Here is a 576716-nt window from a genome sequence, read left to right on the forward strand (position 1 = left end):
CGCCCCTGCCGAGCCCCCCTCTACGGGCCAGGCAGCGGTCCTCAGGCTCCAGGGCATGTATGAATCACATGCAGAGCCTGTGAGCCGGTCTCCTGGCTCCATCTCCAGAGACTGCCTCAGCGGGTAAAGGAGGGCGCCTGTGAACCTGCGTGTGCGGGGGGATGCTGCTGCTGCTGCAGCAGGACCACGCTCTCGAGGAAGCCCACCGGGCTGGGGAGGGGAGCGGGCTGCTGGTGGCCCGAGGGCTGAGGGCTGTGACGGTCATCTCAGACGGGATGGAAACATCTGCCCGTGTGCCCTCCCCTCTGCAGCCCCTCTGGGAGGCCCCTGGGCAGTGGCTCTGCTCGCTCATTGCCTGGTCCCGTCTTCCCCAGGGGATGTAGGGGCCCCAGGAACTGGTGCCACACCCAGGTTGGTGTGAGCCTGCCCCTCGCCCGGGCACCCAGGAATCAGCACAACGCTGCACCAGAAGGAAGGCATGTTTAACCGATGGAGTTTAATGTATTCATGACACAAACACGGACCGGGTTGGGGCGGCGGTGTCCAAGCACAGATGGGGATGGCCTGGGACCCCCACCCTCTGAGGCTGGGGGCCCGCGCCGGACCCCTCTTCCCCTGGTGGGACAAACACTGATGTGGCTGAGTGACAGAATCATGTGGCACGGGCTGGCCCTGAGAAGGCGTCTCTATTCAAAGCTCCAGACCAGGAGCCTCCAGTCAAAGTGCGAGGCGCTGGGAGGGCGACCCGGTGTCAGCCTCACTGGGGAGGAGGGCGAGGAAGAGGAAGCCTGTCCTCGCTAAGTGCTGCCTGAGAGCTTCAGGATGGGGGAGGGAGGCGCAGATGGTGAGGATCATGTACACGGCGACGGCCCGAGACAAAATCTAGGAATGCTCGATAAACCCACAACGTTCAACACAATGGCAACACAACGGCAGCCCTGCCAGCCCTGCCAGCCCGGCCAAAGAGCTGTCTGGGCAGCGCTTCCCAATCTTTTTGTGACTGGGAGCTGAACAGCACAGAAGGCTGTATTTGACCTCTGGAGGGAAAGATGCCTTTCGTTCCCCCCAAACTGACTTAGGGGCTGAGAGACAAGACCTCTTGAAGATGAGCCTCTTCTGGGAAAAGGGGACTTGGGAGGTGAGAGTGGCGGCGGCAGAGCAGGTGCACCTGGAGGAGGGGCCCCTGGGTGGAGCCTGGAGGGGCACCGGGGTCCAGGGGAGCCCCTCCTTCTGGCAGGCTGGGCAGGCGCTTCCACCAGGAGCCCCCGTGCTGGGAGCGTGGGCCACGATGGCCCTTCACTGGGTCCGGAGCTGGTAATCTAGAAAGAAGGAGGGGGGCGTCCATTGTCTGCTCTGACCCTGGAGGAGGGGCCGCCCCACCTGCCCTGACCCTGGGGTTGCTCCCTGAGCACCACCCTGGGGACAGTGGCACCCTCACCAGGGGCCTTTTCAGCATCCCCCACCTGCCCCATGGGCAGGTCGCACGTACCTCCGTTCTGAGTGATATAACGAACCCACGGTAAGGCCTGGTAGCCACTCTTCTCGATGATCTTCAGGTAACGCACCTGCGGCACAGGTATCAGGGCCCTAAGCGTGCACACGCCACCCCTGCTCCTGGCTGCCCACCAAGTCATTCCTCCCGGGGCTGGGCTGAGACCAAGAGGGCCAGGGAGAGGACGAAGCACCTTAGTCTGTATCACACTCAGGCCGAGGGAGGGTGGAGATGCTTCTAGAAGGTGTGGCAAAGAGCCAGATGTGCACTTGCAGGCACGACCCTCTAGCAGATTCCTAGAAGGGGCCAAGCCCAGGTTTTCAGCCCCATACAAGCTTCTGGGGGCGCCCGGGAAACGGGCCCCACAGCGGCAAGTGTGTGAACAGTAGTTTTGGGGGCTGAATGCATCTCTGAGCTTGGAGCACAGGTCAGGTCTGAGAAGACCACTGCGGGCCTCTTTCCATCAGGGCCAGGCTGCCCACGGAGATGGGCAGGGCTGGGGAGCAGCTTGGAGCCCCGGGACAAGTCAGCTAGCACCCTTTGCTAACTGGCTGCACGTGTGTCTGTCACCTTTAACCCTCTGAACCTGGACTGATGCCTGGTCCCTGAGAGGCCCCACTGGGCCTGTCCATGCCTGCTCTGGGGCCCCGGCAGCCCTGGTCACACATACCTGGATGCCAGAGGTAGTGAAGTAGGGGATCTCGAACTTGACGCTGATCGGGGGCTTGCCCTCCTTGTCCTCTGCCTCCACGCTGGGCAGGCCAAAGTGGGCGCGCATCAGGTACTCCTTACCGCCCTGGGGGAGCAGACCACAAAGGAGATGGTCAGGCGGAGACCCTGGCAGGTTCATCCAACAGCTGCCCCTGGAGGATGCCAGGCTGCAGGCCTGGCCAATGAGTCCCTTCCTGCATGGTTTGTGGTCACTCAGGGCCTCGGCTCCTGCAACACACTCACACCCACACCAGCCCCGCTGGGGAAAATTAGTCCTCTAATTCTGGGGATGAAGAGAAACTTCTACAAGTTCCCAGGCACAGAAGCCTAGTTGCGTCAAGGAAAAGAACACTAGGCCTTGGGGAGGAAGAAGGGAGAGGAAGAGCGAGAACTGGCAGGGGGTGACAGGGCTGCCTGGGACTGATGAGCTGGCCCTAGGTCTTCCCCTGGAAGGGAAAGGCTCTGGTCCGGGGAGCTGAACCATGACTCCAGAGATGGGACTTGTAGTGGGGGAAGGAATGGCTTCCCTGCTGGTGCAGTGGTAAAGAATCCACCTGCCAATGCAGGAGATGCTGGTTCGATCCCTGGGTCAGGAAGATCCCCTGGAGAAGGAAATGGCCACCCACTCCAGTATTCTTGCCTGGGAAACCCCAGGGACAGGGGAGCCTGGCAGGCTACGGGGTTGCAAAGAATCGGACACAACTGAGAGACTGGACTCTCGGCGTGAGGGGTCAGGAGTCCTGGCCTGGTTGTCCCACACAGAACTGCAGGGAGCAGTAGGAAATGCAGCTCCCATCACACCAGGACACAGAGGGTTTTGATCCTCAGGCCTTTGGCAACAGGAGTCACTGCTGACTAGGGCTGCCTCTGCATGGCCTCGGCAGAGCAGCGCAGAGCTCAGCCTCCCCTTCCAGGGATGAAGTGAGTGGTCAGGATCTGCTCATCAGTGCAGGTGTGTGGACTCTGCCTGACTTGGAGCTGTGTGCTCAGTGAAGATTCTGGGACAAGGGGAGAATAACGCAGTCTCAGCAATAGACAAAGCAGGGCTTCCCTGGTGGCTCAGTGGTAAAGAGTGCTTGCCAACGCAGGAGACACAGAATCGATCCCTGATCTGGGAAGATCCCACAGGCTGTGGAGCAACTAAGCCCATGCTCCACAGCTGTGGAACCTGTGCCCTACAGACGAGGAACCGCAACTACTGAGCCCACACACCCTAGAGCCTGTGCTCCACAAGAGGAGCCGCCGCAATGAGAAGCCCAGCACCACAACTGGAGAGTGGTCCCCGCTCCTGTTTACCGAAACTAGAGGAGAGTCCACGCAGCAGCGAAGACCCAGCACAGCCCAAAATAAATAAAATTATATAAAAAAACAGACAAAGCAGGCAGCAAAGGAATAAAACCAGCTCCATCAGCCTGTACATGAAACAATAACCAGACCAAAAACCTCAGCTTTATAAAAACCAAGAGGAAAATGAAAGCAAAAGAATATGCAGAGGTGGGCCCTCCCCGGCGGGTGGCAGAAGTCTACAAGCCTACCTGTGTCAGTCATGTCCGTGTAAATGGCTTTAATTTCCTCTGTTAATGAGACTTGGAGACTGGCTCACAGACCAAAACCCAACTCTCCACTGTAAAAGCAGAGTCAGAAAGACGAAACCAGTAGAAAGAATGGGTGAAGGCATGCTGGCTAAAGTCAAACAAAGCAGAGCAGGGCTGGGCTTCCCTGTGGTCCAGTGGTTAAGAATCTGCTGACCAATGCAGGGGACAGATTTGATCCCTGTTGGGGAAGATCTCACATGCTCCAAGACAACTGAGCCAATGCGCCACAACTTCTGAGCCCACATTCCACAGCCCGCAAGCTGCAACTGAACTACTGAAGCCTGTGCTCTGCAACAGGAGAGAAGCCCCTGCAATGAGAGCCTACACACGGCAACTAGAGGGTAGCCTTCGCTCACCATAATTAGAGAAAGCCCGTGCATAGCAACGAAGACCCAGTGCAACCAAAAATGTTTTTAAAAAAGATTAAAAAAAAAAAAAAAAAAGGCGGAGCAGGACTGCTGCCACAGGGGAGAATTAAGGGCAAAGAATTCCAGGTGCAGAGGACAACTGTTTACAGCCCGAAAGGCTACTGTCCTACCAATCCACAGGGAAGACACAATAGTTATGAGTGTCTATGCACCAGGTAACACGCAGCGACTTCTGTTAAGCAGACGCTACAAGAGAGGAGACGGGAACCAGAGGAACCAGAGGAAGGCAGAGCCGGCCCAGCTCTCTGTGTGGCTGATGCCGTCACGGCAGCATAGCAGACCTCTTGGTGCTTGTGTCAAGTTCTCTACCCCAGTTACAGAGGCCTTGTCTTCTCAAGTACATGTGGGATAGTCACAAACTTTGACCTTATATTAACACACAATGAATACTTCAATAAATCTTATAAGCAGAATAGCATGAATAACCTTCTCTAACCTCAATGCAACAAACTCAAAGTGAAGATAAAATGGAAAATAAAAGGCCCTTTGACCAGAAAAACAGAAAACAAACAAAACGAAAAAATACTCATTCGATTACAGGATTTCTAGATAATAGTATCAAATATTACATGCCCGTTCTATGGGTTATATAGCTAAGGCAGAGTTCAGAAGAATATCTGTGGTTTAAATATTTATATCAATACAAATTTTAAAATAATAAAATTTTTAAAACTTGAAAATCAGGACAAAGGATGAAGAAATTAAAGACTTATAAAACTGAAAAATATGACAAACAAATTAAAAAGTGAATCTGGAAAAAAAAACAGACAAACCACTAGGTAACCTTATCAAGGAAAAGTAACAAAAATGCAAAATAAGATATAACAAGGGAGAAGTCACTGTCATAAGAGAAGGGGAAAAAGACACCCCTTTCTACAACTCTGTGTAGGCAAATTTGAACCTGGTTAGGATGGATAATTTCGTAGGAAAATAAAAATTTACCCAAACTGATTCCAACAGAAATAGAAACTCGAAATGGCCTAATTTCCACAGATGAGTTAGAAAGAGTATCAGAGAGACAGATGGCCACACACACAGCCAAATCTATCAATCCCCTCAAGACCAGATGATCTCAAGGCCACTTTAAAGCTGTTCTGCAGCATGGAAGAGGGAGACCAAAAAAACTATGAAACAGGTACAACATTGACACCTGAGATAGAGGTACCAAAAAAAAAAAGGTCAATCTCAGTCATGAATCTCAATGTAAAAATACTACATACAATGTTAACCAACAGGATTAATGGCATATCAAAGAGAAGACATATCATGATCAACTGGAGTTTGCCAGAATGCAAGGATGGTTCAAGATCTATCCTGTGTTAATATCTGAACTGACAGACACTGAAGAGGCATTTTGCTAAATTTGTTGCCCTTTTGTGCTAAAAACACAGCAAAGCAGAACTGGAATAAATTGCAGCCCAAAGCAACAAGACACTGAAAAAGGGAAACCCTAGTAGTTCTGGTTGGAGGCAAAGCCAGGAGGCTGCCTTCTACCACCACTTACAGGCATGGAGACAGCAATGGAAGCAGGGAGATGCTAGGAGTCATAAGGTGCCCAAGAATAGGAGAGGAAAAGGGGTAACTGCAACTGCTGAAAACATATGAAAAAACATCTAGGAACCCATGAGAAAAGAAAAAAAACTACCACAATCAAAAAAGATTACAAAGCAAAAATACTCCAGAGGCGAGGCTGAAAGACAAACACCAAACTAAGGAAAACCACTTGCGACTGCTATCAAAGAAAAAGTACTCACCTTGCTCATGTGCAAACAGCTTTTGGAAACCAACAAGAAAGTGACCAAACTTGACAGAAAAGTGAGCAAAAGGACAGCTACTATAGTTTCCAGAGCAAGGAACACAAACAGCCCCGAGACAAAGGGAAAAGGCACCGCGTCTTTTTACCACGAGGAACGTGCAGTCCGTGCAGCCTCATTCCTGCCTTCCAGTCCCTGGGCACTCTGCCCACAAACCCAGACTCAAGTGCTCGAAATCCTGAACACCAGCCAGGCGGCCATGCCAGCTTGTGGGTCCGGCAGCAGGTGGTCTATGTTCCTGGAGCTGGTGCTGCTCTGGCCCCCAAGGCAGGCAGTCTGCGCCCCTGGAGGCAAGCTGAGTTCCAAACAGGAGCGGCAGGCAGAGAAAGAAGGGCAGCGGGAGGGCGGGGCGGGGGCGCTAACCTGACTCTGGAGACAGGCGGGTGCACGCACGAGACGAAGGTGGAGCACCCCCACCCCACCTGCCCCTGTTCTCCACCCACCCTCCCTTCTGAGCCTCCCTGAAGCCCCAGGCGGGGATCCCGGCCGTGGGCTTGAGGGGCCCGCAGTGGTCAGGCTGCCACGCTGCATGGGACCCAGGGAGCAGGCGGGTGTGGTGAGGGTCTGGGGGGTGCCCTGCCGAGAGGGTGCTCACCGGGAAGGACTTGATGGACCAAACAATCTCACTGTTCTCGGGCACCCACTTGACGCTCCCCACTGTCGTCTTGAACTTGGGTGAGTCGGCATCGTTGGGCACAGGGATGTGGATTTCCACATTGTTGGCTGTTGATCGCCGCTTGAACTGGCTCTTGGCCTGGAGATGAGGCAGTGGGGCCAAGGGTGCAGAGGGTGAAGGTGAGACAGCCCAGCTCCCACCCAGCCTGCTCCCCAAGGGCCACAAACCCCTCAGCCTGGCCTGTGGGATTCCCCCAGCCTCTCCTGCCCTCTGAGGTTTTCTTTAAGCTCAACTTTGGAAGGTAACCTCTACCCGCCTGTCTCCTCAGCCTTTGGGGCTTCCCATCCTTCTCTGCGGTCCGGGCCTCCGGGGACAATGTCTGCGTCACCTGGACTGGCCTGGGATGGATGAGGTCACTGGGTGGCAGATGTGTGCCACCTGGACACTCAGTCACAGCCTGCTTCCACGGTGGCAGCACCTAGGACCTGGGCGGCGTGTCCTGTGTCCCAGGCCTACTCTCGGTGAGCTCATGGGGAGACAAGATGGATGACAGCCACAGGTTCAGCCCCGGGGCAGGGCTCACAAAAGCCCCCGTGTGCCCCCAGTCCTGCGTTAGGACCCTGTGTCAAAGGCGCTGGACAGGCCAGAGATTCCGGAAAGCCCGTACCACGCGGGGCCACCCACGTCCCCGTCTCTTACGCCCTGCACATCTGGCTGACGTTGCGTGCAGGACGCACACGCACCTTGATCATGTACTCGATGCGGCTGTGGGAATGCTTTTCAATCACGGACTCGATCCAGATCAAGGGCTTGACCTGTTGGGGAGAGGGAACACGGCGCTCTCGCCTAGTTGTTTTACAAAGCTCCCTTTCACAGAGGGGAAACAGGGCAAGCGACCACTGGGCTTGGTGTGAGCCCAGCACCAGGGGCTCTTGGGAGAATCCAAGCCGGTGCCAGGATGGGTCAGAACAGAGAGAGAAGGCAGAAAGCATCACAGAGGACACTCTAGGGGTGCTGTCGGGGAAAGGGGGCAATGGTGCCAAAGGGTCTGTCCCCCTCAAAGTTCGGAGCCTCGTGTTGACAAGCAGGCTTCTTGGAGCCCGGCTGCCCCTGGGGCACTGTGCCTGTCCCACGGATCACCTCACAGACCTGAGGCTCACCATGGAGGAGGTGGCTCCCACCCAGCAGGGAAGGGGGGCGATGCCGGGGCGAGGCGGGGGTGGGAGCCTGGGGCCCAGGCGCTGGCGACTGTGCACTCACGTGCGTGTTGAGGCGGTAGGACATGAGCTCGAACTCGCCGTCGGGCGGGATGAAGGAGATGGTGCGGTCATTCTCAAAGCGCGAGAGCCGCACGCACTGGTGGAACTTCACGTCCTCCAGCTCCACGGACTTGCTTTTGCCACCTGCAGGGAGTTGGGGTGTGAGGGCGTGACAGGCAGACCCTAGGTCCCCTGGGCCACTCTCTCAGCGACGGTGTCCCTCTGTCTGGGGCCCAGCCCTGCAGAGCAGAGCTGCTTCCAAATCTGTGAGAGCGTCTTGGGCCACGAACACCAAGGTGGCCGGCTCTTGAGACAGGCATCCCCACCTCTCCTCACCCCCAGGAAGCCCCATCACATCTCAACACTGGGCTGAGGGCAGAGCTGGTGGGCGGTTCACTCTGAGCCCCTAGCCTAGGGTGCTGCCTGGGACATGTTTGCTGAATGACGAACAGACCCCACTGGGTGTGCTCAGGGATGACTCGGGGTCCCCTGAGGGCCCTGGGCCCGTCATCCCTGGGATCCCATCTCAGTTTCTCGGCCCAGAGAGGCTGAGGGTCGGGCCCAGTCCTGGGAGGGGGTCTGCTCTGCTGGGCAGATGTCTGAGAGGCCCTCACGAGCGCTACTGCTGATGTAACTATGACAACCTTCCTGTGGGTGGGAGGGGAGGCTGGAGGTCAAGCTTGGAACACCAGAGCCCCAGCAGCCCTGGGCTTCTGAGGCCACCCCAGGCTGCCACACCACAAAGCATTATACCCAAGCCAGGCAGGGCGAGCTTGAGCTGCTGTTGTGGTTTCTGCACAGCCCAGCCCCAACGCCAGGGGTGAGGACAGAAACTGGGCCCAGGAGGAGACGAGCCCTGCAGTCCGTGCAGGAGGGCGGGGCTGAGGACCTTCTGTGTGACCACCGAGGTGCCCATCTGCACGTCTGGCCTGAGAGGTGACAAGGGGACTGGACTGGAGGATTTTTCACTCCCCCGTGTCCTCCAGGCCCAGGCGTTAGCTGACCAGTTTTCACCGTTGTAAACAACGCGACAATGTTTCTAAGGCAATATGCCTAAGGTGAACTTGCTGACCACTCAGGTGGACGCTCCCGGGCCTGGGCGGGGTACTCACGGCCTGTGTTGTCGAAGAGGACCTTGTCGTTGAGCCCCAGGCGCAGCTCGGGCATGCCGGACAGGAAGACGCGCATCTTGATGGAGCCTACGATCTCACTGCGCAGGACGTTCCCGTTGGCACTGACCTGGGGGGTCGGGGGGCCGGGGGTGAGGGGAGGCCCCGCGCCAGCGGCCACTGTCCCTCACCATGCTGTGTGACCCTCCCGGCCTCTCCCACTAGCGAAGCCCTTCTCTCTGTCCCCTGAGCTAAGGAGGCAGTGTCAGGGCAGACCTGGAAGGCAGACACCCGTGGGCCCCGCCCTCTAGGTCTCAGGCCACAGCAGGCTCCTCCCTCTTGGATGGGCCAGCTGATGCTGTGCCTGGAATCCTTTTGGGGGCTCTTTCACACACTGACCCCTCTGAGGTGCCCCAGGATGCCCAGGGCAGACCTGGTGGCTGGAGGCTGTGTGCTTGGCTGGCCTGGGCAGGGATTCTATCAGTATCTGCTCATCTACTGGGCTCTGTGAGCTTTTCTCAGAGCAGGGCGGACTCACTTTTCAGAAATCTATTTCTTCATGTGGGGCCAGGTGAGGCTACTTTATGTTCTAGGTGAGCCTAGGGCTTGTTGAAGATGGAGCTGCCTGGGTCCTGTAGGGCTGCTCTGAGGTCTGATGCAAAGTAACAATTACACTTAAGCAAATACAATCCCAGCTCTAACACTGCCTGGGCAGTTCCTCCTTGACCGGGAGGGGCGGAGACTCGGGCGACTTTTAACTCCTGTGCAGACTGGAAGGCATCTGAGAGTGCAACTGAAAATCACAGCACATAGGAAACAGCCTTGTGGACACAGCCGGGGAAAGAAAGGGTGGGATGAGACGGCACACAGAAGGGAAACATACACGACTGTATGGAAAATGGACAGCCGGCGGGAACCTGCTGCATGGCACAGGGAGCGCAACCCAGCGCTCTGTGACAACCTAGAGGGGTGGGTGCTTGGCTGAGCCACAGGTATGCACATGTATGGCAGAAACCATCGCAATACTGTAAATCGATTATCCTTCAGTTAAAAATACATACATTTTTATAAGTAAATAAAATAACCATCACAGCAGGACGATGGGTAAACCCGGGGGCTGTCTGGAGGGAGCAGGCTGCTGCAGCACGTCTCCACGGCCCCATCTTAGAGATGAGGACACCGAGGCACGGAGCAGCTGGCAGAGGTTCTGGGGCCGCAGCCCGGCCCGCCACCCCACAGTGCCCTTCTGTGAGGATGCCACATCCACACCGGCAAGCAAAGCAAACTCAGAGACCTAGGGCCACACGGGCCACTCCTTGGAGGCCCTGACTCCCTGATTTCTGCGAAGAAGCAGGAAAATCTGTCCAGTCTTTAACTCAAATATCTGGACGTGCCGTGGGCAGGCATGGGAGACCTTCACCTCTAAGGGAAGTGACTCAGAAAAAGGCACAAAACAGCACGGGAGGTCCTGCCACCTCCCATCACTCGCCACGCTCTGACCTCGCTGTCCTTGCCTCAGCAGGCAGCGTGTGACCTGACCCCCATCTGCCTGCCCGTCCACCTCCGTCCACACCCTGGTGAGGGGTCGGGGGGGGCTGCTCACTGCGGGGTCCAGCATGAGGACGGTGCCTGGGGCAGCGCGACTCGTGAGTCCGTGCAGACATGGCCCCTCACCCCTGAGCTCTGGGCAGCTGGCACGCCACCGCCTTACTCTGCGGGTTCTCAGTGCTCCCCCCAACTGCCCTGAGTTCTCCTTCTCTGGGGGGCTATCCCCCCTGGGGGAGGGGGTGCTGTGCAGCCCTCTAGAGCTGAACGATGGCAAAGGGGGCTTGGGAAGTGGAGACAAAAGCCACGCAGCCTTTAAGGCCAATGCTGGCCGTGACAGGCGGCCCAAAGTCGGCGCCGTCCCAGGGCAAGCGTGGAAGAGCTGAGTGTCAGCAATATGGCTGCTAATTATACCTGTAGAACCAGATTTTCAGAATCTGGAGGCCAGTGTTGATTTTGGAGGCCGCCAGCTTTGCCGTCAGACTCAGGAAGGTGTGCTCTAACATGCCTGGGGTGCCCATACTGCCTCGTGCTGCCCCTTGTATGAGAGGACAGGGCTCCCTGGACGGTGCCATGTGTGCAGACACAGGGGCTGGGGCAGCCCTGAGCTCCCAGCGCTCTCCTGGGCAGCTGCTTACAAACCGCTCCCTGGGATCTGCTTCTCCACCTCAGGACACCTGAGAACATGTCCGGGCTCAGTAAACGGTCCAGATGAAGGTCCTCCGGCAGGAGGGGAGCGCGGTGAGCCACTGCCGCCTCAAGGCTTAGAAAATAAAGATGGGGGTACATTTACATTCAGTCCACTGCAAGAATCTTTTGGAAAGTGCTCTCACTCAGGAATTCCACGCCTGGGCACTCAGCCCTCCAGAGATCCTACCCAGGTAAGGGAGATGCCCAAACACACATGAGGATGAGCAATCATGCTCATTTCTGCACTGGCTGGAACAGCCAAAAATGGGCAAACCTAAGTAGCCCATGTGACAGGTTTGGCCCAGTCTGCCCTGGTTTGCCCAAGTACTGGGAGTGAGGTCTTCTGTGTGGAGACAGGTAGGCTGCAAGTGAGATGGAATTGGCTTGCATCACCCATTCTCTGCCACCGACCACAGCTATAAAATCTGGGCAGGGCGTTTCCCTGATGGCTCAGTGGTAAAGAATCCACCTGCCAATGCAGGAGACGCAGGTTTGACCCTTGATCTAGGAAGACCCCACATCATCCCTTAGTTGCGGAGCAACTAAGCCCGTACGCCACGACTGCTGAGCCAGTACTCCAGAGCCTGGGGACTGTGACTACTGAAGCCCACACACCCTAGAACCTGTGCCCCACGACAAGAGAAGCCACTGCAGTGAGACGCCCATGCGCTGTGACCAGAGAACAGCCCAAGCATTAACACAGACACAGCACGTTAATTAATTAAATAAAGTTAAAAATCAGCAACAACAAAAAACCTGGGCAGAATGCATGGGCAACTATTGGGAGACCAAAAAGGCGGATCCAGAAGAGCTGGCCGGACGAGCAGTTCTCCCACCCGCCGTGATGTCAAGGTGCAGCGGAGGCCTGGAAGTGGAAGTGAGCAGTGGGGTGTAGCCAGAGCTTGCAGAAGCCTCTAGTTCTGACTCCAGGGCCAGAAGGGGAACTCCTGGCGCTCAGAGGGAATACGGAAATCCCCCGGTTCTCCCCCCTTTCAGTTTTCTCACGGCTGTCTGGGGCCCAGGCAACTGAGCTGCTTTTCCAGGGGTGGGGGTGCTAAACCTAGGATTCCAGCCCAAGTGCAGACCAGCACAAGAGTAGGCATCTAGAGCCCTAAGTTTTTGGCTACAGACCCAAGAAAGGAAGGCCCAGGCAGCCAGAGAGCACAGGTACACAGCAGACAGTGAGAGGTTCAGGAGAGCAACCTCAGGAAGTTGTTTATGTCCAGACCTCTCTAGAACCAGGTGCGCACAGAGAAGAGCCTACGGCCAAAGGCCTTGAGAACAAACTGTTCCTAGGCCCAGATGGACCGCTGGGCACTGCATATTTGGAACAGATGCAAATAGCAAAGGGCACAGAGGCTTTGAAAACTGAACTGATACTCATGGCTCATAGACTGAAACTTATGGCCTGAACCTAACCAGGTCAATTGTCAGCTAAAACAAACCAAAAAAACCCAACATTTTCAGTATAATTTAAATAAGACCTAGAATCCTACCGCAACATATAACCTAAAATTACGTAGCATACAAAGAACCATGAAAATTTCAGCTCACATGAAAATACAATCAACAGACACCAATACTGACATGGGTTGCGATTCTATGAAGAAGACTTTAAACCACTATGAGAAAAATCGCAAATACTCTTACAACAAATGTCAAACTAGAAAGTCTCAGGAAAGAAATAAGACTATAAGGAGAAGGATCAAATGGAAGTCTTAGATCTGAAAAATACTGTAACAAACTAAAAGCTCACTGGATGGGCTCAAGAGCAGAATGGAGATAACACAGTAGGAAAAGGGTCAGTGAACTTGAAAGCTGATCAACAGGAATTATCCAATCTAAACAACAGAAAGAAAGATGGAGTAGAATGAACAGAGGCTCAGAGACCCTGAGGACAATCATAAAAGGGCTAACATTTATGTTACTGGGGTCCAGAAGGAAACAAGAGTGAAACAGTAAAAACATATTTGAAGAAATGATGAATACAAACATCTCAAGTTTGGTGAAATACATAAGTCTATAGATCCAAGGAGCTGAACAAAACCCAAACAGGAGGAACTCAAAAATATCCATACCTAGACACATCATAAACTATCTGCTGAAAACTAAAGACAAAGGAAAAATCTGAAAAGCGGCCAGAGAAAAACTACATATTATTATTATCTACAGGGGAATACTGATGTGAGTGACTGGATTTTCATCAGAAATCATCGAGCCCAGAAGGAAGTGGTACAACGTTTTTAAGGTACTAAAGGAGAGCTGTCAACCCAGAATTTGATATCCAGTGACAGGATCCTTCTGGAAAGAAGGTGAAATGAAGACATTCTCAGATGAAGGAAACCAGGGGAATCTGTAGCCTGTTGCCCTGTTCTGAAAGAACTGCTAAAAGGAGCATTTTAGACAGAAGTAAAACTGTACCAGAAGGAAACCTGGAAAACTGGGAGTGAGAGGAGAGCAGCAGGAACAGTAAATACCTGGGAAAATAAGGTAGAGAGTCTTCTTTTCCTCCTCAGTTCTTTAAAGTATGCTTGGTAATTGAAAGCAAAAATGTTTAACACTGCCTAATATGGTTTTCAGTATAGAGAGACAGTTGTATAGGACAACTCTACAATGGGGTTGTAAAGTTTCTAAATTTCAAATAAAGTTGTAAAATATTAACTCTAAGTAAATGATAAGAAAGTATGTATTTTATAGCAACCACTAAAAAAAAACTATACAAAGAAAAAATGACAGAGTGAAGAAACAAAATGGAACACGACAAGTGTTCAAGTTTAATTGGTATTTACAGAACACTCTATCCAACAAGGGCAGAATGTACATTTTTTTCAAATGTACATGGAAATTCACCCAGACAGAGCGATCATATTTTGGATCATTAATCTTAACAAACTTTAAAGAACTGACAGTAATATAAACTATATTCTCAGACAATAACAGAATTAAATTAAAAGTCAATGACAAGATAACAGAAAAATCTGTAAACATTTAGAAATTAAACAATACACTTTCATTAAGTAATCCATGGGTCAATGGAAGTCTCTAGGAAAATGTGAAAATATTTTCAACAAAAATGAAAACCCAACGTTATCAGTGTAGAATACAGCTAAAGCAGTGCTTAGAGAGAAATTTTAGCATTAAATGTTTGTAACAGAAAGAAGAAAGGCTTCAAATTAGTATCTTCCGTTACCACTTTAAAAAACTAGCAAAAGAAGAGCAAAGTGAGCCAAAATCACAAGGAAGACAAAAGCAGAAATCAATGTAATTGAAAACAGAAAGACAACAGGGGAAATCAATGAAATCAAAGCCGATTCTTTGTGTAGGTCAACGAAACAGATAAACCTCTCATAAGAGTGACAAAGAGAAAAGAAAGACAACATAAATTACCAATATCAGAAATGAAAGAGCGGTATCAGTACAGACCTTGCACATATTTAAAAGCTAATAAGGGAATACTATAAACAACACTGCATATAAACTCTGACTTAGATGAAATAGACCAATTTCCTAAAAACTGCAAACTACCAAAACTCACTCAAGATGAAATAGAAAACCTAATCAATCCTACAGCTGTTATATAATTGAAATCTGTAGTGAAAAATACTCTGAAAAAGAAATCTCCAGGCTCAGATAGTTTTACAGGTGAATTCTACCAAATAAAATTAAAAATAAGCAATTTGAGATAGCTTTCCCAAAATGAAATACTTAGGTGTAAATTTAACATGCAAATTTGTACATGGTAAAAACTATAAAATGTTGATGAAAGAAATAAAATATTATCTAAATATATATATAGAGAGACATGTATTTCTCATGGATTGTGAGACTTAATATACTAAAGATATCAAATCTCTCCAAATTGATTTAACAGAGTTATTTAACTCAATACCAATTAAAATCCCAAAGCAAGCGGATTCTAAAATTCTATAAAAGGAACTAAAGAGCTAAACAATTTTGAAAAACAAGACTATCAGGAGGATCACATTATGGAAAAGAACAGAAACCAGAAGCAGACTTGTACAATATAACAAATTGATTTTTGACAGAAATGCAAAAGCAATTTAATGGAGAAAGGATAATCTTTAAAAAAAAATGATGTTAGAACAAGGAAAAAAATTGTTCAACGTGCAAAAAATGGATACAAGCCTCATACCTTACATAAAATTTAACTAAAAATTGATCATAGATCTAAATATAAAACTATAATCTTTTAGAAGAAAACTTAGGAGAAAAATCTATGTGACCTTGGGTTTGGCAATGAGTTCTCAGACATGGCACCAAAAGCATAAACAGTTTAAAATTTTGATATTTGGGTTTTTTCCTGAATATTTTTTTTCTGTGGACCATTTTTAAATCCTTTATTGAATTTGTTATAATACTGTTTCTGTTTTGTTTTGGTTTTTTGGCTGAAAAGTATGTGAGATCTTAGATCCTCAACTCGGGATCAAACCTGTACCCCTTTCATTGGAAGGTGAAGTGTTAACCAACTGGACTGCAAGGGAAGTCCCTAAATACTTGATACGTGGACTTTCTCAAAAACTTCTGCTCTGTGAAAGAAATGCCAACAGAAGGAAAAATGACAGACTCAGGAGAAAATATTTGCAAATCACACATCACATTGGATAAAGAAAAAAAAAGACTTTATCCAATACCAAGAATTTTCAAAACTCAGCAATCAGAAAACAAACTCAACTTAAAAATGATCAGAGACATGAAAAGACATGCCTCCAAAGATATATGGATGACAAAGAGGCATACAGCAAGATGCTCAACATCATTAGCCATTAGGGAGATGTACATGAAAGCCATAATGAGATAGGATGACAAAAATGAAAACGCTGATCAAGGATGTGGAGTGACTGGAATTCTCATCCACTGCTGGTGAAAACACAAAAATGTTACTGGAGAACAGTTGGACAGTTGCTTATAAAGTCAAACATACACTTACCAGATGACCCAGCAATCCCACTCCTGGGTATTTGCCCTAGAGAGATGGAAACTTCTGTACACACATAAATCTATACAGAAAATGCTCATAGCAACTCTTCACAATTGCCAAACACTGGAAACAACCCAGATGTCCTTTGATGGGTGAATGGATGAACCAACTGTGATTCAGAGTATAAAATAAATGAACCAAAGAAGACATAAAATTTGGATAAACCGAGCAACTTGGATGAATCTCAAGGCCATATATTGAAAGAAGTCAGATTCAAACTGACACACACTGTATGATTCCATTCACACAACAATCTCAAAAAGACACAGCTGCTGTGATCTGCAGGCGCAGCTGCCGGGGCGGGGCGGGACAGGCGGGAGGGTGTGGCTACCGAGAGGCAGCAGGGGTGGGGTGTTTGAGGGGATGGAGCTGTTCTGCTGCCCAGTTATGATCATGGGTACACAAGTTTGTACACGTGCTCAAATTCACAGAAGATGTGGTCAGTTACCAACTAACAATAACTTAATAAATAAAACTAAAGAAACAAACATGCACAAAACAGTAAAAACCAAACCCAAGCAACTCCAAAAGCCAGCTGTAGGGGAACTACACCTTATGCTCTCAGTTTTACACAAAACAGCATCTGTCTGCAAACCTACAGCAGGAGGGGGCGAAAGATGACAATGAATCCTTCCGTGATGTGGACTTTCAGATAGCGGAGCCCTGCGCTTGCTTGCTTTCTAAGTATTGTTTTACTTTTGCCTGGAGGCATGCAGGATCCTAGTTCCCCAACCAAGGTCGAACCCAGGCCCCCTGAAGTGGTAGCATAGGGTCAGCCGCTGGCCCACCGGGAAGTCCTGGAGCCCTTGGCTGTCTAACCCTAGACATTTTTTTTTAATGATATGCATGCGTTCGTTCTAAATAAGAACAAAAACTAATGAAGGTAAAACAAGCTCGTGTTGCAATGAGTCCCTAACTGAATCCCGCTGATCTGCTATCACACAGAAACTGTTTCTCAGGGCCTTGCTAATTTTAAAAGTCAAGTTGCTTTATTTCTAATCACGAAGAAGACACATTTTTTAAAAAAGAAAAGGAAGCCTACCAGGAGATTGACGGACTCGATGACATCCAAGAACACCTCGTTCTTCCGGTACTTGATGCCCTCCGAGCGCCAGGACACTGCGTTGGTGACAGTGGCCGGGGGCCGCGGGGCCCCCGTCTCCAGCTTGTGGCCTTCCTGAGTGATGTACCTGTGGGCCCGGGCTCAGAGTTAGCTGGCTCAGGCACTGACATATTGAAAACAGCCCCTCCCTGTAGCAGGCGCCAGGAGAGGCAGGCTCTGGTTTCACCTGGGGCCATTTAACACAACAAAATCACGATTTCCAAAACCCCAACACACTCCTCAGTTACAATGAGTACAGAGTTCTCAGTCTCAGGGCAGCAAGGAGACAGCGCTGGTGAGGAAAACAAGCAGTGGGCATGCAGTGCTTCCCAGCTGGGCATGCAGAGGAGACCGACCTCCCTGGGAGGGTGACCTGGTGACCCTGATTCCACTCACTGTTTAGCCAGAAGTCATGTACCACCTGACCCTGTGGACTGCAGCCCACCAGGCTCCTCTGCCCATGGGACTTCCCAGGCAAGAACACTGGAGTGGGTCGCCATGCCCTCTTCCAGGGGATCTTCCTGACCCAGGGATGAAACCCACGTCCCCTGCATTGGCAGGTGGATTCTTTACCACTGAGACACCTGGGGAACAACAGATGTGGGGTGTGCTGAAGTCACGCAAAGACAGTCATGGGAAGACAGCAGCTCTGACTAACTGAAATGGAAAAAAGCGCTCACAGGAGGCCTGCTTCCCAAGACGTGCTTAATCAACGGTGACCATTATTTGGTGCACAGGATTCCAAAGGAGGGAGCTTTTTCATCACAATCTCATTTATGACAGTAAAAGCAAAGGCAGTGGGACTTTCCTGGTGGTCTAGTGGTTGAGAATCTGCCTTCCAATGTAGGGGACGCAGGTTCGATCCCTGGCCAGGAAACTAAGATTCCACAGGCTACAGGGCAACTAAGCCCATGCACCTTTACTAGAGAGCCCTCGGGCCGCAAACTCCAGAGCCCGCTCGCTCTGGAGCCCGCATGCCACAACTAGAGTGAAGCCTGCGTGCTGCAAGGAAGACCTCGCGTGTCCTAACTGAAACCCAAAGCCGTCAAAACTAAACAAGCATGTTAAAAACAAAAACAGAACAGCAGCAGGCAACTCCCTACAAACACGGCACTGAGCGCACGTCTGTGGATGGAAATGAAGACCCAGCAACAGGAAAAGTGCTCATGCCATGCATGATGCTTGAGTGCAAAAGGACCCACAGCTGCCCCAGGAACTTAGGAAAGTCCTGGTGGGCTGGAGACAGGCAGGGGACCAGCGACGTGATTACACATTTGCCTCCTGCACCTCCAAACCTGCCCATGACTTCAACACATGACATCGCCTTGGCCTGACCCCCACTCACCCGTCCCCGGGCCCCATCCCAGCCACTCACTCCTGTAGGATCTTGCTGTCTGTGGTCTGGGGGTAGCCGAAGTCCATGAGCTCATCCAGCAGCTCATAGATGATGACGAAGTTGTCTCGAATGCTCTCCTCCTCCAGCTCTTTGAAGTATTCTGAAAATACCTGCAGTGTTGCCGTGGGAGGCAGATCAGTGAGAGGAGAGATGAGGAGTGGATGAACACCTGCACAAGTTCATTTGCACTTCGTGCCCTGAGGCCCCTGCCAATAGCCCTTCTGTTCACAAGCTGTGTTTGCCTGGTTCCCAGGGGTGCTCGGATGAGGTCTTGGGCTCAGGGAACGTGGGCAAGCGGACAGCAGTGGCTGTCTGTGACATGCGAGCCGGACTGGGGGTGTGCAGGGGACTGAGACCTGCTCAGAAGCCCGAGTTCCCACCCCTGCAGGCCCACTCTCCTCCTCTCCCTGACAGACACCTCCAGGCCTGGGGCCCCTTCCCAGCTTCTCTTTCACCCTGACCCTTTGCCTCTGAATCAGGAGTGATGCAGATGAGGGACATGGGCCCCTGCGGACAGGACCAGGAGCTCTCTAGGCCTCTTGTGACCTCCCTGAACCCCAGTCTGTACAGCTGTGCCTGCAGATAAGCCTGCCCCATTTCAACAGAAAATGCACATGATGAAAGCAGGGGCACCAGGGGAGCCAAGGGGAAGAGGAACTCGGCAGAAGGTCTTTCGGGAGCACAAACAAGGAAGCAGGAAGGCAATGCCAGTCACTGCTGGGAGGAGAACCTTCCTCCTTCCCGCTTCCCCATCTCTACACCCCAGGACCGCAACTGCTGGGCCGCTCCTCGGAAATCACAAACAGCGCTGACTGGCCCGCGACAGCCTCGGGATGCCGGCTGCCCCTCAGCCTGCCCGTGGGGCCTCTCCTGCCCCGTGTTCTCACCGCCCCGCCCCCCACTGTGGAGCGGAGGAGACTGCTGAGCGGGCTGCACACGGCACCATCTGGAGTATGAAAGCTTTCCCGGGCAGACCCCAAGCCTCCTGGGTCAGACTGTCCACTCTCTTCAACCCTATGAAGCCCCTACATCAGCCAGGCCCCTCACCCACCTCCTCCCTGGCCTCCCTGCTGCCTTTAGGCTCTTTTCCCACTCAGCTGCCAGAGAGGATCTTAAATCAGGTCTTGTCAGGCTCCTGCTTAGAGCCACCCACCGTCTCTCATCAGACTTGTAAGAAAAGCTAAAGGCCTCACTAGGCCCTGTGCAGCAAGCCCCACCCTGAAGTCCAGCCCGGCCGCCCTGCTGACAGCGCCACACTCTGTCCCGGAACACTGGGCACCACAGGCACTTCTGCCCCAGGGCCTTTGCACGTGCCGCTCTGGCTCCCCATCTCGCTGGCAGCTGGGCCTGGCGTGTGTCACCCCTCTCTAAGGTGGGGCCTCAGGCCACTGTGCCTTTAGAGCCCCCCCAAGGAGATTCTGAGCAGAACTTAGCTCCACCCTCCTCCTGGTTAACCCACCTCCCTAATCCCTGACTCAGCGGGTCACTCTCCAGCCTTCCACAGCCAGCTGGGGACACACCTGTCCTGCTCCCTCAGTCTTTTTCCTGGGGTTCCAGCTTCCCCAGGGATGCTACGGCCCTCGGGTGGCCAAGATGGGGAGGCACACTGAAGGGCAGGGCGACGGATGTCCTTCACGGCCCCTGTGCCTCTACTCACCTGCACCACCTTGTAGAGGAAGGAGAACACCAGCGACACGCACGCGTTCTTCTTGGAGGTGGCGACCACTGCATGGCGGCCACAGTTAAGGAGCGTTCAGAGGTAGGGCTGCCACTTCCCAAACTCCCATGCCCTGCGTGTTTTGGAGCCGCCCCCAGTTGCTGACTCGGCGCTCAGGGTTCCCCAGCTCCTGGTCTGAGCCAGGCCTGGGCACCGTGGTCACAGACAGGGGTGGTCCCGGCTCCCAGGGTGTGCTCAGCTGACAGAGGGGCAGCAGGAGCACAGGAAACCCACCCCAGCTGCCGGGTGAGGGGCACTGCCCAGGGGAGGTGACGCCCCAGCAGAGGGCTGAAGCCCGAGGTGTGGCAGAGGGCACTTCAGTAAGGTGAGCAGTCCCAGGAGAGCAGCGTGACTCATCCTGGAACGGAAACCAGGAGCACAATCTGCCCTCCTCCAAAGCCCATCACCTACAGGACCCTCCTGAGGTTCCGGGCTCTCCAGCCTGGGCCGATTCTGGCTCGCGCCTGTGTCTTTCCCCCTGAAGCAAACCTTTTGAATGAAGCCTCCATTTGCTCACCCATGGGCTTCCAGGTGGCTCAGTGGTAAAGAATCCGCCTCCCAAGAAGGAGCTGTGGGTTCGATCCCTGGGTCAGGAAGATGCCCTGGAGCAGGAAATGGCAACCCACTCCAGTATTCTTGCCTGGGAAATCCCATGGACAGAGGAGCCTGGCAGGCAACGTTCACGGGGTCACCAAGAGCCAGACATGGCTTAGCAACTCAACAACGATAACAGCGTAACAGGGGCCTGGGAGTGGATTCACTGAGGTGAGGTGTAAACTGGCACACACTCTGGACATGGGATGTGTCCCCAGCTCCTGGGGTCAGTGCGTACTGGGAACTTCCTGTTCCTCTTTCCCTAAGGGCTTGATCACCTGGGAGAACAGCTCCTCTGCCCTGCACCCTGGCCACCCCAGTGCCAAGCTGTGGGCTCCAGGAGGGAGAAAGGGGCCGTCTCCACCCCACTTCCAGCCTCATCCCAGCCCAGCACAGGACCCCAGGAAATGGACGCTGGGCCAATCAGGGGAGTGCTGGCTTCCCTAGTCCAGGCAACATGGGTTCCAGGTGCTTTCCAAGGAGGGGCAACGGGCACCTCCAACCCTTTGGCTGGGCTTGGAGACTGCCACCTGACAATGGAACTTGGGCTGGAGGTGAGCAGATGCCCACTCAGGCAGGGTGTGCTGAGCACTGGCATCCAGAGGGATGAGCCCTCGCCGTCTCCTCACCAGCTGCCCACGCATGGGCACCAGGGCCCCACTGGGAACTGGTCTGACGGCTCCTGCTGAGCCGGAACCGCTACTCCCCCACCCCCCACAGCTGGGCACCCATGCCCAGACCCAGGGCAGCTTCTCAGACAATCTCTTCCTGGCTCATGGGCTGCCTGCCACACTCTGCAGAGCTACCCCCTCTAGAGAGAGGTGAAGAAACAGAGATGCACTACAGGGAGCCAGGCCTCAGGGCCATGGGTAAGCGTCCCGGGCCAACACCTTCCACCCCGCAACGTGCACACACATCACGAGGGATGGCCCTGCTCTAGTGTAGCTTTGACCTGGCAAGGCTGTATGGACCCAGGATCCTGCATTCCCAGAAGGCTCCCAGGGGATGCTCTGGCCCGTGGACCACACCTTCACTAGCAAGGTCCCATCTGTCTCCAAGAACATGGAAAAGGGGACAGAGCCCATGTTGGCTGGGCGTGTTGCACACCCACAGCTCCGCTGACACTAACAGCGCTGCAAGGAGGGGTCACTGCTTTCACTGGACCGGGGGGAGGTGAGGACCTGCCTCTAGTCACATGGCGACCGGAGCACGGGGCTGTGGGCTGCGAAGCCAGGCTCTTCCCGCAGCAGTGGAGATACCAGAATGCACCTAGAAGGGTTGGCCAAAGCCACGGGATGGCCGGTCAGCCCTCCTGGATGGGAACTGGCTGAGCCAGGCCTCCCCATGGGCCTGAGCGCAGGGGGCTCTGAGATCTGGGCAGGGTGGGGAGGAACCTCTCCCCTTCTCTGTATCCCACCACCCCTCACAGTCCAGGCTTCTGCGCCCCCCACCTCCCCATGTCCACTTCTGATCCCTGAAGTCTGCTCTCCGCTCAGCAGCCAGAGAAAATGCAGAAAATGCAAATCAGACCGTGTCAGCCCTCTGCCTGAAACCCTCCCAAGACTTCCCAACACACTTCATCCAGGTGGTTTCCTACAGGGCCCTGCAGTGCACACCCTGCTGACCACGGGGCCTTGCTCCTACCATGCACCCCACTCTAGGGCTCCAGTCACCCCCACTGCAGCTGCCGAGTGAGACTTCACCCAGGCCTCGCATGCCTCGTGCCAGCAGACACCTGTGGCAGACACCTGGCCTTCCTGCAGGTCTCCACTGGGATGTCCCCTCCCCAAGCGACCTGTCCTGGCTCCTTGGACCTGTCACACTTGTCATCCTTAGGCGGCAGGGAGCTCCAGAAGACAGGGCTGTGCTTGATGGCTCCCCGCTGGCCTGAGCCAGCCAGCCCTGCGGACAGCAGCTCTCACTTGCACATGTGTACGTGTGCACACACACACACACACACTCACAAGCCCACACAGGAGCCATCTCCCCCACCCCCCGACAAAGGGATACGATACAGGTTGTTGTGCTTGATCCACATGAAGCGGACTCCCCCGTGGGCCAGGATGGGCGACAGCATGCCCTCCTCCTCCTTCTCCATCAGGATGGGCATGAAGTGCTCCACCTCCGACATGTCCACGTCGCCGCGGTAGTTCCGGCAGATGAGTACCTGGGGGGTGGGAGACAGGGAAGGCACTTTCACCTCCAGTTCCACCAGCCTCTGGCCCTCCTGGGAACCCCAGTCACGCCTGTCCATCGAAGGGCCATTTGATCTCCACGCCCCAGGGAACTCCTCAAGGAGAGCACTTCCCCACGTGAACATCTACTGGGGCTACTGAGAGTCCTTGTATGGGGGCCGTGGGAGGGGGCTGTGGGGCAAGAGTCCAGGGCTGAATCACGGGGAGATGCCAGGTTAAAGGTCCTGCAGGCTCTCAATGCAGACCTTCTCCATGCCTTCCCGTGTTTATGCACCCTGCTCTTCTGGCTCTGTCAGGAGAGGGACACTGCTGAGTGTGCACACCTACCAGATCCCCCGTGGCCTGAAAAGAAACCCTTCTCATCTCTCTCTCATGGGTCCAGATGTGCAGCATCACTGCTGATGGGAATGTAAAATGGGACAACCACTTTGGTAAAGTTTGACAGGTTCTCAGAAAGCTAAAATCAGCTTATAACCCAGCCATTCCTCTCTTAGGTATTTATTCATCCAAGAGAAAGGAGACCAGACATCCACATGAAGACACATGTGCAGATGCTCACAGTGCATTATTTTAAGTAGACTCAGGTTGGCGAGAATGCCAACATCCTTCAACAGGTGAGTGGAGACAAGAATTGTGTCCAACCACACTACAGAAAACTGCTCAGCTATGAAAAGGAATGACTCCTGAGACCAGTGACAGCAGGAGGGAATTCCAGGATCACTGAGCCAAGGGAAAGAAACCAGACAATGGAGACCGGAACTATGTGATTCCACCTACACAAACACATCCTGGGAAATGGTAACAGAAAATACATTAGTGGCTGCTTGGGGACAGGCTGGACATGGATGGGTGTGGGGAACCTTTAGGAAGTGACAGAGTGTGTGCCCATGGTTTTCTGGGAGTATACAATGACTGAACTTATCAAACGATATGCTTTATATGAGCACAGTCAGTTACACGTAACTCACTGAAGGAAAGAAAAGGAAGCGTAAAGCATCACCACGGTGATGCTGCCCAGAGTAGCTGCTGCTCCCGTGCATCCCTGAGGACAGCCAGCTGCAGGATGCAGCAATGTGCAAAGAATGACACCACTGAGCCAACCAGCCTGGGAACGCCTGCCTCAGGACCTTTGTTGCTGCATGCTTGCTAAGTCATGCTCGACTCTTTTGTGACCCCCACGGACTGTAGTCCGCCAGGTTCCTCTGTCCATGGGAAAATACTGGCGTGGGTTGCCATTTCCTTCCCACAGAATCTTCGTTTCATAAAATACATTGTCTTACTGCTGCAAGCCAGAGAGAGAGAGTGGTCAAGTGAGTGACCAAGAAAGAACCTTCCTTTCCTAGTTTCTCCTTTGTGGCCTAAGGGCAAGGGACCCTGTGCACTCATTGCTGTTCAGAAGGCCTCTTAGAGACTCAGCACCCAGTGGGTGAGCTTGTGGGTACCTGGCCCAGGGACTACGACATACCCTCTCATATATTCTTTGCCAGAAGTATATACTGCTTCATATAAATCCCCCCACTATGAAGTGGACTGATATTTTTAAAGCGATGTCCGGAGAGGTGGCACCACCCGCCTGAGGTCACACAGTGAACAAAGGAGAGCCCGGGTTCTAACCCCACTTCTCACTCCCTGCAGGGCCACTTCCACTCGATAAACATTGCTCTCCTGGGCTTCCCAAGCCCAGCTTCTACTCCAGGTTATCCAACTTTGGGGGATGCAATTGGCATGGAGCCCCTGAGGCCCCAGTATATTCCGAGGAAAGAGCAGGGAGCAATATATTTTGCTCACCTTCATCACACAGGCTGCAGAGGCCCACTCACTCATGCTGCCATACACTATGCGGGGCCTGGGGACACCAGGGTGACCAAGACAAACAGGGTCCCTGCACTGAGCTATTTGCTTGAAGGGAGATGAGAGACTTGGCAAGGGTGTGACCTTCAAACTGAGGCCTTAGGATACAGGTGGGATAGAGGCAGAGGGACCAGTGAAGCTAAAGCCATAGGATGGGAGGCAGAGCCCACGGTGGGTACCTAGGAGCACTAGTTAAGTAGAGTGAGGGCAGCCTCGGACCCTGGCCCCATAGCAGCTATTCAGTAAATGTCTCTGCACTGAGCGTGGTGGTGAGGCAAACAAGGGCAGGATAGTGCCCAGGTCTCTAAATGGGCACCTGTGTGGATGGCGGTGTCACTCCCTGAGAGGGAGAGAGACAGCAGGGCTGGGGGGTGGTGCGGAGCTCGTCTGAGGAAATGCCGAGCTTGTGACGGCTGTGAGACCTCCAGGGTGTCCTGATGGCCCGCGGAGCTCCAGATGAGTGCTCCGGACTTTGGTTCAAATTCAGGGGTCACTGGCACAGGGACAGAAATCAAAGCCTGCCCCTTGGGACTTCCCTGGCAGTCCAGTGGTTAAGACACTGTGCTTCCACTGCAGGGGATACAGGTTCAATCCCTGCTCGTGAAACTAAGATCCTGCAGGTGGCGAGGCATGGCCAAAAAACAGGAATGAATGAATGAGTCAAAGCCTACTCCAACTAGAGCAACAGTATGTGAGGCATGCCAGGCCCAAGCAAGAGGAGCCAACATCCGAGGGGCGGGCAGGAGAGAAGGGGCAGCAGTGAGAGAAACGGGGGAAACAGAGACACAGCAACCCTGAGGCCAATGGAAGCCTGCTGAGGAGCAGAGGAGTGGTGCCAGAAACTGCAGAGGTGAGAAAGGTAAGGGCAGCGAAGCGTCCTAGAGGGCTTTCCATCAGCTCAATGTGGCCCCGCTGGTTTCCTTGGAGATCAGAGGTGCTGGCTGGCAGGTACACATGTGGTTGAGAATTTCCTTGATGTCCCATTACCTTCCTTTTTTATTGAGCGCAGTTTCTGCAGAAGGCAGACTTTCAAAACATGAGGCCCAAGGGGAGTGGAATAACAAATATGGGGTGGTCAGGGGGGATGGGAGGCAAACCCACCCACGGCAGCCTCTTCTGAAAGACACATATAATCAGGCTTCTCCCAGGCTACAGTCTCCTCACGGCAGCTGTTCCTTCTTGGGATCAAAGTGGTCTCCTCCCACTCTCCCCTCTGGACCCCCTTCACCCACGGCCCTCTGGGTCCCATCCTCCAGGCTCCAGCATTACCCACGACTACCCAGCCTCAGCGGGCTGCCCCTGACCCCATGGGCCTAGTGTGACACCTCTGCGTCCACCTGACTGCCACCTGGTCGCCTGCCCGGCGGTGGCATCTCCCTCCTCCAGGAAGCCTTTTGTAACCACTTACCGGCCAGCCCACACTGAGGGTGGGCAGCTGGCTTACCTGAGGGCCTCGGCCTTGCTGTGGTGGCTAACTGATCATCTGGACCCAGGCAGCTGCTTGGATCTGTCTGTTTCCACGCACCACCCCTACAAGACCTCAAGGTCCATGGCAACTGTGGACCACGGGTGGTGCTGCACTTGTCTCGTGTGTCTGCTCAGCGAGTTCACATGCTTGCCCGAGGTCATGCAACTGAGCAGCAGGGGCAGGTTTTGAGCTCAGCCCCCAACCTGCTGCATGCAAGGTGCTCATGAAATGTTTGCTGGAAGAATGAGTGATCTGAGGAGGTGGCCTGTGGGACCTCTGGTGACATGGTGGCCAGGGAGGAAACAAGAACACACGCTACATGGGGTGGGGGGTTGGAGGTGGGTGGGAAGTTCAAGAGGGAACATGTGTAAACCAATGGCTGATTTATGTTGATATATGCAGAAACCAACACAACACTGTAAAGCAATTATCCTCCAATTAAAAATAAATAAATACTAAAAAAAAAACAAACATGCTACAAAAACTCATGGAATACTGCACCCTCCCACCCCTGGGGTGTCCTGTGTCTTTCCTTGCCTCCAAGGACTCAACCTTCTCAACCTCCCGTCCTCAGAAGGGAGCCAAGCACAGGGCCTCACTAGTTGTTGACTTTGGGTGGCATCCAAGGAAGGCAACCCACTTAAGGGAGGTTTGGGAAAGTACTGGGGGTGGGGAGTGAGGCAGCGAGGGGCAGGCATTTCAGCTCTTCACTCCCTACTGCTTCTGGGCACACTCCTGCCCATTCCACCTGGGACTGGCACCCATGTTTCCTTCACTCACTGATGTGGGGCTGGTTAAATGTTGTTGGCCCTGTCCTATTATAGGAAGCCCTGGTGGCTCAGTGCTAAAGAATCTGCCTGTTCATGCCTGCCAATGCAAAGGACATGGGTTCGATCCCTGTGTTGGGAAGACCCCCTGCAGGAGGGCATGGCAACCCACTCCAGTATTCTTGCCTGGAGAATCCCATGGACAGAGGAGCCTGGTGGGCTACAGTCCATGGGGTTGCAAAAAGCAGCCCACTCCAGTATTCTTGCCTGAAGGATCCCAGGGACAGGGGAGCCTGGTGGGCTGCCGTCTATGGGGTCGTACAGAGTCGGACACGACTGAAGCGACTTCGCAGCAGCAGGACTTAGCGACTAAACGACAACAAACTGTCCTATTCTTGTTAATCCTCAATGCAAGAGACCAGATATCACTTGCCCTCTAGCCAGGACAGACTTGGGGGAAGGCAGAAGGCCACTTCTGAAAGGCTTCAAGATCCCTCCTATAAAAAGCTTTCCTAGAACACCCCCCCCCCCAGAAAAGCCCCCTGGGAGCGGGTCCTAGGGTTCTGCTGCCCCTTCATATTTCAGCCGGGTTGTCACTCCCCCTGGGCAGTGCTTCCTTATCCCCAGTGGAGGCTGACTCTATTAGATCCTCACTGCTCCGCCACGGCAATTTACCTTTATTTGTGCTTTTTAAGATGAGTGTCCCTCCCACTCACCAGATCGTGGGCTCCAGAAGGCCAAGGTTCAGGGACTGACCCTGGTTTCGCTCACCAAAGGCAGCCCAAGGCTTAGCACCCGGCTTGGCATTTAGTAAGTGCTCCTCAAATATCAGCTAAATGAACAAATGACTCTGGATTCAGCTCCTAGACCCGCCACTTTTCTGTGACCGATGTGGCCGTGAGCACTTTGTCTGTGCCTCGGTCTCTCCCTCCGCGAAAATAGCACTCCCACCAACCACCTCACCTAGCCCTTGTAACTCAGTGTCACAGTGAACGTTAAGAAATTGCTTCAGGGACTAATACACAAAAATCGCTGCATAAAGAAAACGGGCCGAGCTCCCAGAGGGCGGTACTGGCCCGAAGGTACACTGTCCCCGACACGCTTCACCACCTCTGGTCAAGGGTCGCGCAGCCCCTTGGCTCCAGGATTGGTTTCTCAGCCGGCTGCGGCCCGCGCGCTCCACCGCCTCGGGTTGCCCGGGCCTCCACAGAGATGGGGATGAGGGTCGTGCAGTCGGTTATCTGGCAAATGCTGCAGCCCACCGCGTTACCTAGCAACAAGGCAGGTCTCGCGGACCTAAGACCCCTTCCTGGATACCCAGCAAAAGGGTGGAGTCCTCCGGTGAGGCCAAACGGCTTCCTTGCCTAAGACCAAGGTGGCTCCCATTGGACGGCTACCTAGCAACAGGGTGGGTCCCCACGGGGCGAGGCCCCCGCCGGTTGCCTGGCAACGCGGAGGGTTGGGAGCCCTTGGTACCTTGCCCTTCAGGTCCAGCACGTAGACGGCACTGGCGGACATGGCGGCTGCGGAAAGCCTCGGCAGTGGCCGAGGGCGGCGGCAACAGCGGGGACTGCCAGGCGGTGAGCCGGGCCGGGCGCACCCCGCGACAGTTCGTCTCCACTTCCGGTCGGGGGAGCCGCGCGCGGACCGTTATGTCCGGCCGAGGTGGGGGAACAGTCAAGAATGCGCCGGCGCACGGTGCACTGTGCACAGGCGCGGTTTGCCCGATGTGCCCTATTTCCCGCTCCTCCCTCAAGCATCCCGGAAGTAAGCCCAGAGGGGCGGGGCGGGGCGGGGAGAGGCCTGGAGGCGGCGGGCGGGGCCAACTGGAGCAGGGCACTGTAAGGTGCCAGGCTGGGTGAAGCCATAGCAGCTGGAAACTCCCACTTTGCAGGCCAAGTTAGGTGAGAGATCCTGGTGGTAGAACCCACCTAGAGCCATACGGAACTCACAGTCTGGTGGGGAAGTCTAGGAAACAAATATACAGTCACCAATTGTGACACCCTTTATCAGTTCAGTCACTCAGTCGTGTCCGACTCTCTGCGACCCCATGGACTGCAGCACGCCAGGCTTCCCTGTCCATCACCAACTCCCGGAGCTTGCTCAAACTCAGGTCCATTGAGTCGGTGATGCCATCCAACCATCTCATCCTCTGTTGTCCCCTTCTCCTCCTGCCCTCAATCTGTCCCAGCATCAGGGTCTTTTCCAATGAGTCAGCTCTTTGCATCAGGTGGCCAAAGTATTGGACCTTCAGCTTCAGCATCAGTCCTTCCAGTGAATATTCAGGACTGATTTCCTTTAGGATGGACTGGTTGGATCTCCTTGGAGGTCAAGGGACTCTCAAGAGTCTTCTCCAATACCACAGTTCAAAAGCATCAATTCTTCGGCCTTCTTTATGGTCCACCTCTCACATCCATACATGACTACTGGAAAAACCATAGCTTTGACTATTCGGACCTTTGTTGGCAAAGAAATGTCGCTGGTTTTTAAAATGCTGTGTAGGTTTATAGGGAGCAGTAAGATGGTTGGATGGCATCACCAACTCAATGGACATGAGTTTGAGCAAACACTGGCAGATAGTGAAGGACAAGGAAGCCTGGTTTGCTGCAGTTCATGGGGTTGCAAAGAGTTGGACATAACTTAGGGACTGAACAACAGCAACAAAGCAGGTGGTTATTTGGAAAGAGGTCAGACAAACTCTCTTAACGGCCCTAAGTCGAGTCTTATCAACAGTGCCTGTCACCTGTCAGTGTTAACACTTGTCAAGAACAAGTGTGCCAGTTTACTGCCTGAAATGATCTCTTGAACACCAAACCCCACTGAACCTAGGCAAAAAAATGTGATAAGTTAGCGGTTACCGTGGGTAATGCAGATTGTGATTCCTGATTAATCTAATTCAATTATATCTCTTTTGCTTTATGAACACTGGAGAAATGCCTGCATTTCATCCCAATGAACCATCACAGTGCCCTGGGCCCAGTCCAGCAGTGTCAGAACCATTTACCCAGGCTGCCTGCCTCTCACTTATCTTTTTATCTTCCCCATTACCTCCACTTGGGGTTTTGAAAGAGAGTTTTTGCAACTCTGTGATTATATATACTATACTTGGGGTAGAGATGTAATTACAAGAAAATCCAGAGAAGAAAAGTAGAATTGATGCTGAGCAGGGCCCTGTGGGACTCCGGGCCATGGAGGTCCTTTTGTCCCCCATTCCTTGTAGGCAGAGCTCTTGGCCTCCATGACCTTCTCTGAGTTCCAAAGGGCAGAACAGTTGCTAATCAAAGCAGCAGCAACAAAACCACCTGAGACAGGGACTCATCAAGATTAGAAGATGAACCACCTAGGACCCTGCAGAAGAAAAAATACAAGACTGTTACTACCTTGATCCTTATCACATACTCAGCCTGACTGTATTCCCTGCTCACTGGGGGTGGGTGGAGGGGGGGGGTGGTGGGACACAGTTCTTGAGATGCTAGCAGACTGTGTTCCCCCTTTGCCTGGCAAAGTAATAAAGCCAGTCTTTCTTTCTCCTCCATAACTGTCTCAGTATTTCTGTTTGGCACTCGTATGCAGACAGCCAAGATTCTGATGACAAATCTTTAAAGATTATCAAGTGAATCCTGGGCTGGAAGAATCCTTGCACAATGCAGACAAAGAGCCTTTTTGACACCCAACTGTCTTAAGAAATCCTATATTACCTGGCTTCATTCTTCCCTAATTTATTGCAGTGTTTTAGAAAAACATGTCTCTTTTCTAATTACAAATATCTTACTGAAGAAAAACTGAGGAAATGACAAAAGCATAAGACAAAAAGAAAAACCACCCAGGAGAGGTAACAGCTTCCATTATGAAGCATTTCCTTTTCAGGCTTGCTCTGGGCCAACAAAGGTCCATACAGTCAAAGCTATGGTTTTTCCAATAGTCATATATGGATGTGAAAGTTGGACTATAAAGAAGGCTGAGCGCTGAAGAATTGATGCTTTCAAACTGCGGTGCTGGAAGACTTGATGCTTTTGAACTTTGGTGCTGGAAGACTCTTGAAAGTCCCTTGGACAGCAAGGAGATCAAACCAGTCAATCCTAAAGGAAATCAACCCTGAATTTTCATTAGAAGGACTGATGCTGAAGCTCCGATACTTTGGCCACCTGATGTGAAGAGCCAATTCACTGGAAAATTCCCATCACCAGCCATTTCCCTGATGCTGGGAAAGGTTGAAGGCAGGAGGAGACGGGGGAGGCAGATGAGATGGTTGGATGGCTTTATCGACTCCATGGATAGGAGTTTGAGCAAACTCCAGGAAATAGTGAAGGACAAGGAAGCCTAGTGTGCTGCGGTCCATGGGGTCACAAAGAGTCGGACAGGACTGGCGACTGAACAATGGCAGCTGGGCATTTTAGATGAAGGCAGGAGACGGGGCAGGCAGATGAGATGGTTGGAATACAGTGTCAGCAGGGCTAGGAGGACAAAAATCTTTTGAGGAAACAGATTTCCAAGTGCCAAAAGTACTGTCACAGTATGTGTGCTGTGCTTAGTTGCTCAGTCGTGTCTGACTCTTTGCAATCTTCTGTTCGTGGGACTCTCCAGGAAAGAATACTGGAGTGGGTTGCCATGCCCTTCTCCACATCTTCCCAACCGAGGGACTGAATGCAGATCTCCCACATTGCAGGTGTTGTTTACTGTCTGAGCCACCAGTGAAGCCCCGAGTGCTACACATAAATTACTTGTAACCTGCTTTTCTCCATATTTGCAGGAATTTGAATCACACCTGAATTTCATCCTTGGCAGTGAATGGATAGGACCATAGTTGCTCTGTTGTGTGACTCTTTGTGACCCCATGGACTGTAGCCTGCCAGGCTCCTCTGTCCATGGAATTTTCAAGGCAAGAATACTGGAGTTGGTTGCTATTACCTTCTCCAGGGGATCTTCCTGACCCAGGGACTGAAACTGGGTCTCTTGCACTGCAGGCAGATTCTTTACTGTTTGAGCCACCAGGGAAGCTGCAGTCAATGAACAGGCCTCTGTGACATCTCAAAAAAGACCATACTGATTGTGCTAGACAGGAATCTCTCAAACTTTGCTGCACACTGGGGTCACCTGGGGAGCTCTGAAAAACCTCCATGATGGAGGCCCACCCAGGAAGCAGCGGTGTGTTTTTTGATTCTTGCTGCCCCGGGTCTTTCTTGCAGTGTATAGGCTCTCTGTTGGGTGTGTACACTTCTCTAGTTGTAGCGCTTGGGCTTAGCTTCCCCAAAGCACATGGGATCTTAGTTCCCCAACCAGGGATGGAACCCACGTCTCCTGCACTGGAGGGCAGATTCCTAACCACTGAACCACCAGGGAAGTCCCAGCATCAGTGGTTCTTAATGCTCCCCAGGGGATTTTGAGAACCACTGTGGTAGACTGTCGGCCCTCAATAAAGCACCATCTCCTGGTTGTCCATGCCCTGTGTAGTTCCCTCCCAGAGAGGGTTTGGCAGTGACTTGTGTTGGCCCCATGGAATAGGTTACAAGAAGAGAGATTCTGGAAGACCTCTGGCACCATGCAGGTCACTGTAACTTACGTGAAATAAACTATACCTCATGAAGCAGAACCTCCCAGCTGAGCTTGGTCAACCCACAGAATCATGAGAAAGCCCATTGTTTTCAGTCTGTTTTGGAGTGGTCTGATGGGCAGGGAGAATTGGAATAGCCATCTTCCCCACTGTCAATGCATGCTTTTCACAGCACCACATCACGCCTGAAGACCCCAACTGCTGACTCATGGGTGGTAAAGGCCTGAAAGCGCCTTCCAGTCAATGGGGGAATCTGCCCCAAGCAGCCACTGCTAATGAGACAGTACGTCACCTCCCTTAGGTGGGTTGCAAACCACAGGTGAAAACGTGTCATCTAATTTTTCCAAATTGAGGGATAGTGGTTTGGCAGTATAGACATTGTCTGTGAGTGACAATACAAGAGGCAACATTTCTAGTGGTAGTCAAACAGTCTGTAATTAAGCCACTCACACTTATATTTAATAACTTTTTTGTTTTATTCTGCATTCCACATGTGGCAGTCCCCAAACCCAATACTTGGTTTTTCTTCCCCTTCTTATTCTTTCAGCATCTCTGTCAACACACTTTCTCCCAATAGCAAATGCAACTTGATCCTCATCTGGTGGGTACACAGAGACCCTCAAAGATCCTGGCTCTCCAGCATGGGGACCTGAGTCCTTCCTTTCAATTGTGTGCATGTCTGTCTGTGCTGGGGCTCTGCCTTGGTGAATGCCAAACGCGTAATGTACCAACTCTGAATAAATACAGGGGGCTGCTTGGAGCCCAGGGCTGAGGGTAAGATGGCAGGCTGTGTCTGGCTGGGTTCCCTTACAAAGAAAGTTGTGTTGACCGGCAATGTCTGCCATGGTGACACCCACTAGACCCATGTCTGGAATGGGGATGCTGGGAGAAGAGGCTACACGCTGGCCACAGGATCAGAAAGGGACAAGGTGTATGTTCCATCGGTGCCTTAGGTGGTGGTTCTGTTTCCCAGGCTGTCTTGCCTCACTGGCCAGGTGGCTGAGGAAGCAGTCTGAAGGCTACGGAGCTCCAAGTGGCTTCTCCAGGCCCCAGGAGAGCACAAGCCCCAAGCTAGAAGGAACTCAGAAGGGTAGCCTGTGCAGGGCTCTACAGGGATGTACATGCTCAGGGCCGCGACGACATCAGCTCTTTGTTCTCTGGAGTCAGTTTTAGCCACGCAAAGCCAGCTGGTTGGCTGTTGAAGAGTCAGAGGCAATTTGGGGTTAAGAACACTTTTCCACAGCACTTACCCAGAAATAACCTTCATCTCTGGATAAACTTTTCAAACTAAGAGGTCTCTCTTCTATGTGCTACTGAGAAATCAAAACTGAGGAAAAGGACAGTCTTACTTTAATCAAGTTCCAGAATGAGGACACACAGCTTTGCAAAGCACTGTCTCAGCAGAAGACGCAAGGATGTGTGCACAGAATGTTTCTAGAAAATACCAAAGGCCCCAAACAGAGCCGCGACGTTGCCTTCTGCTCCTCCTCGATGCCACTCGGTACCCATGGTGGGCCTGCTACTTGGTCCAGCTGACTTTGGGAATGTCATAGTGCTCTGTGAGCGTGTCCAGGTGTCTGTTGAAGTCCTGGGAAAGCCAAGGGGAAATGCCATGTCAGCAGTGCCCAGTCCCTTTTCTCCATGCTCTCTCTTCTCAGTGAACCCCCACCCCCTTTCAAATCCACCCTGCCAGGCCTCCTGGATGCCCTGCCCTTAAATGACCCTGGGGAGGCTGGGTGGATCTGCCAGCACTCCAATGCTCCTCTGCCAGGTTCCCAGCCTCTCGGCCCAGCCTGGCCCCTATGTGGCCCAGTCTCCCCCACCAGCACGTGACGTACCTCTACTCTCTGCTTGTGGGTTTTGGATGCTTTCTTCAGGATCCTTTCCATTTGCTGAAGAGAGGAGAGAAGTGGAGGTGAGTCACATGCCTGGTGCAGCCCGGGCCAGCCTGGCTCTCACACTCAGTATGGCTGGAGGTCTCAGGATATACACCCCGCCCCTCCCTCGACTCCACTCAGGAGGGTCTAGCAGGGATGCGTGGCCATAACATGCCCCACTAGGAACTCTCATCAGCTGCTGTTTGGTCTGAGTGGTGGGAGACATACTACCATTGACTTAAGGAGACCCTGCTGGGAGCTATATATGCGCTTCCTGCATCCTTTGGCAATTGACTGCTTTCCCAGTTTGCAGAAGAAGAAAAGTCTCAGAAGGGGTCTGAGGAAGGATAATAAATGAGGAAGGTAAAGGGCCTGACACATATTAAGAGCTTGAGTGACAGTGTGTGCGTGCTCAATCGTGTCCGACTCTCTGCAACTCCATGGACTATAGCCCACCAGGCTCCTCTGTCTACGGCATTTTTCCAGGCAAGAATACTCGAGTGGGTTGCCATTTCCTTGTCCAGGGGATCTTCCCAACCCAGGAATCGAACCCGTGTCTCCTGTATCTTCTGTACTGGAGGCAGATTCTTTACCACTGAGCCTCCTGAGTGATGGTACACAGTATCAAGGAGGCTACAAGATCCAGATCACCTTGACAAGCATAATGCTGGAACATCCATCCTGTACCACCATGCCCTCCCCCATTCCTTGCTTAACACCAGCAGTACCTGGTATGAGTTAAAAGCATGGGATGCAGAGTCAGACTGATGTGGGGCCACACCCGGCTCTCACTTACTAGCTGGGTGACTGCGGCCAACTCACTGTGGTGCTCCCCCACCTCCCCTGCAAATGAACCCAGCTGCCTGGTACTGCTGCCCCAGTGCAGTCCCCTACCATGCTGACTCTGGGCTGGTCCTGTGACACAGTTTACTTAACAGAATTCAGTGCCAGTGCTGAAAACATAGGAAGACCTAGCAGCTTTTGCTTTGTGTTCTTAGAAGGTAGTCATCATGTGGGAAGTCTGATGACCTTGCTGGAAAGAAAGGACCTGGAGAATGAGATGACGTGTGGGGAGGGATGTCCTGGAAGCTCTGAGGTACCAGACACTCCATGGTGAAGCTATCTCAGATGTTCCAGCCTGGCTGGGCTCCAGCTGCCATCTTGGTATACCAGGTTCCCAGGGAGGCCAGCAGAAGAAGCACCCAATTAAAGCCAGTCAACCCAGGGAAGCTTGAGATAGACTGTAGACTGCCACCTGGCTGTCTCCTTTGCTGCCTCCTCATCTCCCTCTGTATCCAGTTGGCTAACACCTGGCTGACACTCCCTCTCTCTCTCAAGTCTCTGCTTTGTCCATCCCTGCCTCTTCCTGCTGTGAGCCCAGTGGGGTTCATGTCTCCTCACAAGAGGCCATGCTGACCTGACCAGCTGTCACCAATGCCAGGCACTTGGCGGGGCTCTGCCCTCCCTCCTCCCACTCCATGCACCAAATTCACAGGCTAACACAGGTGCTGGCACATACCCCACTTCACAGACAAGAAAAAATCAGGACCAGAGTGAAGAGTGGGTGATGGAGCTGGAGATGCCAAGCCCTGACCCTTTCCACCAGGCTGGAGCCTTCTAGGAGCTGTCCAGCCTATAACACCCACTGTGCTCAATCCAACACTCTTCCGTGAGGGAATCCGCATTTCCCAACTGTCCTCGCTTTGCCTGCACCTTCTCCCCCACACCCCTCTCCTCCATCAAACAAAACCCTCAGGAGTCCTTCATTTCCAACAACAAAAATTTCACCTTGATCTTCTACCCTCCAGCTGGAGGAGTTTCTCCATTCCCTTTGACAGCAAATCTCCTGAGACTCGTTACAAATCCTTGTCTGCACCTCTGCCTTTCCCCACCCCCACGTGGATCCACTCAAATCAGTCTTCCTTCCCTCCCCACCACAAACGCCACAAACGGCTTGGAGTGCAGTTGATCACTTCTAATTAAAAAAAAAAAATTTTAAGGAATTCAGGGTAAATCAGATTTATTTATGGCTGTGTGAGCGTGGGCTCTTAATGGTGGTGTTCGGTCTTTCTTTCTAGTTGTGGCACTTGGGTGTAGCTGTCCTGCAGCCTGTGGGATCTTAGTTCTGTGGATCCTTAACCACTGGACCACCAGGGAAGTCCTGCTTATTCCTCTTGGAACACTTTCTCCACTCAGCTCCTAAGAACATGCTCTCTCCTGGTATCCTTCTGGCTTGTGCTCCCTTGCAATTTCCTCTCTCCTACCCTCTGATCATCAGAGGTTTGATCCTAGACCTCTTCTGTCATTATGCCTCCTCGAAGGATCTCATGCAGTCCCAGAACAACTACCCAGACCTTTCCTCCAAACTGCAGGTTCAGGTATCAAAGAATGTCCATGAGAATTCTCTGCTTGAATTTTTAACAGGCACTCAAATTTAACCTCTAAAACCAAGATCTTTTCTTTTTTTTGGCTGCACTGGGTCTTTGTTGCAGCATTCGGGGTCTTCACTGCCATGCATGCTGCCTTGCTGCACACAGGCTTAGCTGCTCCAAGATAAGTGGATCTTAGTTCCCTGACCATGGATGGAACCCACGTCCCTTGCACTGGAAGGCAGATTCATAACCATTGGAGAGTGTGTGTGTGTGTGTGTGTGTGTGTGCACATGCACGCTCTGTTGCTCAGTTGCCCCACCGACTGTAGCCCATTAGTCTCCTCTGCCCATGGAATTTTCCAGGCAAGAATACTGGAGTGGGGCAATAAGAGAAGCCACTTCAATGAGAAGCCCTCACAATACAAGTAAGAGTAGCCACTGCTGGCCACAACTAGACAAAAGGCCCTCACAGCAATGAAGACCCACCTCAGGCAAAAATAAAATTATATATATATAAAGAATACTGGAGTGGGGTGCCGCTTCCTACTCCAGGGGATCTTCCTGACCCAGGGACTGGGTCTATGTCTCCTGTATTGGTACCATGTCTCCTGCATTGGCAAGTGAATTCTTTACCACTAGTGCCACCTGGGAAGCCCAAGAAGTCCCTAAAACTAAGATCTTGCTCCCCCGCTTTATAGAAACCTGCTTTACTTACAGTCCTTCCAATTTCAGTAAACCAGTACCTCCATTCACCCAGCTTCTCCCACCAAAAATCTTGATCATCCTTGATTCCTCTTTCCCAACCCACACCCAACCCATCAGCTTATCTGGCTATTCTTCCTTCAAAACCAGTCCCAAACTTGACACCTTCCATTACTTCCACTATGACTGCCCTACTCTGAGGGGCCATTATTGGTCATTTTGACAGTTGTATGAATCTCTCTCTCCCATCCCATCCCAACTCCAGCAGTAAAATCCCAGCCCTGCCTCTGACTAGATTCTTAAGGAAGCAGCTTAACTGCATTCACTTGTTAAATCCTCACCACAAACCTATTGGTTTGAGGCTGGGACTTGAGTCCATTACAGAGATGAAGAAATTAAGTTGTGGGAGGTGAGCCAGCTCGCCCAGAGTTACATCACCAAGAGCAGCAGAGATAGAATGGGACACAATCTTGTCAAAGCCAGTGAGTTGTCTCTCTCTCTTTTTTCTCCTATGACTCAATTAGGCCTGGAAGTAATGAGTTAATTTTTGCTGATATTACTGGACAAAATCACCAAGTCCAGGGTTAGTGTTTCTCAGCCTGGGCACTAATGACATTTTGGGCCAGATCAATCTTTGCCGGGCCTGAGCGGGGCGGGGGTGGGGGTGGGTGGGTGCACACATTGTCTCAAGCACTAGCAGCACCCCTCCCCACCCCTCAACACACCCAAGTTGTAAAAAAAGAAAAAAAAAGTTTCTAAACAAAACGTCTCTAAACATTGCCGAACTGTCTTGAGGCGGGAGGTGGGGGAGGAACAGCATCCCGGTGGGAACCAAGGGACCTAGACTGATTACTCCCTCCCCCAAGCATAATGGGCAGAACTTATCTATCCCACGCTGACCTATCCTTCCGTCACCTGAATTTATTAAATATTTAACATGAAGAGAATTCATTCATCAGAGCTTGAAAATACAACATATTTGAAGCTGCCAAAGTTGTCATGGAAACACTCTGTGGTGACTTACAGCAGCTGGTACGCTCATTTAACGTCAACCGTGAACATCAACTGAGCACTGACTTTATGCCAGACTAAGTGCCATTTATCCACGTCACCTCATGCAAAGTTTCCATCCCTCTTAGGAGACAGCATTATCCTGACCCTTATATTTGTGGAAACTGAGGCACCAAGAGGTGAGTCACTGACCCAGTGTCACAGGGCAAATGAGCGACAGCGTTGGAATCGAAACCTGGGTCTCTGTCTCTCCCCTTTGTGGTCCACTCTGGCCGAAGAATCTTCTTGTCCTCCCCACCGTGAACTCTTCCTCTCTTACGCACTATCTTCTCCCCGGAATTAAGGTCCTCTCTGACCGTTCTCCCTACCCCGTGCGTCCCGGGTCTTGCCTCTGAATCCATCCAGGGAGACCCCGACTCGCGATGAGGGGCATCCCGAGGCTTCCCACCCGCCTTACCCGCTTCTCCTGCATCTTCTCGAATGCCGCTTGGGCCGGTGTCCGCTTGTCCAGTCCGCGCCGCTTCTCCTCCTCGTTCTTTTTGCTCGTTCCCATCGCTTCCAGGAGTTTCGCCTTGTCTTTGTCTTTCTTTTTCTTCTTCCTAGAAGATGAGTCGGGTAGGAGAGGTGGATAACGGCGCATCAGAGGGCAACACCCGGAGGTCTCAGGGAGAGGCTTAAAGAAGAGAATACAGGGTCTCCTGGGATTCAGGACTTACCGCTTAGTCACTCCAAGCTCTGCGACGCCTTTCAGCTTCAGGGGTCCCTTTTGGACCTGCTCGTAGGCCTCCATGGCCTCCTGGAAAGTTCAGGAAGTAAAACGCCACACTTCCGGTTTGATAGCCCCTCCCCCATACCCGCCTCCCTTTGTTTTTATTGGTCATCTCGGCGGCGCGCATGCGGTGTTGGAATTTTGACTTAAGCCACACTTCCGGGTTCCGGGCGGCTAGCCGGCAGAGTCAAGCTCGTCCTAGTCTTTGCGTCCTGTTTCCTGCCAATATTACCGACTTTGGCTCCCGACCCCGATTTCCCCCATCTTGGGCGCCTGGACCCGGGAAGCCAGTTGAACACAGGCCGTATTTCCTAAAACCCAGCGTTTTCTTGGGGCTTCCCTGGTGGCTCAGACTGTAAAGGATCCGTCTGCAATGCGGGACATCTGGGTTCCATCCCTGGGTTGGGAAGATCTCTGGAGGAGGGCACGGCAACCCACTCCAGTATTCTTGCCTGGAGAATCCCGAGGGATAGAGGAGCCTGATGGGCCACAGTCCATGGGGTCGCAAAGAGTCGGACACGACTGAGCGACTAAGCACAGCACAGCAACGTTTTCTTGAGTGGTTTGCCCGTATTTGGATATTGTGTTCTCTGTCACTGCCATATTTGAGGGTTCAATGGATAAACTGATTTTGTAAACCGTATAAGTAATCATTAGTTTTTCAGGTAAATGAGGATAGTATGTGAAATACTTTTGTGGTATTTAAAATATTTTTAAAAATCGATTTAATTGGGGTACAATTTATAGACAGTAAAATGCACCCATTTAAATTGTACCTTTCACGAACATTTAACTTGTATGTTGTTTTGTTGTTCAGTCACTAGGTCGGGTCTGACTCTGCCACCTCATGGACTGTAGCCTCCAGGCTTCTCTGTCTGCCACTATCTCCCGGATAGTGCCCAGACTTGCCCAGACTCATATCCATGGAGCCTATGATGCCATCCAACCATCTCATCCTCTGTGGTCCCCTTCTTCTCCTGCCTTCAATCTTTCCCTGCATCAGAGTCTTTTACAATGAGTCAGTTCTTCGCGTCAGGTGGCGAAAGTATTGGAGTTTCAGCTTAAGCATCATTCCTTCCAATGAATACTCAGAGTTGATTTCCTTAAGGATGACTGGTTTGATCTTGCTGTGCAAAGGACTCTCAAAAGTCTTCTCCAGCAGCACAATTGGAAAGCATCAATTCTTTGGCACAACTCATTAGCATTAAATATGTTCACAGTATTGTGCATCTATCTATTTATTTTTTATCAGATTACAAAAGATACACAAACATTAACTGTGGAATATGTAATTAAAAAAATACAGAAAAACCCAAAGAAGGCAGTAGAACCCATCTAGGGGAAAAAAAATCTGTTGCTGTGTTAATTTCTTTATTTCAATCTCTTATCTCTAATTTTAAAAAGTAAAAATGGGATCTTACTCCATGCTTGCTTTCTGTTTGACTCTTTTCTCTATCAGAATATCATGACTGCCTTTATGGATTTTTTTCTTTTTTCTTTTCATGTATTGAGTTAACATTTTTTATTGTTGAATTTTTAATACTGAGGAAAACAGGGAAGAAACCTAAAATCTCCCATAATTTTTTTCTAACATTAAAAATAAATAAATATACACACACACACACACACACACACACACACACACATACGTGCGCATGCTCCACGTAAGAAAACCATGCAGTACAGAAAAGGTTAAAAGAAAGAAAAAAAAGGAAAACAAGAGTAGAAAAACAAACAAAAGAGTAGAAACTTCCTGTTTCTTTCCAAACCGATTAACACGTTCATTTTGATTCTTTACAGCACAGAAATGTGTGTTGGTTGTATAGTCACTAAGTCATGTCCGATTCTTTAAGACCCCATGAACTGTAGCCTGCCAGGCTCCTCTGTCCATGGAATTTCCCAGGCAAGAATACTGGAGTGGGTTGCCATTTCCTTCCCTCAGGGAACTTCCCGACCCAGGGATGGCACCCATATCTCACACACAGTAGGTAGATACTTTACCGCTGAGCCACCTGGGAAAGCTAAAAGTGTGTATATGCCTATATAGGCATATATATATCTTGTGACATTCTTTTATTTCTGTCTCTGATTTTTCTTATCAAAATATCTCGAAACGCTTCACAAGAAAGCAGGTACACCTCTACCCCACCTTTCTCAAAGCTGCATGTCTGGTGGCTGAGTGACGCCCTCCCCAGTGACCATCTACCTGCCCATAAATTTTACCTGACTTTTGCAAGTGGCTTGAATCTGTAGCTGGCATATCGAGTGCAGCACTTTCACAGCATCATCTTTCAGGATTTGAAATAGCTCAACTGGAATTCCATCACCTCCACTAGCTTTGTTCGTAGTGATGCTTCCTAAGGCCCACTTGACTTCACATTCCAGGATGTCTGGCTCTAGGTGAGTGATCACACCATTGTGATTATCTGGGTCGTGAAGCTCTTTTTTGTACAGTTCTTCTGTGTATTCTTGCCACCTCTTCTTAATATCTTCTGCTTTGTTAGGTCCCTACCATTTCCTTTCTTTATTGAGCCCATCTTTGCATGAAATGTTCCCTTGGTATCTCTAATTTTCTTGAAGAGATCTCTAGTCTTTCCCATTCTATTGTTTTCCTCTATTTGTTTGCATTGATCACCGAGGAAGGCTTTCTCATCTCTCCTTGCTATTCTTTGGAACTCTGCATTCAAATGGGTATATCTTTCCTTTTCTCCTTTGCTTTTCGCTTCTCTTCTTTTCACAGCTATTTGTAAGGCCTCCTCAGACAGCCATTTTGCTTTTTTGCATTTCTTTTTTTTGGCGATGTTCTTGATTCCTGTCTCCTGCACAATGTCAAGAAACCTCCATCCATAGTTCATCAGGCACTCTGTCTATCAGATCTAGTCCCTTAAATCTATTTCTCACTTCCACTGTATAGTCATAAGGGATTTGATTTAGGTCATACCTGAATGGTCTAGTGATTTTCCCCACTTTCTTCAATTTCAGCAAATTTGCCATTTTTTCAATACGCCAGCAAATTTGGAAAACTCAGCAGTGGCCACAGGACTGAAAAAGGTCAGTTTTCATTCAGTCCCAAAGAAAGGCAATGCCAAAGAATGCTCCAACTACCGCACAATAGCACTCATCTCACACACTAGTAAAGTAATGCTTAAAATTCTCCAAGCCAGGCTTCAGCAATACAGGAACCGTGAACTTCCAGATGTTCAAGCTGGTTTTAGAAAAGGCAGAGGAACCAGAGATCAAATTGCCAACATCCACTGGATCATCGAAAAAGCAAGAAATTTCCAGGAAAACATCTGTTTCTGCTTTATTGACTATGCCAAAGCCTTTGACTGTGTGGATCACAGTAAACTGTGGAAAATTCTGAAAGAGACGGGAATACCAGACCACCTGACCTGCTTCTTGAGGTCAGGAAGCAACAGTTGGAACTGGACATGGAACAACAGACTGGTTCCAAATAGGAAAAGGAGTACGTCAAGGCTGTATATTGTCACCCTGCTTATTTAACTTATATGCAGAGTACATCATGAGAAACGCTGGGCTGGAGGAAGCACAAGCTGAAATCAAGATTGCTGGGAGAAATATCAATAACCTCAGATGTGCAGATGACACAACCCTTATGGGAGAAAGTGAAGAGGAACTAAAGAGCCTATTGAAGAATGTGAAAGAGGAGAGTGAAAAAGTTGGCTTAAAGCTCAACATCCAAAAAACAAAGATCATGGCATCTGGTCCCATCACTTCATGGCCAATAGATGGGGAAATAGTGGAAACAGTGTCAGACTTTATTTTTGGGGGCTCCAAAATCACTGCAGATGGTGACTGCAGCAATGAAATTAAAAGACACTTACTCCTTGGAAAGAAAGTCATGACCAACCTAGACAGCATATTAAAAAGCAGAGACATTACTTTGCCAACAAAGGTCTGTCTAGTCAAGGCTATGGTTTTTCCAGTACTTGTGTATGGATGTAAGAGTTGGACTGTAAAGAAAGCTGAGTGCTGAAGAATTGATGCTTTTGAACTGTGATATTGGAGAAGACTCTTGAGAGTCCCTTGGACTGCAAGGAGATCCAACCAGTCCATCCTAAAGGAGATCAATCCTGGGTGTTCATTGGAAGGACTGATGTTGAAGCTGAAACTCCAATACTTTGGCCACCTGATGCGAAGAGCTGACTCATTTGAAAAGACCCTGATGCTGGGAAAGATTGAGGGCAGGCGGAGAAGGGGACAACAGAGGATAAGATGGCTTGATGGCATCACCGACTCAATGGACATCGGTTTGGGTGGACTCCAGGAGCTGGTGATGGACAGGGAGGCCTGGTATGCTGCAGTTCGTGGGATTGCAAAGAGTCAGACACGACTGAGCTGAACTAGAACTGAACTGAATCTGTAGCAGTGGAATTGCTGAGTCCAAGAATATCTGTGTTTATGCATTTAAATTTGTATTTCTGTTGCCCAAACTGTGCCAGGGACTTTTTTGGGAGGGCATTAGCAGTGTGGAGAGCGAGAAAAAGTGAAAAGAAGCAAGCTCCCATAAATCTCGAGGGGGCCTGATGAAAGAGGGCAAGATGTCAGCCTTTTCGCATTCTACCTGCAGGGGGCAGCAAATGACTGCCCAATTTCCAGCCACAGGCTCAACCTTTGACCAGGTAGCACCAACTTCTCAGGGAGGGACAGGACAGACTCAGGTGGGAAGATCTGTTCTCCCCTAGGCAACCCAGCGGCTTAGGAGCTCCCTTTTTGTCACTTCCAAGGCTGTGTGCCCTGGAGCAAGTGGCTTGACTTCTTTGAATTTCTCTTCCCTCTTTTATAAAATGAGAATGATGATCACAACAACAACAGGTAATACTTATATGAATTCATATGGATAACCTCATTTACTCTCACAGTCACCCTTTTATGTAAATCATCCTCAGTTCAATTCAGTCACTCAGTTGTGTCCAACTCTCTGCAACCCCATGGAGTGCAGCATGCCAGGCTTCCCTGTCCATCACCAACTGTTGGAGCTTGCTCAGACTCATGTCCATTGAGCCGGTGATGCCATCCAACCATCTCATCTCATCCTCTGTTGTCCCTTTCTCCTCCTGCCTTCAATCTTTCCCAGCATCAGGGTCTTTTCCAATGAGTCAGTTCTTCGCGTCAGGTGGCCAAAGTATTGGAGTTTCAGCTTCAGCATCAGTCCTTCCAATGAATATTCAGGACTGATTTCCTTTAGGATTGACTGGTTGGATCATCCTAATTATACATTAATAAAACCCTAACCCTAAACCTAATTTTAATTAACATCCTAGTTTTATATTAATAGGTATAGAAACTGAGGCACAAATGTAATCCATGCATACTGAGTGTTCGACCCTTGTCACCCACTATGAGGCCATCCTCTCAAATAAGAGGATTACTTTTATAAATCTTTTTATAAAGATTATGCATTATTTTATAAATCTTAGGAAAGCGTTTCTCAACTTTTACTCCCCATTATTACCTCCTAAAGAGACCACTTTAATTTAATTTAAAGAGACAGTTAAATACTGATGAACTAAGATTTTGTCAGGGAGGTTTAAGCTTTGGAGGGCCACTTTGTGGCCTATTGAAATATTTGTTTTCTTGTCCCCTACTCTCCCGAACCAATTTTCATCCTCTTGAGGGTGATTAACTTCACTGATAATTTGTGTTCTAGGGGGGTAAACGTGGCAAATAAACTATGACACAATGCTTTTGATCACTTAAAATTTTTATTTCCTTTCTTTTAATTTGTATTTTATTTGGCTTTGTCGGGTCTTAGTTGTGTGGATTTTTGGTGTGGTGCATGGACTCTGTGGCAGGCTGACCCGGTAGCTGCAGCTCATAGACTCCAGGGCGTGTGTGTTTCAGTAGCTGCGGTGCATGGGCCTGGCTGCTCTGAGGCCTGTGGGTGGGATCGTAGTTCCCCCACCAGGGATCAAACCTGAGTCCTCTGCATTGCAAGGCAGACTCTTAATGACCAGACCACCACCCCTTAATTTATATCCTCTTAAAGAGTCTCAAGATTTTCATCATATGCTGCTGCTTTGTCTACAAACAAAGAAAATACAATGAATCAGTTAGGGCTTCCTCAAGGTCTTCATCCTAAGAGTATATTCTTCAAAATCACTTTCCAACTTTTCCAGGTTGTCAATGTCTTTGCTTTATCACATGACATCTCCCCCTGTGCTATCAAGGACTCTTGAAAGGAGCATTTCTTTAAGACAATCTGCATTGTTTTCAAAGAATAAGGTATGGAAAGGGGGGAGAAACACATATGGTATGGTGGGAAAACAGGGGAAATAGTGCCTTCCAAGCAAGACAGAGTTGTCGGTAACGTGGCACAGCCCTCAAGTAATCCCTGGTGGGACTTTGCTGGTGGCCCAGTGGTTAAGATGTAACCTCCCACTGCAAGGGGTGCGGTTTCGATCCCTGATCAGAGAGCTAAGGTCCCACCTACCTCATGGCCAAACTACCAAAACACAACACAGAAATAATATTGTAACAAATTCAGTAAAGACTTAAAAAAAAAAAAGGCCCACATTAAAAAAAAAAACCTTAAAAAAAAAGTAATCTCTGGTATGACATGGTAATGAAATTGAGCAGGACCCTGTAGGGCCTTGCCTGAGACAGACCCCCTTGTCTTCTGCCTTTTGTTCTTAGAAAAGTTTTAGTGTCCTAGGCCTTTCCCAAGTTCTGAAGAGTGAACTTAATCAGAGAAGTGAGAAAATGTAGAAAGAAAGGAAAACAGGTAAGCAAACAAAATAGTAATACTTTAGTCATTGACATAGTAAAAGACCTTTAGTTCCTCCTCAAAAACTGTAGATGATATTCCGAGCCCTAATTGAGCTGTTTTGGTTTCCCTAATGGCTCAGACGGTAAAGAATCCGGCTGCAATATGGGAGACCTGGGTTTGATCCCTGGGTTGGGAAGATCCCCTGGAGGAAGGCATGGCAGCTCACTCTAGTATTCTTGCCTGGAGAATCCACATGGACAGAGGAGCCTCATGGGCTATAGTCCATGGGGTCCCAAAGAGTCAGACAGGACTGAGTGACTAAGCACAGCACACAGCAGATATTGAAACCCCCAGCAGGGGGAAGAAGTTAACTGTATGCTGCCCACAAGCAGGTAACCCCAGACTGGTTGGAATCAGAAGGTTGAGGATCGAGATTCCCCCAAATAGCCACCTTGATACCTCACCACCACCCAGTGAAAAGGACATACAAGAGCTGACCATTCACCCTGTGACTTGCTCTTTCACCTTGCTTTTAAAAACCCTTTCCTGAAAAGCATTACGGTTTTCAGGTCTTTTGAACATGAGCTGCCCATTCTTCTTGTTGGGCTCTGCATTGGGCACCTTGCCATAAACGCTGAAATTTCCTTCTGAACAATCCGGTGTCATTAGATTGGCTTTGCTGCAGGCAGGGGGTCAGACCCAAGTTTGGTTCAGTTCCAATGAGCTAGGTATATCACCTCTGAGGTCTTTCCCCCACCAACCCATAAATTCAGTCCAATCATAAGAAAGCATCAGACAAATCAAAATGAGGGCCATTCTACAAAGGCTCTGACTAGTACGCCTCAAGACTGATTTTGTTGTTGTTGTTCAGTCACTAAGTCGTGTCTGACTCTTTGCAACCCCATGGACAGCAGCACGTCAGGCTCCTCTGTCCTTCACTATCTCCCGGACTTTGCTCAAATTCATGTCCACTGAGTTGGTGATGCCATCCAACCACCTCATCTTCTGCCACCCCCTTCTTGTTTTGTCTCCAATCTTTCCCAGCATCAGGGTCTTTTCCAATGAGTTAGCTCATCACATCAGGTGGCCAAAACATTGGAGTTTCAGCATCAGCATCAGTCCTTTCAATGAATATTCAGGGTTGATTTCCTTTAGGATTGACTAGTTTGGTCCAGACTATCAAAGTAATGAAAAAAACCCACCAAACTTCCCCAAAACCCCAAACCACCGACTGATGATCAGGGGCCTAAGGAGACATGGTGATTAAACACAATATCCCGCAACAGAAGAAAGGACATAACTGCCGTGTACACTAGTGTTCACAGCAGTGTTATTCACAACAGCCAAAAGGTGAATGAAAGAACCCCAAGTCTCCATGGGTGGATGAATAGATGAACAAAGCATGGTAGATCCATAACATGGAATATTATTCAGCCTTAAAAAGGGAGGGGATTCCGACACATTCTACAACATGGGTTTGATCCTTGGTCCGGGAGAACCCCACGTGCCGTGGGGCAGCTAAGCCCATGTGCCACAACTACTGAGCCTGCGCTCTGGAGTCTGAGAGCAGCAACAAGAGAAGCCACCTCAGTGAGAAGCCTGCACACTGCAACCAAAGAGCAGCCCCCACTTGCCACAGGTAGAGAAACCCTGCTCACAGCAACAGAGACCCAGCACAGGCAAAAATAAAATAAAAAATTTTAAAGGAGCCCTATGCCATTACCAGTCACTCCCCATGCCCCCTCCCTCAGCCTCTGGCAACCATGAATTTGTTCTCTGTCTCTGTGGATTTGTCTGTTCTGGACATTTCAAATAAATGGGATCGTACAACATGTGGCCTTTTGCATCTGACTTCTTTAACTCAGCATAATGTTTCTGAGGTTCATCCACGATGTAGCATGAATCAATGAATCATTCCCTATTATGACTGGATAATATTCCATTGTATGGATAGACCACAGTTTCTTTATCCATTCACTGATTGATGGCCATTTGTGTTGTTTCTACTTTTTGTCCGTTTTGAATAATGCTGCAGTGAGCATTCACGTACAAGTTTTTATGGGGACATAGATTTTCAATTCTCTTCACCTAGGAGTAGAAATTGCTGGGTCATATGGTAACTCTAAGTTTAACTTTTTAAAGACCTGCCAGATTGTTTCCCAAAGTGGCTGCATAATTGTGCATTTTTGTCAGTGGTGTGAGGACTTCCCCAATGGGTCAGTGGTAAAGAATCCACCTGCAATGCAGGAGACACTGAAGATGTGGGTTCCATCCTGGGTCAGGAAGATCCCCTGGAGGAGGGCATGGCAACCCACTCCAATATTCTTGCCTGGAGAATCCCATGGACAGAAGAGCCTGACGGGCTATAGTCCATAGGGTCACAAAGAGTTGGATATGACTGAGTGACTGAGCACGCATACATGAACACACACCAGCAGTGTACACTGGTTCTGATATATCTACCTCCTGGTTAACACTGGTTATTGTGTGCCTTTTTTTATTATAGCCATCCTAGTGAGTGTGGTTTTGATTTGCATTTAATTTATCTAATGACTAGTGATGTGGAGCATGTTTTCATGTGCTTATCATTTGTATATCTTCTTTGGAGAGACGTCTATTCAAATCCTTTAACCGTTTTGTTTTGCTTTAATAGACATTTTTAGAGCAGTTTTAAGTTCACAGCAAAACCGAGAGGAAGGTGCAGAGACTTCCCTTACATCTCCTGCCCTACTAATGTACCATCTCCCCAGTTGCCAACACCCTCCATCAGAGTGGTGCATTTGTTATAATTAATGAATCTACACTGACCCATAATCAGTCCGAGTCCATAGTTTTAAATTAGAATTCACTCTTGGTGTTGTTCATTCTGTGGGTTTGGACAAATGTATAATGACGCAAGTGTAATGATGCAGACTCATCATTATAGTATCATTCAGAGTAGTTTCACTGCCCTAAAAATCCCCTGCGTTTCACCTATTCATCCCTCCCTCCCCTTAACCTTCGCGCATTTTTCACTTGGGTTATTTGCCTTTTTATTGTGATGGTGATGATGGTGTAGTCCCTTAGTAGTGTCTGACTCTTGTGACCCCATGGACTGTAGTCTGCCAGGCTCCTCTGTCATGGGATTTCCCAGGCAAGAGTACTGGAGTGGGTTGCCATTTCCTTCTCCTCTTTTTTTTTTTTTTTTTTTTTGTAGACTTGTAACAGTTCTTTATGTAGCTTGGCGACCAGTCCCTTGCCAGTTATGTGATTGGCAAATGTTGTCTCTGTTTTGTGGGCGGGTTATTGTGTGCACATGGGTTTTCATGTCCTCTGGGCAAATGCCCAGGAGTGGGATTGCTGAGTCATGTATAAGTGTCTGTTTAACTTTATTAAAAAACTGCCAACTCATTTTCCAGAGTGGCTGTACCATTTTGCATCACCATGAGCAATGTATAAGAGTTTCAGTTGTTCTAGATCCTTGTCAATACTTGGTATTGTCATTTTTTTCCCCCAACAAATCATCCTCAGGGGTTCTTTAAAGCTTGATCGTAGTCATATTATATAAGATGGCTTCGCATATTTGGAAGCTGAGGCAGGGGCCAGAGGAGCCTGGTGGGAGGAATTGTGATGGTTCATGCCATGGAGAGCAGGGATGAGGGAAGGGGAAGCCTCAAGGGTGGTTCAGGGGGTCTAGGGTGTGGGGCTGGAAGTGGATAGGCAGGAGAGGAAAGTGGAAGGAGGCTAGATCCTGAGTCAGAAGGGCAGGGAGTACCAGGCTGGGAACGTCCGACTCCCAAACTTTCTGCCCAAGAGGATTCTGGGTCTTAATAACATTGGCAGCTGCTATGTCGCACAGTAAGTTCTCTACATATGAACCTTCAAGTTACAAACTCAAAGATGTGAACCCGCATCTGGCTCCAGCAAGGAGTCAGAATCGGTGCCATCGATGTCAGACGGGAGTGAAATTGCAGCTTGCCCTCCGTCTCCTATTGCTGATAGTCCTCCAGCTTTACCACATCTCACCTCCTCTCCCTCCTCCAGTCGCTTCCTCTTCTTGACTGTTCATTGATGCCAGCCCCTGTATGCCAGCTATTGTACTGTACTACTGCACTTTTCAAGGGACTGTGCTGTAGGATTTGCAATGTTTTATTTTGTGTGTTTGCTTTTTTTGTACCATGTGTGTGAAAAGTATTATTACTGTATGAAGAGTACAAAAAGCCAATTGTATTAGTTGAGTGCTTAGACTAACTTTGTTGGACTTAATGAATGAACTGGACTTAAGAACTTAATCTTGGAATGAAATTCTTTCAACGTGTAGGGGAAATTACTGAATTTACCCCTTGAGGATGCGTGGTGCACTTTAACATATTAAAGGATCTGACGAGTCCTGCAATAAAGAACTATGGTGTTAATTTAACCCAAACTTAGACATTGGATTGCTTTTCTCAAGCCATAACATCATTCTCATCATCATCTCCAATGCACACCTCATCTAGCTTGTTCACTATCATGTGTCTACAATTGGTTTACATTCAATGGTCAAAAAAATGTGTTTTTGGTTAGGGAAGTTGAGTGAATGATCTCATCAGATCTTCAGAACAACTCTGTGTTGTTGTTGCTTTGTCACTAAGTCCTGTCCGACTCTTTTTGACCCCAAGGATCGTAGCCCACCAGACTCCTCTGTCCATGGGATTTCCCAGACAAGAATACTGGAGTGGGTTGCCATTTCCTTCTGCATGGGATCTTTCTGACCCCAGGGATTGAAACCAAGTCTCCTGCTTTGGCAGGCAGATTCTTTGCTACTCTATGAAGTAGGTACTAATATAATTTCCATCTTGCAAACAAGGCTCAGAGAGGCCAGGTGGCCCGCCTAAGACCACACAGTTAGTGGGTGAAGAGCTGGAATTTGACCTGAAGTGTGCCGGCAGCCTCTCCATCACCCTGCCCATTTCTCAAAGATGCCCCACACCCCACACCAGTCTCACTGGTGATGGCAAGTGTGGTCTCCCCACTGAGGGCTGCCCTGTGACCTCCCTGAGCCCTTCTCCTTGCCCTGATGGCTGTGGACATATACTCAGGCCGTTGCCCAGAGAGCTTGGCTGTAACTTGAGTCTCGCCCAGGCTGGGGGTGATGAGGAGGGTGGGCAGGTGACAGCCAGGGCAGGGAGATTTGCCCAGACACTGGTGAGCAGCAGCCTGGCAACCGGTGTGGCCCCGAGGAGATCGGGGGGCTTTGGGAGCCTGTTCCAGAGTCCAGGCAGAGGTCTCCACTAATGGGCAACAAGCAAACAGTCTTCACTCATGAGCAACTGGAAGCTTATCAGGTAGGGGTGATGGACCAAGCCATCGGTGGGTTTGGCAGCCTGGTTGTTTTCTTGGCTGAAGAAATGGGGACAGCATCCCTTCATCCTGAGGGGTGGGGGGGTGCAGTCAGCAAGAGGTCCTGGGGTGGCTCTGTGTGTGGATTCAGGCAGCGATGGGTTGTGGGAGAGGAAGGAGGCACCCCCCGCATCAGGCAGGGTCTGGGTTAAGCCAACATCTCTCTCCACAGGACTGCACCTTCTTCACGAGAAAGGAAATCATGAGGTCAGTCTGAGGAGGAAGGGAAGAAGAGCTGGGCCCTTTCTATATGCTTTGCAATTTGACTGCGCTCGATGCTTAATGGGGGAATTGTGTGCTTAGTTGGTGAATGACGCAGAGATGGGAAGGCTGCTGAGACGTCCCATCTGGCCCTATTGCCACACCTCTAGGCTGACGAGCTTGGGCTTTCTCCCAAAGGTGGCAGGGAACCATAGAGAGTGTGTGAGCAGGGGTGATGTGGATCAAAACTTCCCCCTGAGGCCCAGTGAGAACAGGCTGGGACCCCAGGGGGCAGAGTCTAGAGCCAGCTCTGGGTGGTGGGGTTGACATCAAGGTTAGAGGGTGAAGAGGTGGCCCCAGGCTACTGCAGGTTCCTGGTGTGAGCATTGATCCTCCTACAGCATCACTCAGCCCATGGAGCCATTATCCAGATTCCGGACCCACCCATGAATTTTGACCTGTGAAACCCAAGCTGGCTGTGGTTTGACGGCAGAGTGATCAGGGCCAAGGTCCCAATTGTGTGGGTGCAGGACATCCATTATTGATGGGCACAACTTCCACCAGTAAGCCCCATTGTCTGGGTGAGGACAGTTCACAGGGTCACCCTGACCATCATGATCTGTTTACTGATGGGGAAACTGAGGCTCACACAGGGGAGGCTGACCTCAGACCCCTGGGTAGATGGGTAGAGCCCCAAAGAGTTTGAGGCTAACACTTTGTGTGTCTCAAGCTTCTTGCTTCTCATGCAGACTTACGGAGCAGAAAGAGGGGAAAAGGGGAAGAGGGACTTACTCGAGGCCATACAGAAACCCAAACCCAGGCTATTCTCTGAAGGGACCCAGCAGTGAAGTTCCAGATAACCCCTCTTCCAGTTCCTAGCCATCACATGACCCAGAGGCTTCTATCCCCTTCTGAGACGTCCCTAACAACTCCAGGATCTCTGGCTCATCAAGATGGTCTGTACAGGTGACTGCCCAGCATGTTCCAGTGACGGTATGGTATCACCAGGCAAGGGCATTGGAGTAGACACCTGACCCCACCATCTGGGCAGTGTGTATGGCCTTTGCTGTTTTGCAAAATGCCTTTCATTTACCCCTTTGAAAAACCTGAATATTAATTAGACTGTGTCTCTGGCCCCTTGAGGGAACTGCAACCCCCATTATGGAGGGAGAGAGGGAAAGTGTGAGGATGAGGGTCTTGCCAACAGTGTGATGATGTCTAGCAAATCGTAGATTGACTCAGAGTCTCTGAATGCTCAATGTGAGGTGACCTTGCCTTAAGCACTCTCTTTTCTGTCAACCCCATCTGCCTGGTGAGCTCTTATTTGTGCTTCAAAGCCCAGCACCTAGCGCCCATGCCCCCTCCTCCAGGAAGTCCTTCCTTCTCCTTGGTTTACTTTTCCCACTCTAGTTTCACCTAGCTTTGGGGTCTTTTCTTTTCTTTTCTTTTTTTTTTTTTTACATTTTAAAAACAATGAATGAATGAATTTCCTGGCTGCTCTGGGTCTTGGTTGCTGTGTAGGTTTCTCCAGTTTTGGTGATCAGGGGCTGCTCTCTGGTTGTGATATGTGGGCTTCTCACTTCAGTGGCTTCTCTTGGGAGCATGGGCTCAAAGGTGTGCGGGCTTCAGTGGTTGTGGTGTATGAGCTCAGTAGTTGCCTCATGGCATGTGGGATCTTCCCAGACCAGGGACCAAACCTGTGGCCCCTGCATTGGCAGGTGGATTCTTAATCACTGGACCTCCAGGGAAGTCCCTGGGGTCCTCTCTTTACCTTGGCCTTGTCCCTAGGGAGATAAAGGTGTCTCTGTGTGAGGGTTGGGCCCAGGGCTGATGGCTCAGCATCCTTCAAGTGTATAGTGAGCATCTGTGAAAGTGAGAGAGTAGAGACAATCCCATCCTCACTCATCTCCCAGACCTTCTCATTGTTTCCCTCCCCATACCAGGCTCTTCTATCGCTACCAGGACCTGGCCCCTCAGCTTGTCCCTCTCGACTATACCAGCTGCCCTGACGTGAAGGTGCCCTATGAGCTCATTGGCAGCATGCCTGAGCTGAAGGTATGCCCGGGGCCCTGGGGCAGGCATGGGATAAAAAAGAAGGGATGTGCCTTGCTGTATTTCTATGAGGTGACTGTTGCAGTTATTTCTATTTTACAGGTGAAGAAACTGAATTTCAGAGAGGTTTAGACACTTGTTTATGATCACACAGCTAGGACATGAGAGAGACACAATTCAAACTCTGGGTTGTGGGAAAGATGAGATGAGATAATTCAGGTAAAGGGCTTAGCACAGGGCCTGTGACATGGCAAGTACTCAGGAACATTGCACTGAGTACGTGCTAAGTCTCTTCAGGCATGTCCATCTCTTTGCACCCCTATGGACTGTAAGCCTGCCAGGCTCCTCTGTACATGGGGATTTTCCAGGCAAGAACACTAGAAGTGGGTTGCTGTGTCCTCCTCCAGGGGATCTTCCCAACCCAGGGATCAAACCTGCATCTCTATATCTCCAGCATTGGCAGGCAAATTCTTTACCGCTAGTGCCACCTGGGAAGCCCACTCAGGAACATTAGTTCTTCTATTTCATAGTAGAAGTCATTAAAGACAGATTCTTCTCAGCAGGATGTTTGACACTAGTTTGTGACTCTGGAGGGGACTTGTGGGGTAAGGGACAGAGAATAGAGATTATTTATCACAAGGACAGAAGCCTCATTCAAGAGGGGCAGAAAGTGTTGTGCTTCAGAATCCCCCTCCATAATTCAGCTTCTCCCAGGAAGAGGCTTCAGTCTCAAGCAGTCTGATCTCTTGAGGTAGTGAAGGGAAACACCAACTGCCACAGATTTCCTCCTATCAGCTCTGCAACAAGCAGAAATGAGGTTCCTCTACCCCAACTGTTCAGAAACCCTCCCAAGGCAGCCTCTGATTGGCCATCTGGAGTCACATGATCATCCTAGAGGCACTCGCCATTGCCAGGTGAATGGAAATCCCTGATTGGCCTCACTGGGGTCATGTGACTGCCTCTGAAGCCAGAATGGGGGTTAACTGGCACCCAGGCCATAGAGGAGGAGACTGGAGTTGCCTGGAGTCCTCTCCAGGGATCATAGGAGGAAGAGAGAGTCTTGGTGAAGGGTACTCAGAGGTTTCCAGGAAAGTGGGGGCTGACAGTGAAACCACACGGAGCCCCAGAAAACTTGGTAAGGGATGGATTTCCTGTCTCTAGGACAACCCCTTCCGTCAGAGGATCGCCCAGGTCTTCTCCGAAAATGGGGATGGCCATATGACCTTGGACAACTTCCTGGACATGTTTTCTGTGATGAGTGAAATGGCTCCCCGTGACCTCAAAGTCTACTACGCTTTTAAAATTTATGGTGCGTGCACAGACCCCAGGGTGGGGAAGTGGGAATGAACCCAGGTCTTGGGTCAGGGACTGCATGGCCATCATATATGTCTCACAAGAGTTCTGAGGCCCTGCCTGGCCCTGTCCTTCATCCCAACTTGGTACCTCCCCCTCCACTCTATCCCTCTGCTAATTCCATCCAGCTACACTGGCCTGGAAAAGACTCTGATGCTGGGAGGGATTGGGGGCAGGAGGAGAAGGGGACGACAGAGGATGAGATGGCTGGATGGCATCACTGACTCGATGGACGTGAGTCTGAGTGAACTCCGGGAGTTGGTGATGGACAAGGAGGCCTGGTGTGCTGCGATTCATGGGGTCGCAAAGAGCTGGACACAACTGAGCGACTGAACTGAACTGAACACTGGCCTGGCTGTTTCCTCAACACATCAAACCCTTTCTGCCTCTGGGCCTTTGCCTCTGCTGTGCTTTTTGTCTAGAATACATTTCCCCTAGTTCCTTCTTACCTTGATATCTCGGTCCAAAGTAGTCCCTGCCTCCTAGTCACTCCCATGCCACATTCAATTTCTCTCCTAGCATGGAGCAGTGCTGCTTAACTTCTTATTCATTCATCTGTTCACATCTTATTGATTTTCTCTCTGAAGAGACCCAAGAGCAGTGGCAGTGTTTGGTTTGCCATCTGTCTCTGGCACATAGTAGGTATTCAGTAAATACTTGTTGAATGAATGAATGAAAATTTATCACAGTGCCTGGAACAAAGTAGGCACTCAGTAAATACTTATTGAAAGAGGGAATGAATGAAAAACAAATATCACTCGCCTGACACAAAGTAGTGTTAGTTTCTCAGTTGTGTCCAACTCTTTGCGACCCCATGGACTGCAGCTTGCCAGACTCCTCTGTCCATGGGTTGCTCCAGGCAAGAATAATGGACTGGGTAGCCATTCTCTCCAGGAGATCTTTGCCACCTGGGGATCGAACCTGAGTCTCCTGCATTGCAGGCAGATTTTTTACCATCTAGGCCCCCAGAGATGGACACATAGTAAGTGCTCATTAATACTTGAGTGAATGAATGACCTCCTAGAGGTTACCTACCCAATTCCAAAGCAAGATCTGGCTATTAGCCCAGGGTCTTGTGTTCCCTCCAGTGCCTCAGTTTCTTCGTCACATGGGGACAAGATGTGTTCACCACTGGCCCAGCCTGCCTGGTCCCTGTTGTCCGGTCACCCCCATGTCCCCACCTGTCCTGCTTTGCAGACTTTAACAATGATGACTACATCTGTGCGTGGGACCTGGAGCAGACGGTGACTAAGCTGACGCGGGGGGAGCTGAGCACTGAGGAGGTGAGCCTGATATGTGAGAAGGTGCTGGATGAAGCCGATGGGGACCACGACGGGCGGCTATCCCTGGAAGACTTCCAGAACATGATCCTTCGGGCACCAGACTTCCTCAGGTGATATTCCTCGCCACCCTGCACAATCCATTCCCATGTACGAGAGGAGTGCTCACGGATTAGATCCACAGACTCTGTGAAATTTCCTCCATTTTTTCATTTGTGACCTTGGGGAACTTTCCCGACCTCCCAGGCCTCAGGCTGTGTCTTTTGAATGGGGCTAATTAGAGACCCTGGGGACACCTCTTGTGGGTGGACACAGCTCTTTGGGTGAGTAGAACATGGTTGGAACTTCAGCCCTCACTTGCCTGAGCATTTCGCAGTGAACAGACTGGACAGCTGTACTTGGCCACCCTAGGGAGAATCAGCGCTCTAGGGAGGATTGTTGTTGTTCAGTCGCTCGATCGTGTCTGACTCTTTTGCGACCGCATGGACTGTAGTCTGCCACTCCAAGGGATTTTCCTGGCAAGAATACTGGAGTGGGTGGCCATTTCCTTCTCCAGGGGATCCAGCATAGATTAAATGAGTTAATACAGGGGGTGGGTGGGAATACATGGGAGATGTTTTTATATTTCCCATGAGCTTGGAATGGTTTTTACATTTTTAAATGGCTGGGGAAAAAAAAATCATACTCCACAACACATGAAAGTGATATAAAACTCATGTTTCCATGTCCATTGCTGGTTTTATTGGCATACAGCCATGCCTATTTGTGTTCATAGTGTTCACAGCTTCTTTTGAGCTTTAAGGTGACATTGAGTCATTGTGCAAAGTTGTAAATATCAATCATTTGGCCCTTGGCAGAAGAAAGTTGACTGACCTTGAGCTGGTACCTGGAAAGAATTTAGAGCAGTTCTTTGCATACAGCCGGTGCTCAATAACTGTGCGCTATTGATACTGTTGTGGCTTTCATGCCCAGAGGACCTCCTTTCTCTACCCTGGATAACAAGGCTGGTCTCCTGACCACTGAGACATGAATAATGACGCCATGATGAGTCCCTTGCCACTAACTGAGTACCTAATGTGCATCCTGCTCTGTATATTTGCCTCTTTTTAGCCCTCATTACTGTCTGAGCCACCAAGCTTCCCTAGAAGCTCAGATGTTAAAGAATCTGCCTGCAGTGCAGGAGACCTGGGTTTGATCCTTGGGTGGGGAAGATACCCTGGAGAAGGGAATGGTTACACACTCCAGTATTCTTGCCTAGAGAATCCCATGGCCAGGGGAGCCTGGGCGGCTACAACCCATGGGGTCGCAAAGAGTTGAAAAAGACTGAGCGATGAACACTTTCCATTCTTTCAGCCCTCTTTACAGTTCAGTTAGGGAGGGATAGCTGTTACCCCCATTTTGTTGTTCAGTCTCTCAGTTGTGTCTGACTCTCTGCAACTCCATGGACTGCAGCATGCCAGGCTTCCCTGTAATTCACCATCTCCCAGAGCTTGCCCAAACTCATATCCATTGAGCCTGTGATGCCATCCAATCATCTCATCCTCTGTCGTCCCCTTCTCCTCCAGCCTTCCATCTTTCCCAGCATCAGGGTCTTTCCAGTGAGTCAGCTTTTTGCATCAGGTGGCCAAAGTATTGGAGCTTCAGCTTCAGCATCAGTCCTTCCAATGAATATTCAGGACTGATTTCCTTTAGGATGGACTGGTTTGATCTCCTTTGTATTCAAGGGACTCTTCAAGAGTCTTCTCCAATACCACAGTTCAAAAGCATCAATTCTTCAGGGCTCAGACTTCTTTATGGTCCAGCTGTCCCATCCTAGACTACTAGAAAAACCATAGCTTTGACTATAAAGACCTTTGTCAGCAAAGCAATGTCTCTGCTTTTTAATATGCTGTCCAGGTTTGTCATAGCTTCCCTTCAAAGCGACATGTGTCTTTTAATTTCACGGCTGAAGTCACTGTCTGCAGTGATTTTCGAGCCCAAGAAAATAAAGTCTATCACTGTTTCCATTGTTTCCGCTTCTATTTACCATGAAGTGATGGGACCAGATGTCGTGATCTTAGTTTTTTAAATGTTGAGTTTTAAGCCAGCTTTTTCACTCTCCTCTTTCATTTTCATCAAGAGGCTCTTTAGTTCCTCTTAGCTTTCAGGCATAAGGGTTGTGTCATCTGAATATCTGAGGTTATTGATATTTCTCTCGGCAATCTTGATTCCAGCTTGTGCTTTATCCAGCCTGGCATTTCACATGACGTACTCTGCACATAAGTTTAAATAAGCAGGGTGACAATATACGGCCTTGATGTACTCCTTTCTCAATTTGGAACTAGTCCATTGTTCCATGTCTTGTTCTAACTGTTACTTCTTGACCTGCATACAGATTTCTCAGGAGGCGGGTAAGGTGGTCTGGTATTCCCATCTTTTTAAGAATTTTCCACAGTTTGTTGTGATCCATACAGTCAAAGGCTTTAGAGTAGCCAGTGAAGCAGAAGCAGGTGTTTTTCTGGAATTCTCTTGCTTTTTCTATGATCCAGTGAATGTTGGCAACTTGATTTCTGGTTCCTCTGCCTTTTCTTAATCCAGCTTGTACTTCTGGAAGTTCTCAGTTCATGTACTGTTGAAGCCTAGCTTGGAGAATTTTGAACATGACTTTGCTAGCATGTGAAATGAGTGCAATTGTGCGGTAGTTTGAGCATTCTTTGGCATTGCCCTTCTTTGGGATTGGAATGAAAACTGACCTTTTCCAGTCCTTTGGCCACTGCCAAGTCTTCCAAATTTTCTGGCATATTGAGTGCGGTTCTTTTAGGATTTAAAGTAGCTCAGCTGGAATACATCACCTCCACTACCTTTGTTCACGGCAATGCTTCCTAAAGCCTGCTTGACTTTGCACTCCAGGATGTCTGGCTCTAGGTGAGTGATCACACCATCGTGGTTATCCAGGTCACTAAGATCTTTTCTGTATAGTTCTTCTGTGTTTTCTTGCCACCTCTTCTTATTATCTTCTGCTTCTATTAGGTCCATACCATTTCTGTCCTTTATTGTGCCCATTTTTGCATGAAATGTTCCTTTGGTTTCTCCAATTTTCTTAAAGAGACCTCTAGTCTTTCCCATTCTATTGTTTTCCTCTTTTTCTTTGCATTGTTCACTTAGGAAGGCTTTCTCATCTCTCCTTGCTCTTTTTTGGAACTCTGCATATAGATGGGTTTATCTTTCCTTTTCTCCTTTGCCTTTCGCTTCTCTTCTTCTCTCAGCTCCTCAGCCAGCCATTTTGCCTTTTTGCATTTCTTTTTCTTAGGAATGGTTTTGATCACTGTCTCGCGTACAATGTTATGAACCTCCATCCATAGTTTCAGGCACTCTATCAGATCTAATCCCTTGAATCTATTTGTCACTTCCACCGTATAATCATAAGCAATTTGATTTGGGTCATACATGAATGGCCTAGTGGTTTTCACTGCTTTCTTCAATTTTAGTCTGAATTTTGTTATAAGCAGTTCATGATCTGAGCCACAGTCAGCTCCTGGTCTTGTTTTTGCTGACTGTATAGGGCTTCTCCATCTTTGGCTGCAAAGAATATAATCAATCTGATTTTGTATTGACCATCTGGTGATGTTCATGTGTAGAGTTGTCTCTTGTGTTGTTGGAAGAGGGTGCTTGCTATGACCAGTGCGTTCTCTTGGCAAAACTCTGTTAGCGTTTGCCCTGCTTCATTTTGTACAAGGCCAAACCTGCCTGTAATCCAGATGTCTCTTGACTCCCTACTTTTGCATTCCAGTCCCCTATGATGAAAAGGACATCTTTTTTTGGTGTTAGTTCTAGAAGATCTTGTATGTCTTCATAGAACTGTTCAACTTTAGCTTCTTCAGGCTTGGCTTATTTGGGGCATAGGCTTGGATTACTGTGATATTGAATGGTTTGCCTTGGAAACAAACTGAGATCATTCTGTCATTTTTGAGATTGTACCCAAGTATTGCATTTTGGACTGTTTTGTTGACCATGAGGACTACTCCATTTTTTTTTTTTTGAGGGATTCTTGCCCACGGTGATAGATATAATGGTCATCTGAATTAAATTCTCCCATTCCCAGCCATTTTAGTTCACTGATTTCTAAAATGTCAGTGTTCACTCTTGCCATCTCCTGTTTGACCACTTTCAATTTGTCTTGATTAATGGACTTCCCTGGTGTCTCAGATGGTAAAGAATCCGTCTGCAGTGCGAGAGACCTGGGTTCAATCCCTCGGTTGGGAAGATCTCCTGGAGGAGGGATGACAACCCACTCCAGTATTCTTGCCTGGAGAATCCCCGTGGACAGAGAAGCCTGATGGGCTACAGTTCATATGGTCACAAAGAATCAGCCACAACTGAGTGACTAAGCACAGCACAGCACACATGGACCTAGCATTCCATGTTCCTTTCCAGTATTGTTTGTTACAGCATCTGACTTTACTTTCATCTCCAGACTGGGCACTGTTATCGCTTTGGCTCAGCCTCTTCATTCCTTCTGAAGCTATTTCTCCACTCTTCTCCAGTAGCATATTGGGCACCTACCGACCTGGGGAGTTCATCTTTCAGTGTCATATCTTTTTGCCTTTTCATACTGTTCATGGTGTTCTCAAGGCAAGAATGCTGAAGTGGTTTGCCATTCCCTTGTTCAGTGGACCACATTTTGTCAAAACTCTCCACCATGACCCATCTATCTTGGGTGGCCCTACACGGCATGGCTCATAGTTTCATTGAGTTGGACAAGGCTGTGATCCATGTGATCAGTTTGGTTAGTTTTCTTGTAATTGTGGTTTTCATTCTGTCTGCCCTTTGATGGATGAGGATGAGGTTTGTGGAAACTTCCTGGTGGGAGGGACTGGCTGTGGGGAAAACTAGGTCTTGCTCTGGTGGGCGGGGCCACACTCAGTAACTCGTTAATCCAATTTTCTGCTGATGGGTGGGGCTGTGTTCCCTCCCTGCAGTTTGGCCTGAGGTCAAACTATGGCAGGTGCAACGACTGCTGCATTCAGCTGGTAGGTAATAAGTCCTTTTTAGGAGGTTGCCATTATCCTCATTTTACAGGGAAGTAAACAGAGGCCCAGAGAGGTAGCCTTCGAGTCTGGGGCAGAGCCAGGATGTAATCTCTGATCCAAAATGATGTGTGCTCTCAACCCCTGTAGGGGCCAGGAAGACCATGGCCTAGGGTTTATTGAAGGGGTCCATCTCCCCCTCACCCCAACCACCATGGCTCCTTGCCTGCCTTGGGGACTCACGGTGGGAGTGTTGGGGAGGGGGATGAAGGGAGGCTGCTCTCTGCCTGCTGACAGACTCCTTTCCTCTTTGCACCCAGCACCTTCCACATCCGCATCTGAGGGCACCATGGAGGAGCAGCCGGGCCAGAGGACGTTGGGGTGACCCCTCATCCTGTTGTGAAATCTGCTTTCCCTGGGCTCCGGGAATAAATGCACATCACTGAGTCACAGCTGCCTGGACAATGTGTTTCCCCTCTAAACCTGGTAGATCAGAGGGAGGCAGCCTGGGATCGCACCTCTGTCCTCACTGTGTGATTCTGGTGTGGCTGCACCCTCTGTGGGCCATGATCTTCCCATTTGTACAAGGAAAGGGCTGACTCTGGACATCTCTCCACTGTGAGGGTTGGAAGTGACTCACCTGGTGGGCAGAGGAGATGAGGCCCCTGCTGTGTCCTGCCCCAGGGCATCCCCAGGGGTGGAACACGACTACTCAAGTTCCCCTTTCCCCCCCTCAATCCCTGACTTTCTCAAGGAGACTAAAGCTTCACCTCCTCGTTGAATCATCAGAACTGCCAGGGGAGGCCTCTGGGCAAGAATGTCACTCACTGAGGCTGGCACAGTGCTTTATAGTCATGAAGCACCTGCCATTCTGCCATTGCATTGACTCCCTGTGACATCCCTGGCAGAGAAGCACTCCCACTTCATTCAGAGACAGTGGAGTGACTTGCCCAAGGCCACACCTGAAGTCATTTGCAGGGGCAGACTTGAGCCCAGGCCCACCTCACTCCAGATCCCAAACCTCTACATCTTACAGATTTGGGAAGACACACTATTTCACTTGGGCTTCCCTGGTAGCTCAGCCGGTAAAGAATCCACCTGCAATGCAGGAGACCCTGGTTCGATTCCTGAGTCAGGAAGATCCCCTGGAGAAGGGATAGGCTACCCACTCTAGTATTCTTGGGCTTCCCTGGTGGCTCAGACAGTAAGGAATCCACCTGCAATGTGGGAGACCTAGGTTCAATCCCTGGGGTGGGATGATCCCCTGGAGGAGGGCATAGCAACCCACTAGTATTCTTGCCTGGAGAAACCCCATGGACAGAAGAGACTGGTGGGCTACAGCCCATGGGGTTGCAAAGAGTTGGATACAACTGAGCGACTAAGCACAGCACAGCACATCACTCTACTCCACCTAGAGTCATCTTGGGGGCCCATTCCATAGCTCTGATCCATCCAAGGAGTAATCATTCTTGTGACTGAAACCAGACTCCAGGGACCTTCCCAGACACCTCCACTGTGCATAATTTCTAGGGTGCCCCCTCCAACCCAAATCCCCATTTATTAAGCACCAACTGTGCACCAAAGCCCTAGGTTTTATTCACATTCTGCTGGTTCATCCTGAGAAAACGGAGACTGCTCTCCTCATTTTCTGGATGAGGAAACAGGCCCAGAGAGGCCTAGTGACTCACCAAAGGTCACACAGCCCCACCACCCAAGATTTCCTCCTGAGCCCACTCCCAACCACAGCCGTGGGCTGCCTCTCCCTTTTTAAAGCAAAGGGCCTCCTATGCTTCTCCTACAGCTGCCACTGATGTCAGGAATGCTACTGTGCCGCGCTTTCCTCAAGTCTCATCTCCTCCATTTGCACAAAAACCCAGGGGGAAGGCATGAACAGCTGTGCTCAGGCGCAGGGGATGCAGAGAAAGAGTTCAAAGGCCTGGCTTCAAGTCCTGGTGCTGACACCCCAGCCGTGTGTGTGACTTTGGCCATATCTCTTCTCTTCTCTGAACCTGTCTTCTTTTTTATTTTCTAAATTTAATTTAATTTTTTTTGGGTTGCACCTCAAGGCTTGTGGGATCTTAGTTCCCCGACCAGGGATCAAACCTGGGCCCTTGGCAGTGAGAGAGCAGAATCCTAACCACTGGACTGCCAGGGAATTCCCCTGCCTCTTCTTTAAAATATGCAGAACGAGCCTACCTGGTGCACCTACACAGAAGGTGAAAAAAAGTGAAAGTGTTAGTTCCTGTCAGGCTCTTCTGTCCATGGGATTCTCCAGGCAAGAATACTGGCGTGGGCTGCCATTCCCTTCTCCAAGGGATCTTCCTGACCCAGAGATTGAACCTAGGTCTCCTGCATTGCAGGCAGATTCTTTACCATTTGAGCCACCTGGGAAGTCCCTAGGTCTGCTCAGAGGCGTGAAAGAAATAATGAATGTGGAGGGTCTAGTGTGAGGCCTGGCGCACAGTAGGTGTCCTAGCCCCATTGCTATAACTGATTGTTATTATTACTATTATTTTTTGATTGTGCCACATGGCAGGTGGGATCTTAGTGCCCCAACCAGGGATCAAACCCGTGCCCCCTGCAGTGGAAGTGTAGAGTCCTAACCACTGGACCATCAGGGAAGTCCTCATTATTCTTATTAAAATGACCAGGTTGCCCCACTGGCAATCATAGGACCAGACCCAAGCAATGTTTTTATTACATTTCTCAGGTCCCTGGTTGCGGCAGAAAGCAAGAGGCCCAGGCATGAACAGCCCCCAGCAGTGAGGGTCCCAGAGCCAGGGCGAACCTAGCAGTACCCAGGGGCAAAGGGTGGCGGGGGGCGGTACTCCTCAGGGAGAGAGTCCTGGGGTTCTCTCAAGTCCACTGGGCCTGGTTTGGACGCCTGTAAGGACAGGACCCTCACCACCGTCTGGTGCCAGTCCCTGACCTTCGAGGTTGCCTCGTTCCAGCTGACCGACCTTGAGGTTTTCCTGGAGGGGCCCTGCCTGTTTCTTGGAGCTTGGGGCTGTGCGGGGCTTGCGAGGGACGTGGCCACAAAGGGGTCCTTGTTGACGTTATTTTCCCAGGCTGTGTCACCTGTCCCAGTTTCCGAGCCGTCGGTCACTGACGATGAGCTCAAAGTCGCCAGGTGGGATTTCAGCTGCTGCTGGACCTTCCTGCCCGTCTTGGGGAGCATCCTGAGATTCCTCCAGAGTTTCTGACAAGCCTCCTCGAGAGGACCCTCCATGGATGCACCTTCCAGCCTTGCTGACAGCTTCCTTTCCTTTGACCGATGGAGCGGGCCTGGCTTTGCAGAGGCCTGAAATGGAGAACAGGTGAGACCTGGGGCCACCTCACCCACCAGAGCGCTGAATCTCCCCCAGAAACTGGGACCCAGATCCCACCCAGATGCCCTGGGATGGAGAAAGATCCCAAGAGAACCCCCCAAACCTGATCCCACGGCCCATCCTTCCTGTCTTAGTAAAGGGCTTCACTGTCTCCCCCAGTGTGCAGCAGACTTTTCCCATAAAGGTTCAGAGAGCCAGTGTTTTGAGCTTTGCGAGTCCAATAGTCTGTGCTTCATTACTCAGCTCTGCTATTGTGGGAAGCAGCCAGAGATTACAGTCAGCGAGCCAGCATGTCCGTGTTCCCAAAATACGGACAGAGAAATGTGGGTTTCACCTGATTTTCACAGGTCATGAAATACTATTTTTCTTTTGATTTCTTTCAAACATTCAAAAACACAAAAGTTGCACTTAGCTCATGGGCCACGAAGAGGGCAGCCACTCCAGTATTCTTGCCTGGAGAATCCCATGGACTGAGGAGCCTGGAGGGCTACAGTCCATAGGGTCACAAAGAATCAGACATGACTGAAGTGACTGAGCATGCGTGCAGGCATGGGAATTCAAACCATGACGATGACCTTCTTCCCTGCTTACCCTCCACCTCCAAGTCATCGGCAAGCTCCACCTTAGACACAACTTGCTGCTGCTGCTAAGTCACTTCAGTTGTGTCCAACTCTGTGAGACCCCTGAGATGGCAGCCCACCAGGCTCCCCCATCCCTGGGATTCTCCAGGCAAGAACACTGGAGTGGGTTGCCCTTTCCTTCTCCAATGCATGAAAGTGAAAAGTGAAAGTGAAGACGTTCAGTCATATCCGACTTTTAGCGATCCCATGGACTGCGGCCTACCAGGCTCCTCCGTCCATGAGATTTTCCAGGCAAGAGTACTGGAGTGGGGTGCCATTGCCTTCTCCGTAGACACAACTTAGGGACTTGAATAACAGCAGGATCTAATCTTCATTCTAGAGACTCTCCTCTGGCAGCTGTGGGTCACCTCTGCCCCTGCATCCTGCCACCCCACCTCCCACTTTCCAGATCGGAGATGCCACCTTTCTGTCACATACCTCCTTGGGTGGGGCCATGGGATAAGAGGAGGGAATCTGATGTTCACTGAAGCCAAGAGCAGAGCTGGAGGCTTCCTCAACCAGTGCGTTGGAGTAAAGGAAGAGATCTTCATAATCCACATTTACTGGATCCCTCTGCAAAGCAGAGGGGACCTATAGCTCAGTCCCAAGGCAGGAGACAGGGATGGGGCTGGGGTCCTGTCCCACCCACAAAACTTCCCACAGCAATGACTGAGGGCTAGGCTCTGCCCTCTGGGCCTTATAAGGACTATGCCACACTCACAGCCAGTTTCTGAGGGCCTAGGCCACACTCATCAGTCCTTATAAGGAGACACACCCCTCCCACAACAGCTTCTGGGGGCCTAGGCCATGCCCATCAATCCTTATAAGGAGATATGTCCCTCCCACAGCAGCTTCTCAGGGCTAGGCCCCACCCACTGAGGCTTATAAGGAAATATGCTATTCTGGTAGGTCAGACAAGGTTATATCTGGTACATGAATCCCTGTAAAAAAAAACCAGCCTGGGGACCCAGGGAACAAGGACCAGGAGGGGCGGGGCCCCAGGGGAACAGGGACTGGAAGAATGATGGGATCTCAAGAGGCAGAGGGGGCATGCAGGAGCAAGAGTTTGGGGGGCTTGGCCCTTGGGGGGGTCCCAATCCTCACCTGTGGGCAGGACTGCATCAGCAGGTCCCCATGTGGTCGCAGCGGTTGCTGCTGATAGAAGGTGACCAAAGCATCTAGAGAGTCATGGACCCTCTCTTCTCCAGGGATCATGAAGCTCCCATCATCCAACAGTTTCACCATGAAGTGGTGGCAGGAGTTCTGAGCTCTGTGGAGACACGGTTGGAGCTAGGCTATCCCATTCTCCATCACATGGTTCCCAACCCAACCCCTCCTCCCCACTCCACCCCCAGCTCTTGAGCTGGCAGCATCATGGCTACAGCCCGCTGCCTAGATTCCCTTGTAAGCTCCTCCACTCATTAGCCGTGTGACACTTGGCAGGTGACTGTACTGTGCCTCAGTTGCCCCCTTTATAATGGGAGGCTATTCAGGCCTTCTTGTGAAGATGGAAAAATCTACTGCAGGTAAAAGCTTCATGCCTGGCAAGGGTAATTGACCAATAGAAATGACAATGAAAATTGGTACAGGTACTCAATAAATGTTCCATTATTAATGAATGAGTGCATTTACTGATTGGCCACTGTGTGCTTACTGAGCTTCCAGGTGGTGCTAGTGGTAAAGAACCCGCCTGCCAATGCAGGAGACATAAGAGACATGGGTTCAATCCTTGGGTCAGGAAGATCTCCTAGAGGAGGGCATGGAAACCCACTCCAGTATTCTTGTCTGAAAAATTCCATGGACAGAGGAGCCTGGTAGGCTATGGTCCATAGGGTTGCAAAGAGTCAGACACAATTAGAGTGACTTAGCATGAATGCAAGCATGTGCTTGTTATGTCTCGTTTAGTCCTCACATCAAGACTCTGAATTAACTTTAGCATTTTTATGTTAGAGATGAGGACTTGGAAGGAGGCACAGAAACAGTGAGTAGCTTGTCCAAGACCACACAGCATGTTAAGTGGCAGCCTTGGGCTGCCTAAGGACTGAAGGCGTGAGCTTTTCCCTCTGTGGGTAACTCTGTAATAGGACCATTTAAAAAACTCCTTTTTTAATTTTTTTTGGCTCCAAAATCACTGCAGATGGTGACTGCAGCCATGAAATTAAAAGACGCTTACTCCTCGGAAGGAAAGTTATGACCAACCTAGACAGCATATTCAAAAGCAGAGACATTACTTTGCCAACAAAGGTCCGTCTAGTCAAGGCTATGGTTTTTCCAGTGGTCATGTATGGATGAGAGAGTTGGACTGTGAAGAAAGCTGAGTGCCGAAGAACTGATGCTGTTGAACTGTGGTGTTGGAGAAGACTCTTGAGAGTCCCTTGGACTGCAAGGAGATCCAACCAGTCCATTCTAAAGGAGATCAGTCCTGGGTGTTCTTTTGAAGGAATGATGCTAAAGCTGAAACTCCAGTCCTTTGGCCACCTCATGCGAAGAGTTGATTCATTGGAAAAGACTCTGATGCTGGGAGGGATTGGGGCCAGGAGGAAGAGGTGATGACAGAGGATGAGATGGCTGGATGGCATCACTGACTCGATGGACGTGAGTCTGAGTGTACTCCAGGAGATAGTGATGGACAGGGAGGCCTGGCATGCTGCGATTCATGGAGTCACGGAGAGTCAGACACGACTGAGCAACTGAACTGAACTGAACTGAAAGAATTCCTTTGGAAAAAGAAAAATCCCTTTGGCCTGGAATCCTTTTGAAAAGTAGTTTGTGTTACTAACTCCTCTATCTGAGATGCCGGATTAGGCGTTGAAAACTTAGGGAGCTGAGCTGCCCTGGTTTTCCATAACATGTCCCCAAGGAAGTCAGGGAGTTGCCATTTATTTATTTATTTTTAAGTTAACTTATTTAATAATTTTAGTTTTGGCTGTGCTGGGTCTTCTACACTGGGCAGGCTTTTCCCTAGTTGCGGAGAGCAGGGGCTACTCTCTACTTTTGGTTCCTGGGCTTCTCACTGCAGTGGCTTCTCCTGTTGCACAGCACGGGCTCTCGAGCTTGGGCTTCAGCGGTTACGGTGCTCAGTAGTTGCGGCTCCTGGGCTGTAGAGCATAGCTGTGGTGCACGGGCTTAGCTGCTCCATGGCATATGGGTTCTTCCCAGACCAGGGATTGAACCTGTGTCTCTTGCATCTCTTGCATTGGCAGACAGTTCTTTACCACTGAGTCACCAGGGAAGTCCAGGGAGTTTCCATGTAAATGGCTGGGGAGAGGGAGTTAGAGGAAAGGCAATAGCTACTCTTGGGTCTCATGCAATCCCTGTTATCACACAGTCTCAGTTACCACCAAGCCCATGTCTGCTGGCTACAGCCATACCTGCAGCCGCCCACAATTCAGTTAGATTCTACCAGACCCTGTACCAGATTGCTCCCTGAGAAGCTGTGGTATGAAGCACCCATGCCCCCTCCAAGTAGGCCCCAGAGTCCCCCTACCCCTGCCCCTATCCCAGGCCTTACTTGTAAGAGAGTGTGTAGCCCACATGACTGTGACTGACCCTGATGAGGAAGGATCCCAGGGGCTGTGACTCCAACAAGTTCTCAGCATCCCTAGATACAGGAAAGAGATGGATAAACACACTGGCCACACATCTGGTATACCAGTCATCCCGTAGTGGTACCCACCCTCGGGCCACAGCGGTCTGTGATTTTCTTTCTTTTTTTTTTTTAACATTTAATGTATTTATTTTAACTGGAGGATAATTGTGGTGGTTTAGTTGCTCAGTTGTGTCCGACTTTTTGCGACCCCATGGACTGTAGCCCACCAGGCTCCTCTGTCCATTGGAGGATAATTACTTCACAGTATTGTGATGTTTTTGCTGTACATCAACATGAATTGGCCATAGATATACATGTGTCCCCAATCCTGAATATTGCTCCTTCCTCCCTCCCCACCCTTTCCCTCTAGGTTGTCACACGGCACCAGCTTAGGATGTCCTGCTTCATGCATCAAACTTGCACTGGTCATCTATTTTACATATGGTTTTCCATTTTCTAAGTGAACAAACAGCTTAAATCACTTCTTTTCTCGGTTGTTGCAGACCTTGGGATATTGAGACAAGGATGTTCTCCCAGAGGTGGTAGGAAGTCTCTGATGACCTTGACCATCTCTCACAGCCCCTGCTTGCCTTCCCAACAACTGGAAGGCAAATCAAAGACAGCTTTGGGTAGATCAAGGTGTCACAGGTAATAAAGCAGGAGCCATTATTAAATGCTTTCGATTTAAAAATATTTTATTTATTTGGCTGTGCCGGTCTCAGTTGCAGCACACGGGATCTTCCATCTTTGCTGTGACCTGCGAACCCTTTAGTTGAGGCTTGTGGAATCTAATTCCCTGACCAGAGATTGAACCTGGGCCTCCTGCATTGGGAGCGCGGAGTCTTAGCCATGGGACCACCAGATGCATTTGATTTTAAATGCATTTGTTTTTCATTAGCTGTGTGACCCTTGGCGAGGGTCAGTCCCCTTCTGACCGTCAGCTTCCTTAAGGGGAAAGTAAACCCTAACTCCCAGGGCCCATGGGAGGACAGATGAAATGCACAGGGTATGCATATGGGAACTGCCAGCTGATAGGAACACACAAGGTGCTCACTATTATTATTACTATTATCTTGGGTTCACACCTAGTGAGAGGTAGCCTTCTAGGAGACAGAAGGGGGATTCTGGACATGAGCTATCTACTACAGTGGAAAAGGAAATGGAAACCCACTCTAGTATTCTTGCCTGGAGAATTCCACAGACAGAGGAGCCTGGTGGGCTACAGTCCACGGAGTCACAAAGAGTCGGACACTACTGGGCAACTAACATCTACTACAGAGGCCACTGGCCACGTGTGGCTGCCGAGCACTTGAAATATGGCTGGTAGGAATCCAGATATACTAAAAGCATATAATACGTGCCAGATTTTAAGGACTTAGGGCTAATTACATGTTGAATATACTGGTTTAAATAAAAAAATATGATTAACATTAATTCCACTTCTTTCTTTTCACCTCTTTTAATAAAGCTACTAAAATGACATAAAATTACAGTGCATGGCTTATATTATGCTTCTGCTGTGCACCCCAGGACTTAGAAACCACGCCCAGTTCCTCCTTTCTGTGGCTTTCACAAGGTTTCCTCAACGTCCTGCATTTAGAATGTGGCAATAAAGGTTCTTTTCGCTGTTTATTTAGAGCTAGCCCCTGGGGGTGACTAGGTGGATTTGTTTGTGTCCTAGGAGCTCAGTCAGATGTAGAAAGTGCATTCTGGCTAAACCCTGATGGACCGAGAGCAGCTGTCTGGGGGGCACTGAGTAAAGAAAGATTCTGAAGCTGCATTTCACCACCACTGACTCAGTGAGGTTGCAGCCCAGCCTGAGCGAGGTGAGGGGAAGGGGCCTGTCGGGTCTTAGGCAGGACTGCTCTGGTGGCCACGTGTATAGAGAGAGCTGAGGTCCAGTAACTCGCCCAAGGTCGCATAGTAAGTCCATGGAGGAGACAGAATTTAACCCTCTTAACTCACTTAGCACAGCTGAGCCCAGGATCCTAAAGTCAAAACCTGCCTAGGGTGGGGGTAGACCAGGAAAGAAGGTGAAGGGCAGGGTGGAACGTGTGGCAGTGTCCTTACTCTCTCGAGATGGCACCGTGGAACCACTCAGGGACCCCTTCACAGGTCAGCTGGTCCACCTGCGTCTGCACGAACCAGTCCAGTCGTGGAGGCAGTGATGGGGGCAGCCTTCTGGCCTCAGTCATGGCTTCCAGGGGTGAGGTCTGACCTGGCGATGGGAAGGAGGAAAGAGAGTCAAGTGTGGTCCACTTCCCACCTTTGCTTTATTCATGCAGTTCATGCTGCCTCCTCCTTTGAGAAGTCCTCCAGGTTGGACAGAGCCAACAGGATTGAAATCGACTTGTTTCTTGAGCACCTACTATGTGTTGGCACTTAAAGCACATTCATTCATTGACTCATCCCCCAAAACCCCCTCCCAAGGATTCTTCCTTTTCCTTTTATTCTTATTATGTGTACCATTACTACAAATATTAGAAAGCCCCTTTTATACATACATGTACTTAAGTTTAGAGCTTCCCTGGTGGCTCAGTTGGTAAAGAATCCACCTGCAATGCAGGGAGACCTGGGTTCAATCCCTGGATAGGGTAGATCCCGTGGAGAAGGAAATGGCAACCCACTCCAGTATTCTTGCCTAGAAAAATCCCATGGACAGAGGAGCCTGGTGGGCTACAGAGCATGGGGTTGCAAAGAGTTGGACATGCCTGAGCGACTAAACCACCACCATTTAAGTTTAAGAACTGAGCTTGTGTCCCTCAGTCATGTCTGACTCTTTGCGACTCCATGGACGGTAGCTCCTCTGTCTATGGAATTGGATGGAATTCAGCAATTGGATGGAATTCAGTATTCCAGGCAAGAATACTGCAGCGAGTAGCCAGTCCATTCTCCAGGGGGGATCTTCCCGACCCAGGGATCGAACCCAGGTCTCCTGCATTGCAGGCAGATTCTTGACCATCTGAGCCACCAGAGAAGTCCGAATTTATGTAAAGGTTGAATTTAGTAACTATCACTTTCCCAGGAGGGATGTGGAGATGGCAAAATAATGAGTGAATGAATGAAATAGCAGGTGCACAGTGGGTGTCGTAAAATGTTGCCATGGTTTCGTTAAACACTAGAGAGATGTGGCCCAAACAGCTGCTGCCGCCACCGCTGTCACCGAGGGTGGCGGCTACAGATGGCACATCTGTAACTCGACAAACGCACGATTAATTCACACACAGTCTCAACAGTTTTAAGCTCAGGTACCAATGGACTTCGTGAGGCAATGACACAGAGCTGGAAAACACAGAAAGAAAACAGCGGCAATTCGCAAAATGGTATTAATTCAGTGAAGAACCAGCCAAAGGGTTGTGCCCTGCTTGGTTGTCCACACATGACCCTTCACGCTTACCCTTAATTCTGTGCCCACGCCAGAGCTCAACCCTTCCCCGTCCCCCATTGGTCTGATTTTTCAATATCTCAGAAGGTCTTTGTTACTAAGCTGTTTCTACAGGGAGCGTGTGTTTATCAACCCAGTCAATATTGACTTTCTCTTGCCAGAAGACAGATGCCAAGCACACCCTCTGGGGAAGAACCCAAAGAAACTGTAGTGAGTGAAATTGAAATCTATTAACTAATGTTTAATAAAGCAGGGTGATATAAATCAACTGAGCCCAATCAGAGCCAGACAACCTGGGTTCAGACTGCAGCTCTCCCACTTGGCTGCTGTGTGATCTTGAGCATCTCACTTAACCTCCCTGTGCCTGAATTGTCATCTGCCATTTGGGGCTAATGATGGTAATTGCCTGAGAAGGTACAGTTAGCACAGAGGTCAGCATGTACTCATATAATGAATATTCATGAATCCAGTAGTGACGCAGAAGGAGGAAATATTCACAGGCTTGTTCTTTTTGCTACCTGGGAGAACTCTGACTTATCCTTCAAGACCCAGCAAGAATATCCCTCCTCCAGGCAGCTTTCTTGCCTCTTCTCCAGGACAAAGCCCTGGCATCCATCTCTGTCTTCCATCTTTCCTATCATTCCCACCTCTGGCTTAGCCTTGCCTCGTGGAACATCTGTGTCTGGTTCTGTCTCTTCCATATTAGGGGCTCTTGGGGATCAGGTCCAGGGCTAGGTTCTTTTGGATTTTTCTGGGTCCCCAGCATCACCTGGCACTGAGAGGGTGGCACAGGGGAGGGTGCAGGGTGATGAGTGAAGTCATACTAAGTTTTAAGCTCCTGACCACAGCCTTGGAGCCTCCCCCACCTCCTCATCACCCACATCCTTGCTCTGCTCCACATTGACCAAGCTCGCTCCCTCCTCTCCATGTGTCTGCCCCAGCTGTGCCCCTGTCAGGGATGCTCTTTTCCAAATTCCAGCTCTATTTTCCAATGGTCACCTACCAGTGCCCCCAGAAGTTTCTTCCTGCCTCTCTGGACCCCGCCAGCCCTGGCCCTCCTTCTGGTCCAGCCTGGTTCCCATGTGTTATCTCCTCAAGGGTGGAGATGAGGCTGAAGCTCTTGGGGCCCCAGTCTCACCCAGCATGGGGTGGGCACAGAAATAGGCACGTACCTGGGAGACCCCTGCAGGGCCCAAGGCCCTCACTCTGGCTGTGCCTCGGCAACTACAGGAGCCTTGGGTTTCGGTTTAGGGTCTGCACGTCAGCAGGGCGGGGCACTCTGCCCCAAGTGGTTCCTGTTTCCTTAAGTAGGTGAGCCCTGGGCGGGGACTAGGACGCCAACTGGCCCCCACCCCCGCCCTCGGCCCCATCTGCAGGCCAGCCGAGCCGCTGTGTGCAGGTGGATGGACACCCTTCCTCCATCCAGACCTTGACAAGTCTTTTTCCTTTTTTTACGTATTTTTTTGGTTGGGTCTTCGTTGCTGCACGTGGGTTTTCTCTAGTTGCGGTGAGCTGGGGCTGCTCTTCATTTCGGCTTTTCTTGTTGCAGAGCATGGGCTCCAGGGCGCGCAGGCTTCCACAGCTGCAGTGTGTAGGCTCAGTAGTTGTAGCTCTCAGGCCTAGCGGGTTCTCAGCATATGGGATCTTCCCTGACCAGGGATCGAACCCGTGTCCCCTGCACTGGCAGGCAGATTCCTATCCACCAGCTGCCAGGGAAGCCCAGACCTTGACAGGTCTTTACTGAACACCTATTGTGTGCTAGATCCTCAGGGGACACAGAGGTGACCCCAAGACAGGCATAAAGGCCCTGCCCTCCCAGCATTGATAACCTGGCAAGCAACGAAGAGGAGTGAGAAATGATTCATGTCGTCGTTTTAAAGTGGACAGCCTATTAGGAAGGGGGAACCTCTTGGGTGTTGCAAGAACCCCCAGAGGAGGCCAAACTGATCTGGAGGAAGGGCTAGGGAGGGGCAGGTTGGAGTCGACTTGACTTGGGGGTTGTTGCATGGGAAGAATGCTCTGGGTGAGGGCGGGGTGAGAACAGCAGAAGCAAAGGGCCTGAGGCAGCAGGGCTGAGCCTGAATGGGCAAAGGCCGCACTGTGTAAGTAGGGCTACATTACGACTTCCTCCATAAGCAAACAAACAAAGCACCCATTTAACATTCTACTTTACGACTGCATTGACATCAAGACCAATGCAGGCCAGGCTGGATACATTTTATATGTTCATTATTATTGTACCCATTTTTTTTTCTGATTAAAAGAAAAAACAGAACTAAGACATTTTGACCGGCATCCTACACACACTGTGGGCCCCGAGGGTGGGAACCCGGCCTAACGGATCAGCTAGCCCCACATGTGTGCTGGCTACCTCACCCCTCCCTGGCAAAACCACTTCCTCTGACCTTCTCAGACAGAAACGGCCCAGATCCCTGCGGCTGAGCTGTGGCCTCCCTGCGGACCTATCGCCCTGGTACAGCTGGCCTGGATAGCTGCCTCCCCCAACCCCCACCGCCAAGTGAAGGCTCCAGTTGGATTGCCCCCAGCCCCCCGCTGGCCCCCCGCACCAGGGGTTGTGATGGGGGTTGGGGGTGCTGGTCCTGGAGTCCATAGTGCTCAAATAGGAGACGCGTGGAGCTCGGTTTCTCACTCACTCACCCACTGTGTGGCTTTGCGTGAGTCAGACTCCCTTTCAGTTTCCGCATCTGTGAAGTGGGCAGAGGGACAGCCCTCCTGAGCCACGTGATGATAAGGTGAGATAACCTTGCAGCATGCAGCATGGCGTTCAATTAAGAGGAACACGGGGACTCTTCACTGTGATTTAAGTTGATGCCTTTGTTCCTGGCTGAGGGAGAGGCAAGCTTGGCCTCCTCACTTCACCTCTCAGATCCTCTATGCCTTCCCCAGCCCGATGGATGGGCTCCCAGCCTTGAGGAGGGGAGCAATGCTGTTGTGGAGGGACAGAATCGACCAATAGACCTTTATCACAGAAAGTCTGACCATCGGGGACCTCATTTACATGAAGCTCAGACTCTAGAAACATGAGCTTTTTCAGTCTCCAGGCCACCTCCCTGAGGCCCCACCACAAAGGGCGCCACTCTGATGATGCTGTGTGGGGGATGTGTTCTTTCACAGGCCAAGTCCTCCCCTGAGGCTGTCACAACAGAATCACCCCCACCTCTTGGTGACCAGTCTTTGAACCTGTGAAAAGACACGTGGCCCTCGGAGGAACATTCCAGAAGGGGACCAGCAGGGAGACAGTAGGGCTGGGGGGCTCCAAAACTCCTGTCCATCCCCTTAAGTCAGCCCCTTACTCTAGGATCTGGGATCCTCGCTGGAGGCCTCAGCTGGTGTGACATTCAGTGGACCCTGTGTGGCGTGGCTCTCCGGTAGCAGTGGCCACAAGAGAGTCTCAGCTCTGGGACACTCTGGGCTGTGGACGCCAGGGCTGGGGAAGCCCTGTCAACTAGGCTCTGTCAACTAGGCTCTGTCAACTCGGGGCTTCACGTGGCTTCATGGTTCTCATGTTCATGCTCCAATGCCTCCATTCTATCAATTCATTCATTTGTTCATTCCACAGACACTGGCAAGCCCGACCTGTGGGCACCATGCTGCTGCTGCTGCTAAGTCACTTCAGTTGTGTCCGACTCTGTGTGACCCCATAGACGGCAGCCCACCAGGCTCCCCAGTCCCTGGGATTCTCCAGGCAGGAACACTGGAGTGGGTTGCCATTTCCTTCTCCACGCTAGATGCTGGTAAAGAAGACCAAAGAGATTCTGTTCTTGTCCTGCCGGAGCTCATTATGGTCCATGAGGAGACTGATGCCATGCAAGTCCACATGCAGGAGAGGCTGGCAGAAGAGAGAACATCAGGGGAAATGTCCCGGGAGAGGAACAAACTTGGCAGGCTTGCATAGCAGACAGGCAAAGTATCCAACAGGTGGAGACAACCCAAACATCCATCAGTGGGTGAACGTAGAAAAGATGCGGTCCATTCACACAGTGGAATATTACCCAGCTATAAAAAGGCATGAAGCACATGACTGATCCCCAAAATTTTATGCTGAGTAAAAGAAGCCAGATGCACATCACACAGTGTACGATTCTATTTATATGAAATGTTCAGGACAGGCAAATCCATCGAGACAGAAAGCAGATCAGTGGTTGCTGGGGGCTGAGGAATGGGGAGTGACTGCTAATGGGTAGTAGGTGATAAAAATGTTCCCAAACTGACTGGTGATGGTTGCACAACGCTGTGACTAGTCAAAACTACTGAACTGCACTCTGCGGTGGGTGAATGCTATGTGTGTGAATCACATCTCACTAGAGCTGTTACTGGGAAAGACAAGGATGCTGGGAAAGACCGAAGGCAGAGGGGAACAACAGATGAGGTGGTTGGATGGCATCACCAACTCAATGGATGTGAGTTTGAGCAAACTCTGGGAGATGGTGAAGGACAAGGAAGCCTGGCGTACTACAGTCCATGGGGTCACAGAGTCGGACACAACTCGGTGACTCAACAACAGAAGCTGTTATTAGAAAGAGCCGAGGTATCGTGTGTCTCGGTACGGGGGGGAGATGGTAGTGGAGAAGCTGATTCTCTACCTGCCGCCTCATCAAGATATTTAGAAACAAGGAAAAATAATGACTCTCTGAGCAAGAGGCTGATACAAGGTGGGACTGAGGAGCTTAAGGATCCCACCTGACCTGGGTGGGAGCAACCGATGGAAACTTGGGGCATTATGGAGCAAATACTTGACAGCTCAAAGCTGTTAACTTGGATGACCCATCCCTGTTAGACAAGATGTAAAACAAGAGGTGAGCTTTTCTCTTGGGAGACGAGTTAACAATGCTAATGGTAATGAATCAGATAACGACAGAGGCCTTAGCAGCAAGCCGGGGATGTGCCCTCTCAGGACTTTTCAGAGCCATCCCGTAAGGTGGAGACCATGACACTGTCCACTTTACAGATGAGGAAACAGGCTCAGCCCTGGTTGAGCGGGGGGTCTGAAGCAGGATCTCCTGATAGGTGAGGGAGGGGGCTCACAGTGGAGTGCTCAGCTTGGCAAAACAGGTGTCAGCAGGACCAAGAGAAGCTTGGCAGCATGGCAGGGTACATGTGGACACAGTGGGCTCGGTAGAGGGCACGATGCTGGCAGTGAGTGCTCTGTTTTCCTATGCTGTATGTGTATGTGTGTTTGGGGGTGCTGGAAAGCTTATTTTCCCAAGTCAGTCTTCTTATAATTGTGTCACCTCCTCAGAGCTCGGGGCTACCTTCTCCTCCAGCTTGGGTTAACCTGCTGCCTCCACGTTGATCCCGTCCAGACCCGAGGCCCCTGCTGACCTGGGCTGCATTTTAAATAGCAGGCATCCTGTGAACCCAAAGTCTGGCCACATCCGTGTACCTACACGGAGAATGCGGACATAAAGATCCGTTAGCTTTGAAATGAGCTTTAATTTGTTTTCTGTAAGTGCATTTATCGACGTAAACAGAGCAGGTTAAAGAGATTTCCAGGGGAGAGCAGACTATTGCTGGTATGTTGGTTTTAATTCAAAAAAGAAAGAGAAAGGCTCCCTGGTGACACCCCTCTGACCTGGCAACCTGGTCCTGACTGCCATCTCTCCAGGAACTTAAGAGCTGTTGAAACAGCAGTGGGCAACGACGGCAGTTGAAAACCCACCCAGACTGCTCTGCAGCCAGGCCCTGCAGCCCACCCCGAGCTCTCGGCGCGGGAAGGGTGTGCGTGTGTTCCCGATAGATCACCTGGGCCTGCCATTGTAAATCAAAGACGGAATCACCTCCTGACACTACGGATCTGGAAAAATAAAAATCTCTAGCAAGAATGTTCAATTTGGAGACGACGGGGGAGGAGGAGGAGCGGGCGCCCTGGCGGAGGGCGGGCTGAGTGGAGACGGTGCTTGAGTGGGGCCCCCGAGGCACGCACGGGACCCCTCAGTGCTCAGGGGGGCTGCGGGAGAGACCTGCCAGCCGAGTGCAAGGCCCGGCTGGATCAGGGGACCAAACCTGGCTGTAAACAGGAAAGGCCACGCCATGCTTCTTTCCTCAGGATTTCCTTAATTTGTGCTTCCCTTTGGTTTGACAGTTAAAATGAGATGGGATGGGGGGAACGGGGCGGGGCCGGGGATAATGGTTTCTGTCACTTGTCCAGAAACCGAGAGAAGAGCTGACAGCGGGCGTCAGATGTGCAGGGCGGGTGCTTCCCGGCCTGACGTGGCTCATTGCGCTCAGCGTGGCGGAGCCGAGCGCTCCGGGAGCGGTTGCCAGCCTCTGGGGGCCTCGCTTCTGCCGCAGGGGGACGTGGATGGTGGGCAGGCTTCCCAGTGGGGCTCTGGCTCTCGAGGCCCAGGGGTGGTGGCCTGCCGCGTGGGCTGCTGCTGACGGCCACGCCGCGACGCCATCTCTCTCTCTAGTTACACTGTGTGGACCCATTCAGCGGACGTCGCAGGAAAGACAGCAGGTTCTTTTCACTCACTCTATCTCCAGAGTTGAAAAAGAGCAGTTGCTAAAATAAACGATTTCTCGATTGTGTTCTGGTGGCCGTGGGCCCAGTGGCCGCGGTGCGGCTGGGGGTGCTGGAGGGGGGAGGGCCCCAGCTGAGTGAGGGGCTCACTCAGGACAGGCACAGTCAGCTGGGCCGAGCGAGGCTCAGAGTAAGGCGGAACTCCTCACAGAAGAACACATCGGAAGAAGCTGCTCCTCTTCTGCTGGTCCGGGGTGATTTTGACTCCTTGGTTGCTCCCCTGGGGGCTGTTGCCTTCCTGAAATCACAAGGGGTTTTCTGGGGTTACAGCCAAGCAACATGAGCTCTACATCCCTCAATCAACCAGCCAATGTATCCATCTGTCACCTTCCAACCAACTGTCCACCCGTCTCCTTCCTTCCTTCCATCCAACCATCCATCCATCCCCTTCCATCCAACCACCCACTCCCTCCCATCCATCATCCATATACCCTCTTCCTTCTTTCCATCCATCCCCTTCCCTCCAATCATCCATCCATCTCCTTCCAACCAACCATCCCACCCATCCCCTTTTATCATCCATCAATCCTTCCAGCTGTCCCCTCCAACGGACAACTCAAATTTCAAACCCCCGTAGATCTGCTTTTCATCTACTAGCCAGCCATCGCTCCTTCTAACCATGTATTCCTTCAATCACTCATTCATCTACCCATCCACCCTCTCCAACATCTTTCCAACCACTGATTCACCCATCTCACGCTCTTCTCCCCTATTTCCTTTTTTCCAGTCACCCATCCTTCCCTCCTTTCCATCTCCTATCAGTGAGGCAGCCGAGGGGCAGCAAAAGGCTCTGCCTCTTGGGATGTGGAGGTGCTGCGTCCCAGGTCCCACTGCCACTCACACCCTCTGGCCTCCCTGTCCCTCTGCCAAGGCCCCGGCTCCCACCTCTCCCCATGGTTCGCCCTCCGCCCTGCTGCAGGTGAGGCGCGCCCTACACTCGAGCCCTTCTAAACCCGTCAGTGCTGCTGCCCAGCATCTGAAGCCTCTGATCTGGCCCTGCCAGCCCCGACATCTGAAATCCTGTTTTTTCTGACATGTTTGGAAGGGTACAGGTGCTGTTTCTTTGACTAATTTCTTCTCATCTTTCAGCTCTCAGGTAAAATCTGAATTTATTCGACAGTAACTGTTGAATGTTATAACAATGCCCAACTTATACAATGTCCCATGTCAATTACATTAATAAAAAAATAAAAAAACCGACAGGAAATGATCTGGGACTGCCACTCTGAACATAAACAAAGGTAGTAAGAACTGGACAGAGTTTAACTGTTGGTGATTTGCAACTTAGTTAAAAAAAAAATTGAAATTACACAGATTATCACTGAGCATCAGCATCTCATAATCTACGCCTTGGAAGGAGGCAACCAACAGGCCTGGATGAAAAGCACAGGCAGGGACATTCCTGGTGGGCCAGCGGTTAAGAATCCACCTTCCAACGCAGGGAATGTGGGTTTGATCCCTGGTAAGGGAATTAAGATTCCACATGCCATGGGACAACTAAGCCTGTGTACTCCAGAGCTCATGCTTCATAAGAGAAGCCTATGCGCTGAAATTAGAGAAAAAACCCACGTGCCACAACAAAGATCCAGCACAGCCGAAATAAAAAATAATAATCGTACAATAAAATAAAAAAAATAAAAGCATAAAGCGCTGTCATGATGGCCAGCGTAACTCCCAGTGGGCCCAAATGAGTCAGAATGATGCTTAAGAATCAAAATTTTACCGTTATATTGAAGAGAAAAGAATTCTAAGAAAATTACAACCGTAAGAAAATTTTTCTAAAAGTACGTTGGCTTACATAGACTGTTTCCTGTTTTGGCTAAAGAGCTGCTACTCAATCGATCATGTGCCCTGCAATTCAATTCAGAGCATCTTAGAATTAATGACCAGATGTAGAATGGGTCATAAAGAGAGTGCTTCAAGCTCTTGTATCAGACAATAGGAAGCATCACTCGGCAGGAAAAGAATGGTTCCTGAAACAGAGGCCCTGGAGCAAGACTCACGACAGCATGTAGGTGCTGAACACGCCCAGAACACAGTCCAGCGTTCAGACCCCACCAAGACAGCACTAGTGCTGCTGAATGCTGGGGACCATGAAGCTGCTCCTGTGGTAGACCAGCAAGCTGGAGCTGAATCAAAGGTGCATGGGGAGGCGCTCAGGACCATGAAGCTGCCCTTGTGGTAGACCAGCAAGCTGGAGCTGAATCAAAGGTGCATGGGGAGGCGCTCAGGACCATGAAACTGCCCCTGTGGTAGACCAGCAAGCTGGAGCTGAATCAAAGGTGCATGGGGAGGGGCTCAGGCAGGACCTCGCAGAAGCCTCAGAGCCCTGGGGTGCACCAAAGGTTGCCACAACTCGCAGACTGAGGCTGGAAGGAAAAAGGCTATCAACTTGCCAGACTTGTCAGGATGGAAAACCAGCAGCTGTCAAGACACAAGCCTTGCTTGGGGGCCTTGCTACTGGGTAGGCTGTGGTTCTAAGCCCGCCTGGCGGGTTGTTCTGCAGGAGGCCCTCCATCTTCCTGTGTGCTTGGCTCCTGAGAAGGGAGGAAAGGGCCCTGTGTCCCCAGCCAGCTGGTGGGCTTAGTGAGCAGTGGGTGCTACTGAGTAGCTCTGGGCCAGAGGAAAGATGAAGCTCATGACGGACTTCCCTCGTGGCACAGTGATACGAATCCGCCCGCCAAAGCAGGGGACATGGCTTCGATCTCCCATCTGGGAAGATGCCACATGCTGTGGAGCAACTAAGCCCGTGCACCACTACCGAGCCCGCTCGTTGCAACTATTGAAGCCCTCGAGCCTAGAGCCCGTGATCCATAACAAGAGAAGCCACCGACTGTAGATGAGAAGGCAGCGCACCATAATTTAAGAGTAGCCCCCAACTCTGCAACAAAGACCCAGTGCAGCCAAATAAATAATAAAATAAATAAATTAAAAACAACAAAAACAACTATGTCATTCTTAAAAAAAAACATGAAGCTGATGAGCAAGCTCAGGGTGGATGCCCCACCCCACCTGCTAACTCGGCCCCCCTTCCTAGCGATGCCCTACTAGGTGCAGCCCTCAGAAGCAGGGCCCTGCCCAGGGACGCATCACACCACTGGTGGCGATGCTGGCCCGTTCCAACAGGGACACCCACTTACCAATTTTTTATCCATTTTTGCTTTGATGTCTCTGGCGAGAGTGTAAAATGCCTGTGGAGTAAGCACACAGTTAGCACCCTGGGGGTGGGAGGCAGATGGGGGCTGGCTGGCTCCTGGCCCCTGCCACGCAATGCATGTGGCTCAATGGTAGAGCCAGTGGGGGTAACAGTGTTAGGGCAGAGACCCAGGCATGGTGCTCACCTGTCCATCCCCATCTATCTCCTGTCGCTGCAGGGATACCCCCCCTCACCCAGACCACCACTTCCCCTGAGCCAATGATCCTGGGAGGTGGGATCACCCTTGACTGGTCAGACAGGAAACTGAGGCTTGGAGGGGGCCACGTGACTTGTCCCAAGGCAGCCAGTGGCTCGTTGACTCCTTGAGCTCTTGTCCTCGACCCCTGTGCTCTGTCTGCCTGCTCTGCCCTGCTTCTAACAGTCAGAGGCAGGGCATAAAGACAAGTGGCTGGCTCCCTGGCCAAACAAGCTTCATTCTGGGTTGCTGCCCTGAAAGGCCTGTTAGGTAGGGTCAAAGGTTCATCTTCCCAGCATGGGTGAAGGCTCGAGCTGACCTGGCCCCAGGCTGCTGCTGGTCCCAGTCTCCTGACCATTTATTTCCTCCCTTCCCTCATCTGGGCAACACTTCCAAACCCCACTCTGGCACCAGCCCTGCCCCGGGCCTAATACAGGGACGAATCAGCCTTAGCATGTGCTGTTGAGGGGCTCCTGGTCTGGGGAGAGGCAGAGTCTCACCGAAGACTCGTTGATGTGGTCAAGTTCTGCTGTGGAGAGGGTCTTGGGGTGCTGGGGATCCCCAAAGTGGTGGGCCTAAGGGCCTGGGGGATGGCACAGGCCTCTTGGGGGAGTGGCTGCATGGGCTCGACCCTAATGGGAAAGGGAAGGGGGATGGGACCACAGAAGGCTTGGAGGAGGGCACGGCCCAGGGGGCCAGGGACAGAGAGAGGTGGGTGAGGCCTGAGTCATGGGCGACACACATTGGCTGGGCCAGCTGGGGATGGCTTTCTGTGCCTCTTGTAGGTGGCTGAGGTCGGGAGTGGTGTGGAAGATCCATTCTGGAAAGATCTCAGAAGTGGCAAAATGCAGCAGAAGGCAGGGGAGCTATAGAGCTGGTGGAGTGGAGAGGAAGGCCTGCCTTGGCCAAGTCTTGGCAGGGCCCCTGCTCTGGATGGGCGGGCGCTGTGAATGAAAGCACGCACCCGGAGGTGGGGCTGGGCGCTGGCCACTGGAGGACTCTCTGCGCCTCGGTCCCCCCACCCACAAAACTGCGCCTGCTCCCCAGCGCAGCCCGAGAGCCAGTGAGATCCTGTTCCAGGTATCCAGCTGGGACCGGCCCCTGCTGGTGTCAGAACAAGGGGGCGATTCCCCCAGACTGCTTGGGCCTTGCAAGGGGCCTGGCACATGGTGCTGCTCAAGGAGAACCTCTCGGTCATCAGTCTAGAGGCTGCGGGGGCCTGTGGCCAGTCCCTGAGACAGAGCCTCCTTGGAGGGTACTATCTGACCCTCGGCCCAAAGGGGCTCGTGCTGCGAGCCTGGGACTCACGTTCTCCACGTTGATGTTGGCCTTTGCGCTTGTCTCCATGAACTTGATTCCATAGTCCAGGGCCAGCTGGGAGGGAGGGAGACACACATGTGAACATCAGCCGCTGGGTGCTTTGACCCCCAAACAGCACGCTAAGTGGGTAACAGTGAGGGGGGCCTACGCCCTCCAGCCCCTGGCGGAGAGCAGGTGGTGAGTGTCCCTGGCAGGAGGGTCTCGGGGCCTGGCTCAAACCGTGGCTCTGTCCTCTGCCCCTCCGGCCTCACGGGGACTCACGCGATGCAGGGTGGGGGCAGCAGGGCATGCCAGGAAGCCCTCGCTGCTTTCAATCTTTAGGTGAAGCCTGGCTAGGCACGTGCATCCCACCTTCCCTTCCCACGGCACATGCCCACTGACATCCGACTCCACTGTGTGCCTTAGCGAAGCCTAGCATCCTAGGAGGGTGGGTCACCTTTGTTCATAAAGATGGTGAGGGATTCTCCCCTTCTAAAGCCTGCCCCCCAACCCCATCAGGGGCAGGGCAGGGCTGGCCTCTGTGCAGGAAACTCTAGACCCTGAGGTCCCTCTGCCCCACAGCATCTGGCAGTGCCAGGCCCACACTGGTCACCACACCCACCTTTTCTCCCCGTTCCTTGGAAACTTGTCTCTTGTCATTCACGTCACACTTGTTCCCAAGGATCATCTTTTCGACGTCTGCAGAGGCGTGCTGGGGAGGAGGGGCAGGTGGGGGAGGGGAGGGGTGAGGCAGACTGGACTGTAGGCCCGCTGCCAACCCGCGCCCAAGGCCAGAGAGGCGTGGCCCGGACGGCTGGACACGCCCCGAACACAGGGCAGGCTGCAGCTCAGAGAGGGCGAGGGGCCTGTCCCGTGTCTGAGAGCCAGGGCCAGGGCCGAGCACAGGGTTCTGCCTGCCACCCCGACCAAGTGCACGCTTTCTGGCGGCCAAGGACGCCTTCTCTATGGGCTGCATCAACCAGGTTATCGTGCTTGTCCTTGGGCTCCTGGCGGTGTCTGGCCTAGGGGGCAAGTGACCAGGTCCTGGCCCCTGCTCGCCTCTCTCCTTCCCCGGCCCCCCTGCTGGAGGCGTCAGCCGCTGTCCTAGGACTGTCTGCCTGGCTCCGCTCCCTTGTTTTGGGTTCCAGACACAGGCTGTGCCCGGGGTGGTCCTAGCCCTTGGCAGTCACCAGCCCTGGGTGCTCTGCCTTAAGGGCGTTTCCTTAACTCTGCCCTCATGCCTGAAAGGGCTTCCCTGGTAGCTCAGCTGGTAGAGAATTTGTCTGCAAAGCAGGAGACCCCCGTTCAATTCCTGGGTCGGGAAGATCCACTGGAGAAGGGATAGGCTACCCATTCCAGTGTTCTTGGGCTTCCCTGGCGGCTCAGACTGTAAAGAATCCACCTGCAAAGTGGGAGACCTGGGTTCAATTCCTGGGCTGGGAAGATCCCCTGGAGAAGGGAATGTCTACTCACTCCAGAATTCTGGCCTGTAGAATTCCATGGACAGAAGAGCCTGGCAGGCTACAGTCCATGGGGTCGCAAAGAGCCAGATATGACTGAGTGACTTTCACTTTCACTTCATGCCTGAAAATGGTTCCTTCTTCCATCTCTCCTCTACACTCCACAGTGGGCCTCACTTCCTGAAGGATTAGGCCATGAGAGGCCCTTAGAGATACATCAGCGTCCAAACTATTACAGGAGGATTTCAAAAGGTCCTTAAAGTACAGGCAATGGAAAGTTATCCAGACCCATGATCAAGCCTATCTAGTTTCTCAAGGAGGGAAAAAAAAGAGTGGGCTGACTTCATGGTCACTCACTTTAAATCAGAGACATCAGAAAAACAGAGGGTCTGAACCTCAGCTCTGCCACCATTGACAGTGTCGCTTTTCACCACTCTGACCCTGGGTCTCCATTTTGGTGTTATAAATGAAGTGATAATGTTTCTTATCTTTAAAAAGTGGGTCAAAGGTGACTAAAGAAAACAGAACCTTTCTGTTCTCAAAAATACAGTTCTTTTTCAAAAAGTGTGTGTGCTTTTTCATTCGAGCACAGAACGGGTTTAACATTATTACTTTAGATAAATAAGTCAATACACTTTTTTAAAAAAAGAAAAGGTTCTTCTTGCTGTAGCTTAGATCTGGCCTCAGAAAAACGCCCTCTGCCGCTCCCAAACGTCCTACTAACTGGCAGGCTCTTGCCTACTGGCCAGAATGGAGAGCTTCCAGAGGCTGGTGTGAGGCCCTGCCTGCCAGCACACATGGGGTCCTCAACCCAGAGCACCTGGCCACAGGTGCTGGCCGTGCTGGGACCGTCAGCCCTGGCTTCACAGGTGCGTGAAATTCTCAGATCGGAAGCCTCGCCCGGTGAGTCATCAAAAGCCATAAGTTTGTCATCGGGGGAGGCTTTGGGGGTGAGGGCAAGCTCTTTGGAGAGCAGGAAGATGACCACACTGGTTTTGGGACCAGTGGGGTAGGAAGGGGGGCCTGGGGTTCTCTTCCCTTGGGGCTCAAGGTCTCTTCCCATGGGCTGCTGCAGGGCCAGCACGGTCGTCCTGAGCATGGGTCCCTCCTCCCAGCTCACAGCCTGCTCCATGGCAGCTCAAAGTCCGGCCTGACACGCCCTCACCACACCCTCCAAGTAGAAAGGTCACACCACTTCGAGACCTTTCCTTCTCTAGAAAGCAGAGTGCTCTCGGGGCCTGGGTCTCCTTCTTCCTTGATCTGGGGCTGCCCAAACCAGACAGCCCAGCTGGCGGAACGGGCTCTCGGGGCTGCTCTGTGACGAAGCCACGCTTGGGTGGTTTCTGGGGTCGACTGTGTGGATTCCCGTCCCTCTTTGTTCCTAGCGAGTTACTTCAAGGTGCCTCTGTGCTCAGGGATCTCATGGGTAAACCAGGGCGCTCCTGGAGACTTACCTCTTCAATGTTCCGAATCCAGTTCCGGATGTTATCAAAGGACTTCTCGTTGGTGATGTCGTAGACCAGCATGATGCCCTGAGCAGGGGGAGACAGACACACAGGCTCTGGACAAGCTGCGAGCTCTCTCGGGGGGAGGACCCAGCAAGGCGGGCAGCAGAGACCCCGACAGGACACCCTCCCGGACCCTTCGTTCTGCTGGGCTCAGGCACCAGCCTCCCCCTGGTGGCCCAGGCTCTAGTCCTGTTCCTTGGCCACCAATGTGACCCTTCCTCAGAAGCCCAGACACTACTACCCTCATGCTTACAGAGGAGCCCTGCAGGCAGGAAAAACACAAGCCCTCATGCCTTGGCAGCCAGTGAGGTCCCAGTGGCTGGCCTCTCAACCTTGCCTCCTGTAGCCCCTGCTCTACAGACTGTGCTCCGTGGTCCTGATGCCCACCGTGCTCCCCCTCTTGCCACCCTTGGCGGCCTCTTCCACACCCACTCACCCTGCACGCACCCTGCTGAGCCTTCTCCTAGACTCAGCCAGGGCCGCCTCTTCTGCTCATCCCAGCATCACCCCTCATCTGGTGCCCACCATGAGCTGGGCACTGTAACAGGGTCTCCCTGAGACCCACAGGCTTGGGTCGGGTGCCCCACTGTCCCCACTGTGAGAACGGGGACCCTGAGGCTGCAAGTGGGGGTGGTGGGAGAGGGGCTAGGTCCCTCTCTCCGGACACATGAGAAAGTAAAGGACCCAACTGGGGTCTAAGCCTAGGGGGACAAACCCTGATGCCCATGTGCCTTCCAGCAACCCCACCATCATTGGGCTGGTTTTAAGCCCTGGGGCAGACAACACTGAGGCCTCTGTGGTTCTGTAACCAACGTGTGAGCAACTGGGAGATGGTCCATGGGTTCTGAAACAGCTGCAAAGTGAACCCGCCTCCGCTTGAGCCTACAATCTGCCATCGCCAAGAAGGACAAATACCCTACTTGATAAAAGAGGAAACTGAAGTACAGAGAGAAGTGACCTTTATGATTCCAACCTGGCTCTAATGCAGCTGATGACAGGAACCTCCCTGGACCCTCCATAGGATCCAGCAGTGCTCAGGGCCACCCTGTGACAGGCCCCCTGCCGCCCTGGACATCCCTGCAGGGCACGTGGTGAGCCAGCCTGCAACAGGATCTCCGGCCCCGTGTGGCTCAGCCCCTGGGTTCCGAGGCACACGGCCCCAGCTGTCCTGCTGAGGCCCGGCTCACTCCATTCCATCACCTTACATGGTTCCCTGGGTGGGGGTCAGTGGTAGAGAATCTGCCTGCGACGCAATGCAGGGGACTTGGGTTTGATCCCTGGGCCGGGAATATCCCCTGGAAAAGGAAATGGCAACCCACTCCAGTATTCCTGCCTGGAGAATCCAATGGACAGAGGAGCCTGGTGGGCTACAGCCCATGGGGTTGCCAAGAGTCAGACACGACTTAGTAACTAAACAAGCACCACCTGCTCCAGGGGCCTAAACCCTCTGTTCACAAGCTCTGGTGCTGGCCAAGATGTCTCGAAGGCCGCCTGAATTTGCAGAGTAAGAACACGGGCCATGTGTGCTGGGCAGATAACCACAGGGCGAGGCTGTGGCAAAACCACAGAGAGGGCAAGCAAGCCATTGCAATTCCCAGTCCCCGCTGTGACTGTGAGGCTGCGTAAGTGGCCGTATAGCCCGCCACAGCCACGACTTCTCAAAAATGCCACCTGGGAACCCTCGTTCAGTGGTCTCTTGCAGAGACTAAACGGAGATTGCGGACAGGAAGACTTGGAGGAGCTTTTAGTGGCTGTGATGTGTGCCACGCTCCAGCCAAGGGGAGCGTGAGAAGATGACTCTGGCAGGTGGACACTGAATCGAGCATCACTGGGGCCTCTACCCATGGGGCAAGAAACACCACAGGCCTGGGAGGCCTTTCTGCCCCTTTATTCAGGGACTGGCCCCTCTGATGGCCTAGGATTCTGCCGCCACCACTGCTGGGTTGGCCTTGGAATCAGGTCCCAGATTTTTACCTGTAGGGGCTTGAGGTGGCGGGGAGGGGTGGGCGCGGGTTAATGAATACAACTCTATCAGGAAGGCACAGGAGTCCCTGGAAAACATCTGTTGTTGCTCAGTCATGTGTGACTCTTTGCAACCACATGGACTGTAACCCACCAGGCTCCTCTGTCCATGGGATTTTCCAGGCAAGAAGACCTCCTTACATTCCTACAGAAGGTAAAAGTCTTCTGTGTAAGAAGTGGGTTGCCATTTCCTTCTCCAGGGGATCGTCCCGATCCAGGGCTCGAACCTGCGTCTCCTACATTGGCAGGTGGAATCTTTACCACCAGGTCACCAGGGAAACCAAAAACACAGGATCACTCTATCTCTGGTCCTCCCTGAAGCTCCCCTCAAGGCTCCAAGTGAGCTTCTTCCTGGCCTGTTAGGGCACAGCTCCCCAGACCTGACTGCAAGCTTACAACTGGACACCGGATGTCCGATGCTCCCCAAACTTTGGACCCAAGGGTCTAGTGCCACAAGGACAAAGGAAAGGTGACGATGAGCTGCAGCGGTGGCAATGTTCCCTGCCCTATCCTTTACGGCCACCCCTGGCTGTACAAGGCTCTGGGGCACCGGAAGTGCGGCAGGTGGGACTGAGGGTCTGGGTTGCCAACGTTAACAGATTTAGATTCAAATGGCCATACCCAGCTGGCAGCTTCCGTATGAGTTAGCGTAGGTCTGGGAGGACACAGTCATCTTGGGGCTGGACAGGGTCTCACAGATGGCTTAGTCCTGCCTTGTCGGGAGCTCGCTAAGGACACGGGCTGGGAAGGGCCACTCACTACCGGCCCAGACATTTATCTTCTGTGTGAATTTAAGCAGGGCCTGAAATGGTGCCAAGCCTCAGGCTCCTCATCTGTAAAACGGGGACGATCATGGCACCTACACTCAGGGGTTTATGGTCAAGACCTAGGCCCTCTGCCAGCTGCAGGGAAGGGTGTGGCGAATGGGGCAAGTGGCTGGTGGGTGGGGGTATTATTTCAGCCCAGAGAGGGACAGGGTTTGCCTGAGGCCACACAGCAAAAGCTCCCCCAGGATCCAAGTGCCCCAAGACCTCTGCTGTACCAGAGCACAGCAAGGTGAGGGGAAAATTAGTAAATTAATTTTAATGAGGAGCACTAAGGTTGCAACCCACATGATTGAGTTTCTATTATGTTCAGATGCTGTGTGGGATGCTCTAAATACTTAATGCTTCTATTCATTGCTGCTGCCAGCATTTCCCAAGCTCCCAGCACCCTCAGTTTGGTCCCAGGCATCGGGCATGTGCCGGGGACCCAGAGGCAGCCCAGCCCTCCTGGAGCTTTCGGCCTAGTGGAGGAAACAGGTCTAAGCAGCTGATTGATGGGGCAAAGCTGGAGCTGGAAACGGGGAACTGGCCATCTATGCTCACAACTGCCTGGGACACTCCTGTTCTCTGTACCACTTTCCAAAGTAAGGAGAACGCACTCAGAGAGCGACCCAGGTGGCTGAGTAGGTCTTGTGAACCTTCCTCCCACTCCCCGCAGCCCCTGGGCACCCTGCTTTGTATACACTCCTCACAGGTGCAGGACCTGCTTGGAGACCGTGAGGACAGGACCCTGGCCCAGGCCAGGTTGCTCTCTGCATCTGATTTGGGCCTGGCCTAGAGAAGGTGCTTGGTGAAAATATTTGATGGATGAAGAGTGAGTGTCCCCAATCGCCTCATCCCGCCTCAGGCCCAGGAAGCAGATATAACAGACAACAACCCAGAGCAAGTCGGCTCCTGGAAGATCTTTAAGTTTTCGGTAGCAAATTCCACAGAGACTGATGTGGGCCACGTGAGCGCTCCTCAGCGTTGGGGCATGCCAGATCCGATTTACCTGACCTCACCTGGAAGAACCGGCTTCCTGTGTCTTCCTTCATTCCTGGGGAATTAGGTTTCCTTGAACCCTGCATTGTCTCTGGAGCCGGAAGGGGATGCATGGACAAGGGGGTGGAGGTGGGGCACAGAGCCTTTTCCTAAAACTAACCTGGAACCAAGGACCCCTGAGGAGCCAGCCCATGGGCTCTTCAGAAACTTCAGGTATCAGTGTCTAAGGACGAGACATTCACTTGACTTGAAAAAAAAAAAGCCCCAAACCCCACGCAAACCAATACATACCATTGCACCCCTGTAGTAGGCCGTTGTGATCGTCCGAAACCGTTCCTGACCAGCTGTGTCCCTAACGATGAGAAGAAGAAGGGATATTAGCGGTGATGCAGAACAATCATCACAGTGAGAACGAGGGGCATTTACCCAGGACGGACAGCCAGCTTTCTCATGGGCCATCATCTCCTGATTCATTACTCTGCTGCGGGGCACTGCCCCCCATCATTAGAGAAAGAAACCACGGCCAGGGCAGCTGTCTGACGTCTCCTGGCCGGGGATATGGCAGAATGACTCCTCTTCCATACCCTGTCTTCCTGGGGATTTCCCTCAGGGTTTATGGGCCCCAGAAGAGCCAAGGTTGGATGGTATTATCTGAAAATCTGGGGCCAGGTGTGTGGAAGGGGCTGGTCAGGTGCCAGGGGGACACAGCCCTCCTTGGTGGGCTGAGTTAGGGGAGCCCCGAGAAGCTCAGGAAGCAGCTCCATGCTCACCATCTTGGTGGAGACCCGGGGGAAAGGCCTTCCTTGTGGGTACGGTGGCGACACTTGGGTCAGATATGCCCCTGCCCAGCCCAGCTCCTGGCACGGAGGGTATTCAGTATTCTGTTTGAAGGTGACAACTGGCCGGTGGCAGAGCCAGGACAAGACCACAGCTTTTGTCTCTGGGCCCAGGGCTCCTCCTGCGACCCTGCACCACCCTCTGCTCAGGGCTCGGCATGTCCGGACCAGACAGACACACCTGATTTGGGGCCATGTTGACTTTTGGCCGCCAATAGCAGGTGACGTTAGCAGTTATGATCAGTTATGATTTTACGACTGTTCTAGAAGAGTTTTAAGACAGTCATTAACCCCACTGTGATTGCTAAGAGCAGAAGCAGGAGGAGGGGAGGAAAAGAAAGCACAACTCCTCCTTGCTGGTGTGGTGTCCCTTTGAACTTGGGCACTGAGGCTGCCAGGGAGCCAACGTGTTGTAAAATACAAGAACTTGAATGGCCTGTAACTTACGAGGCGGCCAGAGACCGGCTGCCTCCCAAGCTCAGGAGGATCAGTTAGGCCACAAACAGAATTCAATTCTGAAGTCGGGCTCAGAGGTGGAGACCCCTCAAGTTGAGGGGACCGCCAGGCAGATGGGGCAGCGCTCAGCATCTGAGACTTGAGCTGGGGAGATGAGCTGCAGGGAGTGGGCTCCGCAGCCCATCTCACAGCCCCCATCCCACACACAGGCATGTGCCTGGATTGGAAGGACTGAGTTACCCTCCCCAACGTGACCTCTCTCTGTGTGGTTCAGGGTTTGCATTTCCCCTGCGACTGACGGGGCTGCAGGCTGAGGCTCTCCTACATCTGACCACCTGAGCCCAGCCTTTCCAAGGCCGGTAGCCTACGGACCACAATCCGTGATGGGGACTCACAAATTCTGATTTTATGGAGCACAGGAAGTCAGTCCCTGGTGAGCCAAACAGAAACAGATCTCACTGTTGGGCCTGGCCTCAGCTCATTTTCGGTTCTGGGGTTTCAGGTCTGCGTGTTAGGAAGTGAGGCCTGGGTGTCCCCAGGAGAGAAAAGAGGAAGTGATGTCAGGCCTCCTTCATCAAGCTGATGGGCTCATGGAGAGGCCGGGCAGACGTATCCTGCTATTTTGGTAGCCTTCACTGCCGCCACGAGGGTTCTCTGTGAGCGCAAGGGGAGCAGGCTGCTCTGAGGCGCAGTGTGTGCCCACATGTGAGCTGGGTCTGGTGGCTATGTCCTCAGAGCAGGTGGACACCGACTCTAAGCCCCATCAACCAGCAGAGCACCGTTCCTGGGGCTTCTGTCGGCTCCTCCTTTCCTTTTCTGGCCATATAGCTGGGGATATGGGGCTTCCCTAGTGGCTCAGATGGTAAAGAATCTGCCTGCAATGCAGGAGACCTGGGTTCAACCCTGGGTAGGGAAGATCCCCTGGAGAAGGGAATGGCAACCCACTCCAGTATTCTTGCCTGGAGACTTCCATGGACAGAGAAGCCTCATGGGCTGTAGTCCATGGGGTCGCAAAGAGTCAGACACGACTGAGCAACTAACATTCACATTTCTGGGTATGTGGGATCTTAGTCTGACCAGGGATCGAACCCATGCCGCGTGCAGTGGAAGTGCAGAGTCTTAACCACTGGACCACCAGGGAAGTCCCTTCACCTGGGGCTTCTGAAGAAAGCCCAAAGTGTTTGGGCTAGGCCAAAGAGATGAGGGCCATGGTCGGGTGGTGCGGGGCGCGGAACCAGGGGCTTCTAGCTCAAAGCACTTGCTGGCGGAGGGGCTGATGAAGGCCACAATGCTTACCATATCTGTAGCTTAATTCTCTTGCCATCGAGCTCTATGGTCCTAATTTTAAAGTCAATTCCTGAAAGAAAAGAAAAGAAAGAAGGCACATCACTGTCAGCCTCTCTCCCAAGCTGCATCTACGGCGGGTGCTGCCAACCTGTGCAGCCACAGCTGCCACAGTCTCGGGGGCACCTGCTGGCGCCTGGGCAGGCAGGGTCTCTAAACCCCTCAAACAAATCTGGAGGTGCCTGGTGACCTTTCTCCTCTCACAGAAGGGGAGGCTGAGGCTCAGAGGACAGAATGGAGCTGCCCAGAAGGAAGCTGGCGAGGCGCAGGGCTGGTGGGCAAACCCAGGCAGCTCAGGTGCCGAAGCCTTGCTCTCTTCCCTTCCCTGGTCGGCGGCCTCATGGAATGGGTGCCAGAGCCCCCCACTTCCCGCCACCTGTACCTGGCCCTCCGAGCACAAGGGCGCTGGGCCCGAGATGTGCCTGATGCAGATGGAGGGCTGGCATTTACACGTGTAGGTCCTTCTCTGTGAGTGATCCCCACCTGCCTGCCTGCCTGTTAGCCTGATAAAACCTGCTGAAAGACCCCCTCCCAAGAAGCCTTCCTGACCCTGCCCTCCTTCTCTCCCACCCTCTGGCCCCAAGCCCCTTTCCCCAGCATCAGGGCGACCTCTCAGCCTTCTTAACTGCCCTCCAGGCTCTCCCACCACTGTTCCCTCAATCCCCTCCCGAGCTTCCAAAACACACACTCAACCATGTCACTGAGCTAACCTCAGCTCCAAACCTTCTAGTGTGTTCACCAGCACACGAGTGGATAAACAAAACAGTCTGTCCCTACAGAGGAATATTACTCAGCCATAAAAAGGAATGGAGCCCTGACACACGCTGCTACGCAGATGAACTCTGGAAATGACACTGAGTGAGAGAAGCCGGACAGGAAAGGTCACATATATATAATTCCAGTCATGAAACATCCAGAAACGGCAAACCCAGAGTGACAGAAAGGAGACTACTGGTTGCCGAGGGGTGTGGGCTGTCTTTCTGTCATAATGAAAATGTTCTCAAACTGACTGTGATGATGGCTGTACAACTCTGAAAACGGGTCTGAAGCCACTGACTTACACACTTTAAATGGGTGAGCTGAATTATATGTCAATAAAACTTTTTTTTTTTTTTGGCCATGCTGTATGACGTGCAGGATCTCAGTTTCCCGACCAGGGACTGAAATGAGCCACAGCAATGAAAGCCTGGGATCCTAACCACCAGGCCACCAGGGAACGTCCCATAATAAGATTGTTGAAAAATTTCCCCCAACACCTTTCAGTGGCTTCCCACTGACTCCTTGGCCCCAAGATAAAGTGAAAACAGTTGCCCAAGTGCGCTAACCTGGCCCCCTCAGAACCCATGGCTCTCAGCCTCCTCTCTGGCCACACCGCCCAAGCATGTTTCAGCCTCAAGGCTTTTAGGTTTGCTCTTTCCCCTCCTGGAATGTTCTTTCATTTCATGGCCACCTGGCTCCCCTCTCCCTTCACTCAGGTCTCTGTTCCAGTCACCTCCTCGGGGAGCCTTCCTAACCATCCTCTCTCCTCCAACCTGCTTCATCTTCTTCATGTATTATCCCTGACATTGTTTATTCACTCCATGACGCTAGGAGCAAAACGTGATGATCTGAATAGCCTGTGTGCAGGAGTAACAGCTAAGTCCAGTCTTTGCCCCTAGGAGTTTGTTCTAAACCTCTACCTGTGGGGACTTCCCTGGTGTCCTGTGGCTGAGACTCTGCACTCCCAATGCAGGGGACCCAGGTTCGATCTCTGGTCAGGGAACTAGGTCCCACACACAGCAACTAAGAGTTCACATGCCACAATTAAGCCCTGGTACACCCAAATCAATCAGTCTATATCTATATCTATATATTTATTCTCCGCCTGTCAAACTTTGAGAGTGAGGCCTGGCTTGACCCTTAGAACCTAGGGTTCATGTGTGTGTGCTCAGATGTTCAGTTGCGGTCGGACTCTTTCCGACCCCACGGACTACAGCCCGCTAGAATACCTCTTAGGGATTCTCCAGGCAAGAATACAGGAGTGAATTACTATTTCCTCCTCCAGGGGATCTTCCTGACCCAGAGACTGAAGCTGGTCTCTTGCGTCTCCTGCATTGGCAGGTGCATTCTTCAACCACTGAGCCACCTGGGAAGCCTAGAACCCCGCAGGGGAATGCTAATTCCATCCTTGCCTGCCTTAGGAGCTGTCCTGTGGACGAGAGGGAATGTAAGCCTGCATCTAAGCACTGGCCTTTAGAACATAAGCTCCAGGAGGGCAGGTGCTCTTTATTTATGACTGCATCTCGAGTGACCAAGTGCAGCAGGGGTGAGTACGTATTTGCTAGAAGCTGATCACTTAGTCCTGCACACAAACTTTGACTGCAGGCCTAGCTAGTTAACAGTTCCGCTTCCTCCTGATCCATCCAAGTCACCCCTCCAGCTCCTACACTGAGCCAGATGCCTGGTGTGCAGCAGGCACTGGGGAAAAGATGGCTGCGTGAAAAAAAAAAAGAGCAATAGATTTACATGGTGCTGCGTGGTTTACCCAGCACTTTCACGTATATCATCCACCTCCCTGAAGGAATGAATGAATGGGACTCTAAGGAGAAGCCAGGGCTTGAGCCAGGCTGGGGAGAGCTAACTCCAGGAGCCACGGGGCCAAGTTCACACCACAAATGATCGATGGAGCTTATGAGAGCAGGCTTTGGCAAAATGTAACCTGGGCAGAAAATGAACAACCACTTAATCCCCAATCTATAAAGAAAATACAGAGGCACGCTCAGTGCCAATCGCCTCTATGCATTAGGCTGTATTTCAGGACTAAGCCACATGCAAGAGGCTTCTTAAAGCATTCTAAAAGTCTTCCTAAAACATCCCCTGCTCCTGTTATACATGTGTGTGTGTGTTACTCAGTCGTGTCCAATTCTTTGCGACCTCCAGGCTCCTGTGTTCACGGGATTCTCCAGGCAAGAATACCGGAGTGGGTTGCCATTCCCTTCTCCAGAGGACCTTCCCCATCCAGGGATTGAACCCAGGTCTCCTGCATTGAAGGCAGATTCTTTACTTTCTGAGCCACCAGGAAAGCCCACATACATGGGAATGTATGAAATCAAGAAGCATTGCCCAATCGACAGAACCCAAAGCACCACTCTATCTGCCTCTTGGGTTTTACTAACACACCAAGTTTAATTAGGAACTGTAAACTTTACAAGGCCTGAGTTATGAGGCCATACCTTCAAGGTCACGGGGAATTAAAATTTCCTAGAAAACAGAGGCCAGCAGGAAGGCTACACATGTAATGAGGAGCCTGAGGTCGGGGGGCGGGATCCTGGGTTTAAGTGCCACGCCCACTGCCTTAGATGACCTTGCCCAAGTTACATCCTCACCTGTAAGTGGAGGCTGGCCTCCTCAGAGACTAGACTGGGTTTTCCCGTCAAGAATTAAGAACCAAACAAAAAACTCAACCTCCAAATTCTCACCAGGAAGGTTCTGACTCTGGGAAACCGAGGTCTGGACTGAGAGCGAGCCACAGTCTACCAGGAGTGAATATCACTTCCTGATTGGTGGGGGTGCAAAGGTAAAATCCCAAAGTTTGACCTTGGTGTTAGTGAAGGGGAGGAATCAGAAGGACCTGTGTCTGGGGAAGGATGCTGTCACGGTAGGAGACACTATGCTTCCTCTAGATGGCCACTGACAGTGGAGAAAGCCCCCTGTTCATTGTACAGCTCTGATCCTCCACCATCCAGGCACTGGCTAAAACAGAGAACACCACTCCCAAACTGAATAAACAGGGCTTGGAGAGGTGAAGTGCTCATTCAAGGGCAAACAGCACCTGGACATCAGAATAATGACTGCCAGTCCCATTCTTTTTCCAGTCCCATTCTTTTTCCATTTGGCAGCTAAGTGTCTTGCAAAGTGCAGCTCTGGAAGAAGGCAAAGATGGAATCAGCAGCTCACTATGGGGATTAGGGAGATAAGGCACACCCGGGTAAAGCAAAGCCCATTTCCTAGGTTTTTTTCCCCAACTCCTGGGCTTAGTGATCTTTCTCCCAGTTCCCCACTCCACAGCAAGGCTGCATAGTTTACAGGCTACCGGCTTAATGGATGTTACTTTCAGGTCAAACCCTTTCATGCAGACAACGGTCATTTTTGTGGGGTGGGGAGAAGTCAGCTCCACTTTCATGGATGTCAGAACTGAGAAGCAACAACTCTGTTCCACCACAATGTGGGCTGGCCCCTGCAGGCAAGGGCAGTTCTGCAAAGTGACAACCAGTGTCCTGGGCCGAGCGATAGGGAAGTCAGGGCTGTCAGTGGCAGCGGCTGATTTTGGTTTCTCACTGTTGCTTTTATCTGGCATCCGCCTCGAGATGACAGGTCCCAGAGCAGACAGCTATCAATTGCCATTTCTGTCACCCTCGAGTGGGATGGAAGGCTGGGCACGGGCAGGGAAAGTCTCTGGACTCCCTCTTACCATTCCTTCTAGAAGAAATTCATCCATGGGGGAAACAGGTCAGGGAGAGGGATGCAACCCCTGAATATTCCAGAGGAAAGAAGAGGAGATGTCTGGGTTGGAGTCCTGGCTTTGAGATGGATCAGCTGTGCTTGTCCTGGGGGTGAGTGCTCACATCTCTCTGGGATGGCTGAGCCTTAATTTCTGGGTTCAGACATAAAGTGAAAGCGAAGCCGCTCAGTCCTGTCCGACTCTTTGCAACCCCATAGACTGGCCTATCAGGCTCCTCCATCCATGGGATTTTCATACATATCTGGGAACAAATACCATCCTTGCCACCTGTAGATGGTGTGACCACAGGCAAGTCTAGTATCCTCTGTGAGCCTCAAATTCCTCATCTGTGAAATGAACTAATAACAGCACCTAATACAGAGCATTCGGAAGTGTGATAAAGCACCATAAAGAGCCTGGCACACAGTAAATGCGTAATAAGATCAGATGTCACTTGTCGCTGTCCTTTCCCCATGAACAAATTCTCCATGTCTGTTTCCAATTAGTAAGACGAGGAAACCAAAAACTGCTTCAAGGGCTGCTGCAAAGACCGAACAAGACGACGGGGGCCAAGACCTCAACCAGGACATATACTCCCTGAGCAGGCTGAGGGTTGGGGCCTCAGTCTTCCCATCTGCAAAATGGGCACCTGGTCCCCACTCCCTCCCATGTCCGGGGAACCCCCAAACGATGATGCAGGCGACTGCTCTTTAACCCTCTGCCTCCCTTAGATCCTCTGAGATCCCTGGTCCATCCCGCCCGGCCGCTCCCTCAGCCCCAGCTCCTCAGGGGCGCGCCCGGCCCGGGCCTCTCGCGCCCCCGGCCGCTCCCCAGCCCCGCTACCTATGGTGGAGATGAAAGTGGAGTTGAAGGCGTCCTCGGAGAAGCGGAACAGGACACAGGTCTTCCCCACCCCCGAGTCCCCGATCAGCAGCAGCTTGAACAGGTAATCGTAGGTCTTCGCCATATTACACTCTCTCCCCGACGGGAAGTGCTGCTAGCGCCTCGCCACTGGCCGCTAGCCCCGTCCATCAGCGCCGATCCCGCCCCCGATTGGCTCCTGGCCCGACGCGCGTCACCGCGGCCGACGCCAGCCCCCGCACCCCGCCCGCCTCGGGAAGACTTGGGGAAGGAGCGAACTGGGCGCAGAGCCGGAAGCGACCCAAACGCGCCGTTCATTGGCCGGCGCTCAGGAAAAGGCGGGCTGCGATTGGCCAGCGGTGAGACGTCAAGGAGCTTCAAATACGGACAGGGAGGAGGCGTGGCATCCTCTGTCCCCGCCTTCTTCCTTCCACTCTGGGGCGGCCCCGCCCCGCGATGGGATGGGGATAAGCCGGGAGCTTGGTCAACGGCTCCGCGCGCCCTCAAACCAGGGGCCGGTCTGGAGCTTGTGCGCACGCGCGCCGGGAAGGCCGTTGGCGCCAGCAGAGGGCGCACGCGCGTGGGGTCTGTGGCGCCCGCGCTCCAAGACCCGCGCAGCCTCAGTTGGTGCCCGGACAAGTGCTGGGAGGCAGCGTGGCTGTGGTGGTGCGGTGTGGAGGCGTCTGCGTCGTTCCAGGGGAGCCAAAGCGCAAAGGAGAGCAGGGGCGCCGTGATAGTCGAAGCGAGGTCCCCTTGAGACCTGCTGAGGGACCTCGGCGCTGGCCAGGGGACCTACCTAGAGATACCCAGACCTCATTCACCAAGCTGCGCCCTGAGGCCCGCAGGACTCCTCAGGACGGGCCCACAAACCTGTTTAGAAGTTATCCAAGTCTTACCCCGGAGCCTCGCCTGCGGCAAGCCAATCAGCTCTTTGAGGCGCACCTGGGGGCTTCGGAAACCTCAGGCGTTAGCACAGTGTGAATTATAGGGAATACTTAACAGGCGTTGGTTCTGTGCCTGCCAGTGTTGTCAGCATTTACATAGTGTTTTAACCCCACCCCAACCCACTGAGGTGGGTATTATTGTCGTCCCCCCATTTTATGATGAGGAAACCGAGACCACATAGATTAAATGACTTTCCCAGGGTCTTAACCAGGTAGGCTGGATTTTGAACTCAAAGGGATCAGCTTCAGAGGTTGAGGTCTTTTTTTTTTTTTGTCTGCACTATGTTGCTCAAATGGTAAAGAATCTGCCTGCAATGCGGGAGACCTGAGTTCGACTGCTGGGTGGGGAAGATCCCCTGGAGGAGGAAATGCCAACCCACTCCAGCATTCTTGCCTGGAGAATCCCTGTGGACAGAGGAGCCTGGAGGGCTACAGTCCATGGGCTTGCACAGAGTCGGACATGACTTAAGCGACTAACACACACACACGTACATGTTGCGTCCTTAGATCCCTGACCGGGTATGCCTCTGCAGTGGGAGTGCAGATTCTTAACCACTGGATCGCCAGGGAAGTCTGGAGGCTGAGGTCTTGATCACGATGTTTTCCTGCACCATTGAGATGAGCCATACCACTTGCAGGGCTTCCCCTGGTGCCTCAGAGGATAGTGTCTGCCTGCAATGCAGGAGACCCGGGTTCGATCCTTGGGTTGGGAAGATCCTCTGGAGAAGGAAATGGCAACCCACTCCAGTATTCTTGCCTGGAGAATCCCATGGACAGAGGAGCCTGGCGGGCTACAGTCCACGGGGTCGCACAGAGTCGGACACGGCTGAGCGACTTCACTCACTCACTCACTCACATACCATTTGCATGGCCACCGCTAGGTGTCGCTCTGGGGGTATCATGCCTGGAGACTTGCCCGAGGAACTTATAAAAGATGCCCCCTACCTCTCCTTCCTCCCACTGCAGCACATTTTTTTTTTTGCGAATCTTGCTATGGTTAGGAAGAGCTTCAGCCAGAGCCATTGGCCACTTCGCAGGTTTCTGCCTGTGTTGTTTGCTTCTATAGACCACATTCTCCGGTGGTCCTTTTCTTGGTACTGTTCCCATTTTATTTTCCTTTTATTACCCACACCACCTTTTCTTGGGTGCTGCTTCTCAGATTCCATTGCAGTCTTTGGAGGGGTTTTTTCTTGTCTCTTAGACATTGCTGTTCCTCATGGTTCTCTCCCTGTTCTTGCTTCCGGGGTGATCTTATTAACTTCCTTGGCTCCTATTATCTCTATGCTGGATGATTTTGTAGCCCATAGCTGAGCCATGCCTCCACGTCCCAACTACTTTTTGGGTATCTGCCTTTGTATCTGTTAAAGATAGCTCAAACTCATCATATCCACAACTGAACTTGTCATCTCCTACTCATACTAGCTTGAGTTATCTTCTGAGTGAGACCTAAGTTGCTTTGATACTTTTTCATCCTTCACAGCCTGGTTTTTAGAGGTTCTAAATGGCTCTTAAATCTTGTCTTTCTACCTCTGTTGCCTGTCAGATCACATCTCTCCACTAGTCTCCCCGATCACTGTCTAATCCAGATTCTGCCCTTCAGTGTGCTTAGTCTAAAACATTTATCCCTTATCCATCCATGGTCTATCGGCAGGATAAAGTCCTCACAATCTGGTCCTAACCTCACCTTCTGTCCCACTCACACTTCATGGGATTGGGTACTCCCAAGAGCTGCGACAGGTCAGTTTAACAAACATTACTTGTATTAAGTGCTGAGGCACCAGGATGACTAAAACGGTATACTGAGATTAGATTACAGCCCAAGGGGGGAGGGGGGAGATGAGGAACTTCAATCTAGCAATGGTAGGGTAGAGGACTGCATTATATTTCATTCGATCTACCAGCGTAACAAGCTCACAGTGTCAGCGTAACTGTTGAATTAAAATGAAGGAAATGTTTTTGATTGTACTAGGTGACAAAAAAATTGTTTGCCTTAATGTCTTAAAGGCTTTCATTTCTCCTTTTGATTCCCTATTCTCCTTCCTCAAGATCAGATCTTAGAGCAAACATCAAAGCAATTCAGGTAGTGAAACTGCAGTCATCTTTGACCTTTTCTTCTTTCAGTTAAGTTCAGTCGCTCAGTTGCGTCCGATTCTTTGCGACCCCATGAACCGCAGCACACCAGGCCTCCCTGTCCATCACCAACTCCCGGAGTCCACCCAAACCCATGTCCATCGAGTTGGTGACGTCATCCAACCATCTCATCCTCTATCGTCCCCTTCTCCTGCCCTGAATCTTTCCCAGCAACAGTCTTTTCAAATGAGTCAGCTCTTCACATCAGGTGGCCAAAGTACTGGAGTTTCAGCCTCAGCATCAGTCCTTCCAATGAACACCCAGGACTGATCTCCTTTAGGATGGACTGGTTGGATCTCCTTGCAGTCCAAGGGACTCTCAAGAGTCTTCTCCTTTAGGTTCTTCTTTAAGTTCCTGCCAACCAATAAACTAAGTCTTCAGATTACTTTCCTTCAGATCACTTCTCCCTTCTTACTCCATTATGGCAAGCACTATATCCTGGGTTAACTGAAATACTGTCCTAGCTGATCTTCCTGCCTCTAGTTTACCCTCACTCTAGTCCTCTGACAATGAATGCTAAGTGGATGTTCCTAAGTAATTTCTTCAATTTATTGATTACTGATCAGTGGCTCTCCATTCCTGACCAAATTAAGTTCAGGCTCTCATCAACGTGGACCCTGCCTACCTTCCAGCTTTCCTATTCCCTTCCTTTATAAGTGTTAACATAGAGAAAACCTTACTCAGGCCCGCCTTGTGCTTTCCTGACTCAAGTGACAGGGACCATCTTTCCTGCTCCTATCTTACCTATTAAGACCTTTCTCATCCTTTTAGTCTGGTGCAGGCAGGTTTGGAGATGACAGCGGACCAGAGGTTTGAGTTACTAAGGCAAAGAGCTCTCCCCTGTAATATAGAGATCATAATCCTTATATCAGGTAGTCATGTAAACAGCAAATAACATTTGTTGAATTGTTGGCATTTTCCCATTCACATTTGTTGAACCAAAATGCTGTGTTTTGTCCCCACACATTCTAAAATTCACACAAATTGGAGTTTATGTAAAAATTTATTTGACCAAAATGTAGAAAAAGTGATACTATTACATATGATACAGTTGCAAGAATCTAAATGGAAAGTGTGGGTTTTATTCAATTGCACAATTTGCTAGTGTATCTCCTGGGTAGTGTGGCGCTTAATAAATAGGAGTGAGGGGCAGAGGATTCAGATAAGCTATAAGCAGGGTGATTTTTTTAGTCAGAATTGTAAACTTGAGTTGGCCCCCACACTGCTGGGGAATGTGGAATGTTTCAGCTCTGAGATGTTAACGGAGAAAGCAGAAATATAACAAAATATAACACACTTTGTGCAGCCCTGTGTATAAAATACTCCATATCCAGTTTAATCAGGAGTTTCTTGGTCTTTCATTAACTTGGTCCTGAAGAAGGAATTAAAATTCTAGATAAGTAAATCTCCAATTTGCCATTCTCTCGAGTATAGAGATGAAGTTACGCCAATTTTTTAGTTTTTACTTTGCTGTCTGAGAGGGCCATTCTGCCTAATATTTGTTCACAGAAAAACAGTCTTGCTCAATTACTGATGGTTTTGAAAAAGACTGCTTCTCTGAATAGGACTGAATTCTCCAACATTCATTCCTCCTGAGTGGATGGCCTCATATCAGAGCAGATAAGCATGCGTCATTATTGGGATAAGACATCAGCTCCTCAAAAAACTTTAGATTGAAAGAAACATAGAGAAGAGCATATCAAGGATCTACCCAAAACACATTTGGGTAATTATTATGACTCTTTTCTAAGCATTCTCATGCTGACTGCTCAGAGGATGTCTGTTCTGTTCTGCACGGTGGACTGCGGAAAAGAGCTGGGATGATCAGGTTAACTTGTCCATGGTTTATGACTTCCCACAGTAACCCCAACCCTGCCTTTTTGGGTCTGGATGGAAAATCCCCACCCATTTTAATGTGATGATCCCTGGCCTCCTACCACGTGACCAACGGTGGACATTCTCCAACATTTTAAACTGACCTATGACTAGACATCAGAATCTGTGTTTTGAAAGTGTGGGGTTGTCTATTCTCCCAGGAACCAAATGCCCTCAGTCTTAAAAGAGAGTATGTATGCTCAATATGAAATACCCTGCCTACCTTAGGAATAGATGCAATTTAAGGATAAAAATAGAGCTGAAAAAACTGGTGTCATTTTGAAAAACAGGAAGGAACAGATTAACTGGTGCTCAAAGCTTCTCTGATACAAAATATTTGGTCATGTATTCATAATTTGCTTGACATTTCCAGCAAAGCGAAGAGGCAATAACAAAAGAAACTTCTTACAAGAGAAGAGAAAGACACGGCGCTCTGGAGTTTCTGTTGGAACTAGACTCTTCTGTTTTGGTTATATACAGTTTAGTTCGTTTAGTGTCTGATCCAGTGTCTGATGTAAGCCCACGTTCTCTTCTTTGGCCTGGGCAAGTTTTTCTGGTGAAAATTAAGAATGAGGGAAAAAAATTAATAAGCATCTTTATTAAAAGGGGGGGTAGTTTCTAAACTCCATATTGTCAGAGTGAAAGAGCAGAGAAAGTACTTTGCATTTTAATCATAGCAGAACACCATGGACTTCTGGATACTAAATACCAAATCTGGGAGTTAGATACGGTTGGAAAATGAAATACAGGGTACTTGGTTAAATTTGAATTTCATATAAATAAAATTTTTAATGGAAGTGTATTGCAAATGTTGCTTGAAATACACTTATGCTCAAAATTTATTCATTGCCTATCTGAAATGAAAATTTAACTGGGTGCCCTGTATTTTAATATGCTAAATCTGGCAATCCTAGAGTCAGAACACCTGGATTTAAGCCCCATGAAGTAAATGCCATTTAACCTAAGTCATTTAAACTTTCTAGGTCTGTTTCCCCATCTGTCAAATGAGGGTAATACCATTGTGTGGCAGAGGGTTATTATGAGAAACAAATGAGAAATGCTTCAGAACTTATAAAATGCTACACAAACATAAGCTTTTAGTCTGAGATACAGATGAGTTAATACATTTTCTCTCTAGTGCTGGTTAGTCCTTGAACTTATGGAAGGGAAATATAATCCTGTAACCCATCTTTCCTTTGGAGCTTCTGAGAATAGCTGTTTAAATTCCAGGAATAATTGTGTTACTGTTTCTACATGTCCATCTATGTGTCTACAGCAGTCAAACTCCAGGTAAATGCAAAATGACTGAAATTTAAGCCAGACTGCTGCTGCTACTAAGTCGCTTCAGTTGTGTCCAACTCTGTGGTACATTATTAAATGGTTGAGCTGATGAAACAAACGAAAAAACAAACAAACCACCCCTCCCCAAACTAAACAAATCAACAAAACTCTAAGATGCCACCTAGAGCTATGCATGACAGAGCACGAGAGAAAACTGGTTTGCAACGAGGAATGGCTGATAAGGGACTAGGCCAAGACTCATTAAAATACCAGAGGAAAGCAAAATACCTCATAAAATGTGATATGATCAGCTTGGAAACATTCAGAAAGAAAACAACTGCAAAAGATGGCCACCTTTCAACTACACCTACTGAACTTTCATTCGATGTGATCCTTTAAGAAAAAACTAGTGCCTTACGGTCTGGGAGGATTCTGTCAGAGGATAGAGACCTGGGCCCATCGAGTCTGGATTAACACGGTATCTGAGTGCCTACTGCATGCAAACCCATTTCTTCTCAGTTATCTCATTTAATCTGCAAGAACTCAGCTATCACTTTTATTTTTGTAGAAAAGGGCTAGACAGCTTAAATGGCAGAGCTGGGGTGCAAAGCAAGGTATCCCAACTCCAAATCCCAACCTCACTTCACCTTGCCACTTGGATTCCCTGGCCTCTACTTTGTTTTTAGGTCTGAGAGAAAGAGTCCCTTAAAGTATTAATTGCCTTTGACAAGTGTGACAGCAAACCCCGCCCTCCACCCACCCCACCACACTGTCAACAGGTAGTAGGAGATCGACCATAGCCCTAATCTCTGAAGTTCCACCTAGGTGCTTAATTAGGTAGAATGACTGGATAGGCAGGGCTGCAGTTATTTCAAAGGGTGGAGGCTACATATGTCTGGAAAAATCCCAGGAACAAATACGTGAAATGAGCAAACAAAATACACCCACCCCTACACCATTTAATCTTTCCAGGGTCACACTCATGGCAATATGTGAGGGGAGTGGTTTATGCAGAAGTTCAGGGGGGAAGGCAGGAACAGAGGAAAAGTTGGGGGTGGAAGGGTGTGGGTAGTTTAGTAAAGTTGTATTTTGCAGGAATGGACATAAAGAATTGTGACAAAGGTTCCCACCTGAATAAAAAAATTACTGGATGAGGAATAAGTTATGGTGACCAAAAATAAATGATCTACTCAGAGGTTTTCATGCCACTTTCAGGTTCAAGAGGCAATCTAGAAGATGGCTTGGACTTCAAAATGTTAGTGCTTCTGGGACAATTTGAGGCGGTGGTGGTGGTGGGGTACAGGGGAGGACCGGATAGATTATTTGAAATTTGTGGATTCTCTTGGGGAAACTGATGAGCTTTTGGTTGCTAGAGATTTTTAACACCCACATACAAACTTCATGCTGGTGCTGCTGCTGCTGCTAAGTTGCTTCAGTGGTGTCCGACTCTGTGCAACCCCATAGATGGCAGCCCACCAGGCTCCCCCGTCCCTGGGATTCTCCAGGCAAGAACACTGGAGCGGGTTGCCATTTCCTTCTCCAGTGCATGAAAGTGAAAAGTGAAGTCGCTCAGTCATTTCCGACTCTCAGCGACCCCATGGTCTGCAGCCCACCAGGCTCCTCCGTCCATGGGATTGTCCAGGCAAGAGTACTGGAGTGGGGTGCCATTGCCTTCTCTGCACAAACTTCATGAGCCCTCACTAAACCAAAGTTCCTGGTTCTAGTTAACTATGAGGGGAGTTAACTATGAGGAAAGTTGCTTTGGAACTCAAGAATCACCTCAATTCCTTTGTTCAGCTTTCTAGCAGCTTCCATTCCCTTGCCCTGCTATGGGATGCCCTTTAATTCCTTACAGAGTTGTTTTCTAAGGGTAAGGAATAGAGGTGAGCTTCTCTGGTGAGCTGCCTCCCACAACTGGGAGCTGAAGAGGTGCTTCGTGAACAATGAAGACATCGGGAACCCCAGACACCATTCTTCAAGTATAACACAGAAAAAAACAAGAGAAAAGGACCAAGGAGACCAAAATGCCAGTGCCGCTGTTTGAATCTGCAGATGAAGTTCCATCCCAAGGTAGCTTCTTTTTAGAGATAAGCCTGCTGGTTTTTGCATGTTCTGCTGACTCTCTTAAGCTGCTCAAGAGGCTGGATGAGTCTCCATTCAAAACAATTTCTATGTAGGGAAAAACCGCTAGTGGCATGCAGATACAGATAGCTACTACATTTGAGAGCTCAGGCCAAGTTGGCTTTTGTTTTTATGTTGTCAGAAAAGAATCATGTGAGCATAATTTTCTTTTTTGAAACCAGCTCTTCACGTGAACCACTCACTTTCGGTTGAAATCACAGTCAAGGGCCTTAGGCTATGGCTCAAAGGCAGCAAGTGGAGAAAATGAAAATGAGAGGGCATGAAGATGAGGACGGCCTGTCTTTATTTCAGTCACACAGTCACAGGCGCAGCAGCAGAAGGCTTGAAAGATCAAACAAGGAGGCAGGAAACTGGAGCTTCTAGAAGCCCACAGGAGTGGAGGCGCCACAGTGAGAAGGCAGACTTCAGTATTGCTAGGACAGAGGGTGGCACCCCAGCCACCTCCGAGAGAGGTTGTGTCGGTGAAAGCATGGGCCAGCTCCTCGCTGGTAGCTTTGTGTGTGAGTGTCTGAGCGTACAGCTCATCTGGAGCGCAGAGGTCCCCAAGGAGAGAGTTCAGAAGAGGTACAGTGGGTAGAAGGCGAGGGTTGGAATGGAGAGCCACACATTGAGAGGAAGAAAACAACTGAGAGAACAAAGCGCGAACTAGGACAAGGTTGCGTCTCGTGAAACAAACGAGAAAACATAAGACCTAGGGAGTGATTTCTAAGTGGAGTGAAGCTCTGCAGGGGACCAGCCATAATGAAACTTTAGAAAGAGTGGTGACTAGAAATGGTGGGAGCTTCTCCCCACCAATCTCCCATCCCAGGTTATTTGACTTTGCAGTGATGTCATCCAGTCCAAAGGTCATACTTTGGAATGGGGGCATTTTGCCTTATATGGAAACCTCACTTCTCAAACCAAACACTGGGACACACGATCTGAATAACGAGTTCTGTACCCTTTCTGGGTGGGACAGGCAGTTTGGGAGAACTGAAATTCCAGGATTCTGGAATTTCCGGGTGACTCCGCGAAGAGCACAGGGCAGAATTTTTTTTAAAGACGAAACACTTCAAGAAATTCTGGGATACGTGGGCACCAGACTCACAGACTGGAGTCTTTATTCAGGTCTCTACGGTCTCTAAATTTCCATTTTCTCATATTGTGATAAGCTTTGCGCTCTCTGGGAGAGAGTTTCCATAAAACATGCAAGGCATTTAAAAAATGTGAGGCGTCTCAGAAATGAGCAAATTGAAGGAAACTCGAAAGAGCTAAAAAATCAGCCATATTTGGATCTCTGTACTTACATATGGAGTTAATTACGCAGAAATATTTTAGTTCTGGAAAAATGGCAACACTAGCTTGAATCTGATTTTGCACTGTCCCGTCCCAGGGCTCCAGACTTCCAGATGTGACATCACTCTGCTCCCCTGACGTGGATGAAGCCCAAACCAGCCTTTCCAGATTTCCCCTGACTGTGAATGTGTCGTGTAAGGGGGAGGCAGAGAAAACACAATTAGATGGTGATTTCATACCTTCCAGGTCATCAATTGTCTTTTCCAGTTTTGCAACTGTTCTCTCTGCAAATTCGGCACGGGTCTCAGCCTAGGGCAGAAGAAAGGAGTCACCAGGACTGCTTCAAGACCAACCCCAGGAGAATCCTGAGCCAGCTGGGTGGGAATCACACTCACCTCTTTCAGTTTGTCGGACAGAAGTTTAATTTCTTCTTCATATTTGTCCTCCTTTTCAGAATACTGTGGTAGAGATCAAAACACTACTTTTTAAAACGGAGGGAGCAGGAGGAAAGCACAAGAGAATGCACATTCCCTGATGCTTGGAGAAAAGCGCATGCTTGAAGCTATGAACCTGCCTAAGGAGCAAAGTAGAGACAGGCACCTTTCCAGGCAGATGAAATGGGAGGGGATCCCTCTGGGATGCAACTGATCTCAGGATCTGAGCTGACAACTCGAGATACATGTGTGATGAAGACGGAGGCAGATGAGTGCATGGAAACATGCCTCCCAAGGCCCTCCACAGCAGCTGGCCTAGTCTGTGTTTCCAACCCCACTTCCCGCCAGCTTCCCGCCACTTCCTAACCCTCTTCTGAGTACTCTCTGGTCTCCCAGCCCTTGCCTATGTCTGGGCCCCCAGGCATGAAATGTCCCATTCCTCACTGCTGTCTGTCAGAAGCTATGTTTGTCTTTCAAGGCTCAACGCAGGTGAGTATTAGCCAACCTTTATCATCTGCCAGCTGTATGGTTAGCACCAATCCCAGTGTACAGATTAGGAAAGAGTCACGGAAGCTAGCTAATTTGTCAAGGGTCACATGGCTACCACCTGACCAAACCACAGCTCGAACCTGATTCTGGAATATGAGCTCCTGGCCGGCATCATCCTGCTCTATCGTTTTTGTTTCCCCCCTCTAATAATTTTATTTATTTTTGGCTGTGCCGGGTCTTCCTTGCTGTGAGGGCTTTCTCTAGTTGTAGCAAGCGAGGAGGGCTGCTCTCTAGGTACACTGCACAGGCTTCTTACTGCGGTGACTTCTCGTGTTGCAGAGCACAGGCTCTGGGGCGCTCAGGCTTCAGCAGTTGCAGCTCCTGACTCTAGAGCGCAGGCTCAGTAGCTGTGGTGCATAAACGTAGCTGCATGTGCGATCCTCCCAGATCAGGGGTCAAACTCTTGTCTCCCACACTGGCAGGCGGATTCTTTACCACTGAGCCACCAGGGAAGCCTCTATGGTCTTTTCTAAGGTCACCTCCTTGTGACACCTTTCCCAGCTTTCCAGAGTCCTTCTGTGCAAGCCCTACCACACCCTGGTTACTTTGTCAACCCTTCTACTCAACTAGACTACAAGCTCTTCAAGAGCAGAAGATCACCGCAGCATCTCTCCCAGTGACCAGTCTCTGGCATACCCACATTTATTCACCAACTATCCCAGCAGGAAATACCCGCCAGGCACCATGCTGGGACTAATGACACAGCTCTAAACGAGACCAACAGAGTCCCGGTCTCTACAATCTAGTGAGGAGGCATGCAATTAATTATAATAAATGTGATCAACCCTCATGATAGGGAAAGAAGTAGGTAGGGCTATGCAGCTGAGAAATATCTAACCTAGATGAGCAATCTGGGAGGGGTGAACAGGGGGTTGCCAAGCAGAGAGAAAAGGGAGCAGCCACTCCAGGCTGACTGGACAGAAGGTTCAAAGAAAGCACTGGAAGTGACCAACATGGAATGTCTGTGAAACTGAAGTTCAGTGCAACTGGAGGGGAGTAGGAGGAGGGAGAGTGAGGAAGAGCTGAGAAAGGGGAACTCAACAGCAGGGGTTGGGAGGGGAGGGAAGGAAGGTCACGGAAGGGTCTGTGCGTTCTCTCTAACATAATGACTAATGCTGTCTCCTGTAATGACTGCTTTGGGTACTGTTTCAGCAGCAACAACAAAAAAGCCCAATTCCACCTGTGATTGCTGCTCAACCTTCTAAAAAGTATTTCTGGAGGAACCTGGGGATTCGGTTGAGAGAGAGGCTCTGTATTTATATGATGAGGCTCAGAATTCCCTAATATGAGCCTGACCAGGTCCCAATCTCAGATTCTAAATGCATCTTCAGGGGACTTCCCTGGTGGTCCAGAGGTTAAGACGCCTCACTTCCACTACAGGGAGTATAGGTTTGATCCCTGGTCGGGAAACCAAGATCCCACATGCTGCCTTGTATGGCCAGAATAAATAAATAGATAAAGAAGTCCACCTTCGTAGGAGGTTGAGATAAAAGCTGGCATTAAGACCCTATGAAAGAGGAAAATCTAGCCATCGGACACCCTTTTCTATAGGAGAAAAAAACCTGGCTGCTAGGTACCATAGCTACTGTTAGCAAATACAGGTCAGATCCTCGATACGCTGGCATGCTCCTGCGTTCCTAGGGGGAAGAAAAAAGTCCAGCAAATCACCCTCCAGCTCAAGCCAACCACCAACCTTTTCAGATGCAGCCTCTAGTGACTTCAGGTTGTTAGTGACATTCTTGAGTTCTTCTTCAAGGTCACCACATTTTCTGCCCAAAGACAAAAGAGGATTTTTGGTGTCTTATCTTTTTGTACAAACTGCAGTCTCCTAAAAGAAGTTTTCAAAAGGAGGAATCCGCACTGCCAGGGGCCCCCAGAAGGAATGTGGGGAAAAATGTTAATGGCTTTCTCTGAGACACAGTGCTGTGTACTTGTCAAAACCCCATCGTGCCAGGCAAAGGCACGGCAGGCCGAGGAGTATTTGGGAGGTTTGTAAAGCTCTTGGGACTTGGGCTCCTGCCAAGTCTGAGGCAACAGGGACTTGTGAAATCCACGATTGATGAGGCTGACTCCGGAAGGTGTTTAAGAATGAGACGCAGTGCAGGAGGCTGGGAGAAGGCAATCAGAGTTTACACCGGACACGCCAGGAGGCAGGCCTGGAACGGATTTTGGAAACCAGATCTCTCTCAGCACTTCGGGAATGCTCTGGGGAGCTTCATTCCTCACCCGAGTCTGAGGGGAGAGGCTTTTGGGGTTTCGTGGTGGCGGTGAGGGAGGGGAGCTTGTGGGGACTCTGGTCAAGCTTCTCACCTTTCCTCGCCACCAAGAATGTGTCCTAGCCAAACAATGACATCAAGAACAAGGCATTTAGACACAGACACGGCAGCCTGCCCTCAGTGTTACCTTAAGAAGGCACAGCCTCCTAAGGATTCCTCTCTGGGAAAACGGGACTTCTGGGCTTCTCGGCTACTGCCCGACACACAAAGGCATTCCCAATACCTCTGTGGCAAGAGTCAACACGTGGGCAGGCCTTCCCAGGGTGGTGAGAACAAACAGTTGCCTGTCACTCTTTGTCAGCCAGGGAAGCAAAGAGGAGGGACTGACGGATGAGTCCCAGACACCCATCCACTTGACCAGAGGCCCTGGTCGGTATCAATTCCCAACATAATTTACTCCCTCCCAGCTCCCCTCCCAACCTCCATCCACCATGTCCAGAGCTGAGCTGGGCACCACCCAACCCCGCTCTGCCACTCACAGTTCGGACACCTCGGCACGCTCCTCTGCCCTCTCTAGCTCACCCTCCAGGATGACCAACTTACGAGCTACCTGCAGAAACAGGAAGGACCCATTAAGACACCCCCAAGACCCACATCTAATAGGATACCCCAGCCCCACCCGGTGCCAACAGCAAGGCCATGTCCAGCAACCTTGGGGCTTTCTGCTGTTGCTCCAAGTCTAATTTCCAAACCTAAATTCTCTCCCGTGGGCCCCAGGAAGGGGAAGGAAGAGACGGGGCTGTGGGGGCAGGCAGAAGGAGCAACTGAGCTTTCGTGGTCTGAAGACCCACAGCCGGGGACCGCAATTCCCCTTTTTAGCCTAACGCCCAGCTGGAGGACAAAAAAAAAGGGATCTGATCACTTCATTTCCCCTTTAAGTCTAAGTCCCCACTTGTCTGAGCGTCACAGAATTTCCCAGGACTTCTGGCATTGTGGAAGATACGGTTTCCTAGCCAAGTGGCTGTCTTCGGAAAAAAACAGATGTGGATGCAGAAGGACAGCTGAGCTGACCAAGAGCTTCCTTTAGGCGGCCCCAGGGTTTTCCCTATCACAGGTCCATTTCCTCCCCACTTCTGCTACTGCCATTCACCAGCCCCACTCCCCGCCACTCACCTCCTCGTATTTGCGGTCAGCCTCCTCAGCGATGTGCTTGGCCTCTTTAAGCTGCATCTCCTGAATCTCCATCTTCTCCTCATCTTTCATGGCGCGGTTTTCTATCACCTTCATCCCTCTGTGAGGAGCAGAACTCATCATTGCCTCCAAACACACATCACCACCTCACTGCACACCTCCAGGCATCTGCTCATCTAAACACTTCACTGACACCTACCAAGAACCACACTCCAAAGAGGAGACCAGAGCTGCTCACACTCACATGCATCTTTGCAGGATGCCAGGCACCATTTTTTAAATGTCACAACCTCCATCCCTAGAAATAGTCACAGTACCCCCATTCTACAGAGGAAGAAACTGAGGCATAGAGGAGCTAGGTAACTTGTTCAAGGTTACACAGCCAGTAAGAGGCAGAGCTGGGATTCAAACCCTGGTGATGTGGCTCCGGAGTCCACACTCCTATAGTCTCTCACTAACTAGTAACAAGGGGGACTCATACGCCAAGTTACCAGGATCTGATGAAAGTCTGGGCTGGCCTGGCTGTGGGAATGATGAATTCTGCTGCATTGGGGTGGGAAGTGGGGTAGGGAGGGTGTGTTTGTATGTCACAAGGGGCTTCCCAGAAGAGAGTCCACAAGTGAACAAGGAGAGGAAAGGTATTCTTCACTGAGAGAGAGCTAGACAAGAAAGCCCCAGAGAATGGGTAAAGAACATGTGGTACACACATACAATGGAATATTACTCAGCCTTTAAAAAGAATGAAATAATGCCATTTGCAGCAAGATGGATGGACCTAGTGGTTGGCATATTCAGTGAAGTAAGTCAGACAGACGTGAAAATCGCTCAGTCGTGTCTGACTCTTTGTAACCCCATAGACTATACAGTCCATGGGATTCTCTAGGCCAGAATACTGGAGTGGGTAGCCTTTCCCTTCTCCAGGGGATCTTCCCAACCCAGGGATCAAACCCAGGTATCCCACATTGCAGGTGGATTCTTTACCACCTGAGTTACAAGGGAAGCCCAAGTCAGACAGAAAAGGAGAAATATTGTATGACACTCCTTATATGTGGAATCTAAAAAGAAGTGATACAAATGAACTTATAAAACAGAAAGAGACTCACAGACTTATAAGACAAACTTATGTTGCTGGGGGGGGAAGGGATAGTTTGGGAGTCTGGGATGGACATACACACACCACTAGATTTTAAATGGATAACGAACAAGGACCTTTTGTATAGCACAGGGAACTCTGCTCAATGTTATGTGGTAGCCTGGAAGGGAGCAGGGTTTGGGGGAAAATGGATTCATGTATATGTAGGGCTGAGTCCCTTGGCTCTCCACCTGAAACTACACAACATTGTTAATTGCTATACCCCAATACAAAATAAAAAGTTCAAAAAAAGAGAAAGCCCCAGAGGAATCAAAGAATATGGCAGGGAAGTCAGGGTGGTTGCACCACAGGCCGCTTGAATGACAGGCTAAGGGTTTTGCACCGAGGGAACAGGGAACCACAGGAAGGTTTCAAAAAAAGTGTGAATGGAAAGCAGAATGGTGGCTGGGACTTCAGCGGGAAGAGCAGGTAAGAGGCAGATATCCACAAAGTGATGGGTGAGGAAGGCCTGAGCTGAAGTGGATACGTCCACTGCGGGAAGGACAGTGTCCTGGGAACAGCTGGAAGTGCCCTACAACTTCTGACCACGAGATGGAGCTCACCGTGGTCCACACTGTGTGGAGTGGACATGGTAAACTCAGATATCTCCAAAGAAGAGGCCAACGAGTATAATGTATCAGTGTGTGTCGGGCCTGCCCACAGCAGAGGACCATCATTATACTTCTAATAAACACTTCCATTCGGACTGTCACTGCCCTTCTCAGCTAACTATCAAAACACTCTCCAGGCCCGTACTGGGCTTTCCAGGTGGCACAGTGGTAAAGAATCTGCTTCCAATGCAGGAGGCACAAGAGACTTGGGTTCGATCCCTGGCTTGGGAAGATCCCCTAGTGTAGGAAACGGCAATGTACTCCAGTATTCTTGCCTGAAAAATTCTGTGGACAGAGGAGCCTGGTGGGTTACACAGTCCATGGGGTCACAAAGAGTCGGACACAACTGAGCATGCGTGTCTGTACCAGGCCCTGAGATCAGCAAGCTTGGAAAATCCTCTGCAGTCAAGGAGCGATCAAAGGGACTAGCTCAAGGCCCCATCGGAGAAGGCAATGGCACCCCACTCCAGTGTTCTTGCCTGGAGAATCCCAGGGACGGGGAGCCTGGTGGGCTGCTGTCTATGGGGTCGCACAGAGTTGGACATGACTGAAGCGACTTTGCAGCAGCAGGAGCAGCAAGGCCCCATAGTAAATGGCAGCGGAAGGACTTAAATCTAGATTCTTCAGCTCCCAAGTATAGAATTCTTTCCACCAAAACAGTAGTCTCTAACAAGGGTGCCATCAAAGGCTACTGGTAACATGACACCAACAAGCAAGGGGCCTTTTGACTTGGGGAGGTGCGAGAGGTGACTGAGACACCTGGCCCGGCCGGTCTGACGGTGAACAAGGGGAGCACCTAGCTGAGGCCCCGGGCACAGCCGTGAACAACTTGTGACTGCATCCTTCATACTCCCAGGCGGCTGCCCTGAGCTCCCGCCCTCTCACTCTATGAAGTGGCTGAAGCAGAGCCGCGCTGTGACCTGCGCCCTCCCTAAGGGCCATTCCACTGTACGGCAAAGAAACTTCCCGCTTAGGCAACTCAGAAAGTCAGTCTCCAAGATTCTCCAGTTGGTTTAGCCCCTCTTTAGTTCTGTAAGGGTGTGACAGAGCCATCAGGAATGGATCCATGGGAGAAGTTTATACCAGAGAACTATGGTGCTCAAGTGCCAAGTTGCTTCAGTCGGGGCCGACTCTTTGCGACCCCATGGACTGTAGCCCGCCAGGCTCCTCCGCCCATGGGATTCTCCAGGCAAGAATCCTGGAGTGGGTTGCCATGCTCTCCTCCAGGGGATCTTCCCGACCCAGGGATCGAATCTGCATCAGTTGCACTGGGAGGTGGGTTCTAGCGCCACCTGGGAAACTTGAAAACCATGGTGGATGAGTCCAGTGAGATTTCTGGTGTGATGCTGTGGCAGATATGTGAGGACCACCGGCCCAGCCTGCACCACCACCACACAAGGAACCCACTGACCATCACTCAGAGATGGCCACTTCTGTGAGTTACACAATCTGCCCATAGTCCTCCAGAGCCCGCACCAAGGTGTTCTGCTTGAGAGGACACAGCACCCTGCTGGAGGCAGCAGGAGGATGCCCCGGAGGTAAGAAGTGCTATCAGTTGCAAATACATTAATCGGAGTGGTTTGTGCATGTCCCGGACACAGAGTTGTCTAGTGACCCAAGGCCTGAAGCACTGCTAATAATCATTCATGCAGACAGCCCATTCCCAGTTTTCATCCCCCGTCTTCTCATATCACCCTGGAAACCGATGTCTTGAGAATGCTGACAACCAGATGCACAGTGACTTTCAGAGAGAACAGGAGACACAGCGCTCTGCAGATGGACTGCCGACGACAGTCACAGCTACAGCCTTATATCTGCCCCTTTTTTGCCTTCCTCTGTCTGGTGGTAGTTTTCCTTCACAACTGCCACGTCAAATGCCTCCACACATAGCATGATGGTTTACAAGGTTTTGTTGCCCATTTATATGTATGTGTACACACTGTGAACTTCCTGATGTTCAAGCTGGTTTTAGAAAAGGCAGAGGAACCAGAGATCAAATTGCCAACATCCGCTGGATCATGGAAAAAGCAAGAGAGTTACAGAAAAACACCTATTTCTGCTTTATTGACTATGCCAAAGCCTTTGACTGTATGGATCACAATAAACTGTGGAAAACTGTGAAAGAGATGGGAATACCAGACCACCTGAGCTGCCCCTTGAGAAATTTGTATGCAGGTCAGGAAGCAACAGTTAGAACTGGACATGGAACAACAGACTGGTTCCAAATAGGAAAAGGAGTACGTCAAGGCTGTATATTGTCACCCTGGTTATTTAACTTCTATGCAGAGTACATCATGAGAAACACTGGACTGGAAGAAACACAAGCTGGAATCAAGATTGCAGGGAGAAATCTCAATCACCTCAGATATGCAGATGACACCACCCTTATGGCAGAAAGTGAAGAGGAACTAAAAAGCCTCTTGATGAAAGTGAAAGTGGAGAGTGAAAAAGTTGGCTTAAAGCTCAACATTCAGAAAACAAAGATCATGGCATCTGGTCCCACCACTTCATGGGAAATAGATGGGGAAACAGCAGAAACAGTGTCAGACTTTATTTTTCTGGGCTCCAAAATCACTACAGATGGTGACTGCAGCCATGAAATTAAAAGACGCTTTCTCCTTGGAAGGAAAGTTATGACCAACCTAGATAGCATATTCAAAAGCAGAGACATTACTTTGCCAACAAAGGTATGTCTAGTCAAGGCTATGGTTTTTCCTGTGGTCATGTATGGATGTGAGAGTTGGACTGTGAAAAAGGCTGAGTGCCAAAGAATTGATGCTTTTGAACTGTGGTGTTGGAGAAGACTCTTGAGAGTCCCTTGGACTGCAAGGAGATCCAACCAGTCCATTCTGATGGAGATCAGCCCTGGGATTTCTTTGGAAGGACTGATGCTAAAGCTGAAACTCCAGTCCTTTGGCCACCTCATGCGAAGAGTTGACTCATTGGAAAAGACTCTGATGCTGGGAGGGATTGGGGGCAGGAGGAGAAGGGGACGACAGAGGATGAGATGGCTGGATGGCATCACTAACTCAATGGACATGAGTCTGAGTGAACTCCGGGAGTTGCTGATGGACAGGGAGGCCTGGCGTGCTGCGATTCATGGGGTCGCAAGAGTCGGACACGACTGAGCGACTGATCTGATCTGTACACATGTGTGTCCTTGGGATCTCACTGACTCTCACCCCAGCTCCGGGAGGTTGGCAATATGGCAGGACCCCAACTTCCCAGAAGTAAACGCTCTTGCCACCGGGTTCAAAGCGTCCTTACCTCTCACTCTCATCTGCAGCCTTTTCTGCCTCCTCCAGCTTCTGCAGGGCTGTGGCCAGTCGTTCCTGAGCCCTGTCCAACTCCTCCTCAACGAGCTGGATGCGCCGATTGAGAGCTGCCACATCACCTTCGGCCTAGGGAGGTCAGAGGTGGAACCAGGTTAAGAAGGAAAAAGGTCAGCCAGCCTTCCACTCACACAGTGCCCTTTTCTCCAGCTAAAACGCTTCCCCCACCAAAGCCCACCCAGGAATCCAGGCGGTAAGGAATTCGGACTGTCTCTTCTGGACAATGTGAATTTTCCATATGATCTTTTCCGCCAAATGTCAGTGAACACTCCCACAACAGGACAGGCTGTCAAGTCATTACGGGCTTCCCTGGTGTGGCACTAGTAAAGAATCCACCTGCCAGTGCAGGAGATGCAAGAGACGTGGGTTCAATCCTGGGTCAGGAAGATCCCCTGGAGGAGGAAATGGCCACCTGCTCCAGTCTTCTTGCCTGGAGAATCCCCATGGACAGAGGAGCCTGGCAGACTACAGTCCATGGGGTTGCAAAGAGTTGAACACGAGTGAGCACAACACTCAAGTCAATACAGGACAGAGAGAGAAGTAAGCTGTTATCTTCCAAGAGGATGGTGCTGGCCTCTCCATGGGACTTCTAGAGAGCAAGGCCACCAATCAACCGGCTCATTCTGTCATATAAGGTCTGCTCCTGGCCACCTGAATGGTAAGACAAATGCAGGACTCTGGACGCCTCAGTTATATGCTGACCATACAGTTGGGGCAGTGGGGGATGGGGGTGCTGAGTGGGGGCAGCCCAACTGGAACTCCATCCTTAATCAAGGCAGCCTGAGAGATGTTGGGACAAAATGATACAAGAAAGCAAAGAAAATGTGGTTAACAGGCACCAAGAGGTGGCGGAAAGGTTTTACTGGCTTTTCACCTACAAGGAAGGTAATAGATACATTGGCATGCATAAGAGCAACAATTCAAGGATCAAAACGTACTGGTCAGAATCCTTGCTCCGCAAGCGTTCAGCCATGTGGCACGGAGCAGGCAGCCTCCCTGCTTGCTTTGAGCCTATCCCAAGACCTGTTTCCTTCATACCTTTCTGGGGACTGTAATGCAAGGGTGTGGCATTGCAGCTGGCATGTGGGAAGTCCCACAAAGGGCAGCTCTTGCTGCCATGATTTCTCCCCCATTTAATCCTCGTGGATCTCACCCATTTTGCAGTTGGGAAAACTGAGAGATGCAGGAGAAGTCAAACAGTCTTTTTCAGTGTCTCAGAGCTGGCAGGGAACAGTTTCTTGAGCCCTAGACCAGGGTTCTTCCCTTGCCAAATCTACACTCTTGAGTCCTGTGGGGGCTTTGAGGCCTCACAGGAATATTGAGAACTGGTTAAAACGGGGCCCAACCGACAGGAGAAGTATAAAGTCACCCTGGCTTCTTCAGAACAAGACAAAGAATCTCTGAACGGGGGAGGGCTGTAAAAAATTAGTGGAGTAACAGAATGAGGCCAGAGTTGCTGAAAAAACACAGACTCAGGAAACTTTTCTCAGCTCCACTATCCTAATTGCGGAAGGAGAGGAAATTCCCCCAGGTGTTTCTGAACACAGCTTCCTCCGGAACACCAGTTTGGAGAATCCATTTAAACCACTGATGAGCTATTTTAAGAAATGTCACCCACTCCTTCCAAAGAGTGGGTGCTTTTTATTCTTAAAATTAGACGAATCTTCACTCCTTCAGCAACTGGGGCAGGAATGGACTCCTCCCCTCAAGTTTTTTTAGTACACTCACAAAATTGTGTAACCAACACTACCATCTAATTCCAAAAGTTTTGTCACCCCAAAAAGAAACCTCACACCCATCAGTAGTCAAGGCACTGATTTTTCAGATCACGCGGCGGTGCCTGATTCATGAGTAGGTTTTGTTTTTAAAAGAGCCCCTCCTTTTATGGAGGATTCTGAATCCTGACAACCATGCTTTTGGCACATTTTCAACTATCTGGAACGGAAATAGTTCTGAGATACATTCTTCTATGTACAGATATACATATATATGTATTCTTGAAAAACTGCTAGTCACTGCTAGTCATTTTGGGCTCCACCCCTTCCTGCAATCAAAGCTTCTACACGCTACAAAGGATTTTCCTTATAAGGTAAAAGAGGCTTGCTAGATACATGTGGCAAAGCAACAGGAAGATGTCGGTTAATCACACAAAAATCTAAACCAGCTGTCGGGAGGCAGACCCAGAAGTCTGCCACACGCCGGCTCTTGGCTTTCTCTACAAGAGACTGAAAAAGGCCTCCCCTCCCCCCTGGGCTTCATTCCTTCTGCCCAGGAACCTTAAGGCTTTCTCCCCTTTTCCTGAGCAAGAGCAGCACGCTTTGAAAAGTGAACTTTTTAAGTTTTAAGAAGTTCGAAACTTTTCCAAAAACATCTTTCCTCCCAACTGGATGGTCCCACTCCTGAGTCTTGGCTCCAAGCTAAGGGCCATTTTTAAGCAGGAGTAATTGTCCTCCAGCGAGATGGCTTGGGATGAGATCAGAGGGAGGGTTATGCCGGTTACGTGTGTGAAAGAGGCCAAACCAGCTACTGTTGGGAGGCTTACACCAGGTTTCTGAGGGCTCTTCACGCCAAGGCGGCCCTTGCAGGATTAAAGGCTTTGACTCCAGCCAGCACGGAAACAAGTCTTTGGGGGAGTGGGGGGCGGTTCTTACCCAGATCTGTCCATCCCCACAGCAGTGCCCTCTGCTTGCGCATCTTTTCCACTTCTGGGGTCCCCACCCTGAGTCTCAACACTCCAGCTTTCTGAGACCCTGGGCCCCCACATTCTTCCCCCAACTTTCTGAGTCTTTGCAGTCTTTTGTCCCAGCAAACTCTTACTTATTCTAAGACTGCTCAGCCTCCATACTGAAGCCTATCCCACTGGCTGGTTCTTCCTGTCATGCTCCCAGTTAACAAAACACAAACCCCCGCGACCCGCCATGGTAATCAGCCTTATCTGTCTGACTCCCCTTGCCCCCACTAGGCTGTGAGCCCCTCTACGGGGAGAATGCGGGGAGAAAAGCGCAGGAATAGAGCATCTAGTAGGTGCCAGGCAGAGAGGTTTTCCTCCACAGTCCCTTCCAGCAATCCTACCGGGGGGAGGGCATTTTTGTCACCCCGACTTTGGAAACACGCTCCTCCTAGGAGTCAAGTACTAAGTGGGATGGGATGGGATTGGAATACAGATCTCTTTCCAGTCCCAGAGGTGGCCACGACCAGTCCCGTCCCAAGGGGTCATCAAGGGACAGAGAAAGGGCGGTGACCCCCCCGCCCCATTCAGCCCCAGGCTTGGCATTTTGCAGCGGCCGCACACAAAACGACCGTGGGTCTAGGGGTCCGAGCTAACATTCCAAGGGGCTTCGCGAGCCAGGCAGGGTCCCGCGGCCCTCGTTCACGCAGGGGACCAGCTGGGGAGGGAAAGGCCGGCGGCTCTGGAACTGAACTTCCGCCCCCCGCCTGGAGCAGACACGTCGCCGCCGCGCCCCTGGGAACAGCTGAGAAAGTTCGGCAGGAACCGGGAAGCCCTGGAGGTGGCGAGAAAGTGCGGCGCCCGCACCCCCACCCCCTCTTCCAGTATCGGCCGGTCCAACCCCAGACAATGGAAGCTCAACGTTTTCACTCTCACTTCCCGCTCCTAGGTGGAGCCGCAGCTCCCCGCCCTCTCCCGCCCAGACCCGGGCGCCGGCGGCGGCGAGTCGGAAGGCAGCAGGGTGCCCCCTACCTCCACTCCCCACTCCTGGATCGCGCACCCTCGCCTTACCCCCCCACCCCTCCCTATCTCTTCCATTTCCCGCTCCACCAGCCCCGCCCGACCCGGATGCGGCGCCCCCTCCCCCCGTCCCAGGCCAGGGAAGGAGAATGGCGGTGGAGGATGGGGTCTCTGCAGCCGGTCCGCGATCCGGAGCGCTGGGGCCCGAGGGTTTGAACGTGGGATCAGGAGAGGGCGACAGCGGATGGCGGGCGGGGAGCGCGAGAAGCGGGTGGCATCGGGAAAAGGGAAGAAAGGAGGGTGACGGCGGGGCCGGGGGTGCGGGAGCCCGGGCGCGCGGGGCCCGGGCGCGGGCTCTCACTTTCTCGCGCCTCTCGCGCTCGCCGTCCAGCTCGCGCTGCAGGCCCTGCGCGCGGTCCTCCGCCTCATCTGCTTGCTGCTGCAGGGCCTGGATCTTGCGTTTCACCGCCTCCAGGGAGTTGAGGCCAGCCATGGCGCGGAGGCGCACGCAGCGGGCGGCGGGCAGCGGCGGGCGCTCGGTTCGACTCGGCTCCGGCAAGAGCTGCAGCAGCCGCGCCCCGGCCCCCGAGCCTTTGCCTGCACCGGGGCCGCCCCCGCCTCTCCCCGCCCCCGGCCCGGCCGCCGTCGGGGCGATGAGGTCACCCGGCCGGGCAGCCGACGTCAGCACCGCTGGGGGAGGGCCTGACGTCGGCACCGCTGGCCGCAGCTGCTGGAAAGTGCCCCTTTTCGGGACTTATTTGGAGAAAGCGCCGGGAGGCACCGCCTTCTACTCTTCCTCCTCCTCTTCCTCGAGCGCTTCCCGCCCGCCCGGCCCCCGGGCTCCTGCCCGGCCCGGCCCGGCCCGGCCGCGGGCGCCCCAGTTACTGGGCACGTACGTCGGAGGCTTTCTTCTCTGTCAGCTCCAGCTTCTCCTGCGCGTCTTTCAGGTTCTCGGAATATTTGTCCAGCTCATCCTCCGTCTCCTTAAGCTTCTTCTGGAGGTGGGTTACTTCCTCCTCCACCTGGGGACAGATAGGGGGACGCATCAGCCTGGGGGACCCCGTCCTCGCGGTGCAGACGCGCCCCCCACACTCCCAAGAATCCAAGTTTCCTGATCTGTGAAACAGGGAGAAAACTGTTCTGCCCCACTCACTAAATGCAACACTCATACCTATTAACATGGCTTTCACATCCTTCCCTTGTCCTGGGACCAGCTGTGTTTTTTTTGGGGGGTCCCCCAGTACTCTTGCAGAATCTATCACAACTTTTGAGAAACAAGTCCCACCACGTTTTCTAGAAACTCGGGTTCAATTTTGCAGCCTCCCCGGTGGAGTCTCATACTCTGGCCTGGACCATCCCCCTACCCTCAACCTTCCCAACATTGGCAGCCAGACCCTACCTCTGGTGAGAACCTGCCATGGCTCCCTATTGCCCAAAAGAGTGAAAAAATGAAAGTGTTAGCCACTCAGTCGTGTTTCACTCTTTGTGACCCCATGAACTGTATAGCCCACCAGGCTCCTCTGTCCATGGAATTCTCCAGGCAAGAATACTGGAATGGGTTGCCATTCCCTTGTCTAGGGGATCTTCCTGATCCAAGGAGCCAACCTGGAACCTGCCATGGTTCCCTATTGCCCAAGAGAGTGGTTCTCACAAAATACCCTGAAGGTTTGAAAGGCTCAACCCCTGCCCCCGTCCCCGACTCCTGGGACTTTGTGAAGCTTACTGGAAGAGAGCTACTCCTTAGAGATCACTTTCTTGGAAGTGATCTTGGTAAGGGCTTTTCAGTTCTTACAGTCTGGCTTGTGTTTAATAAAAATGTCCCCAATACTCCCCAAATTTTCAGTCCTTTTCATTTATCCAGAGAGTCTTGCCCCCTCCTGGCACCCCCAGTTTAAGAAGTCCGATGGAATACGAAGACCCCTTAACCTTTCCATCACCCCCCACTACACCAGTCAAGGGCCAACTCAGAAAGCTTCTCTGTCACCCTCCTTCCCTCTGCGCCTCCCCCTCCTGCCCCTAACTTTGGGCTGGGGTGCTCAGTCCCGCTCAAGTTTTGATCTGACTTTATGTCTCAGGTGGTTTGACCCCTGGTCCTATTCATGCTGCCAAGGTGAGCACACAGCCCTCATGGGCCCTGCATCCTCCTCCTGCTTCCTCCTGATGGCAGGAAGCCCAGAGAGGTGGAGTGACTATCGCTGGGTCATACAGCACTGGATTTGAACCCACATCTGAACAAGCCCTCCTAACCGACCTACTTTTCTGCAGCCCCCCGTGGCTTGCTCCTGTTCAGTCCTGAGACAACGTGCAAAATGTGCCAGGAGCTGTGTGTGTTGTGTATGTGTTTCACGTATGCGTGTGTGCACACATGCAGATTCTTAAAAGGGCTGCTATTCCAGCCTCCCATTCCCAGGACTTCTGAGTGTCTTACTGATGAGCTGAGGAATGGAAAAGGGGTGAGGGATCCGAGGAGGAGGAGGGTGGCTGCAGCTTCTGCCTACAACAGGGTTCACCGGCCCTGACCTTGACATCTAGGCAAGGAGCCCGGAAGGCTCCAAATCCCCATTGTCTGACCCTGTCCCCCTTTCTGGCCTCTGTCGTCATCTGCAAAATGGAAGCCTTGACCTGGTGGTCTCCCAGCACCCTGGCAGCTGCTTTTGAACTTCTGCTTTCATGGAGAAAATGAGCCAGTTTCCTTAAAGAAACAGGTCAGCCTGACCCAACACCCACCTGACTTCCTTCCAGCCCTGTACAGTACAACCTTCCCTAGGTGCTAGGATGCATTGGAGAAGGAAATGGCAACCCACTCCAGTACTCTTGCCTGGAGAATCCCAGGGACGGCAGAGCCTGGTGGGCTGCCATCTACGGGGTCGCACAGAGTCGGACACGACTGAAGTGACTTAGCAGCAGGACTTCCCCTGACAGTCCAGCGGTTCAGACTCTGTGTTTCCACTACAGGGTACGGGTTCGATCCCTGGTCAGGGAACTAAGGTCCTGCCTGTGGTAGCCAAAAAAAATTTTTTTCTATAGCAGCATTTCCTTGGTGCTGTGTGCCCAGGCACAATGCTGTTTTAACATGAAAGACTGAGGGCAAATTCTGTAGCATCGGCTCATTTGGCGGGTGTCAAGATTGTTTTTGATGACTTTTTCTGGACAATAAAGGGTGGGGACTGTGGTAAGGTGGGCAGGGGGCTATGAAGCACTTAGAATGTGCCAGTGTCACAAAAGGGGAAAGTGAAAGTGAAGTCGCTCAGTCGTGTCTGACTCTTTGCGACCCCGTGGACTGTGGCCCACCAGGCTCCTGCGTCCGTGGGATTCTCCAGGCAGGAGTACTGGAGTGGGTTGCCATTTCCTTCTCCAGGAGATCTTCCCAACCCAGGGATCGAACCCAGGTCTCCTGCATTGCAGGCAGACACTTTACCATCTGAGCCACCAGGGAAGCTCAAAAGAGTAAACAGTCCCTAAATGAAAATGGGACCTGCCTGAGGCCCTTCAGAGAGGGCATTTGAACCCTTGTCAGACTGACTTCAAAGCTGGTTTGCTTGACCGCTAGGCTAGGCTGTGTGCATGGCCCAGCAAGCCCTCCTCCTATTGACCTCCCCACCCAGGTCCCTCCCCTGGGTGGTCTGCACTGTTGTACTGGGCCCCTAGTCCCTGTCACACCCTCTGGCCCCACCTTGACCCCTGGGGCAAGGGTATGCCTCTGTGTTTGGCTCTGTGTCCCTTAGGGATTTCCCCGAAGGCTTAGCTGGTAAAGAATCCACCGGCAGTCCAGGAGACCCAGGAGATGTGGGTTCAATCCCTGGGTTGGGAAAATCCCCTGGAGATAAAGAATCCACCTGCAGTCCAGGAGACCCAGGAGATGTGGGTTCAATCCCTGGGTTGGGAAAACCCCCTGGAGGAGGAAATTCTCCAGTATTCTTGCCTGGAGAATCCCCTGGATATAGAAACCTGGAGAAGGAAATGGCAACCCACTGCAGTGTTCTTGTCTGGAGAATCCCAGGGACGGGGGAGCATGGTGAGCTGCCGTCTATGGGGTCGCAGAGAGTCGGACACGACTGAAGTGACTTAGCAGCAGCAGCTGAGAAACCCGGCGGCTACGTTCAAATGGTTCAAAAAGTTCAAACGGTTGCAAAGAGTCGGATTCTACAGAGTGACTAAGCACAGCACACCCCCTGGGGCTGGAGCGCTTAGTGAAACAGGCTTACGTCACTCTAGGCTCCAGTATCGCCCAGCACAGAACTGGGCTCGATGTTCACCATGGAATCCCGGGGGAAGTTTGCAGAATGGAACCAGGTCTGAAAAAATAAGTAAAGCTGACACGGGTCGGGTTCCTGTCCCTCTGAATTGCACACACACAAAGCACTTAGGATGTGTGGTGTCTTGCTGGGGAGGCTGAGGCTCGCACTGGCTCTCCAAGGTCTCCCTCAAGTCACTTCCTTCTTGGAGCCTCAGTTTCTCTGCCTGTAAAATGGCCAGGAAGGTCGTGGACAGCAGACCTTAGTCCTTGCAAATGGGGCCTTTGGGCTGGGCAGAGGCAGGATGTGAGGTCAAAGGCCAGTTTGGGGCGGATGTCACTGCCCTGTGAGGGGCGTGGGCAGGAAGCAGGCCAGGGAGGCCCAGCCCATTCCCATACTGTGCAGAGAGGGCTTGGAATGGGGGCTTTGCTGCAGGATCCCTGAATGTCAGGCTGGCCCAAGACCCATGCTCTCTGGTCTCCTGAAGCATAAGGCACTCTGAATAAGCTTAGCCTTTCATGATCTCCTGCCTTTGTTCCCAGGCAGAATGGGCTATCTGCTCTATAGGGCTCAGGCTTCTGCTTTGCACCTCTGGAATCCTACATACCCTCTATCAGAAGGCATCATTTGCCCCCATTTCTCAGATGAGAACACTGAAGGAGCTCAGTGAGAGAGCAGCAGCAATGTTCCCTAGTTACAGAGTTAGATGATTTGGCCTGGATGTAAGCACAAGTCCGTGGGGTAGCAAAGAGTTGGACATGACTGAGCACACATGCATGCACCACCCTCGTAGGCAGCTTTGGGCAAAAAAAAAAAAAAAAAAAAAGAACAGAATGAAAATCCAGTTGGAGATCAGAGACCCTATCCCTGCCCCCTTGGCCATGCAGCTGGTGGGATTCTTTGAGGAGCCTTCCCTTTTGGGACTTGTGTCTGCCCTGGGGCTCCCCTTGTAGTTCAGTGGTAAAAAAATTCTCCTGCGATTCAGGTGATTCAGGTTTGATCCCTGGGTTGGGAAGATCCCCTGGAGAAGGAAATGACAACCCACTCCAGTATTCTTGCCTGGGAAATCCCATGGACAGAGGAGCCTGGCGGTCTATAGTCCATGGAGTCACAAAAGAGTCATACAAGACTAAGCAATTGAACAACTGCTTTGGTAGAATACGCTATATCAGTCACTCACACCTTAGTGCGAATTAGAGCCATTAAATTGCTTTTATCTGAATCCCTGGCTAAAGCCCTCATGCTGACTGCTTAGTTGCTCAGTAGTGTCCAACTCTTTGCAACCCCTTGGAATGTAGCCCACCAGGCTCCTCTGTCCATGGGGATTCTCCAAGCAAGAATACTGGAATGGGTTGCCATGCCCTGCCTCAAAGCCCTCAGGGTAAGTGCTAAATGATGGATGGAGGCCGCAGCTCAGGGCCAGCACAGGATGGGCGTTTGTGTTTGCCAGGGAGGGAGGAGGGTTTGTGGCAGGGAGCACTGGGGGTGGGGTTGTCCTGTGCGGATATGTTACAGCGCATTTACGGTAGCTCTGGGACACTGGGGGATGGGGAGGCCCAAAGGGGAAGTAGGGTGGGGTAGGAAAGAATCCTGAGTTTATGGAGCGCTTACACTGTGCCGGGTACCATGCCAAGGGCTCCACCTGCCTAGTCACCTCTAGTCCTCCCACGGTGGTAAGGGAAGCAACACTGTCACTTCCTCATTTCACACATGTAGCCACAGAGGCACAGAGATGTGAAGCTGGCTTCCCTGGTGACCCAGTGGTAAAGAATCTGCCTGCGATGCAGGAGACCTGGGTTCAAGCCCTGGGTTGGGAAGACCCTGTGGAGGAGGGCATGGCAACCCACTCCAGTGTTCTTGCCTGGAGAATCCCATGGACAGAGGAGCCCGTCGGGCTACAGTCCACAGGGTCACAAAGTCAGACACGACTGAGGTGACTTAGCAAGCAGCAAGCATGCCCAATGCCTGAACGGTGAACCCGGCCAATCTGAGCTCAGAGCCTGCACTTTTACCTGTTGAGCTGGCCTGGCGCCCAGGATGGGCAGGGCTGGGCACTTGGTGTCACCATCCTGGGCGTCTCCTGGGGCTTATCAGAGACCCTGAAGCTCCCCAGGGCTTGGCAGTTGACCCCAGGTGGGGCAGGCTACTGTGGGAGGGATCAAGACCCCCTTCCCTCCTCTTATTGGCTGCTTTGACCACCCAGACCCAGACAACTGACTCATGTTCTCTGCCCCAAGTCAAGGTCTTGGGACTATCCAGCCTAGCCCCCTTCCATTGGCTCTCTGATGGATCCCTGTTGTCCGGGCCCCCTGGGAATCTTATCCCCAAAGCTCTGAATCCAGGGCCTCTGCCTGCCAGAGGCACCCCCACCTTCCCCTGCCAGGCTCGCAGCAAGGGCACCCTCAGAGACACATTGAGATTCTCAGGTTCACCCTCAAATCTCTACCCACCCCAGTCCCCAAACGCTCATCAGCTGCCATTGCAGCCGGTCACAGCAGCCCCACCACACACCCCATACTCTCGGCCACACTTCCCGATCTGTCACCCACACTCACACACAGATACCCCAACAGAAACACAATCATGCAATAGGTGCACACCTACCCTGACAAACACACATGCACCCATGCCAGCCCAAATGCAGTCACCTCAACACACACACACTCACCCTGACACACACAATTTCAATATCATGTCAACATGTGTACAAGAACACACAGCTAGTCTCTTCCCCTAAAACCCAGGGCAATACCACCATCAATACACACTCAGACTCACAAACACATCCATACTGTCAACAGCTACACACTCAGGCCTTCCTCGGCACACATATTCTCAGTCACCTTCAGGTCTCCACAGAGCCAGAACACACACAACACACGTTGACACACAGATGCTCAGACACACACAAATACCTTCCACATACACACAGCAGCCCTAAACCACCCCTTCTAACACACCCCGCATGGTGAGCCCCTCACCCCAACACACCTCCTCAGACTCTCGTCTTTGCACACACACACACAAGCAGTCCACACAAATGCCCCTCCCTTTCTTACGCACTTTCCCACTCTCTCTCTCTCACTCACTTTGCTTCCACTGGCCTTGCTGGAAGTGGGTCCAGTCGGCCCCCTCTCTCCCAGCCCAGGGACCCCTCCAGGGAAGACAATAGTCCCCTTACTCTCTCTCAGCCAGAGCATCACCCCCTGTCTCAGCCCTGGTCTCCCAAGTCCTAAGGTTTCCTGAGATTCCCACCCTCCGCCCCAGAACTTCACCAGCTCAGAGAGGGTGCTGGGCAGCCTGGCGCGGCCCAGCGGAGCTACATCACCTGCTTGCACTTCTCCTCGGCAGCTTTCTTATCCGACTCCGCCTGCTCGGCCCGGTCGATGGCATTCTCCTTGTCCAGCTTCAGCATCTGCATCTTCTTCTTGATGGCCTCCATGGCTGGGTGGTGGGGGGCAGTGGGCACAGAGGGGGCTGCGGCGGCTGTGGGGTCAAGTGAGCAGCCAGGGCGGCGGAGAGGCCCTTATAGGCTCCCGGGGTGCGCCGCCCTGCTGCGGGGTGAGTCTTGGAGGAGGCCCAAATGCAGGCCGCCTGGGCCAGCCGCCACTTGCTTGCTTGCTCAGGAGGACTTGGCCGGCTCATCGGCCTCCCTGCAGCCCTCGCCTTATTTGGGCCTAGGATTTTCTCAAAGGGAAAAAAAAAAAAAGCCAGACCCATTTCCATTTTTAACCTGGTGATACAGCTCCCGCATGGGCAAGTGGGCACAGCGCTGGCCCAGGAGGATGAGGTTGGCCTGCATACCGGCCTCAGTTTCCCCATCTGTGGTTGGGTGGGCTGAAGAGGGCTGGTGGGTGGGTGAGAGGAGGAGTGAGGTGGGCAGAGGTGGCTCCTGTTCTTCCTTCTCCCCCCTCCTTCTGGGTCCCTCCAGGTACTGGGGATCAGGGCTGCACCCCTGGGGGCTTCCCTGGATAACTCCCACCTCTGTGACCAGTCTGTCTCCTTATCTTTATCTTCTGCCTTCCTTTCGGTGACTGTCTCTTGTATCTCTCTCCATTTCTCTGTCTCTTCTGCCTTTGTGTCTCTCTCCATCTCTTTTTTTTGTCTCTGTGTCCTGTCTCTCTCTGTCTCTCTGACTCTTTGTATCTTTTTCCATTTTCCTCTTCCTGTCTCCCCATCTCTTTGGGTCTTTCCCCCTTTGGACTTTCTCTGTATCTCTTTGTCTCTCTCCCCACCTCTGTTTCTTCCTCTATGTCTCTGTCTCTCTCTGTCATTTCACCTGCCCCTGTGGATCTGGCTCACCAGGGCTAGATGGACTTGGGCTGTCTTTCTCTAGGAATCTCTGGGAGGCCAAGGCAGGCCCAGACCAGACTCTGAACGCCTTCCTTAACTCTCACCCTCTCCCTCCCCTGCTCAGAATGTGGCCACGGCTCTCCAGCACTGGTAGGAACAGGAAGTGGCTTACCTCCTCAGCTTTTCACTCAAGACTCCTGCCCACTCCCACCCCTAGCTCTCCTCCCACTCAACTCAGCTCCTCCACTGCTTCCCAAGCAGGGCATTCCTATTATTGTTATTATTTGATCATCTGTTTTGGACTGTGAGCAGCTTTGGGGACATCCTGTTGCCTGAGTCTTGTCTGTGGCCCTCTGAATGCACCCCTGGAAGATCAGAAAGTCCTTATTAATTCAAATGAACAATTCCCTCTGTACAGTCACGCACTCGCTCATACATTCACACAGAGACACATCTCTAACTAGGAAACTTCTATTCATCCTGCAAAGCCCAGATCAGATGGCCCCCTCCTCCAGGAAGCCCTCCTGTACTGTGGACAGAGCTCTGGACCCCCAGCCCAGCATCAAGACTTCTATATGGGATGGAGTGGAGGTAGTGAGGCTTCTGTGTTTCTTGCCCAAGACTGCAGAGGGAGTGAAATAAAGGCATTGGGCAGTAGGCAGCACCACTGGGGAGTGTGGAGGTCAGGCTAAGATCTAGAGTCCCCAGCACTTCTCTGCCACCTCCTGATTCCTTCACTCCCCCTTAAGCCAGCTTTCTTTTCTTTGTCATGGTGAGATCAGAGTGAGACCATCTCCCCTGCATACACCCCCGCCCCAACCCCATTGGCACAAAGGCCAAAATGGTAGCACACAGAATATTCTAGAACTTTTCTCATGCTTCAAAGACACATTTCTCCCCATGTTCAGGAGCTGAGATGCTCAACCCAGATCCCTCCCCAACTCTCTTCTCCATTCGCCTCCCTTATCTCACCCAGCCCTATGTCCTGGCTGTGCAGACTGCTTCCTCTTATGATAAAAGCATACCATCATAATTGCATCTTGAAGAATTCAGTGACGATTAAAGGACACTAGATAAATCATGGAATACTGTGTATTAATTTTACACCATGTGCGGGACATCATACTCAGCATTGGACTCACAGTGTCTCACTGAAACCTCCCTGAACCCTAAGAGTTAGGGAACTGATTTTTTTTAAAGAATTGTAGAATTTTTTTTTTGGCTTTTTATTTTATGTTGGAGTTGATTAGCAGTGTTGTGTTAGTTTCAGCTGTACCACAAAGTGATTCGGTTATACATATACATGTATCGGTTCTTTAGCAAATTCTTTCCCCTGGACTTCCCTGATGGCCCCGTGGTTAAGAATCCACCTGCCAGTGCAGGAGACACAGGTTCAGTCCTTGATCTGGGAAGACCCCACATACTGTGGGGCAACTAAGCCCATAATCTGCAGCTCCTGAGCCCACGTGCCTAGAGCCCATGCTGCGCAATGGAAGAAGTCACCACACGGAGCCTGTGCCCTGCAACTAGAGAGTAGCCCCCACTCGCCGCAACAAGAGAAGGCCCTCAGCAACAAACACCCAGCACAGCCATAATAGATAATTAATTAAAATTTAAAAAATTCTTTCCCCACTTAAGTTGTTACATAATATTGGGCAGAGTTCCCCTTACCACACAGCCAGTCCCTGCTGGTTATCCATTTCAAATACAGCAGTGTGTACATGTCAGCCTCCCTGAACCCTAAGAAGTAGAGGACTGTTTTTATTCTCATTTTATAGAAAAGGAAACTGAGGCCCAGAGTACGCCATGCAGGGTCCCCGAGCTTGCGAGTCACTGGACCCCACTGATTCTGAAGTCCTAAGACCCTACCCTCCCACCATATCTTCAAACCCCCCAGCTCCCATCCTCTGACTGTCTCAGGGCAGGTCATCAGAGGTCAGCTGTCTACACCCCTGACGTCCCCCAGGGAGACCCTGGGACCCAGCCTCATCGCAGGTGGTGAGGTTCAGTCCTGACACCACCGACTCCAAAAAGGGATCCTTCCCCCAGGAGATGCTGGCTTGCTCCATGGCCTTGTAGGGTAGACCCTTGTCCCTGGAACAACCACTTGTTCAGGGAGCTCCCGCAGGTGGAATCCAATGCCAAGGAGGGGACAAGGTGGTCAGGAATGGTGTTAGAGCCCAGCCCTGCCCCCTGCCCTACAGCCTTAGGACTGGACTTATGTGCTTTCTGTGTATCTGCCCCAGGGACACCCCAGAAGTCCTGGGCAGGGCCGGAAGGGTCATCTGGGGTTCCTGGCCCCTGGGGGCTGTGGTCCAGCTCTCCAGACTGTATGGACTGGGGCATGAGGTGGATGAAACCTGACATTTATAGCTTAGAAGGAGTGAGCTCCCTTCTTGAATGTCACTCTCCAAATGGGGGTCCTGAGGACAGGGGTGGGGGCAGCGCTCCATGCTGCCACCTGGAGACCTCACATTCCTGAGACTCAGGGTCACTTATTGAGCGCCTATGCATGCAGGCACTGTGCAGGCTTTGGAGACAAGGACATGACTCAGCCCAGTGGGGAGAGACCAATGTCTGCAAACCATTGCCAAATTTGTTAGGTAGGATAGGGCAAACTGCTGTCTTAGGTTGGGATTCCCCAGAAGCAGATTCTGAGACAAAAATCCAAGAGCAATTACTTTATTTGGAAGGTTATCCAAAGACACACAGATAAGGGGTGGGAAAGTGGACAGAAAGGAAGGAGGCTGATAAAGTCTCCTTTATGGGGAAGCCAGTTACCACTCTTGAGCCTGGGGCACAGTCCCACAAGGGACCTCTAGGAGGCAGCAGAGAGCATGCCTTTTGGAGTTTGAGGACCCAACGGGGAAGGAGTTGGAGCATTTATCCACCAATTCCCGTCCTTGTCAGTTGAAGGCAGCCCCTGGGGGTGCTGATATGCCAGCCTTCTATCTGGCCTTTGTGTGGGCCACCTCCAGCTTCAGCAGCTGCAGAAAGACCCTTCCCTTGCTTCTCTGCCCCTGCATAAGTGCTGGGAGAAGGAAGCCCTTGGTGTAGGAACCTGATTAGTTTTTTTTTTTTTTTCGTTCTTTTTCCTTTAAAACTGGAGGATAATTGCTTTACAATGCTTTGTTAGTTTCTGCTGTACAGTGAAGTGAATCTGCTATATGTATACACATATCCCCTCTCTCTTGAACCTGGCCCCCTTGCCCCCCATCTGACCAATCTAGGCCATCACAGAGCACCGGACTGAGCTTCCTATGGTTTATAGCAGGTTCCCACCATCTATTTTACACATGGTAGTGTATATATATGTCAGTTCTAATCTCCCAATTCATCCCACTCTCTCTTCCCACCCTGTCCATACGTCTGTTCGTGTGTCTCTGTTCCTGCCCTGGAAATAGATTCATCTGTGCCATTTTTCTAGATTCCACATATATCTGTTACTATGCAATATTTATTTTTCTCTTTCTGACCTATTTCAGTCTGTTTGACAGACACTAGGTCCAGCTACATCTTCTACAAATGACCTGATTTCATTCCTTTTCATAGATGAGTGATAGTCCATTGTATATACATGTACCACATCTTCTTTATCCATTCATCTGTCTTTGGACATTTAGGTTGCTTCCATGTCCTGGCTACTGTAAGTGGTGCTACGATGAACATTGAGATACATGTGTCTTTTTGAAACCTTGATTAGTTTTGAAGGCTTCCCTGAGGGAGTGGCGATTGAGGTGAAGTCTGAAGGAGGACTGTAAAGGGGTTGCCCCTACTCCTCCCAAGATCTCTGCTGGAATTTGAAACACACAGAGAGACTGAGGGGCTAGACTGAATTTACGGAATACTGAAGGAAAAGAGCAAAGATGTTCTGAGGTTGCATCTGATGGAGTCTGGCTCATTCAATAATAACATGACGATGATAATGATTGAAATGCCACTGGTTAAAGATGACCCAGAGCGTGTGCTGAGTGGGCCGTGTGCAGCATGTGGGGGTGGGGTGGGCGGAGATGGAGGACTCGTTCCCCCTTCACTGAGAGCCCTGTGCTGTGTGTACTTGGAGTCTCCTCAGCAGAGAAGCTGCTCAGCTTTCACATCCCAAAGTCAGGACCTGAATTTGAGTCTGTCTGATTTCCCTGGACTCTAATATCACCACTGCTTCGCCCCGCTCCCTTGTTCATTAAGAATCACTGGGGGAGGAGCCAGTGTGGGGAGGAGGGAGCAAGGGGCTCTGTGTCCTCCCCAAATTCTTGGAGACTGACTCTAAGGGAACTGTGTGGGTTACAGAGCTTGCCCACAAATGCTGAAAAACAGGCATGACCACAAGCTTTAAGGCAGTGTCATAATAATGAATCATAATTACAGTGAACACTGACGTGGCCCTCAATCTGCCTGCGCTGAGTGCGTCACATATATAAGCTCATATATTAATTTTCACAGTAAACCTATAAGATAGGGGCTGTTATTAGTCCCATTTTTACAGCAGGAGAAACTGGAGCACAGAGAAGTCAAGAAAGTTGCTCAAGGTCACACAGCTGAAAAGAGGCAGAATCAAGATTTGAACTTAGGCTTGTCTGACTGCAGAGTTTCCACGCTGAACACCTGTACTGAAGAGCCACCTCATATGCTTGGTGTCCAGCCCAAATTACCTTCACAGACGACAACCACTGCCCATTGGGTATCAGAGCTACCGCTATAGGGAGAGGGTCCTCTGTGAGTCCCAGGTATTTCTATACAGCTCAGGAGCAAGGATGTGGATGGCTTGCCTTCTGGCTATCTTTTCAAGGATGTTTGTAGAGCAAACAGCCCTGGAAGATAGGATTTCTTGCTCTGGAGCAGAGAGCAGGTTTGTTTGCTGTCCATATAATAAGGTTAATGCTTCCTTCTGACATAAAGGTAGGACAGGTTTGTTCATAGTCCACAGAAAAGACAGAAGTTTCTAAACTCACAGTTACTCAGCCGTGGTGCAAACCCAGTGTGCACCTGGACCGTCCCTGTTGGGGACTTGGAGGAAAAAGCAAAAACATGAAGTTCATGCCGCCTGCAGTGCTATGAGAAATAAAGTCCTTGGTCTCTGACCCTGGAGTCTTGTGTCTTCTGTCAACATCCATGAAACTGGCAGGTTAAAAAAAAAAGCTTAAGCTCTTTGGGGAAAAAAAAGGAAAATAAAGATTAAATAATCAATAGTGTTAAAAGAAATATATTCATAATTTTACAATATAATTCAAAATAAAATTCAGTAAGTGAGCAATCTTAAAAGACACATATAATCAAGATTAAGAAGATACATACATAATTATATGGGGCTTCCCTGGTGGCTCAGCAGTGAAGGAATCCACCTGCAATGCAGGAGATGTAGGAGATGCGGGTTCAATCCCTGGGTCTGGAAGATCGAACTCTTTTGCAATCTCATGGACTGTAGCCTGCAGGTTCCTCTGTCCATGGGATTTCCCTGGGGGAGAATACTTGAGCGGGTTGCTATTTCCTCCTCCAGGGGATTTTCCTGACCCAGGGATTGAACTTGAGTCTCCTACCTTGGCAGATGGATTCTTTACCACTGAGTCACCAGGAGAAGGAAATGGCAACCCATTCCAGTATTCTTGCCTGGAAAATCCCATGGATGGAAGAGCCTGGTAGGCTATAGTCCATGGGGTCGCAAAGAGTTGGACATGACTGAGCGACTTCGCTTTCACCAGGGAAGCCCATATGGTACTTTATAAATTACCAAGTCTCAAAAACTAAAACAAAAAAAAAAATTGTGAGCTTATAAGTAAAGTCTCAGACCCTTCACATTTCTAGACACCTATTTACTCTGTCTCTGTGATGTTACCTGACACCAAGATGTCTCACCTGGTATCCTGGATTTAGCCTATCTAGGTACCTCTGCTGCTGTCTTTCTGACCTGATGCAGAATGGGGTGGTAAAGAGTTAAAACATGTCAACTTTTAAGGTTGGTTTCTTAACGTTGGTGCTATTGACCTTTTGCACTGGACTTCTTTATCAGATCAGATCAGATCAGCCTCTCAGTCGTGTCCGACTCTTTGCGACCCCATGAATCACAGCACGCCAGGCCTCCCTGTCCATCACCAACTCCCGGAGTTCACTCAGACTCACATCCATCGAGTCAGTGATGCCATCCAACCATCTCATCCTCTGTTGTCCCCTTCTTCTCCTGCCCCCAATCCCTCCCAGCATCAGAGTCTTTTCCAATGAGTCAACTCTTCACATGAGGTGGCCAAAGTACTGGAGTTTCAGCTTTAGCATCATTCCTTCCAAAGAAATCCCAGGGCTGATCTCCTTTAGAATGGACTGGTTGGATCTCCTTGCAGTCCAAGGGACTCTCAAGAGTCTTCTCCAACACCACAGTTCAAAAGCATCAATTCTTCGGTGCTCAGCCTTCTTCACAGTCCAACTCTCACATGCATACATGACCGCAGGAAAAACCACAGCCTTGACTAGACGGACCTTTGTTGGCAAAGTAATGTCTCTGCTTTTGAATATGCTATCTAGGTTGGTCATAACTTTCCTTCCAAGGAGTAAGCGTCTTTTAATTTCATGGCTGCAGCCACCATCTGCAGTGATTTTGGAGCCCAAAAAAATAAAGTCTGGCACTGTTTCCACTGTTTCCCCATCTATTTCCCATGAAGTGGTGGGACTGGATGCCATGATCTTCGTTTTCTGAATGTTGAGCTTTAAGCCAACTTTTCACTCTTCTCTTTCACTTTCATCAAGAGGCTTTTTAGTTCCTCTTCACTTTCTGCCATAAGGGTGGTGTCATCTGCATATCTGAGGTGATTGATATTTCTCCCGGCAATCTTGATTCCAGCTTGTGTTTCTTCCAGTCCAGCATTTCTCATGATGTACTCTGCATAGAAGTTAAATAAGCAGGGTGACAATATACAGCCTTGACGTACTCCTTTTCCTATTTGGAACCAGTCTGTTGTTCCATGTCCAGTTCTAACTGTTGCTTCCTGACCTGCATACAAATTTCTCAAGAGGCAGATCAGGTGGTCTGGTATTCCCATCTCTTTCACAATTTTCCACAGTTTATTGTGATCCACACAGTCAAAGGCTTTGGCATAGTCAGTAAAACAGAAATAGATGTTTTGCTGTAACTCTCTTGCTTTTTCCATGATCCAGCGGATGTTGGCAATTTGATCTCTGGTTCCTCTGCCTTTTCTAAAACCAGCTTGAACATCAGGAAGTTCACGGTTCACATATTGCTGAAGCCTGGCTTGGAGAATTTTGAGCATTACTTTACTAGCGTGTGAGATGAGTGCAATTGTGCGGTAGTTTGAGCATTCTTTGGCATTGCCTTTCTTTGGGATTGGAATGAAAACTGACCTGTTCCAGTCCTGTGGCCACTGCTGAGTTTTCCAAATTTGCTGGCATATTGAGTGCAGCACTTTCACAGCATCATCTTTCAGGATTTGGAATAGCTCAACTGGAATTCCATCACCTCCTCTAGCTTTGTTCGTAGTGATGCTTTCTAAGGCCCACTTGACTTCACATTGCAGGATGTCTGGCTCTAGGTCAGTGATCACACCATCATGATTACGTTATAGTATAAGTCTATCCTGTGCACTGTGGGGTGTTGACTAGCATCCCTGGCTTCCACCCACCGGGTGCCATTAGCCCCTCACCCCCAGGCCTAACAACACAAAATGTTTCCATACATTGGCAATGTGCCTTGTGCGTGCGTGTTGCATGCGTGCTAAATTGCTTCAGTCTTGTCCAACTCTTTGCAACCCCATGGACTGTAGCCTGCCAGGCTCCTCTCTGTCCATGGGATTCTCCAGGCAAGAATACTGGAGTGGGTAGCCACTCCATTCTCCAGGGGATCTTCCTGACCCAGGGATCGAACCCTTGTCTCCTGCTTTGGAGGCAGATTCTTTACTGTCTGAGCCATGGTGGGGTAAATCCTCCTGCTTGTTGAGAGTCACTCCTTTTAGGAAGGCCTGACATTGGGGCATCTAGCAAATCTGCCTTCTTTTTTTAAAAAATTATTTATTTATTTTTGGCTGTGCGGGGTCTTCACTGTGGTGTCAGCTTTTCTCTAGGTGCCAGGAGCAGGGCCTATTCTTCATTGTGATGCTCAGGCTTCTCGTTGTGGCGGCTTCTCTTGTTGTGGAGCACGGACTTCAGGCGGTGCAGGTTCCAGTAGCTGTGATTCCCAGGCCCTAGAGCACAGGCTCAATAGCTGTGGCTCGCTGACTTAGTTGCTCTGAGACATGTGGGATCTTCCCAGATCGGGGATTGAACCCGTGTCTCCTGCATCGGCAGGCAGATTCTTTACCACTGAAAAGCTGCCTTCTTTTGTCTTAGGGAGTCTTTTTTTTGGGGTTAGTTTGTTTGTTTTACTCCAAAATTGTATGGAATACTTAGAATACTCTCAGTTTGAACACAGGCATATTGGAAGTCCTGGAACTTTGAATGAATGAATGAGTTAATGGGTAAGTGATAAAAAGTAACAATAGACTTGTACACCCACTTTCGTGGCAGCATGATGCACAAGACCTAAGTAGTGGAAACAATCCTAGTGACCACTGATGAATGAATGGATGAACAAAATGTGGTTCATCCACACAGTGGAGTGTCTTTCAACCTTAAAAAGGGAAGGGAATTCTGACACATGCTGCAATGTGAATGACACTTGAGGACGTTATGCTAAGGTGAAATAAGCCAGTCAAAAGAAGGAGAAGTATGGTATGATTCGTGAGGGATCTTAGTTCCCCGACCAAGGATTGAACCTGGGTTCCTGCAGTGGAAACAAACAGTCTTAGCCACTGGAGCTCCAGGGAAATCCTTGATTCATCTTATAAAAGGTCCCTGTGTGTGTGTGTGTGTGTGTGTGTGTGTGTGTGTGCACGTGCTCAGTCAGTCGTGTCTGCCTCTTTGTGACCCCATGGACTGTAGCTCACCAGGCTCCTCTGTCCTGGAATTTTCCAGGCAAGAATGCTGGAGTGGGTTGCCATTTCCCACTCCAGGCGATCTTCCCTACCAAGGGATCAAACTCAGGTCTCTTGCATCTCTTGCACTGGCAGGTGGATTCTTTACTACTGCTCCGTGTTGGAAGCCCATGAGGCTCCTAGATAGTCAAACTCACAGAGATGGAAGAAAGCAGAATGGTGGGTGCCAGGGACTGAGGGGTGGAAATGAGGAGCAAGTTTTTGATAGAGACAGTCCCAGGATTGCCAGATGAAAAGAGTTCTGGAGATGGTTGGTGGTGATGGCTGCACGGTAACATGAAGATACTTAATGCTACTTAACGGTACACTTACAAAAGATGAAGACGGTAAATCTTACTTTTTGTTGTATTTTACCCCAATTAAAAAAATGAACAACAACAAAGCAACTAATAGCATCAGTGGAGTATTCATTATGCACCCGGCGCCGAGTGTTTTCCACGCGCTGTTTCAGGGTTTACAAACTTCAGTCATTCCCACGTCACCTCCACGCTTCTGTCCATGCCTTACTCTGGGTTTCTCCCAAAGGAGACTCAAAGTGAGGATGTGTGGGAGGTGGTTCTGTTGCACTGAAAACCAAAAAAAGAGGAATGAGTTTTTCTCTTTCCCTTTTCTGAGAAGAAAGAAGATTAAGAGAAAAGTGAGCAGCCCTGAACATTCCTAGTTGTTTTTTTTTTTTTGCTTTAACTGTTCCTAACTCTGCATATCTGTAACCAAGTTTGCTTTTCTGTCTCCCAACTGTACAGGAGCTACAATTCCCTTTTTTTTCCTTTGACTCTGTGCTAAGTACATCCCCTCTCTGGTGTTTACCCTTGCAACAGCCTTTACATATCAGAAAGAAGGTGCAGAGGCCCTGAACTGCCAGACTCAGTTACTGGGTTCCTGATGCCAGACTGTCTTTGAAACAACGCAAGAGGAAGCAGTCAAGGTCCTATCACCTTTTTCCCTCTTCACCAACTCCTACGGCAAGCCCTTGCCTTGTATAAGCCCCTAGGCCTCAGGGATGGGGGAGGGCACAGCTCTGGAAGCATGAGCCTACTGTGTTCCCCTCTCTGCCCGCTGAGGATTAAAGCATCTTTCTATTTCCTCCAAACTCTTGTCTCCCTATTCTTTTATTTGGCTTCCGTGGGCAGAGAAGGCCAGGATTTTGGCCAGCAACAGTTTCTGGAAGCCTGGTGAGGGGGTGAGGAAAGAAGATAGGGAGAGGAGGCCTATTCATGAGTGCCTAGTCTGTGGGGAGCCAGGGGTTGGTTCCACTTTGGATCTTCTGAACCACTTCGAACATCTGCTCTAAAGACATCTGAGAGTCATCCAGATGAAGGGTCAGGAAGCTGGGCGTATTTGCCAACTCTTTTTTAAAGTTATTTAATTTTTAAAATTTAGTTTTGGCTGTGCGGGGTCTTGATCGCTGTGCCTGGGGCTTTCTTTAGTTTTGGCTAGAGAAACTAGTGGGGGCTCATCCTCCTCTGTACGGGCTTCTCATTGCAGTGGCCTCTCTTGTTGCAGAACACAGGTTCTAGGACATGAGGCTTCAGCAGTTGTGGCTCCCGGGTTCCAGAGCACAGGCTCAGTAGTTGCGGCGTAAGGGCTGAGTTGCTCTGTGGCATGTGGGATCTTCCTGCACCAGGGATTCAACCTGGGTCTCCTGCATTACCAGGCAGATTCTTTACCCCTGGGCCACAAGGGAAGCCCCGCCCACCAACGCTTGACAATCAGTGATTGATGGCTACTATCTGGCCATTAACACCCTAGTGTGTCTGGTCAGCCCTACACGAGGACAAGAACACTCTGTATCAGAAGTTGTTGGCATGTGATGGGAAGTGTCTGAAGGTGAACTATGAAGGGTTGAAGAGAGGGGTCATCAGCAGTGGCTGCTCAGGCCATGTCTGTCTACCAAAGGTACTATCATTTCCTTGATATTTAAAAGATTCTTAAAAATTTTATTTATTAATTTATTGGCTGCACTGGGTCTTCACTCCTGTGCGTAGGCTTTCTCTCCCTGACAAAAGGCAGGCTACTCTATGCTGTGGTGCATGGGCTTCTCTGGAGTAGGAAATGGCAACCCACTCCACTATTCTTGCCTGGGAAATTTCATGGGCAGAGGAGAATGGCGGGCTATAGTCCAGAGGGTCACAAAGAGTTGGACATGATTGAATGACTGAGCTCATGAGTTTCTCATTGCGGTGGCTTCTCTTCCTGTGGAGCACAGGCCTTAGAGCACAGGATCAGTAGTTGTGGGCTTAGTTGCTTTACAGCATGTGGGATCTTCCTGGACCAGATATTGAACTTGTATACCCTGCCTTGACAGGCAGATTCTCAACCATTGGACCACCAGGCAAGTCCTCTTTGATATTTTTTTTCTTTATGCATGCATGCATGCTAAGTCGCTTCAGTCATGTTCAACTCTGTGCAACCCTATGGACAGCAGCCCACCAGGCTCCTCTGTCCATGGGATTCTCCAGGCAAGAATAGTGGAGTGGGTTACCATTTCCTTCTCCGATTTAATCGCTAAGTCACGTCTAACTCTTTGGAACCCCATGGACCATAGCCCACCAGGCCCCTCTGTCCATGGGATTTCCCAGGCAAGAATATTGAAGTGGGTAGCCAATCCCTTCTCTAGGGGATCTTCCCGACCCAGGGATCGACCCTAGTCTCCTAAATTGCAGGGGGATTCTTTACTGTCTGAGCCACCAGGGAAGCCCATGGTGTGCTGTGGTCAGAGCCAAAGCCCGCAGAAGGTGACAGTGTAGCTCATCATCTTCAAAAGAGATCTCAGGTTCACATGTGACTTTATGAGCAAGTGAGTATGCAGATAGAGGGCTGTGTCATTGGTTTTGACGAGTATAGAAACCTTTGCTGTTGTTCAGTTGCCAAATTGTGTCCAATTCTTGGCAACCTCATGGACTGCAGCACGCCAGGCTTCCCTGTCCTTCACTATCTTCAGGAGTTTGCTCAAACTCATGTCCATTGAGTCAGTGATGCCACTCAACCATCTCAACCTCTGTCATCTGCTTCTCCTCTTGCTTTCAAGCTTTCCCAGCATCAGAGTCTTTTTTTAATGAGTTGGTTCTATGTATCAGGGTGGCCAAAGTATTGGAGCTTCAGCTTCCATATCAGTCCTTCCAATGAACGTTCAGGGTTGATTTCCTTTAGGATTGACTGGTTGGATCTCCTTGCTGTCCAAGGGACTTTCAAGAGTCTTCTCCAGCACCACAGAAACCTTGTATTAGATGATGAAGAGGGAGTCATTCTAAAACAAGGTAAAAAAAAACCAACTGGGATAGATGATGCTTAAAGGAGGTAATCTTGTTCTGCTCCAAAGTGTCTCTAACTAGAATATTAGAACACTACTCAGCCACAAAAAAGAATAAAATAATGCCAAGGGTAGACCTAGAGATGATTATACTAAGTGAATTAAGTCAGAAAGACAAAAAACATATGACATCACTTATATGTGGAATCTAAAATATAACATAAACGAACTTTTTGGAAACAGAGCCACAGATGTAGGAACAGACTTGTGGTTTCCAAGAGGGAGGAGGAGTGGGGGAAGGGTGGATTGATCAGCAGAGGTAAAGGTTATATAAAGTATGGATAAACAAGGTCCTCCTGCACAGCACAGCTAACTCTATTCAATACCCTGTGATAAGCCATAATGGAAAAGAATATGAAAAAAAATATATAAAAGCATAACTGAATTACTTTGCTATATGACAGCAATTAACACAGGATTAAAAGTCAACTACACTTCAATAAAGTTAAAACAAAGCATAACATAACAGCTTCAACTAGATCGTTTTCGGCAGCGGCTTGTAACTTGATTTAGTCTAATTTAAGATGTGACAAACTTCAAGGCTGGTGTTTGAAAGAAGCTTTTCAAGGAGATGAGGTGTATTTGAAGATGTGATGACTGATATATATAGCATAGATGATTTGCTTTCTTTGTAAAGCCAATTCTGGCCTCTGTAAGCCCATACTGAATTAAATCTTGGAGACAGAGTTTTGGGTGAAATAGAAAAGTACAGCTTTATTGCTTTGCTAGACAAAGGGGGCCATAGCAAGCTAATGCCCTCAAAATTGTGTGTCCCAACTTGGAGAGGATAATGAGAAGTTTGACAGTAATGATTCAAAGAGGGTGTGATCAGCTTGTGTGAACATTGTTCTGATTGGCTGGGGGTTAGGTAAGTGGGAGTCAGCATCATCAACCTTCAGGTTCCAACTGGTCGGGGGTCTATGTGCTTGTGAGCAGCATACCATTCGTAACTTCTCCCACCTGGAGGGCATTTCAGTATCTGCAAAACAGCTCAAAGATACTGTGTGTGTACCCACTGATTGAGAGACAGGGCCTTTCCCCAAAGCTGCACCGTAGTTTCTCTTGACTGTTTCTCCCTGGTCTTGCCTCTCCTCCCTTCCCTAATTAGCAACAGATTGAATCTGCCCCTTGGGCCTTGGGGAAGCTGCTGGAGGCTGAATGAAGGCTATTTCCTGTAAGCAGAAAGGCTTTGTGCCCAGGAACCCCACAGGACCCTGCTTGGTACCATTTGTCCTTTCACGGTGGTAGTAGGGTGAACTTTTGAGAAGGTGCCAAATATCTAATAATGTGTATCTGTCCCTGAGAGAATTTGTGTAGAATTCAACTCCATTAGTTAAAATAGTTTCTCTACCAACCAACCCCAGCCTGAAGCAGGATGCAATAACTAGATTAGCTATTTATCCCACTACTATCTTAAGACAACTCTGTCACCTGCTTCAATTTACAAAGGTTATATTTAAATTCTATTCTTTTGACTATGCTAAGGATTGTATGTTTCAAAGGATCCTTTAAAAAACTTTTTCTGTGTGTGCTTACAATTTTTGAGGGCATCAGAGGGCAGACACACTGAAACCATACTCACAGAAAACTAGTCAATCTAATCACACTAGGACCACAGCCTTGTCTAACTCAATGAAACTAAGCCATGCCCGTGGGGCAACCCAAGATGGGCGGGTCATGGTGGAGAGATCTGACAGAATGTGGTCCACTGCAGAAGGGAATGGCAAACCACTTCAGTATTCTTGCCTTGAAAGCCCCATGAACAGTTTGAAAAAGCAAAATGAGAGGATACTGAAACAGAAACTCCCCAGGTCAGTAGGTGCCCAATATGCTACTGGAGATCAGTGGAGAAATAACTCCACAAAGAATGAAGGGATGGAGCCAAAGCAAAAAGAATACCCAGCTGTGGATGTGACTGGTGATAGAAGCAAGGTCCGATGCTGTAAAGAGCAATATTGCATAGGAACCTGGAATGTCAGATCCATGAATCAAGGCAAATTGGAAGTGGTCAAACAAGAGATGGCAAGAGTGAATGTCGACATTCTAGGAATCAGCGACCTGAAATGGACTGGAATGGGTGAATTTAACTCAGATGACCATTATATCTACTACTGTGGGCAGGAATCCCTCAGAAGAAATGGAGTAGCCATCACGGTCAACAAAAGAGTCCGAAATGCAGTACTTGGATGCAACCTCAAAAATGACAGAATGATCTCTGTTCATCTCCAAGGCAAACCATTCAATATCACAGTAATCCAAGTCTATGCCCCAACCAGTAATGCTGAAGAAGCTGAAGCTGAATGGTTCTATGAAGACCTACAAGACCTTTTAGAACTAACACCCAAAAAAGATGTCCTTTTTATTATAGGGGACTAGAATGCAAAAGTAGGAAGTCAAGAAACACCTGAAGTAACAGGCAAATTTAGCCTTGGAATACGGAATGAAGCAGGGCAAAGACTAATAGAGTTTTGCCAAGAAAATGCACTGGTCATAACAAACACCGTCTTCCAACAACATAAGAGAAGACTCTACACATGGACATCACCAGATGGTCAACACTGAAATCAGATTGATTCTATTCTTTGCAGCCAAAGATGGAGAAGCTCTATACAGTCAGCAAAAACAAGACCAGGAGCTGACTGTGGCTCAGATCATGAACTCCTTCTTGCCAAATTCAGACTTAAATTGAAGAAAGTAGGGAAAACCACTAGACCATTCAGGTATGACCTAAATCAAATCCCTTATACAGTGGAAGTGAGAAATAGATTTAAGGGCCTAGATCTGATAGATAGAGTGCCTGATGAACTATGGAATGAAGTTTGTGACATTGTACAGGAGACAGGGATCAAGACCATCCCCATGGAAAAGAAATGCAAAAAAGCAAAATGGCTGTCTGGGGAGGCCTTACAAATAGCTGTGAAAAGAAGAGAAGCGAAAAGCAAAGGAGAAAAGGAAAGATATAAACATCTGAATGCAGAGTTCCAAAGAATAGCAAGAAGAGATAAGAAAGCCTTCTTCAGCCATCAGTGCAAAGAAATAGAGGAAAACAACAGAATGGGAAAGACTTGAGATCTCTTCAAGAAAATTAAAGATACCAAAGGAACATTTCATGCAAAGATGGGCTCGATAAAGGACAGAAATGGTATGGACCTAACAGAAGCAGAAGATATTAAAAAGAGATGGCAAAAATACACAGAAGAACTGTACAAAAAAGATCTTCACAACCCAGATAATCACGATGGTGTGATCACTGACCTAGAGCCAGACATCCTGGAATGTGAAGTCAAGTGGGCCTTAGAAAGCATCACTACGAACAAAGCTAGTGGAGGTGATAGAATTCCAGTTGAGCTATTCCAAATCCTGAAAGATGATGCTGTGAAAGTGCTGCACTCAATATGCCAGCAAATTTGGAAAACTCAGCAGTGGCCACAGGACTGGAACAGGTCAGTTTTCATTCCAATCCCAAAGAAAGGCAATGCCAAAGAATGCTCAAACTACCGCACAATTGCACTCATCTCACACGCTAGTAAAGTAATGCTCAAAATTCTCCAAGCCAGGCTTCAGCAATATGTGAACCGTGAACTTCCTGATGTTCAAGCTGGTTTTAGAAAAGGCAGAGGAACCAGAGATCAAATTGCCAACATCCGCTGGATCATGGAAAAAGCAAGAGAGTTCCAGAAAAACATCTATTTCTGTTTTACTGACTATGCCAAAGCCTTTGACTGTGTGGATCACAATAAACTGTGGAAAATTGTGAAAGAGATGGGAATACCAGACCACCTGATCTGCCTCTTGAGAAATTTGTATGCAGGTCAGGAAGCAACAGTTAGAACTGGACATGGAACAACAGACTGGTTCCAAATAGGAAAAGGAGTACGTCAAGGCTGTATATTGTCACCCTGTTTATTTAACTTATATGCAGAGTACATCACGAGAAACGCTGGACTGGAAGAAACACAAGCTGGAATCAAGATTGCCGGGAGAAATGTCAATCACCTTAGATATGCAGATGACACCACCCTTATGGCAGAAAGTGAAGAGGAACTAAGAAGCCTCTTGATGAAAGTGAAAGAGAAGAGTGAAAAAGTTGGCTTAAAGCTCAACATTCAGAAAACGAAGATCATGGCATCCGGTCCCACCACTTCATGGGAAATAGATGGGGAAACAGTGGAAACAGTGCCAGACTTTATTTTTCTGGGCTCCAAAATCACTGCAGATGGGTATTGCAGCCATGAAATTAAAAGACGCTTACTCCTTGGAAGGAAAGTTATGACCAACCTAGATAGCATATTCAAAAGCAGAGACATTACTTTGCCAACAAAGGTATGTCTAGTCAAGGCTATGGTTTTTCCTGTGGTCATGTATGCATGTGAAAGTTGGACTGTGAAGAAGGCTGAGCGCCGAAGAATTGATGCTTTTGAACTGTGGTGTTGGAGAAGACTCTTGAGAGTCCCTTGGACTGCAAGGAGATCCAACCAGTCCATTCTGAAGGAGATCAGCCCTGGGATTTCTTTGGAAGGAATGATGCTAAAGCTGAAACTGCAGTACTTTGGCCACCTCATGCAAAGAGTTGACTCATTGGAAAAGCCTCTGATGCTGGGAGGGATTGGGGGCAGGAGGAGAAGGGGACGACAGAGGATGAAATGGCTGGATGGCATCACTGACTCGATGGAAGTGAGTCTGAGTGAACTCCGGGAGTTGGTGATGGACAGGGAGGCCTGGCGTGCTGCGATTCATGGGGTCGTAAAGAGTCGGACACGACTGAGCGACTGATCTGATCTGATCTGATCTGAGATCAGTTTAATGATTAAACTTGACCCCTTTGACAAATCAGTGGATTCCTAAGAATCAGGGAAGAGTTGGTTGCATAGGGTTTTGGGGTGGGGGTTGGGGGGCTAATAAATGGAATATTGCCTGCCATATCGGTAAACAAAGGATGTCACAGTCATCAGCAATTACTGCCCTCCAACGTGATCTGGTGAGCTCTAAGGGAACTCAGGAAGGAAAGAATACCTGCCATCTAGCAGCCATCAGATTGCAACCACCCCCTATGGTGAGCCCTGAGGAACTCAGGATGTGAAAACCCAAGATACTGGCCCTAGATAGCTAAGGTGTTTATCAAAAGAATCATTTCAGTGAGCTCAGACTCTTGCATCTTCCCATACAAAGAAAAGTGCTAAATTCCTTAAGTTGACATGTCTGGTTTTCTTTCATCAACAATAATTGTTTGATGTTCAGACTACCTATCCTTCATTGCAAAGCTTCTATATATCTTGGCTCCCCCCTCGCTTCTTCAGAGCAGTTCTCTCAGGGTTACTTGAGATACTATCTTAAAAATTCACACCCAGTAAAATGTAGTTCTCAACTTTTAGGATGTGAATATTTTTTAAGTTTACAGGGCTGAAGAACTGTTCTACACTTTAACTATGATGATGATTGCATTTGTCAAATTTCAAACCAAGTTTTACTGAATGTAAATTCCATTTCAACAAACATGTCTTTTAAAAAGTTAAAAAAAAAAGTGTCTCCAACTAGAAATGATTAACGTAGTGACAAAGTTTTGAGAAGGCAACGAAATTTGTCTTTTTAGGTATTCTTTGTAGAGAGTGTGGTTGTAAAACACTTGTTTACATTGTTTTGATTACCCCTTATAGCTCAGTTGGTAAAGAATCTGCCTGCAAGGCAGAAGACCCGGGTTTGATTCCTGGGTTGGGAAGATACCCTGGAGAAGGAAATTGCAAGCTACTCCAGTATTCTTGCCTGGAGAATCCCAGGGACAGAGGAGCCTGGCGGGCTACAATCTATGGGGTCGCAAGAGTCGGACACGACTTAGTGACTAAACCACCATATTATTACCATATGACAATTAAAAATAATCTCACATAACTTCTTTGGCCTCATCATAGTGCAGGCTCTAGGTGCCAATTATGTTTTCTCCTGATTTACATTTAAGTAAAATATGTTTGTCAATTTTAAAATTTTAATTTCACACTTTTAAAAAATTGAAAAAATTTTTTTTTTGGCCAAGATGCATAGCACGCGGAATGTTAGTTCCTCTACCAGGGATCAAACCTTTGTGCCCTGCAGTGGAAGTGTGGAGTCCTAACCGTTGGACTTCCAGGAAAGTCCTCATTGCACATCTAAAATCACGTTGCTTGCCTGTCATTCATGAACCATATTATCTCATTCACTCCTCCTAACATCCCTTTACACTAGGTGTTATTACCCTTATTTTATACATGAGACAACTGGAGCTTAGAGGGTGAAATGACATATCCAAGGTGACACACAGGTGCACAGCATCATAATTTCATATTTGTATATATTACCAAATGACCACCACAATAAGTCTAGTTAACAACCATCCCCGTAAACTATAATGGAAAAGAATTTTAAAAAATATAGATATACATGTATAACTGATCTAAATGAGGCAGCAGGGAGCAGTGGCATGAAGCAAGAAAGATCTTAATTCCCTGCCCAGGAATTGAACCTGGGTAGTCTGGATGAGAACCAGGAATCCTAGCCACCAGACCAGCAAGGGCTACAAGCTAGAAGATAATTTTCTCTGGATATTTGTCCCCACTGAAAAGTGCATTTATCGTGGAGGCAGAAACTGTGAATGCAGATACAAAGTTTATTATTAGAGACATAGCACAACAACAAGTGGGAGAGCACAGAGAGAAAGAGTTGGTTTAGCTGAGACAGAAGCAAGGCAGAGATGCACAGCCAGAGGGAAAGGGTGTGGGCGTTCCCCTTAGTGAGCAGGCGCACGGCAAAGAGGCGGTTAAATCATTTATATAGGTTGGTTCTCCTGGTCTTTGTCTTCCTTCAGGCCAAAAATCTGGGTTTCTTTTTCCACACTTGCTCTACCCTGGGACCCTCTCCTGGGGTACACACACACCCTTCAGCTAAGATGGATCTTGAAGTGAAGGCTTCTGGGAGGAGCAAGACTCTTTATGGCCTGGAGTTATCTCCTGACTTTTGACACCAAGGAGCCCTTGTGTGTCTCCCTTATCCTTTACTCAAACAGGGTTTTTTTTTTTTTTTTTCCCCTCTCTTTATCTTTGCCATAATTATTCCCTTGAGATGTTTGCAGGAGGCCTGTACACATTCTTTAATGACTATTTACCCTGTTTCTATTGTTACTTTCATTTCTGAAAGCAAACAAGAGGCTGGTTGTAAATTCCTCAACTGGAGCCCGCCTATCTCTTCCCTCAGGAAATTCAAAGAGGAGACTGGCTGATTGTAAATGCCCAACCCGGAGCCCATCTATCTCCTACCTCATAACTGATACGTAACATACATACACATGTATAATTGAATCATTTTGCAGTATGCTTGAAGCTAACACAATCAACTATAATAAAAACAAGCAGAAAGACCCAACCATCACCAGATGTACTTACAAAATATTTTTTTGAAAAGAACTTTTCAAGATCTACTTGCTTAGCAACTTTCAAATATACTGTACAGTATTATTAACTACATGAACCATGCTGTACATTATACCTCATGACTTAATTATTTTAGAACCGGAAGTTTGTACCTTTTGACCACTTTTACCCATTTTCCCTACCACTCACTCCATGCCTCTGGTAAACGTCAATCTGTTCTCTGTCTCTATGAGTTCATTTTGTTGATTTTTTTTTATTTTTAAAAAATATTTATTTCTTTATTTGACTGTGTCAAGTCTTCATTGCAGTACGAAGGGTCTAGTTCCCTGGCTAGGGATTGAATCCTGGTCCCCTGCATTGGGACCCTGCATGAGTCTTAGCCACTGGACCACCAGGGAAGTTCCTGATATTGTTTTTTAGATTCCACATATAATTGTATGAAAAGTGAAAGTGAAAATGAAGTCGTTCAGTCGTGTCCGACTCTTTGCGACCCCATGGACTGCAGCCCACCAGGCTCCTCCATCCATGGGATTTTCTAGGCAAGGGTACTGGAGTGGGTTGCCATGAGATCAAATGGTATTTTCTTTCCCTGCCTGACTTATTTCACTTAGCATAATGGCCTCCAGGTCTAAATTGTCACAAATGGCATGGTTTTTTTCCTTCTTTTTTTATGCCTGAATAGTAATTCATCCATCTTGAATAAACATATTGGCAATTGTATGACACAGTTACTAAGATAAACAACCAGATGAGGAACAAGGCTGCCCTGAGACAGGCTGGGACCTGGGACCCTTTGCTGCACAGCTGCAATGTTTGCAACTGGACACACCTCTCCTAGAGCAAACAAAAACAAAAAGAAAACTATATGGGATTAAAAATAACTGCAGGTAAGCACAGTTCCCTGGTGGCTCAGAGGTTAAAGTGTCTGCCTGCAATGCAGGAGACCTGGGTTCAATCCCTGGGTTGGGAATATCCCCTGGAGAAGGAAATGGCAACCCACTCCAGTATTCTTGCCTAGGGAATCCCATGGACGGAGGAGCCTGGTGGGCTACAGTCCACGGGGCCGCAGAGAGTCAGACACTTCAGAGCATTGTCACTTTCACTTTCTTTCAAGCACAGTTTCAGCAAATGAACAAAAGACATAAAAAGACCAAAGAACCCCTACTGCCACTTCTGAAGAGCTGGGAGCAAAAAGTGGGTGTCAGGAGCAAAACCAGGGTACTGTGCATGCCCCCTGCACTCAACACCACCAAAAGGGTGTGCAAACCACCTAAGCCACCCCTCTGGCCAGCCGCTAGATGCACCTCCACCCTCATCCTATACAAAGAACAAGCTCCCAAGCAAGCTCACCCATGAAGGGATTGAGCAAGCAAGGGAAATTGTTACTTGTTCTCGCTCCTCTTTGTTACAGCAGGAGCCTCAGCAAAGCCTTGCCTGAGTTTCTGTTTCTTTTTCTTTAAGTTTCTATTGATTGGGGAAGGCTAAGAACCTTGGTTGGTATCAGCCCCAGCCATGAAGCTCTCCTTGCAGAAAGTTCTGGGTAACCTCGATAACTGACCGCTTGAGTGGCCCCACTTCTCCCTTCCCGTACCCTCATTCTTGTTCTTAGGTTTTAAACTAGACAATAAAGAGTGAACTTGAAAAACCTCTGGCACCCCGCTCCTTGGACTCTAATAAGGGCAGAGCGCCATGTCTGTGCTGTCTCTCTACCTGTGATTTCACTATGTGGCCCCTAGTGGATCCTATACCCTTGAGGACCTGTGAGTAAGAAATCTTATTTTTACAAAGTTGCCCAGTGGTTGTTGCTAAGGTGTGTCTTGCGATCGTAAGAACCACAAGGGCTGGTCCAGCCACCAGGTGATAAACAGACCTGGGTAAATCAAGCAATACAAATACTTTGGCCAGGAAAAAGCTTTGGGTATGGCTACTGCCTGGGAGCAAATAGCCTGCTGAGTGTCACAGAGAATTATCTTGAAACCATGCACTGAGCTTATGCCTCTTTGAACCTTAAAGTAATGCCCAGGTCCCTAAATCACGCCAGAGGAATCAGATGGCTGTAGCGTTCCCAAGAAGGGTATCTCCTTCCATGAAATGTTCAGTTCAGTTGTGTCCGACTCTTTGCAACCCTATGGACTGCAACACGCCAGGCTTCCCTGTCCATCACCAACTCCCGGAGCTTGCTCACACTCATGTCCATCAAGTCGGTGATGCTATTCAACCATCTCATCCTCTGTCGTCCCCTTCTCCTCCTGCCTTTGATCTTTCTCAGCATCAGGGTCTTTTCCAATGAATCTGTTCTTTGCATCAGGTGGCCAAAGTATTGGAGCCTCAGCTTCAGCATCAGTCCTTCCAATGAATATTCAGGACTGATTTCCTTTAGGATGGACTGGTTGGATCTCCTTGCAGTCCAAGGGACTCTCCAGAGTCTTCTTTTGAAATGCGATGTGAAGTAAAATTCATATTTTATGACAAGACAATAAAAATTTAAACATAAAAAGCTGTCTCTGCCCTTTGACCTCCTCTCTCCCCTCAACTGTGATTGTGTAACTGTGTGTTATACACCAAACCTCCCCACTGATAGGAGTACCTCCTCAGCTGTAGAGAGCAACATGCTCCTAGCATTAATTAGACAACTCTTTAAAAGATTTCATTCCTTCTTGATCTTATCAGGGGTCACAAGACCCACTATGATGACACATATCTGGATTATGTAACTATCAATAACATGAAATTTTGATGTACAGCCCTGGGCTTCCCTGATGGCTCAACGGTAAAGAATCTGCCTGCAATGCAGGAGACATAGGGCATGCGGGTTTGATCGCTGGGTAGGGAAGATCCTCTGAAGTAGAAAATGACACCCTACTCCATTATTCTTGCTTGGAAAATTCCATGGATAGAGGAGCCTGGCAGGCTACAGTCCAGGGAGTCACAAAGAGTCAGACATGACAGAGTGAGAACCCATGCATGCAGATATAATAGTTAAGATGAGGTCATATTAGAGTAAAATGGATTCCTAATCCAAAGTAACTGGTGTCCTTATAAGAAGGGGATATTTAGAGATAGCCATGCACACAGGGAGGATGACATGTAAAGATGAAAGCAGGTATCTACGAGTCAGGGACACCAAAGAGAGCTAGTGAACCACCAGGTGGGGAGAGAGGCACGGAAGAGACGTTCATTCGCTTATGCCGCAGAAGAAAGCAAACTGGTACTGCCTTGATTCCAGACTGAGGGTCTCCAGAAGTGCAAGACAACACATTTCTTTTATTTAAGCCATATGTTGACAATTCGTGGTACTTTGTTATAGAAACCCTAATATAGCAAATAGGCTATTCATCCTAACTAATACAAAAATTAGTATCAGAAGTGGAGTGTTCTAATCACAAAAATAAAAAATTAGTTGTACTAGTCTAGTGACCTGGTTGCATGGACACACATATTGCAGACTGGAATGCTGGTGAACCTTGTTATGTCAAAGAACAATATTTGGTAATGTCATCATCTGGTATAACCTACCGGAAATGTAGACCATAGGTCTACTGCGTCTGTGTTTCTAGAAGTGATTGGGAAGAGTGAGAATGCCACCATAAGTTGACCGCTCCTTAACTGCAACAGCAAGGAATCACAAGAAAGAGGTGATCTGACCCAAGAACAAGCCAGTTTTGAAAGTCAGAAATACCGCACGATTGGAAGAGCCAACAACTTTCTCTTCTCTCAAACAGTTTAAATAGGGATTTTGCCTCATGCCCAAGGCTATTATTTCAAATGAATATTAACAGAGAATGACAAAGATGTAGGTAGTTCAAGAAACCAAATACAGTAAATTAAATAGACTTAAGAACTTTGGCTAGGAAAAAAACACTGTATATGGTTCCTAGCAACTAGAAGTACTAGACCAGATGTCTGCTGTTTTTTGAAGGAACTCTATTGCTAAAACGTCCAAGAATCTGCAAAACCATACGCCCTTTGAGTTTTTGCCTTTGTGCCTCTTTGTTACAGCAGCTTAACCTGACCTTAACACAAAATAGCACTTGAATCCTGGTCTCTCTCGTTTCTAGAGCACTTCCTTTTGACCATGATGAGTTCTTTAGACTTCAGTTTAAGTGCCACAAGGTCGGAGACTTTGTTTGTCCCCTGCCAGACTCTTGAAAGAGTATAAATAGTAACCAACCCATAGTAAAATGTAACAGATGTTCAATAAATACCTGTTGGAAGGATAAAGTAATAAACAAATGAACCAAGAGTGAAATGTAGGAACTGTCTAAGATTGGGACTGTGCAGGAAAGTTCAGGACAGATGGGGGCTGAATCTGGACACTCAGATGTCGCAATGCTGTGGTCACTGAATAAAAACTGGCCTCCTGCTGATGAGGGCCCCCAAAGCGCCCTTCATGTCACAGTTGCCTAGGCTGTAGATGAAGGGGTTCAGCATGGGAGTGACCACAGTGTACATCACTGCAGCAGTCGTGTCCTTCTGGGCTGCGTGGGAGGACATGGGGCTGAAATAAACCCCAATGATGGTGCCGTAGAACAGGGACACCACAGAGAGATGAGAGCCACAGGTAGAGAAAGCCTTCCGCTTGCCTCTCGTGGACGGTATCCTCAACACTGCAGCAAAGATGCACGTGTAGGAGACCAAGATGCCCACAAAGGGGGTGATGATAGGCAGGGCGCCCACAGTGTATACCATTGCATTGTTGAGAAAGGTGTCAGAGCAGGCGAGCTTCAGCAGAGGGCTCAGGTCACAGAAGAAATGGGGGATCTGGTTGTGGGTGCAGAATGAGAGACGGGTCAGTAATACTGTGTGGGTCAGGGCATTCCCGAAGGCTGCAGTCCAGGACGCTGCCACCAGGAGGCTACAGAGCTGTGGTGTCACAGACAGGGCATAGTGTAGAGGGTGGCAGATGGCCTCATAGCGGTCATAGGCCATGGCGCTCAGCAGGAAGCTGTCGATGCCGGCGAACCAGATGAAGAAGAACATCTGGGCCAGGCAGCCAGCATAAGGAATCCCTTTGTGTCCTGCCACGTGGTTGGCCAGCATCTTGGGGATGGTGGTGGAGGTGAAGCAAATGTCCATGAAGGCCAGGTTGGCCAGGAAGAAGTACATGGGAGTGTGGAGCCGGACGTCAGTGGCGATGGCCAGGATAATGGACAGGTTACCCAGCTGCATGACGAGGTACATGCTCAGGAAGAGTATGAACAGCAGCTGCTGTTGCTTGGGGTCCTCCGAGAGGCCCAGGAGCAGGAACTCAGAGACCAGGGTGAGATTTGCCCCAATTTCAGCCATCCTGAATCAATCAGAAAGGAAACGGAGGAGCTGTCCAGGGTCCTGGTCAAGGCAGCCCCTCCTCTGCACCGTGGATCTCATCCCCTCTCCTTAGTTCAGCCGTTCATCAATTCTTCCCACTCTTTCTGCAGCTGAATCCTCCCACCCATTTGCTGGATCATTTCCGTCAGTAAACACATAAACACACCATTCATTCTTCACAGCCCACCAGTAGGGTGTCACTAGCAGCTTGGTGGATAGCTCCTAAGCACACTGACCATCTCTCACCTCTACCACCTGTGTCTCTGTGCACCAAGGCTTTATCTGATCACTGGAGCAGGCTTAACCTGCACACGGTGTAACGAGGAAGTGCTGGCAGTTGACATCCCAAGAACGACTTTTGGCTAGTGAGGGACTGGGCTTGTTGGGTGAATGTCCCAGCTTCATCCCTTCTGTGTGAGGGAGCTCTGGGGTGTGTTCTCACATGGATCCCTACTCATCCACACCTTCTTTCCCCAAACACTCACCAAGTCTTCTGGGATTATTTTCCAAATAAATATTTGCACTCAAGTTCTTGACTCAGAATCTGCTTTGGGGAGAACTCAAATTAAGATGGCTCAGTGGAAAAGAATCCATCTACCAATGGAGAAGCTGCAGGAGAGGCAGGTTCAATCCCTGGGTCGGGAAGATCCCCTGGAGGAGGAAATGGCCACCCATTCCAGTATTCTTACTGGGATAATCCCATGGGCAGAAGAGCCTGGCAGACTCCAGTCCATGTGGTCACAAAAAGTCAGACACAACTTAGTGACTAAACAGCAACAACAATTGCAAGCAGTGTGTTGTGTGCCTATAAAATGCTCTGTGCTATGCAAGATGTACCAATTTATCATTATCTTCATTTTTTATATTTATTAGTATTTATTTATTTTATCAGAGTATAATTGCTTTACAACATTGTATGAGTTTCGGCTGTACAAAGAAGTGACTCTGCTATGCGTGTGTGCTAAGTCACTTCAATTGTGTCTGACTCTTTGCGACGCTATGGACTGTGGCCTACCAGGCTCCTCTGTCTATGGGATTCTCCAGGTAAGAATACTGGAGTGTCAAGAGGGAGGGGACATATGTATACCTATGGTTGATTCATGTTGATGTTTGGCAGAAACCAACACAATTCTGTAAAGCAATTATCTTTCAATTAAAAAGATAAATAACCATAAAAAAAAAATACTGGAGTGGGTTGCCATGCCTTCCTCCACAGGATCTTCCCAACCTGGGGATCGAACCGGTTTCTCTTACATCTCCTGCATTGACAGGTATATTCTTTACCACTAGCGCCACCTGGGGATCAGCTATATGTATACATATACACCCCGTCCCCGGCCTCCCTCCCACTCCCCACCCCCCACCCCAGGCCACCTTCTCTAGGTCCTTACAGAGAGCTAAGCCGAGCTCCCTGTGTCACACAGCAGCTTCCCACTAGCTAGCTATTTTCACATGGCTGTGTATATATGTCAATCCTACTCTCACAATTTGTCCCATCTTCTCCTTCCCCTCTTGTGTCCACAGATCTCTTCTCTACATCTGCACCTCTATTCCTGCCCTGGAACTAAGTTCACCTGTACCATTTTTCTAGATTCCACATACATGCGGCAATATCCAACATTTGTTTTTCTCTATCTGGCTTGCTTCACTCTGTATGACAGACTCTAGATCCATCCACATCTACAAATGACCCACTTTCATTCCTCTTCAGTCTGAGTAAACATTATCTTTGAATTTTGAGGCTGGTCTTGGTTTCAAATAGTTAAGGTTTACTTCGGTTGCTTGTGCCCTGTAGTTTTTGTCTAACTTGTAGGTGCAATGTTCTGATGATTATAAAATCAAAAGCTTACAAGAAAGTATGAAAAGAAAGCATGCAGAATGAAGAGGCAAAAAAGCTTGGGTAATGTTCTTATTAAATGTCGCAAACAGTACTCTGCTGTATTTGTGGATGGACAGAGAAGAAATGATATTCCCAGTGAATAGCAGCCTTAGAACATCTGATACTTGCAGAAGTCTGGGCAACCTGGAACAGTTTTATGACTGTGTAAGACTCACTAGAACCTGTGACATTTAATTTATATTTTTAGAATGAAAAACAATTTTTTAAAAATAAAAATATGGGTAATTGGCACTTGGAGGTCCGCTGGTTAGGACACCATGCTTCTTTTTTTTTTGTTGAGGATTTAAAAGCACATTTCATTATATTTTTAATGGAATAAATTGGCATGAAAAGGTAGGAAAACCAATTACATTTATGGTTTGAAAGTGAAAGTGAAGTCGCTCAGTAGTGCCCAACTCTTTGCGACCCCATGGATAGTAGCCTGCACCAAGCTCCTCCATCCATGGGATTTTCAAGGCAAGAGTACTGGAGTGGGTTGCCATTTCCTTCTTCATGGTTAGGACACCACGCTTCTAATGCAAGGGGAATGGGCTCAATCCCTAAGTCATATCTGCTGCTGCTGCTAAGTCACTTCAGTCGTGCTCGACTCTGTGCGACCCCATAGACAGCAGCCCACCAGGCTCCCAGTCCCTGGGATTCTCCAGGCAAGAACACTGGAGTGGGTTGCCATTTCCTTCTTCATGGTTAGGACACCACGCTTCTAATGCAAGGGGAATGGGCTCAATCCCTAAGTCATATCTGCTGCTGCTGCTAAGTCACTTCAGTCGTGCTCGACTCTGTGCGACCCCATAGACAGCAGCCCACCAGGCTCCCAGTCCCTGGGATTCTCCAGGCAAGAACACTGGAGTGGGTTGCCATTTCCTTCTCCAATGCATGAAAGTGAAAAGTGAAAGTGAAGTCGCTCAGTCTTGTCCGACCCTCAGCGATCCCATGGACTGCAGCCCACAAGGCTCCTCCGTCCATGGGATTTTCCAGGCAAGAATGCTGAAGTGGGGTGCCATTGCCTTCTCCAGAGGCATATCTGAGGTTATTGATATTTCTCCCAGCCATCTTGATTCCAGCTTGTGCTTCATCCATTCTGGCATTTCACATGATGTACTCTGCATGTAAGTTAAATAAGCAGGGTGACAATATACAGCCTTGACATACTCCTTTTCCTATTTGGAACCCATCTGTTGTTCCATGTCCAGTTCCAACTGTTGCTTCTTGACCTGCATACAGATTTCTCAGGAGGCAGGTCAGGTGGTCTGGTATTCCCATATCTTTAAGAATTTTCCACAGTTTGTTGTGATCCACACAGTCAAAGGCTTTGGCATACTCAATAAAGCAGAAGGTGATGTTTTTCTGGAACTCTCTTGCTTTTTCGATGATCCAGCGGACGTTGGCAATTTGATCTCTGGTTCCTTTGCCTTTTCTAAACCAGCTTGAACATCTGGAACTTCATGGTTCATGTACTGTTGAAGCCTGGCTTGGAGAATTTTGACCATTACTTTGCTAACGTGTGAGATGAGTACAATTATGTGGTAGTTTGAACATTCTTTGGCGTTGCCTTTCTTTGGGATTGGAAACTTGAAGGCAAGACCCAATTTACTTTTGTTCAAGCTCCTTCTTCCTGATTAAGGGAAATATTATATGGGCCAGAAGTAGAAAACAGAGCTATAAGAATATCCCGGGGAAAAGAATGTTCTAAGCAGAGGGAACAGCAAGTGCAAAGGCCCTGAGGAAGGAGCATCTCTGGTTTATTCAAGGACCATCAAAGAAACCAGAATGAGCACAGGAGATGAGGTCAGAAATGAGAAGTGAGGGACAGACCTGAAGGTGATTACCACTAGGTCTGTTGCAGCTTTTGAAATTCTTGCTTTTCTTTTAATGTCAATAGCATTGTTGAAGGTGCTGAGTTCTCTCTTAATTTCTACTAAACTAACATAATTAAAATTAAAAGCAAAGTCCTACCTCTCATAACCCTGTCTGAGAATTTTATGTATTCAATGCCTCTTGGTGCAATTAAGTCCTAGGAGTGGTTTGTGCTGTGCTTAGTGGCTCAGTTGTGTCCAACTCTTTGCAACCCCATGGACCCCAGGCTCCTCTGTCCATGGGGATTCTCCAGGCAAGAATACTGGGTGAGTTGCCATGCCCTTCTCCAGGGGATCTTCCCAACCCAAGGATTGAACCCAGGTCTTTTGCATTGCTGGTGGATTCTTTACAGTCTAAGCCACTAGGGAAGCCTAAGAATGGTTTAGTTGTCTTATTTATTTAATCACCTTAATTTCATTAAGATTTGTTCCATAGAGCTTCATGGATATACTCGGATCAACTTCTAGGATTCAATAGATTAAATTTACTCTTGTCATTAAACAATGATTTCATTTTCCTAAGATTTAGTAGTAGACCCCCTAAGAGCTTTCCCCTACCACATACCTGGGATTGATATTTATTTTGTTGGTTTTCAAATGGTATATCACACTTCTTCATTTCTATAATTACCTTGCGTTTCTGTTTCATCACTTACTTTTTTGTGTTCAATACTTTTTAATTGTTTCTGAAAAGTAAAATTTTTACATTTACATTTAACATTTTACATTTTAGGCTGAGGTGGCACAGTGGTGAAGAATCTGCCTGCCAATGCAGGAGATGCAAGAGATGCAGAAAGCAAAGAAGAACTAAAGAGCCTCTTGATGAAAGAGGAGAGTGAAAAGTTGGCTTAAAACTCAGTGTTCAGAAAACTAAGATCATGGCATCCAGTCCCATCACTTCATGGCAAATAGATGGGGAAACAATGGAAACAGTGACTTCATTTTTGGGGGGCTCCAAAATCACTGCAGATGGTGACTGCAGCCATGAAATTAAAAGATGCTTGCTCCTTGGAAGAAAAGCTATGACTAATATGCTAGACAGCATATTAAAAAGCAGAGACATTACTTTGCCAACAAAGGTCTGTCAAGTCAAAGCTATGGTTTATTCTAGTAGTCATGTATGGATATGAGAGTTGGGCTATAAAGAAAGCTGAGCACCAAAGAATTGATGCTTTTGAGCTGTGGTGTTGAGAAGACTCTTGAGAGTCCCTTGGACTGCAAGGAGATCCAACCAGTCAATCCTAAAGGAAATCAGTCCTGAATATTCATAAGGACTGATGCTGAAGCTGAAACTCCAGTACTTTAGCCACCTCATGCGAAGAGCTGACTCATTGGAAAAGACCCTGATGCTGGGAAAGAGTGAAGGTGGGAGGAGAAGTAGATGACAGAGGATGAGATGGTTGGATGGCATCACTGACTCGATGGACCTGAGTCTGAGCAGGTTCCGGGAGTTGGTGATGGACGGGGAAGCATGACATGCTGCAGTCCTCGGGGTCGCAAAGAGTCGGAAACGACTGAGCAACTGAACTGACTGACTTCACATCACACTTTTTTCCCCACAAAGTTTGGAGTAAAATTCCAAATCCTGGTGAAACTGCCAAGGAAAACAATATGCAGTTTCCTCAAATATTAAAAATAGAACTAGCATATGATCCAGCAATCCCACTTGTAGTTATGCATCCAAAAGAAATCAGAATGGGACATCAAAGAGATACCTGTATTCTCATGTTTAGTGCAGCATTGTTTAAAATAGTTGAGATATGAAAACAGTGGACGGATGGATAGAAGTTGATCAACTTCTAGAAGATGTGGTGTTTTATATATATATATACATATATATGTATATATATATATATGCAATGGAATATTATTCAACTAGGAGAAAGAGGGACATCCTGCCATTTGCAACAACATAGATATACCTTGAGAACCTTATGATAAGTGAAATAAGTTGGACAGGGAAAGACAAATAGTGCATGGTATCACATATATGTGGAATCTTAAAAAGAAAAAGTTAAAAAAAAAATCTCAACCTCTGTGACATCTAGCCCCTGTTGACCTCCCCCATCTCCATTTGTTCACTGTCTCCCAGCCACACAGGTCTCTTGGTCCAAGACTGGTTCTACCTCAGGACCTTTGCACTTGCTGTTTTCTCTGCCTCAAAGGCTCTTCCTTCAGGACTTTGCTCTGGCTTCCACGAGTCATCTCAAGTCCTTCTCTCTCTGATAGATCAGTGCGCAGTGACTGCTCACTCCTTGGTCCTCTGATGACTTGTGTTCTCTGGGCCTGGGGAAGGACCTTCCCTTTGAGCCCGTCTGCCTGCTGCCCTGTTCCTCTCCTCTCCTGCCCCAGGAGTCTACATGTCCTATTTCACTTTCTTGTTGATTCACTGACCACTTGTTGTGCATCTTCACTGAGGTGTTCCCCAACATGTGGCCAGTAATTCTGAGCTGGTGACAAAGACAGAGTACCTCTCTCCACCTGCAATTCTACCACAGAGGAATTCTTCTGAAGGTGCACTCTAAGGCATGCTCGAGGAAGTTTGGAAAGAGAAGCATTCGTTCGTGATAGAGGCGCATCCATCAGCTACCATGTTCCCATTCGGTGGATGCTACTGTAAGTCCCAGGTGGTGCCAGTGATAAAGAACCCCTCTGCCAATGCAGGAGAAAAGAGACGTGGGATCAATCTCAGGGTCGGGAAGATTCCCTGGAGGACAGCACAACAATGCACTCCAGTATTCCTGCCCGGAACACCCCATGGACAGAGGAGCCTGGCAGGCTACAGTCCAAAGTGTTGCAAAGAGTTGAACACGACTGAAGCAACTTGGTACTTAGCGCACACTATAAGTCACAGAAAGGGGGCAAATGTGGGACAGCCCTAACCTGGATGAATGTCAAAAGCATGAGGAAACCATCACAGAAGAATCCATGTGGAATAATGCCATGTAAACATAAAGCTTAACACATGCAGCACAATTCTATATGTTGTTGGTGGGCACATCCTGTGTAGTAAAGATGAAAAATGTGCCTGGGAGTGATAAAGACTCAATGTAGGATGTTGGTTATTTCAGAGATGGGGAGAGTGGAGGGGAGAGAGAGAGCCAGACAAGCAGAGAGGGAGAAGAGGGAGAAGGAGGCAAACAAGAACATGGGAGTAGGGAGATGTACGTGGATGCTCTACTTCTTAAGTTGAGTGGTGAATACAGCTGTGTTCCAGCATGAGTTATGATCTATGCTTTTTTTTTTTGCATGCCTGATATATTACATACAACACACACACACACACACACACACACCATGGTCCGCATGTTCAGTTGCTCAGTTGTGTCTGATTCTTTGTAACCCCATGGACTGTAGCCTGCCAGGCTTCTCTGTCCATGGGAGTCTCCAGGCAAGAATACTGGAGTGGGTTGCCACTTCCTTCTCCAGGGAATCTTCCTGACTCAGGGATCCAACCCGGGTCTCCTGCATCCCCTGCATTGGTAGGCTGATTCTTCTCTACTGAGCCATCTGGGAAACCTATCATGGTCCCCTCCTATCCTCAAGGAACTCACTAGGAGAGAGAGGCCCCAGATGAGTGGGCAAGTAATGATGGATGCCACCCCGTTCTGTGGTCAAGATCACTGTCTCTTCAACTCCCATCCCAAGGGTCCAGACATACCTCCTGGGTGTCTGTTTCTATTGAGCATGCCCAGGTCCCCACAAACCTTGTAGCAAACCCTGCTCAGCATCTACCCTCAGTCCTGTTCTTTCACTGTACCTGAGCTTAGCAGTGACCCTGCTGATTACCCAGTCACTAGGGCCAGAGATTTGGGCAGCAGCCAGATCTCCTTTAACCCCACTTGCATCAAACTGACAGTTTAACCTGCCCCCCTCTTTTTCCCAACCCCTCCTCTCCTTCCCAGCACCCTGCCAGATTCTCATCTTGTCACTGTTAGATTCCAAACCCATTCCTTCTCTGGTCACTTTGGCTCCAGGCTGGCTCTTTTGGTTCAACCTCCACAATGGCCTCTACCAGGATGAGATGACCTGCTTCTCCCTAGCTTAAAATCCTGCACTGGATCCCTATTACTCTGTTACCAATAGCTAACAGTTCTTTTAAAACTTTATTTGTTTATCTTTACTGTGCCCTTGTTGCTTGCTGTAAATAGGGTTTCTCTAGCTCCGTTCACAGGCTTCTCATTGCTGTGGCTTTTCTTGGGCTCAGAAGTGGTGGTGCATAGGCTTAGTTGCTCTGCAGCATGTGGGATCCTCCTGGATCAGGGACTGAACTTGTGTCTCCTGCATTGGCAGGTGGATTCTTAACCACTGGATCACCACGGAAGTCCCTTGCTAACATTTCTTGCATGCATGTGTATTTTGTCGCTTCAAGCTGGTTTTAGAAAAGGCAGAGGAACCAGAGATCAAATCGCCATTGAAAAAGCAAGAGAGTTCCAGAAAAACATCTGTTTCTGCTTTATTGACTATGCCAAAGCCTTTGACTGTGTGGACCACAATAAACTGTGGAAAATTCTTCAAGGGATGGGAATACCAGACCACCTCACTTGCCTCTTAAGAAACCTATATGCAGGTCAGGAAGCAACAGTTAGAACTGGACATGGAACAACAGACTGGTTCCAAATAGGAAAAGTAGTGCGTCAAGGCTGTATATTGTCACCCTACTTATTTAACTTATATGCAGAGTACATCATGAGAAACGCTGGATTGGAGGAAGCACAAGATGGAATCAAGATTGCCGGGAGAAATCTCAATAACCTCAGATATGCAGATGACACCACCCTTATGGCAGAAAGTGAAGAAGAACTAAAGAGCCTCTTGATGAAAATGAAAGAGAAGAGTGAAAAAGTCGGCTTAAAGCTCAACATTCAGAAAACTAAGATTATGGCATCCAGTCCCATCACTTAATGGCAAATAGATGGGGAAACAGTGGAAACAGTGGCTGATTTTATTTTTCTGGGCTCCAAAATCACTGCAGATGGTGATTTCAGCCATGAAATTAGAAGACGCTTACTCCTTGGAAGGAAAGTTATGACCAACCTAGACAATATATTAAAAAGCAGAGACATTACTTTGTCAACAAAGATATGTCTAGTCAAGGCTATGGTTTTTCCAGTGGTCATGTATGGATATGAGAGTTGGACTATAAAGAAAGCTGAGCACCGAAGAACTGATGCTTTTGAACTGTGGTGTTGGAGAAGACTCTTGAGAGTCCCTTGGACTACAAGGAGATCCAACCAGTCAATCCTAAAGGAGATCAGTCCTGAATGTTCATTGGAAGGACTGATGCTGAAGCTGAAACTCCAATCCTTTGGCCACCTGATGTGAAGAGCTGACTCATTTGAAAAGACCCTGATGCTGGGAAAGATTGAGGGCAAGAGGAGAAGGGAACAGCAGAGGATGAGATGGTTGGATGGCATCACCGACTCAATGGACTTGGGTTTGGGTAGACTCTGGGAGTTGGTGATGGACAGGGAGGCCTGGCGTGCTGTGGTTCATGGGGTCGCAGAGTCAGACACAACTGAGCAACTGAACTGAACTGAACTTGTTCCAAAGCTCTTAAAACTCTGCGATGAAGGACCCAGAAGCTGGAACCTCTTGGCAGGCCTTGTGCACAGGTTGCTTCCTTTTTCTTTTTACCTAAGTTTTTATCTTGTATTGGAGTATAGTCAGTTAACAATACTGTGATAGTTTCAAGTGGACAACAAAGGGACTTAGCCAGACTTATACATGTATCCATTCTCTCCCAAACTCTCCTCCCATCCGGGCTGCCACATAACATTTGCTTCCCATTTTTTTGTACTCATTATCCAGACTAGTGAACGGAGGCTCAGAGAGGCAAAGTCACTTTCCCAAGGTCATACAGCAGGCCTGGCTGGAGAGGCACAGCCCCCATCTTGCTAGTTTCTTTTCCTGTCTGCTTCCCTCTCTCCCCACTCACCTGTGGTAGGTGTCTCCTCTGGCTTTGGAGATGTCTGGCAGGAGGTGACACAGCTTTTGCTGGGAGAATTTCCTGGGCTGCCTGCCACGTGGAGCGAGGTCTTTGGCCCCACAGAAGGGAGCAGGAGAACCCGGCAGAGCCCAATTTACCCGTCCATCCTCACACCTCAGGCTCAGTCCCTCGTGTCTTGTTAGGGCACCGGCTAATTGTCTGCTCCACACTCTGTCCCTGACGGCTCGTCTCTTTGGGAAAGAGGGCAACCACGTCTTGTTCTGGGGTTTTTCTTTGACCCCTGAGCTCAGGATCAAGGTGACTCTGGGCCTCTTTGGGGGAACTTTCTGCAAGTTCTGGGCTCAGAGGACATCCCCCAGCTCTGGGGGACCTGTCTGACCACTAGTGTATGTCCTTGGCTTCCCACTGCTGGGAACAATGGTTTGCAGATATTTTCTTTTTTAAGAAAAAATTTTCATTTTGTATTGGAGTAAGTCAATTAACAAGGTTGTGATAGTCTCAGGTGAACAGTTAAGGGCCTCAGCCATACATATGCGTGTATCCACTCTCCCCCACACTCCCCTCATCCAGGCTGCCACATAAGATTGAGCAGAGTTCCATGTGCTGTACAGTAGGTTTGGTTACCCATTTTAAATATAGCAGTGTGTGCATGTCTACCCGAAACTCCCTAATTATCCCTTCCCCCCACCCTTCCCCCTCCAGCAACTGTAAGCTCCCTAAGTTTATTCTCTATGTCTATGAGTCTCTTTCTGTTTTGTAAGTAAGTTCATGCGTATCATCTCTTTTTGGATTCCACAATAAGGGATGTCATGTGTTATTTCTCCTTCCCTGCAAACATTACTTGTTAATTGAGGTGAGATTCACATGACATAAAATTAACCATTAAAAAGTAATTAACCATTAAAAAGTAAACAGTTCAGTGCCATTTAGCACACTCACAATGTTGGGCAACCACCACGTCTGTTTAGTTCCCAAGCATTTTAACCCTCCTACAAGGGAACTTCATACCTATTAGCAGTCAATCCCCATTTCCCATCCCCCCAACCTTGAATCCATCTCCATGGATTTACCTATTCTGGACATCTCACATAAATGAAATCGTACAATGTGTGACCTTTTGCATCTGACTTCCTTCACTTAACATAACGTTTTTGGGTTCATCTACCTTATGTGTGTGTGCGTGCTCAGTCATGTCCAGCTCTTTGACTGTAGCCTGCCAGGATCCTCTGTCCATGAGACTTCCCAGGCAAGAATACTGTAGTGAGTTGCCATTTCCTTCTCCACATCTACATTGTAGCATGTGCCAATGCTTCATTCCTTTTTCTGTCTGAAAAATATTGCATTGTATGAATGGACCACTCACTGTTTATCCGTTAACCAGTTGATGGACATTTGGGTACTTTCCACTTTTGGCTACTGTGACTTGTGCTGCTGTGAACTCTGGCTTACAGGCATCTGTTGGAGTCCCTGTTTTCAATTCTTTTGAGTACATTCATAGAACCAGGATTGCTGGTTCATGTAGCAATTGCTTTCACGTTTTGGCATTGTAAATAATGCTGCTACGAACATGAGCATACACATATCTCTTCAAGACATTGCTTTCACTTCCTTTGGAGATATATATATATATATACATACACACACACACCCATAAGTGGAATTGCTAGGTCATATGGTAATTCTATTTTTAATTTTGTATGCCGCAGTGCCTGTACCAATTTCTATTTCCACTGACCATGCACAAGAGTTCCAATTTCTTCCTATCCTCACTGACACTCATTTTTTTTTTAAATTACAGCCACCCTAATGGGTGGTATGAAGTGGTGTCTCATTGTGGTTGTGGCTCGCATTTCCCTGATGAATAATCACTTTGACCACCTTTTATATTCCAAATAATTTTGAACTTGCATATCTATTGATAAAATATATTTGGGCACATACCCCCGACTATGTGAATATTTAAAAACTAGTAGCATTATCAACATTATAAAACAGGGCTCCCAAGTTTAAGTGAAAAGGGGAAGCTATTAGAATGAAATAAACTCTTGGTTGTTTCAAACCACCCTGACAGTAACACTGCCTGCCTGCTAAGTCGCTTCAGTCATGTCTGACTCTTTGCAAAGGTGTGGAGTATAGCCTGCCAGGCTTCCCTGTCCATGGGATTCTCCAGGCAAGAATACTAGAGTGGGTTGCCATGCCCTCCTCTAGGGGATCTTCCAGACCCATGGATCGAACCCATATCTCATGACTCCTGCATTGGAGAGCATGTTCTTTACCGCTAGTGTTGCCTGGGAAGCCCAGCAGTAACGTTAATATTAGCTAATACTTCAAGGTATCCTGGGACAAAGTTCATTATTGAGGGTCATGGATGGAACCTTTATTACAAATGTGCTTTTTGACAGTTGAAAAATGTTTGACTATTTCTGGTCGCTACTGGTTTCTTTGTCATTGCCTTTCCTCCTCACAATATGTCTAACGTAGAGAGAAGACATTTTAGGGGTCGAGAAGTCTCTGCCCACATTTTTGGGTTGGCATTAGGGTCAACCTGTGTTCTTTTATGTCACAGGAGATATTTTTGATGATTGGTTGAGATAAAAATGGATAATACAACATATAGGTCTACCTGTTTGGGCACATGGAAACTGTGTTATGCACACCAAAATAGGCTGAAAGCTAGAATCACTCTAGTAAAAATAAAAAATGTTAGTAAAGTACATACTTTTTTTTATTTTTTTACACCTTTTTATTTTGAAATCATTTTAGATCCACATGAAAGTCAAAAACATAATACAGAGAGGTCCTGTGTATCCTTCACTCAGCTTCCTACAATAAAACTTTTTACAATTATATCATTATATATATATACATTGGAGGAGGAAATGGTAACCCACTCCAGTAGCCTTGCTTGGGAAATCCCAAGGATGGAGGAGCCTGGGGAGCTACAGTCCATGGGGTCACGAAGAGTTGGACACAACTTAGCAACTTAAACAACCACCACAACATATGTTTACATATAATGAATTTAAATATAATAATGCATTATATATTTACATATAAATATCGTGTGTAGTTACATGATTATAGGCAGTTATAAAAACCGGGACATTGACATTATTAATTAACTAAAGGCCTTATTTGAAATCCACCAATTTTAATATTCACGCAACTGCTTTGAAATGCTCTGTGAAATTTTGTCACTTGTGTACAGTCAAGTAACCACCACCACAATCAGGACACAACACTGTTCCATCATCCAAAGGAACTCCCTCACGCTGCCTCTTTGTAATCAACACTCCCACACTTTCCTAACCCTTGGCAACCATAATCTGGCAATCACAACCCCCATAATTTTGTCATTTTGAGAATGTTATGTAAATAATATTGTACAGACTTGTGACCTTTGAGGTTGGTTTCTTTTACTCAACAACCCTAGAGAATCATCTAGGTCATTATATGTTATCAGTAGTTCGATCTTTTTTAATGCCAAGTAGCATTTCATTGTGTGGATGAACAGCTGTTTGTTGGAAGACATTTAAGTTGTTTCCTGCTTTTGGCTATTACAAATAAAGCTGCTCTGAATATTCATATACACAAGCTTTCATTTCTTCAGGGTAAATACCTAGGATTAAGATTATTGGGTTACATGGTAGATGTAAGTTTATAAGAAACTGTCAAACTCTTTTCCAAACCATTTTGCATTCCCACCAGTAACCTATGAGACTTCTGATTACTCTGCATCCTCGTTCGATTTTGTCAGTGTTTTTTATTTTAACCATTCTGATAGGTGTGTAACGGCATTTCATTGTGACTTGACACGACTGAAGCGACTTAGCAGCAGCAGCAGCAATGACTTAACGATGTTGTACATCTTCTCATGTCCTTCTTTGCGTATTGTCTTTGGTGACGTGTACAGGTGTTCAAGTCTTCGTCCATTCTCTAATAATTATTATTTAAAAAGTTTTTGGGAGGTAAAAATGAATGCAAAATGAAAGGTCTTCATTTCTTTTACATTCAGGACCCCTATACAGCATAATTCACCCTGCATTTGCAGGAATTCTTGTAAACGGAGCACTCCTAACCCACAAGTAACTTTCCAACTTGGTGACATTTTGTAGGAATGTTAAGAATGTGAAGTTGCTCAGTCGTGTCTGACTCTTTGCGACCCCATTGACTGTAGCCTGCCAGGCTCCTCTGTCCATGGGATTTTCCAGGCAAGAACACTGGAGTGAGTTGCCATTTCCTTCTCCAGGGGAATCTTCCCGACCCAGGGGTCGAAACGGTTCTCCCACACTGCAGGCAGACTCTTTACCGTCTGAGCCACCAGGGAAGCCCTGGTGTTAAAGACAACAATGAATGAAATCGATGTCCTATGAGTTTAAGAAGACAATAAATACAAATATTTATTGATTTTGTTTTGTTCAGCTTCCTTTTATGTTTCCCATCATCAGATTGTGTGGTTTTTAATTTTTTCTTCGGGTGATGGAATATTTTCCGAGTCTTCTAGAAAACCTACTGGCGCGGTGTTGTCCTGGCGCCCCCGAGCGTCCGAACTGGGAAATACGCTCTGTGAGCGTGTACATCATAACCTACATAGTGCGGCGGAAAAGTCAACCTACAGCCATGGTGTATGGACGGGCGAGTTAGACTATAAAGAAAGCTGAGCGCCAAATAAATGATGCTTTTGAACCTTGGTGTTGGAGAAGACTCTTGAGAGTCCCTTGGACTGTAAGGAGATCCAACCAGTCAGTCCTAAAGGAAATCAGTCCTGAATATTCATTGGAAGGACTGATGCTGAAGCTGAAACTCCAGTACTTTGGCCACCCAATGCAAAGAACTCACTCATTGGAAAAGACCCTGATGCTAGGAAAGATTGAAGGCGGGAGGAGAAGGGTACAACAGAGGAATGAGATGGTTGGTTGACATCACCGACTGGATGGACATGAGTTTGCGCAAGCTCCGGTAATTGGTGATGGACGGGCAAGTCTGGCGTGCTGCAGTCCATGTGGTCGCAAAGAGACACGACTGAGCGACTGAACTGAACTGAACTGGACAGCCACGATGACCTCCCAGTTCCCCCACTCTTCTCACAGTTGTCCTATCTCCATAAAACCCAAACTCTAACTAGAAGCAAGTGTCCTTCCTTCCCAATACAGCATTCCTTTCACACCCCTTTCTGCCTTTGTGCCTGATGTTCCCTCCTCATTTTTTATTTAATTTCTAAACTACCTAGATGTCATCAGTATATGAGAAACCACACAAATTTGAAATGAACAATCAGATAAGTTTTGATGTACATCTGTTAAATGATCATTTAAAAATAACACTTGCTAAAATAGTAACTTGATAGATAACATATAAATAATATAAAATTAAAATAATTGCAAACTCACAGAAGATTTGCAATAATATCACTCAGAACTTCTCTGTTTTTCCCCCCAGTTTCTCCAGTTGTCAGTCTTTTTTCCCCCGCTTTTTCAAGTTGCTCCTTCTCTCACTATATATATATATATATATATATATACACATACATATACATATAATAGGGAAAGTTTCAGATATATTATCCTTTAATCCCTAAATACTTTTTACTGTGTATTTCCTAAGAACAAGAGTATTCTCTAAAAACTACAATAAATTTATCAAGTACATAAAAGTAATCATTGACACAGTTTTATTTTCTAATCGATAATCTAGACTTCAGTATCTCCAACTCTCTCCCAAATGTCTATAACTTATAGCAATATTTTTTTCTCATTGATCCAAGTCCAGTATCAGGTACATCTAATTGTCATGTTTCTTATATCTCTTTTATCTGAGCCTTTTCTTGGTTCCTCAGCTTTTCTTGGTCTTTCATGACACTGAACATTTAAAAATATTTTTAATTTTTTATTATAAAACTTTTTAATGGATACAAACATTGGGAGAGTTTAACAATGAACTTTAATATGTTTATCACTCAAATTCAACAGCTCTCAAAATTTTAAGAACACTTTTGATTACATTTGGATCCATCTGGACAATCCAGGATAATCTCCTTATTTTAAATTTAGCTGGTTAGCGAACAATCCCATCTGCAATCTTACTTCCTCTTTGTCATGTAACCTAGCGTGTTCACAGGGTTTGAGGATTACAATGTGGGCCTCTTGGAAGAGGGTCGTCATTCTGCTTATCCACGACTCAGAGACTCAATAGATTCTGATACTGTGCTGTTTTTTTATTTCTAGAGTCACCCCCAAACTCATTACTGAAACACAGAAACCAAATATGTATGGCTAGCAAGAGATATTTTACTGAAGTGTCTGATCTGGAAGAAGATGATTTCACATCAAAATAGCCATAAACTTCTGCTAATTTATGTTATAGAAACCTAGGGGACAATACAATATTGTAAAGTTAAAAAATAAAAAAAAATTAATTAGAATGTCAAAGAGCATTTGTATTATATATATTGATATTTAATGTATTAAAATTATAAAAAAAATTAAAAAAAAATAAAAATAAAAAATGAGAAAAAAAAAAGAAACCTAGGGGAATGTGACTGGGGAACAATTCTAAATGTTCTATATCAAGGAAGAGAGAAAATAATGTTGGATGAATCTGCATTTATTTACATGAATGCAGTTATCAGAACCGCTTCATGCATCACAGCCTGTCACGGCAAAGGGGCTTGCATTAACTCAGTGGAGCTATGAGCCAGGCCGTGCAGGACTGCTCAAGACGGACAGGTCACAGTGATGCGTTCTGACAAGGCATGGTCCACTGGAGAAGGAAATGGCAACCTGATGCTTTTGAACTGTGGTGTTGAAGAAAACCCTTAAGAGTCCCTTGGACTGCAAGGAGATCTAACCAGTCCGTCCTAAAGGAAAGCAACCCTGAGTATTCATTGGAAGGATTGTTGCTGAAGCTACAATACTTTAGCCAGCTGACTTATTAGAAAAGACCCAGATGCTGGGAAAAATTGAAGGTAAAAGGAGAAGGGAGTGGCAGATGATGAGATGGTTGGATAACATCACCGACTCAATGGACATGAATTTGAGCAAACTCTGGGAGATAGTGGAGGACAGAGGAGCCTGGTGTGCTGCAGTCCATGGGGTCGCAAAGAGTTGGATACAAAGAGTTGAACAGTGACTGAACAACAGTAGCAACAACAATTATCAGAGACACTGAGTTCAAGTAGCCAAGAATTTTCTTTCTTTTTTTTTTTTTAATTTTATTTTATTTTTAAACTTTACATAACTGTATTAGTTTTGCCAAATATCAAAATGAATCCGCCACAGGTATACATGTGTTCCCCATCCTGAACCCTCCTCCCTCCGCCCTCCCCATTCCATCCCTCTGGGTCGTCCCAGTGCACCAGCCCCAAGCATCCAGTATCGTGCATCGAACCTGGACTGGCAACTCGTTTCATACATGATATTTTACATGTTTCAATGCCATTCTCCCAAATCTTCCCACCCTCTCCCTCTCTCACAGAGTAACCTAGATGTCCATCAGCAGATGAATGGATAAGAAAGCTGTGGTACATATACACAATGGATTATTATTCAGCCATTAAAAAGAATACATTTGAATCAGTTCTAATGAGGTGGATGAAACTGGAGCCTATTATACAGAGTGAAGTAAGCCAGAAAGAAAAACACGAATACAGTATACTAACGCATATATATGGAATTTAGAAAGATGGTAACAATAACCCTGTGTACGAGACAGCAAAAGAATTTTCTAATAGTTTATGTAACAGAAACTTGGACACCACTGTGATGTACATTTAATAAGACTGAAATTCAGGAGCTTGATATGACATAAAGGTAAGAATCAAAGAGCATAGGGAAACAGGAAAGTTAAAGTGTGTTTATTATGTGGAATTCTTCCACTTTTCATCATTACCTTAAACCCCCAAGAGGTTTCAGAGAACACCCCCTCCATTAGGAATTGAGGAATGCCTTGGTAATGATGGCATGAGCATCTGTGAAAAACTTTACAGGCTGGGAATATACTTTCATATATATGTGAAAAGGGATTATTAATTTTAATGCTGTATTAATATTTAATACATTAATTAATAATGCTCCACATAGAATACATTTAGAACTGCATTCCACAGTGTCATAATTTTTACATCAAACATAATTTAGATGACTCCTGGAGAGAAGGAAAGTATATTTGTTTACTCATATTTTTTTACCAGGTTTTTTATTTTTGAGGTTCCAAGGTTCCTTTAAAAAAATCATTTCCTGGGACTTCCCTGGTGGTCCGGTGGTTAAGAATTTGCCCTCCAGTGCAGGGGACACGGGTTTGATCCCTGGTCGGGGAACTAAGAGCCCATATGCTGTGGGGCAACTAAGCCTGAGCACTGCAGCTGGAGAGGTCGGATGTTGCAGTGAAGACTCAGTGCAGCCAACCCCCCCGCCCGCCCCCGAAACCGCATTTACTTAGTTTGTTTGCCTACACATTTTTTTAAATTGACTTTTAAATTTATTTTTGGCCGCTGTAGGTCTTTGTTGCTGCACGTGGGTCTTCTCTAGCTGTGGTGCACATAGCTGGGGGCTTCTCTTGTTGCAGAAGGCTCTAGGGTGCTTGGACTTTAGTGGTTGCCACATGTGGGCTCAGTAGCTGTGGCATGTGGGCTTAGTTTCCCTGAGGTGTGTGGGACCTTCTTGGCTGGGGATCGAACTCATGACCCCTGCATTGGCAGGCACATTCTTAGCCACTAGACCACCAGAGAAGTCCTACACATTTTCTAATGTTCTTTTCTCTAGGCTGGGGAAGCAGGGAACAATAGCCATCATAATATTGCTATAGTTTATTGTGCGTTTTATGTGTGCTAAACAGTGTTAGGGACTTTTACATCTGATCTCTAACTTTAGAGCTTTTATAGAGATGCACACAAACGAGGAGCAGGAAGCGCTGGGAATATCAATAACTTCAGAAAACTACAATGATTAGAATCATAGTTAAAGTTAAGAATTGATGCCCTAAGTGAAACTTGGGAATTCTATCTATAAGAAGTTTGCACGATTCTCATTACAAAGACCTTGCAGCATCTATCTTTTTTGAAAATTGAAGTATAGTTGATTTACAATGTTGTGTTAATTTCTGCTGTACAACAAAGTGATCCAGTTATACATGTATGTATATACATTCCTTTTTATATTCTTTTCCTTTGTGGTTTATCTCACGATATTGTATATAGTTCCCTGTGCTAAACAATAGTATCTTTTTGTTTATCCATTATATATGTAATAATTTGCATCTGCTAACCCTAAACTCCGCACACGCTAGTAAAGTAATGCTCAAAATTCTCCAAGCCAGGCTTCAGCAATATGTGAACCGTGAACTTCCTGATGTTCAAGCTGGTTTTAGAAAAGGCAGAGGAACCAGAGATCAAATTGCCAACATCCGCTGGATCATGGAAAAAGCAAGAGAGTTCCAAAAAACATCTATTTCTGCCTTATTGACTATCCCAAAGCCTTTGACTGTGTGGATCACAATAAACTGTGGAAAATTCTGAAAGAGATGGGAATACCAGACCACACCACCTGACCTGCCTCTTGAGAAATTTGTATGCAGGTCAGGAAGCAACAGTTAGAACTGTACATAGAACAACAGACTGGTTCCAAATAGGAAAAGGAGTTCGTCAAGGCTGTATATTGTCACCCTGTTTATTTAACTTCTATGCAGAGTACATCATGAGAAACGCTGGACTGGAAGAAGCACAAGCTGGAATCAAGATTGCTGGGAGAAATATCAATAACCTCAGATATGCAGATGACACCACCCTTATGGCAGAAAGTGAAAGGAACTAAAAAGCCTCTTGATGAAAGTGAAAGTGGAGAGTGAAAAAGTTGGCTTAAAGATCAACATTCAGAAAACTAAGATCATGGCATCTGGTCCCATCACTTCATGGGAAATAGATGGGGAAACAGTGGAAACAGTGTCAGACTTTATTTTTCTGGGCTCCAAAATCACTGCAGATGGTGATTGCAGCCATGCAATTAAAAGACACTTACTGCTTGGAAGGAAAGTTATGACCAACCTAGGTAGCATGTTCAAAAGCAGAGACATTACTTTGCCAACAAAGGTTCGTCTAGTCAAGGCTATGGTTTTTCCTGTGGTCGTGTATGGATGTCAGAGTTGGACTGTGAAGAAGGCTGAGTGCCGAAGAATTGATGCTTTTGAACTGTGGTGTTGAGAAGACTCTTGAGAGTCCCTTGGACTGCAAGGAGATCCAACCAGTCCATTCTGAAGGAGATCAGCCCTGGGATTTCTTTGGAAGGAATGATGCTAAAGCTGAATGAAACTGCAGTACTTTGGCCACCTCATGTGAAGAGTTGACTCATTGGAAAAGACTCTGATGCTGGGAGGGATTGTGGGCAGGAGGAGAAGGGGACGCCAGAGGATGAGATGGCTGGATGGCATCACTCACTCGATGGACGTGCATCTGGGTGAATTCCGGGAGTTGGTGATGGACAGGGAGGCCTGGCGTGCTGCGATTCATGGGGTCGCAAAGAGTCGGACACGACTGAGTGGCTGAACTGAACTGAACTGAACCCTAAAGTCCCAGTCTGTCCCTCCCCTCCATCCCCCTTGGCAATCACAGATCTTTTCTCTGTATCTGTGAGCCTGTTTCTGTTTTGTAGATAGGTTCATTTGTGTCATGTTTTAGATTCCACGTATAAGTGATATCCCATGATATTTGTCTTTTTCTTTCTGACTTACTTCATTGAGTATGATAATCTTTAGTTCTATCCATGATGCTGCAAATGGCATTATTTCGTTACTTTTTAGGTCCAAGTAGTATTCCGTTGGAGAAGGAAATGGCAACCCACTCCAGTGTTCTTGCCTGGAGAATCCCAGAGACGGGGGAGCCTAGTGGGCTTCCGTCTATGGGGTCGCACAGAGTCGGACACGACTGAAGCGACTTAGCAGCAGCGGCAGCAGTATTCCGTTGTATGAATGTACCGCATCTTCTTTATCCACTTATCTGTTGATGGATACTTAGATTTCTTCCGTGTTTTGGCTATTGTGAACAGTGCTGCTGTGATCTTAGGGGTGTGTGTATTTTTTGAGTCATAATTTTGTCCAGATACATGCTGAGGAGTGGGATTGTTGGGTCATATGGTAATTCATTTAGTTTTTTGAAGAGCCTCCATGCTGTTTTCCACAGTGGAGGAGCATCTGTCTTAAACCTTAGCAGTATTTTATATTTTCATTTTTGTTGGATGCAAACAAGTCGGGTCACTACTCTTTGATGAGCGTACTCAGATAAAGTACTCTTTGTCTAAATGTATCTCTGTGGATAATCGTGTTCAGCATGCACAAGTAAGCATGTATTTTCCTTCGTGTTCAGAGAACTTCCTTTCTATATTCTTTCTATATATCTGCTAAAGATAAATTTTCTGAGTTTTCCTTCATCTGAGAATGTCTTCATTTCCCTTTCATTTCTGAAGGATATGTTGTTGAACTGGCAATTCTTTTCTCTCAGCATCTGAACCAAATACTGTGCCATTTCCTTCTGGCTTCATGGTTTCTGATGAATAATCCACTGTCACTCATTGCTTTTCCCCTATAGATAAGGCATAATTATTCTGACTAGTCTCAAGATTTTTTATCTGTAGTTTCCAGGAATTTAATTGTGATGTATCTTGGTTTGGATTGCTATAGGTTTATTTTGCTTGGGGTTCACTGAGCTTCAATTTCCAGGCTTTCTCTCTTGCCATATTTGGGAAGATGTTAGCTGTTATTTCCTCAAGTACTTTATTTAGTCTTGCTGGACTAAAATCTGGCAGACCCCAGAACTCCTGCTCTTTCTTTAAGCTTCCAACTGTTGTATTTCATTCCCACTTACCTGGCAGGTTAGCTACAATACCAGGCACTAAGCCAAGGGTAGAACATATTTCTCTGCTCTTTGGATTTGGAAGTATCTGTTGGGTGGCAAGCTGGGCTACAGGGAGAATGGGGTCTGGAGGCTTTGACGGATGGGGAAGTGGGTCTGAGGGCTCTTAGGAAAGATTTTTAACATTTATACCTCAATCCCTGTAGGCCAGGCCTAGCCCCCAAATGCCTTGTTAGGGATCCAGATGCCAAATAATGTTTGCCCCAAAGGGAACCACTCCTGGATGTAGCAGCTTGGGGAAAGAGAGCAACACCCAGCATTTCTTTCTTTTTCCTTCTCCTTCACTTCTGCAAGGCTTGGTGTAGCAAGAGATCTCTATTTCCAGGGCACATATCTTGGGGAGAACACGCCTCAAGGGCCCTAGAAATGACAGAATTCGGTTGGTGCTTCTGGGTTAATGGTGGCAAGCCAGTGGTGCCCATCTCTTGCTCAAAATCCCACCATGGTTCCCATCCCTAGATAAGGCCACTATAATTTTTTGACACAGATTTTATAAGTAAAAGCGTGTGAACCATATATTTATGCTTACCCATAAATTATGTATGTCTACTGCTGGGGGTGATGGAGAATGAGATGGTTGGATTGCATCACTGAATTAATGGACATGAGTTTGAGCAAACTCTGGGAGATAGCAAAGGACAGGGAAACCTGGCGTGCTGCAATCCATGAGGCCACAAAGAGTGGGACACGACTGAAGCAACTTAGCACACACACATACATTGTGAAATGATTATTACAAGCAAGGTAAGTAACACAGTCATCAGTTCACACAGCGATCTTTTTTTTTTTTTTTCATGGTGAGAATGCTTAAGACCTATTCTCTTAGCAAATCACAAGTATGATATGGTTGTACTTATTGCAGTCACCAAGCTGTACATTAGATCCCTGGAAAGTATTTGTCTTACAACCGAAAGTTGCACCTTCTGACCAACATTTCCCCTTTCTTTGCCTTCCAATCTGGAAACCACCATTTTCCTCTGTTTCAATAAATTTGATATTTTTAAGTTTCACAAATGATTGAAATCATACAGTATTTATCTTTCTTGTGTGCAGGTTTTTATATGAGTAGGTGCAATGACATTTTTATAAATAGCAAAGCCAACAATGAGTGAAGCTGATATAACATTTCACTTGGTTGTTATTTCTTTAAACATTTATTGATTTCAGTTTTGTGGTTTTCCATTTGTGCTTTGGGACAAAACTCTGCTTCATTTTTTTTTTTTTTTCAATCCCTTGATTGCAATTACTTTCAGATTCTCCTGGGAAGCTTCAGAGTAGGGGCAGGCACTGCCCAGCTTTGATTCTTGAGGAAAGAAATAGCTGGGCTTGGCTCAATGCCCAGTGGTGAAATATGCCCCAGAGAGTCTTCCTAAATGACCTAAGGTACTGGATTTTTGAAACACTATCACCCCCAAGCCATTTAGAATACACGCCTCAGAAGAGTTGAGCGTTAATGTAAATGGGGTTGTGCTCAGTCGCTCAGTCACGTCTGACTCTTTGCAACCCTTTGGAGTGTAGCCCTCCAGGCTCCTCTGTCCATGGGGTTTTTTGGGCAAAAGTACTGGCGTGGGTTTCCCTTTCCATCCTTCAGGGGAATCTTCCTGACTTGACTCAGGGATTGAATTAGCGTCTCCTGTGTCTCCTGCATTGCAGGCGGGTTCTTTACCAGTTGAGCTATCAGGGAAGCCCAAGTGGGATTCAGGAATAAACTTACCTGCTATGTTTGAAAGACACCTCAGTGATGGTATCAGTCACTGCTGCTGCCACCTTATCCTCACTCCCTCCCTGTGCAGCTCCACACGCTTTGAACGGAGACTTTGTTCAAGCACCAATATGTTATTTAATTTTATGGTTCTTTGTCTTTGACCTGCCATTCCTACCTACTGTCCTTTCCTCCATCCTTCAATTTTTTGAGGTATCATTTATATACAGTGAAATGCACCGAACTTAAGCTTGCTAAAATTAGACAAATCTATTTATTTATGTTATCACCCAAATCAAGATATAGAACATTCCCATTGCTGCAGAAGCCTCTCTCTCGCCTTCTTTCCAGTCAAGCCCATCCTACCATCACCTAAAACCACTGTTATGGTTTTTACCATTGTGGATCAGAATTTTGCTTTTTTGGGGAAACTTCAGTAAATTGAATGGTTGTGTACTCTTTTGTGTCTGGTTTCTTTCAAAGTCTAGCCACTTTGTTGAAAGACTTTCCTTTCCCTTAACTATAGAGCTTTTGTAGAAGACCAATTGACTGTACATGCATGGGGCTATCTCTGCATTCTGTATTCTATTTTTAAAAATTGATTTTTTATTCATTTGGCTGTTCTGGGTCTTAGCTGTGATATGTGGGATCTTTCATTGCAGCATGTGGAATCTAGTTCCCTGACTGAGAAGAGCAGAGTCTTAGCCCCTGGACCACCAGAAAAGTCCTTCCATTCTGTTCTTGGATATATTTATCCATTCTAATATTTGTGAGAAAACATCTTAACTTTTGTAAATTTGTAGTAAGCCTGGAAATTAGATAATGTGAGTCCTCCAACTTCATCCCTTTCAAGATTGCCTTATTTTATTCATGGTCATTGAAATTTCTATAAAAATTTTAGGTTCAGTTTGTGAATTTCTATTAAAATCCTGGTGGGAATTAGGTTGGGGGTTGCTTTGGCTCTATAAGTTAATTTTGAGAGGATTGTCATTTTTAACCATTTTGAGTCTTCTTATATAGGAAATGGTGTATCTTGTCATTTATTTTTAAAATAGTTTATTCAAAAAAGCTTAGCAGTTTTCACTGTAGTGGTCTTGCACATATTTCATTAGATTTATTGCTGGTATTTTATATTTTTGATGTTAAGTAGTATTGTTTTGGGGGGCAGGAGGAGAAGGGAACGACAGAGGATGAGATGGCTGGATGGCATCACCGACTCGAGGGACATGAGTCTGAGTGAACTCCGGGAGTTGGTGATGGACAGGGAGGCTTGGCATGCTGCGATTCATAGGGTCACAGAGTCGGACACGACTGAGCGATGGAACTGAACTGAACTGAGTATTGTTTTTAAGATGTCATATTGTGTCTTTTGATAAAGGTTTTCTCCCCTCCTATTGTTTGCTGCCTGAAGAGGACATACAATTGATGTTTTAATAGATTAACCTTGTCTCCTTGTTGTTCAGTAGCTAAGTAGTGTACAACTTCTTGAGACCCCATGGACTGCAGAATGCCAGGCTTCCTTGTCTCCTACAACTTTGCTGTGTTCACTTATTAGTTCCAGTAGCTTGTAGATTTTGGGGGGGGGTTCTATGTACACAATCGGGTTGTCTACAAACAAAAGCAGTTTAAGTTTTTAATCACTTTATTTTTTTTCTGCCAAGGACCTCCAGAACAATGTTAAATGAGAATAAATGAGAGCAGACATTCTTTTCTTCCCAATCTAAAGAGGAAATAATTCAGTTTTTCACATTAAGTTTGATGTTAGATATGTTTTTTAAAAATCTATCCTTTATCAGATTTAAGAAGTTCCCTGCTATTCCTGGTTTGAGCATTGTTTTTGCTTTTAAAGAGGAGTGGGTATTGCATTTTGTCGACTGTTTTTCCTACATCTATGAGATGATAACACATGTTTCTCATTTATTCTCTGCATGTGTTGAATTATAGTGATTGATTTCCAAATATTAAACCATACTTTCATTCTTGAAATAAACCTCACATAGCTATGGTGTATTAACCTTTTAATATATGACTGGATTGTGTTTGTAATTATTTAAAACTTTTATCTTCACTCATGTGAATGTTGAGTTTTAAATTTTATTTTCCTGCAGTGTCTTTGTCAGCTTTTAGTATCAGGGTTTTCTGGTTTCACAAAGTGAAACATTTTTTAATCTTTTTTTATCTTCACTAGATGCATTTGTGTAAGATTGGTATTATTTCTTCCTTATATTTTTGGAAGCATATAGAGCAGTTCAAGTTTTCTATATCTTATGTCAGTTTTAAAAAAATTTTAAATAAATTTTACCAAAAACATACAGATGGCCAATAGGCACCTGAAAAGATGCTAAACATTGCATTTAGATTTGCATTAGAGAAATGCAAATCAAGAGTATGGCCAGGTACCACTTCACACTAGCTAGAATGGTCATCATTAAAAATCCTACAGATAACAAATGCCAGAGAGGTTGTGGAAAAATAGAACTCTCCTACTCTGTTAGTGGGAACACACATTGGATCCCAATGGTCATAGCAGCTCTATTTACACTAGCCAAGATGTGGAAGCAACTTAAATGTCCATTGACAGAAGAATAGATAAAGTGGTATATATACACAGATCAGATCAGATCAGTCGCTCAGTTGTGTTCGACTCTTTGCGACCCCATGAATCACAGCACACCAGGCCTCCCTGTCCATCACCAACTCCCAGAGTTCACTCAGACTGACATCCATCGAGTCAGTGATGCCATCCAGCCATCTCATCCTCTGTCATCCCCTTCTCGTCCTGCCCCCAATCCCTCCCAGCATCAGAGTCTTTTCCAATGAGTCAACTCTTCGCATGAGGTGGCCAAAGTACTGGAGTTTCAGCCTTAGCATCATTCCTTCCAAAGAAATCCCAGGGCTGATCTCCTTCAGAATGGACTGGTTGGATCTCCTTGCAGTCCAAGGGACTCTCAAGAGTCTTCTCCAACACCACAGTTCAAAAGCATCAATTCTTCGGTGCTCAGCCTTCTTCACAGTCCAACTCTCACATGCATACACGACCACAGGAAAAACCATAGCCTTGACTAGACACAATGGAATATTATTCAGCCATAAAAAGAATGAAATCATACTATTTGCAGCTACACAGATGAACCTAGAGATTATTATACTAAGTGAAGTAAGTCAGAAAGAGAAAAATCAATACCATATGATTTCACTTATGTGTGAAATCTAAAATATGAAATAAGTGAACTTATTTATAAAAGAGAAACAGACTTATAGACATAGAAAACAAAGGTTACCAAAGGAGAAAGGAGGTGTAGGGAGATAAATTAGGAGTTTTGGTATTAACAAATACAAACTACTACATATAAAATAGATAAATGGCAAGCTCGTAAATATTCACAAATCAATCAATGTGATATACCATATTAACAAATTGGAAGATAAAAACCATATGATTTTCTCAATAGATGCAGAGAAAGCCTTTGACAAAGCCTTTGACAAGATTCAATATCCATTTATGATAAAAACTCTCCAGAAAGCAGGCATAGGAGGAACATACCTCAACATAATAAAAACCATATATGACAAACCCACAGCAAACATCATCCTCAATGGTGAAAAATTGAAAGCATTTCCTCTAAAACCAGGAACAAGACAAGTGTGCTCACTCTCACCACTACTATTCAACATAGTTTTGGGAGTTCTAGCCACAGCAGAGAAGAAAAATAATAAAAGGAATCCAGATTGTAAAAGAAAAATAAAATTCTCACTGTTTGCAGGTGACATGATCCTCTGCATAGAAAGCCCTAAAGACACAACTAGAAAATTACTAGAGCTAATCAATGAATATAGTAAAATTGAAGGATATAAAGTTAATACACAGAAATCCCTTGCATTCCTATACACTAACAATGAGAAAGCAGAAAGAGAAATTAAGGAAACAATCCAGTTCACCATTGCAATTAAAATAATAAAGTACTTAGGCATAAATTTACCAAAAGAAACAAAATACCTATATATAGAAAACTATAAAACACTGATGAAAGAAATCAAACATGGCACAAATAAATGGAGAAATATACCATGTTTGTGGATCAGAAGGATCAATATAGTGAAAATGAGTATATTACCCAAAGCAATCTATAGATTCAATGAAATCCCTATCAAGCTACCAATGGTATTTTTCACAGAGCTAGGACAAATAATTTCATGATTTGCATGGAAACACAAAATCCTTGAATAGCCAAAGCAATCTTGAGAAAGAGGACTGGAACTGGAGGAATCAACCTGCCTGACTTCAGACTATACTACAAAGCTACAGTCATCAAGACAGTATGGTACTGGCACAAAGACAGAAATATAGATCAATGGAACAAAATAGAAAGCCCAGAGATAAACCCATACACCTATAGGCACCTTATCTTTGACCAAGGAGGCAAAAATAAATAATGGAGAAAAGACAATCTCTTTAACAAGTGGTGCTGGGAAAACTGGTCAACCACTTGTAGAAGAATGAAACTAGAACACTTTCTAACACCATACACAAAAATAAATTCAAAATGGATTAAAGATCTAAACGTAAGACCAGAAACTATAAAACTCTTAGGGGAAAACATAGGCAGAACACTCTCTGACATAAATCACAGCAAGATCCTCTATGACCCACCTCCCAGAGTAATGGAAATAAAAACAAATCAAAAAAAACAAATGGGACCTAATTAAAATTAAAAGCCTTTGCACAACAAAGGAAACTATAAGCAAGGTGAAAAGGCAACCTTCAGAATGGGAGAAAATAATGGCAAATGAAAAAACTGACAAAGAATTGATCTCCAAAATATACAAGCAGCTCCTGCAGCTCAATACCAGAAACATAAACGACTCAATCAAAAAATGGGCCAAAGAACTAAACAGACATTTCTCCAAAGAAGGCTTACAGATGGCTAACAAACACATGGAAAGATGCTCAACATCACTCATTATCAGAGAAATGCAAATCAAAACCACAGTGAGGTACCATTTCACACCAGTCAGAATGGGTGACATCAAAAAGTCTACAAACAATAAATGCTGGAGAGGGTGTGGAGAAAACAGAACCCTCTTACACTGTTGGTGGGAATGCAAATTTGTACAGCCATATGGAGAGCAGTGTGGAGACGCCTTAAAAAACTGGAAATAGAACTGCCATATGACCCAGCAATCCCACTGCTGGTATACACACAGAGGAAACCAGAATTGAAAGAGACATGTGTACCCCAATGTTCATCGCAGCACTGTTTATAATAGCCAGGACATGGAAGCAACGTAGATGTCCATTGGCAGATGAATGGATAAGGAAGTTGTGTACATATACACAATGGAATATTACTCAACTATAAAAAAGAACACATTTGAATCAGTTCTAATGAGGTGGATGAAACTGGAGCCTATTATACACAGTGAAGTAAGTCAGAAAGAGAAACACCAATACAGTATATTAATGCATATATATGGAATTTAGAAAGATGGTAATGACAATCCTATATACAAGGCAGCAGAAGAGACATAGATGTAAAGAACAGACTTTTGGACTATGTGGGAGAAGGCGGGAATGGGACAATATGAGAGTTTGAAACTTGCATATTACTGTATGTAAAATAGATGACCTATCCTAGTTTGATGCATGAAACAGGGCACTTAAACCGGTGCTCTGGGACAACCCAGAGGGATGGGGTGGGGAGGGAGGTGGGAAGGGGTTCAGGATGGTGGGACACATGTACACCCATGACTGATTCATGTTGATTTATGGCAAAAACCACCAAAATATTGTAAAGTAATTACCTCCAATTAAAATAAATAAATTAAAAAACAAGGTATAGCACAGGAAACTATACTCAAGATCCTGTAATAAATTATAACTGAAAAGATCCTGAGTTATATGCACTTTGGGTTGGCCAAAAAGTTAATTTGAGTTTTCCTATAACATCTTATGGGAAAACAGGGATGAATTTTTTGGTCAAAGAAGTTTAATATGTATACATAACTTTGTTGCATACCAAAAACTAACACAACATTGTAAATCAAGTATACTTCAATAATAAATAAATAAAGAAAATTTATCTACTTAACGTTATTGGAAGAGAGTTGTTAATAATACACAGTTTATGTCTGGAGGAGCTGTAATGATGGACTCTCTCTCATTACTGGTATTGGTAATTTGTGTTTTCTCTTTCTTTTTTTCTTGGTCAGTATATTGTTGAGTTATTTATCTTATTACTCTTTTAAAGAAACCATTTTTTAGCTTTATAAATTTTTTCTGTTGTTTGTTGCCCACATACTTTATTGATTTATGCTCTTATCTTTATTTTTTACTGTCTCTGCTTACTTTATGGAGTAGGAAATGGCAGCTTCACTCCAGGATTCTTGCCAGGGAAATCCCATGGGCAGAGGAGCCTGGTGGGCTACGGTCCATGGGGCTGCAAAGAGTTGGACACTGAGCTCACACTCTTACTTTAACTTGATTTTTTTTTTTAAATATAGACATTTAGATCAAAGTTTTTAAATCTTTCTTATTTTTCCATGTATCTATCTAAAGCTATAAATTCATACCTAAGCTTTAATGAGAATCTCATATATTTTGATATATTGTTTTCATTATAATTAAATTAAAACTTATTTTTCATGTGATTCTTTTTCTGACCCATGGGTTGTTGTTTTTGTTTTTAAAGGTATTTATGTATCTGACTGTGTCAGGACTTAGTTGTGGCATGCGGGATCTTTCCTTGTGCACAGACTCTCTAGTTGTGGTATGCAGGCTTAGTTGTTCTGTGGGATGTGGGGTCATAGTTCCAGACCAGGAACTGAACACATGTCCCCTGCATTGCAAGGCGGGTTCTTAACCACTGGACCACTGGGGAAGTCCCTGTTTTGTTTTTAGGCAATGTGTTATTTAATTTCCACAGATTTGGAGATTTTTCTAATTAACCATTTGATTAATTTCTAATTTACTTATGTCATAGTTAGAGATTATACTGGGAGTTATCTCAGTCATTTGGAATTCATTGAGACTTGATTTATGACCCGTCATATGGATCTATTTTACTAAATATTGATGTAACTTGCAAAAAAAATAGGCATTATGTTGAACATGTTGCTCTCTGCTTTCTATTTTTATTATCTGTTCTTATTTCCTTTTAGGCCCTTTTTCAAGTAATTAAACATCTTTAAAATTTCCTATTTATCTCCTCTTTTACATTTTTAGGTACATCTCTTGGATTTATTTTTTTAAGTGATTGCTATGGTGAATTCAATAGGTATTCTTCAGTTATCACATTTGTCCTTAGATTATTTTTATGCCACATATTGTGTGCTCAGTCGCTAAGCCATGTCTGACTCTTTGGGGCCCTATGGACTGTAGCCCGCCAGGCTCCTCTGTCCATGGGATTTTTCAGGCAAGAATACTAGAGAGGGTTGCTGTTTCCTACTCTATGGAATTTTCACTCTCCAGGAATCAAACCCATGTCTCTTGCATCTCCTGCTTTGGCAGGTGGACTCTTTAGCACTGCGCCACCTGGGAACCCATACCACATACTCTATACAGTTAATAACTTAAACCATGTGATTGCAACCATCCATGTTGCTGCAAATGGTAAAATTTCATTCTTTTTTTTTTTTGTATGTCTGGGTAGTACTCTATTGTATGTATATACCACATATTTCAGTTTCAGTTTAGTTGCTCACTTGTATCTGACTCTGTGACCCCATGGACTGCAGCATGCCAGGCTTCCCTGTCCCTCACCAACTCCTGGAGCTTGCTCAAACTCATGTCCATCGAGTTGGTGATGCCATCCAACCATCTCATCCTCTGTCATCCCCTCCTCCTCCTGCCTTCAATCTTTCCCACCATCAGGGTCTTTTCTAAGGAGTCAGTTCTCATCAGGTGGCCAAAATATTGGAGCTTCAGCTTCAGCATCAGTTCTTCCAATGAATATTCAAGGTTGATTTTCTTTATGATTGACTGATTTGATCTCCTTGAGGCCCAAGGGACTCTCAAGAGTCTTCTCCAACACCACAGTTCAAAAGCATCAGTTCTTCGGCACTCAGCTTTCTTTATGGTCCAACTCTCACATCCCTGCATTACTTCTGGAAAAACCGTAGCTTTGACTAGATGGACCTTTGTAAGTAAAGTAATGTCTCTGCTTTTTAATATGCTGTCTAGGTTTGTCAGAGCTTTTCTTCCAAGGAGCAGGAGTCTTTTAATTTCATGGCAGTCATCATCTGCAGTGATTTTGAAGCCCAGGAAAATAAAGCCTGTCGTTGTCTCCTCTTCTCTTTGCTGTGAAATGATGGGACCAGATTCCATGATCTTAGTTTTTTGAATGTTGAGTTTTAAGCCAGCTTTTTCACTCTCCTCTTTCACTTTCATTAAGAGGCTCTTTAGTTCCTCTTTGCTTTCTGCCACATTACTTCATCCTTTTGTTGTTGGACACTTAGGTTGTCTCTTTGAACATTTTACCTGTGTTTTAAAATAAGGCTGTGAGATATCTCTGCGCCTTTCATCCTGACTCCAATCTTTCCCCCTACTGCTAAGCAGATGATCCCTTTGCTCTTAGGAAGATTTGGGGTGGCAGGGGATTGGGTTAAAATGTTGAAATGATTTCAGATTGCTTTTGGATTCATCTCCACTGTGAGTTTTGTGTCTGCTTTCAGCTCCAGTCTCCCTACTCTTTACTCAGCAAAATTTTCTTGGGAGAAAATTGCCAGACTGAAGGACTTATTTCTGTATTTGAGGTTATCCAAGATTCCAATCAATAGTAATGATCATGACAGCACACATGTTATCTTTAAACATTGGCAAATTTTCTCCTGTCTCAGCAGAATCTCTCCACGAAACTCCTCCCAGTATGAAAGAGGCTGCTAATCTTCGCTCACCTATGAAAAGATTATCCCTCTTGAAGTTTACTTTATTGAAACTTCTTGGCATCCATCACTTTTGAAAAGTTTTAAATAAATGATGACTTTTTAGTTCATCTAGCTTTTTGTTATTGTATTGTGGAACTTATAAAAACTTTAGGACTCCATTACTAAACATTGAAATCCATGTTCAAAAGTTTCTCTAATGGTTACAAACTTTTATGTAAACAAGGAAGTGGCAATGATAGAGGAAATAGAGTCACCCTTGAAAGAAAGAATTGCAGGATAGGGATTCACAGTAATAAGTAAGGGCTGCTTATTGTGTCATTACAAAGCTGGGGCAAAGCCATGGTGCCTCCAAGATGGGAAGTCATTTCCACAAGCCATTTTGCAAAGAGATCATCAGAGTGCTGGATGAATCTATGAGAATTCCCAACCCCCTAAATGAGTGACCAACCCAGAATTACAAAACATGTAAGAAGCAATTCCATGAGTGATTACAAATCCAACATAGGGAAAAATTCACATTCAAGAGGTAGTGATAATAGACAATCTGAAAATGATTTTAAAACAAGTACATTTTATAGCTTCACAGTGATAAAGGACAAGGTCATATCCATGAACCAAGAATAGTTACTCTTGATAAAAAAACCAACAATAGGTAATTAAAATGAAAATTCTACAGTGGATTGATGGCAGCGATAGCAAGCCAAGCATAAGAGAGAACTGGCAAGCTGGAATATCAAAGAGCAATTCTGTTAGGATACAGCATGACCAAATGAAAAATATAAGCAGAGACTTACGGCAGATTACAGGGAAATCAGAAGGCCACGTGGGAAAAATTATGCCTCACATTATACCCCCAAAATATATCCTAAAATAATCATAGTACAGTTAAGGACAATATTCTTATAATATATTGGAGAAGAGAATTTTTAAAGTAAGACATAAAAATAAGTAAAAATATTTATGATTTTGACTCCATTAAAAAAAAAAACTTCATATGAAAAAGCCCATAAAGGTTAAATTCAAAGGCACTTTGAAGAGTATTTTTGCTTAATATATAACATATAAAAATGTAAAGAACTTCTACAAATCAGTAAGAACAGCTCTTTAGAGAGTTGATATAAACAGGAAATCCATAGTCAAGGAAATGTGAATGGCCAAAAAACTTATGAAAAGATATCATCCTCACTAGAAATCAGGGACATTGAAAGTAAAACAATCAAGAAATGTAATTTTCTTTCATGAAATTGGCAGAAATTTGAAGTTATTCAAAATGTTGCTGATGTAGTTGGGGAAATGAACACTTATTCATGGGTGACAGTCTCTGCAGAACAATCTGGCAAGTTTTATTAAAACTAAAAATGCATGCACTTTATGATAGACTGATTCATCTTCTAGAAATCTTGATTGTGTGTGAGAAGGAAGAAGAAGAAGAAGAAGAAGGAAGAGATAAGTGATCCAGTGCTTCTGACAAGGCTAATGGTGTAGACAAAGGTAGAAGAGGAAACTAAACCAGATCTGAAATCAATTTGCCCACTGAACATGGCTTAAAGTCTTTTCTTATAACTTCAGGGAAGCTTTAACGGGTCTGGGAGGAGCAGGGGTAGGAATTAAAGGGAAGGGCAGTAGCAAAGACTCTGGCTTCATCTTTCTGGTTTGTAATACTGCATAAAACATTCCCACTCCACCCTACTTATCCGGTCAGTCCTTCATGCAGTAAGACCATTATAAGGGCTCCCAGTCATGCCTCTGACTTTAACTTCACTTATGACCTCGGAGTGATCAGCTCAAGGATGACTATGGCCAGAACATTATTGTCAGAGCACCAGCCCCTCAATTCCATTTTTTTGGGGCTTGGATTTCTAGAGTTGGATTTGCTCTATTGCTCACTGTACGTAAATTTATAAGAATGGGATAATGCGGGATACTAATAGGTGGCCAAAACATTTACAAGCTGTGATCCTGTGGTCCATCTCTGTTCTTGGGTTGAAAATTTTGTAGTAAAATTTTTCTTTGATTTAAGACAAACAAACAAACCCCTCCTCTTGTTTAAATAATTGGGATCATTAAATCCATAAGAGAAAAAGCAAATCTTGGAGGAGAAAGGGAGCTGGTCAGAATATATCTTGAAACACATGGACTGCAAACCAAAGATGGGTCTCAACTGTAAGGCAGGGTCCCTGGGACAACTGGGCATCCCCCAGGAGGTCATCTCTTTGATCTGAAGCCAGTTCTGAAAAGGATCCTGACCAAAGCCATTTGAACTTCTCGATTCCTCAGGCTATAGATTAGGGGGTTGAGTGTGGGAGTGATGAGACTGTAGAAGAGGGAGACCACGTTGTCTTGCTGTGGGGTGTGGTAGGTGCTTGGTACCATGTACATGAACACTGCTGCCCCATAGAAGAGCCCCACCACAGTGATGTGCGAGGAGCAGGTGGTGAAGGCCTTGTGTCGGGCCTCAGCTGAGTGCATGTGAAGAACAGCACCCAACACATGGCTGTAGGAGGTGGCGATGAGTGACAGAGGCAGCACCAAGATCAGCACCCCAGAGACGGACAGCGCCAAGTCATAGGCAGAGGTGTCTGCACAGGAGAGCTTGAGTAGGGCAGGCAGCTCACAGAAGTGGTCCACAGCGCGTGAGGCACAGTAGGGGAAGTGCAGAGTGATGGAGGTCTGGATGGAGGCTACAAGTACACCTGAAAACCAGGAGGTGCCCACCCAAAGCAGGCAGACTTGACGTCTCATGTGCACAGGATAATGCAAGGGGTGGCACACGGCAATGTAGCGGTCATAAGACATGAGGGATAGCAAGACGCCCTCAGAGACACCTATAAGCATCAAGAAGAACATCTGAGCTGCACAACCTCCAAGGGAGATGGTGCCTTCTTCCTTCAGGAAGTCAGCTGCCATCTTGGGAATGGTGACCAGTGGAAAGCCAACATCCAACAAGGAGAGCTGGCTGAGAAGAAAGTACATGGGCGTGTGGAGCCTGGCATCTGTGTGGATCAGGAAGATCAGGATTGCATTGCCCAGAAGGCCCATTGTGAATATGGCAGCCACCAGGGAGAACAGGGCCAGATGTGGCCCTGAGTGGTTGAAAAGGCCCATGAGAGTGAAGTCCGAGGTCACTGATTGATTTGTATCCCTCACCCTCTGAGAGGCATTGCTCATCTGTAGGAAGAACAGGGTATTTGCAAGGAGTCTCAGTGGGGAAAATTTCATCTTATATGACAACGGCAATTGTTTAATAATGACTGCCTGGAGTCTCTTAAGAAGGACTGATGGGCACATTTAGTCTCAAGTAGGAAAAAAACCCCACCATGATTGATTCATTATGGGAGATGGGGAACAGCAAAATAAAGCCCCAATTTTACTATTTCTGTGTAAAAGTCTTGCCTTCACCTTCCAGGAGAGCACCACCCACCAAGACTTGCAGTTAACCCCTCTGTATCCATGCTGGAGAGTGAAAGACAGCAGCAGTGGAATATTGGAACACACTCCATCCCAAATGCCCTGGTGTCAAAGCAGAGATGGGATTCTGCACGGACTAGCATATGAAGTAGGGAGACCTTGCCAAAGATGATAGAAGATAATGAAGCTGTGTCCAAAAGCAGTGAGGAAAGGCTCATTGCCAAATTCTTGGATGAGAGAACAAAGGGGCCAAAGTCTGGGAAGAGTCAGTGTGGGATGGCATTTAGGATATTAACCCAAGAAGTCTACACTGTAAGGGAATGAATGAACGACAAAGTTTGGAACCCAGTGGTCTATGGTTGTGGGTGACAAGTTGTCCACAGTATCAGTCATCTTTCTGAGGCTTGAATTCAAAGGGTAAGCGTGGAGAACGTTATGCACAGTGTGTGTACTAGGCACTCAACAAAACCCTGCCAAATGAATGCAGTGGACCAGGGAGATGATTGAAGGATCAGGAGGGATCGCCCCCACCTAAGTATACTTATCCTCGACCTTCTTGCCTTCATCATCACTGCTCAGGAACTCATATTGTCCCAGAATACTGCTCACACACATCATCATCAACACTGAGGACTTCTGTCACAGTGGTGATGGCAACCATCACCATCAGTAATGAGGAAGTACAAAGAAGTGTATACCAAAGTATAGAGAAGCCATCCTGTGATTGGGGGCAGGAGGAGAAGGGGACGACAGAGGATGAGATGGCTGGATGGCATCACTGACTCGATGGACCTGAGTCTGAGTGAACTCCGGGAGTTGGTGATGGACAGGGAGGCCTGGCGTGCTGCGATTCATGGGGTCGCAAAGAGTCAGACACGACTGAGCGACTGATCTGATCTGATCTGATCTGAGAGCCCATAGAGGTCTGCTTCCCCAGATATCCAAAGGCAGCAGGCTACTTAGAGATCAGGAGGAGTCAGTGTTGGGTGGCTGTCTACTCAAGACCCTCTAGTGCCCAAATCATTGACAACACTTACCTTAAATATCAGGATTTCCCTGATAGCTCAGCTGGTAAATAATCTGCCTGAAATGTAGAAGACCCCAGTTTGATTCCTGGGTCAGAAAGATCCACTGGAGAAGGGATAGGCTACCCACTTAAGTATTATTGGGCTTCCCTTGTGGCTCCGCTGGTAAAGAATCCACCTGCAATGTGGGAGACCTGGGTTAAGGGAAAGGCTACCCACTCCAGCATTCTTGCCTGGAGAATTCCATGGACTCTATAGTCCACAGGGTTGCAAAGAGTCAGACATGACTGAGTGACTTTCACTTCACTTCACCTTAAATATCTTTCATCTTCTCTGACTTGATTTCTTCTAATTATGAAATCTGGTCTAGAGTTTTCCCTTTACCTAACTGCTCCCTTCCCTCTCTCTTTGACTATGCTGTGTCTTTGCTATTGCATGCACCTGTGCTTCTCTAGTTGTGGCATGCAGTCCGGAGAGCTATGGCTCACAAGTTGTAGCCCTCGGGCTTAGCTGCCCCATGGCATGTAGGATCTTAGTTCCCCTACCAGGGATTGAATCCATGTCCCTTGCTTTGGAAGGTGGATTCATAACCACTGGACCACCAGGGAAGTCCCTGCTTCCTTTTCTCCATCTCTGTCTCTTAGTTTTGCCTAGATCGATGCCACACTTAAGTTGGCATTTAAGACTTTCTTTTTTAAAAAATTTTATTTATTTATTTTTGATGGTGCCGAGTCTTCATTGCTGCATGGGGACCTTCTCTAGTTGCAGCGAGCAGGGCTACTTTCTAGTTGGGGTGCATGGGCTTCCCGCTGTGGTGGCTTCTCTTGTTGCAGAGCAAGGGCTCTAGGGGGCGTGGGCTTCAGTAGCACGGACTTAGTTGCTCTGGGGCATGTGGGATCTTCCTGGATCAGGGATGGAACCTGTGTCCCTTGCATTGGCAGGCAGATTCTAAACCACTGGATCACCAGGGAAGCCCTAAGACTTCCTTAAATTACTGCCCAACTTGATTTTCAACCCATTAAGACTACTTATTATCCTGTTCCCATGTATTCATTCATTCATTTAATAAAAAATTAATTCAGCTGTCCTTAAGGGGCAGTCATTGAGGGAGGCACAAGCAACACGGGGGTAAAAAAGATGAACAAGGTTATGTTTTCATGGGAGAGATAAGGAATGAGGAAACAAGTAAACCATATATATATACATATTTAAAAAAAACTTGAGATATTTGTTCAGAGGGATGGTACGGGGAGGGAGGAGGGTTCAGGATGGGGAACACGTGTATACCTGTGGTGGATTCATGTTGATATATGGCAAAACCAATACAATATTGTAAAGTTAAAAAATAAAATAAAAAAATAACAAAAAAACAAACAAAAAAAGAAATATTTATTTATTTGGTAGTGATGGGTTTTGGTTGTGGGATGCAGGATCTTTGAACTTCACTGTGGCATGCGGAATCTTTCAATTGTGGTATACAGGATCTACTTCCCTGATCAGGGATGCAACCCAGGGTTTCTGGAGTGGGAGTGTGGAGCCTCAACCACAGGATTCCCAGGGAATATTTTTAAAAATTTATTTTTAATTAGAGGAAAATTGCTTTAAAATGTGTTGATCCCATTTTACTGGAAATAAATGTAAGGAAAAATAAACAGAGTGATCTTACAGGAAATTGCTAGAGAAAACACCTTTGGATGAAGTGATTGAGGGAGGCCTCTCTGGACGTGTGAGAACTGCTTTCAAAATCTAGGAGTTATGGGACCTCCCCGGTGGCCCAGTGGTTAAGGTTCCTGGCTCCCAATGCAGGGAGCCTGGGTTCGATCCCTGATCAGGGAACTAGATCTCTCAGGCTGAAACTAAGATTCTACATGCCGCAACTAAAACAAATAAAATAGATCTTGTGTGTGGCAGCTAAGACTGGCACAGCCACACACTCACAGATTAGCTGTTATAAGAAGGCAAGAGAAAACCTAAATATATGGGTGAAAATCAGACAGGCCAATTATGGTTCTATATAATGCAGAATTCTTTAAGGATGAAATCTACCCCAAAATGGAATGGAGAACTTCTTGGGGTAGTCTGTATAGAGAAGGATTTGTTCTCTGACTATTACCCTTTGGGGCCAACTCATAGCCATATAGTACCTCTGGATCTTGTCCAAGGATTTTCAAGTGGATTTTACATTTGGTTCTTCTCTTTGCATGCCATAATCTCCTTGCTCCCCAGGGATTTGATTCCTACTAAGCATTCATTAGGTACTGGCCATCAGGCTAAGCTTAGAGAAACGCTGATGGATTTCAGCTGAAAGATTTATCCCCATTGGCACTACTGACATTTTGAGCTGAATAATTTTAAGTATGTTATTAGCATATTTTTTTTCACTCGATCCTTACCAGTTGGTGTTGTTATTATCCGCCTGGTATGGGCAGGGGAGCAGAGATTCACAGTAGTGCAGTAAAAAAGTATAAACTGGGTGGAATAGTGCTGCCCACAACTTCATGTGCACCTGAACCCTCAGAACGCATCTGTATTTGGAACTACAGTCTTCACAGGTGTAATTATTAAGAATCTTGAGGGGCTTCCTTGGTGGCGCAGTGGTAAAGAACCTGCCTGCCAATGCAGGAGACATGAGTTCAATCCCTGATCCGGGAAGATCCCACATGCCAAGGAGCAACTAAGCCTGTGTGCCCCAGCTACTGAGCCTGTGCTCTAGAGCCTGGAACTGCAACTACTGAAGCCCACAGGCCCTGCAGCTTGTGATCTCTCACAAGAGAAGCCACCACAATGAGAAGCTTATGCCTGCAACCAGAGAGTAGCCCCTGCTCTCCGCAACTAGAGAAAAGCCCTAACACAGCCAAAAATTAGAAGGAGAAGGACAAGGAGAAGAATAAGAGTAATCTTGAGGAGGTCATCCCGGATTTAAGGTTTGCTTGAAATCCGATGAATAGTTTACTTACGAGAAGAGGAGAGGATACACAGAGACAAAAAGAAGATGGCCATGTGAAGATGGAGGCAGATGTTGAAGTGAACAGCTACATGCAAGCAAACAATAATTGCTAGAGCCTCCCGAATCTAGGAGAAAAGCATGGAACAGATTCTCCCTCAGAGACTCCAGAAGAAATCAATCCTGTCAACACCTTGATTTCAGACATCTGGCCTACAGAACTGTAAGAGAATACATTTCTGTTGTTTTACATCACCTCATTTACAGAGAATACATTTCTGCTGTTTGTTACAGCAGCCACAGGAAATTCACGCACCAACCCAAGATCACCCCGCAAAAAAGTAGTACAATCATTTGTAAACAATAGGTGTAACTTTGGAGTTCCTGCTTTTCTCTTCATATCTTTCTTTCCAACAAAAGGTAATGAATTGCTCAGGTCTTGCTTCCTTAAGTAAGCCTATGACTTTCCTGCCCCAATGGGCTTCCCTGGTGGCTCAGGCGGTAAAGAATCTGCCTGCAGTGCAGGAGATCTGGGTTCAATCCCTAGGTTGGGAAGATCCCCTTGAGAAGGGAATGTCAATGCACTCCAGTATTCTAGCCTGGGAAATCCTATGGACAGAGGAGCCTGGTGGATTACAGTCCATGGGGTTGCAAAGAGTCGGACACGACTGAGCAACTGAGCATGTATACACACCCCAGTACTGTTATGCTTACTTCCTCTGTCTGATGACTGTCCTACTGCCTGGCCAGGGGCAGAAGCCGCCTCACCAGCCATGAGTCAACAGTCCTCTTGGATGCTCTTGCCCTGATGTTGCCCTTGTCACTCACCTGGCTCTGGTCTGATGGTCCTTTCAGCTGATGGGTTAACAGCCCTCCAGTCTCTGTATTAAGAAGAAACCATGCAGACTGACTCTAGTTTACTGCCAAGAAGTGTTGATTGGTCTGAAAGATGATGTGAACTAAATACTACTGGCCCTGGTGCTTTGAATCCTCTACCTCTGAAGGTCGTATGGTATCTCTACAACCTCTTCCCTGATGAAAGCCTCTTTCCTTGCCTCACACACTCATGGTGTTTCCCTGATCTCACCTTCCTGTCCAGTATTTCCAGATGGTTCCTCAGCTAAATATGCATTTACTGAGCATCACATTCTCCCACTACTGACTTTTGGAATCTTCTGTAAGCAGCTTCTCCAACAGGATAATGATCCCCTATGTCATGGTTTCCCAACTGGTGCTAGTGATAAAGAATCTTCCTGCCAATGCAGGAGACGCAGGAGACTTGGGTTTGATCCCTGGGTTGGAAAGATCATCTGGAGGAGGAAATGGCAACCCACTCTAGTATTCTTGCCTGGAGAATTCCATGGACAGAGGAGCCCGGTGGGCTACAGTCCGTGGGGTCACAAAGAGTTAGACATGAGTGAGCAAACACGCAGCCACAGCCACACACACATCATAGTTTGCTTTGAGCTTTGGACACATTTTTTTCTTTCAGAACAATTTAGGAAACAGGCATTTCATTTCATGTTAGTCAGTCAGGTGGGAAGGGCTGCTGCTGCTGCTCCTAAGTCACTTCAGTTGTGTCCGACTCTGTGTGACCCCATAGACGGCAGCCCACCAGGCTCCCCCAGCCCCTTGGATTCTCCAGGCAAGAACACTGGAGTGGGTTGCCATTTCCTTCTCCAATGCATGAAAGTGAAAAGTGAAAGTGAAGTCGCTCAGTTGTGTCCGACTCTTAGCGACCCCATGGACTGCAGCCCACCAGGCTCCTCCATCCATGGGATTTTCCAGGCAAGAGTACTGGAGTGTGGTGCCATTGCCTTCTCTGTAGGAAGGGCTAGACAGAGACAAGTCTAGGCTTTGGGTGAGTTATCTCCTTGTTCTTCTTCTTCTTCTTTTTTTTTTTTTTTAAATCTCGTTCTAAATTAGTGCCCTCATATTTAAGGATGAAGAATCCTTCCAACTAGTTTTTTGAGTTGATTTTTAAAACCCTTCCTTTTCACATTTTCCTCACTGCTGCTTCCATTTCAGATCTGATGCCCTTTGCTGAAAATGAGAGACGAGAGAAGGGGAATTGAGATTAACTGACTGCTTATTGTGAATAAAACCTTCACAGCATCTCCCATCTATGATGGAGCATGAACAAATCCTTTCTGCATCAAACACAGAAGGCCCAGAATCCATGAAAATATTTTGATTTCTTTTAAACTTAGAAGAAAAAAGATGATTATTCAACAGAGGAGTCTGGTGGGCTACAGCCCATGGGATTGCAAAGTGTCGGAGAGGACACGACTGAGTGACTAACACACATACAAGTGTCTTTATACCAACAATAATCTATAAAATAAAAATTAAAAAAAATTTTATTGATGAAGGGGCAGGAAAAAAAAAAAAAGAAAAACATGCCTCTGGCTCATTAAAGTTACATTGCAGTCCTGCCTTTCCTTCCCTTTGATAGATTGGTAATCAAATAATGAGTTACCTGAAAGCCAAGTTCACAAGTATTTTTCTCATCTTTTGATCTATTAGACCCTCACCCCCAAACACAGCACCAGGTGCATAGCAAATACTCCATAAGCATTTGCTGACTCAATAAAATCTTCAAGGGAAAAGCTTACTGTGATGAGATGTCTAAGGTGACAAAGAGACTGACCGGCAGAGCTGGGAGCAGAACACATTCTGACCAATTCTAATATGTGTTCTTTCAACTCTGCCAGTTGAACTGAGGTTTGGTTCCTTCTGCCCTGGTTCTTCAAGCTAATCTGATTTGATCTCTGAAAACAGCTCTAGGGTGTTAGGGTTTTAGATTGTCCCTGAAAGGGTTGCTGAAAGTGTCTCTGGGCTGTGCCCAAGGTTCTTTCAAAGTCTGATCTCTCAGCCATGGTCAAGAGCTCCAAGTCTGCCCAGTTCAGCAGCTATCATGGAAATTCAAGTATGCGCAGTAAAACAGAGGCTTCCCAGGTGGCACAGTGATAAAGAATTTGCCTGCCAATGCAGAAGATGCAGATTTGATCCCTGGGTCCGGAAGATCCCCTGGAGGAGGGCACAGCAACCCACTCCAGTATTCTTGCCTGGAAAATCCCATAGACAGAGGAGCTTGGCGGGCTACAGTCCATGGGGTCGCAAAGAGTCAGACATGACTGAACATGCACGTGTGTGCACGCACGTGCGCGCGCGTGCGCGCGCGCACACACACACACACACACACACACACACACAGTAAAACAAATGACCTCCCCACCAGACAGTCTGGCTTACTCAGGCTCATGGCTGTGCCAGCTGACTGAGATAAAATAAATAGATGCCCCTCTGCAAGATAGGGAAAATTAAGAGGCATACATGATCTCTCTTGCCAAGTGCTTGCTTATACTCAAACTTGGTGTGATCATAAAAATCAAATAAAGCCATAGTTCCTGGGTATCTTTCTTCCCACCAGTATCTCCCCTCTAATCATGCCCAGATCCCAGAAAGCCCTACAAACAGTGGGATTCCAGATTCTCACCTCTGTTTGCCTGGGTCGAAGAGACTGCCTCACAGCCTCTATGCATACTTCAATTCTTATCCTGGGATGCCTTGATAAGACCTCCTTGGAATCCAGCACCTTCGGTTAATGAGTCTGACCTTGGTCTATGGGGAGACTGATATAATTGTCTGAGGATAGAGGCTCTGGAAAACAGTGTTGCATCAGAAAGCTTCATTTTATCTCCATTATTTTTTCCAGAGAGAAAATTATCAGCTGTGGGAGCCAGAGCCCTCGAGACTGGAATGACCCCAGGAGACATGTTTTTTATCTCTCAGTTCCAGGAATGTGGGAAGCACTGTGACAGATAATTGAACTTTGCAGAGAATCTAAATTCGAACTCAAAAGTCTTTGCTGGTCCTTTTTACAAAAATAATTTTATTTATTTGTTTTTGACTGTGCTGGGTCTTTGCTGCTGTGCAGGCTTTTCTCTAGTTGCAGTGAGTGGGGACTACTCCCTAGTTGGGGGTACAGGATTCTCATTGCGGTGGCTTCTCTTGCTGTGGAGCACAGGCTCTAGGGTGCTCAGGCTTCCGTAGCTGTGGCTCCCGGGCTCCAGAGCACAGGCTCAATAGTTGTGGCATGTGGGCTTAGTTGTTCTACGGCATGTGGTGTCTTCCTGGATCGGGGATCAAACCTGTGTGCCGGCTTTGGCAAGTGGATTCTTTAACAATGAGATGGCAGGGAAGCCCTACTTGTCCTCTTGTGAGAGAAGGGGTGTGAGAATCTTTTTTTTTTTTTTTTTAGCATGGACTCACTTGTGTGTATACATATAAATAACATTTCTGACCTTCAAAGAATCTTCTGAAAGAAGCAATAAAATTGTGATGTTGGAGAAATAGCCAGAAAATAGCCCCACTTTCTTATACTAGAGTAATTCCCTTCTCTAATCTATGGTCTCTGAGGGTGCTCAGAGAATTCACAGACACTAGAGAAATAAGTAAAGACTGATGGTGTTAGAATCCCTGAGGACTGTGACAAGGTCACTGAAGAAAAAGGAAGGGTCTTAGTGTTCAGGCAATGATATCTAAGCCAATATCAGATGACGAAGCATAAGTACACAAGAGTAATAAGCCAAGACACAGAACTGGCTGTGACTTCATAAAGTCATAAAGGCAGGCAAGAACAGTGGCTACACACAAATCATAGTCAAGGATTCATCGTTGGGTGAACACAGTCAATTGTTCATCCCAGCTAAAACCATGGCAAGGGATATCTAGGTGAGGCAACTTGCAAACATGACTGCTTTGCTTCTTTCTTGATGTTGTCTGGTACTTTGAGGACCATGGTGGTGGTAAAAAGGTGTCAACTAAAGGAGGAATTAGAGAAGATGAAGCCCTTAGGGTATGGAGGAGGAGGTCAGACATGATATTAGTAGGTACTCCGCCATGAAGATCAAATTCGGCTCAAAGAGAAACTTTGCATCCTGTTGCTCCTCTGAGAATCTTAGGAGGAGTAGGTCCTTAGTAATTGTCTGTTTTTATGGTTCCATAAACTTCCCTGGTGGCTCCGATGGTAAAGAAGCTGCCTGCAATGCAGGAAACGAGTTCAGTCCCTGGATTGGGAAGATCCCCTGAAACGAGGGCATGGCAACCCACTCCAGTATTCTTGCCTGGACAATCCCATGGACAGTGGAGCTTGGTGGGCTATAGTCCATGGGGTCACAAAGAGTCAGACATGACTGAGTGACTAACACTTTCACTCTTCAATTTTCAAGGTTCCAAAAGCCTGTGTCTCAGTGAAGAAACTGCCAGATCAGGGGATGAAACACAGAAGAGTCATATTTTCAGTGAAGCTATCTTTCAAAAATGAAAGTGAGAGACATTTCAAGATTAAACACTGGGTGAATTTATTGCTAGGAGAGACATCTTACAAGCAACACTGAAGGGAGTTCTTCATGCTGAAAGCAATTGCCCCAGATGGTCCACATTAAAAAAAGAAAAGGAAAGAGAAAAAAAAAAAAAAGACCATAGAGAAAGTTAATGGAGAAGGAAACAGCAACCCACTCCAGTATTCTTGCCTGGAGAATCCCATGGACAGAGGAGCCTTTGCATCCATGGGGTTGCAACTGAGTGACTTTCACTTTCACACCTGGAAGGATGCCCATTGGGTGCTAAGCTGACCAGTATCTGGATGAGACATACGTGCAGGGGAGTGGTTCAGGTGGTAGGTGTAGGCCCACAACCTTGTTCCAAGAGGCCTGTGGCTCATGGCCTCCCCAGGTGGCGCTAGTGGTGAAGAACCTGCCTGCCAATGCAGGAGACTTAAGAGACTTGGGTTCGATTCCTGGGTTGGGAAGATCCCCTGGAGGAGGGCATGGCTACCCACTCCAGTATTCTAGCCTGGAGAATCCCATGGACAGAGCAGACTGGTGGGCTACATCCATAGGGCTGCAAAGAGCCGGACATGGTTGAAGCAACTTAGCATGCACGCACGTGGCTTATACCCTTTAGCACCAGCTTCCTGTGTTTTCTCCCCTGCCATTCTCTTTGAATGGTAAGTTGTCTAGAGGTTTGATTCCTATGCTGAGGCAAGGAAGAAGGAGAGATGTAGCAGGTTTTAAGGGAGAGGTTTTCTTTCAAGGATTTGGGGAGGAAATTCTGCTTAGTCAGGAGCAGCTTAGAGCAGAGTGAGCTGCAGCCTGGTCTGAAGGCACGTATGGGACGAGAGGGCTCCACAGAAGCTCAGCGTCCTAGGGTCCAAACCTCCCCTCAGACTGTGGGAAGCAGACAAGACAGGGAGCTGGGCAAGTGAGACCTTTAATCCTATTTCACTGGCTGGACCTTGGTGTTATGCACTTGCTCTGATCACAGGAGAAGAGGGGCTCTGCTTCTTTGCGTCCATTAATTCTCACTCGCAACATTTCTCTCTGTAGAAGCCTCAGCTAGGTTTGTAAGCTATTTTATCATTTATTTACTTATTTTAGCCCACACCACGTGGCTTCTGGGATGTTAGTTTCCTGACCATGGATTGAACCTGGACCCTTCCCTGGTGGCTCAGCAGTAAAAGAATCTGCCTTCAATGCAGGAGACATGGGTTTGATCCTTGGGTGGGAAAGGTCCCCTGGAGAAGGAAATGGCAATCCACTCCAGAATTCTTGCCTGGAGAATCCCATGGACAGAGGAGCCTGGCAGACTACAATCCATGGGGTCCGCAAGAGTCGGACACGACTTAGCGACTAAACAACAACAACTTCAGCAGTCAGAGTGCAGAGTCCTAACTACTGGACTGCCAGGGAATTTGCTGTAAGGTATTTTAAATCCTCAGTGTAAATCATGCTTCCATCTAGATTCCCCCTAGAGTCCAGCAGGGAATAGCGGTGGAGAATGAGAGTGGAAAAAGTCAAAGTTAATTGCTCAGTCATGTCTGGCTCTTTGAGATCCCATGGACTGTAGCCCACCAAACTCCTCTGTCCATGGAATTTTCCAGGCAAGAATACTGGAGTGGCTTGCCATTTCCTTCTCCAGGGGATTTTTCAGACCCAGGGACTGAACCTGTGTTTCCTGCCAGGCAGGCAGATTCTTTACTGTTTGAGCCACCAGGGGAAGGTTTTCTCCTTTAATCTATCAGGGAGAGATCCAGCATCAGACAACATAACTTTGTGGGAAACTGAATTTAATCTAAACTTACTGAGGAATTTTGAACCATGTGACCAACATATGTACTAGATGTATTGTCAGGGGGAAGCAAAGGAGGGACTGATAAAGAATCAGGAAGAGCAGATTAGAGTGAGCTTGATAAAGAATTAGGAAGAACAGGGTGTATGATTGAATTTGATGTAAATATGTTTTAAGGATACCTAAGACTTGCCAACAAAGGTCCGTCTAGTCAAGGCTATGGTTTTTCCAGTGGTCATGTATGCATGTGAGAGTTGGACTGTGAAGAAAGCTGAATGCCGAAGAATTGATGCTTTTGAACTGCGCTGTTGGAGAAGACTCTTGAGAGTCCCTTGGACTGCAAGGAGATCCAACCAGTCCATTCTAAAGGAGATCAGCCCTGGGATTTCTTTGGAAGGAATGGTGCTAAAGCTGAAACTCCAGTACTTTGGCCACCTCATGCGAAGAGTTGACTCATTGGAAAAGACTCTGATGCTGGGAGGGATTGGGGGCAGGAGGAGAAGGGGACAACAGAGGATGAGATGGCTGGATGGCATCACTGACTTGATAGACATGAGTCTGAGTGAACTCTGGGAGTTGGTGATGGACAGGGAGGCCTGGTGTGCTGTGATTCATGGGGTTGCAAAGAGTTGGGCACGACTGAGCAACTGAACTGAACTTAAGACTTGTTTATTATTTTATTGAGGTATAATTGACCTATAAGGGTTATATTGGTTGAAGTCATACAATGTAACAATTTGACATTTGTATACATTGCAATATGATCACCGCATAAATCTAGTTGACATCCTTCACAGTAGATAGCTACAAAAACAGTTTCTTTCCTGTGATGAGGACTTCAAGATTCATTCTCTTAGCAACTTTAAAATATGTGAAAGTGAAAGTCGCTCAGTCGTGTCTGACTGTTTGTGACCCCATGGACTCTACAGTCCATGGAATTCTCCAGGGCCAAATACTGGAGTGGGTAGCCTTTCCCTTCTCCAGGGGATCTTCCTAACCCAGGGATCAAACCCAGGTCTCCCGCATTGCAGGCAATCCGGATTCTTTACCAGCTGAGCCACAAGGGAAATATTAAAATATGTAATACAATACTAATTACCTACCGTCACCATGCTGTACATCCCATCGCCATGACATACTTATTTTAAAACTGGAAATTGCACTTGTTTTAGTCAGTTATGGCAAGACACACAGACACGGGAATTAGTGCCATAGAGGAAGGTTTTATTCATGCTTCCCCAGAAACAGGAGACATGGTATGCCACACAGAGCCACATGGGCAAGCAGCAGCGTCAGTCAGGAGATAGAGGGAGGGAGAAGAACACATGAGTAAGGGTTTCTAATGTGGTCTCTGTGAGAAGGAACAGGCTTAGCAGTGGCTAACTTGAATAATTTTGGCGGGCTCTGGAGCATAAGGGCTTTCCCTAGTTGTCTGGTACCTGGCTTGGCAGGTGGAGAGTGGCTTGAGGTATAGGAACTAGACAAAAGAGGCCATTGGGGTTATAGTTGGTTTACATATGAGAAGCATGCTTTTGGGTAAGTTGTTTGCTGTGTCCAGGAATTGGCTAGTCTCTCCGGGATCAGCAATAGGTGTCAAAACACCAGAACATAAAGAAAATAAAAAGGAGTGAATAATACAAAATACCCCTGCGAATGCAGTAGTCATTTTTTCCCCAGTACTCCTGTATGGCTGTGAGAGTTGGACTATAAAGAAAGCTAAGTGCTGAAGAATTGATGCGTTTAAACTGTGGTGTTGGAGAAGACTCTTGAGAGTCCCTTGGACTGCAAGGAGATCAAACCAGTTAATCCTAAAGGAAATTGGTCCTGAATATTCATTGGAAGGATTGATGCTAAAGCTGAAACTCCAATACTTTGGCCACCTGATGTGAAAAACTGACTTATTGGAAAAGACCCTGATGCTGGGAAAGATTGAAGGCAGGAGGAGAAGGGGATGACAGAGGATGAGATGGTTGGATGGCATCACCGACTTGATGGACATGAGTTTGAGCAGGCTCCGGGAGCTGGTGATGGACAGGGAAGCCTGGGGTGCTGCAGTCCATGGAATTATATTTTAGAAAATATTAAATAGAAAAAGAATCTGAATAGGTAGTTGCATAGGAGCCAGCAATATTGTTCAAAAATAAGATGGTATTATTATTATGCTGACTTCAAAAGTAGGTACTTAGAAAATGCCATTTTGATGATGTATGGATCTCAAGTAGGTCATCCAAATTGAAAAATTCATTAAAAAAAAGTTTCATCACAAAAAGCAAAAAAGGGTTATAAAACCCCTTAACATAATAGTATATGTACCAAAGTATATTTATCTATCTATCTAACGCTAAGCAATTATATAGCAGTTTAACTTTGCAAGTATTTTTGTATCCCTTATCACAACATTTTTAACATTTTATTGTGAAATATAATGTGAATACTGTTCATGAGGTTCTCAAGGCAAGAATACTGAAGTGGTTTGCCATTTCCTTCTCCAAACAGTTGGCAACCTCCTTGCTGAGGAGACCAAAGATATTGAACACGAGATTGAACTTGTGGATTTTGGTACCAACCATGCCCCACTCCAGTACTCTTGCCTGGAAAATCCCATGGATGAGGAGGAGCCTGGAAGGCTGCAGTCCATGGGGTCGCTGAGGGTCGGACATGACTGAGCAACTTCACTTTCACTTTTCACTTTCATGCATTAGAGATGGAAATGGCAACCCACTCCAGTGTTCTTGCCTGGAGAATCCCAGGGACGGCAGAGCCTGGTGGGCTGCCATCTATGGGGTCGCACAGAGTCGGACACAACTGAAGGGACTTAGAAGCAGTAGCAGCAGCATGCTCTAACCAAGTTAACTGGCTCTTGACAGTCAATCCTAAAGGAATTCAACCCTGAATATTCACTGGAAGAACTGATGCTGAAGCTCCAATACTTTGGCCACCTGGTGTGAAGAGCTGACTCATTGGAAAAGACCCTCATGCTGGGAAAATTGAAGGCAGGATAATAGGGTAGCAGAGGATGAGATAGTTGGGTGGGATCACCAACTCAATGGAAATGAGTCTGAGCAAACTCTGGGAGATAGTGAAGGACAGGGGAGCCTGATGTGTGACCATGGTGTTGCAAAGAGTTGAACATGACTTAGTGACTGAACAACAATAATAATGCAAAATAAAAAAATGCATTGACATAAATATAATGGATATTTATTCAATGGGTAATTATTAATACATAATGAATGTTCATATGTCTGCAACCCAGGCACAGCAAAAGATGCTTGTCCTAGACCCAGAAGCCTGCACATATTCCTCTCTCATCACATAGTTTAATTCTCCAGTTATCTATTATCTTGAATTTTTGATAATCATTTACTGATTTTCTTTGCTGTTTTCTACTCCTGTGTATATCCATAAACAATATAATTTAGTTTTGCCATTAAGAGCTCCATTATATATAATTTACATAAATGCCTTTGTTTTATTTTATTTTTAACTTCTATTCTCTTTATTCCAAAAACAAAATGAACATTTGTCTTATAAGTTAAATAAGACAATACTCTTTAATTGCACTTAAGCAATAAAATCAACATTGCCAATAAAAATAAAAATATTAATATTAAAATAACTCAAAAATTTTAAAGAATTTTTCTGGATAAGTTTCTATTTATTTTTTCATTATATTTTTATATATAATGAAATATTTTCATATATATATTTCATACAATGAAATATTTTCATTATATATAATGAATATTTTCATATATATATTTCATCATGTTTTCTTGCATTAAAATTTTTTATAGATTTTATATGTTTTACAATGTTGTTTTAATTTCTACTGTGAGTGAATGGAAAGTCACTGAGTCATGTCCGACTCTTTGCAATTCCATGGACTGTAGCCCACCAGGCGCCTCTATCCGTGGAATTCTCCAGGCAAGAATACTGGAGTGGGTTGCCATTTCCTTCTCCAGTTTCTACTGCACAGTAACGTGAATCAGTTACACATAGCCTTTAGTTCATTCACTGGTTAGTCATATTTTTGATGGTGCTGGGTCTTTGCTGCTGGGTGCAGGCTTTCTCTAGGGGCCGCACACAGGGGCTCCTCTCTAGCTGTGGTGCATGGGCTTCTCATCGCAGTGGCTTCTCCTATTGTAGAGCACAGGCTCCAGGTCCACAGGCTTCAGTACTTGCAGCATGTGGGCTCAGTATTTTCGGCTCCCAGGCTCCAGAGTACAGCTCAGTAATTGTGTCACATGGACTTAGTTAGTCGTGGAATCTTCTCAGACCAGGGATCAAACCTGTGCCCCCTGCATTGGCAGGCAGATTCCTATCCACTGCGCCCCCAGGGACGTCCAGCCCTTATTCTAAATTATATATTTTAATGAATTTGGCATGGAACCACCACCACAATCAAGACAGAGAACATTTCATTACGTCTATAAATTTCTCAATGGATTTAGTTCTGGGTCATTTTGTGTTTTAACCACTTGGGTATCCACTGCCTCTTGCACTCAGGTGCCCAGGGTCTCTCCCTCTATTATAATACTTGCTCATCAGCCATCTAGAGATCCTGGGCCCCATGCTGAGCCAGGAAGTAAGGGAAATGTAGAAGAGCTGGGAAGCGGTGGGTGCGTTTGTGTGTTTCCTTTCAAGGGCAGAGTGGCATTGCCCAGCACAACCCTGAGGGGTGGGGGCATCTCAGAGCTGAGCAATCTGAAACCATGGCTGAAGCCTGAGACTACAGAGATCCCAGGGATCCTACAGTGTTGAGAGCCAGCCTTTCCCTGCTGTGGGGGGAAACTGGTGAGTTAAGGATCGGGGACCAGGAGCCCTTTTCCATACCATCAACAGCTGGGTGCTGGGCTGTACCAACACCCTAACCACAGGTCAGAGGAAAACAATGCTTGGAGTTTGAACTTTCCTGAGGTCCCTTCCTCACCTCATCGGCCTTCACCCTCATGACCCTTCATCCTGAAATAATGGATTTCTTTTCCCAGCCTTTCCTGAGTTTTCAACATCAAGTTGGTCTAGTAGGGAACACAGAATATCACCAGGGATATGGTGATTTCCCCCAGCTGGTCTGACAGTACATTTAGCCATCTGAGCAAGAGAGTATATATCCCTGGAAGAAGAAGAAGGAGGCTGACCTGCTTTCCCTCCAGGGCAAATGGGGACATAAATCCCAGGACAAGACCTGGAAGCATCTCTGCCTTGCTATGTCCCTGATCCTGCTTCTCAAAATCATTATCCTTAGCATGGTCCTCATCAAAGGTAAGACAGCTGGGCCAGGTGAGACAGCGTGGCTCTAGAAAAGCAGGTGCATCAGCTCCCAACCTGGAGAAGTGGGTCTGCAGGGCCGGCACTGCAGCGGCTGGTCTGTGTCCCTGGGGGGATGACAGTGGTGACAGAAAGGAGCTGACCTCCCCACTAGCTTCAGAGGCATTTGAGGATCTGCATTGGCTAAAGAAGAAGTGAGAGTTTAATGAGTGTTTTCCCAAAGCTCATCCAACTAGAACCCCAGGTTCCCTACTGACTTCGTATAGAGAATTGACTCTGCAGTCAGATATGCTTGGATAAAATCCTTGCTGTGATGTTCACTAGCTGGTTGCCTTAAACAAGGGCATTTACCTTTCTGAGCCTGGTTTTTCTTATCTGAAAAATGGGTGGGGCATTTCAGAGCCTCAGAGTGCCCTGTCCCGGGACTGGGAGAAAGTCTTGGCCCTTCGGGTTTGAGGAACAGAGAGAGACCCCAAGGAGTTTCTGGGGGTCCGGAACGTGGTGCTTGTACCTCTCATCAGTCTTTATTTTTATTTTTTTATTTTTAATTGGAGGATAATTGCTTTACAAAGTTGTGTTGGTTTCTGCCATACAACCAAGCAAATCAGGCATAAGTATACATCCTTTCCCCCTTGAGCCTCCCTCCCATCATCCTCCCATCCCATCCCTCTAGGTCATCACAGAGCTGGGGCTGGGCTGTCTGTGTTATATAGCAGCTTCCCACTAGCTATCTATTTTACACACAATAGTGTATATCTCTTGATTTGTCTCCTCCCCCCCTGCTGTGTCTACAAGTCTGTTCTCTACATCTGTGTCTCTGATGTTGTTCTGCAAGCAGGTTCATCAGTACCATTTTTCTAGATTCCATATATATGCGTTAATATACAACATTTGTTTTTCTCTTTCTGACTCCTTTCACTCCGCAAAACAGGCTCTAGGTTCATCCACCTCAGTTCAGCTGACTCACATCTGTTCCTTTTTATGGCTGAGTAATATTCCATTGTATATATTCTCTTTAGATGACAAAGCAGGTGCAGGAGGAAGTGAATGAAAAAGGTAAATGTGGGTCAAAAGGGTTGGTCCCTCCCAGGAATGCAAAACGCATCCCCTCTCTCTGCCAAGACATTCACCAGCCCTTCCTCTTTGGGGTTCCCAGTGACACAGGGACTGGCTGATGCTGGACATGACTGGGACTTCATTAGGGGTGAAATATTCTGTCAAATGAAACCTGTGCTTACAGGCAGTGGTGAGGAGTGGAGGGAAAGGGAAGGGGCTGTGCCGTAGTGGGTCTCAGAGGGGTACCCCCTCAAAGGCTTCTCTGATCTTTTTACAAAGTAGGAGTGACAGGGTTAGACCATGTCTGTAGTGGAGGGCACTCAGAAAAGCAAGGCTTTTGAGATATTCTGTCCTGGTCTGGGCTTAGGATCATGGAGCGCTCACTTAACCTCTTTGAGCCTCAGTTTCCCCAACTGTAAAATGGGAGGAAATTAAGAGTATCTTCTTCAGGAGTGGTTGTCAGGATCCAGAGTCTCCACTTTTAATCTCCACACCTTAGTATGCCACAAGACATGGTTGGTTTTTATCTGCATTTTAATGCATGTTGATGTATGGCAAAACTAATACAATATTGTAAAGTAAAAAAAAAAAAAGTACCCAGTGCTCAGTTGCTCAGTCGTGTCTGACTCATGTCTGACTCTTTGCGACCCCGTGGACTGTAGCCTGCCAGGTTCCTCTGTCCATGGGATTCTCCAGACAAGAATACTGGAGTGGGTTGCCAAGCCCTCCTCCAGGGGATCTTCCCAACCCAGGGATCGAACCTGCGTCTCTTGCACTGGCAGGCGTGTTCTTTACCACTAGAGCCACCTGTGAAGCACTGAGAGAGTTTGCTAAAATACAGTCTTGGGTTCCAAACAACTCTATTGGATTCTGGAGGGGGTGTCCTGGGAGCTGCATATTCTTTTCAAAGCTTCACTTTATTTATTTACTTGGTCATGCTGTGTGGCTTGTGGGATTTTAGTTCCCCCACCAGAGAGAGAACCTGTGCTCCCTGCAGAGGAAGCATGGAATCCTGACCACTGGACGACCAGGGAATCCTTGGTGCTGCATATTTTTTTTATATAACTTTTGCATGGGTGGATGAGATACACTGGGCTTCTCTGGTGGCTAATTGGTGAAGAATCCACCTGCAATGCAGGAGCCCCAGAAGATGGTGGTTTGATCTCTGGGTCGGGAAGATCAATACATTTTAGCCAGAAGGTGAATTCACAAATGTGAAATCCACAAGCAATGTGCATAAATTGGCATTGATAGATATACACTATCATGTGTAAAATAGATAGTGGAAAGCTGCTGTATAACATAGAGAGCCCAGTCTGGCGCTCTGTGATGACCTAGAGGGGTGGAATGGGGGTGGAGTGGAAGGGAGGTTCAAGAGAGAGGATATATATGTATATATATATACATATGTATATAAATATATATGTATATATATATATTTATAGCTATGACTGATCTGCTACTTTCTCAATTCATTCCACTCAACCCTTCCCCTACTGGGTTCACAAGTCTGTTCTCTATGTCTATGTCTTCATTCCTTCCCCCAAATAGATCCATCAGTACCATTTTCTTAGATTCCACATATATGCTTTAATATACTATACTTGTTTTTCTCTCTGACTTACTTCACTCTGTGTAAAAGCTCTAGGTTCATCCACCTCACTACAGCTGACTCAAAATTGTTCCTTTTTATGGCTGAATAATATTCTATTGTACATGTGTACTGCAATTTCTTTATCCATCCATTTGTCCGTGGACATCTAGATTGCTTCTCTGTCCTACGGTTCCCTGGTGGTGTAGTGGCTAGGTACCACAGGATACTGAATATAGTTCCCTCTGCTATAACAGTAGGGCCCTGTTGTTTATTCATTCTATATATAATAGTTGGCATTTACTAATCCCAAACCCCAGTACATCCCTCCCCCAGTCCCCCTCCCCATTGACAACTGCAAATCTATTCCCTGTGTTGATGAGTCTGTTTAAAGATAAGTTTGTGTCATATTTTATATTCCACATGTAAGTGGTATCATATGGTATTTGTCTTTCTTTTTCTGACTTACTTCACTTAGCATGATGATCTCTAGGTCCATCCAGATTGCTGCAAATGACATTATTTCATTCTTTTTTTATGGCTGAGTAGTATTCCATTGCAGAGAAGGCAATGGCACCCCTCTCCAGTACTCTTGCCTGGAAAATCCCATGGACAGAGGAGCCTGGTGAGCTGCAGTCCATGGGGTCGCTAAGAGTCGGACACGACTGAGCGACTTCACTTTCACTTTCATGCATTGGAGAAGGAAATGGCAACCCACTCCAGTGTTCTTGCCTGGAGAATCCCGGGGACGGGGGAGCCTGGTGGGCTGCCGTCTATGGGGTCTCACAGAGTTGGACAGGACTGAAGGGACTCAGCAGCAGCAGCAGCAGCAGCATTCCATTGTACGTGAGTATCACATCTTTGTCCATTCAGTGCATATTTACGCTGTTTCCAGTTTAGTTTTTAAACTTTAATTCTGTAAGAGCAGAGTTTCTTGCACTCAGTACTATTGACATTTGAGGCTGGATCAGTGTTCGTAATAGTGAACTGTCCTGTGTCTTATAGGATGCTTGGCAACATTCCTGGCTTTGACTCACCAGTTGTAACAAATAAAAAGTGTCTCTGGATGTTGCCCAATGTCGCCTGGGGGCAGAATTTTCTCTGCTTGAGAACCACTGCTCTAAAATCTTCGAGCAAATAAAGAACATCAAACATATGTGCTTCGGTTTCATATAAAAATAGCATATTATTCACAGTATATTTTTGAGTCCCTTTCCACCACTTAATAGGATATTGTAGCAGTTTTTTATTTCCTTCTGATATGGTCCAGTAATGGGAAGCACCAGCTCACTAGGTAGTGAGTTTCCAGTTATTAGATGTATTCAAGTGATGGGCATCAGGAACGTGACTGGGGGGTGATGGGTGACATGTCTCTTCATTGGATGGAAAGCTGGATATGCTGACTTTGCTCATGCCTCTCTGCACACAGAATCCTGCCATGACTGCCCCCTGAATTGGACAGCCTTTCAGGGCTCCTGATACTTTTTCTCCTCGGACAGCCTCACCTGGACCCAGGCTAATGATGCTTGTGCCCAGAAGCTAGCTCACCTGGTTATCATCAATATCCAAGCAGAACAGATTCAAAAGAGAAAGGCAGACACTTAACAGGGTGGGGGAGTGATTCTAAAATAATTTGGGTGTTCATTCCCCCGTCCCCTTTGGACACATAATACTCCTAGTGTGGTCTTTAAGTCCTGCCTCATTTTGCCTGAGGGCTTCCCTGGTGGCTCAGATGGTAAAGAATCTGCCTGCAGTGCCGGAGACCTGGGTTCGCTCCATGAGTCAGGAAGATCCCCTGGAGAAGGGAATGACACCACACTCCAGCATGCTTGCCTGTGAAATCCCACGGACAGAGGATCCTGGTGGGCTACAGTCCATGGGGTCACAAGAGTCAGACACAACTGAATGACTAACACACACACACACACACACACACACACACACTTTGCCTGAACTCAACCTCACTGCTCTGATATGCAGGGTATGGACTCTGGTACTGAGTCCTGTCCCCAGGCTCTGAGTCACATGGATTTCCCTGCTTGGCCTGCCCTTCCTCTGGCTGTCTGCATGGAGAACTCTTACTCACCTGTTAAAACCCCAATATGGACATCCCTTCCTCCATATATTCTAGTGGCATCATCAGAGGCCTTCTTCCTAGCACTTCATGTTGTATTGAGGTGTCTTGATCATGAGTCTGGGGCTGGGTTTAATAATCTCTGTGTTTCTGAGGCCAGGAACAAGGCTTGGCCCAAGTAGGGCATCAAGAATATTCTTTGAATTGAGTTTTCAGCCAGAAATATTCCTACTGCCTTCAGGGCAAATCCCTTGCTCTGACATGCACTATTCTTAAGGAGGACTCTCACAATATTTATCCAGTGCTTCTTTCTGGGGGCTCATGCCTCACACAATTTACTCTTCTTTAAAAAATAATTAATTAAATTTAGTTTTTGTTGCACTGGGTCTTTGCTGCTGTGCATGAGATTTCTGCAGTTGCAATGAACGAGAACTCCTCATTGTGATGGCTTCTCCTGTTGCAGAGTACAGGCTCTAGGCACGGTTTCATTAGTTACGGCACAGGTTCAGGAGCTGTGGCTCATGGGGTTGCAGAGTGTGCAGGCTTCAGTGGCTGCAGCATGTGGGCTCAGGAGCTGTGGCTCACTAGCTCTAGAGCTCGGGCTCAGGGGTTGTGGTGCATGGGCTTTGTTGCCCTGTGGCATGTGGAATCTTCCTGAACCAGGGAATAAACCCATTTCCTCTGCACTGGCAAGCAGATTCCTATGCACTGCATCACCAGGAAAGTCCCAATTGACTCTTTGATCTTGAGAATATACTAGGAGGTGGAGACTCAATACTTTCCTTTGTACGGATGGGGAAACCAAGGGACGGGTAACTTGTCTGAGGCCATATGACAAGCACACAGTGGGTCTGGAGTTTGGAGTCAGGATGGAAAGCAATGCTCTTTGGGGCTGCATCTCTCTGTCTGCCCACCTGTGGGTTCCTCTGCACATTAGCTCTCCTCAACCCCCTGGACCTCCATCCTTTCAGCCTTTATGGAATTCCACCTTGCGAATGTGCCTTTTCCCATCTAGGACTCCCTGACATCAACTGGGCATACTCTTCCAGGGCCAAGGAGTTGCCCCAGGTGGACTGATGGTTCAACCCCCACCTACACGTGAGTCTCCCTGTCTGGGATGCAGTTTCCCTCTGCCACACAAAACAGTCTCCCTCTGAGAGACTGAAGGACTTTTAAGGACTGACTTTATGACTATAGTTATTCTCCTTTCATTCATTCACAATTATGAGATCACCCGCAGCAGCTCCGAACCACCTGACATCCTTTCTATTATATCAGCTATTGCTATTCTGTTACTCAAAAATAGTTTTCTCAGTTTAAATGCTTGAGAAACAGTGGATTTAATGCCGATCTGGTTTCTTTGTTGCAGAACTCTTAGAGCCTCCAGTGTGCTGAGGTGTGAACTGTGCCTACTCATGAATGTGGGTTCAGTTGCTAAGTTGTATCCGATGCTTTGTGACCCCATGGACTGCAACATGCCAGGCTTCCCTGTCCTTCACTATCTCCTGGAGTTTGTTCAAATTCATATTCATTGAGTCAGTGATGCTATTTAGCCATCTCATCCTCTGCTGCCCCCTTCTCCTTTTGCCTTCGATCTTTCCCAGCATCGAGGTCTTTTCCAATGAGTCAGCTGTTTGCATCAGGTGGCCAAAGTATTGGCACTTCAGCTTCAGCATCAATCCTTCCAATGAATAGTCCTTTAGGATTAACTGGTTTGAGCTCCTTGCAGTCCAGGTATAATAATGTAGCACTTGCCAACTGTATGAGTTTTCTGTGACTACTCTAACAAAGCACTAGAAACGGGGTGGCTACAAACAATAGAAATTTATTCTCTCACAGTTCTAGAGGCTAGGAGTCCCAAATAAAAGTGTTGGTAGGGCTACATTCCCTCCAGAGCTTCTAGGGTGGAATCCTTCCTTACCTCTTTCAGGTTCTGGTGGCTACAGGTGTTCTTGGCTTGTGGCCACATCACTCCAGTCTCTGTCTCCATCTTCACATGGCCTTCTCCTCTGTATATGTATCTCCTTTTCTCCTTACACCGATACTTGTCCTTGGATTTAGGGCTCACTCAATTCAAAATGATCTCAAGATCTTTCACTTAATTGCATCTTCAGTTCAGTTCAGTTTGGTTGCTCAGTCGTGTCCAACTCTTTGCGATGCCATGGACTGCAGCACGCCAGGCTTCCCTGTCTGTCACCAACTCCTGGAGCTTACTCAAACTCATGTCCACTGAGTTGGTGATGCCATCCAACCGTTTCATCCTCTGTCGTCTCATTCTTCTCCTTCCACCTTCAATCTTTAAAAGATGCTTGAAAGACCCAGCATCAGGGTCTTTTCAAATGAGTCAGTTCTTCGCATCAGGTGGATACGAAGATCAGGCTGCATCTTTTTTTTTTTTTTTCTTTCTTTTTTTTATTATTTTTTTATTTTTTAATTTTATTTTATTTTTAAACTTTACATAACTGTATTAGATTTGCCAAATATCAAAATGAATCCGCATCTTAAAAGATGCTTTTCCCAAGTAAAGTCACATTCATAGGTACCAGGGGCTAGGATGTAGGCATATCTTTTCTTTTCTTTTTTTTTTTGAAATTTTTATTTTGTATTGGGGTATAGCCGACTAACAATGTTGTGATAGTTTCAGGTGGACAATGAAGGGACTCAGCCGTATGTATACACATATCCATTCTGCCCCCAAATCCCCTCCCATCCAGGCTGCCACATAACCCTGAGCAGAGTTCTATATGCTTCCTTGGTTCCAAGGACCAAGAGGTCCTTGTTGGTTATCCATTTTAAATATAACAGTGTGTACATGTCCATCCCAAACTTGCTAACTATCCCTTTCCCCCAGTAACAATAAGTTCATTTTCTAAGTCTGTGAGTCTCTTTCTGTTTTGTAAGTAAGCTCATTTGTATGATTTCTTGTTAGAGTCCACATATAAGGTATGTTATATGACATTTCACCTTCTCTGTCTTACTTTATTTAGTATGACAATCTCTAGGTCCATTCATGTTGTCACCAATGGCATTATTTCATTCTTTTTAATGGCTGAGTAATATTCCATTGTATATATGTATCACATCTTCTTTAGCTCCCTGCTGATGGACATTTAGTTTGCCTTCATGTCTTGGCTATTATAAACAGTGCAGCAATGAACATTCAGATGCATGTATCCTTTCAAATCATGTTTTTCTCCAGATATAGGCATATCTTTTTCTTGGGGACAAAATTGAGCCCACTGTACCTTCCCAGCATTTACCTGTATCCTCACCTTCTTAGTCTTTACTTGTGGTGTTTCCCTCTGCTGCCTCGCATTTTCCTGTCTGTATGGGTCCAAGCCCAAGGCAGAAGTCATCTCCACGGTAAACTCTGAGCTGTCCAAGCACTTCCTGTATATTTTACAGGCACCAGTCATCACCTTTTCAACATACTCCAGTTTTTGCAAAAGAGGAAAACAGAGGCTCAGAGACATTGAGACAGTTGCTGTGGTCACATAGATAATAGGTGACCAGAACTAGAATTTGGACAAAGTCTCTCTGGCTTCAGGGTGAAAAGGACCTCAGAGAAAGGGAGAGGGCTAGAGGGATGGGACAGTCAGAGAAGATGGCCAAGAGGCCTGGAGACCCTCAGCTTCTCTGAAGACCATTGTCTATTGTCACTTCTGTTTGAGCTCAGTGTCTCCACTTAGAGAAAAGGAAAAAAAAAAAAAAAAAAAAAGGAAGGGGTTGACCAGATGGCTACTGTAAGATGGGCTCAATAAATTACTTCTATTGGGGAGCTCCAAGAGCCTCAGGTCCAAACCCTCACTCACAGAGGGTAGGGCTGAGGAACTCCAGGCCCTAACCCAACTTCTGAGGGATTTAGTGGGCTTCTTTTTACAGGAACTGGGATTCCAATGAACTGTACAATAATGGAACTGTCCCTGCCTGCATTATGATGCTCCACCATGGGCACTGGGGTGACTTCTCTTGCAAATCAGAGTCCCTTGCTTTCATCTGTGAGAAGTGGCAGAGCTGTTGACTTGGGCCCCTCCACTCCACTCCTCAGGACTGATTTAGACTCCTTGCAATGCCTCCTCAACCCTCCATCCCCGTCCTCTCTGACTACTGAGATCCCAGAGGCAACAATAAAGACGTTTCTCCAAAGTCCAGCTTCCTTGTCTTGGCACAAGATTTGCTCACCCTTTAACTCCTTTCCTAATTTCTGCTGAATAGAAGAAATTCTCCAGGAGCAATCTCAGGCCCATCCCTTTAGGAAGATTTTAATGATCACCCCCACGAAATCCAGATTTGGCCATGTTCTTTCTTGAGAAAATGAAATGGGAATTATGGGAATTTCTGTGTGCCACTGTTAAGAAGGAGTCTTAAGAGTCTTATGTGTGTGTTTTGTTTTGCTCTTGACACAAGACCAGCTCTTCCTAGAGAGGGGTCACTCCTTCAACCTTGGTCCTGCAATGAAGAAGACCCTCTCAGGGAAAGCTTCTGCTGAGCCATGACGAACAGTGACATGACCAAGAAATGAAGCTTTGTGGCTGTCAGTCACTAAGATTTTGAGGTCACTACTTGTTACTGCAGCATAGTTAACCTAAGCTGACTGGTCTAGGGGACCAAGTTTCATTTCATAAGATGCCCAGACCTGGAGCTTTCTTCTGACATTAAAAAACATGATGCTTGTGGGTCAGCGGTGACTGTATAAGAGACAAAAACTTAAAGTGGTCCATTTTCAAGGACAACTAACCTAGAGTGATAGCCTGCTGATGTAATAGCTGTCAGGATACTTGTGTGGGAAAATCCAAAGAGAATAATAAATCCAGGTGACTTCCTCAGGAAGATTGTTAACCCTATAGTACTCAGTCAGTGAGGGACTGGGGGAGGGACTTGTGTGCTGAGTGGATAAAAACCCCATGGTAAGTACTCTGGGTGAGGCTGCCCACCAGACACCGGATCTTGCAAGATGGTTATTAAAGCCTCACTTCTTTCTGCTCTTCATGTCTCCAAGTCCATCCCTTGTGTTTGGGCCAGTGGGCTTTATTTCCCACAACTGGGCCCCTCAGATTCATTTAGCATTACCACTAGCTTAGCCAGCCCCTCCATCTTCCTTTACAGTCTCTCCTAGGGTCCAAGCTCCTCTCTGGTTCCCAGGGAGATTGTTCTAAGACATCTCCAAAGCCCCATTCCCATTCTGGCCTCTTCTCTTTCTCTATGTCCTTCATACCTCCATGCATTTTCTCCTGTGGTTTCCTTTGCCTGGAATGCTTTCCCTGCTCCTAGCTTCTCTTGGGACAGCTCCTCATTCGTCCTTAGGTCCATCACAACTAGGACCATCTGCCTGGGCTACTTGGAGTCTGACACTTGCCTTCCTCTCTTGGAGTACTTTATTAACTTTGTGATTTTGATCTATACTAGGTAGATGCAGTGGATCTACAATCTATTTTTTAAAAGTCTTCAATCCTTTAATGTGACCTCTATCCCATTAAAAAAAACTTTTAATCTCTTAATTATGCATGGCTTCCTTCTGTTAATTCTAAAACATATGACAGTTTCCTCCACATTTGCAAGCCTGAGTTCTTGAAGCCGAGACCTGTTGGAAGTATAGGCATCTGGCATGGGGATTAGGAATGACTCTTCCTTAGACTTGGCCCAGACTCACTTATATACAGGCTAGTGTATCACTCATGGCTACATAGTCATGGTACAACAAAGTCAGGATCTGTAGGAACAACTTTTCTCCAGCAAATGTAATTTTGAATTAGCTAAAATGGCAATTAGGTTTGGTCATGGCTCTTTTTCTTTAGAAGCTGAAACTGCATGAGGATGGATATGGTGTGTGCCTATATCCCTGCTGTGGAGAAGAGAAGACATAAAATACAATTCTCTTCAAGGATCTTAGAAAAGAGCTGTCAGAAAGTGGGAGTGGCTGCTTGCTTTTTTTGGAAAGTTTAGCTTAAGGTCAGCTATTGAAGAAGATGCAGTTTCTAGGCTGACCAGATGCCCTGCAATGATTCGGTGAAATGGGTCAAATTCTATGCTTTCTTTCAAAAATATTTAAAGATTTATTTATTTTTGATTGTGGTGAACTGTTTACCACAGATTGGGACTTGAACCCATGTGCTGGGGCTTGAACCCAGCCAAAACCCTGCTTGGGACTTGAACCGCATGGCTGGGACTCAAACCCCTCAGTTAAAACCTTGCTTGGGATGCAAACCCAGCGAAAACCTTGGCTGGGACTCAAACCCATGTGGCTGGGATGCAAAATTTCCCCTGGTTAGTTTTTATAGGCTGGGTAATTTCATATGCTAATGAGTGGGAGGATTAGTCCAACTATTTTTGGGGAGGGGTGGCAATTTTCAGGATATGAGCCACCGCCCACTCCGTGGCTTTTAACAGCCTTGGAACTGTCAGGGCACCTCTGGGTGTGTGCTCTCACTTGCTGATTGAGGATCAAGGTCTAGTTTTGTCTGCCCTCTTGGTCCCATTTGATTATAATCGGTTTATGTTGTGTCCTATGTCATTCTTTCAAAAGCTGTGCCCTACCCCTTTCCCTCCTCTTACACTGGGTCTTTGTTACCGCTCACAGGCTTGCCCTAGTGGTATGCCAGCTTCTCACTGCGGGGGCTTCTCTCGTTCTGGAGCAGCTCTAGTCACGTGGTCTTCGTTAGTTGCAGCTCACAGGCTCAGTAGTTGCGGTGCCCGGGCTTAACTACCCCACCGCATCTGCAGTCTTCCCAGACCAAACCCTATGCTTTCTTTGGGTGCATTTTGCAATTGACTTATTCCCTAAAAACTCACAGGTACCTACAACATGCCACAGTGATTGAGCCAGGATGGGCGAAGCTGTCCCTGGGTTGCCTTCTTGGGGCTTTGCAGTCTTAGGGAAATTAAATAGATAGTCTTGTTTTGCTGTTCAGTCACTGAGTTGTGTCTGACTCTTTGTGACCCCGTGAACTGCAGCAGGCCAGGCTTCCCTGTCCTTCACTATCTCCCTGAGTTTGCTCAAACTCATGTCCTGTTTAGGCTTCAGAGACAAATCAGAGCAGGCCTCTGACCTTGCTTCTAACCTGTCTGGACACTGCCCTAACTGTGAGTGACCTGACTGCCTGCTGGGTGCAAGTCTTGTGGCACCACAGATAAGATAGGGGATGGACCTTGAGATCATTGGGCCCCTGAAGTGGGTCTGGCCAACTAAGCCCCAGCTTAACAACATTCCAAGTTTTATAGGATAAAACAAACAGTATTAACATGAAACCAGACCTGCAGTCCATGGGGTTGAAAAGTCTTTGCATCAGGTGGACAGAGTATTGGAGTTTTAGCTTCGGCATCAGTCCTTCCAATGAATATTCAGGATTGATTTCCTTTAGGATAGACAGGTTTGATCTCCTTGAAGTTCAAGGGACTCTTAAGAGTCTTCTCCAACACCACTGTTCTAAAACATTAGTTCTTCAGCACTCAGCCTTCTTTATGGTCCAACTCTCACATCTGTACATGGCTACTGGAAAAGAACCCAAAGAGAAGTGGGCAATTCACACTGATGGCTAGTTAGTCTTTCTTTAAAGAACTAAGCTTGTCCCAGAGAATTTAGTTGAAGGAATATCTTTGAGTGTCCACTGCAAGCAGTTAGTAGAATGAATCTGAGCTGGTCACCTCCAGCCCCACCCCACTGTTCTTAGAGCATATCTGCCACTGCCTGTGGCATCCCTCTTGGAGGTCACAGAGAAATAAACAAGGTTAGACCCTTATTTATTTATTTTTGTCTGTGCTGGGTCTTCACTGCTGTGAGTGGGCTTTCTGTAGTTGCAGCGAGCAGCGGCTACTCTCTAGTTGCAACGTGTAGGCGTCCCACTGTGTTATCTTCTCTTGTTTTGGAGCATGGGCTCTAGGCTCAGGGCTTCAGTAGCTGTGGCGCATGGGCTTAGTTGCCCTACAGCAGGTGGGATCCTGACCAGGGATCGAACTTAAGTCTTCTGCATTGGAAGGTGAATTCCTACTCACTGGGCCACCAGGGAAGTCCCAAGGTTAGACTTCTTTACTGATATTTTTAAAGAGCCCAGTAGGACACTCACCCTGCTCAACCTGCCAAATTCCGTTGGCCTAACAATCCTTGGAAGCCAATTCCAAGTTTCATTACTGAACAAACAATAGGATTTCCTGTGACAACTGGGAGCTCATTAAAATTCAACACACAATTCCCATCTCCACATTATTTGTACAAATTAAAGAGTCCCTAAAGATCAACCATAGAGCTTTGGGAAAATGAGGTCTGATGCAAGCCTCAGGACTGAGGTGGAGACAGAGCCACAGTTTGACTCCACTCCAGAGAAAGGGTCCCCAGATAGTTTCCTGCTTAGTCTCAAGCTCAAACTTGGACATTTGATTAACACCAAGAAACACAGGTGGGAAACGAAGGTGATCTTTACTTGACCCATGCACCAAGTGCACAGAGCCAAATGCTACAGCCTGCAACATGGTGCCCTGTACAGCAGATCCATAACATGCAAAGCACCTGGAGCCATGTGTGGCTTCTGGGAGCATCCCGTGCCGCCCATCATATACAGAGGTGAAGGTCTCTGGAGCTCTGAGGGTGGCTGGTGCTTCTACTTCCATCATAATGCTCACTACGCTGTGTTATATAAATAATTGATTGACACCTTCCCATCTCTCCACAGTAGACTGGTATCCCTGAGAGGCTAGGACCACTCTGGGCTTGCTCACCATTGTGTTCCTATAACCAAAAGTGAGGTCTGGCTCCTCACTGCTCAAAAGATATCAAAGAGGCAAGATTGGTTTGCTTCATGTTGTGTGCTGGCAATCGAGGGGCACAAACACCTGTCTAAAGGCTAACTGCCTCCCCCCACCACCCCGCCCCAGACAATCAGTGGGCAAAAGCTTTTATAGGCCGAGGGAAGGGGGCTACATGCAGAAACAGTACCATCTCTGATGATATTTTAATGGTACCAGCTCTGATAGTCATCTTGAAATTGGTCACTGGTGGTCTGGCCAGCATCATCTTGATTCTTTCAAGTACAGTTAATCTTCAGTTCCAGGGCTGATTTGTTTCCATTTCTTGAGGCCAGTTCTCAGAATTGTGTCACCTTACTGTCTTGGCTATAGTCTGGTCATCATGTAGTTAACCTCTCCACCTGGTGGGGATTTCACTATCCATCAGATCAGATCAGATCAGATCAGCCACTCAGTTGTGTCCGACTCTTTGCGACCCCATGAATTGCAGCACGCCAGACCTCCCTATCCATCACCAACTCCTGGAGTTCACCCAGACTCACGTCCATCGAGTCAGTGATGCCATCCAGCCATCTCATCCTCTGTCATCCCCTTCTCCTCTTGCCCCCAATCCCTCCCAGCATCAGAGTCTTTTCCAATGAGTCAACTCTTCACATGAGGTGGCCAAAGTACTGCAGTTTCAGCTTTAGCATCATTCCTTCCAAAGAAATCCCAGGGCTGATCTCCTTCAGAATGGACTGGTTGGAGCTCCTTGCAGTCCAAGGGACTCTCAAGAGTCTTCTCCAACAGCGTAGTTCAAAAGCATCAATTCTTCAGTGCTCAGCCTTCTTCACAGTCCAACTCTCACATCCATACATGACCACAGGAAAAACCATAGCCTTGAGGATATGGCTCAGAGTATTATCTATAGCCCTTGAGAAAGAAATAAAAGTCCTTCAGTTCAATGACTAAATGTCTATGTTTAATGACTAAAAGATGAAGAGGTTAGAAAACATCACCAACTCAATGGACATGAATCTGAGCAAACTCCGGGAGACAGATAGAAGAACAGGGAAGCCTGGTGTGCTGTAGTCCATGGGGTTGCAAAGAGTTGGACACGACTTAGCAACTGAACAACAATGGCTAAACAATTGTTATTTGGTCTCCTTTGACTGCTTTCCTTTGTTTCTGCATTTTATCACTTCTCTGATTAAGCTTATTCTTTGACAAACGCTTTCCCACAAACAAAAGGCAGGCAGAGCATGGGGGCCAAGGACCACAGCATCTGGCTGTGTTTAATTCCTATATCTTGGCGCCTGATATGCTCATGCTGAGATGCTCAGTCGTATCTAACTCTTTGCAACCCCATGGACCATAGCTTGCCAGGCTCCATGTCCATGAGATTTTTCCAGTAGGTGTACTGGAGTGGGTTGCCATGCCCTCCTCCAGGGGATCTTCCCAACCCAGGGATCGATCCCATATCTCCTGAGTCTCCTGCATTGGCAGGCATATTCTTTACCACTGAGCCACCTAAGAATCTCTAATAAGTGCTCAATAAATACTTGCTGAGAAAACAAGCCGAAGAATCTCTCATTATAACCCTGTGGAAAGTATGAGAGTTGCAAAATCCTTCTGAAATATGAATGGCTGTTCTGTAATTTATCTGAAACATATTTTTCTGGTGTGATTATCATTGTTGGAATCCATTGCTTAATGTTGTGTCCCTTGTGTAGGTGAGTGCCATCTATTGGTTCTTGGGAATATGGAGTAAGTTCCTTTGTAATTGGACTCCTGCCAGTTTGAGCCACTCTCCTTTCCTTGCTGCCCAAGAGTCCTGTCATACTGATCTTCTTTTCCTCAAGGGAACAATCACCTCCCTACCTCAGCACCTTTGCATGCATTATTCCTTCTGCCTAATGCACCCTTTCCTCTCCTATACCTCTGCAGCAAATGTCTCAGCTGAAATGCCACCTTCAGGACTTCCCTGGTTGCCCAGTGGTTAAGAATCTGGATACCAGTGCAGGGGACATGGGTTCAGTCCGTGGTCCGGGAATATCCCACGTGCCGAGGGGTAACTGAGCCTGTGCTCCACAACTACTGAAGCTCATGCTCTGTAGCCTGTGTTCACAGCAAGAGAAGCCACTGCAGAGAAGCCCATACACCGCAACTAGAGAGGAGCCCTCACTCACTGCAACTAGGGAAAGCCCACAACTAGCAAAGGAGAATCAGCACAACTACAAATACATAAATAGAGAAATTAATAAAACTGAGGTGCCATCTTCTCCATGAAGCCTTCCTAACCTTCCCTGTTCTCTATGCATTAGGTTGTTAAGCTCGCATAGCCCCTTGCCTTCCCTTCCTCAAACTCTTGACATTTTTGTCTAGATTCAGTTCTTCATCATCTACCCTCTCCCCCTGCCTCCACTGTAGTGTCATAGAAACAAGTATGTCTGTCATGCTCAATGTGGTCTTCCCAGTGAGGGGATTAGCAATAGGCTCAGATGTTCCATACACATCTGTTGAATACATGGTTTCTGGGGCTGGACTTCCTTGGAGCTGGAGATAAGAATTATCTCATGCATAGTACTGAGGCTGGTCACGCGTATCAAACTATCCAGGTTATGTGGCCAGTTCTGACTTTTTCCAGTTATCAAAGAGCAGGTCAAGCATAAGGTTCATTCCTTTATTTATCTAAGAAAAGAGGAGAGCAAAATGTTGACCAAGGATTTGAAGAGCCCTTCAACGTAACTGTCCAATCCTTTCTTTTAAAAATAAGGCAATCCCATTAAAAACATTTATTTATCTGGTTGTGCTGGGTCTTATTTGAGGCACATAAGATCTCCGATCTTTTTTGCTGCATGTGAACTCTTACTTGCTACATGTGGGATCTAGTTCCCTGACCAGGGACTGAACCCAGGCCTCTTGCATTGGCAGCACAGAGTCTTAGCCACCGGACCACCAGGGAAGTCCCAACTACCCAATCCTTAATAGAAAACTTGCCCTAACATATTCATAATATACCTAGTTTGTGCTAGAGATGAAAGATCACTGGGGCTCAGATTTCATTTCTAAGTGGTCCTGAACAAGGGAGAGAGAGAGAGAGAGACAAGTGCATATGTCATTCAGGATATTGCAAGATAAATACAATGAAGATGCAACAAACTCCTGGGACAGTCACAGTCCCTTTTCCTCCTCTGAAACCAATTAAAATAAAAAGACATAAAAAGGAAATCCAACTGTTATATTGTCATCAGTGCTAAAGGTTTTCTGCTAGATTCATATATTTGCGACCAGATCAAATACACATGGGAAGTTGCCAACACATTCCTTAACCAAAGTGTTTCCATATCCTAGCTATTGTAAATAGTGCTGCAGTGAACACTGGGATACTTATGTCTTTCAATTCCTCAGGGTATATACCTAGTAGTGGGATTGCTGGGGCCTGGAAGCAACCTAGATTCCATCAACAGATGGAGGGATAAAGAAGCTGTGGTACATATATACAATGGAATATTACTCAGCCATAAAAAGGAATGCATTTGAGTCAGTTCTAATCAAATGGATGAACCTATAGTCTATTATACAGGGTAAAGTAAGTCAGAAAGAAAAAAGAAATATCAGATATTAATGCATATATATGGAATCTAGAAAGATGGTAGTGAGGTACCTATTTGTAGGGCAGCAATGGAGATGCAGACATAGAGAACAGACTTATGAACACAGGCCAGGGGAAGGATGGTGAGGGTGAGACGTAGGGAGAGAGTAACATGGAAACTTACAGCACCATGTCTAAAACAGATAGCCAATGAGAATTCGCTGTGTAACTCACACAGGGGCTCTGCGACAACCTAAAGCGATGGGAAGGGGTGGGAGGTGGGAGGGAGATTCCGGAGGGAGATGGCGTATGTTTACTTATGGCTGATTCATGTTGATGGATGGCAGAAACCAACACAGTATTGCAAAGCAATTATCCTTCCATTAAAAATAAATAAATTAAGAAACAATTAACTTAAGGTATTGGTGCAGTAGAGAGAAGTAGATGAAGAACATTATTCTTAAGGGAGGAATGAGTTCCTCATCTGCCAGAGCAGGGCACTGAGGAAGGTCTCACTACAGGGGCTGAGGAATGTTTGGGGGAATGAAATGAGTGGAAATAATATTTACTGGTCATCTTCCAGATCAAATCCAGGATAGGCGGGACCTTTATGGCCCTTTTCCTAAGCCAGTGCATTGCCACGTCTCTGCTCCCTGCAGGATGAAACTCCAAGTCCTGTAATTCATGCCCCCACTGCCCCAGGATGTGGACATGGTCCAGCCATGAATTTCCCTGCTTCATATTTTATGTATACATAGACATCCCTGGTGACTCAGCAGTGAAGAATCCACCTGCCAATGCAGGAGACTGAGGTTTGATCCCTGGGTCAGGAAGATCCTCTGGAGAAGGAAATGGTAACCCACTCCAGTATTCTTCCCTGGGCAATCCCATGGAGAGAGAAGCCTGGTGGGCTACAGTCCATGGGATCACAAAGAGTTGCACACGACTTAGTAACTGAATAACAAGAACAATATATACATTATATAAAATTAGAGGATAGTTGCTTTACAAAGTTGTGTTGCTTCTGCTGTACAACATGAATCAGTCATAACTATACATATATTTACACCCTCCCTCCCACCCTCACCCCACATGCCACCCCTCTAGGTTGTCACAGAGTACCAGACTGGGCTCCCTGTGTTTAATAGCAGTTTCCCACTAGCTGTCTATTTACACATGTTCCTATTTCCTACTTCCTACTTTCGATTTCAGTTCTTGTGCCTAGAATTTCTTTTTCTTTGCTGTCTGCCGAGAGAAGGCCCATTCATCTTTTTAAATACCAGAGAAAACGTTCCTTTCTCTATATTTCCCCAAAGCGACCAGCAGGTGTCTCCCTCATAGCCATTGTGCTAGGTCTGCTGGATGGTGGGTCTGGGACTGGATGTAATTTCCCTGTGTCTCCAGGGCTTGCTGGAGTCACAATAGTGATTCAGTTTATGTCTCCTGAATGAAATTCAGTGGCAAAGCCACTTCTAGTGCCCAAGAGTCCACACTCTCAAACTGACTTTCTTTTCTTAAATTTGTTTTTATTTTACCTTATTTGGCACTGGGTCTTAGTTGCAGCATGTGGAATCTTTATAATAGTGGTGTGTCAACTCTAAGTTGCAGCAGCCATCCAGTTCGGGATCAAACCCAGCTGCCCAGCACCCCCTCCCCCCACCCCCACCACCCACATTGGACACAAGGGATCTTAGCCTCTGGACCACCAAGGAAGTCCTTTCAAATTGACTTTCTTTCTTTTGAAAATGTATTTATTTGTTTATTTTTAGTTGCCCTGGTCTTTACTGCTGTACCTGGGTTTTCTCTGGTTGTGGAAAGCAAGAAGCACAAGCTGGAATCAAGATTGCTGGGAGAGATATCAATAACCTCAGATATGCAGATGACACCACCCTTATGGCAGACAGTGAAGAGGAACTAAAGAGCCTCTTGATGAAAGTGAAAGAGGAGAGTGAAAAAGTTGGCTTAAAGCTCAACATTCAGAAAACGAAGATCATGGCATCTGGTCCCATCACTTCATGGCAAATAGATGGGGAAACAGTGGAAACTGTGGCAGACTTTATTTTGGGGGGGCTCCAAAATCACTGCAGATGGGTATTGCAGCCATGAAATTAAAAGACGCTTACTCCTTGGAAGGAAAGTTATGACCAACCTAGACAGCTTATTCAAAAGCAGAGACATTACTTTGCCAACTAAGGTCCGTCTAGTCAAGGCTATGGTTTTTCCAGTGGTCATGTATGGATGGGAGAGTTGGACTGTGAAGAAAGCTGAGCGCCGAAGAATTGATGCTTTTGAACTGTGGTGTTGGAGAAGACTCTTGAGAGTCCCTTGGACTGCAAGGAGATCCAACCAGTCCATTCTGAAGGAGATCAGCCCTGGGATTTCTTTGGAAGGACTGATGCTAAAGCTGAAACTCCAGTACTTTGGCCACCTCATGCGAAGAGTTGACTCATTGGAAAAGACTTTGATGCTGGGAGGGACTGGGGGTAAGAGGAGAAGGGGACGACAGAGGATGAGATAGCTGGATGGCATCACTGACTCAGTGGACGTGAGTCTGAGTGAATTCCGGGAGTTGGTGATGGACAGGGAGGCCTGGCATGCTGCGATTCATGGGGTCGCAAAGAGTCGGACATGACTGAGTGACTGATCTGATCTGATGTTAATGTACTATGATTTTACCCCAAACTCTGTCTTCAAGTCAGTTCGCCTAAAGGCTCAGATTTAGGCTCAGAACAGACGTGAGAAACCAGTATGTTATACATTGTCCTCCTAATCTATGTTAATGAAACTATATATTTGTATGGAAATCTGCCTTTCTTCAAGATTCATGTCAGTCATTTTTATGGCCTGGGATGACTCACGTGGTACCATTCTCTGAGTTTTTCCTTTCTTTAATTAGTAGACTGCTAGTAGCTATATGACATCCAGCTAAAGACTAGCAGGGGGGTACTCTTTCTGCCCCCTTCTAATGTCTATGTCAGAAGCTTTCTCTATCTCTTTTACACTTTAATAAAACTTTATTACACAAAAGTTCTGAGCAATCAAGCCTTGTCTCTGGCCCCAGATTGAATTCTTCTCCTCTAGAGACCAAGAATCACGGTGTCTTTCGTGGTTTAGCAAAAACCTTTCATCCTCAGCATTAAATGTAAGCAATAAATTCAGTTCAGTTCAGTTCAGTCGCCAGTTGTGTCCGACTCTTTGTGACCCCATGAATCGCAGCACGCCAGGCCTCCTTGTCTATCACCAACTCCTGGAGTTCATGCAAACTCATGTCCATCAAGTCGATGATGCCATCCAGCCATCTCATCCTCTGTTGTCCCCTTTTCCTCCTGCCCACAATCCCTCCCAGCATCACGGTCTTTTCCAATGAGTCAACTCTTCGCATGAGGTGGCCACAGTATTGGAGTTTCAGCTTTAGCATCAGTCCTTCCAAAGAAATCCCAGGGCTGATCTCCTTCAGAATGGACTGGTTGGATCTCCTTGCAGTCCAAGGGACTCTCAAGAGTCTTCTCCAACACCACAGTTCAAAAGCATCAATTCTTCGGCGCTCAGCTTTCTTCACAGTCCAACTCTCCCATCCATACATGACCACTGGAAAAACCATAGCCTTGACTAGACGGACCTTAGTTGGCAAAGTAATGTCTCTGCTTTTGAATATGCTATCTAGGTTGGTCATAGCTTTCCTTCCAAGGAGTAAGCGTCTTTTAATTTCATGGCTGCAATCACCATCTGCAGTGATTTTGGAGCCCCCCCCCAAAATAAAGTCTGCCACAGTTTCCACTGTTTCCCCATCTATTTGCCATGAAGTGATGGGACCAGATGCCATGATCTTCGTTTTCTGAATGTTGAGCTTTAAGCCAACTTTTTCACTCTCCTCTTTCACTTTCATCAAGAGGCTCTTTAGTTCCTCTTCACTGTCTGCCATAAGGGTGGTGTCATCTGCATATCTGAGGTTATTGATATCTCTCCCAGCAATCTTGATTCCAGCTTGTGCTTCTTCAAGTCCAGCATTTCTCATGATGTAGTCTGCATATAAGTTAAATAAGCAGGGTGACAATATACAGGCTTGACGTACTCCTTTTCCTATTTGGAACCAGTTTGTTGTTCCATGTCCAGTTCTATTGCTTCCTGACCTGCATATAGGTTTCTCAAGAGGCAAGTCAGGTGGTCTGGTATGCCCATCTCTTGAAGAATTTTCCACAGTTTATTGTGATCCATGCAGTCAAAGGCTTTGGCATAGTCAATAAAGCAGAAATAGATGTTTTTCTGGAACTCTCTTGCTCTTCCCATGATCCAGCAGATGTTGGCAATTTGATCTCTCGTTCCTCTCCCTTTTCTAAAACCAGCTTGAACATCTGGAAGTTCATGGTTCATGTATTGCTGAAGTCTGGTTTGGAGAATTTTGAGCATTACTTTACTAGTGTTTGAGATGAGTGCAATTGTGTGGTAGTATGAGCATTATTTGGCATTGCCTTTGTTAGGGATTGGAATGAAAACTGACCTTTTCCAGTCCTGTGGCCACTACTGAGTTTTCCAAATTTGCTGGCATATTGAGTGCAGCACTTTCACACCATCATCTTTCAGGATTTGAAATAGCTCAACTGGAATTCCATCACTTCCACTAGCTTTGTTCATAGTGATGCTTCCTAAGGCCCACTTGACTTCACATTCCAGGATGTCTGGCTCTAGGTGAGTGATCACACCATAGTGATTATCTGGGTCGTGAAGATCTTTTTTGTACAATTCTTCTGTGTATTCTTGCCACCTCTTCTTAGTATCTTCTGCTTCTATTAGGTCCATACCATTTCTGTCCTTAATTGAGCCCGTCTTTGCATGAAATTTTCCCTTGGTATCTCTAATTTTTATGAAGACATCTCTACTCTTTCCCATTCTGTTGTTTTCCTCTATTTCTTTGCATTGATCACTGAGGAAGGCTTTCTTATCTCTCCTTGCTATTCTTTGGAACTCTGCATTCAGATAATTATATCTTTCCTTTTCTGCTTTGCTTTTCGCTTCTCTTCTTTTCACAGCTATTGGTAAGGCCTCCTCAGACAGCCATTTTGCTTTTTTGCATTTCTTTTCCATGGGGATGGTCTTGATCCCTGTCTCCTGTACAATGTCACAAACCTCCGTCCATAGTTCATCAGGCATTCTGTCTATCAGATCTAGTCCCTTAAATCTATTTCTGACTTCTACTGTTTAATCATAAGGGATTTGATTTAGGTTGTACCTGAATGATCTAGTGGTTTTCCCTACTTTCTTCTATTTAAGTCTGAATTTGGCAATAAGGAGTTCATGATCTGAGCCACAGTCAGCTCCCAGCCTTGTTTTTGCTGACTGCATAGAGTTTCTCCATCTTTGGCTGTAAAGAATATAATCAATATGATAGGATACTGAAAAAGGAACTCCCCAGGTCAGTAATTGCCCAATATGCTACTGGAGATCAGTGGAGAAATAACTCTAGAAAGAATGAAGGGATGGAGCCAAAGCAAAAACAATACCCAGCTGTGGATGTGACTGGTGACAGAAGCAAATCTGATGCTGTAAAGAGGAATATTGCATAGGAACCTGGAATGTCAGGTCCATGAATCAAGGCAAATTGGAAGTGGTCAAACAGGGGATGGCAAGAGTGAATGTCAACATTCTAGGAATCAGCGAACTGAAATGGACTGGAATGGGTGAATTTAACTCAGATGACCATTATATCTACTACTGTGGGCAGGAATACCTTAGAAGAAATGGAGTAGCCATCATGGTCAACAAAAGAGTCTGAAATGCAGTACTTGGATGCAATCTCAAAAATGACAGAATGATCTCTGTTCGTTTCCAAGGCAAACCATTCAATATCACGGTAATCCAAGCCTATGCCCCAACCAGTAACGCTGAAGAAGCTGAAGTTGAACGGTTCTATGAAGACCTATAAGACCTTTTAGAACTGACACCCCAAAAAGATGTCCTTTACATTATAGGGGACTGGAATGCAAAAGTAGGAAGTCAAGAAACACCTGGAGTAACAGGCAAATTTGGTCTTGGAATACGGAATGAAGCAGGGAAAGGCCAATAGATTTTTGCCAAGAAAATGCACTGGTCATAGCAAACACCCTCTTCCAACAACACAAGAGAAGACTCTATACATGGACATCACCAGATGGTCAACACCAAAATCAGATTGATTATATTCTTTGCAGCCAAAGCAATAAATTAAATACTGTAATGTTTTGGGAAACAAATCTTCCACTAGGTTTCGATCAGCCTTTCTCTATGGGTCTCTCAGTTCTACAGGGTCTGGCAGATGCTGGACAGAAATGGGACTTTATTCGGGGAGAAATCTTCTGGTAAGTGGAGACTGTAAGGGCAGGCAATGGTAAGGAGACAGGGTGGTTTGAGTGGTGAAGATCAGAGTTTGGGGAGGGAGGTTGCTCTTTCCAGCACTGTTGATAGCCGCAGTTCTTGTAGCACAGGAGTGTGTCATGTGGGTTATTTCAATCAAACCCCTGTCACGGTTGAAGTTAACACAAAGTCTGAGGCAACCCTGCTTTGCATTCTATCTCTGATAAGGTCCATCCCTTCAGTGGACAACTATGAAGCTAGCGTGTTTCACTTTTGCAAAGTGTCAAGAATGAACAGGTGAGTCCAGGTCAAGTCATTTCATTGGTGTCTGCATTCAGTGACCAGAGCAGCTACCAGACCCAGCCGACCTGACCTCTTTCCCCTTTCCCAGAATCCTCCTGTGAGTCCTGCCCAAAGACCTGGAAGGCATTCCAGGGATCCTGCTACAATTTTTGCACTGATGAACTCCCTTGGCTCAAAGCCATGGGTTGCTGTGCTGAGGAGGGTGCTCACCTGGTCATCATCAACAGCCAGGCAGAGCAGATGAGAAGGAGGAAGGGGTGCTTTGAGGGTCCTTGCGGCCAACACAGACTGATGTCCTTGTCCCTGTAGAATCTCATGCAGATCTTCATGCTGTGCTTCATATTACATATCCACTCTCATGGCAAGTAGAGTTGGTCAGGATTATTCTCTGTCCTGATTCTGAGTGATTCCACCTGATGGTCCTTCAATCTGATGTGCCCTCCCTAACTACTCCTTCTTCACTATCAGATCAAACGTAGTCCCTCAAGATCTTTCCCACCATCTATTCTTTAACACTAGACTGTACTTCCAGATCATGGATCCACCTCCCCACACATGGGAAACCTGCAGAAAAAGGGGTGGATCTGACTCATCCTTGAGTCCATAGTGCTTGGATCCAGACTGGACACACAGCAGGGCTCAATATTTGTCAGTAGAATCCTTGCCAGAACCACTTGTACTGGGGAGAATCCAAACTGCTGACCCCGTCAATCACGCCCCTGAACAATACTCCTAATTCCATCTTACCCACTGCTCAACCAGGCACCATTCTGGGTTCTTACTCCCTCATTGACTCTACAGAGAAATTCTGGAAGGCACCTGCCACTGTTGTGCCCCTATTAAGATATTCATCCTGAGGGTCATAATTGGCCGACCACACAGGTCATCATAATTGTAGAAATGGAAGTCTTCCTGATCTTTCAACCCGTGTGCACAACTACTACATTACACAGCCTCCCAGCCCAAGATCTCTAGGTATTTGTCCCATTCATGGTCTGTTTTCTCCACATTCCCATCTCTGGCTGCAGCGTTTCTTGACCTAAACTACCTTCTTCCCACACAGGAATTCCTGAATCCAAAGAAAGATGTCACGTACTGGATTGGCCTCAGAAAACAGTCCTCCATTGACATCTACAAGTGGCAAGTCTACAAGCCCCCACCTTCATGTGAGTCCCCCGGAGGACTTGGAACTCAGTCCTGGCTCATTTGTCTGTTGGATCTTGGAAGATGCCTTCCCATTGATAGTTTTTCAACTGCTTACAGGGCATAAACCAAAATGCCTGTCAAATCTCTGTTGTTATGCTTGATGTTATTTTGTTACTTATGTGTGTGTATGTGTGTGTGTATAAAACATCCTTTAAACAACATTCTTTATTTTAGGGAGTCACAATACCTTTGATACATGAAAGAGAACACAGTACAGTAAGTCCCCAACATACAAACAAGTTCAGTTCCAGAGTGCTTGGTACACCCGGTTTGTTTGAATGTCCAAAAAAGTTAGCCTAGGTACCCAACAAACAAACTTGGCTATATAGTACTGTACTGTAATAGGTTTAGAGTAGGTTCACTGTACTGTCATAGGGCTGCCCTCGTGGCTCAGATGGTAAAGAATTCCACCTGTGACTCAGGAGACCCAGCTTCGATCCCTGGGCCAGTAAGATCCCCTGGATAAGGGAATGGTAACCCACTTCAGTACTCTTGCAGGGAAATCCTACAGACAGAGGAGCCTGGTGGGCTCCACTGGGTTTCAAAGAGTTGGACACAACTGAGTAACTAACACAACAGCACCATCTGGTATTTGGTATTTTGGTAAAAGGTTTATAACACTTTTCGCACAAATAATACATAAAAAAACAAACAAAAAATAAAGAAAACATTTTTATTTTATTATTATTTTTAAATATTATTTTATATTGGAGAATAGTAATTGACAATGTTGTGATAGCTTCAGGTAGACAGCAAAGAGACTCAGCCATACATATATATGTATCCATGCTTCTTCAACCTCCTCTCCCATCCAGGCTGCCACATAGCATTGAGCAGAGTTCCCTGTGCTATACAGGGAGGAAATGGCAACCCGCTCCAGTATTCTTGCCTGGAGAATCCCATGGACAGAAGAGTCTGGCAGGCTACAATCCATGGGGTCCGCAAGAGTTGGACACAACTTAGAGACTAAATCAACCAACCAACTTGTTGGTAAGAAAACATTTGAAATCTTACAGTACAGAACCTTGAAAAGTAGAGTAGCACAGTACAATAGCTGACACACAGGGGCTGGCATTGAGTGCAGGCAAGAAGAGTTACTGACTGGAGAAGGGAGATGAGGTGAGATGATGGAGCTGAAGGATTGTCAGCAATAGGGGTCGGAGGGCAAGCTGCAGTTTCCCTCATGCCTGACGTCAATGGAACGTTCTTTTGCAGGGACTTATCGTACTTTAGGGAGAAGGCAATGGCACCCCACTCCAGTACTCTTGCCTGGAAATTCCCATGGGTGGAGGAGCCTGGTGGGCTGCCGTCTATGAAGTCGGACAGAGTTGGACACGACTGAAGTGACTTAGCAGCAGCAGCAGCATCGTACTTCAGGGAGAGGAATAGGTAATGTGTGATGTGCCAAGCTTATTTAGCATTCATCTGGACTATCCAGAGTCTCAAGGGGTCCTACAGAACACATTTTAAGAATCACTGCCTGGAGGATCCAGTCCTAACTGCTCAGTATATAATTTAATGACATCACTTTCTGAGCACCATCTGTCTCTGAACTTTTCTTCATGTCCACATACTTTCTCAGAACTGCACCCCAAGCCTCCTGGACCACCTCAAGTACACCGGTTTTCCTTCATCCCCACTGCTTCTGCTTCCATTCAGGCCTCAGACAACTGATATACACCCTCATTAAAAACACTTACTTTGGAATCCTAACACTGGCACCTCTCAGTGCCCACACAGAGGGTACCATTCATCTTCACATCCTCAGCCCCTGAACGCTGTACCCTCTTGCAACAACTTCAGGCCGGATGACTCATCTTTTTTGGAAATTACCTTGTCTCCTATCCTTCTGCTTGCTTCTGCTGTGGCATCTTCTGGAACATATTTTTTTTTAGTTTGGTGTATTGTGATATGTGTGTCAAGACTAAAACACTGTGCCTCATAGAGGAATCCATCCTGTGGCCAGCATGAATTAACCTCTCATGCATCTCATGCCCTCTTAATATCTCAGGCACTTCTGTAGATTTTCATGATTGTGTTTATTATAATCTTCTTCAGATTGTGTATGTCTTACCCATCAGATGGGCTGCAGCTTGAGGGCAGAATCAGTATTCTTTTTAGATTTATTTTTTTATATTTATTTGGCTGCACTGGGTCCTAGTTGTGGCACATGGGATTGTCGACATTTACTGAAGCATGTGGGATCTAATTCCATAAGAACTGAACCTGGGCCCCCAGCATTGGAATCAAGGAGTCCTAGCCGCTGGACCCAGAGAAGGCAATGGCACCCCATTCCAGTACTCTTGCCTGGAAAATGCCATGGACGGAGGAGCCTGGTAGGCTGCAGTCCATGGGGTCGCGAAGAGTCGGACATGACTGAGCGACTTCACTTTCACTTTTCACTTGCATGCATTGGAGAAGGAAATGGCAACCCACTCCAGTGTTCTTGCCTGGAGAATCCCAGGGATGGGGGAGCCTGGTGGGCTGCCGTCTGTGGGGTTGCAGAGTTGGACAGGACTGAAGCAACTTAGCAGCAGCAGCCACTGGACCACCAGGTAAGTCCTGAGAGTCAGTATTCTATGCATCTGTGTGACTCCATTACCCAGTATAAGGCTTTGTACACTGCAGGTGCTCAACAAACCATTTCAGAATGATTGAGTGTTGCAAACATTTTAAGAGACATTTAGGAAAGAGGGTATGGGATTACTTGACAGCCTGAGCTAATATGTCACGTCTTCAAACTTAATCTTAGAGATCTAAATACATCAAATCTCTTGTCCACTTGTGTGCTGCATGCTAAGTTGCTTTAGTCATGTTTGAGTCTTTGTGACCCTATGGACTGAAGCCCACCAGGCCCCTCTGTCCACAGGGATTCTCCAGGCAAGAGTACTGGAGTGGGTTGCCATACTCTCTACTCCAGGATATCTTCCCAACCCAGGGATCAAACCCAGGTGTCTGATGTCTCCTGCATTGGCAGGCGAGTTCTTTACCACTAGTGCCACCTGGGAAGCCCACCCACTTGAGTCTCATTTATTTCATTTGTAATGGAAAGTGGAACCTGGTGACTGTGACGGATCAGTGGGCAACTCCTCCTTAAGGATGTTTGACACAATCTGGGAATTTTTTATTTTATTTTATTTTTAAACTTTACAATATTGTATTAGTTTTGCCAAATATCGAAATGAATCCGCCACTGGAAATGTTTTTGATTGTTACTTTGGAAAGTGGGTGCTACTGGTATCTAGTCGGTAGAGACCAGGGGTGCTCTTCAGTATCCTACAGGACATAGAACAGCCCCTCATAATGAAGAATGATATGGTCCAAAATGTCATTAGTGCAAAGATGGAGAAACTGTAATACATGGTATGGAGGTTTGATTTGGGGGGATTTCTCAAGTACAGTCATCCCTCAGTATCCACAGGATATTGGTTCCAGGACCCCTCACAAACACCAAACTTGTGATTTTCAACTTCCTTACGTAGCACTGGAAAAGACCCTGATGCTGGGAAAGATCGAGGGCAGAAGAAGGGGGAGACAAAGGATGAGGTGGTTGAATGGCATCATTGACTTGATGGAGATGAGTTTAAGCCAGCTCCAGGAGACAGTGAAGGACAGGGAAGCCTGATGTGCTGCAGTCCATGGGTTTGCAAAGAGTCAGACATGACTTAGTGACTGAACAACAACAACAATATAGCAAAGTGGGTCTTAATATTCCTGGGTTCTAAATTCAAATTCGATCTGTGGTTGGTTGAATCTGTAGAGATATAACACACAAATATGGAGGATGGACTGTACTTTCCCAGAACCCGGATCCATACTCTGGCGGACTGATCTTGAGTGTGAGAACTCAAAACGGACACGACTTACTCTTCTTTGTTTCTTCCCTGTGGCTAAGGGACATGGCTAATGCTTTTGTGTGTTTTCACAGAAACTGGAGTTCTGAAAGATCATATCCTGATTACTGCGTCTTCATGAAGTTTGGCTGTTGGACCAAGTTTGACTGTGGTGCATATTGGCACGTTTATTCAATCTGTGAGAAGCCACAGATCTGCTGAGCCTGCCCCCTTCCCTCTGTCCCCAGGCTCCTGAGAGCCTGTTTTGATGTTTGACCTCATAAGAATCCCCAAACTTCTCTGCACAAATGGATATCTCTGAGCCCCAATCTTCTTGATAGCATTTTTCTTCCTTTTTGTCTGCATGCTTAAATTCTGCTTGTGGCACATGTAAAATGACACTGAGAAAAGACAATGGGCAAATTGCAACATGTGCAAGACAAATCATGCAGTTTCCCTCTGCTCCCACATGGCATGCATAAATGTAGGGTAATTAGAAAATAAAATGACATAAGAGACATAACTAAATTCATGTGTGTAAGATACGTGGATTTTGAGTTGAAGACATCACTAATTTAAGTATGCATTGGTATCATGAAATATTAAAGCATTAAAAAATATGTTTGGCATACTAGTGGCATGTTATTTCATTCATATGTTAAATTATATGTTAGCAACATATGAAGTATTTATGGTAAAGTAATGTATTGTGTGAGATTTTATTCAAATAATAAATCAAATAAGTGGGATACTTGTATACATGAAACAAATTTGGCCAAGTATTTGCAAGTATTAAAGCTAGACATAGGAGTCCATTATGTGTTTCTTATACTTTTGTATCTAGTGGAAATTTCTAAATAAAAATTTAAAGTAATGAATGAAATTCATAATAACACATAAGATAAACAATTGTGTCTGCTTCTTTGTGACCCATGGACTGTAGCCCGCCAGGCCCCTCTGTCCATGGGATTCTCCAAGCAAGAATACTGGAGTGGGTCACCATACCCTCCTCCAAGGGATTTTCTTGAGCCAAGGATTGAACCCACATCTCTTATGTCTCCTGCCTTAGCAGGCAGGTTCTTTACCACTAGGACCACCTGGGAAACCCCAGTTGGGTCATATGGTAATACTATTCTTAATTTTTTGAGGAATCTTCATACTGTTTTCCATAACGGTTTTGCCAATTTACATTCTCACTAACAGAGCATGAGAGTTCCCATTTCTCCACATTCTCTCCAAACCTTGTTATTTCTTGCCTTTTTATAACAGACATTTTAATGGGCATGAGGTGATGTCTCATTGTGGTTTTTATTTGCATTTCCCAGGTGGTGCTAGTGGTAAAGAATCTGCTTGCCAATGCAGGAGACATGAGATGTGGGTTCAATTCCTTGGTCAGGAAGATCCCCTGGAGGAGGAAATGGCAACCCACTCTGGTATTCTTACCTGGAAAATTCCATGGACAGAGGAGCCTGGCTGGCTATAGTCCATAGAGTTGCACAGAGTTGGACACAACAGAAGCAAGTTAGCATGCATGCAGTGATTGTTGACGTTGTTGCTGTGCTCAGTCGCTCAGTCGTGTCTGACTTTTCAATCTGACTTTTGCAATCTGGATCCCCTGCAGAGGCAGCCGAGCTGTGGAAAATTCTGAAAGAGGTGGAAATACCAGACCACCTGACCCTCCTCTTGAGAAACCTATACGCAGTTCAGGAAGCAACATTTAGAACTGGACATGGAATAACAGACTTGTTCCAAATAGGAAAAGGAGTACGTCAAGGCTGTATATTTCACCCTGCTTATGTAACTTATATGCAGAGTACATCATGAGAAATGCTGGGTTGGAGGAAGCACAAGCTGGAATCAAGATTGCCGGGAAAAATATCAATAACCTCAGATATGCAGATGACTCCACCCTTATGGCAGAAAGTGAAGAGGAACTAAAGAGCCTCTTGATGAAAGTGAAAGAGGAGAGTGAAAAAGTTGGCTTAAAGCTTAATTCAGAAAACTAAGATCATGGCATCCAGTCCTGCCACTTCATGGCAAATAGATGGAGAAACAGTGGAAACAGACCCTGCCAGAAGAGGAAGGAGCGGCTGGGATTGAGAGATTGGTGGGGGGCACCTACTTCTTTTCTATTCCTTCCCTGGTTCAGTTAGGGGCTGTCTTGTCACCTCCATCTCCCAACCTAATCATCCCCTCTTGGTGCCACAGAACAGCCCAGCTTCCAGCAGAGCACAGAGGGCTGTCAGGAAAGTTTGCAAAGTGAATATACCTCTGTGGGTTGATCCCAGGGGAGACTGGCATGCCTAGAAGTCTCCTTCCCCACTCCCCCCTGCCCTCCCCACCACCCCCCTCCTCCCCGCCACCTGACTCTGAGCCCTGAGGGACCCCCCCCCCCCACCCCCACCTCCTGCATCAGGCTCCCTGGGATGCCTTTGGAATGTGCCTCTGGAGAAGAAAGGGATGAAGTGAGGGAGCAGCTTCCCACCCACCCACTCCCTTCTGAGCTCCTTGTGTAAGTGAGGGAGCCAGGGTCTCCTCTGCTACGTGGGTGGCCCCCGATAGAGGCCAGTGTGCAACTCTGGCTAGGCGCCTTCCTGGAGAAGGTGATGTTCAGATAGAGGGAAGGCCTGTGGGTAGTTAAGAGTTTTGGGTGTGGACCTTAGGATCAGGAACCCAGCAGAGCAAAGTCTGGGGCAAGCAGTGCCTGAGCAAAGGCTTCTTATCCATGAATCGTGTATCCAGGCGTCACTGGGTGCTCACACCCACACACATTTGTGCATGCCTCAGTTGTCAGACAGATATTAGGGGGAAAGTGCCCACCAGGGACACATGCATTAGTCTTCTTCATGCTTCTGCTGTGTTGTACTGTGAGAATGCAAGTCTGCATGCACTTCCAGGTGTGCCAGAGGCTGGGACTCCGCAGGTGTGCATCCATCCTGGCCTCTGTGCAGAGGTTTGGCACGACCCTGCCTGCAGTGGGACCGCCATGCTCATATCCAGTGGAAGTAAGAACATAAGACAATGTGTGCGAGGGGGTCAGGGGAGAGACAGGAGGAGGAATGCGGCCATGCAGAGGAATGGGGACACCTGCATGTAGGTGTGTGAGGCAGTCCCAGTTTGTAGAAACAGGAGGCCGCCCACCCCTGAGGAGAGCTGTCCCGAAGCGCCTTCCCTTGTGCTCTCACACGTATGGGTGGAGGCTCGGAGGCTAGCCCAGGACAGGAGCAGGGAGCCTGAAGCAGAGACAGTGCGTTCTCCATCCCCTGGCTCAGGGCTAGCCTCAGGCACGCTGAGACCCCCTCCCTCTCTTTCTGGGCAGTGGCTGAGCTGTGAACGAGGGGACCGGCAGTGCAGAGGTACAAGGGGGCTGAAAGAGGGGATTATTTTGCTTTTTAAAAAATTGATGTAAAATTCACATAATACAGTATCAACTATTTTAAAGCATATATTTCAGGGGCATTTAGTACATTCACAATGTGCAACTCTTAACTCTGTCTAGTTGCACAAGACTGTCATTACCCTCAAATCCTGTTCTCATTAGCAGCCATGCCCCATCCTCCCTGTCCTCAGCCCTTGGCAGCCACTAATCTGCTCGTATCCCTACAAATTTGCCCTTTTTAGGTACTTCATATCGATGGAATCAGACAATACTTGCCCCTGGCTTTTTTCAAGTAGCACAAGTGTTCATCCATGTTACAGCAAGGGTCACTGCTACTTTTTTTTTGCTGTAAAAAACACAAACATAGAATTTGTCATCTTAACCATATTTAAGTATACAGTTTGTTAGGGTTAAGCCTGTTCACAATGTTGCATAACAGATTTCCAGATGTCTCTGCATCTTGCAGAACGGAAGCTCTAAACCTATTAACCAACCCTCTCCTGCTCACTCCAGCTTTTGGCAAGTGCCATTCTGTTTTCTAAATCTATGAACTCGACTCCTTTAGAGACCTCATATAAGTGGAATCATACAGGATTTCATTTTGGAGGAACTGGCTGATCCCACTTATTATAATGTTGCCGAGTTTCATTCAGGATGTAGCATGACACAGGATTTTCTGCCTCTTAAAATGGAATGGCATTTAGTTGTGTGGATAGAAGCCACGTTTGGTTTACCATTCATCCAAGGATGAACATTTGGGTTACGTCCACCTCATGGCTATTGTGACTAGTGCCGCTATGAACAGGGGTGTGCAAATATCCTTTAGAGATCCTGCTTTCAATTCCTTTGCATACATATCCAGAAGTGGGATTACTAGATTGTATGGTAGTTCTATCAATAGTTTTCATTTCTGATGACTATCCATACTGTTTCCCACAACTGTTGTACCGTTTTACAATTCCACCAGCAGTGTGCAAGTGTTCCAACTTGTACACATTTTTTGGCTGCTTGGCAGGTGAGATCTTAGTTCTCTGTCCAGGGGTCAAACCTGTACCTTTCCAGTGGAAACGCAGAGTCTTAACCATGAACCATTAGGGAAGTCCTTTCATCCTCGCCACTTTAAATGGCACAGTTCAGTGGCATTTAGGACACTTACAAAATCCTGGAACTATCACCTCTCTTTAGTGCTCAGATATTTCTCCACCGCAAAAGGAAATCTTGAACCCATTTCCCCATTCCAGCCTGTTTCCACCCCCTGACAACCACTAATTTGTGTCTATCTTTTTTTTTTAATATAAATTTATTTATTTGAATTGGAGGCTAATTACTTTACAATATTGTAGTGGTTTTGTCATACATTGACATGAATCCGTCATGGGTGTACATATGTTCCCCATCCTGAACCTCCCTCACACCTCCCTCCCCATCCCATCCCTCTGGGTCATCCCAGTGCACCAGCCCCGAGCACCCTGTCTCATGCATCGAGCCTGGACTGGAGATCCGTTTCACATATGATAATATACATGTTTCAATGCCCTTCTCCCAAATCATCCCATCCTCGCCCTCTCCCACAGAGTCCAAAAGACTGTTCTGTACATGTGTCTCTTTTGCTGTCTGGCATGTGGGGTTATTGTGTTCTATCTTGATGTGTTTAACTACTCTGGATATTTTAAGTAAATGGAATCATACAATGTGTGGTCTTTTGTGGCAGGCTTCTTTCACTCAGCATAAGGTCTTTAAGGCTCATCCATGGTGTTGCATGTATCAGAACTTTATCCCTTTATGTGGCTATATGGTATCCCATTGAGCTGTTTGCTTGCAAACATGGTGTTAGGTCTTTGACACAGGAGGATAAGCAGAGAGAGCCGATTGGGTTAAATAGTGTCCCTCTGAGGAGAAAGGCACTGGCACCCTACTCTAGTACTCTTGCCTGGAAAATCCCATGGATGGAGGAGCCTGGAAGGCTGCAGTCCATGGGGTCGCTGAGGGTCGGACATGACTGAGCGACTTCACTTTCACTTTTCACTTTCATGCATTGGAGAAGGAAATGGCAACCCATTCCAGCGTTCTTGCCTGGAGAATCCCAGGGACAGGGGAGCCTGGTGGGCTGCCGTCTATGGGGTCGCACAGAGTCGGACACGACTAAAGTGACTTAGCAGTAGCAGAGGAGAAAGGACACAGGAGTAGGATCTGAATGCCAGCCAGGGTGTGCCCTGGTTGGGCTCTGTTGGGGAGGTTATAGCTGAGATCACGGCCCTGGCCTTTCTTTCCCCTGAGGTCCAGACTTGTGCACATGACTTGGAGAGTCCACTTGAGGAGTCTTGCTCAGGGGTTGTTATGGGAAAGGGTGACACAGAGGAAGTGCCAGAAGGAGACAGGGAGCCAAGAGAGCCCTTTCTGTTTGTTTGTTTTAATGTATTTATTTATTTTTGCTGTGCAGAGTCTTCATTGCTGTGCAGGCTTTTCTTTAGTTGTGGTGTGTGGGCTTCTCATAGCGGTGATTTCTCTTGCTGTGGAGCACAGGCTCTAGGGCACCCGGGCTTCTGTAGTTGCAGCTCCCAGGCTCTCGAGCACAGGCTCAGCAGTTGTGGTGCATAGGCTTTGTTGTTCCACACCATATGGGATCTTCCCGGACCAGGGATCAAATCCACGTCTCCTGCAATGGCAGATGGATTCTTTACCACTGAGCCACCGGGGAAGCCTCATTTCTGTTTTATTTTGTTTTGTTTTTGGTAACATTTTGTACATTTAGGAGCTGATACCTGGAGCACATTTGTAGCCAGAAGAAGCCAAGAGGTGGGCTGCCAGAGGAAGCAGATGCTGAGGGTTTGGGACATCCATAGTATTAGAGGAAAGATTATCTTGTAATTAGGTCTGAAGCCCTGGACTGTTACAATGCCAATATAATCACCTGGTGGGATGGATGAATAACAGCCAGCCAGCAATGACAGTAAAAGATGACAATAATTCAGATAGCTTTCTTTAAGAAATTTCTCTGTGCTGAGCTCTTGGCATCAAATGCCTACGGGGAACCTGAGCACAGTTCTCTGATTATCCCAACGCACAGTGAGGACCTGGGGTTTGAACCCTGGGTCTCCATGACTCCACAAACTCTGCGTATCTCAAAGAATGGGCTCTGGCAGCCAGAAAAGGGGTGGCATGGAGAAGAGATGGGCAGGCACAGTCCTCAGGAGAAAGAGCATGAGGCCAGAGCCAGGACTGGTCCAGAGATGGTGGCTGAGGGACAGGAGGGGTGAGGAAGAGTGGGGAATTGAGGATGGCACTCTGGCTGCTGGCTGGGCTGCGTAGGTCCCCTCTAGTCCACAAATGCTATTTTACTATGTGAGATGCTCTATCCTAACTTCAGTCAAATTGTCCATTTTCAAGGTGAGATTCTGGGTCCTCCAAGAGTTGGTTGACCATGGCTCTGGGGGAACACTTTGTGACAATCTTTTGTTGAATGAAGATTCAGTGAATGAAGTAAAATGTCATAATATTTGAGTGAACTTTCCTCAGTGTATTTGAAAACTGGTTATGTGCATATGTTTATACTTGTTGTATGGGCTTCCCAGGTGGTGCTGGGAGTTCCCTGGTGGCTCAGAGGGTAAAGCGTCTGCCTGCAATGCAGGAGACCCAGGTTCAATCTCTGGGTTGGGAAGATCCCCTGGAAAAGGAAATGGCAACCCACTCCAGTATTTTTGCCTGGAGAATCCCATGGACAGAGGAGTCTGGTAGGCTACAGTCCACGGGATCACAAAGAGTCGGGCACGACTGACTTCACTTCACTTCACTTCTTCAGGTGGTGCTAGTGGTAAAGAGCCCACATGCCAGTGCAGAAGCCATAAGAGATGCAGGTTCGATCGTGGGTCTGGGAAGGTTCCCCTGGAGAAGGAACTGACAAGCCACTCCAGTATTCTTGCCTAGAGAATCCCCTGGACAGAGGAACCTGGCAGGCCACTGTCCAAAGGGTAGCAAAGAGTCAGACATGACTGATGTGACTTAGCAGGTACAAATGTGTATTATATATATATGTGTGTGTGTGTGTGTATATACATTTGATTGAGATATATGCACATGTGTTTGTGTTGAATCGTTCAGTTATGTCTGATTCTTAGTGACTCCATGGACTGTAGCCCACCAGGCTTCTCTATCCATGGAATCTTCCAGGCAAGAATACTGGAATGGGTTGCCATTTCCTCCCCAGGGAATCTTCCAGACCCAGGATCGAACCCACATCCCTTTCATCTCCTGCATTGGCAGGCAGATTCTTTACCACTGTGCCACCTGGGAAGCATATATATACCATTGATGGAAACATATGTAAGTGTAAATATATATGTGTACATTCACAAATTTTTATTGGACTTAAGCTTTGGAGTTTGAATCAGTCTCTTTTGTTGATGACGTTTTACTAACATTGACTTGCAGAATGATCCTGTGTTATTTATTCCCATTTATCATAACATCCTACTTCTGATCCCCACCCTTGACCAGTAGCTGTTTTAATTTTTTCAATGTGTATCCTTCTATTTGCATGAATTCTGAAAAATGCATATTGATGCACATACTATGTATTGTGCTGGAAGTCTGATTTTTTTTTTTTTTCTGATTTTCCAGTGCTATTTGTAAGAGCCATCCATGTTGTTCCATGGATTCTAGGTTTGTTTTTTTTCCCAATCCGTTGTTCAGAGCTTCTGAACCACTGATCTGTTTGTCTGTCCTTGTACTGATCCTACATTGCTTTATTTGCAAGGCTTTGTAGAATGCCTCAGTATCTTAGAAGGCAATTCCTCCCCACCTCTTTTCACTCTTCACTTCAAGATGGACTTAATTATTTATGGATAGCTATTCTTTAATAGAAACTGTATAATAAGTTTAACATTTTTCTCAAAAAATTCAACTGGCTTCTTTTGAGAGGAATACATTAAACGTATAGATTAAATCTGGGAAAGAATTAACATCTAGGATACTGTCTTTCAATTCCATCCACTTATTTATAATGTCTACCTTGTTTAATTATTTTTTTAGTTTTATCTTTTAAAAAAAAAAAACTTAAAAAAAACTAATTTTTGTATTGGAGCATAGCCAATTAACAATGTTGTGATAGTTTCAAGTGAGAAAGAAGGGACTCATCTATACGTATCCATGTGTCCATTCTCTCCCAAACTCCCCTCCCAGCCAGGCTGCCACATAACATTGACCAGAGTTCTCTGTGCTATACAGTAGACCCTTGATTATCCATTTTAAATCTAGCAGTGTGTGCATGTCCCTCCCAAGCTCTCTACCTATCCCTTCCTTCCATCATTCCACCCAGCAACCATTAGTTCATTCTCTAAGTCTGTGAGTCTCTTTAAGTTCATTTGTATCATTTCTTTTTAGAGTCCACATATAAACCATATCATATGATATTTCTCCTTTTTCTCACTTCATTCAGTATGACAATCTCTTGATCCATCTATGCTGCTACAAATGACATTATTTCATTCTTTTTAACGACTGAGTAATATTTCATTGTATATATGTATCACATCTTTTTTGTCCATTCCTCTGTTATGGACATTTGGGTTGTTTCCACGTACTGTGGTAACATGTTTAATGTTCTCTGTGGAAGTTTGTATGAAAGTGAAGTTGCTCAGTCGTGACTAACTCTTGGCGACCCCATGGACTGTAGCCTATCAGGCTCCTCTGTCCATGGGATTTTCCAGGCAAGAGTGCTTGAGTGAATTGCCATTTCCTTCTCCAGGAGATCTTCCCGACTCAGGGATTGAACCTGGGTCTCCTGCAGTACAGGCAGACGCTTTACCATCTGAGCCACCAGTTACGTGTTGGAAGTTTGTATGCACATACTTAAATTAATTCCTAGATACTTGAGAGTTTTGTGTTCCTTTGAATGGTAACTTGTTTGTTTTACTAATTTTAAACTTACAAAAAATTTTCAAAAGTAACATGGAAAATTCTTGGACTCCCCCTCATCCAACTTCCATCTTACACAATGCCAGTACAATGATTAGACCCAGGCAACTAACAGCTGTGTAATACTATATAGCAAATAACAGATCTTATTTGATTTTTCTTAGTTTTTACACTAACATCCTTTTTTTAAATTCCAGGACATAAGCCATTTTGTTTAGTTGTTATTTCAATGTCTCATAATTCTGTTCTTAGTAAATCTTGTTTTTCCTTTTATCTCAAAAGTAGTTAGTTTTGTGTGACTATGTATGACAATGTCAAGTGATACAATCTTGAATTGTGTTTAAAATATATGGTAAGTTTCAGGTATCCTCTTCATATTAATATCCAGTTTACTGTAATGTGGTCAGACACTCTGGGTCTTTGCAATATTGGCATTTGAAAATTTACCTAGACTTCTTTTATGGCCTTACACAAGGTTCTTTTCAATTAAAATTCCATGTTTTTAGGGTTTTTTTCCTTGGGTGTGTTTGGTGTAATAAATAGGACTGTGTGCATGTTTTTGTGTTTGTATATGTTAAATAAACATATATATATTAGGTAGGTATACTAACATATATTTATATATATATTATCTCAAGTATTAAATGTGACAGAATTAAGTCTGAAAACAACAGTAATTATGAAAAGATAAATGCATTAAGGCCCCCAATCAGAAGAGAGATACAACCATGCTGCTGCTGCTGCTGCTAAGTCACTTCAGTCGTGTCCGACTCTGTGTGACCCCATAGATGGCAGCCCACCAGGCTCCCCCTGTCCCTGGGATTCTCCAGGCAGGAGTACTGGAGTGGGTTGCCATTTCCTTCTCCAAGGCATGAAAGTGAAAAGTGAAAGTGAAGTTGCTCAGTCATGTCTGACTCTTTGGAACCCCATGGACTGCAGCCTACTAGGCTCCTCCATCCATGGGATTTTCCAGGCAAGAGTACTGGAGTGGGGTGCCATTGCCTTCTCCGAGATACCACCATAGGTTGCTGTATTTTAAGAGAATTTAATTCTGGTCATTCATACCTGTCCTCAATCTCAGCCTCCTGATTTCAGGTGCTGTGGAAGACATTTGCTGTCATTGTTTAGTCACTTAGTCACGTTTGAGTCTTTGCAATCCCATGGACTGTAGCTTATCAGGCTCCTCTGTCAAAAGCATTTCCCAGGCAAGAATACTGGAGTGGGTTGCCATTTCCTCTTCCAGGGGATCTTCCTGACCCAGGGATCAAACCCACAGCTCTTGCCTTGGCAGGCGGATTCTTTACCACTGAGCCACCAGGAAAGCCCTCGGAAGACATATTATGTGCATAATCTTACTCAATGCTTGTCAGCTAGGGATTATTAGTATCAATTTCCTTTTAGGGATGAGAAAACAAAGGCTCAAAAAAATTGAGAGACCAACGTAATGAAGGTTTTTTTTTTTTAAGCACTATTTTAAAAAACGCCTCAATTTTTTTGAATTCATGTGAATAACATGGTAGAGTTTTTATAAAAAGGGGGAAAAGTCTCCATTTAACACTTACTAAGGCTTGCAAAAAACTCTTTGGGGTCATAAAGAATTGGACATGACTTAGCAGCTAAACAACACAGGGAGCATGTTGAGTATAGTGATCACAGGATATGCAGAGATGAAACTCCAACCAGCAAGACATTTTTCTAATTAAAAATTTTTATTAGGGATCCCAGAATAATAACTTATTTTAAAGATTGTATTGTTGACCTTTTCTTTAATTTTACTTTTTTTGGGGGGAGGGAAATGATAGAGGCAACAGCAACCTCTGAAGTGGGGACTTAATCCACATGTAGAAAATACAGACCATTACTTTCTACCACTAGGCTCTAAAAATATAGTATTAATAATGAAAATTTATTTAATTCATACTATGTACCAGGACCTGTGCTAAGCACCTTAGATGCATGTTGTTGTTCAGTCGCTAAGTCGTGTCTGACTTTGTGACCCCATGGACTGCAGCACACCAGGCTTCCCTGTCCTTCATCATATCCCAGAGTTTGCTCAAACTCATGTCCATTGAGTCAGTGATGCCATCCAACCATTTCATCCTCTGTCGCCCTCTTCTCTTGCCCTCAATCTTTCCCAGCATCACGGTCTTTCCCAATGAGTCAGCTCTTTGCATCAGGTGGCCAAAATATTTGAGTTTCAGCTTCAGCATCAGTCCTTCCAGTGAATATTCAAGTGGTCCTGTTTAAACCACGAGGCAGACCTTTATTCTGAACATTATTATGCAGATGGACTGATCATGGTTTGAAGAGGTGAAGGAGCCTCTCCAGGAAGTCCTGAAGAGGGCTCATTAGAGACTCTTGAGTTCCTACTTATGGGAATTCCTCCTTCTTTTCCCCAGCAGTATGGCTGCCATTCTGAGGCTAAATTACACCTCAGTGACTGAATTCATCCTCATCGGCTTCTCCACCTTCCCCCACCTTCAGCTGATGTTCTTCCTGCTGTTTCTGCTGATGTACCTGTTCACGCTGCTGGGGAACCTGCTCATCATGGGCACCGTCTGGAGGGAGCACAGCCTCCACACACCCATGTATCTCTTCCTGTGCGCCCTCTCCATCTCCGAGGTCCTCTACACCTTCGCCATCATCCCGCGCATGCTGGCCGACCTGCTCTCCACCGACCGCTCCATCTCCTTCACGGCCTGTGCCAGCCAGATGTTCTTCTCCTTCATGCCCGGCTTCACCCACTCCTTCCTGCTCACCGTCATGGGCTACGACCGCTACGTGGCCATCTGCCATCCCCTGCGCTACAACGTGCTCATGAGCCCCCGAGGCTGCGCCTGCCTGGTGGCCTGGTCCTGGGCTGGAGGCTTAGTCGTTGGGCTAGTGGTGACATCTTCCATTTTCCAACTCACTTTCTGTGGGTCTAATGAGATTCGCTATTTTGGCTGCCATGTGCCACCTCTTCTGAAGTTGGCCTGTGGAACTGAAGTGCAAGTGGTGGCCAAGGGCGTGGGCCTGGTGTGTATCGCTGCCCTGCTGGGCTGTGGTCTCCTCATCCTCTTGTCTTACGCCTTCATCCTGGCCGCCATCTTGAGGATCCCCTCAGCCGAGGGCCGGCACAAAGCCTTCTCCACGTGTGCGTCCCACCTCACCGTGGTGGTCGTGCACTACGGCTTTGCCTCTGTCATCTACCTCAAGCCCAAGGGTCCCCAGTCTCTGGAAGGAGACACGCTGATGGGCATCACCTACACGGTCCTCACTCCCTTCCTGAGCCCCATCATCTTCAGTCTCAGGAACAAGGAGCTGAAGATCGCCATGAAGAAGACCTTCCTCAGCAAGCTCTACACCTCCAGCATCTGAGTGGCTGTGGTGATTTCAGATTATGGTAGAAGGAAGACCACACCCTCATCTATACAATGGGGTTAATCAAAGCTATCTTGTAAGATTGGTGTAAAGATTTGTGTGTGTGTGTGTGTGTATGACACTTATCACATAGTAGGTGTTCAATAAATGTTAATCTTTTTTCCTTTTTCCTCTCATTGTCTGTGTGTCTCACATTAGCTTCAATTTTTAAAAAAGATTTATTTATTTATCTTTGACTCCATGGGGTCTTCATTGCTGTGTGCAGGTTTTCTCTAGTCGTGGCGCCAGTAGGGACTACTCTCTAGCTGCGGTACACAGGCTTTTCATTGCAGGGGTTTCCCTTGCTGCAGAGCATGGGCTCTAGAGTGTGCGGCTTCAGTAATTTTGGCTTGCGGGCTCAGTAGTTGTGGCACATGGGCTTAACTGCCTTGTGGCATGTCGGATCTTCCCAGACCAGGGGTCAAACGCATGTCCCCTACATTGCAAGGTGGATTCTTAACCACTGGACCACCAGGGAAGCCCCTAGTTTCAATTTTTAACCAAATAACTTTGTTGAAATATAATTCATGTTCCATAAAATTCACTTATTAAAGTACTTGCATAAGGACACACAGAACCTCACTCCCACTCCAACAGTATTAAGGAACCTGAAAAAAATTTTTTCATTCAATTTGATAAACAAAAATTGAACTTCACAGTTACCTTCATTTACTGTCATTTTTCTAAAATAACTAGTTAAACAGATATTTGAGAGCCTCTATATGCTGTTGGCTTCCCAGGTGGCACTAGTGGTAAAGAACCCTGCTGCCAATGTAGGAGACATAAGAGACGCAGTTTTGATCCCTGGGTTGGGAAGATCTTCTGGAGAAGAGCATGGTGAGCTACTCCAATATTCTTGCTGGGAGAATCCCCATGGACAGAGGAGTCTGGTGGGGTACAGTTCATAGGGTCACAAAGAGTCGGACACAACTGAAGCATGCACACACTCACCATAGGCTGTGAACGAATACCATGGTGGACATGGACTGGGTGTCCCTGACCTCCCCAGAGCAACATTCTACTGGGCAGAGACAGACAATATCCAATAAACTAACATGCCAATAATAAGCCAATCTAATATGTTAGGTTGTAATAAGTGGGAGTCAAGTAAAGCAAGTCAAGAGAGAAAGACATGGCCAAGAGCGTTCTATTAGTTTAGTACATTTAGGAAGGGGATCCACGGTATTTGAGTAGGTAAGATTCCAAGGGATTGAATTTTGAGTTGCTGTTTTCTAAGAAAAAATAGACTGTAGGAGAATGAAGTATGTATGTGTGTGTGTGTGAGAGAGAGAGAGAGAGAGAGAGAGAGAAAGGATGATAATGCCAACAAGCAATCCAATGTTTGGATACATTAAATTTGAGGTGCCTTCTAGTTATCCACTTGGAGATACTGAGTAGACAGTTGGATAGGGGGTAAATATAAGAATTTGAGGATTACCTGTGTGCACAAGGTACTTAAAACCGTGATGCTGAATGGGATCCCCAGGGAGAGAGAATACTGATGAAATACAAGGATCAAATGGCTTAAATAGCTGTTTTGTGTTTCATGTATAAAGGAACCAAGATTTTGTTTAACAGTTTTTTAGTTTAAAATCTTGTGCTTTAAAATATCGTGTTGGTTTCTGCCATACGTCAACATGAATCAGCCAGAGGTATACATATGTTCCCTCATGCTTGAAGCTCCCTCCCAACTCCCACCCCATCCCACCCATCTAGGTTATCACAGAGCACCGGTTTGAGCTCCCTGAGTCATACATTAAATTCCCACTGGCTATTTATTTTACATATGGTAATGTGTCTGTTTCCATGCTACTCTCTCAATTCTTGCCATCCTTTCCTGTCCTCACTGTGTCCATGAGCCTAACAGTTCTTTATTAATGATTGCATCTAAAGTTTTCTGATCTTAAATGTCACAGCTCTGAACATCCTATTATTTAGACAGATCTAGAATGATATCTACAAAACATCCATATAATTAGGTGGAAAATGGGATGCAAGAATTAAAGCCAGGTCACCCTGACTTCAAATACAGTTTTTCACAAACCAGCCAACATTCTGGCTTGTTCAGCACAGATTACATTGGTAATTGGGCATTACAAGAAACGTCTGTTAATAAATTTTATCTTCCAAGTCCTATGTAGATGCTAGGTGTGATGGTGAGCAAGATGGACAGACTTCCTGTGTTCAGGAAACTGATAGCCTAACGAATCACAATAAGTTTGCAGAAGGCATTGGGTGCCCAACTCATGGTTGGTATCAAATCACTTTCCAGGCTCTTTTTCCATTTGGATGCCAGTAGGACCAGAGGCCAAGTTGGCCTTTAATGAACAAAATGAAAGAGCCCAGTTTGTATTCTTGCCCAGATCAGTTTTGCTGCCAAGCATGGGGAGTATCTTGGCTCAGTGTTAAAGAGTTACTCAGGAATTCCAACAAGAATAAAACTTATTTTGAAATCATGAAGTAGTCCTGAGTCTGTAGAAATGTTACATCAGTGTCCCAAGGATGCATGCTCCAGTGCATGGTGGGTTACAACTGCCCACCTGTGGTTTAAAAGGCTCTTAGGATCCTGAAGTGCTTGATTTGAAACTGAGCTAATCCTCCTTAGATGGGGGACCCACAAAACTCCTTGTGGGAAAATGGTGTGTGAGGCTTTGGGTGGAGAAGGCTGGGAATCAGAAAAGACCTACAGGAGAAGCCTGGCCCTTCCAAGTTGTGTGATCTTGGATGAGTCATGCAAGCATCTTGAACCTCAGTTTCCCCTCTGTCAGATGGAATGGATATGAGTTTATCTGCCCTGATCCCCTCACTGTGAAACTTTAATGAGACAACATATGTGAAGGGGTAACAGGAAGCCTGCAGTATATACTGCAAAGGAGGATTCTCAGGGTTCTCCAGTGTGGTTTGAAATGGTTTCCACATTCTAACAGTTTACATTAACATGAGATGTTTTACTACTCAATTTATAGAGAAAGACTGGATTCAACTTTAGGACAAATGTTGCATAGTTTCTGCTCCAACATAAATACAAATATTTTTTTTTTTTTTTTTAAACTTTGGCTAATTTGACTAATTTATTGCTTGTGTTGTTGTGTTGTTTTTTAAGTATTTTATTTATTTATTTCATTTTTGGCTGAGTTGGGTCTTCCCTGCTTTAGGTGGGCTTTTCCTAGTTGTGTGAGAGGGGCTATTCTGGTTTATGGGCTTCTCACTGCCCACTCTCTTGATGTGGAGCATGGGCTCTAGGCATGTGGGTTTCAGTAGCTGCAACACGCTGAATCAGTAGTTGTGGCTTGCAGGTTCTAGAGTGCAGGCTTAGTATTGTGGCACACAGGCTTAGTTGCTCTGCAGCATGTGAGATCTTCCTGGACCGGGGATCAAACCCATGTGCCCTGCATTGCAAGATGGATTCTTAACCACTGGACCACCAGGCAAATCCTCTTGTGCATTTTAATTATATACGTTGTTGCATACAACAGTATCACCATAAACTAAAATCCATTAAGTATTATAAATTGCTATTTTAAAATAAATGCATCTGAAACAATTTAAATTTGTCAAGGAAACTTAAAAAAAATGAGTTATAATTGACACAAGACATCGTGTAAATTTTTGGTGTCCAATGTACTGATGTGATACCGTTGCAGAAACCAGTAATTAAGAAACCAAGTGCCACACTCAGAGAGTTGGAGAAATCAGGTTTATTATGCCGGCGGGCCCAGAGGAGTTAACACTCCAAACTCTGAGCCCTGAACAAAGGGGTTGTTGAAGGTCAGCGTCTTGCAGTGGTCATGATTTAATCTTTGTAGAGGCAGCTGGCAAGGGCCAACTTTCAGTCAGCAAGGCCCTTTCATAGCCACATATTTGATCATGTTTTGAGGGCATTTCATGGTCACTGTGTCCTGCGGTGCTGGGAAGGCTCATTTTCAGGTCTAACAAAGATTCCATTGACAGGCCACTCAATGTGTTGTCACTAGACCAGGCCTTGTAAGTAGCAAAAGTCTCTGGACCATACCTGTCGTACTAGCCTCTTGGTCCAGGAAAATATTTCCTCTTGTTGCTTCTTCCCGTATCTAGAGTTACACAATTACAATTATTGATCTCATATGGAACTGCATGTCAGCAGTTTATCACAGGCTTGGTCACACATTTGGTAACATAAGAAATAATCTTCTGGAGCAAGCTACACAGAAAATAATATACCTAGCAGTTATTAGTAAGGTCACAAGCAAGAATTTAAGTCAAAAACTTTCACTGGGTTCAGTTCAGTTCAGTTGCTCAGTTGTGTCCAACTCTATGAGACCCCATGAATTGCAGCACGCCAGGCCTCCCTGTCCATCACCAACTCCCAGAGTTCACTCAAACTCACGTCCATTGAGTCGGTGATGCCATCCAGCCATCTCATCCTCTGTCATCCCCTTCTTCTCCTGCCCTCAATCCCTCCCAGCATCAGAGTCTTTTCCAATGAGTCAACTCTTCGCATGAGGTGGCCAAAGTATTGGAGTTTCAGCTTTAGCATCAGTCCTTCCAAAGAACACCCAGGACTGACCTCCTTTAGAATGGACTGGTTGGATCTCCTTGCAGTCCAAGGGACTCTCAAGAGTCTTCTCCAACACCACAGTTCAACAGAATCAATTCTTCTGTGCTCAGCTTTCTTCACAGTCCAACTCTCACATCCATACATGATCGCTGGAAAAACCATAGCCTGGACTAGACGGATCTTTGTTGGCAAAGTAATGTCTCTGCTTTTGAATATGCTATCTAGGTTGGTCATAACTTTTCTTCCAAGGAGTAAGTGTCTTTTAATTTCATGGCTGCAATCACCATCTGCAGTGATTTTGGAGCCCAAAAAAATAAAGTTTGACACTGTTTCCACTGTTTCCCCATCTATTTCCCATGAAGTGATGGGACCAGATGCCATGAACTTCGTTTTCTGAATGTTGAGCTTTAAGCCAGCTTTTTCACTCTCCTCTTTCACTTTCATCAAGAGGCTTTCGAGTTCCTCTTCACTTTCTGCCATAAGGGTGGTGTCATCTGCATATCTGAGGTTATTGATATTTCTCCCGGCAATCTTGATTCCAGCTTGTGTTTCTTCCAGCCCAGCGTTTCTTGTGATGTACTCTGCATATAAGTTAAATAAGCAGGGTGACAATATATAGCCTTGATGTACTCCTTTTCCTATTTGGAACCAGTCTGTTGTTCCATGTCCAGTTCTAACTGTTGCTTCCTGACCTGCATATAGGTTTCTCAAGAGGTAGGTCAGGTGGTCTCGTATTCCCATCTCTTGAAGAATTTTCCAGAGTTTATTGTGATCCACACAGTCTAAGGCTTTGGCATAGTCAATAAAGCAGAAGTAGATGTTTTTCTGGAACTCACTTGCTTTTTTGATGATCCAGCAGATGTTGGCAATTTGATCTCTGGTTCCTCTGCCTTTTCTAAAATGAACTTGAACATCTGGAAGTTCATGGTTCATGTATTGCTGAAGTCTGGTTTGGAGAATTTTGAGCATTACTTTACTAGTGTTTGAGATGAGTGCAATTGTGCAGTAGTATGAGCATTGTTTGGCATTGCCTTTGTTAGGGATTGGAATGAAAACTGCCCTTTTCCAGTCCTGTGGCCACTGCTGAGTTTTCCAAGTTTGTTGGCATATTGAGTGCAGCACTTTCACACCATCATCTTTCAGGATTTGAAATAGCTCAACTGGAATTCCATCACTTCCACTAGCTTTGTTCGTAGTAATGCTTCCTAAGGCCCACTTGACTTCACATTCCAGGATGTCTGGCTCTAGGTGAGTGATCACACCATCGTGATTATCTGGGTTGTGAAGATCTTTTTTGTAAAGTTCTTCTGTGTATTCTTGCCACCTCTTCTTAATATCTTCTGCTTCTGTTAGGTCCATACCATTTCTGTCCTTTATTGAGCCCATCTTTGCTGAAATGTTCCTTTGGTATCTCTAATTTTCTTGAAGAGATCTCTAGTCTTTCCCATTCTGTTGTTTTCCTCTATTTCTTTGCATTGATCGCTGAGGAAGGCTTTCTTATCTCTCCTTGCTATGCTTTGGAAGTCTGCATTCAGATGTTTATATCTTTCCTTTTCTGCTTTGCTTTTCACTTCTCTTCTTTTCACAGCTATTTGTAAGGCCTCCCCAGACAGCCATTTTTCTTTTTGACATTTCTTTTCCATGGGGATGGTCTTGATCCCTGTCTCCTGTACAATATCATGAACCTCTGTCCATAGTTCATCAGGCACTCTATCTATCAGATCTAGTCCCTTAAATCTATTTCTCACTTCCACTGTATAATCATGAGGAATTTGATTTAGGTCATACCTGAATGGTCTAGTGGTTTTCCCTACTTTCTTCAATTTAAGTTTGAATTTGGCAATAAGGAATTTATGATCTGAGCCACAGTCAGCTCCCAGTCTTATAGCCTGGTATACCCTAGGTCATCTGACTCAGTTAAATGATTATAGCCAAGTGTTCATCTCCTGGTTGTATATCATGGAGCATCAGACCTTTATCCAGAGATTGGTTACTGAGATAAGCTTTAGAAACAATCTTAGAGTGTCTTTTTAATAACTTAAACATTTTAACAATTTAACAAGGAACTGTCTCAGAAGTGAGTCTTAGTAAGCACAGACCTTAATCAACAAAACTAGAACTTAATATTCAGTGAAACAAAAGTTTTTTCTTCTTGGAGAACTCACTGTGAGGGCATTAACACTGTAGCCAGGGAAGGCTTTAACCCGTCAAATAAAAATGAGGTCCGTCAGGGAGCTGGGAAAAGCCAAGTGGCTGTCTTGGATTTCCCATAGCCCTGGCTCTTTGATTTTCAGCTGTTGTTTACCCATTTTTAATTTCCTGATTTAGGAGCAGACTATTGCCATGTTTTAAGGACATTAGGACAGCAAAAGTCTAACCGTGAGGGGTTATATTTTGTAGAAGCAAAATGAGCTTTGTCTACATGTACTATATTCTAAATTAATGTTTATTTACTTTACCAAAGTAACAAAGATTTTAAAAACAAATGTAAATCACTTAAAGGCAAAGAAATTCATAATCTGTTACCAAAATCTTCATTCTAAGAAAACCTGTTTCTCTAAACAGAGAGAAGACCAAATTCCAGTCTGGTACCAGCTTACCGTTAATAACAAAATTTGTTTATCTGTTTAATCTTAGAAAGTCTTTTCCATCAATCTTGAAGAACTAGCAGTATTTTTCTAAAGGCATGAGAGTAAAACCATAGAAGGCATGTTTAAAATCTGATTCTATTGCAATTGACAAAGAAACCTGGTCATTGAACACTTTAATATGACAACTAGAATTGTAATTGACTGTATTTTATCAGGGCATATCAGATATATATGAATTTCACATAATTTTAGGATATCTATATTAGTAACATCAACCATACAGTGTAACCTGAAAAGATTTATCACCCCTTCAGCAATACTTCTCATGTAATTTAACATGTCCAATGAACTAAGGTATCTTAATAGCTCTTTGGGATGTCTCAGGGACATACCTAGAAGTCAAGTTTTTAGGAAGTTTTGTCAATAAATATCAAAAGGGTTTATAACAGTCAGGTAGGATCATATAAGTTACTGTGAAATAATAGTTATTTACTTAGCCAAAGTTAATAAATGATTTCAAAGGTAAATACAGAACAGATCAATTAAGAGGTAAAGAAACTTAAATCTATTATTGAAAGCAGTTCAACATCTGAAGAAAATATGTCTTCTTAATAGAGAGAAAGGCCGAATTTAGCTTTTTGCACCAACTTACTTTAAACTCATTTAGGCAAACTTAATTAAATTTATTTTAAACTTAGTCAGTCCTAACCATGCACAAAACTTTTTTCAGGGTCCACTTTCCACAAATCTTCTTATCACTTTTTGTAACAGCCACCTGTAAGTCAGACCTAGTTTCTTTCCCTTCATAAAATGTGATTTTATTTTTTATACCTTCTTTATTAAAAACATACATCCTACTTTCCTTATTAGATTAGCAAACAAATATTAATACTAGATATTTAATATTGAATATTTCCCAGTTCACATGAATCTGAAATTTATTTAGGTTAATTTTTTCTTGTATTTAGAATTGTTTGATTTGTAAGCACTTACTTTTCTTTAGGCCAATTAAATTAGAACTCATTTACAACTTCAATAATATTATCAGAAAAAACAAAAGACATACACTGAGACATACATAAATCCATACAGACAGACAGCAATCTTATAGTTTTCTGTTTGAGATTTAAAATATCTCTTTAACAAACCCCCCCCACCCCTTTTTCTTTTCTTTGCTTGAAGTTCTAATTTGCCCAAGGCTGAGGTCTCAGGCAAAGTTGGCTGTGTGTTTCAAGGACATGGAAAGAGTTAACTTCAAGCTTTCCCCTAGGCAGCAAGGACATGGAAAGGGTTAACTTCAAGCTTTCCCCTAGGCAGGCCTTTCAATAAGCTGAAAGTGAAAGTGAAGTCGCTCAACCATGTCCGATTCTTTGTGACCCCATGGATACCAGGCTCCTCCGTCCATGGGATTCTTCAGGCAAGAATACTGGAATGGGTTGCCATTCAATAAGCTAGTTGTTTTTAATTGCATGTGCAAAAAGAATTGGTTTTACAGTTTCCAAAAAGAAAAGAAGTTTCTCTCACTCTGTTCAATCAGCAATCACGCACTCACAATCATTCAGAGGCTATCACAATGCCTCCCTTCTCCAGGGTCCTCGGGTTTCCTTAACTGTTGCTCCCTTCCTGGGAGCTCCACGGAGGTGATCAGTCTCCTCTTCTACCCGTTGGAGTAGGATCTGACTGGGGACTGGCCCAGGGCCTTACCTGATCCTGTGGCCATTCCTGGTGAGTTGGTCCAGGGGCATGGGCGTCCAGAGAGTCGGGACACCAGTCCGGAAGAGAATCCAGAATACTGTCAGGTGGCATGCCTCCTTGTTTGTCTTGGGGCTCCTTGCTCCAGCCCAGCTGAGCCACCAGAGTGGTGGCTCAAGGGGCTGATGTGGTTGGAATTTCACTGGGGCCTCCAGAAGTGTTGCAAAAACCAGTACTTGAGAAACCACGCACCACACTTGGAGAGTTGGAGAACTCAGGTTTATTACACTGGCAGGCCCAGAGGAGTTGACACTCCAAGCTCTGAGTCCCAAACAAAGGGGTTACAGAGTTTCTATAGACAGACTAGAGTGGGCAACACTGGCTGTTAATAGGCTGCTTTAAACTAAAGGGTTTCACGTCCATGGGAACAGCAGTCAAGATGGGGAAGGGGATGCATGACCTTTACACCAACAGGCATGATTAGGCAGGTTTGCAGGGGCTATGCAATTTCAAAGAGCAGGACAAGGGTGAGTGAGATAAGCTCCAGTTCCTAGTATTTTGAGTCCCCATTTTCTGAGACTACGTGACCTACGTGATCCAGAATTTGCAAGGAGCAAGCTGAGTTACAGAGGCAGAACGAGCAGGAGGTTCTGTAAAATTTTAACTTTTCCTCTTCAATACATTGATGTTGCAATATGATTAGCACTTCACGTTAACTCACACCTCTGTTGTGTGTGTGTGGTGGGAACAATTAAGACGTAGTGCTTTATCAGCTATGAAATTCATAATAGAGTATTATTGTCTATAATTACTTGCTCTGCATTAGACCTGAAGGTTTTATTTATCTACTGTCTACAAATTTGTGCCCTTAAAATAATTTCCTTGGGACTTCCCTGGTGGTCCAGTGGCTAAGACTCCACACTCTCAGTGCAGGGGGCCCAGTTTCGATCCTGGTCAGGGAACTAGATCCTATATGCCCCAACTTAAAGATTCTGTTTGCTGCAACTAAGACCTAGAGCAGCCAAATAAATAAATATTTTTAAAAAACCCAAAAAATATCTCTTCAATTCCTCCGCCCCTCAGTTCCTGCACTTGTCGACTAAAAAAACATGTGCAACTTGAGAGTTGCAAGTTAAGTTTTATTTGGGGCAAAATGAGGACAGCAGCCTGGGAGGCAGCATCTCAGATAGCTCTGAGAGACTGCTCCAAAGCAGCAGTGGGGGAAAGTCAATATATAAGGTTTAGGTGAAGGGGGAGTTCAATGCCATGAAGCACTCATTTTACAAAAGGTTTTTGTTAGTCATGAGGATCTGATGTCACCATGAAGGAATTTAGTACTTCTCTAGATATGAGGAGATAGAAGGATTGAGATCGTAAAATCTGTTCCTAAAAACATCCAACTATCTAAAGACCTGTCCCACCAGATTCCCTGGAGCACAGAGCGCCTCACTCCACCCTGAACCCCCTCAGGGGTTGTTGAAGGTCAACAGGTATAGCAGCATGGGGTTCCATCTCCCTAGAGGCAGATGGCAAATGCCTTTGTTGTTCAGTCATTGGCAATGTTCTTGGTAAGTGCCAATTTGTAGTTGACACACTTATTATTGTGGTTCTACAAAGAGTTACCTTCTGGCCCATGTACCATGTCACTCTCTAACACAGCAGGGGGTTTCTCATGGTGGGTCTTCCTTTCTTGACCCAACTATAGAGACTTCTCTGTATCTCTGCAAGTGTTCACGATTTACTCTTGAAATGTGGGGGTTTCCTCAACGTTTTCTGAGTCTGCTTATTACTGTTTTCAGCTACTATTGCGCATATGTGTGCTGTACTAAAGTTTAGGGTGCTTCGCTCTCCCCTGCTGTTATCCGGCTTAGTCTTTTGTAGCCTCAAAATATCTATATTGTAGCTACCTGTTGCTGCCTAAAGGAAGTTGGAGGCTGGATGTCTTCCATTTCTCTTTGCCATAGGGGTTTATGGTAATGGGAGCAATTAGACTACCCTGGTTTCTGGCAGGAGAATGTGGTGTCCCAAGGGTGAAAGAACAGAAAAAAACAAGGAGGGCCTTGGAAAGTAGAGAAGGAAAAAACTAGACCCGTATTGTCCTTCCCTCACACATGTGGTAACTATTAATGAATTTCAGGTCCTCCTGAGCAGTATAACCTGTGTCCCCTCCTACTCCATATGTACTGTGCTTAGTCACATAGTCGTGTCCAACTCTTTGGGATCCTCTGTCCATGGGGATTCTCCAGGCAAGAATACTGGAGTGGGTTGCCATTTCCTCCTCCAGGGGATCTTCCCAACCCAGGTATCGAACTCAGGTCTCCCACATTGCAGGCAGATTCTTTACCATCTGACACACCAGGGAAGGTATTTGCCTCACTCTTCCTCTACCCAGTTTATGTATCTCATCCAATCAGCAAATGATCCGCAAGACCCCTATCCCACACGTTATATCCTGGGTATAAAAATGGACCAAGAGCCTCTACTCAACGTTGGCTCTCCCTTGAGCTGACCCCAATGTTCTAACAGCATCTCCCACTCTAATAACCTTTTTTCCTCTCATGCTGTCACATGTCTGAAAATTCTTTTCCAACCCATGCACAGACCATGGCAGAGAAGAAAAGATTCTAGGTTTAAGGCGAACTCATATAAAGTACCCTGCAAGAGATAGGAATCATTGAATTGCATTTTCTCTATGTGATCATCTCATACATCTTTCCACCCTGAATACATTTAGATAAAGCGCCTGTTCCTAGAATAGAGTTGCTGTGCTGTGCTTAGTTGTGTCCAACTCTTTGTGACCCCGTGGACTGTAGCCCACTAGGCTCCTCTGTCCATGGAATTTTCCAGGCAAGAGTACAGGAGTGGGTTGCCATTTCCTACTCCATGAATAGAGCTATCACCAGATATATCTGCAAAGAATAGGAGCCAGGTGTGGTGGGGGAAACGCAGAAGGGCCTTGAGATCAAAGTTCATCTTGGATCCCCTCTTTTCTTCTGGTCCCAGCAAATACTTGTTTACCCAACATTTGCTTTTCCATTTTTATGTGAATTGTCCTCCTTCCCTTTGAAGTTCCAAAACACTACCCCAGCACTCAAGCTCTTTACCTTGACTAAATATGGTATTTAAAGTGAAGTGCTAAAGAGTTGAACATGACTGAGCTACTGAACAACAACATTTGTAGATAAAAGATCAGAGAAGTTAATTCATGAATATCACACAGCAAGAAATTGGATGGGTCAGGGTTTGAACTTGCATCTGTCTGATGTGAGTCATTGCATCAAGTTATCCAGGTCTTGGCTATTGATCTCTTTTTAAGAGTGTGGAGAGAAATGAACAATTCTCTTGGGCAGTCAGCTTGTCCCTGTTTAAGAAAACAAACCAGAAAAGCCCTAGAAATGGAATTGAAATGATGGAACGGGTCTCCCACAATAGGCAATTGGTAGATCCCATTTGAACCAGCCACCTCCAGCCCCACCTCCTAGTTCTCATCAATGAAGGCACTTGGGTATCCTTTCTGCAGGGAACAAAGAGAGGAAAACACTTGCTCTGCACAGCCTACTGAAATCTACTATGGCATAACATTCCCTGGGCTCCAATTACAAATTTCTTTAGTAAGTAAGCCAAGGGATATTCTGTGACTCCTGGGGACTCATTGAAAGTTGACACACAATTCCCATTCCCATTTCACCTGTTGAAAAATATTTTAAAGTCCCTAACATTCAGGCACTGAGCTGACACAGATGAGGTTGGATGCATAGATCAGAGAGCCAAGGTGCAGACAAGGCCACAGGTCCATTCCACTCTAGAGGAATGATCCCCAGATAGTTTTCCTGCTTACTTTTAAGCCCAAACTTTGATTGGCAGCCAAGAGATTTAATTGGGAATTGAAGATGACCTTCTCTTACCCAAGGCACAGAAATTCCAGAGCTCCAGACAAATGCTCCAACGTACACCATGGTACCCTGAGCTGCAGAACACAAGGTTCACAAAGCAGTTAGTGTCGTATACCCCTGGGAGCTACAGCTTCTACTTCCTCAATAATAATGTTTACTGCACTTTTTGATATAAATTCTTGTTCAACACCTCCCCTCTTCCCTCTGTTACTCTGGCCAGGTCCAAAAGGGTAGGACCACTCTAGACTTGCTCATCATTGTGTTTCCACAGGCTGACAATTAACAGGTGCTCAGTAGTACTTGCTAAAGAAACAAGCAAATAACTCTTTCATTATAGACCTATGGAAGTTCTGTGAGCTGCAAAATCCTTCTGAAATGTAAATGGCCATCCCCTAAGTTCTCTGAGGTTCATTTTCAGGTGGTGGGCCTTCCAGGAACCCACCTGCCCTTGTGTGTGTCATAACCAGCGTCCCCTGTACAAATGAGTGTTATCTAAAAGGAATAAGGTCCTTTTATTCAGACCCCTGCCAGTATCCTTAGGCCACTATGAGCCACTTTCCCTTCTTGCTGTCATCCTGTTCCTCAAATGGACACTGATTTTCCCACCTGAGGTCTTTTGTACATGCCAGCCCCTTTGCCAGTGCCCCATTCCCTCTCCCTCTTGAGCAGAAAGTCTTATTGAAATGCCACCTTCTCTGTGAAGCCTTCCCCTAGCCTGCCCCACTCTCTATGGATTTGGTCACTGAGTCTTCCCTCCCTCCCACTTTTCCTTCTTGTCCAAATGCAGTTATCTGTCATCTACTTCTTCTCTCCCCTGTAAGGTCCACGAGAGCAGGTATCCCTGTCCTGGTCACTGTGGTCTCCCCAGAGATGGGCTCAGATGTTTCATACACATCTGTTGAATACACAGGTGCTGGGGCTGGACTTCCTCTGAGCTGGAGATAAGAGTTATCTCATGCACAATCTTTAGGTACTGAGGTTGGTTGTGCTTATCAAACTATCCTGCCAGGGTGACCAGTTCTGATTTTTCATAGTCATTAAAGAGCAAATCAAGTATGAGGTTTCCTTCTTCTATCTACCATTGCACAGCCTCAGAAAAAAGAAAGCATCTCCTGAGCAAGTCGATAACCAAGAAATTGAAGAGCTCTTCAACTCTACTTAACGGTCTGGGTTTGGTGGGGATTTTATCCTATAAAATTTATGGTATATGTAGTATGTGCTAGATGTAAAAGGTCAGTGGGACTCAGATCTCATTTCTAAGAGGTTCTGGACAAGAGATGGAGATAGGGAAGTGCCTAAGTCATTCAGATACTGCAAGACAAATGTAATGCAGATGCGACAAACTCAAGATAAAAAGATCCCTAAAAAGGAAATCCATTGATAATTAAATTTCCAAAAAACTAAAGGGTATCTTTCAGATTCATATGTTAGGAGTCAGGTTGAATATACATGAGAACTGCCAGCATGGTCATTAACTCAAGGGCTTGGTAAAGTGGAGGAAAGTGGGTGGAGAATGTTCTTCCCTTTTTATAAAATTTTATTTTCAATTGGAGGATAATTGCTTTACAATATTGTGATGTACAACAATACATCAACATGAGTTCGTCATAGGTATACATATGCCCCTGCCCTCTCAACCTGCCTCCCACCTCCCTCCCCATTCCATCCCTCAATGGCACCCCACTCCAGTACTTTTGCCTAGAAAATCCCATCGACGGAGGAGCCTGGTAGGCTGCAATCCATGGGGTCGTGAAGAGTCAGACACGACTGAGCGACTTCACTTTCACTTTTAACTTTCATGCATTGGAGAAGGAAATGGCAACCCACTCCAGTGTTCTTGCCTGGAGAATCCTAGGGACGGGGAAGCCTGGTGGGCTGCCGTCTCTGGGGTCGCACAGAGTTGGATACGACTGAAGTGACTTAGCAGCAGTAGCAGCAGCAGGCTGTCACAGGGCCCTGGCTTTGGGTTCCCTGTGTCATACAGCAAATTCCCACTGCCTATCTTCTTTACATATGGTCATGTATATGTCTTAATACTATTCTCTCAAGTCATCTCACCCTCTTCCTTCCCCATGGTGACCATAAGTCTGTTCTCTATGTTTGTGTCTCTTTTGCTGTCTTGTAAAAGTAGGATCATCAATATTATCTTTCTAGCTACCATATATATGTGTTTTATATGATATTTGTCTCTTTCTGATTTACTTCACTCTGTGTAATATGCTCTAGGTTCATCCACCTCATTAGAACTGATTCAAATACATTGCTTTCTATAGCTAAGTAATATTCCACTGTCTATATGTACCACAATTTCTTTATCCATTCATCTGTTGATGGACATCTAGCTTGCTTGCATGTCCTAGCTATTATAAACAGTGCTACAGTGAACACTGGGCTTCCCTGGTGGCTCAGAGGTTAAAGTGTCTGCCCCCAATGCGGGAGACCTGGGTTCAATCCCTGGGTTGGGAAGATCCCCTGGAGAAGGAAATGGTAACCCACTCCAGTATTCTTGCCTGGAGAATCCCACGGACAGAGGAGCCTGGTAGGCTACAGTCCATGGGGTCACAAAGAGTCAGACACGGGAACATTAGGGTACATGTGACTTTTTCAATTATGATTTCCTGAGGGTGTACGACCAGTAGTGAGATTGCTGGGCTATATGATAGTTTTCATTTTTATTCCTAGTTTTTTAAGGAGTTTCCATATTGGAGAAGTTGAAGGAGTGATGGATCTGACCCAACCCTCATGGGTAGCTGTGAGCACAGGTTCTGGCACACAGCAGGGGCTGGGAAATGTTTGGGGAGTAAAATAACTTGAACTAATATTTATCGATCATCCAAGTGGAGAAACGCAGAGATGCATGGGTCCTACCTGGGAGAAAAGCTGAGTAAAGCTACCCAGGCTGTGGTTCAAATGGAGTTTGGTTACTTACCTTTGTTTCTCTACTGGCCACATCATGCTTGGCACATGGTGGGTGCTCATCAAATATCTGTGAGCCAACAAATATCTGTGGAGAGAAGAGCATCCACAGTCAAAGAAAAAGCTCTATATGAGAGTAGAGGGAGGGGAGGTCACCTCCTCCAAGTGCCTACAAGCCAACGTCCTTACATGCATTGTGTCTCTTATCTGTATAATTCAGCCCCGTTTACAAAAGAGAGAATGAGGCCCAAAGAGGCCAAGCCACGTGTCCTAGTCACAGTGCCCCTCCAGGCAAGATTGCAAGCTGCAGCTTCACTGTGACCTTGATTTCCCGGATTCCATCTCCAGGCTTAGTATTGACCCCATTCGGTGACTCTAGTCCCATTTCCTTATCTCTGGTCACACAGATGCAATAAGAAAGAATCTTTTCCTCAAGTCCTGGCTCCATTTCTTAGCTGAGCATCTGTCCCTCTGCTGTCCTTTAGTGATTGTGCAGTGTCAGGGACATTCCCTCAAATCCTGGGTCTTCTTGCTGTCCCAGGAGGTACAGCTTAGTGGAAAGTATTGGTTGAAACTTCAGTTCAGACTGGCATCTGCCCATGTCATCTAGCTGCCCTGGTCCTCTCCTGACCTCTCCTTCCAGCCCACTCTCTCCCTGGGGGCTGGAAGGGTGTTCTCAGTTGCTGTCAAGGCCCTTCACAATTTGGCTCCAGCCAGATCTCTCTGCCTCCTCTAACCCAATTCTGAGCATCTCTCCATGGTTTTGCTCAGGATGGTTCCTGAGCCTGGGATTCCCTCCCTGACACCATGTACCCAAGGACTCTTGTTCCTCCTTTTAAGTTCAGTTTAAATGGCACTTCCTCACCCCCCTGCCTACATGATAAAGTCCCAAGGGCACCATGCTGTCCTTCATTCATTTTTTGCTTAAATGCATATTTATTGAATATTTACTATGTGCAGAAAGCTTCTGAGTTTTGGCAAAGCAACATGAAACCAGCAAGACACAAACCCTGCCCTCAAGAATTCCCACTCTCATGGGAGACTCTGACCCATAACCAGGCAACAACACCACGTTATGATAGGGGACTCCAGGGGAAGCTAGGTGACAGAAAGGCACCTTATCTGGTCAGCTTTGGCACTATCATGGAAGGCTTCCTGTAAGAGGTGACATGTAATCTGAGACCAGTTGATTGAGGCAGAGGGGAATGAAGGGTGACGTATGCCCAGGTCCCTGCGGTGAGAGAGAATCTGGCAAATTCAAAACTGAATTTCATTTTAGACTAGAGATATGAAGTGAGAGCGCTACACTGAATGAGGGGGAGGGAGTTGAGATTGGGAACTGGGGAAGCTAACAAGGATCAGACTGCACAGAACCCTGTAGAATGCAGAGAAGCATCTGGGCACCAGGGAGCCATGGCTGGTTCTAAGCAGAGGAAGGATGTTATCTGGTTAGTCTAGCAGGATTCCTCTACTTTTGTTTAGGAAGTGAATGTAGAGATGAGGCCTGAAACAGAGAACATATTATGAAGGATACTATCATGGGTGAAAATGCTGTTGTTCAGTCACTAGATTGTGTCTGACTCTTTGTGACCCCATGGACTGCAGTACACCAGGCCTCCCTGTCCTTCACCATCTCCCAGAGTTTGCTCAAACTCATGTCCATTGCATCAGTGATGTCATTCAACCATCTCATCTTCTGCCGCCCCCTTCTCCTTCTGCCTTCACGCTTTCCCAACATCAGGGTCTTTTCCAATGAGTCAGCTCTTCACTTAGGTGGCAAAAGTATTGGCGCTTCAGCCTCAGCATCTGTCTTTCCAATGAATATACAGGGTTGATTTTCTTTAGGATTGAGTGACTTAGAAACTCATGCCCACTTGGTACCTGGAATGTGACCTCACTTGTAAATAGAGCCTCTGAAGATGTAATTATTTAAGGACCTCAAAATGAAATCATCCTCAGTTTTGTGTGGACTCTAATGACTTTTGTCCTTATAAAAGAGGAGACCTGCAGAGACACAAGGAGAAGTCCAGGTGAAGACATAGGCAGAGATTGCATTGATGCAATTGAGTGTTTCCAGTGGCCACCAGGAGGGAGGCATGGAACAGATTCTCCTTCAGAGCTTCCAGAAGAAGCATCTCTGCCAAAACCTCGATTTTGGACTTCTGGCCTCCAGAACTGGAAGACAACAAATTTTTGGGGCTTCCCAGGTGGCTCAGTGGTAAAGAATCGATCTGCCAATGCAGGAGACACAGAAGACTCAGATTTGATCCCAGGGTCAGGAAGCCCTCCTGGAGTAGGAAATGGCAACCCACTCCAGTATTGTTGCCTGGAGAACCCCATGGACAGAGGAGCCTGGTGGGCTACAGTCCGTGGGGTCACAAAGAGTCAGACATGACTGAGCACGTGTGTGAACATGTTTAAGCTACCCAGTTTGTGATCATTCATTTTATCAGCCTTAGGACACTAATACATGAGTTGATGCTGTCCTCCAGGTTCTATGTGCTTTCACCAACCAGGCTGCGGTCTTGGAAATGAGAATGTGGAAAACAGGAAGAGAGCAAACACTGAGCTGCATTTTAGCCCAACAACCTGGAAGCCCTGTAGTTTGTGGCTGTCAGGGCCTGACACTGTCTGTTCCTTCCCTCTCCAGTTCTTCAGTTTCAAGGGCCTAGGTCCAGAGCAAGTTCATGCTTTAGAGATTCCATTCTTGACCTCGCCCCTCTCCTTCCCACAGAGGTCAGACATTAGTCTCTCTGTTGGCACACTCCCTGTAGCTGGCAGCCAGAATTTCCCCACCAAAGTCCATGCAAGTATGGTCTGGGAGCCTTGTGCTGTCGTCTGGGATGGCCCAGGGGTGCCTTATGTGGGGTGTGGATGGTCTTGGCCTTTTGAGCTGCAAGGTCCACACTGGACCCTCCCAAGAAGGGAAGGAGCCCCTGGGTTGAGAGATTAGGGGAGGGGCACCTACTTCTTTTCTATTCCTTCCCTGGTCTAGTTGGGGCAGTCTTGTCACATCTATCTTCCAACCTAATCATCCCCTTTTGGTGCCACAGAATAGCCCAGCTCCCAGTGAAGAGGAAAAGTTAAAATTGTACATAATCTCCTGTTCATTCTGCCTCTGTAACTCAGCTTGCTCCTTGCAAAGTAGTCTCAGAAAGTGGGGACTTACAGTACTATGAAGTGGAGCTTATCTCACTCACCCTTGTCCGGCTCTTTGAAATTGCCCAGGCCCTGCAAGCCTGCTTAATCATGCCTGTTCATGTAAAGGTAAGGCATGCCCCTCCCCATCTTGACTGCTGTTTCCACGTGTGTGAAACCCTTTAGTTTAAACCAGACTATTAGCAGCTAGTGTTGCCCACCCTAGTCTGTCTATAAAAACTCTGTAACCCCTTTGTTCGGGGCTCAGAGCTTGGAGTGTTAACTCCTCTGGGCCCTCCGGCTTAATAAACCTGAGTTCTCCAACTCTCTGAGTGTGGTGCTTGTTTTCTTGATTACTGGTTTCTGCAATACCAGCAGAGTACAGAGGGCTGTCAGGGAAGGTTGCAGACTGATTGTACCTCTGTGGGCTGATCCCAGAGGAGCCTGGTGTGTCCAGAAGTGCCCCCAAGGCTCCCACCTGACTCTGGGCCCTGAGGGAGCCCCTCCTGCATCCTGCACCAGGCTCCCCTGGGATGCCTTCAGAACATGTCTCTGGAGAAGATAGCCAAATTTTATTACTCTGGCTGGGTTTATGTAAGTACCTAACTTATACTTCCAAGTACTTACTCAAATGAGGCCTAAAGATATCACTCAGAAATGATCAAGATGGGATTCTTTGGACACTCCAAATTTGGCTTTTTATGCACACAGAGAAAGCTGGCTTGATAAAACATCTTCAAAATTCTGACTCTAACAGAACAAAAATCCTTCTAGGGGGACCTTATGTTTCTTTTCCTGTGCCTTTGAGATGTAAATGTTTTACTAGGGCTCTCAGGAAATGCTTATCTAGACCATTTCCAATACTGGAAGGAGGAAGAATGGGAAAGAGGTCCTTTTAAACCAAAGCCAGTATACTTAACTTGTTTCAATGATTATTTATAAAATAGTGAGTTTTATACTGTAATATCTGCTTCATGGCTAAGTTTAAAAATGAAAACTATGGAGTCTCTGTGTCTGTTTGGATGTATGTGTGTCTGTGTGTGTACATTGTAGATATGATAGGTTTCTACCTCATTGCCAAAATTATTTTGTTAATAAGCTTCATTTAATTGGCTGAAAGGATATTAAGCATTTACCTAAATTCTCAGAAATATAGTAGACACTGATCCAAATGAGTTTCAGGATCATGTACTCTGGGAAATATTCATATTAAATTAAAATTCTGTACTAAAGTTAGTTTAAGGTGGTTGGTTTAACTAAAACAGACATGTCTTTAGAGACATCAACTTTGAGTATAATACCTGTATTTAGCAAGGTTGATTAAAACTCACACAGGATTATATTGTCCATTTTATAAAATCTGTCTATAGAAAAAAAACCTTGGGAGGATTTCTGACTTGGTCTAATGTCTTATGAAATTATCATGGGAAATCTGTTGGGGACAAATGAATTAAACAGATGCAAATGGGATAACAGCTTTTAGGTGAACTGTTTAAGAATAAACACGTTTAATGGTATGTCTACTTAAAAACAGTTTTTTCAGATTTTTGATAATGTGAAACTTTAGAATTTTGATAAGTTAAATAATAGAAGTTTATTGAATATTTAGATCATTCCCAGATAAAATGATACTGAAACATTAATTATGGAACATAGGCTTTATTTTTAAAGAGAAACTATTTTTATGGCTATTAATAAATATGCTTGGTTCCACACTGAGAAGCTTTCTATAAGAAAGCCTCTTTTTAAAAATTATAAATAGCATTTAAAATTTTTCTAATCTATAGAATGCTAAAATAAAAGAGTGTCTAATTGCATACTTCTTAATTTTCATTTTAGGTTTTAAAGGTCAAGAATTCTAACTAATACATATAATCAAAACTACCATTGTTAATTAAAAAAAAAACTTTGTGTGGAAAAAAATGTATAAGGAATGGAAATGTATTTTGTTAAAAGGAAAGAAAGTAATTTTGTCCTAAAGAGAGGTTATGAAAGAGAGAGAGAGAAATACACAAAGCATAGGACAAAATTTGAAGATAATCTGAAAGTGATAAAAGGTTATGAGAAAGGAATGCTGAGAAAAATCAATCAGGACTGAATAAGATTAGGATAAATTTAGTTGAGTAAATTAATTTTTAAAGTTGAAGTATAGATGATTTACAAAATAAATATTTGTTTCAGGAGTGCAGCATAGTGATTCAGTATTTTTATAGATTACATTCTAAGTAAACAAAAAATACTGGCCATATATTCCCTGTGATGTATATGTATTTTTGTAGTTTACTTACTTGTATTTTATACATAGTAGTTTTTACCTCTTAATCCCTTACCCCTCTATTGCCCCTTCCCTCTTCCCACTCCCCAATGGGACCTGCTAGATTGTTCAATCTGTATGTTTCTGTTTTGTTATATTCATTTTTTTTGTTTTATTTTTTAGATTCCACATATATGTGGTAATATAGGTATTTGTCCTTCTTTGTCTAAGAAAGCTTAATACTAGGCATAATATCCTCCAGGCCCATCAGTGTTGTTGCAAGGGCAAAATTTTATATTTTTTAGTGGCTGAGTAATATTCCATTCCATATACACACAACATCTTTATCCACTCACCTGTTGAGGAACACTTAAGTTGCTTCCATATCTTGGCCATTGCAAATAATGCTGCTATGGACACTGGGGTGAAAATATCTTTTCAAATTAGTGCTTCGCTGTCTTCAGATATATACCCATGAGTGGAATTTCTGGATCACATGGTAGTTCTACTTTGTTTCTTTGAGAAACCTCCATACTGTTTGCTTCCCAGTGGCTCAGCAGTAAAGAATCTTCCTGCAATGCTAGAGTTGCAGGAAATGAAAGTTTGATCCCTGGGTCAGGAAGATCCCCTGGAGAAGGGCATGGAAACCCACTCCGGTATTCTTGCCTGTAGAATCCCATGGACAGAGGAACCTGGCGGGCGGCAGTCTATAGGGTCACAAAGAGTTGGACACGACTGAAGCAATTTAGCATGCACACAGGCCATATGTTTTCCATAGGGGCTGCACCAATATACAGGGTACTAGGGTCCCTTTCAGAGAAGGTGATGGCACTCCACTCCAGTACTCTTGCCTGGAAAATCCAATGGACAGAGGAGCCTGGTGGGCTGCCGTCCATGGGGTCGCAAAGAGTCGGATACGACTGAGCGACTTCACTTTCACTTTTCACTTTCATGCATTGGAGAAGGAAATGGCAACCCACTCCAGTGTTCTTGCCTGGAGAATCCCAGGGACGGGGAGCCTGGTGGGCTGACGTCTATGGGGTCGCACAGAGTCGGACACAACTGAAGCGACTTAGCAGCAGCAGCAGCAGCAGCAAGGTCCTTTTCCTCCACAGCCTTGCCAACACTTGTTATTTGTACACCGTTGACAATAGCAATTCTGACTGGTGTTAGATAATATCTCACTCATGTGTTGGTTTGTATTTCTCTAGTTGAACACCTTTTCATTGGTCCCTTGGCCATAGGTATATCTCCATTGGAAAACTGTATTTTTGGTCTTCTGCCCATTTAAAAATCAAGTTTTTGGTTTTTTTTGAAATGTGTGAGTTGCTCATATATTTTGAATATTAACTCTATTGGTCATATTATTTGCAAATACTTTCTCCTATATCATAGGTTGTCTTTTTGTTTTGTTGAGTCTTTTAACTCAGTCCCATTTGCTTATTTTTGCTTTTTTTTTTTCCCAAGCAGACTATTCCAAGAAAATATTGCTGTGATTTATGTCAAATCTATTCAGTCTATGTTCTCTTCTAGGAGTTTTATGGTTTCAGGGACCCATTCATAACACATTATGAATTTATTTTTTTATATGATGCAAGAAAATGTTCTAATTTTATTATTTACATATAGCTGTCCCATTTCCCCAGCACCACTTATTAAAGACACTGTGTGTATATATGTATATAAATGTGTGTGTGTGTGTATACAACATTGTCTATATATAAATAGCATCACTTATTAAAGACACTGTTTACATATAACATATATATATATATATGTTGAGTGATGCTAAAGCTGAAACTCCAGTACTTTGGCCACCTCATGAGAAGAGTTGACTTATTGGAAAAGACTCTGATGCTGGGAGGGATTGGGGGCAGAAGAAGGAGACGACAGAGGATGAGACGGCTGGATGGCATCACTGACTCGATGGACGTGGGTTTGGGTGAACTCCAGGAGATGGTGATGGACAGGGAGGCCTGGCGTGCTGCAGTTCATGGGGTCGCAAAGAGTCAAACATGACTGAGCGACTGAACTGAACTGATATGTTGAGTAGTACTTAGTTTTCCCATATCTTAGCTATTGTATTATAAATAATGTTGCTATGGGTATTGGGGTGCAAGTATCTTTTTTAATCAGTGTTTTTGCTTTCTTTGGCTATATACTCAGCAGTGAGGTTTCTGGGTCATGTGGTATTTCTAGTTTTAGTTTTTGAGGAGCCTCCATACTGTTTTCTGTACTGGTTACACCAACTCACATTCTCACCAACAGTGTACTAGGGTTCCCTTTTCTCTACATCCTCACTAACATTGGCCATTTGTAGACGTTTTGATGATATTCTTCTTACAGGTGTGAGGTGATAGTCATTGTGGTTTTGATTTGTAGTTCTCTGATGATTAGTGATGTTATGTATTTTTTTCATTTGCCAATTTGTCGTCAACATATCTCCTTTGGAAAATTTCTATTCAGATCATCTGACAATTTTGAACTGGATTCTTTTTTACATTGAGTTGCATGAGCTATTTATAAATTTTAGATATTAATCATTTATTGATTATATCATTTGCAAATATTTCTCCCACAAAGTAGTTTGTCTTTTTAGTTTGTTAATGATTTCCAAATCCTAAAAGACTATGCTGTGAAAGTGCTGCACTCAATATGCCAGCAAATTTGGAAAACTCAGCAGTGGCCACAGGACTGGAAAAAGTCAGGTTTCATTCCAATCCCAAAGAAAGGCAATGCCAAAGAATGCTCAAACTACTGCACAATTGCACTTATCTCACACGCTAGTAAAGTAATGCTCAAAATTCTCCAAGCCAGGCTTCAGCAATACATGAACTGTGAACTTCCACATGTTCAAGCTGGATTTAGAAAAGGCAGAGGAACCAGAGATCAAATTGCTAACATCTGATGGATCATTGAAAAAGCAAGAGAGTTCCAGAAAAACATCTATTTCTGCTTTATTAACTATGCCAAAGCCTTTGACTGTGTGGGTCACAATAAACTGGAAAATTCTTCAAGAGATGGGAATACAAGACCACCTGACCCTCCTCTTGAGAAATCTGTATGCAGGTCAGGAAGCAACAGTTAGAACTGGACATGGAACAACAGACTGGTTCCAAATAGGAAAAGGAGTATGTCAAGGCTGAATATTGTCACCCTGCTTATTTAACTTATATGCAGAGGACATCATGAGAAACGCTGGGCTGGAGGAAGCACAAGCTGGAATCAAGATTGCAGGGAGAAATATCAATAACCTCAGATATGTAGATGACACCACCCTTATGCCTGAAAGTGAAGAGGAACTAAAAAGCCTCTTGATGAAACTGAAAGAGGAAAGTGAAAAAGTTGACTTAAAGCTCAGCATTCAGAAAACTAAGATCATGGCATCTGGTCCCATCATTTCATGGCAAATAGATGGGGAAACAGTGGCTGACTTTATTTTTTGGGACTCCAAAATCACTGCAGATGGTGATTGCAGCCATGAAATTAAAAGACACTTGCTCCTTGGAAGGAAAGTTATGACCAACCTAGACAGCATATTCAAAAGCAGAGACATTACTTTGCCAACAAAGGTCTATCTAGTCAAGGCTATGGTTTTTCCAGTGGTCATATATAGATGTGAGGGTTGGACTATAAAGAAAGCCGAGTGCCAAAGAATTGATGCTTTTGAACTGTAGTATTGGAGAAGACTCTTGAAAGTCCCTTAGACCCCAAGGAGATCCAACCAGTCTATCCTAAAAGAGATCAGTTCTGGGTGTTCATTGGAAGGACTGATGTTGAAGCTCAAGCTCCAATACTTTGGCCACCTGATGTGAAGAACTGACTCATTTGAAAAGACTCTGATGCTGGGAAAGATTGAGGGCAGGAGGAGAAGGGGACAACAGAGGATGAGATGGTTGTATGGAATCACCAACTCAATGCACATGGGTTTGGGTGGACTCCGGGAGTTGGTGATGGACAGGGAGGCCTGGTGTGCTGCGGTTCATGGGGTCACAAAGAGTTGGACATGACTGAGCGACTGAACTGAATTGAACTTTCTCTCTTAATGTAGTGTTTATCACAATAAACTTCCCTCTTAGAACTACTTTTGCTGTATTCCAAGTTGTGTTATGTTGTTATCCATTTACATTCAGCTGAAGATAATTTTTAATTTCTCTTTTGGTTTCTTTATTGACCCAATAGTTGTTTAACAAATTAATCTCTTGGACAAAACAGCTTCCCAGAGGAATTCAACCAAATATATAAGGAAGAACTAATACCTATCCTTCTCAAAATACTGCAAAAAAAGTAAAGAGGATGGAACACTCCCAAACTCATCCTATGAGGCCATCATTACCCTGATACCAAAACCAGATAAAATCACTACAAGGAAAAGAGAAAGTTGCAGGTCAATATCCATGATGATACAGATGAAAATCCTCAAAAATATTAGCAAACCAAAATTAACAATTTATAAAAAGGATTATACATGACTATCAAGTTGGATTAATTCCAGGTTCAATATCCACACACCAACCAGTACAGCCACATACACAAAAGAGAGGATAAAACTCACATTATCTCATTAGAAGCAGAAAAAATTGACAAAGCTCAACATCCATTCATGATTAAAAATTTTCATCAAAGTTGGTATAGAAGGAACATATCTCAACATAATGACGACCATTTGTAACAGTCCCACTGCTAACATTACAACTGAATGAAAAGTTGAAAACTATTCCTCTAAAATCAGAATCAGGACAAGGATGACCACTCTTGCCTCCTCTGTTTGACATAATACTGGAAATCCTAGATACAGCAATCAGACAAGGAAAAGATAGAAAAGCATCCAAAGTAGAAAAGAAAAGGAAAAATTTCTCTGTTTGCAGATGATATAGCCCTATATATATAAAATCTTAAAATCACTACTTAAAAAAAATCACAACTAGTAAATGAATTCAGATTTGTAACTTATAAGACTAAGTTATCTTATTTATCTAACTTATAAGACTAAGTTATTTTAGTTATCTAACTTATAAGATTAAGAAATCTGTTGCTTTTCTTTATACCAAAATCACATCAAAAAGAATAAAATAACCTGGAATAAACTTAACCAAAGAGGTAAATGACTTTTTTCTCTGGAAACTATAAAACACTGATGAAAAAAATTGAAGATGCAGCCAAAAAATTGAAAGATAACCCATGTTCATGGATATAAGAATAATATTGTTTTAAAGTCTATACTACCAAAAGCAATCTATAATATATAATGGAAAAGACAATCCGGGAAAACTGGACAACTGTAAAACAATGTAAAACAATGAGATTAAAACATTCTCTAACACTATATTAAAAATTAATATTGGGTTAAATGTCTTTATGTAAGATCTGAAGCCATAAAACTCTTAGTAGAAAACAGGCAGAAAACATTTATGGCACTTTGCCATAAATCATAGCAATATTTTCTTGGTTCAGTCTCCTACAGCAGAATAAATAAAAGAAAAATAAACAAATGGGACCTAATTAAATGTAAAAGCTTTTGCACGGCAATGGAAATCATTCCATTCAGTTCAACTGCTCAATCATGTCAAACTATGTGACCCCATGGCATGCCAGGCCTCCCTGTCCATCACCAACTTCAGGAGTTTACTCCAACTTATGTCCATTGAGTCGGTGATGCCATCCAACCATCTCATTCTCTGTCATCCCCTTCTCCTCCTGCCCTCAATCTTTCCCAGCATCAGGTCTTTTCAAATGAGTCAGCTCTTCACATCAGGTGGCCAAAGTATTGCAGTTTCAGCTTCAGCATCAGTCCCTCCAATGAACCCAGTACTGATTTCCTTTAGGATGGACTGGTTAGATCTCCTTGAGGTTCAAGGGACTCTCAAGAGTCTTCTCCAACACCACAGCTCAAAAGAATCAATTCTTCTATAAAACTCAACTTTCTTTACAGTCCGACTCTCACATCCATACTTGACTACTGGATAAACCATAGCCTTGGCTAGACGGACCTTTGTTGGCAAAGTAATGTCTCTGCTTTTGAATATGCTGTCTAGGTTGGTCATAACTTTCCTTCCAAGGAGCAAGTGTCTTTTAATTTCATGGCTGCAATCACCATCTGCAGTGATTTTGGAGCTCCCAAAAATAAAGTCAGCCACTGTTTCCCCATCTATTTGCCATGAAATGATGGGACCAGATGCCATGATCTTAGTTTTCTGAATGTTGAGCTTTAAGTCAACTTTTTCACTTTCCTCTTTCAGTTTCATCAAGAGGCTTTTTAGTTCCTCTTCACTTTCTGCCATAAGGGCAGTGTCATCTACATATCTGAGGTTATTGATATTTCTCCCTGCAATCTTGATTCCAGCTTGTGCTTCCTCCAGCCCAGCGTTTCTCATGATGTCCTCTGCATATAAGTTAAATAAGCAGGGTGACAATATTCAGCCTTGACATACTCCTTTTCCTATTTGGAACCAGTCTGTTGTTCCATGTCCAGTTCTAACTGTTGCTTCCTGACCTGCATACAGATTTCTCAAGAGGAGGGTCAGGTGGTCTTGTATTCCCATCTCTTGAAGAATTTTCCAGTTTATTGTGACCCACACAGTCAAAGGCTTTGGCATAGTTAATAAAGCAGAAATAGATGTTTTTCTGGAACTCTCTTGCTTTTTCAATTATCCTTCAGATGTTGGCAATTTGATCTCTGGCTCCTCTGCCTTTTCTAAATCCAGCTTGAACATGTGGAAGTTCACAGTTCATGTATTGCTGAAGCCTGGCTTGGAGAATTTTGAGCGTTACTTTACTAGCGTGTGAGATAAGTGCAATTGTGCAGTAGTTTGAGCATTCTTTGGCATTGCCTTTCTTTGGGATTGGAATGAAACCTGACTTTTTCCAGTCCTGTGGCCACTGCTGAGTTTTCCAAATTTGCTGGCATATTGAGTGCAGCACTTTCATAGCATCATCTTTCAGGATTTGAAATAGCTCAACTGGAATTCCATCACTTCCACTAGCTTTGTTCATAGTAACGTTTCCTAAGGCCCACTTGACTTCACATTGCAGGATGTCTGGCTCTAGGTGAGTGATCACACCAATGTGATTATCTGGGTCATGAAGATCTTTTTTGGATAGTTCTTCTGTATATTCTTGCCACCTCTTCTTAATATCTTCTGCTTCTGTTAGGTCCCTACCATTTCTTTTCTTTATTGAGCCCATATTTGCATGAAATATTCCCTTGGTATCTCTAATTTTCTTGAAGAGATCTCTAGTCTTTCCCATTCTATTGTTTTCCTGTATTTCTTTGCACTGATCCCTGAGGAAGGCTTTCTTATCTCTCCTTGCTATTCTTTGGAACTCTGCATTCAAATGGGCATATCTTTCCTTTTCTCCTTTGCTTTTCACTTCCCGTCTTTTCATAGCTATTTGTAAGGCCTCCTCAGACAGCCATTTTCCTTTTTTGCATTTCTTTTTCTTAGGGATGGTCTTGATTCCTGTCTCCTGTACAGTGTCACGAACCTCCATCCATAGTTCATCAGGCACTCATCTATCAGATCTAGTCCCTTAAATCTATTTCTCAGTTGCACTGTATAGTCATAACGGAGAAGGCAATGGCACCCCACTCCAATACTTCTGCCTAGAAAATCCCATGGATGGAGGAGCCTGGTAGGCTGCAGTCCATGGGGTTGCAAAGAGTTGGATACGACTGAGCAACTTCCCTTTCATTTTTCACTTTCATGCATTGGAGAAGGAAATGGCAACCCACTCCAGTGTTCTTGCCTGGAGAATCCCAGGGACGGGGAAGCCTGGTGGGCTGCCATCTATGGGGTTGCACAGAGTCGGACACGACTGAAGCGACTTAGCAGTAGCAGTATAGTCATAAGGGATTTGATTTAGGTCATACCTGAATACTGTAGTGGTTTTCTCCACTTTCTTCAATTTCAGTCTGAATTTGGCAATAAGGAGTTCATGATCTGAGCCATAGTCAGCTCCTGGTCTTGTTTTGGCTGACTGTATAGAGCTTCTCCATCTTTGGCTGCAAAGAATATAATCAATCTGATTTCGGTTTGGCCATCTGATGATGTCCATGTGTAGAGTCTTCTCTTGTGTTGTTGGAAGAGGGTGTTTGCTATGACCAGTGCATTCTCTTGGCAGAACTCTATTAGCCTTTGCTCTGCTTCATTCCGTACTCCAAGGCCAAATTTGGCTGTTACTCCAGGTATTTCTTGACGTCCTACTTTTGCATTCCAGTCCCCTATAATGAAAAGGACATCTTTTTTGTGTGTTAGCTCTAGAAGGTCTTGTAGGTCTTCATAGAACCGTTCAACTTCAGCTTCTTCAGCATTACTGGTTGGGGCATAGACTTTGATTACCATGATATTGAATGGTTTGCCTTGGAAATGAACAGAGATCATTCTGTCATTTTTGAGATTGCATCCAAGTATTGCATTTCGGACTCTTTTGTTGACTATGGTGGCTACTCCATTTCTTCTAAGGGATTCCTGCCTGCAGTAGTAGATATAATGGTCATCTGAGTTAAATTCACCCATTCCAGTTCGTCTTAGTTCACTGATTCCTAGAATGTCAACATTCACTCTTGTCATCGCCTGTTTGACCACTTCCAATTTGCCTTGATTAATGGACCTAACATTCCAGATTCCTATGCAATATTGTTCTTTACAGCACTGAACCTTGCTTCTATCACCAGTCCCATTCACAACTGGGTGCTGGTTTTGCTTTGGCTCCATCCCTTCATTCTTTTTGGAGTTTTTTCTCCACTGATCTCCAGTAGCATATTGGGTACCTACTGATCTGGGGAGTTCATCTTTCAGTGTCCTATCTTTTTGCCTTTTCATACAGTTCACGGGGCTCTCCAGGCAAGAATACTGAAGTGGTTTTTCATTCCCTTCTCCAGTGGAACACATTCTTTCAGACCTCTCTGCCATGAAAGATCCCAAATGAACACCTGAACTTTACATCTCAAAGAATTAGGAAAAGAACAGACAAAGCCCCAAATTAGTAGAAGGGAGGAACTAAAAAGAAATCAAAGCAGAAACAAATAAAACATAGATTAGAAAAACAATAGAAAATATCAATGAAACTGAGAGTTGGCTCTTTGAAAAGAGAAATAAAATTGACAAAACTTTACTAGACTACTCAGGAGAAAAAAAGAAAGAAGGCTCAAATAAAATCAGAAATGTAAATGGAGACATTAAAACTGATACCATAGAAATGCAAAAAGTCAGAAGAGACTATTATGAACAATTATACACCAACTAATTGGACAACCTAGAAGAGATGATAAATTCCTCCAAACACAAAACCTACCAAGACTGACTCATGAGAATTAGAATATGTGAACAGATCAATAACAAGTAAAGAAATTGAACAAACAATCAAAAATTTTGCAACAAAGAAAAGCCCAGAACCAAATGATTTCACAGGTAAATGTTACCAAAGGATCAATGCCAATCATTTTCAAATGCTTCCAAAAACTCTTTTTTAGCTCCTTCTTCATCCTGAAGAAGGGGGGACACTTCCAAACTCATTAACAATGCCAGCTTTGCCATTATACGTAAGTCAGATAACAACAATACTAGAATAGCAAACTCCTGGCCAATATCCTTGATAAATATAAATTCAAGTAATCTCAACAAAATACTAGTAAGCCAAGTTCAGAAGCACATTAAAAGAATCATAAACCAAGGGAGAGAGGCCAAGATGATGGAGTAAATATTTTTTTTTTTTCCGTGGAGACAAATACTTTATTTTCTTTTGTGTATTTCTTATGATTTAAATAGTAATGATAAAACATTAGTCACACTGCTTGACACATGGAAAAGATCCAATTCTGGTGGCATTTCTTATTATGTTTTGGTTATTTTGTTTATTCTTATTTTGGGGGATGGGGAAATAAAATCTTCTCTTGTTAATCCATTCAAAAAAAATCATGTGCATCAGGGTCCTGACACATCCATATGGTGCTTCCCACCTGCCTATAGATAGAGAACATATTCTTAGGCACAGACAATGGGATGGAGTTAATCTCACTGGGTATAAATAGGAGACTATGATGGCTTGAGATAATGCAAGAGGGAGAAAAATTTGAGACAAATAAAGCTAGTATGCACCTAACTTCTATGAAATGTGGGCATTTTACAGACCAGAATCATTAAAAAAGTATTATAAAGATAGACATTATTATTTCCAACCCTTCCTTCAAACTTTCCATCAGGAACTTAGGGGACAGAAGGTTCTGCGGAAGGTTCTTTTTATGGCGTTCTTCAGCTCTTTATTCCTGAGGCTGAAAATGATGGGGCTAAGAAAAGGGGTGAAGACTGTGTAGGTGGTGGCCAGCAGAGTGTTACTGTCCATGGAATGGGCGCCTTTGGGCTTGAGGTAGATGAGGGAGGCAAAACCGTAGTGCACGACCACTATGGTGAGGTGGGAGACACAGGTGGAGAAGGTCTTGTGCCGGCCCTCAGTGGAGGGGATCCTCAGGATGGCGGCCACGATGAAGACATAGGAGAGGACAATGAAGAATAAGCACCCCATCAGGGCTGTGACACAGACCATGATCACAACCATGGTGACAGAGGCTGTGTCCTTCCCACAGGCCAACTTCAAGAGGGAAAGCACATGGCAGAAAAAATGGTGAATCTCATTAGACCCACAGAAGCTGAGGTGAAAAATGATCAGTGTTACCATCATCCCCATGACTGAGCCACCAGCCCAGCACCAGGACACAAGACGGGCACAGTCACGGGTGCTCATGAGCACGTTGTAGCGCAGGGGGTGGCAGATGGCCACGTAGCGGTCGTAGCCCATGATCATGAGCAGGAAGGAGTGGGTGAAGCCAAATGTGAAGGAGAAGAACATCTGGCTGGCACAGGCCACAAAGGTGGTGGAGCGGTGGGTGGAGAGCATGTGAACTAACATGTAAGGAGTGATGGCAACAGTGAACAGGATCTCGGAGATGGAGAGGGTGCACAGGAAGAGGTACATGGGGGTGTGGAGGCTGTGCTCCCTCCAGATGGTGCCCATGATGAGCAGGTTCCCCAGCAGCGTGAACAGGTACATCAGCAGGTACAGCAGGAAGAAGGTGGGCAGGAGCTGCTGAGGGAAGTTGGAGAAGCCGATGAGGATGAATTCAGATATCATGCTGTAGTTTTGATTAGACAAGAATGCTGCATCTGGTGAGATCAGAAACAGAATGAAATCACAGTGGTTAAAACAGATTCATCACGTGCAGAAGATGGAAGAACTAGTTAAATGACACCACAAGGAAGCACTCAGACAAATTCAAGGTGGATCATTCCACAGAACAATTGATCTGGTCTCATTAATAAGCCAGGATAAAGAAAAGGATAAGGAGAAATTCAGGGGACATAACAATAATATGCAATATTGGGTACTAGATCAGATACTGATTTAGATAAGCTAGTTGTATTTTTATGGAAATAGAGAAGATTTTGATTGTGGTATGGATAAATGAAGAAGTACAAATAATATTAAGGGGTTATTATTAATTAATTTTTGGTTTCCCTGGTGGCTCAGATGGTAAAGAATCTTCCTGCAGTATGGGAGACCTGGGTTTGATCCCCGGGTTGGGAAGATCCCCTGGAGGAGGGCATGGCAACCCACTCCAGAATTCTTGCCTGGAGAATCCCCATGGACAGAGGAGCTTGGCGGGCTATAATCCATGGGGTCACAAAGAGTTGGCCATGACTGAGTGACTAAGCAGAGTACATATTAATTAATTTATTGATATTTTGTTTGGTTTAATTTTTTTGGCTGTGAAGGTAAATATCAGTAGTTTAAAGGGATACTGAAAAATAAAAAATGATGAAAGTAGAAATGACAAATTTAAATTTCCAGCAAATAAGATTGGAGCCATGTTTTTGTTAGACTCAGCAAACAGTCTTTATCAGATTCATTATTCCAAGCATAGAAAAGTATACAGGTATTCTCCCCAGTGGGACCTACTAAGACCATGGGGCAAAACTTTCAGTTTTATTTGAAAATCATGGATATTGGTAATTTTCTTCATTCCCCTCTTTCTTCCTCCTACTCCTGATAAATAAGTAGTGATTATTAGTTTTCTGTAAGTCTTTCTTTGTTTTGCCATCCATATTTTCTATATATTCTATTTATTCATGGATATCTAAAAGAACATGTGACTAAATACATAATTCAAAAATTAAAAAATAAAGGCATACTGAAATTAAAAAAATTCACACACATGCACACACCAAGGAACAAAGGAATATTTCATGAAGGTTAAAAGAACATTGTATCAACTTACATGTATATAATTAACCTGTATAAAAACATACACTTGAATGTTAGAAATTAATATTCAACACAACTTCAGTGAAATAATTATAAAATAGAAATTACTAATCAATACTAGATAGATAAGAAATGAAAGTTGGAAATTTTAAGAGAGTTCAGAAATGCAATTTGGGTGTTATTAATTATAATGCACTATAATATTCAGACATTAGCTCCTATATATATTTAAGCTCTTCACAAAACAATATTAAACATGTTTTTTCAAGTACACAGAGGACTTTATAACAAAATTTTACCTTATTTTCAGACATAGAGAACTTCTCCATCTACTTCAAAGTATAAATAATATATAGATTATAATGTGCTAAAGTCAAAAATCACTGGAGAAGGAATAGCTTTCCAAATCCATAAGTTAGAAGGATGTAGTATTAACCTCTTGCTTCAGTAGTAAGTCATAAAATAAATGAGATATTTATAAAAAATAATTCAAGCATCAAATGTCAATTAAAAAATACCTTGAGGAGAATATGCAATTTTATATATTAAGAAGTATATATATATATAAAGAAACTTTACACAGAAAAAGCATGCTTACTACAACTAAAATCAAGTGATGAAAATTAATAAGATAGAAACAGGAGAAAATGCCAATGAGAAAGCATAAAATTAAAATTGGGAGACAACTATAGAAATATAGATATTTAAAATGAATAAAAATAGTACAAAAAATGTAAGTTAAGAAATTGAAATAAAAGATGAATAAATTCACAGAAATATAAAGTTCCAAAACTGGTGCAAAAAAGAAAAATAGAGACCCTGGCTATTCAAAAATGTTCTAAAGAAATTGAAATGTTAAAAATCTTCTCCTTCCTATAATTATCAGCCCCAGTGGGTTTATAAATGTGCACATATACCTTTTAGGAACAATTGAATATCTTATACATGTTCTTCAAATAAAAGAAAAAAATGGAAAAAATTGAAATCTGCTGAGCTTATTTCATCAGGTTAATGCAATCTTGATTCTAAAACTGGGTAAAAATGTTATAAGAAGTGACAGTTACTGGCTCACTTTACCTATGAATTTTTGATTTTGAAATCTATTTATGACATCACCTAATCAATGAAATGATGTGTTAAAATTAGTAAATTATGATCAAGTGGTGTTGGTTTATCCCATGAATGACAAAATGGTTTAGCATCATGTGGTTCACATAAATAAATTAAAAAAAATAATGTAAGTATTTTGACCAAGGAAAAAATGTATTTTCTTAAATTTAACTTCTATTTCTGACATTTTAAATGTTCATGTAATAATTGCCTGTAACATGGGAGACCAGCATTCTATCCCTGGGTCAGGAAGATCTGGAGAAGGGAATGGCAACCCACTCCAGTATTCTTGCCTGGAGAATCCTATGGACAGAGGAACCTAACAGGCTACAGTCCATGGAGTCGCTAAGAGTCAGACAGGATTGAGCAACTAACACTTCCTTACCTTACTTTAGGTGTACAACATAATGATTTCACATATGTTTGTCTATTTATGATTTTTAAAGCCCCTTTGCAACATGAAATTGAAGGGGACTTTCTTAGCTAGATAATGAATACATCCTAGAAAACTAGCAAATAGTATACTATGTAGGGACCTTTACATACATTATTTTATAATCAGGAAGAAGCCAAGGATACTCACTGTCTCTGCTGGTCTTTAACATGGAACTGAAAGTCATGAGTGGGGCTACAAGGAAAGAGAGGAAGGAGATACAGAAGGATTGAAGTGATGAGAACTGATCACCTGTCTGGAAAGATTAGAGAATCAAGATGTAATATGTTAGAACCATAGGAGAGTGCAGTGATGCAGAAGGCAAGATTAACTTCCCAAAACCACAGTCATTTTTTGTGCCCTTAAATCAGTAGTTATCATTAAAATTTAGTTTTTAAGTAAAAAGTAAGACAACAGTCTCAAGTGACACAGATGATATAGAAAGAGTTCTCAAGCATTTTGGCCTCAGGATGCCTTTATACTAAAAAATTATTGAGGCTCCTAAAAGGTATTTGTTTAGGTGGAATGTAACTACCAGTTTTTACCATATTAGATAGTAAAGCTAGAATCTTTAAAAATATTCAGTAATTCAGTTCAGTTCAGTTGCTCAGTCATGTCCAACTCTTTGCAACCCCATAGACTGCAGCACACCAGGCTTCCCTGTCCATGACCAACTCCTGGAGTTTACTCAAACTCACGTCCTTCGAGTCAGTGATGCCATCCAAACATCTCGTCCTCTGTCATCCCCTTCTCCTCCCGCCTTCAATCTTTCCCAGCATCAGGGTCTTTTCCAATGAGTCAGTTCTTCACATCAGGTGGCCAAAGTATTGCAGTTTCAGCTTCAGCATCAGCCCTTCCAATGAATATTTACAACTGATTTCCTTTAGGATGGACTGGTTGGATCTCCTTGCAGTCCAAGGAACTCTCAAGAGTCTTCTCAACACCACAGTTCAAAAGCATCAATTCTTTAGCGCTCAGCTTTCTTTATAGTCCAACTCTCACATCCATACATGACTACCGGAAAAACCATAAATTTGACTAGATGGATCTTTGTCTGCATTCAGTAATTAGTACACTTTAGAAACAATAATAAATCTATTACATGTTAACATTAGTAAGATATTTATATGATTGATTACATTGTTCAAAAACATTTAGTGAGAAGAGTGGTCTTTTATTATGTGTTTGAAAATATATCTAATGTCTGCCTTGATAGAAAACATCCTAATGCTCATATCTATTTCTTCATTTAGTCTGTGATAACATATTGTTTTGGGCTTCCCTGATGGTTCAGACAGGGAAAAAATCTGCCTGCAGTGCAGGAGACCTGGGTTGGATCCCTGGGTTGGGAGGATTCCCCTGGAGAAGGAAATGGCTACCCGCTCCAGTATTCTTGCCTGGAGAATTCCATGGAAAGAGGAGCCGTGTAGTGTTTTAGTTGAAGTATATGATTAAAACACATCCACACATGTAATTAGTAAAATAAGGACCTAATGACCTAAAGACCCCAGGTAATGTCTCTGGGACCCCTAGGGATTCTCACCTTGCTTTGAAAAGCACTGTAATTACAATATCTAGAAATTAACATAAAATATGCAATACATCTAAAGACTTTAAAGCATTAATAACAATGTAGAAGGTGATCTGAATACTTGAAAACAGTCTACTCCCCTGAATGAGTTGAGCTAATATTATCATGATGTCAAGTTTCCCTAAATTACGTTGCACTAGCAATTCCAGGGAATTGATTGTGAATGTGATGAAACTTGCCTAAAATTTCTTCTGAGAATTGAATCAATATAAAACTATAACAAACTTTTAAAAATTGAGTAAACAGGAGAGATATATCCTCCTGGATAATGAGACACATTATAGAATCATAGTCATTTCTTAAAGTGTGATCCTGGATTAAATGGGCACTGATTAAATTGATTCTATGTCTCAGAAAATACCCCTGTATGGTTCAAAACTTAATGTATATATAGGTGGGAGCACAAATCAATGGGAAAATATAAGATCGCCTGCTACTTTCTGGTGGGGGAAAATGCTCATTTTAGGAAGCAAAGTAAATCTGAATATCTGCCCAAGAACACATGCAAAAGTGGAATCCAGATAGATTCAAGACTGGAGTGGGTTGCCATGCCCTCCTCAATGCTCTTGTAGGCATGGCAACCCACTCCAGTATTCTTGCCGTATTCTTGCTTGGAGAATCCTATGGACAGAGGAGCCTGGTGGCTGCAGTCCTTTGGGTTGCAAAGAGTCAGACAGGACTGAAGCCACTGAGCATGCACGCACTCAAGAGAGTTACTTTTTTTGATTTTAAAAAGCACAAAATTTAAGGTGATATTTTAAAAAAAAAGACACGGAAACATCAACATGAAGGACTTTTGTTCCACAAAGGAAATTATAGGTAAAGTTATCAGGCAGATGAAACTTTATGAAGAATAATTTTCACTGTGGGAAACTGTCGATGGAATGCTATCCAGAAAAATGAACAAAGAGTAAGAATCTCAGTACAGGTAACGAGCAGAGAAATCATGGAAAGAGTTACACAGGCAAATGGAAAGATGCCCGGTAAAAAGGAACATGGGGAAGGAGGAAGGTAGGAAGAGAGGGAAGGGTGATGGAATTTCATTGTATAACTATTCAGTTCCCCAAATTAGAAAACATTGTGTTGGCTGGATTATGGGGAGAAAGGAATACTCTTGCAATGCTGGTGAGAATGTAGAATGATGAGAATTCAGAATATACATGCTCTCTACACCAGCAAATTTGGTCCTAAGTGCTTGTCTTGATTTCTCAAACCTATTTATAGGGGAGCATTTAAGAGTTTGCTTCTTGTAGCATTGCTGTAGTGGAGGAATTGGGGAGAGGGGAGGTAAGAAGGACTGGATGCAAACATTGGAGCCTCAAACAGGTGTCAGATATACACATAGCAGTATAAAGGGATTTAAAAAATAATATTGAGTGAATGAAGCAAAGGCCAGGATGAACTCTCTACCATAATCCATTTTGGGCACATTAAAAATTTAGTACATGAAACTACACTGTATCAAACCAGAACAGTGAATGCATGTCATTACATACTTGTCAAAGCCATCAAATGTACAGAGAAAGAGTGAAGCTTAATGTGGACTTGGACTTTGGTTAATTATGATGTATCTCTATTGGTTGATCAGGTTTAAAAATAAAATAAAATTAAATTAAAGACCTTAAAAAAAATGGTAACAAATGGACCACATGATGCAAGATGTGAAAATAGAGAAAACTGAGCTGGCAGAGGAGGTTAAGTGGGAACCTGCTATACTATCTGATCAGTATTTCTATAAACCTAAAACTCCTATAATAAAATGAAGCCCATTCATTTAAGAAATTAAAACATTAAAGGATTTATACAAATTTGTCAAAACGTATATAAATCAAAGGGTACACATGAAGAATTTTAAGTGTTTGTCGAAACAAAAAGACAATGGGATGAAAGAAAGGGAATTAATTAATGAAATATGAGGAGGACCTCACACAAACCAATGGTGATCAAAAGCCGTAAACTGGAGATATCATTGCTCAAACCTCTGCACCTGAACTCCATCATAAAATTAGAAGAAAATTCTATGAATAATTTGAGCCACATTGCTATCCAGAGCTCCTGAACTCCTGGCTCTGAGACAGCCCTCCCATCCCTGACATAATGACCCCTAACCATTTCATTAGGACGTCGTCTCTAAGAATACCCCATAGTAGCTGTCATTTGGATCTCGGAGGACACAGAATCATCTGGACAGTGAGGAGCTTGGCAGGAGTTGGGGGTGCTCTTTAGAGTGAGGAAGACTGCATTTTGGACCTGAAAAACACATCCTCTGACCACCTAATTAAGGTCCCCACGCAGAAGCCAAGACACTGGCATCAGCCGCCTTCCATGCTTCATCCCTCCCTTCACTCAGCATTCTCTTTCCCTACCAAGTAGTTCCAGCTCCCCTGCATCCTTATGGCTCCATCTCCTTTTTCCTAGACCACTGCCCCAGGTTCCTCCCATGTTCCCTTCTCTGGTCCCATTCTACTCTGACTCCTAGAGTGAATTTTCTGAAATATGCACAGGGTCTGCAGTCATCAGGCGCAGGGTTCAAAATCAAAGAACTTTGCAGTGTTGATCCACTCCCCTCCCCAACCAAGAGCACACAGAGGACTGCCTTCAGTGGGTCCATGAAATTCACCCCAGGACTTAGGTGCTTGTGCTCAGTTGTGTCCAACTCTTTGCAACCTTTGGACTGTAGCCTGCCAGGCTCCTCCTTCCATGGGATTTTTCAGGCAAGAATACTGGAGTGGGTTGCCATTTCCTTCTCCAGGGGATCTTCTCCACGCAGGAATCGAACCCACGTCTCCTGAGGCTCCTGAATCACAGGCAGCTTCTTTACCTGCTAAGCCAGCGGGAAGTCCACATAAGGGCTTAAAGTTTACCTAAGAAATGTGGTTGTCACTGACTGAGAAGACTGTGTTCCTTCTGATCTGGTTTGTTGTCATCCTTCTGTACTTGATATATCACCAGCTGACCCCATTCTAAACTCGGGGTCTCTGACCCCAGTGGAGGACTTAGACCCTCTGGTAACCACACAACACAGTTCCCCCCAGGAGGCTGATTCAACCTCCACTCTCTTCTCCAGCCCCTACCTCACCCCTGCAGCCTACCTTTCCACCTCCTGCATGGTGGAACACCATGATTATTAAGGCTGGCCTCTCCCTTCTTCTCTAATAGGTGGACAGAATTTTGTCTCCTTTGTTCTCATGGAGGAGTGCTTGTGCACCAGTGCTGAGCAAACATCAGACACATCACAGGAGTGAAGCCTGCTCATACTTCTGTCTCCTCCGGAGCCTCCCCTCCAGGTTAGCAGGGACCACTCTGGGCCAGAGCAGGAGAGAGCACCAAAGACAAGATAACCTAGAACAGGATTTCTCAGCTTTAGCATTAGTGATGTTTGTTTCTGTTTTGTAAACTTTAAACTTTTTATTTTGTATTGGGGTATAGCCAATTAACAATGTTGTGATAGTTTCAGAGGAACAGCGAATGAATTCAGCCATGCATATACATGTATCCATTCTCCCCCAAGGGCTTCCTTGGTGGTTTAGATGGTAAAGAATCAGCCCACAGTGTGGGAGACCCAGGTTCAGTCCCCTGGTTGGGAAGATCCCCTGGAGAAGGAAATGGCTACACACTCCAGTATTCTTACCTGGAGAATTCCATGGACAGAGAAGCCTGGCGGGCTATGGGGTCACAGAGTTGGACACAATTGAGCAACTAACACTTTCACTTTTACTGGCTTCAGTTCACCAGAGGCCCACAGCATCCTCTCCCCACCATAAATTCTGATGACCAAAAAGCTTCAGATTTGTCCAGATGTCCACCATGGGGCAGAATCATCCTGGGTTGACAACTGCTGACCTAGAAGCTGCAAAGGACACTTGAGCTAAACGAGAAGAAAGGACCCAGAGTGGGCAAAATGAGAAGACCCGGAGCAGCTTTCCACAACCAAGCTCCTCTCTTACTACTCTTTTCCCCAGCCCCGGTCTCATCCCCAGGCTGAGAAGCGCTGCTCACAATGGTAGATTCTGCCTCCGTAGCTTTCTGTCCTGGTTTCCCTCTGCCTGGGCTGCCTCTTCCAGAAATGGTCAGTCGGGGTGAGCAGAAGCTCTCCTGCTTGTTGCTGTCAGCAGCACCCCCAGGCAGGTGTGGAGTGAGATCTAGAATCTCCCAAATGTGATATACAGTGTGCTTTATCCCTGCTGCAGCCTCCAGCAGGCTGTTCCCAAGAGCATCTTCATGGAACCAACTGCAAGGGCAGTCCTCAGGGTCTGGAGAGGCTAAGCGGGACCTCAGGGGGAGCTTCTGGGATCTTCAGTCTCAGCTATTCACACACAACAGAGATTCCCTGCTGCCTCCCTCTGCCCAGTGTGATGGCAGCCGCTGCTGAGGGCTGAGCTCTCAGTCTTGGGGGATACAGGGCTGGATACAGATGCCCTTGACTCCTTGCGGGTAAAGAAAGGGTCAGAGGGAAGTCAGGAACTGGAGGAGCCCAGAGTAAGAATCCATGGCTGTGCCCTTGGGTAAGGCCAGTTGGAAAGCTGTCTAGAATAAGGGTACTTTGGAGCTGGCTCCTGGGGAGTGGTTTCTCTTGCATAAGGTAAGTGCTCAATGTCTTCTAGCCACATTGGAAAGTCCCACCTTCCTCTTCATCTACCTCTGCCCTATCCCTGTTATCCTGGTGATCCAGGTCAGAAAGTCTTGTTACTGAGTCCAAGTGCGCTCTGGCGTATCGCCGCACATTGGCCAATGAATCCGAGAGGTGTTGAGGCAAGGAAGAGACTTTAATTGGGGAGCCAGCAGACCCAGAAGATGGCAGTCTAGCTCCTCAAAATAACCATCTTATTGGGGTCTGGATGCCAGGTTCTTTTACAGATTAGAGATGAGGGGATGAGAGGAAGCAAAGTAAAAAGGCCATTAATATTGCAAACGTCTCCTAGAATGACAAGCCTCAGGTGTGTTAATTTCTTCCTTCCTGCCATCCACAGGTGGACAGGATTCTGAAATAACACACTTTAGTTTAACAGTCAGGCAGAGGGACAGGATTCTCGGAGGTAAACCATTCTGTATGATTATAATAACAAAAGCAATGAAAGGCAAGTCAAAGAAAACAGTTCCACCATGGAGTCAGAATTGGCTTCCTCCCTGCAGCAGTCTGACATTAGCATAAGATTCTTTATGATAAAATATGAACATTTGATCTTTTGGTCTTTATCCCTGGTTCCTGACTCTCGGTTCCGGAAACTATTAGTATCTCAGGAGTGATCAAAGTGTCTTTTTTTATACTGATGAGATGATTAGTAACTGGAGGCCCCAAGGTAGCTTTCTGGGGATGGTCTCCAGAAAGATCAAGGCAAGATTCAAAGGCTGAAACTTTTACCCCCACTCCCTTAGGCCTCCAGAACAAGGAGAGGAGATGCAGATTGAGTTAGGCACCAAAGCTCAAGGATTTAATCAGTTGTGACTCTGTGATAAAATCTTTATAGAAACTCCCTAAACAACAGGATTTGGAGAGTTTCTAGGAGACAGTTTCTAGGTGGTGAACACAGGAAGGTGCTAGGAAGGTGTGGTGTATCCGGAGAAGGATGGAAACTCTTAACTCCTTACCTTGGAATCTGTCCTATGCTTCCCTTCCATATGTTTGTGCCTAAGTTGCATCTTCAATAGCAAACTAGTACCTAGGTGGCCCGGTGGTAAAGAATCCGCCTAACCATGCAGGAGACACAGATTTGATCCCTGGGTCTGGAAGATCCCCTGGAGCAGGAAGTTGCAACCCACTCCCATATTTTTGCTTGGAGAATCCCATGGACAGAAGAGCCTGGCGGGCCACAGTTTATAGGATCACAAAGAGTCAGACATGACTGAGAGACTGAGCACACACAATAGCAATGAAAGAAGTTTTCTGAATTCTCTAAATCATTTTAACAAAGTGTAGAACCTGAAAGTGGGGGGTGGGTTGTGGAAACATCCAACTTCCTAGCCTGGACTGGTGGCTGAAGTGGGAGTAGTCTTGTGGAACTGAGCCCTTTGCCTGTGAATTCTGACACCAGCTCCAGGTAGTTGATGTGCGTGTGTGCTTAATCCCTCAGCTATGTCTGATTCTGTGCAAGCCTATGCACTGTCGCCCGCCAGGCTCCTCTGTCCATGGGATTTTCCAGGCAAGAAGACTGGGGTGGGTTGCCGTTTCCTACTGTAGGGGATCGTTCCAATCCAGGGATCGAACCCCTGTCTCAGTGTCAGAATTGAACATTAGGACACCATTGGTATCCAGAGAGTTGGAGAACCGATCTTTAGTGTAGAGATAGAAGCCACAGGCTTAATGTCATAAGTGTTCAGCAACACTGTCTGCTCAGCCTCTGCAATCAGCCTCAAATCTGGCCACTCAACTCATCCAGGATGCCCTCAGCTATCTCCGCTCCACCTTTCTGCACCATTTTCTACATCTGCCCACATCCACTCCTGCCCTTAGCAGCTTATTCCCCTCACAATATTCAGAAAGAGCTCTCCATGAAGAAGAATCTGACCCTTCTGCTTGTGCTGGAAACCAACTGCTTGGTACAACCACTTTGGAAAACGGATTGGCAGTATCTATTGCAGGTGAATTGTAGATCTTCACTATGATTCAGTAATTACACATCTAGGTACAGACTCAAGAGAACAGCACATAAGTATTATTCACTAAAGGACATGTTTTAAACATTCACAGTAATGCAATGCATAGGAATCCCAGAGTGGAAACAACCCAAATGTCTATGCATACGTTCATATCATAGAATATTGTACAACTATTTTTTTTGTAAGTGTATTTAAAATATTTACAGGCAATGCAGTGGTTTGATATAATTATATATTATAAAACAATCACTGAAATAACATCAGTTCAATTCAGTCACTCAGTTGTGTCTGACTTTTTGCGACCCCATGAACTGCAGCACACCAGGCCTCCCTGTCCATTACCAACTCCCAGAGTCCACCCAAACCCATGTCCATTGAGTCGGTGATGCCATCCAACCATCGCATCCTTTGTCGTCCCCTTCTCCTCCTGCGCTCGATCTTTCCCAGGATCAGGGTCGTCTCAAATGAGTCAGCTCTTCACATGAGGTGGTCAAAGTATTGAGTTTCAGCTTCAACATCAGTCCTACCAATGAACACCCAGGACTAATCTCCTTTAGGATGGACTGGTTGGCTTTCCTTGCAGTCCAAGGGACTCCCAAGAGTCTTCTCCAACACCACAGTTCAAAAGCATCAATTCTTTGGCGCTCAGCTCTCTTTATAGTCCAATTCTCACATCCATATATGACCACTGGAAAAACCATAGCCTTGACTAGACGGACTTTTGTTGGCAAAGTAATGTCTCTGCTTTTGAATATGCTGTCTAGGTTGATCATAACTTTCCTTCCAAGGAGTAAGCGTATCTTAATTTCATGGTTCATGGCTGCAATCACCATCTGCAGTGGTTTCGGAGCCCAGAAAAATAAAGTCAGCCACTGTTTCCACTGTTTCCCCATCTATTTCCCATGAAGTGATGGGGCTGGATGCCATGATCTTCGTTTTCTGAATGTTGAGCTCTAAGCCACTTTTTTCACTTTCCTCTTTCACTTTCATCAAGAGGATCTTTAGTTCTTCACTTTCTGCCATCAGGGTGGTGTCATCTGCATATCTGAGGTTATTGATATTTCTCCTGGCAATCTTGATTCCAGCTTGTGCTTCCTCCAGCCCAGCGTTTCTCATGATGTACTCTGCATATAAGTTAAATAAGCAGGGTGATAATATACAGCCTTGACGTACTCCATTTCCTATTTGGAACCAGTCTGTTGTTCCATGTCCAGTTCTAACTGTTGCTTCCTGACCTGCATACAGGTTTCTTAAGAGGCAGGTGAGGTGGTCTGGTATTCCCATTTCTTGAAAGATTTTCCACAGTTTATTGTGATCCACACAGTCAAAGGTTTGGCATAGTCAATAAAGCAGAAAGAGATGTTTTTCTGGAACTCTCTTGCTTTTTTGATGATCCAGTGGATGTTGGCAATTTGATCTCTGGTTCCTCTGCCTTTTCTAAATCCAGCTTGAACATCTGGAAGTTCACGGTTCATGTATTGCTGAAGCCTGGCTTTGGAGAATTTTGAGCATTACTTTACTAGCGTGTGAGATGAGTACAATTGTGTGGTAGTTTGAGCATTCTTTGGCATTGCCTTTCTTTGGGATTGGAATGAAAACTGACCTTTTCCAGTCCTGTGGCCACTGCTGAGTTTTCCAAATTTGCTGGCATATTGAGTGCAGCACTTTCACAGCATCATCTTTCAGGATTTGAAATAGCTCCACTGGAATGCCATCACCTCCACTAGCTTTGTTTGTAGTGATGCTTCCTAAGGTCCACTTGACTTCACATTCCAGGATGTCTGGCTCTAGGTAAGTGATCACATCATCTTGATTATCTGGGTCATGAAGATCTTTTTTGTAAAGTTCTTCTGTATATTCTTGCCACCTCTTCTTAATATCTTCTGCTTCTGTTAGGTCCCTACCATTTCAGTTACCATGTGTTATCTCTTCATATTTTCGTTTAGCCTCTCCACATGCTTTGTAATCCACTGGGCTTCCCAGATGGCACTAGTGGTAAAGAATATACTTACCAGTGCAGGAGATGCAAGAGACATGGGTTTGATCCCTGGATTGGAAAGATCCTCTGGAGAAAGAAATGGCAACCCACTCCAGCATTCTTGCCTGAAAAATTCTGATAGAGGAGCCTGCTGGAGACCCCCTGGTCCAGGGGGCCACAAGGAGTGGGACATGACTGAGTGACTGAGCACAGCACACACAATACACAGTCTTTGAATTACCAATTACTTAAATTTCTAGTATTAAATGGTATAGTGAGACTACTCTGTTTATTAGAAAGCAGAGCATCTAAGCTTACTTCTCATGTGTACCTGATTTGATTCTCATTTCTCAGAGCAGCTGAGGTGAGGAAAGACCACTATTCATGTAAACATTTAAAGTTCACAGATGGCCAGCCAAGTTTCGACGCATGAGGCAGGGTGCTCAGGGCTGGTGCACTGGGATGACCCAGAGGGATGGGATGGGGAGGGAGAAGGGAGGGGGGTTCAGTATGGGGAACACATGTACACCCATTGCTGATTCATGTCAATGTATGGCAAAACCACTAGAATATTGTAAAGTTGTAAAGTAATTAGCCTCCAATTAAAAAAAAAAAAAACAACTCATTGCTACATTGAACTAGCTGTTACTGTTGTCCTCAAATTGTAGGGCTAATGAGATTAATGGCAAGTTCTGGAAAGGTTTAAGCAGCCCTCTTGCTGTTTCAGATAACAAAAAGTATGCACAAAATGTATAATCCTTGATTTTAAGATCTTTTAATCATAAAAATCACAGTTAATCATTGTTTAGCACATCTTACAGAATATTGATAATAAAGTTAGGTAACAAAAATATTGTATCCTAGCCACCAAACTATACTTTAGCTTGTGTAATAATAGAATTTGGGATTAAATGCTGATTTTATCAATGTAACATTAAATGTTTTAGGACCAAAAAAAAAAAAAACCAAAAAAAAAAAAAAAACAAACAAATGAAAAAGAAAGCTGTGGTACATATACACAATGGAATATTACTCAGCTATTAAAACTAAGGCATTTGAATCCTTTCTAATGAGGTGGATGAAACTGGAGCCTATTATACAGAGTGAAGTAAGTCAGAAAAAAACAAACCACCAATACAGTATATTAATATATATATATATATTTATATATATGGAATTTAGAAAGATGGTAATGATGATCCTATATGCAAGACAGCAAAAGAGACACAGATGTAAAGAACAGGCTTTTGGACTCTGTGGGAGAAGGCGAGGGTGGGGTGATTTGAGAGAATAGCATTGAAACATGTATATTATCATATTTGACATGGTTTGCCAGTCCAGGTTTGATGCATGAGACAGGGTGCTCAGGGCTGGTGCACTGGGATGACCCAGAGGGATGGGATGGGGAGGGAGGTGGGAGGTGGGTTCAGGATGGGGATCACATGTACACCTGTGGTGGATTCATGTCAGTGTGTGGCAAAAACCACTACAATATTGTAAAGTAATTAGCCTCCAAGTAAAATAAATAAATTAATTTACTAAAAAAAGTTCAAGCCAAACAAATAAAATAAAAATTTATGGACCCCCTATTGCCATGGAAACAAACTCTTCAAGGGGAACACAGCATCTTGCATGTTGTTGCTATTGTTCAGTCGCCCAGTTATGTCTGACTCTTTGCGACCCCAAGGACTGCAGCACACCACCTGTTTCATATTCCAGAAACCCTCAGTTACATCTAACCCTTCAGGGTTCACCAGATATACCATTGTGCCCAAATGCACCATGCCTATGTCACTCTTAACCTTTGTGCTTGCTGTCTCTTCTTCCTAGAAAGTCCTCTCCCATCTGTGTACCTCACCTGGATCACACCTCCTTACCCTTCAGGTCTCACTTGAGACATCACTCCCATCCAGAAGTGATGTCTTAACAACTAGTCTTTGTTAAGCCACAGACCAGTCTCTGATCTACTGTTAGCTCTCACAGGCTCTTAGGCTTTCCTCATCACACCTTGGGCCACTCTGTGTTGTCACCTTTGGTTACATGACAGCTTCTCCACTGGGGCATAAGAATGAGTGTTGAAAGTGAAAGTGCTAGTGACTCAGTCGTGTCTGACTCTGTGACTCCATGGACCGTAGCACTCCAGGCTCCTCTGTCTATGGGATTTCCCAGGCGAGAATACTGGTGTGGGTTGCATTTCCTCCTCCAGATGGGGATCTTCCCAATCCAGGGATTGAACCCTGGGCTCTTGCATTGCAGGTGGATTCTTTACCATCTGAATCATCAGGTCAGCTCTGTCCTTGGTTATTGCTGGATACTAGTGCCTAACATGTCTCCACATTAAATAACTATTTAATAAGCTTTTGTGACTATATAAATAAGGGCAAGTGCTGTAAGTGTTGCAAAGAAAAGCAGATTCTGACATTATGTTGGAACTGTTTCTTTGACTTGCTTTTCATTGCCTTTGTTATTATAATTATATGCAATGACCTGCCTCAGTGAATCCTGCCCCATGCTTGACTGTTAAAGTGCCTTTGTTCAGAATCCTGTCCACCTGTAGATGGCAGGAATGAAGATATTAACACACCCCTTACCTGAAGCTTGCCATTGTAGGAGATGTTTGCAAGATTAATGGCCTTTTTACTTTGTTTCCTTCCCTCTGCTCATCTCTGATCTGTAAAAGAACCTGGCATCTAGACTCCATAGAATGGTTATAATGACACATTAGTCTGTCATCTTCTTGGTCATTTCAACTGGAGAATTTTGATGGACAAGGAAGAGATCCCCAAGCAATGTTCTGATAGCATTTAAAGCAGAGGGAATAGTTTGAGCAAAGGCATGCAGGTGTGCTGCGCATGGAAGGAGAGAGATTACCAGTGGCTTGAAGAGCCACAAAGAATAATTGCTCTGGCCCCCACAAAGAAGCAGGTAAAAGGTACAGACAGCTGGAAGGTAGAATTAGATCCCTACATGGTTTTTACGGGAAGCATACGGACTGAAAAGGCCCACCTTGGCCAGCACCATAGTAACCATCTGCATGAGTTGTTTATGAAAGGAGGTCCTAGTAAGGAACATGGAACTAATAAGCCACCACTACCCAGAAGAGTTTGGGAAAGGTCAAAAGGAGACACCATATGTCTGATCATCTCCCAGGAGACTCCTCAGTGGCACCCATCTTGGCTGAGCGATGTGTGAGCCACCAGGAAGGAGTCTTGAATCGGAATGATTGGCCAAAGACAACCTGGAAACTAGTCCTGTCACTATAAAATCCAAGGCTGTGAGCCATGTGGCAGAGCAGTTCTCCTGGGTTCCCTTACCCTACAGCCCTCTGCCTAGGCGCCCCTTCCCAATAAAGTCTTTGTCGGCATGTAAGTCTCCTCAGACAATTCATTTTTGAGTGTTAGACAAAATTCCACTTTTGGACCCTGGAAGGTTATCCCACTTCCTGCAACATGGCCATCCATTTCACCTAAGCTCCAGGTAATACACGTTGTCCTGGATCTAAGAAATTTTGGAGAATATGACATGGCTCACATATGTACATTGATATCAGGTTTCCTCAGCTCAACAAAAATCAGAAAGGAGCTGGGAGAGGGCTATACATTCTGTCAACAAAAGAATTGCTGGGGTTCATGAACTCATTCTTCACTGATGTCTCTGGTACACAGAAGTCAGAGAAGAAAGGGACATATCATACAGTCTAAGGGATGGAGAAGAGATAGGTCAGGGGCAGGGGCTCTGCTTCTTCTCACAGATCCCCTTGTCCAGATGACTGTTCTACAGGAAGTAATCCTAGTGACTATGATGGAGCATCTTAATGCAATCTTCAGATTCTTAGGTGTTGTTTGTTCACAATGTTAACACATCTCTGAAAAGACACAGATAACTGTAGGCAGGAAAAAAAAATTCCCTTCTTGACTCCAGGATTACAGATATGATTTTGTCCCATCAAAGCAAAATTCTGGTCTCCTTGATAACTAAGATTCAAAAAAGAATCCTCAACTCATAGCACATCTCAGAGCAGCCAATTTGTCAATCTCACTAGCTTTTCAGAAGAAACTGGGACTCAGAAAGAGGAAGTAACCCAGTGTAGGTCCTGCTGTTTCATCATGCAGTCTGTCATGGTGCCTTCTCTGAATGTCCAGCTCATGGTTGTCTTTCTTCTGGTGTGTGTGGTGCAATCACCTTAATTGTCTGCAACAGCCTGAAACTAAATCCTGGACCCAGCTTTGTGAAGTTGGACAAGTGACTTGTTTTTACTGAACTTCAATTTCCCCTTTGGTGAAAGACCAATCTGTAAGGACAGAAAGTCCTGTGCATGTACAATACATAGGATGCATTAGGTCCTTGGTCTGTCACGTCCAGGGCACCAAGACTCTTTGGGGAGATGTGATAAGTTATGACAACCTCCAGTAAGAGTTGAGTGCCCTCACCATAGACACACACACATGCATTTTAGACTAGCTCCAGCTGGGTGACCTTGCATGTTATCGAATTTACCTAACCTCAGTTTCCTTTGGTGGAACACAGTGGTAAAATAGAACTGCACCTCATAGTTTGTTGTGAGGATTCAAGGAGTTAATGTGTGAACAACGCCTGACACATAGGAAATACTCACAGAAGGGGTTCTAGGAGTATGATAACAGGGCATTGTACTCTGTCTTCCTTTCCAGGGGAATATATCTAGCCTTCAACACATCTTGAGGACCAGGCTCTGGAATAGTCACAGGACCACAGAGATGAATTAGGTGCCATTTTTTCTTTTCACACACTCCCACTTTGTCAGAGGACCAGACCCATGAGAATAAAACCACACTAAGGGTGGTGTGCTAGGAGATGTTGAAAAATAATGAAGGAGGGGCATTTTATTGGCAGCATAAGGAATCAGTAGGGGTTCTCCAAGAGAATGAAGAGAAAATCAAGCCACCAAGGAGAACTCCAAATAAAAGTAAAAAGGTATGAGAGTGCAGAGTATGGGCTCAAGGAATAAGAGGAGAGGTCTTGAGGGAGATGGGGTCCCTAAGCTTCCCCTTCCCTTTCCTCATGTTCAAAGCTGAGAGATAAACCAGATTTAGCCTTTGTGAATGTTTGAGAGAGCTCCTGGCCTTAGATTTCACCTCACTAGCTTCATGAAGCCTTAGTGGAAGACTGGGCTGCATCTCTGCAAACTAATTCTAGGTTCTGAGCCTAAGACAGCCTAGTAGCAGCTCTACTCTGGAGTATGAGCTGCCCTATTACCATAGCATTATTCTGGGAGACTCTACTCAACTTTTGGAATCACTGACTACACCACCTTGCCTCCGTAAATCTCACACATGACTCTTTCTAATTCAACATGGAGCCCACAATACAAGGTATCCAAATGGTTATTGTTGTTCAGTTGTAAAGTCTTGTCTGACTCTTTAGCAACCCCATGGTTGCTAAACCCCATGAGGAAGCACACCAGCCTCCTCTGTCCTCCACTATCTCCCAGAGTTTGATCAGATTCATGTCCGTTGAGTTGGTGATGTTATCCAATCATTTCAGCAGCCCCCTTCTTTTGCCTTCAGTCTTTCCCAGCATCAGGGTACTTTCCAATGAGTCGGCTCTTTGGATCAGGTGGCCAAACTATTAGAGCTTCAGCTTCAGCATCAATCCATCCGATATTCAGGGCTGATTCCTTTAGGATTGACTGGTTTGATCTTCTTGCAGCCCAAGGGACTCTCAAGAGTCTTTTCCAACACCATAATTTGAAAACATCAATTCTTCACGGCTCAGCCTTCTTTATGGTCTAATTCTCACATCTGTACATGACTACTGAAAAAAACGTAGCTTTGACTATATGGACCTTTGTTGGCAAAGTGATGTCTCTGCTTTTTAATAGGCTGTCTAGGTTTGTCATAGTTTTCCTTTCAAGGAGCAAGTGTCTTTTATTTTTTTTAATTTTTTTCAAAATTTATTTTATTTTTTAACTTTACAATATTGTATTGGTTTTGCCATATATCAACATGAATCCGCCACAGGTATACACATGTCCCCCATCCTGAACCCTCCTCCCTCCTCCCTCCCCGTACCATCCCTCTGGGTGGTCCCAGTGCACCAGCCCCAAGCATCCAGTATCGTGCATCAAACCTGGACTGGCAACTCATTTCATATATGATATTGTACATGTTTCAATGCCATTCTCCCAAATCATCCCACCCTCTCCCTCTCCCACAGAGTCCAAAAGACTGTTCTATACATCAGTGTCTCTTTTGCTGTCTCGTATACAGGGTTATTGTTACCGTCTTTCTAAATTCCATATATATGCGTTAGTATACTGTATTGGTGTTTTTCTTTCTGGCTTACTTCACTCTGTATAATAGGCTCCAGTTTCATCCACCTCATCAGAAATGATTCAAATGTATTCTTTTTAATGGTTGAGACTCCATTGTGTATATGTACCACAGCTTTCTTATCCATTCATCTGCTGATGGACATCTAGGTTGCTTCCATGTCCTGGCTATTATAAACAGTGCTGCAATGAACATTGGGGTACATGTGTCTCTTTCACTTCTGGTTTCCTCAGTGTGTATGCCCAGCAGTGGATTACTGGGTCATAAGGCAGTTCTATTTCCAGTTTTTTAGGGAATCTCCACACTGTTTTTCATAGTGGCTGTACTAGTTTGCATTCCCACCAACAGTGTGAGAGGATTCCCTTTTCTCCACACCCTCTCCAGCATTTATTGCTTGTAGACTTTTGGATCACAGCCTTTCAGACTGGCGTGAAATAGTACCTCATAGTGGTTTTGATTTGCATTTCTCTGATAATGAGTGATGTTGAGCATCTTTTCATGTATTTGTTAGCCATCTGTATTTCTTCTTTGGAGAAATGTCTGTTTAGTTCTTTGGCCCATTTTTTGATTCGGTCATTTATTTTTCTGGAATTGAGCTGTAGGAGTTGCTTGTATATTTTTGAGATTAGTTATTTGTCAGTTGCTTCATTTGCTATTATTTTCTCCCATTCTGAATGGTGTCTTTTCACCTTGCTTATAGTTTCCTTTGTTGTGCAGAACTTTTAAGTTGAATTAGGTCCCATTTGTTTATTTTTGCTTTTATTTCCAATATTCTGGGAGGTGGGTCATAGAGGATCCTGCTGTGATGTATGTCGGAGAGTGTTTTGCCTATGTTCTCCTCTAGGAGTTTTATAGTTTCTGGTCTTACATTTAGATCTTTAATCCATTTTGAGTTTATTTTTGTGTATGGCATTAGAAAGTGTTCTAGTTTCATTCTTTTACAAGTGGTTGACCAGATTTCCCAGGACCACTTGTTAAAGAGATTGTCTTTTCTCCATTGCATATTCTTGCCTCTTTTGTCAAAGATAAGGTGTTCATAGGTGCGTGGATTTATCTCTGGGCTTTCTATTTTGTTCCATTGATCTATATTTCTGTCTTTGTGCCAGTACCATACTGTCTTGATGACTGTGGCTTTGTAGTTAGAGCCTGAAGTCAGGCAGGTTGATTCCTCCACTTCCATTCTTTTTTCTCAAGATTGCTTTGGCTATTCGAGGTTTTTTGTATTTCCATACAAATTGTGAAATTATTTGTTCTAGCTCTGTGAAGAATACCATTGGTAGCTTGATAGGGATTGCATTGAATCTATAAATTGCTTTGGGTAGTATACTCATTTTCACTATATTGATTCTTCCAATCCATGAACATGGTATATTTCTCCATCTATTAGTGTCCTCTTTGATTTATTTCACCAGTGTTTTATAGTTTTGTATATATAGGTCTTTAGTTTCTTTAGGTAGATATATTCCTAAGTATTTTATTCTTTTCGCTGAAATGGTGAATGGAATTGTTTCCTTAATTTTTCTTTCTATTTTCTCATTATTAGTGTATAGGAATGCAAGGGATTTCTGTGTGTTGATTTTATATCCTGCAACTTTACTATAGTCATTGATTAGTTCTAGCAATTTTCTGGTGGAGTCTTTAGGGTTTTCTATGTAGAGGATCATGTCATCTGCAAACAGTGAGAGTTTTACTTCTTCTTTTCCAATTTGGATTCCTTTGATTTCTTTTTCTGCTCTGATTGCTGTGGCCAAAACTTCCAAAACTATGTTGAATAGTAATAGTGAAAGTGGGCACTCTTGTCTTGTTCCTGACTTTAGGGGAAATGCTTTCAATTTTTCACCATTGAGGATAATGTTTCCTGTAGATTTGTCATATATAGCTTTTATTATGTTGAGGTATGTTCCTTCTATTCCTGCTTTCTGGAGAGTTTTGATCATAAATGGATGTTGAACTTTGTCAAAGGCTTTCTCTGCATCTATAGAGATAATCATATGGTTTTTATTTTTCAATTTGTTAATGTGGTGTATTACATTGATTGATTTGTGGATATTGAAGAATCCTTGCATCCCTGGGATAAAGCCCACTTGGCCATGGTGTATGATCTTTTTAATGTGTTGTTGGATTCTGATTGCTAGAATTTTGTTAAGGATTTTTGCATCTATGTTCATCAGTGATATTGGCCTGTAGTTTTCTTTTTTTGTGGCATCTTTGTCAGGTTTTGCCACTAGGGTGATGGTGGCCTCATAGAATGAGTTTGGAAGTTTACCTTCCTCTGCAATTTTCTGGAAGAGTTTGAGTAGGATAGGTGTTAGCTCTCTCCAAATTTTTGGTAGAATTCAGCTGTGAAGCCACCTGGACCTGGGCTTTTGTTTGCTGGAAGATTTCTGATTACAGTTTCAATTTCCGTGCTTGTGATGGGTCTGTTAAGATTTTCTATTTCTTCCTGGTCCAGTTTTGGAAAGTTGTACTTTTCTAAGAATTTGTCCATTTCTTCCACATTGTCCATTTTATTGGCATATAATTGCTGATAGTGCAAGTGTCTTTTAATTTCATGGCTGCAGTCACCATCTGCAGTGATTTTGGAGTCCAGGAAAATAAAATCTGCTTCCACTTTTCCCCCTTCTATTTCCATAAAGTGATGATACTGGATGCCATGATCTTGGTTTTTTTTTTTTTAATATTGAGTTTCAGGCCAGCTTTTTTCACTCTCTTCTTTCACCCTCATGAAGAGGCTCTTTAGTTCCTCTTCACTTTCTGTCGTTAGAGCTGTATCATCTGATGAGGACCCAAATTATTCTGTTTCACCAAGAACAATGAGACTCAAAGAAGGGAGTGGAACCAAAAACTGAAACCATATGGGCTCCACCAGTGAGTGTCTGCCTTTCACTGTCCACTGGGCTACATGTGGCAGTCAGATAATGGAGTGAAAGTGAAAGTCACTCAGTCATATCCTACTCTTTGTGACTCCATGGAATACAGTCCATGGAATTCTCCAGGCAAGAATACTGGAGTGGGTAGCCTTTCCCTTCTCCAGGGGATCTTCCCAACCCAGGGATCAAACCCAGGTCTCCAGCACTGCAGGCGGATTCTTTACCAGCTGAGCCATAAGGGAAGCCCGAGAATACTGGAGTGGGTAGCCTATCCCTTCTCCATTGGATCTTCCTGACTTGGGAATCTAACCAGCATCTCCTGCATTGCAGGTTGATTCTTTACTAACTGAGCTATCAGGGAAGCCCAGATAATGGATTGCTGGCCTCCAATAATGACAGCCACTGCATATGAAGCATCTAATATGTTCATGCTTTATATAACTTTCCGTTTTGATTCTAACATATCTGGTTATATAGGAAAAGCTACTTGTAATAAAGAAGAGTAGTCTGCATTTTATGACCCCCTACCATCTTGAAGAAATTTGATATTGAAGGATATTCCTTTTTAAAGGTGATGTTCGGAGAAGGCAATGGCACCCCACTCCAGTACTCTTGCCTGGAAAACCCCATGGAAGGATGACCCTGGAAGGCTGCAGTCCATAGGGTCGGACACGACTGAGCAACTTCACTTTCACTTTTCACTTTCATGCATTGGAGAAGGAAATGGCAACCCACTCCAGTGTTCTTGCCTGGAGAATCCCAGGGATGGGGGAGCCTGGTGGGCTGCCATCTATGAGGTCACACAGAGTCGGACACGACTGAAGCGACTTAGCAGCAGCAGCAGCAGCAGCTGTGTGTAGGTTAGGAGAGAAGGAAGGAAGGAGGAGGAAGAGATGGAGATAGAGGGCAATTTTATCTCTGGATGTGAAATAGTCAATAGAAAGAGAGACTGCCTTAAGAACTACTCAATACATCACTTGTTCTATTCTTAGAATGATTGTGTGTGTGTGTGTGTGTGTGTGTGTGTGTTGAATAGTACTGTTAGTCAAAGGCTACAAACTTTTAGTTATAAGAAGAGTAAATGCCCAACAGTGTGTCAACAGTCAATGTATTAACTTCAGCGTATTATATTCATGCAATATATATAGAATATATAACAGAATATATTCTGTTCTAGCCAAAAACTAATGGTGAATTGATTGCAGGGAGGCAGAGAAAAGATGCACAGGACTCCAAGGAAGGGAGGCTGAGAAACCCTGGAAACCAGGGATGGATGTTTGGGGGAGTGCAGCCTCCATTCACCCAAGTGTCTGGTTCCCGCAGTTTGGTTTGCTCTCAGACTGTCAGGGTTTCATCTAGGATATGAGCCCACTGAATAGAGCATTCATTACATTTTCCTATTTTTTTTTTCATTTTGGTAAAATACACATAACATAAAACTTACCATGTCTCCATTTTATAGCATACAATTCAGTGGCATTTAGTATATTCACAGTATTGTGTGACCACCTCCTGGAACTAGTTTCAGAATCTTCTCAGAACCCACAAAGGAAACCCCATATCCATTAGCAGTCACTCTCCATTCTCCCCTTCCTGCAGCCTCTGGAACCACTGGTATGTTTTAAATTCCTATATAAAGGTTCATAGCAACACTATTTACAAGAGTACAAAAATGAAAACAATCTAAATGTTTATCAGTGGGCGAATGGGCAGAAAAAAATCTTGTTTATCCATGTGTGCATGTGTGCTAAGTCACCTCAGTTGTGTCTGACTCTTTGTGACCCCATGGACTGTAGACCGCCAGGTTCCTCTGTCTATGGGATTCTCCAGGCAAGAATACTGGAGTGGGTTGCCATGCCCTTCTCCATAAAGGGATATTATTTGGCCTTAAAAAAGAATGAAGTTTTCATACATGCTGCAACATAGATGAACCTCTAAAACAACATGGTGAGTAAAAGACACCAGATCCCAAAGTCCACATAATGTATGATTGCATTTAGATGACTTGCCTAGAGCAGGCAAATCTATAGACACAAAAAGTAGATTAGTGGTTTACTGCCTTTTATTCCTAATTTTAAAAGATCATGTAAAAACAGGCAAGTTATTTATAAAGAGACATTGAAAGCTCATTAAACTGAAGTTTTACTGAGCACAGACCAGTTACATTTTCTCACTTATCATAGATAGCTCCTATAGTTTTCCAGATCACAGTTCAAGAATAATTCATTTAATTCTCATAATAGCTCTTTGAGGCAGGTGGAGAGAAATGGAGGTGCAAAGAGGTGAAGAAATTGCTCAGTTTCACACAGTGTGGGCAGAGCAGGGATTTGAAGTCTATCAGCCGACTCTCTCATCCGTTTGTCAGATGACTATGTTGCATTGCCTCAGAACACATAGATGGTCCTCATGGAATCAGGAAAACAACCAGAACATTATTTCTACACAGTGTCTTGCCTCAGGTGCCTTGCACGGATAACTCCAGAGGAAGAATCTGATTGGTGCATGTTAAGTTAAAGAAGCCCACTGGTCCCAAGTGTTGTAGCCATGTGGTAGGGATCTTGTGATTTCTGAAGCTCTGGGAAGAACAGAATTTATCAGAAGGGAACAGAAGGGCAGAGCAGCGGTGGAAGGAAGCTCTGGTGAAGGAACATTTTGATTTTTGGAGGCAACCTAGAGGGATAGAAAGGTAGCAACTTTGGGGACAGCCAGTCACGGGTTCTGGCATTTTGAAAGCTTTACCATAAACAAGTTTCTTAGACCGTTTCCAATTTTCTCAACGGGTAGTCTCAAGATACTCAAGAGAGTGATCAAAACAGCACCTCCCCCACTACATTGATGAGAAGATTAAATTGTAGGAGGCACAGATTAGGAACTCAGCCAATGTCACCTGTCATTTATCAGGAGCAGCCTCTGGGGCAGAGCCAGGAGTGATGGAAGCTGATCACCTCCCTCCATCCAGTAGCTGACCTCTCCACATCACATGTCACTTCAGGTACAGCCTCCATGCAGGATGCCAACTTCTCAGCAGTGACTGAATTTATCCTCATCGGCTTCTCCTCCTTCCCCCACCTTCAGCTGATGTTCTTCCTGCTGTTCCTGTTTGTGTACCTGTTCACGCTGCTGGGGAACCTGCTCATCATGGCCACCGTCTGGAGCGAGTGCAGCCTCCACACCCCCATGTACCTCTTCCTGTGTGCCCTCTCCATCTCTGAGATCCTCTACACCTTCACCATCATCCCGCGCATGCTGGCCGACCTGCTCTCCACCGACCGCTCCATCTCCTTTGTGGCCTGTGCCAGCCAGATGTTCTTCTCCTTCATACCCGGCTTCACCCACTCCTTTCTGCTCACCGTCATGGGCTACGACCGCTACGTGGCCATCTGCCACCCCCTGTGCTACAACGTGCTCATGAGCCCCCGAGGCTGCGCCTGCCTGGTGGCCTGGTCCTGGGCTGGAGGCTTAGTCGTTGGGCTAGTGGTGACATCTTCCATTTTCCAACTCACTTTCTGTGGGTCTAATGAGATTCGCTATTTTGGCTGCCATGTGCTGCCTCTCTTCAAGTTGGCCTGTGAGGACAACGTCTCTACTGTGGCCAAGGGCGTGGGCCTGGTATGTATTGCCGCCCTGCTGGGCTGCTGTCTCCTCATCCTGCTCTCTTGCGTCTTCATCGTGGCCGCCATCTTGAGGATCCCTTCAGCTGAGGGCCGGCACAAAGCCTTCTCCATGTGCCCGTCCCACCTCACTGTGGTGGTCGTGCACTACGGCTTTGCCTCTGTCATCTACCTCAAGCCCAAGGGTCTCCAGTCTCTGGAAGGAGACATGCTGCTGGGCATCACTTACACGGCCCTCACTCCCTTCCTGAGCCCCATCATCTTCAGTCTCAGGAACAAGGAGCTGAAGGAAGCCGTGAAGAAGACCTTCCTCAGCCAGCTCTAGCCAGAAAAAAAAAAATGTGATTATCTGGGAGGAATTCCTTGGAACTGACTCAACTGGATTACCTGATGCTACCATCAGAGATGGCACCTGTAAGCATGTAATAACCTGTGTTTGCCTGATGCTTTATGGTTTACAGGGACATTTGTAGGCTATATCTATGTGTTTGCAAAAATGGTTAAACAGTGTCATGCATATATGCAGGGTGGTAAGATGTATGAGATGATAATACACAGAAAGTCAGATTCATTGATTTCTTATCTGTTGAAGAGCACTTTGTCAGGTACCATTAAACTTGGAATTTGTTCTCCTGTGAGAAAGCAGAGTGGTGTAATTACTCCCATCACCATAAACCCATAGTGCCAAGAGAAATGGAAGATGTCAGGTCTCCACCATCTTGTAGGCAGCAACAGGTAGCTACATCACAAGTATTTTGAGACTGCTACTGCTACTAAGTCACTTCAGTCGTGTCCGACTCTGTGCGACCCCATAGATGGCAACCCACCAGGCTCCCCGTCCCTGGGATTCTCCAGGCAAGAACACTGGAGTGGGTTGCCATTTCCTTCTCCAATGCATGAAAGTGAAAAGTGAAAGTGAAATCGCTCAGTCGTGTCCGACTCTTCACGACCCCATGGACTGCAGCCTACCAGGCTCCTCTGTCCATGGGATTTTCCAGGCAAGAGTACTGGAGTGGGGTGCCATTGCCTTCTCTGATTTTGAGACTATGGCAGACTAAACCAGATTACAGCAGAGGAGAGCGAAGCAGTCTAAATTTCAGTGTTGGCGATCTGTGCAGTTGCAGTTAGCAATGATAATATGCAGGTGGCACTAGTGGTAAAGAATCCACCTGCAATTCAGGAGACACAAGATACTCAGGTTCGATGGATCCCTAGGTGGGGAAGATTCCCTGGAGGAGGAAATGGCAACCACTCCAGCATTCTAGCCTGGAAAATTTCATGGACAGAGGAGCCTGGCAGTCTATAGTCGATGGAGGTTTGCAAAGAGTTGGACATGATGACTGAGCATCAACCACCACCAATGTGCAGATTCAGAAAAAGTTGAGGAAATCTCCATGTTTCAAGTGTGAATCTCAAGCAGCTGCAGAGAGACAGAGAAGTCTATATAATTAGTTCAAGGGATAAAGTCCCATCGTGAGAAATTGCCTGCCGTGGTAAGAGTGTGAAGTGGCACAGCCACCAGGGGGAACTCTTTGTTGACTCACAATAGTGAGTGCAGAGCCCAAAATGAAGGTATGTCTCGTGGTCACATCAGTTTAAATATTCCCATTTGCACTAAGGGGGATTTAAGGTGACTCTTGAGAGTCCCTTGGACATCAAGGAGATGAAACCAGTCAATCCTAAAGGAAATCAATCCTGAATATTCATTGGAAGGAATGATGCTGAAGCTTGAAGCTCCAATACTTTCGCCACGTGATGCAAAGAGCTGACTCACTGAAAAATACTCTGATGCTGGGAAAGATTGAAGGCCAAAGGAGAAGGGGGTAACAGAGGATGAGATGGTTAGATAGCATCAATAACTCAATGGACATCAATTTGAGAAAACTCCAGGAGACGGTGGAAGACAGAGGAGCCTGGTGTCCATAGGGTCACAAAGAGTTGGACATGACTTAGCGAGTGAACAACAACATCCTTCCCACCTCCATATCCACTCATCCATTCTCTACATCTGCTTCTCTATTCCTGCCCCGCAAATAGGTTCATCTGTACCATTTTCCTAGAGTCTACATATATGCATTAATATGCAAGGTTTTTCTTTCTGACTTACTTCAGTCTGTATGATAGACTCTCATTCCAATCAAGTCTTTACAAATGACCCAGTTTTGTTCCTTTTTTATGACTGAGTAATGCTGCAGCACGAGTCCCGATAAAGCCTTGCCTGAATATTTTGTCTGACCTCTTCTCAGTTTCTAATGACCCACTCCAGTATTCTTGGGCTTCCCTTGTGGCTCAGCTGGTAAAAAATCTTCCTGCAATGCGGGAGACCTGGGTTCAATCCCTAGGTTGGGAAGATCCCCTGGAGAAGGGAAAGGCTACCCACTCCAGTATTCTGGCCTGGAATTCCATGGGATCACAAAAGAGTCAGACACAACTGAATGAATTTCAATTCAATGAGTCCAAGAACCTGGATCAGTAACACAACCAGTAGATGAACAAGATAATGTTTATTGCAGCATAGTGGTTAAAGGCAGTAATACTATTATAAGCTTCAGAGTTGTTAAGACACTATTCCCACTACAAAAAAAAAAAAAAAAAAAAAAAAAAGGAAATTATGTGATATAATAGAGGTGTTATTAGCAAACACTACAGTGGTGTTTTGCCAAAGGTTTCACTTTAATCTCAGGTCCAAGGATTTGTTAACAAAATAAGCCACTCTTATATACAAATAAATAACATAAATATTTCTTAGAGAATTATCTTGATAACTTTCAAAAAGACAAATAGAAAGAGCAGAGAATCACCAAATTGGGTTCTGACCAACATCCAGACTTAAATAGTGCTGGGAAGCCCTGTGTCACAGCACATTTGGAATCCCAATTGGGAAAGGGTCCCAGGCAGCGTGTCTGCTCCATGGGTGAGATCTCCAAGATCGCAGTTGTGGTGGTGGTGGTGTGGGGTGGTTTCCTGCTTATAATCCCAGGATGGTCAAAAACTGATATCATCATCAATCTGTGACCAAATGAAGGCTCTGGTTTCATGTTAATGCTGTTTGTTTTGTTGTGTAAAACTTGGGATGCTGCCAAGCCTGGGGTTTGGTTGGCCAGGCCCCCTCCAAGGGCTCAACAACCTTGAGATTTCTCCCTCGTCTTATCTAAGGTGTGCAAGTCTTGCACTCACAGCAGGCTCATCATCATCATCATCATCATCATCATCACCATCACCATCACTCCCAGTCAGGGCAGTGTCCAGGCAGGTTAGAAGCAAGGTCAGAAGCCTGCTCTGCTTTGTCTCTGAAGCCTAAACAAGACTATTCATTTAATTTCCCTAAGAAGCGGTAACCATACTGCAATATATAAATAGATCAAATCAGCACATTGTATACCTTAAACTTACACAATGTTATACATCAATTATGTCTCAATTTCTTTTGCAATGTAGTTGATTAACAATGCTGTGTTCATTTCTGGTGTGCAGCAAAGGGATTCAGTTATACATACACATGTACCTATTTTTTTCTGAAGCCATTTTCCCATTTAGATTGTTACATAATACCTCTCAATTTTTAAAAAGCTTCCTTGATGTATTTAAATTGTTCTGAATATGAATTTATGGTTTTTTTGTTTTAATTTATTTTATTTGATGAAAATTTTTTACAGCATTGTGATGGCTTTTGACATACATCAACATGAATCGTCCGTAGGCGTATATGTGTCCCTTCCCTCCTGAACACTAGGGGCTCCCACCTCCCTCCCCATCCAATGAGTAAGGAAGTTGTGGTACATATACACAATGGAATATTACTTTGCTATAAAAAGAATGCATTTGAGTCAGTCCTAATGACATGGATGAACCTAGAGCCTTTTATACAGAGTGAAGTAAGTTAGAAAGAGAAAGACAAATATCATATATTAATGCATATATATGGAATCTAGGAAGATGGTACCAATGATCCTATGTTCAGGGCAGCAAAGGAGACACAGGCATAAAGAACAGACTTGTGGACAAGTGGGAGGAGAGGGTGGGATGATTTGAGAGAATGGCATTGAAACATGTACATTACCATATGTAAAATAGACAGCCAGTGGGAGTTTGATGTATGCATTTATTTAAAAATAAGTCTTGGAGGAGCTAAGATGGCAGAGGAATAGGAAGGGGAGACCACTTTCTCCCCCACAAATTCATCAAAAGAACATTTAAACGCTGAGTAAATTCCACAAAGCAACTTCTGAATGCCGGCAGAGTACATCAGGCACCCAGAAAGCAGCCCATTGTCTTCGAAAGGAGGTAGGAAAAAATATAAAAGACAAAAAAAGAGACAAAAGAGGGAGGGATGGAGCTCCGTCCTGGGAAGGAGTCTTAAAGTCTTAAAAAGAGAGAAGTTTCCAAACACCAGGAAACACTCTCACTGCCGAGTCTGTGCTAAGCCTTGGAAGCACAGAGGACAACATAACAGGGAGGAAAAATAAATAAATAATTAAAACCCACGGATTACGAGCCCAAGGATTACTCCCCCAGCAGAGAAGCAGCGCAGACGCCTGCACCTGCCACTAGCAAGCGGGCGCTGGGCAGGGAGGCGCAGGCTGCAACGCTTAGAGTAAGGATCCGGCCTGAATGCCCTGAGTGCTATCTGAGCGAACTAACTTGGGCTAGCAAACCAGACTTTGGGATAACTACCACGTGAAAAGCAGCCCTAACCTAAGACACCGCCAGGCCCGCGCACAGAACAAAAGGACTGAACAGAGATAGCCGGCTGCAGACCATCCCGCTCCGGTGACAGGCAGCCAGAGCCAGAAGGGGGCAATCACAGCCCCAGAGAGACATTATCTACAAAACTGTAAGCAGGCTTCTTTGCTAACTAAGACTTCTTGGGGTTCTGGATGGTCAACATCCATCTGAGAAGGTGCGCCGGTTGTACACCCAGAAAACTGAGCGGCGGAGAGGCGATAAGTTGCAGCGACTGCGCTCGCCAAACACCTCATCACCTGAGCTGCTCGGACCTGGGAAGGGCACAAAACGCAGGCCCAACCGAGTCTGCACCTCTGAGGACTACCGGAGTGCCTGAACCTGAGCAGCTTAGACCTGGAAGGCGCATGCAGCCCAGGGCCGGCCTCGGATGGTTCCTGGTGGAGCAACCTAGAGCCTGAGCAGTGTGGGCAGGAAGGGTACACACGCCGTGAGCGGGGGCAGGCCCAGTGTGGCTGAGGCACTGCGAGCACACGCCAGTGTTATTTGTTTGCAGCGACCCTCCCTCCCCACAGCGCTACTGAACAAGTGAGCCTAAAAAAACTGTCCACCACCGCTCCCTTTGTGTCAGGGCGGAAATCAGACACTGAAGAGACCAGCAAACAGAAGAAGCTAAAACAGAGGGAACCGCCTTGGAAGCGACAGGTGCAATAGATTAAAACCCTGTCATTAGTACCGACTACATAGGACTGCTACTGCTACGCTAAGTCACTTCAGTCATGTCCGACTCTGTGCGACCCCATAGATGGCAGCCCACCAGGCTCCCCCGTCCCTGGGATTCTCCAGGCAAGAACACTGGAGTGGGTTGCCATTTCCTTCTCCAGTGCATGAAAGTGAAAAGTGAAAGTGAAATTGCTCAGTTGTGTCCGACTCTTAGCGACCCCATGGACTGCAGCCCACCAGGCTCCTCCATCCATAGGATTTTCCAGGCAAGATTACTGGAGTGGGATGCCATTGCCTTCTCCCGACTACATAGGAAGGGGCCTATAGATCTTAAGGTATATAAGCCGGACCAAGGAACTAGCCAAAAATGAACTGACCCCACAATACTCACAACACCACCAGAGTAAGTCCTAGATATATTTTTACTATTTTTACAATCATTCTTTCTTTTTTTTAATTAAAAAAATTTTTAAGTTCTCTATTACTCCTTTAATTTTCACTTTTATAACCTACTATTACTTTGCAAAAAAAAAAGACCCTATTTTTTTAATAGCAAACTTCATACATATATTTTTAATAATTTTTGTGACTTTGTTTTTTTTTCTCTCTTTCTTTTTTATTTTTTTCTTTCTCTTCTTTTCTTTAACATTGTATTTCTGAAATTCCAAACTCTACTCTAGATTTTTAATTTTTGCTTTTTGGTATTTGTTATCAATTTTGTACCTATATTTTTAAAATAATTTTTGTGACTTTTTTTCCTTCTCTTTATTTTTCTTCTTCTTTTCTTTAACACTGTATTTTTGAAATTCCAAACTCTACTCTAGATTTTTAATTTTTGCTTTTTGGTATTTGTTATCAATTTTGTACCTTTAAGAACCCAATCTTCAGTACCCATTTTGACTTGGGAGCGAGATTACTGGCTTGACTGCTCTCTCCCCCTTTGGACTCTCCTTTTTCTCCACCAGGTCGCCTGTGTCTTCTCCCTAAGCCCTCTCTGCTCTACCCAACTCTGTGAATTTCTGTGTGTTCCAGATGGTGGAGAACACTTAAGGTACTAATTACTGGCTGGATCTGTCTCTCTCCTTTTCATTCCCCCCTTTTATCCTCCTAGACACCTCTGTCTCCTTCCTCCTTCTCTTCTTTGTATAACTCCATGAACATCTCTGAGCGGTCCAGTTGTGGAGTGCACATAAGGAAGTCATTACTGGCTAGCCTGCTGTCTCCTCTATTGATTCCACCTCATCTCATTTGGGTCACCTCTAACTCCCTCCTCCCTCTTCTCTTCTCCATGTAACTCTGTGAACCTCTCAGGGTGCCCCTCACTGTGGAGAAACTTTTCATCTTTAACCTAGATGTTTTATCAGTGGTGCTGTATAGAAGGAGAAGTTTTGAGACCACTATAAAAATAAGGCTGAAAACCAGAAGCAGGAGGCTTAAGTCCAAACCCTGACTCCAGGGAACTCCTGACTCCAGGGAACATTAATTGACAGGAGCTAATCAAACTCCTGCATACCTACACTGAAACCAAGCACCACACAAGGGCCAACAAGTTCCAGAGCAAGACATGCCATGCAAATTCTCCAGCAACACAGGAACACAGCCCTGAGCTCCAAGATACAGGCTGCCCAAAGTTACTACAAAACCATAGACATCTCATAAGTCATTACTGGACACTTCATTGCACTCCAGAGAGAAGAAATCCAGCTCCACCCACCAGAACACCGACACAAGCTTCCCTAACCAAGAAACCTTGACAAGCCACCTGCACAAACCCACACACAGTGAGGAAACTCCACAATAAAGAGAACTCCACAAACTGCCAGAATACAGAAAGCACACCCCAAACTCAGCAATATAAACAAGATGAAGAAATAGAGGAATACCCAGCAGGTTAAGGAACAGGATAAATGCCCACCAAACCAAACAAAAAAGGAAGAGATAAGGAATCTACCTGATAAAGAATTCTGAATAATGACAGTGAAAATGATCCAAAATCTTGAAATCAAAATGGAATCACAGATAAATAGCCTGGAGACAAGGATTGAGAAGATGCAAGAAAGGTTCAACAAGGACCTAGAAGAAATAAAAAAGAGTCAATATATAATGAATAATGCAATAAATGAGATCAAAAACAGTCTGGAGGCAACAAATAATAGAATAACAGAGGCAGAAGATAGGATTAGTGAATTGGAAGATAGAAGGGTAGAAATAAATGAATCAGAGAGGGAAAAAGAAAAATGAATTAAAAGAAATGAGGACAATCTCAGAGACCTCCAGGACAATATTAAACACTACAACATTCGAGTCATAGGGTTCCCAGAAGAAGAAGACAAAAAGAAAGACCATGAGAAAATACTTGAGGAGATAATAGTTGAAAACTTCCCTAAAATGGGGAAGGAAATAATCACCCAAGCCCAAGAAACCCAGAGAATCCCAAACAAGATAAACCCAAGGCGAAACACCCCGACACATATTAATCAAATTAACAAAGATCAAACACAAAGAACAAATATTAAAAGCAGCAAGGGAAAAACAACAAATATCACACAAGGGAATTCCCATAAGGATAACAGCTGACCTTTCAATAGAAACTCTTCAAGCCAGGAGGGAATGGCAAGACATACTTAAAGTGATGAAAGAAAATAACCTACAGCCCAGATTGCTGTATCCAGCAATGATCTCATTAAAATATGAAGGAGAAATCAAAAGCTTTACAGACAAGCAAAAGCTGAGAGAATTCAGCACCATCAAACCAGCTCTCCAACAAATACTAAAGGATATTCTCTAGACAGGAAACACAAAAACGGTGTATAAACTCGAACCCAAAACAATAAAGTAAATGGCAACGGGATCATACTTATCAATAATTACCTTAAAGGTAAATGGGTTGAATGCCCCAACCAAAAGACAAAGACTGGCTGAATGGATACAAAAACAAGACCTCTATATATGCTGTCTACAAGAGACCCACCTCAAAACATACAGACTGAAAGTGAAGGGCTGGAAAAAGATTTTCCATGCAAATAGCTGCTAAGTCGCTTCAGTCGTGTCCGACTCTGTGCGACCCCATAGATGGCAGCCCACCAGGCTCCCCCATCCCTGGGATTCTCCAGGCAAGAACACACAAATAGAGACCAAAAGAAAGCAGGACTAGAAATACTCATATCAGATAAAATAGACTTTAAAACAAAGGCTGTGAAGAGAGAGAAAGAAAGTCACTACATAATGATCGAAGGATCAATCCAAGAAGAAGATATAACAATTATAAATATATATGCACCCAACATAGGAGCACAGCAATATGTAAGACAAATGCTAACAAGTATGAAAGGGGAAATTAACAATATGTGGGAGACTTTAGTACCCCACTAACACCTATGGATAGATCAACTAAACAGAAAATTAACAAGGAAACACAAAATTTAAACAATACAATAGACCAGTTAGACCTAATTGATATCTGTAGGTAATTTAACCCCAAAACAATGAATTTCACCCTTTTCTCAAGCGCACACGGAACCTTCTCCAGGATAGATCACATCTTGGGCCATAAATCTAGCCTTGGTAAATTAAAAAAAAAATTAAATCATTCCAAGCATTTTTTCTGACGACAATGCAGTAAGATTAGATTTCAATTACAGTAGAAAAACTATTAAAAATTCCAACATATGGAAGCTGAACAACACGCTGCTGAATAACCAACAAATCACAGAAGAAATCAAAAAAGAAATCAAAATTTGCATAGAAATGAATGAAAATGAAAACACAACAACCCAAAACCTGTGGGACACTGTAAAAGCAGTCCTAAGGGGAAAGTTCATAGCAATACAGGCATACCTCAAGAAACAAGAAAAAAGTCAAATAAATAACCTAACTCTACACCTAAAGCAACTAGAAAAGGAAGAAATGAAGAACCCCAGGGTTAGTAGAGGAAAGAAATCTTAAAAATTAGGGCAGAAATAAATGCAAAAGAAACAAAAGAGACCATAGCAAAAATCAACAAAGCCACAAGCTGGTTCTTTGAAAGGATAAATAAAATTGACAAACCATTAGCCAGACTCATCAAGAAACAAAGGGAGAATAATCAAATCAATAAAATTAGAAATGAAAATGGAGAGATCACAACAGACAACACAGAAATACAAAGGATCGTAAGAGACTACTATCAACAATCATATGCCAATAAAATAGACAACGTGGAAGAAATGGACAAATTCTTAGAAAAGTACAACTTTCCAAAACTGGACCAGGAAGAAATAGAAAATCTTAACAGACCCATCACAAGCACGGAAATTGAAGCTGTAATCAGAAATCTTCCAGCAAACAAAAGCCCAGGTCCAGACGGCTTCACTGCTGAATTCTACCAAAAATTTGGAGAAGAGCTAACACCTATCCTACTCAAACTCTTCCAGACAATTGCAGAGGAAGGTAAACTTCCAAACTCATTCTATGAGGCCATCATCACCCTAGTGGCAAAACCTGACAAAGATGCCACAAAAAAAGAAAACTACAGGCCAATATCACTGATGAACATAGATGCAAAAATCCTTAACAAAATTCTAGCAATCAGAATCCAACAACACATTAAAAAGATCATACACCATGGCCAAGTGGGTTTCATCCCAGGGATGCAAGGATTCTTCAATATCCACAAATCAATCAATGTAATACACAACATTAACAAATTGAAAAATAAAAACCATATGATTATCTCTATAGATGCAGAGAAAGCCTTTGACAAAATTTAACATCCATTTATGATAAAAACTCTCCGGAAAGCAGGAATAGAAGGAACATACCTCAACATAATAAAAGCTATATATGACAAATCCACAGGAAACATTATCCTCAATGGTGAAAAATTGAAAGCATTTCCCCTAAAGTCAGGAACAAGACAAGGGTGCCCACTTTCACCATTACTATTCAACATAGTTTTGGAAGTTTTGGCCACAGCAATCAGAGCAGAAAAAGAAATCAAAGGAATCCAAATTGGAAAAGAAGAAGTAAAACTCTCACTGTTTGCAGATGACATGATCCTCTACATAGAAAACCCTAAAGACTCCACCAGAAAATTACTAGAACTAATCAATGACTATAGTAAAGTTGCAGGATATAAAATGAACACATAGAAATCCCTTGCATTCCTATACACTAATAATGAGAAAATAGAAAGAGAAATTAAGGAAACAATTCCATTCACCATTGCAGCGAAAAGAATAAAATACTTAGGAATATATCTACATAAGAAACTAAAGACCTATACATAGAAAACTATAAAACACTGGTGAAAGAAATCAAAGAGGACACTAATAGATGGAGAAATATACCATGTTCATGGATTGGAAGAAACAATATAGTGAAAATGAGTATACTACCCAAAGCAATTTATAGATTCAATGCAATCCCTATCAAGCTACCAACGGTATTCTTCACAGAGCTAGAAAGAAGAATTTCACAATTTGTATGGAAATAAAAAAAACCTCTAATAGCCTAAGCAATCTTGAGAAAGAAGAATGGAAGTGGAGGAATCAACCTGCCTGACTTCAGGCTCTAACTACAAAGCCACAGTCATCAAGACAGTATGGTACTGGCACAAAGACAGAAATATAGATCAATGGAACAAAATAGAAAGCCCAGAGATAAATCCACGCACCTATGGACACCTTATCTTTGACAAAGGAGGCAAGAATATACAATGGAGAAAAAACAATCTCTTTAACAAGTGGTCCTGGGAAAACTGGTCAACCACTTGTAAAAGAATGAAACTAGAACACTTTCTAATGCCATACACAAAAATAAACTCAAAATGGATTAAAGATCTAAATGTAAGACCAGAAACTATAAAACTCCTAGAGGAGAACATAGACAAAACACTCTCCGACATGAATCACAGCAGGATCCTCTATGACCTACCTCCCAGAACATTGGAAATAAAAGCAAAAATAAACAAATGGGACCTAATTCAACTTAAAAGCTTCTGCACAACAAAGGAAACTATAAGCAAGGTGAAAAGACACCATTCAGAATGGGAGAAAATAATAGCAACTGAAGCAAATGACAAATAACTAATTTCAAAAATATACAAGCAACTCCTGAAGCTCAATTCCAGAAGAATAAATGACCCAATCAAAATATGGGTCAAAGAACTAAATAGACATTTCTCCAGAGAAGACATACAGATGGCTAACAAACACATGAAAAGATGCTCAACATCACTCATGATCAGAGAAATGCAAATCAAAACCACCAAGAGGTACCATTTCACGCCATTCAGAATGGCTGCTATCCAAAAGTCTACAAGCAATAAATGTTGGAGAGGGTGTGGAGAAAAGGGAATCCTCTTACACTGTTGGTGGGAATGCAAACTAGTACAGCCACTCTGGAGAACAGTGTGGAGATTCCTTAGAAAACTGGAAATAGAACTGCCTTATGACCCAGCAATCCCACTGCTGGGCATACACATGGAGGAAACCAGAATTGAAAGGGATACATGTACCCCAATGTTCGCAGCACTGTTTATAATAGCCAGGACATGGAAGCAACCTAGATGTCCATCAACAGATGAATGGATAAAAAAGCAGTGGTACATATACACAATGGAGTATTACTCAGCCATTAAAAAGAATACATTTGAATCAGTTCTAATGAGGTGGATGAAACTGGAGCCTATTATACAGAGTGAAGTAAGCCAGAAAGAAAAACACCAATACAGTATACTAACGCATATATATGGAATTTAGAAAGACGGTAACAATAACCCTGTATACGAGACAGCAAAGAGACACTGATTTATAGAACAGTCTTTTAGACTGTGTGGGAGAGGGAGAGGGTGGGATGATTTGGGAGAATGGTGTTGAAACATGTATAATATGATATATGAAACGAGTCACCAGTCCAGGTTCGATGCACGATACTGGATGCTTGGGGCTGGTGCACTGGGACAACCCAGAGGGATGGTTCAGGGAGGGACGAGGGAGGAGGGTTCAGGATGGGTAACACATGCATACCTGTGGCGGATTCATGTTGATACATGGCAAATCCAATACAATATTGTAAAGTTAAAAAGTAAAATAAAATAAAGGAATTAATTAAAGAATTCTTGGATTATCTAAAAAAATAAAAAGAAGTCTTTATAATACTTAATGAACACTAGTTATGGTGATTCTGTATACACAGCAACAAGTGTAATCAAAAAACACAGGCAATTAATTAGACAGAGTAGCCAAAGTTAAAGGAAGAGAAAATATGTGTATTTATGCTTAAGTTGATGGGCTTCCCTGGTAGCTCAGCTGGTAAAAATCCACCTGCAATGCAGGAGACCCTGGTTTGACTCCTGGGTTGGGAAGATCCCTTGGAGAAGGATAGGCTACCCACTTCAGTATTCTTGGTCTTCCCTGGTGGCTCAGACAGTAAAGAATCTGTTTGCAATGCAGGAGACCTGGGTTCCATCCCTGGGTTGGGTAGGAGGAGGGCCCAACTGAAGGAGGGCATGCCAAAGCACTCCAGTATTCTTCCCTGGAGAATCCCTTAGAGGAGTCTGACTGCCTGTAGTCCCTAGGGTTGCACAAAGTTGGATATGACTGAGTGACTTAGCACATGCACACACATGTTTAAGTTGAATAGTAAACTATACCTCATTTGTCCTAAAGTTGAATTCAGTCCTTCTTTATAAGTTGAGCAGTAAAAACCTCTCATGTTAACATGAAGTGTGAGGATGTGGAAACAAGTCCAGTCAAACTGGGGAACCCTGAGCAGCCTCCTTTGCAGAATATATGGCAGGTTTCCTGTTATTATTCACTTATGTTATCTCATTACATATGTGAATGAGCCTCACAAAGAGGGATCAGGGCAGATAAACTCACACCCACTGCATCTGATAGAGGGGAGACTGAGGCTCAGAATGGTTGTATGACTCATCCAAGGTCACTCAACTTAGGCTTCCAATGTTTGTCTTTCCATCCAGCCCTTCACACATCACTTTCCTGCAATATGATATATCCACCTCTTAGAATGGGCTTCCCGGGTGGCATTAATGGGAAAGAATCTGTCTGCCAACAGAGATGCAAGAGACATGGGTTTGACTCTTGGGTTGAGAAGATGCCCTGGAGAAGGAAATGGCAACCCCTCCAGTACTCTTGCCTGGAAAAGTCCATGGGCACAGGAGCATGGAGGGCTACAGTCCATGGGAGTGCAAAGAGTGGCATACGACTGAAGCACTCATGCAACCTTCACACTTAGAGAAAAGTTGAAATAATAGAGTCGCCGTGTGGTAAAGAATCTGCCTTCAATACAGGAGACCAGGGTTTGATCCCTGGGTCAGGAAGATTCTCTGGAGGAGGGCATGGCAACCCACACCAGTATTCTTGCCTGGAGAATCCCACGGACAGAGGAGCCTGGTGGGCTAGTGTCCATAGGGTTGCAGAATGAGACATGACGGAAGCTACTTAACACGCACGCATGCACCTCTTGGGATGGCTCAGAGAGTTAAATAACATTCTCTATGTAGCACAACTGACCATGATTGGCACACAGTAAGGACCCAGTAAATGCCAGCTTTCAAAGATCTATTTAATAGTTACCTATGGCCTTCTGTGTCTCAACTCTTGTGCTAGTTTTGAGAGTACAGAGATGGGTCTGTTGCTAGTCTCTCTCTTTGAAGAGTTTCCATGGTGCTTAGTGGCAAGACACACAGAGGAATGTCAGAGCTCTCCCCAAGACATGGACCAGGTTCTAGTGTTAGTGTGTTAGTCACTCAGTCGTGTTTGACTCTGCGACCCCATGGGCTGTAGCCAGCAAGGTTCCTGTATCCGTGGAATTCTCCAGACAAGGATACTGGAGTGGGTTGCCCTTCCCTTTTCCAGGAGATCTTCCCAACCATTTCTTCCTCCAGGGGATCTTCCTGACCCAGGGATCGAAGCCTGGTCTCCTGCATTGCAGGTAGATTCTTTACTCTCTGAGTCACCAGGGAAGCCCAGACCAGGTGCTAAGGGCCATCAAAAGGAATGTGACTCTGAAGCTTGGGAGCATCAACCAGGTTGTCCTTCATTCCTGTACTCCAACAGCTCTCACAAATGACCCCTTCAAAGGACACTTGGGACTTTCTGGAGACATTTTCGATTGTTACAACTGGAGGAGTGGGAGATGTGCTATAATGTCTAGTGGGTCAAGGCCAGGGATGCTGTTCAATTTTCTAGAATGCACATCGACTTAAAAAGTACTCACAACCTAAAAGTTGAGACTTAGGTTTTATTTGGTGGAAGACACTTGCTCCTTGGAAGAAAAGCGATGACAAACCTGGACAACATATTAAAAAGCAGAGATATTACTTTACTGACAAAGGTCCATCTAGTCAAAGCTATGGTTTTCCCAGTAGTCATGTATGGAAGTGAGAATTGGACCATAAAGAAAGCTGAGTGCCGAAGAATTGAGACTTTTGAACTGTGGTGTTGGAGAAGATTCTTGAGATTCCCTGGACTGTAAGGAGATCCAACCAATCCATCCTAAAGGAGATGAGTCCTGGACGGATGCTGAAGCTGAAACTCCAATACTTTGGCCACCTGATGTGAAGAACCGACTCATTGGAAAAGACCCTGATACTGGGAAAGATTGAAGGCAGGAGGAGAAGGGGATGATAGAGGATGAGATGGTTGGATGGCATCACTAACTGGATGGACATGAGTTTGAGAAAGCTCCGGGAGTTGGTGATGGACAGGAAAGCCTGGTGTGCTGCAGTCCATGGAGTTGCAAATATTCGGACACAACTGAGTGACTGAATTGAATTGATTAAAGCCCTGGAGGCAGCATCTCAAGTAGCCTTGAGCAAATGACTCAGTGGAGGTGAGGGGAGGAACTAGGTTATATAGGTTATACAGAAGTTTTTAACAAGGGCAGGTAGTCTGAACATCAAAAGATTATTATTAATTAAAGAAAACCAAATATCCCAAGTTAAGGAATTCAGGGCTTTTCTGTGTGTGGGAAGATACAGGAATCTGGGCTGACTGAAATCTTTCCTTTCATAGGCACCTCACCTATCTCGGGCCAGTTTCCTGTGTGTTTCACATGCCTGAACTCCCATGGGGCTCACTGTTGTTGTTTTTCAGTGACTAAGTTGTGTCTTACTCTTTGTGACTCCATGGACTGCAGCACACCAGGCTTTCCTGTCTTTCACTATCTCCCAGAGTCTGGTCAAACTCATGTCCATTGAGTTGGTGATGCCATCCAAACATCTCATCCTTTGTCCCCCCATTCTTCTCCTGCTCTCAATCTTTCCCAGCATCAGGGTATTTTCCAATGAGTCGGCTCTTTGTGTCAGGTGGCCAAAATACTAGAGCTTCAACTTTAGCATCAGTCCTTCCAATGATTATTCAGGGTTGATTTCCTTTAGGATTGACTGGTTTGATCATCTTTCTGTCCAAGCGACTCTCAAGAGTCTTCTTCAGCATCACAACTAGAAAGCATTAGTTCTTCAACACTCAACTTTTATGACCCAGCTTGCACATCTGTACATATGAGTTCCTACAGGGCTCACTGTAGGGAATGGGTATAGTCTGATGGCTGCTAGAAGGTATTTTTCTCCTTCCAGAGTGGCTTTATGGCTCACCAGCTCACATTGGAGGGCTGCAATTGCCAATGATTATGACCTCCTTGTTTAGTGATATGGCAGGAAACAGTCCATCTCTCATACAGAATTGACCCCACTGCAAAGATGAGCCAGCTTCAGATGTCAGCAGTGCCAAGGAGGATAAACCCTGCAGAATTTACTTAACAAGTGCTTCCCAGGCGGCTCAGTGGTAAAGAATCCACCTGCCAATGCAGGAGACGTGGTTCAGTTCCAGGGTTGGAAAGATCCCCTGGAGGAGGAAATGGCCCACTCCCATATTCTTGCCTGGGAAATCCCATTGACAGAGAAGCCTGGCAGGCTACAGTCCATGGGGTCTCAAAGAGTCGGACATGACTGAAATGACTTAGCACACACACAAGGGGAAGTCACTATAGTAAGGTTAGGACTAGATGCAAGCAAATCCCCTTGACAACTAAATTTAAGGGACCACCACACAATTTAGTAGCCAAGAAAAATCACATTTCATGCACTATTTTTAAAAATCAAAATTAATGTAAAAAGTTCACAATGAACAGAGTATCAGCATTTTAAATAAAGATGGGCTACAACTCTGCACTTTCATCAACCTGCCTCAGTCTTCTTGCTCTGATCCAGCCCTTGGGGTCTAGCGTATGACTCTTAATTCTATGTACATTCACTAAGTTCAACTTCTTTGGTTGTTTTTAATTTGTAAATTAAATTAATACCATGTAAAACTTCATAAATTTGTCAAGCAATTAATACAAAATACAGTAAACGAGTAAAAATAGAGTTTATTAAATTTCAGAATGCAATGACATTAGTCAAACTAGAATGAGTTGATTCTTTTCTTTAGTGATCCCAGGGAAGCACACTGACCCTTCTTGGATATAATTCAGAAGTCACCTATGCTGTCAATTCTCTCATATTCACATAGTCTGATTCTTCCCCATTTCCCAGGATGATCAGTGTATTCTAAGATGTCTCCAGATTTGTGATCAGTCATGGAGCACTGGCTATACCCCGGGGCTTGTGCTAGCCACTTAGTCATCCATTGTACATGACATTTTCAAAAGAGGCAGTCCTTACCATCTGGGACTTCTTCACAATTTATAGTAGAGACAAAGGATGTTTCCAAATATTGCTAGTGAACTAACATGATTCTTTCAATACAACCCAGGAGCCTGACTTTATAAACGGAGTCAAAATTATTTTTAGCTCAAGCAACTTTGTATTTTAACACAACACTCTTTTTGTGTTAATACACCTGCTAACAAAACCAAACACAAAAAGCATATAGCCTGTTTTATTAAACTTAAGACTTTTCTCTCCAGTCCCTCATATCGGGTGTTTCTTCCTAACCACCTGAGAGCAGCGTATTTCAAGCTTTGGCTACATTTCATTGATGTCTGCTGAAGTTGGTTTCTTCTTTCCAATCTAGGTTTTCATCCCTTCCTGGAACAGATTGGCCTCCCCTCCTCATAACCCCAAAAAATGAATGCCTCTGAGCCCCAGCTCCAATTTAATGAATTCTGTTTTTTCCACTTTGGGGCAAGCAGCTGATAGAGAGCCAAGTAGGCGCCACCTCTTGCTTATAAGGTGGCTGAATAGAGGTCACTAATTTTCTGCAGGCTCAACTCTATGCTGTTGTTGTTGTTTAGTTGCTAAGAGTGGTGTCCAACTCTTTGTGACTCCATGGACTGTAGCCCACCAGGCTCCTCTGCCCATGGGATTTCCCATGCAAGAGTACAGGAATGGGTTGCCATTTCCTTCTCCAGGGGATCTTCCTGACCCAGGGATCGAACAACCCAGGTCTTCTATATTGCAGGAGGATTCTTCACTGAGCCACCTGGGAATCCGTGGCTTGAACAAATAGCTCAATCTGTCAGATTCTCATTTTCCTCCACTCAAAAATATGGGTAACAATAGATGTGGGTGTAACATATGCGTGCACGCGACAGTCGCTCAATCGTGTTCAATTCTTTGCAACCTCACAGAGTAGCTTGCCAGGCTTCTCTGTCTGTGGGATTTATTTTTCAGGTAAGAGTATTAGAATGGGTTGCCATTTCCTCCTCCAGGGGATCTTCCTGACCCAGGGATCAAACCTGTATCTCCTGCATTTGCAGGCAGATTCTTTACCTCCTGAGCCATCAGGGAAGCCCATAAATACAGATATATATGGATTTATTTTATGAGTTTGAGAACCTAACACATATGAAATCCTACCACAATGTATGACAAACTGCAGGCACTCATATATGATAGATATTCTTAAGATTCCTGTTTTAAAATCTCTTTTGCCTCCAACTTGATGTCTGGTCTCACTCCAAGTTAAAACTTTACATCCCATGGAAGGCCCCCTTCCTGGATCCTCAGTCATATCATCCTCAAGCATCAGCATGGGAATCAGATAGATCTAAACTTCCCCATGAGTCCACCCCCCGCTGCCCTGCCTTTATTTTGGCTGTGTTTGGTCTTCATTACAGCATGCAGGCTCCCTAGCTGTGGTGCATGGGCTTAGTTGCCCAAGGCATGTGGGATCTTAGTTCCCTGACCAAGGATTGAACCCACGTCCCTGCTAAGGAAGGAGGACTATTTACCACTGGACTACTAGTGAGGTTCTCCCCATTAGTCTTTTTATTTTATTTTATTTTTAAATTTTACACTATTGTATTGGTTTTGCCAAATATCAAAATGAATCCGCCACAGGTATACATGTGTTCCCCATCCTGAACCCTCCTCCCTCCTCCCTCCCCATACCATCTCTCTGGGTCATCCCAGTGCACCAGCCCCAAGCATCCAGTATCGTGCATCGAACCTAGACTGGCGACTCATTGCATATATGATATTATATGTATTTCAATGCCATTCTCCCAAATCATACCATCCTCTCCCTCTCCCACAGAGTCCAAAAGACTATTCTATACAACAGTGTTTCTTTGCTGTCTCATATACAGGGTTATTGTTACCGTCTTTCTAAATTCCATATATATGCGTTAGTATACTGTATTGGTGTTTTTCTTTCTGGCTTACTTCACTCTGTATAATAGCCTCCAGTTTCATCCACCTCATTAGAACTGATTCAAATGTATTCTTTTTAATGACTCAGTAATACTCCATTGTGTATATGTACCACTGCTTTCTTATTCATTCATCTGCTGATGGACATCTAGGTTGCTTCCATGTCCTGGCTATTATAAACAGTGCTGCGATGAACACTGGGGTACACGTGTCTCTTTCCCTTCTGGTTTCCTCAGTGTGTATGCCCAGCAGTGGGATTGCTGGGTCATAAGGCAGGTCTATTTCCAGTTTTCTAAGGAATCTCCACACTGTTCTCCATAGTGGCTGTACTAGTTTGCATTCCCACCAACAGTGTAAGAGGGTTCCCTTTTTTCCACACACTCTCCAGCATTTATTGCTTGTAGACTTTTGGATCGCAGCCATTCTGACTGGCGTGAAATGGTACCTCATGGTGGTTTTGATTTGCATTTCTCTGATAATGAGTGATGTTGAGCATCTTTTCATGTGTTTGTTAGCCATCTGTATGTCTTCTTTGGAGAAATGTCTATTTAGTTCTTTGGCCCATTTTTTGATTGGGTCATTTATTTTTCTGGAATTGAGCTGTAGGAGTTGCTTGTATATTTTTGAGATTAGTTGTTTGTCAGTTGCTTCACTTGCTATTATTTTCTCCCATTCTGAATGGTGTCTTTTCACCTTGCTTATAGTTTCCTTTGTTGTGCAGAAGCTTTTAAGTTGAATTAGGTCCCATTTGTTTATTTTTGCTTTCATTTCCAATATTCTGGGAGGTGGGAGGTGGGTCATAGAGGATCCTGCTGGATGTATGTCAGAGAGTGTTTTGCCTATGTTCTCCTCTAGGAGTTTTATAGTTTCTGGTCTTACGTTTAGATCTTTAATCCATTTTGAGTTTATTTTTGTGTATGGTGTTAGAAAGTGTTCTAGTTTCATTCTTTTACAAGTGATTGACCAGTTTTTTCCAGTACCACTTGTTAAAGAGATTGTCTTTAATCCATTGTATATTCTTGCCTCCTTTGTCAAAGATAAGGTGTCCATAGGTGTGTGCATTTATCTCTGGGCTTTCTATTTTGTTCCATTGATCTATATTTCTGTGTTTGTGCCAGTACCATACTATCTTGATGACTGTGGCTTTGTAGTAGAGCCTGAAGTCAGGTAGGTTGATTCCTCCAGTTCTAGTCTTCTTTCTCAAGAATGGATTGGCTATTAGAGGTTTTTTGTATTTCCATACAAATTGTGAAATTTTTTGTTCTAGCTCTGTGAAGAACACCATTGGTAGCTTTATAGGGATTGCATTGAATCTATTAATTGTTGTGGGTAGTATACTCATTTTCACTATATTGTTTCTTCCAATCCATGAACATGGTATATTTCTCCATCTAGTGTCCTCTTTGATTTCTTTCACCAGTGTTTTATAGTTTTCTATATATAGGTCTTTAGTTTCTTTAGGTAGATATATTCCTAAGTATTTTATTCTTTCCGTTGCAATGGTGAATGGAATTGTTTCCTTAATTTCTCTTTCTGTTTTCTCATTATTAGTGTATAGGAATGCAAGGGATATCTGTGTGTTGATTTTATATCCTGCAACTTTACTATATTCATTGATTAGTTCTAGTAATTTTCTGGTGGAGTCTTTAGGGTTTTCTATGTAGAGGATCATGTCATCTGCAAACAGTGAGTGTTTTACTTCTTCTTTCCAATTTGGATTCCTTTGATTTCTTTTTCTGCTCTGATTGCTGTGGCCAAAACTTCCAAAACTATGTTGAATAGTAATGGTGAAAGTGGGCACTCTTGTCTTATTCCCGACTTTAGGGGAAATGCTTTCAATTTTTCACCATTGTGGATAATGTTTGCTGTGGGTTTGTCATATATAGCTTTTATTATGTTGAGGTATGTTCCTTCTATTCCTGCTTCCTGGAGAGTTTTTTTAATCATAAATGGATGTTGAATTTTGTCAAAGGCTTTCTCTGCATCTATAGAGATAATCATATGGTTTTTATTTTTCAATTTGTTAATGTTGTGTATTACATTGATTGATTTGTGGATATTTTATTTTTTTTTTTGTATTTTTTTTTAATTTTATTTTATTTTTAAACTTAACATAACTGTATTAGATTTGCCAAATATCAAAATGAATCCGCCACAGGTACACATGTGTTCCCCATCCTGAACCCTCCTCCCTGATATTTTAGAATCCTTGCATCCCTGGGATAAAGTCCACTTGGTCATGGTGTATGATCTTTTTAATGTGTTGTTGGATTCTGATTGCTAGAATTTTGTTAAGGATTTTTGCATCTATGTTCATCCGTGATATTGGCCTGTATTTTTTTTTTGTGGGATCTTTGTCAGGTTTTGGTATTAGGGTGATGGTGGCCTCATAGAATGAGTTTGAAAGTTTACCTTCCTCTGCAATTGTCTGGAAGAGTTTGAGTAGGATAGGTATTAGCTCTTCTCCAAATTTTTGGTAGAATTCAGCTGTGAAGCCGTCTGGACCTGGGCTTTTGTTTGCTGGAAGATTTCTTATTACAGTTTCAATTTCTGTGCTTGTGATGGGTCTGTTAAGATTTTCTATTTCTTCCTGGTCCAGTTTTGGAAAGTTGTACTTTTCTAAGAATTTGTCCATTTCTTCCACGTTGTCCATTTTATTGGCATATAATTGTTGATAGTGGTCTCTTACGATCCTTTGTATTTCTGTGTTGTCTGTTGTGATCTCTCCATTTTCATTTCTAATTTTATTGATTTGATTTTTCTCCCTTTGTTTCTTGATGAGTCTGGCTAATGGTTTGTCAATTTTATTTATCCTTTCAAAGAACCAGCTTGTGGCTTTGTTGATTTTTGCTATGGTCTCTTTTGTTTCTTTTGCATTTATTTCTGCCCTAATTTTTAAGATTTCTTTCCTCTACTAACCCTGGGGTTCTTCATTTCTTCCTTTTCTAGTTGCTTTAGGTGTAGAGTTAGGTTATTTATTTGACTTTTTTCTTGTTTCTTGAGGTATGCCTGTATTGCTATGAACTTTCCCCTTAGGACTGCTTTTACAGTGTCCCACAGGATTTGGGTTGTTGTGTTTTCATTTTCATTCATTTCTATGCAAATTTTGATTTCTTTTTTGATTTCTTCTGTGATTTGTTGGTTATTCAGCATCCCCCCATAAGTCTTTTATTCACCAGTTGTGTGACCTCCGCCCACATTTCTCATCTGCATAATGGGAGTATCCAAAAGTAGCCTCTGACCTCTGTGCCTTTTTGAGATAGGACTTTACCCTTGAACATACACGCCAAAGAGAAACAACTTATACACAGTCATGAGAAATTAATATTTTATTTAATGTATATGCAGAAAAGGGGAAAATTTTTTTCATAATATGTCAGCTAGAAACATCCTTTTAACACACTTTAGGTTCTTACATAAGAACTGACCCTCCTGTTCTTTTTTCTTTCCCCCTCTTTTCTCTCTCTCCCTCCTCTCATTCACTCTATTTCTCTCCTATTTCACTCCCTCTTCCTCTCTAGTTCCCTTTCTAAATCACTTACATTTCCTCTCTTTCTTCTTCCTCATATGCAATTAGACCTGTTACCAACAGTTTCATTCTATCTCTCTTTCCCAGATTTGACCCCATTTTCTATTTTCCAAAAACAACAACAAAAAAAATTATGGCCTGCACTGGGTCTATACGGCTGCTTGCAGACTTTCTCTAGTTGCGGTGAGTGGGGGCTACTCTTTACCTGGGGCCTGGGCTTCTCACTGAGGCAGCTTCTCTAGTCACGGAGCACAGGCTCTAGGTGCGTGGGCTTCGGTAGTTGTGGCCCACATCACTAGATTGCTGGCTCAGTAACTGTGGTGCAAAGGCTTAGTTGCCTCATGACATGAGCAATCTTTTCAGATCAGGGATGAAACCCATGTCTCCTGTGTTGGCAGGTCAATTCTTAACCATTGGACCACCAGGGAAGTCCCCCATTTCCTGTTTATCCAATGTATTTTACAGATGAATTTAAAAGATTCCCATTCACTAGTTCATTCTCTTTTTCTTTCCACCTGCATTCTGACCTACTTCACTCAGCTCAGCTCAAGACAGAAAACCTCTGGTAGGTCTATCCATTCCGGAGATAGTGTGGAAATGTAAATAGCAGACCATTATCTTGGAAACAAATAGTGTTCTTGTTTTCCATGTGTTGTAACTAAGATGATGACAATTAAAAGACATTGGAGGGAACTTCTCTGGTGGCTCAGATGGGAAAGAATCTGCCTGCCATTCAGGAGACCAGGGTTCCATCCCTGGGTCAGGAAGATCTCCTGAAGAAGGAAATGGCAACCCACTCCAGTATTCTTGCCTAGAGAATCCCATGGACAGAGGAGCCTGAGGGCTCCAGTCCATGGAGTCATAAAGATTCACACACGACTGAGTGACTAACACACTTTCCCTGGTGGCCCACTGGTTAAGACTTTGCCTTTCCAGTGCAGGGGCTGTGGGTTTCAACCCTGGTCAGGGGCTAAGATCCCACACGTCTTGCAGCCATAGAATCAAAACATAAAATAGAAGCAATATTGTAAAAAATTCAACAAAGACTTTTAAAATGGCCCACCTCCAAAAAAATAAAAAAATTTTAAAAAGACACATAACACAGTGCTTCATACATAAATCTGCTTAGTGTTTGGGTGGTACTTACTGGGCTGGCCAAAATGTTCCTTTAGGTTTTCTATAACAGCTTATGACCATTTTGGCCGACCCAATATTATCAGCTTCACATTAATCTTTTTATTTTTATTTTATATGAAAATCTTCTTTTGCTTGCCCATTCAAGATCATCCACCTGCATCAGCACCCCCACACCCATCTGATGCTCCCCATCTGCTTATAGGTAGATTACAATTCTAAGGCATAGATGAAGAAACAGATTTTATCACATGAGGTATAAAAAAGCGATCATGATGGCTCAAGTCTATGCAAGAGGGAAACAAAAAAATTTGAGGCAAAACAAATAGCCAGTATGTATCAAACTCTATGAAATGTGGGTATACTCACAAACCTAAATCCTTACAACAGTTCTAAGGAGATAGACATTATTATACCAGCCCTTTGTTCATATTTCTCCACCACCCAACTAGTCATTAGAAGCCTAGAGAAGAGAATTTTCTGTGGAAGCTTCTCTGAATGGCAATCTTCAGCTCCTTATTCCTCAGACTGAATATGATGGGGCTAAGAAAGGGGGTGAAGACCGTGTAGGTGGTGGCCATGAGCATGTTACTGTCCATAGAATGAGGGCCCTTGGGTTTGAGGTAGATGATGGAGGCAAAACCGTAGTGCACGACCACTATGGTGAGGTGGGAGACACAGGTGGAGAAGGTCTTGTGCCGGCCCTCAGTGGAGGGGATCCTCAGGATGGCAGCCACGATGAAGACATAGGAGAGGACGATGAAGAATAAGCACCCCATCAGGGCTGTGACACAGACCAGGATCACACCCATGGTGACAGAGGCTGTGTCCTTCCCACAGGCCAACTTCAAGAGGGCAAACACGTGACAGCCATAATGGTGAATCTCATTTGACCCGCAAAAGGTGAGGTGAAAAACTATCAATGTCAGTATCATCCCCATGACTGAGCCACCAGCCCAGCACCAGGACACAAGACGGGTACAGTCACGGGGGCTCATGAGCACGTTGTAGCGCAGCGGGTGGCAGATGGCCACGTAGCGGTCGTAGCCCATGATCATGAGCAGGAAGGAGTGGGTGAAGCCAAACGTAAAGGAGAAGAACATCTGGCTGGCACAGGCCACAAAGGTGATGGAGTGGTGGGTGGAGAGCATGTCCACCAGCATGCGAGGGGTGACTGCAACAGTGAACAGGATCTCGGAGGTGGAGAGGGTGCACAGGAAGAGGTACATGGGGGTGTGGAGGCTGTGCTCCCTCCAGATGGTGCCCATGATGAGCAGGTTCCCCAGCAGCGTGAACAGGTACATCAGCAGGTACAGCAGGAAGAAGGTGGGCAGGAGCTGCTGAGGGAAGTTGGAGAAGCCAATGAGGATGAATTCAGACACCATGCTGTAGTTCTGACCAGATGAGGATGCTGCACCTGGGGAGATCAGAAAGAGAATCAACAATGATTACAGCATAAGCTCTGATGTAGATCAAATGGAAATTTAAGAGCTGTATACTATTTTAAATGTCCTTAATTTATCTGGGTCTCACCATCTTCTTCAGTAAAATGGGTGAAATCATAATACTTCTTACTATTCAGTCTTGTGATAAAGATAAACTGAGATTAAATGCTTACATGTATCAAGTGCTTAAGACATATTTGGCCACTGAGTTCTCATTATAATCTTTTCTTTCAAAAGTAAATCATAAAATAAATTCAGAAATATTTCTAATTGAATACTTCAAACATGAAATATCAAAGTTTTAGGGTAAAATAATATTGGAGTTAAATATACAAATTTAGATATTTTATTAAGAAATTTTATCCATGAAAAAAATGTGCTTAAATAAAGTCAAATTAGGTTATTGGAAAAGATTAATAAGATAGAGAGACAGAAAGAGAAGATACTAACAACAAAACATGAAATTAAAATTAGGAAGTAAATATAAATATAATGAATATTGGAAATTAACAAAAATAGTAAAACAGTAAGTCAACAAATATGAAACTCTAGATGAAATGAATGAACTCTTAAAAGAATGTAAAATTCCAAAAATGGCACAAGAAAAATTAGGGGTCCCAGATACATAAATATTTTGTAAAAGTTTTAGTTAGTTAAAAAGCTTTCCTCCTTAAAATCATTTCCTCAGTTGGGTTTGTAAGTAAGCTCTCTAAACTTTTAAGGAACAGTGGGTGAGTATCATATGCATGTTCTTCAACAAACAGAAAAATACATGAAATTGCCCAGCTCATTGCATCAGGTTAATGCAATCTTGATTCTAAAACCAGGCAAGAATATTTGTAAGAGAAGATAATTATGAGCTCATTTTATCTACTCATGCAGATTTAAAAATTCATAGTAGGATATAACACAGTAAAATCTCATGGTAGTAAAAATAATATATTATGATCATGTAGCTTTGATTTATCCTATTAATGACAAGGATGGTTCAACATCAGAAAATCTATCATGTGATTCACTACATGAATAAGCTATAAAAGAAAAATCATTTATTTATTACTATTCCAAATAAGGCAGGAATAATGTTCTAATATTCAACTTTCATTCATAATTTTTAAAAAAACTCTTTTGACCATGTGGGAAGGTGACTTTCATAGCTAGATTAAGAATATATACTATAAAGTCCAAAAAAGAGAGGATATATATATACAGGGATCTTCTTGATAGCTTAGATGGTAAAGAATCCACCTGCAATGCAAGAGACCCAGTTTCAATACCTGGGTCAAGAAGATCCCTTGGAGAAGAGAATGGCCAACCACTCTAGTATTCTTGCTTGGAGAATTCCATGGACAGAGGAGCCTGGTGGGCCATGGTCCATCGGGGTCATGGAGAGTTGGACATGACCAAGCAACTAAGACTTTCACTTTTTCATATGTACACATACAGCTGATTCACTTTGCTGTACAGCAGAAGCTATTATAACATAGTGAAGCGACTGAATTCTGATAAAAATAAGTTTAAGAAAAGAAAATACACCACAAAGCCAGCAAGTAGTATACTAATGGGGAAACTAGATGCATTATTTTAGGATCAAGAACAAGCCAAGCATGCTTACTGTCTCTGCTGTTCTTTAACATGGAACTGAAAGTCATGATGGTGCTACAAGGGAAAAAAGAAGATACATAAGGATTGGAAGGGAAGACCTGAGCATCTATCTAGAAAAGATAAAAGAATAAAGATGTAACATGTTAGAACAATAAGAGATCACAAGGCTACATAAAGAAAGGTCAACTTCCAAAGATTCATGATGTTTCTCATAATATTATATCTAATAAACATTCAAGGTATACAATTTTAGTTAAAATTAAGATAAAACTCCCAATAGCAACAGCAGTTATACAGAAAACAGTCTCAAGCATTTTTGTCTCAGGATATCTTTACACTAAAAAATTACTGAGGCCCCTAAAAGGTTTTTGTTTGAGTGGATTGTAACTATCAATTGTTACTATGTTAGAAATTAAAACCAAGAATTAAAAATATTTAATTATTAGTACATTTAAAAGAACACTAAGAAAACTAGCACATGCTAATTTAAGTAACATTTTTTAGTCAAGTAACATTTTCAGAAAAACTTAGAGTGAGAAGAATGGCTTTGTTGCACTTTTTTTTTGAATACACCTAATATCTGCCTTGTAGGAGACAATTGGCTGGCAGTGTCTGCTTCTTCATTCAGTCTAAAACATGTTGTTTTAGTTGAAGTAGATAATGAAAAACATTCTCATTGGTCGAATAGGGATCTCACAGACCTGCAGAAAAGTTGTCAGGGACCGCCAGAAGTCTTCACATCACACTCGGAATATCTCTGTTACAAAACAGCTGGAGTTAACCAGAAATGTAAATATTCCAAAGACTTGGGTCTGAGAACCACTGACTCACAAACTGCAAGGGGCACCTACGTAGGGTGAGAGCTAAAGACTCAGATGGACAAACTGAGAAGACCTCAGGCAGCCTCCTGAGATGGAGCTCTTCCCTAATGACCTTCTCCCCAGGACTGACCTCCATCGCCAGGTTGGGCAATGCTTCCCACAACTGTAGGGTTCTTCCTTCCTACCATTCCCTCCAGGTCTTCCTCAGCCTGGCCTGCCTTTTCCATGAAGTGGCCAGTAGGGAAGGGCAGAAGAATCTCTGCTGCTTGATGCTATCAGTGGTACCCTTAAGCTGGGGTGGGCTTGGACCTCCTAGAACAGATACTGTCTGCTTATTTCTGCTGTAGCCTTTCCTGCTGGCTGCTCCCTAGGGTCTCTTCAGGATGCCAGCCTAGAAGATCTGTCCTTAGAGTCTGGAGAGTCTGGAAGGGGCCACAAGGGATCTTCAGGGACTGCTGCCTCTAAATTTCCTCCAAATATCCACACACAAAAAGACTCCCTGCTTTCTGTATTCAGAGAAATCTCAGTCCATGTTCAGGGCTGAGAAGCTCCCAGGCATTGAGGAGACTAGGTTGGACACAGATAATGTCATTAACTTGGGACCAAGCAATGGTCAGAAATAAGGCAGGAGCTGGAGAAATCCCAAGTGGGAATCAGTGACTCTGTCCTGGGGTGAGGGCAGCTGGAGGGCTTCCCAGACAAGGGTAATTGTGAGCTGAATCTTGGATACTGGTTTCTCTTGGGCATTTGAAGTGTTCAACATCCCTGGTCAAATTGGATCATCTTACTTCTCTTCTCAATCAAATTACACCCTATTCCCATGGTCCTGGTGACCTAGTCACATAGTCTGACATTCACATATGCCTCCTTGTTATGTTATAAAACACAAATATTTGGGGTTTTGGTGTTGTCCTTGGTCTCTGACCCTGTGATAAGAGTGTCTTTTGTAAGCTAATGAGACGACTGGTGGCTGTGGGTTTATCCTTATAAAACGTCTTTTGTTTGCAACTCAAATATTTGACCTCATCTTTTAAGTTAACAATTTACATTCCACAGAGAAATGTGAATTCCTGGATCCTCAATCATATATTCTGAAATTTCAGCATGGAAGTCAACAGATATACATGTTATGTGACCTCCACCAACATTTCCTTTCTGCATAATGAAGATACCTGTAGGTAGCCTTTGACCTCTCTTTGTGCCATCTTGAGATAGCCCTCTGCCCTTTAAACACACTACCTAAAAATATACAACTTTAACACAGTAATGAGACATGTATGTGTTACTGAAAGTTAAGTGTGGGAAAAAGATTTCTGTAAGACATCAGATAACAACACACTTTTAACATGTGTACGTGCTTACGTAAGCATTGATGCCTCTTCCTTTTCTCCTTCCCTCTATCACCCTTCTTTCTCCTCTAAATCACTCTTTACTTCTTACTTTGTCTCCCTCCTTCATTTTTGCTTCTACTTCTTCTCTCTCATAGCCCTGTAATTAATAAACAATTGCCATGGAGACAAATAATTTTTCTTTTTTCTTTTTTTTTTTTACATTTGTCATAGCTAAAAAGATAGTTATAAAACACTGGACATGGTGCTTGATATAGAGAAAATTTTCAATGTTTGTTGGTTTTTACAATTATTTTCTGTTATTGTTTTTTATGTTATATTAGTGGGTAAAGAGAAAAATTAAGTCTCTTCTTACTTGTCCATTCAGAAAGAACCATGGGCATCAGGGCCAACACTCATTCATGGGATGCTCTCTACTTGACCATAGAAACATGTTCTAAGCCATAGATGATGGGATGGAGTTTATCACACAGTGTCCTGAAAGAGTAGTGCCAGAAGGACTGCAAATGGAGGAAAAATAAATAGCTAGTATGGAATGTAGATATTTTAACACATCTGAATCCTTACCATAGTTCTACGGAGATAAATATTATGATCCTAGCCCTTTTCTTCACCACCCAACTGGTCATCCGGAGTTTAGAGAAGAGAATTTTCTGTGGAAGCTTCTCTGTATGGCGTTCTTCAGCTCCTTATTCCTGAGACTGAAAATGATGGGGCTAAGAAAGGGGGTGAAGACTGTGTAGGTGGTGGCCAGCAGAGTGTTACTGTCCATAGAATGAGGGCCCTTGGGTTTGAGGTAGATGATGGAGGCAAAACCGTAGTGCACGACCACTATGGTGAGGTGGGAGACACAGGTGGAGAAGGTCTTGTGCCGGCCCTCAGTGGAGGGGATCCTCAGGATGGCAGCCACGATGAAGACATAGGAGAGGAAGATGAGGACTAAGCACCCCATGAGGGCCGTGACACAGACCATGATCACAACCATGGTGACAGAGGCTGTCTCCTTTCCACAGGCCAACTTCAACAGGGCAAGGACATGACAGGCAAAATGGTAAATCTCATTAGACCCACAGAAGGTGAGATGGAAAACTATCAGTGTTACCATCATCCCCATGACTGAGCCTCCAGCCCAGCACCAGGACACAAGACGGGCACAGTCACGGGTGCTCATGAGCACGTTGTAGCGCAGCGGGTGGCAGATGGCCACGTAGCGGTCGTAGCCCATGATCATGAGGAGGAAGGAGTGGGTGAAGCCAAACGTAAAGGAGAAGAACATCTGGCTGGCACAGGCCACAAAGGTGATGGAGCGGTGGGTGGAGAGCATGTCCGCCAGCATGCGAGGGGTGACTGCAACAGTGAACAGGATCTCGGAGGTGGAGAGGGCGCACAGGAAGAGGTACATGGGGGTGTGGAGGCTGTGCTCCCTCCAGATGGTGCCCATGATGAGCAGGTTCCCCAGCAGCGTGAACAGGTACATCAGCAGGTACAGCAGGAAGAAGGTAGGCAGGAGCTGCTGAGGGAAGTTGGAGAAGCCAATGAGGATGAATTCAGACACTGTGCTGTAGTTCCGTCCAGATGAGGATGCTGCATCTGGGGAGATCAGAAACAAGATGAAGGCCCAGTGGTTACAACAGAGGTTCTAAAATAGGTTAAATGATAATTGAAGGCTTCCGTATTATATAACTACGTTCTTAACTTTTCTGGGTCTCAAAATTCTCATCAGTAAGATGGAATAAATCATAATAGCTGTTATTATTCCATAATGTGATAAAAATAAAATGAGATCAGTATATTAAATGCTGAAGACATAGTTTAGCTTCTGGGTTTTCCACAGTGACTACAACATGAAAAGTTTTCACTTTTTGGAGACATTGAAGACAAACATAGATGATCAGGATCATATTCTCTTGAATAATGTGCCTGTTGTAGGAAATACTTATTTGGTTCTCAAGGCTGTAAAATGTTTTTCCTCTGAGAATCTTTGTCTTTTAATTGATAATTTATTACATTGATATTTATTTTAATACTATATTAATGGTACTTTTTTCTGTGTTGTTTCATATTGATATTTACTATTCTAAATGAGCTGAACAGAAAAGCTTGAAAACAAATGAATGGAAGAATATATGCCAGGAAAAATTACCAAGTGACAGCTGAGGCAGTAATTTTGAAAACAGACAAAATGAAATTTAAAGAAACAGTAATTATCTTCCATTGACAATTGCAACTCAAAGCATCAAGTTTCCCTGGAGAAATCTTCTGAGAAAGAAACCAAGCTTAGGACATCTTGTGCCAGTGTGAAAGGAAACTTTCAGTGAGTAATGGCTTAATGTTAAATGCATGCCAGAACCAGATTGCAAATGTGCCCACTAAGCTGATTGCCAGAATGAAGGATTGTTGTACAGGGAATGGAGGAACAAGCTAAATGACACCACGAAGATGCAATCAGACAAATCTCAAGATGGAACATGCTACAGAACAATTGATTTTGTAATGTAGATATCACTCTCACTAAAGAATATGGAAAATTCAAGGGACATAACAAGCAATTGCAATATACAGTCCTAGCTTGGATACTAGTTTAGATGAGCCAGTGTAAACTAATTTTAAGGCAACAGAGGAAATTTTCATTCTGTTATGAATGAATAATTAGGTGTAAATAATGTGAGATCATTATTAACTTAATTATTGAGCAGGCCAAAAGGTTTATTCAGGTTTTTCTGTAATATGGAAAAACCTGAATGAACTCTTTGGAAACCCAATATTAATTTTAAATGTGATCTTGTGATTTTGTGTGTGATGAAAAGCATTCTTAGTTTAAATGCAGACTGAAATTAAAAATTACACAGACACACACACATTCACACTTCAAGAGAAAAAGAAAATTATTTTATTAAGTATAGAAGAACATCATAATGATTAGCATAAATATCACTAATCTATGTAACTATATACTTTGGAATAGGAAGTAATAAATAATCAGCATAATTTCAGTGAATACATATAAACAGGAAAAGATAAACCAATATGTGATAGATAGATGCAATATGTAGCTAGATTTGCTCAAAGTATAGAAAGGTAATTTGTGAATTGTTAATTAGAATGCAATTAATAATATTTATGGTGGCTTAGTAAAGAATCTGCCTACAATGTGTGAGACTTGGGTTCTATCCCTGGGTTGAGAAGATCCCCTAGAGAGGGCATGGTAACCCACTCCAGTATTCTTTCCTGGAGAATCCCCATGGACAGAGGTGCCTGGCAGGCTACAGTTCATGGGATTGCAAAGAGCTGGACATGACTGAATGACTAAGCAGAGAACAGCATAAATCAGTTATTGGATATATTTAGACTCTTCAATAAAGAGATATTAAACATTTTTTAAAAAAGTTCAGGGAATTTAAAAAAAAACTGAACTTGTATATAGGACATAAAGACATTTCCCATGAATTTCAAGTATAAATATGATGTAGATTACAGTGCATTAAAAGTAGACGTTGTTGAGCAGTAGCTTGTTAGATCCACTGTGTTTGGGAGCTAAAGGTTGTATTAAATAATACTTTGTAACAATAGTAAAATGTAAAGTAAATTTTAATACTTTATAAAATTTTATAATTAAATAATTCAAGCACATAATTGCAAATTTTAAACTAAATTTGTACTATGAAAAAACACAGGAGGCAAGAATATACAATGGAGAAAAGACAATCTCTTTAACAAGTGGTGCTGGGAAAACTGGTCAACCACTTATAAAAGAATGAAACTAGAACACTTTCTAACACCATACACAAAAATAAACTCAAAATGGATTACAGATCTAAACGTAATACCAGAAACTATAAAACTCCTAAAGGAGAACATAGGCAAAACATTCTCTGACATACATCACAGCAGGATCCTCTATGACCCACCTCCCAGAGTAATGGAAATAAAAGCAAAATAAACAAATGGGACCTAAAAACTTCTGCACAACAAAGGAAACTATAAGCAAGGTGAAAAGACAGCCTTTAGAATGGGAGAAAATAATAGCAAATGAAGCAACTGACAAACAACTAATCTCAAAAATATACAAGCAACTCCTGCACCTCATTCCAGAAAAATAAACGACCCAATCAAAAAATGGGTCAAAGACCTAAATAGACATTTCTCCAAAGAAGACATACAGATGGCTAACAAATACATGAAAAGATGCTCAACATCACTCATTATCAGAGAAATGCAAATCAAAACCACAATGAGGTACCATTTCACGCCAGTCAGAATGGCTGCGATCCAAAAGTCTACAAGCAATAAATGCTGGAGAGGGTGTGGAGAAAAAGGAACCCTCTTACACTATGGGTGGGAATGCATACTAGTACAGCCACTATGGAGAACAGTGTGGATATTCCTTAAAAAACTGGAAATAGAACTGCCATACAACCCAGCAATCCCACTCCTGGGCATACACACTGAGGAAACCAGAAGGGAAAGAGACATGTGTACCCCAATGTTCATCGCAGCACTGTTTATAATAGCCAGGACATGGAAGCAACCTAGATGTCCATCAGCAGATGAATGGATAAGGAAGCTGTGGTACATATACACAATGGAGTATTACTCAGCACGATACTGGATGCTTGGGGCTGGTGCACTGGGATGACCTAGAGGGATCGGATGGGATGGGAGGTGGGAGAGGGGTTCAGGATGGAGAACGCATGTACACCTGTGGCGGATTCATGCCAATGTATGGCAAAACCAACACAATATTGTAAAGAAAAAAAAAATACACAGCTTTCAATATATTTATGGAGAAATTTTTACAAGAAGAAAGTCATGCTTAATAAAATCAAAATCAGGTTGTTGTAGAAGATTAAAACAAGGAGAAGATGCAAATAAGAAAACACAAAAAATAAAATTGAAAAATAACTAGAGAAATAATGGATATTTTTAAATTAATAAAGATAGAAAAATACAAGTTAGGAAATTTGAAATAATACACTAAGGAAATAAGTTTAGAATATATATGGAAATGTAGCTTAGAAAACTATAAAATTCCAAATCTGGTGCTAGAAAAAATAGAGACCTCGGGGACTCAAGTCAATTTTGAGGAAACTGAAAAATTTGATGAAATGCAGTCATTCCTCGATAACCTTGGCCTCAGTGGGTTTTCAGGTAACCTCTCTTAAATTTTTAACGAACATCTGAAGAGTATCTTATACTCATTTCTAAAAGCCAGAAAAATCATATGAAGTATGCTCTCCCCTTTTCATTAAGTTAATGCAATCTTGGTTCTAAATCAAGTTGAATGCTAATAAGAAATGAAAATTATGGGGTCCATTTCACCTACCCATGCAAAGTTTTAAAAACTAAGTGTTCTTGCCTGGAGAATCCCAGGGATGGGGGAGCTTGGTGGGCTGCTGTCTATGGGGTCGCACAGAGTCGGACACGACTTAAGCAACTTAGCAGCAGCAGCAAGAAGACATAGTCTAGTCAAATCCATTCTTTTTTCAAAAGTAGTGTATGATGATAAAGTGTTTTGACTTCTCCTGTACATGACAAGAGTGGTACAACATCAGAAAACCTAGCATCCGACTCATCAGGTGAATAAACTAAAGCAAAAAATCATATAATTATTTCTATCAAGGCAGGAATCTATTTCCTAAAATTCCAGCCCTATATTTATGATTTTAAAAATTGGCATGTATTTAATATAAGTATTAGTATATATACATAAAATATTGTTTTATATATACAACATAATGAATGATATATATATGTATGTGTGTATGTGTATATATATATATATATATATACACATATATATTTATATATACACACACAATCAGTTATGATTTTAAAAAGCCTCCACAACATGTTACGGAAAGGGATTTTCTTAGCTAGGTAAAGAATATACACTTTAAGTACTGGCACAAAACAGACACATACAATCAATGGAACCGAATGGAGAGATCATAAATAAACCCACACACCTATGTTCATTTAATCTATGACAAAATAGACCAGAATATAAATTGGAGAAAAGATAGTCTCTTCAATAAGTGTTGCTGGAAAAACTGAACTAGATGTAAAACAATGAAATTAGAACATTTTCTCACAACATATTAAAAAATAAACTGAAATGGATTAAAGACGTAAATGTCTTTACATCTCCCACGAAATTCCTGGGAGAAAACATGGGCAGAACATGTTTGACATAAATTATAGCAATATTTTTGTCTCCTAAACCAAAAGAAAAAGCAGAAATAAGTGAATGGAAGCTAATTAACTTTAAAAGCTTTTGCACAGCAAGGGAAACATGGACAAAACAAGAAAACAGCCTACAGAATGGAAGAAAATATGGCTGAAAAGGGTTAATATTGAAAACATAATCATACATCTCAATATCAAAAAACAACCTAATCAAAAAATAGGTAGAAGATCTGAGTCATCAGGTTTCCAAAGAAGACATACAGTTGGCTAACAGGAACAGGAAAAGATGTTCAGCCTTGCTAATTATTAGAGAAATGCAAACAATAAAAAGAGCTATCATCGCACATCTGTCAGAAGGGCTATCAATAAAGTCTAGAAATAACAAATATTTGAGATGATGTGAAGAAAAAGGAACCCTTGTACATTGTTCGTGGCAATGCAAATTGGTGCAGCCACTATGAAAAACAGTATAGAGGTTTCTAAAAAAAAAAAAACTAAAAAGAGAACTACCATATCATTCAGCAATTCCACTCCTGGTTATACATTTGGAAGAAATGAAAACACTTATGTGAAAATATACATGCACCTCAGTGTTCATAGCAGGACAATTTACAAGAGCCATGATTTGGAGTATCCCAAGTGCCCAAACAGCAGATAGATGAATGGCTTAAGAAGATTAATAATATTATTAATATAAATAATATATGTAATGGAATATTATTCAGCCATAAAAAGAATGGAATTCTGCCGCTTGCAACAGCTGGGCAGATCCAGACAATATTATGCTTGTGAAATAAGAAAGAGAAATGCAAATATTTTGTGATATCACTTATAACTGTAATCTAAAGACTAATACACACAAATGTATATGTAAAACAGAGACAGACTCACAGGTACAGAAAACAAACTAGTGAGTACCAAAGTGGTGAGGGAAGAGGTGAGGGAAAAACTAAGGGTAGGGGATTGAGAGTTACCAACTTCTGTGTATAAATAGATAAGCAACAAAGAAATATTGTATAGCATAGGAAATTATAGCCATTGTCTTATAATAACGTTTAACAGAATGCAATCTGTAAAATTACTGGGTCACTATGCTGGACACCAGAAACTCGTGTAACACTGTGAAATTCAACTGCATTCCAGTACAAAAGCACCTTAAAACAGAATATATGCTACAAAACTAGCAAATAGATTACTAATGGGGAACTTTAGGTGCATTATTTTAGGAGCAAGAATCCAAGGTTACTTACTGTCTCTGCTGTCCTTGAACATGGAACTGAAAGCCTTGAGCAGTGCACTAAGGAAAGGAAAAGAGAGAAGGCATGCAAGGTTGGAAGGGAATTCATGATTATGCACACAGAGAAGTTGAAAGAATGAAAATGAAGTTTATTAGAACAAAAGAAGCACAAAGTTTCAGAAGGCAAGATCGACAACAAAGAAAGATAGTATTTCTCATAGTATTACACCAGTGATTATCATTTAATACATATAATTTAAGTTAAGTAGGATAAGACAGGGCAAAGGCTAATAGGGCTTTGCCAAGAGAATAGACTGGTCATAGCAAACACCCTCTTTCAACAACACAAGAGATGACTCTACAAATGGACATCACCCGATGGTCAATACTGAAATAAGATTGATTATATTCTTTTCAGCCAGAGATGGAGAAAATACAAGACTGGGAGCTAACTGTGGTTCAGATCATGAACTCCTTATTGCAAAATTCAGACTTGAAGAAAGTAGTGAAAACCAGTAGACCATTTGGATCTAACCTAAATCAAATCTGTTACAATTATACAGTGGAAGTGACAAATAGATTCAAGGGATTAGATCTGATAGACAAAGTGCCTGAAGAACTATGGATGGAGTTTCATGACATGGTACAGGGGGCAGTGATCAAGACCATCCCCAAGAAAAAGAAATGCAAAAAGTCAAAATTTTTGTCTGAGGAGGCCTTACAAATAGCTGAGAAAAGAAGAGATGCTAAAGGCAAAGGAGAAAAGGAAAGGTACCCATATGAATGCAGAGTTCCAAAGAATAGCAAGGAGAGATAAGAAAGTCTACCTCACGTGTACACCCGTGGCAGATTCATGTTGATGTATGGCAAAACCAATACAATATGGAAAAGTAAAAAATAAAATAAAATGCAGCTGAATAATTTATTTAAAAAAAGTCTACTGCAGTGATCAATGCAAAGAAATAGAGGAAAACAATACAATGGGAAAGACTAGAGATCTCTTCAAGAAAATTAAAGAAACCAAGGGAACGTTTCATGCAAAGATGGGCTCAATAAAGGACAGAAATGGTATGGAACTAACAGGAGCAGAAGATATTAAGAAGAGGTGGCAAGAATACACAGAACTCTACAAAAAAGATCTTCATGACCCAGATAACCACGATGTGATCACTCACCCAGAGCCAGACATCCTGGAACGCAAAGTCAAGTGGGCCTTAGGGAGCATCACTACGAACAAAGCTAGTGGAGATGATGGAATTCCAATTGAGTTATTTTGAATCCTAAAAGATGATGCTGTGAAAGTGCTGCACTCAATTTGCCAGTAAATTTGGAAAACTCAGCAGTGGCCACAGGACTGGAAAAGGTCAGTTTTCATTCCAATCTCAAAGAAAGGCAATGCCAAAGAATGTTCAAACCACCACACAATTGCACTCATCTCACACACTAGAAAAGTAATGCTCAAAATTCTCCAAGCCAGGCTTCAACAGTACGTGAACTGTGAACTTCCAGATGTTCAAGTTGAATTTAGAAAAGGCAGAGGAATCAGAAATCAAATTGCCAACATCTGCTGGATCATTGAAAAAGCAAGAGAATACCAGAAAAATATCTACTTCTGCTTTATTTACTATACCAAAGCCTTTGACCATGTAGATGACAACAAACTGTGGAAAATTCTTAAAGAGATGGGAATAACAGAACACCTTACCTGCCTTCTGAGAAACCTGTATGCAAGTCAAGAAGCAACAATTAGAACTGGACATGGAACAACAGACTGGTTCCAAATTGGGAAAGGATTATGTCAAGGCTGTGTATTGTCACCCTGCTTATTTAACTTATATGCGGAGTACATCATATGAAATGTCAGGCTGGATGAGGCACAAGCTGGAATCAAGATTGCTGGGAGAAATATCAATAACCTCAGGTATGCAGATGACCCCACCTTTATGGCAGAAAGTGAAGAGGAACTAAAGAGCCTCTTGATGAAAGTGAAAGAGGAGAGTGAAAAAGTTGGCTTAAAGCTCAACATTCAGAAAACGAAGATCATGGCATCCGGTCCCATCACTTCATGACAAATAGATGGGGAAACAATGGAAACAGTGAGAGACTTTATTTTCTTAGGCTCAAAAATCACTGCAGATGGTGATTGCAGCCATGAAATTAAAAGATGCTTGCTCCTTAGAGGAAAAGCTGTGAGAAACCTAAACAGCATATTAAAAAGAAGATACATTATTTTGTCAAAGGTTCATTCGGTCAAAACTATGGTTTTTCCAGTAGTCATGTATGGATGTGAGAATTGGACTATAAAGAAAGCTGAGTGCCAAAGAATTGATATTTTTGAACTGTGGTGTTGGAGAAGACTCTTGAACGTCCCTTGGACTGCAAGGAGATCAAACCAGTCAATCCAGAGGAAATCAGTCCTGAATATTCATTGGAAAGATTGATGTTGAAGCTCAAACTCCAATACATTGGCCACCTGATGCAAAGAACTGACTCTTTGGAAAGACCCTGATGCTGGGCAAGATTGAAGGCAGGAAGAGAAGGAGATGACAGAGGATGAGATGGTTGAATGGTATCACTGACTCGATGGGCATGAGTTTGAGCAAGCTTCAGGATTTGGTGATGGACAGGGAAGCCTGGCTGCAGTCCATGGGGTTGCAAAGAGTTGGAAAGACTGAATGACTGAACTGAACTGAACGTAAGACTGGCAGCAGTGACACAGACTATAAAGAAAAGCCCTAAACAAATGTATTCTTTTTAATGGCTGAGTAATACTCCATTGTGTATATGTACCACTGCTTTCTTATCCATTCATCTGCTGATGGACATCTAGGTTGCTTCCATGTCCTGGCTATTATAAACAGTGCTGCGATGAACACTGGGGTACACGTGTCTCTTTCCCTTCTGGTTTCCTCAGTGTGTATGCCCAGCAGTGGGATTGCTGTGTCATAAGGCAGTTCTATTTCCAGTTTTCTAAGGAATCTCCACACTGTTCTCCATAGTGGCTGTACTAGTTTGCATTCCCACCAACAGTGTAAGAGGGTTCCCTTTTCTCCACACCCTCTCCAGCATTTATTACTTGTAGACTTTTGGATCGCAGCCATTCTGACTGGTGTGAAATGGTACCTCATAGTGGTTTTGATTTGCATTTCTCTGATAATGAGTGATGTGGAGCATCTTTTCATGTGTTTGTTAGCCATCTGTATGTCTTCTTTGGAGAAATGTCTATTTAGGTCTTTGGCCCATTTTTTGATTGGGTCATTTATTTTTCTGGAGTTGAGCTGTAGGAGTTGCTTGTATATTCTCGAGATTAGTTGTCAGCCATTAAAAAGAATACATTTGAATTGGTTCTAATGAGGTGGATGAAACTGGAGCCTATTATACAGAGTGAAGTAAGCCAGAAAGAAAAACACCAATACAGTATACTAACGCATATATATGGAATTTAGAAAGATGGTAGCAATAACCCTGTGTATGAGACAGCAAAAGAGACACTGATGTATAGAACAGTCTTATGGACTCTGTGAGAGAGGGAGAGGGTGGGAAGATTTGGGAGAATGGCATTGAAACATGTAAAATATCATGTATGAAATGAGTTGCCAGTCCAGGTTCGATGCACGATACTGGATGCTTGGGGCTGGTGCACTGGGACGACCCAGAGGGATGGAATGGGGAGGGAGGAGGGAGAAGGGTTCAGGATGGGGAACACATGTATACCTGTGGCAGATTCATTTTGATATTTGGCAAAACTAATACAATTATGTAAAGTTTAAAAATAAAATAAAATTAAAAACAAACAAACAAACAAACAAAAAGCCCTAAACATCTTGTTCTCAGGATCCTTGAAACAAAAATTATTGTGCTTGCAAAAGGTCTTTTCTTTGGGTGAGTTATCACTACTGATCTTCACCATTGTAGGAATTGAATCTGAGAAGGATTGAAAATATTTAGTATTTGCACATTTAAAAGAACAATAATAAACCCATTGCATTTTAATATAGCAACACTTTTAGGAAAGCAGCTGCATTTTCAAAAACTAGTGAGAATAGTGGTCTAGTTTCAGATTTTCTCAAATATGTTCTATTTCTGGCAGACTGCAATACAACTAGATTCTGGTGTTTGATGCTTAACTTCATCTGTGGCAATGAAGCATATGACAAAAATACATCCTGACCTGAGCTGGGAAAATAAGGATCTGATGGCCCTCTAGAAATGGTCCCTGGAACCCCATGGGTCCTCATATGACATTTTGAAAAGCTCTTATACAAAATATCTAAGATTTAACCAAAGACATGCAATACCTCCTGAGACAAATATTTTACTCTATAACAAACATGTAGAGGATGACTGGAATACATGTAAAATCGTACATACTCTTGAATGGGATGACCTAATATGGTAATAATATCTCTTCTTCCCTAAATTATCCGGTCAGCACAATTGCATTAACTACTCCATGAATGGATTATAAATTTAATAATTATACTAACCTTCTTCTAAAAATAAAGTCAGAGTGAAACTATACATCTTATAAATTGAAGCAAACAGGAGAAATATTGTATGTCTTCCCAGATATTGTGACACATTATAGAGTCACAGTCATTTTTAACAGTGTGAACCAAGAATAGAAAAAGACACTGGTAAATGGAATGGATATCTCAGAAAATACCCCATCATTATAAAAAAAATCTAATATATGATAGATATGGCAACACATACAAAGGAAAAGATGCATTGTTTACTAGTTTCTGGTGGGAAGACTGATTTTTTTATGAAGCAAAATTCATCTGAATTTCTACCCAAGACCACATACAAGGTGGAATCCAGATGGATTCAAGACATATATATGCAATATAAACCATAAAGTTAATGGGAGGGAGTGTATGAGAACTACTTTGTTGATCAAGCTGTGAGTGGAGAAGGACTTCCTAAACAAAACTTCTAAAGCACAAACCTAAAGGTGACATGAAAACATCAGCATTTTGAATTTTAGTTCCACAAAAGATATCCTGAATAAAGTTAAGAAGCAGATGGAAAATTGGTACAAGATCATCTGCATTGTCTAAAATAGGTAACACTCTCAAGAAGAATAAAGAAGAAGTAGGTACTTTGATATAGGTGTGAGCAAAAGATATGAAAAGAGAAATCACAGGAGTTACTCAGGCAAATGAAAAGATGCTCGAAGAAGGGACTGGGGGGAATGAATGGAAGCAATGGAATTTCACTGTGTACATATTCACATGTACATATTCAATTTCCCAAATTGGAAAATGACATGGTGATTGGGCAATGGGAAGAGGAGAATCCTCCTGCACTGCTGGTTGGAATGTAGAATGATGAAAATTAAAATATAACATGCTCTGTACACCAGCAAATTCATACCATATCATAACAAATTTGTTAAAATTCATAGAAGTTACAACACAAAGAGAGACTTCTAAGGTAAACTATGAACTTCAGTTAATAATAATTGATCGAAAATGGTTCATCAGTTGGAACAGGAGTGCCAGACTATTACATTTGCTCGGTATGTAACAGCATCCCAGGCATCAAGACACCAGGTATCTGTAGCATCCCTCCATTCCAAGATCATGACAACCAAGCTATCTCTGAACATGTCCAATGTCAACCGTAGGACAGAACCACCCCAGGTTAAGAACTGCTGACCTAGGAGCAGCAAAGCGAACCTAGGCTGGGTGAGAACCAATGATTCAGAATGGGTAAACAGAGAAGTGCCCCAGCAGCCTCTTGGGAATGAAAGCCTCTCTTTTGGACCTTCTCCCCAGCCCTGACTCCATCCCTAGGCTGGCCAGAGCTACCCACAACTGTCTGATTCTACTTTCCTACCCTGTTCCTTCTGATTGCCCTCAGCCTGGCCTGCCTCTTCCATGAAGCAGCCAGCAGGGAAGGGTTGATGATGCTCTCCTGCCTGATGCTCTCAGTGGTGCCCACAAGCAGGGGTGGAGTCACACCTCAGGCTCCTGGAAGTGATCCTGTGTGCTTTATCCCTGCTGTGGATTTCCAGCAGGCTGCTCCCCAGGAAGCCAACCTAGAAGCTTTGTCCTCAGGGTTTGGGGATTCGGAGAGAGACTTCAAGGGGCCTTTGGGAGCTTGTAGCGTCTACTTCTTCCTCTCATTATCCACATACACAAAGGTCATGAGTCTCTCCTCTCCCAGAGAGGCATGAGCCCCTGATGAGGGCTGAGGAGCTCCCAATTTTGGGGGAAGACAGGGCTGGAGACAGATGTCCTCAATCCACTGGGGTCAAGGTAGGGTCAGAGGGAAGGCAGAAGCTGGAGGAGCCAAGAGTGAGATTGTAGGACTGTGTCTTCAGGAGAGGACAGCTGGGTGGCTTTTCAGAATAAAAAGCTCATTTGGAGCTGGGTCTTGGAGAGTCATTTGCCTTGTGTAACATATGTCTTCTGGCCAAATTGGCCAAAAGTTACCTCTTATCCCAATCAAATTCTACTCTATTCCCATAGTCCTGGTAGTTCAAACCAGAGAGTGTGATATCCACATAGGTCTCCCAATGATGTCATAAAACATAACTATATGGCAGAAAGCAAAGAAGAACTAAAGAATCTCTTGATGAAAGTGAAAGAGGAGAGTAAAAAAGTTGACTTAAAACTCAACATTCAGAAAACTAAGATCATGGCATCCAGTCCCATCACTTCATGGCAAATAGATGGGGAAACAATGGAAACAGTGAGAGACTTTACTTTCTTGGGCTCCAAAATCACTGCAAACGGTGACTGCAGCCATGAAACTAAAAGATGCTTGCTTCTTGGAAGGAAAGCTATGATCAACCTAGACAGCAAATTAAAAAGCAGAGACATTACTTTACCAGCAAAGGTCCGTTTAGTCAAAGCTATGGTTTTTCCAGTAGTCATGTACGGCTGTGAGAGTTGGACTATAAAGAAATCTGAGTGCTGAGGAATTGATGCTTTTGAACTGTAGTGTTGGAGAAGACTCTTGAGTGTCTCTTGGGCAGCAAGGAGATCCAACCAGTCTATCCTAAAGGAAATCAGTCCTGAATATCCATTGGAAGGACTGATGCTGAAGTTGAAACTCCAATACTTTGGCTACCTGATGCAAAGAACCGACTCACTAGAAAAGACCCTGATGATGCGCAAGATTGAAGGCAGGAGAAGGGGACAACAGAGGATGAGATGGTTGGATGGCATCATTGACTCAATGAGTTTGAGCAAACTCTGAGAATTTGTGATGGACTGGGAAGCCTGGCGTGCTGCAGCCCATGGTGTCACAAAGAATCAGACAGGACTGAGGGACTGAAGTAACTGACTGACTGATTTGGTCTTTTGGTGTTGTCTTTGGTTCCTGACCTTCTGATTAGAGTGTCTTTTGTACGCCAATGACATGACTGGTGGCTGTGGGTTTATCCTTTTATAAAAGGTTTATCTTTTATAAAAGATCTTCTGCCTCAACCCAAATATTTGGCCTTATCTTTGAGTTAACAACTGACATCCCACATCAGGTTCCCTTTCTTGGTCCTCAGTGATATATATTCCCAAACACCAGTGAGGGACTCAGATAGACATAAAGTGCCTCATGATTCCCTCCATTCACATTTGTGTGACTTCCACCAACATTTCCCATCTGCATACTGAAGGTACCCATCTTTGGCCTCTGACCTCTCAGTATAATCTTGAGACAGCATTCTATCTTTTAACACACTTCTCAAAGAGGTGCAAGTATAATACAGTAGTAAAAATTGATGTTTTACTGAAAATTATGTGTGGGAAAGGAAGATCCCCTGGAGAAGAAAATGGTAACCTGCTCCGGTATTCTTGCCTGGAGAATCCCATGGGCAGAGGATAGAGGAGCCCGGCAGGCTACAATCCATGGGGTCACAAGAGTCGGACATGATTTAGCAACTGAACCACCACACGTGTGGGAAAAATAAAAAGAGATTTCCATAAGATGTTGGATAATAACACCCTTTAATATGTCCATGTTCTTAGCTAAGCACCCATCCCTCTTCCTTTTCTCTCCCCTCCCATTGTTTCTCTGTCTCTCCCTTGCTCCCTCCAGCCTCTTTCCTTTCTTCCCTTTCTTCATATGCAGATTGCTCTATTAGCAACCTCCTTCTGTTCCTCTCATCTTGCCCAGATTTTGCCCCATATATGCTTTAATCAATTGAATGATCAGATCTAATGAGCTCAAATACTACTCGCCTGCTTTGTCTCTCCCTCTCTCTTTGTCTCTCCCTCACTCTCACTCTCACAGTTGCTCTCTACTTGGAATTTCTTCCATAGTTCACTCAGTTCAGCTCAACAGAAAGACTTCCTTTTCTGTCTATAACTCCAAAACCAAGTGAGAAACTGTAAACAGTAAGCCATATTCTCTGACAATTGCTTTATTTTCCATTGTACATGTGTAATAATTAACATGTCAATAATAATAAAGCACTAGGCACAGTACTTTATGCATAAAAGGACTCAATTCTGATGGCATTTATGACTATCTTTAGGTTATTTTGTTTATTCTTATCTTTGAGGACAGGGGAATAAAATCTTCTCCTTGCTGTCTATTCAAGAAGAACCACATATGTCAGGGTCCTCACTCATTCTTCTGGTGGCCCCCACCTGCCTATAGAAAGATAAGATATTCTTAGGCATAGATAATGGGATGAAGTTCCTCTCACTGCACACAAGTTAAAGATTATGATGATAGAACTTATGGAAGAGAGGGAACTATCAGAGAACAAACAGTATACATGAAATTGCATTGGAGTATGGATACTCTACAGACCTGAATCATTGCAAGAGTTCTATGGAGACAGACATTATTAAGCCCAAGCCTTCTGTCACACTTCCATACCACCTAACTAGCCATCAGGAACTTAAGGGACAGAAGGTTCTGCGGAAGCTTCTCTGTATGGCATTCTTCAGCTCCTTATTCCTGAGGCTGAAAATGATGGGGCTAAGAAAGGGGGTGAAGACTGTGTAGGTGGTGGCCATGAGCGTGTTACTGTCCATGGAATGGGCGCCTTTGGGCTTGAGGTAGATGATGGAGGCAAAACCGTAGTGCACGACCACTATGGTGAGGTGGGAGACACAGGTGGAGAAGGTCTTGTGCCGGCCCTCAGTGGAGGGGATCCTCAGGATGGCAGCCACGATGAAGACATAGGAGAGGAAAATGAGGAATAAGCACCCCATCAGGGCCGTGACGCAAAGCAGAATCACAGCCATGGAGACAGTGGCTGTCTCCTCCCCACAGGCCAACTTCAAGAGGGCAAACACGTGACAGAGAAAATGGTGAATCACATTAGACCCACAGAAGGTGAGGTGAAAAATTATCAATGTCAACATCATCCCCATGACTGAGCCACCAGTCCAGCACCAGGACACCAGACGGGCACAGTCACGAGTGCTCATGAGCACGTTGTAGCGCAGGGGGTGGCAGATGGCCACATAGCGGTCGTAGCCCATGATCATGAGCAGGAAGGAGTGGGTGAAGCCAAATGTAAAGGAGAAGAACATCTGGCTGGCACAGGCCACAAAGGTGATGGAGCGGTGGGTGGAGAGCATGTCCACCAACATTCGAGGGGTGACCGCAACAGTGAACAGGATCTCGGAGATGGAGAGGGCGCACAGGAAGAGGTACATGGGGGTGTGGAGGCTGTGCTCCCTCCAGATGGTGCCCATGATGAGCAGGTTCCCCAGCAGTGTGAACAGGTACATCAGCAGGTACAGCAGGAAGAAGGTGGGCAGGAGCTGCTGAGGGAAGTTGGAGAAGCCGATGAGGATGAATTCAGACACTGTGCTGTAGTTCTGACCAGATGAGGATGCTGCATCTGGGGAGATCAGAAGCAAGATGAAGGCACAGTGGTTACAACAGAGGTTTTTCCATAGATTAATGGAGAATTGAAGAGCTCTATACTACATAACTTCCTGAGCTTCCCTGGTGGCTCAGATGGTAAAGAATCTAGCTGCAATGTGGAAGACCCAGTTTCCATCCCTGGTTGGGGAGATCCCCTGTAGAAGGGATTGGCAACCCACTCTAGTATTCTTGAATGTAGAATTCCATGGACAGGGGAGCCTGGCTACAGTCCATGGGGTCACAAAGGGTCGAACAGGACTGAGCCACTAACACTTTCACTTCATACTATGTAACTGTTTTTTAAACTTGTCTGGGCCTCAAAATCTTCATCAGTAAGATGGAGTAAATCATAGTAATTCCTGCCATTCATCTTTATGATAACGATAAAGCAAGACACAGATAAAGCAGACACAGACAATGAAGGTCATATTTTCTTCAATATTGTGCCTATTCTAAAACACATATATTTGGATGTTGAGGTTCTAAAATTTTTTTGAGAGACTTTGGCCTTTATTGAGTAGCCCTTTTATATTTATTTTAATTCTGTTTGATTGGTACTCACTTCAGCATCTTATTTTGAATTATGTATTACTTTCCTAAAGAAGCATAAGCAAAGGTTTGAAAATAAAGGACTAGGCTGCAACTAAAGAAAGATCCCACACAGCACCACTAAGGCCTGGTGCAGTCAATACAATAAATAAATACTTTAAAAAAGAAAATAAGGGGAGGAGCCAAGATGGCGGAGGAGTAGGACGGGGAGAACACTTTCTCCCCCACAAATTCATCAAAAGAGCATTTAAACGTCGAGGAAATTCCACAAAACAACTTCTGAATGCCGGCAGAGGACATCAGGCACCCAGAAAAGCAACCCAACTCTTCGAAAGGAGGTAGGAAAAAATATAAAAGACAAAAAAAGAGACAAAAGAGGGAGGGACGGAGTTCCGTCCCGGGAAGGGAGTCTTAAAAAGAGAGAAGTTTCCAAACACCAGAAAACCCTCTCACTGCCGAATCTGTGCCGACCTTTGGAAGCACAGAGGGCAACATAAAAGGGAGGGGAAAAAAAAAAAACAATTAAAAATCGCAGATTGTGAGCCCTACGGTAACTCCCCCAGCGGAGAAGCAGCGCAGACGCCTGCACACGGCATTAGCAAGCGGGGGCTGGGCAGGGAAGTGCGGCGCGGGCTGTGTCCCTTAGAGTAAGAATCGGCCGAATGTCCTGAGCGCTATCTGAGCGAAATAATTTGGGCTAGCAAACCAGACTGTGGGATATCTACCACGCGAAAAGCCAGCCCTAACCTAAGACACCGCCAGGCCCGCGCACAGAACAAAGGACTGAACAGAGATAGCCGGCTGCAGACCTTCCCCCTCCGGTGACTGGCAGCCAGAGCCGGAAGGGGGCAATCGCAGCCCCAGAGAGACACTATCTATAAAACTGTAAGCAGGCTTCTTTGCTAACTAAAACTTCTTGGGGGTCTGGACGGTCAACGGCTGCCTGAGAAGGTGCGCCGGTTTTACACCCAGATAACCGAGTGGCGGGGAGGCGATAAGTCGCAGCATTGGCGCCCACCAAACACCTCATCACCTGAGCTGCTCTGATCTGGGAAGAGCACAAAACGCAGGCCCAACCGAGTCTGCGCCTCTGAGGACTACCCGAGTGCCTGAACCTGAGCGGCTTGGACCTGGGCGCTCAGCCCAGGGCCGGCCTCTGATTGTTCCCGGAGGAACAACCTAGAGCCCAAGCAGTGTGGGCAGGGAGACTACACGCGCAGTGAGCAGGGGCAGACCCAGTGTGGCTGAGGCACTGCGAGCGCACGCCAGTGTTATCTGTTTGCAGCATCCCTCCCTCCCTCCCCACAGCGCGGCTGAACAAGTGAGCCTAAATTAAAAAAAAAAAAAAAAATAGTGTCCTCAACCATCCCCTTTGTGTCAGGGCGGGAACCAGACACTGAAGAGACCAGCAAACAGAAGAAGCTATAACAGAGGGAAACGCCTTGGAAGCTACAGGCCATAGATTAAAACCCTGTGGTTACTAAGGATTACACAGGAAGGAGCCTATAGATCTTGAGAAATATAAGTCGGACTAAGGAACTGCCAAAAATGAACTGAACCCACAATACTCACAACAAAACCAGAGAAAGACCTAGATATATTTTTACTATTTTTATGATCAATCTTTCTTTTTTTTTAATTAAAAAAAATTTTTAAGTCCTCTATTGTCCTTTAATTTTCACTTTTATAACTATTATTTTGCAAAAAAAAAGACCCTATTTTTTTTCTTTTCTTCTTCAGCAAACTTCATATATATATTTTATAATTTTTTGACCGTGTTTTTTTTTTTTTTTTCCTTTTTCTTCTTTTCTTTAACATTGTATTTTTGAAATTCCAAACTCTACTCTAGATCTTTAATTTTAGCCTTTTGGTATATGTTATCAATTTTGTACCTATAGTTTTTTTCATAATTTCTGTGACTTTTTTTTTTTCCTCTGTTTCTTTCTCTTCTTCTTTTATATAACATCGTATATCTGCAATTCCAAACTCTACTCAAGATTTTTAATTTATGCTTTTTGGTATTTGATATCAATTTTGTACCTGTATTTTCTTTATAATTTTTGCAACATTGTTTTTGTTGATTTGTTTGTTTTCTCTCTTTATTTTTCTTCTTCTTCTTCTTTTTTTTTTTTAACGTTGTATTTTTGAAATTCCAAACTCTACTCTAGATTTTTAATTTTTGCTTTTTGGTATTAGTTATCAATTTTGTACCTGTAGTTTCTTTATAATTTTCACGACCTTGTTTGTTTTTCTTTGTTCATTTTTTCTCTCTTTCTTTTCCTTCTTCTTTTCATTAACATCGCATTTTTGAAATTCCAAACTCTACTCTAGATTTTTAATTTTTGCTTTTATGTATTTGTTACCAATTTTGTACCTTTAAGAACCCAATCTTCAGTACCCATTTTTCACTAGGGTACGAGATTACTGGCTTGACTGCTGTCTCTCCCTTTGGACTCTCCATTTTCTCCACCAGGTCACCTGTATCTCCTCCCTAACCCCTCTCTACTCTACCCAACTCTGTGAATTTCTGTGTGTTCCAGACGGTGGAGAACACTTAAGGAACTGATTACTGCCTGGATCTGTCTCCCTCCTTTTCATTTCCCCCTTTTATCTTTCTGGCCACCTCTGTCTCCTGCCTCCTTCTTCTCTTCTCTGTATAACTCCGTGAACATCTCTGAGTGGTCCAGTTGTGGAGTGCACATAAGGAAGTGACTACTGGCTAGCCCACTCTCTCCACTATTGATTCCACCTCATCTCATTTGGGTCACCTCTAACTCCCTCCTCCCTCTTCTGTTCTCCATGTAACGCTGTGAACCTCTCTGAGTGACCCTCACAGTAGAGAAACTTTTCATCTCTAATGTAGATGTTTTATCAGTGGTGCTGTATAGAAGGAGAAGTTTTGAAACTACTGTAAAAATAAGACCGATAACTGGAAGTAGGAGGCTTAAGTCCAAACCCTGACTCCAGGGAACTCCTGACTCCAAGGAACATTAATTGACAGGAGCTCATCAAACGCCTCCATACCGACACTGAAACCAAGCACCACACAAGGGCCAACAAGTTCCAGGGAAAGACATACCAAGCAAATTCTCCAGCAACAAAGGAACACAGCCCTGAGCTTCAAGATACAGGCTGCCCAAAATCACCCCAAAACCATAGACATCTCATAACTCATTATTGGACATTTCATTACACTCCAGAGAGAAGAAATCCAGCTCCACCCACCAGAACATCGACACAAGCTTCCCTAACCAGGAAACCTTGACAAGCCACCTGCACAAACCCACACACAGTGAGGAAATGCCACAATAAAGAGAACTCCACAAACTGCCAGAATACAGAAAGGACACCCCAAACTCAGCAATTTAAACAAGATGAAGAGACAGAGGAATAGCCAGCAGATAAAGGAACAGGATAAATGCCCACCAAACCAAACAAAAGAGGAAGAGATAGGGAATCTACCTGATAAAGAATTCCGAATAATGATAGTGAAATTGATCCAAAATCTTGAAATTAAAATGGAATCACAGATAAATAGCCTGGAGACAAGGATTGAGAAGATGCAAGAAAGGTTTAACAAGGACTTAGAAGAAATAAAAAAGAGTCAATATATAAAGAATAATGCAATAAGTGAAATTAAAAACACTCTGGAGGCAACAAATAGTAGAATAACAGAGGCAGAAGATAGGATTAGTGAATTAGAAGATAGAATGGTAGAAATAAATGAATCAGAGAGGATAAACGAAAAACGAATTAAAAGAAATGAGGACAATCTCAGAGACCTCCAGGACAATATTAAATGCTACAACATTCGAATCATAGGGGTCCCAGAAGAAGAAGACAAAAAGAAAGACCATGAGAAAATACTTGAGGAGATAATAGTTGAAAACTTCCCTAAAATGGGGAAGGAAATAATCACCCAAGTCCAAGAAACCCAGAGAGTCCCAAACAGGATAAACCCAAGGCGAAACACCCCAAGACACATATTAATCAAATTAACAAAGATCAAACACAAAGAACAAATATTAAAAGCAGCAAGGGAAAAACAACAAATAACACACAAGGGAATTCCCATAAGGATAACAGCTGATCTTTCAATAGAAACTCTTCAAGCCAGGAGGGAATGGCAAGACATACTTAAAAGGATGAAAGAAAATAACCTACAGCCCAGATTATTGTACCCAGCAAGGATCTCATTCAAGTATGAAGGAGAAATCAAAAGCTTTTCAGACAAGCAAAAGCTGAGAGAATTCTGCACCACCAAACCAGCTCTCCAACAAATACTAAAGGATATTCTCTAGACAGGAAACACAAAAATTATGTATAAAGTCGAACCCAAAACAATAAAGTAAATGGCAACGGGGTCATACTTATCAGTAATTACCTTAAACGTAAATGGGTTGAATGCCCCAACCAAAAGACAAAGACTGGCTGAATGGATACACAAACAAGACCCCTACATATGTTGTCTACAAGAGACCCACCTCACAACAGGGGACACATACAGACTGAAAGTGAAGGGCTGGAAAAAGATTTTCCATGCAAATAGGGACCAAAAGAAAGCAGGAGTAGCAATACTCATATCAGATAAAATAGACTTTAAAACAAAGACTGTGAAAAGAGACAAAGATGGTCACTACATAATGATCAAAGGATGAATCCAAGAAGAAGATATAACAATTATAAATATATATGCACCCAACACGGGAGCACCGCAGTATGTAAGACAAATGCTAACAAGTATGAAAGGAGAAATTAACAATAACACAAAAATAGTGGGAGACTTTAATACCCCACTCACACCTATGGATAGATCAACTAAACAGAAAATTAACAAGGAAACACAAACTTTAAACGATACAATAGACCAGTTAGACCTAATTGATATCTATAGGACATTTCATCTCAAAACAATTAATTTCACCTTTTTCTCAAGCGCACATGGAACCTTCTCCAGGATAGATCACATCCTAGGCCATAAAGCTAGCCTTGGTAAATTCAAAAAAATAGAAATCATTCCAAGCATCTTTTCTGACCACAATGCAGTAAGATTAGATCTCAATTACAGGAGAAAAACTATTAAAAATTCCAACATATGGAGGCTGAACAACACGCTGCTGAATAACCAACAAATCACAGAAGAAATCAAAAAAGAAATCAAAATTTGCATAGAAACAAATGAAAATGAAAACACAACAACCCAAAACCTGTGGGACACTGTAAAAGCAGTCCTAAGGGGAAAGTTGATAGCAATACAGGCACACCTCAAGAAATAAGAAAAAAGTCAAATAAATAACCTAACTCTACACCTAAAGCAACTAGAAAAGGAAGAAATGAAGAACCCCAGGGTTAGTAGAAGGAAAGAAATCTTAAAACTTAGAGCAGAAATAAATGCAAAAGAAACAAAAGAGATCATAGCAAAAATCAACAAAAACAAAAGCTGGTTTTTTGAAAGGATAAATAAAATTGACAAACCATTAGCCAGACTCATCAAGAAACAAAGGGAGAAAAATCAAATCAATAAAATTAGAAATGAAAATGGAGAGATCACAACAGACAACACAGAAGTACAAAGGATCATAAGAGAGTACTATCAACAACTATATGCCAATTAAATGTACAACGTGGAAGAAATGGACAAATTCTTAGAAAAGTACAACTTTCCAAAACTCGATCAGGAAGAAATAGAAAATCTTAACAGACCCATCACAAGCATGGAAATTGAAACTGTAATCAAAAATCTTCCAGCAAACAAAAGCCCAGGTCCAGACGGCTTCACTGCTAATTCTACCAAAAATTTAGAGAAGAGCTAACACCTATCCTGCTCAAACTCTTCCAGAAAATTGCAGAGGATGGTAAACTTCCAAACTCATTCTATGAGGCCACCATCACCCTAATACCAAAACCTGACAAAGATGCCACAAAAAAAGAAAACTACAGGCCAATATCACTGATGAACATAGATGCAAAAATCCTTAACAGAATTCTAGCAATCAGAATCCAACAACACATTAAAAAGATCATACACCATGACCAAGTGGGCTTTATCCCAGGGATGCAAGGATTCTTCAATATCTGCAAATCAATCAATGTAATACACCACATTAACAAATTGAAAAATAAAAACCATATGATTATCTCAATAGATGCAGAGAAAGCCTTTGACAAAATTCAACATCCATTTATGATCAAAACTCTCCAGAAAGCAGGAATAGAAGGAACATACCTCAACATAATCAAAGCTGTATATGACAAACCCACAGCAAACATTATCCTCAATGGTGAAAAATTGAAAGCATTTCCTCTAAAATCAGGAACAAGACAAGGGTGCCCACTTTCACCATTACTATTCAACATAGTTTTGGAAGTTTTGGCCACAGCAATCAGAGCAGAAAAAGAAATCAAAGGAATCCAAATTGGAAAAGAAGAAGTAAAGCTCTCACTGTTTGCAGATGACATGATCCTCTACATAGAAAACCCTAAAGACTCCACCAGAAAATTGCTAGAACTAATCAATGACTATAGTAAAGTTGCAGGATATAAAATCAACACACAGAAATCCCTTGCATTCCTATACACTAATAATGAGAAAACAGAAAGAGAAATTAAGGAAACAATTCCATTCACCATTGCAACGGAAAGAATAAAATACTTAGGAATATATCTACCTAAAGAAACTAAAGACCTATATATAGAAAACTATAAAACACTGGTGAAAGAAATCAAAGAGGACACTAACAGATGGAGAAATATACCATGTTCATGGATTGGAAGAATCAATATAGTGAAAATGAGTATACTACCCAAAGCAATCTATAGATTCAATGCAATCCCTATCAAGCTACCAATGGTATTCTTCACAGAGCTAGAACAAATAATTTCACAATTTGTATGGAAAAACAAAAAACCTCGAATAGCCAAAGCGATCTTGAGAAAGAAGAATGGAACTGGAGGAATCAACCTACCTGACTTCAGGCTCTACTACAAAGCCACAGTTATCAAGACAGTATGGTACTGGCACAAAGACAGAAATATAGATCAATGGAACAAAATAGAAAGCCCAGAGATAAATCCACGCACATATGGACACCTTATCTTTGACAAAGGAGGCAAGAATATACAATGGATTAAAGACAATCTCTTTAACAAGTGGTGCTGGGAAATCTGGTCAACCACTTGTAAAATAATGAAACTAGAACACTTTCTAACACCATACACAAAAATAAACTCAAAATGGATTAAAGATCTAAACGTAAGACCAGAAACTATAAAACTCCTAGAGGAGAACATAGGCAAAACACTCTCTGACATACATCACAGCAGGATCCTCTATGACCCACCTCCCAGAATATTGGAAATAAAAGCAAAAATAAACAAATGGGACCTAATTAACCTTAAAAGCTTCTGCACATCAAAGGAAACTATTAGCAAGGTGAAAAGACAGCCTTCAGAATGGGAGAAGATAATAGCAAATGAAGCAACTGACAAACAACTAATCTTGAGAATATACAAGCAACTCCTACAGCTCAACTCCAGAAAAATAAATGACCCAATCAAAAAATGGGCCAAAGAACTAAATAGACATTTCTCCAAAGAAGACATACAGATGGCTAACAAACACATGAAAAGATGCTCAACATCACTCATTATCAGAGAAATGCAAATCAAAACCACTATGAGGTACCATTTCACACCAGTCAGAATGGCTGCGATCCAAAAGTCTACAAGCAATAAATGTTGGAGAGGGTATGGAGAAAAGGGAACCCTCTTGCACTGTTGGTGGGAATGCAAACTAGTACAGCCACTATGGAGAACAGTGTGGAGATTCCTTAAAAAACTGGAAATAGAACTGCCTTATGATCCAGCAATCCCACTGCTGGGCATACACACTGAGGAAACCAGAAGGGAAAGAGACACGTGTACCCCAGTGTTCATCGCAGCACTGTTTATAATAGCCAGGACATGGAAGCAACCTAGATGTCCATCAGCAGATGAATGGATGAGAAAGCTGTGGTACATATACACAATGGAGTATTATTCAGCCATTAAAAAGAATACATTTGAATCAGTTCTAATGAGGTGGATGAAACTGGAGCCTATTATACAGAGTGAAGTAAGCCAGAAAGAAAAACACCAATACAGTATACTAACGAATATATATGGAATTTAGAAAGATGGTAACAATAACCCTGTGTATGAGACAGCAAAAGAGACACTGATGTATAGAACAGTCTTATGGACTCTGTGAGAGAGGGAGAGGGTGGGAAGATTTGGGAGAATGGCATTGAAACATGTAAAATATCATGTATGAAACGAGTTGCCAGTCCAGGTTCGATGCACGATACTGGATGTTTGGGGCTGGTGCACTGGGACGACCCAGAGGGATGGAATGGGGAGGGAGGAGGGAGGAGGGTTCAGGATGGGGAACACATGTATACCTGTGGCAGATTCATTTTGATATTTGGCAAAACTAATACAATTATGTAAAGTTTAAAAATAAAATAAAATTAAAACAAAACAAAACAAAAAAAAGAAGATGTGGTATATAAATACAATGGATTATAATTCAGCCAGTAAAATAATGAAACCTGTCATTTGCAGAAACCATGAACAGACCTAAAGAATATTTTTCTTAGTGAAATATATCAGATGGAGAAAGACAAACACTATAAGATATCACTTATATGTGGAATCTAAAAAAACAATACAGACAGACTCACAGATAAAGAAAACAAGCTAGTGGTTACCAAAAGGGAAAGGGAACGGGAGAGGAAGAAAATTAGGGGACTGGGATTAACATATACAAACTATTATACAATATAGATACAAGTTACTATATACAAAGATATATTTATAATACAGGGAATTATAGTCATTTGTTGTAATAACTTTGAAACTGAATGGAATATAATCTGTAAAAATACTGAATTACTAAACTGTACACCTGAAATTAATATAATGTTGCAAATTAACAAAACCTCAATAAGAAATAAAATAAGTTACAAAACATGCACACATCAAGGGAAAAAGAATATTTTATGACGTGTAGAAGAAAATTTTAGAGACCTGAATATCATTTAACATATAACAACGTACACTAGAGTATTAGTAATAAATAGATGATGTCAGTGAAATAGATATAAAATACAAAGAGGTAAATCAATTTTGGATCATTGGATAAAATAAGTTGGAAATTTTAAGAGTTCAGAAGTGCAATTTGGGAATTCTAATGCAATTAATACATACAGACATAGGCTCTTGAATATACTTATGCCTCTCACCAGAGATTAAACATTTTCTTTCAAGAACATAGAGGACTTTAATGAAATTTGTTTGAAGGTCAAGAGAAACCTCCATCAACTTCAAAGTATAAATATTATATAGATTACAATGCATTATATTTGGAAATTGATGGAGAAGAAATAGCTTTTGAAATTCCATAAGCTAGGAAGCTCAATACAGTATTAATTATGCTTTTGTTTCAGTAGTAAATCATGAAATAAAGAAATATTTATAATTAAATAATTTAAACATCAAATATAAATATTTTAAGCTAAAATAGTATGAGGGAATGAGGGAAATTTACAGATCTACATATAATTATCAAGACACTATCCAGAAAAAATTATGTTTCTGACAGCCAATATCAGGTAAATGAAAAAAACTAATAAGATAAAAACAAAGAAAAGATGCCAATAAGAAAACTAAAATTAAAATTGGGAAATAACTTTAAAAATTATTGATATTTAAAAATTAATAAAAATATAAATAAATTATGTTAAGAAATTTAAAACAATACATGAAATTAACATATTCTCAGAAATATAAAATTCCAAACTGGTGCAAGAAAAAACAGACTCTGGATATTCAAAAAAGATATAAGGAAAAGGAAGTGGTTAAAGAACTTCTCTTTCTATAATCATCAGCCCCGCTTGGCTTACAAGTTAGAGCTTATAAATTTTTAAAGAGCAGTTGATGAAAACCTTATACATGTTCTTCAAGTTAAAAAAATGGGAAAAATAAAGTGTTCAATTCATTTCATCATTCAGGTTAATGCAAGCTTTATACTATTAATAAAACCAGGTGAGAATGTTTATAAGACAAGGCAAATTATGGACCCACTTCACCTATCCATGCAAGTGTAAAAATCCATTATAAGTCAAATAGAATGTGGTAGTAAATATAGTGAATTGTGATCAAGTGGTGTTGGTTTATCCCACGAATGACAAGATGGTACAGTGTCAGATAACCTATCAAGTGATTCGTTACATACATAAGCTGAAAATATTCATATCATTATTTAGACTAAGGAAGAAATATGTTTCTAAAATTCAACTCATTTAAAATTGTAGAAATTTTGATACAATTGTCATATAACATTGTATTAGTTTGAGGTGTACAACATAGCAGTTTGATTTTAACTGTACCTGCTTATGACTTTTAAAAAACATTTTTTGCAACATGAAGTCAAAGGGGACTTTCTTAACTAGATAAGTATAAAACTAGCAAACAGTATACCAGCTGGGGACATTTACATGCACTATTTTAGGACCAGGAACAAGCCAAGGTTACTCACTGTCTCTGCTGGTCTTTAACATGGAACTTAAAGTCATGAGCAGTGCTACAAGGAAAGAAAAAGAAAAAAGATATATAAGGATAGCAAGTGAAGAGACATGACCATCTATCCAGAAATGATAAAAGAATCAAGACGAAATATTTAAGAACAAAATGAGAGGGCAATGATGCAGAGAAAAAGATCGATTTCCAAAAATCACACTTTTTCTCCCACTGTTACTCCAGTAATAATCATTCAAAGCATAGAATTTAGGTGAAAGTAAGAAAACGCTTCCAATAAGGCACTTAACTATAAAAAATAGCTCTCAAGCATTTCTGTCTTCAATCCCTTTGTGTTAAAAAATTATTGAGGCCCCTTAAAGGATTTTTGTTTGGGTGGGTATAATAACTATCACTTTTACCATATTAAAAATTAACAACTGAGAATATTTTAAAAATTGAGCTAGTATGGGAAGGGAGGTGGGAGGGGGTTCAGAATGGTGGAACACATGGCTGATTCATGTCGATGCATGGCAAAAACCACCACAATACTATACTGTAAAGTAATTATCCTCCAATTAAAATAAATTAATTTTTCAAAGTATATTTATAATAATAATAAAACTGTTTCACATTCATATTAGTAACAACATATTTATTATATGAGAGTGATTATATTTTCAAAAAACATTTAGTGAGAACAATGGCCTTGTTTTACATTTTTACAGATATGCCTGATATCTGCCTTGATAGGAGAAGACTTGATGCTTATGTCTGCTTCTTCATTCAGGCTGTGGCAATATACTGTTTTAATTGAAGTATCTAATGAAAACACATTCTCACATGTAACTGGAAAAGTAAGGACCTGATGGACTACAAAAAGGATCTCTGGAACCCCCAGGAATCCTTATGTCATTTTGAGAACCTGTCTAATATAATATCTAGAAATTAACGAAAAGCATACACTACACCCAAAACCAAAAGTTTTAACTACTAATAAAAATGTAGGAGATGATAAGAATATTTGAAAACAGTCGATACTCTCAGATGAGTTGAACTAATTTTGTGATGATGTCAATTCTACCCAAATTATATTATCGGTGCCATTGCACTTAAAATTCCAGTGAACTGACTGTGAATTTGATAAAAACTAACCTAAAATTCCCTTTGTAAAAAAAGTGGACTTCCCTGGTGGTCCAGTGGTTAAGTATCTGCCAGTCAATGCAGAGGACGCTGATTCAATCCCTGGTCCGGGAAGATCCCACATGCCGCAGGGCAACTGAGCCTGTGCGCCTCAACTACTGAGGCCTGCGTGCTCTAGAGCCCTGCTCAGGGACAGGAGAAGCCACGGGAATGGGAGGCCCACGTGCCGCAGCTGCAGAGTAGCCCCAGCTCACCGCAGCGGGAGAAAGCCTGTGCACACAGAGGAAGACCCAGTGTAGGCAAAAAAAAGTAAAAAACCATACTAATAGAGTAAACAGAAGACATATGCCCTCTTATGTCATGAGACACCCTGTAGACTCAAAATCGTTTTTTAAAGTGTAAACCTTGAACAGACATAGATACTGATGTGATTGATTGAATATCTCAGAAGATATCCCTTTATTATTCACATCCTGATAGATGATAAAGGTGGCAGCACAAATCAAAGGGAAAAGATAGATTGTTTTCTAGTTTGTGGCACAAAAACTCTTCATGTTATGAAGCAAAGTAAATTTGAATTTCTGCCCAAGACTACATGTGAAGGTAAATCCATAAGATATAAACATAAAACATAAACTATAAGGTTATTAGAAGTGAAAGAAAAGAATATCGTTGAGTTTCTAAAACATAAACATTAAGGTGATTTTTAAAAGTGATATGAAAATACCAACATTAAGAAGTATTAAAGGATACCCTAGATAAAGTTATTAGACTTTATTTATTAGAATTCCACCAGGAATTCCCTGGTGGCTCAGCAGGAAAGAATCTGCCTGCCAACGCAGAAGACCCTGGTTCGATCCCTGGGTTGGGAAAATCCCCTGCAGAAGGAAATGGCAACCTGCTCCAGTATTCCTGTCTGGGAAATCCCACGGACAGAGGAACTTGGTGGGCTACCGTCCATGGGGTTGCAAAGAGTCAAAGATGACTTAGCAACTAAACAACAAAACAACAAAACTGACAAGAAAAGACTATTTAGAAGAATGAAAATGTAGGAATACAGAGATGGGGAAAAGATATGGGCAGAGAAACCACAGAGGAAGTTACCCACACAAATGAAAAAGCTCAGTAAAAAGGAAAAGGGAAGGAGGAAGAGAGAGAGAAGAAAGAAGATAGCAATGGAATTTTCCAATATGCCTATTCAATTTTCAAACGTAGAAAATGCCATGTTGATTGGACTTTGATTGGACTATAGGGAGAAAGAATTTTTTCAACCATGCTGGTGAGAATGTAGAATGGTGACAATTCAGAATGTACATATTCTGTATGCTAGCAAATTTGGTCCTAAGCAGCTATCTAGATTTCTCATACCTTCTTATAGGCAAGCATATAAAGTTGTTCCTCATAGCATTGCTTTAGTGTGGGAACTGGACAAGTCTGCTTATCTATAACTGGGGTGAGAACATGTAACATGGGGTGGATGAAAGCATTGAAACCCCAGCAGATGTTAGAGGTACATATAGCAATGTCAATGAATTTTTAAAATAATATTGAATGAATAAGCAAAAAAAAAAAAAAAAAAGAAAAAACAACAACCCATGATGAACCCTCTACCATAATTCCATTTGGGCATATTAAAAATATAGTGCATGAAACAATTCATGAAGCTGGAACAGTGGATACATGTCATCACATATTTGTCAAAACCCATAGAACATACCACACAAAGAATGAAACTTAATGTAAACTTGAACTTTGGTTAATTATAATGTATTATACTTGTTCCTCAATTGTAAAAAATGTACCACACAATTGCAAGATGTAGAAATGGAGAAAAATGTGTGCTTGGAGAGGAGGCAAGTGGGAACCTGCTATATGATCTGATCATCTTGTCTATAAACTTAAAATTCCTCTAATAAAATAAAGCCCATTAATTTAAAAATTGATTTAAAGAGATATGCATATAGAAAGCAATACAAAAGTGCAAAAATACACACATATACACAAATCGAAGAGTATGTATGAAATATTTTTAAATGATTGGCAAAACGAAAAGGAAATGGGGTGAAAGGAAATATATAATACAGGAAAGATCTTATGCAAACAAATGCTATTCAAATGCTGAAAACTAAAGTATCATTGACTTAAAGCTCTGCACCTAAATTCCATCCAAACATTTTAAACATATATTTTTATGAATAATTTGAGCTATGTTGCTACCCACAGATCCTGAACTCCTTGGTTCTGGGACAGGGACCCCCTGCTTCCCCCTCATTATTGCAGCTGCTAGTCGTCGTATTAGAATATTGTCTGTAAGTATTCCTCACAGTAGGGATCAGCCTAGAATTTGGAGGACACAGAATCTCTGGGATATTAAGGAACTTAGCTGGAGTGAGGATACTCTATGGAGTGAGGAAGATGTATTTATGACAACAACAACAAAAAAACAAAACAGTCTTCTGACCACCTAAGCACCCCACCCAGAAACTAAGACATGGGTGTCACCTGCCTTCTGTGCTCTATCCCTTAATTCACTCAGCATTCTCCTTTCTAACTGAACAGTTCTGGGTTTCTCCCACTCCTCTCCATCCTTATGGTTCCATCTTCTCTCTCCTGGACCACAGCAGGCGCCTCCTATATCCCCTCCTCTGCTCTCACTCCACTCTGGCTTCCAGAAAGAATTTTCGGAAACATACACAAGGTATGCAGTCATCAGACCCAGGGTTCAAATCTCAGCTCCCACTGTGTGTCTTTGAGAAGGAACTTGACATCTCTGAGCCTCCTTGCCCCAAATGAAAATGATGGGTACCCAGAGAACAGCCTTCCGTGGGTATGCGATAACTCACATAAAGGGCTCAGGTTACCTAATAGATGTAGTTATCATTGACTTTGAGACTGTGCGCCTTCTTCTGAGTTGGCTTATTGTCATTCTGCATCAGATAGCACCCATTGGCCCCATTCTAAACTCACAGTCTCTTTACCCAGTGGAAAACTTGTGTGTGTTAGTTGCTCAGTCATGTCTGACTCTTTGCAACCCCAGGGACTGAAGTCCGCCAGGCTCCTCTGTCCATGGACTTCTCCAGGCAAGAATATTGGAGTAGGTTGCCATTTCCTTCCCCAGGGGATCTTCCCAACCCAGGGATTGAACCCTGGTCTCCTGCACTGCAGGCAGATTCTTTACCATCTAAGTCACCAGGGAAGTCCACCAGTGGAGTACTCAGTATCTGCATTAACCATACAATGCAATTCCACCCAAGAGACTGATTCAACCTCCACTTTCTCCTCCAGCCCCCGCATCATGGTTATAGTCGACCTTCCTACCTCCTGCTGGGTGAAACAGCTATGATTCCTGAGGCTGGGCTCTCCCAACTCCTCTGACAGGTGAACAGAATTCTGTCTCCTCTCTGGTCTTACAGAGAAAGGCTCACACATCACACACATCACAGGAATGCACCCAGCTCACGCCTGTCTCCCTCAGAGCCTCTCCCTCAGGTTCACAGGGGCCAGCCCAGGACACAACAACAGAGACAAGATATATCTACAGTGAGATTTCTCAACCTCAGCACTGGTGATATTTGGGAGCAGATCATGCTTTGGCTGTCCTTTTCATTGCACAATGTTCAGCAGCATCCCTGGCCTCACCCACCAGATACCAGCAGCATTCCTTCCTACTGTAAATCGTGACAATCAAAACTGCTCCAGATATATCCAAATATCCACTGTGGGAGAGAATGGCCCTGGGCTAAGAACTACTGACCTAAAAGCTACAAAGGGCACCCAGGCTAAATGAAAATCAGGGACCCAGAGTGGGCAAACTGAGAAGACCACCAGAAACATTCCCAAACTAAGATCCTCTTGTATTATCCATCTCCCCAGCACTGACCTCATCTTCAGGCTGAACAGCGCTACCCACAATTGAATTATCCTTCCCTCCTACCCTTTCCCTGCTGGTCCTCCTCTGCTGGAGTTGCCTCTTCCAAGAAACACCCAGCAAGGAAGTGTAGAAGAAGTTCTCCTGCTTGTTGCTGTCAGCGGCATCCAAGGCAGGTGTGGGGTCAGACCTAAGGGTTCCTGCACCTGATACAGTGTGCTTTATCCCTGCTGAAGGCTGCCAAGCAGACTGTTCCCAAGAGCCTCGCATGAAACCAGTCTGAATGGGCAGTCCTCAGGGTCTGAGGGGCTGGGAGGGACCTCAGGAGGGCTTCTGGGATCTGCAGTCTATCTCCTCCTTCAACTATCCACACACAACAGACTCCTTGCTGCCTCTCTCTGCCCAGGGAGGTTGCATCCCCTCCTGAGGGCAGAGGAGCTCCCAGTATTGAGGGATGCAGGGCTGGATACAGATGCTCTCAATCTCTTGGCATCAAGGTAGGGTTAGAGCAAAGTCAGGAGCTGGAGGAGCTGAGAGTGAGTCCAGGGCTGTACCCTTGGATAAGGGCAGTTGGAACATATCCCAAAATAAGGATGGTTTGGACCTGAATTGTGGAGAGTGATTTCTCTGGGGTAGTGCATGTGCTCAATTTCTTCTAGCCAAACTGGAAAGCCTCCCCTCTCTTCTCCATCAAGTTGTCTCCTACCCCTGTTATTTATTTTTTTTTTTAGGATCTTTTTCTTTTTTATTATTATTATTTTTTTACTTTACAATATTGTATTGGATTTGCCATACATCAACATGCATCCGCCACGGGTACACACGTGTTCCCCATCCTGAACCCCCCTCCCACCTCCCTCCCCATACCATCCATCCAAGCCAGAAAATCTAACAATTACACATGCCTGCAGGTAGCTCAGTGGTAAACAATCCACCTGCTCATGCAGGAGGCGCTCAGACACGAGTTCGATCACTGGGTCAGGCAGATCCCTTGAAGAAGGAAATGGCAACCCACTCCAGTATTCTTGTCCAGGAAATCTCATGGATAGAGGAGCCTGGAGGGCTACAGTTCATGGGGTTGCAAAGAGTTGGACACGATGGAGCGGCTGAGTGCACGTGCACACACACACACACACACACACACAAACACGCACACACACACTGTGATAAAATATAAATATGTGATCTTTGCTCCTTGTCCGTGATTCTTAACACTTAGTCCTGACACAATTTGTGTCTCAGGAGTGATAAGAGTATCTTTATTATGCTGATGAGATGACCGGTAGCAGGGGGCCCCTAAGTAGCTTCAGGAAGGGGGATGCTTTCAGAAAAGACCAAGGTATGATTAAAGTATTGCAACTTGCCAACCTACTCCCTAGACTTTCAGGGCTGGAGATTCAGTTAATCACCAATGGCCAGTGATCTAACTAGTCATAACTCTGGGATGAAAACTCCATTAAAAACTCCTTAAACAACAGAATGGGAGAGCTTCCAGTCTGGTGGACACCTGGAGGTGCTAGTAGAATGGTGCATCCAGAGAGGGCATGGAATTTCCTCACTTCTTCCATAAAGAAAGAAAGTGAAGTTGCTCAGTCATTTCGGACTCTTTGAAACCCTGCCAGGCTCCTCCATCCATGGGATTTTCCAGGCAAGAATACTGGAGTGGGTTGTCCACTTCCTTCTCCAGGGGATCGTCCCAACCTGGGGATCGAACCCTGGTCTCCTGAATTGCAGGCAGACTCTTTACTGTCTGAGCCACCAGGGAATCTCTCCCACTTGGCTGTTCCTGGGTTTATTGTGTGTATGTATATGTGTGCACGCACACTCAGTCACATCTGATTATTTGCAACACCTCTGACCTCTCTGTGTTGTCTTTGATCACATAACAGCTTCCACACTGAACCATAAGAAACTGAGTGCAGAGACCACTCTGTTCTTGGTCATTACTGGTCATTTTCATATAAAACAAGCACTGGATAAACTTTTGTTGATTTTGTGTGTGCTCAGTCATGTCTGACTCTGCAACCCCATTGACTGTAGCCCACCAGGTTCCTCTGTCCATGGAATTTCCTAGGCAAGAATACTAGAGTGGGTTGCCATTTCCTGACCCCAGGGAGGTTCTCAACCCAGGGATTGAACGTGCCTCTCTTGCATCTCTTGTATTGGGAGGTGGATTCTTTACCACTGTGCCACCTGGGAATTCCTTGTTGACTATATGGATGACAAAATAAGGGCAAATGCTGTGAGGACATAGAGAGATAAGATCATCAAAGTGAGTTCATAGAAGAGGCATGATTTAACCTGGAGCACTTTGAAGGACAAAGAAGAGTTTCATAAGCAAAGTTGTGATGGCATTCAAGGCAAAGGGAGCAGTCAGAGGAAAGGTGTGTTGAGCACAGATGGGGAGGGAGGAACTTGGCTTGAAGGATCTCTTAGAATAATTTCTTTGAGGCCCAAAAAGAGGCCAGTAAGAGGCTCGACAGGTAGTAGATTAAGGCGGAGTTCAATATGGACTGAGGCAGTCCTGCCATCACTCTCACGTGAATTCCATGGATGCCCAGACCACCCTGGATCTAGATATTTGGGGAAACACCACATGGTTCACCTGTGTACGTTGGTGGCAAGTTTCCTCAGCTCAGCAGAAGTCCAGAGAGAAGCTGAGGGAGAGCCAGTCATTCTGTCAGCAAAAAAGTGCTGGGTTCCATGAACTCACTCTTTACTGATGCCTCTGGCACACAAAGGCCAGAGAAGAAAGAGACCTAGATTTCAGGCTCAGAGATGGAGTAGGCAGGGACCAGGCGAGGGCCTCTGTTTCTCCTCACAGATCCACCTGTCCAAATGGCCATTCTGCAGGAAGCTATGGTAGGGACCATGATGGAGCATCTTGATGCAGTCTTTAGATTCTTGGATGCTGTTTGTCCCCAATGTTCACACTTCTGTGAAAAGACAAAGGTATCCTGATGCAGAAAAATTCATTTCTTGGCTCCAGGATTGTGTGTGTGCATGTGAAGTTGCTCAGTCGTGTCCGACTCTTTGCAACCCCGTGGACTGTAGCCCGCCAGGCTCCTCTGTCCATGGGATTCTCCAGGCAAGAATACTGGAGTGGGTTGCCATTTCCTCCTCCAGGGGATCTTCCCAACCCAGGGATCGAACCTGGGTCTCCTGCATTGCAGGCAGACGCTTTATCCTCTGAGCCAAGTCGGGGGGAGGGATATATATATATTCCCCTAAAAAACTGGAATCAGATCTCTTTAACACCTAGGGTTCCAAAGGGAATTCTCCAATCACATCTCAGGAAAGTTAACCTCACCAGATTCACAGAATGAAAGAGGAAGCATTCAGGTTTAGTTCCCATAGTAAGTCTGTGCCACCCTGACCACTGCCAGGGCACCACTTCTGTATCCCCAGTCCATGGTTAGCTCTCTCTCTATGAGGGAGAGTCTCCTTAATTGTCTGCAACAGCCTGTGATTAGATTCTGGAACCAGCCTTGTGAAGTTGAACAAGTAACTTGTTTTTCTCTGAGCTTCAGTTTTCCCTTTGGTGGGAGACTGGTTTAGGAGGACAAGCCCCTGTAGAATATATACATAGTAGTGATGGGTCTGTCAAGACCAACACACACTTTGGAGAGGAGTGGTAACCTAAGACAGCCTCCTGCAGGAACTGAGTGGTCTGGCTGTAGATGCACACACCTGCATTTCAACCCAGATTTGGCTGTGTGATCTTGGCACCTTATCAAATTTACCTAGCCTCAGTTTCCTCGGGTGGAGCATAGAGGTGAAAACATAACTACACCTCATAATTGTTGTGAGTATTCAATGAACTAATGTGCAAACAGGGCCTGACACAGGAAGCAGTCGTGGAAGGGGTTCTAAGAGTATGATCATAGAACACTGAATGCAAGGCTAAGAATTTTGGTATATTTCATAGAGACATGTTTCTGGCCTTCAACATATATATTAAGGACCGGGCTCTGTAATCAATACAAGGACCACAGAGATGGATTGGGTCTCATTCCTTTTCTGAAGGTACTCCAGTTTGTCAGAGAAGCACAGGCATGAGAATATAACTACAAGAAGAGGTATATATATGTGATGCTGGAAATTTTGTAACTGTGTCAAGCATACCAAAATTCCTTTTACAGGCTACAGACATTCCCAGAAGGAAAAAAGAGAGAAAAAAGGGTCAAAAAAGTATCTGATGAAATTATGGCAGAAAACTTCCCAAAGCCGAAGAAAGAAGCGGAATCCCACACATAGAAAGCACAGAGAATCCCAAACAAGATGAATGCAAAGAGACCCACATTAAGACGTGCCATAATGAAAATGGCAAATGTTAATGATACAGAGAGAATTCTAAAGGCAGCAAGAGAAAAACAAAGAGTCGCATAAAATGGCTATAATCAACAAGACTGATAACAAGTGTTGACAAGGATGTGGAGAAATTGAACCCTGCTACATCGCTGGTGGAAACTTAAATGGTTCAGCCACTTTGGAAGTTTCTAAAAAATTTAGAAGATTCTAAAAAAACCAATACAATATTGTAAAGTTAAAAAATAAATAAAAATAAAAATAAATAAATAAAGTTTCTAAATACAGTGTTACAATTTGACCCAGAAACTCAATTCCTTCATACATACAACACAAAAATGAAACCATATATTCAAGAAAAAACTTGTATGCAAATGTTTATAGCAGCACTGCTAAAATACTAAAGGGTAGAAACACTGAAATGTTCATCAAATGATGAATAGATGGATAGGTGAAATGTAGTCTATTTGTACAGTGGAATACTATTTAGCAATACAAAGGAATCAAGTTCTGATACATTTTACAATATTGAAGAACCTTATGCAGGTCAGGAAGCAACAGTTAGAACTGGATGGGACAACAGACTGGTTTCAAATAGGAAAAGGCATATGTCAAGGCTGTATATTGTCACCCCGCTTATTTAACTTATAGGCAGAGTCCATCATGAGAAATGCTGGGCTGGATGAAGCACAAGCTGGAATGAAGATTGCCGGGAGAAATATCAATAACCTCAGATATGCAGATGACACTACCCTTATGGCAGAAAGTAAAGAAGAACTAAAGAGCCTCTTGATGAAAGTGAAAGAGGAGAGGAAAAAGCTGGCTTAAAGCTCAACTTTCAGAAAATTAAGATCATGGCATACAGTTCCATCACTGCATGGCAAATAGATGGGGAAACAGTGGCTGACTTTATTTTCGGGGGGCTCCAAAATCACTGCAGATGGTGACTGTAGCCATGAAATTAAAACATGCTTACTCCTTGGAAGGAAAGTTATGACCAACCTAGACAGCATGTTAAAAAACAGACATTACTTGTCAACAAAGGTCCGTCTAGTCAAGGCTATGGTTTTTCCAGTAGTCATGTATGGATGTGAGAGTTAGACTATAAAGAAAGCTAAGCACTGAAGAATTGATGCTTTTGAACTGTGGTATTGGAGAAGACTCTCAAGAGTCCCTTGGAAGGCAAAGAGATCCAACCAGTCCATCCTAAAGGAGATGAGTCCTGAGTGTTCATTGGTAGGACTGATGTTGAAGCTGAAACTCTAATACTTTGGCCACCTGATGTGAAGAGCTGACTCATTTGAAAAGACCCTGATGCTGGGAAAGACTGAAGGCAGGAGGAGAAGGAGATGACAGAGGATGAGATGGTTGGATGGCATCACCGACATGAGTTTGGGTAAACTCCAGGAGTTGGTGATGGACAGGGAGACCAGGCATACTGCAGTCCATGGGGTCACAAAGAGTTGGACACAACTGAGTGACTGAACTGAACTGAAATGAACTGAACATGTGTGCTAAGTGAAAGAATCCACTCAAAAAGATCACATAATATATCAATAACCTCAGATATGCAGATGACACCACCCTTATGGCAGAAAGTGAAGAGGAACTAAAAAGCTTGTTGATGACAGTGAAAGAGGAGAGTGAAAAAGTTGGCTTAAAGCTCAACATTCACAAAACAAAGATCATGGCATCTGGTCCCATCACTTCATGGGAAATAGATGGGGAAACAGTGGAAACAGTGTCAGACTTTATTTTGGGGGGCTCCAAAATCACTGCAGATAGTGACTGCAGCCATGAAATTAAAGGACGTTTACTCCTTGGAAGGAAAGTTATGACCAACCTAGATAGCATATTCAAAAGCAGAGACATTACTTTGCCAACAAAGGTCCATCTAGTCAAGGCTATGGTTTTTCCAGTGGTCATGTATGGATGTGAGAGTTGGTCTGTGAAGAAGGCTGAGCGCTGAAGAATTGATGCTTTTGAACTATGGTGTTGGAGAAGACTCTTGAGAGTCCCTTGGACTGCAAGGAGATCCAACCAGTCCATTCTGCAGGAGATCAGTCCTGGGTGTTCATTGGAAGGAATGATGCTAAAGCTGAAACTCCAGTACTTTGGCCACCTTATGCGAAGAGCTGACTCATTGGAAAAGACCCTGATGCTGGGAGGGATTAGGGGCAGGAGGAGAAGGGGACGACAGAGGATGAGATGGCTGGATGGCATCACCAACTCGATGGACCTGAGTTTGAGTGAACTCTGGGAGTTGGTGATGGACAGGGAGGCCTGGTGTGCTGCAATTCATGGGGTCGTGAAGAGCTGGACATGACTGAGCGACTGAACTGAACTGAACTGAATATATGATTCCATTTATACAAAATACGCAGAATAGGCAAAGTGGGAGAGAAAAAAATAAGTGATTTCCTGTTCAGTCACTAAGTCATGTCCAACTCTTTGCTATCCCATGGACTGCAGCATGCCAAACTGCCCTGTCCTTTACTATCTCTCAGAGTTTTCTCAAACTCTTGTCCATGGGCTTCCCTGGTGGCTCAGTCAGTAAAGAATCCAGACTTGGGTTCAATCCCTTGTTTGGGAAGACCCCCTGGAGGAGGGTATGGCAACACACTCTAGTATTATTGCCTGGAGAATCCCCATGGACAGAGGAGCCTGGTGGGATACAGTCCATGGAGTCACAAAGAGTTGGCACATGACTGAGTGACTAAGCACCTGTCCACTGAGTCAGTGATGCCATCAACCATCTCATCCTCTGTCACCCCCTTCTCCTCCTGCCTCAACCTTTCCCAGCATCAAGGTCTTTTCAAGTGAGTCAGTTCTTCACATCAGGTGACTAAAGTATTGGAGCTTCAGCTTCAGCATCTGTCCTTCCAATGAATATTTAGAGTTGATTTCCTTTAGGATTGACTGGTTTTAGCTCCCAGAGTTAAGGGCAAGTGCATTGGGAGGAAAAAGGAAGTTACTGATGAAAACTCACAGTGTATGGGTTTCTTTCTTGAGTGACAAAAATATTTTTAATTGATTGTGGTGACCACTGTTTAACTCTGCATGTAATGAAGAGCAATTGAATTGTGTACATGGTTGAATTATATAGTACATAAATTATATCTCAATAAAACTATTTGATTAAAAATAAAACTAATATCAGACACACAGACCAAGGCAGGAAAAATAAGTCAATATTTTTTGAGCACTTACTATGTGATGAGTGCTGTCATGCACACACACACACACACACACACACACACCAATCATACAAGGTAGTCATTATTAACCTCAACCTACTGATGGTCATCCTGCCATATCCTGACCACCTCCACCCTGGCCACTCAGATGCTGGAGGGGTAGAGCTTGCTGAGGAAGGTCTTCTTTATGGCGATCTTCAGCTCCTTATTCCTGAGACTGAAGATGATCGGGCTGAGGAAGGGAGTGAGGACTGTGTAGGTGATGGCCATCAGGGTATTGCCTTCCTCAGAGTAGAGACCCTTGGGCTTGAGGTAGATGACAGAGGCTAAGCTATAGTGCACAACGACCACAGTTAGATGAGACGCACACGTGGAGAAGGCTTTGTGCCGGCCCTCGGTGGAAGGGATCCTCAAGATGGTGGCCACGATGAAGGCGTAAGAGAGCAGGATGAGGAGAAAGCAACCCAGCAGAGCCGTGATACACACAACGCCAACCCCCAGGGCTACTCCCGGTACATTATTTCCACAGGCTAACTTCAGTAGTGGAGGCACGTGACATAAGAAATGGTGAACCTCATTGCGACCACAGAAGGGGAGGTGGAAAATGGCAGATGTCACCAGCAGTCCAATGAATAAGCCACCAACCCAGGACCAGGCCACCAGGCAGGCGCAGCCTCGGGGGCTCATGAGCACGTTGTAGCGCAAGGGGTGGCAGATGGCCACGTAGCGGTCGTAGCTCATGACGGTGAGCAGGAAGGAGTGGGTGAAGCCGGGCATGAAGGAGAAGAACATCTGGCTGGCACAGGCCGTGAAGGAGATGGAGTGGTCGGTGGAGAGCAGGTCGGCCAGCATGCGCGGGATGATGGCGAAGGTGTAGAGGACCTCGGAGATGGAGAGGGCGCACAGGAAGAGGTACATGGGGGTGTGGAGGCTGCGCTCGCTCCAGACGGTGGCCATGATGAGCAGGTTCCCCAGCAGCGTGAACAGGTACATCAGCAGGAACAGGAGGAAGAAGACGGGCAGGAGATGCTGAGGGAAGGTGGAGAAGCCGATGAGAATGAATTCAGACACGGAGGTGTAGTTTAGCCCCAACATGGCAGCATACCTGCTTGAGGAGAAAGTGAAGACCCGGTGGGAAGGAATTTAGAGGCTCTAATGAGCTCTACTTGGGAGGACTTCCTGGAGAGGTTCCTTCACCTCTCCAAGCCATGGTTAATCCATCTGCAAAATGGTGTTCATAATAATGCATTGAGGTTTAAATAAGATCATGCATCTTAAGTGCTGTAGCACATATACTGACACATAGGAAGAACTCAATAAAACATAATATGGATAATAACAGTTATTGTGACTCCTATTATTACTATTGTCAACTCATGCAGGCCCCCCACCCCACCCCCCACTCCCCCAACCAGTCTTTTCTTAAGCTTTTCTGTCTCTGAGCTCGCTGGTCACTATGTACTTCTCCCCATCTCCATGAGACCAACTCCCTCCTAAACTTTAAGATCAATCTATTCCTTAATTGCTACCTTCAGTTAGAAGTCAACTCTCCCCTACCACATGGAAAGTACTTAGGTTCTGTTTTTATTTCTCAGCACCACTCTTTGCAGCTCACCTGGAAATGAAGTAATATTCCTTATTCCACAGGGCTACTTTTTTGCTTCGATGAAGTGATGCACCTTAAACTCTTAACTACTACTTTTGTTGCATTAGTTCCTCACAAGGATGTGACACTGACTGGAATCACCATAAAGTCCTGTTCTCTGACCTCAACTGGGCCCTCTATCTCTGGTCACTTCCCAGTGCTAGTCTCTGAAGCTCCTCACCTCTCTTCAACCCTTATGCCACTCTCCTATCAACAACCTGCTTGTTGTTGAAGTAAAAATGATGTTTCATGGAGAAGCCAAGATGCTCAGTGGTAGGTTCTCTCATCTCCCTCCCTGAGTGGCAGCAGATTCATATCTGTTCCAGCTCCCTGTGAGGTCAGCTCTCCTTCCAGGAACCTGCTCCACCAGCAATCCTTTTCTCTCTCCCTCTGGTTCTCTCTCGCTCTCATTTGTCACAAAAAGAACTTGATGCAAAATACAACAATTTTTAGCTGGGCATACACACTGAGGAAACCAGAATTGAAAGAGACACGTGTACCCCAATGTTCATTGCAGCACTGTTTATAATAGCCAGGACATGGAAGCAACCTAGATGTCCATCAGCAGACAAATGGATAAGAAAGCTGTGGTACATATACACAATGGAGTATTACTCAGCCATTAAAAAGAATACATTTGAATCCATTCTAATGAGATGGATGAAACTGGAGCCTATTATACAGGGTGAAGTAAACCAGAAAGAAAAACACCAATACAGTATACTAATGCATATATATGGAATTTAGAAAGATGGTAATGATAACCCTGTATGTGAGACAGCAAAAGAGACACAGATGTATAGAAGAGTCTTTTGGACTCTGTGGGAGAGGGCGAGGGTGGGATGATATGGGAGAATGGCATTGAAACATGTGAATTATCACATGTGAAATGAATCGCCAGTCCAGGTTCAATGCATGATACAGCGTGCTCTGGGCTGGTGCACTGGGATGATCCAGAGGGATGGGATGGGGAAGGAGGTGGGAGGGGGGTTCAGGATGGGGAACACATGTACACCTATGGTGGGTTCATGTCAGTGTATGGCAAAACCAATACAATATTGTAAAGTAAAAAAAAAAAAACAGATTCAGAATGAGTAATGAAAATATGGTATACCATTTGACATACAAAAAAAAAAAAAAAAACAAACTACTGATACATGCTACAACATGGATGAACCTCAAACCTATACTAAGTGAAGGTAGCCTGCCACAAAGGACCATCTATTGTATGACTCCATTTATTTGCAATACCTTGGATAGGTAACCCTATCAAATTAGGAAGCAGATTAGTGATTGCCAGGGAATGGGAATAGGCTGGAATGGAGAATGACTGTTAATGGGTTCAAGATTTCCTTTAAGGGTGGTGAAATGTCTTGGACCTAAATGGAAGTGATAGTTCCACAATATTGTGAATGTCCTAAATGCCACTGAACTGTGCTGTTTAAAATGCTGAGGCTGTGAATAAGTTGGAATACTTGTGAACTGTTGGTGGGATTGTAAACAGCTCTGGAAAACCATCTGGATATTCCTCAAAATACTAAAAATAGAACTACCATATCATCTAGTAATCCTACTTCTGGATATGTCTGTAAAAGCATTGAGAGTAGGATCTCAGGAAGATATTTGCACACCCCTGTTCATAGCAGCATTCGTCAAAATAACCATGAGCTGGAAGCAACCCAAATGCCCATCACTGGATGAATAGTAAACAAAGTGTAGTCTACCCATATAACATCATGTCATTCAACTTTAAAAGGAAGTTAATCCTGTGTCATGCTGCAACATAAATGAACCTCAGGAACATTATGCTAAGTGGGATCAGCCAGTCCTCCCCAAAGGAAAGATCTTTCATGATTCCATTTCTTGAAGTATCTAAAATAGTCAAATTCACAGAAATGGAAAGTACAATGACTTTGGCCAAGGGCTGGGGGGAAGGGGAGATGGACAGTTACTGGTTAATGGGTATAGAGTTTCCCTTTTGCAAAATGAATAGAGTTTTGGAGGTCTATATACAGCATTATAAATAGGCTTAACACTACCAAAAAAAGTCATGTTTGACTCTTTGTGACCCATAGACTGTAGCCCTCCAGGCTCCTCTATCCATAGATTTCTCCAGGCAAGAATACTGGAGCGGGTTGCCAGGCTCTCCTCCAGGGGATCGTCCCAGGACTGAGCCCTGGTCTCCTGTATTGCAGGCAGGTTCTTTACCATCTGAACCACCAGGGAAGCCCAACACTACCAAACTGCTTATCTAAAAATGGTTCAGATAATAAATTTTATATTATATGCTTTACACACACAAAAGAGTAGTGCTGACCCATGCTACAACATGGATGAAACTTGAAAACGGTATGCTATATGAAAAAAGGCAGATACAAAAGAACGCCTGATCCTATTAACATGAAATGCCTAAAATAAGCAAATCTATAGAGACAAAGAGCAGATTACTGGTTTCCAGGGGCTAAGGGCAGTGAAGGTGTGGAGTCTGGCTGCTAATGAGAGCAAGGTTTCCTTTTGGGATGATGAAAATATTTTGCAACCAGATACAGGTAATAGCTGCACATTGTGAATGTACTAAATGCCACTGAAATGTACACTTTAAGATGATTAATTCTATAGTATGTGAATTTTATTTCAATCTTTTAAAAAGCAAAATGATCCCCTCATTCAGCCCTCTTAAACCTCTGCACAGTCTTTCCCCTGGTTCACAGCCCAGCCGGTCCCCAGAAATGGAGAGGGAGGCTCTCAGAGTGTCCAGGGCCCACCCTGAGCCAAGGGAGGAAGAATACACCTTCTCTGGTTCAGCCTCCCTGCTCCTGCTGTGCGCAGCCTCTGACCTTGACCCAAGCAGAAGGGGAGGCACTTCAAGACAGCTCTTCTGAGGGGTGGGCACCTTCCTGTCCCTACAGACTGGGACCCAGGTACCCCTTGTGTTTCTCACACACACCTACACATGGGTGTCCCCACATCTCCGCATCCCTGCATCCCACCACCATCTCCCCCACCACATACAGTATTTTATGTTCTTACTTCCACCAGATATGCACATGGCAGTCCACTGCACTCAGACCTGTGCACTCACACAGATGCAGAGACCCCACCCTCAAGGCTGGACGCACGCCTGCTGAGTCCTGGCCTCCAGCACACCTGGACGTGCACCCAGACCTATACACTGTCACAGCACGATACTGCAGAAACTCGAGGAAGATGACCGATGCCTGTGCTGCTGTCTGGCAACTTTCACTCTGTGGTCTGCCTGACAACTACATTGTGCACACAAATGTGCATGAGTGTGTGTGCCCACTGGAGCCTGGGTGCAGGATTCAGGAGTAAGGAGCTTTTGCTTAGGCACTGCTTGCCCTGAACTTTGTTCCATTGGGTTCCTGATCTGCATTCCACACCCAACACTCCTATTATCCATGGCCAGTCCCCCTATCTCATGCTTGCATCAACTTCTCCAGGAAAACATCCAGGACTCACACTCCCCACTCCTGGCAGCCACCAGGAGCACTCTAAAGAGGTAGTAGAGAAGGCCCTGCCCCCCTCACTTACACAGGGAGCTCAGAAGGGAGTGGGTGAGGTGAGAGGCTGCTCCCTCACTTTATCCCTTTCTTCTCCAGAGGCATATTCCAAAAGCATCCCCGGGGGAGCCTGGTGCAGAAGGCAAGTGGGGGCTCCCTCAGGGCCCAGAGTCAGGTGGGAGGGGGTCTTTGGGGGACTTCTGGGCACACCAGGCACCCTTGGGATCAATCCACAGAGGTATATGCAGCCTGCAAACCTTCCCTGACAGCCCTCTGTGCTCTGCTGGGAGCTGGGCTGTTTTGTAGCACCAAAGGGAATATTAGGTTGGGAGATAGAGGTGACAAGATAGCCCCTAACTAGACCAAGGAAGGAATAGAGAAGAAGTAGGTGCCCTCCCCTAATCTCTCAACCCCAGGGGCTCCTTCCCTTCCTGGAAGGGTCCACTGTGGGCTTTGCAGCTCAAAAGGCTAAGACCATCCACACCCCATAAAGATACCCCTGGGCCATCCCAGAAGACATCACAAGGTTCCCAGACCAGACCTGTCCCCACTTTGGTCAGGAAGCCCTGGCTCCCAGCTACAGGAAGTGTCCTAGCACAGAGGCTGATGCTCTGACCTCTGTGGGAAGGAGAGGGGCTAGGTCAGGCATGGAATCTCTAAAGCATGAACCTGCTCTGGACCCAAGCCCTTGAAACTGAAGGACTGGAGAGGGAAGGAGTGTCAGGCCCTGACAGCCACCAACAACCGGGCTTCCAGGTTGTTGGGCTAAAATGCAGCTCAGTGTCTGCTCTCTTTCCATTTTCCACACTTTCATCTCCAAGACCCCAGCCTGGTTGGTGCAAGCACATAGAACCTGGAGGACAGGTATTGGTGTAACCCTGTAACTAATAACCCTGTATTAGTGTCCTAGGGCTGATAAAGCAATTTAGCACACAATGGGTGGACTTAAAGCAGCAGAAATTTATTCTCTCATGGTACTGGAAGGCCAAAGTCAAAATCAAGATTTGGTACAGAGCCCATATTTGATCTCCCTGAATCATACAGCAAATTCCCATTGATTATCTGTTTTATATACGGGAGGGGGTGGAAGGTGGGAGGGAGGTAAAGGAGGGAGGGGACACATGTATACCTATGGCTGACTCATGTTAATGTATGGCAGAGGCCAACACAATATTGTGAAGCAATTTTCCTTCAATTAAAGATAAATAACTTTGGGGGGGGGAAGCATAAAGAATGAAAAAAAGAAGAATTGGTTCTTCTGGAAACTCTGAAGGAGAATCTGTTCTATGCCTCGCTCCTGGTGGGCTGCTGGTAATCCTTGACTGCATGGCTGCAATCTCTGGCTACTTCTTCAGATGGATTTCTCCTTGTATGTTTGTATATCTTCTCATATTTTAAGGAGAGAAGTCATTAGGGTCCACCCAGAAGCAAGGATGATTTCATTTTGAGATCCTTAACTAATTACAACTGAAAAGACCCTATTTCTGAAAGAAGTCTAATTCTGAGGCTCCAAGTGGACATGGACTTCTGAAGGACACTATTTTAACTCACTATAGCATCCTTCTTGTTATAGTTTTCTGCTTCAGCTCTCACCTCTACATCCACTTCCTACACAACAGCAGAGGGATCCTGCTAAACAGGCTGATTACTTCCTTCTCCTGCTTAAAGCCAGCCATGGCTCCCTAGCGCCTAGATGCTTCACTGTGTCCTACAGGGCCCTGTGCAATCTGGTTCTTGTTAGCATCTCCAGTTTCCAATCTCAGCTCCCATCCCCTCCTCCAATGCAACACTGTGAAATGGAATATCTCCTGTCATATCAATAAACGAGGATATAACAGCCATCAGCAATTTTGGGCCTCCAAATGTGAATGAGGGCTCCCAAAAGGGAACACAACACGTGTTATCCAGCAGATGCTGGAGGATGGGGTAGGGGGATTCAAGAAATCAAAAAGACAGGATGCTGGTCCCAAATAGCTGAGATGCACAATAATCCCAGACTCTTGCATCTTCACATACGTAGAAGACTGCTAAATTCTTTAACTTGATATCTGGTTTTCCTTACTTAACAACAATCATTGACATTCCAACTGCCTGCCCGCTTTGTTGCAAACTTGCATGTAGCCTGAATCTCTCTCCTGCCTCTTCAGAGCAGTTTCTCAGGGCTACTGAGATGCTTTCTTCTGGGCTTGGGGTCCTAACTATTGTCACTGAATAAAACACTCTATTTTTGGGTTGTGACTGATTTTTAAGTCGACCACTCCCATTTTATATCTCCAGCCTAAAATAAGACAGGAGCATTTTCTGACTCCCATCTTCCCCTGGAGTACCGTAGCAAGGTTGTCATCATTGCCTGGTTATGAGTCAGGGTCTCCCACTAGACTGAATTCCCAAGGGCAAGAGTGGTGTCTTACTGATTTCCATGCTGTGTTCCCAGCACATAGTGGACCGTCAATAAATATCGAAGAAAATAGTGAATAGAGGAACTTGCATGGTGCCCTTGAGACTTTGTCATGCAGGCAGGGGAGTGAGGAGGTGGCATCTGAACTGAACTTTGAAGGATGAGCAAAAGTCCTTGGGTACATGGTATCAGAGAGGGAATCCCAGGCAGAGGAACCAGCTTGAGCAAAGGCATAGAGAAGAGTCCAGAGTAGGGTTGGGAATTCAAACTGGGGTTAAATTATGAAGGGTCTTGAGAGCATCTTAGAACCACCCCTCTATCCCTCAGAGTGTGAGTGGGCTGGAAGAAGAGGCCAGGAAGAGGGGCTGGGGCATAAAGATGGCACAGGCAGATGCCAGCCTGGCCTGAGGGTCTAGCCAAGACTGTCTACTGAGTTCCATCCTCTTGGGACAGCAGAAGACCCAGAATTTAAGGAATTTCTTGGCACAGTCCACTTCTAGAAACTGAGAGGGACAGAATGAAGGGACAATATAGGTGATTAAATAGTTAACCCCGCTAGGAAAGTAAGGGCTTCCCTGGTGGCTCAGATGGTAAAGCATCTGCCTGCGATGTGGGAGACCCGGGTTCATTCTGTGGGTTGGAAAGGTCCCCTGGAGAAGGAAATGGCAACCCACTCCAGTATTCTTGCCCAGAAAACCCCATGGATAGAGGAGCCTGGAGGGCTACTGTCCATGGAGTCACAAAGAATACACAACTGAGTGACTAACACAACAAAGGGGATTATAAGTAGAAAAATATGGGAAACTTCTGTAAGTTAGTGATTATTCAAGAAAGCAGGCTTGTTTAGCAACAGAAGCATGGTACATGCCCCCAAATAATAAAACAATGGTGGCATGAAACCCACAGTGAGCTCAATAAGTTAATGACCCCCCAAACAGGCTCTGTGCACTCAAAAAAAGCATCATTTATGGGAAGGTGACCTTTTCAAAATGAAAATCCCTCATTGTACTGAGACCAGAGAATATTTTTCCAAAGTGCGATGACATTCCTGGCCTGACCATGTAGGGAGGGACAAGTACACTTCCCTGCCCTACATAGGGTGGGAACTGATGATGGAAACATGAGGTCCACTCAAGAAAGACAAAGAAAGTCTTCTTCCCCTCCCCACTTTTCCTTTAATTATACAGCTGTAGCCCACTAAGTTCTCGGGGCACACAGCACGTCTTGCCTGCCCGTTTGTAAGTCTCACAAGCGTCCTATTCTAATATATCATATCACTTTGCTCTTGCTGAATTCTTCTCTGCACTGAGATGTAAAGAACTGTGGTACCAGAATTCTTCGGAGCCCCCCTGAAATGATACCAATCAAGTTCAAAAGAACATCAGAGGGACAAATGTTCAGCCAAGAAATGGAGTCAAGACATAGGCAAAAGATCTAAACGGCTGCTTCCGCATGGCCAGAGGTCAGGAAATGCGACTGGAGTCATAGAATGCAGTCAGTACTAAGCCTAGAAACAGAATACAGGAAACCAAGATCACAATTAAGCTGTATCTTAGGGTCTTCACTGGAGGCAGTGCTGTGACCAGGACACAGGTCTTAAACTCTCTGGGTCTCATCTTCTTTTTTGTAAAATGGGGCCTAATTATACAATGCATGTAAGGAGATTGGCACAGGGTAGGTGAGTGGTGGGGGCAATATCCCCTCCATCTACCTCCATTTCAAGTTTGTGTGTATGTGTGTGTGTGAACTGTGGATGCTGTTCTTTCATTTGTGTCACAAATATTTGTTGAGCAATGTCGATGTTCCTTAACCGTGTGTGGCCCCTAAAGAAACAATGACAAGAAGCCAAATTCCCTTTGAACCACGGCCTTGTAGCTTTGCTCAGATTTTCTCCCAGGTAGGACCCACGCATATCTTGATCTCTCCATTGAGTTTGTCCCAGGGTATGACCAGTAAATATCGATAGTGACCCAAGTTGTTTCATTCCCCAAACGTTTCTCATCCCCTGCTCTGTGCTAGTCCTATGCTCAGGGCAACCCATGAGAATGTGGGTCAGATTCATCACCCTCAAGAAGAATGTTCTCCATCCACTTTCCTCCACTGTACCAAGCCCTTGAGTTAATGGGTGTGCTGGTAGTTTCCCATATGTATTCAACCTGATCCCTAATATATAAATCTGACAGATACCCTTTCATGTTTAGGCTACCGAGTCCAAGCTCTGTTTGCTCCTGACTCAATGAATCTGAGCGACAAGGGGTGGAGGCAAGGAATACGACTGTATTCAGAAACCCAGCTGAGCAAGAAGATAGCAAACCAGTGTCTCAAAATAACCATCTTATGGGGTCTGGATGTCAAATTCTTTTACAGAAAAAAGATGGAGGAAAGTGAGGAAATTAAGTAAAAATGCCATTAGTCTTGTAAATATCTCCTAGAATGGCAAGCTTCAGGGAGGGGATTTGTTAATTTATTTCTTCCTGCCATCCACCAGAGGACAGGGTTCTGAAAAAAGGCACTGTAACTTAACAGTCAGGCAGAGAGGCAGGATTCTCTGAAGCACGTCATTTTGTGTGATTATAATAATACAAGCAACCAAAAGCAAGTCAAAGAAACATTTCCAACCGGGAGTCAGTATTGGCCCTTCCCTGCAACATTTATAACAACTTGGTTATCAGTGGATTTGTTTTGGGGGGATCTTTTTATCTTAAGATTCACATCTGCATTGTATTCATGTTGCAATATCTATATGACTTAGGCACTTGCCTGTCTCCATCCCTCATCCAGAGTCTCTGAGAAATGGAATCTGAGTCCCACTGACTTTTTATGTCTAGCACATGCTAGGTATACCATAAATATTTACAGGATAAAATTCCCACCAAGGATCAGGCCATTAAATGGAGTTGAACTCTTCTTCCATTTCTAGGTGAGTGGCTTGATCAGGAGGTGTCCTCTTTTCTGAGGCTGTGCAGTGGTAAATAGAAGAAGAATATTTGATTTTTCTTCTTGAATACCTGAATCAAATACTTGATCTGCTCTTTAACAACTAGGAGAAGTCAGAGCCAACCACCCTTGCAGGATAGTTTGATAAGCATGACCAGCCTCAGTATCTAAAGACTGTGCATGAAATAACTCTTATCTCCAGCTCAAAGGAAGCCCGGCTCCAGCACCCATGTATTCAACAGATGTGTATGGATCATCTGAGCCCATCTCTGGGGAGACCACAGTGACCAGGACAGCGATACCTGCTCTCATGGACCTTACAAGGGAGAGAAGAAGTAGATGGTGAGTAACTTAAAAAAGAACTTACAAGTAGGAGGAAGAGAAAGCAGAGTGCCATGAAAGCTCAATAACTGAATTCATAGAGAATGTTGCAGACTAGGGGGAGACCTCATGGAGAAGGTAGCATTTCAATAAGAATTTCTGGTCAAAAGGGAGAGGAAAAGGGGCACTAGACAAAAGGAACAGCATGTGCAAAGGACCTAAGGTGGGAAGACAACTGCCTGTTTGAGGAACAGAGGAAGGCCAATATGACAGGGCACTTGGGCAGCAAGGAGAGGCTGTGGCTCATGGTGACTACTGGCAGGGGTCTGAATAATAGTGTTGCAGGGAAAAGCCAGTTCTGACTCCATGTTGGAAATGTTTCTTTGACTTGATTTTTGTTGCTTTTGTTATTATAATTATACACAATGGCCTGCCTCAAAGAGCCCTGCCCCTCTGCCTTAAACTAAAAGTTCTTTTGTTCAGAGCCCTGTCCACCTGTGGATGGAAGAAATTAACACATCCCCTTGCCTGAAACTTTCTGTTCTAGGAGATATTTGCAAGATTAATGGTCTTTTTACTTTGTTTCCTCACCTCCCCACATCTCTGATCCACAAAACAATCTGACATCCAGACTCCATAAGATGGTTATTTTGAGACATTGGTCTGCCACCTTCTGAGTCTGCTATTTTCCAAACAAAGCTGTATTCCTTGTCTCAACACCTTGGCTCTGATTCACTGGTCTGTCATGCGACAAGCAGGGTGAGCTTGGATTCAGTAACAATAGGACCTTACTCCATAGCCCTACAGCCACAAGATGACACTCACTGGCACAGGGACACTAGCTATGACACATACACAAGAGGAGGCAGGTTTCAGTGATGCCAGCCATGCCTGAAAGTGAGTTTCAGAGAAGCTAGAGGATAGCCATTTACACTTCAGAAGGGTTTTGTAGCTCACAGATTCCATAGAGTTGTAATGAGAGAGCTGTTTGCTTGTTTAGAAACAAGCACCTACTATTCATCAGGTTTTAGAAACACAATGGCAAGCAAGTCCAGAGTGGTCCTACCCCTTTGGGGTTGCCAACAGAACAGGGAAAGAGGGGAGGTATTGAACATGTAATTTATATCACATAGGAATGTGAGCATTATGATTGAGGAAGTAGAAGCTGCAGCTCCCAGGAGTATGTAACACTTAGCTGCTTTGTGTGCCTTGGGTTTGGTAGCCTGGGGGCACCAAGGTGCATGATGTAGCATTTGTCTGCTTGGAGGTCTGGCAATCCTGTGCCTTGGGGAAAAAGAAGGCCACTGCCAATTCCCACTTATATCTCTTGCTGCCAATTAAATTTGGGGCTTGAAAGTAAGTGGGAAAAAGTAGGCCTGGGACCATTCCTCCAGAGTGGGGTGGACCTGTGGCTTTGTCTGTACCTTATCCTTGAGCTATGCATCTAACCTCATCTGCCTTAGCTTTGTGCCTGAAACTTATGGACTTTAAAAAAATTCAGAAATGAAGTGGGGATGGGAATTATGTGTCAACTTTTAATGAGTCCCCAGGGATCACAGAATATCCCTTGGCTTATTTGCTAATGAAACTTGGAATTGGCTCACAGGGAATGTTATGTCAGTGGAGTTTCACAGGCACTTCAGGGCAAGTGTTGTTCATCTCTCTATGTCCTCCAAGAAGGATGCTCAGGGACCTTCACTGATGAGAACACCAGGGTATAGCTGGAGGTGGCAGGTTCAGATCAGATATACTAATTGTCTGTGAGAAAAGGAGTATTTCCTACCATATCAGTAACAAGAATGTCATAGTGGTCAGCAATTCTGGCCCTCAAAATGTGAATTCCTGAGCCCTAAGGACAACCAGAAAGGAGAACAATACCTGTGCAACCTGGCAGCCACGAGGCTGCAGCCACTCCCTATGGTGAACACTGAGGAACTCAGGATGTAAAAAAACACAGAACACTGGCCCCAGATAGCTGAGATGTATAGGAAAAAATGATTTTGGTGAGCCCGGACTCTTGCATCTTCCCATAAATAGAAAAGTGCTAGACTCCTTAACTTGAGATACTTGGTTTTCCTTTATTAGCAATAATCTTTTGATGTTCAGACTACGTGTCCCTTGTTGCAAACTTCTGTATAACCTGTATAACCTGACTCCTCTGCTTGCCTCCTTGGAGCAGCTGTCTCAGGGTTCTTGAGATGCTGTCTCCCAGGTTTGAAGTTCTAAAAATTCCCACCAAATAAAACATAACTCTCAACTTTTAGGTTGTGACTATTTTTTTAGTTGACATCTGCTAAGAAGACCATACTACATCATTTCAGTGCAGTTTTTAGGAATTTTTCAATTTGTGTTCTTAAACAGAGAGAAGCTGACTGTACGTGTTGTTTAGTTGCTCAGTTACGTCCAACTCTTTGTGACCGCATGAACTGCAGCACACCAGGCTTCCCTGTCCTTCACCATCTCCCAGAGCTTGCTCAAACTCATGTCCATTGAGTCAGTGATATCATCCAACCATCTCATCCTCTGTCATTCCCTTCTCCTCCTGCCTTCAATCTTTCCAAGCATCAGGGTCTTTTCCAATGAGTTGGCTTTTCACATCAAGTGGCCAAAGTATTGGAGTTTCAGCTTCAACATCAGTTCTTCCAATGAATATTCAGGTTGACTTCCTTTAGGATAGACTAGTTTGGTCTCCTTGCAGTCCAAGGGACTCTCAAAAGTCTTCTCCAACACCACAGCTCAAAAGCACTAATTCTTTGGTGCTCAGCCTTTTTTATGGTCCAACTCTCATATTTGTATATGATTGCTGGAAAAACCATAGCTTTGACTATATGGACCTTTGTCAACAAAGGGATGTCTCTTCTTTTTAATGTGCTGTCTAGTTTGGTCATATCTTTTCTTCCAAGGAGCAAACATCTTTTAACTTCATGGCTACAGTTACCATCTGCAGGGAATTTGGAGCTCAAGAAAATAAAGTCTGTCACTGTTTCCATTGATTCCCCATCTATTTGCCATTAAGTGATGGGACCAAATGCCATGATCTTAGTTTTTTCAATGTTGAGTTTTAAGCCAACTTTTCCACTCTTCTCTTTCACCTTCATCAAGAGGCTCTTCAGTTCCTCTTCACTTTCTGCCATTAGGGTGGTGTCATCTGCATACCTGAGGTTGTTGATATTTCTCCCAGCAATTTTGATTATAGCTTGTGCTTCATCCAGCCCAGGATTTCGCATGATATATTCTGCATATATGGAGAAGGCAATGGCACCCCACTCCAGTACTCTTGCCTGGAAACTCCCATGGGCAGAAGAGCCTGGTAGGCTGCAGTCCCCGGGGTCGCGAAGAGTCGGACACGACTGAGCTACTTCACTTTCACTTTTCACTTTCATGCATTGGAGAAGGAAATGGCAACCCACTCCAGTGTTCTTGCCTGGAGAATCCCAGGGATGGGGGAGCCTGATGGGCTGCCGTCTATGGGGTCGCACAGAGTCGGACACGGCTGAAGTGACTTAGCAGCAGCAGCAGCAGCACTCTGCATATAAGTTAAATAAGCAGGGTGAAAATATACAGTCTTTCCCAATTTGGAACCAGTCCATTGTTCCATGTCTGGTTCTAACTGTTGCTTCTTGACTTGCATACAGATTTTCAGGAGGCAGGTCAGGTGGTCTGGTATTCCCATCTCTTTATGAATTTTCCATAGTTTGTTGTGATCCACACAATCAAAGGCTTTAGCATAGTCAATAAAGCTGGTGAGAACTGTTCTCTCCACATTCTTAAAGGTATGTTGAAAACCAAGGCCTGGATAACTTAGTGCTTCTTTGAATGACTCATATCAGAAGACTCACATTCAAACCCTGGTCCATCCAATTTCTTGCTGTGAGACTTTAGTGAAGTGAATTGACTTCTCTGAGTCACCTTCTGCCAGTGGGGAGGCTAATATTAATAGCACTTCATCTTAAACACCATCTTCAGCTAAAGAAAAAGGGGCTCTTGGGGGTAGTAATTTGAGACTTCAATGGGGAGAAAAGCAATTCATATAAAAATGGAAAAGCTTTCCATCTTGGAGGTGGCACAGCTGCTTGGATGACATGGGAATGCAAACTGATACAACCACTATGGAGAACAGTATGGAGATTTACTTAAAAACTAGAAATAAAACTACCACACGACCCAGCAATCCCGCTCCTAGACATATACCCTGAGGAAACCATAATTGAAAAAGACACATGTACCCCAATGTTCATCACAACACTATTTACAATAGGTAGGACATGGAAGCAACCTAGATGGCCATCAGTGATGCATGGGTAAAGAAGTGGTACATATACACAATGGAATATTACTCAGCCATAAAAAGGAACTCATTCAACTCAGTTGTAATAAGGTGGATGAAACTAGAGCCTGTTATATAAACTGAAGTCAGAAAGAGAAAGACAAATATCGTATATTAATGCATGTATATGGAATCTAGAAAAATGGTACTGCCCTATTTGCAGGGCAGCAATGGAAACACAGACATAAAGAACAGACTTGTGGACATGGTGAGGTGGGTGTAAGGAGAGGGTGGGATGAATCGAGTGAGTAGCATTGAAACAAAAACACTACTGTATGCAGGATTAGATAGCCAGTGGAAATTGTGCTGTATAATGTGCTGTATGATACAGGGAGCTCAAATACGGTACTCTGATAACCTAGAGGGGTGGGATGGGGTGGGAGGTGGGAAGGAGGCTCAAGAGGGAGGGGACATACATATACCTGTGGCTGACTCATGTTGATATATAGAAGAAACCAACACAATACTGTAAAGCAATTATCCTCCAACTAAAAGTAAATAATTTTTTTAAAAGATGGAAAAGCAAACATTGGGTAAGCAAAAACAAAAACAGCCCTGCAATGAACACTGTAGTACATATGTCTTTTTTCAGTTATGGTTTTCTCAGCATATGTGTCCAGTAGTGGTATTGTGGGGTCATATGATAATGTTACCCCTAGTTTTCTTAAGGAATCCCCATATTATCTTCCATAGTGGTTGTATCAAGTTACATTCCCACCAATGTTGCAAGAGAGTTCCATTTTCTCTACACCCTCTCCAGTATTTATTTTTTGTGGATTTTTTTTATGATGGCCATTCTGACAGGTGTGAGGTGATATCTTATTGTGGTTTTGACTTGCATTTCTCTACTAATGAGGGATGTTGAGCATTTTTTCATGTGTTTATTCACCATCTGTATGTCTTCTTTGGGGAAATGTCTGTTTAGGTCTTTTTCCCACTTTTTGATTGGGCTGTTTGTTTTTCTGGCATTGTTGCATGAGCTGCTCATATATTTTAGAGATCAATTCTTTGTTTAGTTCACTATTATTTTCACCTTGCTTATAGTTTCCTCCTTTGTGCAAAAACTTTTAAGTATAATTAGCTCCCATTTAAAAATTTTTTTTTTATCTCCATTACTCTAGGAGGTCGGTCATAGAGGATTCTGCTGTGATTTATGTCATGGTGTTCTGCCTGTTTTCCTCTAAGAGTTTTATGGTTTATGGCCTTACATTTAGGTCTTAAATCTATTTTGAGTTTATCTTTGTGTATGGTATTAGGAAGTGTTCTAATTTCATTCTTTTACATGTAGCTGTCCAGTTTTCCCAGCACCACCTATTGAAGAGACTACCTTTTCCCCACTGTATATTCTTGCCTCCTTTGTCAAAGATAAGATGCCCAGAGGTGTGTGGGTTTATCTCTGGGCTTTCTATCTTATTCCGTTGGTCTATATATCATGCTATCATTTCTTGACTGCTTCTCCCTTGTCTTGCATCCCCCAAATCCCCTGATTTAACAACTACTTGAATGTGCCCTTTGGAACTCAGGGTAGGTCATAGAGGTTGGAGCCTATTTCCTACAACCAAGAAATGGCATGGTGGGTAGGGGAGGGGGGCGGTACAGAAAGGCCTCTGTGCCCAGGACCCCTATAGCATCCTGCTTAGTTTCATTGCCAACCTCTTTCTCCCTCCTCTCTTTTCCAGATTTTTCCCATATATTTTATATTTTTTAATCCAATTGCATAATCAGATCTATTCCTAGTGCTCTATTCTCTCTCTGTCCTTTCCATTTTAGAATCTTTCACTTAACTCAGCTCAAAATAAAAACTTCCCTTAGACTCCATTACTCCAAAATGGAGTGAGAAACTACAAATAGCAAGTCATTTTCTCAGAGACACTTTGTTTTCTTTTGTACATTTGTTATAATTAGAGGATAATAGTAATAGTACTCTGGACACAGCACTTTATACATAGAAAAGACTCAGTTCTGGTGGGTTATTAATTTTAGGTTATTTATTATTATTCTTTAGGTTGTTGATTCTTATTTTGGGGAGGGGGTGAAGGGACAAAATCTTCTCTTGGTAGTCCATTCAAGAAGAATCATGTGCATCAGGGACCTGACACATCTTGTGATTCTGCTCACCTGCCTATAAGTAGGTAACATATTCCTAGGCATAGATAATGGAATACAGTTCATCACATTGGATATAAACAAGATATTATGATGGCTTGAGGCTATAAGAGGGGGAAAATTGGAGAAAGTCAAATAGCTACCATGCATCATACTCCTAAGGAGTGTGGGTATTTTCATATACCTGTATCATCACAAGGGTTCTATGAAGAAAGGGATCATTGTCTCCAACCCTTCTACCCTATATTGGTGGTTAGGAGTTTAGGGGACAGAAAGTTCTGCGGAAGCTTCTCTTTATGGTGTTCTTTAGCTCCTTATTCCTAAGACTGAAAATAATTGGACTAAGAAAGGGGGTGAAGACTGTATAAGTGGTGGTCATCAGAATGTTACTGTCCATAGAATGAGGGCCCTTGGGTTTGACGTAGATGATGGAGGCAAAACCGTAGTGCACGACCACTATGGTGAGGTGGGAGACACAGGTGGAGAAGGTCTTGTGCTGGCCCTCAGTGGAGGGGATCCTCAGGATGGCAGCCACGATGAAGACATAGGAGAGGACGATAAGGAATAAGCACCCAATCAGGGCTGTGACACAGACCAGGATCACAGCCAGGGTGAGAGAGGCTGTGTCCCTCCCACAGGACAACTTCAAGAGGGAAAAAATATGGCAGAAAAAATGGTGAATCTCATTGGACCCACAGAAGGTGAGATGAAAAACTATCAATGTCACCATCAACCCCACAACTGAGCCACCAGCCCAGCACCAGGACACAAGACGGGCACAGTCACGGGGGCTCATGAGCACATTGTAGCGCAGTGGGTGGCAGATGGCCACGTAGCGGTCGTAGCCCATGATCATGAGCAGGAAGGAGTGGGTGTAGCCAAACGTAAAGGAGAAAAACATCTGGCTGGCACAGGCCACAAAGGTGATGGAGCGGTGGGTGGACAGCATGTCCATCAGCATTTGAGGGGTAATGGTAACAGTGAACAGAATCTCAGAGATGGAGAGGGCGCACAGGAAGAGGTACATGGGGGTGTGGAGGCTGTGCTCCCTCCAGATGGTGCCCATGATGAGCAGGTTCCCCAGCAGTGTGAACAGATACATCAGCAGGTACAGCAGGAAGAAGGTGGGCAGGAGATGCTGAGGGAAGTTGGAGAAGCCAATGAGGATGAATTCAGACACCGTGCTGTAGTTCTGACCAGACAAGGATGCTGCACCTGGGGAGATCAGAAAGAGAATGAAGGCCCAGTGGTTAAAACAGAGGCGCAGCTGCTGCTGCTGCTAAGTCACTTCAGTCGTGTCCGACTCTGTGCCACCCCCAGAGATGGCAGCCCACCAGGCTCCCCGTCCCTGGGATTCTCCAGGCAAGAACACTGGAGTGGGTTGCCATTTCCTTCTCCAATGCATGAAAGTGAAAAGTGAAACTGAAGTCGCTCAGTCGTGTCCAACTCAGTGACCCCATGGACTGCAGCCTACCAGGCTCCTCTGTCCATGGGATTTTCCAGGCAAGAGTTACTGGAGTGGGGTGCCACTGCCTTCTCCAAAACAGAGGCGCTAGCATACCTTAAAGGCCAATTGAAGAGCTCTATACTGTACAGATGGAGAAGGAAATGACAACCCACTCCAGAATTCTTGCCTGGAGAATCCCATGGACAGAGGAGCTTGCCAGGCTACAGTCTATGCTGTTGCAAGAGTAGGACACGACTGAGTGACTAAGCACATACTATACAGAGAAGTTGGACTTACCTAGTGGCTCAGACAGTAAAGTATCTGCCTGCAATGCAGGAGAGCAGAATTCAATCCCTGGGTTGGGAAGGTCCCCTGGAGTAAAGCAATCCACCCCAGTATTTTTGCCTGGAGAATTCCATGGACAGAGGAGTCTGGCAAGCTACAGTCCATGAAGTCACAAAGAGTTGGACAAGACTGAGCAGCTAACATTTTCACTTCACTTCTTTTTTTCATGCTGTACAGGAAGTGCCTAACATATGAATCTTCAAGTTGTAAACTTTCAAAGATATGAACTTGTGTTCAAATGTCCACTCATATAAGTTAGTTCACATATTTGGTGAGACCTGCTATACTTTTCAAGGTACTGTGCTCTAAGATTAAAAATGTTTTCTTTATTTTTTGTGTTTATTTATTTTCTATGTATTTTTTTGTGTGAAAAGTATTATAAGCTGGTAATGGTATAGTATTATATAGACAATTGTGTTAATTGGGTACCTAAGCTAACCTTGTTGGACTTGAAAGAAAATTACACTTATGAACGCACTCTGGTAATGGAACTCATTTGTATGTAGGGGGCTTACCGTATATCCATTTGCTTAACTTCTCTGGGTCACACAGTCTCCATCAGTAAGTTGGAATAAATCATTATAGCTTTTGCCTTTCAGCAGTGTGATAAACATCAGTGAATTAAGTGCTTAAGACATAGTTTTGGTTCCTGGGTGTTTATTAACAGCAATGAAAAGAAATATAATATCCAGGTTTGTAATCAAGACAGACATAGATGATCGGGGTCATAGTTTCCTGAATACTGTGCCTGTTCTAGATTGGATTTCGGATTTATCAAAATAATTTTTCCTCTGAGAGATTTTTCTTTTAATTGAGTAACCCGTTCGTCTTTATTTCAGTACTGTCTTCTTTTAGTACTGAATTCATTCCTGCCATCGTATCCTGTGTGTGCGTATATGCATGCATGTTAAGGTGCTTCCAACCCTTTGTGACCCTACAGACCATAGCCCACCAGGCTCCTCTGTCCATGGGATTCTCCAGGCAAGAATACTGGAGTGGGCTGCCATGCCCTCCTCCAGGGGATCTTTCCAACCCCTGGATTGAACCCACATCTCTTATGCCTCCTGCATTGTCAGGCAGGTTCTTTACCACTAGCGCTACCTGGGAAGCCTGTGTCTGCTCAGTCACTCAGTCATGGCCAACTATTTGTGATCCCATGTACTGTAGTGTGCCAGGCTTCTCTGTCCATGGAATTTTCTAGGCAAGGATACTGGAGTGTGTTGCCATTTCCTACTTCACTGGGAAGCCTATATATGCAATCTGAAGAGAAACCAGATTATTGCATATAAATAAATATATATACACCTAAAGAAATTGAAGGGAACATTTGAAAATAAAAGGACGGGTGAATATATGCCAGGCAAATGTTCACCAAAGGAAAATGAAGAAGCAATGCTGAAAGCAGAAAAAATAGAATTTAATGAAATAATAATCATAAAATATCTGATACCATATGCCAGTAAAAGGAACCAGGTTCCCTGGAGAAGTGGTCTGTGCATGGATGCAAACCTAGATCTCTTCAACAGTGCAATGGAACTTTCACTGAATAGTGTGTTAGTGCTAAAGGATACTGGAACCAGACTGAAAATGTGCCCATTGGCATAGCTGAGCATCAGAAAGAGTGCTCATGTGCAGACGATGGAGGAACAGCTAAAGGATGCCAAGAAGAAGCAATTAGGAAATCCAGAAGGTGAAAACTTTCAAAGAACAATTAGTTGAATCTCATCAGCAAGCCAGGGTCATGAAAAGGGTGAAGAGAAATTCAAGGGACATAACAATCACATCCAACATAGAGTACTAGATTTGATGTGGATTTAGATAAGCTAGTTGTAAGGTGTTATTAAGGATATAGAGAAGATTTTGATTTGTTATGGGTGAATGATGAGGTATTAATAGTATGAAGAGATCATTCTTAATTTAGTTATTAACTTTAAGTATGAGCTTGTTATTTTGGCTATGAAGGAAAATATTAGTAGCTTAAATATGTACTGAAATTTAAAAATTACACACATGTGCACACCAAGGAAGAAAGAAAAATATTTTGTGAAGATTATTAGAACATTGTAGCAACCTAATAGATATAAATAACCTATATAACTGACTCAGTGGACATGAATTTGAGCAAACTCTGGGAGACAGTGAAGGACAGGACAGCTTGGCATGCTGCAGTCCATGGGGTCACAAAGAGTCAGACACGACTTAGCAACTGAACAACAGCAATGTACCCCAGATAATTAATAAAGAAATAATGAACACAACTTTCAGTGAAATAGATAAGAGGCAGAAATATATAAATTGAAACTAGATAAGTAGATTTTAAAACTGAGGTTGCAAGTTTTGATAGGGTTCAGAACTGTAATTTGGGAATTATTAATTATTATGCAATAATAATATTCAGACATTAGCTCCTGAATATACTTAGGCTCTTCACTAAGCAGAGACTAAACATAATTTTCAACCATATAGAGAATTTTAACAAAACTTGGCCTTCTGTTTGGACATAGAGCAAACCTCCATACACTTCAAAGTATAAATATTATATAGATTGTAGTGCATTAAAATTGGAAATCAGTAGAGAAGAAATGCCTTTCCAAATCCTATAAGTTAGGAACTCAATATAATATTAAATAATATTTTTTCTGTAGCAAGTCATAAAATGAATGAAGAAATATTTGTAATTAAATAACCATCAAATGTCAAATTTATAAGCTAAAGCAGTACTGTCATGGGAAACATATTGCTTTAAGCATACATATACATATATGTCATGAGACTTTATTCAGAAAACAAATCATCCCTAACACAGCCCAAATCAAGCAACTGGAAAAGATTAATAAGATAGAAACAAGGAGAAAATTGCCAATGAGAAAACACAACACTAAAATTGGAAAATAACTACAGAAATAAATGACATTTCTAAATCAATGAAAATAATAAGAAAACTATGTTAAGAAATTCAAAACAATAAATGAAATAAATAAATTCTCAGAAACATGTACAATTTCAGACCTGGTTCAAGAAATAGACACTCTGGACATTCAAATAAGTTTTAAAGAAATTGAAATGGTTAAAGACCTTCTCTTTCTATAATCATTAACCCCAGTGGGTTTATAAGTGAATGCTTATAAATTTTTAAAGAACAGTTGATGAATACTTTATATATAATCTTCAAAATATAAATAAATAACAGAAAAATAGTTGAAATCTACCATGCTCATTTCATCATGTTAATGTAATCTTGATTCTAAAACCAGGTTTATAATTATAGACTCAGTTTACCTATTTATGTAGATTTGAAAATCCATTATATGATATTACCAAGTCAAATGAAATAGCGTAGTAAAAATCATATATAGTATGATCAAGTGGTATTGGTTTATCCCATGAATGACAGGATGCACAGCATCAGATAACCTATCATGTGGTTCATCACATAAACTAAAAAATTGTATAACTATTTTGATCAAGTAAAGAACATATTTTCTAAAATTCAACAATCATGATTTTTTTATTTAATTGACATATAAGATATCAGTTTCAGGTGCACAACATAATGATTCATTATATATCTATTAATGACTTTTAAAAAATCCTTTTGCAACATGAAATCAAAAGGAACTTTCTTAGCTAGATAAAGAGAATATACTACAAAACTAAAAAGTAGTATACTAAGTGGGGAAGTTTGTGTGTATTATTTTAGGATCAGAAGCAAGTCAAAGTTACTTACTGTCTCTGCTGTTTTTTAACATGGAACTGAAAGTCATGAATGATGCTACATGGAAAGAAAAGAAAAAAACATATATATATAAGGATTGGAAGAGAAGAGGCTTGAGCATCTAGAAAGATAAAAGAGTTGAGACATAATATGTTAGTGCAGTAAGAAAGTGCAATGCTGCAGAAGGCGAGATCAGCTTCCAAAAATCATAGTCTTTTTCAAGGTATTACACCAGTAACAATCATTCAAAATATGCAACTTAAGTTAAAATCAAGATAATACTCCCGGAGTAACACACATTATAAACAAACAGCTCTCAAGCATTTTGGTCTTAGGATCCCTTTACTAAAACTCCAAAATTATTGAGGCTCCTAAAGGGTTTTTGTTTAGGTGGACTGTAGCTATCAATTTTTACCATATTAAAAATTACAGCAGAGAATCTTTAAAGTATTTCGTTAGTACATTTTAAAGAATAATAGTAAACCTACTTCAAGTTAATAATGGTAACATTTATATGAGAGTAATTCCATTTTCAAAAACATTTAGTGAGAAGAAGAGCCTTGTTTTACATTTTTGAAAATATGCCTAATGACTGCCTTATAAAAGCTTGATGTTCATGTCTGCTTCTTCATTTAGTCTGTGGTAAATACATTATTTTAACTGAAGCATTTGATGAAAACACATCCACACACCTGTAATTGGAAAGGGGCTTCCCAGGTGGCTCAGGTGGCAAAGAATTCACCTGCCAATGCAGGAGATGTAGGTTCGATCTCTGGGTCAGGAAGATCCCTTGGAGTAGGCAGTGGTAGCTCACTCTGGTATTGTCGCCTGGGAAATCCCATGGACAAAGGAACCTGGTGGGCTATGGTCCATGGGACCGTAAAGAGTCAGACACAACAGCACTCACACAATGCAATTGGAAAAGTAGGACATAATGGACCCCCAGAAAATGTCTCTGGGACCCTCATCAGTCCTCATATCACACTTTGAAAACCTCTGTTATAAAATACCTAAGAGTTAACAAAAAATATTCAGTACCTCCAAAGACAAAAAATCTAACCACTAATAAAAATCTGAATATATGAAAATAGACTATATTCTCAAATGAGCTAATATTGTAGTGAAGCCAGCTCTCCTCCAAATTATGAGTGCAACTGTGGTTACAATTCCAGTGTATCGACTGCGAATTTGATAAAAACCAAGCAAAAATCCATTATGAAAATAAAGTCAGTACAAAACTCTGCTAATGTTATAAAAATGAACTAAGCAGGAGAGATAGGCCCTCCTAGATTGCGAGACATGCTTTAGTCATTGTCATTTTATAAAGTGTGAAACCTGGAACAGACATAGACACTCATGAAATGGTTTGGCTATCTCAGAAAATATCCTTTCATTATTCAACATCTAATGTATCATTAGGGTGGCAGCATGAATCTAGGGGGAAAGATGGATTGTTTACTCCTTTGTGGTGGGATAACTATATTTTATGAAGCAAAGTAAATTTGAATTTCTGCTTAAGACCACATGCAAAATGGAGACCGTTTGGATTCAGGACCTAAATATTAAATATAAGCCATAAAATTAAAAGGAAAAAGTAGAAGAGAATTACTTTGTTGATTTTTAAAACCAGAAACGTTCAGGTGATTTTTAAAACGTTTGAAAACTTGACATTAAGTATTTTTGTTCCACGTGGGATATTTTAGATAAAATGATCTGGCAGATGAAAAGTTGGGGAAAAAATTATTCCATTCTGTAACACTGACAAAGGAATACTATCTAGAAGAAGAAACAAGTGGGAACTTTGATACAGATATGAGCAAAGGATATGAGCAGATAAATCACAGAAGTTACCAATGAAAATGAAAAGATGCTCAGAAAAAAGGGGGGTCAAGGTGGTTAAAGGAAAACAGCAATGGAATTTTATTGCATACAACAGCATTTAATTCCCCAAATTAGAAAATTCCATGTCAACTGGACTGTGGGGCAAAAGAAGCCTCCTATGCCACTGCTGAGAATGTAGAATGGTGAAAATTCAGAATATACAAGCTCTGTACACCAGGTAATCTGATCCTAAGTCTGTCTCTACTTCTTAAACTTATTTACAGGGAAGGATGCAAGAGGTTGGGCTTCTCTGGTAGTTCAACTGGTAAAGAATCCACCTGCAACACAGGAGATCCCAGTTAGATTCCTTGGTTGGGAAGATCCTCTGGAGAAGGGATAGGCTACCCACTCCAGTATTTTGGGTTTCCCTGGTGGCTCAGACAGTAAAGAATCCGCCTGCAATGTGGAAGACCTGGATTCGATTCCTGGGTTGGGAAGATCCCCTGGAGAAGAGAGTGTCTATCCACTCCAGTCTTCTTGCGTGGAGAATTCCATGGACAGAAGAGCCTGGCGGGCTACAGTTCACCAGGTCGCAAAGAGTCGGACGCCACTGAGCAACTAACACACACTAATGCGAGAGGATGTTCCTGGTAGCATTGCTGCAGTAGGGGAATTGGAAAAGTTTGTTGGTCACAACTGGGGAGAGTCCAGGTAAAACGGATTGGATGCCCAAGCAGATGTTAGATGTGTGCCTAACAGTATAAATGAAATTTTACAATAAGATGGAGAGAATCAGGCAAAAAAACAGGATGACCTCTCCAGCATAATTCCTTTTGGGCACATTGAAAATGTAGAAGGTGAAGCTATTCTGTGAAACTGGCACAGTGGATACACGTTATCACACATTAGCAAAACCCGTAGAGTGTACCACGCAAAGAGGGAAGCTTAGGGTAAACTTGGACATTGGTTAATTATATCTATATCGGTTCATCAGTTGTGACAAATAGACAACATTAATGCAACACATAAATAATAGAGGAAGCTGTGTTCAGGAAAAGGAGGTAAGTGGGAACCTGCTATACTATTGGATCAGCTTTTATGTAAACCTTAAACTTCTCTAATAGCCTCATTAATTTAAAAAATAGATCAAAATCCATTTAAAATTGTATATAGAGAGCAATATATAACTTGCAAGAACACATACAAATCTAAGAGTACACATGAAGTATTTTGAAACGATGGTCAAAACAAGAAGGAAATGGGGTGAAAAAAATTGGAATACATTCATGAAATATGAGAAGGATCTTGGGCAAACCCATGATAATCAAAGCTGCAAACTGGAAATACCATTGACTCAAACCTCAACAGCTGAAGTCCATAATGAAGTTTTTAAAATATATTTTAATGAATAATTTGAGTTATGTTGCTGCCCAGAGCTCCTAAACTCCTTGACTCTGAGACAAGGCTCCCCCTCATTGCATACCCTGGTTGTCTCATTAAGGCATTGTCTCAAGAATCCCCCCACAGTAAGGGTCAGCCTGGAACTGGGAGGACACAGAATCGCCAGGACAGTGAGGACCTTAGCTGGAGTGAAGATGCTCTATGGAGTGAGGAAGATGCATTTATGGCCCCAAAATTCTTCTGGCCATCTATGCACTCCACCAAAAAACCAAGACATTGATGTCAACCCGCAGGAAGTTGATCCAACCTCTACTCTTTTCTCCAGTTCCTGCCTCACTCCTGAAGTCTGCAGTGTCAACTGCCTTCCATGCTTCATGCCTCCATTCACTCAACGTTCTCCTTCCCCAAGAAGTGCTCAGTTTCTCCCACTCCTCTACATTCATGTGGCTCCATCCCCTCTCTCCTGAATCACCCCCCACCCTCCTCCTCTGCCCCCTCCTTTGTCCCCACTCCATTCTGATTTCCAGAGAGAATTTTCTGAAACATGTACAAGGTAAGCAGTCCTCAGACCCAGGGTTCAAATCCCCGCTCCCACCTTGTATCTTTGAGAAAGAACTTTAGAGCTCTGAGCATCCTCTCTGAAAAATCAAAGTTCTTAGAGAACTGCCTTCAGTGGGTCCATGAGGATTCACATAAAGGGCTCAGAGTTTACCTCTGAGTAAAAATAAATATTTAAATGTAGCTATCACAGACTTGGAGATGGTGCTTCTTCTTCTGATTGGTTTTCTGCCATCCTGTATCACATGTCACCAGTTGGCCCCATTCTAAACTCATGGTCTCTGACCTCAGTGGAGTACTTAGTCCCCCTAGTAGCCACACAACACTGTTCCCCCTACCCCCAGGAGGCTGATCCAACCTCCACTCTCTTCTCCAGCCCCTGCCTCACCCCTACAGTCTGCCTTCCTACCTCCGGCTTGGTGGAATGGCCGTGATCCTTGAGATTGGTCTCTCCCAATTCCTCTGGCAGGTGAACAGAATTCTGTTTCCTCTGGTCTCACAGAGAACGGTTCACACACAGGTGTTGAACAAACATCACACACATCACTGAGTGCATCCAGTTCATACTTATGCCTCCCCTAGAGCCTCCCCTTAAGATTAGCACCAGCCCAAGACACAGCAGCTGAGACAAACATACCTAAAGCACAATTTCTCAAGCTCCCACTACTCATGATATTTGGGGCCAGATCATTTCTTGGCTGTCCTTCTCATTGTACAATGCTTAGCAGCATCCCTAGTCTGAACCTAACAGATGCCAGGAGCATCCCTCCCCTACAATGAGTCATAACAATAAAAAATTATCAAGACATATCAATTTCTCATCTACATGCTTTCTTCTCTGCAATCACCCTCTGTGTTTTTTCAGCTTTTTAACTCTATTGAGGTTTTCAGTGGCTAAGTCGAAGATCTCTCTTGGTAAATGTCACATTGCACTTGAAAATATGTGGGTTATTTTCTAATATCTTTCGATATTGATTTCTAACATAATTCCACAGTGATAAGAGAACAGACTCTATGATTTCAGTACCTTTAGACCATGAAATTTTTGCACCTTGTTTTATGTTCCTGGATATATTCCAGTGTCTCCTAGATTATAGTCTATGGGAACTTGAATAGAATTTGTATCCTACTGTTGTGTGAAAATTGTATGCATCTTAATTATGTTGAGTTGGTTCATGGTGCTTTTCAGGTCTACTATACCCTTCTACTTTTCTAGATATCCACTCTATTAATTTTTGAGAGTTTTATATTGAAACTCCAACCAAAAATCTTAATTTATCTACTTTAAAAAGTAAATGTAATAGATAGCATAGCTAAAGAATCCACCTGCAATTCAGGAAACCCAGCTTGGATCCCTAGGTCAGGAAGATCCCCTGGAGAAAGGAATGGCAACCCACTCCAGTAATCTTGCCTGGAGAATCCCATGGAGAGAGGAGCCTAGGAGGCTACAGTCCATGGGGTCGCAACGAGTCAGACATGACTGAACAACTAATACTGCTTCCTGCAACTTTGTTCTGTGTTCCAAGTCTCCTGTAATTGTGTTATCATACTTTCATAATTGAAAATAAATAAATGAAATTTTTAAAATATCAAGATATATCCAAATGTCCAGTGTCGGGCAGAATCGCCCTGGGGTGAGAACTGCTGACCTAGAAGCTGCAAAGGGCACCTAGGCTAAGCAAAAACTAGAGACCCAAGATGGGCAAACAGGAATGATTCCCAGGAGCCTCCCAAAGCTACAGTCCTCTATTACTACTCTTCTCATTCCCAGGCGGAACAGTGCTACCAACAGCCGTAGGATTCTGCTTTCCTACTCTCTCCCTCCTCTGCTTGAGGGAGGTCCTTCTTTGCTTGAGTTGCCTCTTCCAATAAACATCCAACAGGGAAGGGGGAAAGAAGCTTTCCTGCTTATTGCTGTCAGAAGCATACACAGGCAGGTGTGGGGACAGATATAAGTTCTCCTAGAACTGATACACTGTGCTTTACCCCTGCTGCAGGCTCCAGGAGACTGTTCCCAAGAGCCCCTTCATGAAACCAACCTGGATGTGCAGTCTTCAAGGTCAGGAGATGCTGGAGGAACCTCAGGGGGCCTTCTGGGATCTGCAGTCTCTACTTCCTCCTCCACCTACCCATTCAAAGTGAAGATTCCTGGTTGCCTCTCTCTGACCCCAGAGACCTCAGCCCTTACTGAGGGTAGAGAAGCTCTGTCTCTTGGGGGAGACAGAGCTGAATACAGATGCCTTCAACTGCTTGGGGTCAAGGTACTGTCAGAGGGAGAGCAGGAACCCAGAATGGGAATCCAGGGCTGTGCCGTTGGGTAAGGGCAGTTGGAAGGCTTCCCAGAATAAGGGTAATTTGGAGCTGAGTCTTGGAGAGTGGTTTTCTCTTGGGGTTAGAGTGCAAAGAACATGCCTGCAATGAGGTTCAATCCCTGGGTTGGGAAGATCCCCTGGAGGAGGAAATGACAACCCACTCCAGTATTCTTCCTTGGGAAATTCCATGGACAGAGGAACCTCCCTGACTACAGTCCACAGGGTCGCAAAGAGTTGATATGACTGAGCAACTAATACCTTACTCTTGGGCAATATAGGTGCACTGTCTTCTAGCCAAACTGGAAAACCTCACCTTCTTCCTGATCAAGTTCTACACTATCCCCATTGCCCTGCTGATCCAAGCCAGCAAGCCTGATGTTAGCATAAGCCACCCTGGGATAAAATATAATAATTTGATCCTTCAGTTTTTGCCCATGTTTCCTGACAGTCAGCTTAGGAGTGATAGTATCTTTTTAATGCTGATTGCTGATGAAATGATAAGGGCTTACAGGCTGTTGGTAGCTACAGGATGCATTTGGTCTTCAGGATACCAAGGCAAGATGTAAAATATTGGAACATTCAGCCCTACTTCCTAGATCTCTAGGGAGAGAAGAGGGGATGTAGATTGATTTAAGCATCAATGCCAATGATTTAATCAATCCGGGCTCTGTGCTGATCCCTTTACAGAAAATTCCCAAATGGGGCTTCCAGGATGATAAGCATATGGAGCTTCTGGTAAGTGGGGTGCATCCAGGGAGAGCAAGGAAGCTCCTTATTCCTACCCTCATAATTTTCTCTTCGTTTCTCTTCCATTTGTCTTTTCCTGAGTTGTATCTTTTATAATAAACTGGTAATAGGAATTTAAAGCACTTTTCTGAATTCTATGAGTTATTTTAGCAACATGTAGGATGTGAAAGGGGAGGGATGGATCGTGGAAACATCCATCTTTCTAGTCAGTGAAGACTGGCAGCCAAAGTGGGAGCAGTCTTGTGGGACTGAGCCCTTCACCTGTGAGTTCTGACACCAGTTGCAGGTTGTGAGTGTCCTAACTGAATTGTGGGACACCACTACTGTATAGAGAGTGGGAGAATTGACCTCCCTTCCTGTAGAAAAAAGCCACACATGTAATGTCATAAATGTTCAGCAGCATCATCTTTCCAGCCTTGTAATCAGCCTCAATTCTGGCCACTCAGCTCATCTTGCATGCCCTCACCTATCTCCCCCTCCACACCTCTCCCCATCACTCCCTGCATCTCCTCATACCAATCTCTGCCCTCAGCAGCCTACTTCCCTCACAGCAGCCAGAAAGGGCTCTCTGCGTACAAGAATCTGACCATGCTGCTTGTGTCTGAAACCAACTCCTTGGTACAACCATCTTGGAAAACTGATTGGCATTATCTATTCAAGCTGAACATAGATCTCTGCTATGACTCATATGACCATGGGCAGAGGAGCCTGGTGGGCTGCAGTCCATGGGGTCGTTAAGAGTCAGACAGGACTGAGCGACTTCACTTTCACTTTTCTCTTTCATGCACTGGAGAAGGAAAGGGCAACCCACTCCAGTATTCTTGCCTGGAGAATCCCAGGGATGACGGAGCCTGGTGGGCTGCCGTCTATGGGGTCGCACAGAGTCGGACACGACTGAAGCGACTTAGCATAGCATAGCATAGCATTGCCAATGGAACAAACCCTTCCGGTGGCCTTCATGATCTTGCATGCCCTTGACCTTTCCATCTGTATGCCTACACATTCCAGAAAGCCCTTAGCCACCTTCAGGTCTCCAGGGCTCACAAGACATAACATTGTCCCCAAATGCACTATGCATCTGTCACCCTGAACTTTTACACTTGTTGTGCCTTCTTAGAAGCCCCTCTTTCACCTGCCTATCTTTCCTGGATCGCATCTCCTTGCCCTTCAGGTCTTGTTTTAAGCATGGACCCCTCTGTTGTCATTGTTCAGTTACTAAGTTGTGTCCGACTGCTTGTGACCCATGGACCATAGCACGCCAGGCCTCCCTGTCCCTCACCATCTCCTGGAGTTTGCCCAAATTCATGTCCATTAAATCAGTGATGCTAGCCAACCATCTCATCTTCTGCCACCCTCTTTCCCTTTTGCCCTCAATCCTTCCCAGCATCAGGGTCTTTTCCAATGAGTCAGCTGTTTACAGCAGGTGGCCAAAGTATTGGAGCTTCAGCTTCAGCATCAGTCCTTCCAATGAGTAACCCCCTCTAGAAGGCTTCAAAGCCACAGGCTGGTCTTTGACCTGCACTTAGCTCTCACAGTCCCCTAGGATTCCCTCATCATACCGTTGACCATATATATATATATATATATATATATTTTTTTTTTTTTAATCACCACACACCTGTAAAGCAGTGACTCCCCATTCTGTCCCACTTTTCAGCTCCTTGAAACCACCAATCTGTTTTCTGTCCTTCTGATTTCACCCATCCCAGATACTTCACATAAATGGATTCACACAATATGTGCCCTTTTGTGTCTGGCTTCTTTTACAATTCATCCATGTTGCATCATGTATCAGGATAGTATGGCTTTTTTGCTTTTTTTTGGGGGGGGGGTGGCTGAATTATGCTACATTATATGAACATACCATATATTGCTTATCCACCAATCCATTAATGGACATTTATTGTTAACCCTTTGATATTTCCTTATTTTTTTGGTATAAATTCATGTATGCATTTAGAAGAATGCTTGTAATATTTTATCCATTACTTCTAGTGTTCTGTAGGAGTCCTGTCAGATTTTCTAGACTTTAATATTCAGTGATTTAAACATCTTTACGAATCTACCTTTTTCTGTCCAGAAAAAATCTTTGACAACTCACAATGTCTACAGTTATGTCTGTGTTGTTGTTATTTAGTCACTAAGTTATGTCTGACTCTTTTGCAACCCCATGAGCTGTAGCCCACCAGGCCCCTCTGTCCATGGATTTCCCAGGCAAGAATACTGGAGTGGGTTGTCATTTCCTTCTCCAGGGAAATTTCCCTGACCTGGGAATCAAACTTGCGTCTCCTGCACTGGCAGGCAGATTCTTTACCACTGAGCTACCTGGGAAGCCAAGTTATGTGTATAGCATATCAATTGTGCTGCCAGTATGCTGGTATTGAATAGTACCTTAATTTATATTTACTTTCATAAAGTAAGCTGAGTACCTCAATGTTGTTTTAATTAATGCCTATGCTCATTAACAACAAAAATAATATCATTTTCAAGTGTTTTTCTTTCCAAAATGATTCTTTTTTTTTAATATACACATATTACTTTTATTACCATAATTAAAAAAAAATAGTAATGCAAGACTTAAATAAAGTAGCAGCCCCTTGAAATATGAAGTAGTTGAACTCAGACTAAATCAACTGTGCAGGTTCACACAGCCCAAACAACTGTAGTAACATTTAAAACCCCGGCTGTCTGAGTAGTAAAGCAATTTAAATGTCTCCTGATGGATAGGTGGATAAAGAAAATGTGGTCCATACATACAGTGGAATATTATTCAGCCTTAAAGAACTAAACTCTTCCATATGAAACAGTGTGAATGAACCTTGAGGACATTATGCTAAGTGAAAGAAGGCAGTCACATAAGAATAAATACTCTATAATTCCCCTTACATGGGGCTTCCCAGGTGGTACAGTGATAAAGAATATATATATATATATATATTCCTAGCAGCATTGTTCTTTTTTTCATTTTTATTTTATATTGAAGTATAGTTGATTTACAATGTTGTCTTAGTTTCAGGTATATAGCAAAGTGATTCAGTTATACATGTATTTATTCTTTTCCCATATAGGTTATTACATAATATTAAGTAGAGTTCCCTCTACCATACCATAGGTTTTTATTGTTTATCTATTTTATATATACTAGTGTGTATGTCAAACCCAAGCTCTTAATTCCCTCACCCAACATTTCCTCTCTGATAACCATAAGTTTGTTTTTGACATCCATGAGTCTGTTTCTGTTTTTAATTAACAATTTAAAAATGAGGAATTCAGTGGGATTTATTGCATGTACAATGTTGTACAACTATCACATCTATCTCATTCCAAAACATCTCCTTCACCCCAAAGAGACCTCATACTCATTAAATTGTAACTCCCTGTTCTCCACTCCCCTAGCCCCCAGAAACCACTATCTACTTCCTGTCTCTAGGATTTGCCTATTCTGGACATTTCACATACATGGAATTATATGATATGTTTGCTTTTGTGTCTGGCTTCTCTCAGTTACAGTGATGTTCTTGAGGTTCATACACTTTGTAGCATGTGTCGACCTACAAAAAAAGCTGCTAAGAAAAGAAGTATTCATGAGATTTTCACTTCTGATACCAATACACCTACAGTTTCTCTTTTAAAAAGTAAGATGATCAACATCATTAGTCATGACGGAAATACAAATCAAAACCACAATGAGGTATCACTTCACTCTCACTGGAATGACTACATTTTTTTAAACAACAGAAAATAGCAAGTGTTGGAAGCTATGTGGAGAAGTGGAACTGCTACACTCAGGCCCTTGGGCTCTTTAATCAGTAGAAGTTGATAGAAGATGAGAATTTCAGATGAGAATTTCAAGTAAGACTTTACTGGGGCTCATGCTGCAGCAGAAGGGAGCAAAAACAAGAAACAGGTGCCCTTGCTAGGTCCTCAGTTTCGTCGGGCAGAAGCGGGGGCAGGGTGCAAGTGGGTGTCTTAAATCGGATGCTGGGCTCAGTGGGTTAGACAGGAGGCATAGCTTAGGTGGCTGCCCATCCCCTTGGTGGTGCTGTTATGTACAGTACCCTTCTTGTGCTCTTGGCATCTCAGAAATGGCTTGTTGGTTTGTTGTCTTTTTGTATCTTATTGTTCATATTGCTCAGACTACACTTGTTTATTCACGGTTATTTTTAGTCCCTTATGGTTTCTTTGTATTCTGTTGCTCAAGGAGACATTTGACCAGATGCAAGGACTCCTGTAGGGCTGCCCAGGTGGGTCAGTAATAAAGAATCCACCTGCAATTCATGAGACCTGGGTTAGATCCCTGGGTCAGGAAGATCCCCTGGAGAAGGAAATGGCAACCTGCTCCAGTATTTTTGCCTGGGAAATCCCATGGATAGAGGAGCCTGGTGGGCTAGAGTCTATGGGGTCGTAAAGAGTCGGACATGACTTGGTGACTAAACAACAACAAAAACAACAAAGCACTCCTGTAAAGGGTCCCAGGTCCCACTCTATCTCAGAACCACTATACATTGCTGGTGGGAATGAAAAATGGTGCAACCACTGTGGAAAGCAGTTCAGCGGTTCCTCAAAGGATACATGCAATTACTATATGACCCAGAAATTCCGCTTATGGATAAGGGGACGACAGAGGATGAGATGGCTGGATGGCATCACTGACTCAATGGACATAAGTTTGGGTAAACTCCAGGAGTTGGTGATGGACAGGGAGGCCTGGCGTGCTGCGATTCACAGGGTCGCAAAGAGTCAGACATGACTGAGAGACTGCACTGAACTGAACTGAACCTCAAAGAATTAAAAATAGGGACTCAAACATTTATCCATGAATGTTCACAGCAGTGCTATTTGTAATGGCCAAAAGATGGAAAACAACTCAACCGTCTATCAGCAGATGAATGGATAAACAAACTAGGTGTATAAATACAATGTAATATTGTTCAGCCATTCAAAGGAATGAATATCTCTTTATGTGTGCTGAGAGATATTTGCACTCATTAGTTTGTCCCTGGAGTCAGACTACCTAGATTTGAATGCTAAATCTGCCACTTCAGGCTGGGTGAACAATGGACAAGTGAGAGTCTCTGCTTCCTTCCTCATTGGGCTTTTGTAAGAAGCATAGGATGTTGCATGCTCTGCACAGCTCCAGCCACATTACAAATCCTTAACACATCATAACTGTTTTCAAGGGGCTTCCCAGGTGGCACTAGTGGTAAAGAATCTTCTTGCTGATGCAGAAAATACAATAGACAGTAGGTTTGATCCCTGGGTTGGGAAGATCCCTTGAGGAAGAAATGGCAACTCACTCCAGTATTCTTGCCTAAAAAATTCCATGCACAAGAGGAGCCTGGTGGGCTACAGTGCATGGGATCACAAAGAGACATGACTGAATGCCTGAGAACACACACAACTGTTTTCAGGAATAACATATCTAAAATCTTCTTCACTGGAAAAACTGACTTCCATGCTACCCATCTGGCAGCCAAAAGAGACAGATTCGAAGAATGGCAATGCTCCTGGGACAAAAGCTCTTTCCCTCAGGGGTCCTAGACTCAAAGGCTTCACTGGGGAAGATGAACTAATTGTAGTCACTCTAACAAGGTTCTCCGGAGATCATACCCGAAGGCCAGAGATTCTGATATTAATCTGTTAGTGTGATTCTGCTGTGTGTTCTCTGAGAAAGCCTGCTTTTCATCCACAGTTGCAAGACAAAGTTGAGGCTGCAGGAATCCCAAATCTCTGGAAACAGGACCCCTGATGGGTTGAGAGGTCCTGGAATCTGATAGAGGTATAGTATTTATTGGTTAATAAGGCATCAGGAAGACAAGCCACAATCAAGCTGATCTCAGGGAAGATCCTCCCCCACCAAACTTGCCTTCAGAGGTTAGGGGTACTCTCTGATCAGTTTCATCCACAAGGACTTAGGTTACCTGGTATCAGTGACTCATAGATGGGTAGGGGTATTGTGAGTTGGTCAAGAGAGTGGATATTTGAATCAGAGCATGAGCTGGATCCCAGATCCATGCAGGAGTCAGGTTTGGAGCCTCAGCTGTTGACTCATGATGTGGCTGAAGGTTAAATGGGATGATAATTGTTAAGAGGTTAGCTCATTGTGGATTGCATAGAATAAAGGTCACTGTGCCACTCTAAGGACTTCCCCAGTGGCTCAGCAGTGCAAAAGACACAAGCAGATTCAATCCCTGGGTCAAGAAGATCCCCTGGAGGAGGGCATGGCAGCCCACTCCAGTATTCCTGCTGGGAAAATCTCATGAACAGAGGATCCTGGAGGGTTATGGTCCATGGGGTCAGAAAGAGCTGGACACGACTAAAGTGACTGAGCATACATGCACGCTCACACAGACCACTCTAACTTAGTCAACTTGTATAGATGCTGAGGGGAGGAGAGAGTCTGTCATGCTTTAACCATGGGTATCAGTGATCCCTAACTGGGGGAAATTTCTACTCTGCTCAAGGGGTGTTATTCAAGATATTTTTGCTCCTTACAACTGGAGATAGGAGGAATGCAATTGGCATTCAGTGGGTCAAAGCCAGGTGCTCAAAGTCATACAATAATATATAAGACAGTCTGTACCACAAACAAAAATATGATTCATGATCAAATGTCAGTAGTGCCAGGATGAGAACCACTAGGCTCCACCCAAAAGAGGAGAGGAACAGGGAAGGGATCCCTGAAGAAGTGGAGGCAACATAAGTGAGGTGAAGCTGGAGGCTAGAAGCTTCCAAGCAGGAGACAGCAGGTGGAAAGGACCAAAGTGTTAAGTGCTCAGTTGTGTCTGACTCTTTTGTGACCCTATGGACAGTATAGCCTGCCAGGTCCCTCTGTCCATGGAATTCTCCAGGCAAAAATATTGAAGCAGGTAGCCATTCCCTTCTCCAGGGGATCTTCCTGACCTAGGGATTGAACCCAGGTCTCCCACATTGCAGGCAGATTCTTTACTGTCTGGGCCAAGGCACAGAAAGTTATGTACCTTGGCTAAATCACACAGCCAGTAAGTGGCAGAACTTGAACTGAAACCCAGGTGTGTTTTCAGAGTTTGTCTTTAATCACTCTTTTACTATTTATTTTAAATACCAAACCCTAAAAGTGCCTAGGCTGTTTATTTTCATTTTATGTCTTTTATCCCTATCTTAATTAAGGAATAATTGACAAAAATTGTGTATAACTAAGATGTAAGACTTGGAGTTTTGATATATGTATACACTCTGAAATAATTGCCACAATCAAGCTAATTAATGTAAGACTCTTTATTTTGATAATATCACTAAGAGTTCCCACAAATAAAAATGTTTGTCCATATAACACGTCAGCTATGGATTTAATCCCCTTATCCTACTTTTCTCACTTAATCCTTATAACAACCCTAAGGAATTAGAAAAATTAGTCCCATATAACAGATGGGGAAACTAGGCTCAGCCTGGTTAAGTGAGATGCATCTTCAGGGATGGCTTTGAAAGAGCAGTGAGGTAATCTGTTTTCTTCCCACTGTTGATGCCCCTATTTCTGGCTTTAGCACTGCCTGGACATGGACAATCAGACCCAAGTCTCTGAATTCATCCTCCTTGGCCTCTCCCAGCAGCCCCTGCAGAGGCAGGTGCTTTTCAGCCTGTCCTGCATTCTGTATTTGAGTGGGTGCCTGGGAAATCTTCTCACCATCCTGGCCATCATCTTAGACCCTCACCTCCACAGCCCCATGTATTTCTTCCTCAGCAACTTGTCTCTTCTTGACATCTGCTTTACCTCCACCACCATCCCCAAGATGCTGGTGAACCATCTGTGTGGGCTCACCACCATCTCCTTCTCAGCTTGCCTGGTCCAGATGTATTTCTTCATTGCCTTTGGGGCAGCTGACAGCATGCTTCTCTCAGCCATGGCTTACGACCGCTACCTGGCCATCTGCAGCCCACTGCACTACATGGCAATCATGAGTGTCCTTCGGTGTACCTTGATGGTGGGGATACCCTGGATCTCAGCCAACCTCATCTCCATGGTCCACACTATCCTGATGTCCCACTTGTCCTTTTGCACCAATAGGATCCCACACTTCTTCTGTGATATCAATGCCTTGATCAAGCTCTCCTGCTCTGACACCCAAGTCAATGAGATGCTGGTGTTGGTCCTTGGGGGCCCAGTGGTTCTCATCTCTTTTGTGTGCATCATGGCCTCCTATACACCCATTGCTGTGACTGTGTGGAAGGTGCCTTCTGTCCAGGGCAGATGGAAAGCATTCTCCACATGTGGCTCTCACCTTTGTGTTGTCTGTCTCTTCTATGGGACTATCACTGGGGTCTACTTCAACCCTGCATCCACACACACCACCCAGAGGGACATGGCAGCCACAGTGATGTACACCATGGTCACCCCCATGCTGAACCCCTTCATCTATGGCCTGAGGAACCAAGATCTGAAGGGTGCCCTCCAGAAACTTCTTCTCAGCAAGAACCCCTTTGCCCAGCCTCTTTAAAGACTTTTTAGAACTAATTGCTTTTGAAAGAAACTAAATATGGAAGCAGTGACAGATTTTATTTTCTTGGCCTCCAAAATCACTGCAGACAGTGAGTGCAGCCATGAAATTAAAAGATGCTTCCTCCTTGGAAGGAAAGCTATGACAAACCCAGACAGTATATAAAAAAGCAGACATCACTTCCCGTAGTCAAGTACAGATGTGAAAGCTGGACCATAAATAAGGCTGGGAACCAAGGAATTGATGCTTTTGAATTGTGGTGCTGGAAGAGACTCTTGAGAGTCCCTTGGACCGCAACAAGATCAAACCAGTCACTCCTAAAGGGAATCGACCCTGAATATTCATTGGAAAGATTGATGCTGAAGCTGAAGCTCCAATATTTTGGCCACCTGATGCGAAGAGCTGACTCATTGGAAAAGACCCTGATGCTAGGAAAGGTTGAAGGCAAAAGGAGAAAGGGACAGCAGAAGATGAGATGTTTAGATAGCATCACTAACTCAATGGTCATGAATTTGAGCAAACTCCAGGAGATAGTGGAGGACAGATGAGCCTGGAGTGCTGCAGTGTTGCAAAGAGTTGGACACAACTTAGTGACTGAACAACAATGCTTCCCAATATTAGAATGTTTTTCTTTTAATGATAGAAACAATATATTCGTATTCATGTAAGTATTTTATTGAATACATTTGACATATAACGTTGTATAAATTAAGGTGTATAAAGCATAACTTTGACACATTTATATATAGCAATATGACTTCCATTGCAGTGATATTTCCTACCTCCGTCACATTAAACAATTTTCCTTTCTCTTAACTGGTTGGGATAAATCAGTTTTAGTTTTTCAGCAAGTTTTATGATTGTAGTACAATATTGCTGTCTATACTATTCACTATATTCTCTATGACTTATTTACTATTCATTGCAATTTTGTACCCTTAAAAACACCAGTCTTACTACTCCACTCCTCCATTTCCTGGTAACTACCATTCTGGTCTTTACATGTTTGATTATTTTTTTAGCTTCCAGATGTAAGTGATATATGTTTTGCACGTGGTACTTGTCTTTCTCTTTTTTACTTATCTCACTTCAGTTCAGTCTTTCAGTCATGTCCAACTCTTTGCAAACCCATGGACTGCAGCAACCCAGGCTTCCCTGTCCGTCACCAACTCCCAGAGCTTTCTAAAACCTGTGTCCATCAAGTCAGTGATGCCATCCAACCATCTCATCCTCTGATGCTCCTTTCTCCTTTTGCCTTCAATCTTTCCCAGCATCAGGGTCTTTTCCTATGAGCCAGCTCTTTGCATCAGGTGGCCAAGGTATTGGAGCTTCAGCTTCAGCATCAGTCCTTCCAATGAACACTCAGGACTGATCTCCTTTAAGATGGACTGGTTGGATCTCCTTGCAGTCCAAGGGACTCTCAAGAGTCTTCTCCAACACCACAGATCAAAAGCATCAATTCTTTGGCATTCAGCTTTCTTTACAGTCCAACTCACATCTGTACATGACTACTTGAAAAACCATAGCTTTTACTATATGGACCTTTGTTGGTAAAGTAATGACTCTGCTTTTTACTATATTGTCTAGGTTTGTCATAGCATTTCTTCCAAGGAGCAAGTGTCTTTTAATTTCATGGCTGCAGTCACCATCTCGGTGACTTTGGAGCTCAAGAAAATAAAGTCTGTCACTATTTCCATTGTTTCCCTGTCTATTTGCAATGAAGTGATGGGACCAGATCTTAGTTCTTTGAATGTTGAGTTTTAAGCCAACTTTTTCACTCTTCTCTTTCACCTTCATCAAGAGGCTCTTTAGTTCCTCTTCACTTTCTGCTGTTAGGGTGGTGTCATTTGCATACCTGAGGTTATTGATATTACTCCCAGCAGTCTTGATTCCAGCTTGTGCTTCATCCAGCCCAGCCTTTCGCAAGATGTACTCTGCATATAAGTTAAACAAGCAGGGTGACAATATACAGCCTTGACATACTCCTTTCCCAATTTGGAACCAGTCCACTGTTCCATGTCTGCTTCTAACTGTTGCTTCTTGACCTGCATACAGATTTCTCCGGAGGCAGGTCAGGTGGTCTGGTACTCCCATCTCTTTAAGAATTTCCCACAGTTTGTCGTGATCCACACAGCCAAAAGCTTTAGCATAGTCAATAAAGCAGAAGTAGATGTTTTTCTAGAATTCTCTTGTTTTTTCTATGGTCCAACAGATGTTGGGAATTTGATCTGTGGTTTCCTCTGCCTTTTCTAAATCCAGCTTGAGCATCTGGAAGTTCTCAGTTCACGTACTATTGAAGCCTAGCTTGGGTAATTTTTGAGCATTACTTCACTAGCACGTGAGATGAGGGCAATTGTGCGGTAGTTTGAACTTTCTTTGGCATTGCCTTTCTCTGGGATTAGAATGAAAATGGACATTTTTCAGTCCTGTAGCCCCTGTTGAGTTTTCCAAATTTGCTGGCATGTTGAGTGCAGCACTTTCACAGCATCACCTTTTAGGATTTGAAAGAGCTCAGCTGGAATTCCATTACCTCCACTGGCTATGTTCGTAGTGATGCTTCCTAAGGCCCACTTGACTTCACACTCCAGGATGCCTGGCTCTAGGTGACTGATCACACCATCGTCGTTATCTGGGTCATTAAGATCTTTTTTTATATATGTGTGTGTGTGCTCAGTCATTTCAGTCATGTCTAACTCTTTGCAACCCTGTGGACTATAGCTTGCCAGGATCCTCTGTCCATGGGATTCTCTAGGTAAGAATACTGGAATGAGTTGTCATGCTCTCCTCCAAGGGATAATGATGTACATTAACTATAATTCAATTAAAAAATTAGTTATTATCCATAGCCCTGAGAGGGTAACAGGCAGGAAGGCCAGGGGTCTCCAAAGGGAGGAAATAGCCTGCCAGTGTCAGACATTTTTATCTCTCTGAAGCAGCAGGAGGAAACAAACTAGTGATTTTTTCCTTCTCTATACAAATTTAAAAGGAGGTTTCTCTTAAAATACTGTGTTGCCATAATGACACCTGGTTTCACCTGAAGTTAACCAATGCCTTTTTCTTATAGAAATGTTTGTCTTAAGCTATGCTAATGTACTATGCATTTACCCACAAACTCTGTCTTCAAGTCGGTTTCGCCTCTTGGCTCAGAACCTGCTTGACAAACCAGTATGTTATACTCAGATATTGTTCCCCTATGTTCATTTACATAGGTAAATGAAACTATTTGTATGGTGGTCTGCCCTTCTTCAAGATTCAAGTTAATCATTTTATGGCCCAGGATAAACCATTTGGTGCCAAGATTATCCCAAAATACATCTTATGGGTGAGGGGCCTGGTGCCATTCTGAATTTTAAGACATTCCTTTCTTTCATTAACAGACTGCTAGTGACTATATAACATCCAGCTGAAGACTAGCAGAGGGATACTCTTCTGCCCCCTTCTGATGTGTATGTCAGAAGCTTTCTCTATCTCCTTTATACTTTAATAAAACTTTATTACACAAAAGCTCTGAGCGATCAAGCCTCGTCTCTGGCCCCGGATTGCATTCTTCTCCTCCGGGGGCCAAGAATCCCAGTGTCTTTGCATGATTCAACAGCAACCTTTCAGCCCCAGATAGTCGATTGCTTACCCAGTTTTCCCTTCTCCCTATTTCCCCTTTGGTAACATCTACTTTTTTCCATATGTACATTTTTGTTCTTGTTAGGTTTGCTTTGTCCACTTATTTGTTTTTTTTTTTTTTGATTTTTTTTGGTTATTTGTTTATTAGTTTTTTTATATTCCATGTATGAATGAAATTGTATGGTATTTGTCTTTCTCCAGCTGACTTATTTCACTTAGCATAGTACCCTCAACACCCATCCATGATGTCATAGTTGGCAAGATTTCATCTTTTACCAGTTTCCCCAGTGGCTCAGTGGTAAAGAATCTGCCTGCCAATGTAGGCAATACAGGAGATAAGAGTTCAATCCCTGGGTTTGGAAGATCCTCTGGAGAAGGAAATGGCAACCACTCCAATATTCTTGCCTGATTATCTTGCATAATACCCTCAACATCCATCCATGATGTCATAGATGGCAGGATTTCACCTTTTAAGGATTATATATATATATATACACACACACACATATATATACATGTTGAAGGTATTATGCTAAGTGAAATAAGTCAGCAGAAGAAAAACAAATACCATACAATTTCACTCATACATGAGATACAAAAAATAATAAACAAAAATGCCAAATAAATGGACAAACCAAATCAAACAAAAACAAACACATAGATAGGGAAAACAGAGTAGATGTTGTCAGAGGGGAAATAGTGAGAAGGGAAAATTGGGTAAAGTGGCCAACTATCTGTTGATGGATAACAACTACTTTTTAAATTGAATTATAGTTGATGTGAAACATTCTATTAATGTAAGTTACAGGTGTACAATATAGTAATTTACAATTTTAAATGTTATACCCATTTATTTGCATTATAAAATGTTGACTATATTCCCTGTGCTATACAGCATACCCTTATGTTTATTTTATAAGTAACAGTTTGTACCTCTTCTTTCCCTGCTCCTGAATTGTTCCTCCCCAAGGAGGCACATGAGTTAATTATTCACGTAACCAGTAGTTTGTTCTCTACATCTAAGTTGGAGAAACTAAATTTTTGGTGAGGAGCACACTGTCAAGGGTCTACTCTACAGAACAGACACACGATTTTGTACAAATGAAACTTATATAATGTTATAAATCAATGTGACCTCAATAAAAATGAATTTTTTAAAAAAGGTGACATAAACATTGTAACAAAACAAAACCAAACCAATACAATATTGTAAAGTTAAAAAATAAAATAAAATGTATTAAAAAACACACACACACACACACACACACAAACCAAGCAACCAATTCTTCATGGCTGAATAGCTTGGCCAAGTTATTTAACCTTTCTATGCCTTTGTTTCTTAAACTTGGAAAACTGGGAAGCCATAAATACCTAACTCATGAAATTATTGTGAGAATTGATGATTCACATATACACTTGTTTATATATTAATAATTATAATCTAAGAAGGTTATCAGGATCAGAGTGAGTAGTTCTAAATCAGACAGTGTGAACTACTATGCTACCATACTATTATAGTACACAAATAACATGCTATCAACATTTTACTACCACTAAAGTTAAGTTAGGGAGGCCTGGCATCCTGCGATTCATGGGGTCGCAAAGAGTCGGACACGACTGAGTGGCTGAACTGAACTGAACTGAACTGAAAGTTAAGTTAGAAAACTAAAATAATTTTTAAAAATAACATTATCTTGTACAGAAATAGACATGTAAAAGAGTAGAACAGCATAAGTGTCATGGAACAGCTCCATGTGTAAATAAATTTGCTATATTAAAAAGGGTGGCATTGCAAATCAATGGGTTATTTATTAAACTGTGCTGAGATTAACGTTAGCCATTAAAAATAAACTTTATCACAGTGGCTAAAATCTGGAATCCTGATAACACTAAACGCTAGCAAGGATGTGGAACAATAGGATCTCTCATTCACTGCTGGGAATGTGAAAAGGCACGGTCATTTAGAAGGACAGTTTGACTGTGTCTTACAAAACTAAACATACTCTTGCTATGTAATCCAGCAATCACACTCCTTAGTATTTACCCAAATACTCATTTAGGTTCACACTAAAACCTACACATGGATGTTTACGCAGGTTTCTTCATAATTGTCAAAACTTGAAGGAACCAAGATATCCTTGAGTGGGTGAATAGATAAATACTGTGAAACATCCAGACAAGAGACTATTATTAAGTGCAAGAAACCCAAACGAACAAACAAAAGTGATCTATCAAGCCATAAAACAATTGAAGAGCCTTTAATGCACACAACAAAATGAAAGAAGCCCATCTCAAAGGGCTACCTACTGTATAATTTCAACTGAATGACACGGTAGGAAAAGCAAACCCATGGAGAGAGTAAAAAGGTTGGTGGTTGCCAGAGGTTAGCAGTGACAGATGGATAAATAGGCAGAACACAGAGGATCCTTAGGGCAGTGAAAATACTCCACATGGTATAATACTGATGAATACACCTCATTAAACATTTGTTGAAATCCAGAAAATGTATGAGAGTGAAGGACAATGTAAACTATGAACTTTGGTCATGATGGTGTACCAATGTATGTTCAACGATTGTAATAAATGTACCACTCAGGTTGAGGATGTTGATAATGGGAGCCCCTGTTGTTGGGGGTGGGGGGACAGACAGTATATGGGAAATCTCTGTGCTTTCCTCTTCAATTTTGCTGTGAATCTAAAACCATTCTAAAGAAAATAAAGTCTCAAACTGGTGCCGATTATACAGAGTGAAGTAAGCCAGAAAGAAAAACACCAATACAATATACTAACACATATATATGGAATTTAGAAAGATGGTAATGATAACCCTGTATATGAGACAGCAAAAGAGACACAGATGTATAGAACAGTCTTTTGGACTCTGTGGGAGAGGGAGAGGGGCTATGATTTGGGAGAATGGCATTGAAACATGTATAATATCATATAAGAAACAAATCACCAGTCCAGGTTCGATGCAGGATACAGGAAGCTTGGGGCTGGTGCACTGGGATGACCCAGAGGGATGGTATGGGGAGGGAGGTGGGAGGGGGGTTCAGGATTGGGAACACGTGTACACCCGTGGTGGATTCATGTTGATGTATGGCAAAATCAATACAATATTGTAAAGTAATTAGCCTCTAATTAAAATAAATAAATTTAAATTAAAAAAATAAGTTGAAACCAAATCTGAAATGTTTGCAACATATTTTTTGTAGATTAAAGTTTGAGAGCTTGGCAAACTTCTGTGTAAAGATCAGATGGTAAATATTTTCAACTTTGCAGGTCACATATCTGTCACAACTATTTAACTCTGCCATTGTGGCACACACCAGTCACAGCCAATATGTCAACAAATTGTCATGACCACGTTCCAATAAAACTTTATTCATAAAAACAGGCAGTGGACCCACAAACTGCAGTTTTTAACCCTTGAACCTTCAGTATAAAACTATTAGAAGAGACCAAGTAGAAAGTTTTTGACAGGAACCATATCAAGGCACAAGAAATAGAAGGCAAAGGAAAAGTTTAGTTGGCAAAATGAGTATTTAGAATCTCTAAGGTGGGAGGGGGGTTCAGGATGGGGAACACATGTACACCTGTGGCTGATTCATGGCAATGTATGGCAAAACCACTACAACACTGTAAAGTAATTAGCCTCCAATTAAAATGAATAAATTTATTTTTTAAAAATCTCTAATAATATGCCTGCAAACCAGTAAGAACAAAACAATCTTTAAAAAAATAGAGAAAAACATTTAAATAGGCAATCAAAAAAGGAAACCCATATGGTTAATAAACAATGGAGATTTTTCAAAAGAATGAAATTAGAACATTCTCTAACACCACAACAAAAATAAACTGAAAATAGATTAAAGACCTTAGGTAAGACCAGGTACTATAAAACTCTTATAGGAAAACATAGGCAGAATATTCTTTGACATAAATTGCAGCAGTATCTTTCTGGATCCACCTTCTAGAGTAATGAAAATAAAAACAAACATAAATATAACCTAATTAAACTTAAAAGCATTACACAGCAAAGGAAGCCATAAACAAGATGAAAAGACAAACCACAGGATGGGAGATAATATTTGCAAAAGATGCAGCCAACAAAGGATTAATCTCCAAAGTATACAAACAGCTCATGTAGCTCAACAGCAAAAAAAAGAAAAAGAAAAAAAAATTAAAAAATGGGTAGAAGATCTAAGTAGACATTTCTCCAAAGAAGACACAGAGAAGGCCAAAATAAATAAAACATGAAAAGATGCTCAACTCTGCTAATTATTAGAGAAATTAAAATCAAATCTACAATGAGGTATCACCTCACACTGGTCAGAATGTCCATCATTAAAGTCTACAAGCAATGAATACTACAGAGAGTGTAGAGAGAAGGGAACCTTCCTACACCATTGGTGAGAATGTAAATTGTGACAGTCAATACAGAGAACAGTATGTATGTTCCTTTAAAAAAAAAATAGAGCTACCATCTGATCCAGCAATCCCACTTCTAGGTATATATTCAGAGAAAACCGTAATTCAAAAAATACAGGCACCCCAATGTTCATTGCAGCATTTATAGCCAAGACATGGAAACAAGCTAAATGTACAATGCCAGATGAATTAAGAAAGTGTGGCACATATATATGATGGAGTTTCAGCCATAAAACTGAATGAAATATTGCCACTTGCAGCAACAGGGATGCAACTAGAAATTATCATACTAAGTGAAGTAAGTCAGACAGAGAAAGACAAATATTGTATGATATTGCTTATTTGTGGAATCTAAAATATGATATATAGCTCCCCAGATGGTACAGTGGTAAAGAATCTGCCTGCCAATACAGGAGATGCAGGAGATGAGATGACAGAGAATGAGATGGTTGGATGGCATCACTGACTTGATGGACATAGGTTTGAGCAAGCTCTAGGAGTTGGTGATGGACAGGGAAGCCTGGCATGCTGCAGTCCATGGGGTCACAAAGAGTTTGACATGACTGAGCTGAACTGAACTGAAAAAGTGATACAAATGAACTTATTTACAAAACAGAAACAGACTCATAGACTTAGAAAACAAATTTATGATTACCAAAGGGGAAAGGTGTGGTGGAGGAAAAAATTAGGAGGTTGGGATTAACAAATATATGCCACTGTTTATCCTAGAGAAGGAAATGGCACCCCACTCCAGTATTCTTGCCTGGAGAGTCCCATGGACAGAGAAACCAAGAGAATCCCGTAGACAGAGGACAGTCCAAGGGTCACACAGAGTAGGACATGACTGAAGTGACTTAGCACACCACACCACTATTTATATAATAATCAATAAGGACCTACTATATAGCACAGGGGACTCTACTCAATACTCTGCAATAACCTTATGGGAAATGAATCTAAAAAGAATACATATATGTATTTAGTTAGTCACTCAGTTGTGTCTGACTCTGTGACTCCATGGACTGTAGCTGGAATGGATTGCCATTCTCTTCTCCAGGGGATCTTCCCAACCCAGGGATTGAACTCGGGTCTCCTGCATTGCAGGCAGATTCTTCACTGTCTGAGCCACCAGAGAAACCTTGATATATGTATATGTATAACTAAATCACTTTGCTGTACACCTGGAAATAACACAACATTGTAAATCAGTATACTCCAACAGGAAAAAAGTGGAGATTTTTCAACCCAGTAGTAATTAGAGACAAGCAGTTTTAAGTGACAGTTGGAAGTCACTTGACTGCTTGACAACCATATTAGCAAAATTAAGTTTCACACCATCAAGCATTGGTGAGGGTGGGGGAAATAGATCTTCTGACACATGGATGAGTGTGTAAATTAGCACAGTTACTTGGAAGTTTAGCTTGACTATTCTTCTTAAATTTAAGATTCATGTTTCTTATGACATGATCATCTGACTACTTGGTTTGTATTTGAATTAGATAGTGCCTCTTTGTAGTAGAAGATGTACAAAGATATGTACTGTATTATTCCTAATAATGGAGAAACATTAGAAGCAAGCTTAGATCTCTAACACTTGAATGTATACTGCCTATATTTGTGAAACAGCTTTATTAAACTGATTTTATAAAAATGAGGTGTTTCTATAGCAGTGGTTCTCACCTACTGGTGATTTTGTCCCCGAGATGACATTTGGCAATATCTAGAGGCAATTTTCAGAGAAGGCAATGGCACCCCTCTCCAGTACTCTTGCCTGGAAAATCCCATGGATGGAGGAGCCTGGTAGGCTGCAGTCCATGGGGTCCCACAGAGTCGGACAGGACTGAGCGACTTCACTTTCACTTTTCACTTTCATGCATTGGAGAAGGAAATGGCAACCCACTCCAGTGTTCTTGCCTGGAGAATCCCAAGGATGGGGAAGCCTGGTGGCTGCTGTCTATGGGGTCGCACAGAGTCGGACACGACTGAAGTGACTTAGCAGCAGCAGCAGAGGCAATTTTGTCTAGACCAGAGTGGCATCTAGAAATCAAGGATGCTAATCTTCCCAGGTGGCACTAGTGGTAAAGAACCCAGCTGCCAAAGCAGGAGATGAAAGAGACGTGGGCTTGATCCCTGGGTCAGGAAGATCCCCTGGAGGAGGAAATGGCATCACACTCCAGTATTCTTGTCTGGAAAGTTCTATGGTCCATGGGGCTACAGAGAGTTGGATATGGCTGAGCACACAGAATACAGTATAGCCCCACCACAAAAGATGATCCATCAGCCCCCAATCTCAACACCGCCAAGGTCAAGAAACCTTGAGCTACATAAACTAACATGATAAACTAACATAAACTAACTAATATCACTCCAAAATACTGAGTAAGAAAGCAAATTACAGAAAGATATCTACAAAACAATCAGACCTGTGTTAAACACACAGTATGAAAAGCATTCTGGTGGTTCATCAAAAAATTAAATCCAGAATCACTGTATGGCCCAGAGATTTCACTACTAGGAATATACCCCCAAAGAAGTAAAAATAATTCAATCAAATATTTGTACACAAATATCCATAGAAACACTATTCACACAGGCAAAAGGCAGAAACAACCTAAATATCATCAGTGTGTGAATGAATACACAAAATGTGGTCAAACCACACAATGGAATATTACTCAGCTATGAAAAGAAACGAGGCACTGATGCTTGCTACACGATGGGTGAATCTCGAAAATATGCTGAGTATTTATAATCTCAAAAAAAAGCCAGACACTATAGGCTATGTATTGTATGATTCCATTTATTTGAGATGATGTCCAGCAGAGACAAATTCATAAGGTAAAAAAGCAGATTTGTGTCTTCCACTAATCTGGGGCTAATGAGCTAGGGGAGGAGGACTGCTAATGGGATGGGATCTCCCACTTTCAGTTCAGTTCAGTTCAGTTCAGTGGCTCAGTTGTGTCCGACTCTTTGCGACCCCATGAATCGCAGCATGCCAGGCCTCCCTGTCCATCACCAACTCCCGGAGTTCACTCAAACTCACATCCATAGAGTTGGTGATGCCATCCAGCCATCTCATCCTCTGTCATCCCCTTTTCCTCCTGCCCCTAATCCCTCCAAGCATCAGAGTCTTTTCCAATGAGTCAATTCTTTGCATGATAAAAATGTTCTAGAACTAGATAAAGATGATGGTTATGCAACATTGTTAATGTGCTAAGTGCTACTGAATTGTTCATTTTAAAATGGTTAACTTTATGTTGTGTGAATTTCACTACAAGAATAAAACAAAATCAAAAAGCACAACAAAACCCCATGACACTACTATTTTATGGGCTTGGGTTTGTTCAAGTACCCCATGCATACAGAGGTCTGTAAATATGTCCATCACATTCATCATAGTCATCTTGTGACTGGCCATTGCATGACTTTGAGCCTGATTTATAGCATTTCAATTATTTGATAAGAAGAAAAAATATTTGCATGATAATTTAAAATTAAACAACAACAACAGGCGTTTAATTGGGAAAATAATCTGGAAGGGAAAGAGTGAAGCTGGAAAGGTACATTGAGTAGTTTTCTCAGCCCCAGTGGGCAGTGAAAAGGCTGCTTTTCTCCCAAAGTCAGAAGCCAGGGCCCCAAACCCCCCAACTGCAGAGCATTAGACTCTGCTGGAGCCTCTGAGAAGCACAGGGAATCAACTCACCCCTGGAAGGCAGGGAGGGAGGGGAAGTGAGGACAGAGTCTCCCTGGGGTTGTCCTATGCCTCACAGGGTTCCCCAGAGTCCTGGCATACCTGTAGCAGAGGCGCAGGCAGGGACAATGGCACCGCAGTGAGAGGAGGCAACAGGCAGAGAGTAAACCAGCATAAATGATGGAAGACAGGCTCAGGTAAAACCCCCCTGAGCACCTGGCACGCTCAGGCCGGCAGGCTCCTTGCCTTGCAGCCCTCCCTGGCAGGGAAACACCACACCTGGGCCTCTTGCTGGAGTGAGGCAGATGCTGGAGTGAGGCAGAGGAAAATGCAGAACCTGGAGCTCCAGGTGGGTCACTATCACTCGCTCTCACTTGAGCAGGACAGACCTAAGGAGCCAACACCTGTCACAGACTCTGAGAAGCCACCCTGTTTAGATAACTCCCTATGCAATCTGAGTCAATGGGGTGGGGACAGAAGTCAAGGCTCCACTTCCCAGTTTCAAGATAATGTGATGATTGCTTTGAAGGACAGGTGAGAACACACAAGCAGAGAGAAAAGAGCTGCTATCCCAAGTGGGCTTCCCTGGTGGTGCAGACAGTAAAGAATCCTCTAGCAAAGCAGGAGACCAGAGTTTGATCCCTGGGTCAAGAAGATCTGCTGGAGAAGGAAATGGCTACCCACTCCAGTATTCTGGCCTGGAGAATCCTGTGGACAGAGGAGCCTTGCAGGCTACAGTCCATGGGATCGCAACGAGCCAGACATGACTGAGCGACTAACACACACACCCCACATTACCGAGAACACCTGCCTGAATTTTATCCTCTCTCCTCTTTCTGTCCTGGCCAAAAACCAGAGGTAAAAGGATTGTGGGGAAGTAGAGGAAAGAAATAGACAAGAGAATTTAGGATTGAGGGGCTCTAGTCACCTCCTGGGGGGCGTAAAGTATTAGGGAGCCACCAGGGTAGACAGGTGCTCTGATGGTAAGGAGTCAAGGATGAAAATAGGGAGAGAAAAGGGAAGCAGGAGGTGGCTGAGATGGGAGGGAGGTTGCAGAGAGGGAAACCTAAACAGCTTCATGAGAAGAGAGAGCCAGGATGGGGGCAGACAGGTAAGACAAGATGGAGACAATACACCTACCTGCGTTTCTCAAACGGGCAGTTCTTCTTCCCAGGGGACACTTGACAATGTGTGAGGATACTTCTGATCGTCACAACTGGGAGATGCTACTGCATCTAGAGAGTGACAGGGATGCTGCTCAACATCCTCTAAAGTCCAGGAAGCCCCACAGCCCCACAGCCCCAGCCAGAAAAAATTATCAGCCCCTAAAGTCCCTACTGCTGAAGTTGGAAAACCTGCAGTGGTACATGAGCACAGGATTTGTCCTCGTGTGGATTTTGTCCCCTGAGTTTCTGGGTGGGGATCTGGCCCCACTATGAGTTCCTCTAAGTGTCATATAGCTGGATTGCACACACTCTCTCCCTCTTTCTCCAGGGTTGCTCAGTTTACTTATAGGAAACCCAGTAGGTGTTCTCCTGGTGGATCAATGCCAGGAGACTTCAGTCTACCTCTCTGCTCTCCTGGTCCCATGCCATGGTTCTGTGCCTATGTATTTTAATTTTTTTTTTTTTTCTTTTTTTTTTTAATTTTATTTTATTTTTATTTATTTATTTTTTTTTGTTTGTTTGGGACGTTCTTGGTTTTATTTATTTTTTTTTTTTTAATTTTATTTTATTTTTAAACTTTACATAACTGTATTAGATTTGCCAAATATCAAAATGAATCCGCCACAGGTATACATGTGTTCCCCATCCTGAACCCTCTTCCCTCCTCCCTCCCCATTCCATCCCTCTGGGTCGTCCCAGTGCACCAGCCCCAAGCATCCAGTATCGTGCATCGAACCTGGACTGGCAACTCATTTCATACATGATATTTGCATGTTTCAATGCCATTCTCCCAAATCTTCCCACCCTCTCCCTCTCCCACAGAGTCCATAAGACTGTTCTATACATCAGTGTCTCTTTTGCTGTCTCGTACACAGGGTTATTGTTACCATCTTTCTAAATTCCATATATATGCGTTAGTATACTGTATTGGTGTTTTTCTTTCTGGCTTACTTCACTCTGTATAATAGGCTCCAGTTTCATCCACCTCATTAGAACTGATTCAAATGTATTCTTTTTAATGGCTGAATAATACTCCATTGTGTATATGTACCACAGCTTCTCAACTCCAGAAAAATAAATGACCCAATCAAAAAATGGGCCAAAGAACTAAATAGACATTTCTCCAAAGAAGACATAAAGATGGCTAACAAACACATGAAAAGATGCTCAACATCACTCATTATCAGAGAAATGCAAATCAAAACCACTATGAGGTACCATTTCACACCAGTCAGAATGGCTGCAATCCAAAAGTCTACAAGTAATAAATGCTGGAGAGGGTGTGGAGAAAAGGGAACCCTCTTACACTGTTGGTGGGAATGCAAACTAGTACAGCCACTATGGAGAACAGTGTGGAGATTCCTTAAAAAACTGGAAATAGACATGCCTTATGATCCAGCAATCCCACTGCTGGGCATACACACTGAGAAAACCAGAAGGGAAAGAGACACGAGTACCCCAATGTTCATCGCAGCACTGTTTATAATAGCCAGGACATGGAAGCAACCTAGATGTCCATCAGCAGATGAATGGATAAGAAAGCTGTGGTATTTTAATTTTTTAAAAAAATCAATAGAATTTAGTTTTTAGAGTACTTTTAGATTTACAGAGTATTTAGCAAATAGTGCAAAAGATTACCATGTACCCTCTATCTCCCTGCACAGAGATTTCCTTATTATTAACATTCTGTATTGAAAAGTTAACTGTATTACAATTGTTAACCCAATACTGACACATTATTATTAACTAAAGCTCACAGCTTACATTAGGGTTCACTCTTGGTGCCGTACATCCTACGAGTTTTAACAAATGCACAATGTCATGTACCCACCATTATAGTATCATGCAGAAGAGTTTAACCACCTTAAAAATCCCAAGTTTTACCTATTCATCCCTTCTACTCTCTCCTTGAGCCCCTGACAACCACCAATCTTTTTATTGTCTCCACAGTTTTCCAGAATGAACAGATACCAGTCTTAACAGGGTTCTACATCCCCATCACCCCAGAAGGTAAATATGCAGACCTGGGCTGCCTCCCCAGGACACGGTGAACTCTTATCTTCTTACAGTTTCTCTCTTTCTTTCTTCATGGCTGTGGCTTTTGTAATCTTTATTAATATAGAGAAGGAGTGTGTGAATGGTCTGATATGGTGAAGCTAGCCCTGGTCCTGGAAGTAGCCTGGACATTCACTAACAGCCACCAATAAGCGGTGAGTATAACAGAGAGGTTGGAAAAGATAGGCATTGGGGTCATTCAGATGCAGATCAGATCCTGGCTCCGCCACTCAGGAGCCATGGTCCCTTGGACAAATAGTGTGTCCTCTATGGGACACAGCTGCCACTTCTGTAAAACAGAGATCGTAACAGGTGCCTCACAATATTGGATTAAAGATTTCATAAGAAACATGTAAGCACAAGTGCCACAGTCCAACAACTTGTAGCTACTCTAATCAAGAACTGAAAATCCAGTGCCATAGACAGTTGTATCTCCAACATGACACATTGTAATAAAGGTCCTGAAAGAGCTAAACTCATGGAGGTTTAAACTTACAGAGGAGTTGTTTTGGAAGCAGACAGGAACAAGTGACTAAATCTGTTTTGGGATGAGATGTTCAGGAAAGCTTTGCAGAGGAGGTGACATTTAAGCTGAGTCTTAAAGATGAACAGGTTTTTGCCAGTTGGAGAAGGAGAAGAACCAAGATCTGGGTAGAAAGACCAGCTAAGTAATTACAATTGTGCTCTCTAGATCACTGGTACTCAACTGGGGGCAACTTTGCTCCCCACAGGGACATTGGCAATGTCTGGAGTTAATTTTGTTTGTCACTACTGAGGAGGAGCTATGGGCATCCAGCTGGTAGAGGCCAGGGAGGCTGCTCTACACCATACAGCGCACAGGATGACCACCCCCCACCATAGCAAAGGATGATCCAGCACCAAATACTGAGAAAACTTGCCCTAGATGTTAGAGAGCTTGGAGAAGTTGAGAGCACAGCCCACTTGATTTTGGTCTCACCCATTCAGCCTCTTCTTGGAGGCTCTTGTTTCCAAGTCACTAACTTTGACTCACTCCCTCTAAGATCTCACAGTGCCAGAACTGAGTGATCCTGGGGACCTATGGCAGATGCTGACCCAGCATGAGGGAAAGAAACAAGCGACTTCAAGGGAGGGGGCCAGGAAATTCTGGAAACCAGTCATGCTGGGGAATGCAGCCTCCATTCACCCAAGTGTCTGGTTCCCTTGTGTTTTTGTTTTGTTCTCAACCTATCAGAGCTTGATCAAATATATGAGCCCACTTAAGAGGGTGGTTACTACTTTTTTCCCCCTATTTTGTATTGTGATAAAATACATATACACAACTTAGTGACTAAACAACAGCAATAACAAGTACAGATAACAAAATTGACCATCTTAGCCATTTTATAGCATACAATTCAGTGACATTCAGTGCATTCGTGATGTGTAAGCACCATCTATCTAGTTCCAGAACCTTCTCAACACCCCCAAAGGAAACCCTAAATCCATTAGCAATCACTCCAATTTATCCCCTTCCTCCAGCCCCTGGCAACCACTGACATGCCTTAAACCCCTACCTGAATGTTCACAGAAGCATTATTTATAGTGAAAATATGTAAACAGCCAAATGTCCATCAGTGGGTGAATAAATCAATGAAATGTGATCTGTTGATAAAATGGAACATCGCTCAGCCATAAAAAGAAATGAAGTTATGACAATGCTACAACACGGATGAACCTGGTGTGTGTGGGGGAAGATGCTGAGGGAAAGAAGCCAGGCCCCAACTGCCACGGAGTGTATGATTACATTTAGGTGATTTGTCCAGAGCAGGCAAATCCATAGAGACAGAAAAGGGATTAGTGGTTCACTGCCATTTAAACTTGACATAGCCTAATAAAAAAAGCACTTAAAATAGATATCCATAAAGATACAATGAATACCCCTAAAATTAAGGTTATTTACTGATCACAGACCATATACATTTGTTCACTGAGGGTATTGAGTTAGTTATCATATGAAGTAGCTACTGTCTTACAGGTCACAGAAAGATCCCCTGGAGAAGGGCATGGCTTCAAGGCCTTCTAGTATTCTCGCCTGGAGAATTCCATGGACAGAGGAGCCTGGTGGGCCATATAGTTCACGGGGTTGCAAAAAAGTAGGACACAACTGAGGGATTAATACTTTTCACTGTTTTCCAGGTCCCAGTCCAAGAATAACTCTTTGAGTTTGGTAGGGGGAAATGGAGATACAGAGAGGTGAAGATCCTTGCTCAAGTTTACAGCAGGCTGAGCAGGGGTTCAAACTCAGGTTGGCTGACTCCCTCATTCTTTTTTCAGATGGCTATGTTGCATTGCTCAGAACATACACATGCACATCACAGGATCTAGAAAACAACTAGAATGTTATTTTTACAGTCTCTTGCCTCAGATTTCTTGCATGGGTAACTCTAGAGGAAGAATCTGATTGATTCATACTAAATTGGAGACACACTTGGTTCAAAGTGTTGTAGACATGGAGTGGGTAGGTCATGTGGTATCTGAAGCTCTGGGAAGAACAAGATTTATCAGAAGGGAGTAAGTAGCAAAGGCTGTAACCTCTGGTAAAGGAATATTTTCATTTTCAGAGATAACCTAGATGTATCAGTTCAGTTCAGTTCAGTTCAGTCGCTTAGTCATGTCCGACTCTTTGTAACCCCATGAATCGCAGCGTGCCAGGCCTCCCTGTCCATCACCAACTCCTGGAGTTTACCCAAACTCATGTCCATTGAGTCGGTGATGCCATCCAGCCATCTCATCCTTTGTCGTCCCCTTCTCCTCCTGCCCCCAATCCCTCCCAGCATCAGGGTCTTTTCTAATAACTCAACTCTTTGTATGAGGTGGCCAAGGTATTGGAGTTTCAGCTTCAGCATCAGCCCTTGCAATGAACACCCAGGACTGATCTCCTTTAGGATGGGAAAGGTATAAACTTTGGAGGCAGCTAGCCATGGGTCATGTCTTAACTCTACCATGTTTGACAGCTCACCTCAAACAAGTTGCTTAGCATTTATGCACCCCAACGTTCTCAATGAATATTCTCAAGATATTCAAAATGGGGTAATCAAATCAACACCTCCCCCATCACATTGGTAAGAGGATTAAATCTAGGTGGCACAGAGTAGGAGGGTCTCCCTGGTGGCTTAGTTGGTAAAAAATCTGTCTGCAATGAAGGAGATCTGATCTCCTGCAATGGGTTTGATTCCTGGGTTGGAAAGATCCCTTGGCAAAGGGAATGGCTACCCACTCCAGTATTCTGGCCTGGAGAATTCAATGGACAAAGGACAGAGGAACTTAGCAAGTTACAGTCCATGGGGTTGCAAAGAGTTGGACATTACTGAACAACTTTCACTTCACAGAGTAGGAACTCAGCCAATGTCATCTGTCATTTATCAAGAGCAGCCCCTGGGGTAGAGCCAGGAGTGATGGAAGCTGACAACCTCCCTCCATCCAGTAGCTGACCTCTCCACATCGCACCTCACTTCAGGAACAGCCTTCATGCAGGGAGCCAACATCTCGGCAGTGACTGAATTCATCCTCATTGGCTTCTCCTCCTTCCCCCACCTTCAGCTGATGTTCTTCCTGCTCTTCCTGCTGATGTACCTGTTCACGCTGCTGGGGAACCTGCTCATCATGGCCACCGTCTGGAGCGAGCGCAGCCTCCACACCCTCATGTACCTCTTCCTGTGTGCCCTCTCCATCTCGGAGGTCCTCTACACCTTCACCATCATCCCGCGCATGCTGGCCGACCTGCTCTCCACCGACCGCTCCATCTCCTTCACGGCCTGTGCCAGCCAGATGTTCTTCTCCTTCACGTTTGGCTTCACCCACTCCTTCCTGCTCACCGTCATGGGCTATGACCGCTACGTGGCCATCTGCCACCCCTTGCGCTACAACGTGCTCATGAGCCCCCGAGGCTGCGCCTGCCTGGTGGCCTGGTCCTGGGCTGGAGGCTCAGTCATGGGGTTGCTGGTGACATCTGCCGTTTTCCACCTCCCCTTCTGTAGCTCTAATGTGATTCACCATTTCTTCTGCCATGTGCCTCCTCTAATGAAGCTGGCCTGTGGGGACAACGTCTTTACTGTGGCCATGGGTGTGGGCCTGGTGTGTATCGCTGCCCTGCTGGGCTGTGGTCTCCTCATCCTCTTGTCTTACGCCTTCATCGTGGCCGCCATCTTGAGGATCCCTTCAGCCGAGGGCCGACACAAAGCCTTCTCCACGTGTGCGTCCCACCTCACCGTGGTGGTTGTGCACTACGGCTTTGCCTCTGTCATCTACCTCAAGCCCAAGGGTCCCCACTCTCTGGAAGGAGACACGCTGATGGGCATCACCTACACGGCCCTCACTCCCTTCCTGAGCCCCATCATCTTCAGTCTCAGGAACAAGGAGCTGAAGGAAGCCGTGAAGAAGACCTTCCTCAGCAAGCTCTTTCTCCATAGATCCTGAAATGGCAGGTTTTGTAACAGGAGTTGTGGCAGGTAGAGGTACTTCAGTCCATTGTCTTGTCTGAAAAATGGAAGTAAACCTGATGCATTCGTGATGAGACCTTCTGAGTCAATTTCCTCCCGTTGACTGTGTCTGAGAGCAGAATGCATGAGGGGATGCCCATGGGCTGTGTTGGGGAACCTGTGTATCTAGTGTATCTTCAATGTGTGAGGGAAGGATGCTTGCTCTGCTACAAACAATGACAGAAACAGCAACAGTGATTTCTTGCCTGCTCTGAATCAAGCAGGCTTCCCTGGTGGTTCAGATGGTAAAGAATCTGCCTGCAATGCATGGCTTTCTATGGTTTCAAGACCTCACCTCTTTCTTTTATCGTATTTAAGGAAAGGAAAGCATTGTTGATGGGGAAATGGTTTTTCATTTCAAATCTTCACATTTTTGAAGGTACAGTGTCTTCTCCTATGTGTTGCTTTTGTTGGTTGAGCAAATGATATGTCTAAGGATACAAATTATAGAAAGAAGAGAGAAAGGGTCTTAATCTCTCCTTCTAAGATAAGAAATATGAAAGAGATGGGGGGGAGGTAATGTGGGAGAGTAAAGATGAAGTGGTGGCTGGTTTGAGAAATATGGGAAGAACAGGTAGAAAAACCAGATTGCTGGCAGTTGATGGGGACCTAAGGGGCTTCCCGGTGGTGTAGTGGTAAAGAATCCACCTGCCAAAGCAGGAGGAGCAAGAAACTTGGGTTCAGTCCCTGAGCTGGGAAAATATCCTAGAGTAGGAAATGGAAAACCTCTCCAGTATTCTTGCCTGGAGAATTTCATGGACAGAGGAGCCTGGTGGGCTACTGTCCATGGTGCCACAAAGAGTCAGATACAACTGAGTGACTGAGCGTGCAAGGGGGATGATGGATCCAGTGACTGGTGAAGAAATTTGGGGAAAAAGCAAGTACATAAATGGACATTTTATTAGGTTAATAAGGTAGCCATAAAGTACCTAATACAAATCCCTTTTCTACACTCCCTTGAAATCCCCAATGAGAATCCATTTCACTTTCACAGATTGTGAAGTCAGATAGATTGGAAGGATGCATCCACAGGCTGGACCTGCTTCAAGGGAGGAACTCAGGCAGAATCAGGTAATTCCTTTGGGTTCAGTTCAGTTCAGTCACTCAGTTGTGTCATACTGTTTATGACCCTATGGACTGCAGCATGCCAGGCCTCCCTTCCATCACCAACTCCAGGAGTTTACTCAAACTCATCTCCATTGAGTTGGTGATGCCATCCAACCATCTCATCCTCTGTTGTCCCCTTCTCCTCCTGCCCTCAATCTTTCCCAGCATCAGGGTCTTTTCCAATGAGTCAGCTCTTTGCAGCAGGTGGCCAAAGTTTTGGAGTTTCAGCTTCAACATCAGTCCTTCCAATGAACACTCAGGACTAATTTCCTTAAGATGAACTGATTGATCTCCTTGCAGTCCAGGGGACTCTCAAGAGTCTTCTCCAATGCCACAGTTCAAAAGCATCAATTCTTTGGTGCTCAGCTTTCTTTATAGTCCAACTGTCACATCCATACATGACTACTGGAAAAACCATAGCCTTGACTAGACGGACCTTTGTTGGCAAAGTAATGTCTCTGCTTTTTAATATGCTGTCTAGGTTGGTCATAGCTTTTCTTCCAAGGAGCAAGCATCTTTTAATTTCATGGCTGTAGTCACCATCTGCAGTGATTTTGGAGCCCAAGAAAATAAAGTCAACCACTGTTTCCACTGTTTCCCTTTGGGTTACACTCCTTTTTAAAATCAGACAGTGGACACAGTGAGGTTTGGCAGTTGCCTAAAATCAAGAAACCCGGGAGGTTGATAGATGCAGAATGAGATTGGCTGAGTGAGTCTTCTGAGGCAATGGGTCTCCAACTTGAGGGCACATCAGAGTCAAGCTGCTGGGTCCCACTCCAGGGTGTTTAATTCAGCAGGTCTGGGTTAAGAGGGGTGGCAGGGGAGACTCTAGAATCTTCATTTCAAACAAGCTCCTAGGTGATGCTGAAGTTGGTCTGAGGATGACACTTTGGAAACCACTGCTCTAAAGTTTTCTTAGCTCAAAGAAGAAGCCACATTAAAAAAGATTATTCGTTTATTTTTGTTTCTGCTGAGTTTTTGTTGCTGCCCGTGTGCTTTCTCTAGTTGTGGCGAGAAGGGGCTATTCTCTAGTTGCGATCTGCAGGCTTCTCCTGTTGCAGAGCATGGGCTCTAGGGCACACAGGCTTCAGTAGTTGTGGCACATGGGCTCAGTATCTGGGCACATGAGTCTAGTCACCCCATGGCATGTGGAATCTTCCTGGACCAGGGATTGAACCCACGTTTCCTGCATTGGCAGGCAGATTCTTAACCACTGAACTATCAGGGAAGTCCAAAGCCACATATTTGAGTTAGAGATAGAAGTAAACTTTCTCTCTCTGTGTCTCTCTCTCCTCTCTCTCTTTCTTCCTCCCTCTCTCCTTCCTTCCTCCCTTTCTTCTTATCTTTTTAAATAGTTATGAAGATAACAGCTTCCCTTTTTTTGAGAAGATAAGACTTTTTAATTGGAGTGTAATTGCTTTGAAATGTTGTGTTAGTTTCTGCTCTACAACAATGTGAATCAGCTATACGCATACATATATCCTTTCCCTCTGAGCCTCCTTCCCACCCCACCATCCCACCCTTCTAGGTCACCACATTTACCATCAGCTATTATTGTCTATAAAAATACTTTTATTGAAATGTAGTTCACATACCATATAATATATCCACATGAAGATGTGTATAGTCGTCACCATACTGAATTTAGAACATTTTCCTCACCTTCAAAATGAACCTGTACCCTCTAGCTATCATCTCTCTTTCCTCCTCCCTTTCCAGTCCTAAGCATCACCTAATCTACTGTCTCTATAGATTTGCCTTATCTGAACATTTAAGATACATGAAATCATATGATATTTATCATTTTGTGTCTGGCTTTCATGTAGCATGTTTTCAGGGTTTATCCATGTCACAGCATGTATTGCTAATTTCATTCCTTTTTTATGGCTGAATAAAGTTGCATTGTTTGGATATATAACATTTTTACTCATCCATCTGTTGATACATTTCTTGGTTGTTTCCACATTTTGGTTATCATAAGTGTTTCTGCTATAAACATTCATGTACAAGTTTTTGGATGGGCCATCACTGCAGATGGTGACTACAGCCATGAAATTAAAAGACACTTACTCCTTGGAAGAAAAGTTATTACCAATCTAGATAGCATATTGAAAAGCAGAGACATTACTTTGTCAACAAAGGTCCGTCTAGTCAAGGCTATGGTTTTTCCAGTGGTCATGTATGGATGTGAGAATTGGACTGTGAAGAAAGCTGAGCTCCGAAGAATTGATGCTTTTGAACTGTGGTGTTGGAGAAGACTCTTGAGAGTCCCTTGGACTGCAAGGAGATCCAACCAGTCCATTCTGAAGGAGATCAGCCCTGGGATTTCTTTGAAAGGAATGATGCTAAAGCTGCAACTCCAGTACTTTGGCCACCTCATGTGAAGAGTTGACTCATTGGAAAAGAGTCTGATGCTGGGAGGGATTGGGGGCAGGAGGAGAAGGGGACGACAGAGGATGAGATGGCTGGATGGCATCACTGACTCGATGGACGTGAGTCTGAGTGAACTCCGGGAGTTGGTGATGGACAGGGAGGCCTGGCATGCTGCGATTCATGGGGTCACAAAGAGTTGGACACGACTGAGCAACTGAACTGAACTGATGCTTTCATTTTGGAAAGGTATATACATAGGAGTGAAATTAATAGGTCACATGATACCTCTATGTTTAATCATGTGAGTAGCTGCTAGACTCTTTATGACAATGGCTGCACCATTTTACATCCCCTCCAGAAGCATATTAGTGTTCCAATTTCTCTACATCCTTGCCAACACTTGTTATTATCTAACTTTTTAATTGTAGTCATTCTAATTGTGGTTTTGATAAAACCACATGAATAAAAATGGATATGGTCTTTTTATTGGGGTATAATTGCTTTATAATGTTGTGTTAATTTCTACTGTACAATGAAGTGAATAAGCTGTATGTGATCAGTCGTTTCAGTAGTGTCCGACACATTTGCGACCCCATGGACTGTAGCCTGCCAGACTCCTCTGTCCATGGGATTCTCCACTCAGGAATACTGGAGTGGGTTACCATGCCCTTCTCTCCTTAGGTCCGACCTTAAATGTCACCTCCTCAGGAAAACCTTCCCTGATTTCCCCATACTGAGTCACTACTCCTATTACAAGAACTCACAGCATCTTCTTTCTCTCCTCATAGCTTTTATCACAATTTATCGTATGTATACATATTTATTTGGAGAAGGAAATGGCAACCCACTCCAGTGTTCTTGCCTGGAGAATCCCAGGGATGGGGGAGCTTGGTGGGGTGCCTTCTATGGGGTCGCATAGAGTTGGACACGACTGAAGTGACTTAGCAGCATATTTATTAATTAGTATAATCTATAGAAATATTTGTCTAATAGCCACATCTTCCTTTCTCAACATGCAAGCATGGAGATCAGGGTCATATCTAATCAGCTCCACAGTGGCATCTAAAAACATATCTGGCACAGAGAAGATAATCAATAAATGTTTGTTAAGTGAATACAGCAGGGTTTATCATCCGTAGCACTGTTGACATTTGGGACTGACTCATTGTTTGCAGTGAGGTCTGTTCCGTGCATTGAAGGGTGCTGAGCAGCATTCCTTAGCTTTACCGGTTAGTTATTATAGCACATTTCCCTCTCCTTGAGTTGTAACAATGAAAAATGTCTCCAGAACCTTCCAAGTGTCCTCTGGAGTCACTGGTGAGAGCCACTGGAGTACAGAAATGAGGGAAGACCTAGCTGATGCTCCCAAGAGGCAGAGTCATGACCCTTTTGGTGGTTCTTAGCATCTGGTCCATATCTTGGTGAGAACACTGACATTTCTTGTGTCTTTTAACCATGGATCATGGAAACTCATCAAAGACAGGGGCTAGCAGACCCATCTCTGTTCTCCCAAAACTAGCACAGAATTTGACACAAATAGTGTAATTAATTATTAAATACATTTTGATTTATGTTTTATTGAAGGATAATTGCTTTACAGAATTTTGTTGTTTTCTGTCAAACCTCAACATGAATCAGCCACAGGTATACATATATCCCCTCCCTTTTGAAACTCGCTCTCATCTCCCTCCCCATCCCCCCCCCATGTTGATACAGAGCCCTTGTTTGAGTTTCCTGAGCCATACAGCAAATTCCTATTGGCTATCTATTTTACTTATGATAATGTAAGTTTCCATGTTACTCCTCCATACATCTCACCCTCTCCTCCCCTCTCCCCTTGTCCATAAGTCTTTTCTCTATGCCTGTTTCTCCATTGCTTCCCTGTAAATAAGTTCTTCAGTACTATTCTTCTAGATTCTGTATATGTGTGTTAGAATATGACATTTATCTGTCTCTTTCTGACTCACCTCACTCTGTATAATAGGCTCTAGGTTCATCCACCTCATCAGACTGACTCAAATGTGTTCCTTTTTATGGCTGAGTAATATTCCATTGTGTATACATACCACAACTTCTTTATCCATTCATCTGTCAACGGACATCTAGGTTGCTTCCATGTTCTAGCTATTGTAGACAGTGTTGCAATGAACAATGGGATACATGTGTCTTTTTCAATTTTGGCTTCCTCAGGGTATATGCCTAGGAGTGAGATTTGCTGGGTCATATGGTGATTTTATTCTTAGTTTTTTAAGGAATCTCCATACCATCTTCCATAGTGGCTGTAGCAATATACATTCTCACCAACGTGGGAATTTCTTTCCAATCTTTCCAATGATTTCTTTCATTCAGTTCAGTTCAGTTGCTCAGTTGTGTCCAACTCTTCACGACCTCATGAATCGCAGCACGCCAGGCCTCCCTGTCCATCACCAACTCCTGGAGTTCACTCAGACTCACATCCATCAAGTCAGTGATGCCATCCAGCCATCTCATCCTCTGTCGTCCCCTTCTCCTCCTGCCCCCAATCCCTCCCAGCATCAGACTCTTTTCCAATGAGTCAACTCTTCGCATGAGGTGGCCAAAATACTGGAGTTTCAGGTTCAGTATCATTCCCTCCAAAGAAATCCCAGGACTGATCTCCTTCAGAATGGACTGGCTGGCTCTCCTTGCAGTCCAAGGGACTCTCAAGAGTCTTCTCCAACACCACAGTTCAAAAGCATCAATTCTTCAGCGCTCAGCCTTCTTCACAGTCCAACTCTCACATCCATGCATGACCACAGGAAAAACCATAGCCTTGACTAGACGAACCTTTGTTGGCAAAGTAATGTCTCTGCTTTTCAATATGTTATCTAGGTTGGTCATAACTTTCCTTCCAAGGAGTAAGCGTCTTTTAATTTCATGGCTGCAGTCACCATCTGCAGTGATTTTGGAGCCCAGAAAAATAAAATCTGACACTGTTTCCACTGTTTCCCCATCTATTTCCCATGAAGTGATGGGACCAGATGCCATGATCTTCGTTTTCTGAATGTTGAGCTTTAAGCCAACTTTTTCACTCTCCACTTTCACTTTCATCAAGAGGCTTTTGAGTTCCTCTTCACTTTCTGCCATAAGGGTGGTGTCATCTGCATATCTGAGGTTATTGAGATTTCTCCCAGCAATCTTGATTCCAGCTTGTGTTTCTTCCAGTCCAGCGTTTCTCATGATGTACTCTGCATATACATTAAATAAGCAGGATGATAATGTACAGCCTTGATGTACTCCTTTTCCTATTTGGAACCAGACTGTTGTCCCATGTCCAGTTCTAACTGTTGCTTCCTGACCTGCATACAGATTTCTCAAGAGGCAGGTCAGGTGGTCTGGTATTCTCATCTCTTTCAGAATTTTCCACAGTTTATTGTGATCCACACAGTCAAAGGCTTTGGCATAGTCAATAAAGCAGAAAGAGATGTTTTTCTGGAACTCTCTTGCTTTTTCCATGATCCAGCGGACGTTGGCAATTTGATCTCTAGTTCCTCTGCCTTTTCTAAAATCAGCTTGAACATCAGGAAGCTCATGGTTCATATATTGCTGAAGCCTGGCTTGGAGAATTTTGAGCATTACTTTCTTTCATTAGTGTCTTATAATTTTCTGTTTTCAGTTCTTTTGTCTCCTTAGGTAAGTTTACTCCTAGATATTTAATTCTTTTTGTTGCAATGGTGAATGGGATTGATTCAATTTCTCTTTCTGATGTTTCATTGTTAGTATACAGAAATGCGAGTGATTTCTGTGAATTGATTTTGTATCCTGCAACTTGCTAAATTAACTGATTAGCTCTAGTAATTTTCTGATACTATCTTTAGGGTTTTCTATGTACAGTATCATATCATCTGCAAACAGTGAAAACTTTGCTTCTTTTCCGATCTGGATTTCTTTTATTTCTTTTTCTTTTCTGATTGCCGTAGCCAGGACTTCCAGAACTATGTTGAATAACAGTGGTGAAAGTGAACGACCTTGTCTTTTTCCTGACCTTAGGGGGAATGCTTTCAGTTTTTCACCATTGAGAAAAATATTTGCTGTAGGCTTATCATATATGGCCTTTACTATGTTGAGGTAGGTTCCTTCTATGCCCATTTTTTTGAAGACTTTTAATCATAAATGGGAGCTGAATATTGTCAAAGGCTTTTTCTGCATATATTGAGTTGATCATATAGTTTTTATCTTTCAATTTGTTAATATGGTGTATTATATTGATTGATTTGCATATATTGAAGAATCGTTGCATTCCTAGAATAAACCCACGTTGATCATGGTGTATGCGCTTTTGATGTGTTGCTGAATTCTGCTTGCTAAAATTTTGTTGAGAATTTTGGCATCTATGTTCATTAGTGATATTGGCCTGTAGTTTTCATTTTTGTCATTGTTGTCTTTGTCTGGTTTTGGTATCAGGATGATGGTGGCCTCATAGAATGAGTTTGGAAATGTTCCTTCCTCTGCAATTTTTGAAAGAGTTTTAGAAGGATAGACATTAGGTCTTCTCTAAATGTTTGATAGAATTCTCCAGTGAAGCCATCTGGTCCTTGGCTTTTTTTGGGTGGGGGGAAGATTTTTGATCACAGCTTCAATTTCAGTGCTTGTAATTGGGTTGTTCATAATTTCTATTTCTTCCTGGTTCATTCTTGGAAGATTGAACTTTTCTAAGAATCTGTCCATTTCCTACAGGTTATCCATTTTATTGCCATACAGTTTTTCATAATAATCTCTTATAATCCTTGTATCTGCATTGTCTGTTGTAACCTTCATTTCTAATTTTGTTGACTTGATTCTTCTTTTTTTCTTGATGAGTCTGGCTAAAGGTTTGTCAATTTTGTTTATCTTCTCAAAGAATCAGCTTTTAGTTTCATTAATCTTTACTATTGTTTCTTTCATTTCTTTTTCATTTATTTCTGCTCAGATCTTTATAATCTCTTTCCTTCTACTAATTGGGGGGGGGGGAGGGGATGTTGTTCTTCTTTTTCCAGTTGTTTTAGGTATAAAGTTAGTTTGTCTACTCGATGTTTTTCTTGTTTCATGAGGCAGGATTGTATTGCTATAAACTTCCCTCTTAGAACTGCCTTTGCTGCATCCCACAGATTTTGAGTTATTGTGTTTTTGTTGTCATTTGTTTCTAGAAATGTTTTGATTCCCTTTTGATTTCTTCAGTAACCTGTTGGGTATTTAGAAACGTGTTGTTTAACCTCCATGTGTTTGTGTTTTTTACAGTTTTTTTTCTTGTAACTGATAGCGTTGTGGTCGGAGAAGATGCTTGATATAATTTCAATTTTCTTAAATTTACTGAAGTTTGATTTGTGACCCAAGATGTGGTCTATCCTGGAGAATGTTCCATGTGCACTTGAGAAGAAGGTGTACTTTTCTGCATTTGGATGGAATGTCCTAAAGATATCAATGAGATCCATCTCATCTAATGTATCATTTAAGATTTGTGTTTCCTTGTTAATTTTCTGTTTTGATGATTGGTGTGAGTGGGGTGTTAAAGTCTCCTACTATTATTCTGTTACTGTCAATTTCTCCTTTTATGTCTGTTAGTGTTTGTCTTATGTATTGAGATGCTCCTATTAATTATTAAATACATTTTTGAAGCTGTATTTATTTAAAGCTGGCTTATTGGTTGCAAGTCACTGTTCATTGCCCTATATAGATGATAATATTTAATTCTCAGGACCATCCTAAGAGGTGACTACCTTATCATTAAATACATTTTAATGATGGGAAACTGAATCTAAGAGATTACATGTGATTTAACCAAAGCCACTTTGTTTCATCACTTAACCACTGCACAGCCCTATCTGCAATTCTAAGCATCTGTGTTTTTTTTTTTTCTCTCTCTCTTTAGATTGCAAGGTATCACCTATCTCTTTGCCCATCAGCCGTTGCCATAGAGCTGAGTCTTGGGGGCCACTCCTAAGGACTAGTAGCCATAGAAAGGAAGAGTTTATTTGTAGAGAAGGGGATCCTGGGAGAAAGGGAGCAGATCAGGAAGCTCATTGGAGTAGCATTTCTGCTAAGCACCTCCTTCTAGAAAAAATGCTTCACTGAGGTCCCGCTTTCTTGGTCACATTGATAACCCAGATGATAGTCAAAGTTGGGGGACCATTGAACAATTCCTCTACCAATGCCTCTCTCTCTGTTCCCAGGCTCATTTAGCAAAACTTGAAATTATAATATCATCTCAACTATTCTTTAAGGAGTATATCTATGTGCCAAGCACCATTCTAAGCCCTTCACAGACATTGTCTTACTTCAGTCTCATAACTGTCTTAGAAGGTAGGTGCTTTTTATTGTTAAAGATTAGGCTCAAAGAGGGCTTTCCTTGTGGTTCAGCCGGTAAAGAATCTGCTTGCAATGCAGGAGACCTGGGTTCAATCCCTGGGTTGGGAAGATCCCCTGAAGAAGGGAAAGGCTACCCACTCCAGTATTCTGACCTGGAGAATTGGACTGTACTGTACAGAATGGACTGTATAGTCCATGGAGTCACAAAAAGTCGGACACAACTGAGCGACTTTCAGGCTCAAAGAAGGGAAGTGACCTGCCTAAGGCCATATAGCAATGTGCTGTGCTGTGCTTAGTCTCTCAGTCATGTTCGACTCTTTGCGACCCCATGGACTATAGCCTGCCAGGCTCCTCTGTCCATGGGATTTTCCAGGCAAGAATGCTGGAGTAGGTTACCATGCCCTCCTGCAGGGGATCTTCCCGACCCAGGGATCGAATCTGCATCTCTTACATCTCCTGCATTGGCAGGCAGGTTCTTTACCACTAGTGCCACCTGGGATTGGGGGACCCACAAAACCCATTGTGTGAAAATGACGTGTGATGCTTTGGGTGGAGAGCCACGGAAATCAGAGAAGACCTATAGGGGAAGGTCTAACTTGTGTGATCTTGGACGAATCATGCAACAATTTTGAGCCTCAATTTCCCTGGTGGCTCAGACAGTAAAGAATCTGCCTGCAGTGCAGAAGACCTGGGTTCGATCCCTGTGTTGGGGACCCACTGAGCAAGTAACACATTCCCTTCTGCCAAGTGGAGTAGATGTGAATTTATCTGCTCTGATATCCAATTGTGAGACTGTAATAAAATAATGTATTGGAAGGGTAATGTGAAGCATGCAGTATATTATGCAAAGGAGGATGTTCTGGTATCCTCAGTCTGACTGAAATTTTTTCCACTTCTTCCCACTTTGTGGTAACATGCAATGTTCTTACTGCTCAAGTTATAGAGAAAGACCGAATTCAAGTTTAGGGTAATGACATACAGTTTGCTATTCAACTTATACATGAATAAACAAAATTTTTTTAACACTGGCTAATTTTAATATTACTCATACATCTTAATTACATTTATTGTTGTATAAAACTGCATCACTATTAAAGAGTGTCCAAGTATTATAAATTGCTATTTTGAATGCATAAATTTCTAATGCTATAAATGTATCAAGGGACTTTTTTGCATTAAAAAAACCAGTTTAATACATGTATTACTTATAGAAAGGAACACAACTCTTAACTGAAAATTTGGTGAATATTGACCACTATATATAGTCCAGAAGCAGCATGTCTCTTCCTAGTCAGAATTCCTTTCCAAGAGTAGTCACTATCACTTCTAACACCTTTTAACACCTAGGTCATTTTACATGTTTCTAAACTTGATATAAAAGGAATCATGCTATATTCTCTTCTGTGTCTGACTTCCTTCATCCAGTGTTATTTATGCCAGTATGTTGATGTGTGTGGTCACAGTTATCAGTGGTTTATCTTTTTCATTATAGTGTCATGTTCTATTGTATGAAAATAACAGGTGTTAGAAATGTATGTTTTTTCTCTTTTTGATTTATTATGAATGAAGTCCTGTGGTTGTTCTTTGCATGTCTTTTGGTGGGCATAATCATTCACTACTTTTGGAATATATTCAGGTATATACACAGGAAAATAGCCGGAATAACATTTTCCTGAAGTTGTTTTACCAGTTTACACCAGCAATGTAAAAGCTTCTCTAGCTGCCAGGTTTAACACTTGCTATCATTATTTATTTTAATTTCCATCATTTTGATCGAGATGTAGTTGCATTTCATTAGGCCTTAATTTGTGTTTCCTTAATGACTAATGATGTTGATCTCCTCTTCATGTATCTACTGGCCATTTTTATGTCCTCTTTTGTGAAGTGTCTGTTAGGCTTTTGCCCAATATTAAACTTGTTTGCTTTTTCTTATTGATTTATGTAATTTAGATACAAATGCTTGCACAATTTGGGACTTGAATTTTTATTCCCTTAATGCTGTCTTTGTCATCAAAGGTTCTTAATTTTAATGAAGTAGATTTTCTCATTTTCACCCGCTAGAAGTTAATGTATTTTGTTTCCTGTTTAAGAACCCCCTACTTTCTCTGAGTGATGAACACATTCTGCTGTGCTTTTTTCTAGAAGCTTGATTACTTTAGCTTTCACATTTGGTCTTCATTAGTTTCCAATTAATTTTTATATATTCAAGGTACACCATTTTTTTCATATAGATAGCCACTTGTTTGGACCTAGGATCATGTATTTAAAAGATCAACTCCTTTCCTCTTGCCTCCAGTGAATTCTAATATATCAGGTGGCTGTATATATGTGGGTTTGTTTCTGGATTCTTGGTCCTTTGTTCAGATTGTCATTTTTCATAAAAAAAAAAGTCGACTAGTATTCTGATGAGAATTGCATGCACTCTAAAGATCAATTAGAGAAAGTTTGGCCTCTTGGCAATGTTGAATCTTCCAAACCATTTATCATTTCATAAAAATTAATTATTCTTTGTATACCACTTTAGTTGCATCCCACAAGTTTTTGATACATTTGTATTTCATTATTATATACCTTAAAATAGTTATTTACTTTTTTATTATTAATTTGTTTATTTTAATTGGAGGCTAATTACTTTACAATATTGTAGTGGTTCTTGCCATACACTGACATGAATCAGCCATGGGTGTATATGTGTTCCCCATCCTGAACCCCTCTCCCACCTCATGCACCATCCCATCCCTCAGGGTCATCCCAGTGTACCAGCCCTGAGCACCCTGTCTCATGCATCGAACCTGGACTGGCAATCTAGTTCACATATGGTAATATACATGTTTCAATGACATTCTCTCAAATCATCCCATCCTTGCCTTCTCCCACAGAGTCCAAAAGTCTGTTCTTTACATCTGTGTCTTTTTTGCTGTCTTGCATATAGGGTCATCGTTACCATCTTTCTAAATTCCATATATATACTGTATTGGTGTTTTTCTTTCTGACTCACTTCACTCTGTATAATAGGCTCCAGTTTCATCCACCTCATTAGAACTGATTCAAATGCATTCTTTTTAATAGTTGAGTAATATTCAATTGTGTATATGTACCACTGCTTTCTTATCCATTCATCTGTTGATGGACATCTAAGTTGCTTCCATGCCCTAGCTATTGTGAACTGTGCTGCGATGAACATTGGGGGTACACGTGTCTCTTTCAATTCTGGTTTCCTTGGTGTGTATGCTCAGCAGTGGGATTGCTGGGTCATATGGCAGTTCTATTTCCAGTTTTTTAAGGAATCTCCACACTGTTCTCCATAGTGGCTGTACTAGTTTGCATTCCCACCAACAATATAAGAGGGTTCCCTTTTCTCCACATCCTCTCCAGCATTAAGAGTCTCAAGCTCTACCGACTGAGCTAACTGGGCTGATGTTAAGGGACTTTTTAAATTGAGATATAATTGACATATAATAGTGTGTAAGTTTAGAATATATACATGCATACATTTGTATATTGCAATATGATTACCACTGCAGTGCTAGCTAACGCTTCTGTCATGTCACATAGTTATCATATCTTTTTGGAGAGTGACAATGAAGACAAAGTCTCTTAGTAACTTTGAGCTTGATAATACAATATTATTGTCTATACCCACAATGCTCATTATTGACCCACAAGATCTTGTTGATCTTCTGGTTGATCAACTGGTTGCAAATTTGTGCCGTTAAACAACATTGTCCCAGTTCTCCCACCCCTCAGCCCCTGACAGCCACCATTCAACTCTCTATTTTTATGAGTACCTTTTTACAATTCCACTTATAAGGGATATCATACAGTATTTGTCATTCTCTTGAATACACATATTTTCAACAAATTATAAATACTATGAAGTATGCCAAGTCGCTTCAGTTGTATCTTGCCAGGCTCCTCTGTCCATGGGGATTCTCCAGGGACTTTCCAACACAGCAGGTGATTTCTCACTGAGGGACTTCTTTCCCTCACCTAACAAGAGACTTCTTTGTCTCTCTGCAGCTGCTCAAGATTCACACTTGAAACTTGGAGATGTTCTGAACTTTTTTGAGTTTGCTTATTACAGGTTATGCAGTGCTGAAATTTAGTGTACTTAGCACTCCTCTGCTGTACTCTGACTTAGTCTTATGTAGCCTCATAAAATTTGAGTTGTAGCTACATGATGCCACCTGAAAAGTGAAAGTTGCTCACTCGTGTCTGACTCTTTGCGACCCCATGGACTATACAGTATCATGGAATTCTCCAGGCCAGAATACTGGAGTGGGTAGCCTTTCCCTTCTCCAGGGGATCTTCTCAACCCAGGGATTGAACCCAGGTATTCTGCATGCAGGAGGATTCTTTAACAGCTGAGCCACAAAGGAAGCCCTGTTGCCACCTAGTAGAAAGTAAAGGCATGGCCTCGTCCATTTCTCTTTACAATGTGGGTTTATGGTGATGGGAGTAATTAGTCTATCCTGTTTTCTGGCAGGAGAAAAACAGATTTTGGGTTTAATGCTACCTGGCCAAATGTCCTGCAACAGATAGGAAATCAATGAATCTGACTTCATGCATGTTATTGTTTCATACATCTTTCCATCCTGAATACATTCAGGGCCTGTTGAACCATTTTGCAAACATTTTTATGTTGCTGATAAGGGTCCTTGTAAACCATAAAGCATCAGACAGATGTTGGTTATTACATGCTTGCAGGGTGTCACCTCTGATGGTAGCATCTGATAACCCAATTTAGCTATTTCCAAGGAATTCTTCCCAGATAATCATATTTTTTCAGGGTACAGCTTGCTGAGGAAGGTCTTCTTCATGGCGATCTTCAGCTCCTTGTTCCTGAGACTGAAGATGATGGGGCTCAGGAAGGGAGTGAGGACCGTGTAGGTGATGCCCATCAGCGTGTCTCCTTCCAGAGACTGGGGACCCTTGGGCTTGAGGTAGATGACAGAGGCAAAGCCGTAGTGCACGACTACCACGGTGAGGTGGGACACGCATGTGGAGAAGGCTTTGTGCCGGCCCTCGGCTGAGGGGATCCTCAAGATGGCGGCCACGATGAAGGCGTAAGACAAGAGGATGAGGAGACCACAGCCCAGCAGGGCAGTGATACACACCAGGCCCACGCCCTTGGCCACCACTTGCACTTCAGTTCCACAGGCCAACTTCAATAGTGGGGGCACATGACAAGCAAAATGGTGGACTTCATTGGGTCCACAAAAGATGAGTTGGAAAACGGCAGATGTCACCAGCAACCCCATGACTGAGCCTCCAGCCCAGGACCAGGCCACCAGGCAGGTGCAGCCTCGGGGGCTCATGAGCACGTTGTAGCGCAGGGGGTGGCAGATGGCCACGTAGCGGTCGTAGCCCATGACGGTGAGCAGGAAGGAGTGGGTGAAGCCAAACGTGAAGGAGAAGAACATCTGGCTGGCACAGGCCGTGAAAGAGATGGAGTGGTCGGTGGAGAGCAGGTCGGCCAGCATGCGCGGGATGATGGTGAAGGTGTAGAGGATCTCCGAGATGGAGAGGGCACACAGGAAGAGGTACATGGGGGTGTGGAGGCTGTGCTCCCTCCAGATGGTGGCCATGATGAGCAGGTTCCCCAGCAACGTGAACAGGTACATCAGCAGGAACAGCAGGAAGAACATCAGCTGAAGGTGGGGGAAGGTGGAGAAGCCGATGAGGATGAATTCAGTCACTGCTGAGAAGTTGGCTCCTTGCATGGGGGCTGTTCCTGAAGTGAGGTGTGACATGGAGAGGTCAGCTACTGGATGGAGGGAGGTCATTAGCTTCCATCATTCCTGACTCTGTCCAAGGGGCTGCTCCTGACAAATGACAAATGACAAATGACACTGGCTGAGTTCCTACTCTACGCCTCCTATGATGTAATCCTCTTATCAATGTAGTAGGGGAGATGTTTTTATCAACGATTCTGATCACTTGAAGCATAAGCACTGAAAATATTTGGTTCAGAGAAGCTAAGCATCTTGTTCAAGGTAAAGCTGTCAAAATGGCAGAGTAAAGACTTGAACCCATGGCTGACTGTCTCCAAAGACAATACCCCTCTCTCCCTCTGGTTACTTCCAAAAAATATAATGTTCCTTCACTAGAGTTTGCATCCATTGTCCAACTCCTCCCTTCTGATAAATCTTGTTCTTCTCAAAGTTTCAGATACCAGAAGACCTACCCATCCCATGTCTACAAGACTCTGGACCAGTGTGCATCTCTAAACATTCATCAATCAGATTCTTCCTCTGGAGTTATCCATGCAAGGAATCTGAAGTAAAAGACTGTGTAGGAATAATGTTCTTGTTGTTTTCCAGATCCCATGAGGTACATCTGGACCTACTGAGACAATGCAACATAGCCATCAAGGAAAGCAATGAGAGAGTCTGGGAGTTTGAGTCCCTGCTCTGCCCACTGTGTAAACTTGAGCAAGTTACATCACCTCTTTGTACCTCCATTTCTCTCTACCTGCCTCTAAGATTCTCTGTGGGAACTAAATGTGTTATTCTTGGGCTATGACCTGGGAAACAGTAGGTACTACCTATGGTAATTAACTCAGTAAACAAATGTATATGGTCTATGCTCAGTAAATAACCTACCTGGTGACTCAGTAAAGAATTCACCTGCAAGGTAGGAGACACAGGTTCAATCCCTGCATCAGGAAGATCCTCTGAAGAAGGAAATGGCAAGCCACTCCAAGATTCTTGCTTGGAAAATGCCCTGGACAGAGGAACCTAGTGGGCTATAGTTCACAGGCTCACAAAGAGTTGGACATAACAGCACACATGCACAGGGACAGTGTATTCAGTAAATAACTTCAATTTAATGAGATTTCAATGTGCCTTTATAACTATTTTTGAGTGATTTTTTAAAAGGCATTTTCAAGTTTAAATTGCAGTAAACCACTAATCTGCTTTCTGTTTCTATAGATTTGCCTGTGCCTGACATTTTAAATAATGGAATCATATACTATGTGACCTTTGAGGTCTGTTTTTTTTTTTCACTCAGCATGATGTTTTTGAGGTTCATCCGCTTGTAGCATTGTCATAACTTCATTCCTTTTTATGGTCAAACAATATTTCTTTATGGACATCACATTTTGTTTATTCAATCACCTTGTTGATGGACACGTCAGTTGTTTCCACTTTTCCCCTCTTGTGAATAGTGCTGCTATGAACGTTCATGTGGGCATTTAAAGCACAGGAGTGGTTTCCAGGAGCTGGAGGAAGGGGAGAAGAGGCAGGACTCCTAATGGGTATAGGGGTTCCTTTGGGTGTGCTGAGAAGGTTCTGGAACTAGACAGACAGTGCTCATACATCATGAATGTACTTCATGCCACTGAACTGTATGCTGTAATGTGTCTAAAATGGTAAATTGTACATTACATGTATTTTACCATGACACATGAAAAATGGGGGGAGGTGATACACCCTCTTAAGTGGGCTCAGGTCCTAGATCAAACTCTGGCAGGTTAATAATGAGGACACGAAGGGGAACCAGACACTTTGGGGACTGGAGGTTTCATTCCCCAACATCATTGGTCTCCAGAGTTTTTTGGCCTACCTCCTTTGGAGTCAATTGTATTTCTCTGTCTCCTCTGAGTCAGCACCTGCCTGGAGGTCCCCAGAAGCCCCACTTGGCTCTGATACCCTGAGATCCTAGAGGGGCAAATCAAAGTGGATGACTTGGAAACAAGAGGTTCCAAGAAGAGGTAGAATGGGTGAGATCCGGATCAAGTGGGCTCTGCTTACAAGCTGCCAGGTTTTCAAATGTCTAGTGCAAGTTTTCTCAGTATTTTATGACAAATTATTCTTTGTTATGAGATGGAGGCCATTCTGTGAACTATATGGTGTTTAGCAGCATCCCTAGCCTCTACTATCTGAATGCCAGTAATCTATGCTCAGTAGTAACTACCAAAAGTGTCATTATTAGATATTGCCAATGTGAGCTTCACTGCTGGCTCAAACAGTAAAGAATCTGCCTGCAATTCAGAAGACCTGGGCTCTATTCCTGGGTCAGGAAGACCCCCTGGAGAAGGGAATGGCAACACACTCCAGTATTCTTGCCTGAAGAATTCCATGGACACAGAAGCCTGGTGGGCTACAGTCTATGGGGTCTCAAAGAGTCAGACATGACTGAGAGACTTTCACTTTCAATGTCCCCATTGGAGGGGGCAAAATCACCCCCAGTTGAAAACCAATGATCTAGAGAGTACAATTGTATTTAACTTAGCTGCTCCTTCTACCCAGATCTTGGTTTCTCCAACCAAGAACTGTTGTTCTTTTGCATCAATGTTACCTACTCTGTGCAGTCTTTCTGGACATCTCTTTCCAAAACAGATTTAGTCACTCATTCCTGTGTGCTTTCCAAACAACTACCCTGAGTGAGTTTAAAAGTCCTCACTTCTAACTTCATCATGATTTACATTATAATGTACCATGTTGGATACACAACTATCTCTGGCATTGGATTTTGAACTCTTGATGAGAATAGTTGCCCTTAATTAGATGTGGTTCCTGTGGTCATTCAATTCTTATTAAATCTGTTCCTCAATATTGTGAGATCCCTGCTATGATCCCTGTTTTACAGAAGTGGCAACTGCATCCATAGAGGACACATCACTTGTCCAAGAGACCATGGCTCCTGAGTGGGGGAGCCAGGATCTGAATCTGTATCTGAATGACCCCAAAGCCTATCTTTTCCTAACCTCTCTGTTACATTCACCATTTACTGGTGGCTGTTAGTGAATGTCAGAGCCACTTTCAGGACCAGAGAAATGTCAGCTTCACCATACCAGGCTATTCACACATTCCCCCTCCATATTAATCAGATCACAAAAATCATACACATAAAAAAGGAAGATAGGAACTATGGGAAGACTAGAGCTCACCATGTCCTGGGAATGTGGCCCAGGGCTGCATATACACCTTCTCAGATGACGGGGATGCAGAACTCCGCTAAGCTTAGTACCTTTTCATTCTGGGAAAAGGCAAAACTGTGGAGACAGTAAAAAGATTGGTGCTTGTCAAGGACTCAGCAGAAGAGAAGAAGAGACAAATAGATGGAACTCAAGGGAGTTTTTAAGGTGGTGAAACAGTTCTGTATAGTTCAGTTCAGTTCAGTTGCTCAGTCGTGTCCAGCTGTTTGCGACCCCATGAATTGCAGCACACCAGGCCTCCCTGTCCATCACCAACTTCCGGAGTTTACCCAAACTCATCTCCATTAAGTCAGTGATGCCATCCAACCATCTCATCCTCTGTCGTTCCCTTCTCCTCCTGCCCTCAATCTTTCCCAGCATCAGGGTCTTTTCAAATGAGTCAGCTCTTCGCATGAGGTGGCCAAAGTATTGGAGTTTCAGCTTCAGCATCAGTCCTTCCAATGAACACCCAGGACTAATCTCCTTTAGGATGGACTGGTTGGATTTCCTTGCAGTCCAAGGGACCCTCAAGAGTCTTCTCCAACACCACAGTTCAAAAGCATCAATTCTTTGGTGCTCAGCTTTCTTCACAGTCCAACTCTCACATCCATACATGACCACTAGAAAAACCATAGCCTTCACTAGACGGACCTTTGTTGACAATGTCTCTGCTTTTTAATATGCTGTCTAGGTTGGTCATAACTTTCCTTCCAAGGAGTTAGCGTCTTTTAATTTCATGACTGCAGTCACCATCTGCAGTGATTTTGGAGCTCCCCAAAATAAAGTCAGCCACTGTTTCCACTGTTTATAGATACTATATATTGCATACATGATACAGGGCATTTGTCAAAGCTCATAGGCTGTACAGCACCAACAGTGAACTCTAATGTAAACTGTGAGCTTTGGTTATAATAATATGTCAATATTGATTCAGTAACTGTAACACAGTTACTCACTAATGCAGGATGTTAATAACAGGGGAAGCTGAGTGCAGGGAGAGAGAGGGTATGTGGAAGTCCTCTGCACTATCTGCTCATGCGTGCCTGCTCAGTTGCTTCAATTGTGTCCAACTCTGTGATTCCCATGGACTGTAGCCAGGTTACTCTGTCCATGGGGATTCTCCAGGCAAGAATACTGGAGTGGGTTGCCATGCCCTCCTCCAGGGGATCTTTCCAACCCAGGGACTGAGCCCACAAGGCCTGTTTTTCCTGCATTGCAGGTGGATTCTTTACCCACTGAGCCATCTGGGAAGCTCACTGTCTGCTCAGTTTTCTATAAACATAAAACTGCTCTAAGAGGTAGAGACTCCTGATTTTTTTTTTTTTAAGTAAAATAAGAAGCCTTAGAACCACAATGGGTGTAGGTTCAGGATTGCAAAGAGGTGGACTGAAGGCCCCAGTCAGTGACCAACCAGGAGAACAACTAGTGGCTTCTCTGCAGTTAAACTGAACAGCCCCAGAGAAGGAGTGTGACCTGGCTCTGTGGCACTTGGATGAACTCATAGAGGGGCCAGTCCCCACCCAGAACTTAGGGGTCAAACCTGCCTATGGTCAAATCCTATCTACACATATCATGGCAGCAGGGTTTTCCAACTTTAGCATCAGGGACTTTCAGTTCAGTCACTCAGTCGTGTCTGACTCTTTGCAACCCCATGGACTGCAGCACGCCAGGCCTACCTGTCCATCACAGCTCCCAGAGTTTACTCAAACTCATCTCCATTGAGCCACTGATGCCATCCAGCCATCTCATCCTCTGTCATCCCCTTCTCCTCCTGCCCTCAATCTTTCCTAGCATCAGGGTCTTTTCCAGTGAAACAGGGACTTTAGGAGCTGATAATTTTTTTGTGGTTAGAGGTTGCCCTGTGCATTATAAGATATTGAGCAGCATCTCTGTCCCTCTCTATATGCCAGTAGCATCTCCCAGTTGTGACAATCAGAAGTATCCTCACACATTGTCAAGTGTCCGCTGGGGAGGTAACGGCCTCTGGTGGAGAACTACAGGTTAGATGTGTTGTCTCCATCTTGCCTTACCTGTCTGCCCCCATCCTCTCTCTTCTCATGAAGCTGTTTATGTTCTTCTCTCTTCATCCTCCTTCCCACCTGAACTACCTGCTGCCTCCCTATTTTCATCCTTGACTCCTTACCACCAATGCACCTGTCCACCCTGGTGTCTCCCTGATACTTAACACCTTTGGTGAGGGGGTGACTGGAGCCTCTCCATCCTTAATCTTCTTGACTGGCTCTTTTCTCTGCCTCTCCCCAATCCTTTTACCACTGTATTGGCCAGGACAGTGAGGGGAGTTAGGTTAAAAGTCAGACAGGTGCTCTGTGTAACAAAGTGGTAGCTCTTCTCTCTCTGCATCCCAGTTTTCTTACCCATCCTACAAAGTAATCATCACATCCATTACCTTGAAGGTGGGAAGGGTAGAGCCCTACCTACTGCCCCAACTCATAGACTCAACTTTCATAGGAAGTTTTTTAAACACGAAGGGTCTCCTTGTCTGTGACAGTTGCTGGTTCCCCAGGTCTCTCCTGATCAAGTGCAAGGGAGGGAAGGTGACTCACTTGGGACTCCAGGCTCTGCAACTGCTTCTGCCTCACTCCAGCTGGAGGCTCTGGCTTGATGTTCTCCAGCAGGTAAGGGCTGGATGAGTGAGGGCTGCATGGCAAGGAACCTGCCACTATGAGTAGACTGGTGGTGGGGGGTTGGGGGGGCTACCTGAGCCTCACCTCCATTATTTATGCTGCCTCAGCTCCCTGCCTGCTGCTTTCTCTCACTGTGATCCCCTGGACTCTATCTCTGCTGCTGCTACAGGGACGCTGGGACCCTTGGGAACCATGCAGTGCACTGGGCAATCTCAAGGATACTGTCATCATCCTTTGTCCCTCCCTCTCTGCCTGCCAGGGGTAAGTCAATTACCTGAGCTTCTTAGGGGCTCAAGCAGAGTCTAATACTTCACAAATTTGGAATTTGGAGCCCTGGCTCCTAGCAGTGGCAGGAAACCAGCCCTGCCATTGTTCACTGGGGCTGAGGAGGCTGCCTGGCTTGACTCTCCACTTTCTTTCTTGCCCATTCAGGGCATTTGCTCAATTAAATGCCTTTTTAAAAATTCTATAAAGCACTTATCCTTCAATTAAAAAAATAAAGTAGCAAAAAATTTTAAATAAAAATTTTTAAAAAGCACACAAACATATTTTTCTTCTTATTAAATAATTGAAATGCTGCAAACCAGACTAAAAGTCAAGCGATGGCCAGCCATGAGATCACAATGAGAAATTTGATGGACATTGCTACACACCTTTGTATGCATGTGGCAAGTGAGTAACACAAGCTCTTAAAATCAGAGTATTGTTGTGGGTTTTTTGGTTTTGTTTTTCTTTTTAAGGTGAAATTTATATAACTTAAAATTCACCACGGTAAAGTGAACAGTTCTGTTTCATTTAGCACATTCACAATGTTATTTAACTACCATCTCTACCCAGGGGACAACACAGGATGAGATGGCTGGATGGCATCACTGACTCGATGGACATGAGTCTGAGTGAACTCCGGGAGTTGGTGATGGACAGGGAGGCCTGGAGTGCTGCGATTCTTGGGGTCGCAAAGAGTCGGACACGACTGAGCGACTGAACTGAACTGAACTGAATATTCCACTGTGTGGGTGGATCGTATTTTGTTTAGTCATTCACCTACTGATGGGCATTTAGACTGTTTCTGCCATTGGGCTGTATGAATAGTGCTGCTCTGGTTATTTGTATACAGAGATTTAATTGAATTCATTTCTTTGAGGTGTGCTCCTAGGAGTAAAAGTGCTGAGTCATAAAGTAATTCCATATTTAATTTTTTGGTGGACCACCAAACTAGTTTTCATACTATGTATTTTAATACAAATCTCATTGTTTTGTAGGTACCTTGCTGTAACTTGGCTTATTTGCTCTCATTTTGGAGTGATATTCATCTTAGTTTATTATAGACTGATATTTCTCAAACTTGGCAGTGTTTCTCCACACCCTCACCAATGTTCAATGTTGTGAAATTTAATTTTGCCAATACAGTTGCCAAGTTGGCTACCACTGGCACTTTAATTTGCATTTCCCTAATTACTATGGAAATTATAATTTAAAAGCATCATTTCTTTTTTTTTAATTAATTTATTTTTATTTTTTATTTTTTTTATTTTTATTTTTTTGTGAATCCAAAATATTTTAATAGTAAAGAATAAACAATATATCTCAACAATGTGTTCCTAGTGTTCAATGGACAGTTTTATAAGTGTGAAAACTTAGCCAAAATAGTTTTCATCAATTCAAGAAAAGGTAAAACTAATTTATTTTAATTGGAGGCTAATTACTTTACAATACTGTGGGTTTTTTTTTTTAATTTACAATATTATATTGGTTTTGCCATATATCAACATGAATCCGCCACAGGTATACACGTGTTCCCCATCCTGAACCCTCCTCCCTCCTCCCTCCCCATACCATCCCTCTGGGTCTTCCCAGTGCACCAGCCCCAAGCATCCAGTATCGTGCATTGAACCTGGACTGGCGACTCGTTCCATATATGATATTATACATGTTTCAATGTCATTCTCCCAAATCATCCCACCCTCTCCCTCTCCCACAGAGTCCAAAAGACTGTTTTATACATCAGTGTCTCTTTTGCTGTCTCGTATACAGGGTTATTGTTACCATCTTTCTAAATTCCATATATATGCATTAGTATACTGTATTGGTGTTTTTCTTTCTGGCTTACTTCACTCCATATAATAGGCTCCAGTTTCATCCACCACATTAGAACTGATTCAAATGTATTCTTTTAAATGGCTGAGTAATACTCCATTGTGTATATGTACCACTGCTTTCTTATCCATTCATCTGCTGATGGACATCTAGGCTGCTTCCATGTCCTGGCTATTATAAACAGTGCTGCGGTGAACACTGGGGTACACGTGTCTCTTTCCCTTCTGGTTTCCTCAGTGTGTATGCCCAGCAGTGGGATTGCTGGGTCATAAGGCAGTTCTATTTCCAGTTTTTTAAGGAATCTCCACACTGTTCTCCATAGTGGCTGTACTAGTTTGCATTCCCACCAACAGTGTAAGAGGGTTCCCTTTTCTCCACACCCTCTCCAGCATTTATTGCTTGTAGACTTTTGGATCACAGCCATTCTGACTGGCATGAAATGGTACCTCATTGTGGTTTTGATTTGCATTTCTCTGATAATGAGTGATGTTGAGCATCTTTTCATGTGTTTGTTAGCCATCTGTATGTCTTCTCTGGAGAAATGTCTATTTAGTTCTTTGGCCCATTTTTGATTGGGTCATTTATTTTTCTGGAATTGAGTTGTAGGAGTTGCTTGTATATTTTTGAGATTAGTTATTTGTCATTTGCTTCAGTTGCTATTATTTTCTTCCATTCTGAAGGCTGTCTTTTCACCTTGCTTATAGTTTCCTTTGTTGTGCAGAAGCTTTTAAGTTGAATTAGGTCCCATTTGTTTATTTTTGCTTTTATTTCCAATATTCTGGGAGGTGGGTCATAGAGGATCCTGCTGTGATTTGTGTCGGAGAGTGTTTTGCCTATGTTTTCCTCTAGGAGTTTTATAGTTTCTGGTCTTATGTTTAGATCTTTAATCCATTTTGAGTTTATTTTTGTGTATGGTGTTAGAAAGTGTTCTAGTTTCATTCTTTTACAAGTGGTTGACCAGATTTCCCAGCACCACTTGTTAAAGAGATTGTCTTTAATCCATTGTATATTCTTGCCTCCTTTGTCAAAGATAAGGTGTCCATATGTGCGTGGATTTATCTCTGGCCTTTCTATTTTGTTCCATTGATCTATATTTCTGTCTTTGTGCCAGTACCATACTGTCTTGATGACTGTGGCTTTGTAGTAGAGCCTGAAGTCAGGCAGGTTGATTCCTCCAGTTCCATTCTTCTTTCTCAAGATTGCTTTGGTTATTAGAGGTTTTTTGTATTTCCATACAAATTGTGAAATTATTTGTTCCAGTTCTCTGAAAAATACCATTGGTAGCTTGATAGGGATTGCATTGAATCTATAATTTCTTTTGGGTAGTATACTCATTTTCACTATATTGATTCTTCCAATCCATGAACATGGTATATTTCTCCATCTATTTGTGTCCTCTTGATCTCTTTCACCAGTGTTTTATAGTTTTCTATATATAGGCCTTTTGTTTCTTTAGGTAGATTTATTCTTAAGTATTTTATTCTTTTCGTCACAATGGTGAATGGCATTGTTTCCTTAATTTCTCTTTCTGTTTTCTCATTGTTGGTGTATAGGAATGCAAGGGATTTCTCTGTGTTAATTTTATATCTTACAACTTTACTATATTCATTGATTACCTCTAATAATTTTCTGGTGGTGTCTTTAGGGTTTTCTATCTTGTCAGTCAGTCAAATCTTAACTTAAAAAAATTCTCTAAGATAATAATCACATTTTGGAAAAGGATAAATGTAATTTTTAAAAATAAAACTATTTTCTTACAAAGGCTATTAAATTAATTTATTTGAAATTGCAAAAAACTTTGACTACTAGAGCTCTGATTTAGAGACAAAGGTAGGGATAAAAACTGCTCTGCACAAAAAACACAAACATGTTTTTTAGTATTAGGGCAGGTCCACATTTAATACAATAACATAATCTTCATGAAGGGAACTATATAATGACATCTTAAAGTCTCTATGTTTTTCTTGGAATGCCAAGCTAATAAACATAACTGCACATAAAAGCCTTGTAAAATGACAGAAAAGTGTCAGACCTTTACTGTGGGCAAGCACAAGGTAATACATGGAGGAGAAAATAATCGTCCAGATTACACCAGTGGATGAGTGAGTGCTAATCTAGCAAGGAACCTGGCTTCTATCTAAAATAGTAATGTTTTATAATATTCTTTTGAGTTTGAACAAAGTAAGTTGATGATAATTTGTAAAATTATTACATAATGAGATTGAACAAGAACATGATATTGTAACATTAAAAGTAATGGACAGTACAGCCAGAGCCATGAGATAGTATTAAAGGTATACAGGTATATGGTAAGATACATAAGGACAAGCTGTTTTATAGCTTATTATTGTTAAAGTAGGATGCTTTAGGATGATGCCCCTAAACTTTGAGTTTTTAATGTAAATTTTAGACAGTTAAAGACTTTCTCAATTCACTCTATGAAAGATAGCAGTATTTATTTTTTTAAAAAATTTTCTTTGAGAAATGACCCATGAAATTAACTAGACATAATAGTAAGTATGGGGATAACATTTTTAATGAAATTCACAGAAATATTATTGGCATCTGCAGAACTATGTTATTGTGACAGAAATAAATGAAACCTAGTAGGGTTTTGTTGGAGAAGGCAATGGCACCCCACTCCAGTACTCTCGCCTGGAAAATCCCATGGATGGAAGAGCCTGGTAGGCTGCAGTCCATGGGTCGCGAAGAGTCGGATACTTACTGAGTGACTTCACATTCACTTTTCACTGTCATGCATTGGAGAAGGAAATGGCAACCCACTCCAGTGTTCTTTCCTGGAGAATCCCAGGGACAACAGAGCCTGGTGGGCTGCCATCTGTGGGGTCGCACAGAGTCAGACACGACTGAAGCGACTTAGCAGCAGTAGCAGCAGCATGTAGAAGATCATGTCATCTGCAAACAGTGACAGTTTTACTTCTTCCTTTCCAATCTGGATTCCTTTTATTTCTTTTTCTTCTCTGATTGCTGTGGAAAAATCTTCCAAAACTATGTTGAACAGTAGTGGTGAGAGTGGGCACACTTGTCTTGTTCCTGACTTTAGGGGAAATGCTTTCAATTTTTCACCATTGAAGATGTTTTCTATGGGCTTATCATATATGGCTTTTATTATGTTGAGGCATATTGGTTATTTAACTTATATGCAGAGTACATCATGAGAAACGTTGGGCTGGAAAAAGCACAAGCTGGAATCAAGATTGCTGGGAGAAATATCAATAACCTGAGATATGCAAATGACACCACACATAAGGCATAAAGTGAAGAAGAACTAAAGAGCTTCTTGATGAAAGTGAAAGAGGAGAGTTAAAAAGTTGACTTAAAGCTCAACATTCAGAAAACTAAGATCAATGTATCCAGTCCCATCACTTCATGGCAAATAGATGGTGAAACAGTGGAAACAGTGGTTGACTTTATTTTTCTGGGCTCTAAAAGCACTGCAGATGGTGATTGTATCCATGAAATTAAAAGACACTTACTCCTTGGAAGAAAAGCTATGACCAACTTAGATAGCATATTAAAAAGCAGAGACATTACTTTGCCAACAAAGGTCCATCTAGTCAAGGCTATGGTTTTTCCAGTGGTTATGTATGGATGTGAGAGTTAGACTATAAAGAAAGCTGAGAGCCGAAGAATTGATGCTTTTGAACTGTGTTGTTGGAGAAGACTCTTAAGAGTCCCTTGGACTGTAAGGCAATCCAACCAGTCCATCCTAAAGGAGATCACTCCTGAGTGTTCATTGGTAGGACTGATTTTGAAGTGAAACTCCAATACATTGGCCACCTGATGAGAAGACCTGACTCATTGGAAAAGAGCCTGATTCTGGGAGAGATTGAGGGCAGGAGGTGAAGGGGACGACAGAGGATGAGATGGTTGGATGGCATCACTGACTCAATGGACATGGGTTTGGGTGGACCTGGGTGTTGGTGGTGGACAGGGAGGCCTGGCGTGCTGTGGTTCATGGGGTCACAAAGAGTCGGACACAACTGAGCAACTGAATTGAACTGATATTCCTTCTATGCCTGCTTTCTGGAGATTGTTTTTTTTTTTTTTTTATCATAAATGGATGTTGAATTTTGTCAAAGGCTTTCTCTGCAGCTGTTGAGATAATCATATGGTTTTTAGCTTTCAATTTGTTAATGTGGTGTATTACATTGATTGATTTATGAATATTGAAGAATCCTTGCATCCCTGGGATAAAGCCCACTTGATCATGATGTATGATCTTTTTAATATGTTGTTGGATTCTGACAGCTAGAATTTTGTTGAGGATTTTTTCATCTATGTTCATCAGAGGTATTGGCCTGCAGTTTTCTTTTTTTGTGGCATCTTTGTCTGATTTTGGTGTTAGGGTGATGGTGGCCTCATAGAATAAGTTCGGAAGTTTACCTTCCTCTGCAATTTTCTGGAAGAGTTTGAGTAGGATAGGTGTTTTCTCTTCTCTAAATTTTTGGGAGAATTCAGCTGTGAAGCCGTCTTGTCCTGGGCTTTTGTTTGTTGGAAGATTTCTGTTTACAGTTTCAATTTCCCTGCTTGTGATGGCTCCGTTAAGATTTTCTATTTCTTCCTGGTTAAGTTTTGGAAAGTTATACTTTTCTAAGAATTTGTCCATTTCTTCCAAGTTGTCCATTTTATTGGCATATAGTTGCTGATAGTAGTCTCTTATGATCCTTTGTATTTCTGTGTTGTCTGTTATGATTTCTCCATTTTCATTTTAAATTTTGTTGATTTCATCCTTCTCCCTTTTTTTCTTGATGACTCTGGCTAATGGTTTGTCTATTTTATTTATCTTCTCAAAGAACCAGCTTCTAGCTTTGTTGATTTTTGCTATGGTCTCCTTTGTTTCTTTTGCATTTATTTCTGCCTAATTTTTTTTTTTTTATGATTTCTTCCCTTCTACGAACCCTTGATTCTTAATTTCTTCTTTTTCTAGTTGCTTTAGGTGTAGAGTTAGGTTATTTATTTGATTTTTCTCTTGTTTCTTGAGGTAAGCTTGTATTGCTATGAACCTTCCCCTTAGCACTGCTTTTACTGAATCCCATAGGTTTTGGGTTGTTATGTTTTCATTTTCATTTGTTTCTATGCATATTTTGATTTCTTCTGTGGTTTGTTGGTTATTCAGAAGCGTGTTGTTTAGCCTCCATATGATTGTATTTTTAATATTTTTTTCCTGTAGTCGACATCTAATCTTACCACACTGTGATCAGAAAAGATGCTTAGAATGATTTCAATTTTTTTTTTTAATTTACCAAAGCTAGATTTATGGCCCAGGATGTGATCTATCCTGGAGAATGTTCCATGTACACTTGAGAAAAAGGTGAAATTCTTTGTTTTGGGGTGCAATGTCCTAGGGATATCAATTAGGTTTAACTAGCCCATTGTATCATTTAAAGTTTGTGTTTCCTTGCTACTTTTCTGTTTAGTTGATCTATTTATAGGTGTGAGTAGGGTATTAAAATCTCCCACTTCTGATTTCTCCTTCATATTTGAATGAGATCCTTGCCAGGTATAGTAATCTGGGTTGTAAGTTTTTCTCTTTCATCACTTTAAGTATGTCCTGCCATTCCCTTCTGGCTTGAAGAGTTTCTATTGAAAAATAAGCTGTTATCCTTATGGGGATCCCCTTGTGAGTTATTTGTGGTTTTTCCCTTGCTGCTTTTAATATTTGTTCTTTGTGTTTGATCTTCATTAATTTGATTAATATGTGTCTTGGGGTGTTTTGCCTTGGGTTTATCCTGTTTGGGACTCTCTGGGTTTCTTGGACTTAGGTAGCTATTTCCTTCCCCATTTTAGGGACGTTTTCAACTATTATCTCAAGTATTTTCTCATGGTCTTTCTTTTTGTCTTCTTCTTCTGGGACTCCTATGATTCGAATATTGTAGCACTTGACATTGTCCCAGAGGTCTCTGAGGTTTTCCTCATTTCTTTAAATTCTTTTTTCCTCTCTGCTTCATTTATTTCCACCATTCTATCTTCTACCTCACTTATCCTATCTTCTGCCTCAGTTATTCTACTGTTGGTTCCCTCCAGTGTGTTTTTGATCTCAGTTATTGCATTATCCATTATATATTGACTCTTTTTTATTTCTTCTAGGTCCTTGTTAAATTTTTCTTGCATCTTCTCAATCCTTGTCTCCAGATATTTATTGGTAACTCCACTTTGTTTTCAAGATTTTGGATCATTTTTGCTATCATTATTCTGAATTCTTTTTCAGGTAGACTCCCTATCTACTCCTCTTTTGTTTGGTTTAGTGGGCATTTATCATGTTCCTTTACCTGCTGAATATTTCTCTGCCTTTCCATCTTGTTTAGATTGCTGTGTTTGGGGTGGCCTTTCTGCATTCTGGCAGTTTGTGGTTCCTTTTTATTGTGGAGGTTCCTCCCTGTGGGTGGGGTTGGACGAGTGGCTTGTCAAGGTTTCCTGGTTAGGGAAGCTTGTGTCGGTGTTCTGATGGGTGAAGCTGGATCTCCTCTCTGTGGAGTGGAATGAAGTGTCCAGTAGTAAGTTTTGAGGTGTCTATAGGTTTGTGTGACTTTTGACCACCCGTATTTTAATGATCAGGGTTATGTTCCTGCATTATTGTAGACTTAGCTTGGTATGTCTTGCCCTGAAACTTGTTGGCTCTTGGATGGAGCTTGGTTTCAGTGTAGGTATGGAGGCTTTGGAATGAGCTCTTGTCGATTAATGTTCCCTGGAGTCAGGAGTTCTCTGCTGTTCTCAGGATTTGGATTTAAGCCTCCTGTCTCTGGCTTTCAGTCTTATTCTTACAGTAGCCTCAAGACTTCCACATCCATACAGCACTGATAATAAAACATCTAGGTTAATGGTGAAAACATTATCCACAGTGAAGGACACCCAGAGAGGTTCACAGAGTTACATAGAGAAGAGGAGAGGGAGGAGGGAGATAGAGGTGACCAGGAGGAGAAGAGAGGGAATAAAAGGGAAGAGCAATCTAGCCAGTAATGAGTTCCCCATGTGCTCTCCATAGTCTGGAACACTCAGAGTGGTTCACGGAGTTACATAGAGGAAAGAAGAGGGAGGAAGGTGGTAGAGGTGACCAGAAGGAGAAGAGGGGGAGTCAAAAGGAGAGACATAGATCTAGCCAGTAATCAGTTCCCTGAGTGTTCTCCACAACCCAGAACACCCAAAGAGATTCACAGAGTTGGGTATAGAAGAGAAGGGGGAAGGAGGAGATAGAGGTGACCTGGGGGAGAAAAAGGAGAGTCAAAAGGGAAAGAGAACAATCAAGCCAGTAATCACACTCCTAAGTAAAAATGAGTGCTGAAGATTGGCTTCTTAAAGGTACAAAATTGATTAAAAAAAATACCAAAAAGCAAACATTAAAAATCTACAGTAGAGGTTAGACTCTCAAAAATACAATATTAAAAAAAACCACTAAAATTATAAAATATATATATGAAATTTTCTTTAAAACAGGGTCTTTTTTTGCAAAGTAATAGTGGATAAAAATGAAAATTAATGGAGTAATAAAGAATTTCAAAATTAAAAAAAAAATAAAAATTAAAAGATGATGATAGTAAAATATATCTAGGAATTTCTCTGGATCTGTTGAGGGCAGGGTGGGGTCAGTTCAGTTTCAAATAGTTTCTTGTTCCAGCTTATACTTCTTCTCAAGGTCTGTAGGCCCCTTCCAATGTAGTCAATGCTAACTGCTGCTGCTGCTGCTAAGTTGCTTCAGTCGTGTCCGACTCTGTGCGACCCCATAGATGGCAGCCCACCAGGCTCCTCTGTCCATGGGATTCTCCAGGCAAGAACACTAGAGTGGGTTGCCATTTCCTCCTCCAATGCATGAAAGTGAAAAGTCAAAGTGAAGTCACTCAGTCGTGTCCGACTCTTAGCGACCCCATGGACTGCAGCCTACCAGGCTCCTCCATCCATGGTATTTTCCAGGCAAGAGTACTGGAGTGGGGTGCCATTGCCTTCTCCAACAATACTAACTACAGGGTTTTAATCTTTTGCACCTGTCACTTCCAGATCAGCTCCCTCTTCTTTGTTTCTTTTGGATTCCTCTGTTTGCAAGTCTCTCCAGTGTCTAATTTCTGCTCTGATACAAGGGGGTGAAGGTGGTCACTTATTTAGGCTCACTTGTTCAGTTGTGCTGTTGGGAGGGAGGAACACTGCAAACAAATATCACTGGCATTTGTGGGGAGTGCTCGCAGTGTCTCGGCCAAACTGGGTTTGCCCCTGATCACGGCATGTGTGCTTTCCTGGTCTACACTGCTCAGGCTCCAGATTGCTCTGCAGGGGAACTGTTTAAAGTGGGCCCTCCCTTGTGTGCACTTCCCAAGTCTAAGCCACTGAAGTTCAGTTTCTTGTGTACTCCACAAAGGCACAGAGTCGGTTGGGCCTGCGTTTTGTTCCCCTCCCAGGTCCGAGCAGCTTAGGCAACCAGGTGCTTGGTGAGCGCATTCTCCTTAGGTGCGGTGCGTCTTATCACCTCCCCGGTTCCAGCCCCTCGGTTTCCTGGGTGCGCAGCAAGAGCGCCATCTAAGGTGTGCCGTGTATCTCCTCTGGGAAGCTAATCTCTGACTGCAAACCTCCTGGCAGATGTCAATTGTCCAGGATCTCAGGAAGACTTGGTTAGCTACTGGGAGCCTGCTCACAGTTTGGTGGTGGATGCGTCTCTGGAGCAGAGATTGCCTCTCACCTTCTGGCTCTGGCTGTCGCCCACCTGCCTCTCTGCCTCTGGTGGGGGGATGGGTCAGTTCACAGCTGGCTGGCTCTACTCTGGTATTCTCACAATCCTTTGTTCTGTGAGTGGCCCGGCAGTGCCTTAGAGCTTTTTGCGGGAAAATTCTCTCTCAGTCTCTCTCTCTTTTTTTCTCTCAGGCTATCCCACAGTTTGGGTTGCTGTCTCAAGTTAGCTCCCTCAGATTGTCCTCTGGGCATTCAGGCCCAGTCCTTACCCTAAGCATGCAGCCCAGGCCTCCATGTTCAGCCCCCGCTCGCTGCTGGTGGCCACAAGTGTCTGGGCTACTTCTCCTCTGGGAATTGCAGTTAGATGCATAATTTGTGGGATTTTTGGTTTTGTTTTTTCCCTCCTGGTTATGTTGCCCTCTGAGATTCCAAAACTCCCCACAGACCCGCCAGTGAGAGGGTTTCCTGGTGTTTGGAAACTTCTCTTCCTTCACGACTCCCTCCCTGTGATGAGTCTCTGTCCCTAACTCTTTGTCTCTCTTTTTATCTTTTATATTTTGTCCTACCTCCTTTCGAAGAGAATGGGCTGTCTTTCTGGGTGCCTGGTGTATTCTGCCAGCGTTCAGAAGTTGTTTTGTGGAATTTTCTCAGCATTCAAATGATCTTTTGATGAATTTGTGGGGGAGAAAGTGGTCTCCTTGTCCTATTCTTCTGCTATCTTAGGACCGCCCCCCAAAAGCATAATTTCTAAAGAAGGCTGAGTGACGAAGAACCAATGCTTTCAAACTGTGGTACTGGAGAAGACTCTTGAGAGTCCCTTGGACAGTAAGGAGATCAAACCATTCAATCCTAAAGGAAATCAACTCTGAATATTCATTGGAAGGATTGATGCTGAAGCTCCAATACTTTGGTCACCTGATGCAAAGAGCAGACTCATTGAAAAAGTCCCTGATGTTGGAAAAGACTGAGGGCAGGAGAAGAAGGAGACGACAGAAGATGAGATGGTTAGATGGCATCACTGACTCAATGGACATGAGTCTGAGCGAACTCTGGGAGATGGTGAAGGACAGGAAAGTCTGGTGTGCTGCAGTCCATGGGGTCACAAAGAGGCAGACATGAGAAAGAGACTGAACAAAAACAACAACAACAATTACTAGTGGGTTAAAAAATCTCTATTGTTTGTTAGCCATATGGATTTCTTTTTTGTTTTATGCCTACTCAAAGCCTTCCCCTTTCTCAAGATTGTTTTGTTCCTATTGATTTGCAGGCATATAATTAGAGATTCTAAATTGTAATTTTGCCTATGAATCTTTTCCCTTTGCCTTCTGTTTCTTGTGCTTTAATGCTGTTTCTGTGAGAAACATTCTTCTTGGTTTCTTCTAATGCTTTTGTACAATAGGTTTAGGGGTGAAAAACTGCACCATGTAGGTCCACTGCCTGTTTTTATAAAGTTTTACTGAAACCACACTCATGAATATTCATTGATATATTGTCTGTGGCTGGTTTTGTGGTATGACAGCAGAGTTGAATAGCTGTGATGGAGGTAGTATGACCAGCAGAGCTGAAAATATTTACTATCTGATCGAGGGTGGGACGATTTGAGAGACTAACATTGAAACATGTACATTACCACATGTAAAATTGATGACCAGTGCGAGTTTTATGCAAGAAGCAGGGCACCCAAAGCCAGTGCTCTGGGACAACCCAGAGGGATAAGGTGGGGAGGCAGGTGGGAGAGGGGTTCAGGATTTGGTGGGACACATGTATACCTGTGGCAAATTCATATTGATGTATAGCAAAAACCATCACAATATTGTGACTATTCTCCCTCCCCTCATAGTTCAGTAGGTAGAGAATCTGCCTGCAATGCAGGAGACCTGGGTTCAATTCCTGGGTTGGGAAGATCCCCTGGAGAAGGAAATGGCAATCCACTCCAGTATTCTTACCTGGAAAACCCCATGGAGAGAGGAGCCTGGTGGGCTACAGACCATGGAGTCTCAAGAGTCGGACACGACTTAGTGACTAAACCATCACCACCATCCTCCAATTAAAAAAAAATTAATTAATTTTTTAAAAGGGAAAAAATTGTCAACCTTTCAAACTTTAATCAACCAAAAATATTGTGCAACCATTTCAAATTTGGTTTCAACTGATTATTTTTTAAGACAATTTTTTTTCAGAGCAGTTTCCATTTCACAGCAAAATTGAGAGGAAAGCAGAGATTTCCCATTTACCCTGTGCCCCCTCACACATACAGAGTCTCATATTATCAATTTCCTCTACCAGAGTGGTACATTTGTTGCAATTGATGAACCTAAGTTGACATAGTATCATCACCAAAGTCCATAATTTACACTATGGTTCACTTTCATTGTGTCTTCTATGGATTAACATATATAGTGAGATGTATCCATTGTTATAGTATCATGCAGAGTATTTTCACTGCCTTAAAAATCCTCTGTGTTCTGCCTAGTCATCCATCCCTCTCCCTTATCCTTTGGCAACCACTGGTCTTTTTATTGCCTCCATTGTTTAGCTTTTCCCACAGTATCAAACAGTTGGAATCATATAGTTCATAGTCTTTTTAGATGGGCTTCTTTCACTTTGTAATGTGCAATAAAGGTTCCTCAAAGTCTTTTGATGGATTGATAGCTCAAATTTTTGGTGCTAAATAATATTCCATTGTCTTGATGTTGTTGTTCAGTCACCAAGTCATCTCCAACTCTTTGCGACCCATGGACTGCAGCATCCCAGGCTTCCCTGTCCGTCACCAACTCCCAGAGCTGATCAAACGCATGTCCATTGAGTCAGTGATGCCATCCAACCATCTCATCCTTTGTTATCCCCTTCTCCTCCTGCCTTCAATCTTTCCCAGCATCAGGGTATTTTCTAAGGAGTCTGCTCTTTGAATCAGGTGGCCAAAGTATTGGAGCTTCAGCTTCAGCATCGGTTCTTCCAATGAATATTCAGGACTGATTTCCTTTAGGATTGCTCAGCTTATTTATCTACTCACCTATTGTAGGACATCTTGATTCTTTCAAGTTTTGGCAATTTCAAAGGAATATGCTATAAACATCGGTGTGCATATTTTTTTTGTAAACCTAAGTGTTCAACTCCTTTGGGTAAATACCAGGGAGTGTGTTTGATGGATTATATAGGAAGATTATGTTCTGTTTTGTAGGACATCACCAAATGGTGGCTATACCATTTTGCATTCCTAGTAATGAATGAGAGTTTTTGTTGTTTCACATCCTTAAGAGCATTTAGTGTTGCCACTGTTAGAGATTTTAGTCATTCTAATAGGCAAGTGGTGGTAAAATGTATTTTTAAATGAATAACTAATTGCCCCAACAAGATTTAATGAATAGTCTATGGTTTTGAAATTGGGTTATTCCATGACACTTATGCCATTCCATTATTTTACATGTCTGTTTCTGTACAATATTGCTTTTAAAAATTATTTTAGCTCTCTAAATTAATTTTAGTGGTAGTAAAATATTTATGGTGTGGTATTTATATAACACGGTAGTGATGATAGTTATAGTCGTTCATAATGACCAAGACTTAGTCACTACTCTGACTCTGGTAGTCATTTATGATTTTAATTATATAAGCAGATACATATGTAAGTCATTAGTCCTCACAATAACCATATGAGCTAGGTACTTATGATATCTGCATTTCTCAAGTTTAGAAAACAGAACCGTAAAAAATTACGTAGCCATGGTTACATAAAAAAGTTACATAGCCATAGCTACATTGACCACGAAGAAGTAAATTTTTTCCTATGTATATCTCTCTTTTTTAAAAAATTTATTTTTGTTGAGGTAACATTGATTTATAATATTACGTATGTTTCACATGTACAATGTTATATATCTACTCTGTACACATTACAGTTACTATCAAATATTTATTGTCTATCCATCTCCACACAGTTGACCTCTTTCCCATTTTACCCTCATCTCTCCTTCCCCTCTGTGGTCATGTTTATTTTTGTTTGGTTTGTTCATTTATAGTGGTCTTTATTTCTTTGTTTTTTATATTGCACAAATGAGTGAAATTATATGCTTTTTGTCTTTAACCACCTGAGTTATTTCACTTAGCGTAATATGCTCAAGATCCATCCATGCTGTCACAAGTGGCAAGGTTTCATATTTCCTATGGCTGAGTAGTATTCCATTATGTATTTAGATATACCTCACATCTTCCTTATCCCATAGTTAAGTTGTTTCCACTTCTTGGCTATTGTAAAATATTCCATGATAAACATAGGGCTGCACACATCTTTTTGAATTCATGTTTTTGTATTCTTTGTATAAATACCCCCAAAATGGAATAGCTGGATCATATAGTAGTCCAAGGCTTAATTTTTTTGAGGAATGTCCATACGGCCTCCCATGTTGGCTGCACCAATTTACATTTTCCGCAATGTCGCATGAGGGTTCCCTTACCTCCACATCTTTGACAACATTTGTTTTTTCTTGGTAGAAGAACTTGAGCTCACTTCCCCTCCTGAAAACACTAAAATCTAACTGCTGCATAACCTGGACAAAAAAGACTGGAATCTGTTTTTCTGAGCCTCTTCTAAAATATGCAGAGGAAGGACGCTCCCAAGCTCATTTTATGAGGCCACCATCACACTGAAATCAAAACCACAAAAAGAGAAAATTGTGGGTCAATATCACTGATGAAGATAGAGGCAGAAATCATCAACAAAATACTAGCAAATCAAATCCAACAACACATTGAAAGGATCAAGTGAGATTTATCCCAGAGATGCAAGGATTCTTCTATATACACAAGACAATCAATATGATACAACACATCAACAAACTGAAGAATGAAAATTATATGATCACCTCAAAAGATGCAGAAAAAGTTGTTGACAAAATTCAACACCCATTTATGATTAAAAATAAAACACTACAGAAAGTGGGCATGGAGGAAACCTCCTTAACTTAATAAAGGCTATATATGACAAACCCACAGCAAACATCATTCTCAACAGTCAGTAATTACTTTACATGTCAGTGTTTCATATATGGAAAAGACCCAGTCCTGGTGGTATTTCTTATTATCTTTGGGTAATTTTATTCATTTTTATTTTGGGGGATGGGGAATTAAAATCTACTTTTGCTAATCCGTTCAAGGATAACCACCTGTATCAGGGTCCTGATACATGCATTTGGTGCTCCCCACTTGCTTATAGATATATAGCACATTCTTAGGTATAGATAATGGGACAGAGTTCATTTCACTGGGAATAAATAAAAGATTATGATGAGACAGACTATGCAACAGGGGGAAACATTGGAGAAAAGTGAGTAGCTAGTATGCATCAAACTCCTATGGAGTGTGAGTATTTTACAGACCCGAATCATTACAAGAGTTCTATGGAGACAGATATTATTAAACCCCTCTCATCCATCACAGTTCCATACCACCAAACTGGCCATCAGAAGCTTAGGGGACAGAAAGTTCTGCGCAAATTTCTCTTTATGCCATTTTTCAGCTCCTTATTCCTGAGACTGAAAATGATGGGGCTAAGAAAGGGGGTAAAGACTGTATATATGGTGGTCATCAGAGTGTTATTGTCCATAGAATGGGGGCCTTTGAGCTTCAGATAGATGATGGAGGCAAAACCGTAGTGCACGACCACTATGGTGAGGTGGGAGACACAGGTGGAGAAGGTCTTGTGCCGGCCCTCAGTGGAGGGGATCCTCAGGATGGCAGCCACGATGAAGACATAGGAGAGGAAGATGAGGAATAAGCAGCCCATCAGGGCTGTGACGCAAACCAAGATTACAACCATGGTGACAGAGGCTGTCTCCTTTCCACAGGCCAGCTTCAAGAGGGAAAGCACGTGGCAAACAAAATGGTGTATCTTCTTAGACCCACAGAAGGTGAGATGAAAAACTATCAATGTCACCATCAACCCCACAACTGAGCCACCAGCCCAGCACCAGGACACAAGACGGGCACAGTCACGGGGGCTCATGAGCACATTGTAGCGCAGTGGGTGGCAGATGGCCACGTAGCGGTCGTAGCCCATGATCATGAGCAGGAAGGAGTGGGTGTAGCCAAACGTAAAGGAGAAGAACATCTGGCTGGCACAGGCCACAAAGGTGATGGAGCGGTGGGTGGAGAGCATGTCCGCCAGCATGCGAGGGGTGACTGCAACAGTGAACAGGATCTCGGAGATGGAGAGGGCGCACAGGAAGAGGTACATGGGGGTGTGGAGGCTGTGCTCCCTCCAGATGGTGCCCATGATGAGCAGGTTCCCCAGCAGTGTGAACAGGTACATCAGCAGGTACAGCAGGAAGAAGGTGGGCAGGAGCTGCTGAGGGAAGTTGGAGAAGCCAATGAGGATGAATTCAGACACCATGCTGTAGTTCTGACCAGACAAGGATGCTGCATCTGGGGAGATCAGAAGCAAGATGAAGACCCAGTGGTTAAAACAGAGGCTCTAACATAGATTAAATGGCAATTGCAGAGCTCTATATACTATATATTCAAGGGTTTCTCAGCAGTAAAGATTCACCTGCAATGCAGGACATGCAGGTTCAATACCAGGGTTGAAGAAGATCCCCCTGGAGAAGAAATGGCAACCCATTCCTGTATTCTTTCCTGGGAAATCCCATGGACAGAGGAACCTGGCAGGCTACTGTCCATGGGGTCACAAGAGTGGGATATGACTTAATGACTAAACCACCATCCTAAATATTCATTTGCTTAGCTTGTCTGGGTCTTACAATCTTCATCAGTGAGATGGAATAAATCATAATACTTCTTACCATTTAGTAGTGTGATAAAGATAAAATGAGATCCTGTACACTAAATGCTGAAGACATAGTTTGGCTTCTAAGTTTTTGTTAACAGTGATGAAAAGAAATAAAAGATTCAGGTTTGTAATTAAGACAGACATAGGTGGTCAGGGTCATATTCTTTTGAATACTGTGCCTGTTGTCAAAAATATGTTTGGATCTTGGAGTTATAAATTTTCACTGAGAGTCTTTGCCTTTAACTGAGTAACCAATTCATATTTATTTTAATACTATTTTATTAGTACTCATTTCTGTCAATGTATCTCATATTTTGTATTTAGTCTTTTATAGGAACTGAAGAGAATGCTTGAAAATAAATAGGTGGAAAAATATATGCTGGGCAAATTTGCACCAAAAGAATGATGAGGAAACAATCCTGAAAGCAAAAAAAAAGAAAGAAAGAAAGAAAGAAAGAAATTTAATGAAACAATAATCATAATACTTCTGTTGAAAGAAAGTGAAAGTGAAGTCACCCAGTCATGTCCAACCCCATGGACTGTAGTCTACCAAGCTCCTCCTTCCATGGGATTCTCCAGGCAAGAATACTGGAGTAGGTTGCCATTTCCTTCTCCAGGAGCTCTCCCCAACCCAGGGATTGAACCCGGGTCTCCCACATTGTAGGCAGACACTTTACCATCTGAGCCACCTGGGAAGTCCCTATACCATATGCCAATAAAAGGAGCCAGGTTCCCTGAAGAAATAGCCCAGGGCATGGAAGCAAGCCTAGGACATCTCTGCCACAGTTCAATGGAACTTTCACTGAGCAATTGTTAATGTTAAAGGATGCTGGAACCAGATTGAAAATGTGTCCACTGGAATAGGTGAGCATCAGAAAGATTGATCATATGCAGAGGATGAAGGAACAAGCTAAATGACACCATGAAGACACAATCAGAAAATCCAGAACCCGACATGTTCCATAGAACAATTGGTCTGGTCTCATGGGAATGGCAATCTACTTCAGTATTCTTGCCTGGTGGGCCACAGTGCATGGAGTCACAAAGAGTCAGATACGACTGAGCGACTAACACCACTACTACACTACATCAGTAAGCCAGGGTCATGAAATTCAAGGGACATAACAATCATACGCAATATAGGGTAGTAGATTAGATGCTAATTTACATAAGATATTTGTAAGTTTTATCTCTTCGTGGGAAATAGATGGGGAAACAGTGGAAACAGTGTCAGACTTTATTTTTGGGGGCTCCAAAATCACTGCAGATGGTGACTGCAGCCATGAAATTAAAAGACACTTACTCCTTGGAAGGAAAGTTATGACCAACTTAGATAGCATATTCAAAAGCAGAGACATTACTTTGCCAACAAAGGTTCGTCTATTCAAGGCTATGGTTTTTCCACTGGTCATGTATGGATGTGAGAGTTGGACTGTGAAGAAAGCTGAGCGCCAAAGAATTGGTGCTTTTGAACTGTGTTGTTGGAGAAGACTCTTGAGAGTCCCTTGGACTGCAAGGAGATCCAACCAGTCCATTCTGAAGGAGATCAGCCCTGGGATTTCTTTGGAAGGAATGATGCTAAAGCTGAAACTCCAGTACTTTGGCCACTTCATGTGAAGAGTTGACTCATTGGAAAAGACTCTGATGCTGTGAGGGATTGGGGCCAGGAGGAGAAGGGGACGACAGAGGATGAGATGGCTGGATGGCATCACTGACTCAATGGACGTGAGTCTGGGAACTCTGGGATTTTGGTGATGGACAGGGAGGCCTAGCGTGCTGCGATTCATGGGGTCTCAAAGAGTCGGACACGACTGAGCGACTGAACTGACTGAACTGAAGGAATTAGAGAAGACTTTTATTATGGCATGAATGAATGATGGGTTATGAATAATATCAAGGGATTATTCTTAATCTAGTTATCCATTTTTAACTGTGATGTTGTTGTAAAAAGGCTGTGAAGGAAAATATTACTAGTTTAAAAGCATACGGAAGTGGAAAATTTATGCACATAGAAAGTGTCAAAGGGGAATAGTTTATGAAAGGTAAAAGAACATTGTAGCGACCTGCATATATATAATTAACCTATATAATGATATGCAGGTTGAATATTAAGAATAAATATTCAAAATAACTTTGGTGAAATAGTTATAAAGTCAATGCTAGATAGATTTTTAAATTAAAGTTGGAAATTTTAACAGAGTTCTAAAATGAAATGCAATTTGGAAGTTATTAAATGAAATTGATAAGAGTGAAAGGAGAGAGTGAAAAAGCTGTTTGGAAACTCAACATTAATAACACTAAGGTCATGGCATCCAGTCCCATCACTTCATGGCAAAAGAAGGGGAAAAAGCAGAAGCAGTGACTGATTTTATTTTCTTGGGCTCCAAAATTACTGTGGACAGTGACTGTACCCTTCACTTGCTACTTGAAAATAAAGCTATGACAAACCTAGACAGTGTATTTAACAGCAGAGATGTCCCTTTTCTGGCAAAAGTCTGTATAGTCAAAGCTATGATTTTTCCAGTAGTCATATATGAATGTGAAAGTTGAACCATAAAGAAGGCTGAGCGCTGAAAAATTGATGATTTTGAATTGTGGTGTTGGAGAAGACTCTTTAGAGTCCCTTGGATTGCAAGGAGATCAAAACCATCAGTTCTAAAGAAAATCAACCCTCAGCACTCATTGGAAGGACTGTTGCGGAAGCTCCAATACTTTGGCTACCTGATGCAAACAGCCAACTCATTGGAAAATACCCTCATGCTGGGAAAGATTGAAGGCAAAAGGAGAAGGGGGCTGCAGAGGGTGAGATGGTTAGATAGCATCACCGACTCTGTGGACATGAATCTGAGCTAACTCTGGGAGATAATGGAGGACAGAGGAGCCTGGAGTGTTGCAGTCAGTGGAGTCACAAAGAGTCAGACACAACTTAGTGAGTGAACAGCAACAACAATTCCAATGGATTAATAACATTCAGATGTTAGCTCCTGGACATAGGACGGCTGTGTACTAAGTGAGATTAAATATTTCTTTCATGCACATAGAGGACTTTAACAAAAAATTTTCCTATCAGAGCTATCAGAGTCCCTTGGACAGCAAGGAAATCAAACCAGTCGATACTAAAGGAAATCAGTCCTGAATATTCATTGGAAGGACTAATGCTGAAGCTGAAGCTCCAATACTTTGGTCCCCTGATGCGAAGAACTGACTCCCTGGGAAAGACCCTGATGCTGGGAAGATTGAAGGCAGGAGGAGAAGGGGATGACAGAGGATGTGATGGTTGGATGGCATCACCAACTCGACGGACATGAGTTTGAGCAAGCTCTGGGAGTTAGCAATGGTCAGGGAAGCTTGTCGTGGTGCAGTCCGTGGGGTTGCAAAGAGTCGGACATGGCTGAGTGACTGAACTGACTGACCTTGTTTTAGGACATAGAGAAATCCTCCATCTATTTCAAAGTACAAATAATATGTAGATTATAATACACTAAAATTGGAAATCAATAAAGAAAGGATAGCCTTCCAAATTCCATGAGTTAGATTTATTAAGCAATCTTTTGTGTCAATATTAAATTGATGAATAAATATTTACAAAGATAATTTAAGTATCAAATGTCAAAGTTTTAAGCTAAAAGAGTACTACAATGGGAATGCACATTTTAAAATGTATTGAGAAGAAACATTATCCAGAAAATCATACTTAATACAACCCACATTGGGTGATAGATTAAAAGCCAAGAAGAAAATGCCAACGAAAAAGCATAAAATTAAAATTGGAAATAACTATAGAAATAATGGATATCTTAAAATGAATGAAATAGTAATAAAATATAAGAAATGGCTTGAATTCTCAGAGACACATAAATTGCAAAACTAGTATGAGAAAGAAATAGAAACCATTTCAAAAAAGTTTTAAAGAAGTTGAAATGGTTAGAGACCTTCCCTTCCTATAATTCATTAGACACAGTGAGTGCTCATAAACCTTTAAGGAACAACTGATTAAATCTTATACATGCTTTTCACATAAAAGGGGAAAAAGGGAAAAATCTGAAATCTGCTAAGCTGATTTCATCATTCTAAATTCTAAAACCAGGTAAACTGTTGTAAGAAACAATTATGGGCCCACTTTACCTATCCAAGCAAATTTTAAAATCCACTGTAGGATGTCACCTAATCAAATAAAATAATGTACAAAACTTAGTAAATTATGGTCAAGTGGTGTTGGTTTATCCCATGAATGGCAAGATGGTGCAGCATCATGTGATTTAGCACATAAATAAACTAAAAGAGAAAAATGATAGAATTCTTTTTATCAACGGAGGTGTACATTTTCTAATATTCAACTCCAATTATGATTTTTTAAATTTGTATATTATTGATGTAACACTGCATGAGTTTTAGGTTAAACATTTTGATATGGGTATGTCAACTCATGATTTTTTTTGCAAACTTTTTTACACCGTGAAATTGATGGGGACTTAGCTAGATAAAGAATACACACTAGAAAACAAACAAATAGTATATAAGTGGGACTTTAACATGCACTATTTTATAATCAGAAAGAAGGCAAGGCTACTCACTGTTTCTGTTGTTCTTAGCCATGGAATTGAAAGTCATGAATGGTGCTACAAGGAAAGAAAAAGAAAGAAGATACATAAGGATAGGAAGGGATGTGACCTGATCATCTATCCAGAAAAGATAAAAGAATCAAGATGTAATATGTTAGAACATAAGAGGGCAGAATACTACAAAAAGAAAGATCAACTTCAAAAAAATATAGTACGTATCAAAGTATTACACCAGCAGTAATCATTCAAAATATAGAATTTAAGTTAAAATTAAGATAAACTCTCAGTAGTGACACAAACTGTAAACAACCATTTTTGGTCTCAGGATCCTTTTACAGTCAAACACTACTGAGGTCCTTAAAGGGCTTTTGTTTGGGTGAGTTGTAACTATCAATTTTTATCATACTAGAAACTAAAACAGACAATCTTTAAAAATATTTAGCTATTAGTAAATTTAAAAGAACAATAATAAACTTGATACATGTTAATATTAACAACATATGTATACAAGAGTAACTGTATTTTCAAAGACATTTATTGAGAAGAGTGGCCTGGCTTTACACTCTGGCAAATATACCTAAGGCCTACTGCTTCTTTATTTAGTCTGTGGTTATATACAGTTTTGGGCTCCGCAGGGGGCGCTAGTGGTAAGGAAACTGCCTACCAATGAAGGAGACATGAGACACTGGTTCGATCCCTGGATGGGGAAGATCCCCTGGAGGAGAAAATGGCAACCCACTCTAGTATTCTTGCCTTGGAGAGAGGAGTCTGGAGGGCTACAGTCCACAGGTTCACACAACAGTCAGACACGACTGAAGCTACTTAGCATGCTCTAATATACTGCTTTAATTAGAGTGTATGATGATAACACAACCTCACACGTAATTGGAAAAGTTAGGACTTGATGGATCCCCCAAATGAGTTTCCAGGATTGCCAGGGTTCCTCAGACCACGTTGAAAAACTCTCTTATTATATAGAAATTAGCCAAAAACATACAATACTGCCAAAGACAATTTAATCATTAATAAAATTAGAACATGATTTGAATACTTGAAAACAGTCTACACCCTGTTGATGAGTTGAGCTAATTTTAATGAAATCAATTCTTTGCCAAATGCTATCATCAACACAATTGCAGTTACAATTCCAGGAACTGACTGTGAACCTGCTAAAACTAACCTAAAATTCCTTCTTAAAATAGTTACAAAACTATACCCCTTAAAATTAGTACAAAACTTATGAAAGTGGAGTAAATAGGAGAGGTATGCCTTCCTGGGATACTGAGACACATTATACAGTCATAGTCATTTTATAAAGTATGAATTAAATTGTAAACATCAATTAACTTGAATCTATATCTCAGAAAATACCCCTTTATTATTAAAAATCTAATGTATGATAAGGTCAAACCACATATCAAAGGGAAAAGATATGATTGTTTGGTATTTTCCAGTAGGAAAATTGTTCATTTTAGGAAGCAAAGTAAACTTGAATTTCTGCCCAAGAAGAAATGCAAAGTAGAATCTAGATAGATTCAAAACATAATATGTAATATCAACTATAAAGTCAATAGGAGAGAGGGCAAAATAATTGGTTTGTTAATTTTCAAAGGCACAAATGTTAAGAATATATTTTTAAAAGATATGAAAACGTCAACATTAAGGATTTTTATTTAAAGGAAATCCTGGATAAAGTTATCAGGCAGATGGAACATTAGGAAAAACAATCTGCACTGTGTAAAACTGATAAAGGAAAACTATTTAGAAAAATGGACAGGAAGTAGGAACCTCAGTACAGATATGGGCAGAAAGAATTACCCAGGCAAATATAAAGATGCTCAGTTTAAAAAAAAAAAAAAAAATGGAGGACAGACAGAGAGAGGAATGGAATTTTGCTGAATAACTATTCAGTTTGCCAAATTAGAAAATGCTGTATTCATTGGATTATGGGAAGACAGGAATCCTCCTGCAATGCTGGTAAGAATGTAGAATGATGAAAATTCAGAATATATATGCTCTGTTACTGTTTAACCATTCAGTCCTTGACCCTATGAACTGTAGCCCGCCAGGCTCCTCTGTCTATGAGATTTCCCAGGCAAGAATACTGGAGTGGGTTGCCATGCCCTCCTCCAGGGACCCACATAATTTTTCCCTTAGTAATCTCAGTGTATGAAAAGGCAAAAAGATAGGACACTGAAAGACAAACTCCCCAGGCCAGTAGGTGCCCAATATGCTACTAGAGATCAGTGGAGAAATAACTCCAGAAGGAATGAAGAGACAGAGTCAAAATAAAAACAACACCCAGTTGTGTATGTGACTGGCAATGGAAGTAAAGTCTGATGCTGTAAAGAGCAATATTGCATAGGAACCTGGAATGTTAGGTCCATGAATCAAGGCAAATTGGAAGTGGTCAAAAAGGAGATGGCAAGAGTGAACATCAACGTTTTAGGAATCAACAAATTAAAATGGACTGGAATGGGTGAATTTAACTCAGATGACCATTGTATCTACTACTGTGGGCAAGAATCCCTCAGAAGAAATGGAATAGCCATCGTAGACAACAAGGCTATGGTTTTTCCAGGAGTCATGTATGGATGTGAGAGTTGGACTATAAAAAGAGCTGAGTGCAGAAGAATTGATGCTTTTGAATTGTGGTGTTGGAGAAGACTCTTGAGAGTTCCTTGGACAGCAAGGAGATCCAACCAATCCATCCTAAAGGAAATCAGTCCTGAATATTCACTGGAAGGACTGATGCTGAAGCTGAAACTCTCAGTACTTTGGCCACCAGATGCAAAGAGCTGACTCATTTGAAAAGACTCTGATGCTGGGAAAGATTGAAGGTGAGAAGAGAAGGGGACGACAGAGGATGAGATGGTTGGATGGCATCACCGACTCAATGGACATGAGTTTAAGCAAGCTCTGGGAGTTGGCAATGGACAGGGAAGCCTGTCGTGCTGCCTTCCATGTGGTCGCAAAAAGTCGGACATGACTGAGTGACTGAACTGAACTGAATCTCACTAGGGCTTTGCCTCTAAGTATTATTGACTGTAGGAGTCAACCTGGACACAGAATCACCGGGACAATGAGAAACTTGTTTGGAGTGAGGATTGTCTTTGGAGTGAGGAAGAATATAGTTTAACTGGAAAAGGAAAGCAACAATGCACCCACTCAGAAAACAAGACTCTGGCATCAACATCCTTCTGGGCTTCATTTCTCCCTCGAGCATTCATGTTCCCACTGAGTAGTTCTGGATTTTTCTGTCTCCTCTCCATCCATATGGCTCCATCTCCTGTCTCCTGGACTACAGCTCCAGGTTCCACTCATGCCTCCCCCTCTGTTCCCACTCCACTCTGGCTTCCAGAGAAAATTTTTGAAACATCACAAGGTATGCAATCATCAGACCCAGGGTTCAAACCCCAGCTCTCACTGTGTATCTTTGAGAAGGAATGTTCCAGTGCTGAGCCACCCTGTCACAATGGAAAATGAGAGTACGCAGAGGACTCCCTTCAGAGATCCATGAGGATTCACATAAGGGCTTAGGGTTTACCAAATAAATGTAGTTATCACTGAGATTGCATTTCTGATCTGGTTTGCTGTCATCTTTCTGTACCTAATGGTACCGATTGGCCCCATTTTAAATGCATGGTCTCTGAGCCACATGGAGGACTTAGGACCTCACTTAATCACACAATGCAGTCCCCCCAGGAGTCTGATTGAACCCCCACTCTCTTCTCCAACTCTACATCATTGCTATAGTTCACCTTCCCATTTCCCACTTGGTGGAAAGGCTATGATTCTTGAGGCTGGGGCTCTCCCAACTCCTATGACAGGTGAACTGAATTCTGTGTCTCTGGTCTCATGGAGGAGGCCTCACACAAAGATGCTGAGCACACATCACACACACATCACATGAGAGCACCCAGCTCATACCTCTGTCTCCCCTGGAGCCTCCTTTCCAGATTAGCAGGGGCCACTTTGGGCCAGACCGCAATAGAGCAGCAAAGACAAGACATACATAGAACAAGGTTTCTCAGCTTCAGTACTCATGATATTTGGGGCCAGATTATTCCTTGGCTGTCTTTTTCACTGCTTAATGTTCAGCAGAAACCTTAGGTTCAACAAACTAGATGCCATTGGCATCCCCTTCTCAACATATATTTTGAACAACCAAAAAAATTCCTGATATGTCCAAACATCCACTGTCAGGTAGAATCACCCTGGGCTGAAAACCACTGACCTAAAAGCCACAAAGGGCACCGAGGTTAAGCAAGAACTAGGGATACAGATGGGAAAACTGAGAAGATCCCCAACAGCCTCCCAGAAAATAAGACCCTCTCTTATGACCCTTCTTCCCAGCCTTGACCTCATGCCCAGGCTAGGTAGCACCATCCACATCTGTAGGATTCTTCCTTCCTACCCTCTCCCTCTTGATCCCCCTTTTCCTGGGCTGCCTCTCCCAAGAAATGCCAGCAGAGGAGGACAGAAGAAGGTCTCCTTATTGTTGCTGTCAGCAGCATCCACAGGCAGGCATGCAGTCAGATCTAAGGGGTCCTGGAACTAATAGGGTGCTTTATCTCTGCTGCAGGTTCCAACAGGCTGTTCCCAAGAGTTTCTACATGAACCAACCCAAAACAGCAGTCCTCTGGGTCTGGAGAGGCCAGGAGGGACCTCAGGGGGTCTGCTGGGATCTTCAGTCTCTATCTTCTCTTCCAACTATCCACACAAAACAGGATTCCCTGTTGCCTCTCTCTGCCAAGAGAAGCTGCAATCCCTACCGAGGGCTGAGGAGCATCTTGTCTTGGGAGAGATAAGACTGGACACAGATTCCCAAACCCCTCAGGGTCAAGTCAGAGGGAAAGCAAGAGCTAAAGGAGCACAGAGTGAGAATCTAGGGCTATGCTCCCTTGTGTAAGGGCAGTTGGAAGGCTTCCCAGAATAAGGGTGATTTGGAGAATGGTTTCTCTGGAGTATTATAAGTGCTCAGCATCTTCTAACCAAACTGGAAAGCCTTACCTCTCTTCTCAATCAAGTTCTATTCAAACCCTCTTGCCCTGTTGATTTAAAGCACAAAATGTGATATTGGCCTATGCCTCCCTTTGATAAAATATAAATATTTGATTTTGGTATTTGTCTCTCATTTCTTATACTCAGCCTATAAAACTCCTAGTATCTTAGGACTGGGGCTTCCCAGGTGGTGCTAGTGGTAAAGAACCCACTTGCCAATGCAGGAAATGTAAGAGACACAGGTTTGATCCCTGGGTCGGGAAGATCCCCTGGAAGAGAACATGGCAAGCCACTCCAGCATTCTTGCTTGGAGGAGCCCACGGGCAGAGGAGCCTGGCTCCTTTGGCTACAGTCCATAAGGTTGCAAAGACCCAGACACAACTGAAGTGACCTAACACACACACACACACCTTAGGACTGGTAAGAGTGTCTTTTTTATGCTGAGATAACTAGAGCCTGGGGGTATAGATAGTTTCAGGGAGGGGTCTGGTCTCCAGAAAGACTAAGCATGATAAGGGGGTGAAGCTGTTGGTCCCACCCCTTAGACATCCAGTGAGAGGAGAGGGGCTCTACATTAAGATAAGCACCAATGGCCAATGATTTAATTAATCATAGCTCTGTGATGAAGCCTTTATAAATGTTCTCCGAACAACAGAATTGGGAGAGTTTCTAAGTTGGTGACCATATGGAGGTGCTGGTAGAGTGAGGTATCCAAAGAGGGATGGAAGTTCCTTGCACCTTCCCCCACACCTTGCCCTTTGTATCCCTTCTACTGGGCTGTTTCTAAGTCATGTCTTTTATAATAAAAAATACATGAACTCTGAACTTCCAGATGTTCAAGCTGGTTTTAGAAAAGGCAGAGGAACCAGAGATCGAATTGCCAACATCTGTTGGATCATCGAAAAAGCAAGAGAGTTCCATTAAAAACATCTATTTATGCTTTTTTGACTATGCCAAAGCCTTTGACTGTGTGGATCACAATAAATTGTGGAAAATTCTGAAAGAGATGGGAATACCAGACCACCTGACCTACCTCTTGAGAAATCTGCATGCAGGTCAGGAAGCAACAGTTAGAACTGGACATGGAACAACAGACTGGTTCCAAATAGGAAAAGGAGTACGTCAAGGCTGTATATTGTCATCCTGCTTATTTAACTTATATGCAGAGTGCATAATGAGAAACACTGGGCTGGATGAAACTCAAGCTGGAATTAAGATTGCCAGGAGAAATATCAGTAACCTCAGATATGCAGATGACACCACACTTATGGCAGAAAGTGAAGAAGAACTAAAGAGCGTCTTGATGAAAGTGAAAGAGAGAGTGAAAAAGTTGGCTTAAAACTCAACATTCAGAAAACTAAGATCATGGCATCAGGTCCCATCACTTCATGGCAAATAGATGGGAAACAGTGGAAACAGTATCAGACTTTATTTTTTTGGGCTCCAAAATCACTGCAGATGGTGATTGCAGCCATGAAATTAAAAGATGCTTACTTCTTGGAAGAAAAGTTATGACCAACCTAGGCAGCATATTAAAAAGCAGAGACATTACTTTGTTAACAAAATTTTGTCTAGTCAAGGCTATGGTTTTTCCAGTGGTCATGTATGGATGTGAGAGTTGGACTATAAAGAAAGCTGAGCACCAAATAATTGATGCTTTTGAACTGTGGCGTTGGAGAAGACTCTTGAGAGTCCCTTGGACTGCAAGGAGATCCAACCAGTCCATCCTAAAGGATATCAGTTCTGGGTGTTCATTGGAAGGACTGATGTTGAAGCTGGAACTCCAATCCTTTGGCCACCTGATGTGAACAGCTGACTCATTTGAAAAGACCCTGATGCTGAGAAAGATTGAAGGTGAGGGAGAAGGGGATAGCAGAGGATGAGATGGTTGGATGGCATCACTGACTCAATGGGCATGAGTTTAAGTAAACTCCTGGTGTTGGTGATGAACAGAGAGGCCTGGTGTGCTGCAGTCCATGGGGTCGCAAAGAGTCAGACATGACTGAGTGACTGAACTGAACTGAACTGAATAGCAACTGAAGCACTTGCCTGAGTTCCATGAGTTATTCTATCAAAGTGTGGAACCTGAAAAAGGGGTGTGTTGTGGAAAGTGTCAACTTTTTGGCCAATTAGAATGGAAGTGTGAGTCCCAAAGGCACCCAGTACTTGAAACTGATGTCTGAAGTGGGGACAGTTTTGTGGGCCTGGTCCCTTTACCTCTGAAGCCTGGTAGCTGGTGTCAGAATTGAATTGAATTGTAGGACACTGAGTTGGAGATCTATCCTTGATATGGAAAGAAGCCACAGATTTGGTGTCATAAGTGTTATGAATAAAAACAACTGACTCCTTTCTCCCTCTGTCTTGTCAGCAACACTGTCCACTTCACTCCTGGAATCAGCTTCAAATCTGGCTATTCAACTCAGTCCAGAGTGCCTACACATACCTGTCCTCACCTCTCCCTATCTCTTCCTAGGTCTCACCACACCCAGCCTACTCCCCTCACAGCATCCACAAAGAGCTTTCTACATCAAGAATCTAATGAAGCTGCTTGTGCTCGAAACCAACTCTGTGGTATCACCGCTTTGGAAAGTTGATTGGCAGCATCTATTCCAGGTGAACATAGATCTCTGCTGTGATTCAGCAATTACACACCTAGGTGCAGACCCAATGGAGCACAAATAAGCATTATTTACTAGAGGACATGTACTAGTTATTCACAGAAATACCATTTATAGGATCCCTAAAGTGGAAACAACCCAAATGCCTATGAATATGTTCATATCATGGAATATCTTATAAACCTTCTGTAAGTGTATTTAAAATATTTATGGTACCCCCATTGCCCTTGAAACAAACTCTTCAAATGGCCCTCATAGTCTTGCCTACTCTTACCCTTCCCACCTCTATGCCTTCCTATTCCAGAAACCCCTGAACCACATCTAGCTCTCCAGGGCTCACCAGACACACCATTGTCCCTGAATGCACCATGATTTTGTCACCTTGATATTTTGCACTTTTCTGTCCCCTCTATGTAGAAATCCCTGATCCTATTTCCTGCCTCACCTGCATCACATCTACTTACCCTCCAGGTCTCATTTTAGACATCATTCCTCTCTAGCAGTTTCCTTTAAGCCCCAGGCTGGTCTTTGATTGACACTCAGCTCCCGCAGACCCTTAGGAATCCCTCATCACACCTCAGACCCCTCTGTGCTGTCATCTTTGGTTACATGACAGCTTCCCCACTGGACCCTAAGAAACCCAGGAACAGATCACCTCTGTCTTTGGCCACTGCTGTGCACCATAATTCTTTCTATTTCAGCATTGGGCCCATGATACAAGATATCCATACAGATGGGCATCAGTTGATTTATTTAGAGAAAGAACCTAATTCTAGACTTCTGCTCAGCTCTATCATGAAAGGTCCTTGCCAGTTCTCAGTGAAGCCAAGGTGGCTATTTCAAGTTAAGCAATCATTCTAAATGCTCCTCTCTTTAACTGCATGTTGTCATAGACATTCCCCTACACTTTTATTCTCTTGGTATTATTTTAATTTTTATTTATTTATTTATTTTAATTGGAGGATAATTACAATATTCTAGTCAGAATGGCCATCATCAAAGAGTCTACAAACAATAAATGCTGGAGATAGTGTGGAGAAAGGGATCCCTCTTGCACTGTTGGTGGGAATGCAAACTGATATCATCATTATGGAGAAAAATAAGGAGATTCCTTAAAAAACTAGGAATAAAACTACCATAAATATGACCCAGCCATCCCACTACTGGGCATATACCCTGAGGAAACCAGAATTGAAAAAGACACAAGCACCCAATGTTCATTGAATCACTATTTACAATAGCTAGGACATGGAAGCAACCTAGATGTCCATTGGCAGGTGAATGGATGAGGAAGCTGCAGTACATATTATTTTAATTTTAAGTGTAGGATCCAACAAGGAAGGATAATGGAACTAACTTATCTGGAATGTCCTCTATTTTCCAGACTGCAAAACACACAAAATCCATTATCATATTTACTCTTCACACCCATCCTACAAGGTTCAGTTCAGTTCAGTTGCTCAGTCATTTCTGACTCTGCAACCCCATGGACTGCATTATGCCAGGCTTTCCTGTCCATCACCAACTTCTGGAGCTTGCTCAAACTTATGTTCATCAAGTCGGTGATGCCATCCAACTATCTCATCCTCTGTCGTCCCCTTCTCCTCCCGCCTTCAATCTTTCCCAGCATCAGGGTCTTTCCCAATGAGTCAGTTCTCCACATCAGGTGGCCAGAGTATTGGAGTTGCAGCTTCAACATCAGTCCTTCCAATGAATATTCAGGACTGATTTCCTTTAGAATTGACTAGTTGGGACTCTCAAGAGTCTTCTCCAACACAACAATGTGAGAACTATTTGTCAAACAAAGGGAGTGAGGCTCCAAGAGCTTTTAATACATTCCAAAGTGGTGGTAACAGGAGATGGTTTCAAGAACAAGTAGCATCATTAGATTCTTGATACAGAGAGCTCTTTCTGGATGTTGTGAGGAGAGTACGCTGCTGACGGCAGGGGTGGGTGTGATGAGACCTAGGAAGAGATGGGGAGAGGTAGGGGGAGGGAGGTGCAGGCACCCTGGACTGTTGAATGGCCAGATTTGAAGCTGATTACAGGAGTGGAGTGGGCAGAGTTGCTGACTAGACAGAAGGAGATAAGGGCCAATTGTTTTTACTCACAACACTTAAGACACCAACCGTGTGGCTTCTTTCCACACCAAGGGTAGTTCTCCAACTCTGCACACCAGTTGGGTGTACTACAATTCATTTCAACTCAAACACTAACTACCTGAAATTACTGTGAGACTTCAGAGGTGAAGGGCTCACTTCAGACATCAGTTGCAAGTACTGAGTGCCTGTGGGACCCACACTTCCATCTGAATTGGCCAAAAAGTTGAACTTTCCAAAACCCACTCCCTTTTCAGATTTCACACTTTGATAGAATGACTCATGGGACTCAGGCAAGTGCTTCAATGGCTATGACCAGTTTATTATCAAAGACACAGCTCAGGAACAGCCAAATAGAAGAGGAGGCATAGGCAAGGTGTGGGGGAAGGTGCAAGGAGCTTCCATCCCTCCCTGGACGCACCACTCTACCAGCACCTCCATGTGGTCACCAGCTTAGTAACTCTCCAAATTGTGCTGTTTGGGAAGCATTTATAAAGGTTTCATCACAGAGCCATGGTTAATTAAATCATTGGCCATTGGTGCTTAACTTATTCTATAGCCCCTGGCTACTTGATTTAAAGAGCTAACTCACTGGAAAAGACCCTGATGCTGGGAAAGATTGAAGGCATGAGAAGAAGCAGACGACAGAGGATAAGGTGGTTGGACAGCATCATCAACTCAATGGACATGAGTTTGAGCAAACTTTGGGAAAGAGTGAAGGACAGGGAAGCCTGGCGTGCTGTAGTCTATGGGATCACAAATAGTCAGAGACGACTGAGTGACTGAACAACAGCAGCCTTTCCTTTCGAGACTGGGCTTTCTGACCTCTTATGACAGGTGGACTGAATTCTGTCTCCTCTGGTCTCATAGAAGATGATTCACACACCAGTGCTGAGCAAATACACATACACGTCACAGGAGTGCACACATTTCACACCTCTGTCTCCCCAGAGCCTCCTTTCTAGGTTAGTAGCAACCACTTTGGGCCAAACCAGGATAGAGCAGTAGAGACAAGGCATACATAGAACAAAATTTCTCTTTCTGGAGACCAGCCCTCATCCAAGCTACGTAGAGGCCCCCAGCCTCCAGTCGTCTCATCAGCATAAAAAAGAAACCTATCACTCCTAAGATACTAACACATTTACCTACTGAGTGTCAGGAACAAGATGAAGAATGAGAGATCAAATATTTATATTTTATCCTAGGGACACATGCTATTGTCAGACTGTCTGGTTTAGATCAGCAGGACAACAGGAATAGGGTAGAACTTGACTGAGAAGAGAGGTGAGGCTTTGCAGTTTGGCTAGAAGACACTTCCCAAGAGAAGTCATTCTCCAGGACCCAGCTCCAAGTCACCCTTTTTCTGAGAAGTCTTCCAACTGCCCTTTCCCTGAGGGCACCACAGTGGATTCTCAGTCTGGACTCCTCTAGCTCCTGCCTTCCCTCTGACTTGACCCTGAGGGGGTTGGGCATTTGTATTCAGCCTTTTCTCTTCCACAGCTAGTTGCTCCTCAGCCCCCAATAGGGGCTGCAGTCTCTCTAGTTGTCAGAGGAAGCAGAGAGAACAGGTGCCAGACAGTCCTCTGCGGTCCCACCTGGTTTCTCCATACCCAGAGGACTGCCCTTTTGGTCTGGTTTCCTGGACAGACTCTTGGGCAACAGCCTGCTGGAGGCTTCAGCAGGGATAAAGCACACCATATCAGGGAGAGGAGCCCTTAGGTCTGACCCCACCCCTGCCTGTGGATGCCACTTACAGCAACAAGCAGGACACTGTCTTCTGCCCTTCCCTGCTAGCCATTTCTTGGAAGAGACAAACCAGGCAGAGGCGGGCCAGGAGAGAGAGGGTAGGAAGAAATGTGCGTCCCTAGTTCTCGCTTAGCCTATGTGCCCCTGGCAACTTCTAGGACTGCGGTTCTGAGCCCAGGCTGATTCTGGTCCACCGTGTACATTTGGACATAAACAGGAATTTTTTTAGTTGTCACAGTTCATGGTGAGAAGGGGATGTTATTGGCATCTGGTTAGTAAAGGCCAGTGTTTCTGCTAAACATTGTACAATGAAAATGACAGCCAAAGAATGATGTGGCCCAAAATTATCATGAATGCTGAAGCTGAAGCTGAGTGCTCTGATCTGTATATGTTCTTGCACGTTTGTCTAGATATCCGTATGCATATCTTTTAAATTTTTTAATTCTCAGATTAATGGGCTTTAATTTATTAGAGATCTTTTAGGTTTACAAACAAACTGATCAGAAAGTATACGGAGTTCCCACTTACCTCCTTTGCTGTATAGTTTCTTCTGTCATTTACGTGTTGCATTAGTGTGAGACATTTGTTATAATTGAGGGACCTATATAGATACACAATAATTAACCAAACTCCAAGTTTACATTAAGCTTTGTTTTCTGTGCTACATTCTATGGGTTTTGACAAATGTGCAGTGACATGTATCAACTGTTCCCCTTTCATGTAGTTTCATGTGCTATATTTTTAATGTGGAATTATAGAGAGTTCACTCTGTTTTCTGCTTTATTCACTCAATTTTATTTTTAAAAATCCACTTACAATGCTATGTGTACACCTGGTTGGGGCTCCAGTGTTTGCATCCATCCCATCTTTCTGCCTTCTGCAGGCTTGTCCAAGTACCCCACTAATAAAAGGAACATCCTCTTACCTGCTCCCCTATAAATAGGTTTGAGAAATTGAAATATACTTAGGACCAAATTTGCTGGAGTACAGAGCAAGCCTATTCTGAATTTCCATCATTCTACATTCTCATCAGCATTACAGGAGGATTCTTTTCTCCCCATCATCCAAGCATTTTCTAATTGGGGGAATTGAATAATTATACAGTGAAATTCCCCTGTGTGTGTACGTGTGTGCCCATTCCCCTTCCCTTTTTACTGAGCATCTTTACATTTGGCACATCTTTACAAACCCCTGTAATTTCCCTGCTCATACCTGTACCAAGGTTTCTAATTCGTGTTCATTCTTCTAGATAGTATTCCATTGTCAGTTTTACACAATGCAATTATTTTTCCCAATATTCCATCTGCCTAATAACTTTGTCCAGGATTTCCTTTGTGAATAAAAATCCTTAATGTTGATGTTTGCATTTTTAAAAATATCCTTAGCATTTGTGTCTTTGAATACCAACACACTAATTCTCTTGCCCTTTCTTCTATTAACTTTGGTTGAGATTACATATTTATGTTTTGATATTACATATTTATGTCTTGAATCTGTCTGAATGCAGAATTTCTTGGGCAGAAATTCAGATTTACTTTGCTTCATGAAATGAACAGTTTTCCCCATCAAAAAAAGTTAATAATCTTATCTTTTCCATTTGATTTATGCTCCACCTTTATCATATTAGGTTTTCAATAATGAAGGGATATTTTCTGAGATATGAAATTGATTTAATCAGTGCTTCCCTAGTGGCTCAGTGGTAAAGAATCTCCTTGCCAATGCAGGAGATACAGGAGATGTGAGTTCAATCTCTGTGTTGGGAAGATCCCTTTGAGAAGGAAAATGGCAACCCACTCCAGTATTCTTGCCTGGGAAATCCCACAGACAGAGGAGAATGGCGGGCTACAGTCCATGGGGTTGCAAAAGAGTCAGACATGACTTAGCGACTAAACAACAAACAACATGTCTAATCCAGGTTCACACTTAAAAAGTGGCTATGACTATAATGTTCTCACTACTGGGGAGGGTATATCTCTCTTATTTACTTAATTTTTAACATTTTACATCTTGATTTTTTTTATTTTTTTTGGATAGATGATAAGGTCACTTCCCTTTTCATCTTTATGTATCTTCTTTCTTTGTAGAACTGCTCATGGCTTTCAGTTCCATGTTAAAGAACAGCAGAGACCGTGAGTAACCTTGGTTTATTCCTGTTCCTATAGAATGGTGGGTGCATGTAAAGGTCCCCACTTAGTATATAGTATTAGCTAGGTTTCTAGTATGTATTCTTTATCTAGCCAAGAAAGTCCCCTTCAAGTTTGTGTTGTAAAAAGGTTTTTTAAAGAATCACAAATAAACATACATATATCAAATCATTATGCTGTACATGTAAAACTAATACAAGGTTATGTGTCAATTATATAAAAAATTTTAAAATCATAAATAGTAGTTTAACTTTCGGAGAAGGAAATGGCACCCCACTCCAGTACTCTTGCCTGGCAAATCCCATGGACGGAGGAGCCTGGTAGGCTGCAGTCCATGGGGTCGCTGAGGGTCGGACATGACTGAGCAACTTCACTTTCACTTTTCACTTTCATGCATTGGAGAAGGAAATGGCAACCCACTCCAGTGTTCTTGCCTGGAGAATCCCAGGGACGGGGGAGCCTGGTGGGCTGCCGTCTCTGGGGTCTCACAGAGTCTGACACGACTGAAGTGACGTAGCAGGTAGCAGTTTAACTTTAGAAAATATGTTCCTTCCTGGATCAAAAGAATTCTATCATTTTTGTTTTTCAGTTTGTCTATGTGATAAATTAATGATGTTGCACCTTCTTGTCATTCATATGATAAATGCACATCACCTGATCATAACATGCTAATGTTAATACATCATTTTATTTTGTTAAGTAATATCTTTTAATGGATTATACAATTTGCAAGGATAGGTAAAGTGGACCTGTAATTGTCATGTCTTATAACATTCTTACCTGGCTTTAGAATCAGATTGCATTAACCTGATGAAATGAGCTCAGCGGGTTTCATTTTTTTTTAAGCATATGTGTAAGATATTCATCAGGTATTCCTCAAAGGTTTAAGAGCACTCACTTGAAAACTGGGACTAATGATTATAGGAAGAGAAAGTCTTTAACCATTTCAGTTTCTTTAAAACTTTTTTGAATATCTAGGGTCTCTATTATTTTCTTGTACTAGTTCTGCAATTTTATATGTTCCTGAAAATTCATTCATTTCATTTTTTGTTTCAATTTCTTTTTTTAATATAAATTTATTTTAATTGGAGGCTAATTACTTTACAATATTGTATTGGTTTTGCCATACATCAACATGAATCCGCCACGGGTGTACACTTGTTCCCCATCCTGAACTCCCCTCCCACCTCCCTCCCCATACCATCCCTCTGGGTCATCCCAGTGCACCAGCCCCGAGCATCCTGTATCATGCATTGAATCTGGACTGGTGATTCATTTCACATTGGACAAAGTAGCTTGATTAATATATTTAAAGATGTGTATGCCCCTCATCGTAATGTTTTAGGTTAAAACTTTGACATTTGATGCTTACATTATTTAATTATAAATATTTCTTCATTTATTATATTATTTAATACTGAAACAAATGATTATTTAATAATACGTTTATTTCCCACTTATGGAATTTGGAAAGCTACTGGTTCTCTACTGATTTCCATTTTTAGTGCATTTCAATCTATTTATTATTTATACTTCCAAGTGAATGAAGGATTTCTCTATGTCCTAAAACAGTGCAAGATTTGGTTAAGGCCCTCTGCGTACTTGAAAAAATGTTTAATTTTGTTTGGTGAAGAACCTAAGTATGCCTAGGAGCTAATGTTTGAATATTATTAAATAATTGCAATGAATAATTCCCAAATTGCATTTCTAAGCTCTGTTTGAACTTCCAACTTCAATTTTTTATCTATCTATCTGGTACTGATTTAGCTATTTCTATTTTATAACTATTTCATTGAAGTTATGTTGAATATTTCTTCCTAATATTCAAGTGTATATTGTTGTATGTGTTAATCATATATATGCAGGTTGCTACAATTTTCTTTCAGCTAACATAAAATATTCCTCTTAGGCCCATCCTGTGTGCATATGTGTAATTTTTATATTTCAATATGATTTTAAACTGGTTATATTTTCCTTCACAGCCTTTTTATAACCAAAATCACATTTAAATGAATAACTAAATTAAGAATAATCCCTATTATTTGTATTTCATCATTCCTTAAAAATACTTTCCAGCTACTTATCTAAATCAATACCCAATATTGTATACTGTTATTATGGCCTTTGCATGTCTATTCATTTTTTCTTGATACTGGCTTATTGATGAGAACAGACCAACTGTTCTCTGTAGGGTTTCACCTTCTAGATTTTCTGATTGATCCCTCATGGTGTCATTAGCTTATTCCTTCATCCTTTGCACGTGATCACCTTTTTTGATGCTCAGTGGGCATGTTTTGAATCTGGTTCTGGAATCCTTTAACTTTAACACATTTTCAGTGAAAGTTCCATTTTACAGTTGATGAGATCTCTTAAGCTTCCTTCCATGACCAGATCACCTCTCCAGGGAACTTGGTTCTTTTTACTGGCATATGGTAACAGAGATTTTATAGCTATTATTACAATTAATTTCATTGTTCCTGCTTTCAAGATTGCTGCCTCATATTTCCTTTGGTACACATTTTCCTGGCATATATTTGTCTGTTTTTTCATTTTCAAATTTCCCACTTGGTTCTTTAGATGAGCAAGTACAAAATGTGAGATAGGATGCCAGAAGTGAGTACCAATAAAATAGTATGAAAATAAAGATGAATGGGTTACTCAATAAAAGGACAAAGATTATCAGAGAGAAAAGATTTTTCAGAATGCTAATAACCAAATATATGTTTTCTAGAACAGGAGCACTATTCAAGAGATTATGACCCAGATCATCCATGTCTGTTTTAATGATTACAATTCTAGATTTTTGTATTTCTTTCCATCACTGTTCATAAAAATAACCCAGTAGCCAAACAATATGTTAAGCACTTATGGAGCTGAGCTTAGTTTATCAATATCACATTAATAAATGGTAAATACTATCATGGGCTCCCAGGTGGCTCAGTGTAAACAATCTGCGTGCCAATGCAGGAGACATGGGTTCCATCCCTGGGTCAGAAAGATCATCTGGAGGAGAAAATGGCAACCTGCTCCAGTATTCTTCCTGGGATATCCCATGGACAGAGGAGTCGGGCAGGCTACAGTCGATGGGGTCACAAAGAGTTGGACATGACTGAGTGACTGACCATGAGCATGAGCACAAAGTACTATTATGATTTACTACATCTTACTGGTGAAGATTGTGAGACTAGTATAGACGTCTTCGATTGCTATTTAACCTATGTTAGAGCCTCTGTTTTAACCACTGTGCCTTCATCTTGCTTCTGATCTCCCCAGATGCAGCATCCTCGTCTGGTCAGAACTACAGCACAGTGTCTGAATTCATCCTCATTGGCTTCTCCAACTTCCCTCAGCAGCTCCTGCCCACTTTCTTCCTGCTGTACCTGCTGATGTACCTGTTCACGCTGCTGGGGAACCTGCTCATCATGGGCACCATCTGGAGGGAGCACAGCCTCCACACCCCCATGTACCTCTTCCTGTGCGCCCTCTCCATCTCTGAGATCCTGTTCACTGTTGCGGTCACCCCTCGCATGCTGGCGGACATGCTCTCCACCCACCGCTCCATCACCTTTGTGGCCTGTGCCAGCCAGATGTTCTTCTCCTTCACGTTTGGCTTCACCCACTCCTTCCTCCTCATGATCATGGGCTACGACCGGTACGTGGCCATCTGCCACCCCCTGCGCTACAACGTGCTCATGAGCCCCCGTGACTGTGCCCGTCTTGTGTCCTGGTGCTGGGCTGGTGGCTCAGTCATGGGGATGATGTTGACATCGACAGTTTTTCATCTCACCTTCTGTGGATCTAAGGAGATACACCATTTTGTCTGTCATGTCCTTGCCCTGTTGAAGTTGGCCTGTGGGAAGAAGACAGCCTCTGTCACCATGGGTGTGATCATGGTCTGTGTCACAGCCCTGATGGGGTGCTTATTCTTCATCGTCCTCTCCTATGTCTTCATCGTGGCTGCCATCCTGAGGATCCGCTCCACTGAGGGCCGGCACAAGACCTTCTCCACCTGTGTCTCCCACCTCACCATAGTGGTCGTGCACTACGGTTTTGCCTCCATCATCTACCTCAAACCCAAGGGCCCTCATTCTATGGACAGTAACACTCTGCTGGCCACCACCTACACGGTCTTCACCCCCTTTCTTAGCCCCATCATTTTTAGCCTCAGGAATAAGGAGCTGAAGAACGCCATACAGAGAAGCTTCCACAGAACTTTTCATCCCCTAAGCTCCTGATGGCCAGTTTGGTGGTATGGAAGGTGACAGATGGTTCAGGTTTAGTAATTTCTATCCCTATAGAACTGCTGCAGTGATTCAGGTCTGTAAAATACCCACACTCCATAGGAGTTGGATGCACACTAGCTATTAGTTTTTCTCCAATTTTCCCCCTTCTGCCATAGACTCTATCATCACAATCTATTTTAACTGGAGTATAATGGCTTTACAGTGTTGTGTTAGTTTATGCTTCATAACAAAACAAATCAACTGTATGTATACATATATCCCTTCCTTTTAAACCTCTGTCCCACCCACTCCACATCCTACCCCTCTGGGTTATCATGCAGCACCCAGCTGAGCTCCCTACGCTATAACAGCAGGTTCCCACTAGTCAACTATTTTACACATGATACTGTATATATGTCGATCCTAATCTCCCATTTCATCCCAATCTCCCCTCCCCCCAACTATGTCCACATGTCAGTTCTCTATGTCTGTGTCTCTATTCCTGCCCTGAAAATAGGTTCATCTGTACCATTTTTTTAGATTCCTCATTTATGTGTTAACATATGACCTTTGTTTTTCTCTTTCTGACTTACTCCAGTCTGTGCCTGAAAAGGAATGAATATATGTACAGGTATAACTGAATCAATATGCTGTACACTTGAAGCTAATGCAGCACTGTAAATCAACTATACACAAATTAAAAAAATTTTTTTAAGATAAAAGATAGACTCTAGGTCCATCCTTAGTTCAACTGACTCACTTTTGTTCCTTTTTATGGCTGAGTAATATTCCATTGTAGATATGCACCACATCGTCTTTATCCATTCATCTGTTAATGGATATCTAGGTTGCTTCCATGTCCTGGCTACTGTAAATAGTGTTGCAGTGAATATTGGGGTGCGTATATCTTTGTGCCCAATGAGATGAACTCCAGCCCATTATTTTTGCCTAAGAATGTATTATTTTTCTATAGGCAGGTGGAGAGCACCACATGGATGTGTCAGGACCCTGATGCAGCTGATTCTTCTTGAATGGATTAGTAAAAGAAGATTTTATTTTCCCATCCTCCCAAATTAAAAAAAAAAATTAGAATAACCTGAAGATAATAAGAAATGCTACCAGGACTGTGCCTTTTTCATATATGAAGCACTGTGCCTAGTGTTTTGTTACTTTTGTCTTTTTTAAAAAAAATTTTTATTGGTATATAGTTGATTTACAGTGTTGCATTAGTTTCAAATGTACAGCATATTGATTCAGTTATAACACGTACATATATTCATTGCTTTTCAGATTCTTTTCATATACAGGTTATTACAGAATATTGAGTAGAGAGAATTCCCTGTGCTATACAATAGGTCCTTGTAAGTTATCTCTTTTACATATAGTATTGTGTATATGTTACTCCTAAATTCATAGTTTATCCCTCCCCCTCATGTTTTTCCTTCGGTAAATGTAGCTTGTCTTCAAAGCCTCAGAGTCTGTTTCTGTTTTCTAAATAAGTTCATTTATATCACTTTTAAAATTAGATTCTACATATGAATGTTATCATGAATATTTATCTTTCTTTGTCTGACTTACTTCATTTACTATGATAATCTCTAGTTCCATTCATGTTTCTGCAAATGGCATTATTTCATTCTTTTTTTATGGTAGAGCAATATTCCTTTATATATATATCTCTATATATCTATCTATCTATCTATATATATATATAAGAATGTATACAAATCTTCTTTATCCACTCCTCTGTCAATGGACATTTAGGTTGCTTCCATATCCTGGCTATTGCAAACAGTGAACATTGGGGTGCATATACATTTTCTAATTATGGTTTTCTCCATGTATATGCCTGAGTGGGATTGCTGTATCAGATGGTAGCTCTATTTTAATTTTTAAAGAAACTTTCATAGTGGGTGTACCAAATTACATTCCTGCCAACAATGCAGGAGGGATCCCTTTTCTCCACACTCTCTCCAGTATTTATTGTTTATAGCCTTTTTGATGATGGCCATTCTGACTGGCATGAGGTGATGCCTCATTATAGTTTTTATTTGTATTTCTCCAATAATTACCAATATTTGAAAGGTTGTTGTTGACTCACTAAAAGACACGGGGATTCTTGGCCTCCAGAGGAGAAGAATTCAATCCAGGGCCAGAGACGAGGCTTGATCGCTCAGAACTTTTGTGTAATAAAGTTTTGTTAAAGTATAAAGGAGATAGAGAAAGCTTTTGACATAGGCATCAGAAGGGGGCAGAAAGAGTACCCCCCCCGCCCCCGCTAATTTACAGCTGGATTTTATATAGTCACTAGCAGTCTGTTAATGAAAGAATGGAATGTCTTAAAACTCAAAATGGCACCAGGCCCCTCACCCATAAGATGTATTTTGGGATAATCTTGGCATCAGATGATTCATCCTGGGCCATAAAACTACTGACTTGAATCTTGTAGAAGGGCAGATTACGATACAAATAGTTTTGTTTACATAGATTAGGGGAAGAATTTCTGAGTATAACATACTGGTTTGTCAAGTAGGTTCTGAGCCATTAGGTGGAACCGACTTGAAGACAGAGTTTGGGGTAAATGCATAGTACATTAACATAGTTTAAGACAAACATTTCCATAAGAAAAATGCATTGGTTAACTCAAGGTTTGAGAATAGTTAACTTCAGGTGAAACCAGGTGTCATTATGGCAACACAGTATTTTAAGAGAAACCTCCTTTTAAATTTGTATAGAGAAGGAAAAAAATATCACTAGTTTGTTTCCTCCCGCCACTTGAGAGAGAGAAAAATGTCTGACACTTGCAGCCTATTTCTTCTGTTTGGAGACCCCTGGCCTTCCTGCCTGTTACTCTCTCATGGAGCATCGTTTCATGTGCTTTTTCACCATCTGTATGTCTTCTTTGAAAAAATGTCTACTTAGATCTTCCACTCAGTTTTTGGATTGAGTTGTTTGTTGTTGTTGTTGTTTTATATATTGAGCTGCATGAGCTTAAAAAGGTACAACGTTTCAAGGCTGAATCAGGAGAAATAGGATATGTAAACAGACCGACCACAAGATTTGAAACTGAAACTGTGATTTTAAAACACCCAACAGACAGAATTCCGGGACCAGATGGCTTCAAAGGTTAATTCTATGAGACATCTAGAGAATAGTTAATACCTACCCTTCTGAAACTGTCCCAAAAAATTGTAGAGGAAAGAACACTTCCAAGCTCATTCTATGAATCAGCGTCACCCTGATACCAAAACAAGTCGAAGATATCACAAAAAAGCAAAATACAGGCCAATATCTCTGACGAATATACACACAAAAATTCTTAACAAGATACTAGCAAACAGCACATTAAAAGGATCCTACACCATGTTATGCCAGGGATGCAATGATTCTTCAATATACACAAATCAATCAATGTGATACATCACATTAACAAATTGGAAGAATAAAAACCATATGATCATCTCAATAGATGCAGAAAAGCTTTTAATGGACTCTTAAATTTGATTTCCTAGTATTTTGTTGAGACGATTTGTACCTACATTTATCAAAGATATTGGCCTGCCATTTTTTAATCTTGTAGTTTTGTTATCTTGTGGTGTCAGGGCAAAGCAGTCATTTAAACTGAGTTTGTAAGTGTTCATTTTCTTCAATTTTTTAGAAGAGTTTGAAAATGATTGGACTTGATTCGTTAAGGGTTTGGTAGAATTCCTCTGTAAAACAGCTGGTTCTGGGCTTTTCTTTTCTTATTCTATGAAACATTTAGAGAAGGGTTAACACCTAAACAAAAACTTGATTCAAGGTTTTTGATTATTGATTCAATTTCTTTACTTGTTTTGATATATTCACATTTTCTATTTCTTTATGAGTCAGTCTTTGGAGGTTGAGGAATTAATCATTTCTTCTTCTAGGTTGTCCATTTTGTTGTGTATAATTGTTCATTATAGTCTCTTATGATCTTTTTCATTTCTGTGGTATCAGTTGCAATATTCCCCTTTTCATTTCTGATTTCATTTGCATCCTCTTCCTTTTTTTCTATTTAGTCTACCTAAAGGTTTGTCCATTTTGCTTATCTTTCCAAAGAATAAGCTCTGATTTTCATTGATCTTTTCTGTTGTTTTTCTAGTCTGTATTTTACTTCTGCTTTTACCTATTTTATTTCCTTCTTTCTACTAACTTTAGCCTTTGTTTGTTCTTCCTTTTTCTAATTCCTTGAGATTGAAAATTAACTTCTTTATTTGTGGGGGTCTCTGTTTTCTTCTTAATGTAGATGTTTATCAAAATAAACTTCCCTCTTAGAACTACTTTTGCTGTATCCCAAGTTTTGGTATGTTGCATATCCATTTTTCTGTCTGTTAAGTTTTCGTTATTGACCTAATGGTTGCTCAGCAAACAAAAGTCTAGGACTGGACAGATTCACAGGAAAATTCAATCAAACATATAAAGAAGAGCTAATACCTATCCTTCTCAAACTACTCCAAAAGGTTGAAGAGAAGAGAACACTTGAAAAAAGACCTGTCTGCTTATACCCTTGGGACACAGTATACTCTCCTGTGGTCAAGAGATCATGCTTCATCTTCAAGATTGCATCCCAGCCCTCCCCAGCTCTCCAGCTTTTCTAACTTCCTGGCTGTTCCTGGAAAAAACCAAGCATGCTCAGACATCAGGGACTTTGCACATGCTGTTGATTCTACCTGGAATACCCTTCCTCTGGCATATTCTACACATCCTTGAGTCTGACCTTAAATGTCACCTCCTCAGGAAAGCCTTCCATAATTTTCGCATACTAAGTCATCACTCCTATTATAAGCCCTCATAGTGACTTCTTTCTTTTCCTTGTACCTTTTAATCACAATAGATCATGTATACTAATTAGTGTAATTTTTTAAAATAGTCACATCTTTATCTCTCCACTACTGTTTGCTTTCTTGAACACTGGAATCAGGGTCACATCTAAATACTTCAATGATGGGTCCCCTGTAGCATCTAAAAAAGTGTTTAACACACATAGTAGGTGCTCAATAAATGTTTGTTAAGTGTATATACATCAGGGTTTATTACTTAGCACTATTGACATTTGGGGCTGGCTCATTCTTTGCAGTGGGATCTGTTTTGTGCATTGTGGGGCGTTGAAGAGCATCCTTTACATTTGCCCACTAGATATTATAGCACATCTCCTCCTCCTTTGGTTGTAACAACAAAAATGTCTACAGAACTTTCCCTACAGAACCAAATGTCCTCTGGAAGCACTGGTGAGAGCCGCTGGAGTACAGGAATGAGGGAAGACCTGGCTGATACTCCCAAGCTGCAGCTCCCAACCACCTTTTGGTGGTTCTTAGCATCTGGTCCGTATCTTGGTGAGAGCTCTGACATTTCTCTGTGTGTCTTTCCACCATGGATCATGGGAACTTTTCAAAGACAGGAGCTAGCAATAGACCCATCGCTATTCTCCCAAAACCAGCACAGGGTTTGGCACACAGGAGGCCTCAAATAATTATTAAACAGAGCTTCAACTTATGGAGAAAGACTGAATGTAGATTTGAGATAAATGACGTATAGTTACTATTCAACTTAAACACGAATACTCATTTTTTTAAACTTTGGCTAATTTGATTAATTTATTGCTTGTGCATTTCAACTATATTTTGTTATTGTATACATGGACTTCCCAGATGGCACAATGGTAAAGAACGTGCCTGCCAATGCAGGAGACACAGGAAATGTGAGTTCAATCCCTGGGTCAGGAAGAACCCTTGAAGTAGAAAATGGCAAAACACTAAAGCATTCTTTCCTGGAAAATTCCATGGACAGAGGAGCCTATGGGCTACAGCCTGTGGACTCACAAGGAGTTGGACATGACTGACCACACATTTGTGGTTTCATGGTTGTTGTTGTGTATAGCAGTATCACCATAACCTAGTGTCCATTAAGTGTTATAAATTGTTATTTTAAATAGCTGTAAAGATTCATATTCCAAAACAATTTAACTTTGTAAATGAAACTTTTTTAAACATTGAGATATGATTGACAGATAACATCGTGTAAGTCTATGGTATGCAGTATGATTTGATACATTTATTTATCACAATATGATTATCCCTGCAGTGTTAACCAACACACCTATCATATCACATAATTATCATAACTTTTTGTGGTGGAACAGTTAAGATCTAGAGCCTTAGCAACTTTGAAATTTCTACTGCTACTGCTAAGTCACTTCAGTCGTGTCCAACTCTGTGCGACCCCATAGACAGCAGCCCGCCAGGCTCCACCATCCCTGAGATTCTCCAGGCAAGAACACTGGAGTGGGTTGCCATTTCCTTCTCCAATGCATGAAAGTGAAAAATGAAGTCGCTCAGTCGTGTCCGACTCTTAGCGATCCCATGGACTGCAGCCCACCAGGCTCCTCTGTCCCTGGATTTTCCAGGCAAGAGTACTGGAGTGGGGTGTTGAAATTTCTAATACATTATTATTGTCTATGATCACTGTGCTGTACTTTAGACCCCCAGAACTTATTTATCTTCTGGTTGATCTACTGGATGCAAGTTTGTGTCCTTAGACAACATCTCCCCACTTCCCCCACCCCTCATTCCCTGGTGATCAACATTCCACTCTCTGTTTTTTATGAGTTTATCTTTTTCAGATTCCATTTATAAGAGATATTATGTTGTATTTGTCATTCTCTTGAATACACATGCTTTCAACAAATTCTAAGTACTATTATGTGTGGTCAACTTTAAATCCTCCCCTCATACCCAAGGGATATCATTACACATTGTGACTAAGGAATAAATTTAATCCTGGGCTCTGCACTCGTCACTGTTCAACAAACAGTTCCACATTGACTTGTGTGCAATGTCACTCTCTCACAGAGAAAGCGATTTCTTACGGTGGGGCTTTTTTTCCATAACTCAACTCTGGAGACATCTCTCTACAGCTGCTCAAGATTCACATTTGAAATGTAGTGGTTTCCCTGACTTTTTCTGAGGCTGCTTATTACTAACTGCTACTGCACAGATCCATGCAATGTTAAAATTCAGGGGTGTTTTGCTTTCCTCTACTGTAATCTGGCTTAAGCTTTTGTAGCCTCACAAAATTTGTGCTGTGGCAATGCTGCTGCCCAGAGGAGGGTGGAGGCTTGACCTATTCCTTTTGACAGAGTTGATAAGAAGTCCAGGGTAGGTTGATAAGAAGTCTGGGGTCCCCAAGGAGGAGAAAGGGATATGGGGCTCTTGAGAAGAGAAAAGGGACAAACTTTTTTTTCTACACTGCTTTGTCTTAGTCACATAAGACATTTCTTCTTAAACTCTGAGTTGTTATGACAATAATCTTTAAGATTAACTTTCTTTAAGCACAGAGCTAATGATTACAAAAACAAAATAACACATCTTGCTCAAAAGTATCTTTTTCCCTATGCTCTGTACTAATGATTATATAACAACAATGGACAACTATTGGAGGGCATGTTTCTCCTTTCTAACAAGAACGTTGTGACTAATCTTGTTATCTTAATATGACAAGATAACTTATGTTGTGGGAGTGGCTCTAATAAAAGTATATAAAGCCTTGATAAGACTAGCAAGTGAGGCACTCTCCATTCCCCTTCTGATGTCTATGTCAGAAGTGTTCTCTGTCCCTTTTCACTGTAATAAAACTTCTGCCACACAAAAACTCTGAGTGATCAAGCCTGGTCCCCAAAGCTTTATCTTCTTCTTCAGAGATCATGAATCCAACATCATTCACTGTAAGCTATCACTTTTCTCTTAGCAATTGGGTTTATGGTGATGGGAGTAATTAGATCACCCTGGTTTCTGGCAGAAGAACAAATTCCAGGTTTAATGCTACCTAACAAAGTGTTGTGCAAGAAATCAAAATCAATGAATCTGACTTTCTTAGTGTTATCATCACATACATCTTTCCACCAAGAATATATGGAGAATGATGTTTAACAGTTTTGCAAACATTTGAATGTTGCCTACAAGCGTCTTTATAAACCATACAGCATTAGGCAAATACAGGCTATTATGTGCTTACAGGGTGCCATCCCTAAGAGTAGCCTCTGGTAACCCGATTTAACTATTTCCAAGTAATTCCTCCCAGATAATCACTTTTTTTTTTCCTGGCTAAAGTTTGCTGAGGAAGCTCTTCTTCATGGCGATCTTCAGCTCCTTGTTCCTGAGACTGAAGATGATGGGGCTCAGGAAGGGAGTGAGGACCGTGTAGGTGATGCCCATCAAGGTGTGTATTTCCAGAGACTGGGGACCCTTGGGCTTAAGGTAGATGACAGAGGCAAAGCCGTAGTGCTCTATCACCACAGTGAGGTGGGACACGCATGTGGAGAAGGCTTTGTGCCGGCCCTCAGCTGAAGGGATCTTCAATATGGTGGCCACGATGAAGGCGTAAGACAAGAGGATGAGGAGACAGCAGCCCAGCAGGGCAGCGATACACACAAGTCCTAAGCCCATGGCCAGAATGGAGACATTTTCTCCACAGGCCAACTTCAAAAGAGCCTGCACATGGCAAACAAAATGATGGATCTCATTCGATCCACAGAAAGTTAGTTGGAAAATGGCTACTGTCACGACCAAGCCAATGACTGAGCCTCCAGCCCAGGACCAGGCCACCAGGCAGGCACAGCCTCGGGGGCTCATGAGCACGTTGTAGCGCAGGGGGTGGCAGATGGCCACATAGCGGTCATAGCCCATGACGGTGAGCAGGAAGGAGTGGGTGAAGCCAAACGTGAAGGAGAAGAACATCTGGCTGGCACAGGCTCTCAAAGCAATGGAGTGGTCAGTGGAGAGCAGGTCAGCCAGCATACGTGGAATGACAGCAAAGGTGTAGAGGATCTCGGAGATGGAGAGGGCACACAGGAAGAGGTACATGGGGGTGTGGAGGCTGTGCTCCCTCCAGACGGTGGCCATGATGAGCAGGTTCCCCAGCAGCGTGAACAGGTACATCAGCAGGAAGAGCAGGAAGAACATCAGCTGAAAGTGGGGGAAGGTGGAGAAGCCGATGAGGATGAATTCAGCTGCTGATGAGAAGTTGCCTCCCTGCATGGGGGCTGTTCCTGAAGTGAGGTGTGACATGGAGAGGTCAGCTAGTGGATGGAAGGAGGTCTTCAGCTTCCATCATTCCTGGCTCTGCCCCAGGGGCTGCTCCTGATCCTAATAAATGACAGGTGACCTTGGCTGAATTCCTAGGCTGTGCCTCCTATGATTTAATCTTCTCATCAATATTGTGGGGGAGGAGGGTGTGTGTGCTGTTTTTATCACTGTCTAAATGGCACCCCACTCCAGTATGCTTGCCGGGAAAATCCCATGGGCAGAGGAGCCTGGTGGGCTGCAGTCCATGGGGTCGCTAAGAGTCGGACATGACTGAGCGACTTCACTTTCCCTTTTCACTTTCATACATTGGAGAAGGAAATGGCAACCCACTCCAGTGTTCTTACCTGGAGAACCGCAGGGACGGGGAAGCCTGGTGGGCTGCCGTCTATGGGGTCACACAGAGTCGGACACGACTAAAGCAACTTAGCAGCAGCAACAAAGAAGGGTTAGGCTACCCACTCCAGTATTCTTGGGCTGTCCTGGTTTCTCAGATGGTAAAGAATCTGCCTGCAATGCGGGAGACCTGGGTTCAGCTCCTAGTTTGGGAAGATACCTTGGAGGAGAGCATGGCAACCCACTCCAGTGTTCTTGCCTGGAGAATCCCCATGGACAGAGGAACCAGGTGGGCTACAGTCCATGGGGTGCCAAAGAGTCAGACACAGCTGAGTGACTAAGCACAAAGTATCTTGAGAATACACATTGAAAATATTTGAGAGTCTAAGCAACTTGTTTATGGTGCAGCTGTCAAAATGGCAGAACCCCTGCCTAGCTGTCCCCAAAGACTCTACCTTTCTATCATTTCTACATCTTCCAAAAATGGAAAAATCTTCCAACCATTGCTGCTCTGCCCTTCTACTCCCTTCTGATAAGTCTTGTTCTTTTCAGAGCTTCAAATACCATGTTGCTGTTGCTGTCGTTCAGTTGCTCAGTCGTGTCCGACTCTTTGCAACCCTATGGGCTGCAGCACACCAGGCTTCTCTGTCCGTCACCATCTCCTGGAGCTTGCTCAAACTCATGTCCATTGAGTCAGTGATGCCACCAAACCATCTCATCCTCTGTCATCCCCTTCTCCTGCCTTCAATCTTTCCCAGCATCAGGGTCTTTTCTAATGAGTCAGCTCTTCGCATCAGGTGGCTAAAGTACTGGGGCTTCAGCTTCAGCATCGGTCCTTCCAATGAATATTTAGGATTGATTTCCTTCAGGATGGACTGGTTTGGGATTTGCCTGGATGTCAAATACCATGAGACATCCCTATTCCATGGCTATGGTCATTTGGACCTGTGCACATCTCTAACTTAACATGCATCAATCAGATTTCTCCTCTGGAGTTGAGTTATTCATGCAAGGAATCTGAGGCAAGACACTGTGTAAAAATAATGTTCTGGTTGTTTTCCAGATCCCATGAGCCTATCTGTGTGTTCTGAGGCAATACAACACAGCCATCTGACAAAAGGATGAGAGAGTCAGCTGACAGACTTGAAATCCCTGCTCTTCCCACTGTGTGAAACTGAGCAATTTGTTCACCTCTCTGTGCCTCTGTTTCTCTATACCTGTCTCAAAGAAGTTTTTGAGAAGTTAATGAATTATTCTTGGACTATGACCTGGAAAACAATAGGTGCTATCTATGATAATTAAATCAATACACTAAATGAGTACATGTATATTTTCTGTGCTCAGTAACTTCAGTTTAATGAGATTTCAATATCTCTTTATAAATAAAGTACCAATTTTTATGTGATCTTTCTTATTCGGCAATGTCAAGTGTAAAGGCACAAAAATAAACAATCTACTTTCCACCTCTGTGGTTTGGCCTGCTCTGGGCAATATGGACTCATACACTATGTAGCTTTTGAGGTCTGGCTTCTTTCACTCGGCATAATATTTCTGAGGTTCATCCACACTGAAGAATGCATTTGAATGCATATATGAAGAACTTCACACCTTTTCATAGCCAAACAATATCCCTTTATGGATAGACCAATTTTTTTTTACCCAATCACCTATTTTTTTCTTTAAAAATTTTTTTAATTAATTAATTAATTTTAATTGGAGGCTAATACTTTGCAATATTGTGGTGGTTTTTGCCATACATTGACATGAATCAGCCATGAGTGTACATGTGTTCCCCATCCTGAACTCCTCTCCCAACTTGCTCCCTATCCGATTCCTCAGGGTTGTCCCAGTGTACTGGCTTTGAGTGCCCTGTTTCATGCATCGAACTTGGACTGGTGATCTATTTCGCATAAGGTAATATACATGTTTCAATGCTATTCTCAAATCATCCCACCCTCACCTTCTGCCACAGAGTCCAAAAGTCTATTCTTTATATCTGTGTCTCTTTTGCTGTCTCACATACAGGGTCATTGTTACCATCTTTCTAAATTCCATATATATGCGTTAATATACTATATTGGTGTTTTTCTTTCTGACTTACTTCACTCTGTATAATAGGCTCCAGTTTCATCCACCTCATTAGAACTGATTCAAATGCATTCTTTTTAATAACTGAATAATACTCCATTGTGTATATGTACCACAGCTTTCTTATCCATTCATCTGCTGATGGACATCTAGGTTGCTTGCATGTCCTAGCTATTGTAAACAGTGCTGCAATGAACATTGGGGTACACATGTCTCTTTCAATTCTGGTTTCCTCAGTGTGTATGCCTAGAAGTGGGATTGCTGGGTTGTATGGCAGTTCTATTTCCAGGTTTTTAAGGAATCTCCACACTGTTCTCTATAGAGGCTGTACTAGTTTGCATTCCCACCAACAGTGTAAGAGGGTTCCCTTTTCTCCACACCCTCTCCAGCATTTATTGTTTGTAGACTTTTTGATAGCAGCCATTCTGACCAGCGTGAGATGGTACCTCATTGTGGTTTTGATTTGCATTTCTCTGATAATGAGTGATATTGAGCATCTTTTCATGTGTTTGTTAGCCATCTGTATGTCTTCTTTGAATAAATGTCTATTTAGTTCTTTGACCCATTTTCTGATTGGGTCGTTTATTTTTCTGGAATTGAGCTGCAGGATTTCCTTGTATATTTTTGAGATTAATTCTTTGTCAGTTGCTTCATTTGCTATTATTTTCTCCCATTCTGAAGGCTGTCTTTTCACCTTGCTTATAGTTTCCTTCATTGTGCAAAAGCTTTTAAGTTTAATTAGATCCCATTTGTTTATTTTTGCTTTTATTTCCAATATTCTGGGAGATGGATCATAGAGGATCCTGCTGTGATTTAAGTCAGAGAGTGTTTTGCCTATGTTTTCCTCTAGGAGTTTTATAGTTTCTGGTCTTATGTTTAGATCTGTAATGCATTTTGAGTTTATTTTTGTGTATGGTGTTAGAAAGTGTTCTAGTTTCATTCTTTTACAAGTTGTTGACCAGTTTTACTAGCACCACTTGTTAGAGATTGTCTTTTTTCCATTGTATATTCTTGCCTCCTTTGTCAAAGATAAGGTGTCCATAGGTGCGTGGATTTATCTCTGGGCTTTCTATTTTGTTCCATTGATCTATATTTCTGTCTTTGTGCCAGTACTTTACTGTCTTGATGACTGCAGCTTTGTAATATAGTCTGAAGTCAGGCAGGTTGATTCCTCCAGTTCCATTCTTCTTTCTCAAGATTGCTTTGGCTACTAGAGGTTTTTTGTATTTCCATACAAATTGTGAAATTGTTCTAGTTCTCTGAAAAATACTGTTGGTAGCTTGATAAGGATTAAATTGAATCTATAGATTGCTTTGGGTAGTATACTCATTTTCGCTATATTGATTCTTCTGATCCACAAACAGTATATTTCTCCATCTATTTGTGTCATCCTTGATTTCTTTCATCAGTGTTTTATAGTTTTCTATATATAGGTTTTTTGTTTCTTTATAGGTAGATTCATTCCTAAGTATTTTATTCTTTTCATCACAATGGTGAATGGAATTGTTTCTTTAATTTCTCTGTTTTCTCATTGTTAGTGTATAGGAGTGAAAGGGATTTCTGTATGTTAATTTTATATCCTGCGACTTTACTATATTCATTGATTAGCTCTAGTAATTTTCTGGTGGTGTCTTTAGGGTTTTCTATGTAGAGGGTCATGTCATATGCAAACAGTGAGAGTTTTATTTCTTCTTTTCCAATCTGGATTCCTTTTATTTCTTTTCCTTCTCTGATTACTGAGGCCCAAACTTCCAAAGCTATGTTGAATAGTACTGGTGAGAGTGGGCACTCTTGTCTTGTTCCTGACTTTAGGAAAATGCTTTCAGTTATTCACCATTGAAGATAATGTTTGCTGTGGGTTTATCATATATGACTTTTATTATGTTGAGGTATGTTCCTTCTATGCCTGCTTTATGGAGAGGTTTTTATCATAAATGGATGTTGAACTTTGTCAAAGGCGTTCTCTGCATCTATTGAGATAATTATATGGTTTTTATCTTTCAATTTGTTAATGTGGTGTATCACATTGATTGATTTGTGAATGCTGAAGAATCCTTGCATCCCTGGGATAAAGCCCACTTAGTCATGATCTTTTAAATATGTTGTTGGATTCTGTTTGCTAGAATTTTGTTGAGGATTTTTGCCTCTATGTTCATCAGTGATATTGGCCTGTAGTTTTCTTTTTTTGTGGCGTCTTTGTCTGGTTTTGGTATTAGGGTGATGTTGTCCTCATAGAATGAGTTTGGCAGCCCACCTTCCTCAGCAATTTTCTGGAAGAGTTTGAGTAGGATAGGTGTTAGCTCTTCTTTAAATTTTTGGTAGAATTCACCTGTGAAGCCATCTGGTCCTGGGCTTTTGTTTGTTGGAAGATTTTTGATTATAGTTTCAATTTCTGTGCTTGTGATGGGTCCGTTAAGATTTTCTATTTCTTCCTTGTTCAGTTTTGGAAGGTTATACTTTTCTAAGAATTTGTCCATTTCTTCCAAGTTGTCCATTTTATTGGCATATCGTTGCTGATAGTAGTCTCTTATGATCCTTCATATTTCTGTGTTGTCTGTTGTGATTTCTCCATTTACATTTCTGATTTTGTTGATTTGATTCTTCTCCCTTTTTTTCTTGATGAGACTGGCTAATGGTTTGTATATTTTATTTATCTTCTCAAAGAATCAGCTTTTAGTTTTGTTGATTTTTGCTATAGTCACCTTTGTTTCTTTTTCATTTATTTCTGCCCTAATTTTTATGATTTCTTTCCTTGTACTGACCCTTGGGTTCTTAATTTCTTCTTTTTCTAGTTGCTTTAGGTGTAGAGTTAGGTTATTTATTTGATTTTTCTGTTGTTTCTTGAGGTAAGCTTGTATTGCTATGAACCTTCCCCTTAGCACTGCTTTTACTGAATCCCATAGGTTTTGGATTGTCCTTTTTTTTCATTTTCATTTGTTTCTATGCATATTTTGAGTTCTTTTTTTGATTTCTTCTGTGATTTGTTGGTTATTCAGAAGCGTGTTGTTTAGCCTCCATATGTTTTAATCATTTTTTCCCTGTACTTAACATCTAATCTTACTGCATTATAATTAGAAAAGATGCTTGAAATTATTTCAATTTTTTAAAATATACTAAGGCTATATTTATGGCCCAGGATGTGATCTGTCCTGGAGAATGTTCTGTGTGCACTTGAGAAAAGGTGAAATGTATTATTTTGGGGTGAAATGTCCTATAGATATCAGTTAGGTCTAACTGGTCCACTGTATCATTTAAAGTTTGTGTTTCCTTGCTAATTTTCTGTTTGGCTGATCTATCCATATAAGTGAGTATTTTTTAATTAAACTTTTATTTTGCATTATAGCTGATTATAACTATATGATTTTAGTTTGGATTATAATTGATTAACAGTATTGTAGCTTCAGGTGGACAGCAAAGGGATTCAGTCATGCATATACATATATGCATTCTCCCCCAGACTCTCCTGTCATCCAGGCTTCCACACAACATTGAGCAGAGTTCCCTGAGCTATACAGTAGGTCCTTGTTGGTGATCCACTTTAAATATAACAATGTGTACCTCTCCGTCCCAAATTCCCTAATGAACATTCAGGTTGTTTCCATGTTTGCACTCATGTGAGTAGAGCTACTATGAACATTCATGTAGGAATTTAAAACATATCAGTGGTTGCCAGGGGCTGGGGAAGGGAAGAAAGGGGAATGACTGCTAATGGGTATGGAGTTTCCTTTGTGGATGCTGAGAAAGTTCTGGAAATAGATACAGATGGAAGTTGCACATTATGAATATATTTACTGCAACTGAATTAATTGTATGTTATAAAATGGAGAAAATGGTAAATTTTGTTTTGTGCATTATACCACAATGCAATGAATGCCTGATTAAATGGACTCACATCTTAGATCAAGTCTCAACAAGTTGAGAACAAAACTTTGGTGACTGGAGGCTGCATTCCCCAAATATCATCAGTTTCCAGAGTTTCCTAGCCTCCCTCCCTTGGAGTCACTTGCTTCTTTTTCTCACTTCTGGGTAAGCATTTGTTTACAGATCCCCAGGATGGCCCCACTCAGTCCTGATACTCTGAGATCCTAGACGGGGTAAGTCAAAGCCAACAACTTGGGAACAAGAGCCTACAAGAGGAGCCTGAATGGATGAGAACAAGATCCTGTGGGCTGTGCTCTCTCTAGCTCTCCAACATCCAGTGCAAGCTTTTGTAATATTTGGGGCAAGATCATTCTTTGCTGTTGGGGGTGGTGGCCATCCTGTGCACTGTGAGGTGCTTAGCAGCATCCCTGCTCTCTACTACCCAGATGCCAGTAGCCCCTGCTCAGTAGTGACAGCCAAAAATGTCTCCAGACATTGTCAATGTCCCCAAGGTGGGGGGGGGCAAAGTCACCCCCAGTTAAGAACCAATGATATACAGAGAACAGTTGTAATACCTAAGCTGCTCATTTTACCCAGATGTTGGTCCCTCCCCTTTTCCAACTGGCAAATACCTATTCATTAATTTTTTTTTTTTTGGTGGGGGTGGGTGTATTTTTAGGATAAAGGGAAGGGATAGTTAGGGAGTCTGGAATCAGCATGTACACTACTTTATTTAAAATGAATAACCAATAAGGACCTACTGTATAGCACAAGGAACTCTGCTCAATGTTATGTGCCAGGCTGGATGGGAGAGGGATTTGGAGAAGAATGGAGACATGTATATGTACAGCTGAGTCCCTTTGCTGTCCACCTGAAACTATCACAATATTGCTAATCAACTATAGCCCAACACAAAATAAGAAGCTTAATTAAATTTTAATTGCTTTACAACAGTTGTGTTAGGCTCTGCTGTACAATAACATGAATCAGCTATGAAAAGAAAAAGTGAAAGTGTTAGTTGCTCAGTCATGTCCAACTCTTTGTGACCCCATGGACTATAGCCCATCAGGTTCTTCTGTCTATGGAATTCTCCAGGCAAGAATGCTGGAGTGGGTAGCTATTCCCCTCTCCAGGGAGACCTTCCTGTCCCAAAGATTGAACCTGTGTCTCCCACATTGTGAGCAGATTCTTTATCATCTGAGCCACCAGGAAATCAGCTATATGTATACATATATCCCTTCCATCCTGAACCTCCGTCCCACTCCCCCATCCCACTCCTCTAGGTCATCACAGAGCATCAAGTTGAGCTCCCTGTGCTATACAGCAGCTTCCCACTAGCTATCTGTTTTAAACATGGTACTGTATACTTGTCAGTGCTACTCTACCTGTTCATTTTTAAGACTCAGTTTAAGTGTCATCTTCCCTACATAGCCTTCCTGTACATCTATTCCCCAAACCGATTTCGTCATTCATTCCTGTGTGCCTCTGAAACAACGCCTGAGTGGGTCTCAAGTCCTTGCTTCTAACTTTTTTACGACTGCTGTTATAATGTGTCATCTTGGAGATGCAACTCTGGCACTGTGTTTGGGGCTCTTGATAAGAATAACTACCATTTACTGGATGTTGGCACCTGTACCCATGTGTTTCTTATGAAATCTTTACCCCAGTATTGTGAGGCACCGGCTATTGATCCTTGTTTTCCAGAAGTGGTGGCTGCATTCCACAGAGGACACATCACTTGTCAAAGGGACCATGACTCTTGAGTAAGGGAGCCAGGATCTGACCTACATCTGAATGACCCCAAAGTCTATCTTCTCCTAACTTCTCTATTATATTCACCACTTATTTCTGGCTGTTAATGAATGTCAGAGCCACTTCCAAGACAAGGGAACTGTTAGCTTCACCATACCAGACCATCCACCCACTACCTCCTTATATTAATTAATTCAGATGACAAGAGTCCATGGCCAGGAATAAATAGACAGGAACTATAAGAAGACAAGAGCTCACTATGTCCTGGGGAGGTGGTCCAGGGCTGTGTATATACATTTTGGGATGATGCGGATGCAGAACACAGCTGAGATTGGTTTCTGTTCATTCTGGGAAAAGGCAAAACTATGGTTTTCAGTACTCAGGAGGAGAGAGAGAGATGAATAGGTGGAACTTTTTTTTTTTTAATGTGGTGAAACAACTCCATATCACACTATAATGGTGGATACATAACATTGTACATTACTCAAAACTCTTAGGATATACAGCACCAAGAGTGAATCCTAACATAAACTGTGGGCTTTATTTAATAATACTGTGCCAGTGTTGGTTCAGCAACTGTAACACATGTACCTCGCTTATGCATGATATCAATAATAGAGTTGAGTTCCTTGTGCTACACAGCAAATTCCCACTGGCTATCTGTTTTACATATGATAATGTATATATTTCCACGGTACTGTCTCAGTTTGTCCCATCCTCTCCCTCCCACACTACATCCACAAAACCTGTTCTCTCTGTCTGCATCTCCACTGCTGCCTTGAGAGTGGGATGTGGTGGGAGATGGGAGAGAGGTTCGAGAGGGAGGGGACATATGCATAGCTGTGGCTGATTCATGTTGATGTATGGCAGAAACTAGCACAATACTGTAAAGCAATTATCTTCCAAAAAATTTTTTTAAATAATAATAATAGGGAAAGCTGTGTGCAGGAAGAGAAAGGGTATGTGGAAATCCTCTACACTATCTGCTCAGTGTTCTGTAAACCTAAACCTGCTCCAAGAAGTAAAGTCTCCTAATTTTTTAAAGTGAAAAGAAGTGTTAGAACCAAGATGGGTGCGAGTTCAGGATGGCAGAGAGGTGGACTGACGTTTCTTGTCATTGATCCACCAGGAGAACACTTAGGGGTTCCTCTGCAATTAAACTGAACAGCCCCAGAGAGGGAGTGTGACTGGGCTATGCGGCCCCACTCAGAACTCAGAGGTCAAACCCACCTATGGGCAAACCCTGTCCACACATACCACTGCAGCAGGGTTTTCCAACTTAGCATCAGAAACATTAGGGGCTGATCATTTTCTATGGTTGGGGGCTGCCCTGGGCATTAGATGTTGAGCAGCATCCTTGTCACTCTCTAGATGCCAGTAACATCTCCAACTATGACAGTCAGAGATATCTCTGGTATTGCATAGTGTCCCCTGTGGAGGAGAACCGCCCCTGGTGGAGAACCACAGGCTAGGTCTGTGTTGTCTCCAACTTGCCTTACCTGTCTGCCCCCATCCTGGCTCTCTCTTCTCATGAAGCTGTTTGTGTTCCCCTCTCTGTATCCCCTCCTTCCCATCTCAGCCACCTGCTGCCTCCCTTTATCCTCCCTATTTTCATCCTTGACTCCTTACCATCACAGCACCTGTCCACCCTGGTGCCTTCCTGATATTAATACTGTATACCCTCAGGGGATGACTGTAGCCTCTCAATCCTAAATCTTCCTGTTTCTCTTCCCTGCCTCCTCACAATCATTTTACCATTGGTTTTTGGCTGATTCAGAGAGAAGATAGCTGGACAGCTGTTCTGGGTAAGATAGAGAGGTAGCTCTTCTCTTGGCACCTCAGTTTCCTCATTTGTCTGGCAAAGTAACCACCATGTTACTCTGAAGCCAAGAAGTGGAACCCTGACCTCTATACCTACCCATAGATTCAAATTAGACAAAGAGTTTTATAAATAGTGTGGGTTCTCCAAGCAGCAACAGGTTCCCCAGTTCTGTCCTGCTCAACTGGAAGGGTTGGAATATGACTCACCTGGGCTCCAAGCTCTGTATCTGGTTCTGCCTCACTCCAACTGAAGGCCCTGGTTTGGTGTTTCCCTGTAGATGAGGACCTTACAGGTGAGGGCTGCAAGGCAAGGAGCCTGCCACCCTGATCATGCCAAGCAGGCGGGGGCGGTTTACTGAGCCTCACCTCTATTATTTATGCTGTCTCTACTCCTGCCTGCCACCATCTCCCTCTGTGGTCCCACTGACTCTGCATCTGCCCTCTGGTACAGGGATGCTGGGACCCCTGGGGACTCCAGGAAGCATCGGGCAACCTCAGGGAGACTGTCCTCACTTTCCCTGTCTCCCTGATGGTCAGGTGTGAGTCAATCATCTCAGGGCCTTGAGCAGAGTCTAGTGCTCTCAAATTTGGGATTTAGGGCTCTGGCTGCTGACATTGGCAAGAGAGCAGCCCTGCCATTGCTCACTGGGGCTGAGGAAGCTGCTTCATGTGCCTCTCTATTGTTTTTCTTCCCCATTCATATCTTTAGCCTAATCAAATGTCCTTCAAATTTTTAAAAGAAACAAAACTGTGATTCTTCTATTAAATAACAGAGATGCTATAGATAAGGCTAAAAGTCATTCAATGGCCAGCTGTGTGATCAGGATGATAGATTTGATGGGCATCCTTACAGACCTCTATGTGCATGGGGCATGTGAACAAACACAAACCCATAAAATAAGAGTAGTATTGTGGGATTTCACTGTGTTGGGGGGAGGGGCTTTGTTTTATTTTTGAGGTGAAATTCATACAACTTTAACCACTTTAAAGTGAATAATTCGGTGACATTTAGCATGCTTACAATATTATTCAACCACCACGTCTATCTAGTTTTAGACCATTTTCATCATCCCCCAAAAGGAGAGGAGGACAAAGGGAGAAGGAGAAGAAGAAGAGAAACAAGGAGGGGTGGGATGGGGAGGAGAAGGGGAAAGGGGAGGAAAAGAGGGAGAGAGTGAGAGAGGAAAAGAGACATGGAAAAGAAGAGAAAGAAAATAAGGAAGGGAATGAGTGGGGGAGGGGGGAGGGACAGAGAAGAAAGAAAGAGAAAGGATGATAAAGGCAACAAGAACATGAAGAATTTGGACACGTTAAGTTCGAGATGCCTCCTAAATATCCACTTGGAGATGCTGAGTAGGCAAGCAGATAGGGATAAATATAAGAAATTGAGGATCATTTGTGTACACAAGGTACATAAAGCTGTGATATTAGAGAGGATCCCCAGGGACAGAGGATGCTAATGAAGTCCAAGGATTAAATGAACGTAATGGCTGCCTGTGTTCCATGTATAAATGAATCAAGATTTGTTTAGCAGTTCTTTGTTAATGGATATACCTAATGTGACATATACATGTCATGGCTCTGAACATCCTATTATGTACACATATGTGGAATATGTCTATAAAATGTCCATTAATTCCATGGGGAAATGAGAGGCAGGATTTAAGCCAGGTCATCCTGACCTCAAACAGTTTCTCAGACACTGTTTCCCACTGCTTTGGATGGCAATGAGGTCTTTCACATGGTAAAAATTGTAAGCCAACATTCTGCTTTATTTAGTGTTCTGGGGATTGCACTGGTCCAACCAAGAAATATATGTTAATTGACCATATCTTCCAAGTGCCATGTTGATGCTGGGTGTGATGGTGAGCAAAATGCACAAACTTCCTGACCTCAAGAAGCTGATGGCCTAAAAAATTGTAATCAGACATTGGGTGCCTGACTTAGTGTGGATACCCAATCACATTCCAGGATTTCTTTCCATGTGGATGCTAGTATTAATAAGATTAGAGGTCAAGTTGGCCTTTAATGAAGAAAATGAAAGAGCCTAGCTTGTATTGTCCAGGTGCCAAGGGAGGGGAGCATCTCAGCATCACTACGAAAAGAGTTACTCAGGAATTCCTACAAGACCAGACCTTTAAACTGCTGAGTCTATAGAAATAGTCCCTCAGTGTCCCAATGCACACTCCAATGTATAAAAGTGAAAGTGAAAGTGTTAGTCACTCAGTCATGTCCGACTCTTGGTGACCCCATAGACTGTAGCCTGCCAGGCTCCTCTGTCCATGGAATTTTCCAGGCAAGAATACTGGAGTGGGTTGCCATGCCCTTCTCCAGGGGATCATCCCAACCCAGGAATGGAACCCAGGCCTCTGCACTGCAGGCAGATTCTTTCCCGTCTGAGCCACCAGGGTGCCCACTTCAGGGTATGGTTGGCTTCAATTGCCCACCTGTGGTTTAAAAGGCTTATGATGCTGGTACATTTGATCTGAAAATGGCCTGGTTCTCCTTGGATGGGGAAACAAAAAACCCACTGGAGGAAATTGGTGTGTGAAGCATTGGGTAGAGAGGTGTGGGGATAGAAAAGTCCTCCATTGGAAGTCTGACTCTACTGATGTGTGTGATCTTGGTGAGTCATGCAACAGTTTTGAGGCTCAGTTTTCCCCTCTGTCAAGTAGATGGGAATTTATCTGCCCTGATGCCCCATTGCGAGGTGGTAATGAGATAATGTATTTGAGGTGTAACATAAAGCATGCAGTATATTATACAAAGCAGGACACTCTGAGATCCTCAGTTACACTGAAATTTTCTCCACATCTTCCCACTGCACGTAACATGGGATGTTCTTACTGCTCAAGTTATAGAGAAAGATTGAATTCAACTTTAGGAAAATGAGGTATAGTTTACTATTCAATTTATACATGAACGTAGTGATTTATACTTTCACTTTCATGCACATTTACTTTCATAAAACATTGGCTAATTTATCCATTACTTACATATTTTAATTGCATTTATTGTTGTACAAAATGGTATCATCATAAATGAGTGTCCATTAAAATACCATTTAATGGTATTTTACCATTAATACCAATACCAATGGTATTAAAAATGCCAATTTTAATGTATCAATTCACACTCTGAAATGCTATAAGTTTGTCAAGGGACATTTTAAAAATCGACATAATGTGTAAGTTTAGAGTGTACATTGGGCATATATTTGTATACTGCAATATGATTACCACTGCAGTGTTAGCTAAAAGCTCTGTCATGTCACATAATTATCACATTGTTTTGGGGGTGTGGAAACAATTAAGATCTAGTCTCTTAGCAACTTTGAAGTTTATAATACATGATTATGGTCTATACTTGCAATACTATATTTGTGATCTTGTTGATCTTCTGGTTGATTGACTGGTTTCAAATTTGGGCCCCTAAACAACATTGTCCAAATTCTTTCCCTCTTCAGACCCTGAAAACCAGCATTCAACTATTTTGTGAATACCTTTTTACAATTCCTCTTGTAAGGGATGTCATACAGTATGATATGTCATTTTCTTAAATGCACATATTTTCAGCAAATTATAAGTGCTATGAAGTATTGCTGCTGTTGTTCAGTCACTAAGTTGTGTCCGACTCTTTGCAACCCCATGGACTGTAGCCTCCTCTGTCCTCCACTGTCTCCTGAAGCAACAGTACTTCCAATGAATATTCAGGTTTGATTTCCTTTAGAATTTACTGGTTTGATTTCCTTGCTGTCCAAGGGACTCTCAAGAGTCTTCTCCAGCACCATAGTTCAAAAGCATCAATTCTTTGGCGCTCAGCTTTCCTTATAGTCCAGCTCTCACATCCATACATGACTACTGGAAAAACCAAAAGGTTGACTATACAGACATTTGTTGGCAAAGTGATGTCTTTGCTTTTTAATATGCTGTCTAGGTTTGTCATAGCTTTCATTCCAAGAAGCAAACATCTTTTAATTTCATGCTGTAGACACTGTCCACAGTGATGTGGAGCCCAAGAAAATAAAATATGTCACTGCTTCCACTTTTTCCTCTACTATTTGCTAGAAACTGTGAAGTATGATCAACCTTAAATCCTCCCTCGTGTACATGGGGAATCATTAAACCAGCATGGCCTTGGGATACACTTTCAGCCTGGGCTCTGCACTCGTTACCGTGCTCCTCCAAAGAGTTGCACTCTGGCCCATGTGCCATGTCGCTATCTAACACAACAGGTGATCTCTCATGGTGGGATTTCTTTCTTTGCATTAGCTACAGAGAATTCCCAGTCTCTCTGCACTTGCTCAAGATTCACACTTGAAATATGGAGATTTCCTTGACTTTTTCTGAGTCTGCTTATTTCAATATGCACAAAGCTGAAATTTAGGGCTCTTTGATCTGGCTTAGTCTTCTGTAGCCTCACAAAAGTTGGGTTGTAGATACCTGTTGCTGCCCAAAGGAGGGTGGAGGCTTGAACTTTTCCATTTCTTTTTACCATATGTGTTTATGTTGATGGGAGTAATTAGACCACCCTGGTTTCTGGTAGGAGAACAGATTCCAAATTTTTAATGTTTATTTATTTAACTGAATTGGGTTTTAGTTGTGGCATAGGTGATCTTTGCTGCTTCCTGCAGGATCTTTTGTTGCAGTGCACAAACTCTGTAGTGTGGCACACGGTCTCCAGGGCACACAAGCTCAGTAGGTGTGGGGTGCGGGCTTAGTTACTCCAAAGCACGTGGAATCTTTGTTCCCTGACCAGGGATTGAACTCATGTCCCCTGCATTGCAAGGTGGATTCTTAACCACTGGACCACCAGGGAAATCCCCCAGATTCCAGGTTTAATGCTCCCTGACAAAGGGTCTTGCAACAGATAGGACTCAATGAAGCTGACTTTCTCTGTGCTATCATCTCATCCATCTTCCCACCCTAATTGTTTAACCATTGTGGATACATTTGCATGTTGCCTACAAGGGTTCTTAAAGGTCTTAAAGCATTAGACAAACATGTACTATTACATGTTTGCAGGGTACCATTTCTACTGTTAGCATCTGATAAGCCAGTTTAGCTATTTCCACGGAATTCCTCCCACATAATCACTTTTTTTTCTGGGTAGAGTTTGCCAAGGAAGGTCTTCTTCACAGCGATCTTCAGCTCCTTGTTCCTGAGACTGAAGATGATGGGGTTGAGGAAGAAAGTGAAGACCACATAGGTGATGCCCTTCAGCGTGTCCGTCCAGAGACTGGGGACCCTTGGGCTTGAGGTAGATGACAGAGGCAAAGCTGTAGTGCACGACCACCACAGTGAGGTGGAGAGCAGGTCAGCCAGCATGCATGGGATGGAGGCAAAGGTGTAGAGGACCTCGGAAATGGAGAGGGCACACAGAAAAAGGTACGTGAGGGTGTGGAAGCTGAGCTCCTTCCAGATGGTGGCCATGATGAGCTGGTTCCCCAGCAGTGTGAACAGGTACATCAGCAGGTACAGCAGGAAGGAGGTGGGCAGGAGATGCTGAAGGAAGTTCGAGAAGCCAGTGAGGATGAATTCAGTCACTGATGAGAAACTGGCTCCCTGCATGGAAGCTGTGCCTGAAGTGAGGTGAGACATAGGGAGGTCAGCTACTGGATGGTAGGAGGTCATCAGTTTTCATCATTCCTAGCCCTGCCCAAGCAGTGCTCCTGATAAATGACATATAGATTTGGTTGTCTTCCTACTCTGTGCCTCCTATGATTTAATCCTCTCATCAGTATAATGAGAGATGTCCTGCTTTTATCAACTCATTTTGTGTAACTTGAGAATGCTCATTGATAACATTGTGGTGCAGAGAAGCCAAGCATCTTGTTCAAGGTGAAGCTGTCAAAATGGCAGAGTTAAGACTTGAACCCATTGCTGACTGTCCCCAAAGACAATACACTTTCATCCCAAGTTGCCTCCAAAAAATGAAAGTGTTTCTTTATTGGAGCTTCCAGCCATTGGTGCTCTGCCTTCATGCTCCCTCTGATAAATTCTGTCCTTCCCTGGCAACAACTGATCTTTTTATTCTCTCCATAGTTTTGCCTTTTCCAAAATGTAATGTGGATTTTCTTATTATTAATTTTTATATTTTTTGCTGAGCTGGATTTTTGTTGCTGTACGTGAGCTTTCTCTAGTTGCAGCAAGTGGGGACTACTCTCTAGTTGAGGTGCACGGGGCTTCTCATTGCCATGGCTTCTCACGTCATGGAGCACAGGTGCCAGGGCTTCAGTAGTTGTGGTTCACGGACCCTAGAGCATGGGCTCAGTAGTTGTGGCACACAGGCTTAGTTGTCCCATGGCATGTGCAGTCAGCCAGGACCAGGGATTGAACCAGTGTCTCCTACACTGCAAGGCAGATTCTTAACTACTGGACCACCAGAGAAGCCCTGTCATGTGGTTTGAATTATACATTATGTGGCCTCTTTAGATGTTCTTCTTTCACTTAATAATGTGCATGGAAGTTTCCTCAATGCTTTTTCAAGGCTTGATAACTCTACTTTTGGGCACTGAATAATATACTGTTGTCTGGCTGTAACTCATTTTATTTATCCACTTATCTATTCAAGGACATCTTGGTTCTTTCAGGTCTTGGCAATTGTGGATAAAGCTACTATTAATATCTTCAGGTTTTTGTGTGAACCTGTTTTCAATTCTCTTGGGTAAATGCCAAGGAGTGTGATTGTTGTTCTTGTTGTTCAGTTGCTAAGTCCTGTCCGAATCTTTATGACTCTATGGAGTCATGGACTTTATGACTCATGCCAGGCTCCTCTGTTCTCCACTATCTCCTGGAGTTTGCTCAAACTCATGTCCATTGAGTTGGTGATGCTAACCATCTCATCCTCTGCTGCCCTCTTCACCTTTTGCCTTCAATCTTTCCCAGCATCAGGGTCTTTTCCCATGAGTTGGCTCTTCACCAACTGTGATTACTAGATTATATAGTAAAAGTATGTTTAGTTTTGTAATACACCACCAAACTATCCTCTAAAGTGGCCATACCATTTTGCACTATCAGAAGTGAATGAGAATTCCTGTGGTTCCAAATCCTTGCCAGCATTTGGTTTGTCAATGTTCTGTATTTTGTTGTTCAGTCACTCAATTGTGTCTGACTCTTTGTGACCACATGGACTGTAGCACACCAGGCTTCCCTGTCCTTCACTATCTCCTGGAGCTTGCTCAAACTCATGTCCATTGAGTCAGTGATGCCATCCAACCATCTTGTCTTCTGTCGTCCCCTTCTCCTCCTGCCTTCAATCTTTCCCAGCATCAGGGTCCTTTCCGATGAGTCATATTTTTGATTCAGGTGGCCAAATTATTGGACCTTCAGCTTCAGCATCAGTCCTTCCAATGAATATTCAGGGTTGATTTCCTTTAGGATTGACTGGTTTGATCTCCTTACAGTCCAAGCGACTCTCAAGAGTCTTCTCCAACATCACAATTCTGGATTTTAGCCATTGTAATAGACACATTGTGATAAAATTTATTTTTTAAGGGCTAACTGCTTCTACCAATGGCAACCCACTCCAGTACTCTTGCCTGGCAAATCCTATGGATGGAGGAGCCTGGTGGGCTGCAGTACATGGGGTCGCTAGGAGTCGGACACGACTGAGCGACTTCACTTTCACTTTTCACTTTCATGCTTTGGAGAAGGAAATGGCAACCCACTCCAGTGTTCTTGCCTGGAGAATCCCAGGGATAGGGGAGCCTGGTGGGCTGCCGTCTATGAGGTTGCACAGAGTTGGATATGACTGAAGCGACTTAGCAGCAGTAGCAGCAGCAGTTCTACCAATACAATTTAATGAATAACCTGCTGATTTGCATATAAGTTTATTTATACATGGATCTGTTCCATGACTTTTACTCTGTTCCACTGTTTTATATTTCTATTCCTGTAGAATATAATGTTGTTGTTTTTTTTTTAATTAGCTTAGAAAAATATTCTGCTGAAAGCCTACTGACCTAGTATAGTTGACTATGACTTCCAGACTCTTAGTGGGCCTCATGGCTATTGAGTTGGGCATATTCCTGACAATTTAAGTGACACTCATCCTAAAGGACCAATATGTTTTTCTTTCTCCATCAGATTTTATTTAGGATTCTAAGAGATAAAACGTTCTTAAAAGGGATATATTAGAAGTATTTTAATCATGGCTTTTTTTCCCCCTACTTGCAGTGTTTTTTGGAGAAGGCAATGACACCCCACTCCAGTACTCTTGCCTGGAAAATCCCATGGATGAAGGACCCTGGGGGGCCGCAGTCCGTGGGGTCTCTAAGAGTCGGACACGACTGAGCGACTTCACTTTCACTTTTCACTTTTCTGCACTGGAGAAAGAAATGGCAACCCACTCCAGTGTTCTTGCCTGGAGAATCCCAGGGACGGGGGAGCCTGGTGGGCTGCCGTCTATGGGGTCGCACAGAGTCGGACAGGACTGAAGCGACTTAGCAGCAGCAGCAGCAGCAGCAATGTTTTTAATAGTATTCCTTTCACAAGATTATGAGAAATTTTGCAGACTTGGGACTTGGAGATCCTGGTTAGTCAAGTGCCTGTTACAAATAATAGAACAGTTAATGGTGCTCATTATGTTTAACCAAGCAGTGGGCACCACAGGAAATGACAGGGACACAGAAATCAGTAAAACATGGCCCTAGACTTGGGAAGTTCAAAGTCTGACGGAGAAGACAGACGTGTATGCAAAGAGCTGTCGTCATGTGCAGTGGTGTTATGGGAGCCTTAGACTCAGCTTGGGTGAGTTAGAAGAGCCCTGACAGAGGTGCCAGAAACTGATTTGAGTTCTGAAGAAAGAGGGAACATGCAACCATCCTTAATTCTCTCCCAGGCTACTGCAGCTGCTTCCTGAATGGTGACCCTGCTTTTACCACTGCCTCCTTACAATCCATGCTTCACACAACAGCCAAAGTGAATCCTTAAACACATATGAATAAAATACATGACTAATGAGAACCTGCTGTATAGCACAAAGAACTCTACTCAATGTTCTGTGGTGACCTAAATGGGAAGGAAATTCCAAAAAGGAGTGGATATATGTATGCACCTAGGTGATTCACCTTACTGTACAGCAAAAACTACCACAATATTGTAAAGCAACTATACTCCAATAAAAATAAAAATTATTTTAGTTTTCTAAATTAGTGTTAGTGGTAGTAAAATATTTAGAGCATGTTATTTAACGTTATAATAATAGTAGTTATATTAGATGTAGTTTATAATGACTAAAAAGTCAGTTTTGGAAATGACTGGAAAAGGTCAATTTTCATTCCAATCCCAAAGCGAGGCAATGCCAAAAAATGTTCAAACTACCACACAATTCCACTCATTTCACATGCTGGCAAGGTAGTTCTGAAAATTCTTCAAGCTAAGCTTCAATAGTAGGTGACCTGAGAAACTCCAGATGTTCAGGCTGGATTTTAAAAAGGCAGAGGAACCAGAGATCAAATTGCCAACATCTGCTGCATCATAGAAAAAGCAAGAGAATTTCAGAAAAACATCTACTTCTGCTTCATTGACAATGCCAAAGCCTTTGACTGTGTGGACCACAACAAACTGTGGAAAATTCTTAAAGAGATGGGAATACCAGACCACCTTACCTGCCTCCTGAGAAATCCTCATGCAAGTCAAGAAGCAACGGTTAGAACCAGACATGTAACAACGGACTGGTTCCAAATTAGGAAAGGAGTATGTCAAGGCTGTATATTGTCACCCTGCTTATTTAATTTATATGCAGAGTACATCATGCAAAATTCCAGGCTGGATGAGCATAAACTGGAATCAAGATTTCTGGGAGAAATATCAGTAACCTCAGATATGCAGATGACACCACCCTTACGGCAGAAAGTAAAGGGAAACTAAAGAGCCTCTTGATGAAAGAGGAGAGTGAAAAAGCTGGCTTAACACTCAACATTCAAAAAACTAAGGTCATGGCATCTGGTCCCATCACTTCATGGCAAATAGATGGGGAAACAATGGAAACAAAGAGAAGCTTAATTTTCTTGGGCTCCAAAATCACTGCAAATGGTGATTGCAGCCAGCCATGAAATTAAAAGATGCTTGCTCCTTGGAAGAAAAGCTATGACCAACCTAGGCAGCATATTAAAAAGCAGAGATTACTTTGCCAACAAAAGTTCATATAGTCAAGCTATGGTTTTTCCAGTAGTCATGTGTGAATGTAAGAGTTGGACCATAAAGAAGGCTGAATGCTGAAGAATTGATGCTTTTGAACTGTGGTGTTGGAGAAGACTCTTGAGAGTCCCTTGGACTGCAAGGAGATCAAACCAGTCAATCCTAAAGGAAATCAATCCTGAATATTCATTGGAAGGAATGATGCTGAAGCTGAAGCTCCAGTACTTTGGCTACCTGATGCGAAATGTCAACTCATTAGAAAAGACCCTGATGCTGGGAGAGATTAAAGGCAGGAAGTGAAGGGGACTACAGAGGTCAAGATGGTTGGATGGCATCACCGACTCAATGGACATGAGTTTGAGCAAGCTGCAGGAGATAGTGAAGGACAGGGAAGCCTGGTGTGCTGCAGTCCATGTGGTTGCAAAGAGTCGGACACGACTGAGCAACTAAGCAACAACAAATAATGATTAAGATTTCATCAGTACTTACACTTCCCCGGTAGTCTTCTAAGATTATAAAAACAAGAATACGTGTGAGTCATTAATTTTCACAATAACTGTATGAGCTAGGTACTTTCTGCATCCCTATTTCACAAATTTAAGAAACAGAGACAAAATGAGTTTAAATAACTTGACCAAGATAATCAGGCAAAGAGTGGATTTTTTCTGTTTTAAAATAATGTTTATTTCTCCTTTCTTTTTTTAAATTTATGTTTATTGAGATAACCTGGGTTTATAGCATCGTGTAAGTTTCATGTATACAACATTATATTTCTACTTCTGTGTAAAAAAATAAAGTACTTAAATGAAAAATAAAACTTTTTCTTCTACCTTTAAAAAAAAAATAGAAAACCACCCTGAGTTCTAACACTGGGAGACATTAGTTTTTTTCAAAATTAATTGAGTCTAAAAAGCATCCTCATAAAGGCTTAGCAAAGGGGTTCCCAATGAAAAGTTTCTGGAGGGTGCCCTTCAGATCTCAGTTCCTCAGGCTGTAGATGAAGGGGTTCAGCATGGGGGTGGCCATGGTGTACATCACTGTGGCTGCCATGTCCCTCTGGGTGGTGTGTGTGGATGCAGGGTTGAAGTAGACCCCAGTGATAGTCCCATAGAAGAGACAGACAACACAAAGGTGAGAGCCACATGTGGAAAATGCTTCCCATCTGCCCTGGACAGAAGGCACCTTCCACACAGTCACAGCAATGGGTGTATAGGAGGCCATGATGCACACAAAAGAAATGAGAACCACTGGGCCCCCAAGGACCAACACCAGCATCTCATTGATTTGGGTGTCAGAGCAGGAGAGCTTGATCAAGGCATTGACATCACAGAAGAAGTGTGGGATCCTATTGGTGCAAAAGGGCAAGTGGGACATCAGGGTAGCGTGGACCATGGAGATGAGGTTGGCTGAGATCCAGGGCATCCCCACCAGCAAGGTACACAGAAGGACTCATGATTGCCATGTAGTGCAGTGGGCTGCAGATGGCCAGGTAGCGGTCGGAAGCCATGGCTAGAGAAGCATGCTGTCGGCTGCCCCAAAGGCGGTGAAGAAATACATCTGGGCCAGGCAAGCTGCGAAGGAGGTGGTGGTGAGCCCACACAGATGGTTCACCAGCATCTTGGGGATGGTGGTGGAGGTAAAGCAGATGTCAAGAAGAGACAAGTTGCTGAGGAAGAAACACATGGGGCTGTGGAGGTGAGGGTCCAAGATGATGGCCAGGATGGTGAGAAGATTCCCCAGGCACCCACTCAAATACAGAATGCAGGACAGGCTGAAAAGCACCTGCCTCTGCAGGGGCTGCTGGGAGAGGCCGAGGAGGATGAATTCAGAGACTTGGGTCTGATTGTCCATGTCCAGGCAGAGCTAAAGCCAAAAACAGGGCGTCAACAGTAGGTGGGCTCCTGGAGTGAAAACATGACCTCATTGCTTTTTCACACTCATCTTTCAAGATGCTTCTCACTTAACCTCTCTGAGCCTCTGTTTCCTCATCTGTTACATGGGATTGATAATTCTAACCTCTTAGCATCACTATAAGGATTAAATGAGAAGAATATATATTAGGAGTTTAAATCCATACACAACATGTAAACTATTTTATTAGTGGGAACTCACAGTGATGCAATCAAAACAGCGATGTGTTAATTAGCTTGAATGTCACTATTATTCCACATTGTGTACATACATTAAAATATCAAGCTGTATACCTTAATTAAACACATTTTTTATCTGCCAGTTATTCTTCAATAAGGATAGACAAATAAGAAATAAAAGCAAAATAAATAGTCTAAATATTTCAAGGATTTGACTTTATAAATAAAAATAAGTAATAAAAAGTGATTCAGGATCAACCCTGAAGCCAGACAGACTGGGTTTAAAGTTCAGTTCTACCATTTACTAGCTGTGTGATATTAGGCAAGCTACTTAACCTCTCTGTGCCTTAGTTTTCTCACCTGTAAAATGAAGATAATAATAGTACCTGCTCCATAGAGTTGTTGTGAAAATGTGATTAGTTAGCATGTAAAATGCTGAACCTTATGTATTTTTCTGAGAGTTAACATCTTTCAGTGGTTGAGAGCAAGGACCCTTTGGAGGGGTAGAAATTGCTGTCAGTTAAAGGTTACTGATTTAGGTTAGACACACCTGAAGTGTCTCCTCTCTAAAGCACCTGCACAAATAGACTAACCTTGAGCAAGAGAGTTGACATTTATTCCAGGCACTCCACTTTGGAACTAGCTGCTTGTCACATGTGTCGTCTCAGTCGCTAAGTCATCTCCAACTCTTTACGATCCCATGGACTGTAACCCACCAGTCTCCTCTATCCAAAGAATTCTCCAGGCAAGAACAGTGGAGTGGGTTGCCATTTCCTTCTCCAGGGAATCTTCCCTATTCAGGGATCAGCCTGTGTCTCCTGCATTGCAGGCAGATTCTCTACTGTCTAAGCCATCAGGTAAGCCCATCATTCTATTTAATCCTCAACAACACCATGAGCAGGCAGCTGAGGCTCCAAACCTAACTTCTGCATCACAATAACACTACCCACCCATGGGGCTGTGATGACAAGCACCCTAAATCCTTGTGGATGAAACCGATCAGAATCCTCCCAGCCTCTGAAGGGAAGTTTCAGATGGGGAGTCCTTCCCTGAAACCAGCCATGCTGCAGCTTGTCTTCTGGATGCACTTACCATCAATGACTATTCTATGTGCTAAGTCGCTTCAGTAATGTCTGACTCTTTGCAACCCCATGGATTGTAGCCCACCAGGCTCCTCTGTCCATGGCATTCTCCAGGCAAGAATACTAGAGTGCGTTGCCATGTCCTCTTCAAGGGGGTCTTCCCAACCCAGGAATCAAACCCACGTCTCTTATGTCTCCTGTATTGGCAGATGGGTTCTTTACAACTAGCACTGCCTGGAAAGCCCTAATGACTACTGTACCTCTGTTGGATTCCAGGACCTCTCAGCCCCCAGGTGTCGTGTTTCCAGGAATTTGGGGCTGCTGCAGCCTCAACTTTGTCTTGCAGCTGTGAAGGAAGAGTATGCTTTCTCAGGGAGCACTCAGCAGAACCACACCAACAGGTTTATAACTGGCTCTTTGTCCTCTGGGCATGATCCCCCAAGAACCTTGTTAGATCAAATACAATTAGCTTATCTTCCTTAGTGGTGCTCTTGAATCTAGCACCCTGTGGGAAAAACTTTTTATCCCAAAAAGCATTGCCTTTCTTCAGACCTGTCTTTCTTGGTTAACAGAGGGATAGCATGGTACTCAATATTTCCTATGAAGGAGCTCTTAAATATGTTATTCATATTTAAATGAATATGAATGCTCAGTGGTAAAAAATCTGCCTGCCAGTGCAGGAGACATGGGGTCTACCCCTAGTCCAGGAAGATCCCATATGCCACAGAGCAATTCAGCCCATGCATCCCGACTACTGAAGCCCGTGCTCACAAGAGAAGCCACCACAATGAGAAGCTCATGCAGCAACAAAGATCCAATACAGCCAAAAATAAATAAATAACAACAAAAGAATCATAGAGTAATTTTAAATGGAATTTAAAATGTTTTTTAAATGTTATTCCTAAAAATGGTTGCAATGTATTATTTTTTATGTGATTGGACATCCTATGATTTTTACAAAAGCCCAATGAGAAAAGCAATTATGCTTTATGAATTTCACCTCAGTACAAAAAGAAAGATGTTCAGCTTCCATCATGGTTTAAGAAATTACAACAAAAACAACAAAATATAACTTTTGGCCTGGAGAAATGCACAGTATGGACAACATTCAGCGTTGGCAAGTATATGAGGAAGTGAGCGTGCTCATGTACTGCTAGAGGGAGTGTAAATGGCTACAACCCTTTGGGGAGGGCAATTGATAGGTGGAGTTTGACTTGTTGAACATTCATCTGTATGGGTTGTTTCTAAATGTTGCCTTTTGGCTATTAAAAATAGTGCTGCTGTGAACATGCATGTATATGTATTTGTTTGAGTCTCTGATTTCAGTCTTTGGAAGTATAATCTAAAAATGGTTACTGGGTCATATGCTAACTCTATGCTTAAGTTTTGGGGGACCCACCAAACCACATCACTAAACAATTTGACATTCCCACGAGCTATGTACAAGGAGAATATCTCTCTAATCCTCACGAACATTTGTTCTCTTTCTGCTCCCCTTCTCTCTTTTTTTTTTTTTATTATAGCCATCTTGGTGTATGTGAAGTGGTGTGTCATTGTGATTTTGATTTGCACTTCCCTAGTGATTAATGATGCTGAGCATCTCTTCATGCACTTCTAGGCCATTATATACCTCCTGTGGAGAAATGTTAATTTAAGCCTTTGCCCACTTTTGAAGTTGGATTTTAGGTCTTCTTGTTGCATCATAAGATCTCTTGACATATCCTAGAGCAAATAAATATTTTTTAAATAAGTGTCCCCTCTTGCTGGGCATCTTCCCAGGCAAACCCAACAACAGGACGAGTCAAGAGGATTGTGTCTCACAGCAGGAAAGGAGAGCGTGGGATGAATTGAGAGAGAAGCACTGAAACATATACATTTTTGTTGTTCAATTGCTCAGTCGTGTCTGACTCCTTACGACCCACCCCATGGACTGCAGCACAGCAGGTTTCCCTGTCTTTCACTATCTCCCAGAGTTTACTCAAACTCATGTCCATCAAGTCAGTGATGCTATCTAAGCATCTCATCCTCTGCCATCCCTTTCTTCTTTTTCCTTAAGTCTTTCCCTAGCATCAGGGTCTTTTCTAATGAGTCGCCTCTTCGCATCAAGTGGTCAAAGTATTGGAGCTTCAGTTTCAGCAATTCTTTCAATGAATGTCCAGGGTTGATTTCCTTTAGAATTGATTGGTTTGCTCTCTTTGCTGTCCAAGGGACTCTCAAGAATCTTCTTCAGCACCACAGTTCAAAAACATCAATTCTTCAGCACTCAGCCTTCTTTATGGTCCAACTCTCACATCTGTACATGACTACTGGAAAAAATAAAGCAGAAATAGAGGTTTTTTCTGGAACTCTCTTGCTTTTTTGATGATCCAATGGATGTTGGCAATTTGATCTCTGGCTCCTCTGCCTTTTCTAAACTCAGGTTGAACATCTGGAAGTTCACAGTTCATGTATTGCTGAAGCCTGGCTTGGGGAACTTCAAGCATTACTTTACTAGTGTGTGAGATGAGTGCAGTAGTTTGAGCATTCTTTGGCATTGCCTTTCTCTGGGATTGGAATGAAAACTGATCTTTTCCAGTCCTGTGGCCACTGCTGAGTTTTCCAAATTTGCTTGCATATTGAGTGCAGCAACTTCACAGCATCATCTTTTAGGATTTGAAATAGTTCAACTGGAATTCTATTACCTCAACTAGTTTAGTTCATAGTGATGCTTCCTAAAGCCCACTTGACTTCACATTCCACAATATCGGGGTCTAGGTGAGGGATCACACCATCATGATTATCTGGGTCATGAAGATCTTTTTTGTACAGTTCTTCTGAGTATTCTTGCCACTTCTTAATATCTTCTGCTTCTGTTAGGTCCGTACGATTTCTGTCCTTTATTGAGCCTGTCTTTGCATGAAATATTCCCTTGCTATCTCTAATTTTCTTGAAGAGATCTCTAGACTTTCCCATTTCATTCTATTGTTTTCCTCTATCTCTTTGCATTGATCGCTGAGGAAGGCTTTCTTATCTCTCCTTGCTATTCTTTGGAACGCATTCAATGGGTATAACTTTCCTTTTCTCCTCTGCTTTTTTTTTTTTAACTTTACAAAATTGTATTAGTTTTGCCAAATATCAAAATGAATCCGCCACAGGTATACATGTGTTCCCCATCCTGAACCCTCCTCCCTCCTCCCTCCCCATACCATCCCTCTGGTTTTTTGCTTTTCTTCTTTTCACAGCTATTTGTAAGGCCTCCTCAGACAGCCATTTTGCTTTTTTGCATTTCATTTTTTGGGGGATGTTCTTGATCCCTGTCTCCTGTACAATGTCATGAACCTCAGTCCATAGTTCATCAGGCACTCTATCTATCAGATCTAGGCCCTTAAATCTATTTCTCACTTCCACTGTATAATCATAAGGGATTTGATTTAGGTCATACCTGAATGGTCTAGTGGTTTTCCCCACTTTCTTCAATTTCAGTCTGAATTTAGCAATATGGAGTTCATGATCTGAGCCACAGTCAGCTCCCCGTCTTGTTTTTGCTGACTGTATAGAGCTTCTCCATCTTTGGCTGCAAAGAATATAATCAATCTGATTTCGGTTTGGCCATCTGGTGATGTCCATGGCCATCTGGTGATTTCCATGTGTAGAGTCTTCTCTTGTGTTGTTGGAAGAGGGTGTTTGCTATGACCAGTATATTCTCTTGGCAGAATGCTACTAGCCAGTTGCCCTACTTTATTCTGTACTCCGTGGCCAAATTTGCCTGTTACTCCAGGTGTTTCTTGACTTTCTACTTTTGCATTCCAGTCCCCTATAATGAAAAAGACATCTTTTTTGGGTGTTAGTTCTAAAAGGTCTTGTAGGTCTTCATAGAACCGTTCAACTTCAGCTTCTTCAGCATTACTGGTTGGGGCATAGGCTTGGATTACCATGATATTGAATGATTTGTCTTGGAAACGAACAGAGATCATTCTGTCATTTTTGAGATTGCATTCAAGTACTGCATTTCAGACTCTTTTGCTGACTATGATGACTACTCCATTTCTTCTAAGGGATTCCTGCCCACAGTAGTAGATATAATGGTCATCTGAGTTAAAACTGGACATGGAACAACAGACTGGTTCCAAATAGAAAAAGGAGTACGTCAAGGCTGTATATTGTTACCCTGCTTATTTAACTTATATGCAGAATAAATCATGAGAAATGCTGGGCTGGAGGAAGCACAAGCTGGAATCAAGATTGCTGGGAGAAATATCAATAACCTCAGATATGCAGATGACATCACCCTTATGGCAGAAAGTGAAGAACTAAAGAGCCTCTTGATGAAAGTGAAAGAGGAAAGTGAAAAGGTTGGCTTAAAGCTCAACGTTCAGGAAACTAAGATCATGGCATCCAGTCCCATCACTTCATTGCAAATAGATGGGGAAACAGTGGAAACAGTGGCTGACTTTATTTTTCTGGGCTCCAAAATCACTGCAGATGGTGATTGCAGCCATGAAATTAAAAGACGCTTACTCCTTGGAAGGAAAGTTATGACCAACCTAGACAGCATATTGAAAAGCAGAGACATTACTTTTGTCAACAAAGTTCCATCCAGTCAAAGCTATGGTTTTTCCAGTAGTCATGTATGGATGTGAGAGTTTGACTATAAAGAAAGCTGAGCACCGAAGAATTGATGCTTTTGAACTGTGATGTTGGAGAAGACTCTTGAGAGTCCCTTGGACTGTAAGGAGATCCAACCAGTCCATCCTAAAGGAGATCAGTCCTGGGTGTTCATTGGTAGGACTGATGCTGAAGCTGAAACTCCAATACTTTGGCCACCTGATGTGAAGAACTGACTTATTTGAAAAGACCCTGATACTGGGAAAGATTGAAGGCAGAAGGAGAAGGGGACAACAGAGGATGAGATGGTTGGATGGCATCGCCGACTCAAGGGACATGAGTTTGGGTAAATTCCGGGAGTTGGTGATGGACAGGGAGGCCCAGCATGCTGCGGTTCATGGGGTCCCAAAGAGTCGGACACAACTGAGCAACTAAACTGAACTGAACTGGAAAAAAAACATAGTTTGAAACATATACATTACCATGTGTAAAATAGATAGCTAGAAGGAAGTGGCTGTATGACACAAGGATCTCATCCTGGTGCTCTGTAACTACCTAGAGGGGTGGGTTGAGGGGGAAGGTGAGAGAGAAGTTCAAGAGGGAGAGGATATATGTATATTTATGGTTGATTCACATCCTCCAATTAAAAATAATATTTTTTTAAGTAAAAAAAAAGAAAAGAGGGTTGTTTCCATGCAAGTCGTGGTAGGTCCTGCCCCCAGCTCAACTTTTTTGCTCATCCCGGGACTGCCTTGAGCATCAATTCAGATGTGTCTGTAATACAGTGAGATAAGTCACTCAGTTGTGTCCAACTCTTTGTGACACCATGGACAGTAGCACACTAGGCCCTTCTGTCCATGGTATTCTCCAGGCAAGAATACTGGAGTGGATAGCCATTCCATTCTCAGGGGATCTGCCAGGCTCAGGGACTGAACCCAGGTCTCCTGCATTGAAAGCAGATTTTTTACCAGCTGAGCCACCAGGAAAATCTGAATACAGTCAGCTAAGGAGGCACTGACTATGTGCCGAGCACTGTGTGGTTACTGGAGAAACAATAACAAATAACCAAAGTCTCTTTAAGCCACAGCCTCACAGCTTTGCAAAGCTTTTCTCACAGGCAGAACATGTGCGTTTCTGGATTCCTCCACTGGGTTTAACATGGGTGATAATCAGTGATTATTAGTTCATGTTGTTTCATTCTCCTAAACATTTATCCATCCCCTGCTGAGTGCCAGGCTGCTGCTCACAGCTTCAGACAAGGAGATGGGTCATCTTCATCCTTCCCTGAAGAATATTGTTCTCTACCTCCTCCTTCCACTGTACCATGCCCTTGAGTTAGGGAGTGTGTGGCAGTTTTCCTTCTTTTTAATTTGATACCAAATGTGGGCAGCGCTAGTGGTAAAGAACCCACCTGTCAATGCAGGAGACATAAGAGAGGCAGGTTCGATCCCTGGGTTGGGAAGATCCCCTGGAGGAGGGCATGGCAACCCCTGGAGAATCCCATGGACAGAGGAGCCTGGTGAGCTACAGTCCCTAAGGTTGCACAGTGTTAGATACGACTGAAGTGACTTTGCACACACACATGTGAAATCTGGTGGACACTCTTTAGTGTTTGTGGCCATTGAATTGTAGGTGGGGGCTTCCCTGGTGGCTCAGTTGTAAAGAATCCATCTGCCAATGCAGGAGAAACGGGTTCAATCCCTGGGTTGGAAAGATCCCCTGGAGAAGGAAATGACAACCCACTCCAGTATTCTTGCCTGGGAAATTCCATGGACAGAGACTTTGCAGGGTACAGTCCATGCGGTTGCAAAAAAGCCAGACATGACTTAGCGACTAAACAACAACAATTGTAGATGGGTTTCCTTTTTCAGTCTTTTTACCTCAATAGTTTCCAGGAAATGGAAAGGGACAGTAACCTTCCCAGGAGTCTGTCACATCTTAACTGCATTTATCTCCCAGCAGCTGAATGACTTGTCCTCTGATTTGTTTCCCTCTCTTATCTAAAAGCTCTTAGTAGAATCGGGTTTCAGTCATCTTTCCTCTCTAGCACACAGAAGGAGTGCCATACTTGTTTCTAGGATAAATTTCCAGCCAAGGAATGGAAGGGTAAGTTGAGTTGAAGTGCTCTTTCATTTCTTCATCAGCATCTTGCTGAAGAGATGTCCTATTTCTGATACAAATGGTTGCCAGTCATTAGAGGAAGGGAACCATATTTGATCTACTCTTTGATAACTTGGAGGAGTCAGAACAGCCACACTAGCTAGTTGGTTTGTAAGCATGACCAGCCTTGAGCTAGCACTTATCTCCAGCTCAGAGAAAGTCAAGCCCCAACCACTACGCATTCGACAGATGTATGTGTGAAATATCTAAGCCCATCATTGGGAAGACTACCAGTGACCAGAATAGACATGATATCTGCCTTGATGGGACATACAGTGAAGGGGAAAAGGCAGATGATAACTGAATTTAGAAAAAAGTGCAGACTATGAGAAAAGGAAGATGGTGCCTTCAAGACAACCCAATCCTTACTTAGATATCTTCACATAAGGCTTTAAAAATGTTTCACTTAAAGACCCTGGAATACCTGTAATTATTAAAGTCACTTAATATTTGGGTGCAATAGTAAATGTGATCTTTTCTAAATATTTCTGTGTCTCTCAGTTTGTTCTTGGTTTATAAAAATGCAATTAATCAGTCTATTGACTCTGAATGCAGAAAACTTGGTACATGCTTATAAACACTAAAGGCGAAGGTAGATTCGTGTCTCTGTAAATACAAGTGATATACCAGTGAAAAATTATGGTTTTGTATTTTCCTTTCCAAATTTTCATACTTTTATTTCTTGGTTTTATTATTAAAGTTTAGCTTTATTTTAATTAATTTATTTTTTATTTTCTTAAATTTATTTATTTTAATTGGAAGATAATTACTTTACTTTTTTAAACAGTTTTTTCCATACATCAGTATGAATCAACTGTAGACATATATTTGTCCCCTCCATTCTATACCCCCCTCCCACCTCCTGCCCCACTCCATCCCTCCAAGTTGTCACAGAGCATTGGCTTTGGTTGCCCAAGAGCATACATTAAACTCCCAAAAGCTCTCTATTTGTCATGTGGTAATGTATATATTTCTGTGCAATTCTGTCAAATCATTTGGTTTCTGCCATACATTAGCGATAGATATATATATATCCCCTCCCTCTTGGGCCTCCCTCTCACCTCCCACCCCATTCTACCCCTCTACGTTGTCACAGAGCACTTGATTTGAGCTCCCTGCAGCATAGAGCAAATTCCCAGTGGCCTTCTATTCTGAATATGGTAATGGATACATTTCAGTGCTAGTCATTCGATTTGTCCCCCCCTCCTTCCCCCGCTGTGTCCACAAGACTGTTCTCTGTATCTGTGTCTCCATTGCTGCCCTGCAAATAGGTTCATCAGTACCATCTTTCTAGATTCCATATCTATGCATTAATGTATGATATTTGTTTTTCTCTCCCTGACTTACTTCACTCTGTATAATAGGCTCTAGGTTCATCCACCTCATTTGAACTGACCCAAATGTGTTCCTTTTTATAGCTGAGTAATATTCTATTGTATATATGTACCATGACTTCTTTATTCATTTCTTGGTTTTTGTTTTGTTGTGCCTTACTGCTTCATCCAGGACAACCATTAGAATGTGGAAGAAAACTCATGCCGTTAGCACATCTAACAAACCCATATATTGTTCCTGAGCAAAAATGCAATGCTCTCAACACTGTACTGTTAAATATGATACTTACAGGCCAGTTTTGTGTAAACATCATTTTGGTTAAAGTGTTTCCCTTCTACTACCAGTTTGCTGAGTTTCTTTTTAATATTTATTTGGCTGTTGGGTCTTAGTTGTGGCATATGGGATCTTTCATTGCAGTGTGTGGTTTCTTCATTGTAGCACATGAGTTTACTTGCCCCACAGCATGTGGGATCTTAATTCTCCGACCAGGGATTGAACCTGTATCCCATGAATTGGAAGGCACATTCATAACCACTGGACCACCAAGGAAGTCTCTGAGTTTCTTTTTGAATCGTGTTTACCTTATATGAGTTATTTTAAATTGCATTGATTAATTTAAATTTTTATGTAGATTATTCCTATAGACATAAATTAGAAGAAATATATAACTAGCTCCTGTGTCTCAGTTTTATTTATTTATTTTTTAATTTTATTTTATTTTTAAACCTGAAACACTGTATTAGTTTTGCCAAACATCAAAACGAATCCGCCACAGGTGTCTCAGTTTTAATAATTACAACACTTGGCCAAGGTTCTCAATTATTTGATAAATTATTTTAAAGAAAATCCCACACTATACATAAATTTACTTGTAATTACTTATTATGTATTGCTACTCTATTTACCTACCTATCATGCCATTAGCACATCTAATAAGCAAATAAAAATGCTTTATATTTCCTAATACAAATGATGTTCAAATACTGTGATTTCTTCAAAAATGTCTGTTTGAAATAAAAATCCAAACATGTACACATGTTTAGCTATGTCTTTAAAGTTCTTTTACTTTCTAACAATCCTACTTTTCCTTTATTTGTATTATTTTGGGCATAAAAATCAGATTCTTTGCCCTGTAGAAAGTCCTACATGATACATATCACATATCATGTTCTATATGATACATGTTAGTATCATGTCCTGCATGATACATTTTTCTCATTGTTCCATCTTGGTGTCATTTTACATGAACCCCAACATAATTTAGACAGATAAACAAGAGAGGAGAAAGATGCTTCCAAGAGAACCGGGGCTTGCAAGAAGACTCCCTTTTCTGCAGTGAAGTTAGGAAATTGTTCTGAGGTTATGCCTAATAACAAATCTCTCCCAAGCCTGGAGATAGAGGAAAGGCAGCAGGCTCAGCAGACCTGTGGCTTCTTGCAGATCCAGGAATAACTGTACCAATATGTATTACATTCATCAGACGACCAGAACTCAGACTTCTTCATGTAGACACAGTCATGGCAAAAAGATTCATTAGAAGGCCAGTTGCTGTGAAAACACACAAAGCATCAGCTGAGTCCCTTAACCACAGTGTTGGCACTCTAGCCACGCCCAGCTGGAACTCTTACCAACAAAGTCCCAGAAGAGGATCGAGCCACCGGGTGAGAGTCTATCCCTAAAGATACACGAAATCTAAGAAATAACCATATCTTGTAACAAGCCATACCTCATACAGTAGAGAACTACTGGCATTGAAGACGTTATCATTACCTGCTGTGAGGGATCATCCTGTACATTATAGGATACTGTGGTCCTTGCCCACTAGGTGTCAGTAGCAGCCACTCTCTATCATGGCAACCAAAAATATCCCAGACAGTGCCAAATATCTAGTGGGGGGGGGGGGGGGGGGGAACATCACAATCATCTGATGCAAAATCTTGCATTATAAATAAAATAAATGAGGCTCAGGTGGGCAGGTGACTTAAAATCTCTAGATCTCGGAGATTAAGTTTGACAACATGATGCATCTGAGTGTCTGGCATATAATAGGTATTATGTCTGCCAAATGATCCATATCCTCCTTTCTAAATGTTTCTTAAAATGTTTGCAACCTTCATTCATTCATTCCAAAACTGTTTGTTGTGCACCTGCTGTGTACCAAGCCTTGTACCAGATACTGGAGTCACATAGATGTGTGGGATGCCTGCCTACTTACTCTAAAGAAGCAGCTCACCTGATGGGTTATATGTGTATAAGGAAAGGAAGATCATATTAAACACAGGCACAAAACTCTGCATAGTGTGTGGCTGGGATATTAAGGGAGTTGAATTAATTCATACTGGGCATGGGATAGATTGCTGTATGGGGCACAGTATCTGCATGGAGCCCTGTTGAGCACAGGGCTCAACAGACATAATGCAATTCACCAAATCAACAGAATGTGTTCTAGTAAAATGACACAGCAGGAGCAAGAGTAGAAGGATAAAGATGCATAAATATGCAAGACAATCCTTTAAAAAGTAGGAATAGAACTATCCTATGACCCAATAATCCCACTACTGGGCATATATCTTGAGAAAACAATAACTGAGAGAGATGCATATACCCCAAAGTTCATTGCAGCACTATTTACAATAGCTAGGACATGGAAGCAATCTAGAAGTCCATTGACAGACTGATGGATAAAGAAGCTGTGGTACATATATACAATGGAATATTATTCAGCCATAAAAAGAACACATTTGAGTCAATCCTAATAATGTGGATGACCCTACAGCCTATAATACAGTGAAGTTAAGTCAGAAAGAGAAAAACAAATTTCATATATCAACACATATACATAGAATCTAGAGGGGGGCTTCCCTGGTGGCTCAGTGGTAAAGAATCCACCTGCAATGCAGGAGTTGCATGAAATGCAGGTCCGATCCCTGGGTAGGGAAGATCCCCTGGAGGTGAGCATCCAACCCACAAGTATTCTTGCCTGGAGAATCCCATTGACAGAAGAGCCTGGTGGGCTACAGTCCATAGGGTCACAGAGAGTCAGACACAACTGAAGCAAGTTAGCATGCATGAATGGAGACACAGACATAGAGAACAGACTTGTGAAAATAGTGGGGGATGGAGAGGGTGGGACGAATTGAGAGAGTAGCATGGAAACATATACTTTACCATATGTAAAACAGATAGCCAGTGGGAGTTTGCTGTACAAATCAGGGAAGCCAAAACCAGGGCTCTGTGACAACCTAGAGGGATGGGATGGGGTGGGAGGTGGGAGGGGGCTTCAAGAGGGAGGGGATATATGCATACCAATGGCTGATTCATGTTGATCTACAGCAGAGACCAACATGATATTATTGCAAAGCAATTATCCTCCAATTAAAAATAAATAAAATTTTTAATTGCAAGACAAGGTCCATGAATTGAGTTATTAGGCACGTAGCTGTGGCAAGGAATTGGAGAGCACTTGGGAGTACAGGAAATGAGATGGTGAAGATAAGTGGCACCCAATTTGTGGGCACAGAAAGGTGCCATCATAAAGATTCTGGACTATGAGTGTGCAACTGAGGAGTTAAATGTTTTCTAAAACTATATCAAAGACATATTTTAGAAAGCTGGCACCCTGGACTTGACTACGGCATGATTTGCTGAAGGTAAGACTACATATAGGAAATATAATAATTGTCTTGAGACCTGAACTGAGGTGGAAGCAGAAGGGACATAAGAAAAAAAAATGTACACAAGATGGTCCAGGAGGCTTGGGGTGCAGTTCTGGAAAGATGTTTGGAAGTGAAGGAAAGTTCAAACACAGATGATGATCAGAACATGAGGTTACTGAATTATTTGCTGAGGAGCTACGACTAGATCCCCTGGGTAGTCACTCTCCTCTCTTGCCTCTCCTAAATTTTGTTCTATAGGACACTAGAGACTCTAAAAGTGAAAGTGTTAGTCACTCAGTCTTGTCCGACTCTTTGCAACCCCATGGACGTAGCTGGCCAGGTTCCTCTGTCCATGGGATTTTCCAGGCAAGAATACTGGAGTGGGTTGCCATTTCCTTCTCCAGGGGATCTTCCTGACCCAGGGATCGAATCTGTGTCTCCTGTAGCTCCTGCATTGCACGCAGATTCTTTACCATCTGAGCCATCAGAGAAGTCCCTAGAGACTTTATATAGGTCCAGATGAGCTCTTAATAAGCTTGGCATGTCACACATTGCCTATTCCTCTCCTTGCTGCTGCTAAGTCGCTTTAGTCGTGACCGACTCTGTGCAACCCCATAGACGGCAGCCCACCAGGCTCCCCCATCCCTGGGATTCTCCAGGCAAGAACACTGGAGTGGGTTGCCATTTCCTTCTCCAATGCATGAAAGTGAGAGGTGAAAGTGAAGTCGCTCAGTCGTGTCCGACTTGAGCGACCCCATGGACTGCAGCCTACCAGGCTCCTCCGTCCATGGGACTTTCCAGGCAAGAGTACTGGAGTGGGGTGCCATTGCCTTCTCCAATTCCTCTCCTTAAAGTGCTCAATTCCTTTCAATGCAGCAGAAGTCCTACAATAAGGAACTTCCTGTTTAGTGTTTCCTTTTTATATACACTTCCCTTGTGGCTTAGCTGGTAAAGAATCCGCCTGCAATGCTGGAGACATGGGTTTGATCCCTGAGTTGGGAAGATCCTCTGGAGAAAGGAAAGCCTACCCACTGCAGTATACTGGCCTGGAGAATTTCATGGACTGTATAGTCCATGGGATCGCAAAGAGTCGGACACAACTGAGTGACTTTCACTTTCACTTTTTATAACACAAATACATTTTATTGCAAAACAATCCATGTAATATAGATGAAAGTAAAAATCCATTTTTACCAACCACCCATTCCTATTCCAAACTCATTCCAGTCCCCTTCCAGAACAATGATCATTTCCAGTTTGGTGCTATATTTCTGGAAATTTCTATGTAAATATATACATATTTTTTTTTACAAAAAATATAATTTTGAGGGAAATCAAATTGATACACATTTTGATACATATTTTCCCCAAACTTGCTTTTTTCACTGTTGTAACATATTTATTGTTCAAACATATGGATCTAACTTAATTTTTTTAAGTTACTTAGTGTGAATATGCCACATTTGTTTTGTCACTCCTCAAGAGACATTTAAGCAATCAATAATCTGTGACCACTGCAGACAATGCTAAACTGCACATCTTTATACACATATGCAGATGTTTCTCTGGAATAGATACCAAGAGGTGAAAATTCTGGGAATAATATGTACATTTTAAATCTTAATAGATATTGTTGGCCTAAACCAAACTGCCTGTCACATTTTCTATTGTCATGCGTAATGTTATTTTGTTAGTGTCAAGTGTGTGTGTGTGCATGCAAACCATAATCAAACAACATTAGATAGGATATATGTATACCTGTTTAATGCTGTTAATTATGGTTTGCACACAAACAAATGACACTAACAAAGTAACATTAAGCATGACAATTGGAAATATGACTGGCAGTTTGGTTTAGGTCAAAATTAGATCCTTGAGGGAATTGAGGATCTACGGGAAGATGGTTCCAAGATCCATCTTCCAGTGAGAAAGACTACAACAGGGGCACTCACATGAAGATAGGGACTGAGCCATGGGACAGACTGCAACAGAGACACTCACATGAAGGTAGGCACTGAGCCATCTTGCCACTTGTAAATGCCTTTTGAGTACTGTTTCCTGAGGCCAATCCAGTATGGGAAATCTCCTTGTAGACTCAAGAATGTCTGTGTGGGGAGAGGGCAGTTTAAGTCAAGCAATACTACAGCCAGAGGTGGGGATGGTGGTAGATGCACTCTAAGAACTGGGCTAACCTATAAGACTCCATGGATAGGGATGTCACCCCATGTCACAGCTGAACACGCTAACCGAGAGCTCTGAGTTGACCTCCACGTCCACCATTATTACAGCCGATGCAGTCAGCACATTACCAACACTTGTGATCCTTAGGCTCCTCATCTGTAAACTGCACATAACAATGGCAGGTGCCTTCTAGGATTTTTCTGGAAGGTCCAGTGAGGGAATAAGAGCTTAGTGTGTTTCCTCATTGAACATTGGGTAGGAACTACTTGGGAGTGTTACTTAAGGGCATACAGCCATGGACAGGATAAAGAGCTTGGACACTACCCCGTAGAAATGGTTCTGGCCATCAGTTGGATTCCACTGACCAACACTGAGTTCTGGTGTGTGTCCAGCCTGGTTCCAGCACTAGGGACTCAAGGGTGAGTCAGATCCACCTCCTTTTTCTGGGGGCAGCAGCACATGTGGGGACATGGACCCATGATCTGGCAGCACATCCCAGTGTTGAAGAACAGAGAGTAGAAAGAATGCTGAGGAACAATGTTAGGTCTGATAGTGAAGAAGGAGTAGGAATTATCCACACAGATTAAGGGAGGGAGAGCATTTCAGACAGAAGGGCCAGGAAGTAGAATTGGTCAGAAGCAGGTCACAAAAGAAGACTGGCCAACTCTACTTGCCAACAGACTGGATATGTAATATGAAGCACAGAATGAAGATCTGCATTAGATTCTACAGGGGACAAGGACATCAGTTTGCATTGGCCACAAGGACCCCCAAGGCATCCCTTCCTCCTTTTCACCTGCTCTGCTTGGCTGTTGATGATGACCAGGTGAGCACCCTCCTCAGCACAGCGACCCATGGCTTTGAGCCAGGGGGTTCATCAGTGGAAAAATTGTAGCAGGATACCTGGAATGCCTTCCAAGCCTTTGGGCAGGACTCACAGGAGGAGTCTGCGAAAGGGGAAAGAGGTCAGGTCGGCTGGGTCTGGTAGCTGCTCTGGTCACTGAATGCAGACACCAATGAAATGACTTGAATTTGACCCACCTGTGCATCCTTGACACTATGCAAAAGTGAAACACACTGGCTTCCTAGTTGTCCACTGAAGGGATGGACCTTATCAGAGGTAGAATGCAAAGCAGGGTTGCCTCAGACTTTGTGTTAACTTCAACCGTGACAGGGGTTTGATTGAAATAACCCACATGACACACTCCTGTGCTACAAGAACTGCGGCCATCAACGGTGCTGGAAAGAGCAACCTCCCTCTCCAAACTCTGATCTTCACCACTCAAACCACCCCATCTCCTTACCATTGCCTGCCCTTACAGCCTCCATTTGCGGGAAGATTTCTCCCCGAATGATGTCCTGTTTATGTCCGGCATCTGCCAGACCCTGTAGAACTGAGAGACCCATTGAGAAAGGCCGATTGAAACCTAGTGGTACACATGGTTTCCAAAGAAGCCCACCATTCTGATCAGCACTCATATTTGATGTCCGGTTGCTTCAGTTCTTCCTGCATCTGGTTTATGAAGGGTAAGACTAAGGAGATAAAAGTGATATACTCTAGAGCTTTAGACACAGTTTTTTCACCATCCCCCAAATTCTCCAGGCTGAGATGGGGAGGGCAATTTCTTGCTGAAGTCATAGGTTCAGGAACACAGTCCAGCCACCCCTTACTGCTCCATCTTCCTCACAGCCCCATAAAACCCTCTTCTCAAGACCAGATTTGAGGTCCCAGTCTATCAGATCACCTTTCCCACTGGTCCTGCCAACTTATCTTCAGCTGGAACTGCACCAAGGATCAGAACTAACAGAAGCAGCATCAGGGTCATTGTCAGGCAGAAAAACTTCCAGGGATCCTCCTGGGGAGGCTTTTGATCCTGCTGTGCTGTAGAGACAGGAGCCAGAGTGAATCAGTGGGATATCCCGCACACAGTGCGGGAAAGGGCTTCCCAGGTGGCGCTAGTGGTAAAGAACTTGCCTGCCAATGTAGGAGATGTATGAGATGCAGGTCAGATTCCTGGATCAGAAAGATCCCCTGGAGGAAGAAATGGCAACCCACTCCAGTATTCTTTGGGAAATCCCATGGACAGAGGAGCCTGGTGGAGCTACAGTTTATGGGGTCACAAAGAGTCAGACACGACTGAAGTGACTGAGCACAGCACTCAGAGTCAGGAAAAGTGCTGATATAGTGCAAGGCTCTGGAGGGCTGAGACTGTATCACTCACTGGAGTAGGAAGTGGTGAGTGATCACTGGTATTGCGGAAGGTGTCTACTCCTGCCTCACCTGGGTCCCTGGGACGGGGCAGAGATTTTTCCCCCATTGGTGTGCAGTCCTGCAGGCTGCTGCTCTCTGTGCCTATATCCAGCTGTAGCTGCAGCTCCTGCTCTAGCCACCCACAGCCCTTCTGGTTTAACTGAAGACATGCCCTTCCTATGTGGGGAAATGCCACCCCCATGTAAACCATCAGATATTTCCTATCTGGTTCAGCAAAGCCCCTGAGTTCTCTAGATGGCTTATCATCATTCATATCATGGGAAAATGATACTGGCACCTTGGAGAAGGTATTCTGCTCCCAGTATATTCTCTACAGCTTTCATTTCTGCTGCCCCAGAAATCTGCCTTGAGGGCTCTGGTGCATTTGTGTCTTAAGGCTTCAGGTCACACTCGTTTCAAAAGACTTTGCATTTTCTCAGAGATAAAATTGTGTTAATTTCAACATTGGCATTCTTTTTATGACTCTTCTCTCAAAGCATGTGGCTGATCATTCCCCACATATTGATGTTTTATAATTTTACATTTTAATGGAGAACATGATACAATAAGAAAGAGAAGCAAGTGAATGTTGATGGAGAGGCTTCTGTTTGTCAAACCCATTTTTAGGGAACTTTCATACCGTGTCATTTTTTTAAGAGGAAGCCTTTTTTAATTGGTTATTTATTTATTTCTGGTTGTTCTGGGTCTTTGTTGAAGCACAGGCTTTGTGTGTGAGTGTGTGTGCACACATTATTTTTGGAATCTACCCAGCTTGGGATTCTCTGAGTTCCTTCAATCTGTCTTTTCATTATCTTTCATAATTTTTATAAAATTCTCAGAATTCTGAGCCTCATATCTCTTATTTATTTACTATAATCTGAGATATGCCACCTAAATTCTCAAACTGTTTTCTTACTTGTAAAATGGAAATAACTAGAATATCTGCCTATCTGCATTGAGAACATGGTATTTGGTGGTTCAGGCTTCCCAGGTGGCTCAGTGGTAAAGCATCCACCTGCCAATGCAGGAGATGCAGGAGATGTGGGCTCAATCCCTGGATCGGGAAGATCCCCTGGAGAAGGAAATGGTAACCCACTGCAGTATTCTTGCCTGGGAAATCCCACGGACAGAGGAGAATGGCAGTCTACAGTCCATGGGGTCACAAAAGAGTCGGACACGACTTAGCAACTAAAGAACAACAACAATCTTGTGGTTCACAAGCCCCTGATAAGCACCTCTATAGATCTTTTTAAAAGTACAATTATACTCTTAGAATTGACCAAGCAGGACACCTACCTGCATCCTGAATATCTGGGGATCCTCAGTTTCAAGTATCTTCCTGAGGCAGTACTTCTCTGCTCTCTGGGACCAGACAAAACTGTCAGTGCCTTCTAGGAGAAGCACTCAAAGCCTTCAAGATCATACTGGGTTTGAGTGGGTCCCAGTCACAGGAAAGAATTGTCTCGAAAGTATCACTCTCCTCCGGTACTTGTCATCTGCAAGAACAACCCTTATCACCATTTCTCTCTTTAGAGGGCACTCAACCCACAAGCCCACACATGGGGTTGACCAGAAGCCTGAAGCTGCTCTGAGATTTGTACTCATACCTCTTAGTACCCTATTTCTTTCATAGGTATGGTGGCAGTCTGATGTTGGTAACACACTGGTTATGGAGGACACTCACCATGGACCTAGGATGAATTCAGAGATCTAGTCTACAGATGGGTCAACACCAGCCCTGGAGCCTGAGTTGCTTGTGGTCCTGTGCATCTGCTTGTGTGTTCATTCTCTGGATGCTATCTCTGGTCTACATTTTTCAAAGCAGGCAGGGATGGTGGCAGGAGTCCTTTCCCCTGTACATTCTCAGATGCTAACCCCACTCCCCCCACCCCCAGCCCCCCACCCCCACCCCTGCCGTATGGTCTCCCACAGGTCAGCCACAGGCTCTACACCACATCTCCAGCCATCCACCAAGGATGGACAAGCCTCTCTCCTCCCAACGTATTTGAAACTGTTGCTCTATAATGCCATCAGTCCCTTCCAATTGATGCCCACTTGAGGGCCCTGAGTTTGATCCCCAGCTTCATCACTAACAAGTCTTTTGACTTCAAAGAAGTTAGCATAAACCTCTGAACCTCAGTCTCCGCATCTGCAGACTGGGAGTAAAAACAGCACTTTCTTGCCAGAGTAGATCTAACGATTAGTCGTGTCCATTTGAACATGTATACTCACTATGGCCATTGGAACATTGCATCTGTGAGTTTTATTACAGGACCTTTAACTCCAGGCTTGAGAGTCTGGGGTCTGGGGAGCAGGAGTGGCTCTGCCATTGAACTTTGTACAAGAGGCACACAGTAACAATCTTCCTACTGTGTGCCAGCACTGTTATAAGTCCTGGAAACCCAAAACTGAAATGCATCTAGTTTCACACTCATGACCCCAAGATTCACAGCACAATGTATGGAGCTGTGAGGGAGACACCTGCTGCTCACTGTGGGATAATGTGGAGAAAGGAATGTTTTCTCTGGATCAAGGGAACATTTCACCCAAAGATGGGCTCGATAAAGGACAGAAATGGTATGGACCTAAGAGAAGCAGAAGATATTAAGAAGAGGTGGCAAGAATACACAGAAGAACTGTACAAAAAAGATTTTCACAACCCAGATAATCACGATGGTGTGATCACTTACCTAGAGCCAGACATCCTGGAATGTGAAGTCAAGTGGGCCTTAGGAAGCATCACTATAAACAAAGCTAGTGGAGGTGATGGAATTCCAGTTGAGTATTCCAAATCCTAAAAGATGATGCTGTGAAAGCGCTGCACTCTATATGCCAGCAAATTTGGAAAACTCAGCAGTGGCCACAGGACTGGAAAAGGTCAGTTTTCATTCCAATCCCAAAGAAAGGCAATGCAAAGAATGCTCATACTACCACACAATTGCACTCATCTCACATGCTAGTAAAGTAATGCTCAAAATTCTCCAAGCCAGGCTTCAACAATACATGAACCATGAACTTCCAGATGTTCAAGCTGGTTTTAGAAAAGGCAGAGGAACCAGAGATCAAATTGCCAACATCCGCTGGATCATAGAAAAAGTAAGCGAGTTCCAGGAAAAAAACATCTATTTCTGCTTTATTGACTATGCCAAAGCCTTTGACTGTGTGGATCACAATAAACTGGAAAATTCTGAAAGAGATGGAAATACCAGACCACCTGACCTGCCTCTTGAGAAACCTGTATGCAGGTCAGGAAGCAACAGTTAAAACTAGACATGGAACAACAGACTGGTTCCAAATAGGAAAAGGAGTACTTCAAGCCTGTATATTGTCACCCTGCTTATTTAATTTATATGCAGAGGACATCATGAGAAACACTGGGCTGGATGAAGCACAAGCTGGAATCAAGATTGCCAGGAGAAACATCAGTAACCTCAGATATGCAGATGACACCACCCTTATGGCGGAAAGTGAAGAAGAACTAAAGAGCCTCTTGATGAAAGTGAATGAGGAGCATGAAAAAGTTGGCTTAAAGCTCAACATTCAGAAAACGAAGATCATGGCATCTGGTCCCATCACTTCATGGGAAATAGATGGGGAAACAGTGGAAACAGTGACTGACTTTATTTTTCTGGGCTCCAAAATCACTGAAGATGGTGATTGCAGCCATGAGATTAAAAGACGCTTACTCCTTGGAAGAAAAGCTATGACCAACCCAGACAGCATATTAAAAAGTCGAGACATTACTTTGCCAATAAAGGTCCGTCTAGTCAAGGCTATGATTTTTCCAGTAGTCACTTTTGGATGTGAAAGCTGGACTATAAGGAAAACTGAGCACTGAAGAATTGATGCTTTTGAACTGTGGTGTTGGAGAAGACTCATGAGAGTCGCTTGGACTGCAAGGAGATCCAATCAGTCCATCCTAAAGGAAATCAGTCCTGAATGTTCATTTAAAGGACTGATGCTGAAGCTGAAACTCCAATACTTTGGTCACCTGATGCGAAGAGCTGACTCATTGGAAAAGACCCTGATGTTGGGAAGAATTGAGGGCAGGAGGAGAAGGGGATGACAGAGGACGAGATGGTTGGATGGCATCACCGACTCAATGGACATGAGCTTGAGTAATCTCCGGGAGTTGGTGACGGACAGGGAGGCCTGGCGTGCTGCAGCCCATGGAGTCAGAAAGAGTCAGACACAACTGAGCAACTGAACTGAACTAAAGGCTTCTCAGGTGACTCAATAGTAAAGAATTCACCTGCCAACGTAGGAGATGTGGGTTCAGTCCCTGGTGTGGAAAGATTCCCTGGAGAAGGAAATGGCAACCCACCCCAGTATTTTTGCCTGGGAAATCTGTTCAACAGAGGAGTCTGGCGAGCTATAGTCCAAGGGGTCACAAAGAGTCAGACACAACTGAGCACGAGGACACACACAGGCATTTTCTTGGCTGATAGCAGGGGAAAAGGGATTCATGCCACAGCAACTGAAATCAATACAACGATAGTATAAGAAGATGCGCCATTGGATCATTTCCATATGCTGGCCTATGGTAGCAGTCCCCAACCTTTTTGGCACCAGGGATCAGTTTCATGGAAGACAGTTTTTCTACAGGCCAGGAAAGGGGGCAGGTTTGGGGATGATAAGCACATTGCATTAACTCTGCACTTTATTTCTAGTTTTATTATATCAGCTCTGTGTCAAATCATCAGGCATTAGATTCCGGAGGTTGGGAGCCCCTGGGCTATGGGGCTTGGGAAGGATCCTGCAAGGACAGGAACATGATCACACATTGTCTTGGAGAAGAACTCTAAGCATCCGCCTGCCCTCACCTGTTCTGTGTGGCTGTTGATAGTGACTTAGGTGAGCATCCTCCTAGCCAGATTCCAGAGGAGTCATCTGTGGAGACGTAGTGACAGGAGCCCTCAAACACCTGCCAGGCATCAAGCTGGACTCACAGGTGGATTCTAGGGGAAGACGGGCTCCTCCAGGGTGGGGAGTTGGGTATGTTTCCTCCAGTTCTGATACCTGCTCCCACTTTTATATCTCGAAGCTAAAATGAGACAGGGACATTTGCAGTTTCTTGAATGTGCCAGCCTCTCTCTTAACCCAGGTGCCACTACATGCCCAACTCCTCATTCCCATCTGCCCCAATCAACCAGTCTCAGGTTACATGTCACCTCTTCCAGGAAGCCAATCTTGCCGCCCACACCCCTGACTGGATGAGGTGCCTGCTTCCCAGCTGCCCTGAAACTCCCCATAACATAGTGTTGCCATCACCCAGTTATGTGTCTGTGTGTCCTGCTAGACTCCTACAGCCCTCCTTGGTGCAGAGAGGGCATCTCACTAGCTGCATGTGTTCCCAGCATCTAAAATGATAAATACTAAATAGAACAGTAAATATTTAATGGGCTTCCTTGGTGATTCAGCAGTAGAGTCTGCCTGCAATGCAGGAGATGCGGGTTCGATCCCTGCACTGAGAAGATCCCCTGGAGGAGGGCATGGCACCCCACTCCAGTATTCTTGCCTGGAGAATCCCATGGACAGAGGAGCCTGGCAGGCTACAGTCCATGGGGTCACAAAAGAGTCAGACAAGACTGAAGCAACTGAGCATGTACATGCATAAAATATTTAATAAATATATATGTTGAAGAAAATAATTAATGAAGGACATATGTGGTGCCATAAGACCCTATGGGACAGGGAGGAGAATGAGGAGATGTCATCTGAACTGGACTTTAAAGGATGAACAAGAGTCCTTGAGCACACAGTGTAGGCAGGGCATTCCAGGTGGAGGAACCAGGATGAGGGAAGATGTAGAGAAATGTCCAGAACATGGTTAGGGGAGACTAGGAGTTCAGACCAGGACCAAATTGTGAAGGGGCTTGAAGGCACCTTAGAACTGTCACTCTAAGGGCCAGGGAAATAATGGACTGGAAGCAAAGAACAGGAAGGGACTAGGGCAGCCAACTTGGCACTGGCAGATGCCAGCCTGGACCAGGGGGCCAGCCAACACTTTCCACCAAGCTCTTTCACACTGAAACAGCAGAAGATTCAGAGTGTGGGGGGAAGTCTTGGTGAATTTTTCTTGGCACAACTCAGAATGGGAAAGGACATCAGAGGAATAGATGATCAACCAAGAAATGAATCTAAGACCAAGGAGAAAGATGTTTTCTTACTGTTCCTAAATGCCCAGGGAGGTCAGGAAATATGGGTAGGGTCACAGAAAGGAGTCAGTACGAAGACTGGGGACAGAGTAGAGGAGATCAAGGTCAGAGTCCAGCTTCATCTTGCAACCTTGCCTTGTGGGGGGTCTGTGACTTTGGATGAGTGACTTGACCTCTCTGAGCTTCATTTTCTTTCTGTGTAAAATGGAGCTGAATTATACAGATAAGAGACACAATGCATGTAAGGAGACTGGCACAGAGTTGGTGCTTGGTAAAGGTGAACCCCCCGCCTCTACTCCCATTTCAAATTTTTTCATGCACTATGGGTGCTATTCTTACACTTGTCTCATAGATATTTGTTGAGCACCTACTATATGCTGAGCAGTGTGTGGCCACTGAAGAAACCGTATTGAATAACTTAAGTCTCTTGGGACCACAACCTTGTAGCTTTGCTCAACTAGGCAAGACCCATGCATTTCTGGATCTCTCCATTGGGTTGACCAATAAATATTGGTTCAAGTCATTTCACTTCCCAAACACTCATGAGCCCCTGCCAGAATCTATGCTCACAGCTACAGATGAAAAGATGGGTCAAACCCTCTTCTCACCCTTAAGAAAAATGCTCTCGAACAGACATGTCGACACAGTGAGGGAAGGAGAGGGTGAGACGAATTGGGAGAGTAGCATATATACACTACCAGGTATAAAACAGATAGCTAGTAGGAGGTTGCTGTGTAGCACAGGGAGTTCAGCTCAGTGATGACCTAAATGGGTGGGATGGCGATGGAGAGGGAGGTTCAAGAGGGACAAGATACCCATATAAATATAGCTGATTCATTTTGTTGTACAGCAGAAACTAACACAACATTGTAAAGCAATTATATTCCAATTTAAAAAAAAATTTAACCAAAAGAAAAATGTCTTCTATCTACTTTCCTCAATGCCTTTGACTTAGGAAGCATGGGACATAGATCCATGTCCCATGGATCTTCAATCTGATCTCAGACATATGAATTTGGTAGATAATCTTTAGTGTTTGTGGTTAATTGTCAAAGAATTTCCTTTTTGGATCTCCACCTTGATGGGTTTCAGGGAAGTTAAAGGAGCTGGTAACTCCCCAGGAGTCTGTCACATTTTCATTGCATTTATCTCCAGCATCTGAATGACTAATGTTCTTGCCTTTTAGAAGGGAAATTTGGCTCCCTGTCATCTTTCATCTCCAGCACAAACTATCTTTATCTCTGTGGAAGAAGGGGATGACAGAAAATGAGATGATGGGTTGGCATCACTGACTCTATGGACATGAGTTTGAGCAAGCTCTGGGAGTTGGTGATGGACAGGGAAGCCTGGCGTGCTGCAGTCCATGGGGTCACAAAGAGTCAGACATGACTGAGCAACTGAACTGAACTGATGTATACCATTAAATATTTATAAAATAAAATACCAACTAAGGATTGCATAGGAAAGAGTTCTTCAAAGTCTTGGTCAACATTTTGCTCAAGGGGCCCCTCTTTCTCTGGGGCAAGTGACTGGTAAAAATAGAGGAAGGAAATCTCATGCTTGAACTGTTCTCTGACAAGTGGGGAAAGTCAGAACTCACCACAGTCACTGGTTAGTTTGATAAGCATGACCAGCCTTGGTATTTACAGGCTGTACATGAAATAACTCTTAGCTCCAGCACAGAGGAAGTTCAGCCCCAACAACCATGTGTTCAAATGATATGTATGGGACATATGAGCCCATCTCTGGGGAGAACACCATGACTATAGCTAACACAATACCCGCTCTCATGGAATTACACTGGAACAGAAGAAGCAGATGATAAATAACTGAAATTAGTCAAGAGAGTGAAATGTTTTAGGATGATAAGGCAATTATTATCTATGAGAGCCCAACAAGATAATTCATAGTAGAGGGACTTCCCTGGTGTTCTAGTAGCTAAGACTTTGCCTTCCAATGCAGGGGATGCGGGTTTGATCTCTGGTCAGGGGGCTAAGATCCCACATGCCTTGGGGCCAAAAAGCCAAAACATATATGGTCACAAATTCAATGCTTTAAAAATGGTCCACATCAAAAAAAAAAAAAAACTTAAAAAAAAAAAAAAGAGAATCCATTGAGAGTAAGGCGGGCTGGGGGTGGTTTGGAGAGGTGGTTCACAGAGAAGTTGGCATTTCAGCTGAGGCAATCCACTCCAGGGGCCGAGGGAGAGGAGAGGTTGCAGCATGTAGAAGGGGCAGCATATACAAAGGACCTAAAGTGGAAGAATGATGGCCCATCCAAGGAACAGAAGAAAGCCAATATGACAGGGCACCTGGGCAGCAAGGAAGGACATGGAGAGATCAAAGTGGCCTAAAATGACATGGATGAAATTGCAAAGAACATGCTTGCTAAGTCACTTCAGTTGTGTCTGACTCTTTGTGATGCTAATGGACTGTAGCCCGCCAGGCTCCTCCGTCCATGGGATTCTCCAGGCAAGTATACTGGAGTGGGTTGCCATGTCCTCCTCCAGGGGATCTTCCCAACCCAGGGATCGAACCCACATCCCTTGCGACTTCTGCATTGACAGGTGAATTCCTTACCATCTGAGCCACCTGGAAGCCCATTACAAAGAACATTATCCCATAATCTCAACAGGCATGAGATGAAACTCATTTACACACAGGATTCTGGCCATGATACAGACACAAGGGGAAGTGGATTCTGGTGATGGCCACTGCACCTGAAAAGTGAATTTCAGATAAATAAAGGAATAGCCAATCACATTTCAGAAGGATTTTGCAGTTCACAGACTTTCACATAAAGTTGTTTGTTTTCTCAGCAAGTGTTTAATGAGCCTTTATTAGGTACCAACCTGTGGGAACATACTGGTGAACAAGTTCAGAGTGGTGCTACCCTCTCAGGGCTGCCAGTCTAGTGGGGGAGGTGGGGAGGTGTTGATCAGTAATTTATACAACAGAGCACAGTAAGCACTACAATGGAAGCAGAAGCATCAGCTGCCCTCAAAGCTCTGGACACCTTCACTTCCGTATGAACCCAGCAGCCTGGAGTGCTCACAGTGACCATGTGAGCACCAGGGGCTTAGCATGCTTTCAGTTCCTCTGACCAGAGCACCATAGGGAACGCTGTAGCATTTGGCTGTTTGGAGCTCCGGGGGTTTCATGGCTTAAAGGAAGGGAATGCGACCTCCAATTCCCACTTAAGTCTCTTGATGCTAATCAAATGCCCAAGTTTGGACTTGAGCCTAGTGGGAAAATTATCTGAGACCATTCCTCCAGAGTAGGGGGAAACTGTGGCTCTTTCTGCATCTTATCCCTGAGGTATTCATCGTACCTCATCTGCCTGCAGCTCTGATCCTTAGGGACTCTTTCATTCACACAAATGAAGTGGAGGGAGGGAATTGCAAGTCAACTTTTAATGAGCCAGAGGTGTCACTGAAAATTCCCATGACCCGTTCACTAAGAAAACTTGAAATTGGCTTCTAGGGGTTACCATGCCAGTGGAGTTTGGCAGACGGTGCCAGCTGCATGTCCCATTGGGCTCTTTAACACCAGTCAGGTCTATAATATCTCTGAACTATTGTGTTCTCAAGGAAGATTTCCCAGGGGTCTTAACTGATGGGCACAGAGAGAACTGGGGTGGGGCTGGAGGTGACAGGTTCTGCTAAAGTCTATTAATTGTCTGCTAAGGAGATCCTATAACATCAGTTCTCTGGGGACTTGTTTTCTTTCTTTCTTTCTTTCTTTTTTTTTTTTTTTTTTTGATATAAGGTTTTCATCTATTAAACAGAGACGAGCTGGCCACCAGTGTGAATTGTTCACTTCTCTTCAGTGTCTAAAACATAGATTAATAGGCAAGAGGAGATATGTAGTAGCAAGGATAGCTTCCTGCTTGGAAGATATGTAGTAGCATGCATGGCACTGACTCATAGCAGGTAGTTCAGTTCAGTTCAGTTACTCAGTTGTGTCCGACTCTTTGTGACACCCCTGGACCGCAACACCCCAGGCTTCCCTGTCCATTACCAACTCCCAGAGCCTACTCGAACGCATGCCCATTAGATGTGGGTTCAAATCCCGATGCTATCCCTTACTGTCTGTGCAAATGTGGTGACATAACTTGACATCTCTAAGTCTCTGTCTGCAAATGAGGAAACTAATTAGTAACAGCACCTGCCTCGTGGTGTGCTGCATGTAAACTTGCTGGCACTTGGGAAATGTTCCATAAATGCTAGGTAGCATTGTTTCATCACTCTGTACAGTCCTGTAGGTGTCTGAACCAGTCAACTACTTCATTTACCTTACCCCATGCCTTAAGGACGTATCCATTCATTTATTCAACCAACATTCTTTAAATGTTGGAGTATAGAGTTGGCTTACGATGCTGCGTTAGTTACTATGTACACCAAAGTGAATCAGCTATATATATCCAGGCTTCCCAGGTGGCACTAGTGGTAAAGAATCTGCCTGCAATGCAGGAGACCCGGGTTCAGTCCCTGGGTCAAGAAGATCCCCTGGAGGGGGGCATGGCAACCCACTCTAGCATTCTTGCCTGAGAATCCCATGGATAGAGGACCTTGCTGGGCTACAGTCCATGTGGTCGCAAAGAGTCAGAAACAACTGAAGCAACTTAGCACACACTCATACGTATATGCCCTCTTTTGGGATTTCCTTCCCATTTAGGTCACCACGGAGCATTGAGTAGAGCTCCCTGTGCTATATAGGAGGCTCTCCTCAGTTATCTGTTTTATATGTATCATCAATAGTGTATATACGCTAGCCCCAGTCTCCTAATATTTTGACCACTATAGAAAGCACCTCTGGGCAAGTCCCACCTTCTGGGAATTCAAGCACAGAGCAAGTCAGATGAAGTCCCCTGATCTCTGGGTGTTCATCTCATAGTACAGAGAAAATATTTCACAAGAATATGAGTAAATGAGTCAAAGAGTGATACATTCATATTGTCTTGGTGGTGGTTTAGTCACTAAGTCATGTCCAACTCTTGCGACCCCCTGGACTATAGCTCACCAGGCTCCTCTGTCCATGGGATTTACCAGGCAAGAATACTGGAGTAGATAGCCATTCCCTTCTCCAGGGGATCTTCCTGACCCAGGGATCAAACCCAGGTCTCCTGCATTGCAAGCAGATTCTTTACTGACTGAGCTATGAGGGAAGCCCATTAATGTCTTAAAGGAAATAAAAAGCATGCTGTGATTTTAAAATAGTGCATTCTAGACATTGAACTGAATACCTCCCATGATTATGAGATTGCTGCACTACACACCTGTATAAGTGACTATTGGAGATGCGAATGCTCCATAAGATGGATTTTCTCCTGACCAAAGGCATCCAAAGGGGAAATGCCCCACCTAGGAAGGCAGAGAGGCTTCAGAGACTGGGCGCATCACATGAGTGAGAAGACGTCCACATTGGATGTAGAAGTATGACACTCTCAAATTCCTTTCTTATTTTTAAAAAAGATTTTTTGATATGGACATTCAGTATTTATTGAATTTGTTATGGTATGGCATATTACAATATTGAATTCGTTACAATATTTTTTAAGATTTTTAAAATTTTATTTATTTAATTAGTTATTTTTGACTGCACTAGGTCTTCATTGCTGTGTGGGTTTTCTCTAGTTGTGGGGAGTAGGGACTACTCTCTAGTTGCGGTTCAGGGGCTTTGCACTGTGGTGACTTCTCTTGTTGCAGAGCACAGGCTCTAGGCCCACGGGCTTCAGTAGTGCAAGGTATGGGCTCAGTAGTTTCAGCTCCTGGGCTCTAAAGCACAGGTTCAGTAGTCATGGCTCACTGGCTTAGTTGCTCTGCAGTATGTGGGATCTTCATGGACCAGGGATCAAATCTGTGTCTCCTGTACTGGCAGGTGGATTGTTTACCGCTGAGCCACCAAGGAAGTCTACAATATTGTTTTATGGTTTTGGCATTTTGGCCATGAGGCTTGTGGGATTTTAGCTCCCTGACCAGGGATTAAACCCACACCCCTGCATCAGAAGGCAAAGTCTTAACCACTGGACTGCCAGGAAAGTCCCCTTCCTTTCTGATTTAGTGGGAACTGTTGCAATTGTCAGGGGCAGAAATGTAAATTAAAGCAAAGTTTTGGTAAAGTGAGTGGAAATCAAGGAATGTTCAAAGATAGGTGCGGACCTGAACCTGAGGGTTATTGAAAGACATGATGAGGAATTAGGAAGGACTCCTCTAGTACTGGTTCTTCCAGTGTTGTCTGTGGGATGCTAAAGCCTCCAGATATTTCAGATTCCCTGGTAGCTCAGCTGGTAAAAAATCTGCCTGCAATGTGGGAGACCTGGGTTTTGTCCCTGGGTTGGGAAGACCCCCTGAAAAAGGGAATGGCTACCCACTCCGGTATTTTGGCCTGGAGAATTCCATGTATTGTATACTACATGGGGTCGCAAAAGAGTCAGACATGACTGAGTGACTTTCACTTCACTGAAACTTACTAAGCTTGGCAAATGACACATTGTCTATTTCTCTTCAGAATGGGCACAATTCTCTTTAATATATTCAAGGTACTATGGCTTCCTGTGATTAAAAATTTTTCATTTCTTTCTTGTTATTTAATCCATGAGTTCATGGGGTCACAGAGAGTCAGACAGGACTGAACAACAACGACAATCCATAACTTAGATACATACATACATTTGTGACTAGCAAGACAACAGGAGATAAGGGGACAGTTTGATTGATGCCAAAGTCAGATCCTTGTGGTATTTGAGAAAGCATATATTGGAAAGGCTGTCCCAAGTTCCAGGGGTGGGTGCTACCTGGGGTAGAGGAGCTTGGAATCCACAAATAGAGACTAATGTGAAGATGAGGGCTGATCCATCTCATCACGTGTAGATGCATTTTGAGTACTGTTTTCTTGAGACCAATCCAATATTACTAATCTTTTATTTGGATTGAATAAATTCTGCCTAGGGAAAAGGCAGATTCAGTCAAAAAGTATGTGGGACTATAGGTGGAAGTGGACCCATTGAGCCACAGATGGTTCAAGTAAGTAATACAAAGGGGGTCCCCCAGACAGGTGACACTGCACAAGATAGAATGTCAGTGAGCAGGCAAAAGGTCTCTATTGACTGCCATATCCAATGGTATGGCCTGTGTGGTCAGTCAAATTATGGTCACCTATGATGCACAGGCCACTCATCTGCAAAACAGAGACAACAAAGGCAGCTGCCTCTCAGATGCAATGAAAGAATAAGAGCACACTGTGGTGCTTAGCTGAGCACCAGATAAATAGTAACTAAGAGTACTGATGAGTAATACTGTTAGTATACTCTTTAGTAACAGTAACTAAAGGGTACTGACGATGGGGTGAGAAGTTCAGATTCCACCCAGTCAACGTGATTTTGGTACTCACTTGGAATCCCCTGACAAATATGGAGATCTGCTGTGTGTCCAGTCAGCTTCCAGGAACCATGGACTGAAAACCATGTTAGATTCAGCTCTTATCCTAGAATAGCCCTCACTTGTAGAGTGATGCCCCCATAATATGGCAACATTTTCCAGATTTGTGTAATGTGATGGAAACAGAGTTGGGGAAGAACACTGAGGGTGTATGTTCTGGGTTGTGAAGTAGGCATAGGAGTCCTCCATGTAGATAAAGAAGAAAGAGCATTCCAGACAGAGGAGCCATAATGAATGATTGCCCTGAAACAGAACATGAATGAATTGCGACCAACTCTTCATGTCAATACAGTGAGTGTGTATTATGAATAAAAGATTTGCACTAGATTATGCAGGGGACAAGGATATGACATTGCCATAGGTGTCCTTGATGATGGACAGATAGTGACCAGCACAGTGATCCTCAGCTTTGACCCAGAAGTCTTTGCTTATAGAAAAGTTATATCAGAAGACACCATACTCAAGCAAGTCCTTGGGACAGGACTCTCAGGAGGATCCTTGAGGATGGGAAACAGCTCAGCTCTGCTGGAACTGGTGGCTGGAACTGGCCACTGATTTGAGCCTTCAACCAAGCAAATTATGTGAATATAACCCACCTCCTGCATCCTTGACATTTTGCAACAGGGAGCATACTAGCTTTCCATCTATCCATTCCAGAGATGGACATTATCAGAAGGTAGCATAATGCAATGCAATGTGCCTCAAATTTTGTATCTACAACAAAGGTGTTAGTGAAAATGACCATCATGAACTAATATGCTACAAGAACTGGTATGATTAAGTATGCTGAGAAAAAATTCAACCTTTATTCACCATTATCCAGCCCTGTCCCCTGACTCCTTACTGTTGCCTGCCCACACATACTCTATTTGTTGAAATGTTTCTCCTCAGACAATGTTCCATTTGCCTTCAGCATCTGTCAGTTCTTCTAAGACTAACAGATTCATGAAGAAAACCTAGTCAAGAACCAGGAAAGGTTGATATGTTGGGGAGAAATGCTATCATCCCTATCAGCACTCCCATTTGACGTCCAGTTGCTTCAGTTTATCCTGCATCTGGTATACACAGCAAGATTGGGGGCAGCAAAGTGATATGCTCCAGATCTTTGGACCAGTTCTTGGTTCTTCCCCCCACCCTAAAAATCCTTCAGGATGAGAGGAGGAAGACAGTTTCCTTCTAAAATCCTACTGGTCAGGAAGCAACCCATCCATCCTGACTACTTCTCTACACTAGACCCATGTCTGTAGACTATAGACTCTGGGCCTGTTTCCTTCTGATCACCCATCCACAGTGGCCTACCCATCTCACCAAGAATAAAGAGCAACAGAAGTACCTTCTGATACTGTTCTGGAAAGGAATCAGTCATGCGGGGGAGAGGGAGGTCTCCTTGTATGGGGGCAAACACTGTCAGGGATGCAGGGAGGCTGGACTTCATGGACTGCCCAGCTCCCAACCCCAGAAAGAGTTGAACTCTTCCTCCAGAATCCACCCAGGAGTCCAGCTCAATACCTTCGCTGGTCCTTGAGGGCTCCTGTTACTGCTTACCCACACAGATGACTCTTTTGGAATCACACCAAGTCTCCACTTCCCAGAATACCTGGGTCATAATGAAGCCTAAGTTGTGCTCACATAGGCCAGACCCTGGGTCACCAGGAGACCCAAGGGAAGTACTTTCAGAGCCCCACAGGGGTGACCTCAGAGCCCTGAGAATGTGACCACTGACTCCTTTTGTTCACTTTTGTTGTTCAGCTCATTCTGTATTATGTCAGCATCTTGGAGACTAGAAAGTGAAGGGAGATGAGGAAAGAGGGACCAAATGCATGATCCTCAGCCCCCAGCCCAACTCCAGGATGCTCTGAACCTAGGACCTCCACTCAGGTCCATGGTCTGCCCCTTCCTTCCAGCCTATATATATAATCCCCGAAGACTGGGAAATTTGTCCAGCCCCTACCCCTCCTTCCCCTAGGACCAACTCTTTCCAACCTTATCATCTGGCCCTACAGTCCCCTGTTCAGGATGCCAGGAGCTCCTCCAATGAACTCAGCGGCACTGACAGTGGGGTGTCAGGCCAGCCTCAGAGGAAGGGGGAAGGCACCGCAGCCAGTGCCTGGGCTGGATTCAGCTCTGTGGGTGCTCTTGTAATAAGACTTGCTTCCTCTGTTTTTGGAAGTTCTCCTTTCCTCCTCTTATCCTCTCTCATCACCCCTTTCAGCCACTCCCCCAAGCCCAAAACCCATCTTCCATACACCTGATGACCCTCCTCCTGGAGGTGACCATGACACTATGAATAAGAATGTCATTGCTATTCACTAATAATTTACTATGTACCAGTCCCTGAGCTCAACATGTCCTTGGGTCATCTCATTAACTGCTTCGAAATAAATGCAATTAAAACTCCCTTTGCACAAATGATGGAGCTGAGTCTCAGTGAAGGATATTCATCTTGTAAGGAACAGAACCAGGATCTGAACCAGCTCTGCCTGACCTCAGAGTGTGAGTTCTCACCACCCTGATACCCTGCCTCCAGAATATCCCAGCGTTCTGATCCTGTTCACACCTGGTTGCTTGTTTAGAAAAAATGTCATGCCTGTCAGTTCCTACTCTAGTGTCAGCTGATAGATCACATGAAGTGCCCCCCAAGGCTGTCCAATGGAACCCAGCTCCCCTGTGATCTACCAAAAAAAAATGTGAATGGGAGAAATTTAAAATTTTAATCACAGTAGGTAAAAAATATTGAACTTAAAACTTTGCACAGCAAAAGAAATCTACCAGCAAAATAAAAAGACAACCTACTGAATGGGGGAAAATATTTGCAAATGAAAAGTAGACAGCAATTAAACTCCTTGTGTAAAAGTAACTCCTCATACGTGAGAGAATGCAATTGGGTTAAAGTCACTAATTAAAAGAAAGAGTTCATGGATTTGATTAAATAAGAAAGAAATGTCTCACAGGATGGTGTATACAAAACACTCATTTAAAGTATAAGAATACAGAAAGTTTTAGAAAAGAGGAGGGAACAGGGGAGTGACTGCTTATTAGGTACAGGATTTCCCTCCGGAGTGATGAAAACGTTCTGGAAGTAGATAGAGGTAACCTCAAGGTAGCAACCTCAATATTTACATCTGATAAAAATTAAAGGAAAATCATCTTATGTTACAAATAAAGTTCTACATTTTTAAAGGGTCCAAACAGATTGTGAATAGATGCAAACCCAATATAGATAAATCAGTAAATGAAAATCCATAACTACATCAACACCAGTACTTGGAGCTTTTATCCCAATCCTCTTAAAATTTGACAAATCAAGAAGACAAGACTTAGACTAAAGAATATATTATCTAAACACAACTTAAAAGTTTGAGCTACTAAGTAGAGAGAGAAATGTATACCCAAGAGAAAAGCAACTCACTCTCCAGCACACATGGAATATTTACAAGAAATTAACCATGTATTTGGCCCCAAACCACTTAATGAATCCCAAAGCCATCTATTGTCTGTGTGTTTCACTGAATTGCACTAAAATTAAATCACACACAAAAAAATCTTTAAAATGCACATGTTTGGAAACAGAGTCAACAAAACCACTTTTGGAATCATTAAAGGATTCCCTAGAGGTCTGGGGGTGAAAAATCAAGAATCTAGTTTGGACATAACAAGTCTGAGACCGCTATCAGACTTCCAAATAAAGATGATCATTGAAAGAAGGGCTATTTTTCCTATTGACCAGGCTTTTATTGGATGAATCAACATCCCTCTTCTCTCTGTCCCAAAGAATGGTGGAAATGTTAGACATTCTACTATTATACTCTGTTAGTTACACATAAGTTTTTGTTTCATGAGGAAATAATTTAGATTTACTAACTTTCTGGGTGTTCTTAGGGTTTGTTTTTATTTGGTTTCCTTTTTCTCATTTTTTTGTATTTGATATTGTTTCATTAAAATATTTGTGTTTAGTAATATATGAACGTGATTAAAAAGAAATTGGAGTAGATGAATAGATAGACAACCTATGGTACATCCAGACAATGGAATATTATTCAGCACTAAAAAGAAATGAGCTATCAAGCCATGAAAACACATAGAGGAAATTTAAATGCATATTACTAAATGCTATAAGCTAACCTGAAAAGGTTACATATCATGTGATTTCAACTATTTGACATTCTGGAAAAGGCAAAACTATGGAGACGGTAAAAAGATTGCTGGTTACCAGGAGTTGGGGGGAGGTATAGATGAAATCCCCCGACCACTGGGAGGGTTCGAAGGCAGTGAAATATTCTGTGTGGTACTATAATAATGGATACATGCCATTATCTGTGCCAAAATCCATAGAATGGACAACACCAAAAGTGAACTCTAATGCAAACTATGGACTTTGGGAAGTTTGATAATGTTGTGTCAATGTAAGTTAGTCATTTGTTACAAATGCACCACTCTGATGCATGATGCTGAAGGCGCTGAACATGGAAGACGGTGGGCAGGAGGGGGGCGTGGTACATGAGTGGGGGTGCTGACAGGGAGTCTGAAAACCACTTCCCAGTTATTTAATTTTTAGAGAGAGTACCTGGGGATTCTAGAGTTTTAGCATGCATGTCTTTGTTTTATTTCTTCCGTGTTCATTGGAGATCTGGAGTAACCACAGATTTGATGTACTCATATATATTGGACTCCTCCCAGACCCCAACATATATTGAAGAGCACTCGCCACCTCTTAAGTCCACCCTTAACCCTGGTCCCTCTTCTGCTCAAACACCTCATGTGGCTTCCTATTGCCCATGTTTGGGTTCTGGGAGAATCAGCCATCAGTATAGGGTCCTGTAGTCAGCCTTGCATATAGCCATGTGTCCTCAGGGTGACCCCATGAACTGTAACCCTCCAGGCTCCTCTGTCCATGGAATTTTACAGTGCAGAATACTGGAGTGGGTTGCCATTTCCTTCTCCAGGGGACACTCCCGACCCAGGGATCCAACCCAGGGATCCATCTGTTGCATCTCCAGCTTTGGCAGGTAGATTCTCTACCACCGTGCGAGTCTGGCAGTCAGCTAAAGAGAGAATATTGGGCACATGGCAACTGGTCCCGCCTCCAATCAACCACGCCCACCCTCTGTATCTTCAAAAGCACCCAGAGCGCCCCCTGTTGGTTCTCGGTGAGACTCAAGCAAACGTGAACGGAACTTGGGTGAGGCCGTGGCAGAGTCCCAGGAATAAAATGCTGTCATCACGTTGGCCTGAGTCTCACCGAGAGCCAGCAAGGGGAGCTCTGGACCCTTTTGACGGTAGAGAGTCCCAGGTAGGGTGGTAGTGGATCATTCAGTCACTGAGGGCCTGCGCTCAGCAGCTCCACCTGAAGCCAAAGTCCATCCTCCGCGCGCAGAATCAGCTCCGGCTTCCTGCATGGCTCCTCCTTGTCTGGCCGAAAAGCGAAGCGCAGCAGGGTGAGAGCGAGGACCACCTTCATCTCAGTCATGGCAAACGTCTGTCCAATGCAATTCCTGTGGAAGGAGTCAGGGCTCTGACTACACGGAACCCTCATCTCGGCCCCACAGCGCCTGAAATCTGACTGGCAGAGATAGAGAAAGCTAACCATGCCTGGGACCCCCCTCGTGGACTTGCATATCCCCTGAGCCTAGCCCAGACCTCAGTCTAGAATGCAGACCGGCAGACAAAGGAACCCCGCTCTCAGCATACTGCAGACTCTGCTTTGTGCCCACTACCATTGCCAGGGGGATGGGCGAGAAGGAGTGCCAGAACTCTGACCATCTTCAGTTTTGCCCCTTCCCTGCCCCCACAGTCACGCCTGGAATCTCAGCCCCAGACCCCCGCCCCCACTACTCCATCCTCACCTCAAATGCCCAATGCCCTCACCTGGGACCTGCTGAGAAGGGAATAAAAGCCAGAGGTGACTTCCCTTTGATGTTTTCTGGGTCGAAGCGGAAGGGGTCATAGACCTGGGGGCAAGACAAGACAGGGTTACTGGGTGGTATCTCCCAGGACGTCCATCCTTGGAGAGGCAGATGTGTGGGAAGGAGGTGATGTCTGATTTCTCAGTCAGAATTCTGTAGTCACCCTCAGGTGCCCCAAAGGGAATGGACAGGGATGATGGAAGTATGGCATGGAGGAGGCATCACCTCAGGGTCTGGCCACACAGATGGGTTGTGGTGGGTCCCGAAAATATCAATGCGGCAGACAACACCTGTGGAACAGGAGGGACCAGTCAGAGCTAGGCCCAACCTACCTGATGGGCCCCTCTTCCTACCAGGAACCTCCTCCCCTAATCATTATGGTCACCTTTGGGGATGACCCGGCCGTCTGGGAGCACAATGTCCTGGGTACAGCAGCGAGAGTTGAACGCGACTGGAGGGTGCAACCACAGACTCTCCTTGATGCACATGGTCAGGAAGGGCAAATGGGCCAGGTCGTCCCTAAGGAAACCCCATGACGATTATCTAGGGTGAAAAAAGAGAGACACCACACCAGCCCTCCTACTGCCCTATAAGATCCTCTCTGCCTAGAACAAAATCACAGACGGATCAAATATCTCCAAACTCATGAAGTCATATACATAAATATATACAGCTTTTCCTTTGATCATCATACCTCAATAAAATGGTTTTTAAAAAGAGAGAAAGAAAAGCAATATCACAGAAGTACTAGAAAAAATTTAGTCAGATATTTTTAGAAGCTTTTCTGAACAAATCAACAAAAAGTGAACCATAGAAATATTTACAAATTTGTATGAATGTGGAACATTCTTTATGGCAAGATTGCAAAATCAAAAGGTAAAGCAAGAAACAGATTCAATGTTTATCTTATTTATTACAGGACTAGAGATACTAGCTAATGCAATTAAACAGGAGAAAAAAGGAGGATAATGCCATTTGAAATGTGGGAGTAAATGCATCATTTTGGCAGACAGTGAAAGAGAATTCTCTGGAAAAGTTTTTATAAGCATTGAAGATAAAATCCAATAGACTTTAGAAAGTAGCATTGACAAATATACACTGCTGCTGCTAAGTCGCTTCAGTCGTGTCTGACTCTGTGCGACCCCATAGATGGCAGCCCACCAGGCTCCCCCGTCCCTGGGATTCTCCAGGCAAGAACACTGGAGTGGGTTGCCATTTCCTTCTCCAATGCATGAAAGTGAAAAGTGAAAGTGAAGTCACTCAGTCATGTCCGACCCTCAGCGACCCCATGGACTGCAGCCTTCCAGGCTCCTCCATCCATGGGATTTGCCAGGCAAGAGTACTGGAGTGGGGTGCCATTGCCTTCTCTGAAATATACACTACCGTGTGTAAAATAGATAGCTAGAGGAAGCTGCTATATAACATGAGGAGCCCAGCCTAGCACTCTGTGATGACCTAGAGTGGTGGGATAAGGATCTGATAGGAGGCAGGCTCAAGAGGGAGGGGGTGTGTGTGTGTGTGTGTGTCTGTAGTTATGACCAGTTCATGTTGTTGTATGGCAGAAACCAACACAACATTGTAAAGCAATTATTCTCCAATTAAAAATAATTAAATACAGTTACCCTCTGAGCCATCAGGGAAGCCAAGGCAAAGAACTAAAGAGCCTCTTGATGAAAGTGAAATAGGAAAGTGAAAATGTTGGCTTAAAACTCAATATTCAGAAAACTAAGTATCCGGTCCTACTACTTCATGGCAAATAGATGAGGTAACCAGTAACAGACTTTATTTTCTTTGGCTCCAAAATCACTGCAGATGGTGACTGCAGCCATGAAATTAAAAGACGCTTACTCCTTGGAAGAAAAACTATGAACAACCTAGACAGCATATTAAAAAGCAGAGAAATTACTTTGCCAACAAAGGTCCACCTAGTCAAAGCTATGTTTTTTCCAGAGTCATGTATGGATGTGAGAGCTGGACCATAAAGGAAGCTGAGCACCAAAGAATTGATGCTTTTGAACTGTGGTGTTGGAGAAGACTCTTGAGAGTCCCTTGGACTGCAGGGAGATCCAACCAGTCCATCCTAAAGAAATCAGTCCTGAATATTCATTGGAAGGACTGATGCTAAAGCTGAAACTCCAATACTTTGGCCACCTGATGCGAAGAACTGACTTTTTGAAAAGACCCTGATGCTGGGAAAGATTGAAGGCAGGAGGAGAAGGGGATGACAGAGGATGAGATGTTTGGATGGCATCAGTGACTCGATGTTCATGAGTTTCAGTAAACTCCAGGAGTTGGTGATGGACAGGGAAGCCTGGCGTGCTGCAGTCCATGGGGTCACAAAGAGTCGGATATGACTGAGTGACTGAACTGAACTGAACTGAACTGAAATACAGTTAACTAGCTCAAAATTGGAAAACTACAAAACACCAAATCTATGGACCAATAGCACTCCTCTCCCTTTCTTACAGTTTGTCTAGTGATTATGTATGCTTCCAGAGGTATTTTTTGCATTAAAAAATTATGTACTAGCATACTGAATACCATAGACACTGCTCTTTATCTATTTCGTGAAATAGTATATCAATCTTTTCTTGTATGTCTCTTAGGATTTGTCTCAAAAATAGAGTCTTCCCTACTCTGGAGCTATAACCTCCCAAGGTTTCTTCTAGATCCTTTAAGACACCATCATTTTTTAAATCTTTGATTCATGTGGATGTTACTTTCTTACAAGACATGAGAAGCAGGATGAATTAACTTTTTTACATGTAGCTTCCCAGTTGTTCCAGAGATTTTAGGAAACAATCTTTTTTTTTCTTATGGATATGAGACTCAATATTTAGCATTTCCTATGTTCACTGGGCAAGAAATTTATATTCATAAATTATCAGTTTTTCTATTAGAAGTAACACTTAGAAAAATAATACAAGAAAAAAATGATGGTGATGATATAAAATACCTGAATTAAACTTACCAAGAAATGTGAATGCATATTTTCCAATTAAACTTCTAATATTTCTCAATCCAGATAGAATATATGGTTTACCATAGCAACAAGAGTATTTAAGGTTAAGTTAACAACATGTGAATACAATCTCTTTGCTAAAATTTTAGACTCGATTACAAGCCTAAAGATTCCGTGAATATCCAAAAATAGATATCCACTTCACACTCTGGGATACTGTGTATTAATATTATGAGGTAATCTGCTTTCCACAGGTCAATTACATATTCAAGTCAAATTCCTCCCTCCCTCCTTCCTTTCTCTCTCTCACTTTCCCTCTTTCTCATCCCTTCCCCCAAGTTCTTCATTTTCTCCCAGCTGTCTTCTTGACCTAAATGTACCTCAAATGCACCCAAAAATCTACTGCCTATATCTCAGAGTCTCTGCTGAGGCACTTCTTTCCACCCTCAACTTGGCCCTTCTTGTTCCAAATCCCAGCCCTGCCCATGTACACTGGGAGTGTCCTGACATGGGACTATTTCTACAGCAGGTTGCTGCTGCTAAGTCGCTTCAGTCATGTCCGACTCTGTGCAACCCCATAGACGGCAGCCCACCAGGCTCCCCTGTCCCTGGGATTCTCCAGGCAAGAACACTGGAGTGGGTTGCCATTTCCTTCTCCACTACAGCAGGTTAGGAGCTCCTAAAAAGCAAAGACTGGATCTGGTCCTTCCTGAGTCTCCAGCATACGGAATTGGGCTGGGAAGAATTGGAGATGGCATAGAACTGGGGACAGAGAGGCAGTATGGCAGTGTTTCCTAAGTAGGGATTAGATGGATGAAGCTGCAGATGTTCCAAGAAAGGAGTTGGGTGACTTTAATACGCAGGTGATCCTAGTGAACCCTAGACTCAACAATATGAGGAATTAAGGGGCAGGAGATTAGCAAATACTGAGGACATGAAGATGTTTGAAAACATGTAATTTCAGAGAAAACAGTCAGGGAGTGGAGGCGAAGTTCACTTACTGAATATGTGCTAAGTGGCATCATCTGTCCTCACATATTGTTGTTAATTATCTCAGAAATCCAGGTTTCTCTGCCAAAAGCCAGCAAATTTTGCCCTCCTATCCATGCTGAGTGGGCTTCCCAGGTGGCACTAGTGGTAAAGAACCTGCCTGCCAGTGCAGGAGACATAAGAGATGCAGATTCATTCCCTGGGTTGGGAAGATCCCCTGAAGGAGGGCATGGCAATCCACTCCAGTATTCTTGCCTGGAGAAGCCTATGGACAGAGGAGCCTGGCGGGGCTATAGTCCATATGGTTGCACAGAGTTGGACACAACTGAAGCAACTTAGCGCACACGCATGTGCACGCGCACGTGAGCGCGCGCACGCACACACACACACACACACATGCTGGGTATGAGATCCTGCCTCTGGGCTCTGTTCCTATTTCCACTAAGTGACAGAATGCAAAAAAAAATTTCTCTCTTCCCCAGCCAGGGAGCAGAGGCAATGAAAAAGGCTCAGAAAAAGGCCATGAAGACTTGCACTCACCATTCAATCTCTTTAGACTCACGGTCCCTCAGGAGCTCTTGCACCTCCTGCCGGCAGCGCTCCTGGTATTCTGGGTGCTTTGCAAGGTTGTACAGAATCCAGGAGAGGCCACTGGCTGTAGTATCATGGCCTGGGGGCATCCAGAAAGACTTGTGTCTCTGGACTACTTCAGCACCACAGGGTGGACAACACCCCCATAGTAAAGCCCATGAGGAGGATGGAGAGGGATGGGGTGGTCCAGGGTCCACTGGGCTAGTTCCTGGGCTTAGAGACACCCTATCCCTGCGTTTTCTCACACTGGGGCCTCACCCTCAAACATAAAGGTGTCAGCTTCAGCCCGGATGTCTTCGTCTGACAATCCCTTCCCATCTTCATCCTGGAGAGAAAGCAAGATCCCTAGAATTGCTCTAGCTCAGAGGGTTTCTGAGGCTAAACTGAGACAATCTCTGAAGCCCCGTTATCCATCCAGAGACCCAAGCCCACCCTGAAATTTTAAACCGCCTGTGCACTCTGTCACCAGAGACCCCACCCCAGAGACCTCCTCCTTGACCTCTTTGTCTCCTATGTTGTCCATGGTGAAAAAATAATCAGTCACCCATAAATATTTTTATATTTCAAAATAATGAGGGATTTCTGAAAGGAAAAAAAAAAAGTTCCTGGCAACCTGGGTTAGAACCTGGGTTTTAAAAATATAAAAACTTTAGACTTTGCCTTCTTAACAAAAAGAGTTCGTTTAAGCTCCAGAATAATCTCTCTCCCTGTGTCTCTCTCTCTCCCTCTCTCCATAGGGAGAAGGGAAAATATATCAGCTGACTTGTGTAAGTTCCAAATTTAAAAATCTGGAGGTATGTGATGCAAGTATGATGGCATGTACAGGTAATAGCATACTTGAGCCATCAAAGGAATTTAGGAATGGGGTAGCAGAGCTACAGTTCTACTCTGGTTACTGTTTTTGCCATGAATAATAAATGGGCTGCTCTGATCCAGGATTCTGTATGTATACTGTACATACACATACATATGTACACAGTCTATCTCTGTGGTAGACTGACTTATTAGTTTCCCATTTGAGTGAAATCTCAGGCCCTTCACAGTTTCAGACTTAGTAGTCCCCCACTGGCAATATTCCACATGGTCATCTTTAAAACTTATCCCTGACCCATCTCTCCCTTCCACAAGCACCTTCCATGGCTCCCCAGGACCCTCTACATCCCATTCAAATTCTTTGATCAGATCAAAGTCCATTCTACCTCTTGAACTCAGATCCCAGAGGAACCTACCTTGGTCAGCAGAAGCACATCAATGAAGTCCAAAGTCTTGGTCTTCGCCTTGGCCTTGGCCTTAAGGAAGTCATCAATATTCTCATTGGGGAGAGTGCAGCGCCGCTCCTGGATGATGGAATCTGTAAAGTCGTGCACCAGGCGGCAGGCCCTGCAGAAGCGCCGCCCATCCGGGGTGAGGAAGTACAGGAAGTCGGTGTGCAGGAAGATCTGCTTGTTCTGCTTTGCCACAAGCTCACAGAGCTCCAAGATGGTGGTGATATATTCACTGGGCTTCCTACAGGATGAAAGCATGAAGGGAGGCAACAACTTAAAACACCTGAAGCCCAGAAGCCAGCGGCTACCTCCCTTCAGGAACTGAGGCTCCAAGAGCAAATGGCTCACAGATACAGTGTGGGGATGAGCCAGAAGATGTGACTCTTCAGACTCTTCTCAACCCACATCCCATCTCCATAAGCTGACTCCATGCCCCAGGCACTTGGAGCACAGCTTAGATATCATGTTTCTCTCCTGTCTCTCTCACCGCCCCCGTCTCCTTTCCAGAGCCGTCCACCCAGCTCATACCTTATCCTCTCCCAGCTGGTCAGTGGCCCAGCCCCTTCCCTAGTCTTTTTACATCCAATGTCTATATGACAGTTGGATTCTTTTAGTCAGATTCGCTTTGCCTGGCTTCAGAATGTCCTTAAGATATTACCTGCCCACTCCTTCAACCTTATTTCCAGTGTCTCTCCTCACTATTGCACATACTTTTCTCATTCTAGCCTTCTGTTCTTTATCAAACAGGTCTACCTACCTGAAAGGATAGCTCCTTCTCTTTCCTTGTTCCTGTCCCAGGTTGTCCTGCCCTGGGCCACCTCCTTCAGGAAGGCCCTCCTGATTGCTCTGGCCAGTCCTCCCTCCTCCGTCTACTACCCTGGGTCTACGACTCATGTTCCCAGGCTCTTGGCCGAGACTCACTCCTGGCAATTGCTGTCAAAACTGAAGACACATTTCTGCAGACTGTCCAGGGTCAGGAGGCTGACATGTTCAAACATGTCCAGACGGGTGTGGCCCTGGGTGACCAGGCGCTCCCACTTGGTCTGGACAGAGAAGGAGACAGAGTTAGGGCCCATTCCCAACCACCTGGGTGGGCTCCCCCAGACCCTGCCTCTTGGCCCCAGGAAATCATCTCCAGAGAGTATGAGGCTTGAGTGGGAGTGGAAGCTGTTACTATATTGCTAGGACATGAAGTTCTCATGACTGGGAGTCAGGTGATCTGGTTTTAAATCTTGGCTCACCCTCCTGCTCTCTCTGTACCCTTGGTCAACTTACTGCATAAAGTTAAGTGCTAAGCAAATTTTAGCTTTCATCACCTTCACTGATGGAAACTGATGAATAAACTGTTCCTATGTGTAGAGAGGTAGTTCTCCATGGGCCCTGAATGCTCTTGCATAATCTTGCTGGGTATGCCAAAAAATTGTCAGTCCATGATGTTCTTTACCTGGACTATTTCTCAGAGTTGTGTTTGCAGCAAACAACCTTTAAGAGTGAGGTAAAGTCTCCTCCTGGGAAAATATCAGGCTTGCTTCTAGTTCTAAAAGTCACAGACACCCTAAATCTAGAATTCTTCCACCCTATAATAAAACATACTACTTGAGTAGGTACCAGTCAAAGTCCAAATTTGTCATCCACATGGGATTTGTTGACTTGGAGGAAGAATGCAAACCAGCAAGAAGAAGGTGCCATTTGCTATGCCAAGAGTAAAAAACTATCCTTTGTCAGTGACCCAGGACTCTCATGTCTTCTGACAGAATCCACAAAACAGTAACAAGCTCCCTTGTCAGCTTGCAAGTATGGAAAAGACACAACCACGTCACAAATTCCTGACCTTCCCTATGTATATATATCCAAACCCTTTGCAATGTGCTTTTTCAGTAACTTCTATTAGTAGGTGGAGCCTACTTTGATTCTGAGCTGGCCTTCAATCTACTTTCGCCAAAGTGTGCTATACTTAGTTGGTCAGTCCTGTCCAGCTCTTAGAGAACTCATGGATCACAGCCCTCTAGGCTCCTCTGTCCATGGGATTCTCCCAGCAAGAATACTGGAATGGGTTTCCATGCCCTCCTCCAGGGGATGTTCCCAACCCAGGGATCAAACCCATGTCTCCTACATTGCTGGCAAATTCTTTACCACTGAACCACCAGGGTAAGTCCTGCTTTTCCCAATAAACTCTGGTGAAAATGATGAGTAGATTGTCCTAAACCAAGCTCCCAAGCAGCATTGCACCTTCCTGTCAGGCTGTTGGAACCCTGCTTCTGCCATGTGAACAAACCTGAGATGCATTCTAAAGAGAGAGAATCACATAAAAGGAAGTCCTTTGCCCAGAGTAAGGCCATCTGAGATCAGCCTGCAACCAGCCAAGCCCAAAATATGTAAGAAGAATGACCCTAGATCAGCAAAACTTCCTAGCTGATCACAGATACACCAGTGGCCCAGTCTACATCCAGAGGAATGAGCCAACTGACTCACAGACTTCTCAGTACCAAGCACTTACTGTTTTTAAGTGACTTGTTACTCTAGAATAACTACTACAAAATATCCATCATTTTTACCAAACATGTCTCAAGCTTCCAAGGCCTCTTTGAGGAAAATGTAGAAACTAACACCTTCTGAGCATCTCTTAAGTGCCAGAGACATGATTCCATTAGGTCATCTTGGCCACCCTACAAAGCAGGGATCACATAATCCTTATTTTTCAACTGTGGAAACCACGGTTCAGAAAGGAAGAGCCCATGGCCTTAAAGCCACCCACAAGAGCCAGGTTCCAGACAAGGTGTCTATGAGTCCCCGTTATCCCCAAGACTCCAGATGGGACCCTGGGTTCAAGAGACTCACGTGCATGATGTCTGTGCTCTTGGTGAAAATCTTCATATAGGGCTTCAGGATGCTGAAGTGGAAGGCAGGTGTCAGCATGCAGCGGTGCCCACTCCACTTGTCACCAGCACTCAGCAGGAGCCCATCCCCTAGCAGAGACAGCCACGGGGAGTGGGCAAAGGGCAGAACTTTCCCCTGGGTCCCCAGGGTTGTCCCCAATCCCCTTCACACAGTTACTCACCCAGCCAGGGCTTCAGAAAGTTGTAGAAATTCATGTTCTTGGGTGCGACAGCAGCTGACATGAAGAAGGACCATCAGGGGCCAGGGAGATGGGGAAAGGAGGAAATTTTGTGTGGAATAGAGTATCCCAGCCAGGAATCTGCATTCCCGCTCTGAGCCCTACATAGCAGGAATGGGGCCAAGAGAACTGGAAGCCAGAAGCCAGGTGGAGAGGTGACGGGAGTGGGGGAACCAGACCAGGCTGCAGGACAGAGGAGAGCAAAGGCAGAGCCCATAGACACAACTCTTAGGTGCTCAGAAACACTCCAACAAGATACAACATGCCTCAACATTCCCTGACATGGCTCTTACATGGTCCAACATGTTATGAAGACACAGGCATAGCCCAGCACTCTACAAAACATCTTTATGGGGACCTAGAACACCACATCTGCCCCTGCACTCTGACCTCTCCTGAGATATGTGACATGGGCCCATGTGTTAACATGTCCTGACATGGCCTCAACATGCATGGCACAGCCTGATATGACACAACATGCTCTGGCATGGACCTGAAGACAATATAACTTGGCCTGAATTTGCCCCACATGAGTCCCACACAGGGCTTACATACACTGATGTCACAGACCTAAACCAGGTGTGTCCCCGGCTGGGCCCCAGACATGACTCAGACATACTCTAAGACGAGCATCAAACAAGATCACATAAGGTCACTAGAATGTCTGAAAGTGACCCTGAGTCTCAGACCTTAAACAAACCTGAAATATGACCCAGACGTGACAAGCAGGAGAACCAGAAAATCACTAACAGCATCTCAGGCAAGAAAAAGACAGACCCCCAAATGTTTCAGATGTCCTTGGCCACAGCTGAAGCAACCCCAGACCATGTCTATTTGAGCCCAGGTTTAATCATATACCAGGTGTCACCAGGTAAAACATGTACCAGCTGTAGTCAGAAACCAGGTAGAAACATAAAGCTGACCAGACATAGCCTACAGCAGACAGCACACAGATATGCCCTAGGTGTGAGTAGACATGACCAGAAGTAGGCAGGTGAGAGTCCAGGTAAGAAAGAGGCAGAGGCATCTCTACCACAGCCCCCATGTCTGCACCCAACACGGAGGATGTGGCAGCAGGCAAGCCATGGCCAAGAGCATGTCTACCTGGAGCAGTGGGGTGGAAGATGCAGATGACCACATGCCAGCCCCCCACGCCCCACGAGCAGCACACTTCCCCATAGGTGCTGGCCAGGCCCTGTGTGTACAGGAGACCTTCCTCCCAGCTCTGAATCTGGAGAGCAACAGAAAGGACCCAATTCACACTCTTCTAGGCTGCAAGAGGCCAGGATTTGCAGGGCAGAGATCCACACCTGAGCCCATGAGTCACCTCTGGCAGCTCCTCATCTGTCCTGAGCTTTCTCCTGGGCTCCCTCCCCACATTGGTCATATACAACCTTTGTGGTCCCTCTGGTACAGGGATAGAGAGGTTCTTTCCCTGTTTGGATTCCAAACACCATGTTCACCTGACTTCTCTTTCATCCTGGTATTGCAGATAAGGAAACTGAGGCTCTCAATGATGGAGTCCCTTGCCCACACTCTCCCAGACAGTAAACCTGAGACACCAGCCCAAGACTCTTTAATCCATGGCCTGAATTCTTAATTATCCAACTGCTCCGAGCCCCAAAACAATAGCTCAGTGGACCTTATGGTGCCAAGACTGGATGCTCAGAATCTTAGGTTTGCAGGAATTAGTCTTATGACCCAAATCAGACAAATTAAAAGGAATCCTCAACTTTTCCTAGAACTGTTGTAAATGAACTCCCTTTCCCATGGAGTTTGAGTGTCTGAGATTCAGTTTTACCAAGATGAGAGTAAAACCATCACAGATGAACACTAAATGATGAAAACAGATTTCTGATAACATTGTTTAAGACCTGGATCCAGCTGGGCCTGAAGGCAGCCCTCCTTGGAGTTTACAGTCAGTTGATTTCCTTCCTTTGCTTAGACCATACAGGGTGGCATTTCCACCACTAACAGCTGAAAGAGACTTCAGCAACCAGAGAGAGCCAGGACCCTTCCCCGAGTCACTCAGCATTCTGGTGTCTGAACCCAGGTCTCCATCAGAAGCTGCCCATTCCCCTGGTCTGTCTTGGATGGGAGGGGCAGAGGGCAAGGGAAGGGAGACAGAGTGGGGTGGAGTCTCCTCAGGGAGATTCCTGGGGACTGGAGAAGGAGAGCACTGAACTAGAGTGGCTGAGCCACAGGATAGGATAAATGAAATGGGCCCACCAGAGAGGTGGATGTCACAGGAAGAGCAGCCCCCAATCCTGCACCAGCCAGAAGCCTTCATTGCTCTGGGTCTGCAGATGAGTGAGACTGAGGGCTGGCCTGGCAGGGGGCCTGGGATACTATGGATGCCCACTGCGTCACTCTGCCCTCTGGTTTGAAATATTTTCTTCTCATTGTTCGAGACCTAGTTCCAGCACCTCTTCTTCCAGGAAGCCTTCCAGCACACCCCAGCAGAGAATTTTGTTTCTTCTCTGGATTGCCACAGCCCATCTCCTGCTGGCCAGTTCCTGACCAACCATACCAGGTCAAGGATCTCTCTGTCCAGATATGAGACCTTGAGATTGGGGATGAACTTCAGCAGGGTACAAGGTTGGGGTCCAAATGGCCATGGGAAGAAACAGGAGTCAGTGAGATGGAGTTTGATAAATGCATGAAGCAAAGAGGAAGTGGCTGAGAGAGAAGAAAGGAAGGGGGACCAGGGTCCTGTAGGGGCCACATAGAGTTGGCAAGGAGGGGCTAGAATCCCTCAAATGTGTCATGACACCCACCACCACAAGCTCTGCATGGGTACCTGAGGCATTGGTGATGCTCCGGAGCATGTCAGGGTGGCAGAAAATGATCACGGGAGTGATGGGGCCAAACCAGATCATATATCCATGGGAGTAGTCAGCTGCCAGCTGGGTTAATTTTCTCAAGCCCTGCTCTGTCGGGGGGACCTGAAAGCATGCAAGGACATCACTCCCAAGAAGAAACCACTGCAGTGGACAGTGTGTCAGATACCACACAGATGGAGGGAGTCTCTGCTTCCTCCTGCTCCTTCCCTCATGTGGAGGAGTGGCCCTGAAGCACCTCCAAGTCCCAAGGAGATACCCCAGAGCACAGGGAGAAGACAGGCTCTTTGCCCACAGGTGTGGTGACTTTATCTTGAGAAGCCAAACTTTTTCTTGTTCTGGGAATGGTCTCAGCCCCAGGGGTGGCCACAGAAAGAGATCCCCACTGGAGAGGTTTGTAGGTAGCAGGGCGGCCTCAGTGCTTGTCCCTGGGTTTTGATCCCACATCCTCTCCTATTCTGGCTGGTCCATGCAGCCTGCAGTCCCTTGTAATAAATCACTTGCACACCTGGGGCCTTCCATCCCTGGCCAATCCCAAAGGACAGATGTGAATTCTGCCCCTCACTCATGACAGCAGCTCTGACCCATGAAACCCCCTCCCCCAACTGGCTCCATGCAGAGTACGTCCTGCCTATTTCTCTGAGACCTATGGACAGGACTTTCAATTATGCCATCTATAAATGAAGAAGCTGACACCTTGTGCACCCAAAGGAAAAGAAGGATGGGTTGCCTCCTGGTAAAGTATCCTCTCCCTCAGGATACCTCATTCAAACCTGACAAATACCCCCAGGGGCTCTTGGCAGGTGAACATGTCACGTTCACCTTTGTGACTTGATCCTGAGAGGGTAACAGGCAGGAAGGCCAGGGGTCTCCAAATGGAGGAAATAGGCTTAAGCGTCAGACATTTTTTATCTCTCTTAAGCGGCAGGAGGTAACAAAGTAGTGAGAGAGAGAGAGAGAGAGAGAGAGAGATACACACACACACATATTTTTTTCCCTTCTCTATACAAATTTTAAAATGTTTCTCTTAAAATATTGTGTTGCCATAACGACACCTGGTTCCAGGGGAAGTTAACTATTCTCAAACCTTGAGTTAACCAATGCATTTTTCTTATGGAAATGTTTGTCTTAAGCTATGTTAATGTGCTATGCATTTACCCCAGACTCTGTCTTCAAGTGGGTTCCACCTAATGGCTCAGAACTGACTTGACAAACAAGTATTTTTACTCAGACATTGTTCCCCTAATCTATGTAAACGAAACTATTCGTATGGTAATCTGCCCTTCTACAAGATTCAGGTCAATCATTTTATGGCCCAGGATGAATTGTCTGGTGCCAAGATTATCCCAAACTATGTCTTATGGATGAGGGGCCTGGTGCCATTCTGAGTTTTAAGACATTCCTTTCTTTCATTGGAGAAGGAAATGGCAACCCACTCCAGTACTTCTTGCCTTGAAAATCCCATGGACGGAGGAGCTTGATGCAGGCCATCCATGGGGTCGCAAAGAGTCGGGCACGACTGAGCGACTTCACTTCACTTTTTCTTTCATTAACAAGCTGCTAGTGACTATATAACATCCCACTGAAAACTAGCGGGGGGGCGGGGGAGGGGATGTGGGGGAGGGGGGTGGGGTGAGGGGGTGGGGTGGGGTGGGGTGGGGTGGGTACTCTTTCTGCCCCCTTCCAATGCATATGTCAGAAACTTTCTCTATCTCCTTTATACTTTAATAAAACTTTATTACACAAAAGCTCTGAGCCATCAAGCCTCGTCTCTGGCCCCGGATTGAATTCTTCTCCTCCGGAGGCCAAGAATCCAGGCGTTTTTTCGTAGTTCAGCAATAACCTTTCACTCTCTTCTCCTCAAGTACCAAATTGAGGGTTCAAAGCACTTGGTGAGATTGGTCCAGAGAGGGAGAGTGACTCAGCTGGGGTCACACAGCAAGAGGGACCACAGGAAGGAAAAATGACCAAGACCATACTCCATGACCAAGCCCTTAGAGGGGAGGGCAGAAATGCAGTAACTTTGCAACATTCCTGCTGCCTCCAATACTCACTGTGCCTTGTGTGCTAAGTCACTTCAGTCGTGTTCGACTTGGCCACCCCATGGACTGCAGCCCGTTAGGCTCCTCTGTCCATGGGATTCTCCGGGCAAGAATACTGAAGTCGGTTGCTGTGCCCTCCACTAGGGCACCTTCCCAACCCAGGGATCAAACCCACCTCTCTTCCATCTAACCTGCATTGGCAGGCAGGGTTCTTGACAACCAGCGCCACCTGGGAAGACTCGCTGAGATGCTTTCAAGACCCAGAATCTTAGGAAATCTTCACATGAAGATTTGTAATTCCCCTGCCTTCTGAACTTTGCCACAATAAACAGTAAAATTTCAGTAAATCCTCCACCAAGTGGTAGCTCTTGTCCA

At 44.2% G+C, this 576716-nt stretch overlaps 23 protein-coding genes and 1 pseudogene across 27 annotated transcripts in view; 6 read left to right on the top strand and 18 right to left on the bottom strand.

The window, feature by feature from the left end:
- Positions 1 to 476: 476 nt before the first annotated feature.
- On the bottom strand, positions 477 to 29066 carry AP1M1 (adaptor related protein complex 1 subunit mu 1). The gene is made up of 12 exons (XM_055542085.1): positions 28825 to 29066; positions 23078 to 23234; positions 20414 to 20481; positions 18736 to 18866; positions 17301 to 17448; positions 9028 to 9154; positions 7917 to 8059; positions 7400 to 7471; positions 6636 to 6794; positions 2163 to 2288; positions 1490 to 1565; positions 477 to 1319 (listed from the first exon to the last, which is right to left on the bottom strand). Exons 1-12 carry the CDS (start codon positions 28864 to 28866, stop codon positions 1297 to 1299), a joined length of 1272 nt encoding a protein of 423 aa, XP_055398060.1. The 5' UTR covers positions 28867 to 29066; the 3' UTR covers positions 477 to 1296.
- Positions 29067 to 34227: 5161 nt separating this feature from the next.
- FAM32A (family with sequence similarity 32 member A) lies at positions 34228 to 305562 on the bottom strand. Of its 2 annotated transcripts, XM_055542189.1 has the most exons (5): positions 305553 to 305562; positions 39577 to 39674; positions 39318 to 39459; positions 34738 to 34791; positions 34228 to 34487 (listed from the first exon to the last, which is right to left on the bottom strand). In XM_055542189.1, the coding sequence occupies exons 2-5, from the start codon at positions 39648 to 39650 to the stop codon at positions 34419 to 34421; spliced, it is 339 nt and encodes a 112-aa protein (XP_055398164.1). In that variant the 5' UTR covers positions 39651 to 39674; positions 305553 to 305562; the 3' UTR covers positions 34228 to 34418. The 2 variants fall into 2 exon arrangements, with proteins under 2 accessions (XP_055398164.1, XP_055398153.1); XM_055542178.1 differs by lacking the exon at positions 305553 to 305562 and having other exon boundaries at positions 39577 to 39719.
- CIB3 (calcium and integrin binding family member 3) lies at positions 51615 to 62563 on the top strand. Its single transcript, XM_055542201.1, has 6 exons — positions 51615 to 51665; positions 51893 to 51927; positions 53865 to 53976; positions 55135 to 55282; positions 56524 to 56719; positions 61933 to 62563. The coding sequence occupies exons 1-6, from the start codon at positions 51615 to 51617 to the stop codon at positions 61952 to 61954; spliced, it is 564 nt and encodes a 187-aa protein (XP_055398176.1). The 3' UTR covers positions 61955 to 62563.
- Positions 64283 to 73844, bottom strand: HSH2D (hematopoietic SH2 domain containing). Of its 3 annotated transcripts, none has more exons than XM_055542097.1 (6): positions 73708 to 73844; positions 71221 to 71368; positions 69073 to 69162; positions 66666 to 66831; positions 66000 to 66134; positions 64283 to 64913 (listed from the first exon to the last, which is right to left on the bottom strand). In XM_055542097.1, the coding sequence occupies exons 2-6, from the start codon at positions 71343 to 71345 to the stop codon at positions 64401 to 64403; spliced, it is 1029 nt and encodes a 342-aa protein (XP_055398072.1). In that variant the 5' UTR covers positions 71346 to 71368; positions 73708 to 73844; the 3' UTR covers positions 64283 to 64400. The 3 variants fall into 3 exon arrangements, with proteins under 3 accessions (XP_055398072.1, XP_055398071.1, XP_055398073.1); XM_055542096.1 differs by lacking the exon at positions 73708 to 73844 and adding an exon at positions 73539 to 73639; XM_055542098.1 differs by lacking the exon at positions 73708 to 73844 and adding an exon at positions 73183 to 73385.
- Positions 77970 to 98787, bottom strand: RAB8A (RAB8A, member RAS oncogene family). The gene is made up of 8 exons (XM_055542148.1): positions 98522 to 98787; positions 93151 to 93211; positions 90854 to 90914; positions 86682 to 86759; positions 84390 to 84479; positions 83777 to 83842; positions 82217 to 82267; positions 77970 to 79314 (listed from the first exon to the last, which is right to left on the bottom strand). The coding sequence occupies exons 1-8, from the start codon at positions 98643 to 98645 to the stop codon at positions 79222 to 79224; spliced, it is 624 nt and encodes a 207-aa protein (XP_055398123.1). The 5' UTR covers positions 98646 to 98787; the 3' UTR covers positions 77970 to 79221.
- Positions 102598 to 129051, bottom strand: TPM4 (tropomyosin 4). Of its 2 annotated transcripts, XM_055542128.1 has the most exons (9): positions 128903 to 129051; positions 122236 to 122361; positions 117587 to 117720; positions 112559 to 112676; positions 111925 to 111995; positions 110863 to 110938; positions 108582 to 108644; positions 108426 to 108495; positions 102598 to 104041 (listed from the first exon to the last, which is right to left on the bottom strand). In XM_055542128.1, the coding sequence occupies exons 1-9, from the start codon at positions 129014 to 129016 to the stop codon at positions 103959 to 103961; spliced, it is 855 nt and encodes a 284-aa protein (XP_055398103.1). In that variant the 5' UTR covers positions 129017 to 129051; the 3' UTR covers positions 102598 to 103958. The 2 variants fall into 2 exon arrangements, with proteins under 2 accessions (XP_055398103.1, XP_055398114.1); XM_055542139.1 differs by lacking the exons at positions 122236 to 122361; positions 128903 to 129051 and adding an exon at positions 121701 to 121969.
- Positions 153882 to 154829, bottom strand: LOC129624341 (olfactory receptor 1361-like). The gene has a single exon (XM_055542101.1). It carries the CDS (start codon positions 154827 to 154829, stop codon positions 153882 to 153884), a length of 948 nt encoding a protein of 315 aa, XP_055398076.1.
- Positions 189240 to 190202, bottom strand: LOC129659786 (olfactory receptor 2Z1-like). Its single transcript, XM_055591411.1, has one exon. The coding sequence runs from the start codon at positions 190200 to 190202 to the stop codon at positions 189240 to 189242; it is 963 nt and encodes a 320-aa protein (XP_055447386.1).
- Positions 247212 to 248168, top strand: LOC129624340 (olfactory receptor 10H1-like). The gene has a single exon (XM_055542099.1). It carries the CDS (start codon positions 247212 to 247214, stop codon positions 248166 to 248168), a length of 957 nt encoding a protein of 318 aa, XP_055398074.1.
- On the bottom strand, positions 279429 to 280373 carry LOC129624366 (olfactory receptor 10H4-like). Its single transcript, XM_055542163.1, has one exon. It carries the CDS (start codon positions 280356 to 280358, stop codon positions 279429 to 279431), a length of 930 nt encoding a protein of 309 aa, XP_055398138.1. The 5' UTR covers positions 280359 to 280373.
- LOC129624351 (olfactory receptor 10H1-like) lies at positions 305383 to 306315 on the top strand. Its single transcript, XM_055542114.1, has one exon. The coding sequence runs from the start codon at positions 305383 to 305385 to the stop codon at positions 306313 to 306315; it is 933 nt and encodes a 310-aa protein (XP_055398089.1).
- Positions 306316 to 330114: 23799 nt separating this feature from the next.
- On the bottom strand, positions 330115 to 331053 carry LOC129659916 (olfactory receptor 10H4-like). Its single transcript, XM_055591458.1, has one exon. It carries the CDS (start codon positions 331042 to 331044, stop codon positions 330115 to 330117), a length of 930 nt encoding a protein of 309 aa, XP_055447433.1. The 5' UTR covers positions 331045 to 331053.
- Positions 331054 to 335504: 4451 nt separating this feature from the next.
- Positions 335505 to 336446, bottom strand: LOC129641927 (olfactory receptor 10H4-like). Its single transcript, XM_055566503.1, has one exon. It carries the CDS (start codon positions 336354 to 336356, stop codon positions 335505 to 335507), a length of 852 nt encoding a protein of 283 aa, XP_055422478.1. The 5' UTR covers positions 336357 to 336446.
- Positions 336447 to 351154: 14708 nt separating this feature from the next.
- LOC129641930 (olfactory receptor 10H3-like) lies at positions 351155 to 352093 on the bottom strand. Its single transcript, XM_055566504.1, has one exon. The coding sequence runs from the start codon at positions 352001 to 352003 to the stop codon at positions 351155 to 351157; it is 849 nt and encodes a 282-aa protein (XP_055422479.1). The 5' UTR covers positions 352004 to 352093.
- A 23812-nt stretch (positions 352094 to 375905) lies between these two features.
- LOC129641931 (olfactory receptor 10H2-like) lies at positions 375906 to 376856 on the bottom strand. The gene has a single exon (XM_055566505.1). It carries the CDS (start codon positions 376854 to 376856, stop codon positions 375906 to 375908), a length of 951 nt encoding a protein of 316 aa, XP_055422480.1.
- Positions 376857 to 393269: 16413 nt separating this feature from the next.
- LOC129641932 (olfactory receptor 10H4-like) lies at positions 393270 to 394214 on the bottom strand. Its single transcript, XM_055566506.1, has one exon. The coding sequence runs from the start codon at positions 394116 to 394118 to the stop codon at positions 393270 to 393272; it is 849 nt and encodes a 282-aa protein (XP_055422481.1). The 5' UTR covers positions 394119 to 394214.
- An 18683-nt stretch (positions 394215 to 412897) lies between these two features.
- Positions 412898 to 413836, top strand: LOC129641933 (olfactory receptor 1361-like). Its single transcript, XM_055566508.1, has one exon. The coding sequence runs from the start codon at positions 412898 to 412900 to the stop codon at positions 413834 to 413836; it is 939 nt and encodes a 312-aa protein (XP_055422483.1).
- Positions 413837 to 432286: 18450 nt separating this feature from the next.
- Positions 432287 to 433234, top strand: LOC129641934 (olfactory receptor 10H1-like). The gene has a single exon (XM_055566509.1). It carries the CDS (start codon positions 432287 to 432289, stop codon positions 433232 to 433234), a length of 948 nt encoding a protein of 315 aa, XP_055422484.1.
- Positions 433235 to 447854: 14620 nt separating this feature from the next.
- Positions 447855 to 448802, bottom strand: LOC129641935 (olfactory receptor 10H1). Its single transcript, XM_055566510.1, has one exon. It carries the CDS (start codon positions 448800 to 448802, stop codon positions 447855 to 447857), a length of 948 nt encoding a protein of 315 aa, XP_055422485.1.
- A 22076-nt stretch (positions 448803 to 470878) lies between these two features.
- Positions 470879 to 472578, bottom strand: LOC129641936 (olfactory receptor 10H3-like). Its single transcript, XM_055566511.1, has one exon. It carries the CDS (start codon positions 471806 to 471808, stop codon positions 470879 to 470881), a length of 930 nt encoding a protein of 309 aa, XP_055422486.1. The 5' UTR covers positions 471809 to 472578.
- A 21170-nt stretch (positions 472579 to 493748) lies between these two features.
- LOC129641938 (olfactory receptor 10H4-like) lies at positions 493749 to 494619 on the top strand. Its single transcript, XM_055566513.1, has one exon. The coding sequence runs from the start codon at positions 493764 to 493766 to the stop codon at positions 494610 to 494612; it is 849 nt and encodes a 282-aa protein (XP_055422488.1). The 5' UTR covers positions 493749 to 493763; the 3' UTR covers positions 494613 to 494619.
- An 8101-nt stretch (positions 494620 to 502720) lies between these two features.
- On the bottom strand, positions 502721 to 503653 carry LOC129641937 (olfactory receptor 10H1-like). The gene has a single exon (XM_055566512.1). The coding sequence runs from the start codon at positions 503651 to 503653 to the stop codon at positions 502721 to 502723; it is 933 nt and encodes a 310-aa protein (XP_055422487.1).
- A 20963-nt stretch (positions 503654 to 524616) lies between these two features.
- On the bottom strand, positions 524617 to 525549 carry LOC129641939 (olfactory receptor 1361-like; annotated as a pseudogene).
- Positions 525550 to 561943: 36394 nt separating this feature from the next.
- The window catches only part of LOC129619404 (prostaglandin E2 omega-hydroxylase CYP4F21-like), a 21136-nt gene continuing 6363 nt past the window's right edge, over positions 561944 to 576716 (bottom strand). The window contains exons 4-14 of the mRNA XM_055534682.1: positions 572564 to 572690; positions 571403 to 571456; positions 571183 to 571310; positions 569266 to 569387; positions 568309 to 568585; positions 567338 to 567404; positions 567029 to 567158; positions 562922 to 563055; positions 562762 to 562826; positions 562499 to 562581; positions 561944 to 562125 (exon numbers count right to left, since the gene is read on the bottom strand). Coding sequence (XP_055390657.1) covers positions 561948 to 562125; positions 562499 to 562581; positions 562762 to 562826; positions 562922 to 563055; positions 567029 to 567158; positions 567338 to 567404; positions 568309 to 568585; positions 569266 to 569387; positions 571183 to 571310; positions 571403 to 571456; positions 572564 to 572690 — 1365 coding nt within the window. The 3' untranslated portion in view covers positions 561944 to 561947. The remainder of the gene's footprint in view (positions 562126 to 562498; positions 562582 to 562761; positions 562827 to 562921; positions 563056 to 567028; positions 567159 to 567337; positions 567405 to 568308; positions 568586 to 569265; positions 569388 to 571182; positions 571311 to 571402; positions 571457 to 572563; positions 572691 to 576716) is intronic.

Source organism: Bubalus kerabau, chromosome 1 (genome assembly GCF_029407905.1).
Source record: "Bubalus kerabau isolate K-KA32 ecotype Philippines breed swamp buffalo chromosome 1, PCC_UOA_SB_1v2, whole genome shotgun sequence".
Taxonomy (NCBI): domain Eukaryota; kingdom Metazoa; phylum Chordata; class Mammalia; order Artiodactyla; family Bovidae; genus Bubalus; species Bubalus kerabau.

Excerpts from the sequence above, each read along its gene's own strand:
- AP1M1 (XM_055542085.1), bottom strand. The coding sequence starts at position 28,866 with ATGTCCGCCAGTGCCGTCTACGTGCTGGACCTGAAGGGCAAG. Across the intron at positions 7,472-7,916 it reads CCTACCGCCTCAACACGCAC|GTCAAGCCCTTGATCTGGAT; the intron begins GTGAGTGCACAG and ends TCTCCCCAACAG. Across the intron at positions 1,320-1,489 it reads TTATATCACTCAGAACGGAG|ATTACCAGCTCCGGACCCAG; the intron begins GTACGTGCGACC and ends CCTTCTTTCTAG.
- FAM32A (XM_055542189.1), bottom strand. The coding sequence starts at position 39,650 with ATGGAGGCCTACGAGCAGGTCCAAAAGGGACCCCTGAAGCTGAAAGGC. Across the intron at positions 34,792-39,317 it reads AGAAGATGCAGGAGAAGCGG|CAAATGGAAAGGATCCTGAA; the intron begins GTAAGGCGGGTG and ends TCCTCTCTTCAG. Across the intron at positions 34,488-34,737 it reads CCCACAAGCAGAGAGTAGAG|GACTTCAACAGACACCTGGA; the intron begins GTACGTCACGTG and ends TGGCTTTCCCAG.
- CIB3 (XM_055542201.1), top strand. The coding sequence starts at position 51,615 with ATGGGCAACAAGCAAACAGTCTTCACTCATGAGCAACTGGAAGCTTAT. Across the intron at positions 51,666-51,892 it reads AGCAACTGGAAGCTTATCAG|GACTGCACCTTCTTCACGAG; the intron begins GTAGGGGTGATG and ends CTCTCTCCACAG. Across the intron at positions 56,720-61,932 it reads CGGGCACCAGACTTCCTCAG|CACCTTCCACATCCGCATCT; the intron begins GTGATATTCCTC and ends CTTTGCACCCAG.
- HSH2D (XM_055542096.1), bottom strand. The coding sequence starts at position 73,617 with ATGGGAACCAGGCTGGACCAGAAGGAGGGCCAGGGCTGGCGGGGTCCA. Across the intron at positions 71,369-73,538 it reads AGAAACTTCTGGGGGCACTG|GTCAGACCTCACCCCTGGAA; the intron begins GTAGGTGACCAT and ends TCCCATCGCCAG. Across the intron at positions 66,135-66,665 it reads TGATGCAGTCCTGCCCACAG|AGGGATCCAGTAAATGTGGA; the intron begins GTGAGGATTGGG and ends TCTGCTTTGCAG.
- RAB8A (XM_055542148.1), bottom strand. The coding sequence starts at position 98,645 with ATGGCGAAGACCTACGATTACCTGTTCAAGCTGCTGCTGATCGGGGAC. Across the intron at positions 86,760-90,853 it reads CCTACTACAGGGGTGCAATG|GGCATCATGCTGGTCTACGA; the intron begins GTATGTATTGGT and ends CCCCCTGCTCAG. Across the intron at positions 79,315-82,216 it reads CAAAAATGGATAAAAAATTG|GAAGGCAACAGCCCCCAGGG; the intron begins GTAAGTGGGTGT and ends TTGTGATTTCAG.
- TPM4 (XM_055542128.1), bottom strand. The coding sequence starts at position 129,016 with ATGGAGGCCATCAAGAAGAAGATGCAGATGCTGAAGCTGGACAAGGAG. Across the intron at positions 112,677-117,586 it reads GCTGCAGATGAGAGTGAGAG|AGGGATGAAGGTGATAGAAA; the intron begins GTAAGGACGCTT and ends TGCTCCTCACAG. Across the intron at positions 108,496-108,581 it reads TGTCCGACAAACTGAAAGAG|GCTGAGACCCGTGCCGAATT; the intron begins GTGAGTGTGATT and ends CTTCTGCCCTAG.
- LOC129624341 (XM_055542101.1), bottom strand. The coding sequence starts at position 154,829 with ATGGCTGAAATTGGGGCAAATCTCACCCTGGTCTCTGAGTTCCTGCTC.
- LOC129659786 (XM_055591411.1), bottom strand. The coding sequence starts at position 190,202 with ATGAGCAATGCCTCTCAGAGGGTGAGGGATACAAATCAATCAGTGACC.
- LOC129624340 (XM_055542099.1), top strand. The coding sequence starts at position 247,212 with ATGGCTGCCATTCTGAGGCTAAATTACACCTCAGTGACTGAATTCATC.
- LOC129624366 (XM_055542163.1), bottom strand. The coding sequence starts at position 280,358 with ATGATATCTGAATTCATCCTCATCGGCTTCTCCAACTTCCCTCAGCAG.
- LOC129624351 (XM_055542114.1), top strand. The coding sequence starts at position 305,383 with ATGCAGGATGCCAACTTCTCAGCAGTGACTGAATTTATCCTCATCGGC.
- LOC129659916 (XM_055591458.1), bottom strand. The coding sequence starts at position 331,044 with ATGGTGTCTGAATTCATCCTCATTGGCTTCTCCAACTTCCCTCAGCAG.
- LOC129641927 (XM_055566503.1), bottom strand. The coding sequence starts at position 336,356 with ATGTACCTGTTCACGCTGCTGGGGAACCTGCTCATCATGGGCACCATC.
- LOC129641930 (XM_055566504.1), bottom strand. The coding sequence starts at position 352,003 with ATGTACCTGTTCACACTGCTGGGGAACCTGCTCATCATGGGCACCATC.
- LOC129641931 (XM_055566505.1), bottom strand. The coding sequence starts at position 376,856 with ATGTTGGGGCTAAACTACACCTCCGTGTCTGAATTCATTCTCATCGGC.
- LOC129641932 (XM_055566506.1), bottom strand. The coding sequence starts at position 394,118 with ATGTATCTGTTCACACTGCTGGGGAACCTGCTCATCATGGGCACCATC.
- LOC129641933 (XM_055566508.1), top strand. The coding sequence starts at position 412,898 with ATGGACAATCAGACCCAAGTCTCTGAATTCATCCTCCTTGGCCTCTCC.
- LOC129641934 (XM_055566509.1), top strand. The coding sequence starts at position 432,287 with ATGCAGGGAGCCAACATCTCGGCAGTGACTGAATTCATCCTCATTGGC.
- LOC129641935 (XM_055566510.1), bottom strand. The coding sequence starts at position 448,802 with ATGCAAGGAGCCAACTTCTCAGCAGTGACTGAATTCATCCTCATCGGC.
- LOC129641936 (XM_055566511.1), bottom strand. The coding sequence starts at position 471,808 with ATGGTGTCTGAATTCATCCTCATTGGCTTCTCCAACTTCCCTCAGCAG.
- LOC129641938 (XM_055566513.1), top strand. The coding sequence starts at position 493,764 with ATGTACCTGTTCACGCTGCTGGGGAACCTGCTCATCATGGGCACCATC.
- LOC129641937 (XM_055566512.1), bottom strand. The coding sequence starts at position 503,653 with ATGCAGGGAGGCAACTTCTCATCAGCAGCTGAATTCATCCTCATCGGC.